We start from the raw sequence: 541566 nt of genomic DNA, 5'->3' as shown, positions 1-541566 counted from the left end.
CTGGGTTGCGAGCGTTTGTAGCCGGTGACTCGCGGTAGCCGTCGAGCTCATGACGTCGAAGAGGAGGGACGAAGAGACAAAATGCTGCTCAATGCTACCTGGCCGGGGTTGGATGGCCAGGGCCCATTGGTATTGGGGAGAGGGTAACCGGTCCGATGGTAATGAGCGGATGGATTCATTTCCGACTGAGGCGCTCGAGGTATTTCTGGAGACGATGTCGTGCTGCTCGTTAATGATGTTGGCCACGGAACGGATGTTGGCTGCAATTACGAGATAAATATCAGGGTCGGCGGTGGTCATGTGGCGGTAACAATTAAAGAATTCACCCCAAGTTTCGAAGGCGTCTTCCGCAGCTACTATAGCGTCCTGAAGCTGGGCCCTTGTTCTATGGGTATCGATGACTAGACGAGAGAGGGCACGAGGCTGTCTGCTCAGACAGCTACACGTCTGCGAGGAAGATTGTGGGTCAAAACTACCGCGATGCGTCGGGAACCGTGCCATGCCGGGATCGTTGCGAGGTGACAACTTGCTTTTCGGGCTCGTCTCTCGTAATTGCGGTGATGTTGAAGCATTCATTTGTTTGTCGTTGAACCACGCGATGCTGATAGGGGCCATCGGACCGGCCAAATTTGCGAACCAGGCTGAGCGTTCGATTAGTTCGATGGAGGTAAAGGGATTCATCGAAACCTACATTCTGTAGCCGGTGTAGAAGGCCCCAACTCCGGATTTTCAGAGGTGATTTGCGATGATTGCGAGGTATCCCCACCTCCTTCGAAGTTGCCATCGGTTTCCTGAGTTATGACACCACTCATGAGGATCTCATTCATGTCAAGGCCAAACCCGAAGTCCCCCAAGGGTGGCCCCTGTATGCTATCCAAGAGCTCAGGCGAATTGGGCCGACTGTCCTGGTTTTGCATGAGCGTAGCTGCATGTGCTTGTGAGGCCTCTAGAAGAGTGCTGGTCGTCTGGGTTTCCGATCTCTCTGGACGAAATTGTTGAATCATGTTTAAAGTTTTTTTGTTTCTCGCTCCTCGAGGGCGACCTGTATGGTTTGAAACACTACGAACGCATGGTATGTTGATAGCTTCGCACCTAGCGCAGGAAGTGCCTCCAGAACACTTGATCTTAGAGTGATGACAGAAATCGCAGGCAAAACGAAGCCTTTGAGGCATTAATACTGATTGATTAACGAAAAGTGTCAGCTCTGGGTACGCAGCTAGATGGAGGCGAAGGCATATGAATGTCCGGTTGATGGGACGGGCCGAGCCGGACAAGCATACTCTATTCTTAAATGGTTGATAAGCACCCTGGACGTTAGCTTTAGGTTGAACCAAACCTAATGTTTCATGGTTATAGGGGTAGTTATCCTATATGGGTCGCCATAACGCCTTTCCAGTAGCTTAAGAGCGTAATAGGGAGATATTTAATGTCGTAGGCTTATAAGGATTTAAGCTTATTATTACGTTAGACTATAATATTTAACCTCTAGATTTTAACTTTCATTCTAGTAGTTAAAAGGTTTATTTATTTCTTATAAAATCTAAGAGTTATTCTTACTATATTAGTAACTACTTCCATATACTATTAAGTTGGCATTATAATTATCTTATTTTATAAGGTACTAGTACTATTATGTGTATTATAATCTATGATTTTATTAGATTTAATACCTAAGAGGGAGTTAGAACCTTATTTTAGATTATAGTTATTACTTATAATTAGTTACTATATATATAAGAGATTATGTAAAAAAACTATTAGAATAATAATAGGTAGACTAGAGAGTTACTATATAGTATACTATAGGTACTAGACCTCTCCTAGACTACTATATAGATTATTAAAAGTTATTATTTATTAAATCTAGAAAGGGTAGCTAGTCCTAAATAGGTTAGGGTTAGTTCTTAGATAAGACTTATAGAGGGAAGGAAGAAGGGGTTCTTATTAATATAAAAGTATTTTATAAAGTATAATAAGTTAATAAGGAGGCTAAAGTAAATCTAAATAATAGATTAAAACTTAGGTTAAATATAAGTATAAGGTCCCTATACTTTATACTCCTATATACTTAGCTTAAGTAGTAGTTAACTATTACTTATTAACTATTACTTATTAACTATTAGTTATATATCTAGTAGTTAATTATTACTTATTAACTATTAGTTATATATCTAGTAGTTAATTATTACTTATTAACTATTAGTTACGTAATATCCTTTTAGCGCCTAGTAGTATAGTTAAAATATATACTCTACTTAGGTAAGCTAATAGTAAGTAGTATTATAATATAAAATAAGGTCCTAACCCTTACTTAGGTCTAGATTCTAATATTATCCCCCTTTTTTTTAGATTTATTCTTAAATTACGTATCCCTTAGTTACTATTATATAAGTATAAGCCCTATATCTATTAATCTAGTAGGTACCTATAATGCCTTCTAACTCCTATTTTTACTAACTCTATTTATATAACAAAATTCTTAGAGCTAATATAACTATAGAAACCCTCTATATTAAGTGTACTATAAAATATATTCTATATTATATTATACCTAATTCTAGTTTAAAGTATACTAAGTATATTTATATTAGAAAGCTATATATAGATATATCTTAGTCCTCTTTAGATAAAACTTATAAAGAGTATAAGAAGAAGGTTAAAGAAGATAAGAAAGAACTAGTAATTATAATTACTTAGTTATTATAGAATAAGAGAATTTTAGTATAGGCTAAAGAGTATATATATAAGAAGGCCTTATATTTTATAAATAAGCTAGCTAAGAATAGTAAAGAGATAAATATAGTATTCTCTAACTATATTATTACTAATACCTTAGTTAGATTTTCTCCTACTATATAGTTAATAATAGACCTTATTAATAGTATAGCTACTTTACCTATTTCTAGCTTTTAGTACGTATTTATCTATAGTATTTCTAGATCTTTTACTAATAGTTTTATAGATAGCTAATAGGTTTTTATATATTTTTACTATATAGGTATCCTTTCTATTTAATAAGGTATTACCCTTATTACTAATTTATTATAATCACGGTAGGACTAAGTAAGGCGAGTAGGGAGAATATTACTAATATTCTAAGTATTAAAGGTAAGCTAGATTAAGCCCTATAGGCTAGCTAAATAGGTAGCTTATATTATTTATTATATAAGAAGGTCTAGTATAAGTAGGAGACCCTAGGGACCTTAAAGACCCTAGGGACCTTAGGGGGCCCTAGAACCTTAGAGTCTAGGTAGAATCTCTAAAATAATAAAGAATAGTATATAGTCTAAAGGGACTTTAGTATCTTTTCTATTTTTTATAGTTAACTTTTATAGTTAAAATTAAAGTATATCTTCTATATAAGATCTATTAGCCTTCTTATATAATTATTACCTTACCTACTATAGTAAGGTTAAAATATTCTAATATCTATTATTATCTATCTATTCCTAACTACTAAATATCTATAAGACCGGCCTAGATTAGGTATATAGAAACCCCTTATAATATAATTATAGTCTAGAATTACTTTAATTTTATACTTATTTTCTTTCTCTAGCTAATAGTAGAAGGTTATCTTAACTAGTATTTTAGAATCTAATAGCTCTAATAGTAATATATAGAATACTAGGTATATTTTTATATCTAGTGGTAATTCTAGCTTATAGTTTACTAGTAATATTTATTTAGAAATATAAAATAGTCTAATTTTAATATAATCTAGTTTTTTATATTTTTTCTTCTAGGTTTAAAGATTCTTTATAAGTAGATATACTTTATCCCCTTCTTTAGCTAAGGTACTATTTTTTATTTTTAGTTTAAGTATAAAATTACTTACTATTAAGCTTTCTTAAGGTATCTTTAGAGTTCTTAGTATATTTTTTTATTTTTTTTACTATATCTATGGCTTCTTTTACGTTAATTATTATATAGAATATTTAGTTAAATAGATATAGGTATCTCCTATAGTTTATATAGAATAGTGTAAATCCTAATATTACTAATATTTTATTATTATAGGCTAACTATACTATTAGTAGTAAAGAAACCTAGTTATTCTTCTAACTATTATAGTAGATACGTAGGTACGTTTTTATTATCTAGTTTATATATTCTATTTATCTATCTATTTATAAATAATACGCCGTTAATAGTTTTCTTTTTATTTTAATAAGCGCCTATAATAGGGCCTCTAGGACTCTATTACTAGCTATAGCCCTATTAGGGTTCTAGTAAGAGATAAGTAGTATATAGGGTTATATAGATTATATATAGTATAAATATTAATTAATTACTACTATAAAAATATATTACTAAAGACTTAATAGTAATCTTCTATAAGAAAACTAGATATAGAGAACTATATTATAGATTAATAATAAAGGCTTACCTAGTAGTAATCTATTATCTCTATATACTACTATCTAATAATAGCTCTATAGGCTCTATCTATAGATTTTATAGATCTAGGCTCTATAGCTCTATTCTATAGATTTATAGATCTAATTACGTAACTTTCTTATATATTTATATTATACTTAGTATCTAACCTATAATTATATTCTTCCCCTATATAATCTAATTAGTTACTACTATTATTAGTATAGTAGCTATAATACTATCTCCCCCTTTTAAGTTTTTAGCCTAAAGATTAATCTATTATAGAGGTAGTACTATATTAGTAGGGTAAGCCCTATTATAAGTTAGGTTATTATTACCCTTTATACCTTCTTATAAAACTAATAAATAACTTATACTTACTAATAAAATTAGTTATTATAGATTCCTTACTATACCTTATTCTTACTATAATTAGTTAAAGATTCTATATAAGATTTTACTATATAATATACCTAGGCGCCTTACCTATAAAGCTTATATTAGTTCTAATATTTATAGTTTTTATAATATTAATAGTATTTTAGTAGCTAAAAGTATATTATCTACTATTATAGTTCTATCTATATTAATTATCTATAGTGTATAGCACTAGTTATTTCTAAGCTAAAATTTAAGCTAAACTTATTAAGGCTAAAAAAGCCTAGAAAGAGATTTTAGATACCCTTACTACTACCTAGGTAAAGGTATTATAGTTATAAAAATAGAAGGAGCTTCTTAATAAATAAAAGAATTATTAGTTAGTATTTTTAGAGGCTAAGCTAGATTAGAAAAAAATAAAGCTAAAAGCTACTAGTCTATAAAATAGTTCTAAGGAGGATAAAGTAGTTTTTTAAAATACTACTTATACCTTCTCTAATAGTAGTAATCTTTATAATTTACTATAAGGTAGTCTAACTCTTAGTTTAATATCTCTAGGCTTCCTTTAAAAGATTATTTTAACTAAAATTCTTCTAACTTCTTAAGATAGTTAAAATTACTTTCTAGTTTCTAGGTATTATTTTATAGGTTCCCTTTCTTATTATATTCTAGCTATTTAACTTTATCGTAGCTCTAACTATTTACTAGTTAGTACCTATTAATACTTACTACTTTCTACTCTTCTTACTATTCCCTATATATATCTACTTTATAAACTATAGGTTCTATATTCTATAGTGCCTTTTCTAGTAAGGCTATATAGAACACTATAAGGGGCTAGGTGCTTAGTAAGCTAAAATAGCTAGAGTAAAACTTTTTATAGATTAATAAGGTTTCTATCTATATTCTAGCTTAGGTTTTATACTTTAATATAAGCTTAGTTACCCCTATTAAGCTTCTAAGGTTTAATAAGCTTAGTTACCCCTATTAAGCTTTTAAGGTTTAATAAGCTTAGTTACCCCTATTAAGCTTCTAAGGTTTAGATAACTAAGTACTTAAGGAGGCTCTTAGCCTCTTATATAGTCTATTTAATCTATCCTTCTTTTTAATAAATATAAAGGGGCTTACTACTAGTAACTTTAATAGTCTAATATATCTCTTTACTAGGTGTATCTTAATAAATTTATATTTTTTATAGAGTTCTTTTCCTATCTTACTATATAGTAGTTTAAAGGGTAGTATCTTCCCTTCTTCTAGGTTAATTATATAATTCTAGGGCTAATATTCTAGTAGATTTACTTTTTCTTTCTTTTTATAAATATATATATCTATACTTTATACTCTTTTAGTACTTTTAAGGGTATACTTTCTTTCTTCTTCTTATACTTTATAATCTAGTAGTTTCTACTAGCATCTACTAAGAATAGTTTTTATTTTTTAACTTTCTATTATAAGTCTATATTATTAATAGTACTCTTATCTACTATTAATCTCTACTATTACATAGGCTTAGCCTATAGTATATATTTATAGTATTCTAAGGATAGTATTTTTAAACCCTAATTAATATATAGGTTATGCTTCCTTAACTAGGGTAACCCTAATATAATATTATACCTAAATCTATTTAGTATATTAAGCGTAATTATCTCCTTATATCTATAGATCTAAAGTATAGTAGTAACTTTATAAGTAATTTATAGTATATTTAGTATTTAACTTTTATTTATAATATAGATAGGATAGGCTTTATCCTTAAGTATTAGCTAGAGTCCTACTTATAGTACTACCTTTTAGAATATAAAGTTTTCTAATATACCTAAATCTAGTAGTGCCCTAATTTATATTTTATTAAGCTAAACTAGTAGCTTAATTAGTACTTTACTATTAATAGTATTTAATTCTCTAATAGTGTCTTCTTACCTATCTATTAATTATTAAGGGTTTCTTAGGCCTTATAGGCTAGAATTTAGTCTAAAAAAGAACTATTCTTCTTAGAAGCTAGGTAGTCTATATTTCCTTATTATTATTTCTTTTATTTCTACCCTTCTCTTCTTCTACTATAGTTATCTTTCTACTATAGTTTTTCTTTAGAAGCTTTACTATCTTATACTATACTTATTTTTATATAAATATTAATAACTATTCTTATTTAGTTAGGGTTTTTACTAAATCTATAGATATATTTATTATCCTAGTACCTACTATAGTTAATATTTAAGTAAGTTTACTATCTATTCTAGGTATATATTCTATTATAGAGTATACTAGTTACTATATTCTATATATTATTTATACTTAGGAAGTATAGCCTTTCTTATTTATTCTATAAATATTTATTATATTTATTAATTAGGTAATTATACTATTTCTAGTAGTATTATTACTTATATAGTAGTTATTTATCTCTATATAATTCCTTAGCTCTATAGTAGATTAGGCACTAGTTATATTTATATATAGTCTATTAGATACTTAAGTGCTATAGATTTTAGTAGTCTAGGTAGTACTTTAGTAAATAATCTAGGTCCTTATTATAGAAGTCTTTACTAGGGTTTTATTATATATATCTATATTCTACCTATTACCTATCTTCTTTTATAATAATTTCTAGTTAGCGTTTATTATAAGCTTCTAGTGGTATAGAGAATAATAGTAAGATTATTATAGGTAATAATAATATATCTCTATTTTATAGTTAGATTAGTAGTTTATCTAAGTATTCTTATATATTTACTCTATTAGTAAAGATTACTTTCTTACCTTTAAATTATAGGTAAGGTGTTAGTATTTATTTAACTTTCTTATTTATTTTTTTAGATTATTCTTCTTCTACGTCCTTATAAAGTTATAAATTAGTTAATAACTCTAATCTAGATTTATTATTAAGTATAAGATTACTAATAGTATTTATAATAGTCTATTCTTTATTCTTAATTTCCTTTATTAGGGTAGTAAGTACGTTTAATTATCTAATAACCTTATTCTTAGATCTATAGTTCCTAGTAATATAGCCTAGTTTACTATATATAAAATATATATAAGTCTTAGTCCCCTATTATTAGGTTCTATCTAAGATACGCGTATTAGGCTTATAAAAGCCTAATCCTTTTTCTTTTTTTTTACCTAAGTAGTTAAACTAGATATCTTCTATTAACTAGTATCTATAGGAGTCTTATAATATATATTAAGGTTCTTTTAGTAGTACCCTATAGACTATAGGTACTAGTTATCTAAAACTAATATTCTTTAGGTTATATTAAAATTCCTATTATAGTGTAAACTATTCTCTATTAATTCTAATTAATTTATTATATAATTTATTAAGGGTTCTAATAATTCCTCTACTATATAGAAGTTCTTCTCTTAGAGGTTTCTTAAGACCTTATTTATATATTATTATTAGTAACTTATTATTCTAGTTAAGTTATATAGCGTTCTTACGGAATTCTACTATATACTTAGCTACTAATTATTATTATATTATAGTTTAGATATTTTATACTATAATAGGTACCTTATTAGCAATTCTAAATATCTATTTAAGGTATTTCTTAAAGTTAGTATAGTCTTTAATAATATTAACTATATCTATATAGTTATCTATATATTCTTCTTCTTTATTATTATGGTCTATTTCTAGATACTTAGTTATATAAGGTTAAATCTATTCTCTAGCATTACCTTATATATAAGTAGCTGCGAAGATAACCTTTTATTTATCTTTAGGTTATTTATTAAGTTTAAAGAAATAGAGGTCTAACTAAAGAAGCTAGATATTAGTATACTTTCTATTACTATAATATAAATTAGGTTTATATGCTTTACTCTTAGAGTTACCTATTAGAGTAATAGTATTATCTAAAGCTATAGAAGAAGTAGGAGTCCTTATAGTTATATTAAGGGTGTTTAAAATGTTTAATCTAGGAAGGGTAGCTAGTCCTAAATAGGTTAAGGTTAGTTCTTAGGCAAGACTTACTAAGGGGAGGAAGAAGGGATTCTTATTAATATAGAAATATCTTATAAAGTGTAATAAGTTAATAAGGAAGGCCTAAGTAAATCTAAATAATAGATTAAAACTTAGGTTAAATATAAGTATAAAGGTTTATCCTTATATTTCTATATAGAGATCTTACTTAGTTGCTTAGGAGCCCTAAATAGCTAAGTAAGTTATGTAACTACTATCTAAGTAACTTAGCGCGTTTTTATTTTATTATAACCCTAGTTATTACATCTTCTACCTTTATAAGTGCCTAAACTTCCCTACTATTATCTAGTTTATAACACTAGCCTATCCCTTCTATAGATATATATCTATTAAATTAGCTATTATATAATACTATAAAATAGATATAGTAGTTATATTTAGTATATAGCTTAGTAAGCTTTCTATAGAGCATTTAAACTAGCTTAGAGTAGTTATTATTTATAGCCCTTTTAGTTTTTAAGTATAAAGGTACGCGTAATACTATAGTTACTAAGAGATAATAAATAAAAAGACCTATAAGTAGTAAGGAATAAAAAGCCTCTTTAAATTATTAAATATAGTACTAACTAGTATTAGTTTCTAGACCTTATAGCTTACTTATTTCTACTATATAGTCCTTTACTTAGGTGCTTACTACTTTAATATTAGTATTTTATATAGGCTTATTATAATAAATTTTCTTTTCTAAGTTATAGTTAGATTATTACCTAAATAGATATAGAATTTAGAGCTATAATAAGACTTAGTGTAGTACTCTAATTTAGTAATTATAGTTTTAGGCGTGTGTATTCTTAATCTTATAAAATAAAAAATAGGTTAGAATACTTTCTATAATATAAAAATAGCTCTTAGTAGAGCTAGTACTTTTATAAATATTTAGTTATTAGACCTCTATAGTTATAGAAGCTCTATAAATAATATATTATTTAAGTTAGGTAATTAGTAGTTTTTATACCCTATAGTAGATAAACTATACCTATTTTAATAGCTAGTTCTACTTTTTTTTCTCTAATAGAGCTTACTACTTTATATAGCACTAATATAATATCTTTACCCTTTAGTTTTCTATTTCCTCTAAAGAGTATATTATAAAATATTTTTATAACCTCTCTATAGACTATATCTACTAATGGCTATTAATAGCCAATAATATATATAATTCTAGTAACCTAAAATCTACTAATAATATAAATAACCTTATCTCTTAGTCTTACTACTCTATTAATAGCTATTAAGTAAACTAAAAAATATACTAGCCTTACGCACTCTAAGTTTATTTTAGAGATATTATATACTATTATTATATTTTAGGTAAGATATTTAGTATTATTCTACTTCTAGAATACTAGCCTACTCTTTAATAGATTAGTATAATTTATTAGTCTATAGTAAGTAAAGTAAGTAATACTATAATATTCTAGGCTTTAAATAATATAGCTAGTGCTTAGATAATTATATATATCTAATAAGAAGTAAGTAGAAAGTACTTATAAAATTACTTTCTTTTTATCTTTAACTCTATAAAGTGTAGGGAGGTTAGAAGTAGTTATTATAGTTACTAGTAATATACTATTACTATAGATATTACTTTTCTATAACTACTCTTACCTATATATAAGAGCCTTAATTAATAGTATATAGGATAAAAGCTCTCTCTTAAAAAGATTTTTATTAGATCTAGGCCTATAGTTTCCTATAGTATAGAAGGGTATTAAGCTAGCTAACCTAGTTCTAATTTACTAGATTCTTAGAAGGCCTTACTTTACCTACTATACTATAAAGTTATATACTATAAAAACGTCTCTTAGATAAACCTACTAAAGCTAATTTAGATATTTCTATAGCTTTCTATTACTAGAGTTAAGGCCTTCTTAGTCTATCTTTTACTACCTATTTAGCTATCTCTAGGCGTCTAACGCTAATAGCTTAGGCATATTAATACTCTTAATTTCTAATAATAAGATAACTATTATATAACTACTAATAGTAGTAATATTAACTATAGTAATAGGCCCTTCTATTATGTATATATATATTTTGGCTAGTGTTAGGCTAAGAAGGAACCGCTTATAACTAGGAATATTATAGATATTTTAGACGTATAGCTCGAATACTACCATATTATCTTAATGCTATTATTAAGTATATTTTATAATAAGTAGGTTATCTTGCCTAGGAAGAGAAGCATTTATCTTATTAAGATAGTTTTAGAAATAACTAGCTATCTCTAGATATACCTAGCTTAGAGTTAAGAGGTTACTTTAGTTACTAATAATCTAACTAAGGATAATAGTCTACTCTCTCTTAAGAATCTGCAGCGCCTACTCTAGTAACCTAAGTTAAAGATAAACCAAGTATGCTAAGGTGGCGAGTCTAGAGAAATACGACACGGTATACTGTTAATTACTACGTTGGAGAGATCTGTTCGAGATGGTCGGTAGTAGGTTAATGGCATTCCCGGTAAGTTCTGCGGCATGATTCAGTTTTCCTAATAAGCCTAGAACGTCCACACATTGCGCCGCAGCTTGAACACGATAGAAGGGTATGCTGTTTTCGCATTTCCAAGCACAAGAATACGAGTCGCCAGACTTTTCCAGGTCGACCATGTCGCCTGTTCGCTCGTATCGACTTCTAAGTTTGTTTCCAAGGTTGTTTAACCAGGCCGCCCGATCAGGATGGTTGTCTGGCGCGGAGTTGATGGCCTGCTGGGCTGTCTGGATAGCAGCTTCTAGGTCGGCCATATTGCCTGTTCGCTCATACCGGCTTGCCAACATTACTCCATATATGGAGAGATGAGTCGGAAGCGTATCGCTACTTACAGGTGTGCGTTTGACTGACTCTGCGGCCATGGCAACAGCGGCATCAATCAAATCTAGTTTGTCGGTGCGGATATGCTCCTTGTACGCCTGCACAGCCATTTGGGCCAAAAGCTCTGTTGGCTCGATGCCGTCATCTTGCATTTGCTTGAATAGTTGCGACAGCTCGCTATTCTCCATCGCCGTATCTTCGTCCATCATGTGTAAAAGATGGCGCATCCAATTTGCTGTGGAACAGGCGCAAGTCTATCTGGAGCGCGTGCAGGAAATGAGACGAACTCACGTACAGCCTGCCTGTCCAGCTGTCGTGGCGGGGCTGTGCATGTGGCGCTGGCTCTGCCAGGGAGTGGCTGAGCACTTGGCGTCTCACATTGTGCAGGCAGTGAAAGTGGAATGCATTTAACTCGTACACGACTCTCTCCAACCCTCAACCTATTCCAATAGATGAGATTTGACATTATATCCACTGCAATTATGACACTGAGCATTATCTCGTCGGACTTCTTCCTTCCCCTAAGTTCCGTCAAACTTGGGCGGCTAGTAAAGTCCGTCGAATTCCTAGCCTGAACTACCACGATCCACCCTACCGGCAGGCTCCTGAAGAAAAACCCATCGTTCGTAGCCAGTATGCGAGAATGTCGCAAGGCGAAAACAGTGCTGGCTTTACGGCAAAGCTGACATCACTTATGTCATCCGGATTCTCAAAGCGAGCGAACACCAAGGTGCGAATCGAGACGAACGCTGTTAAAACTTATACACTGGACAACTCAGAAGCCTGGTTCAGGGAGGCTACAAACTTTGACGATACTAGAAGATGGATAGAGCGTTCTCTTAGTGGGGATGGAATCTATCTCGTCATTGGCTTTCACACTGTGACGGGCGCTCGCATTGTGCACGAGTCGGTCGAAGGACACCAACTCGCCGGTGAGGCAACTCTACCTGTTGGCCTTTCGCTCGCGGCCGTCGGAGCTATCGCACCGCTTGGTGGTATCTTCGACCCTACTGTGGCTGGACACCAGAAGGTTTTGGATGGATCGAAGACCCAGTTTGTCGCGCCTGGAGAGCAGATTTGTGTCTTGCAATATTGCAAAATCTCTTGTCGTTGGCTGCATAGTAAAAATATTGACAACCTCAAGCTGTCCGAAGTGCCGCGGTGGACAGCCAAAGAGAGTTGGCGGAAGGCGAGCGTTGATGAGACAAAAGATGAACCCGATATTCTAGAGGTAGAAACTGAGGAATTGGAGCAGCTTGAGGGAGACTGGGAGAAAGCAGAAGAAGAGAATGGAGGCCAAGTTTTACTGATGCAATGTGTTGAAGAAGGCGATGACTTTTGAGAGGAGCTGCTTCGCATAGCAATTTGCTCAGCCAGTTCGGTGGGTCACACTCTAGGTAGTTAGTTTCAGTCATTACGTTTAATTAGCAAGTAGGAAGAAGCATGTATAATACTTGCGCGTTAATACAAATCATCAAAGGATCGCTGTGATAGACGAGATTCCTGGCCAATGTCTGTGGTGTGATAGCCGAATTAGGTCCCTTGATTCCTTGCACTACGTTAACGCTACCTTACTTTCTGACTGTATTATCAGCTCCTACGTCATCGTCACTAGTCCAAAAGTCAACATCAATCACTCTAACGCTAAAGCACGACTACTTGTAGCCCGCAAATGGGGAGGTATTGAAAATTGTCAATGAGCCAACGCTTGTACCGTCATGCCGTGTCACTTTGGCCAGGAGGGGATCCCAGGTTTCTGGGAGACACATACGACACGCACACATGCAGGTATCACCAAGCAAATACAACAAGGAATAAAAACTTGAATCGGCATTCGCTAGAGATGCAATAGCATAGCTAAGAATTCTAGCAGACGATAGAGTAATTATCTTAGTATGTTATTAGTACCTTCCGAAGGGTATTAAGCTTTATGGGCCCAATAAGTCCAAATTCTTGCCAGTCGCCGTCGGTATAATACGATGGAGTCTGTGGACCATAGCCCATGCTGAAAATATGGTCGATATTTGCTTTGACCGCGTTAAAAAGTGACGTAGTCACCTCTACCTCCATCAAGTTGCTGCCAGATACGACAAGGTCCGAAACTTCGACCACGGGATTCGTCGGGTCGATAACGGGAACTTGCTTCCCGTTTAACCATGCCTTCATCGTATGTAGGACAGGCCCGAAGTCTATTAGAATGGCCGTCGAGCCGTCGACTGATATCTCGAAGCGGGTGCGGTATGTACCTACGCCGCTGATATGTTCGATTCCAGGGATCTGTGTCCAGGGTGCTAGATGATCTAGCGTGCCTACATTTACGGTTGTGATGTTGCCTTCAAGCGAGGCATGATCTGGTCCATGAGCTTCGACTGTGAGATTCCAAGAGTCTAGAGCCGTACTCTTTTGCCATGTTGTGTTGCCAGCTGGAAGTTCAACTTGCGAACCGTTGCTCAAAGTCATCCATGCTGAGGCATTGTCAGAAACCAATGCCTCCAAGCTACCTTCTTCGGTAAGATGAACGGTCTTGATGTTGAGGGAATGGGCGATCACGTGCTCTTTTTGTTGTGCTCCAGAGCCAACCATGAATGCGACTATCTTCGTTTGATTGGACCGTAATTCAACTCCCAAGACGACGTTGGTAGATTCTCTTTGGAAAACGCCCAATCGGAGCTGGTTTCCGGTCCAAGAATCCAGAATGTAGGGCACTAAGTCTCCGCCGACAGCGAAGGTGATGTTGAACACGCCGTCGGCGCCCTGGTTGTACAAATAGACATACTCTGAGCGCGAGTTGGTGTCAACGGTCCAGAAGGTGTAAAGTTGCGACGCATTGGATGCAAGGTCTACCTGGGCGCGGGGAAGTATTCCATCTGCAGCAATTGTAGACGCAGAAAAACTCTCGAGGTCAATGACCCGGACGCTCTTGTATCCTAGGAGCTCGTTGATATTTTCTGAAACTTGCCGCTGTCCAGTCATCCCGACTGTGGTGTTCGGGATCGTGCCCACAAGATAAATCCGTAGCCCGTTCTGTGCAAATTTTATTAATGCAGCAGAAGCATTCGGCGTTATCTGTGCCTGGTTGTAGATGACCAATGCCTTGAATGCAGGTCCCTCGGGAGCGAGAACCCCATCAACGACCGCAGCTTTCTCAGAGGCTAGGTTTTCCGGGCCCAGGTACTCGAATGTATATCCTTGTACATATTAGCTGGGCCATTACCTATAATTTTCGTTTGACTCACCGTATTTGTTCATATCGAACCCAGAATAAATCTCTGCAAATGTGAAGGGAATCTTGAAGTAGTAAAAAGCAATGTCCACTTTCGGTGCGCCGGATTGCATCGTCATACTGTTCCTTGCCGAGTATGTAAGGAGGTCATCGAGATGCTGCCACGCCGGCTGTCGGTGGTTCCACAACTCACTATATGTGTACTGGAAGGGTGTATAGCCAGGCCATGTGGTATTGAAATATTCGCCGCTGTAAGCATACCCATGGATCACCATCGTGTTCACGCCCGCTGCATAGGATCCATCGAATTGTGCCTTCAATTCGGGGATGCGAAGTTTGTAAGCCCCACCGAGCACGGCGCCAATCTCCGTCGAGATAACATTCCGCCCTGCAAGATGAGCCGCGCCGGTGAACTGCCGATAGAGGTCGATATTCTCAGCAAAGCCAAGAGATTCGAGTTCTGGTATCTGCACATGCGATACAGCTTCCGCCTGTAAAGTATTAGAACTTAGCTTCAGTCGGTCCACGGGTCTAAATGGGACATGCTACAACAGCTTCATAAACTGATATCGAAAAACTTACCATGTCAATTGGCATGTTATATCCAGGTTGGTTAGACAGCTGAATTCCTTTATATGAAGCCCAATTGTTGTAATGTTCCACATAGTCTACATAACCTTGACTGAGCGCGCTCTTGTAGTCCTGCACGTAGGGACCTCCATCGGTGACGTATTCGCCAAGCGTATAGGTGATGTTGTACGGAGGGAGGAACCCACCCCATGCATTTGTTGCATGGAACAGAAGGGGTAAGTATGGAGTGATGCTGTATCCGTGGAGTTCTTCGAACCGCGTGAATAGATCAGGCGTCCAGGGCAGAGCGGCTTGCATTTCCATGCTGTCCTCCCAGGCTTAAATGACATGTCAGTCTAAGTGTGCAAACAAGCGATGCAGCACTCACTATACCCGCCAATCTCCCTCACGAGCGTAGCTATACCTTCGTCGGACAATATCTGCTGATCCCAGAAATCTGTCATTTTTTTGGCACCGTTAGCACTCCAGTGGTCCACCATCCATGAGCCATTTCCTAATGCTGTTGTGGCATTCAGGATCGACACGCAACTCCGCTGATTGGTGTAACGCTCGTAGATGGCGAATATGACCCATGTTCCGTTGCCTTGAGGAGCAGTCCATGTCAGTCTGCCCTTGTCTGTGACGTTGGTCAGATCAATCAGAGACTTTTCGTCCAGAACAGACAAGTAGAAATATTCCGCGAGAAGGATTGTATCAAGGGCTCTCCCGGCAACTACGGCTATCAGCTCAGACGGTCCCCAGAGCTCCGGGACATTCATAAAGCCCGTTAATTGATTGAACTCAACCACAGGCTCCGGAACTTTGCCGGAGAAGGTGGCTCCAGGTTGAATCGTCGTGTTTCCATACACGAGCTCTTTAGCTAGGCCAGGACCTTGGACGGCTGATGGCACACCGGCGCCTTGATTCGCGCCGAGGGCGAAGTCAAACGACAAGTGTAGTGCAGCTGTTTCATTCAAGGCAGCATAGAACAATTTCCTGAAAGCGACTGTGCCGAAGCCATAGATGGACCAGTCAGTCACTGCAGGACCTAGGCCGTAATTGTAAAATGGCAGAAATTCGAGGCCACCACCTCCGACAGCCGCGATCCGGTGGATATCATCCTCTACAGAGCTGTGGTTGACGGATGCGTCAGGCAGCCTAACTCTTCTCAGCGGGCACCTGGAAATGATTTGTGGGATACACACCAGTATCGGAATTTTGGGCGGTATTGGGTGGGCGGATTCTTGAATTGGGCGGTAGCATTTGTTCCCCTGATTTTGTTGACGGCAAACACCTGGCCTACAAGCGTCAAGGACGCGAGAAGGCGCACAGGCTTCATTGCTTAGCTTAGCATCTAGCACTCGCTTGCGGGCAGGCCCATCCTTATATCTTCACGTGCCTGGTTTCGTCATTCCGTCAGACTCCCCTTTCCAGAAGTGCGGGAACAGCTCGGCGGACAATAATCCGACTTCGCGGACAGCCTGCATTGACCTGGGCAAGCTTAAATTTGAAGGACCTGCTAGTGCCGAAGCAAGATGCCCGAGCTTTTGCCGTGTCCAACCGCTAAGCCCTATATACGCTATGTATACGAATACGAATACAATAGACGCTTGGGCAGTGTAAGGATGAAACGCCTACGTGATCTTGTATACGAAAGAACATGCTCAGGGCATGACAACGGCACCAGTCCGCCGGCTGTTTGGCTTGAGCCAGAAACAAGGATCGTACTCGAAGCAACGTCATTTCTGTATTCTATTCACTGCTAGTTCGTCTATTCGGTTGATTCCGTTCTAGCTACTACCGGTCGCTATGTACTCTCTCCAAGCAGGCCTATGCTTCACATAGCTATGCGCGTGCAGTGACTAGTATAGTCTAATTATCACCTATGAAGCTTCCGAAGATATTACAATTGAATATGCGATCATACAACTGCCTAAACATAAACATACCTATTGCTTCAAGTCAGTTCACGGCGAACCACGGAGACGAAAGAAAATGCGCTACAGCCGCCAGAGGTCTATTTAGGTGCGGTAACTTCGGTCGAGTAACAAAATAAATTATACTACAGTATTACTAGAGGACCTATACGGAGCGTCTAATCCTCTATTATAGTAAACCTATATTATAGACCACCCTTTAACGTCTCTAATAGATTTACTAGGATAGGAGTTTAACCTTATTACTAGTTAGCTACTTTTTAATATCGCCTATATACTAGATAAGAAGGATAAACATAGTAGTTACTATCTATATAGCGTTAAATATATATAGAAAGACCTTATATAATATAAGATAACTACTATTACCCTAGAGGTACTTAATAATATAGAAGATGCTTTAGATAAGAATAAAAGTGCTAATAATATATAGAATAGTAAAATAGCGCTTTTAGTTTACTAAATAGGGACCTGTGGATTCCTTTAACTACGTAAAGTAATACTAGAATAATATAGCTATTATAAGAAAGAATATATAAATAATAATCTATATAAATAGTTAAGTAATAATAATCTTCTTACCTATATAATTAAAGCTCTAAGGTGCCTATTACCTATACACTACTACCTCTAGCTTAGAGGGTAAAGGAGATAATATTACTTATAATAAATATTCTTATTACCTAGATAATAGGTATAAGAGATAGTTACTTAGTATATAAGGTATAAATAAGGCGTCTAATAATTATATAAATTAAGGTAACGTAGAGTGCTAGAGTAATAAGAATAAGAATTACCTAGATAATAAAGCCTCTAATTAAGGTGTTATAGTAGGACTAAATACGACTATAATACACAATAGTCTAAACTAGATATATTATTAGGTTACTAATATTAATAAGGGGAAAGGCGCGTCCTACAATAGCTACTAATAGTAAAAGTGGTAAAGTAGAGAGTATAATACTATACTAGGCACTAGGTGTATAGTATAGAGAGGATTATAAACATAGTAGTAGTAGTAATAGTAGTAGGGAGTAATAGCGTGTAGTAGTAGAGTCTAAAATTGCAGGCGCTCGTGTTGTCCGCCATTATTGTAACCCGTGAGCTGCGAGCGAAAGGCAGGGCGGCATATACGATATATACTCACAATGTTGAACACAATATGACAAAACGTATACACGCGTATGAATATCACATTTTTACGGCGCAAGGGGCAGACGTGGGCCGCTAATGTTGAGTGGCGCAGGTCATCCATGGATATGGTATCTTTGCGTCATTGGCCGTCAGTGCGGAGCCATCCTGATTGAGTTAGAGCTGCCTCGCAAGCGCTTTATCTTTGGGCTCAAGATAGAATAGAGCACGCCATGCAAGCGACCAATGAGAAAGCGCGCACGCCTAAGCCGACATTTAACCTTCGTCAAACGCGTATGTTTCTGATCGAACGGTGGCAACAACGTGAGATCATCTAGACACGAGTGGTGCGGTCTAGATGAGTTGCAGCGCTTGCAGTGTATGCCCTGACGCGATCACAGCCGGGTTATGTACAGGAAAAACCCAGCAACCGAGAGCTTCGTCTAAGACGGCCTCGAGGCGAAGCAGCGGCGCGGCAAGCGGTGGAAGCGGAAGCGAAGACAAATTGGACGATGTAGATGTAGAATCTGAACAGGCTGACGAGAGGGTTGTCGAGCTGGAAGGTAGATTGTGGCGCGGTGATTGTTTTTACAACTTCGCGGGAGTCCGAGGGCCCTGACAGACTGATTGTCAACCTTTGTGTCCGCTAGAAAATAATCGCGTTGCGACGGGCTTGCTTCAAAAAATTACTGGGGAAGCCTCGGTTGGATTAGAAGTTAATCTACATCGACATGTGAGACAAAATATAGGATCTGACCGATCTTCCATCTGCACTTCAGCAAATATCTACATTGTGGGGGCACCCATTGGACCAACGCCCAGATTTTATAGGACAGGATTAAACTACGCTTCGGCGTTCAGGCATTGTACGTAAGGACGAAAGACTTCCCCCCTGTAATTCGGAAGGTCCCATTCCCGGCCACGACCTCGCCGTTCACCTTGAAAGTACCTCCATTATATCCATCTTGCTGTGATGAAGGTAGAACGACCGTGCCGGTGGTGGAGTTGGGGCTCGTCACTTCTAGCCTGGTTATGACGCATCTTGTAGCATTCCAAGCGACGAAGATCTCACCTCCTGGCACGGGAACCCTGCCGCTAGCCCACTTCAGGTCAAGCGTCACTGGAGCGACTCGCCATTCAGTGTACCCTGGAGCTACGGGCTTCACTCCCAAGACATGATCGCTGAGCTCCCCTGTGGGACCTGCAGCCCAACCGTGGCAGAGGCTAGTGATCCGCCCAAGCGCAGGCGCACCGGTTGCGTCCAAGGTCTCCCAGAAGCATCCAGTATAATTAGCTCCCTTAGGGTCGGCCATTGGCCACCATAGGCTTTTCAACAGATCCATGGCCGTCTCGCCGTCGTTGACCTCAAGTGCGGCACGAAGGTGATAGGCGCTTGCATAGGGACTGATGAACTTCGCGAACCCAGCTCCGATCGTTTCGTTTGAGAAAGCAAGAGGACCTTTTGGTGTGGAAAGCTGCTTTAGGGTACTCAGAACGCGGGATGAAGTGTGGTTGAATTTGGTCACACCAGCGAGAATGGCCAGAGCATTCGAGTCCTGTCCGAAGCCATTCTCGATTGACTGTGAAAGGTAGTATGCGTTGAGTTGATTCGACCAAAGGTTCTGGTCGATCGCGGTTCGCAGCGCATTAAGACGAGAAACGTATGGCGCGATGTCGACGCCGCCGTCCGCAAGAAGCCGAGTGCATTCCTGGAGTGCGTATGCATAGACCATATTGAATTTGGTGACAACACCTGCTTGTGTCGGATCGTAATAATTCCAGTCGCCGCCAAAGATAGGGTTGGTGATGTTCAATAACCCCGTTTCAAGCAGAACTTGAGAGTGTGCCCAGTCCAGCATGCGCACAGCTCTTGGTGCCCACTCTTTTGGTATACTAACATCGCCAGTGCGCATGTAGAAATTTGCAGCTGCGGTGAGGAGGTTAAAAGAGTAGCCAATCAACCCAGTAATGTTGGCATCAATAGGAGTGGAAAGCGGTTCTTGTTGGATCTTTGCCGTGGGTGCAAAGAATCCTGGGGTCAATTGGTAGGATCCGATAAGATCGAGCGTGCCTTTAATGTAGCTGATGCCATAGGTACTCGACAGCGAGGATACCAGGGCAATATCCAGATCGCCTGCATACGCAATGCGATCACGCTTCGAGCCGTCCACCGTCGTATCCTGGGGATTTGTCCCCATCAGGAAGTCTGGTAAGAAAGTCTCATCCGTCAAAGACGCTGAATAGATTATCTGACCTGTCGGGGTCGTAGCAGACAAGTTTCGGAAAATGGCAGAGTGGCCGAATGACGCGCCTAACCCGAAGGATCCGACGAAGGCAGAGGTTTGCGAAAATTGAAGAACTGGAAACTTGTTGAAAGATACGGCGATGTTGGTAACATCCACAGTGGCCTCGACTTTGTACCAGGAACCGAGAGTTATATTTGCCGGCAACGTTGCGAATGCAAGTGGAGGAGAATCCTCGGTGGAACCGAGGTGTGCCGAGATCGATTTATTTGCTATATTGCAAAAGATGTAGATTCCAGAGTTGAGAGTATCAGCAAGCACAGAGAATCCTAGTCCTTTGAAAAGGGGCTTAACTTCGAATGCAAGTTGATAACTCATCAACATAGCAGCGACGCTGCCTGACAGCACTTGAGGGGCTTGGCTCTCAACCAAAGCACCCTCGGAGGAAACCTGCCAGAACGCAGGAATGGAGTTTGCGGGGATGTCGTTTAGTTGAACAGTTCGCGCTCCGACCTTCCAAATTTGATTGAGGTGCTCGTCCGAGGTCTCGAAATATCCCGGCAGTTGATCAAGGGATGTGGTCGGGATTGTGGGCTTCACACCGACGTTCCTCAGTACCAGTTCGCCTGTTGTCGAGAGGTTGAGTTTCTGGTATCTGAAGCCTCCCTGAAGAAGTCGATTGGTATGTAGCATGGGCCCAGTGACATTATATTGATTGACTCTGTAGTTGTCCATAGCTGCAGCCAAAGCGAGGGGGCCATCGCTCTGCAACATGTATCAGTGTAGGCTTCGAGCACTCGTAGTGTAGGACTCACCGTGTAGAAACTGTCCAGTACCGATTTAGTCTCGCTATACGTGATATCCAGACCCGACGTGTCGCCAGTAGCTGAAAGGACTTCGAAAGTGGGACGGCCCTCGACATTAGCCCCATAGTCAAGGACTACTACGTCCGGAGTCGAAGTGGTGCATTTGAGAGTGATAGTATTATTTGACCCAAATATCGTCGGTAGGTTGCCTTTTGGTACTGCTACCGCTTCAGCAGCTGTCAGACAAGCCAGCAGGGCTAGTGTAGAGAAACCCATGATATGGTCGTACTCCTCGATGAGGATTGATCAAATGAAAGCAGGACGCAGAAGGGGAGGAAGAGAATACCCATGCAACCATAGCAAGGCTGTTGCAATGCAAATATACGAAACCGTGAATGATTTTTTTTCTCCGTTTATTCTCTCCGAGAGAGGACTACGTGCTAGAGGCTTGGTGATGCAATCTCCGATATTGTTTGGGTATAGCTTCAGGTCGCCTTTGTCACTGTGCTAAGCCACACGTGACGTATCTAGCGATCGCGTGTTCGCTATCTTCGTATTTGGAACGCTCTGATTTGTCCCGCCACGTTCCCACTCGCCACGGCTTTATTCGGCACAAATATTGAACGACGCGGTTCAAGCACAAGCCAGCCACGGGCAGTTGCGTCTGCCTAGCCGTGAATGGGCCTTGGCTCTTAGCATCGTAACCTATTTTCGTCTCATTCCTCCCAGAACATTACCTTTGAGTGTCTGGCAATACACAATTCATCTTGGTAATGGATTCATCCTTACAACCGCTGTGGCCCTCATTACTCAACATACCACCTTCGCGGATAGTTCAGCTCTCAGCATCCAACAACTGTCGCGAGAACTCCTCCGCCACGCAACAGGTAGAGCATAGTGAATCAGGCCCTACCTTACCGATGATACATCTTTGGCCGAATACTGACTTCTGTAGGAGAGACGTATGACCAGAAGTAATTAATACGCAACATACTGTATGGGTGCGTACAGCCACGTCTAGAAGCGTATGGGTGCGTATAGCCACGTTTGGAAGCGTATTGGCTGTTTGCTGATTGGTTTCCTTGCCCCTCTGATCGGCGCCGCTAAAGGTTTTGCGGCGCGATGCCGAGCCTCCGGCTCCTGCAAGGCGGAAAGAAATTCCTTGCCTGGATCGGTCGCAAAGCGCAACGTGCGAAGGGCTGTGTCGTCGCCAAGCTTGCCCTCTCGCGTGGCTATGAAAAGTGGCATGCTTGCCGCGATCTCTCAAGCAGCTCGTCGGTAGACCTAGCTTGCGTGCTTGGTGAAATCTTGCTGGCAGATTGTCCGTCGTCGTACACAGTAAATTGTGAAGTCACTCCCTACTAGGGATAACGGCAGCATAGGATTGTATTGCTAGTCAAACGGCCGATGACGCTAGGTCTACCGAAACACAAAATATCCTCAGGTCATGCAGCCCGTGCACCGGGCCTACAAAACGGTGGACCATGTCCTCGTCTATGCGGCGCGCATTTTGCTTGGTCCCACGATTATATATCTTATGTGAAACCCCTTATATCGTAGTTATAGTAATGGCCGATAACATAGGCGCCTTTAACTTTAGGCTCTATTACTATACGCTATTACTACCTACTACTATTACTACTACTACTATCTTTATAATCCTCTCTATATTATATACCTAGTGCTTAGTATAATATTACACTCTCTACTTTACTATATTTACTATTAGTAGCTACTATAAGTAGTATCTTTTACCTTAGTAGTATTAATATAGCTAACTATGTCCCTAGTCTAGTTTATTAGCTACTATAGTTATATCTAGTCTTACTATAATACTACTTTAATTAGAGGCTTTATTATCTAGGTAATTTTTATTCTTATTACTCTAGCCCTTTACATAGCTTCTATTTATATAATCCTTAGTTACCTTATTTATACCCTATAAGCTAAGTAACTATCCCTTATACCTATTATCTAGATAATAAGAATTTTTATTACTTATAATATTATTTTCTTTACCCTCTAAGCTAGGGGAGGTAGTATATAGTTAGTAGGTATATTAGAGCTCTATTATATAAGTAAGAAAATTATTATTATAGGTCTACTTATTTAAACTATTATATTTAGCTTTTTCCTTATAATAGCTATACTTTTCTAGTATTACTTTATGTATTCTAGTATATCTAAAAATTCTAAAATAGTTAATTAGAAGTACTACTTTACTATTTTATATATTATTAGTATTTTAATTCTTATCTAAAGTATCTTCTATATAATTAAGTACTTCTAGAGTAATAGTAGTTATCTTATCTCCTATAAAGTCTTTTTATATATATTTAATACTTTATTAATAGTAGCTATTTATTAGGATCTAGGCCTAAGTAAGGGTTAGGACCTTATTTTATATTATAATAATACTTACTATTAGCTTACCTAGGTAGAGTACACATTTTAACTATACTACTAGGTGCTAAGAGAATGCTATATAACTAATAGTTAATAAGTAATAGTTAACTATTAGATATATAACTAATAGTTAATAAGTAATAGTTAATAAATAATAGTTAACTACTACCTAAGCTAAGTATATAGGAACGTAAGTATAAAGACCTTATACTTATATTTAACCTAAGTTTTAATCTATTATTTAGATTTACTTAGGCCTCCCTTATTAACTTATTACACTTTATAAGATACTTTTATATTAATAAGAACCCTTTCTTTTTCCCTTAGTAAGTCTTACCTAAGAACTAATTCTAATCTATTTAGGATTAGCTACCCTTTCTAGACTTAATATCTTAAATACCCTTAATATAACTATAAGGACTTCTACTTCTTTTATAGCTCTAGATAATATTACTATTACTCTAATAGGTAACTCTAAGAGTAAGATATATAAACCTAATTTATATTATAGTAATAGAAAGTATACTAATATCTAGCTTCTTTAGTTAGACCTCTATTTCTTTAAACTTAATAAATAACCTAAAGATAAAAGGAAGGTTATCTTTATAACTACTTATATATAAGGTAATACTAGAGAATAGATTTAACCCTATATAACTAAGTATATAGAAATAGACTATAATAATAAAGATAAAGAATATATAGATAACTATATAGACGTAGTTAATATTATTAAAGACTATACTAACTTTAAGAAATATCTTAAGTAGATATTTAGAATTACTAATAAGGTACCTATTATAGTATAAAATATCTAAACTATCCTATAATAATAATTAGTAGCTAAGTATATAGTAGAGTTCTATAAGAATACTATATAACTTAACTAGAATAATAAGTTACTAATAATAATATATAAATAAGGTCTTAAGAAACCTCTAAGAGAAGAACTTCTATATAGTAGAGGAATTATTAGAACCCTTAATAAATTATATAATAAATTAATTAGAATTAATAGAGAATAGTTTACACTATAATAGGAATTTTAATATAACCTAAGAAATATTAGTTTTAGATAACTAGTACCTATAGTCTATAGGGTGCCACTAAAAGAACTATAATATATATTATAAGACTCCTATAGATACTAGCTAATAGAAGATATCTAGTTTAATTACTTAGGTAAAGGAAAAGGAAAAGAATTAGGCTTTTATAAGCCTAATATACGTATCTTAGATAGAACCTAATACTATAGGACTAAGACTATATATATTTTATATATAGTAAACTAGGCCATATTACTAGAAACTATAGATCTAAGAATAAGGTTATTAGATAGTTAAATATACTAACTATCCTAATAAAGGAAATTAAGAATAAAGAATAGACTATTATAAATACTATTAGTAATTTTATACTTAATAATAAATCTAGATTAGAGTTATTAACTAATTTATAACTTTATAAGGACGTAGAAGAAGAATAATCTAAAAAAATAAATAAAGAAGTTAAATAAATACTAATACCTTACCTATAGTTTAAAGGTAAAGAAGTAATCTTTACTAATAGAGTAAATATATAGAAATACTTAGATAAACTACTAATCTAACTATAAAATAGAGATATATTATTATTATCTATAATAATCTTACTACTATTCTCTATACTACTAGAAGCTTATAATAAACGCCAACTAGAAATTATTATAAAAGAAGATAGATAATAGGTAGATTATAGATATATATAATAAAACCCTAGTAAAAACTTCTATAATAAGAACCTAGATTATTTATAGAAGTACTACCTAGACCACTAAAACCTATAGTACTTAAATCTCTAATAGATTAAATATAAATATAACTAGTGCCTAATTTACTATAGAGCTAAGAAGCTATATAAAAGTAAATAACTACTATATAAGTAATAATACTACTAGAAATAGTATAATTACCTAATTAATAAATATAATAAATATCTATAGAATAAGTAAGAAAAGTTATACTTCCTAAATATAAATAATATATAGAATATAGTAACTAGTACACTCTATAATAGAATATATACCTAAGATAGATAGTAAACTTACTTAAATATTAATTATAGTAGGCACTAGAATAATAAATATATTTATAGATTTAGTAAGAACCCTAACTAACTAAGAATAGTTATTAATATTTATATAGAAATAAGTATAGTATAAAAAGGTAAAGCTTCTAAAGAGAAACTATAGTAGAAAGATAACTATAGTAGAAAAAGAGAAGGGTAGAAATAAAAGAAATAATAATAAGGAAATATAGACTATCTAGCTTCTAAGAAGAATAGTTCTTTTTTAGACTAAATTCTAGCCTATAAGGCCTAAGAAACCCTTAATAATTAATAGATAGGTAAGAAGACACTATTAGAGAATTAAATACTATTAATAGTAAAGTATTAATTAAGCTACTAGTTTAGCTTAATAAAATATAAATTAGGGCACTACTAGATTTAGGTATATTAGAAAACTTTATATTCTAAGAAATAGTACTATAAGTAGAACTCTAGCTAATACTTAAGGATAAAGCTTATCCTATCTATATTATAAATAAAAGTTAAATACTAAATATACTATATATATAATAGGGCCTCTAGGACTCTGTCACTAGCCGTGGCCCTGTTGGGGTTCTAGTGAGAGATAAGTAGCGTGTAGGGTTATATAGATTACGTAGAGTATAAACGTTAATTAATTACTACTATAAGAGTGTGTTACTAAAGATTTAAGAGTAATCTTCTATAAGGAAACTAGATATAGAGAACTATATTATAGATTAATAATAAAGGCTTACCCTATGGTAATCTGTTATCTCTATATACTACTATCTAATAGTGGCTCTATAGGCTCTACCTATAGATCCTATAGATTCTACAGATCTAGGCTCTATGGCTCTATTCCACAGATCTATAAATCTAATTACGTAACTTTCTTACATGCCCATATTATGCTTAGCATCTAACCTATAATTATATTCTTCCCCTATATAATCTAATTAGTCACTACTATTATTAACGTAATACCTATAATTCTATTATAGTGTAGTAGCTATAACACTATTTCCCCCTTCTAAGTCTTTGGCCCAAAGATTAATCTATTGCAGGGGTAGTGCTATATTAGTGGGGTAAGCCCTATTATAAGTTAGGTTGTTGTTGCCCTCTATGCCTTTTTGTAAAACTAATAAACGACTTACGCTTACTAATAAAATTAGTTATTATGGATTCCTTACTATGCCTTACTCTTGCTATAATTAATTAAAAATTCTATATAAGCTTTCTCTGCATAATACGCCTAGGCGTCCCACTTATAAAGCTTATATTTATTTAAATGTCTATAGTTCTTGCAATGTTAATAGCATCTTAGTAGCTAAGAGTATATTATCTACCACTATTATTCTATCTATACTAATTATTTATAGTACGTAACACTGGTCGCTCCTAAGCTAAAATTTAAGCCAAACTTATTAAGGCTAAAAAAGCTTAGGAGGAGATTCTAGATGCCCTTATTACTACCTAAGCGAAGGTATTACGGTTACGGAAATAGAAGGAGCTTCTTAATAAGTAGGAGGATTATTAGTTAGTGTTCCTAGAGGCCGAATTAGATTAGGAAGAAGTAGAGCTAAAGGCCACTAGTCTATAGAATAGTCCTAAGGAGGGTAAAGTAGTCTCTTAAGACACTACTTATACCTTCTCTAATAGTGGCGTTCTTTATAATTTACTATAAGGTGGTCTAACTTTTAGTCTAATATCTCTAGGCTTCCTTTAAGAGATTAGTTTAACTAAAATTCTTCTAACTTCTTAGGGTAGTTAAGATTACCTTCTAGTTCCTAGGTATTATCCTATAGGTTCCCTTTTCTATCGCGTTCTAGCCATTTAACCTTATAGTAGTTTTAACTATTTACTAGTTAGTGTCTATTAATGCTTACTACTTCCTATTCTTCTTACTATTCTCCGTATGTGTCTACTTTATAAACCATAGATTCTACGTCTTATAGTGCCTTTTCTAGTAAGGCTATATAGAACACTAGGTGTATTTTTATATTATTTAGAAGACATAGTTTAAACAAAACTAGGGTAATCTATTTAAGGACTTTGTACAGTCCTATCTTTAGATAGTCTAGTTTATTTAATAGTTATTTACTAGTAATATTTTTTTATAGTAGCTAGACTTTCTCTCCCTTCTCTAGCGCAGGCGCGGGCTTATACTTAAGATTATAGTATTTGCCCATCCTTCCTTATAGGAATATAGCATCTTACTAGAGTTAGGTATAGATTTATGTAATTTCCTTTACCTAATCTTCTCTATCTACGCTCTAGGATCTCATTATCCTAGGCACTTAATAAGCTACTAGGTTAAATCCATAGTTTATAAAGAACAGTGAGACTCCAGTAGCACTATATTATAAGCTATTATAGGCTAATTATGCTATAGGGAGCAACCCCACCTAGTTATTTTATTAGTAGTTTAGGTAATACCTAAGGAATTATTCTACTATCTAGTTTATTCTTTTAGTCTAGCTATCTATTTATAGATAGTATACCGTAGATATACTATATTTAATACCTATAAGGGCGAATACTATCTACTAGAATTTAGATGTAAAGCATACATCTCTATTAGTAATAATCTTATTAGGGGCACTATGCTGTGCTATTACTATAGAGGTAAACTAGAATACCATATATTCCACTTTACTAACTTCCTTATGTGGTAAGAAGTAAGCGTACTTAGTTATTTTATTAATAATAACTATTACTCTATTATATTCGACTTTGTTGTCTAGGTCCTTAGACTTTAGTAATCCTATTATAAAGTCTATTATAACAACTCCCTATAGTCTATTTAGTACTTCTATAGGTTATAATTGCCTATATAGTGCGTGCCTATTTAGTTTATTTCTATAGCAGTCCGCGCAATCCCTAAGGACCTCTATAACTATTTGCTAGGCTTAAGGGAAGTAGTAGTTCCTTATTAGTTATTCTAGTGTTTATTTAATTCCTTAGTGGCCGTGTGCTAGCACCTTATAGAATTATTATATAAATTCTCTCTAGATCTTTACTAGAATAAAGATCCTACTAAAGACCTTATATATATTATCTTTATACTTTATTCCTACCAGTAAGTAGCTTATACTTTCCTTATTAATCGCAGTTTCCTTCTAGATCTAATTAAGCCATACGCTGGCTTATATTTCTACTATTACTATAAGCTTAGGTACGTTATATATAATAGTACTATTAGCGTTAAACTTAAGTAAGGCTCCTAATACCTCTACCTTTCTTTAGAGGTCTAGTTATCTACTTAGGGTATTAGCTCTAAGGTTTTCCATTCCTCTAGTATATATAATCTTAAAGTTATACATTAATAAGGTCTATACCTATCTTACTTACCTAGGGGTAAGGGCTTTATTAGTTATAAATCCTATTAGGTTCTTATAATCTAAGAACATAGGTGTCTAATATTTAGCCCCTTAGAGATACGTTCTCTATTCCTTAAAGGCTTTAACTATCGCTAACATTTCCTTATTATAGATATCGTAGTTAAGCTCCACAGCCTTTATCTTTTAGGAATAATAGCTGCATAGGTGTTTCTTATCTATTTTTAGGTCTTACTAGAGTAAGCATACTCCTATAGTAAAATTTAACGCATTAGTTTCAAGTATTACTAGGTAGCGCGGGTTAAAGATCTATAGAATAGGTTCCTTTATAAACTCTTCTTTTAGCTAATCTATTACTTATTAGTACTTATCTATCTACTTAAAAGGGACTTCCTTTTTAGTTAACCTTATAAGTGGTTCTGTAATTCTAGTCTACCCTAGGATAAACTTCCTATAATAATTATAAAATCCTAGGAAGGACTAAACATCTTTAATACACTTAGGGGTTCCCTACTTAGAGACCTCCTATAGTTTAGTTTATTTAATCTTAAGTTTCCCTAGTTTGACCACAAACCCTAAAAAGATAGTTTAGGTTACATAGAACTTACATTTCTTAAGCTTAAGGTATAGCTTAGCCTTACTTATTTATTTAAGCACTTCCTTAACGTGCCCTTTATGTTATTATTTATTTATTAAATAGATTAGTATATTATCTAGGTATGCTATTGCATATTCTCCCAGGCATCCTCTTAAGATAGTATTAATTCGTCGCTAGAATACTACTAGAGCGTTAGTGAGCCTAAAGGGCATAACCTTATATTTAAAGAGTCCTAGCTTAGTTTAGAAGGCTGTCTTCTATTCCTTACCTTCCTTTATCCTAATTTAGTGGTATGCATTTTTAATATCTAAGCGTATAAAGATCTTTATATCTTATAACTAATCTTATAGGTCCGAGATTAGTGGTAACAGGTATTAATCTTTCTTAGTTATAGTATTAGTTTTCCTAAAATTTATACAAAACTATGGTTTAGGGTTATCTTTCTTTTCTATAAACGTAACTCTATAAGCCATAGAAGATTTAGAAGGTTAAATATATCCTTATTTAAGGTTATTTTTAATATATTATTTAGTGACCTTAAATTCCTTTTCTATAGTCTTATAAACTAGTCCCTATATAGGTTATTCTCCTTCTTCTAGCTTAATTTCACAGTCCTAGTCTACATGTTCTAGTAAGTAACCTTCTAGTTTGTTAAAGATGTCTGCAAACTCCTAGTATTATTCTAGGATACCTAGAATTTATTCTTTACTAGCGGCCAGCTAATAAGGGTACTTAATTCCTTTAGTTCCCTAATAAATAATTAGGTTAACTTACCTTAGCTATGGCATCCTAAGGATCACATCCTACTAGTTATCTATTTTGGCCAAATCTATAGTAAAATTGTTAATTACTAATTTATCTAATAGGAAGGTTCCTAGTGTGGTTTCTATATTAATTTATTCCTAGAACGGTAGCCCCTTAATATTATATAGGGTCCATTATTCCCTTTTATTTATATAGCGGAGCCCTTCTTCCTCTATAAAGTCCTTTAATATAAAGTTCTAGGTAGCTCTACTATTAATTATAGCTTAGATAGGTCTCCCTTAGTACTCTCTATTAAGTATTATATATGGCCTAAGTATCCCTCTAAGGGCTTCTTTGCCCTTTAGCCAATACTTAGTCTAGATTTTTATTACCACGTGCTTTAGGCACTTATTTTCTAGGTATTTATACTATAGTCGTCCCTTAACACACTTATGTGGTAGGAGGGGTCCTAGAGCTAGTACTAGGTATCTACTAATCTTCTTTTCTAGATGCTATCTGTGTACTTCGTCCCTTTAAATAAGATTATTGTATAGGTTATCTATTATTTAGATTAGGAAGGCGTGGTGTTTCTTCTTTAGTGCTAGGTGTATTAGATAGTTATCTACTATATATAACGTCCATAAGAGTTTGTAATACGCTAGATATTTAGTTAGTGTTTAGGGGTTATCCCCCTCTATAGGTTTAATTTTATTCTCCAAACGTTCTTCTTTAATTAGAATCTAGTATTTTATTATAATTTAGGGTGTATGTGCTTTATCTACCTATCTAATTTTATTAGCTATTTAAGCCTAGGTTTAACTATCTAGCATCTCTGCCGCTAGAATTATGTTCCTTTTAACCCACTTATTAAAGCTAGTAAACTTGGTATTTCTTAGGAACTAGACCTTCTAGTTTTTATAGACTTTGTAGATTATTTCTCTATATAAATTTCTGTAATAGAAGCGCATTCCCTTAACTTACTACCTAAAGTTGGCTAACCTAATTATCTTTACTACCTTAAGGGCTAGTCCTTCTAGCTAGAAGTACTCCGTTCCTCTAATATGGACGTTCTTTCTAGGAGACATAGGTGCTTCCTACACTAGTAATAAGGAGAAAGGCTCCTCTCCTTAGAGGGTTAACTAAGATAGGGTGTTAATTAATTTATCTAAACTACTTTTCTATTCCTCTTTATCTAATTCACTATCTAAGTCGCTTATGTTAAAGAATCCTAGGACTTGGGCATTTTGTTCCTTAAGCTATAGAATTATTTATCCTTCTTAGGTTACCGCTAACTTTTTACCTATTAGCTAGTATCCCGTATCTTTCTTTATCTTTATATGCGATGTGTACGTATCCTAGGAGCACTTAGCCTAATAGGTGGCCTTATATTCTTTACTACTAGCTAGTTTCTCCTTAGTGTCCCTTAAGGTTTCTTATTTCCTTAGTTCCTCTTTAGTACCTTTTATAGACTTATCCTGGCTTTTACTTAGGTAGTTCCTAGCTATGTAACCTTTCTTACTATAGCTAAAGTAGGCGCCTTCTTTACGTTACTTCTCCTTTATTATATCCTAACTTAATCCCTTTTCTTTATTAGTATCTAAGACTATTAGGTTCCCTTTATTATAGGTTTTATAGTTTTAGCTATTTGCGCTATGTCCGCTCCCTCCCTTATTATCTTATTTCTATAGGAATAACTCGTTGTTTACTTAGACGGCTTATTTAATTATTATAGGTAGAGTTATTAGTTTCTCTATTCTAATTATTTTGTACCTAATATCTAACTTTAGTTCTTTATAGAACCTTTATATTAGGGCCCTTTCTCTATAGTCTAAGACCTTATTAGCTAGCTGCTTAAATGCTGATACGTAAGCTGCTACTATCTTGGTTTATTAGAGTTTTAAAAGTTTCTGTTTAGCTATACGTTCCGCATTAATGTTACTAAAGGTTAACCGTAGTTTTTCCTTAAAGTAAGCATAGCTTACGAAGATAAGGTTGGTTTCTATTTTCTAGTTATTAACTTGGCTTGTTCTCTAATCTATAAGATAACTATTAAACTAGTCCATTGCTTTTCTAGTAAAGTAGGTAGCCACATAGGCTACCTTCTAGTCTTTATCCCTAAGATATTCTTAATTTAGATCTAGGTAAAGAGATATTAAGGCTAGGAATCCCCTAAGTTTAGTTTAAGTACTGTTAAACTTCTCTAGATCTGCAAGTTTTAGTGGTCTATTCCTTATTTAGAGTTCTATCTACTAAATCTATTTCTTTATAGTGTTGTTAGCTCCTCCTGCCGTTTCTTCTAACATAACTCTTACTTACTTAACTAATTACTTATAAGCTTCCTTGGCCCTAGTATTCTCTTTATTAAGGTAGTTAAGTTATTCCTTTATCTAGACTAGGTCTATTAGGTCTAATAATGTTAGTCGGTTTACTATAGAAGCCATTATTAATACTAGTAATCTAGGTACGTACCTATAGAGACTCTTAAGACACGATTATTAAAGTGTAATAGGGCCTCTAGGACTCTATTACTAGCTGTGGCCCTATTAGGGTTCTGGTAAGAGATGAGTAGCGTATAGGGTTATATAGATTACGTAGAGTATAAATATTAATTAATCACTACTATAAGAGTGTGTTACTAAAGACTTAAGAGTAATCTTCTGTAAGGAAACTAGATATAGAGAACTATATTATAGATTAATAATAAAGGCTTACTCTATAGTAATCCGTTATCTCTATATACTACTATCTAATGGTGGCTCTATAGGCTCTGCCTACAGATCCTATAGATCCTATAGATCTAGGCTCTATAGCTCTATTCTATAGATCTATAGATCTAATTACGTAACTTTCTTACGTGCCTATATTATGCTTAGCATCTAACCCATAATTATATTCTTCCCCTATATAATCCGATTGGTTACTACTGTTATTAACGTAATACCCGTAATTCCGTTGCAGTGTAGTAGCCATAATATTACTACTACCTATAAGCTCTATAATTACTAGCTTAGACTATACTAGGTAAGTAGTAGTATATAATACGGCTATATATTCTACCTCCATTATTAATTTCGTAATATAGGCTTATTATTTTAATAACTAAGTAATAGTAGAGCTGCTAAGTCTTAGTATATACCCTAAGAATAACTTTATATTATCTAGGTTAGAACTAAATAAGGCATCTATATATATAATAGCCTTAGACTACGTAGTTTAGTAGATAGCCAGCTTAAAATTTATAGTGCCTTTTATATAGTATAGCACCTAGGTAGTAAGTAATATATATTAGTTAGATAGGTTTGCATTATATAAACCTAATATACTAATAGTGTATAAAAGATTAGGTTATAAAATAATAGTAAGAAAGTTAATAGATCTAATAATTAATTAGTAATATTATTAGTAATCCTCATTAACGGGCCCTTTAAAGCGAGGCGGAAAGTGGTTAGAATCTAGTAGGGTTTTATAAGTATTACACTTATCTATACTATAGTAGTATAGTATAGTATTAATGTAGGTACGCTAATAGAGGTAAATTTAGTAACCGTTATTATTATTATAGTTAAACTCTAGGCCTAGTAATAACTTAGGGCGCCTAAGATCCTTTATATAGAATTGCTGGCCAGCTATAGCCATAAATATAGTAATCGCATAGGGGTCGCCAGCCATAAGGACATTATTAACGTATACGCTAATAATAAGGTCCTTACTAATAAAGACATAAGGGTTAAATAATAATATAATAAGGCCTTATTAGTAAAGCCATTTGCGAAGAATATTATACTACTTATAACCTAATTACTTAAGGCCGTAAAGTGCTTTTTAGAGTTATAATAAATTACTAGACTTACTAATGCCTAGTAGATAGTGTGTATATATAGTATACTTAAGTGTTCTATTAAGGTACACTATATTAAAGTCTATCTATTAAAGTCCCTAGCTCTTATAGATTAATAGCCAGATAATAAGTTATAGGCTATTATAATGTATAATAGAAGAATAGGTATTATTATAATTAATTCTAGGTTATTTATAAGAAACCTTACGCTATAAGTTATACCTTACACTTAATAATATCGCCTTACTTATTCTTCTTTATATTAAATACCTAATATATACTAATAGGTCTATGTTAAATCTAGAAAGGGTAGCTAGTCCTAAATAGGTTAAGGTTAGTTCTTAGGTAAGACTTACTAAGGGAAGGAAGAAGGGGGTTCTTATTAATATAGAAGTATCTTATAAAGTGTAATAAGTTAATAAGGGAGGCCTAAGTAAATCTAAATAATAGATTAAAACTTAGGTTAAATATAAGTATAAAGGTTTATCCTTATATTTCTATATAGGGATCTTACTTAGTTACTTAGGAGCCCTAAATAACTAAGTAGGTTACGTAATAACTCTTAGCTACTTAGTTATTTAGGAATTCTAAGTAGCTAAGTAAGTTATATAACTACTATCTAAGTAACTTAGCATATCCTTATCTTATTATAATCCTAGTTATTATATCTTCTACCTTTATAAGCGCCTAAACTTCCCTATTATTATCTAGTTTATAATATTATCCCTCCCCTTCTTATTTTTTACCCTAAAGAATTATACCTACTAACTATTATTCTATAAAGCGTTACTATAACCTTATTTTTACTATTAAAAACTATAGTATTATTATAGTGTTAAAATATTTATTCTATTAGTTATACGCCTATGTTTATAAGGTCTATATTAGTTTAGGAAAGTATAGTAAGTATTAGAAGTAAGGTTTAAAGTATAACGTTACTATTACTTAGAATAAGTTCTTATAGTTAGTTACTAAGAAGAAGAAGTTAGAAGCGTAATTAGATAAAGTATAAAAGGAGTAGGATACTACTTTTAAAGCTATATACATAGCTTAAGCAAAAGAGGATTAGTTAAAGAAGTAGTTATTATAGAATAAAAAGCATACTAGTAAAGTTATTATAGTAGAAAGCGTAGTATTAGTAGAGTTAAATAAAGATTCTATTTAGCCTACTTAGCCTACTAGTCCTATAGAGCTTCGTCCCTCTATCTAGTTAGTAATAGATAATCTTCCTTCTAATTTCTAGGAAAATATTCCTTCTATATCTAGTGGCTAGGTACGTCCTTACCCTCTTTATTATATAATAGGGTTCTAAAGGTTTTACTTATATTCTTTAACCTTTTATTAATAGTTATCTAGATTACTTCTTAGTTCCTAAGTATTTTTACTATTAGGGTATCCTTTCTACTTAATAAGGTACTATTAGATTCCTTTATAGGTTCTTATATATATAATACTTTTAACTTTAAATTTAGTTTCTTCTTTAGCTCTATAATAGAAGGTGGTTTTAACTAGTATTTTAGGGTCTACTAGTTCTAATAGTAATATATAGAATACTAGGTATATTTTTACATCTAGTGGTAATTCCAATCTATAGTTTACTGGCGATATTTATTTAGAAACGTAAAATAGTCTAACCTTAATATAGTCTAGTTTTTTATATTTTTTCTTTTAAGTTTAAAGATTCTTTATAAGTAGATATACTTTATCCCCTTCTTTAGCTAAGGTGCTATTTTTCGTTTCTAGTTTATATATAAAATACTTTACTATTAAGCTTTCTTAAGGTTTTCTTAGAGTTTATTATATATTTTTTTTATATTATCTACTATATCTATAGCTTCTTTTGCGTTAATATTCGTTAGTAGTTATTAGTTAAAGAGATTTAGATGTTTTCTATATATAGTATAGTAAGGTGTTTACCTTATTATTATTAATACCTTATTATTATATGCTAATTATGCTATAGGTAATAGTAAGACCTAGTTATTTTTTTTTACCTATTATAGTATATTTATAGATATATTTCTATAGTTTAATTTATTCTTTCTATTTTTCTATCTATCTATGGATAATATACTATAGATAGTTTTTATTTTATTCTAATAAGTACTATAAATATTATCTAAAAGTTTAATATAAAGAGCTTATCTCTATTACTAATAATTATCTTTAGAATACTATAATGTCTAACCTACTTATCTTAAAAAAGGTAAGCCAGCTCTTTAGCTATTATATTCTTTAGATACGGAATTAATTTAACGTAGCTTATAAAGTAATATATAATTACTAAAATGCTATTATATAAGGTTTTCGTGGCTAGGTTAATTAAGTCTAGTATCCCTATAATAAAGTCTATAGTAATATCTTTAAAAGGTACTATTAGTATTCTAATTAGTTATATTTCTCTATATTTAAGATATGTGCTATATTTATTCCTTTAGCATTCTACACATTTTTAGATATACTTAGTTATAGCTTCTTTTATCCCTCTAAATGTGTAATTTTATTATATAAGTTCTATTATTTTCGTGATACCTAGGTGTCCGTAAATAGGGTTATTATAATATTATTAGATAATCTTATTTTATTATTATTTTAGTACTTCTTAGTTTATAACTAAAAGTTAATTAAGTTCTACTATTAGTTTAAGAGATCTATTTTTATTTTTATAAAGAATTACTAAGTAGGTCTTAACCTTTTCTTCTACTAGATTACTTTATCTACTAAGTATATTTACTTATCTGTTTTCTTTTCCTACTATATAGATAATTTTAAACTTATACTATCTAGTGGTCTATAACTATCTTTATTATTATAGTGTTAGTTCTTTCGTTATTATAAACCTAAGTAGGTTTTTATAATCCGTGTAGATTTCTAGTGTTAAATAGCTAAGAGTATAGATTCTCTAGTGTTTTAAGGCTTTAATAATAGCGTAGAGTTCTTTATTATATACGTTATATTATATTTCTACATTATTAAATTTATATAAGTAGTAGGCTATTAGGTACTATTTACTATTTTATTCTTATTTTACGTATACTCCTAGTGCGAGATTACTTACGTTAGTTTTAAATTATAGTAGTTTATCGCTCCTAAAATAAATAAGAACTAGTTCTATAATACATACTATTTTAAGAAGTTAAAATAATATTTTACACTTATCTATCTACTTAAAAGGTGTGTCCTTTCTAGTAAGGTTTATTAGTAGTATTATAATTTTTACGTAATTTTTAATAAACTATTAATTAAATCCACAGAATCCTAAGAATTTGTTACGAACCAGATAATAGCGGGGAAGTTTAGGCACTTATAAAGGTAGAAGATATAATAACTAGGGTTATAATAAGATAAAGATACGCTAAGTTACTTAGATAGTAGTTACGTAACTTACTTAGCTACTTAGGGTTCCTAAATACCTAAGTAGCTAAGAGCTATTACGTAACCTACTTAGTTATTTAGGGCCCCTAAGTAACTAAGCAAGATCCCTATATAGGAATATAAGGATAAACCTTTATATTTATATTTAACCTAAGTTTTAATCTATTATTTAGATTTACTTAGGCCTCCCTTATTAACTTATTATACTTTATAAGATACTTCTATATTAATAAGAACCCCTTCTTCCTTTCCTTAGTAAGTCTTACCTAAGAACTAACCTTAACCTATTTAGGACTAGCTACCCTTTCTAGATTTAATATCTTAAATACCCTTAATATAACTATAAGAACTCCTACTTCTTCTATAGCTTTAGATAATAATGCTATTACTCTAATAGGTAACTCTAAGAGTAAAGTATATAAACCTAATTTATATTATAGTAATAGAAAGTATACTAATATTTAGCTTCTTTAGTTAGACCTCTATTTCTTTAAACTTAATAAATAACCTAAAGATAAATAAAAGGTTATCTTTATAGCTACTTATATATAAGGTAATACTAGAGAATAAATTTAACCTTACGTAACTAAGTATCTAGAAATAGACTATAATAATAAGGATAAGGAATACGTGGATAACTATATAGACGCGGTTAATATTATTAAAGATTATACTAACTTTAAGAAACATCTTAAATAGATATTTAGAATTACTAATAAGGTACCTATTATAGTATAAAATATTTAAACCATAATGCAATAATAATTAGTAGCTAAGTATATAGTAGAGTTCTGCAAAAACGCTATATAACTTAACTAGGATAATAAGTTACTAATAATAATATATAAATAAGGTCTTAAGAAACCTCTATAAGAAGAACTTCTACGTAGTAGGGGAATTATTAGAACCCTTAATAAATTATATAATAAATTAATTAGGATTAATAGAGAATAGTTTATACTATAATAGAAATTTTAATGTAACCTAAAAAATATTAGTTTTAGACAACTAGTACCTATAGTCTATAGAGTACTACTAAAAGGACCTTAATGCATATTATAAGACTCCTATAGATACTAGCTAATAGAAAATGTCTAGTTTAACTACTTAGGTAAAGAAAAAGGAAAAGAAATAGGCTTTTATAAGCCTAATATGCGTATCTTAGATAGAACCTAATACTAGGGAACTAAGACTTATATATATTTTATATGTAGCAAACTAGGCCATATTACTAGAAACTATAGATCTAAGAATAAGGTTATTAGGTAGTTAAATGTACTTACCGTCCTAATAAAGGAAATTAAGGATAAAGAATAGACTATTATAGATGCCATTAATAACCTTATACTTAATAATAAATCTAGATTAGAATTATTAACTAATTTACGACTTTACAAGGATACAGAAGAAGAATAATCTAAAATAGTAAATAAGAAAGTTAAGTAGATACTAATACCTTACCTATAGTTTAAGGGTAAAGAAGTAATCTTTACTAATAGAGTAAATATATAGAAATACTTAGATAAACTACTAATCTAACTATAAGATAGAGATATATTATTATTACCTATAATAATCTTACTATTATTCTCTATACTACTAGAAGCTTATAATAAACGCCGACTAGAAATTATTATAAAGGAAGATAGATAATAGGTAGATTATAGATATATATAATAAGACCCTAGTAAACACTTCTATAATAAGAACCTAGACTATTTATAAAAGTACTACCTAGACCACTAAAACCCATGGCACTTAAACATCTAATAGATTAAATATAGACATGACTAGTACCTAACCTACTATAGAGCTAAGAAACTATATAGAGGTAATTAACTACTAAATAAATAATAGTGCTATTAGGAATAGTATAATTACCTAATTAATAAATATAATAAACATCTATAGAATAAGTAAGAAAGATTATACTTTCTAAGCATAAATAACGTATAAAATATGGTAACTAGTACGCTCTATAATAGAATATACACTTAAGACGGATGGTAAACTTACTTAAATATTAATTATAGTAGACACTAGGATAATAAATATATCTATAGATTTAGTAAGAACCCTAACTAACTAAGAATAGTTATTAACATTTATATAAAAATAAGTATAGTATAGAAAGGTAAAGCTTCTAAAGAGAAACTATAGTAGAAAAATAACCATAGTAGAAGAAGAGAAGAATAGAAGTAAAAAGAATAATAAAAGGGGAATATAGACTACCTAGCTCCTAAGAATAGTTCTTTTTTAGACTAAATCCTGGCCCCTAAGGACTAAGAAACCCTTAAAGACCTATAGATAGGTAAAGAGACACTATTAGAGAATTAAATACTATTAATAGTAAGGTATTAATTAAGCTACTAGTTTAGCTTAATAAAATATAGATTAAGGCACTATTAGATTTAGGTATATTAGAAAACTTTATATCCTAAGAAGTAGCACTATAAGTAGGACTCTAGCTAATACTTAAGGATAAAGCTTATCCTATCTATATTATAAATAGAAGTTAAATGCTAAATACGCTATATATTACTTATAAAGTTACTACTATACTTTAGATCTATAAACATAGGGAGATAATTATACTTAACGTACTAGATAGATTTAGGCATAATATTATATTAGGATTACCCTAGTTAAGAAAGCACAACCCGTATATTAATTAGGGTTTAAAAATACTATCCTTAGAACACTATAAATATGCACTGTAAGCTAAGCCTATATAATAATAGAGATTAATAGCAGATAAGAGTGTTATTAATAATATAGACTCGCGATAGAAAGTTAAAAAATAGAAATTACTCTTAGTAGACACTAGTAGGAACTACTAGGTTATAAAGCGTAAGAAGAAGAAAGAAAGCACACCCTTAGAAGTACTAAGAGAGTATAAAGTATAGACATATATATTTATAGAAAAGGAAGAAAAAGTAAACCTACTAGAATATTAACCCTAGAATTATATAATTAACCTAGAAGAAGGGAAGACGCCGCCCTTTAGACCACTATATAGTAAGATAGGAGAAGAACTCTAGAAAGAATATAAATTTATTAAGATAAACCTAGTAAAAGGATATATTAGACTATTAAAGTTACTAGTAGTAAGTCCCTTTATATTTATTAAAAAGAAGAATAGATTAGACAGACTATATATTAACTATTAAGTAATTAATAATATAATAATTAAGAATAGATACCTATTACTTAATATTTTAGAGCTTAGAGATAGACTCTTAAGAGTAAAAGTCTTTATAATAATAGACTTAAGAGATAGATACTACCTAATTAGAATAAAGAAAGGTAAAGAATAGAAGATAGTATTTTAATTACGCTATAGACTCTTTAAATACCTAGTAATACCTTTTAGACTTACTAACGCACTAGTAACCTTTTAGGCACTTATTAATAATATACTCTATAAATATTTAGATATATTTATTATTATATATATAGATAATATTCTTATCTTTTCTAAAAATAAATCTAACCACACTAAGTATATATAGATAGTACTAAAAGCCCTAGATAAAGTACACTTAAGAATTAAACTTAAGAAATACTAATTTAACGTTAAATAACTTAAATTCCTTAGACACGTTGTTACCACTAAAGGAATTAAGATAGTACTAAGTAAGATAGAGAGTATTAGAAATTAGCCTATACTAAAAACTATAAAAAAACATCTAAGAATTCTTAGGATTCTATAGATTTAATTAATAATTTATTAAAGATTACGTAAAGGTTATAATACCATTAATAAATCTTACTAGAAAGGACACGCCTTTTAAATAGATAGATAAATATAGAATGTTATTCTAACTCCCTTAAAATAGTATGTATTATAGAACTAGTTCTTATTTATTTTAGGAGCGACGAACCACTATAATTTAAAACTAACGTAAGCAATCTTATACTAGGAGTATATATAAAATAAGAATAAAATAGTAAATAGCACCTAATAGCCTACTACTTATATAAGTTTAATAACGTAGAAACATAGTATAACGTATATAATAAAAAACTCTACGCTATTATTAAAGCCTTAAAATACTAGAGAATCTACGCTCTTAGCTATTTAACACTAGAAATCTATATAGATTATAAAAACCTACTTAGGTTTATAATAATAAAAGAACTAACACTATAATAATAAAGATAGTTATAGACTACTAGATAGTATAAATTTAAAATTATCTATGTAGCAGAAAAAGAAAATAGATAAGTAGACATACTTAGTAGATAAAGTAATCTAGTAGGAGAAAAGGTTAAGACCTACTTAGTAATTCTTTATAAAAATAAAAACAGATCTCTTAAACTAATAGTAGAACTTAATTAACTTTTAGTTATAAACTAAGAAGTACTAAAATAACTATAAACTAAGATTATTAGATAATACTACGATAACCCTATATACGGACATCTAGGTATTACGAAAATAATAGAACTTATATAACAAAATTATATATTTAGAGGGATAAAAGAAGCTATAACTAAGTATATCTAAAAGTATATAGAATACTAAAGGAATAAATATAGTACACACCTTAAGTATAGAGAAATATAACTAATTAGAATACTAATAGCACCTTTTAAAGACATCGCTATAGACTTTATTATAGAAATACTAGACTTAATTAACCTAGCCACGAAAACCTCATATAATAGTATTTTAGTAATTATATATTAATTTATAAGCTACGTTAAATTAATTCTATATCTAAAGAATATAACAGCTAAGGGGTTAGCTTATATCTTTTAAGATAAATAGGTTAGATATTATAGCATTCTAAAGATAATTATTAGTAATAGAGATAAACTCTTTATATTAAACTTTTAGATAATATTTATAGCACTTATTAGAATAAAATAAAAACTATCTATAGTATATTATCCATAGATAGATAGAAAAATAGAAAGAATAAATTAAACTATAGAAATATATCTATAAATATACTATAATAAATAGAAAAATAACTAGGTTTTACTACTACCTATGGCATAATTAGCACATAATAATAAGGTATTAATAGTAATAGGGTAAACACCTTATTATACCATATATAGAAAACATCTAAATCTCTTTAACTAATAACTACCAACGAATATTAACGCAAAAGAAGCCATAGATATGGCAGATAATATAAAAAAGATATATAACGAACTTAGAGAAAACCTTAAGAAAGCTTAATAGTAAGCTATTTCCTATATAAATTAGAAATAAAAAATAGCACCTTAGCTAAAGAAGGAGAATAAAGCATATCTACTTATAAAGAACCTTTAAACTTAAAAGAAAAAGTATAAGAAACTAGATTATATTAAGGTTAGACTATTTTATATTTCTAAATAAATATTACTAGTAAACTACAAATTAGAATTACCACTAGATATAAAGATACACCTAGTATTTTATATATTATTATTAGAACTAGTAGACCTAGAGACACTAGTTAAAACTATCTTCTATTACTAGCTAGAGGAAGAAATAGAATTTAAAGTTAAAATACTCCTAGGTTACTATAAAGTTAGAAGAAAAGACTTCTAGGATAATAAATTCCTATAGAAATAGTTAGTTAAGTAGAAAGGTTACCCACACTTAGAGAATATATAGGAACTAGAGGGTAAGCTAAGGAAGAACTACTAGCCACTTCTTAAATAAGTAAGGAAAAAAGTCTATAACTACCACTACTATACTAGAGTAACTAGAAGTAACTTTAGAGGGGATAAAAACTACTCTATAATAATAATTTAGTAACGTACCTAGCTACTAGATATAGGAGGAATATTTTCCTAAAAGTTAGAAGAAAGATTATCTATTACTAACTAGATAGAGGGGTAAAGCTCTATAGGACTAGTAGGCTAAATAGGCTAAATAGAATTCTTATCTAACTCTACTAACGCTATACTCTCTACTATAATAACTTTACTAGTATACTTCTTATTCTATAATAACTACTTCTTTAACTAATCCTCTTTTACTTAAGCCACGCATATAGCTTTAAAAGTAGTATCCTACTCCTTTTACACTTTATCTAATTACGCTTCTAACTTCTTTTTCTTAGTAACTAACCGTAAGAACTTATTCTAAGTAATAGTAATATTACACTTTAAACCTTACTTCTAATACTCACTACACTTCCCTAAACTAATATAGACCTTATAAATATAGGTATATAACTAATAAAATAAGTATTTTAATACTATAATAATGCTGTAGTTTTTAATAGTAAAAATAAGGTTGTAATAACGCTTTATAGGATAATAGTTAGTAGGTATAATTCTTTAAGAGCAAAGAATAAGAAGAAAAGGGATAATATTATAAACTAGATAATAGTGGGGAAGTTTAGGCACTTATAAAGGTAGAAGATATAATAACTAGGATTATAATAAGATAAAGATATACTAAGTTACTTAGATAGTAGTTACGTAACTTACTTAGCTACTTAGGGTTCCTAAACACCTAAGCAGCTAAGAGCTATTATATAACCTACTTAGTTATTTAGGGCCCCTAAGTAACTAAGTAAAATCCCTATATAGGAATATAAGGATAAACCTTTATACTTATATTTAACCTAAGTTTTAATCTATTATTTAGATTTACTTAGGCCTCCCTTATTAACTTATTATACTTTATAAGATACTTCTATATTAATAAGAACCCCTTCTTCCTTCCCTTAGTAAGTCTTGCCCGAGAACTAACCTTAACCTATTTAGGACTAGCTACCCTTTCTAGATTTAATAGAATTCTTAGATATTTTTTGTAGTTTTTAGTATAGGCTAATTTCTAATACTTTCTATCTTACTTAGTGCTATCTTAATCCCTTTTATAGTAACAACGTATCTAAGAAATTTAAGTTATTTAATGTTAAATTAGTATTTCTTAAGTTTAATCCTTAAGTATATCTTATCTAGTGCTTTTAGTACTATCTATACGTGCTTAGTATAGTTAGATTTATTCTTAGAAAAGATAAGAATGTCGTCTATATATATAATAATAAATATATCTAAATATTTATAAAGTATATTATTAATAAGTACCTAAAAGGTTACTAGTGTATTAGTAAGTCTAAAAGGTATTACTAGGTACTTAAAGAGTCTATAGCATAATTAAAATACTATCTTCTATTCTTTACCTTTCTTTATTCTAATTAGGTAGTATCTATCTCTTAAGTCTATTATTATAAAGACTTTTACTCTTAAGAGTCTATTTCTAAGTTCTAAGATATTAGGTAATAGGTATCTATTTTTAATTATTATATTATTAATTACTTAGTAGTTAATATATAGTCTATCTAATCTATCCTTCTTCTTAATAAATATAAAGGGACTTACTACTAGTAATTTTAATAGTCTAATATATCCCTTTACTAGGTTTATCTTAATAAATTTATATTCTTTCTAGAGTTCTTCTCCTATTTTACTATATAGTAGTCTAAAGGGTGGCGTTTTCCCTTCTTCTAGGTTAATTATATAATCCTAGGGTTAATATTCTAGTAGGTTTACCTTTCCTTCCTTCTCTATAAATATATATATCTATACTTTATACTCTCTAGGTACTTCTAAGAGTGTACTTTCTTCCTTCTTTTTATACTTTATAACCTAGTAGTTCCTACTAGCGTCTACTAAGGGTAATTTCTATTTTTTAACTTCCTATTATAAGTTTATATTATTAATAACACTCTTATCTACTATTAATCTCTATTATTGCGTAGGCTTAGCTTATAATACACATTTATAGTATTCTAAGGATAGCATTCTTAAACCCTAATTAATATATAGGTTATACTTTCTTAACTAGGGTAATCCTAATATAATATTATACCTAGATCTATCTAGTATATTAAGTGTAATTATCTCCCTATATCTATAGATCTAAAGTATAGTAGTAACTTTATAAGTAATATATAGCGTATTTAGTATTTAACTTCTATTTATAATATAGATAGGATAAGCTTTATCCTTAAGTATTAGCTAGAGTCCTACTTATAGTACTACTTCTTAGGATATAAAGTTTTCTAATATACCTAAATCTAATAGTGCCTTAATCTATATTTTGTTAAGCTAAACTAGTAGCTTAATTAATACCTTACTATTAATGGCATTTAATTCTCTAATAGCGTCTTCCTACCTATCTATTAGTTTTTAAGGGTTTCTTAGGCCTTATAGGCTAGGATTTAGTCTAAAAAAGAACTATTTCTCTTAGAAGCTAGATAGTCTATATTCCCTTATTATTATTCTTTCTATTCCTACCCTTCTCTTCTTTTACTATAGTTATTCTTCTACTATAGTTTCTTTTTAGAAGCTTTACCTTTCTATACTATACTTATTTCTATATAAATATTAATAATTATTCTTAGTTAGTTAGAGTTCTTACTAAATCTATAGATATATTTATCGTCCTAGTATCTACTATAATTAATATTTAAGTAAGTTTACTATCTATCTTAAGTGCATATTCTATTATAGAGCGTACTAGTTGCTATATTTTATATATTATTTATATTTAGGAAGTATAACCTTTCTTACTTATTCTATAGATATTTATTGCATTTATTAATTAGGTAATTATACTATTCCTAATAGCATTATTATTTATTTAGTAGTTAATTACCTCTATATAGCTCCTTAGCTCTATAGTAGGTTAGGCACTAGTTATATCTATATTTAATCTATTAGATATTTAAGTGCTACGGGTTTTAGTAGTCTAGGTAGTACTTTTATAAATAGTCTAGGTTCTTATTATAGAAGTGTTTACTAGGGTCTTATTATATATATCTATAATCTACCTATTATCTATCCTCCTTTATAATAATTTCTAGTCGGCGTTTGTTATAAGCTTCTAGTAGTATAGAGAATAATAGTAAGATTATTATAGGTAATAATAATATATCTCTATTTTATAGTTAGATTAGTAGTTTGTCTAAGTATTCCTATACATTTACTCTATTAGTAAAGATTACTTCTTTACCTTTAAACTATAGGTAAGGTATTAGTGTTTACTTAACTTCCTTATCTACTATTTTAGATTATTCTTCTTCTATATCCTTATAAAGTCGTAAATTAGTTAATAACTCTAATCTAGATTTATTATTAAGTATAAGGTTATTAATAGCGTCTATAATAGTCTATTCTTTATTCTTAATTTCCTTTATTAGGATAGTAAGTATATTTAACTACCTAATAACCTTATTCTTAGATCTATAGTTCCTAGTAATATAGCCTAGTTTACTATATATAAAATATGTATAAGTCTTAGTCCCCTAGTGTTAGGTTCTATCTAAGATATACATATTAGGCTTATAAAAGCCTAGTTTCTTTCCTTTTTCTTTACCTAAGTAGTTAAACTAGATATTTTCTATTAGCTAGTATCTATAGAAGTCTTGTAATTAGTGTTAAGGTCCTTTTAGTAGTACCCTATAGACTATAGGTACTAGTTGTCTAAAACTAATATTTCTTAGGTTATGTTAAAATTCCTATTATAGTATAAACTATTCTCTATTAATCCTAATTAATTTATTATATAATTTATTAAGGGTTCTAATAATTCCCCTACTACGTAGAAGTTCTTCTTATAGAGGTTTCTTAAGACCTTATTTATATATTATTATTAGTAACTTATTATCCTAGTTAAGTTATATAGCGTTCTTTTAGAACTCTACTATATACTTAGCTACTAATTATTATTATATTATAGTTTAAATATTTCGTACTATAATAGGTACCTTATTAGCGATTCTAAATATCTATTTAAGGTATTTCTTAAAATTAGTATAGTCTTTAATAATATTAACCGCGTCTATATAGTTATCTATATATTCCTTATCTTTATTATCGTGGTCTATTTCTAGATACTTAGTTATATAGGGTTAAATCTATTCTCTAGTATTACCTTACATATAAGTAGCTATAAAGATAACCTTTTATTTATCTTTAGGTTATTTATTAAGTTTAAAGAAGTAGAGGTCTAACTAAAGAAGCTAGATATTAGTATACTTTCTATTACTATAATATAAATTAGGTTTATATACTTTACTCTTAGAGTTACCTATTAGAGTAATAGTATTATTATCTAAAGCTATAGAAGAAGTAGAAGTCCTTATAGTTATATTAAGGGTATTTAAGATATTAAATCTAGAAAGGGTAGCTAGTCCTAAATAGGTTAAGGTTAGTTCTTAGGTAAGACTTACTAAGAGGAGGAAGAAGGGGTTCTTATTAATATAGAAGTATCTTATAAAGTATAATAAGTTAATAAGGGAGGCCTAAGTAAATCTAAATAATAGATTAAAACTTAGGTTAAATATAAGTATAAAGGTTTATTCTTATATTCCTATATAGGGATCTTACTTAGTTACTTAGGAGCCCTAAATAACTAAGTAGGTTATATAATAACTCTTAGCTACTTAGTTATTTAGGAATCCTAAGTAGCTAAGTAAGTTATATAACTACTATCTAAGTAACTTAGCGCGTCCTTATCTTATTATAATTCTAGTTATTATATCTTCTACCTTTATAAGCGCCTAAACTTCTCTACTATTATCTAGTTCGTAATAGTCTAGTACCTAGCGGTAGGTCTTTTATGTGTATAATATTATACGTGCCATTAGTCTCATGCACGTAGATTTCGTAGGTAATAGATAATTACTATAGTAGGGCGTTAGTATTACTTATAGCTTTAGTATGTGTGCGTAGAAGGTTCTTACTAGTAGTAATGGTAGTATAAGTATAGATTTCTATTATTATTAATATATTAGAGACTAAGTCGCTTATTATAGCATTAGTATTATATTATAATAACTCTCGTGCCTTAAGTAATAGAATAACTATATAGCCTAAGTAAGTTATTATTACTAAGGTATTAGATATAGGCGTTAAACGTAAAGATTCTAGTAGGTTATATAAGTAAGTAGTAGTGGCGTATTAGCGTCCTTAATAAGTATTACTACTATATAATAGGCTAGGTATTAAAGACCTAGTTATAGGTAGTAGTAGTATATTTAATACTATTCTTTATAGTGGCAAAGGTAGTATTTTAAAAGAAGTTTCTAGGTCCTCTATATTTACTAGGTTATGTTTAATATAGCGAATATTAAATTACTTATTTAGAGCTATTAGTTAAACTACGTAGTCTAGTTTACTACTATCCTTAGAAGTGGTAGTAAAATACTATAGTAACTTCTATATTATAAATAATTAGAACTAGATATTATGTAATTTAATAATAATATATTAGTTAGGTATATAAACGTGGGTAACCTTAGTATTACACCTATAGTTAATAAATATACCCTATTCCGCATAATATAGTAGTTTTAAGTCTAGACCTTACGCTTTCTTAGGAATATAAATATATACCTTAATTCTAAAAGGTTAAAGATACTTAATTACCAGCTTATAATTAAATAGTTACTTATAGGGTATACAGCGTAGTTTATTAGAAGTATATAGCGTAAGGTTAATAAGGAAGTAGGCTATTATAATAGCCTTAGGCTAGAGAAATAGTATTAAATTACTATTAATTATAGAGTAAGTAATCTATGTTACCATTTAATTAAATTACTTAGTAATACTATTAAGCTTATAAGCATAAGGTAGTATAGTATAGTGTTTAATTCTATTTTATAAAAAGTACTTTTAGACTATAGAGGTAAGGTATTTACCACTATTATCTAACTTAAAGTAGCGTAATATAGCACTAGCGTTAATATATTTAATTATTTAATTAAACTACTTAGTGGTAAACTCTATAAAGTTAATAATAGCTTAGGTAGTATTAGCTTTCTTCTTAAGGAACTTAACCTAGGTAAAGTATATATAATTATTAATAAATAAGATATAGTAGCGTAAACTATTAAGACTCTTTTATAAGAACTTACCTAATAGATCTAAATATATAACTTTAAGTAGTTTTATTAATTATAGGCGCATTACTATATTATGTGTAGGGTAGTAATATTTTAATTTAGATATAGTATAGGTCTTATACTTAAAACCTTTAGATATTACTAGCACTAGGTAGCCATTATAATAGACGCGTTCTAGGTTATTAATTAGATAGTGTCTAACTACGTAGTAAAACTTATTAAAGGAACTAAAGTAAGTGTAAGTATACTTAATATCCTTAATTACTAGGGTTAATTTTAAGTAACTTAGTAAGTCGTCTATCTAAATCTATATTATTCTATTAAGGTAGTATACCTATAAAGTAGTTTTCCCTTACTATATAAGATATAAATTATTCTTAATAGTAGTAAGTTTATAGTAATTTTAGATATACGCCTATAAAAATAGGTAGGTATAATAAAGCTTACTAGAGTAGAGGGTATTAGTTAGTTTAGTAATACTTATTAATCTATTAGGGAGTTAATAGCATAGGCATATTATTTCTACGCCTTTAATAGGTAGTTTAATACTACTAGCTATTATAATTATCCTATGCCCTAGTAAGAGCAACATAAAGTTATTAATATAACTAGTTATATAGCGTAAATGTTACAATCACGGTAGGACTAAGTAAGGCGAGTAGGGAGGATTATACTTAGGATATTAGTAATAGAGGTAAGCTAGATTAAAGCCCTATAGGCTAGCTAGATAGGTAGCTTATATTATCTATTACGTAATAAGGTCTAGTATAAGTAGGAGACCCTAAGGACCTTAAAGACCCTAGGGACCTTAGGAGGTCCTAGAACCTTAGAGTCTAGGTAGGATCTCCTAGATAATAAAGAATAGTATATAGTCTAAAGGGACTTTAGAATCTTTTCTATTCTTTATAGTTAAAATTCTATAGTTAAAATTAGAGTATATCTTCTACACTAAGATCTATTAGTCTTCTTATATAATTATTACCTTACCTTTTATAGTAAGGCTAGAATATTCTTATGCCCTATTATTATTTATCTACTCTTATCCACTAAATACCCGTAAGGTCCGGCCTAGGTTAGGTATATAAAAACCCCTTATAACACTTTAACTACCTAAAGGTATAAGACATAATAGTAATACTAACTAGCTTATAAGCGTTAAGGGTAGTAGCTAGAAGTTCTACTTCTAGGCCTATAACTAGTGCAGCTATAGTTATAGCTAACTAGGCTAATTAGATTTAATAACTCTAAGAGTAACTAGCATAGTTAATAGAATAGTTCTAGGGATAGGTAATAGTTACTACCCTAATTAAAGGAACGTTTAAAGTCCTAGAACTCTTTAATAGAGATTAAGAAAAGTTAAAACTATTTCTTACTAATATAGAGCTATATAATCGCTCTTATAAAGCTACTATAGGTAAAGAATAAGACTAAATATTAGCTACTAGAATATATATAGTAGGATAGGCTACTAGATAGATGTAACCCCTAGCAGATAATTATATAAAAAATAAGAATAATATTAAGAAATATTAGGAGGACACTAAACTAGTCTTTAAGGATTAGAAGTTGTTCTAGGAATAGATAACTATTATATTTAGCAAAGTTAATAAAGTAAAGTAGGCTAAGCGACAGATCTAAAGGCTAAAATAAACTATATTAATAGGTAAGTATACCTTAATATTTAAGTAACTTTAAGCTAAGATAGACTAGGATAATACACTACTCTAATTAGTATTCTATAATAGTCTAAAGGAGTTAGTAAAGGATAGCCTTATATACTATATAGAACCTAATAACCTAGAAGCACTAATAGAACTAGCTATACGCGTAGATAACTGCCTATATAAGTAAAACTAGGAGAAGTAGGAAGTAACTAAGCCCACGTACTACTAGAGAGCTAATACTTAAAAGAGGCGTAACTATAGGGATAAATAGAATAAGGATAGTAATATAATTATAGGGGATAAAGTATAAACTAAGAGAGAACACACCCTATAGTAAAAGAAGTAGAATAAGGTCTACTAATAATACTTTAAGAATAAGGCTTACCTAAGTTATAGGAAGTAAGGGCATTTTAAAGCTAACTACCCTAACTATAAGGAGTAAGGTAAAAGAGCTAATATAATTAGAATAGCTATAGTAACGCTATAACCTAAGATACTAGAATTAGGTAAAGTCCCTAATAATACTATAATACTAGATTCTAAGGAGGAATCTTAGGAAACCTAACTAACTAATTCTAAAGGGTATCTAGATAAAGACGGCTACTAAGTTACTATAGGAGGTATAGTAGTGTGTAGGGTAACTAAGTAGTAATACTAGGTCTATAGGGAACTTAGGCACTAAGCTAGGTAGTACTATATAAAAATAAAGATTATAGGACTAGATATATATTAAATATATAAATAGGTAGTAACCTATTAGGGGAAACTATAGAACCCTACCTAGTAACTTAAGATAATTAACATATATATATAGAAAGAATTCTAGTAATACTATATAATAGATTATTCCTACTACTAGGACTAAAAGGACTAGGTATAAGAAAACCTAGGAGATAGAGAATACTATAGGTTAAATAAAAATAAGTGTAGAGACAGGAACTATTACATATATTAATATAATATCTAGAAAAGGGACTATAGGCCCCTAGTATAGGAGGTATATTATATAGATAGCTACCCTATCTATTAGAACTAGAAATACTTAATAGATAATTAGCCTAAGGGCCCTAATTAATATAATAAAACCCTATAATATAAATGTGCGGACATGTATCCTAAGTAAAAAGATATAGACTATATAGGAACCTAAGAATAGATAGACTATAGAAGGTAAGAATACCTTAGATACCTTAGTAAAAAGGAATCTATAGTAATAGATCTATTAGATCTAAACTATAAGTTTATACTATACTAGGAGTATAAGATAATGGGCTATTAGCAGCATAAAGAAATAGGTAAGGAATTAGAACGCCTATACATACTCCTAGTAAGCTAATAATAGAGGAGAGTAATAATAGAATACCTAAGGGATGCCTTAGAAGTAAGGTCTAAAATATAATACCTAAGGGAAAAGGTATTAAACCCCTTTAGAATAGTACTCTAATAACTAAGGACTAACTACCTACTACACAAATAATACCACTATAAAGGTATATATAACTAAGAATAGGAGTAATTAAAAAACTAGTATACTACTAGGTAGGGAGCTAAGCTAGTGTAGGTATTCTAAAGGCTTATAGGGTGGAAGCTAAAGGCACTATAAAACTATAAATAATAAAGTAGATTATAATTAGAGGATTCTAAGTAAAAGCTTTAATAGACCCTAGTATAATAGGATATCTAATATTACTAGAAATAGTAGAAAAACATAATCTACTATATAGAAATAAAGAGGTACTAGCCTAGTTAGAAATAGTAGATAGTATACTCTTCTAAGGCTATAGTAGAGGCTAGTTACGCCTAGAAATAATACCGCTACCTATTAGAATTAAGGGATTTAAAAGCTAACACAGCTTTATAATAATAGACTTAGGAAGCCTAGAAGCTATTATAGAATATAACTAGCTAGTTATATATAACCCTAATATAGATTAGGTAAAATAGACTATAAGGAGTTAAGGAGTAATCTTAAGGGTTACTAGTACCTAATACACTAAGTAGGTATAACCTACGACCCTAGGAACTCTAAATAAGCGGGTTAAAAGATAGACTAGGGGGATCTTAGCTATCTAGATAGCTAAGATCCTAAAAGAAAACCTAGGGTAAGTAAGAATTATCTAGATATAACACTTAGATCTCTAAGAAAGAATAAGAGAGATAACTATTCTACTAGAATATAAAGAGTATATAGAACTCTTTAAAGAAATTAAGGGAGAAGAACTCCCTAACTACTAAGAGTAGGATTATAAGATACTACTAGAAGAAGGTATAAAACTATAACTAAAATAGCTAAGGCTAATATCTATAGATTAGGAATAGGAACTAAGGGAATACTTAAGGAAAAACCTAGTAAGAGGTTATATCTAAGATAGTTAGAGCCCTATAGTATTCCCTATTCTATAGGTACCTAAGAAAAACGGTAAGCTACAGCTCTATATAGATTATAGATAGCTAAATAATACTACTATTAAAAACTAGTACCCTCTACTACTAATAATAGAGCTAATAGATAGGCTCTATAGAACTAAATAGTTTACTAAATTTAACGTACGTAATAGTTATTATTATATATAGATAGCTAAAGGCCATAAGTAAAAGACTACGTTTAGAACCTAGTTTAGTCTCTATAAATATATAGTTATACCTTTTAGACTAATAAACGCGCCTATAATATTTTAGGCCATAGTAAATAAGGTACTATATAAATACTTAGACGTATTCTATATAGCCTACCTTAATAATATACTTATTTATTCTAATAGAACGCTAGAAGAATACGTAGAATACATAAAGAAGGTACTTAAGAAAATAAAGGAGTATAAGCTACTCCTACACCTAGATAAATATAAGTTTCACGTTATAAAAATAGAGTACCTAGAATTTATTATCTTAAGGGAAGGAGTGTCTATAGACCCTAAAAAGATAGCCACTATATAAGAATAGCTAGTTTCTAAGTTAGTAAAGGATATCTAGTCCTTTCTAGGGTTTACTAACTTCTACTAGAAGTTTATTAAGGATTATTCTAAGATAACGGCACCACTAACTAATCTTATAAAAAAGAAGAATAACAAAGTTATATAGCTAATAACTAGTAGACCCCTAGAGGCATTTAGAAGGTTAAAAGAAATATTCCTTATAGCACCTTTACTCTAGATATTTAACCTAAGAAAACCTATAAGGATAGAAACGGACACATCTAACTATATAATAGGAGTAATTCTCTTATAGCCAAATAGAGATAAGAAGTAGAAACTAGTATTCTACTATTTATAAAAGTTCTTAGGAGTAGAACTTAATTATAACGTTTATAATAAGGAACTACTAGGGGTAGTAGACGCCTTTAAATAATAGAAAGCTTAACTTATAGAAGTACACTTTAAAACTAAAGTATAAATAGACTACTAAAACCTTACTAGCTTTATATTAACTAAGAAGCTTAACTAATAATAAGTATAATAGGTAGAGTTCTTAGTAAACTTTAATTTTACTATTTACTATTAACTAGGAACGCTTAACAGCGCCATAGACGCCTTAAGCCAAAGATTAGACCTAATAGAGGATAAGGCTAATCTCTATAATACTATATTATAAGCGCGTAAGGACGGAACGTTAGAATATAACTAACTAAAAATTAAAGCTTAAGTAGCCTCTTTCTAGTACATAGGACTAGAGGTATATAACTTATAAGACTACTCCTAACTCTCTAAGGAATAAAGAGAAGAGTACGATTTATTCTAGAATAGTTTTAATAAAACCTAGAGGGACCACTAATAAAGGGTAATTATTAGAGACTAATACGCACCTATCTTAATTAGGAAGCTATATAAATCTAGGGAATGGGGGCACCTAGATATTAAAGAAATAACGTATTGCATTATAAATAAATATACTATTCTAAAACTTAAGTAAAAAGTTATAAAGGAAATAAGCAACTATTTAGCATGTTATAAAAATAAGCCTAAAAGACATAAGCCTTATAGACTTCTATAACCACTACCATTTATAGAGAGGCCATAGTAAAGCGTAATAATAGACTTTATAGTAAAGCTCCTAAAATTACTATAACTAGGAATAAAATGTATATATAATACTATTATAGTTATAGTAGATTAACTTATAAAAGCCACTAAGTTTAGACCTATAAAAAAGTCTATATTAGTAAAAGAACTAGTATATAAGGTAGATAATGTACTATTTATAGAATATAGCCTACCTAAAGAATTTATTATAGACTATAATAAACTCTTTATATCTAAATACTAGAATACGTTTACTATAATATTAGGAATATATAGAAAACTCTTAATAAGTTTCTACCCTTAAATAGATAGATAAATAGAATAAATAAACTAGACACTAGAATAGTACCTTTAGTTCTACGTAAATAAATAGTAAGATAATTAGGTAGAACTCTTACCTATAGCGTAATTAGTATATAATAGCTCTAGGTTAGGCTTAATAGGGTACTCCCCACACTATACTAACTATAGATATAAACTAATTATTTATTAGAATTCTAGAGATATGGAAAGTCTTTTATTATAATCACAGTAGGACTAAGTAAGGCAAGTGGGGAGGATTACACTTAGGATATTAGTAATAGAGGTAAGCTGGATTAAGCCCTATAGGCTAGCCAGATAGGTAGCTTATATTATCTATTACGTAATAAGGTCTAGTATAAGTAGGAGACCCTAGGGACCTTAAAGACCCTAGGGACCTTAGGAGGTCCTAGGACCTTAGAGTCTAGGCGGGATCTCCTAGATAATAAAGAATAGTATATAGTCTAAAGGGACTTCGAAATCTTTCCTATTCTTTATAGTTAAAATTCTATAGTTAAAATTAGAGCATATCTTCTATACTAAGATCTATTAGTCTTCTTATATAATTATTACCTTACCTTCTATAGTAAGGTTGGGATATTCTTTTACTCCCTTATTATTATTTATCTACTCTCGTCCACTAAATACCTATAAGGTCTGACCTAGGTTAGGTATATAGAAACCCCTTATAACACTTTAACTACCTAAAGGTATAAGACACAATGGTAACACTAACTAGCTCGTAAGCATTAAGGGTAGTAGCTAGAAGTTCTGTTTCTAGGCCTATAACTAATGTAGCTATAGTTATAGCTAACTAGGCTAATTAGATTTAATAACTCTAAGAGTAACTAGCATAATTAATAGGATAGTTTTAGGGATAGGTAATAGTTACTGCCCTAATTAAAGGAATGTTTAAAGTCCTAGAACTCTTTAATAGAGACTAAGAAAAGTTAAAACTATTCCTTACTAATATAGAGCTGTATAATCGCTCTTATAAAGCTACTATAGGTAAAGAATAAGACTAAATATTAGCCGCTAGAATGTACATAGTAGGACAGGCTGCTAGATAGATATAACCCCTAGTGGATAATTATATAGAAAATAAGGATAATATTAAGAAGTGTTAGGAGGACACTAAACTAGTCTTTAAGAATTAGAAGTTATTCTAAGAATAGATAACTATTATGTTTAGTAAAGTTAATAAAGTAAAGTAGGCCGAGTGATAGATCTAAAGGCTGAAATAAACTATATTAATAGGTAAGTATGCCTTAATGTTTAAGCAACTTTAAGCTAAGATAGACTAGGATAACGTACTACTCTAATTAGTATTCTATAATAGTCTAAAGGAGTTGGTAAAGGACGGCCTTATACACTACGTAGAACCTAATAACCTAGGAGCACTAATAGAACTAGCTATATGTGTGGATAACCACCTACATAAGCAAAACTAGGAGAAGTAGGAAGTAACTAAGCCTACGTACTACTAGAGAGCTAATACTTAAAAGAGGTGTAACTATAGGGATAAATAGGATAAGGATAGTAATATAATTATAGGGGATAAAGTATAAACTAAGAGGGGAACGCACCCTATAGTAAAAGAAGTAGGATAAGGTCCACTAATAATACTTTAAGGATAAGGCTTACCTAAGTTGTAGGAAGTAAGGGCATTTTAAAGCTAACTGCCCTAACTATAAGGAGTAAGGTAAAAGAGCCAATATAATTAGGATAGCTATAGTAACGCTACAACCTAAGACGCTAGAATTAGGCAAAATCCCTAATAATACCATAATACTAGATTCTAAGGAGGAATCTTAGGAAACCCAACTAACTAATCCTAAAGGGTATCTAGACGAAGACGGCTACTAAGTTACTAAGGGAGGTATAGTAGTGTGTAGGGTAACTAAGTAGTAATACTAGGTCTATAGGGAACTTAGGCACTAAGCTAGGCAATACTATATAAAAATAAAGATTATAGGACTAGATATACACTAAATATATAAATAGGCAGTAACCTATTAGGGGAAACTATAGAACCCTACCTAGTAACTTAAGATAATTAATATACACATATAGAAGGAGTTCTAGTAATACTATATAATAGACTATTCCTACCACTAGAATAGAAGGAGCTGGGTACGAGAAAACTAAGGGGATAAGGAACACTATAGGTTAGAAAAAAATAAGTGCATAGATAGGAACTATTATGTACACTAATTTAATGTCTAGAAAAGGGACTATAGGCCCCTAGTATAGGAGGTATACTATATAGACAGCTACCCTATCTATTAGAACTAGAAACACTTAACGGGCAATTAGCCTAAGGGCCCTAATTAATATAATAAAACCCTATAATATAAATGCGCGGATACGTGTCTAAAGTAAAAAGACATAGACTACGTAGGAACCTAAGAATAGATAGACTATAGAAGGTAAGAATACCTTAGACACCTTAGTAAAAAGGAATCTATAGTAATAGATCTATTAGATCTAAACTATAAGTTTATACTATACTAGGAGTGCAAAATAACGGGCTGTTAATAGTATAAAGAAATGGGTAAGGAATCTAAACGCCTACGTATACTTATAGTAAACTAATAATAGAGGAGAGTAATAATAGAGTGCCTAAGGGACACCTTAGAAGTAAGGTTTAAAGTATAATACCTAAGGGGAAAGGTATTAAACCCCTTTAGAATAGTACTCTAATAACTAAGGACTAATTATCCACTACACAAATAATGCTACTATAAAGGTACGTATAACTAAGAATAAGAGTAATTAAAAAACTAGTACGCCACTAGGTAGGGAGCTAAGCTGGTGTAGGCGTTCTAAAGGCTTATAGGGCAGAAGCTAAAAGTACTATAAAACTATAAATAATAAAGTAGATTATAATTAGAGGATTCTAAGTAAAAGCTTTAATAGACCCTAGTATAATAGGATATCTAATATTACTAGGAATAGTAGAAAAACATAATCTACTATATAGAAATAAAGAGGTACTAGCCTAGTTAGAAATGGTAGATAGTACGCTCTCCTAAGACTATAGTAGAGGCTAGCTACGCCTAGAAATAACGCCGCTACCTATTAGAATTAAGGGATTTAAAAGCTAACACAGCTTTATAATAATAGACTTAGGAAGCCTAGAAGCCATTATAGAATATAACTAGCTAGTTATACATAACCCTAATATAGATTAGGTAAAATAGACTATAAGGAGTTAAGGAGTAATCTTAAGGGTTACTAGCGCCTAACACACTAAGTAGGTACGACCTGCGACCCTAGAAACCCTAAATAAGTAGGTTAAAAGACAGACTAGGGGGATTTTAGCTATCTAGATAGCTAAGATCCTAAGAGAAAACCTAGAATAAGTAAGAATTATCTAGATATAACGCTTAGATCTCTAAGAAAGAATAAGAGAAATAACTATTCTACTAGAATATAAAGAGTATGTAGAACTCTTTAAAGAAATTAAGGGAGAAGAACTCCCTAACTACTAGAAGTAGAATTATAAGATACTACTAGAAGAAGGCACAAAACTATAACTAGAATAGCTAAGGCTAATATCTATAGATTAGGAATAGGAACTAAGGGAATACTTAAGGAAAAACCTAGTAAGAGGTTATATCTAAGATAGTTAGAGCCCTATAGTATTCCCTATTCTATAGGTACCTAAGAAAAACGGTAAGCTACAGCTCTATATAGATTATAGATAGCTAAATAATACTACTATTAAAAACTAGTACCCTCTACTACTAATAATAGAGCTAATAGATAGGCTCTATAGAACTAAATAGTTTACTAAATTTAACGTACGTAATAGTTATTATTATATATAGATAGCTAAAGGCCATAAGTAAAAGACTACGTTTAGAACCTAGTTTAGTCTCTATAAATATATAGTTATACCTTTTAGACTAATAAACGCGCCTATAATATTTTAGGCCATAGTAAATAAGGTACTATATAAATACTTAGACGTATTCTATATAGCCTACCTTAATAATATACTTATTTATTCTAATAGAACGCTAGAAGAATACGTAGAATACATAAAGAAGGTACTTAAGAAAATAAAGGAGTATAAGCTACTCCTACACCTAGATAAATATAAGTTTCACGTTATAAAAATAGAGTACCTAGAATTTATTATCTTAAGGGAAGGAGTGTCTATAGACCCTAAAAAGATAGCCACTATATAAGAATAGCTAGTTTCTAAGTTAGTAAAGGATATCTAGTCCTTTCTAGGGTTTACTAACTTCTACTAGAAGTTTATTAAGGATTATTCTAAAATAATGGTACCGTTAACAGACCTTACTAAGAAAAAGAATAATAAGGCTATCTAGCTAATTACTAGAAGGCCTCTAGAGGTGTTTAAGAGGCTAAAAGAAATATTCCTTATAGTATCCTTACTCTAGATGTTTAACCTAAGAAAACCTATAAGGGTAGAAACAGACGCATCTAACTATATAATAGAAGTAATTCTTTTATAGCCAGATAGAGATAAGAAGTAGAGACTAGTGTTCTATTATTTATAAAAGTTCTTAGGAGTAGAACTTAATTACAACGTTTATAATAAGGAACTACTAGGGGTAGTAGACGCCTTTAAATAATAGGAAGCTTAACTTATAGGAGTGCGCTTTAAAACTAAGGTATAGATAGACTACTAAAACCTTACTAGCTTTATGTTAACTAAGAAGCTTAACAGATAATAAGTATAATAGGTAGAGTTCTTAGTAAACTTTAATTTTACTATTTACTATTAACTAGGAACGCTTAACGGCGCTATAGACGCCTTAAGCTAAAGATTAGACCTAATAGAGGATAAGGCTAACCTCTATAATACTGTATTATAAGCGCGTAAGGACGAAACATTAGAATATAACCAACTAAAAATTAAAGCTTGAGCAGCCTCTTTCTAGTATATAGGACTAGAGGTATATAACTTATAAGACTACTCCCAACTCTCTAAGGAATAAAGAGAAGAGTACGATCTATTCTAAAATAGTTTTAATAAAACCTAGAGGGACTACTAATAAAGGGTAATTATTAAAGACTAATACGCACCTATCTTAATTAGGAAGCTATATAAATCTAGGGAATGGGGGCACCTAGATATTAAAGAAATAACGTATTGCATTATAAATAAATATACTATTCTAAAACTTAAGTAAAAAGTTATAAAGGAAATAAGCAACTATTTAGCATGTTATAAAAATAAGCCTAAAAGACATAAGCCTTATAGACTTCTATAACCACTACCATTTATAGAGAGGCCATAGTAAAGCGTAATAATAGACTTTATAGTAAAGCTCCTAAAATTACTATAACTAGGAATAAAATGTATATATAATACTATTATAGTTATAGTAGATTAACTTATAAAAGCCACTAAGTTTAGACCTATAAAAAAGTCTATATTAGTAAAAGAACTAGTATATAAGGTAGATAATGTACTATTTATAGAATATAGCCTACCTAAAGAATTTATTATAGACTATAATAAACTCTTTATATCTAAATACTAGAATACGTTTACTATAATATTAGGAATATATAGAAAACTCTTAATAAGTTTCTACCCTTAAATAGATAGATAAATAGAATAAATAAACTAGACACTAGAATAGTACCTTTAGTTCTACGTAAATAAATAGTAAGATAATTAGGTAGAACTCTTACCTATAGCGTAATTAGTATATAATAGCTCTAGGTTAGGCTTAATAGGGTACTCCCCACACTATACTAACTATAGATATAAACTAATTATTTATTAGAATTCTAGAGATATGGAAAGTCTTTTATTATAATCACAGTAGGACTAAGTAAGGCAAGTGGGGAGGATTACACTTAGGATATTAGTAATAGAGGTAAGCTGGATTAAGCCCTATAGGCTAGCCAGATAGGTAGCTTATATTATCTATTACGTAATAAGGTCTAGTATAAGTAGGAGACCCTAGGGACCTTAAAGACCCTAGGGACCTTAGGAGGTCCTAGGACCTTAGAGTCTAGGCGGGATCTCCTAGATAATAAAGAATAGTATATAGTCTAAAGGGACTTCGAAATCTTTCCTATTCTTTATAGTTAAAATTCTATAGTTAAAATTAGAGCATATCTTCTATACTAAGATCTATTAGTCTTCTTATATAATTATTACCTTACCTTCTATAGTAAGGTTGGGATATTCTTTTACTCCCTTATTATTATTTATCTACTCTCGTCCACTAAATACCTATAAGGTCTGACCTAGGTTAGGTATATAGAAACCCCTTATAACACTTTAACTACCTAAAGGTATAAGACACAATGGTAACACTAACTAGCTCGTAAGCATTAAGGGTAGTAGCTAGAAGTTCTGTTTCTAGGCCTATAACTAATGTAGCTATAGTTATAGCTAACTAGGCTAATTAGATTTAATAACTCTAAGAGTAACTAGCATAATTAATAGGATAGTTTTAGGGATAGGTAATAGTTACTGCCCTAATTAAAGGAATGTTTAAAGTCCTAGAACTCTTTAATAGAGACTAAGAAAAGTTAAAACTATTCCTTACTAATATAGAGCTGTATAATCGCTCTTATAAAGCTACTATAGGTAAAGAATAAGACTAAATATTAGCCGCTAGAATGTACATAGTAGGACAGGCTGCTAGATAGATATAACCCCTAGTGGATAATTATATAGAAAATAAGGATAATATTAAGAAGTGTTAGGAGGACACTAAACTAGTCTTTAAGAATTAGAAGTTATTCTAAGAATAGATAACTATTATGTTTAGTAAAGTTAATAAAGTAAAGTAGGCCGAGTGATAGATCTAAAGGCTGAAATAAACTATATTAATAGGTAAGTATGCCTTAATGTTTAAGCAACTTTAAGCTAAGATAGACTAGGATAACGTACTACTCTAATTAGTATTCTATAATAGTCTAAAGGAGTTGGTAAAGGACGGCCTTATACACTACGTAGAACCTAATAACCTAGGAGCACTAATAGAACTAGCTATATGTGTGGATAACCACCTACATAAGCAAAACTAGGAGAAGTAGGAAGTAACTAAGCCTACGTACTACTAGAGAGCTAATACTTAAAAGAGGTGTAACTATAGGGATAAATAGGATAAGGATAGTAATATAATTATAGGGGATAAAGTATAAACTAAGAGGGAACGCACCCTATAGTAAAAGAAGTAGGATAAGGTCCACTAATAATACTTTAAGGATAAGGCTTACCTAAGTTGTAGGAAGTAAGGGCATTTTAAAGCTAACTGCCCTAACTATAAGGAGTAAGGTAAAAGAGCCAATATAATTAGGATAGCTATAGTAACGCTACAACCTAAGACGCTAGAATTAGGCAAAATCCCTAATAATACCATAATACTAGATTCTAAGGAGGAATCTTAGGAAACCCAACTAACTAATCCTAAAGGGTATCTAGACGAAGACGGCTACTAAGTTACTAAGGGAGGTATAGTAGTGTGTAGGGTAACTAAGTAGTAATACTAGGTCTATAGGGAACTTAGGCACTAAGCTAGGCAATACTATATAAAAATAAAGATTATAGGACTAGATATACACTAAATATATAAATAGGCAGTAACCTATTAGGGGGAAACTATAGAACCCTACCTAGTAACTTAAGATAATTAATATACACATATAGAAGGAGTTCTAGTAATACTATATAATAGACTATTCCTACCACTAGAATAGAAGGAGCTGGGTACGAGAAAACTAAGGGGATAAGGAACACTATAGGTTAGAAAAAAATAAGTGCATAGATAGGAACTATTATGTACACTAATTTAATGTCTAGAAAAGGGACTATAGGCCCCTAGTATAGGAGGTATACTATATAGACAGCTACCCTATCTATTAGAACTAGAAACACTTAACGGGCAATTAGCCTAAGGGCCCTAATTAATATAATAAAACCCTATAATATAAATGCGCGGATACGTGTCTAAAGTAAAAAGACATAGACTACGTAGGAACCTAAGAATAGATAGACTATAGAAGGTAAGAATACCTTAGACACCTTAGTAAAAAGGAATCTATAGTAATAGATCTATTAGATCTAAACTATAAGTTTATACTATACTAGGAGTGCAAAATAACGGGCTGTTAATAGTATAAAGAAATGGGTAAGGAATCTAAACGCCTACGTATACTTATAGTAAACTAATAATAGAGGAGAGTAATAATAGAGTGCCTAAGGGACACCTTAGAAGTAAGGTTTAAAGTATAATACCTAAGGGGAAAGGTATTAAACCCCTTTAGAATAGTACTCTAATAACTAAGGACTAATTATCCACTACACAAATAATGCTACTATAAAGGTACGTATAACTAAGAATAAGAGTAATTAAAAAACTAGTACGCCACTAGGTAGGGAGCTAAGCTGGTGTAGGCGTTCTAAAGGCTTATAGGGCAGAAGCTAAAAGTACTATAAAACTATAAATAATAAAGTAGATTATAATTAGAGGATTCTAAGTAAAAGCTTTAATAGACCCTAGTATAATAGGATATCTAATATTACTAGGAATAGTAGAAAAACATAATCTACTATATAGAAATAAAGAGGTACTAGCCTAGTTAGAAATGGTAGATAGTACGCTCTCCTAAGACTATAGTAGAGGCTAGCTACGCCTAGAAATAACGCCGCTACCTATTAGAATTAAGGGATTTAAAAGCTAACACAGCTTTATAATAATAGACTTAGGAAGCCTAGAAGCCATTATAGAATATAACTAGCTAGTTATACATAACCCTAATATAGATTAGGTAAAATAGACTATAAGGAGTTAAGGAGTAATCTTAAGGGTTACTAGCGCCTAACACACTAAGTAGGTACGACCTGCGACCCTAGAAACCCTAAATAAGTAGGTTAAAAGACAGACTAGGGGGATTTTAGCTATCTAGATAGCTAAGATCCTAAGAGAAAACCTAGAATAAGTAAGAATTATCTAGATATAACGCTTAGATCTCTAAGAAAGAATAAGAGAAATAACTATTCTACTAGAATATAAAGAGTATGTAGAACTCTTTAAAGAAATTAAGGGAGAAGAACTCCCTAACTACTAGAAGTAGAATTATAAGATACTACTAGAAGAAGGCACAAAACTATAACTAGAATAGCTAAGGCTAATATCTATAGATTAGGAATAGGAACTAAGGGAATACTTAAGGAAAAACCTAGTAAGAGGTTATATCTAAGATAGTTAGAGCCCTATAGCGTTCCCTATCCTATAGGTACCTAAGAAGAATGGTAAGCTACAACTCTATATAGACTATAGGTAGCTAAATAATATTACTATTAAAAACTAGTACCCTCTACTACTAATAATAGAGCTAATAGATAGGCTCTATAGGACTAAATGGTTTACTAAATTTAACGTATACAACGGTTATTATTATATATAGATAGCTAAAGGCCATAAGTAGAAGACTATATTTAGGACCTAGTTTAGTCTCTATAAATACATGGTTATGCCTTTTAGACTAATAAACGCGCCTATAATATTTTAGGCCATAGTAAATAAGGTGCTATATAAATACTTAGATGTATTCTATATAGCCTACCTTAATAATGTACTTATCTATTCTAGTAGGACGCTAAAAGAACACATAGAATACGTAAAGAAGGTACTTAAGAAAATAAAGGAGTATAAGTTACTCCTACACCTAGATAAATGCGAGTTTTACGTTATAAAAATAGAGTATCTAGGATTTATTATCTTAAGGGAAGGAGTGTCTATAGACCCTAAGAAGATAGCTACTATATAAGAATGGCTAGTTCCTAAGTTAGTAAAGAACATCTAGTCCTTCCTAGGGTTTACTAACTTCTACTAGAAGTTTATTAAGGATTATTCTAAAATAATGGTACCGTTAACAGACCTTACTAAGAAAAAGAATAATAAGGCTATCTAGCTAATTACTAGAAGGCCTCTAGAGGTGTTTAAGAGGCTAAAAGAAATATTCCTTATAGTATCCTTACTCTAGATGTTTAACCTAAGAAAACCTATAAGGGTAGAAACAGACGCATCTAACTATATAATAGAAGTAATTCTTTTATAGCCAGATAGAGATAAGAAGTAGAGACTAGTGTTCTATTATTTATAAAAGTTCTTAGGAGTAGAACTTAATTACAACGTTTATAATAAGGAACTACTAGGGGTAGTAGACGCCTTTAAATAATAGGAAGCTTAACTTATAGGAGTGCGCTTTAAAACTAAGGTATAGATAGACTACTAAAACCTTACTAGCTTTATGTTAACTAAGAAGCTTAACAGATAATAAGTATAATAGGTAGAGTTCTTAGTAAACTTTAATTTTACTATTTACTATTAACTAGGAACGCTTAACGGCGCTATAGACGCCTTAAGCTAAAGATTAGACCTAATAGAGGATAAGGCTAACCTCTATAATACTGTATTATAAGCGCGTAAGGACGAAACATTAGAATATAACCAACTAAAAATTAAAGCTTGAGCAGCCTCTTTCTAGTATATAGGACTAGAGGTATATAACTTATAAGACTACTCCCAACTCTCTAAGGAATAAAGAGAAGAGTACGATCTATTCTAAAATAGTTTTAATAAAACCTAGAGGGACTACTAATAAAGGGTAATTATTAAAGACTAATACGCACCTATCTTAATTAGGAAGCTATATAAATCTAGGGAATAGGGGTACCTAGGCATTAAAGAAACAACGCGTTGTATTGCAAATAAATATGCTATCCCAAAACTTAAGCAAAAAGTTATAAAGGAAATAAGTAACTATTTAGTATATTATAAAAATAAGCCTAAAAGACATAAGCCTTATGGACTCCTATAACTACTGCCATCTATAGAGAGGCCATGGTAAAGCGTAATAATAGACTTTATAGTGAAGCTCCTAAAATTACTATAACTAGGAATAAAATGTATATGCGATACTATTATGGTTATAGTAGATTAACTTATAAAAGCTGCTAAGTTTAGACCTATAGAAAAGTCTATGTTAGTAGAAGAACTAGTATATAAGGTAGATAACGCGCTATTTACGGAATATAGCCTATCTAAAGAATTTATTACGGACTATAATAAACTCTTTATATCTAAATACTAGAATACGTTTACCGCAACGTTAGGAATATATAGAAAACTCTTAATAAGTTTCCACCCTTAAATAGATAGACAAATAGAATAAATAAACTAGATACTAAAATAGTACCTTTAGTTCTACGTAAATAAATAGTAAGATAATTAGGTAGAACTCTTGCCTATAGCGTAATTAGCGTATAATAGCTCTAAGTTAGGCTTAATAGGGTACTCTCCACACTATACTAACTATAGATATAAACTAATCGTTTATTAGAATCCTAGAGATATGGAAAGTCTTTCTATAGGAGCTTATAATAAAGCTTAGAAAATAAAGGAACTTTATAAAATCCTACGTAAAAGAATTACGCGAAAATCCCTTTCGGCATCTAAAAACGCAAATAAATAAAGGATTAAGGGACTAACCTTTAAGAAGGGGGATAAAGTTTTCCTATTATAAAAAAATCTAAAAACTAAAAGGTAAAGTAAAAAACTAGATTACCTATGGGTAGGCCCCTTTAAAATATAAGAAGTTAGAGGACTAGTTATAAACAAATTACTTCTACCTATAGGCACTAAAGTATATAACACCTTCTATAAAAACCTCCTAGAACCAGCACCGCTAGACGCTCTAATTAAGACCTAGCTAGAACTAGAAGACAATAAGTATAAAGTTAAGGATATTAAGAACCTAAAAATAGTTAAAGGTTAGTAGAGATACCTAGTTAAATAGAAAGGATGGCTAGAATAGTATAATATATAGGAGCTAATAAGAAACCTTATAAACTATAAGGAATTACTAGAGAACTTTTACTAAGAAAGGGGACACCCTTAGAAAGATTATATGCTAGTATAGTAGGAACTAGGTTAGGAAAAGTGGCGGTAAAAGCTAAAAGATTAAAAGAAGGGTTAGCCTACGGCTAGGTAGAATTAGTAAATAAAGGTAAAAATAGTAATAGTATATAAGTGCCACTAGAAGCCCTACTCTCTACTAAGCCCTTCTCTTGCAACTAATCTATCGCGTTAGTAATCTAGAGATTATAATAAGTAAAGGAATATTCCTTTACCTTAATCTTAGCTAACTCTAGTTTAAGGTAGGCGGTTTTAGTATATACCTAAAGAAGAGCTAACTACTTCTACTTCTTCTCTTTATAAACTAAGGTCTAATCGTCCTTAGGGACCTATAAGCTATAATTAGCGTAAGCTAAGATATAACTAGTATATTAACCTAAGGTCGCATTTACAAAACAGTGGAGTTTTAACTTCTAATAATACTTATAACTAAGTAATATCTTAAGGCTTTAGGATTTAACTTTTAGTACACGAGCACGACGTTTCTAAACTAATAAGTAAGGGGCTTTAGGCATGTTTAGGATGGAAAGGAAAATCTAGGTTAGGGTATAACCTAAGTAGGTAAGAGGGCTAGTGTACCTTTATACGTCTAATAGGCACTAACGGGCTAGCTACGCTATAGGAAGCTAGACTAGGGTATTAGGATAATACTCCTAAGGAGGGGGATAATATTATAATTATAGTAGGACTAAGTAAGGCAAGTGGGGAGGATTATACTTAGAATATTAGTAATAGAGGTAAGCTAGATTAAGCCCTATAGGCTAGCTAGATAGGTAGCTTATATTATCTATTACGTAATAAGGTCTAGTATAAGTAGGAGACCCTAGGGACCTTAAAGACCCTAGGGACCTTAGGAGGTCCTAGGATCTTAGAGTCTAGGCGGGATCTCCTAGATAATAAAAAATAGTATATAGTCTAAAGGGACTTTAGAATCTTTCCTATTCTTTATAGTTAAAATTCTATAGTTAAAATTAGAGCACATCTTCTACACTAAAATCTATTAGTCTTCTTATATAATTATTACCTTACCTTCTATAGTAAGGTTAGGATATTCTTTTACTCCCTTATTATTATTTATCCACTCTTATCTACTAAATACCTGCAAGGTCCAACCTAGGTTAGGTATATAGAAACCCCTTGTAACATCTTTCTATAGGAGCTTATAATAAAGCTTAGAAAATAAAGGAACTTTACAAAATCCTATATAAAAGAATTACACGAAAATCCCTCTTAGTATCTAAAAACGTAAATAAATAAAGGATTAAGGGACTAACCTTTAAGAAGGGGGATAAAGTTTTCCTATTATAAAAAAATCTAAAAACTAAAAGGTAAAGTAAAAAACTAGATTACCTATAGGTAGGCCCCTTTAAAATATAAGAAGTTAGAGAACTAGTTATAAATAAATTACTTCTACCTATAGGCACTAAAGTATATAATACCTTCTATAAAAACCTTCTAGAACTAGCACTACTAGACGCTCTAGTTAAGACCTAGCTAGAACTAGAAGATAATAAGTATAAAGTTAAGGATATTAAGAACCTAAAAATAGTTAAAGGTTAGTAGAGATACCTAGTTAAATAGAAAGGATAGCTAGAATAGTATAATATATAGGAGCTAATAAGAAACCTTATAAACTATAAGAAATTACTAGAGGACTTCTACTAAAAAAGGGGACACCCTTAGAAAGATTATACGCTAGTATAGTAGGAACTAGGTTAGAAAAAGTAGTAGTAAAAGCTAAAAGATTAAAAGAAGGATTAGCCTATAGCTAGATAGAATTAGTAAATAAAGGTAAAAATAGTAATAGTATATAGGTACTACTAGAAGCCCTACCCTCTACTAAGCCCTTCTCTTATAACTAATCTATCGCGTTAGTAACCTAGAGATTATAATAAGTAAAGGAATATTTCTTTACCTTAACCTTAGCTAACTCTAGTTTAAGGTAGGTAGTTTTAGTATACGCCTAAAGAAGAGTTAACTACTTTTACTTCTTCTCTTTATAAACTAAGGTCTAATTATCCTTAGGGACCTATAAGCTATAATTAGTATAAGCTAAGATATAACTAGTATATTAACCTAAGGTCGCGTCTATAAAATAGTAGAGTTTTAACTTCTAATAATACTTATAACTAAGCGATATCTTAAGGCTTTAGGATTTAACTTTTAGTATATAAGCACGACGTTTCTAAACTAATAAGTAAGGGGCTTTAGGCATATTTAGAATAGAAAGGAAAATCTAGGTTAGGGTATAACCTAAGTAGGTAAGAGGGCTAGCGTACCTTTATATATCTAATAGGCGCTAATAGGCTAGCCACGCTATAGGAAGCTAGACTAGGGTATTAGAATAATACTCCTAAGGAGGGGGATAATATTATAATTATAGTAGGACTAAGTAAGGTAAGTAGGGAGGATTATACTTAGAATATTAGTAATAGAGGTAAGCTAGATTAAAGCCCTATAGGCTAGCTAGATAGGTAGCTTATATTATCTATTATATAATAAGGTCTAGTATAAGTAGGAGACCCTAGGGACCTTAAAGACCCTAGGGACCTTAGGAGGTTCTAGGACCTTAGAGTCTAGATAGGATCTTCTAGATAATAAAAAATAGTATATAGTCTAAAGGAACTTTAGAATCTTTCCTATTCTTTATAGTTAAAATTCTATAGTTAAAATTAGAGTATATCTTCTATACTAAGATCTATTAGTCTTCTTATATAATTATTACCTTACCTTTTATAGTAAGGCTAGAATATTCTTATACCCTATTATTATTTATCTACTCTTATCCACTAAATACCCATAAGGTCCGGCCTAGGTTAGGTACGTGGAAACCCCTTATAATAGTAAAGCGCTAGTATTAAATAGCTATAAAGTAGTTAGGTTAGAAGTAGCTACTATATTTAGTTAATAAAGAGAGATAGCGTAGGCACTTATATATTTATAGGCGTATTTCCTATTAGTATTAATTCCTAGTAAGGGCGTTAATAGTAGTATACCTAAATTAATAATACTAGTAATAAACCCGTTTACCTTAGTAATTAAGTTATTATTATTATTATCTAACTTACTATTAATAACTTTAGTAGAGTTACCCTTCTATTACTTACTATACTACCTACTAGTAACTTTCTTATCCTTTAGTAGAACTTTCTTCTATTACTCCTTATATTAGTAAAGCTTATTATAGTTACTATAGACGTAGCTAATAAATATTAAGTTATATTTTTAATACTAGGTACACTTATTTACGTTAGTAGTAGTAGGTAAAAAGAATTTTTTACTAGACTATATAGTCTAGTATAATTACGCTATAGTTTAGTGCACTATATACATAGTTAAGGAGTTAGTAGTATCTAATAAATACTTTTTACTAATATTAAGTATCTTAGGCTTAATATCTTAAAAAGTAGTAAGCTAGTAGGTAGCTAGGTTATTAATAATATTATCTATTATATTAGGTAATATTACTAAGAAGAATAAACCCTTAATATTATTATTATTAAATATGGCTCTTATAGTAATAGCTATAGGCTAGGTTAATAACGTAGAGCACTTAGATATATAGGTCTAGCGCTAGTAAAATTTATTAAGGTAGAGGTAAAGGTTATTACTATTATAATATTATAGGTTTATAAGGCTATAAAATAGTAGGATTAATAATTAACTAGTATTATAGTTAAAGTAACTAGTTAGGTAATCCTATACCGCTAGTAATATCTTATAGTTAGCAACTTATTACGTTAAGTCGTTATAAACTAATAAGAGTATTATAATAAGAGTTTTAGTGTTATTAGTGTCCTATATATTAATTACCTTAGTATAAGTAGTTAGTATTACTATATCTATATTTATAGCTAATATAGGCCGTAGCTTCTTCTTTAAGATAACTAGCTATAGGCTAGTGTATTAGAAAGTAATTATCTATACTAAATAGTATTCTATAAAGTTATTACTATAGGTAGAAAGCTTTGGTAGTAATATAGGATTAAGCTTAAATAAGAATATTAATATTATAAGTATACGTTAGGGTTAGCGTATAACTTAAATTAATTAGGTAGGCGTTAATAAGGTCCTTAATAATAGTAGTGGTAATAGATATTATTAAAAAGCTCTTTTAGAGCGTAAGCCTTAAACTATATATTCTAGCCACTATTATAGTGGGTGTATTATATAGTAATTAATCTGCAGCTAGGGTATGCTGTAGGTATTAATTAGGTAGCTGAGTGCAGCAACGCAATGCAGTAGAATTACTAGTGGCGGTAAGCGTAGCGATGCCTACGGACGCATAGACGTGTAGCTAAGTAGAGCGTAAAGTAATGCTTAATATAGGTAGTAGAGCGCCGGGCTTATAACCTATTAAAGTAGTAGGCCAAAAACATACAGGAAAACATAAAGTTGAGTGTAAGAGTGATAAATTGGTTAGGCTCGGCGGAGCCTCTATATAGGGCTAGTGCCTAGGGCGGCACCTGCCAGCTGGTACGGAACGCCTTCCGCCAACAGAGACAACGACCATTACTATGTTCGGCGCGCATGTCATGCCTGGAGCCTTGTAGCCTGATATTGTGTATTAGGATAATGAGAGCAACCCTAGCTTCTCCCTTGGCTCTTTTATCTTTCCAGGACAGCATGATGTTCTTGTTTTCCCGCCACCTCAGCGCTGCGAGGTAGCTGGAGCCTCATCTAACACTTGGCGTTACAGCCCGGGTTTGACATGCAAAAAACATAACGCGGTTGCCAGGTCCTCCTTCTTCACACCGTGTAGAACAGGCACGCACAACCCATTTTTTCACGATACATCGTAGTAAAGCCCCGGTTCAGATCGTACCAATCGACGCTCGACATTCCAAAGATGGGTGTCGCAAGCGAGACCGAAACTGATGGTCGGTACAAAGCGCTTCGCAATCTTGAAAGTCATTCAGACTCGGACACAGATGTTGAGGACTGGGAGGACGGAGCAGATACACGACCAAGGCGGAGCAAGAGGAGGAATTTTTGGCGGAAGATTAAGCTATATCGGTGGATGCTCGACACAGCGCTGCTGCTTGTCATCGTAGGGTTCCTGGTGGAGAGGAGATGGAAACCGAGGAAGGGCCACCTCTACGAGCTGGCAGGAGATATGACGGGGTTTTCGCCTACCTGTACGGACAGGCACCTTTTGTTTGCACAGCAATACTAAGTCCCCGCAGTTTCTCAACAGATCGTCAGCTTCAAGCCGGACCCCATTTTCGCCCCGGAAAACGCATCAGACTTCTGGAGTAGAGAGACCCAGAAAGCATGGCTTGACATCGTCCCGGAAGGTCTCGGTTACGTTGAAGTCAAAGAGCCTTCCCAGTACTCCAACCTACCGAAGCCGATCCACGACTACACCAGCCAAGCCGTCTTCACGACGTCGATGACACACCAGCTACACTGCTTGTACACGATCTTAGATGCCTACAACACGGTTCGAGTCTCTGCAGCTCTGGGTTTCCAGAACGAAGTGAAGATGCCATGGCACATCGACCACTGCTTCGACTACATCAGACAGGCGATCATGTGTGCGGGAGATGTGGCGCTGGAAGGGGCTGCGACGACGTTCCCTGGCGACCCAATTACTGGCGAGGACCTTGGTGGGAGTGATGGATGGGATGCAAAGCATGTGTGCAAGGACTACAGTCAAGTGTACGAATATCTGGAAAAGCGGACGATCAATCACGTGAAGTGGATCAAATCGGAGGAATAATTAGGTGGCCTGCATGTGAAAGCGGAAAGTAGCAAGCTCATAGGCGACCTTGATTTTGACACAACGTGTGCCCACCTTCCAACCGGAGACGGCCCTCTGGTCCGCTGACGGCCGCGTGGGCGTGTGGAACCCGCAGCTGAGCTGGGCCTCTCCGGTACCAGCGATGAGACGGAATTCGCTTTGCTCCGATTCGTGCTGTGGGTGAAGGCTGTGCCTCGGCTGTTCCGCTTCTGTGCGCATCCTGGTCCATCAGCATCGCTACGAGCGGAGTCAGCGAGCGTGGCGCTACGACCATCAAAACGGCTGAAGCCACCACGGCACGGGTGCTAAATGCGCTGGACAGCTGCTCAAATGGCCGCCGCATCCCTCGACGAACGACCAACATCGGTCCCTGGGTTGCCGTCCTCCAGCGTCTCCACACATCTCCAGAACAGTGCATTAGCGGTGTGAGCGAAACGGCGGCGGCACTTTGAATTCCTCCGCTCGCGCTCTCCGGGGACACTGTTTACTTTACTTTCCGTTGCTGCCTCGGTGCTCAAGCTGCAGCCAGGTCGGTCGGCCGAGCTTCTCTTGTATACCAAGCCCAGGACTATCTTGCAAGGGTCAACCTCCCGTTTCAGGCCTTCTTGCGAGGTGCGTGCTCCAACTCCCACCAGCGACATAAAGGAGTGGAAGCCCTGGACTGTTGGCTAGCGTTATCTCACGCCCTTCAACTTTACTCAAGATAGCATACCGTCTTTCGAAAACCCATTCGCCTTTTTTTCTTCACTCAAGGCGACTGTTTGTGTTGCCAAGGAAGCGAGCTACATCACAGTGCACCATCACAGCATCGTAGCTCCCGTATTTGAAGAGTGGGACCCTGGAACCTCCTCTCAACTAAGGACATCAAGCGAGTTGGCTGCTTTGTCCACGCCTCACTAAAGCAGCGCACAAGGCGCGCCTATATACCACCAGCTCTAAGCGCTTTACTTGCCCACGTCTCCCACCATGGGTCTCGGCTCCTCACCCATCACCTTCGTCGTTGCAGGCGCCCTACTCTCCTACATTCTCTTCACCCGCCTCCAGCTATACCTCGCACGTCGAAGCTTCATCAGGCAAAATGGCTGCGAACCGTGCCCGAAACGCTACAACAAAGAACCCCTTCTAGGCTGGGATGTCGTCAAGGAGAATATCGCCAACAAGAATGAGCGCAAGATGCTCGAGCGCAACCAGAAACGCTTTCATGACATGGGCGTCAACACGTTCCTGAACAAGATGCTATACATGCCTATGATCATCACCTGCGAACCTGAAAACATCAAGACTATCCTAAGTCTCAAGTTCAAGGACTACAGCTTCGGTAACCGCAAGCATGCCTTTGGGCCGCTACTCGGCGACGGCATATTCAACAGCGATGGTGAGAAGTGGCACAACAGCAGGCATCTCCTCAGGCCCAACTTTGCGCGCGACCAGATTGCAGATTTGGAAGCCTTCGACCGCCACTTCAAGCTCATGCTCAAGCACATTCCCAGGGACGGTTCCACTGTCGATTTGCAGAATCTGTTTTTCAAGTTGACCATCGACTCGGCAACCGAATTCCTCTTCAACCACTCCACTAACTCGCTGCGCATGAGCGAGGACGACACCAACAATGAGGACGCCATCTTTGCCCGCGCCTTCCAATTCGCTCAGGATGACATCATCACTCGCCTTCGATGGAATGTCTTCAACTTCCTTCGCAAAAACAAGGAGGGCGAAGATGCGCTCAAGATCTGCCACGCTTATGTAGACAAGTTTGTTGAACAGGCCATACGGGAACACCAAGCCGAGAAACTTGCCGGCAAACCTGACGACGACCGATATGTCTTCATCAAGGAGCTGGTCAAGCAAACAAATGACAAGGAGCGCATTCGCAACGAGTTGATGAACATCCTTCTTGCAGGCCGCGACACAACTGCCAGTCTGCTCAGCAACATGTTCTTCCAGATCGCTCTGCGTCCTGACATCTGGGCGAAGTTGAGGGAAGAGGTAGCATCTTTGGAAGGCAGGCTCCCTACCTACGAGGAGTTGAGGAACTTGAAGTACCTCAAATGGTGTTTGAACGAATGTAAGTACAATGAAACCCTCCACTGCCGTGCGGGCATGCAGATGCTAACGGTCATTTAGCACTCCGTACCCACCCCGTCGTCCCTGGTAACTCCCGCTTTGCTATCAAAGATACCGTTCTTCCTCTTGGTGGCGGCGCCGACGGCAAAGCACCTCTCTTCGTCAACAAAGGCACCATCGTCGCGTACTCTCCATACGCCATGCACCGTCGTACCGATTTCTACGGTCCCGACGCAGAGGAGTACAAGCCTGAGCGCTGGGAGTCCCTGCGCCCTGGCTGGGAATACTTGCCCTTCAATGGCGGCCCACGGATCTGCCTTGGCCAGCAATATGCGCTCACTGAGGCGAGCTTTGTCACAGTCAGGCTGCTACAGGAGTTCAGCAAGATCGAGAGCAGGGATCCGAATGGCGGTCTTTGGGAGGAAGGTCTGACGCTGACGGTATGTTCTGGAAACGGTGTGCAGGTCGGATTGACGCCTGCGTGAGCGATGCGATTCTCGCGGCGATGGTTTTGCGATGGTATTTTTCATGGTCTGGATCGATCTTAGCGATAAGTATTGGCTTAGGGACAAATTGAGCAACCGTCATGGCTATGATGGTGTGCAAACGGTACTCGAGACTGAGGCTGTAGGCGTTGGTAGCGATCTTCTTCCGGAATAAATTCCTCATGATTCCCATTTTGGCCGAATACATACTGCGAAGTGACAGCGGCAAAGAAAATGACGTAATTAGCGATGGAACGATACGCAGCTGCCAGTCGCCCTTCGCTATCTGCTGAAAGGCAACGTGATCATAGTGAATGTTCAAGTGAGCGAATGCTTCCATCTCAGCATACAAAAAAACAATAGGAGTGGTCAGACAAGCAACACAGCGCGACCACTTTGGATCGATAACAGTTTTCGTATACCTCGTCTCCCATGTTATTTTACTTCTTCACTTATCACGTCTTGCATTTCCGGACCACCTCGAATGGACGCAGAAGCAAACAGTATAAGTAGATGCACGAGCAGTAACCGGCTCCTCAGACCGCCACACAGTGTAGCCAAAGAGACAAACGTCGCGTGCTATAATCTGTCCTCACAGCATACGAGCGATCAGCACATCCATGAACAAAGTGAATTTCGTAGTGTGGTCTCATCAATACCCGCCGTTCCAAAACCGACAGATGTATGTGTAACGCACGCTTGCGCCGGACGCTCTACCAACCCAATCATCCCTCGTATGCTATGTACCCAAAACGAGAAAGCGCCAGAATGCCTCCCAACCCTTGGAATATGAAACAACAAAACAATAGAAAGTAAAGGACTGGTCTCACCGCCTGACACTCCTTTTGCTCGGGCTTCGTAGGCTTTCCTCCTCTGTGCTTGGCAGCGCAGGCATAGTGTGTGCGTGTTGCAACATGGGCCGCTGGTCCATGTTTCCGTATGGCGTCATGTAAGGACCAGGGGTAGGCCAGCCGTTGTTATCGACCATGTATCCACCGCTGGGGTATCGCTGAGGCGTCTGCGGAACGGGCGGGTACTCGTGGTGTTGGGGGTGTGGTTGGGCTTTTTCGCGCCAGAAGCCGAAGGCCCAGTTGGAGAGGTTGAAGGAACCGAAGAGGATGATGGCTGTGAAAAGCTATTGGGGGAAAGAATCGTCAGCGAAGTCCTCATCAGGGAGGATAGACCCATGGAGGGGGTAAGGGACGGGTTGATGGACGGGTTCAGGCACTTGATATTGGCCCTGCGCGCTCATGGTGGCAACATGCTGCAGCTGGTCCGCTTGATCTGCTACAGCTGCACCAATCTTGTCGCGCTTCCAGTACAGGGAAAGGAGAAGGAGGGTAAATACCATAGACTTGTAGCTGAACTCCTCGACGAAGCTATTGAAGATCATAGCGAACGTCCGCGCCCCGACGCTGGCGCGCGCGACCTTGTATGCATCGCGCTCTTTGCACCGCTTCCAGTTCTGGCACAATGATTCGACGGCGGGCACTGGCTTCGGCTCGCAGCCATTGCGCTCGTACTCCGAGGCGCAGACGGCGATCTCGTGCATGATGTCGCGCACTTTGTTGCTTGCCTCGTTGTCAATGTCGGCCATGACGGCTGAGTAGACAACATATACGATCCACAGAAAGAAGAGGCCGAGGACTGCATTTACGATGAACTGCATATAGTAAGAGAGCACATTGGGCAGGTTCGGGTGTGCTTCGACCCATGCAAGGACGCCTGGAATCTTGGCCGCGAAACCGATTGCCGGCGCTGCCTGCTGGATGTTCTGGTCTTTGGTGGGCGATTCAGCATCTGAATCATACTCGCTGTGCCGCGTCCGCGACTTGTGCGCCCGTCGCTTCAGCACGCGGTTTTCCGCCTTCTTGGAATACGGCTTCTCCCGGGAGCTCTTCTCTTTGGAGGGGCTCTTGTTCCACGGCAAGCTCTTGAAGAAGCTGGACCGCTTCGAGGGACTCTTGCGCTCGCGCTCGCCATGCGTCAAGCCACCCATAGTGAGGGCTAGCTGCTGCGTCTCTGGTGTAGCAGCGTCGCTATCCTGCGCCGGTGTATCGTAGTTGGGGGTCTCCCCGCCGCTGCTATCGACGATGCTCTGCGGCGTTCGCAGGTCCCACACGTTCTTATTCTGTGGCGTCTGCGGTAGCGCCTTCTGGGTCGTCTGCGAAAACAGGAAGCGCTGGCCGTTCGGGTCGCTCAGCTTGGGGTGGTTCGGCGTCGCAAACGTGCTCTTGGACGGTGAATCGAAGACGGAATGTGTGCCTGCATCAGGATGGCCAAAAGGCGGCCCATCGTTCAGCTTCTGTACTTGCTCCTCGGATTGGGGATGGGACGACGCAAAGGAATCGATCTTACGCTTCTTGGCCGCATGCGAAATGAAGGGAGACTGCGAATCAACGGGACCGACGCGGTTGTCGTACTCAAAGTCCATGGGCACAATGGACTCGCGGTCACGGTAGCCAGGCATTTCGCAGGCTGGATGCGCTGTGTGGACGATAGGTGGTCGTGACAAATGGTCTTTGTGTTCAGGTGCACTCGGCGGTTGCTATGATGTCCCGCTCTGTAAACAAATTGAGCCTCTCGGGGGTCCGCGCCACACCAGTCAAGCCACAAGTGCAGGGGTTGGCCTGCGATCCAGTTCTCAACTTCCTCAACCTACGCTGGAGGGGGGCGTAGCACAGTGAGACGTGGAGGATATTGGGGCAGCTCTTATATGCAGCAGTGTTCATTGTTTCACGCTGAAAGTCTGATTGCGGGGCTGCGAAACTTGTCGAACCGACCCGCTGTGCCTTTCACCCTCTTTCTCAACGCGACACCCTTGCCCCACACGACCGACCATTCACATTTTCTTCACGAATCTGACAGGAGCAGTTGCTATACCGAACATGGTGACATCTTCGCGTAAGGATTCGTCTACCTAGTGAGGATGCACCATTCCTACAACGGTACATGCATTTTCCTAATCCGAACTGCTTGTACATCAAGAAAGAGCTCCACTTCCACGACACATGCAACTTCCATAATGGTAGCATCTACTAATCTTGCAGGAAGATCCTGGACGAAAGACCCTTTACGTGGCAAAGCAAACCAGTGCTACACCTTCCTACGACCTACTGAACCAAGTATTCTTGAACGCCTCTTGATGTAGCGGGCTCACTCATGAGATTATGTGAAGCTGTTGAAGTAGTTTGAACAAGTTCACGTTTATGGGCAAGCACCACTGTATATTTAAGGCGATCGCTTGATGTTAATCCAACCTTAAAGTATAAGAACGCAGATACAATATAACTTTCGTCGATTGAGTAGCGACTTTCTACCGATGCTACCGACGTTGAGCACGTCTATTTGCTATCCTCAGCCGCTTGATCTGATCCAACGGCGACAAGCACGCCTCCTGACGTATGACAAATATGCCACCCATATACCTATGCATCCATCAACTCCAAGGCCCGAACGACCTTTTGGAAAACAATATGAAACACTATAAATACGAGAGTGGCCTTTGTATCGGAAAGGCTAGGATTAGGGATCAAGACGAAGGGTCGCCGTCCCCACGTTCTGCACCGAATGACCACCAGTCCCAACCGAACGCCCCGATGCAAGAAATATAACAAAGGGAACAACAACCGTAATCGTAAATCTACTGCGTAGGCTGGTGCTGCCCTATGCGGTCTACCATGCTTACATTCCCAATGTGCTTATGATCGAGGTCGCTTCCACCATTCGCCAGAGCTTCAACACGAGGCGCAGGCTCAATTTCGTCATCATCATCCACTGATCGATCACTCTCATCCGGTTTGAGCGTCGCCATGCTTGCGTCCAGTGGCGACATGGGTTCCAATGCAGGTAGCGCAAAAGCTTGTGGCGGCTCGATCGCGATTCTGGGGGGTGATGGCGTGGAGCGGTCGGCGCTTGTTGAAGCGGGCGCATTGGGCACAGAGTCAGGAGCAGCTTTACCTTCTGCGACGTTTTCTATATGCTGAGGATTGTCACTGCCCTTGCCTTCCTCTTTCGTTATGACTTCTGCTAAGCTGCGGAAATTGAACATAGGTTCGGTGCCCGGTGTACCTTGGGGAGGAGTGTCATTTTCGACATCCAGACTAATACCTGATGCATTGGGACTTGGGCCGAATGACGAAGTGGAAGCACCGAAATTTCCTTGGCCATCATTCTGCAGCGATCCCTGCAGCGATTCGGCAAAGGAGGATGCCGATGAGGAGGCATTTGAAAGATTGCGCAAGGCCGAACGGTGAGATGCCTGCTCACCACCAAAGGAATCGGCAGTGGGAGAAATTCCTGTACCACTTCCTTCCCTTTGTAAAGATGTGTTCAGGGTAGATCGGCTCTGCTCTAGATGCTTCTGTGGATCGTCCTTGGAAGACGAAGCATTAAGTGTGGATGTCGGCTCATTCAATGGGTTAAAACCTGCGTATCCTCCCGACCGGTCAACCGCTTTTCCTTTCCCTGCAGCGGAAGACGAGCTGCCCGTGAAGTCGTCTTCAGCACCGTCCTGGTTTGGGCTCATAAAAAAACCACTTTTACGCGCAGCTTTGTCGGCCTTCTTTGCCTCTTTTGCCTTCTTTTTCTCCTCTTTCTTCGCTTCTTTAGCAGCCTCTTTTTCCTCCTTTTTCTTGCGTTCCTCTTCAGCAGCGAGCGAGAGCCTGATAGCTTCCATCATCATAAGATCTTCAAGGTCTTCCAGCCTATTTCCTCGGCGAGAACTCTGCCGGTTAGAAGTTAAGTCGCTTTGGCCATCGTTGCGGCTGGAAGATCCTTGCGCTGCCGCTGCCGCAAGTAGGGCATTAACATCTCCACGGGGCGTCCCGTTCCCACTGGTGCTGGCGCTGTCACTACCAAACATCGTTCGTCGTCGCCGTCCAAGGCTAAAACCTCGGTTGTCGGATTGCATGTTGCCCATCATATATGCAGCGTTGTGCAGCGCTGTCGCTGCGGCAGCTCGACGCAGGGCATGAGCTCTTGCATCGGCCAATTTCTTTGCCCAGTCGGGTCGAACGCGATCCGTAGTGATGACTGATGCGTCTGTGGCTGCAAGTGAGCCTGCTCTTCTCCGGCCAGGTGATGTGAGTCCCTGAGAATTCAGGGAAGACGTTGATGACATCGCCGAAGCAGCATTTGCTATACCTGAGCCAGCAAAGACTAGTCCTCGCCTAAATGGTGGGGGTTCGTAGGTAATTCCAAATTCGGGTTGTACACAGAATGGACAGCATGCCGGCTCAGAGACCAACATGCCATCCTCTTGCGGCTCTGGTGGGGGACTGCCTGCATCGTTCGAATCGGCATGATGCTCCGGTGGATGAGGGTCTGGCCTCTTGATCTGTACAAAACATTCAGAGCAGATGGGCTGGTCGCAACACCGGGTTTTGTTTAGATAGGGAGGATAGTAGAGAAAGCAAATAGGGCATTCTGAGGCGTCCTTGTACAGGAATACTTCAAGACGCTGGCCATTGACGTAGGGATCTTTGGGAAGCTGAACCTCCTGGGGAGCCATTTCAATTTGAGAGGCATTGCGGGATCCTGATGTAAGGGCAGCAAGAGTTTTCGCCCGGCCACGGAAGAACGGAGATGGTGAGGGTGAATTTGCAATCGGAGACGTCGGTGAGGGGAGGGAGAAAGCGGGATGTGATGCAGTGAGGTTCGCAGAGCGGTCGGAAGCCTGCGAGATGGTGCGCCCGCCCATAGGAACGGTGAGATTGTTTAAATTTTGATTCGAGGTGCGAGGATTCCATTCGGTGCTGAGGTTGTTCGGGCGCGGTGGCTCTTCTTCTGGGATCTCGTCGGGCGCGGGAAGGGGCTTGTCATTGACTACAGCTACCAATTGATGCTCAGTCCATGTGTCCTCGTGATCGTTGAGACCCTTCCAGAAAGGCGCCAGCCGGCGCTCTATCTGAAAGTATGTGAGATGTGATGATCAAGTAGCCTCAACGGTACATACCTGCAATTGCCGGACCACAGGCTTGCTGAAGTCTTCGGGGCCAGTGTAGGTGCCTAAAGTGACCAGATAGCCTCCATCTACTCCCTCCTCGCGGATACTGCGCTCCCGGTCCTGCGCCCGCTGCTGCCGCTCTTTCTCCAGCTTCCGCGCCTCTCGCTCCGCCTTGGTTTCGCGCCTAGGTTCTAATGCCGTGTCCCGGTCAGAGCTGGCCCCAATGCCCAAGAACGAGAGGTCTGGCCTGCTTCCACGTCCACTTCGAGCGTTCCCGTATACGCCGCTACCGGATCTGCCGTGCCGCGTGAACTCCTCCGGCCCGGATGCGGTGGGTGAGCTGGGTTGGCGGTTGTTCGACGGGCGCCCTGTACCGCGAGAGGACGCGGGTCGCGATTCCTTTGCCTGACTGTTTCCCATTGTGATGGCGTATCTCTGCGCGCGTGCGGACGATTTTGAGGAGGCGGGCGATGCACCGAGGCAACCGACGAAGCAACAGAGTAGATAAGCAAGGGCAACAGATTATCAGCTGTGCTAGCACGCGATATCCTTCCCTGTCTGTTAATTGGAGCGAGCGAGAGGATGTCGAGGGGTGCGAGAGATAGCGCGTGTCACAAGGACATGATAATATGGCGTGTATGCACAGCGCTGCTCACAAGGTCAATGGTGCTATCGCGGGAGCCTCCGGTCGCACGGCGAGCGCGGGCGTGCATGGACGGGGGCTCTGGTGAATAGAAATGGCGACAGCAGCGACGAGTGTTTGGGCGCTGAGGTGGGCAAAGCAGAAGGGCGAGGGAGGCCAGGATGATGTATGCGTCTTGGCACGTCCAAGTTATGGGTGTGAGCCGTGGCGGGGAAGGCGCAAGGTCCAGGGCTGGAGCCAGCTCACATGCCATTCACCAACACGTCCCTGTTCGTTCGCATGGGCTGCCAGGGCATCCACGCCTAGGCAAGACAAACGCGCGCTGAGACAGCCTGCCTTTGTGACGCAGCTGTGCAGCGACTACTTGGAGCTTGCTATGCTTAGTTCCCCTGGGCCCCGCCTCTCGGCCTACCCGGGCAGTTCAGCTATTGCATTCAACAACCACACAAATACACCGCGCCGCATTCGGAGATTCCAAACTGCCAGAAGCCAACGGTCCCAACAAGCCTGTCCACGATGGGCTCATCTCGCAAGACTGACGTGGATTATGCGACCCACAACGGGCAACCCGTAGCAGCCCAAAGTGAGGCTTGAGCTCGCATCGATGACGAGCTACACTAGCCCTTACTAAGACAGGCATTGGCAGCAGACATTTCCCTTTTCCTAGCCATTTGGGATGCGCGCACCGTCTGATACGGTTTGTGCAAGCTCGATCCGGGCGAGCGAAACGCCGCAAATAGATGTTCGGCTAACATTTTGCTACTGTGGTATGTCTACCATGTGCGTCGGCACAGCTGCCTCAATGCATTTACACATGCTACCATGGTAATCAGACAGTGCCAAACTCCCACGACGATGCCCAATGGTATTTCTCTCCAGGCCCAGTGATCTGCTCATCAAGACGACCCCACTCAGGGCTTGCGCGGGATTTTCATCAGCATGTGACGCCCCTGTATGGATAAGACAACTTACTGGTTGATTCCGTCAACGTAATCCTGGGCTTCAATGGCAATGCAACCATCGCGCGGGATGAATTTGTCCTGGCCTGCGACACCCTGGGTGCTCTTGAACTCGCTCTTCCCATCATTCCAGTTGCACGTGTACAGAACAACTGCATCCTGGTCGGTGGTGAGCTCAGCCTTGATGCCGCTGAACGCACTGCTGAGAGTGAGCGCAACATCTTTCTTGTTTCTCTTGTTGTTAAAGGCCAAAGCGCCGTTGTATCCGTGGCAGCCGCTACCGCAGTGGTTCTCAAACCCGACTTCGCCTGATGCAAATCCAAGCTGGTGAGGCGCGCTCCAGAAATCATCAATACTGTTTTTGGTGATATTCGCGATCTCACCAGTGGGCAAAGCGTTCTGGTCCGCCACCAATGCCCGCTTTGCGGTCGGTGCATACAGAGTGTGGTTCCAGACGGTCCTGTTCGTTGGGTTCTTGAATGCATCAAGCTGGAAGTAGGTGTGCTGCGTGAGCATAACAGGTGTTCTCTGTTGCGGCGAGATAGCATCCATCACGATACTCCATTTATTTTTCGAAACCGAGTAGGTCACACTAGCATCGACGTCTCCCATCATGCCGAGGCTCGAGTTGGATGGGTCGTGGATTGAGAACGTTATCGATGAATTGGTCACATTGGTGACATTCCAAACTCGGTAAGACCAGTTGTTGGTTCCACTGTGAAGGGTGTTTGGACCGTCGTTCTTCTCGGTGTGGTATGTCACACCGTCAAGAGTGTAGGTGCCGTTTCCGATACGATTGACATAGCGCCCGGGGATAGCATTGTAGACTGGGTGTCCGGGGTCCACAGCTATTTCGTAGTCAGAAAAGACACTCAGCTGATGGTCGGAGACGTACGGTAGTAGGAGGTGTTGTCGTAACCAAGTACGATGTCAGTCTCGACGCCGTTCTTATCTGTGCGTGTCAGCGACGAATCATACCCTGGAGTCGGTCACTTCACCCTTTACAAAAAGATTCGTAAGAGTAGCAGCGTAGGGAATGAACTGTAGACAGTAAGCAGTCGCGCGCCTTTAATGTATCAACGGGAACTATCGCGCTATGAGAGTATCCTCAATGGTGTAGCGAGAATAGGTGCGTGGATTTGAGGGGGAATGATGGTACCTGAGCCCTGATGCCCGGGGCCGTGAGAGTAAATTTTCCATCCGCGTCAGGCTGCGGCTTGGGTTTGTGACTCCCCGGGAGTGCTGCAGCAGAAGCTGCAATCGCGAGCAGAGCGCCAGAGGTCTTCATTGTGGATGTGGATAGAGTCCCCAGAATGCACGAAAGAGTGGAGCAAGGTTCCCTTTAGCTGGCTCCATTGACGATTTATATATTATACAAGAGCTGCAGGCCCGCTCCTACCAGCGCGAAGATTCATCTGTCGAAGTGGCTCATCAATCCCGGCTCTATGTGCTGGGCCAACTGTACTGTCGGTCCGGCCGCCACAATTAAATTTTTTAATATGCGTGAGATGTACCCCAGTACTTGCAGGCCCAAGCTGATGTGAGAGGTTCATGATTGGAACGCCGCCATTCGCAATGCGCCGCGATGCAGGAACGCAGATTCTGGAAGCGAAGGAACAGGCTCAATTAGAGCTAATGTGGAGTTGTGGAGGAATGGTTCCTTGCGGTGCCGGATGGAATTCCCTTCGAACCGGCAGGGCGGGCACGTGTAGAACCCTTGAGAGGACTAGTATAGCTTCCTCCGGTTTGAGTCCATCCCGCTTCCCTACCTTTCTACCAATCTGTACAGAATAACACTCGCATGGCGTCAGCTACCAAGACAACCGAAGCCTGCACGTCGGATCAGATTGGTTGAACTGTAGATCCTTCGCGAGACTACTGCAGCGTAGCAAAAGTTGTCATGAAGCTTACGGCGCATTACCTACTTTTTTCCGTCTATCACGAAAAGTATGGTGGGTCATAACAGGCAAGTAGGAAGAAATCTTATAGTTGGCTGTACGAAAGCCAAGGCTCACCCATCGACTTCCTTGGAAATTTGACGTGCGAGTTACGGGCTTCGTCGTGTCTAGTTGCTACGCTTGTTACATCAACAACCTAGAGCGATGTTTGCTATGCAGCCTGATGGTAAAAGAAAGAGGTCTCATTCGAACCCTGGGGTAGGGCTCATTTTGCTCAATTTCCTTGCCAGCGGACACTTCTAATATCCGGGTAGCGGTTACACCAGAGGAGATGAGCATGAAATGAAGGCTTCGCTTAGGGTCTCTATCGTAGCAGGTCGAATCCACGAGCTCCATGCAGTCTTATAAAGCGTAGCTGAATGCTGGGGTAACAGGGATATTTAGCCGCGCTTACAAAGTGCAGCGAGTGTAGTCCATCGACAGCTAACACAAAGACCAAAGCCGAGACAAGCATTCAGCTTGCTACACTGCATCTATCGAGCTCATCGCATAGAGTTTGCGCAGCTGGTCCGCTTTGCTAACAAGTTTGTCTTCCTGGGTGGCTTGAATAGCAATGCTTTGCAAGCGATCAACATATCTCGACCAAGTCCTGCGTGCCCCGTTTCAACAGCTGACAACGTCCATTGGTCGGAGACAGCCACAATGGCTGAACAAGTCCCCTACGACGTCGACCTGAATGATCTACAGTAGTAAATGAGCTCCGACGCTTCATCGTATCTTACCACTTCGCTGAAGCAACAGCTGGCCAATCAGGGAACGCGCAGCTTTTTCTCAAGAAGCCTCAAAGCTTCTCATGAAGCTCACCGGAGAGAGACGGTCGAACATTGACGACTTCGTGCCGGTACTATCAGGATGCACGAAGAGGAGCTGGCAAGAATTGGAAGATCGACGCATTTCACGCTCAGGATTATAAAATGGTTGGTGAGAAGGGGAGACTGTGATTTGACAGTTGCCGGATACCCACACGATCTTCTTCCGAGAGTACAAGCATACAGTGCACCTGAGTCAGACGCCACGTCGGCGACGAGCAGAGGTTGAAGACAGGTTGGATCGTAACGATCTACGTATGGGGCTGTAGATGTTTGGCCGGAAAGCGTTGCTATAAGTAGTTTGAGCTCTGTGAGCAATTCCTGCACTTCCCGAATCTTTCGCGGACCTGCGTTCGCTACTGACGCAAATGGATCGTCCTTGGTCTTTCGCGCTGGACGAATTAATCCAGTAAAGCACCATCGCATCTCTTTACCTTTACTGGCCGTAGGTAGGAGATCGGCGAGCATCAGGTGGAGACAATAGAAAAGTGGGAGGCTTCGCGATCTCGGGAGATGCGTCCAAGCATAATGAGATGTCGGCGTACACAGTATGCAACGCGTGTGCAGCAGGATGTTGGGTGACGAAAGGGCCTTCGCGGTCAAACATTGGGACCCATTGTCTTCTTCAACGTTGTTGCGCGGCTTTGTTCTAGACGTCTTACGAATTCCACCCCTGCACTAGATCTGCAGGGAAGTCGCCCGCCAACTGTTTTTGACAGGTTGTGGGGTTCCTCTCGCGATTGCTTGGAGAAAATTTCTCGAGGGCTGCTGAACCGACGCCACATGGTTTCACAACGTTGACCGGGCTGCGTGTGGAAATATCAGGGCGTTTTGGGTCCAGCTGCCCGGTAGCTGGTCTCACGGACTCTCACCCCAGGTTTCGACAAGCCGACAGCCGACAGCGGCCACAATTGTTCGGGCTTGTACGCGTCGATGGCATGAACGAGTATGCGATACCCACTGCGCCCCGTCCCCACCGGACATTCGGAGTTTTGGCTCCTTCGCGCGAGGCGTGTCTTGGAAGCATGCCCGGGCGAGGAGCACGCAAGCTCGGCTGTCCCGAGCAAGACCATCGATAAGAGGTGTGATGCGGCTCAGGGGTGCGCGGTGGAGCTCCTCTCCTGTTACGCAATGGGCGCTCTTCGCAGGCAGGATCAGCTACCGTTCCACTCGAAAAGGGACGCAGACTTTGGGTGCGCTGGCGGATGATTTGCTCGAGGGCGCAGCCTGCCGGACTCTAGCGCCGTTTCAGGGTCCCGAATGGCTAGCCTGTGGCGCGCGTACCTGCAGCGTGCAGGGGTCCTCCGACACGAACAAACGCATTCCACACTCAAAGAAAGACTCTTCTCCCTTTGTCTGTCCTCTGCTTTCCTTGTTTCATTGCCCGAGCCCGACGCTGCGCAGTCCCCTGGAGCGACTACATACACTCGTTACTAATCCCGACGGCCGTTCTTCAGTGTCCCACCTTCCTTCCTTGTGCTTGACGCACATCCCACGACTCTCTCCACTCTTCATCTTCTGTCCCAGCTGATCGGTTGATCGGAGGCTCCACAGATCGCATTCTGCGGTGACGACAACCCTTCAGATCCCCCTCTACCCACTGCCGGTGCCATCGTGTGTCCTGGGGTACCTCGCAACCCCTCGATGTCGGCGAACCTCTCCAAGAGATCATCTTCTCGACTCTCCCGCCAGGGCTTCCAGCCGCTGCACGAAGAAACAGACAACAACATGAGCAACAACGCAGATATACCCCTACAGACTGTCGTCAGTCACTCGCCCTCGCACACGGCTACCCTGAGGGAGGAGAAGTCGGGCTCTTCCGAGAAGAGAGGCCTTTTCCATGGCAGGCGGCGCGTCCAGAAGGTCGACTCCAGGAACAACGGATATGCCGCCCCTGGTGCCGGCAACAATGATGAGGACAAGACCGCCCTCACCAAGATGGGCAAGTTCTATATGAAGGTTCTCAACTTCAGCATCGTCACACGCTATATGATCTATGTTGCTCCCTTGGCACTCATTTTGGCTATCCCCATCATCCTCGCCGCGACAGGCGTCATATCGAAGAAAGCCAGGATTGGAGGTGATTCTGACACCGGCGCGGAACCGCGCTTGTTCTTCATTTGGATCGAGATCAGTATGTATACATAGATACGGGAGACGATAAGTGTTGGCACTGACTCTATCTCTAGTCTGGCTCAGTTTCTGGGCATGCAAGATCGTCGCTCACTTCCTTCCCCGCATCTTTGAATTTCTCGTCGGCGTCGTCAGCCCCGGTATTAAGAAATACGTTCAGTTGCTTGCCGCCCTGGAAAAGCCACTCTCTTTCGTTTTCTGGATGATCGTGAACCAGGTCACCTACCAGGTCCTCATCGTGCAACCAGTAAAAACCCAGCCATCTTGGAGCAAGAAAGTGGGATCCGTCCTGCTTGCTCTACTCGTGTGCACCTGTATCATTCTTGCCGAGCGAGTGCTTATTCAATTGATCAGTATCAGCTACCACAGGAAGCAGTTTGACCAAAAGATCAAGGACTCTAAACACAACATTCATCTTCTGGGTGTCATGTACGACGCCTCTCGTGCTCTCTTTCCGGAGTACTGCAATGAATTCGCCGAGGAAGATTACATCATTCAGGACAACTTGCCCTTCACCATAGGAAGCAGGAAAGCGACAATGGGACACAATCGTTCAGGCTCAAAGACCCCGATGCGTCTGCTTCAGAATGTGGGACGTGTCGGAGACAAGGTCACTGGCGTCTTCGGTGCCGTCGCCCAAGAAATCACCGGCAAGAAAGTCTTCGACCCTAATTCGGCGCACTCGATTGTCTTGGAAGCCATTGAGCACAACCGCTCTGCTGAGGCCTTGGCCAGGCGCATCTGGCTCTCGTTTGTGGTCGAAGGCAAGAACGAATTGTATCTGGAGGATCTAGTTGAAGTCATGGGCGCTGGTCGCCAAGAAGAGGCCGAGGAGTGCTTCGGTGCCCTTGACAAGGACGGCAACGGTGATATCTCCCTCGAGGAGATGATCATGACTGTGGCAGAAATCGGACGTGAGCGCAAATCTATTGCGTCCAGCATGCACGACGTTGACCAGGCCATCAACGCCCTTGATGCCCTTCTGTTCACCATTGTCTTTATTGTCTGCGTCTTCGTCATCGTCTGCTTCCTCAGCCCAAGCTTCCAGACAACTCTTGCGACCTCCGCCACGGCTCTACTCTCGCTGTCCTTCGTCTTTGCTGCCACATGCCAGGAAGTCCTCGGTTCCTGCATTTTTCTCTTCGTCAAGCACCCTTACGACATTGGCGACCGCGTCGATATCAGCACCGATCAGTTCACCGTCGAACACATATCCCTTCTCTACACCGTCTTCAAGCGCGTCAACAACGGTAAAATCGTACAAACGCCCAACATTGTCCTTAACAACTTGTGGGTTGAGAACATTACACGTTCAAAGGCCATGAGAGAGCAAGTCTCCATCTTCTGCGACTTTGGCACCTCGTTCGAAGACATCAGCGCTCTCAAGCAGGAATTGGCGGGCTTTGTCCGCGAATCTAGCAACACTCGTGACTTCCACCCGGACATTGAAGTGGAGGTTGTGAGCATTGCCGAAATGAACAAACTTGAGCTGCGCGTCGAGATCCGTCACAAAAGCAACTGGTCCAACGAGAGTCTCCGTGCATCCCGAAGGTCCAAATTCATGTGTGCTTTGGTTGTGGCCCTACGCAAGGTTCCGATTGCGGGCCCTGGTGGTAGCGACGCTGCTCTTGGTGATGCCAACAAGCCTTCTTGGTCCGTTGCTATCTCACCCGAGCAAGCGCAGGCAGTGCGACAGAAGTACCTCGACGATAAGGACGCTGGCCGCCTGTACCCCACCAACAAAAAGGATGATGACAACGACACGGGCAAATCTACCGGAGTCGATTACCTCGGCACTGGTACCGAGAGCGTGGCTATCAACCAGATCAACAATCGCAAGCCCGGTGTAGATGCTGTCCGCGATGACACGTGGAGAGCACGCGACGACACATGGGGAGCACCCGACGATGGTAGCACCATCGGTCGCCCGAGTCTAGATGGCCGTCCTAGTATGAGCGCTAACCGTCCGGAACTCGAAGAAGTTCGCGGTCTCCTGCACAAGGCGAGCAGTGGCGGCCGCCGCAAGGGAGGTGCCTCCCTTGCGCCAACTCCCAGTGGTTACAGCACCGAGACTAGGCAAGCCATGCCTCCTCTACCGCTCGCTGTGAACCCTTCGCCTCAACATCCCAATGCCAACAGCAACCCGTACGCGCCTCCACCGCTTTCGGCACCACGGACGCCCGCCTCACCGAGCTCCGTTTCGACCGGGAACATCGAGGAATATCAGTATCAAACGATGGTCCCACCGCCTCCACGCAATGACGCTCGCAGTCCCCCTTCAATTCACCTCCAGCAGCATCGCTCACCGCAGGCGTCGACAGGTCTGAGGCCAACGCCTTCAAATGCGTCTACAAACCCTTACCGGACGCAATCACCCCCAACCTCACCGCCAGCGGCTAGTCAGCATCCGTACCGCCCTTAGACGGTGATATCCTGCTATGCCTAGGTACCGAAAAACTCGTGTGATCCTGCGGCCCAAATGTTCCCGTCATTATGGTTTCTATCGTCCAATTTTTGGGACATGTACTTTTTAGCGACATGATGCATAGCCATGAGTTTTCTTTCCTTTGGTGGGAGGTTCTGCATCTGGTCTTTGGTTATTTTGTTTTCAGAGAGATTGAACTTGTACTGCATAAGCATAGCTGGGACCTTCCAGTGCGGAACGGACAGCGTGCCGGGTTTGAATAAGAAAAAAGATAGAAAGCTTAGAGGATAGCTGCTAGCATTGGAGCAAGTGGATCAATCATAGTTAAAGTCAATCACGACTTCATACAGGTGCGTGCAAATGTTTTTGTGAGGTACCAGAATGTGGACAATCATCCTCGTCGCGAATAAAGCCGATGAATCCTCATTAGCTCCTTATGCTATGCTACCTATCCAAACGACGTATCACACATCGTTCTATCACCGAATTCATCTGATTCAAAGACGAGACGAAATCCAACGATCACCGGCCAACCGATCCATGCACCTCTCCACCTCATGTGCCTACTGCCTAGCTACACGCAGACCATCATTTCTCAGCCTGAGCCTGAGCCTCAGCCTCAGCCTCCCTCTTCTTACCGCCACCAGTGTAGTTCTGGGACCCATTGATGCGGGTGTTGATAGTCTTCGCATCCCGCTTCTTGCCTCCACCAGTGTAGTTCTGACTCCCGTTGATGCGGGTGTTTATCGTTTTGGCGTCGGCCTTGCGCGCCTCTTTGGCGGAGCGCTCGGCGACCTCGCGCTTCTTCTCGCACCAGTCGCCGTAGCATGCCTCTGTAGAGAAGGCGCCCACACGAATGTTTAGCGTGGCTTCGGCGGCGGGCTCGCGCTTCTTCTCGCACCAGTCGCCGTAGCATGCCTCTGTGGAGAAGGCGCCCACACGAGTGTTGAGCGTGGGTTCGGCAATAGGGTCGGCAAGAGGAGCAGCCGAAGCCACGGCAGCGGCGAGGACCAGAGCTGCGGTGAAGGCCTTCATGGTGGTGATATGGAAAGTGAAGAGAACAGAAGTAGTGAGTGGATGTGGCTTGGGCGTGAACGAATTGTCGGTGCCTGCAGATTGTTCCCAGTCAGAGGGGCTGTACTTATAGATGGTTGGTGATCCTTCACTTGCCCGGGAGATCGTTGTACCGTCGACAACCGCTATGGAGTCGATACTGCTATCTGGCTTTAGCTATAAAGGGGAGGTGTCCAATTATGGTGAAACCGTTCTTCAGTCAGGAGTAGTCTCTAAGATCGTGTGTCGCGTAGAGCATGCCTTGAATGCGTTACAACCATTCCCCTAGAGTACAGTGCCGTCCACTCAGACGTGGTACTTAGGTCGGATAACGTCTGTGAGAGCAAAGTGATGCCGAACGGTTGTTCTAGAATGGTATCGGAAAGGGAGGAGATTGGCTGCGTTTGTTGTCTCCTGCTTATTGCGGCCTGGAGGCTACCAAGCACCGGGACTGTGACTGAGACTGAAGGATCTTGGATACTCTCCATTTGTGAGAGCACATGTGGGGCTGCAGATACGAGCTCGTTACGCGGAGATAGTATACGCGGAGTTGTCTCAAGATGAGGATGTTTCTAGTACCTGGAAGAAAGTCGCCCGCAGTTACGGATGTGGTGTTATTGTAGGTTGACTCCTAACCCAAAGCTCCCTGATCCTGCGCATTTTCTTGGTGTCAGAACATGGGGTGTCCATGTAAGGCCGCGCTCCAGTCCAAGTTATTTCAGACTCTGCATCTAGACACCGATCTTAAGCAAGGTGTACACGAAGTAGACACTGGACAACAATGCGTCCGCGAGTCGCCCGAAGCTGGTTGTCTCGGTAAAAACCTGCTGCGTAAGGGAAATACCTATGGTGTGAAGTATTCGCATTGTGAGGCAGCATTTTGCGAGTATCTGGGGGGCTAAGAATCCTAAGCAATCCTCTGAGTGAGATCTACTCGCTTGGTCCACCCCACTTAAAACCTGTGGATGGGATGCTAAGGGTATACCATCAGTCTGCATGAGAGCATGAGGGAATAGAGTGCAGAGTGAGGCAAAGATGAAGAAAACTCATCGGTAAATACATAACTTTCTGTTTGATGAAATTACAGTTCGTATGATGCTACTACAGTTCGTGTCGAAGCTTTGACGAGAATGGCAAGCGAAAAGCTTAGCGAATTCTCTCTACGTTAGCACCTTTCAAAGATTCGCCAGTAATCGATGTCGGACTCGCTTTGGGATCAGCAAACGTGATTATGGAGAGGCATCCTTCTGCCGAATCTGCCGAATTTCGACGTTTGAACATGCTCTGAGAACATCGCAGAGTCTAACCCAAACCAGCCGGGTATCCGTAGGAACGATAGCAACGCGAGACGTTGTTTCTACATACCTTCCAAATCGAGTTAGAGCGTCAGGATCCATACTGTAGGGGAATATGAACTATGCAAGGCTGCTTTGGGAGGCGGGAAATACGTAGACAACAGTCTAGCACTTCTCGTCGATCTACTTCTGCGTTTGCTACTCATACTGTGCTTCTGCTCAACACTTCGCTATGGCCTTTGGATCGACACGCGGTTCGTACCGCAGCGTACCCAGCTCGGAAACATTACATGAAGAGGACCATGGTCTTCTCGGCTCAGAGAAAGTGGCAAAGTCACGATCAAAGTGGAGGTCATTAATGGAAAAGCCAAGAATCTGCAGCGGTCATTTTCTCCTACTGTCACATATCGCGACCTCCACTTTCTATCTCCTTGTCATCTCTGCTCTTTGGCAGCAGTCGTCTCTCGAGAGCTGCTCGCTGAGACTCTCGACTTGGTGTACATGCCCCAAGCCCGATTAGTAATGCAATTCAGAGTCACTGATATATCATACCAGCACCTGCCCTCGTCGCAGTCAAGTACAACAAACCCGAATTCTTCAAAGCCCAAATCTCACAGACCAACGCATTCCGGGGTCCAAACAGCGAACGTCCACCCAAAGAAGTTGATGAAGCATGGACGAATGTCGGCATCGGGATGCCGGGTCTCAGGTTGTCTGGCGAAGAAGTCGAGAGTCTGGGAAAGAAGCTCGTTGATGGGACTGAAAGCCAACATCCTATTCCAGACGGCAAAGGCGGTTACATTGCAATGCTGGAGGTATTCCACATGCTGCATTGTTTGGTAGGTGAATGTTCTGCCAACGTGACCGAGTGGAAGACGTATGCTCTGGGTATACTGATGTATTACAGGATGAGCTGAGAAAGGCCTTGTTCTACAATTGGGATTATTACAGCGCAGACTACCTGGCTGATAATGGAACCACCAGTTTTATCCAGGTCCACCATGGTAAGTACCTTGTGGGTCTTAATTATACTTCTGAACTAATAACGCAGATCATTGCGTCGACGCGCTCCGGATGAGTTTGATGTGCAGCGCAGACGTAACTCCTGTTACTTTCATCGATGACAGTGCCGTGCCTCAGCGACGAAATTCGCTACCGGATTTCTCCACGAAACACACTTGTCGCAATTTCGATGAGATCGTAAATTGGAGTTGGGAAAACGAGCGAGCCATGATGTGGGAGGACGTTGGGGACGCTACAACTTGGGACCCGACGTTAGCGAAACAAGAAGCAGGACATTCTCATGGAAGCCACAAGCAAAATGACCGGTAATAGTACAATGGAAAGGTACCTACAAAGACTTGAATTAGTGTTTCTTCCACTCGCATGTCAGCATCAACATGCCGATGTCTCCTTTATCTAGTCCCAGAAGCAAAAACGTGATAGAGCGGGAAAAAAACATCTTTTTAAGGGTCAAACAGCCCTCCTCGCACGACCTCTTGATAAGAGGCCCCAATAACGCTCGCATATGATGTTGACTCTTAGATATGGTATTCATTTTTTGCTGGTCTCATCCAGTTCCTCGACACTACGTCAACACCTAAGTCAACACTCGGAACTGACCCAACGCTGACCAATCGATTAGATTGACGGCTTGAGGGCTTGGGGCGGTGAAGCGATAAATAAAGGTGAAGGCGGTGGGATGCGGGAGGTAGATCGAGCTGAGAATGATATTGATAGGTGCCCTTAAGGTGAAAAATGCGCTGATGTAGGCAAGCGAATGACGGACGTGGTGTGAGAGAGAAGCTCAGCGTGCGACAATGGCTAGAGGTGCTTTGAGGTCTCTCATTGAGCCCTGTTTCCGACCGCTCACCACGTCAGCGTCTCCTCTCGCCCCGGCCTCTTCGCAAGCCAATCATCCCACGTTTGTATCGACACGCGTGCTCTGTTTGCCTTTGTAAACGTCACTCCAGCCCCATACACCTTGTTGCTCAGCACTGTCTCCGGCGCAGCACCATTGATCTCTAGTGTCCCATGTCGATCACTGGCTTCCACTCCCAATATTAATTCGCAGAGCGCCGCGGCAAAGCCGCTCTCGAGGAAGACCTCCTGTTGTGGGTAGCGGCGCAGCAAGTCTATGACTCGCCTGCGGAGTTCCGTAGTAATACCGCTGATGTGCGCCATGATTAGTAGTGGCGTAATGGCAGGTAGTATAGGGATGAAATCCGATGCGGTATCAGACCGTGTTCGTGAGATGGGATCTTGCAGAATGAATTCGGCGAGAGTCAACGCTTGTTCGAAGTGTATCGCCAAAGCTTCTTCTGGGTCTGCAACTGTATCCGTGAATTGCGTATATTGGACATTCGGCGGAGAATTGCTGGGATCGTCTTGATGTAGTATGGGCCCTCGACGCCGCTGATATACCAATCCTCTCGCCGAGCCCTTGGATGCCGCGAGAAGCGGGTGATACGTGTCCAAAGAGAGCATGTGATCGGTCGGACTTTCGAGAAACAGCGGAAAGCACGTTGCGTGGTACATCCGGAGCCTGTCTACGGCCTTCTTCTGTGATGACGTTGGGGTGGCATTCGAACCGAAGCACGTGCACTCGGTGAACGTGTCCAACACGAAGGTGTCGATCGCCGTACTCAGTTCTTTATAGGCGCGGATATAAGGCTGTTGCCGACGGATTAAGGTCACAAGGACGCTTTGTTCGGCGTGCAGCACTAGACGTGCGACGTCCCCAGCATCGCGTTGTGACAGTGCCATCAGCCCATAAAGTAGAGACTTGATTGCTCTCCCAGCGTGGCTGAGATTTGCAGGTGTCGCTCGAGAGGGGAAGCACCTCCCATGTTCGCATATTCCAGAGGAAGTTGGGGTTGAGGGCGCACTGTATGTTCTCCAAGTGATGTATGCGCTTGCATCGCTCAGAAGTGCCGATTCGTCGGGAACTCCGCTACTATGGAGTAGTTGAGCCGTGACCTCGAGACAGGCAACAACTGAGAACAAATCATAGTACGGTATTGGCGCGTTGTGTAACAGAGAATGTACATTCTTCGTGCCTATCGACTTCGTTGAGTAGGGAGTTGTCGATCCAGCGGGCGTCTGTTTCATTTCATGGAGCTCTTGTATCAGGCTTTTCGCCGCGCTAAGATGAATCGTGGCCTCTGAATGCAGGCCTTGGAAGCTGCACAGATATGTGAATACCACACTGGCGGTCAAGGCTCGCCACTTCTCTTCCTGGACGCTACATGGAGCTCTTGGGTGGACGAGATGATTGATGGCAGTGCTGATCTGTTGCATAGCAAACATCGATCCAGCCTGAGCTGTTCCCCCCCTGTTGCTAGTTGAAGCTTCGTGCACTGCGCCTAGAGCCACCACAGCGTGCCAGATGGCCGAGTCGACATGGCACGTCCGTGGAATATAGGTAAGCCAGAAGTCGACCTCGAAGACGCCAGCGATTGCCGGTGCCGTAACGTCCAGAAAATAGCGGTAGCTCCGGAGTTCTTGATCATTTTTCCTAGGCAGAGCAACCCTCAGTTGCTTCGGTATAGGTTCTGGACTGGTACTCGATGAGTCTTGAGATCTAGTTTGGGAGCCCTTGCTATCTTTGGATTGGTATCCGTCGCAATTTCTCCCAGTTGAAACGCAACGATTGCATTTGGGCTTTTCCTCGTCACATCGAACTCTTCGAACCCTAATCAGCGTCAGTGGTTTTAGTAAACCATGGACGAAGAGATGTGTGGAAGCTTCTTACTTGCATGTGATGCATCCGGTCTTCCCCCTCCTGAATCGGCGTGGACGCTCTGGGTTGCATTCAACTATTCTGTACTTCTGTGTGTGCCCTTCTGAAGGCATCGCGAGGTCTTTTTCAGGACTACCAAGGCGTTTGAGCATGCAGGTCGAGAGCCTTAAGCGTCTAGTGACCGAGAGGCAGTGCATATATCATCTGAGTGTATGCCAAGAAGCAGGATGGGCTTCCATTACTTAGTGGCGGTACACGCTGTAGACGAGGTGTACGGCTCACCCCGTAGCTTCCGATATTTGAGATAGAGCTCGTCCCTGTACTTCTGCGCAGCCGTTACGTGCGCTGACTAAGGTGCTAGGGTGAGGTGCGTCTAGGTACGCTACCAACGGCCTATAGGAGGGGTTTCCGTCACGTGTTGGCTCAGCCAATGGAAACTGTCATTTTCACTCCACTAACGACAATCTCAATTTTCATTGGCTGAGCCAACACGTGACGGGAAACCCTCCGTGGACCGTTGGCATGACAAATGTATTGTGCACGCAAGGGCTGAAAGGCTGTGTGTATGCCTCTGAAAGCTGCGTGAACACTGTGAAGGAAATGTGGCCCCCATCTGGCTAGATCGAAAAGGGTCAATGCGAAGCGACCAATGAAACGACTCTCCTTCTCGCACTTACTCCTGATTGGCTAATTCCAGTTCCTACTGAATCTTAGCTGTCAGCAATCACGACGATTTCTTCGATCGAAGCCTCGATATGACAAATGTTTGCGCCTGAACGTTGTGGCTGAACACCGAAAATGACGTCGTGGGCTCCGACTCCGGCCCAAGAGGCTGCGCAACGGCGACCTCGTTGACTAACGCGTACAGACCGTGTTCACCGCTTAGTCTGGTCCTTGCCCATGTCCAAAGTTTGTGGGTATCGTTCCAAAAAGGAACCATGCTGCGAGATTGCCGTAAGTGGCCTAGCTCAGCAAAGGCTTAGAAGCAAAGTGCGGTTTGATCTTTCACGCTCTATGTCTCTACAAGGAACGGAGTACAACTCGGTTACGGACCTCTCATATTACGCCCCAGGGCAGTCAGCTCTTACCTTTTGCTTGCAGCCGAGAGAACCAATGGCTTTCCATCCATGGAGTGGTATCGCTTGGGTTGGAGGATAGAAAGAACATCGCATGTGTACAGAAGACTGTGCGTACTTATGGATTCATCTAAACTTTTAGAATGAAGACAACTGAGCATATAAGAGCTTCATACCTATAAACAACATTCCTGCAGATTCTAACCAGCCATGTCAATCACACCAATCACACCAATGGCATACATCTCGACCCTCTGGGGGTCCTTATGTCTACTTTTTCTCTGCTCCATCACTCTTACTCTTGCCCAAACCGCACCAAATTGTCCCCTTGGCCCAGGCTCCATCTATCCTCTTCCAGGAAATCCTCTCCACATAAGTTCCTTCATATCATCTGCCCTATCCAACTTGAACCAAACCCTCACTTCCACCCTTCAAGACTGCACTAGCACCCTCACCACCTCCAATGTTTCTTTCCACTTCAGTATATTCTCCTCGTCCTCCACCTTCTTCGAATACAACCACATCGCACCAGGTCAGGAACATTCTCTCAGCAATGGAGACATAGATCGCAACACTGTTTTTCGTATCGGCAGCGTTTCCAAGCTACTCACAGTGTACACTCTCCTAGCGACAACAGGCATCAACCACCTGAACGATCCCGTCACCAAGTGGATACCAGAACTAGCCGCAAAGAAGTTCGAGGATGAGATCAGCACGGCCAAATGGGCAGACGTAACGATTGGAGCGCTGGCAGGACATATGGCGGGCGTGAAGGAGCGTAAGTAACCCCCTATTTCCGATCACTTGGAACCTAGACTAAGGGCGATCCAGTGTCTATGGAGGACCTCGCCACACTTTACGACGCTGAAACGGCGGCGATGTATAATTTACCACCTCTACCCATGAGCGACGTACCCACGTGCGGCACCGCTGGCGAGCTACCCGCCTGCTCGAGAGAAGAATTCTTTGCTGCGTTCACGCATCTGCGCCCTGTGACCTCACCGTTCAATATGCCGATCTATTCCAACGTAGCGTTTCAGATCCTAACATATGCGATCGAAGCCATGACGAACCAATCGTTCGCAGATGTGTTTCAAAGCGCGCTTGTAGGGCCTCTAGGGTTGAATGGGACGTACTTGACCATGCCACCAGGTACAGTAAGTTCAATCATTCCGGGGGAACCAGTCCATACTTCCGTGGGACATGGACGGAGGCGATGGGACATCGAGCGCGTGAGTCACCTGCACCTTCTCTGAGAGACACGAATGAATGGAGGAACTAATTAACAACAGCAACGGCTTGATGTATTCTACCGGCGCGGATCTCGCAGCCCTCGGTCAATCTATCCTATCTTCCACACTGTTACCACCCCACGTAACCCGCCAGTGGCTCAAGCCCATAACGCACACGCCCGACCTCCGTCTCTCCGTAGGCATGCCGTGGGAGATTTTCCGCTTGGAAGTTCCTGTCCCATTCAGATCCTCTGGCTCCTCAGAAGAGCAAACAACGCGAATCATAGACTTATACCTCAAGAACGGCGGCACAGAAACGTACAACACGCAGTTCCTCCTCTCGCCAGACCATGGTTTCGGATTTGCGCTCTTAACGGCTGGTCCACCACCCACAAGGGGTCCGGATATGCGTTTTGCCGCCATGCAAGAAGTGAATGAGATGATTACCTCGGTCTTGCTTCCTGCATTTGAAGCCGCAATGCAGGACCTGGCTATCGCCAAATTCGCGGGTAACTACACCACCAGCAGAGAAAACGCTTCATCCACGAACCTGGAGATCGTAGCCGGCGACGGCGGCCTGGGTCTGAGCGTCAAGAGCTGGATGGACAAGGGCGGAACAAGAGATTTGTTGAAGACGTATTTCGCTGCACTGCAGATGGCTGAATCGAATGCTCTGGAGGAGGATCCAAGTCTCCGGCTGTACCCCGTAGGCTTGCAGAACAGGGGAGAAGTGGCATTCAGAGGCGTGTTTGAGTACCAAGGCAGTGCGGGTGCGTTCAGCGACAGCAACACGACGGCGTTTGGAAGTAGATGCGGAGCGTTTGCAGCTGTCGATGAGCCCCAATATGGTAACGTTGGGCTGGACGATTTTGTGTTTGGTGTGGATTCGGCTGGTATGGCAACGAGTATTGCTGCGCGAGGGATGAGGATTACGCTTCGAAGACTTTAATTGCTTTGTTGTTTCTTCTTTACTAAGGTAGTTTATTCCTCTGTTTCAGCTTTGAACGCTACTCTCTTGTTGCTGTTCTTCTTCTTCTTCTTGGGCTCGATACTCAATGCTTTGTCTGCAGGTATTGCCGCGGCGGCATCGAGGTCTCCCTCCTCATCGGACATCAGATCGATCAGATTCGACGTTTCGTCAACCGTCATCTGTACCTCACCCGATTGTGCCGCCATTTCTGACATCCATGCTGCGTCCTCGTCTTCAGAGTCTTCTTCCTCTTCCTCTTCGTCTTCTACTTGCTCGTGCTTTTCTCCTTCCTTAGCTTCTGCCTTCTGAGCTGCCTTATCAGCCTTTCGGGCTGCCTTCTCAGCTTCCTTCTCAGTCCAATGTTTCTTGGTGGGCTCCTTGGCAGCAGCCGCTCGTTGCGCACGCGACTTGAGGCCTGACACAATAGCCAGAACCGTGGCTAGCAATACGCCTAATGCTACCAGGGCAGAGTTTCGGGGGTCATTGTACACCTTTTGCTTCGAGATCTCCCACTGTTCCACAAAGGCATGCCTCAGTGAGCCAATTCTGCCATACTGGTCATACCTCTTCCGCCAGATGAACCGATACGGTGTCCGGTACGGCGAGCCTGCCTCATACACGCCCTCATCAGGACATTTCCAGTTCTTCCGCGTACATTCCTTCTCCTGGTCTGCCTCAGGCCCCATGTGATCTCCTAGCGACGTAGACAGCTCAGCGTATACTTTCTCAGCGGGTAGGAGCTCAATGTCGTCGATTGTATACGAGCTGGCGGCGTCGTTGGACCACCCTCCTTCGTTTTGATCTCGCATGGAAACTTGAACAATGTCTTGTTTTTGGGGGTCTAGGAGGGTATCGGCGCCATCACTGCCGAGCCCCATGAGGCGGAAACGCAGGGTAGGCTTGTGGTTGTAGTAAGGCGGGCCGCCGGTTGGATCGCCCTCTACAAGTCTGTCGTAGTCCAGCTCCAGCCTCTGGCCACGAATAGATTCCTTCCCTGCTGTCCTGCTTTCCGCAATCGCTATTATCGCATCCTTCTTAATGTCGTCGGGCACATGGTACGCTGATATTCGCGGAGGGATGTAGTAGTTTTGCAGCGGAAGGAACGGCGTGCCGTCGAGGAGAAGGGTCTTGTTATCTGCGGACAGCTCGAATTTGAGTATTATCGCATGTTGGCCGGCTCCTTCTTTGGAGGGATAGCCTGGGGTCGAGAGCTTGACGATCGCGCTTCGCTGCGGTTGTAGCCAAGTTACTGAGGAAGTGGCAGCCGTAAAGCTAGATTGCGTGAGGACCGCAAACGCAAGAAGTAGAGGAGTGAGCATCTTGAGGGTAGAAAGGAGCGTGGTGGTGGAGCGAAGGGAGAGACATGAAACCAGCATTTGGTAATTCGCAGTGGAAAATAAAATCTCGGAAATCGCGCACCTTTCCGAACATTCCGAGATTCGACAACCGATCGTCATAACATGCACTGGGCACGCTCACAACTTATGACACTCTTTATAAGTGTAATAATGCAGCACTTTTGTTCAAGATCCATTTGCGTTCCACGACCGCTTTTGCCGAGCACATTCGAAGCACGTCTCAATCAGATCACTCCAAAGTCACCAGAGCCATGCACCCTGTGTAGAACTGTTCTTTCGTACGCATTATGCAAAACCAGATCCGCACAAGGAAAGCAATAGTCAGTATCGACTTTAAGGTAAGAATCACGAGTTGTCATCACGCGGGATTTTGGACGTTAAACTCCACGAAACCCGCAAGGTACGATATCCCAGCCCCAAAGACACCCGGAAGCAAGTACGGCCAGAGGGCAGAGGAGCTTGCTGCCGACCTGCCATTCATTTACTTCTTACATGTCGTCATCTTGCAGAACGACTTGCGCTTGGTCCTCATCGATAGCCACCATGCCCTCGTCCACCGGCATACCTACAATGCTTGCTAGTGACATTGCACGCCCTGCAACCGGCTCTCTTTTGGAGAGAAGTTGTAACAGGGTGTCACGCTGCCAGAAGATATAACGCCCAACTCGTAACCGGAGGAGGGCCCTGGACGCGCGCTGTTGTGAACAGCACCAAGCCTTGATATGTACTATCGGAACGGTCGAGGCGGTCTCGGCTGTTCATGCCTCGGGAACGGTGACCGGCAATAATTTTTCATAGATCCGACAAATGTTCTTCGAGTGAAGAAGCTCGCGCTCCACAGCGGTGACCCTGTCGATGGCTTCGGCGTCTCTCGCAACGTCGTTCGATGAAAGGCATCGGATGGTGCGGAAGCACTGTACAGTAGATCAGTAGTCAAGAGTCCGCTTGTGCACGTATTCATCCATGTGGGCACGCCACGTGTGCGAGACACTGCAGGTGCCCAGATACAAAGCGCAGACGGCAGCGCATTCAGGTCGAACCAGTAGCCCGAGGTCAGTACATAGGCGGTCTGCGGCGGGGCGGTGGCCAGGTGCGTCGTCGCTGGCAAGTGAATGCAGGGCGTATAGGCAGCGACGCGGGTTATAGGCTGTAGATTGGCAGTGCTGGATGCTTGGGCGGTGGCGGTGGTCAAGAGCAGGCAATATATCGAGGAGCATGTGGGATGACAGGCCCAAAGCTCGAGGCTCGCCGAAGCCCAATCAGCGCTGGGTTCGTGGGTAACAAGTGCACATCTCACGTGCTGCAACCGCAGGCCGACGTTTGCTTGACCGTCCAACCTCACAGCAAGAGAGCCTACGAGCCTGCCATATTGCTACTGCAGGCTGCCCGGCATCGCGTCGCCGCCATGAGTACTATGATCACCTTTGCCGCGAATAACGAGTTCTTCAGGAAGCGCAAGCGTAACGCGCCCCCGGTGCTGTTCTCCGCGCCCCAGTTTGCTAATGTGGCTCCACAGGCGTCCACCGCGCATGCGACTCGTGCAAGAAACGTCGGGTAAGCAGCAGACGCACGCAGAATGGTGGCGGTCCTCTCCCTCTGACCGTCCAGTAGAAGCGATGCAGCCATACCTTCGACGACGACGCGGATGCCGGAAGCTCTACCAAAAGCGGACAGTCCGCCAACCCAGGTCAACAAGACCCTCATGCATCAAATGCCAGCTATCATGATCAAAGGGGCCAGCGGGGCGACCCTCAGCGCGATGGAACCCGCTCCTCCATGGCGCCCTACAGCCCAAGCGATGACCCGCCTGCACAGACGCCTCCCAACTTCCTCGGCTACTTGAACCCGGAGGCCGTCCTGAGGGAACAGGTCTACGCGGAGAAGGGCAAGTCGACGCAGTCTCCGGTCATCCCATCCATCGGCCAGTGGATAGAGGGCGAGAATCCGGCTTTAGGTAGACCGTTAACAAGCCAGCCTGGAGCCGCACCTGCAAGATTCGATGATACGAGTCCAACTGCAAATCAGGATGTCAAAGTCCAAAGAGCTCTCCGCCAGTACCTGGAAGCAGTAGGCGTCACAATACTGCCGCCTCGCGAGTGTCAAGATGGCTTGCTCGACCTTTACTTCAACTATGTGCATCCGCTGCTCCCACTCATTGACCAAGATGTCTTCGCAGAACGGTATGCCCAAGGGCATGAGTCTCGTCTGTTGATGCAGGCAATATGCATTGTGGCATCGAAACACGCTGACGCTGGGAGCTACCTGTGTCTGGGTGACGACCCTCGCAAGATGGGCCCGCGAGAATTCTCGCACCGGCTATATAATGCTGTCATCGCAGGCATCGAAGCCAAGATGGAGAAGAATCGCGTCGTGTTAATTCAGGTGCTAGCACTTATATCGCTGCATTGCGAAGGTCCCGATGGTGCTGAACAGGCGTCTATGCATCTTGCACAGGCTATTCACCATGCGCACACATTCGGTCTGCAGTTCGGACACCAGTGGAAGAACCAAAAATCAGACGATCAAGAGAATCTAGAAGACCTTTTCTGGTGTCTATGGAGTCTAGACAAGATCAACGCTTGCATGAACGGGAGACCGCTCTTGATGCATGAGCGCGATAATAGTCTGACGAAGCTACCAACAGATCCAGAGAAAAGGCAGAGTCCGTTTGGAGTATGGCTGCAAATATCAGAGATGCTTGACAAAGTCATAGACTACTATAGACCGGGAAGTAAAGCGGAAGAGACAGGCTGGGAAGGTGACGACTTCTTGGGTTTTGAAGAGATGGTCGGCGATGGAGAGGACAAGCTTGAGGGTCCTATCATGAGTGAGTATCTTTTTTGGAGGCGAAGAAGCGGGATACTGATGAGTTGGCAGGTCTACTTTCGCTCTTCCATCACACCATGTGCATGGCATCACACAAGTCCCTTTCTATCAATGCCCCCGTCAAATCAACGCCTTCCTACGTCCGGCAGAGCCTATCGGCGACCCGAGTAATCCACCTCCTTAACGCAGAAGCTCCAGAACGTTTACCACCTTTACCTTTAGTTCCCTACGCACTGTCCGTCGCGCTAAGTGTGGTATACCGGCACTTTCGCTCCAGGAGGCTAAAAGTGCATATCAACCGTGCGACCGAAGAACTCAGGCAATGTGTCATGCTACTGAATCGCCTACGCTACGCGTGGTGGACAGCCGGCACAATGGCTGACATAGGGACCGCCGTCCTGAATAACGCAGACCGCAATACGCGAACTGCAAACACACCTGCGCCCCCTGCCGAGAATGCACACCATCCCGCGATGAAACCAACCCCTGCAGGGGCTCACAACCAGCAGCAGCACCACGCGTCCACCCCAAGTAACTGGCAGACACTCGATAACGCCACACCGATTGACCCGCGCTTGCAACAGCAGAACCCAACTTCTGCACCTACAGCAAACATGACGCATCTTCTCAATCCCCTCCCACCACCACCCACGCCAGGCCAGCATCCGACAAGCAGCGAGCGCGGCTCTCACGTCCAGCATCCCGGCGCAACACCGCAATTAGCGCATGCGGGCCCGCCCTTCGACTTCTCGGAGGCGAGCCCAGACTGGTTGAATTTCGACACTGCGTTTGAGAATTTCGAGGGCTTGCTGGGGAGCTCGGGTGCGGACTTGAGCAATGAACTGTTTAGACCGTTGAACTATGAGAGCCTGGATGGGTTTCTGGATCCTGCGGTTCAAGGGGAGATGTGAAAGAGTTCCGGCGATGTAGGGATATATGACAGCGAACGAGATCGCGGCATCGCGATTATTATGGGCGAGGAAGAAGAATGTACAGTTCGTGTGTGTCTGTAGATGTTTGAGTTTTTCTTTTTTTCATGTTATTACAGAGCCTTCACGAGATAATTTCGGTACTGTGGTGGGGCTTTACTCGGTAAGAGGGAATTTCTTAGGCGAATCCGGCAAGGAAAAGGGCACATCTGGGACTTCTTTCTGTAGGGCATGGCGCTTGTAGTATACCACTTCTCATGGTCTTTTAATGTTTTCAAACACTACCTCATTGCATTCAGCCGACGTATCCTTTTAGCCTTCACAGACTTTGTCAGCCATGGATGCCTATACGCCAAAGAGTATACCATTGAGAGTTTTACGACCAGTTCGATTTCAAGCTTCAGTTCTTAAAGTCTGTGGGTATTATGAGATGATCAGAGCGCAATTTGATCCACGGAAAAGTTGTCAGCAAAGGGCTCTCGTGAAGCTTGAGCCAGTGAGGAGGAATTCATTCAATTGAAGCGACTGCAGGAGATATCATGTTGTCTCGTCATCGATTGACGACGAGGGTATCACACAAGTCGTAATTAGTCGATTTAGTTGAAGTCTAAGTGGAGTTAGGTCAGGTCAGACTCAAGTCAGGTCAGGTCAGTTCAAGGTCAAATCAGGTAAGGTCAGGTCAGATCAAGCTCTAGTCAGGTCAGGTCAAGGTCAAATCAGGTAAGGTCAGGTCAGATCAAGCTCTAGTCAGGTCAGGCCAAGCCCAAGTCAGGTCAGATCAAGCCCAAGTCAGGTCAAGCTCAAGTCAAGTCAAGTCAGTTGAGCTTAAGTCAGGTCAAGTTGAGCTTAATCCAAGTTAGACCAAGTGAGTGAGTTAGATTACTTGGATTTCAACTCGGACGATGTATTCCAATTTAGGTTAGGTAAAACTCAGGTCAAGTGAGGCAGATCTCAGGCCGAATTGGGTAAAGTCAGGTCAAGTCAAAAGTCCAAGTCAAGTCAAGTCAGATCAACCAAGAAGTCCGTAACAAGAGAAAGCAGGATTCCCCAAAGAAGCCAAAAGATAGATTAATTAAGTAATTGAATATGGCGAGTACTCGCAGTGATTACCACTACATAAATTCGCACTGCCGGGTCTAGTAATAACAACTTCTCGCTCCCTGTCCCGCTTGTACGCATCCCACTTACAGCACGCTCAATCGCCGTTTATCCTGAGGAGAAACCAACTCGACACGGAGTGGGCAAAGCGCTGGACCGCATTGCAACATCGTCAGTGTGAACTAATGTTACGTCCAATGCAGACGCGTGCCTCAACGGAGAGGCTGGTGTGTACGCTCCTGAGCCTGCGCGTAGGCTCAACCCCCCTGATTTCGCTCGGATGGTAAGTGCATTATCGGTGGCTTGAACTACGTCGTAGAGGGACTGTTGACTTCAGAATGTATAATGATGTCTATCGGCCTACCTACGGGCGTCGCGAAGTTGAACTAGGGAAAAACCATGACAAGTGTGCCTAGAGTTGTCTGCACGTGCAGAAGTCAATAGCTCAACGGATAGTTGCAGCTTATGCTTTCCCAATTTGAGCACTGCGGGCTCTATCGCCGAGTCGGGTGTCGAGAGAGCGAATGGTTCACGTCGAGCGGACGCAGGGAAACGTTCTCTAAACTGTTCTTAGTGCTTGATGAAGATTGTATGGATAGAATCTGTAATGAGATGGCCGTGACCAGCGGACATGGCACCTTTCCGGATGGGAGAGAGCTCGTGAACGTAGGGTCGGCGTTGCTTGAGCCCAGTAAAGAGTGCTCATGGTGTCCGGAGCGCTGGAGGATGGCTTAGAGGTACACGTGTTGTTGTGTGGTGATGTGGAAGCTGTGGTTCATAGTGCAGCAAGGGTAAGATGAACGTTGGCTCGTTCACACTGGCAACTCGATGAAGAAGGTCACTGGTGGAATTTCCGGTGTGGAAACTCTTGTCCGGTGGATTGTTCGGTGAAAGGTCCAGTACGATACTCAGAAGTCCACTGTAGCGACGGAGACTTGAGGCGTCATGCGCGCTCCGCGGTGTCCGCAATAGGTAATTTGGATTTCGGAAGACATGGGATCCTGCGAGAAGGTTTTCAGCACCACCGATAAAACACCGCAAGGGTTTTGGGCTTCTGTAGATCACTGATGCGTTGGCACTGTTCCAAATGATTGACAACGGCAGTTATTGTGCTCAGAACATGGTTGTCGCTGGAAGACACAGTGGAAGGGTACCAGAATAGGAGCAGTGCGGTTGAAGATGCACGTTGTTCACATCCACACGAAAATAGCACGGTAAGTGATGGTTCCGAAAGCGCCCATCAACAACGATACCGTACCTCTGGTAGTGTCTCGCGCAACATCTTCTAATTAAGACAAAATGTCACCAGCTCCGTAATTAGATCAAGAAAGACCATTTACACTTCTCCGTGCGTCTCTGCATTCCCTACTATTTCCAGTTGTGCGTTGGTGTTTCAAGCAGATGACCTCACGCCGCACGCTCCTCGCACGCACGAGAGCAACACCCCACAGCTGCGGCATGCACGGTCAGAACAGAGGTCGCTCGGATGCTATTCGAGGCCTGCCATCCTGGAAGCCTACATCCTTCAGATCAAGCTGTGCCGAGGATCTAAACGATCGCAACAACGTGCTGATTGCGTCTTGACACGGTACGGCGCAGTTCATCGCGTATGCAATGCACCACCTTGTCGAAGCATCTTACGTCCATCTCATCGGTCTATCAGATGCATGCAAGTTCTCCACAGAGTCTGATGCATCGTTTGGCCTAATCTGGGAGGAGAGCGTCTACGACAAGGTTGGTGGAGGCGCGTACGGATTGAGTATTGTTGGATCTCGGGCGAAACTTCGTTCCATCGGGTGGAGATGATGCTCACGATGATGTGGGATATGTTATTTGCGACTCAGATTTCGAGCTTCTTCGTCAGCTGGGAATGGTAGATTGCGCGCATGATGAGAACCTGCGCCTCACGCCTGCGTTTCACGTCTTCAGTCGGGGCGCGCCTTGTCCCGGCGCAGCGGCTTCGACGACGATAGTAGAAAACTGGCGGCTCGTGGCTATGTTCCACGTCTAACCACCCGAGGAAATTATTGGGAGGGTCGGCGTGCGTGAACCGCGGTGTAGGCCAGAACTTGGACCCCAAAGGTGCTTGAGCGCGCCGCATCCTGAGGCGTTGATGATTGCATCATGAGGAAGGTGTTCGGAGGAAGGATGCTGCAAGGCGGGTACCACTGGAGGCCGTATAAACAGCGATGGCTGACGCTGAATCCTTCGCTGCCCGAATTGCGGGTCACACAGCCCTGCAGAGGACGTAGGACTGTTACGTGCGAGCGGAAGTAAGATTAGTGACTTCGCAGTCGCCGAACTGATAGTAGAGGTGCTGCTTCGGGCGTAATTGCAAGTCCTAAAGTGTACTCCTCGACCGATTGGGGTGCACGGTTAGCGGTTACGGGGCCAGTGAGTAAATTGCCCGTGTACTACAATAGCAACTCGCAAGTGAAGCCTTCAAGGTGCGTGCAGCTTCGCGGTGCCCGAACAACAAGATCGTGCTCTGAAGGACCTGGGGGACCGCCTACGGCACTCTTGTCCCATGCATTTCCCAGCCGTTATGGATCCTGGAGGACGTCGCGGAAGAGCTATCATTGTAGGCTCCCAGCACGAGCGCTCGGTAGTGTACATGGTGAAGGTAGAGGGACCGTGCTCCACGCAACTCTTGAGCTGATAACTCGGCTACAGTTGCAACTGTCGTGATGGAGCAACGGTCTGGTTCAAAGCTTAGCGGGTTCAACCACGAGGCACGTACAGTCTCGACGGCATCGTAGTCTACAGCTGCTCGAAGCCGCTGAATCTTGGTAAAGGTCCAGTGGTTCCCGGAAACCTTCCATTGGTTCACCCAACGGTGGCCGTTTCGCTACCGGTAGCTTACATTGAACAGTGGGCAGGTGTAGTCGAGAAGCTTGGTATGACGCTCTGCATTCTGCAGGGCGACGCGCAAACGCCCATGATATTCGATAGAATCAAAGGGAGCTACGGTGCACTAAGCGGACGCTCAAACGCTCAAGCGTTCCGACAAAGTTGTCAACCCGGGACGGTGGTCGCATGTTTATCTGAGTGCATCTCATCACGGTCCAGTTGTTAGATGGTGAGCACGTTCCCAGCGCGCTCATATGATCTAGAGTCATCATGTGCAAATTGTCTATACGTGTATGATTGGGATCCTTTAGCAAGATGGTGAACCAACCAAAGATTATCGTGGCTTGCATGTGCTTAGACACCCTCCAAGAGATAGGCAGCATCATTGAGGATTGGCATGCAGTGAGCATGTCAGTCAAGAGACACAGAATACTAGTCGTCGCAGCGCAATGTATCGTACTCGTAATACTACGTACGATATGGCGATCTTTTGCGGGTGATCGGACAAATCAGACAGGCAAGACTTTGTTGGTGCTTCCTTCCAAGTTAAAGGTCTGACCTCAGCCTCCTCCGGCTGGATGAAACGCAAGGCTCTTTCGTCATTGGTCGATCGCCGTTGCCTAGTCGAAGACCAATCCACAACCGTTGGTCGTAAGCACTTTACCTCGCACGCGCTCATCAGCACTACCTGCCCGAAAGATATTCCGTACCCGCGCGCTGATTACGATGGCTGGTTTTGAGGTTGTTGTTCGCTGATGGCTCCCGGGATCAATATGGGTAACACCGGACAACAAGTCGCTTTCAGAAAGTGCGAACCCATGCTCGGTGCATCCAAAGCATGAACAGCGAGAATAGAATGTTTGCGGAACCACAGCAACGAAACGCCCATGCCTGGAGATCATGTCTTGGATGTACTGGCCGCGCGGGCTGTCGCTCGCCAATCACTGGGATGATGCAGAGCCATGTTGAGCAAGGGATGGCATGTCGCTGGTCGGCCACTCACCCTGGCAGTGAACGACAAGGGAGACCAACGATCAGTGATGTTCAGTATCGAGATCGTCTCGACGCAACACAGCGGTGCCGTGTGGTCATAGGTCCATCACTTGCCAACACGAGGATTCTAGACGAGGCCTGGATCCCTTGACCGGAGGCTGGTGGGTCTCTGTGAAGCCCTGCGCTGCGGGAGAGAGATCGTCAAGGCGACGGCGTCACTGGTAATGCCTCAGCAAATTCACTCGCGACAGCCACGTTGCGGAATCTCAAAGGTCATCGGGCCGGACGGCGGCACGCCAGTCTCGATTGGAGACAGTCCCTGCAGGCGCGCGGTATACTACGCACGTAGCGCTCGTTAGCATTGAAGACGTGCAGATGGTGAAAGTCCTCCAGTGGCGGGGCGGAGGGACTAGAATCTCATCAAATCGATAAGCTGTCGGTAGTGTTCGATGGTCACATGACAAGAGCCTTGGCGGGTCCGCTTTACCTCACTTAGCACTAGCAGACGTCCTCAAGCAGCGGTGAGCGACCTGACACTTTGGCTGAGACACTCCGAGTACGTACTCTTTACTACGGAGCCATGCGTTTGAAGGGTCCGGTTCTGCAACGGAGATGCAGGCAAAGGAGCCCGTCGCGCGATAACCGTGAAGCATTGGTCGTGATCCACTGGTTTGGTGGACCCTCAACGTCGGCATACAGAAGCGCGCAGTATTGATTTGGCCTCACTGCTCCAAGACGTCCAATATTGGCATCAGTGGAGGACGGAGGACGAGGGACTCAGGGGCTACGTTCGGTCGTCGACAAACAGATCTATTCACAGCGACTCTAAAAGAGGCATGTCCTCCAGCAACTGTTTATTGACATGTGCAGCGGCTCACAACCATATCCGTAGCCGCGTCCTGGGGACGAAGGCAAAGTCCGGGACGGTATGGCAGGTACCATGGGCGTGACGAGATGTGCAGGAGTGCAATCTCGCTCGGACATGATCAGCGGGCCCTGTGCTCACAGAACTCCCGCTCCAGGTTGGAGACGGGAAGCGAAGTCTTGCACGGATGCCGGCGGCATGCGTGAGCGATGAAAAAGAAAAACCTGCAGCTGCCACCCTCGTGCTGGCACCTCGTCTTCCATGTGAGCGGGTGGCATTCTCTGGCTCGGCCCCCGGCCAGATTTGTCAGTTGAGGACAAGCGCAGATGGCTACGAATCCAACGGGCGTGGATACGAAGAAATGAGGATGCGCCGGTAAAATGCCCTTGCTCGATCTCAGAGGCAGCCTATTTGGATCCGCGCCCCTTTCCATCTCGCGAGCGGTTCGCCTGCGAGGTGGTGAGAGCAGGCCATGACTGACTGTGACGGTCACAGGATCTGTGCAACAAGCCTCGTCTGGCAGAGGCCGTGAGTCAGAGACGGGCGGCGTGATTGGCAGGCTGCAGAGATTGTCGGCGCTGCGATTGGGCGGCTGCGAAACTCTGTCGAAAATTCTACGTGGCGTGGCGTGGTCAGTGGCCGGCCAGCTACTCGCAGGGCCGTTAGTCATGGCTGTGGCAGCAAGATTGTCAATATATCGACGCGCCAATGAGAAGTGGGACGGACAGCGATCGAAGCACTGGGGAAGCTCCAAGCGCAGCGCAGCATGTCACGGCCAACCGTCGACGAGGCAGGGCCTGGCTGGGGAGCGCCACGGACAAAGGGCAGGGTGGGTGTGCTCCACCAGGGCGAAACCGGAAACGTGACCACCAGCAGCGGGTTCAGGCAGCAGCAGGTCGAGCAGAGCATGACAGTCGGAGCAGTGCCGCAGGCGTTGCGGCTGGTTTCGTCATGTCTGTACGAGACCACAGACGTCGTAAGCCTGCAGGCTCTGCATGGGCTGTCATCAGGGCCGCGAAGGCTGGGGCCGCGGGCGGCGATTCGCCGCGCCAGGTGGCCTCTCCACCGGCGCCTCGAGACCCAGCAGAGCCTGCTGCAGCGCGCTCCTGGGGCGTCGCCACTCGCAGTGTCACCGTGTCTCTGCCAGGATGCATGCGACCGGTGCTGACGGCGCGAAACGCTCGATTGGCTGCTGCAAACACAGCCGCCCGGCGAGCAGCGGAGCGGTGCAGCGCCGGGGCACGCAGCGGGTGGGTGGCATGAATCAGCGGACGGCTTTGTTGCTTTGTTGTTGCACGCGCCTTTCCGCAGCGGGCATGGCCCAGCGCGCCCTCGCGTTCGCCTCCCTGCTCGAGGCGTGCAGATGCACGGTTGCAGCGGTGGGCCCACTCTGCGCTAGCCGCACCCACGCCGTGGCCTCTAGCCCATCACTGCCATTCACTGCATCCTCCGCCCATCGACCGCGGGCGGCCTGTCTGCCCTCCCGTCTTCGTCATAGCGCCCCTTGCTAGGCCCATCCTTCCCTATATTTACAGAAAACCGGGGCCTCCACCGCCGCCCAATAGCCTGCAGGGGCCGCCCACACACGAGCCTTTATCACACTGGTGCCCAGCCGTGCTCTACAGCATACATCATATCCCGCCTCACCCAATCCTCATATACATCCTCCCCATCCCTACTGCGAGCACGCTCCTTACCATCAACAACACATACTGCACACCAAATCAACTCGACTCTCCCTACAGCCTCACTGCCGGACATCCATGGGATCTCTGTCTTTCTAATCTGTTGCCGTCTCTTTCTCAACGCTTCCGTCACGGGACCTCACCTGGACTCATCGACCCTGTCACAGTCATAGTCTGCCCCTTCTCCCAGGAAGTACTTATCCCGTCCTTGAGGCCTTCAGTGGACCATCGAGGACTCTTCACAACCACCCTTTACCAGACCATGTTGCCGACCCCTCCCGCGTCTCCAACCCTCAATGGATTTTGTGCGCCCGAAGACCGCCTAGGCCAGATTCTTGCCGGAAGACTGCAACTGACCGGTATCCTCGGAGTAGGTGCTTATGGAGTCGTCTACACTGCCGTGGACATCCAAACCAACATTCCCTATGCCGTAAAGGCTCTCAACAAGCTTGGCTTGGAGCCCCGGCAACGAAAGTTCCAGCAGAGGGAAATCCAACTCCACCACCAGGCCAGTGCTCATCCCAATGTTGTCTCCTTGGTAAAGATCATGGACGCCCCTGACTGCACATACGTTGTCATCGAGTACTGCCCAGAGGGCGACTTGTTCTCAAACATCACCGAGCACGGAAAGTATGTTGGTAACGATGCACTTGCCAAGAGGGCCTTCCTCCAGATCTTGGATGCCGTTGAATACTGCCACTCCATTGGAATCTACCACAGGGATTTAAAGCCGGAGAACGTTTTGGTGACTGACAACGGAATGACCTGCAAGCTCGCCGATTTTGGACTGGCCACCAACGACCACATTACGTCTGATTTCGGATGCGGCTCGACTTTCTACATGTCGCCTGGTAAGTTTTTTGTGTGGTCCGAGCTCGAGTCACGTGCTAATTCTTGGCAGAATGCCAGACAGCTGCGCCCAAGGCCTACTCCTGCTATGCATCAGCACCCAACGATGTGTGGAGCCTCGGTGTGATCCTTGTGAACTTGACATGTGGACGCAACCCATGGAAGCGCGCCTCGTACGAGGACAGCACTTTCCGCGCCTACATGAAGGATCCCAAGTTCCTGAGGTCCATTCTCCCCATCTCCCCAGAGCTGGATTCCATCATGAGGCGCATTTTCGAGTTCAACCCGGTCAAGAGGATCACCATCCCCGAGCTCCGTGAGTTGATCATGCGATGCCCTAGGTTCACTGCAACCAAGTCTGCAGCTCCTACGCCAATGGCTTCCCCGCCTTTCACTCCTGTGGACTATGCCCAGGAGGCTTCCTACTATCACGCCGTACCTCCTGCGGCTGGTCTTCCTGGACCGGTCTACTCCCCACCGGTCTGGGAGCTTCCCTCTCCTCAACATTCCATCTCTTCGGGAAGCTCCAACTCGGACAACGAATCTGTCTTCTCTACTTGCTCATCAGCTTCGTCCGCCTCCTCGACTTCCTCGTTCACCCACATCCACCCGGCTCAGAAGCCGTCTGTCCGTCAATCTACATACGTTTCTCCTCCCCCCGCCAGTGGATGGTTCCATCCCTTCTTCCAGGCAGCCAACCTCGTTAAGCATGTGTCGTTCCAGCCACCAATGATGGCTCCGGTACATGTTTACTAGACGGCGCGGCTTCCACATTCACGATGTGTCAATATTTCCTTCACGTTCAAAAATCATGACGAGATGATATTCTGCAGCGACTATTGTTACTTTATGGTGTCAGTGCGGATCAGGATTCCCGGCGTTTTCACAAAATAGACCTTCCGCATCAGACCTACCAGGCAAAGGATCCAACATTATTTCCCTTCAGGACCGGAAAGCCTCGGACTAGAACATGTACTACGCTTTTTAACTTTTTGGGAGGGCGAAGCCTAGACGGCTCGTCTCCATGTGTGGATATTTGCGCGGTTCTGTCGTTGCACGAGACAACGATTCTTCGGAGGAGAGACAGTCTTTGTTGCATTTCATGGAGCTGCTATTTCTACGATGGACCCTGGATACCTATGAAGGTTCCTTGGTCGTTTACGATCACTTGCTTTTTCCTTTTGTTCTACAAAGATACCAGAGCGGGTTAATCACCTTTTGGCTCAACAATGTACGGTAGTGGTCCTGAAAATATGGACGGAGACATCGAGCCCAGCGGCAAGTTCAACAATAACAACGAGACATTAGGGCGATGCAGCAAAATGTTGCATCTGCCGAAGGCGAACATGCATTTTCGTTGTGCTTTACGGTGAATACGACGTGATGATTGCTCACCCTCTGGTCCGAAATCTCACCTGTTGCCATTCCGCTTTGCCTATCTTGGTACGAAGATGCACAACGCCTATGTCGTAAAGTCGGTGACACAAGGCAGCGCACCACTGCAGGACCCTTGTCTCGCGTCCTTGGGAAAACGCAGCTGTCTGAAAACGGCCGTTCTACCTGTGCGTGAGTGAAGCAGCCAACCACTATCCATGCACCCCCACCCGTATAGAGTTGGCTGGGCGGAGGGCTGGGCCCGGGCGTACACGCTTCGCGCATGCGACGTTTGCGCACTGTCGTCAGCGAGCGAATGGCACGCGCTGCGAGGCCCGAAGGTTTGCAAGTGCGCAAAGTGAGGGTGTAGCGTGCAGTAGACTGATTTGACAGCGACGTTTGCTGGCATGGGCAGGATTGAGCCGGCCGCTGGGTCTGCGTCCGCCTTACAGGTGCCTGCTAGACCACACGCAGCTAGCCAGTCCGGCGTGCTCAGCAGATAGATGGAGCGCGGACGGCAGATTAATGATGAGATGCTCGATCGAGACTCCATGTCTTGCTGCGGCTTTGCATGCCACCGCGTGTGAGTTTGGCGGAGAGGCTGAGCGTGGCGTTGGGGATGCCAATGCCCCAAGATGCAGCCCCCATGCACGCTGGAGGATTGGATATTGAATTGGGCTGGGTTCCATGTATTTGCTGCAAGGCAATCGCAAGGGAGTCTGTATTCTCAACACCATCACTGGAAACATCTCACATTGTTGAGATCACGATCATCCATGATGAGCAACGACCCAGGCACCAAGCCGTCCCGCGTCTCAGCCATCCACTAATTGAGCACTTGTGTCGTCCCGCGGCTGAACATTCAACCACAACTGTATCTCAGCTTTGTCTCGCAACGATAGGCCAAAGTGCGTACCGGGGGCGTCACCGGAAATCACGATGCACCGTTGTGTGTAGCAGAGCGTTTGGCGGCATCGATTCCCTAGCGATCTGGCGAGCCATCATCACCAAAAAGCAAATCCCACTCACTCCGCGGGCGCATAGGTACGAAAACAGCCCCGTACACCGTGTAACACCTTCGCTGAAGGCGCACGCCTTGACGAGATGGCGTGCAGCCTATGACTTCGGCCAAGCCTGCATTGTCTCGCGTTGGTGGCAAGCATCACGACCTGCTTCTCACCACAACAATAATTCCCTCATCTAACCGTCCCCTATCACGTCGCAGCCGATCCACCGCCGCGGGATTCTAAACTTGATCGCGCTCGATTCAGAAGCTTCCTGAGCGCTCGGCTATCCGCAAGTGGCGACCTCCATCATCTGATTGTAGCTGCTACCTGGTTTCGCGCTGCATGGAATATATTGCCCATGTCCGATGATCCGTCTCCATTCGCTGGGTGCTGCCAATCCTAAGCTGACCGCCATGTAGTCCTGTGTTGGCGTGGCTGGAGCAATATCCGTGACCTCAATAACGGTTCCACTTACCCTACGCGGTAACTAACTATCCAACAATCGCATTATCGTTCAGGGGAAGCTACGGAAAAGCGTTCGAACCTTCGAGCCTTACGAAGAATTCTCTTACTTCTAGGCTGATTGCGACAGGAAAGCCAAGTGCAAATCACGCCATCGTCTGCCATGCTATATTTTTCCGATGGGCGAACTGCAGCCTTGATGCCCGGTCAACAACTTTGTTCAGCCACGCGAAATCCAGATTGTGTCTTTCAATTGTGTGATCAGGCGGAGTTTGGGAAGTCTGCATCAGAGCACATGTTCATGCGCAGCCATTTTGACGAGTGAGGACAGCAGGTGCATACCCGAGCGATTGGGACAAAAATTCACTGCAGCTTATTGTGGCTGTTACCTGTGCTACTACACCTCTGTGGCTGTACTCTGCCGGGGCGCATACTACCTTTCGTTTCTGACCCACATACCGATGCTTTGCTTTTAGCAAAAGTCCCGAGAGATGCCTGATGAAGGCTTCTTGCTTCCGCATTGTTACCGAGTTAGCAGGTTCTGGCACAATGCCAGTTGACCCAGGCTGTGGCAGGATGCGTAGTGACCATCTCGCATGTTCCTTCTTTGTTCGTACAAGACGGGTTTCCAAACCTCAAAGCCAAGCTTTGATGTATGCACTACAGCCAGCTCACTGTAAGATCTAGGCTCAGCCATCGAACCATGAATTAGACGGCGAGACGCGTTCCAAGCCGACCTTCCATAGACACGCGTTAGCTGATGTTGTCTGCATTTACCACCGCGAGCTTCCCCGTCATCGTTTCGAAAGCCGATCAACAACACCACCGTGTCACGGAAGTGTCGCCGATGGCCTTGATGTGTCGCTTGGTCGCACTGCTCGATCAATATGGCGCACCTTTGGTCGTTGGCGGAACATGGCACGACTTCGTCGGGTCGTTGCACTATCTGTTCGTGCCTTCCCCACGCCTTCTCCAACGTTAGCTATACCCCCAATCTCAGGGTTCTTCGGCTACAGCTGTCGACCCGAGTAGCACTGCAGCATCTCCAGCTTTGGGACTCCACAGCAAGCAACCGTGTACTCTGGCCAGCCTTCTGTGTCACGTTACTCCAGTTTGCTTCTCTCACCCTTGCATCTCCACGAGGTACCGACTGTCAGCTCCAGCGGCTACCCGTCTCTGTGGCCGACCCAAGGATGTAATCGACTGGCCCGGTGCGTTGCAGCTCTCGGAGGAGATCTCTGATCTCGGCAGGGTGCTTATCGCGGTCAAGTCAAGATTGCTTGTGTTAGAGTGAGCAAAAACATGTTGAACAGTCTCTGCAATGTTTCAACATCGCGGAGGAACCTTCTATTTGCAGTATGTTACCTCCGAGAGTACACCAGAGTCGTTGCCTTCGGTTCCCTAGCCCAAGACAGCATACAACAAGACTGAGTTGTTGTGCTGAGTCTGACAAGTACGCAGGAAGCAACGGTGTATCCTCTCAAACGCAACTGTACACATGAACTGTCAGCGTAACGGCGGTTAGGTACGCAAAGGTGCAGGATCTCAGGCAAGATTCGCGGTGGCACGTGGTCTAGTGACATCCATGGATACGGAAGCAGCGATGCCGCGTATGACTTAGCGACACAAACACAACGTTCTTCACCGGCCCTTGCTATCCCTTTCTTCCTCGCTTTCTCCCTCACAAGCGCTGGTGCTGGGGCTAGTCACTTGTGTTCGTGTCACATCTCCACCAAATGAATCCTCGGCACCTGGGCATGCGGCTACAGCCTATCTGTGTCCCTTCCGGAGCCAACAGGAGCCTCCGAACGCAAAGCGAGCAACGGGTGTGGAGTTACGAGAAACGCGATCTGCCTGCGAGGCAAACTTTGGTTCGGGCCTGCAGCTCAGTAAATTCGGAAGTTGGGACAGCTAATACTGTCGACCCGAACATCTGCTGGGTGGCTGCATTGTTCTTCCGCTACCGGTCTTGCAGACCGCAACGCACCAAGTGCAAGGAAGAACGGCTGTTTGACTAACACTGTAACAGCCCGCGATTCTCGTGCTGAACATGGCCTCTATTCTTATCGCACAGCTGAGAATGTGATGAATACCTCTTCCTCTACAGTCAACACTGCCACCAGATCTTCACTACAATGAGCTTATAACGCGTCTGTTGTATACCTCTGGCGGCATACGTGCCCATTCTATCTATTACCGAGCAAGACAGCCTCCCACGATTCCGACCCCTGTTGAATATCGCGGAAGCGTTTGTCCCACAGGCACTCCCCGGACCCACACAGGCATCGGAGAATTTGAAACCAACCAAACCCTTTGCTCTCTCGAGTATTCGCGATGCTGTGCCAGCGCATCACGCGTACCACAGCATAGACGTTCTCTTCCCCGCGTTAATACCACATTGCCACGAGGCAGCTAGCTCAAGCTGCTGTCGCCACCGTGTCCGCTCTGCGGGCTGTTCTAATTGAGTCGTTCTAGCCTCTACGAATGCATGTACTTACTTCGTGCCGCAGTGACAGCTTGAGGTAGCGCTAAGCTCTGTGGAACATAAGAAGGCATCTGTTGCCACTCCTCACCGCCATCCCGTAAACCCAATTCCCCTTTGTGACCACATCACACACAACGCATATATGCAAGCTCAACGCGATTGAGAGGTCATTTGACACTTTCTCCTTACATCGGCGCTGGATATGAGTCACCAGGGAATGAGCAAGTGGCCGAGTTCGCAGTCAAGCCGTCCTCCAGCAGACTATGTTTGTCTTTGAACAACATCTACCGCAACTTCAGCCTTTCGATAAAGGTTATTCCAACTCTAGAACACTAAGCTTTGATAAGAGACGTTTTTCTAGTCCGGTCCTGGCTGCACATGGTTGACGGCGAACCATTCGGAGATACTACTCGGCTGAAGTTCAGTCTTCCACTAGACTCAGAATCATCGCGAAACAATCGCATCGCAAGATCTGGCACGTTGTTTCGGCGAAAATAGGTCGAATATCGTCGAAAGAGCGACAGGTATTTCCTCTACCAAGGGCGTTATGACAGGAGATAGCGGCGGCCATATGGTGCGAGGTCACAGCTACCTTTGAAGCATTCGATCGAAAAAATTGTTACCATGATGATGGTAGACGGGATTCGATAACGCGACTCTGTTATGTCGGCTCGAGACCACTATTACTACCACTCTCCACTTCACACCATGCATACCACATACATGACGCATATATCGCGGTCGATCCTTCCAGCTTCTGCGCCCTTGATCGAAGCTTCCTCAAGCTCTTCTCACCGTCACGCGCACTCTGTCGCTTATTGCTTTCCTGTTGTCTTGTTTTCCTCATTCGCTCTGATCCCCGTGACAACGACGAAGACACGGCTTCGTCGGACCTCTATTACATGGATGTGTTCTGTGACTCCATTAAGCATTCAATCGAAGGTAGGTAGGCTGGTGTCACAGATGCTGGCTTGAAGTTGCGCGGGAACGGTAGAAGGAAGGCGCGATCAAGCAGAACGCTATTGACCTCGACAGCTCCTTCCGCTGGACGGCAGGCATGTCTTCGCTGTTACAGATTGCAACGGAGTTTCGTGCATCCTCGCCGTATCTCGATAACAGCACCGCATTACTCCTGGCATATTTCATAGGCCTCCATGGGCATTCTCTGGAGGTAGCGACAGCCGCAGGAAGTGTCATCGACATGGTCAGAGGCAGGATGAACCTTCCGAGACCAACGGACCAGTACTTCTCCGGATCAAGACCCATGAGATACGAGGACGCACTCACATTTGCTACTTCTTACACCGTTATAATACATACATCGAGTCATCACTCGTCGCTGCTGGGCTGCCCTTGGCCAACCACTGCGCATCTTCCTTTCGCCCTTGTTACTCCTTATTTCTCCCGTCGGTGCCACAGGCTTTGCATTCTTATTTATTACAAATCACTCTTTCGTCAGACTTCTTTCTAGTCTACCGTATGTGTCATATTGTATGGGAGGTATTGTGATCGCTCTAAGTATCATACCGGCATCTTATATTTTGCTCAGAAGAGGAGAGAAGCGGGTGTGAGAAGGCCTTTTCTGAGGTGAATGTAACGCACGTTCTTCACCTTACGCGTTTATCATAACGTTTGCTATTGTTCACTTATTGACCGCCTCAACCTTCATGTTTGCTATTGTGACAAAATATCGAGACGGTCCTCCTATTGTCTGTTCAGCACAATATCGGCTCTTGTACGCTGAGTAGATATAAATATAAGCTCTTCAAACACTACTTTTCCTTTCCTTAGTTCTGCTTCATCGCTTCATCCACTTCATCACACATCGCAACAGCACTTCCACGCTCAGCTATCAATTTTCACCAATCTCTTCATTCTCAAGTCGCAATGCTTTCTTTCAGCACTTGCGCCATCATCTGCGCGATCCTCACTGTCTTGACACTGGGGTACGACGAGAACACCTACTATCCTAGCGTTCTCGGACCAATCCTCGACCTATTCTTCGAGCGCGATCCCCACGATGATCTCGTCTCCGGCAGCGGCTACACCCTCTTCATTGACGACAATTGGAAGACGATCTCCAATTTCGTCAACTTCCTCATCACGACATTCTGGAGCATCATCCTCCTCATTTCCCTACCACCGATCATCGTTCTCATCCACATGTTCCGCGAAGCCACCAAGCGAGTCAACGAGCGGGATGCCGCATACCGTTACGCAGAAGAGAACAATGGAGCGATGCCGCCGTGGCGCGTGAAGGCGCAACCAATTCCGCCACCAACTCGCGACACACGATACATGTTGCTCGGTGGAGACGGAAGGGTGATCTGGGTTTGTGGCGTGGGCGGTGGATTCGAAGATGTTATCAACGGGGACATCGAGGGGGCTATCGCTCGCCGCTGGCGGCGTATGGGAAGGAAGCAGTTTGCTTGAGCGTCTCCTGTTGGCCTGGGTTTGATGTTTGGCGTGTTCACTGGCAGTGAATTTGCGTGCGGCGCCCGGGCAACCTCCATAGTATAATTGAAAGCATCGGTGCGCGCTGGTCGCGTACCTGATTTACACCCACTCTTCAACTACTGTTCTTCAATATCAATGGGTGACATGCCTCCGCCACATCGTTTCTTCCAATCTGCATTTATCCCACCAGACAATGACACCAGCGCCACCGCATCGAGCCCACTCCCTGCAATGCCATCGAGCGACGATGATGCGACTCCCATCGATCCTGAACTTCTAGACGCGCGTCCCGTCGGAGTAGCGACCCCGGAGCCTGCGTAAGTTCAGCCTCAGGTATCTGTCAAACGCACAGCTAAGACGTCCTGTAGCAGCTCCTTCGTGGAGGTCATCGTCAACATCTCCCCAACGACACAGCGCACATGGTCAATCCAGAGACCAGTTGTAAGCCGCCACTCCGCATACTTGCGCGCAGCATGCGATTCCTCTTCGTCCATATCCCTAGACCTCACCAGCGACTCCCTGACCCTCGCCGCCCTCCAGAATTTCATCGATTTCTCGCATAGTAGCATTTACAGCGTCAACAAACGCGCAGCGGGCCACCACATCGTACAGACGCATCTACAATCCTGGGTCCTCGGTGCGAAGCTCGAAGCGCCTACCTATCAGACTGCTGCCCTGCAGGAGCTCTACACCTGGATCGAGCCGCTCGCGCGAGCGGTAAACGGCTCCGTAGCGGACAGCCCGATCCGCGTCGAGGATGTCGACTTTGTGTGCCGCAGGACGCAGGAAGGCTGCGTTCTGCGCGCCCTTGTCTTTGACGCGGTAGCGGCACACTGGACGCAGCAGGATGCTATAAACATCGGCACCAACCTGGTTCGCAAGTCCACGCGCGAGGCAGCACCCGAACCGGGTCCTCAACCTACAGAAGTCTTGACTTGGACCGGCCTCTACAATAAGTACCCCGATTTCCGCAAGCGCATTTCGAGTAGTCTGAAGGTGCAAGACAGCCAGCGCACCTGCCTTTTGCGACCTGTAACCGACTACATCGCGGGTAAGACGGGCATGCAAGAGGAGGAATTTGTGAGCGAGGGAACTGTCAGTTCTTTCTTCGGGATGAGACCGAGGGCGTCGCGTGGCGGGGGCCATATGAGGAGCCCGAGTCACAGACGGAGGAGCAGCAGCGCGAGTAGTGAAGGCTCACAGCGGGGAAGGTCGAGGGAGAGACAGGTTGGTGAGAATGAGTACATGAATCTTGAGGATGCTTGAGTTTGGCGCGTGGGGATAGATGTGTGGGTGCTCGGATCGTGGATGTGTTGCAGCATGGTAGCGATTGATTGTTCAACTTTTCCTTGATCGATGGAGCTAGATACTTGAGGCATAGATGAATCCAGCGATACAGAAGCCGCGTATGTCAAAGATGGCAGCAGAGTATTGATGCTCAAGTATAAGAGAGCGGAATGCGCGATGCGCGATGTACATCTGTCGTTGTCGTAGAAGGTTCGGAGTTTGGTCCGTAAGTCCGTTGTGCTTCCCCTTCCATTACGCCTGTCCATTAACGTACGCCGTCCACGAAGGTCTTGTCTCATTGGGTTTCCGATCCAATGTTACCAGGTGACTAGGACATAATTTCCCTATTGTCACTAAATTCGGGCAGACTTCCTTGTCGGGGCCCTCCTCCGAACCTTCTGTCGAGATTGGAATGTGCCTCAAGCGCCTGTACTCTATGAACGACGGCATCTGGAACTCTACCATGTTGCATCTATTGAACTACTGAGTGCTTAGACCATACAATCACGAGGCATTGTAGAATCCACCAATGCACGGCAAGACATGAGCGCATCTGATGAATGTCCACGCATATGATTTTGGACTGGAAAAGTTGTACGTATGTAACTCTTTCGTGAGGGCATTCAGGTCTAATTCTGTAGGACGTCACCCTCCAGTGACAAGCCAGCGGGATTGCCAACCCGCTTTCCCGTGGGTTTAACTGTCGGGGTAGCTGCCCAACCATGCGGCTAGACGTGTTACTGAAGGCGACACAAACGGTGTCACTGCGCAATGGCAGTCGAGACACCAAAATTGCCAGCTGCATCCCTGTGATGCTACAAAACCTTAGTGGGCATGTTGTACGTATCACGAGTCGCCGTTTGCTTCATGGAAAGTGCGTTCAGCGATGCCAGTGAAGAGGTGGGGCCTTTAAACTACAATCAACAACTTGACCTGTGCGAGCTTGGTGCCCAACCTCCGTGAATTACGGGTAGAGACATAAGAACACGTTGTACATACCTTGGCGTTTGCCTTTGGGCTTTCCCCATATCCAATCTCTACCGCCGCCCCCGCCTCCTACTATCTCACCCTCTTTCCCCTCGCTGCCGCGCTCACTTCCGAACAGTCAGCGCGAAACATTGGACTCAGATTGAAATGGAGGATCACCCCGCGTACAGAGAGTCGAACGAGAAATCTACAGCGGTGGCTGCTGAAAGCGACCTACGCCGCCGTGATCATGGAGCCGAGACGGAGCTGCAGAGGCATCTCTCCACACGCCACGTTACAATGATAGCCCTTGGGTCCTCGATCGGCATGGGACTGTGGCTAGGCTCCGGAAAATCTCTTGCTTCAGGTGGACCAGTTGGTGATTCATTCCAGGCTACAGAATGCAACGGAGCGATGTGAGCTGATCATAGAGTATCCCAGGTATCTTCCTAGGCTACGTACTCGCCGGATCAATGGTCTGGGCCGTCAGTCACTCGATCGGAGAGCTGGCTGTTTTGTACCCTCTCCCTTCGGCTTTCGTACAATGGACGAACAAATTCGTCACACCGTCAGCCGCCTTTGCTCTCGGCTGGGCTTACTGTAAGTTTTGCTCTCGCGATGTCGATATGTGACCTACGAAAGGACTAGTCATAATTGGCGACAGGGTTCAACTATGTCCTCACCGTTGCCAACGAGATACAAGTCACCTGTGTCGTTATGGGTTTCTGGACAGACAAGCTTCCAAACGCCGCATGGATCACCATCTTCTGGGCAGTCGTGATTTTAGCAAACGTCTTCGGCGTAAAAGTCTTTGGTGAAGTTGAGGTTATCGGCTCATCGATCAAATTTGGCTGGATCATCGTAGTCATCTTCTCAATGATAGGTAAAAACGCCCTAGGCGGCGGCTACACGTTCGGTTACTGACGAGCATGCTGCAGTCACCTCCGCAGGTGGTGCTCCTGGTCACGGACCGATCGGCTTCCGTTACTGGAACTCGGACCCATTTACTCATGGCTTCAAAGGCTTCCTCTCAGTCATACCAACATGCATCTTTGCCATGGCCGGCTCGGAGAACTGTGGTTTAGTGGCTGCCGAAACAAAAAACCCCAGGAAAGCCGTTCCTCGCGCGGTGGGCTCAATCTGGCTGCGCCTATCACTCTTTTATCTGCTGGGAGCTGTCATGGTCTCCATCAACGTCGATCCACGCAACAAAGACCTCTTCGGTCAGTCCGGCACCAATGCCTCTCCATTCGTAATTGCCTACCGGGAAGCTGGCCTGCCCGCCCTTGCCCATATGATGAACGCGATCATCCTTATATCCGTCGTCTCGACCGGCACCATCTACGTCTATGGTGGTAGTCGCAACGTTCTCGGACTCGCGCATCTAAACATGGCACCGAAGCAGTTCAAGCTTGCCGATAGTTCAGGTCGTCCCTGGCCAGCTCTAGCCTTATCGATTATTCTCGGTGGCGGTCTCGCATACCTCAATGTGAAGAACAGCTCTGCCGACGTCTTTACTTGGCTTTCCAACATGACGTCGCTATTTGCACTATTCGGCTGGGGCATGATCTGTCTAGCCCACATTCGATTTCGTCACGCATGGCATGCACAGGGCCGGTCCGCTTCCGCACTCCCCTGGAAATCGTGGACGTACCCATACGGCGCCTGGTGGGGCCTCGTTTGGTGCATGGTTCTCATCGTCGTGGAATTCTACCTAGCGGTGTGGCCTTTGGGCTCGCCTCCTTCTGCAAAGAGCTTCTTCTCGAACTACGTGTCGGTTATTGCCATCCTTGTCCTTTATCTGGGCGCGAGGCTATACTATCGGGGCCCGTGGTGGATTAAGCTAACGGATATCGACCTTGATGCGAACGGGCGATTCTATGTCGATGGTGAGGTAGAGAAGGAGCCTAAGAAAGGTCTACGTGGTAAGGCAGAGAAGGTACTCGGCGTTGTTTTCAATTGATTGATAGTGGGTCATATAGACCGGCGGTTGTGGGAGGGGGACCTCTTCATAGCAGGGTTAGTCGCTTCAACGAACGGATGAGGTCAGGTTTTCGTGCGCCGCGAAGAAGGTGATTGGCTGTAATCACTGCTCCTTCTCTTCCGCACGCTCAGCCTTGCTCTTCTCTTGCTCGCTCTCCTCCCGCAGCCTTTGTCTGACATTCATCAACGCCTTCCCCAACAGATTCTGCCCCCATCTTATCCTATTGTGCCCCGCGTTTTTCTCCGCAAACCCCACGCCCCAAATACGATCCATAGGACTAGCTTCCACCAGCTCCCTCTCGCCCGTCGCGAGTAGCATTGCCTTCAGACTCTCAGCATCCTCGGAGGTGGTGAACTTGTGATAGTTGCCTTCTTCGACGATGCGCAGCTTGCCTAGCACATAATAATCAGGCCAGTTCAGATGAAAGGCAACGAAGACCTGGATACAAACGGGGAAGCATACTCGCATCCCAAATCTTTTCATCGAAGTTTCGAACTTTGCGACCAAGCGCCCTCTGCTTCCTCGGGTTGTCCGCGGCAAGGATTTCCCGCGCGACATCCTACATCATCCTCGCGTCAGCTGTATAGCAAATCCAATGCTCCAAGCGAGCGGAAGGAAAATACATACTTCATCACCAAACAACCACGCCTTCCCAACCATCATCCACATTTCTGCCGTCTTGTACTCGTCCCCTTCGTGCGACCATGGGCTCCAGAACCATTGGCCTAGATATCCGTGCCCTTGGTCTGGTTTCCAGAAGTAGACGGGGCCGTCTTGCTGAGACTGCGAACTTGAACTTGAAGCCATGGTGGATAGAGAGAGCGGTGCGGCGGGCTTTGTGTACGAGCGGTGTCGAATGTGGGTGTTTCGTTACCTATTCTTCTGGTATTCCGGGTGGTGCGGGCAAGATGTGAGGACTGTGGTGTTGATGAAGATTTTGATGTTGTTCTTGGTTTTGTGACTCGATATGCAGATGCTGCGGCGCGTCTAAGTGGTATGCTATCAATGTGTTATGGTCGTGACCTTAGGCGGATAGCGTGAACCTTGGTTGTGACTCCCGCCTGCGCCCTTCTGTGCTTTGCCCACAGTCCTCGCAGGTGCCTGCACTCCACAGAATGATTCCGCGATTAGGGGGAAATTGGCTATGTAAAAAGGGCGTAGGAACAGGCGAAGACTCATGTACTTGGGCGCCCTCTGAGTGCGTATACGAGCGAGGTGCGGCTGAGTGATACCCACTAGCGCACGCCGGCCTTTGAAAGCACAGGAAGGCGCCCCCCTCCACACCAGCAGTAATGAAGCCCTTGAGCATTGAGTCCAAGCTAGGTTATCCAACAACAGATAGGGTGGTCATGGTTGAGGGACCGCACTGTGAGTCACATACCACGACATTGTCCACACCGAGTCGATAGCTCGCATCCATTTCAGCTCAACGCAGCCTAAACATCGCGTCCAGCAGCACGGAAAAAGGTTCACCATTCCAACTATCTGTCCAAGGGTATGTTTCTCCCACCGCCAGCGATCCACCGGTAGTTTTTGGAAATCGCTCTTTGCAAATGCACGCCAAAGCACAGAACAACGTCCCATCAGAACATTAACTGATCAGCACTCGCGCCAATCCCTAGATGTATTACACGAAAAAGTCCTAAGGAGGTGAAGAATTGCCGCGCTATGAGCCGACAGAAGGTTTCCATCGAACCACTACAATACACCCTCGATGCCTTGCGACAAGCGCTCTTCCATTGCCTTGATGAGGATTGGAGGGACGCCTTCGTCGGTCGCGCGAATGGTGATACGGAACATCTGCAGTTATTAGCCATGTTGTCGAGGCAACAATACTGATGATTTTTACCTGGGTGTCCATATTGGGCTCCAGTCTAAGTAGACACCCAAATTTCCCATCCGTCGTATGCAACACTGTAGCACCAACAAGGTTCTTGGGGTTTGGATCTACACCGTCCAGGATGCCCCACTTAAAGCCGTGCACCACCCGTCTCACGAATTCCATGCTCATTGTGCGGTTCTTGTTCACAAGACCAAAGATGCGTTGGGCCTCGCGCGGCGCCCCACCAATCTGTTTCCACCTCTTGAAGAAGTCCTCGCCACTAAGCTCAGCAGCGTCCATGTACTTGTGGAGATATACGGGTAGCTGAAGGGTCAAAGCCTGGAGCGACCCGGCGAGGTACGATATACGGATCGTCGGCGGGTCCTCAAAGACGTTCTTTGCCTCGAACATGATCGTTTGTTGGGTCTGACCTTCCGGAGGGATGGTCGTGTCTGGCAAACCCTTGATATCCGTTTTAAGAGTCTCGGCTGCTCTGTTGTCGAGTGTAGTAGTAAAGGATCCCATGGGGAAAGGCGATCGGTTGGTGAAGTAGAAAATGAGGCAACCAAGCTGCCCTCGGTATTCTGTGCGCAGACCGATCTGGATCTGTGCGTCTTCGTACAGCACGCCTTCTGACCGGAGTAATAGGCGATAATATCCAATCTCCCAGTCTGGACTGAGATGCGCAGCGCTCGCGAGATTCGGAGCCTTTAGAACTTTGTTCGTGTCAATGCTCATATCGAGCCCGGCCAAATCGTTCGAAAGGGCGTTTACGCCATTGGTACCATTGGTTGCGCTGGGTGCGCTGTCTTTGGGTGTGGCGTTCGTAAAACTCCTCTTCAATCCAGTGGGCTGGTTTGCGAGGCTGAGCTCCTTCAGATCGGTGTTGGCGTCCTTGCCACCTACCACCCAAGTGCGCTTGTCACTCGTAGTGGCATGTTTCTGATGCAGCCGCGATAGAAGTGCTGATGTTCTTTCGGGGAAAGGCGGCATTTCATCGCATACGGTTCGCAGCAGGTCGTCTGTGGGCTGTGTCGCCAGCGCGAGGTATTCGCATGCTCGTTGCTGCAATTCGGAATCCAGCGAGTGACTATACGCGCGGAAGGTCTGGAGTAGCTGCGGCTTGATTTCTGGGAACAAGTTCACGAATTTCACGAAACATGAAAGTATTATCGCTCTTGTACTCGATGAACAACCTCGCATCTTACCGTTCAGCGCCATGTACTGCTCAATCGGACTGCAGCCCTTGCTATCTGCAATCAAATGACCGAATTCCCCAAGCAGATATCCGCCGATCTTGACAAGCGTTTCGTGGCAATCGGACTTGACGTACTGTAAGATGTTTTGCGCTGCGTATACCTGAAGCTCCTCGTTGTTCGTCACGATTTGAGTAACGCGCTGCCAGACTTCGTCGCTGACATGATCGCCGGCCATGGAGATGAGTCGGAGTGATATATCGACGTACCATTGCACATCGGTCGCGTACTTCTCCGTTAAGATCGCTATCTTGAGTACCATCTCTTCTCTGATAGCGTAGTCGGCTGATTGAAGATATCGTAGGAGTTCTTGGACGATAGCTTGGGCGTTCGTCGTGTCACACATGCTATATAGAAGGTCTAGACCCTGTCGTCGCACGCTGATATCCCGATCTCTTAACGATCCAATGATGATGGACTGGTGCTTCTTGATAGGATCGAGTGTTTCCGCACGTGCAGCTAGATGTGTCATGGCTTCTAGCCCCAAATATCGAACGTTCGTTTCCCGAGATGCGATAAATTTTCCTAAACGTGTAGAGATTTGAACCATCAAATCTTGTTCCGTATCGAGGTGGATGACCAAATTGATAGCCTCGAAAAGCACGGCGTTTTGGGCATTGTTCTGCTGTACGTTCTTTGGCATTTCGAGCGCAGAATCCATAATCTTTTGCAATGCTTCTCGAATGAGCTTCCGGATATGTGAGTCTTCTGTTGACGTTGGTTAGCACACGAGTACCGTATCAGGATTTGTCTGGCGCACCTGGTGGTGGGTAGTACTGCAACAACTTGAGCAGCTTGACCTGTATCCATGGACATGGCACTTTGTAGTAGTAGTACCCTTCTGCGCACTCGCCGTCAACAACGACCCTCTTGAGCCTATTCGCTGCTTTCACATAGCTTCCTTTGTACTGCTCCTGATTATCCTGAACCAAAGCCATGACCAACGAGGTGACGGAGAGGGCGACACCCATATCTGGGTCGTCCATAAGCGATATTATCCGTTCTGCCCATTCGTTCATTACAATGTTTGGGTACTTCCGGTACAACCGTAAAAGGGTAAGCGCGGCCTTCTTCTTCACAAACGCTTTCGATGCCCTGCGACAATTAGCTCCCGAACCTCTTCCTGGTGACATGGCACTAACGGTGAGATCAGCAGCCGGTGCACATCCCCACTGAGCGCCTCGCCCATCTCTTTTCCGCCCACGTTTGCAATCGCATGCAATGCCAGGCAATTGTTGAGCTCATTGTGGTCCAGTAGATCCTTCCTTATGCTGTTGACGACCAAATGTAGCAGCTCGTGCTCTTCGTGCAAGAATAGGGTGACGGCGAGGTATCCGATCTGCTTTTCCGAGTACTTCGTGGCCGAGATGAGATTGACCGCTTCAAGATGTCCGAAATCGACGTTCCAGCCCAGGATATATATGTACAGCAGCTTGCAGACATATTTCTTCTTTTGGTAGCCGTTCAGACCGCCATCCCTGAACTTTTGCCGTATGTTCGCCAGTTCCTTGTTTATGCGCTTCTCTTCAAGTTCCCTCGCTCTTGCGTTTCGTAGGTCTGCAATGAACGAGACCAGGCCTCGCATGGTCGGAACATTGCCCGAATTGTTCCGACTGAACAGACTTCCACCACCAGATCCTGAAGCCATTTTGAGCGAGGTTCGATGCCCTAGGGCGGGCGATTCCCAGTGGAGAGGTAGCCAGGCAGGTTAAAGTCGCGGATGATGGACGTTCTGACGGTTCAGATACTCGAGGGGTGCGTGCGTCGTAGCGTGGGGCAAGCGAAAGGGGTAAGCCGTGGGCAGATTCGGTCGTCAGTCATGAAGTAAGATGCGCGCTGGTCAACGAGGGAGAAGAATCATTAGAAAACATAGAAGAGAGCACGCTGCAGCTTGCCGGGATGCATATGCGGGAGCTGCGGGAACGATTGATGGTCGAGTGGAGAGATGTGCCAAGACCTGTCGAGCGGTCAATGCGCGTCCCTCTCCCAGTTCCCGTCTAAACTCCGTTCATTCCCACAGCGCGATGTTTGCTCGTGATGACCATCGCGATTATTACTGCGAGGCTTGAGATTCATCGAACACTTTTACTGCTTTTCCTGTACCACAACCTGAGCTTTTTTCTCGCATACCATAAACCTCATGTAATATAAGCTAAGGGCTCTGGCTTGCGCTATTGGACCAGTGATTGCTGCTGGATATGGTTGAGAAGAGCTATTGGGAGTCTTTTCGGTGTTGAAGCGGGTCGGTCCCGGTGAACGACACTGTTTCATTTCAATCTGAAACCAAATTTCACAACTGGAAAAGAATGACTAAACACACATCAAGTTATTCTCAGATGTCTGATTACTCTGCTAGTAGTACAGTACTCAGATACAGTCGTCCCGTGCTCATAAAGTCCGATCTAAGCCTTCAGCAACCCGTTTGAGGCCCACATACCCGCCGCCAGAACGCCAAAACACCCCGTGTCCAATGCATTGCTCTCAACCACTACTCAACGGCCTAGTTCTTCTTGGTCGTGAAGTCGGTCTCGAGCGACGAAGAGCCGCCCTCCGTGCGGCCGCACGTGCAGCTATCTGAATACAGTGTTAAAACTCATGTTGCTTGCTTAACAAAGAAGAGGGCGAGACGTACCATCAGCGCGCTTTCCGCACGGGCAGGTGCTGGTGGGAAGCTTGTTCTCGGTTGCAGACTTGTCGCATGCTGTGGTGGTCCGTTAGCATACGTCCATCGTCATAGTCTTCCGGTGATGGGTGCAGTGTGAGGACGTACTGCACTGGAGAGCGGGCTGCTTTCCGCAGGAGCAGGTCGCCTCCTTCGCGCAGAGGCACTCGCCATTGTTACGTCCTAATGGATAATCAGCAAAGATGTTCTATACAGAGTGCGTCTTGAAGCAACTCACCGCAGCAAGTCATCTTGAAGGTAGTAGTAGCGTTGGTGGATTGTTTGTGAATGTGTCTGGTCGACTAGTTGATCGTCTTCGAGGAGAATGGAATCGCGAGAGCTGTATATGAGGGAAAGCAGCAAAGGAATCTGCAGCTTTAAATACGTAGAACGAGCCCTTACTACCAGACCCTCGCGGCCTGGCTATGCTCTCATCGCACGGCGCACGGCGTTATGTAAGCGAGCTTCCGGCCAATCACATGCCTTCTGATTACGCCCCCCTTCCGTGACTACAAATGCAAAGCGCTTGATTCGTTCTCACTGAGCACGATTTTCGCACATGTGGTTCGATTTTACGAATCTATGCTGTGTAACGCGAAATGCAGGAACACTGCGCGGCGAATTGGTGGGCTGATGCTGGCTTCATACCTGCGATATGTTTTTCTACTCGGAAGCGCCTCTCTTCTACCAGACCCAACCCTTGCCCGGACTTGCCTTCTCAAACCATGAGCTTGCTCAGTTCTGCCTGCAATGCCTCCACGTTGCTTCTCAGAGACGCATCCATGCCATCGCCCTTATTACACATCGAGTCAGCAATGCAACACCGTAAGAGCCAGGAGGATTTGTTCGTTTGCACTTACTCCGTTGGTCGCCAGACCATGCAACAACACCACAGCATTCTGATAATCTCTCCCTGCGCTTTCGTTGCTCTGCTGCCCATCACCCTTCTGCTCCCCCGCAAATTCTTTGATGGCATCAAGCAACCCGATATCTATCTTCATTTCCTCAACAACGCACGATGCACCTTCGGGAGTCTGCGCCATAAGCCCTAAGCCTAGGAGCCCTTCAGATCTCGCGTCGGCGTAGAAGCGTTGGCGAACAAGTCTGGCAATTGGTCGCGCCACCGCCGGTACATCGAAGAAACAACGTGCGAGCTCGCCCAGGTCTCCCTCTGAAGTAGGGCGGCGTATGTACCTTAGTATGGTAATAAGAGTCCGACCAAGCTCGATCATGGGATTCTTCATAGATGTGCTAGGCAGCGGCGCCGATGGTGTCAGCGCCTGTCTCACAACGTGGTGTAGATACTTTGGTTCCCCGGGAATTGGTACATCCGGTAGCCGGGCGAGCATGATATTCGGCGGCAGACCACGGCGTACTACTATGTCGATGTTGGGCAAGCAGTTTGTGACTAATTTGCAAAGGGTAGCTGCTCCTTCTCCACGCACGGCAGGATCTTCGATGTTGCCGAAAAGGTGACAACAAGTTTCGACGAGCCCGGCGGCCCCCAGTATCGGTCGATTGGATTCTGGGAAGGCGAGATGTCGCATGAAGCCTGCAGCAGCGTACAGAAGCGCTTGCTCTTTACGCATCGCGAGCATTTCGATTAGCGTTTCGTGCAGACCTAATTTCTGGACCATGTCGATGCAGACACTATCCGAAGTCGCAATGTTACCCAGCATGACACAGGCGCATACGGTGGACGGCGTTGCTTGTGGCAATACGAGTTTCTCCTTGAGCGTATGTACGATTCGAGAGTCCAGTGTGAAACTTTTCACAAAAGCGTCGGTCGCGGATAGGGCAGAAACACAGTTGACGAGGCGCACCATAAGTATTATGCTTGTCTCTTCTGAAGCGGTCTCGTTCGGGTTATTTTGGGTGCCCAACTCCTGCATAACAACTTGCACTTCCTCCTTGGTTAGTTCGTTGAACTCAAGGTCAAGCAAGAGCTCTAGGAGCCTCTGCACAACATCAGGATGGGCGACCTTTTGCTGGAACTCTGGGTCCTGTAAGTAGTGTACAATGAGAGCCACATAGTCTTGGCAGTGATCTTCGTCGTATTTTGCCGCAGTCCGCAAAATGTTGTCGAAGACTGCCATAGATGTTTCGTCTCCTAGCTGTGCTGGTGTAAGCTTCTCTGTAGTCCTATTTGTGATGGTTGTTGCGAAGTCGATGGCTTCTTCTGGAATCTCATCTGCCGCCAAGTGTTGTGTGATGGTTCGATCAAGTCTGACTTCGGCTGCTCGAATGTTTGCAGGTTCTAGGCGCATTAGGAGGTTATCATATGTCCTGAATGCAATACATACCGAAATCCTGGCCAAGGTTATACAGCACCGCTAATGCAGTCCTTCTTAGTTCCTTATGCGCTAGACAGCCCATTATCTTTGTAAAATCTACGAGAACCACTTCGCGATTTGTGTCTTGAAGGCGTCAGTTTATTCAAAAAGAGTAGAACACTATCTTACCATTGTAAGCAATCGCATTACCAATGACTCGTAGGTACTGATTGTCAAGTGCAGGAAAGGCTGTCGAGGGTGTAAGATTCTGTAGGACACTCGCGAGAATCTCATGTTGCCGGAACAAATCTTGCCATATTCCTATTACTGTCAGTCTATGACTGTGTCATGGTTGCTCACTACCATATGCCATACGTTGTTCATCCCACTGCTTTCCCGCTGCAGTACCTAAAAGCTGGACAGCTTTCACATCAGTCTCAGAGCTCTCCGCTGACTTCAGACGCTTCAGCCACAAAGCTATGTCTGACAGCTTTTCCGGATTTGCCTGTGGACCTTGTCCCAGGTATTCCTCGAGGTCCGCCAGAACTTGCTTAGAATTATCGTTCGTGGATAACATGCTGCTTCAGAAAGTTGGTCTGCGCGGACCAGATGTGCAGAAGAGGTCGTATTTTCAAGTAACGTCGATATCTATGGTAGCATTGTGAAAGTAGGATCCACACAGATTAGGAAAGTGATCTGGAGGCACCCAGTTAAGACTTCGTTTGCCTGAACCTTGATGGCCTAGAACGGGCGCTCATGCATGAATGCCTTATGGTACTTGTTCCCGGTGCCCGAGTTCCGCGCGCTGAGGGGAAGACTCCAAATCTCCAAATCTACAAGGATGTAAAATGTTAGAAAGGCATAATGCTGGTCGTACTTTTGTATGCATCTATGCTGATCAATTCGGGCAGCCAGTTCGCTTAGGGCACGTGCCAAAACAGGGGTCTCAGATGTTCGTCTTGGCACATTCATTGAGATGTGGCAGCGACGATTTACCAACAACAGGAGCTTAGTTCTACTTGCATCCCACGACAGTCATTCGGACCCAAACGCCGGCAACTCAACAGTCCCTCTACCGCAAGCATGACGCGCGCTCAGCAGACAATCTCCATTGCCCTCCTCTTCACCTCAGTATGCGACCCCTCAGACACATGTTGTCGAGCATGCTTCTGACTTGCGTAGCTCTACTTGGCGGTCTTCATGGAGATAGTGTCTTTCCCCGAGAAGATCCAGAAGGATGTTGTCCCTGTGGTAAGCTTCACCCAACATCAACAGTCATACCAGCTGATCACATCGCAGCTCCCATTCTGGGCTCTCGTATCGTTCGGCGCATACCTTCTCTTCAAGCTCGGCTGGGGAGTCTTCACCTTCAACGACGTTCCGGAGGCACACAAGGAATTGATGTCGCAGATATCGCAGGCACGCACTGAGCTCAGCGCGAAGGGAGTGGACGTTGGTTCCGATTAAGCTCAACATGGATGTCTGCAGTGGGATAAGAGGGGAGCATTACAATTGGCGTACAACGGGGAGGGAGCTACAGGCAATGCTTTTGGAATGGTCGATGTCATGGGTATTGAATATTTTCGCTATGCTGTTGCGACACGCTCTGCCTTGTGCTTCTGCTTCAGCTTCTTCTCCGTCCTCATGAACTCTCGTATGCCCACGGGTATATCGTCAAACAAGGCATCCTGGCTTGCAGGCGCTGACCAGTTCGTTTCACTACCTCCGCCGTCGTCATCCATACTCGTTGCGACATGTGTGGGCGTGTCCTTGCTCGCTATGCTGCTTCCAGTCCCTTGACCGCTTTGTCTCTGAGCTTGCATCTTAGCACGAGCTTCCGCGCTCTTCGCTGCCCATTCTTCCATCTCGTCTCTATACAAATCCCATACGCAATTTACGCAACCGGACATACAGCAGTTATCTGGTTCTGTAGGCTTCGGTGGGACAACAACGCCCGCAACCTCGTGCGAGGCAGCTTCAATTTCCTTTTTCCTCTCAGCTGGGCCCGCTAGTTTTGATCCAAATACTATTCTCGCTTTTGTGAGAGTCTCTTCTTCGGTAGTCTTGGGGAGGGAATCAGGCGGCGGTGGCGAAGGCGCGGTGCGTGTTGCGGCTGGGGTTTCGGATACAGGTTTCTTTAGAAGCTCTGAAGTAGAAGTTAATTATCGCGACCGTGTCTCTGGGAAAGCACGACATGTACCTGCGTAGAAACCTTCAATAGGTCTTGCTTGTTCTCCGGCCGGTGCAATGTAACCTTTGAAGCGTCGTTGTATCCGGTTACTATTTTGAAGGCCTGCGCTTTCCGTAGCTGGTCTCAGGGAGCTTCTGGGTAACGCTCGAAGACAGGATGCGCAAAGGTTGCGGTGCAATGCTAGAGGTCTAGCATATCGACCGAGGTGCTCCATGCTCGCCTTTGAGATTCGCGCAATTCGTTCAGCAAAAGCGCCACCTATGTGTTCTCATGTATGCGATTGTGTGTTTGTATTGAAGCAACGTGCTTCTAGAAGGTTGCTGAGGCGTACAAAAAGTTCGCGACGAGTCGGATGACGAATGCAGGGAACTCGGCCATGAAGTCATCTCAGGCCCGCTTTCTGCTTTCTCTCTCGGCTAGTTTAGCTCCCCGCAACCGCCGACAGCCTTACCCGCAACAAACACCACGCGACGCGCGCCGAGACATTCCTACACGCGCAGCAACCACCCTAAGCACGCGTCAACGCAGACTCTCAATGTATCGATAAATCAATTGCTATACGGTGACGCGTACGAAGTTCACCATCACATATCCTCAACCGCATACGGTTCGTCGCGACTAGCAAGCGACCATGGACAAGCCTGCGAGAAAGAGAAGGAAGACAACTTCACCAGAGGGAGAGAGACTGCTCAGTCCGCTGAAGCAACCACCTCGTAGACCTTCGATACCTTCTCGTTCCTATTTCGCCGACGATAGACGATCAAGTCCTTTAAAAGCTCCACCTCGTCGCTTTTCCATGTCGCCCACGAAGGGCGCGTCCGGCAGATCGTCAAGTCCTCTCAAAGAACCGCCGCGCAGGACCCCACGAAGACCGTCATTTGCATCTCCCACGAAAGCTAGCCTTGCGCGCGGATACCCCGAACTCCTCCAACGACCTCCAGATGTACCAGCGCAGAATGGCCGGGCAGACATACTTGCGCGTGGGAAGCAAGCGCGCGCATTTATTATGGGCGAGCAAGTTAATGAATTGCAGAGTGCGCCAGTGGCAGCCGAGGAAGAAGGAGACAGGACCGTTGCTGGAGCTCAATCTAATACAACTCCACGCGCACAGAAAACGCGACGAAGAACAAAGGAGCGCACAGCGGATAGTAGGCTGGAGGAGGAGGCAGACTTACCAGCGACGCCATCCCAAAAAGCAACAGAGGAACAATACACAACACGACCTGGCTTATTCTCCTCACCGAGTAAGCGACCCCCGCGCCTGAACGATCCCATGAAGAAAACGCGTTCAGCGAGGGAAACACTTAGTATACAACAAGATGGATCAGATGTGCCTGTGGATGGGCCTATGAAGAACGCCGAGAATGAGCATCAACAGCCACAAAAAGATAAGAGACTACCACCTGATCCCGAGATCGAGGAAAAGAAGCGCGAAAAGGTACGTTTAGAGAAGGAGCTTAGGCTCTTAGAAAAACAGGTCTCGAAATGTACGGAGGAGATAGCGAAATCACAAGTACGCCCTGCCACGCACGTGGGTTCACCGGAAGAAAGAGAAGCTCTAGTCAAGCTCATCAATGAGCTTGTCAAGACTGGAGAGGAAGACCAAGAAGAAAGCTCGCCACCATTGTCTTCGATGTTGTGTTCATTTCTGCCTTTCGTAACACAACAGATCGCCTCGCCTAAGGCACAACCTGGGGGTCCAGTTGCGTCCCATCGACCCCTGGAGCTTGACGATCCGCTTCCTTACCTACAGATGTTCACATCATTCGACTTCAGCACGAAACTGAGCCTTACGCGTGGCCAAAGTCCCCTTTCTTCGAACCAGGTCCATCAAAAGCACGTAATCGACCTCACTGGTCCGCAAAGCCTCCTGACAGCGTCCGTCTCGGCCACTATCGACACAATAAGTAATGCCATAATCGATCTGAAGCTTCTACAACTACCCCACTGGGCAGACCGCGAGCTAGGCTCCTTCATACGCGCACGAGCGCAGGAACAAGACTTAGGCAACGCTTGCTGGGCGATTGGATCATACTGGGACATTGCGAAAAAGCGCGCCGAATACTGGCATCGATGCGAAGTCGCCTTTGGACATCTGATACCTGGACGAACCAGTGAGGATATCGAGAACCTCGATGAACGAAATGTCGGTAAATCGCGTCACCCGCTCTCACGGAGAGACCTAAACCGGCATCTTGGACGCGAAACACTAGTGCTGGAAGACAGATATGTTTTGTTGAAGATCACCTGGAAAATCGGTTTTGATTGGACGGGCGAGGTGGAATCTGAGGTTGGTGTCGTGCCTGCCGTGCCACGAGTTTGTGAGTGCACTCATACATGACCCACCAATGAAAAACTTGCTAATATAGAATACAGGGAGGGAAGCAGACAGCAATGACAGCTTCAAAAAGATACCTGCGACTTTTACGTCTCTTCTGCAGAGCAAAGGCGCTTTTTTAGCGACGAAGACGATGGTTGCTCTGCTGTTCTCCGAAAGATGACATTATCCTTCTAGCGATGGCGTAGTTGCTGTGGCGTATGATACCCCGAGAAGCGATTGTCAGATGGAGATTTTGCTTAAGGATGGACGTATGACAGAATAACGAATGCGTCTGTAACATCTAGTGCCAGCTTTCTGCGTGTCGTGAAACATGTCCGGGATGTTCTTGCGGAAAAGTGAGTCCAAAACGCATTTAAGATATAGACAGATAGCTAAGGAGGTATGTAGCCTGTGGTGCGGCTCGATTGAAGAGGAACCAGCATCAACAACAGCTTCTTCCTCCTTCCCTTTCATTTACCGAGTCAAGACTGACACTTGCCACTCCCTTCGCCCTGTTCTTTTCACAACACGGCCGCCAATGAACGCCACTCAATGCCAACAAACCATGAAATATTCCTTTCGGATGAGACTCCGTATGTTCTCGACACCTGGGTAGGGCGCGAAAGATACGGTCGCAAGCACCTCCATAAGATGCAGTGACCTCGAAACAGAATTCCTGAGTCTGGAAAACACCTTGCCAATCAGAGCTCAAGACCGTTCAACACCTCTGATGACGACTCATGAGATGCAAGATCTTCCCCAATCCGAGCATACACTCCAAGAGACGAAACAACTTCCTCGATCCGATCGTTCTCGATGCCGTTGCACCTAGGCACACGCCTAACCCCCCGCGCCTCTATTGGCGTCAACTCTCCATCGACAACCAGCTCAACGGTGTTGCCGCCGCGATACTGATTGTAATTGTTCAGGATCGTCAAGAGCAGCTCACGCGCTAGCACCCTGCCCTGCCACAGGGCTTCGGCTGGGTCTTCAAGTTCGTCCCAGTCATACTTGCTAGGGTCACCAATCTTAAACGACTCCCAGTCAATCTCACCACGGTCCTTCCGTGAAGAAGCACCGGGTTCATTCTCCTCAGGTTGTTTCCTGAATTGTCCGCCTTTGAAGGCAAATGACTCGCTCCACTGTCCATTTGTGTTGATCTCTGCCTTGATGTAACGATTCCAACACACGTTGAAGCCGAGGTCGCTGAATGTTCCCACAGTGACTTCGTTACCATCCCTTCGGATAACGGTTTTGAAGACGCCGGGGTAGCTGTGGTGCAGGCTGTGCCACCATTCCACGACCTTGTTTGATGGATCGAGCCAGGCGTCGAGAGCGGATGGGTCCGATTCGAAAAGGAGTGTCGCTACGACGTCGCACAGTCGTGGTTTGGCGAAGTGCAAGAGAAACTTTCCCTCGTCGTCGGGGTCTGGACCCAGATAATCCGGCCCCATGAGCGTCTTCCAGTCGATGATGTGCATCTGGCCACTCTCGGCGTTGCTCGGAAGCGCAGGGTAGATGTCGCTGAAGACAATGCGCATGACTTCGTCATGTGAGTCCTGCTCTTGCGGCTCGGTCGTTGAAGGTTCTTTGAGAAGATCGATTTTCTCGGCATAACGCTCCCAGAGCTGCTGCATCTGGATCTGGTACGCCTCATCCGAGTCTCGTCGATCCTCTTCGTTGCGATAAGCTTGCACGACGTCGGCATAGTCGTGGTAGGCGAGAGAGCGCGAGGGACCGGTGTATCCTGCGCCGTAGTCGGACTCTGAGGAAGTGTAGTGGGAGCATGATGTCCCGACATGTGCGCCCTGGAGTTCTTCATCGTTCTCTTCGGATGTCTCGTCAGCCGGGCTCTGGTTAAAATTGGTGATCTCTTCACCATTATCTAGGCCTAAATCTCCTACACCATAATCGGAGATGGTGGGGAGAGAATAGGATGATGGTACACCAGCTTCTGAGCCCACGTTATCTTGTTCAGCTTCTAAGGACGTCTCGTCGATCGGGCGCTCTGTGATGTCGGCATCGGCTTCTTCTTCGCTGTCGGCAAGGTCAGCAACGTCCGCTTGTGCATTGTATTGGACGTACGAGTCAATATCTTCTTCGCCGTCCTCAAGGACATTGGGATTGTCAGAAGCATGGCCGGCCCTCCACGCCACGGGGGCCTCCCAATCATCATCATCCTCATCCAAATCGGCCCAGTTGGGGCTCACGATAGGCTTATGCAAGCGCGCAAGGATGACGCTAGCGCTGGGTTTCTTGACGACAGCAGCCTGCTCTTCCACAAGGATAACATTCGGTTGCTCATCCTGCTCGTCTTCGTCCGCATTGGTATGATCTTTATCGGACGGGAAGTTACTATGCTCATCTTCTTCAGATGTTGTAGACTTCGGAAAGGTAGACTGCGCGAGACTACCTTGTGTCGTAAGACCGAATGCTGGTGACTCCCTGCTAGCAAGGTCAGTGGAATGTACCTATTGGTTTGAGAATTTACTTACACGTCTATGCCGTCATCAGGTTCTTCGTCTTTCTCGCTTGCGTCCCCATGATACGCGCCATCTTCACCGCATGGCTTGTTGATCTCCTGGCTCACGGAGACCTTGCCCTTGTCTAAAGGAAACCCTCCGCGTCGCTGGAATTTCAATGGTGCAGAAGTCCCCTCAAGGAGATCCCCTAGGAAGTCGGTGTCGTCACCCCCGAATAGTTCTGCTGTGCTGAAGGACGATGAACTTGCGATCAAGCCAGTCGGATTGACAGGACCTTTGGCCTAAATTTCTGTTAGAGCGGGTTTTAAGGCCCTGTGTAGGTGTCGTGAGACACTTACCCGTGTTTTGCTCGAAGATTGAGCCTTTGGGTAGTGGTTTCGTTCATCGCTGGAATTCATCTCGGCGCTCAGGACACCATCATCGCTCTCGAGCTCTTCGATCACCATGACGTTGTCGCCGTTGGTAGAAACCATCTTCGAGAGAGCATCCCGACTGCTGATTTTGACATGGCTGTCGACCTTGTCGGGCTTCGTCGTGGAAGATGACGGTGATGGACCTGAAGCCTCGGGCTTCTTGCCAAGAGCCCAACTTATGAGCCCCATCTTCAACAAATAGAGGTCAAAACTGGGTTGTTGTGGGCATCCAAGCTGGGAGATATCAAGACTTTAGTATTAACAGCTAAAGCGCAAGTTGAGTAAAAATGCAAAGTGATGCGGACTCGAGCAGTGCAGGAGAGTGGAATTGACAGTGCAGTGGAAGGTAAGTACTCATAAAGTGTACTAAAGCACGCATTCGATCGCTTACATAACATTATAGTGAAAGAAAGGGTGGCGTATTTCATCATGTGACTCGCGGTAGAGCCTATAGGATTGACTGTTTGGACACGAGCCACTTTCGAGTATTTCAACCTCAAAGCCTCTCGTGAGGCTCTCATACGAATCGACGACGATCAATTCTTCAGGAATACTGCTATTATATCGCTTCCCAACGGTGTCAGTAAAGGTATACCGAGTATCCCTAGGAACTCCAGCTAGAGGTACGCCTGAAAGGGCGTTGAACGTTGAAGGAATCATCGAGTCCTTACGATTACATACGCCAAATTGAACTTCAAGTTCTCTACACAATGAGACCCTTCATACGTCCTGACAGAGGTCTCAGCGCTCAATAGGTAAATGTGCCAGACTTGTCTCCGCAAGATGCACCGCTTCACAATCACAAGAACATGCCTATAGTTACTCCACACGACGTACCTTCCACGAGCTTATATGTATGTATGGTGATGACTTGTCCTACACGATACCTTTAGCAGTTCTCCAAATATGGTTAAGCAAGCCGAGCCTGCAAGACTGTACATTTCACTGCTGCACTTAAGCGTGCCAAGGCTGACCCAACATTTCCTAGTGCAATTCCTAGTGCAAGAAACGCCGCATCAAGTTAAAAAACTTGAGCAATGTTGATGAATGTTGAGAGACTAAGTGTGTCAACAGTACGTCCAGGCCCGCCTTCGTTGTGGTTGTTGCGTCAAAGCGAAGTTTCACTGTTCTTGGAATACCGAACAGGACGAGTCCCTAGCATTTGGAAGCGAGATGCATTTGCGAGCGGGAGACGGAGATGTAGACGGTGCGAAAGTGACCAGAGTTTTGTGTCGATGCGAGCTGCTATATCGCCAAAAATGGAATCCCTAAGTATAATTACTGGATCGAGAGCTTCACTCATGAGCCACCAAGGTTCCCTTCGCATTGGATATCGAATACGGCCCAGAAGTAGTCGCTTGCTTTTGCGCTTGGAAGAGCCAACAACCTGAGAGAGAGGTCGTTCATCGGGCAAAGCTTGCATGCTGCAAGGTGATCTGATTTGATTCAGAAAGACATTCAAATGGTAGCAGACAATCACATTGATCAAATTTTGCTCGTCTTGATACTTCTAGGCAGCATTAATAGAGCTTGTGGTAGACAACGATGATTGTGTGTATGTTGATATAACAGTCCCATTCGACGGTCATGACTTCCGTCACGGGAAAAGGAACTAGTGCTGAACTCGTTAGCCCCAAAATTTCCTTCCCAGAACCATGGAAAATCACACCAATTTCGTCCATCATTTCTACGTCTCTCCAAGCATCCAGATCTTGAACGCTTTTGTGGGGCATCTTCGGCGATTTATGTACGATCTTGGGGTGAACGTTCTACAGACCAATCAGACAGCGCTGTTCCTGCACTAATCGCATAGTCTCCCCGCATTTCCCCCGCAGTCACAGCCGCGACTCATGAAGGACGTCACTTCGGTGTGTTGTCGTCCGAGAGCAAGACCTTTGAAGTCTAGGTGAGGAGGCCGGCAAGACGTGTCGGCTGCTTGCTCTGGGTTATGATGGGCCTTCCATAAAAAGCGTGTCGGATTGCGGTATTTACAATTCTTCAATCGTGTTGGATCTCAGGTGCTTGACAATGAAGCCTTTTTTGACAGTTTCCGCATTAAATTTATTTTCTTTTGCCTCGGCGGTCCCGTACGCGGAGTATATCCTTGCGCCAGATTCACGAACACTCTTCCCAGTCTCCGTGCACAACTCCAATGGTTCGGTCAGCAATGCTGAGACCCTAACATCTCCATCCGGAAGTGCCGTCTTCGAGGATGATGCTGCTACGGCGTATGATTTTGGGAAGAACATCGCTGGCGTAGTTTCCTTGAATATCGGATCCGTATCGGACTCCAACCAATACATCGGCGTTACATTTTCGGAGTCCTCTCTCTGGGTTTCCAACAAGTCGTCGGACGCTACAGCGGATGCTGGGAAAGACGAAACCTTGTGGTTTCATCTCACAGCACCAGGCAAATACTCCGCGCCTCGGGACAAGGAACGAGGAGGATTCCGCTATATGACGTTGGTGCACAATGGTACAGGGAAGGTCGAAATTACATCTGCAGAAGTTCACTTTACCCCGATGCCACATTGGAAAGACGACGCGCTCGGCAATTACACCGGATACTTCCACTGCGATGGTAGGTCTTTTGAGATGCACAGACTAGAACAGTACTTACATTGATAGACGAACTTCTAAATCGAGTCTGGTAAGTAAGGTTGGCGTACAAAGTGGATGTCCCAGCTGTCGCAAATATTTGAAAGCTTCATACTCTATGGCTGAGTTTAAAGTTTTGGACACACGCAAAAGACTCTGATTTGAACATTATACTGACTTTGTTTACCCCACCTCTAGGTATGCAGGCGCATACACAAATCAAATGTGTACTATTGATCCACAGCATGGCAATGCCTTGGTTCACCTAGGGACCATCAATAGTTCAGTCTCTGATGCAACCAACGTTACCTGGTATTACAATTATACGATCACTAATGGAAGTTCTGCTTTGACCGATGGAGCGAAGAGAGACAGGCTTGTATGGGCTGGAGGTATGTTTTTCATGCACGATAAGAGCTGCACTACTCACGCACTGCAGACATGGCTATTGCTGTTCCAGGTGTGGTGGCATCGACAAACGATGTCATCTCTATCGAAAATTCCCTAAACTCGTTGTTTGCCGTGCAGAACAGGTCCACGGGTCAGCTTCCATATGCTGGGCGTCCGTTTCCTTCCACATTGTCTTTTACGTATCACCTATACACGTTGATTGGTGTCACCGATCACTACCTATATACCGTATGTCAGCCTGAAATTGGCTTACTGTGCGAAAATGGTGAATCTGGCTCACAATCGTAGGGCAACCTTGACTACGCGGCATCACATTGGTCGGAATGGAAGCTCGCGCTGAACTTCTCCTTGGGCTTCATTGACGATACTGGCTTAATGAATGTCACCTCACCACCCGACTGGCTGCGGTTTGGCATGGGCGGGCACAACATCGAGGTATGCTCATGCTGCGATACAATGAAAGTCAACAGACTAAGAAGAGATCAGGCAAACTCGATTCTTTATTACACTATCAATCAAGGCATTGCACTCGCCGAGGCACTTAACGACACGGAGCCGGTTGCGTCTTGGCAGGCAACGGCCGAAAAGATCAAATCCGCCGCAAACGAACTTCTCTGGAACGACAGCGCAGGCATGTATATTGACAATGAGACCACAACGCTCATGCCACAGGATGGCAACTCGTGGGCAGTGGTATCGAACCTCACTCTCAATTCCTCACAGATTGAGTCGATTAGCACAAAGCTAGCCGATCGTTGGACGCCGTACGGAGCACCTGCACCTGAGGCAGCTGATGCTATTTCACCCTTCATTTCTGGTTTTGAGCTGCAAACGCATTTTCTTGCGGAAAATGTAACCGCTGCTCTCGGCCTGATGAGGCTGCAGTGGGGATTTATGTTGGATGACCCAAGAATGACAAATTCGACATTTATTGAAGGGTACTCTACGACTGGAGAACTTCATTATGCACCATACTTGAACGACGCGCGCATATCGCATGCCCATGGATGGGCGACAGGACCGACGTCTTCGCTCACCTTTTACGTTGCCGGAATACAACTGCTGAGCGCTGGAGGAAAGGCGTGGCGCATTGCTCCTTCCCTTGGCAATCTCACTGTTGCAGACGCTGGTTTCAGCACTGGCATTGGCTTCTTTTCTGCTAAGACTCAAATGGCCAGCAACGGCGGCTTCCAGATCGACTTCGAGACCCCTGAAGGTACAAGTGGTGAAGTGAAGATTCCACGAGCGTCTTGTGCAGGAAACATTGTTTTGGAGGAATGCAATGGTAACCACGGAACCCTAGAGATCGAAGTCACGCACGCGAATGCTGGACCGATATCTGTAGCGGATGTTCCTGGGGGCAAATGGAAGGTCACCTTCGATTGTGTCTAGGCAAATGTACATGACTGAGCTTGATAGAAATAGGAAACAAATGTACATATTTCTCTATGGGAAGCCATATACCATATGGGCACTCAATAAGGCTTTTCGCTCTTGTTAACGAAGCGTCGGCGCGGAGCAAACTGCTCATCCGATCCGATCCGGCTCCACAAGTGAAACACCACCACTCGAGGAGCAATATTTCCAAGATCATGATTGGATGAGCACGCAAAGTATTTCACTGAGTTGGATCGAATGGCCGTTAATCTGGCACTAGGCACGTATGCACAGTCATAACTCGGAACGGATGTACACCCCGCCATGCTTACCACCGTAGTACTTTCAGTATAAAAAGCTTCTGGAATGATGGGTCGGGCATCAGTCACTCTCTTACCGAAGTACTTGCGTCCTGATACTCCCACTCCCCGAATTCACTATGACTGTCACTGCTCCTAATGCCAGCCCCAAGCCTCTCCGCATCGGCGTTCTATACGAAGAAGTCCAATTAACAGACCTAGCAGGTCTAGATATTCTTGGAAACATGTCTTCCCGAATCGTCAACATGGTCTCCAATCTCATTCCCGCCATGGAAGAGCTCAAACCTTATGCTAGCGATATGGAATTCCTCTACATCTCTTCCTCACTCGAGCCAGCCTGGGCAACGCCAGACATGTACATCCGGCCTACGCACACTTACGAGAACGCGCCGCGTGACTTGGACATCATCTTACTCGGGGGACCCGACCCCCAGAAGGTCCCCGAAGCCAGTCTGACGTTCCTGAGAGAGGCGAGCAAAGAGACGAAAGCCATCTTGGCTACGTGTACGGGCGGTATGTGGCTTGCCAAGAGTGGCATACTAGATGGGAAGAAGGCGACTACCAACCGATTACTGCTGCCTGCAGCGAAGCATGTGTTTCCAAATGTGGAGTGGCAGGATGAAAGGTGGGTCACTGTGGGCGGCCATTTTGAAGACGCGCAGATATGGACAGCGGGAGGCGCAAAGTGCGGTAAGTTTCAGCGGAAGTCTTATGTCTACACAAGAGCTAATTCGAACACAGGAATCGACATGGTGATCGAGTACGCCCTAGGAAACTTCCACGAAAAGCTGGTGAAATCTTCATGTGGGAGCTTGGAATTCGAGATCGAGGGAAGGAGCAAGAGTTATAAGGGCCCATTTGTTCCTGTTGTATAGTCAGGAAAGATTTGGCACAGTCTGCGTGGGAAGATGCTGGGTTTGGACTAGAAGCCTGCATGGACATGGGTCGCAATTCTGGGAAACCGGATGATAAAGGTCTATCAGATAGCTATTATCGCTACAATTGAAATAGTTGGTGAGGCTCTTTCAAACCCCGCGGTAACGCTTGATTCTTCCTAATACAGATGCAAGCCTAAAAAGTATACTCGCCAAGATTCCTCCTGCCACCCTTTCTCCTATTTCAATATCCGCTAGCTATCTCGAGGAAGGCACGCGGTGGACGACATAGCAACCCACAGCCAAATATCTACGCCTTCATCTTCGCAAGCCGCGAGTAGACCTCCTCAATTTCGGCATGGTAATCTTTCTCAATATCCTTGCGCATCAAAGTCTGCTTGAAGCTTCTCTTTAACGGCTTGCCCGGCTTGGTGAAGAAGATGGTTTCCTTTGGTATGCGGATCTCCACATGAGTGCCGTTGCTCTTCGACAGCGAATCATACAGCTCATCCAGAAGATCACTCGTTTCCTCTCCCTCATTGCCAACGTTCTTTGGCTCGATGATGACGTATGGCGTGGGCCGCCCTTCACCACCTACGAAGACACTCGACACGCCTGGATGTTGCTGGATCGTCTTTTCGATGTCCTGAGCATGGAATTTAGTCAGCCAATCTAGCTTTGTGAGATCGTCTTTCCGGGCACTGAAGATCCATCTCGTGCGTCCATCATCATCTTTAATGGGAGCATACAGCTCCTTCGTCTCGATTCTGTCGACACCATAGAACTGGGGGTTCCAAAAAGCGTGCTGAAAGAGCGTTGGCTCGCCGTCCTTGGGCCGATCGATGACTAGTTCGTGAAGATCCTCTGAACCATCCGCCGCAACCCCAGTTCCTTCGATACGGACCATCTGACTTCCGTTTTCGGGGACATAATCGTGTGTGTGCCATAGTTTCCTATTGACTGGCATCAGGTCCACCTGCTTTCCAGTTTCGGTGGCTCCAATCAAGGACACGACCGGCGTGTGTTCGACTAAATCATCTCCAATCTTCTGGTCTAGGAGGACGTTGGTCAGCGAAACTCGCATCGACATTCCTTCCGTATGCTTACCTAAAGCCGCGCCTAGATACACGATGAACTGAAGCTCCTTGAGCAGCTGTTGTGTGTCCGCCTCTCCGTACAACTGATGTATAGTATGTGGTGGACATTTGATTCCGTCCACGATGTTGCAGCGTAGCAACTTCTTGAAAATTTCCGGGGGAAACGTTGTGTGATCTGCCGGCGGAACGATGCAAATCGTATCGTTATAGACAGGAAAGTCAACGTAGTGAACCATACCACCCAGCCACTGTGGGGGGCATGACGACAGCACGGATTTTCCGATCCAGGCATCGTACACAGTCCCACGTGGAAAGTGTATCCTGGAGAGTTCTCGTTCCCTAAAGCACGCGTGCCAGCCGTTCGTGTGGTAAATCGGCTTTGGAAGCCCGGTCGTTCCAGAAGTATGGATGATCAAGATCTCATCCCACTTCGCCTCAACCCACGTCTTTTCGTAAGGGTAATGCTTGTGTGATAAGGCATCAAGACACCATTCTACAGATGGCAGTGCAATTTGCTTCAGACTTGTAGAAATAGAAGTAGGCGGGTCTGTTGGATCGTCCTCAGCGGATATCCATATTTTGGCCTTCGTGGCTTTCAGCAAAGTCTTCAGGCCGTCGTCTGTGACCCTCCCATCTGGGACCATGAGTTTCCTTCCTGTCTTCACCACGGCTGGCCACAGGACAGCATATCTCAGATCATTGGGACCCAAATACGCCACGGTGTCGTTCTCGGTGGCCTTGCCTAGCTTTTCGTCTAGCCAGTGTGCCACTTTGTTGATAGAGTCGCCATACTGTTTATAAGTGAGAGTGCGATATCCGTCCACTTCCCAATTAGGCGTGGGGTATCTCATATACGTCTGGTTTGGTGACCACTTGACCTTCTCTTCGATTGCAGTGACGAGGACGGTACCCCGTTTTGGGTCTTTGTTAATCCGTTGGGGAGCGATCGCATGAGGCATGGCGAAATTGTTGCGCGGTGTAGAAGTGTAACGATTCTCGTAGCCCTAGACCTGCGGCTGGAGACATCTTTAGCTTTGAAATGGGCTCGCTCAGGTCACCCCCGCGCGATATCCGAGCTAGCATTGGCGTTACCGGGCGTTTGAGGGTACTTTGACGCTTCATGCTGATGGCTGTCGTTGCAGGGACCAGCCCTTTAACTCGAAGCGGCTAGTGCTGAGTCGTACAGCGAGGCCGCTCCAGCGTGGGGATGCTAATATCTATCGTGATTTTTGCAGGTCATGTTTTGGTCGATCTATGCACCTTAGCTTCTTCAAGTAAATGCTAGGCTTCTCCAAGTAAGGCAAGTAAGGACGGAGCTCTTTCCTAGCTAAGCTACCTTACTTACACAATAGAATCTGAGCCTTGAAGAAGCTGAAGTGTATGGATCGACCAAAGCATGATTTGCAAAAATCTACGGTAATATAGGCAAGGAGTGATGTAAGCTTACGCAGGCTAAGTGTGCGTACAGCATCAGCATCAGTGAATTTTAGGTAAGGACGCTTGGGGCTAGCGAAGGCTTGATCAAGATAAGACACAGAACTAGATCCGGCCGTGGAAGACTACCTTGCTCTGCCCCACGTCCGTCATGCCAATTCCTGATTCTGTATCCCATAGGACATCTTGAGTGTACAGTCAGCAGGCAAAGCTGGACGCACGATCATAATTCAGAAGCGGGTCGGAGCTTGTCGCTTGTGATATTGTGATCGTGCATTAGATCGGGCTTAGTGTAGGCAATACAGTGCGAGCATTCGCATGTTTGTATTTCAATTGGAAACAATGATATAGATAGGGCTTGAGTTCACTTGCCCAAGATTGGAAGATCAATTTTACTGTGGCGGAGTTATGCACCAACGCCCCATCCTTCCACGCTAAGCTAGGTACCAATTGCTATGCACCCTTCGGTACCTCAATAGTTTCCGTTTTCGCGTCCACCTTATACTGTTCCTCAGCAATGACATCAGCGGGAATGCGATCAGGCACCGAATTAACCAGCATGAGCATCGGAGCAAATGCAAGCGCCATCAGCCCAAAGGTAACGCAAAATCCAATCAGCGGGCTCGTCTTGATCTGCGTGTTCATGCCGTAACTGACGGCTTGGCCCACCGCCTCAAGACACCTAAATGCTGCGCCGTTGCGCACGTTACTCTGTGCGTCTGTCGCGAAAGAGCTGAGAAGCCAGTACATGTACGACTGGGACAGGGGCCCGGTGGTCTGGACGAAGAAGTACGGTAGGAAGGCGGTGGGGTAAAGTGGCTCGTCCCAGTCGATCTTACCGGGAGAAGAGGCGTTGAAGCGAGCTTGCATGACGATTGACCAGATGTAGACTCCGAGATTGAGGATGACGACGGTGACTAGACCGATCTGAGCGCGGCGGCGTTGGGAGACGTTTTTCATGTCGAGGATGAAGCCTAGACCAAAGCAGCCGATGATGCAGAAGAAGGGCGAGACGAGAGAGGAGAGGGCGCGCGAGCGGACGGAAAAGTAGGTTCCGAGGTAGGTCGACCAGGTGCCGCTGTGCTATATTTAATACCTGCCTGGAGCGGAAGAGGTGGAGTAGCTTACCTGTAAAAGAAAGACCAGAAAGCCCAAAGCGCAGACAAAACAATCAGCTTCGAAGTCATGGTAAACCTGATCTTCTTGAACTCTTGCTTCGTGCCAATAGGCTCGGAGACCAGAATTCTGGTTCCGTCCGAACGGACCACATTCTCCAGCGGCGATATCAAGAAGGCAAATGGTAACGCCATCGACTCAATGATGAGGAACGCGATATACGTATCCGGGGTAACACCTCCTGAAGCACCCTTCTGGTGGTTCTTCGCCAAATTGATCGCACCACCGACAAGCTGACCCAAATTTCGGGACACAATCCACAGAGCGAGGTATTTCCCACGAGCTCCTGAAGGCGCAAGCGACATGATAGATCCTGACTCAGCAACATACCAGCACCCTGTGCCAATGCCGGTGAAGAAGGACCCGAGAATGAGATACCACTGTGTGCCGAACTTGCTGTTGCAGTAATACGAGGAGCCTCGAATAGGGAAAGACATGGCCCCAATGACGAGTGCCCACTTAGTTCCAAGCTTGTTCACGATCGGACCGCCGAGCAGACAGACAATGGCTAGAAGGGCGTAGTTGATTGCAGTAGCAATGTTGCTGGTCTGCGGCGTTGCTAGACCACCTCCACCAAGGCCTGTATCGAGTCAGCGTACGAAGAGACTTCCGTATATTGGAAGATACAAACCTGCAATTGCATCCGTCATCGCAGGACCACAGAACGCTTGGACGCTGAGGAGCATCATTTGCGTTAAGCTATGCTGGTATACGCGCTTCCACAAAGGAACGTTCTTCGAGTAAGCGATCATGTCTACCGTTTCGTCGGCATATTGAGCAGGTGCGGGAGGGTTCATCGGGTCGTCCCCCTTCGCTCGTAGGGCGTCATCATTGCCGCCGGCATGAGTGTTGGGAGGAGCAGCGTCGAACTGAGACATGAGTGAGGAGGTCTCGCTACCGGGGTCTACAGACAAAGAGCGACCTAGGATGAAGAACGATTCTGACAGAGTTCTACAACCTTGAGAGGTGCCTCACACGGCTCTTTATATACGACATCGGAAGCCACTTCAACCTGTAGCGTCGCCTATCATTTCGTCCCTCTCCGTGTGCCACAACCAGGGCAGCGACTTATCTGCGGGTCCGAACTAGCCCACAAGCTAAGATTCCCCAGATTGTGTAGATATGGGCTGTGGAGCACGGTATCGTGCTCCGTGCGGTGGAAAAGCGGTGGTGGGGAGAGCTGCGGCACCAGTCACCAGCCGACCGGGCAGAGTCCGTTGATGTTTTGGCTAACCGCACGGAGACAAAATAGCAGTTCGAACCAAGGCCTGCAAACGCTAGCAACTCGTTTATTCGGCAGGGCAAGAACCTCGGACGCGCGCCAACTTGAACCACAGTCTCGGAGGTAGGCGCCGAAGCGGCGTGCTGACTCAGTCATCAAGGACTCCGCGGACCACGCGAATCAGCGTTCGCATCGCAGACGAGCAACAGAAATTAACACATCGGTATTATGTGCTATCTACAAAATTTAAGAAATTATCATCCATGCTGGTTCAGGCCTCGATTACCAGAATGCTAGACTCTCTAAACATTTGCTGATAACGTGTGGGGATGAATGCATCGATGTGCAGATTGAGGGCCTTTTGCACTAAACCGTAATGGGCTATTTTAACAGCACTCGCTATCGGCTCACACTCACTGCTCCGATGTCATGCCGGAGGGATAGACGATGCCTCGCCCATAACACCATTAGTCAATCATTCGATAGCTCCAGGTCACCCAGACCAAAGCCACCAATGTTGTGCTCGAAGGTGGCGTGTTCGAAAGCCCTCGATACTTAAGCGCTTCGAATGACACATCTCGGGCGCCATTGTCGGTAGTAATTGAAAGCGCTATCAGCAAAGATGGCGGCTTCAAGAGGGAACACGAAGGTCGTTGTTGTCGGAGGAGGAGGTACCATTGGATCTTCGACAGCGTTGCATTTACTTCGGAATGGATACACACCTTCGAACATTACTGTTCTCGACACATATGAGATCCCTTCTGCTCAGTCAGCTGGGAATGATCTCAACAAGATCATGGGCATTCGCCTGCGGAACAAGGTGGATGTGCAGTTGAGTCTGGAAGCGCAAGATATGTGGAAGAATGATGATCTGTTCAAGGCCTTCTTCCACAATACTGGCAGAGTATGTCTGATACCTGAGACTGAATGCATTTCAAGGCTGACTGTATCATAGCTCGATTGTGAACATACGGAAGAAGGAATAAAAGGGTTGCGCAAACAGTATCAGACCCTGCTTGATGCAGGCGTGGGACTTGAAAAGACCAACGAGTGGCTAGACACCGAGGATCAAATACTGGCCAAGGCCCCTACGCTGGAGCGCGAGAAGATTAAAGGCTGGAAAGCTATTTTCAGCGAAGACGGTGGCTGGTTAGCAGCTGCAAAAGCAATCAGAGCCATCGGATTATACTTGAAGGAGCAGGGTGTTAATTTCGGTTTTGGAGGTGCCGGAACGTTCAAAAAGCCGCTGTTCGCGGAAGACGGTATCACCTGCATAGGGATCGAAACCGTCGATGGCACAAAGTACTACGCCGACAAGGTGGTACTTGCTGCAGGAGCCTGGAGTTCAGTATTGGTAGATCTCGAAGACCAGTGTGTCTCAAAAGTGAGTTACCTATGCTATGCAACCGTGTGGCGGGCGGATCGATGCTAATTCACACTTTAGGCTTGGGTATATGCTCAGATGCGTCTGACCCCTAAAGAAGCAGCGGAGTACAAGAACTCGCCAGTAGTGTATAACGGCGACGTTGGCTTCTTTTTCGAACCGGACGAGTACGGTGTGATCAAAGTTTGCGACGAATTCCCCGGCTTCACGCGCTTCAAGAAGCATCGACCGTTTGGCGCGGATCGTCCTAAACAGATTTCCGTGCCCAGGTCGCATGCGAAGCACCCGACAGACACCTACCCAGACGCTTCTGAAAAGAGCATTCGGAGAGCCATCGATACGTTCCTTCCACAGTTCAATAAGAAGAAGCTATTCAATCGAGCGCTGTGCTGGTGTACAGATACTGCGGATGCTGCACTGCTGATCTGTGAGCATCCGAAGTGGAAGAACTTCATACTGGCCACTGGCGATAGCGGTCACACCTTCAAGCTTCTACCAAATATCGGTAAACATGTCGTGGAATTAGTAGAAGGCGAGTTGGCGGACGATTTGGCAAACGCTTGGAGATGGCGCCCAGGCGGGGACGCGCTCAAGTCGAGGCGGGCAGCGCCGGCGAAAGACCTTGCAGATATGCCCGGTTGGAACCACGACGCTGCAAAGGCGAAGCTGTAGTAACTTTCAGGGGTACGTATGTGTGATAGATCACAAGCAACATGACGATGTGGGCAGGCAATAGCCATTATAAGATGGTTATGGAAAACGGCAATCTTTCTTCTCATAGCCTCTGCAACTGTACATACTGTGTATATTCCGCCAATATGCTCGCACACGCATCTAGTATATACAACGTTGAAATTGTAAGAATGCATGGATGCGTTTGGTGGCAAAGTGCTTTGTCAGGTGAGCACGTGATGCCGCGTTCGCGACCAATCAATGATGTAATCGCCATGCGACTGCCTAAGCTAACAAAAGAGTCAACCTTCATATTCACCTCAACTTTTCTCCCACGGGCCGACTCGCCATGCGCTTCTCTGTCCGTTGCCGCGCAGCCCGGATCACTTCCCTCGCCACGACATAGTCAACGAACTCGACTGTCTTGTTCTCGCCCGCACACCCGGTTGTCGCAAACCGTCCCTCTCTTTCCAGCGCACTTACCCGTCGCAATGTCCTCCTCGCCCTCTCTAGAGGACCCCGCTTCGAATGCGACCCAAGACTCTGACACAGATCCTCACACTGTGAATGAAACTGCACCAGAGCAGGTTGAAGTAGAGGATGCGCCGCCCACCGCCGACGAGGAGACACGATTGAAGTATCTCACAACTGGGACGAGGGATCAAGATGATCTGGAGCGCGATATTGGTAGGCAGGCCGACCAGCTGCTCACAGAACAGGCCGATGAGAGAGACAAGAAGCGCATGGAGAAGGCAGAGGCAGAGGCTAAGCGGGCGCAACAGGCGCTACAGAAGATGCGGAGTCGGCTGGCGATGCCTCTACTCGAGCCCCAAAAGCTTAAGATAAGGGTTGATATCCAAGAACTTCAAAAGAAGATCGATGGTTTAGACGAAGAGCTGGATGTGATACAGCAGCGCATAAACGATAGACATAAGGTGGAAGGCGAAGACGAATCCACTCAAGATGGAGTCCATGGACCCATGCCGAATGAAAGCCGTCGCGAATTTCTCATACGCACCGGAAAAATCACTCCATTTTCCAAGCTCGCGCAGGACAAGCAAGAATCTGGAACCCTCGCTGAAGTGATGCAGGATGCAGAGGTCGACGATATGGTTGAAGAGGCCAGCAAGGGCACCAAATCTCATCAGAATCTTATGAAGCCAGGATTTGACATTGCAGATACAACTTCGAATGCAAGCACTCCACCCGAGACACCGCGCCCTAGAAAGAAGCGACGGACAGGCCCAGCTCTGGGCACTGTTAGCTCACGAGAGGGTAGCAGTGCCCCGGAGACACCTGGCGATGCATCTGACGATGCATTTGCCCCATACATGAGCGATCGCCAGCTTGCAGCTCTCGGTGAGACCGAAGACGACACCGAAGACCCTACGAACGACGATGAATACTCGGAGGAAGAATTCGGCCGAAAGCGCAAGGTGACTACAAAGAATAATAGGAAGAAGGGCAAAGCCACTCGATTTGCAGACGAGCAAGATGACCTAGCCGGTGTTGATGACGGTAACGAGAAGATGTACCAGAAGCGAATATGTGCTTGGTCAGAGAAACGTGCTGCAGCGCGGAAGCAAGCGGCAGAACGAAACGGCCAGTCGTTTGAGGATGACGAGAATGAGGAAGAATGCTACAAGCCACATCCTACTGAGCCTGACACCGAATTGGAAGGCGACTTCAAGATACCTGGCGACATCTATCCAGCTCTATTCGACTACCAGAAGACTGGTGTGCAGTGGTTGTGGGAGCTATTTTCGCAGAATGTCGGCGGCATTGTTGGCGATGAGATGGGCTTGGGAAAGACTATCCAAGCCATATCCTTTGTTGCTGGCCTGCACTACTCGAAGAGACTGACCAAGCCCGTCATCGTGGTCTGTCCGGCCACAGTGATGAAGCAATGGGTGAATGAGTTCCATCGATGGTGGCCGGCGCTTCGTGTATCGATCCTCCATTCGTCTGGGAGCGGCATGCTTAACACTCGCCGCGAAGACCAGATAGAGCGCGAGATGGAGCTGCGAGGATATGGAGATTACGATGACACCCTGACAGGTGCGGGCAAGGCAGCCAAGAAAATCGTAGAAAGGGTCAAGCGTGAGGGCCACGTCTTGGTCACCACCTACACTGGGCTTCAAACTTACGCGGAGTTCTTGGTGCCGGTCGATTGGGAGACCGCTATTCTTGACGAAGGACACAAGATTCGGAATCCTGACGCTGCTGTTACAATTCACTGCAAAGAATTGCGCACTCCGAGCCGCATCATTCTCTCGGGCACCCCGATGCAGAACAACCTCACTGAGCTATGGTCACTCTTCGACTTCGTGTTCCCTATGCGTCTGGGCACTTTGGTCAATTTCCGCAATCAATTCGAGTTCCCCATCAAACGAGGCGGTTATGCGAACGCATCTAATCTCGAATTCGAGACTGCTATGCGATGCGCAGAAACACTTAAAGACGCCGTCAGCCCATACCTCTTGCAACGATTTAAGGTGGACGTTGCAGCTGATCTTCCGCAAAAGAAAGAGCAAGTGTTGTTTTGTAAGTTGACGCGTCAGCAGCGAGAAGCATACGAGGGCTTTTTGCAGTCCGACGAAATGAAGTCCATAGCCAACGGCAAACGACAAATGCTCTTCGGCATAGACATCCTACGCAAAATATGCAATCACCCAGACCTTGTGGACCACAAGAACCTGTCGAAGAAGGCTGATTACGACTACGGCGCTGGGAATCGGTCGGGCAAGATGCAGGTTGTCAAAGAGCTGCTATCGCTCTGGGTCAAAGGCGGACACAAGACGCTTCTGTTCGCCCAGCATCGTATCATGCTTGACATCCTTCAGAAGTACCTCGACCGCTTGCCCGGCGTCAGGTACCGGCGGATGGATGGAGAGACGCCCATCGCTAAGCGGCAGGACATGGTGGACGAGTTCAACAACAATCCGAACCTGCATGTCTTCCTACTCACGACGAAAGTCGGAGGCCTCGGTGTCAACCTCACGGGAGCCAACCGCGTGATCATCTACGATCCCGATTGGAACCCGTCAACAGACATCCAGGCTCGCGAGCGCTCATGGCGCCTCGGACAGAAGCGAGAGGTTGAGATATACCGTCTCATGTCTGCTGGCACCATCGAAGAGAAGATCTACCACCGCCAGATCTTCAAGCAATTCCTCACGAACAAGGTACTCAAGGACCCGAAGCAGCGCCAAACGTTCCAGATGAGCGACCTACACGATCTATTCACGCTTGGCCGCGATAATGCTGAGGGTGAAACGGAAACTGGAAACATGTTCCGTGGCTCAGAAGTCCAGTTCGATAAGGATGGCAAGACCACCAATGGCTCGACGCAAGCTGCATCCGATGCAACTGCGCAGGAGGATCTCAAAGCCATGGTAGGCGTCGCAGCAGCAGAGACGTACCAAGCTCCCGCCTCCGACTCCGAGGACACAGCCAAGGAGGATGGCGACGAAGGCAAATCCGACTCGCACCTTATGTCCTCCATCTTCGCAAAGTCCGGCGTCCACTCCGTCCTCGAGCACGACACCATCATGAACACCACCGCCGCCGGCCGCAAGCGCAAAGTCCAAGCCGACCCGGCTTTCGTCCAGCGCGAGGCCAAGCGTCAAGCTGCCGTCGCAGCAGAGCAGCTGAAGAAGAGCATGGAGGAGGCGCGCCGCATGCCCGTAGGCGTACCCACCTGGACAGGCACTCACGGCGAAGCTGGTCGTCCTGCTCCTCCTCCCTCACGAGGCAATCTATTCGGCTCCCGCGGCGGTCGCGGTGGCGGACGAGGCGGCGCTGCAGGACCATCTTCTGCATCCGTCCTATCGAACCTCGCAGCCCGCCAGGGCCGCTCTCTCCCGGTCACGCCCGCAGGTACGCTCTCTCCAGGCCCTGCACGCGCACACACACCTCAACCTACCTCCCTACGCGGCCGCCAGATGCTGGAGCGCATCCGCGACTTCATGCTCACGCACGGCGGGGTTGTGCCCACGAAAATGCTGGTTGACCACTTTGATCACTATTGCCGGGCTGTGCCAGGGCGGTCCGAGGAGTTTAGGGAGATGCTGAGGGTGATTGCGGTGATGGAGAAGGGTGGAGGGAGTGGGAGGGGCAGGTGGAAGTTGAAGGATGAGTGGAGGGGAGAGCGATAGTGGTGCTGGAAGGGGTTAGGAGACGGCAGGGAAGGTATGGCACCCTTCCGACACTGCTTGCTCTGTCTGTTCGAGTTACGGTTGCATGAGTGGGCACTTTGGTTTGCATGGAAGGGTATTTGATGCGAGCATTTTCAGGGATCATGGACGTTCGGCGTTATGAAAGAGAGATACCACAGCATTCTTGCCCAGACCTTGTTACTAGGGCAAGAGCGAGCGCGCACATTCCGCGCGTCAAATAAGATTACAACACTATCAAACTTCCCGATGTGGACAGTTCATGTTATCAACAATCTCAATTGCGTTGGTTGTGATATTGACAAGACGCTACATACATACATCATGATGGTAGGACATCTCGCGATTTCCATCCCTCTTCAGCCCGTCTACTCCAAATGTAACGAGATATTACGAGCATATCCAAGCACACGCTTTCTCTCGTCTCTCAATTATTATAGATGCGTATGTTCCCAAATGCGACCTTTCCATGCTCCTAGAGAAAAATGACCCCGCCCAACACCAGGTGCCTTAATGATCGAGATTGATTGAGTAAAAAGATCGGATATGACGAACGCTGCAACCAATAGTGCGCCGTGTCCCATTTTTGGTCCCAAGTAAGGAGTGTAATATAAACAATATGTGAAGGGAAGGAATGCCGTTATCGTACGTGATGCTAAAGCAGCTCTGTGGTGCGGTAGTTTTCGAAGGCGTGGAGCGTGGACGGTGTTCATATTATGCCGAAAGCCATGGCGAAGTACAGGAAGGAAGCGATGGTAGTCCCAAAGGTGACGAAGAGAACCTTGGTCGTGCCGCTCGCGAAGATAGAGAAGGCGTCGTTCTTCAAGCAGTTGGCGCACTCGAATTCTAGAAGATGTCAGTATGCCCTTCTAATTAGTTAAGCAAGGAATGTGTCTTACCAGACCAATTGACATAAGGCTGCGGTGTGTACATGCCAAAGTAGAATTGGCTGTATGGAGCCAAGTAGCCAGGCTTAGCAGTAGCACTGACACTGGACTGGGCATCGTAAATGAGCAGCGTGTAGGTCTCACTGACGAATTCGGGGCCGTTAGGGTGGCTGCTCTTGTAGGCACCGGTGTCCCAGTAGATAGTATCAGTCGCTTGCACAGAGTGGTTCACAGCGATGGTGTAGGTCTGCTGGTTGACGGAGCACGAGGCCAGGATGTCGATGGCCGAGGGTGTGATGGAGAGAGAAGTGTAGTTCCATGCGAAGGTGACCCAATCGCCAACCTTGTAGTACTGGGCGCCTAAGTATGGGTTCGGGGTGACCATCTGGATGCCTCCAGCTTGGACATCAGCGCCGAAGTTGGTGACCTTGGCCTTGCTCGTCGTCTTAGAAGCCTTGTCGCTCGAGTCTTTGTCGGTCGTGCTGGCGTCCTTGGCGGTCGTCTTCGCATCGCTCTTGGTTGCTGTTGGCTTGTCGGTCTCGGACGCCTGATCGGTCTCCTTGGGAGCATCTGTGGTCGAGGCCTCCTTCGCCGAGCTGCTCTTGTCGTCCTGGTCTATCCCGAGTTAGTAAGAGCGTCACCAAAACAGCAGGAGCCATCAACTCACTGTCTTGTCGGGCAAATAGCATGTGCTTGGCATCTGCCAACGCGTTTATGCTGTCGAAGACATTGGACGTGGCGGCAGTGACAGACGAGAGAGCCACTACCGCGGCTAGCAACTGGGACGGCCTCATGGTGTGGACGGAGAATGCTTCGGTGAGGTTGAGGGGACTGAGGGCGGAGGGGCGGCTGTCGAGCGGAGAGGCGGGTGTGACCGTTGAAGTGACCTGTTTGAGCTCGGTGGTGGTGCGAAGTGGAGCTGCGTCGTCGAAGGGGCCACTCGGAGGCTGTCAACACAAGCTGGAACGCGTCAAGGAAAAGGGATGCAGATTTCACTCCCACGCCCCGGAAAACGAGCGACTGGCAAAGGAGTAAAGGAGATGCGGCGATAACGAAGGTCGAAGAGGAGGTTGGCTGTTGTGAGGTGATTAGGAGACGGCGCCGTAATGGCGAGCGGAGAGCAGAGAAAAGCGGCAGGGGGGTTCGCAAGATTGGCCTAGCGACCGGGGCATAGCGGTCAATAGTGCGCCACCATGCGCCTATTTTTGGGGAGCGGCGTACTGTGTAAATCATCGATAGTGCTATCGTCACACATCCCCGCCGCATCGTCTTTATTGATCGCTGCGCGGAAGCTGTTGAAGCCTGCAATGCCATCATCTTCCAAGTGTTTCGCACCGGCTGCGTCGCGTGTGGTGCACCTCGCTCGCTCCTTCCGTCTTGTTGTTTGTTTGCAAACCGGGCTGGGGAGGTGCACGCATAGCCACTCAATTTGCGCTCCTCTTCAGCCTCTTCATGCGACTGTGTGATCATCGCTCGCTGTGCCGTTTCCATGTAACTCGGTTTCAGTCATCGTCGGGTCTTGCCTTATTACTATGCCGGCCGTTGTTTGAGGAAGTCTGACCTTTGTCTGTGCTGCAGCCAACCACGCGCGTGGCACTTGTCCGGTTCCCCTCAAGGCCGCCTTCGCCGCATCTGACCACCTCTGCTTCCGACATCCACTGCTTTGGGCGCATCGGGTGCCCTGCGTCTTTGCGATTCGTACCACCGCATCGCTTGTATCCGCTGCCCCAGCTGCACGTGGCGGCTGCTGCATCATCGTGTAGTACGCGGGAACATTAAAAAGACCATAGAAGATGACGATAGCTTTGACAGAAGACGAGGACCATGGCTCCAGTGCTACACCCCATACGCCTCTCTTAATAGTCTTTGGTTCTGTTTGGAAGCATACAATTGTAGAAAATCCCGTCAGAGCACAGAGAGAGCTAAAAGAAGACGTTTGGGTACTTGGGATCCTTTCCCAAATATAAGGTAGATCATAGTGCCTATTTGGTCCGGAAAATGTCACGGAGAAGAGTGGTGACATTATTCAGCAGCGCGTTCGCTCACCCCAATCGGAGCTTAATTATTGATTTCGAAACCGGGATTCGAAGCACAGAAGAAACATCTTGAATAAGATTTCCTGTCTCAAGCCTAAAGGGAGTGCTTGGTACCGTCATGATAGAATGGTGGAGCGATGATTCTAACAAGAAAGTGTGCTGCCGAAACACATAAACGAAGTCGGTTTCACTTTTGGACTCGTCTTCTGGTCATGCTGTTCTGTCTTGTGCATTTCGACAAGCAGATTGGGCACAACACAGCCATTTCTGTAGGCTGGGTGTATTTGAAGACTCGTCACAGAGAAGAGGAGGGAACAGCATCTACCCTCATGTTTTCGTGTAAGATATGATTTGGGTGTCAAACTTGCATCACATGGCTTTGTGCCAGGTCTTCTAATTGTCTCAGAAAAGCTGTGCATGAGCGTAAGGATTCGAGAAGAGAAGCAAGGTGCTACAGCTATAGCTTAACGAAGCCTGAACTTATGTTCATGTTTCACTCTCACTCATTGATGAAGATGATGATCATCCATTTATTTCTTACATTATCATTTACAAAGACACTCTCAGTCTTCTTTAGCAGCGCCACTTCCCAACATCCTCCTCACGCCTTCTTATAAGGCGGCTTACTAACCGCATGTAAATATGTCGTCTTGCAATCCGTCCCATTGCCCTTCCAATATAACACGTCCGTCCCACTGTCACTATCGCAAATCGCCCACCCCTCCTTCTCTCCATCCACCGTGACCAGATACCCTCCGTCCAGACCTACATTTCCATTCTCTTGCTTCTGCGCCACAAACTGTAGCTCCTTACCCGCGGTTATCGTCGTGCTGTTGTACTTGTATGAGCCGATGCCGTGCGGGCCTGCGGTGAGTGTGGAGAGCACGCCGTCGGCGAGGGTGAAATTAGGCAGGGAGTTGTAGCCGGAGCCGATGAGGCGGAGGAGGAGAGTTGATTGAGAGACGGGGTCTTCGGCCTGGCGGGGGCGTTAATTCTGTGACTAGAGGGAAGAAGGATGGGGAAATGAGCTCACGTAGGGCGTTGTCGCATGGACACCGCGAAGCTGAGAGGAGTTTGTGCTTGGGTCTGACTGGTCTGACGTGACTAGGAAGAACTCTGTGAGTTCTGTGGGGAGTGCGGCAGAGAGAAAGGCACCGAGCGCAGAGAGAACTGTTAATGTTGTAAAGCGCATGGTCGTAGAATGCTTGCAGGACGATGGATCAAGCAGGCGTGTCGAATGTTACTCTTGCGATTCTCTTTAGAACGGAGGAAATATATGGATAGGTTTCGAACGACGTGATTGAGGGGTGTGCAGACGGATGTATTCTCCTTAGTACTAAGCCCAGCTGGCGACCACTTCGTTCTTTATACCTGTAACGTGTTACAAGGGTGCGCATGTTGCCAGCCAACGATTCGATGTCATACCCCAGCCACAGGCACAACAAGGGGACACCAGTTGTAGCAAACATGGCCTGCGAATGACAGCCACTCGAGCGATCCACTCTCCTGTCGATCGTGACATCAAACAGCGGGGACGATGCTAGCGCGAGAAACGAAACGAAACGGGTGGTTTTGCCCTGCGTCGAGCTATTCCTGAAGATTCAGGCTGAAGCCTTGTAAATGCGGCTATCATGGCGACCCTTTCTTTTCTTTTTTTGAAAGGCTCGCGCCCGCAAAGCTGGAGCATCTGGGATTATAGATCCACGAAGTTCGGAGAGATTGGATCGGCAACGGCTGTTGGCGATCCTCGAGTTTGGCGCCGGTGCGGCTGTGGCGCTAAGCCATGCATGCATCCACTGTCCACGCATGCGTGGCTGGATCCTTCGTGGTTCGCGTCTTCCATGTGGAGTTGTGGGCTTTGGAGATTTGAGGAGTACCATGGAACGGATCACAGGAGTGGAAGGTACAATGATGCCATGCGACGCTACGAAATCACGAGGCCTTCCAGCAGCCCTGGAGTTGTCAACGTTGGTGAGTTGCTCTATAGAGGATGTATGCGAAGTATTTAACATACAGGCCGAGAAGAACCTTGATTGAGATAACGTTCAACATAATGAAAGGTACACTTGTGAAGGTTGGAGCTGTCTATCTGTGTTTTTCCCTACTCGTACAATATCTACATTGCCCGCTGTTTCGTATGCTACTACAAGAACTCCACACCCACTCCAAAGCTCAGTCCCTTCCTCGCCTCTTCCTTTGCCCTGATCACCAAGGGCAAACTGAAGTTGATCTCGAATCGCGCAATCGGATGAGCGTAAACGAGGCCAAAGCCAGCCGCGGCGCTAGGTACACCATCGCGCAAGCTGGCGAGTGTCTTCTTCACGCTGCTTTGCACAGCATCGGCATCCATTGGGCCGCCTTCCTTGTTCGAGTTCTTGAGAGAGAGCAGACGTCCACCGTTGATGAAGGCTTGGAGACGCAGAGGGATCTCCTTTCCTACCTTGGGCACAGGAAAGAGGAGCGAGGCTCCACCTGCGGCAAAAACATCGCCTCCGACAGCGTCTGAGCCATCGTGAGGCCCAAGACCGCAAAGGCGGAAACCACGAACGTTCGTAGGGCCGCCGAGTTGGAAACGGTCGTTGATGCGCGACTGCTGTGGGGCACTACTTCCACCAAGTGCAAGAGGGTACAGTAGACCTCCACGTAGGCCAGCAGTCAAAGTGATGCCAGTATCGCCGAATGGCAGTACTACCTGCGACTCGGCCTCGGATTTCCAGAAGGCTACATCGCCCTTGAGCGGTCCGTAACCGGCAAGCTCAGACACCGTCTTTGCTAGGTAGCCTCGTTGCGGCATCATTGGGTTGTCTCGCTGGTCATTGATCCACGTATGGGTAAGGCTGGACTTAAACGAATTCCCCGCCTCTGCCCGAACCGTGGGAGACGCGTTCTCTGCCAGACTGGTCACTTGCCGCAAGATACCAGAGTAGCCAAACTCGTGCTGATGTCCATTCTTGGTCCTCCACAGAAGCTTAGAGTTTCCACCACGCAACACCTCTTCGTGGCTAGCCCAGCTCTTCAATGTTGAGCTCGCGAAGCCGTTAAGCTGGAACTTGAAATCGGGGTTGGATAGAATCGGACTATCAAAGGCAAGCGAGTAGGCCGATCGTGTGCGCGTTCCAAGCGAAGCATTTGCATTCAAGGTCTCTGCGCCGCCGAACAAGTTCCGCAGCTCTGCATTGATATACGCGTCTCCCTCCGAAGATCCAACCTCGGTACCAGTCTTGATGGTGTACGAGCCTCGCTCTTGCGCCGAAATGTAGACATCAACCTCATTAGGTGACGAAGTAGGGTTCGTGGGGTCGGGTCGATCGAGGAACACGGATATGGGCGACTTGAAGATGCCTATCCACGTCAGACTGCAGGCTTTTGGGTAACTCGTGTGCTTTATTACCAAAGCGATTCAGCTTGTCTGTCGCATTGCCAACCTCCTTCAGGGCCTCTTCCAATGTATACTGTTCATCTCGGTTCGCGCTCAGTATGGGGTTGACCACACGTTCCAGGAAGCTTCGTCGCGTGCGGTTGGCATGGAGGATGCGGACAGAGGAGATGGTCACCGGCAGGCTGGTGTTATCGTCGATAAGCTCGGCGAGCCTTTCCTGAGATCTCTGATGTTGAGCAAAGTTCCGCGCATTGAGGTCATCGTCGTTCTGCTTGTGGTCCGTCCTGTTTTTCAGCTTCTCGAAGACCTGGAGCACCGATTAGCCGTCTTCAGAGATATTGTTGGGCGATTGGTCCGCTGGCTGGGACCAATGACCCAAAAATCAATTCAAAGAAAGCGAGTCGTACATCGTCTTCTACCGGCGAAGCCATGGAGGCTGCTCGTTGTTGATCAGGTTGTTCGAGCTGCTCGGCTTGGCGTTCGTGGAAGCGGAATCAAGCTGCTCCAGGGCTGAAAGGTTGTCACGTGCATCCGGCGCGGACAAAGGCGCTGCGCCTTTCCCCAGCTTCTAGAATCCAACTGCATCTCACTGATCACCATCGTCCCTTCCCGCAAGAAATCGCCTCTTTTACTTCACCAGAGACGATCGGAAGTGACTACCACAGAGATAAAATCCTACAAACGCCCTGTGACGTCTTCCTTATATCTTCTTCGCCTGCGCCCTATACGAGCGGACCACCTCACCCAAAGTCCGACGGCACCTCCTAGTGCACGCGACTCGCAGTCACTTCCTCAGCCTCTCATCTACTCCTCTCGCACACATACACTATGGCTACGCCTGCAGCGACCAAGCGCCTCACACGAGAATATGCGACCATCTCCAAGTCTCCCCCGCCCTACATCATCGCGCACCCGTCCGAGAAGAACATCCTCGAGTGGCACTATATCCTGACCGGCCCGCCCGACACGCCGTACGATGGCGGCCAGTACTGGGGCACCCTTATGTTTCCGCCAGACTATCCTTTCGCTCCACCCGCCATCCGCATGCACACACCGTCTGGTCGCTTCCAACCCAGCACTCGCCTTTGTCTCAGCATCTCCGACTTCCACCCTAAGAGCTTCAACCCCGCATGGGAGGTCAGCACTATCCTGACGGGACTGCTGAGTTTCATGACGAGCGAGGAGATGACAACCGGATCAGTGCGGGCGTCGGACGCGGAGCGCAAGTTGTTCGCGCAGCGTACACGGTGGTGGAACAGCACAGGCGGAGGCTCCAAGGCTCAGAACAACGGCTCTCGCGGTGCAGGCGCTATCAAAGCCGGTGATGGTGGCACGAAGTTCCGCGCTGAGTGGCCGGAGTTGGACGAAGAGAACCAGAAATGGATGAAAGAGAAGCGCATCAACCCGCAAACCGGCCTCCCTCTCAGCTCGTCATCACAACCGCATTGCTCGCCGGACATGGCGGGTCTGAGGAAGCGGGCGAATGGCAGCGCAACTACGGTTGGTGCTGTTGTTCAGCAAGGCCAGGTTGCGCGGGAAGTGGGCCAGAGCTGGCTGGGCCGCAACAAGTGGAGGATCGTTATCGGCACGCTCATATCATATATCATTGTTGCGCGGGTGCTGGGAGAGGGTTCTCTATCGACTGCTGCTTGACCACAGCAAGGTTTATTCTTATCAATCTAATACTGCATTTGGAGTTCAGGGATTGCATTGGGAAGGACGGACGCCATACTTGGGATCATGATGGCTCATTAACAGGGTAGTCTACTTGAACTTATGACAACACACCATTCATATCTTCAACGCCTCCCACTCTTCACCTTGTTCTTGCATACGTCCGTTATAGCTGCACAAAGCTCATAGTTTGACGTGATCAATCATTACAGCGAGCTTCATTTGTACTCAGCGCCCTCTCGCTGTATGACTATCGCCTCCAATGATTCATACGTTCGGTTCCTGCACTCTTTGTGTGTCAAATGGACGGTGGAGGTAGAGGAAGGCACGACCTACCAGTGAGAACCGACATCGACCAGGTCTATGTCCGCCATCTATCACTCGAACACGCGGTCGAAGCCATCGGTTTGCTGCGTGTGATCGTTGCAACCATTGGTTTCAATGTAATCACTATGCGTAGCTCAGCCGGGCAACACTAGTCCACCGCGAATGCGTTGGCAGATGCTCTCATTGCCGCATTGTCTAAGCTTCCGTAATGATCGTGAGATTGTCCCCCATCTGCTCGCTGCCCGCAAGTGTGCCGGTATACGCGGTGGTGAACTGTGTGACTCGCTTCTCGTGGACAACGCGTTCATGCCTGCACAGCTCCCAAGCTGACAGGAGTTCTTGACTCAGAGGCCTTTGTTGCCTCCAGGATCAGCTTGGGGGGAAGTGCTCCCACCGAATGTGCTGCGCTCGCTGCTGCTGTCCTAGCCGATCTAGAAGACAAGAAAAGGAAGCTATAGCTTTGCATTAGCGACCTCGCCATGGGGCCGAAAGGCTCCTCAAAGATGCAAAAGCACTTACTGCTGCACCAAGATAAGCAAGTTCGGTTATCATCAGGTCAGTACTGGAGGTGACATGGACCGGATGGCGACGTTGATGTCTACACGGATATGCTCGTCCTCTTGCATGTTATTCCATTCTTGTATTGACCCCCAATACCGCAGATGTCATAACTCTGTTAGTACTTTCCAACTTGTATGCAGCTGTTCAAGATAGCCGTGTGTCATCTCAGCCCCAGCGTGAACTTCCGCCACCATATTGTTTCGGCATCTAAATACCACGGCCTTGTACTCTCGATCAGTTGCTCGGGAGATGGCATCGTTCTGGCGTCCATATATTCGAGCGCGAGCACGAACACATCGCACGTAGTAAAGCTCGTTCGAGCGAAAGCGGCGCTGGTAGTGTGACGCCCCATCTGCACGAGGATGGGGAAAGCAGGATGTTCCGGAACGGAGGTGAGAAGTTCTCGGAATCAGGGGACGCCAATCGCCGATCCGGTGTGAAGCCAGACGCCTGAGACTGCGGATATCCTGTAGTTTTCGACGACTATGTCCCTCCTTGCGGTCATATAGAAAGGGGGTTAGGATCACCGTTCGCTGTTGAAAATCGCACGCCTGAGTCGGTATAAGTCTCTTTTTTGGGAAGTACGTGGATAAGGTCGACTGTGCTATTATCGTTGATACTTAGAAAGTGAGTCTCGGACAGTGTCGGTTGATGCGTTGGTAACGGGGATGGGAAGCAATTAGCCAGCGTTTTCAGTCCTGGGCACTTGTGCAATGGTGTTGAAGATGCACCAAGTCGTTCCGAGTGCTATTGATAGGACCGTGTGGCGAGTATAAGGTCGAGAGGACGAATGGAAGCTGGAGTGGCACTGTTTCTGCGTATTGAAAACGGCGTGCTTTGTGCAGTATAGGCGCGATGATGTACAGTACAACTTATAAGTTGCTTCCTTTTCGGACAAGATACTTGCGCTCAAGGGTCTTAGTACTCTGCTAGTTCAGCTGCCATCGTCAGCATGTGCCCGCCATGCAGGAGGCTTTGTGTTAGTTCATGCTTTGCGCCAATCGGCAGCCGCCGACCAGGAGAGAGCCGCTTTACGTGAGAATGGTTGACCCGCAGACAATGCGCCTTCTTTTCTCTCGTGCCGAAACTGCAATAGAAGGTATTCAAGGAGAGAGCGATAGTTGCGGGTTATTGGGGCGACTGGCTCGGGGTTGTTGGCTAGCTCGGATGCTACTGGCTCGCCTGGGATGACGTGCAGCGAATAGTAAACATAACACCGGGATGCTGCTTCCAGAGTGGGCTTGACGATGCTGGATAGAGATACATGAGGCGAAAGTGGTGGGGGCAACATGCAGGAGAAGGGGATGGCAGCACGAGGCTCAAACGCAGAACACGCGTGCAATGGACGATACTTTCACACCAGCTTGAACATCTTGGAAAGAGCCTATGGTTTTCTGTCATGGCAGTTGTGCAGTGCTGTAGTTCCCGAGAATGTTTGTCGACACCGCCTTACAGTGAAGGACGACTCCATGGATCACTGAAGGCTAATCAAATAGTTATGCAATTTGGACTAACCTTCGAGACTGCTGTAGTTAATGTTGAAGAAACTGCAATTCGTAAGCGACTACGTGGCTTTACTTTGGTGTTGCCGCCTCCTCAGCCATCGCTGCGTTGACAGCCAACGCGCGAAAGTGCCTGAAAAGTGACAAGTGTAGCGCAGCGCGTCATAAACCGGATGCCTATGCGTATGGTCGCTGGTAGCTTAAGTGCATGAAGAAAGCTCCGGTGAGTGCTTTGCGCATGGTAGTCCAAGGCAGTCTATCAACATCTAGAAGTATCGTGTGCAAGCCACGCTCACACAGCATCCGTCGTGCCAGTATCATGTGCCCGCCGTAATATATTGTAGATCTCCGATGCATTGCTTATCGTCAAGTGTTTTGGGCTCCACGACAGATGATGCTTCGACGCCTTTCATTTTCTTGCAGGGCGACCCATAGTTCTGATGTTGCAGCGAGGCCCTTCTCTTCTAATAACGACGCAACCAGCGACGCAAGAAAGTTCGTGTCCCGTTCACAGTGTTGGAAAGATTGGAGCAAGATAAGGTGTGAGGTACATGATGCCGTGTGCCCTGCAACAGCACTAAAGAAGGTGGTTTGGAATACAAATGCTTTTAGTATTCGTAGTAGAAGACGTTTCGGACCAGCCAGCGAGTCTTGTTAAGTGTACAGGCTTGCCAAGGCTCAGGTAGTTCTTGCCCACCTTTGGACAAGTCACTACGTGATCTCGGTTCGTCAACACCAAGTTCAGTCAATATCCTCCAGCATCCGCAGTGCCAGATGGGAGCAGTTGTTGCTCCCGATAATGTCGTTCCGCAACCCGAGGTCGTCCTCGCGCTATTGGTATGAGCCCAGTCTGGCTGTCGCCTTAACACGTCGCCATTACAATTGTGATTGGTTACACTCGTTCACTGAGTGTTGGCGTCCTGGGCAACCAATCTCTTTTTTGTTGTACCAGCACACGTCCCGCCTGTCGGGTGGCATCGATGTGGTAGGTGGAAAGCGCTCACCGGCTGAGTTGCCGGATATCGTACTCCACACGCCTGTTACCCGCGCTTCAGGTCTGAATCCTTCCTGGGCATTGACACTCGTGGACTGTCATTGGCGACCGGTAGGCTTTCTCATGAGCGATCGCTCCGAGACCCTTCGTACTGTGTATATCCTTACGAGGCATCCTGGTCGTATCCCTGAGCGGAACTAATGCTAGACGCCTTCCAGTTAGGCTTCCTCCGCACCGTTGCAGTGGCGCCGGTACCGTCAGACGTCGATCGCACTCAACCCCAACCTTCGACCACTTGAACGTGTGACACAACATAAGGGCCCTTCAGCTCGTGCGCAGGAGCACATCAGCTCTACTTTTGAAGATGTCAACAATAGAATAATGCGCTCGTCGGGAAAAGAGACTCCAACTTAGTCGCCAGGGTAGCGGATGCAGCTATGCAAAGGATCAGGAAACCGGTTGGCGCGCCGATCAGGCTCAGGCTGTGCCATTCTGCTGCATGGCACCCGTCGCAGCCTGCATTCCTGTCTGCCGTCTCCGCGTGGCCCAAGCGAAGGCCTCATATCGTTCCCTCGTTATGTCGAATTGAAGTCATGACCACCTGCTTCTATCATCTTCAGACATATCACAACCGCGTTTGACATGTTCGACGAGCTACGAGCTACGAGGGAACAGAAGTTTTACTCGCTTCCACAACATGACCAGATCCCAAGGTTAGGCGTCCGGTGGGACGGGCGAGACATGTGTAGACAAGCACTGCTCTAGGTGGAAGGTGCGATGCTCAGGCCACTCGATTGGTGGCAGTGGCTGCAGCGTATTAACGAACGAGCAGGGGCCCCTGAATTTCCCCAGACATTGGCACCGCATTACACCTCCGCTTCTATACGAATGCTTGTTTGCGGGGTGAGTCGTAGCAGGATCTGGTGACCCTCGCGGAACGCCAACCAGCGTCGACGCCGTCCTGCGTTTGCAGGTGAATGGACTTCCTTGGCACACGCAGGAGCGCGCAGGCCACCCATCACGCGGTTGAACCAAACGCCCAACCATAAAGTCCTTGCCCGCCCTGCAGCTCCTTCTGCTTCTCTTACGACCCGTCGACCCACTTCTAACCAATTGGCAAGATGAAGGTAAGCTCAACCAGTCTCACCCTCCATCAACATGCTATGCTAATTCTCGATAGACGTTCTACAATACTTACGCCATTTGCTCGTTCGCCGCCATCGGCGGTGGGCTGTACGTAGCTCCTGGATGCAGTAGTCATGTCTTCCACATGGTTACCGTAACCTTCCTCACCTTTCAGACGTACGCTGACTTCGCGCAAACAGTTTCGGCTTCGATATCTCCTCCATGTCGGGCGTTCTGGGCACGAATGGCTACAAGAACTACTTCGGCAACCGTAAGTGAGGCGCATAAACAAACCATATCATCAAACTGAACATCGCAGCTGCCGGTTATCATCAAGGTGGTATCACCGCGTCGATGCCCGCGGGCTCTTTGGTTGGCTCACTGGCGTCCTCATTCATCGCCGATAAACTCTCTCGTCGTACTGCCATTCAGGTCGCCGCCTTGATCTGGATTATCGGCTCCATCTTCCAAACTGCAGCCAACGGCGTAGCTCTTCTCTGCTTTGGCCGCGTGGTTTCGGGTATTTCAATTGGTATCGCCTCAGCGATCGTTCCCGTGTACCAGTCAGAGATTGCTCGCAAAGAAATCCGCGGTCGCGTGGTCTCCCTACAACAATGGGCCATCACCTGGTAAGTGCAGACCCTTACGTTACTAGCTCCGTTCGCGAACCATGGAATCATTTCTCACGCTCGCTAGGGGTATCTTGATCCAATACTTCATTCAATACGGTGCCTCATTCGTCGATGGAGGTCCAGAGCACCCTGACCAGGGCACATCGGCCTTTCGCATCCCGTGGGGCATCCAGATGGTCCCTGGATTCATTCTACTCGTCGGCATGTTCTTCTTCCCCTACTCCCCGCGTTGGCTGGCGTCGAAGGATCGTTGGGAGGAGGCTGTTCAGGTCCTGGCTCACCTCCACGGCGGTGGTGACGTGAACCACCCCAAGGTCCTGGCCGAATACAAGGAAATCGAAGAGGCCCTTGCCTTCGAGCGTGAGCAGGCCGAGACATCATTCGGCGCCCTAGTCAAACCGCGCATCCTCAAGCGTGTCATTCTCGGCATGAGCATTCAGATGTGGAGTCAGCTGTGCGGCATGAACATCATGTAAGTACTCCCCGCGATTTTGACGTGTCAATGACTTATATACCACACTTAGGATGTACTACATCGTCTACATCATGAAGGGAGCCAACATCGCGGATCCACTGCTCACCTCTTCCATCCAGTACATCATCAACGTGGCTATGACCCTGCCAGCCATTCTGTACCTCGATAAGTTCGGCCGTCGTCCAGCACTGTTGATAGGTTCTTTCCTGATGATGTCTTGGCTCTTCATCTCAGGTGCGCTCCAGGCGGCGTACGGAGAGCCCTGGGCCGATCCCGACAAGAACACTTCTTGGCGCATCGTCGACCACAAGAGCGTTTCACAAGGCATCGTCGCTTGCTCGTACCTTTTCGTCGCCAGCTTCGCCACCACCTGGGGTCCAACCTCATGGACGTACCCAAGTGAGATCTTCCCTGCTAAGGTAAGGGCTAAGGCTGTCTCTCTTGCTACAGCCTCCAACTGGCTCTGGAACTGCATTCTCGCGTTCGGCGTGCCCCCGCTTCTATGGAGCATCAACTGGAAGATGTACATGATCTTCGCTACGTTCAACGGCCTTGCGTTCATCCATGTAAGTTGTTCCCTTCGGTAAGGATCGCATATTGGTACTGACTCACTGTGTAGATGTTTCTCACTGCTCCGGAGACCAAGGGCAAGACGCTCGAGGAGATGGACGAGGTGTTCGACAATGGCATACCAGCCTGGAAGACAAAGGGCGGTAGCTCGCGTCTCGACCAACTGCAACGTGACATCGAGAAAGGCGAGCTCAAGATCACGACTGCCGCGCACCCTACCAACACGCACATGGCCGAGCCGAGGACGACGACCGCTTGATTGCTAAGTTGACGGGTGCTGGGGGAACGGCGCTACGAGTCGTCAAGTGTTGGGAGTTAACTGGGAACGGCAGAGCTCCAGAATGGCATGGTACTATAATCTCACGGCATGTCTTTTTTGGTCGTGCTACTGTACGAAATCATGGAAACCCTCGAATATAACAGTGCAGAGAATAATGCACGTCACAATTGCCAATGTTTCATCACATTGCCCACTTCTGTGACCAACGCCCCTGAGACAAAGCTTCACTCCTTCGTTGCACATGCTTATTTATTCGTTTCTTTTCTCTGCAGCTATGCTAACTAAATATGCACATGAAACATATACAGAGACAGTGTGGAAGCTGCTCTTCGTAGTCAATGCTTCCAAGGATAATCATACCTCAATATCCCATGAGCTGACGTATACAGGACGTCTATAGTTGCCTGTTATCCCGCCGTCGGTCTCTGGTGCTCATCTCCCACATGAATGCCTCCGTAATGCTGACATTACTTCAGCAATGAAATGCTGTGCAAGACGATCAATTCCACGACCAGTATGCCTCTTAGTTCGGCTTATCAGCTCCAGCTCCAGCTCCAGGTGCAGGAACGTCTGCGGCAGCGACCGCAGCACTAGGCTCAACCCCAAGGCCAGGTTCACCAGCACCAGCTCCCCCTGCCACAGGCGCCGCTGTCTCAGGCTCGGCGTCGGTCTTGTTCGGCGTCACTGGAGGCACCTGCTCGACCACTTCATCGAACAAGCCATCCTCGGGTGTTTGTCCCCTCCCCACAGCATTCAATATCCGACCCGCACGCCTCAGCTCGTCCCGTATAGCCACAATACCATCATGTGTAACCGTGCGCGCGACATTGTGATCTAACTCAAACGGATCCTCGATGGAGAACAAATAACGCTGCCTCACCTCCTTCCCATTCGAAATCGTGGTCGTCGCCTTCGTCCAGCCCTTCTCAGTCTTCTGGCGTATACCACCGGGTGTCCTGAGACTGAGAACTTCAGTCGCCCAGAAAAAGCACCACTGCTTCTGGCCGTAGGCGTTGGGCTGCGGGATGGAAGCGTAGTACTGGAAGAACCCACGCAGGAGCTCGCCGATGGACTGCGTGTTGCGGGTGAGTTGGCCGGTGTTGGCGAGGTGCGCGATGGTAGTTTCGTCACGCCAGAAACGCACGGCGTAGCCGCCGACGGTGGTCTCGTGGAGGAGGTTTAGTATGTCTTCGGCTTTGGCTGTAGTTGGGCGCCAGCTTATTTGGAGGTTTGGGCAGACGGGTGGGGAAGCCATGTTTACGAGGTAGTGGAGGACCATGAGTACCCATCCGTACGAGGACAGGGTGCCAGAGTAGGCGCTGTTAATCTTGCGGCGCTTGGCCCATGCTTTAACGAAGAGGACCATGGGGCGTACGCGTGGGTCTGCAAGTGAGTAACAACGTAGTAGCTCTGTGTTATGGATTGCAAGCGGGTTCTCGAAGTTTATGTCGCATTGGATTCCAACCCCCTGCTTTGGGAAGTCGAGTGGACCAAGTTTCTTCTCTCGCAGCCACTTTCTGGGGGCGCGGGGATGACGGTCTTTCGAGGCTTCAGCGGTGTCTCCAGTTTCTTTAGGACCATTGTTTTCTTTGGGGATGTCGGTTGCTGGTGACTTCACTACTTCCGCCTTGCTATTATCAGCGTGATCAACGACTTTCACGCTCGTCGGTGTCCGCGCGGCGCCTTTGACAGCCTTTGCCTCCGCGAGCGTGGGGAAATCTTGCGAGTCGTTGACTTGTGGAGACTTCACCTGTCCATGAGGCTGGGTCGGATTCTGGGAGGCGGCACCAGAAGCAGCAGATGGCGGATACTGTTCTTCCTCCGGCAGTTGGTCCCATTTATGACGTTCTTCAAAGAGAGCATTGTATAACTCGTCGGTAGGTTTCTGGCATACTTTTATGATAGGCACGCGTGTCCTAGTCAGCAGACGCCCTCCCATCTTCGCGTCGAGAATGGCGCGTTCCAACAAGCGCGGAATGTTCCGGTCGATGCCCGCTTCGAGCGATTTCGAACGGTCTTTCCACTCTGGAACTATAGCAAGATCCATATCTGACCCCGGAGTGGCAAATCCAGATGCTAAACTGCCAAACGGGACTAGTTTGATGGAAGCAATATCACCAGTGTACTTGTCGGCGAAGTCCTTGTGACAGACCGCTTCCAGTTGCTGCCTGAATGCTTCCTTCTCTTCGAACTCTTGTTTCGTCATCTCTGCTTTCGGTATCTCCTGGGAAGCTAGATTGTCTAGGTATTTGACCTGGAGAGTGGGATCTAAGACCTGGCGCGGTTGGAAGCTTGCGTTCAATGTATTGGCGTACGGACTCCTCATGCCTCGACCACGATACGGCTGATGTCCGGGAGGGGCAAATGGTCGGGAGGGCACGGTAGACTGCGCAATGTTTGAGACATTTCTATTCGGATCGTACGGTCGTTGAAGAAGCTGAGGCCCATTACCTACAAGCATATGATCCCGGTGAGGCGGTTGCGGCGCCATGTTCTGCTCGGGAGGTGCAGCAGGGAATTCTCGATGTCGATGCTCGCTTTCAACCCAATGATTCGATCTTCCACGATGTGAGTACGGCCGTCCGCGCCCTCTTCCTCGGCCTCGTGTCCTTGGCTGTTGCTGATGGGAATTCGACATTTGGCCGGTTGCTGAGTCCGAATGGCTGCCGATGGTGACGTTGGTGAGGATCATGTTGCGCAGCTGGTCCTCCAAACTCCCTTGCGCCTGCTGTTCTGCCATGTTGAGAAGTTGTGATGATTCTCAACCTGCACTATAGTAAAGAGCAACTAAACTGTTCGACATAAACCCAGATTAGGCCCTAGGAAGACGGTAATGTACGACGGCACGTGCGCACCAGGCCAATTGGATGACCACGAATGCGCTGCGACTTTCTCGGCTCATGCTGTGTTTGTGGGCACGCGACGCAGGTGCCAAAGGTGAATTACAGGGTCTGGCTAGCACACGGACCCCTGGACGCCCGCCGCGCGCTATTACTCTTGGCATACGGGCCCCGACGTCGTTCGCATGGTAAGTAACAAAGCTGCGGCCTCTTTCTTTATCACTCCACCAAACACCTTTATTCTTCCACCCACAGACACCAACACGTCTGAGACACTCCGGATAGACACACACACTCGTTCAGAACGACGATCCGCGCGATGATCGGAGGACCACCCCCTCCCACGAACGCTGTGCCCGCCGCACCAGCGCCAGCTCCCGTTGCGAAACGCCGCCGGCCGCGTCCAGCAGCGAGCGTGCTGCGCGCTCCCCAGCGGCCGCTCAAGAACGTCTCACGCCCGGTCACTTCGCTTACTCAACTGAACCAGCGCGATGCTCCCAACACGCCCATTAGTATTGAGCAGCTCCGCAATGAGTTCATCGACGCTGGTGCCTCGTCGTATCCGCTGGTTGTTACGAGAAAAGATCTCAAAGAGCTGCGCCATCACGTCATGAGGCTGCAGGCCAAGGACCGCGTCAACATCCAGAGTGAGCAGCAGTTCACGCCGCCCGTCCGCCTCCATCGTCGTGACCAACGTGCGCCACCCGGTGGCAAGGGCGCAGAGGATGAAGAGAAAGAGGAAGACGTAGAGGAGGCCAGGGAGCGCGAACGCCAGGAAGAGGAGAAGGAGGCACGGCGACTCAAGCGCGAGGGCATCCAGGCCCAAATCGCGCCCACCGGAACCACCAAGGGGAAACCCTTTGGCAAGAAGACGGAGCAAAAGTACCGCCCGGATGACACGCCCGAGGCGAAGAAGCGCCAGCTGCTGCGATACGAGGAGACTTTACCTTGGCATCTAGAAGACGATGACAACAAGCAGACCTGGGTAGGACTGTATGAGTCGGAGATGTCTGAAAAGCATGTCATGCTCACAGTGGAGAATGGGCCAGATCAACTTCCAGTCATTCAACTCGCACCCTTGGAGCGCTGGTACCGTTTCAATGCCAAAACCAAGGCCAAGTCGACCGAGGACTCCGATCTCTTGAAAGCGAAGAAGGACTCATACTTCGAAGCGCGCGAGAGGAAGAAATTCAAAGAAGAGATGGAGAAAGATAAGGTATCACGCGCACGGCAAATTCGTACGAGGGTAGGAGGGGGAGACGACGATGAGGGCAGGATCAAACGCCTCGATGATGACGATATGCCTAGAGTCAAGCGTGAGGCAGACGCCGACGACATTGACTTTAACATTGAGGAGGACTTTGCCGACGACGAAGAGGGCCTGAACGGTCTCTTTGATGGCGATGATGAAACTGTCAAGGAGGCGCAAGAGAAGCTCAAGCGTGATCAGCTCGGGGCTGCTGCTTTTGATCTCCGGGATGAGCGACAGATCTGGGCACAAGAAGAACGTGAGAAGAAGGAGGAAGAGGAGAAGTCTCTCGAGGCAGAAATCAGAAAATCCCTTGTCAAGCGTGAGAAGAACTATGACTACGCAGGCAGCGACTCCGAATACAGCGAGACAGACTCGGAGACGGAGCGGCAGAGAGTCAAAGAGGAAGAGGAGAAGAAGGCTGCTGAGCAAACTGGCAAGGCTCCTGAGGGCGACAAGACCGTCTCTGGTGCCTCCACCAAGGGTGGCTCGACCCCCGCGCCCCGTTCTACCGACATCAACAAGAAGAAGCGGCCCGCGCCGGGCTCCCCGAACCTGTCTGAAGCCAGCGGCAATGAATCTGCGCGTAAGAAGCACAAGAAGAAGCACGAGAAGAACGCAGACGGTTCGCGCAAGGCTATACCCTTGCGTACAGGAGCTGCGTCTGGTAGCGACAGTGAGATGACAGATGCTGGCAAGCCGAAGAAGCACAAGCTCAAGGTCCGCCTCGGCGGTACCCCTGGTGCCAGCCCCTCAGCCAGCCGTGCGGGAAGTCCAGCGGCGCAGGTCAATGGGAGCCGTGCTGGCAGTCCGGCGGCTCCCGGTGGCGCACCGGTCACTCCTCGTACGTTTGATCTATTAATAATGCTTCTCAAGTTGAACAGTCTGCTAATTACATACCTTACAGAGAGCCGCCTTCCGTCTGCAAGCGAGATCTACAATGCCCTTCCACCCGAAGGCATGCCGATCCAGACCCTCATCAACAAATTCCGGGAACGTGTGGACAAGAGCAACATGAACGTGTTTATTAAACTGGTCAGAGCCGTCGCCTCATATGACAAAGGTCGTGGTTGGCTGAGCCCGCTACCGGAACTGCCATCGGACGAGCAAATCGCTGCTCAGACGAAGCCCAAGCCTGCTGTGAAAGCAGCGAGTCCGCCAGCCTAGAGTATTTCAATGAGTATTGAAGCGTTGCTTTACAGAACTTTCGGATACGGTATTTGATTGCATGGGATACGGCGTCCTATTAGTGGTGGTATTTCCATTGGCGAGGCGTTCTTAGAGAGTTGGGCTGCTTGGCTGAAGCTTCGTAGGCACATCGTATTCGGCTTGGGCCGTTGTCTTTGCCTTGTCTCAGGTGATTTGCTTTTTACAGTACAACCGATTTGAGACAAAACATACCAATTTGCAGCTCAATTCAGGAATTCTAATGACCATTCTAGGTGCATATTTCAGACACGCAAAAGCTACCATGAATAGATATATACCCTTCCCATTGTGTACGCTTGTATACCAATCACAACAGCACTACACGTTCGACTGCTTAAAGAAATCCTCCAGACTCGTTCTCTCCACTTTTGGAAACAGATTTTCATCCGTCAGCACCCACCGCCCATTGATCGTGAACAGTTGATAGAACGCCCCGATATATCCCCAAAAACCCGCCGGGGTACCCCTCGCCCTATCTGCCAACGCCTTTTCCTCCAGATCCTCCACGGTACCCATATTCTTCAAGCTGATCGACTTGCCATGGACCTTCTCGTACACCTCCGCAATCTCCTTCACGCTATGCTCGCCGGACCAAGCACTGAAGAACCCTCCGTTTCCGGACTGTGCTTCTTCTGACATGATAAGCTCGATGCTAAACTTCGCAGCATCATGCTCAGTCGTCCACTGATACTTCTCCTCCCCCGTCCCATAATACTCCATACACTTCCTCTCGGGATCAAATACGCCCCCGCTCTTGGGACTGAAATCCGCGCGTCCTTCCACGCTAAACAGGACCTCCGTGAGCACGCCAGAGAGCATGTAAATCGGCTTTATTGGGGAGGTTAGCTCCGCAATGCGCTGGAAGGCTACAAACGGGTCGTAGCTTTCATGTTCAAGGAAGCGTGTTTTGCGGAAGTCGAACGTCCAGGTTGAGGTGTGGAAGACACGGACGCCTGCGCGCTCGGCAGCGCGGAGGATGAGAAGATGGCCGTCGACTTGGAGTTCGGGGGTTCCCATGTAGGCGACGATGATGGCGTCAACGCCCTTCACGGCGGTGTCCAAAGCGGGGATGTCGTAGTAGTTCCTGCTTTGGACGAAGGACTCGAGCTTGATGCTGGGATCGAGCTTGTCGGGTGAGCGACCGAGACCGCGGACGGTGAGACCTTTGGCGAGGGCCTCACGGGCGAGGTGTTGGCCGATGTGGCCAGTGATGCCGGCGATGAGGAGGAGCATTTTGGTGGTTTTGGTGGTGAATTGGTTTCAGAGGTTTGATAACACTTGAGGACTTCAAGAGCTGGGTATGCAGATAATGGTTTTCATCTTCATTGTTTCGTCATTTTTGTACTCTGGCTCCTCGCTCTTTCGGCCTTGCCTGACATCTGCTTTACGGGTGTCTTCCTAAGCCGAACCATGTCGATGTCTTCTGGACAACATTGGTAATGAGGATCTAATTTTGAGCTCCATCAACTAAATATCAAACGGAAAGTATTTGTGGGATCGCATTGGTAGGAGCGATGTACATGGGAGCTTTGTAAGGTGGGAGCGAAGGAGGTGTTAGTGGCGGAGGCTATGGAGTGAATTTGATTGGATGGTGTTGGCCCCACTTCGCTGGATAACATCGACTTGTCGAACATTCGACTTCGTCCGCTACATGATATTCTGTAATAGTGCGAATTTCGATTGTATCTCGAGCGATCAACAGGTGACAAGTTGCAACTCCAGGTGCCGACAGGATGTTTTCGAAAACCTTAGGTAGCTTCGAGCAAACCTCACTTCCGGGCCCCTTACGAAACGAACTGATTTAGACTCAGTCAAATGAGTTTCAACCGTGCCGGTCCATATGGACGGAGCGTCGGTATTTTCTGGGTTTCTCCCCAAGAGCAATTGTTGTGAAGCTGCTTCATGCTCCCAATATTATCTCACAGGCCCGACCTCTGAATTGCTGAAGCACTTGGATTAATCGAGAGCTTTCCGCATGAGCTCTAGGTAGGGTTACTTAGCCCTCGAGTATTACGTCCCTTCTCAGTGCCACAGTGGGAAGCCGCCACATGTGTAATGAACAAGCTCGTCTTGAGTCAGAGCAAGCTCTGTTTTCCTAGAATCGTCGACCGGTACGGAGCACAGCACCACGATAATTGTTTTCTCGATTCTTATCGGGGATGTATGCATTCCTTTCGCATCATGCCTTTGAACCGGAGAGGAGTACATGGATGCCAAACGGCGTACTTTCCAGGGTCTAGGACACTTCTTCTGCACTGGTGTCAATTCTAGACCACAATTCTAATCGCTTTTCCAATTCACTTCCTGTATCGTGCCGTGAAAAGATTGAGCCTGGAGAAAGAGGCAGTACCTATACCTCTGAGATTCACGGTCTATATAGCATGACAACCTTCCCCAGATCAAATATCTTAAGTACAACGTCTCCTCCTGTGTCTACCGCCATGTCCCCTTCAAAAACATAAACTTCTCGACACCACCTCTCGAGCTATGCTCATAATCAAAAGCCTTCACCAAACCCACAAGATGGCTCATCGCCGCCAACACAACCAGGACATGAAAGATCTGATGACTAGATCCCCAAATATCAAACGCACCGGGCCGAAGCCGTTCTGGGAACCTCGCTGCATAGATTCCCGCTCCAAGGATATACAGTAAGCCCTGTAAAAGAACCCAATCGAGGCCAATCGTTTGACGCAGTTGGGATAAGCCGTATAGACGCTGGGCGTGCAAGACGGGAAACACAGCCGACAAGCCCATTAGCACGAACATGAGCGCGCGGAAGGGGCGCAGAGCAGGAGTACGGAATTTGGGATGGACGGAGACGATGGATGTCCCTGCTGCTAGGGTCGTAATCTTTACCCAACTTAGCCCTCAGTCCCAACATCGTTCATGAGTGAGACTTACCATAGCAGCATACGTCTTCATCAACTGCGGCTCGCTTTGGAAACCGTAATACAAGACTGGAATGAAGCTGCCCCATATCAAAAACACGATTCCTAGGTAATCCAACTTGTTACCCCAGACGGCGACTTCGTGGCTGTGGTTCGAGATGGTGTGGTATGTGGCGCTCATACCCAAGCATGCTACGGCGCCGAGAAAGTAACAAGAGAAGACCATTACATCTTCCCGGGTAGCGGAATCGTAGCGTGGACCGAGAGTGCGATAGATTACGGCAGATCCAAAGAGTGCTAGGATTGCTCCAATGAGGTGCGACCAGATATTGACGGTTTCGTTGTGGATGGACCTGACTGATGCGAATGACTTGCTGTAAGAGTTTGTCGCCGGTCGGTAGCCGGATATGATGTAGTGATTGTCTTGTTGCCAGGCGGGAAGTTCATTCCATAATACCGTCAATTTCTCTTCAAGTTTCTGTTCCAACTTTTGTTCGCCTTTGGCGATTGTCTTAGCGGTATCTTTTGCAGTGTCCATGATGAGATAGCGGCGAACGATGTTCCGATGTAAAAATGAGGAAAAGAACAGGGCGTGGCAATATGTCTAGTGAGTGTTGTGGAATACTGCCTTTCTATGGATGATTGGGAAAGGTTGAGGAACAGGTAACGCGACGTGGATGTTGAGAGAAGATATTCTACGCTATACCGCATGTGGTGTCCGTTGCGAGGTTTAGGAGCGAAAACAAGACCTTGATCGACTTTGCGGCATGGCAAATGGCGCTGCAAATCCAATAGAAAGGTGAATGGCATGTGCTCTGCCGAGCGAGTTCGATGCCGCGGTTGCAGGTGGACATGTAGTTCCGCTTGTGCCCCTCCATCTCCGAGCCATCGCCGCGTAGGACATCACCTCTTTCCAACATGTCGCGGGTTGACTTCGACTGCGTTCGTCATGGTTTAGTGCTAGCAGGTACTTTCCTTGTTAACAAAGGCCACAATGCTCCTTCCGTATCAGCGTTTCTCTTTGCGCTTATAAACGCACATTGAGTGAGCTGCGTTATCACCACTTAACCCTACCTGTACGACTAACCCAGCCCAAGCATGATGACCTCGAGGACCAACGACCAGCTGCGCCCGACGAGCCGTCGTGGTGCGTCAGGCGCATGGCGTCGCGGCGACCGCCTCAAACCCGCACCTGCAGATACGCTCGAGCTGTACGGACTGCCTTCTAAGGGCGAGACGAGGCATGCCATCCCTCCTTATGCCAAATTCACCATTAACGCGAGCGCCTCAGGCTGAACGACTTTCGCACGCAAGAGTTCTACTTCTCCAAGCTAATCGAGCGCTACATGCGCCTCTGTGCCATCAACCAAAAGCAGCTCTCCACCCTCTTCGCCTCCATAACTCTCAACGACGCCCCCTCCACCAACGCCCTCGGTCTTCCTCTTCCCACCGCCGCCTCAGCTCCACCAGACACCCTCCCCACCTCCCCTCCAAACTTCAACAGCCCTCCTATAAATGACCTCGCAACGGTGCTCAGTGCCTTCCGTAAACTCCGCGAGGCGATCATTGCTTCCGGCCGCAAAGACGCCTTCGCGCGCCGCGCATACTTCTTCGGCATTCACGCCGCCATCCTCTGCAAAGACTGGGCTTCGTATCTGCCAGCCCTGACATACCTCCTCACCGTCCTGCACGCCGCAACACCGCTTTCCCCGCCCGATCTGAAAGAGTACGTAGGCCTGCTTGTCCTCGATCAAGCGTGTCGGCAAGGCGACATTGCCTTGGCACACGAAACGCGGCTTAGATACGCGTACAAAGACCGGAGGGTAGAGCTGGTGCTGAAGGCGCTGGTTGCGGATAATTGGGTCGTTTTTTGGAAGATGAAGAAGGCGGTTGATGGGTATCAGAGGAGTGTTATGGAGTTTGCGGAGCAGGGGGTCAGGTTGCATGCTTTGAAGTGTTTGGGGAGGGGATATTTGAGTGCGGATAAGAGATTTGTGGAGAGGAGTGTGGAGAGGGCATGGGCGGAGTTGGTGAAGGATGGGGTAGGGTGGGAGTTGACGGAGGAGGATACGGTTGTTATCAAGAAGCCCAAGGGAAAATAAGGCCATGCGAGAGAAGTTGTGGATTTAAAATGCGGAATGATGGAGCTGTGAATTGCGTCAGGCTAGGTGCTGCTTCCGAGGATGAACAGTCGCAGACCAGGCCTGTCGATCAGATAACTTGGTATCTCTCCCATCCGCTCTGCTGTAGCTGGATTCGCTGACGCAGAGACAGCTCCACGAATAGTATACATCGCGACGAGATAGATGGGAAATGGGTATCATTATACGCTCATGAATGCGTCCCAGCTATTCATCATCATCTTCATCCTCCTCAACCTCTCCATCCTCATCATGCCAGACATCGTCATCCATGTCATACTCGTCAACATCTTCCATCTCTTCATCCTCATCCACTTCGTCTTCGCCCTTCTCACCCCTCTCCTTCCTCTTCTTTTCGATGTTCTCCCTTTGGATCCTCCTTCGCTCTGCCTTCTCCTTATTGCGCTTCTCCCACAGAACATCTAATTCCTTTTGCTCTTCTTTAGTCTTTGTGACAAACTCGTGCCACATGACCTTCCCACCAGCAACATCCTCCTCCACCTTTGTCAGCCTCAACTTCAGCCTCGGACCAATTTCGACAAGCTTAACAGCGCGCTTCTCGACCCTCGGCCCGCTCGCTTTCGACTTTGATGCTCCTTCGCCCAACTTCAGGCGCTCACGCTCCTTCTTCGACATGACCTTTGTCCGTACCGGCGCGGTGACCTCGACCTCAGCGTCCGTATCAGCTTCCGTATCGCTAGCAGATGTGTACCCTGCGGCGGATGGATCCAGCATATAATCTGCTACGTCCTCGAGCTTTCCCAGATTTGGCAGTCCCCGGCCCTTCTTCTCCCGACTCTTAATGAGCTTCTCTGCAGCGTGTAACCTCCGTATTGCTTTCGGTACCCCAGTTATTTTGGTTGTAATAGCATAATGTCTTACGCTAACCGTAATTGTTCCATTGTCATTCTCCTTCGGCGGCTCGCGGTTGAGAAGTAATACCCGTTTAATCGTGTGTAAAGGCGTAGTATGCGGTTGAATAGGCGGAAACAGGCCCTGGAACATATCTGTGACTAGTTTCTCGAGATGTTTTGGCGGTGCTGCCTCGCCCAACTTATCGCGATCGGCGTCTGAAGTGAGGAAGTTGTTCATTACTAGGAGGGGAGCGACGTTGTAAGCATTCGCGTCGGCGCGGTAGTGCTTGACGCTCTTCATGATGTCTTTCGACAGCGAGTATTTCTCGACGCGGAAGTGGAGGGTGGGACCGTGGGGTGTCTTTGCGAGGCGCATGTTTGTGTTCCCAGACTCGGAGCGCGAGAAGAGGAGGAGGTGGGTTACGCCGAGAGGGCCGGCCATGGTGGTGTAGTCTCGGAGTTTGTTCGCTCTCCGTTCCTACATTTGGTCAATTGCTGCTCAAGGCGTAAGCTGGATGGTAGGAATGCGAACGAACCTTTAATCGCACTGCGGTGTCTGGCTGCATGACTTGTCGTACGTCCTGAACCAATTGCGTGACGCTGGATCCGACTTCGCCGGCACCTATCCGAATAACCATGCTTTTAGGGTTGCCCTCCTTTGGCTTTTGCACGGCTTGCTTGTCCGCGACGGACTGCTTCCGGCGGCCGCTGGTTCCTCGCGCCATGACGGAGAAGTATAGCAGGTCCGAAGAGTGTGAGTCTCAGAGTTCGCTAATTAGAACAACTGAGTAAGACCTCGCTCCCGGTAGGTCGATGTGTTTGCTTGACCGTTTTTGGAGTGCGGTGAAAGGTTGCGACTACCCCAAAATTTCTCGAAATCTTGGCGCGCGTTGAGCTTATCGATAGGGAAATTTGTCTCAACGAGTCGTCCGCCCGCCCATCGACGCTTGCACAGCAACACGACAATATGCCTGCAATTAAAAGAAGAAAGCTCGATGCGCCCACGAATGCTGCGGGGCCTTATGCACAGAAATCCAAAGTTTCCAAGCACTCCGAACGACCTTCCAAAACCACCCCGAAGCCCGCCGAGCGCAAAGTCCCAGAACCCGCGCCTGAATCGAGTGAAGATGACGTGGTAGACGGTGAAGAGGAGGTAGACGAAGAGGAAGAGAGCACACCAGCCGATGTAGGAGAAACTTCAAAAAAGACTTTTGCAGACCTCGGCGTACGAGAGGAGCTTTGCGAAGCCTGCGCCAACCTCAAATTTACGCACCCGACGCCCATTCAGGAACAATCGATACCGCTGGCACTTGAAGGACGCGATGTAATTGGGTTGGCGGAGACAGGATCTGGAAAGACAGCCGCATTTGTACTACCTATCCTCCAGTCGCTCATGGAGAAACCACAAGCTCTGTTCGGACTCGTGCTTGCGCCAACGCGAGAGCTGGCGTATCAGATCTCACAGCAGGTCGAGGCGCTTGGAAGCATCATTAATGTCAAATGTGCTACGCTCGTGGGCGGGATGGACATGGTCGCACAGGCTATCGCGCTCAGTAAGCGGCCGCATATTGTGGTTGCCACGCCGGGACGATTACTGGATCATCTGGAGAACACCAAGGGCTTCTCATTGAAGCACTTGAAGTACCTAGTCATGGATGAGGCCGACCGGCTCCTCGATCTCGATTTTGGTCCCATCCTCGATAAAATCCTAAAGGTACTTCCACGAGAGGGGCGCCATACCTACCTCTTCTCGGCCACCATGTCCACCAAAGTAGAGAACCTCCAGCGCGCCGCTCTCCATAACCCCGTCCGCGTCAGCATCTCTTCCAGCTCCCACCAAGTTGTATCCACCCTGATGCAGAGATACATCTTCCTCCCCCACAAACACAAAGACCTCTACTTAATCCACATTCTTAACGACGCTATCGGCCACCCAACCATCATCTTCACGCGCACAGTGAACGAAACACAACGGATAGCCATCCTCCTCCGCACCCTCGGCTTCGGCGCCATTCCCCTTCATGGCCAGCTAAGCCAGTCAAGTCGTCTAGGTGCCCTTCAGAAGTTCAAGTCGAGATCCCGCGATATCCTTGTTGCGACTGACGTCGCTGCCCGCGGTCTGGACATTCCCTCTGTCGACCTTGTTATCAATCTTGATCTACCGCCCGATAGCAAGACCTACGTGCACCGCGTCGGGCGCACAGCCCGTGCTGGTAAGAGTGGTAAAGCCATCTCTTTCGTCACGCAGTACGATGTGGAGATATGGCTGCGGACGGAGACGGCGCTGGGGACGAAGATCGAGGAGGAGGTTGTGCACAAGGACGAGGCTATGGTGCTGGCTGAACGAGTGGGTGAAGCGCAGAGGGTAGCTGTCAAGGAGATGAAGGAGATTCACGACAAACGTGGGAGGCGAGGCGGTGCAGGTGGGTTCAAGGGAAAGAGGGGCAGAGACGGGATGGACCAGGAGGAGGGTTAGGTTGCTTGTCCAGCCTACTTCATTTCGGGCTTCTTCGTGGGCTTTAGGCACTGTATGCTTGAGGAGTTAAGGGATTGATTCTGTGACCAGCGAGTCGTGCAGAGGAGAGTTTTGTTGATACCAGTGATTCCACAAGAATAAAATACAATATACTTCGGTACTGTCAAAGAAAAGGTAGTATTCGGGGGGATTTATACCGCGATCAATCACTTACATGCGTGAATAGATATCGAGAAGAGGATCAGACTGCTGTTGAACGTCAGAGAGCATTTAGAAATACACATGGGCTCATTTCAGCAAGCTCCTCGTGTGACACTTTGTGGCTCGATACACAAGAAGAGCATTCGCTGTGCGTGAGGTCAAGTTACCCTAGGATACATTGTCCGATCCCGAGTTTACCTTGGGTACAAACGTAACGTACCCAGAGACGCATCACCACTATGCCATACAATTTCCGTAAGAAGCATTGTAGAATACTGTTTATTCATGTTCATCCTCGTCCGGCGTCGGCGAGTTCGAGAAGACTGGCATATCCCTCCAGTTCGGAGGCATCATCTCCGCCAAGAGCCCCCTCATATGGCCTTCATTCATCTCGCTCAGCTCACTACTCCCATCACCGTCATCCGCCCCGGTCTCCTCATGATCGCTCGGATCGATAGTCTCATCCTCATGCCAGAACCTCACCCTTTTCGTCCGCTTCAAACCGCCAGGCCTGAACTGCGAATTCACGCGCGGATTGCCGACTTGCTAAGCCCTTCCAGATTGAACGCCCTCCATCGCGTCAGCGAGGACGCCATCGGCGCCCATGCCAGAACCATCTCCCTTCCAGCCATGAGAGAACACTTCAAAATTGTCATCTACTAGCCATTGCAGGTCTTCAGATTCGGGACGGAGCGTGCGCGCAAGGCCATTTCCGGCTTTGGGGTAGTTTGCAGGAGGATCGCTGTCGTAGCCATCATCATAGTCTGCTTGATCTGATCCGCCATTCGGATTTGATGGAGGATTCATAGTTGAGGGGCGGTGGATGCTCATCTCGCCGAGGAGCTGAGCCTCTGAAGGGTCGACATCTGACCCGCTTGCATTTGTGAGCTGCTGGAAGCGCAGGGTGCCGCTTGTTGAGCCGTGGCCGTTCTGTGGTCTCGATGTTGATGTTGACTGTGGGACGAATTTGGGTATTGATGGATTCGAAGGTGATGTGGCCTGGTCTGGGATCACGTCGTGGACGTTGGGGGGAAAGACCGGCAGTTCTGGGTGGCGTATCGAGGCATGCAGGAGAAGAGATACTAAACGTGCTTGTGGGAGGGTTGAGAAATATGCGCGTTTCTATTTCATGTCAGTCATATTCGCGTAGGGGTTATCAAGGACTCACTTCATCGATAGACAGTCCTTCCGCAGCGGTCAGGCCGTCTGTTCCCTCGATGACGACCTGTTTTGATCGCTCGCAGGGTCCGCACAACCATTCCTTCTCCAGCACATTGACAACTTCATTGTTTATCGGCGGGTTGTGACAGTATTGATGATATGCTGTATTGCAGCTATCGCAGAAAACGATGCGGTTGTTGGTAGGATCGGTGCCGCGATGGCAAACCTTGCACTGCGCCGCGAGGATCGTCTTTGTAGATCTCCTCCGTTTGACCGTTTGTGTAGGCTCTGGAAGGGTGGGAACGAATGCGACGGGCCTGTTCACGCTGCGACCAGACTTCGTCCGTGTTGGCAATGGCGTATACGAGTCAGAGATATCAGAGTCTCCCTGTTAGGAGTCAGTTTACAATAGAACCAGAGCCAGATGCGGCGCATTCACATCGCTGTCCTCGCTCTCCGTCCTCTTTCTTTTTCCGCCTCTTCCACCACCTCTCCCCCGACCTCTGCCTTTGCCTCTGCCTGATCCCCTGGAAGCGGGCGTCGACCCCGCTGAGCCCGCACCACCCTCTGTCTTCAATGGCGTTCCCAGTCTTCCACCTCTGCCCCTCCTTCCATTTCCAGCTATTGGTGGGGGCGTCGGGAGCTTATCGCTGGTAACGTAGTTCTGTAGCACCTCTGCTCGCTTGGCCTCGAAAGCAGCGGTTCCAGCTGTTGCATTTCCCTGGTTTGCTTGCAATCTTTTGAGAATCTCAGCCGTAGCAGCCGAAAACTGTGGAAAAGACGGGCCGCTAATGTTCGAAGTAGAAGCGATAGTGTTTTGCGAGGCCCATGGTGAAGGTGGTATGGGTGCGTTTGGTGCGGGTTGCGCCGTAGATGTGGAGAGGTTAGTTTGGGCAGATGCGCCGCTCACGGGACTTGGGCGATTGAGCGCTGTGGGATCCGCTGTCCTATGATTTGGAGGATCCATGTCCTATAAGGAATGTTTGCGACAGTATCGCAGGTAAAAGATAGGTTGTCTGCACTTGCGGGCGCAACTGTGGAAGGGCACGGTGATGCGCCGTGTGGAGTGCCCGATCGGCGAAGGTTGTTGCTGGACTGGACCTAGCGGCGAATGCACGGTTGACTAATGCGAGGTGCAGGCGAACGTTCCTCCTTCAAACAGCTCTGGAAAAAAAGCATTGTTTACTAGTGTATGTTGACATCCAATGCCAATTCATATTGTATAGGTCTATGCTACAACACCTTCACTTCGCAAGCTCTCAATGTCTTCCGATCCCATACCAAGTGTATCTCGCAGTATCTCGTCAGTATGTTGGCCCAGAGTTGGAGGTGGCGTTCTAATGCCCGGTGTCGATTCGGAGTATTTTACCGGCGTATTCACGAGCTTGATCGGGCCACAAGATGGGTGCTCGACTTGTTGCACCATTCCGCGAGCGATGGTGTGGTCATGATTTAGTGTTGCTTGAACATCATTGATGGCTGCGTATGGCATCCCACAGCCTTCTAGAATGTCAAGCCACTCTGCTGTAGTCTTCTTCTTCGTCTCGCTTTCAATCAAGTCTTCCAAAGCATCGCGGTTCTGTACCCTAAGGGCGTTCGTCTTGAATCTTTCGTCTAGTATCCATTCTGGCTTACCGATCCTTGTGCATAGCACACCGTACAGGCGGTCATTGCCCCCACCTAGAAGAATATCGCCATCGGAGGTTTTAAATGCCTTGTACGGTACGATTGACGCTACAACTGGTAAGCTTATGGAGTATGCCCATGCACGGTTGAACTCACGATGCGAAGTACCCCATCGTCCCGAGTCCTTTTGGCCACTGATGAGGGCCGAGCTAGCGATGTTCGCAAGTGTTGCAATTTGACAGTCACTGAGCGCCACGTCAATATGCTGACCTTTTCCAGACTTGACTCTGTTGAGCAGTGCCGCCATGATCGAGTTTGAAGTATACAATCCCGTGGTAAGGTCGGTCACAGCGACCCCGACTTTGACTGGAGGACCGTCGCGGGCACCCGTAATGTGCATCAATCCGAACTCGCTGCTTCATGTTAGTATGCTACTGGTGCGAGACTCCATGCACGTACGCTTCAACCATTACGTCGTAACCGGCCCGGTTGCTGTAAGGCCCTGTCTGTCCATAGCCAGTTATGCTGGCATAAATAAGGCCAGGGTTTATCTTAGAGACTGTAGCGTAATCCATCGCATATTTGGCCAGCGACCCGGGAAGGTAGTTTTCAACGAGTACATCGCATTCCTTCACTAATCGGTGCAGGATATCGACGCCGGCAGGGTGAGCGAACGAAAGACCAATGGATCTTTTGTTTCTGTTGACCTAGGTCAAGTCAGCTCAATCCTTGTGAAAATTTCGGCGTAATTACAGCTAGATAATAGGCACTTTCGCCAGGCCCTTCCTCGTTACTGTTGACGTATTTAGCGTACGGCGGGCCCCAAGCTCGAGTATCATCTATTCGCAACAATCAACAACATGCTCGGACGCGCATAGAACACACGCATACCTCCTCTGGTAGGGTGCTCAATCTTGATGACATCCGCTCTGAAAAAATGTCAATTCGACCCTCAAAGCTCCCAACTTCGGATCGTTGGACCGTACGGTTGCCATTTACCCAAGGTCACCAAGAATTTGTGTGCAATAAGGCTATCCCATGGTTAGTGAAAGAATGTGAGATCTCAGCGACTGGACATACACCGGCTAAGACTCTGGTCATGTCAAGGACCTTGATGCCCGCCAGCGGAAGTGTACCGTTGCCATCGCGTGCTGCGGATGCTAGGCATCTTCGCGACGGGGTTCTGGACCAATTGCTTCGGATTTGCGAAAGCGAAGACCGAAAAACGCTTTCGGAGGATCGGACGAACATATTGAAGAGTATATGCGCAAGAGGTCAAAAGATCAGACAGCTTGGCTTCACGCATCTAAGAGATCTCGAGACCCCCGAAGTTCCCCGCCCGAGGCCAAAGCTCTGGCGCAGACGGCAGACCGAGGCATCTTGGCTCTGTTGACCCCGCCACTGCTAATGTGTCACCCACCATTGACAATGTTTACCGGCCTCGTGGAAATTATAGGGAGTAAGGGATCGGTTCCCATTCCCACTGCCTGCATCTTCCAGCTAACAATGCAAAGCTGTCACTGCCCTAGAGCAGCTTGACAAAACAGCGAGCGGAGGCGGCGGAACCTCGCTCACCATCAGCGATGCACAAGCCATCTTGGAAGGCGCTCAATTGGGGGACAGTATCGCCATCAATGGTAGGGCAACTCTAAATGTTGCAAGAGAGGGCTTAACAAGTTCATAGGAACATGTTTAACTGTTACGGATTTCGACAAGACTTCCTTCAAGGTCGGCGTCGCTCCCGAAACTCTCCGCAAAACGAACTTGGGCTCGCTCACACAGGGCTCCAAAGTGAACCTTGAACGCGCTGTTTCAGCGTCAACACGCATGGGGGGCCACTTTGTGCAAGGCCATGTCGACACGACCGCGACCATAGAGTCTATCACTCCCGACGGAAACGCGCTCACCTTTCGCTTCAAACCGCGCGATGCAAACGTTCTTAGATATGTGGTGTACAAAGGATACGTCACCATCGATGGAGCCAGTTTGACTGTGACAAAAGTGGAGGATGGGCCTGAAGGCTTCTGGGAGGTCATGATTATTGCCTACACACAAGAGAAGGTTGTTACGGCATCGAAGAAGGTTGGCGAGGAGGTCAATGTTGAGGTCGACCAAGTGGGAAAGTACGTTGAGAAGAGCGTAGCCGGCTACTTCGAAGGTACCGCAAATGGCGAGTTCGCGATCCTCGAGAAGATGGTGTCGAAGCTGGTTGATGAGAGACTGAAGGCGCTCCAAAAATGAGGCACACTTTGCGGCTTCGGCTTCATCCTTGCTAGACCAACAACCCGCTGCCGAAGAGACCATGCGTGCGGTCCGAACAAGACCGACAGGCCCCTAGCATGGCACACCGGGGGCTGATCAGGCTCCCAGATATCCGTCCTTCGCACTGGACCTATAGCAAGTATTTTCGCATCGCACATTTCCGTTGATGCCTGAAAGTAGACAACCAGGGCGGCCAGCTGGCCGTGGCACTGAAGAATGAGGCGCAGCCTTACTTCTCCTCTCTCTAATATAAAGACGTGATATCTCTACGAATGTGCGCTTTTGCTCTTCACTTCTTAATCTTGTGGTTGCGCCTTTGCATTTGGAGATGCTCTTCAGCATTACCAACGAACATCTAGCGGGGACGCTGTTGCCTAGCAGCGAGTGCAGATGCATCGCACCATCTGCCCAACCACAGAAGGAAGCGCAGAAGCATTCCGATGTCATCGGCACATATTTGCAGCTTGATGATGAGTTGTTCTCTATTTTGATGCTTCCATGGCTTACAATGCTCGACTAATGTAGGTTTACGTGCGCCCGATCAGGCAGAAGCTCGTTCCCATCAGCAATCAGACGCCTTTCCAATGCGAAGACCGCAGATTCTCTCGGCAAACATGCAGGACGCTTCCATATTTGATGGATGCGGTCATCCCAGCCGTGCCGCACGTCTTTGGTCCGTCGCCCGACGCTGCTAAATTGGCCTTGCATGTCAGGCGCACGAAGACGGTCTCGTCTCTCAGCACGCCGCACGCACATGGGAAAAGGTGGCCCGCGGATCGAAAACTTCAGTTTGGGGGCCAAAACAACGAGCAAAAAGGCATTGAACGTGAAGAGTTGGACAATTGCAGCGGCAGACAAGGTGCAGTACGATACAGGGTTTTCGTTGATTGGTGTGCATCGGCTTGCCTTGCTACTCGCGCTGGACACGTCAACAACCTGCCGTCCCTCACTTTGAAGCCGCTGGTCCCACGCCAGAGACGCTTATTCCCAGCCTTGCCACTCGTCCGCCCTTTCGCTCTAATTCTCTCGTTGTCTTTTGAATCTCGGGCATATCGATGCCGTAGTCTCTTTCCCCGCTTGCAGTTATCCTATCACGCGATTCCCCATGGACTGGCGGCTCCTCGACCATGCCAAAGATGCGCAAGACACAGCGACCGCGCTCAGTACTTTCCTAGACGAGATTCCAGAGTACTCAAAGGAGATCAAGGGCGACATTGCCGAGCTCTTTGCCATCTCGAGCGCCCTTGATGTACTGCACGAAGACCTGGAATTGTCGCGCTATGGCAGGTACGCTGGCCGCATCTTGCGTGATCTCGAGATATGTCTCCCTAGCCTGAGTTATACGCTGGAAGACATCCGAAACATCTTCAACAAGTCGAAGCGAAAGGGCCGACAGCATCCTGGAGCTTTCCCCGGTACCCCACCGTACGCGCAAATCTGGGAAGATGCGTGCGACGAGATGCGGGGCACAAGGTATCCCTTTAAGTGCGCGTTTGGAAATGTATAGAACCTATCTGCAAGGCTTGCATGATATCTTGAGGAGGTAGGTTGTCGTGGTGGCCTGTGATTGATGTGTTTAACGACGAATAGCAAGGAAGAGGACGGCGAAGTCGACCACATTCGGGCTCGGCTATCAAAGATACTGAAGAAACAGGAGCCAATTGACGATTATTTCACCAGGCTGTCGGTGGATCCACGTGCACATGGTATGCTTGTGTTCTCTTCTCTACTTGTTCTTAGCCTCCATCTCGCCATCTCCGAAAGGGCCCCTCCGCTTGGCAACTGGCGATACCCGTCTCCGAGCGATGGCTTCTTTCTTGTATCAAGACGTATATTCCTGCTTTCCGCAAACGCATAGCGCATATGAGTACTATCTTCAGAACCCGTACAGGCCACTAAGTCCTTACCCCACAGCGCCGCGAACGCCCCAGCCGTATCACTACCACAACCCTCCATTGCCTCCAAGGCCGATCGTTGAACGGGGCACCACATATCCAGCTTATCATCATCAACATCCACCTCCGCCGCCTCCGCCACCACCACCTCCCCCACGTTCTCCAGTCTATGGCGACATACCATTTATACCGCCGATCGTACCAGAAGTGCCGCAGTCACCCACCTACTCAAATGCATCTTCAAACACTTACTCGTTAAATTCTAACGATTCGGGTGGCCCGGCCGCTCATTGGGCGATGAAAATTCTTGATGGAAGGCATTCTTCTACCCCCCTTCAAGACTCTCGGACAAGCGTAAGCAGACTCATTCCATCCATTTAACCTTGACTGATTGTTATCAGAACTCGGTGCCTCGGACGAGATGAGCCACAAGCTATCGAGCGTCTAATGAAAGACGGCTTCGAGAAAGTGCTGGAACTGTATGTAAACCAAACGCAACGTTTGATCCGACTAATATAGCTAAGGCCTTTTGAAGCGACAAACGTCTGGGTGAGGCTGTATTGGCGATCTGACGACAACCGAGCAAGGATCCTGTTCCTGACACTCGATCCAAGCGGACGAAGGATGCGTTACTGCTTCCCGCTTACCGGACTAAAAGTGTTGCGAACCGAGTCGAGTTTGCAGCTCTGTCGTGTGAACCGCGAGGATGGCCGGCTCGACCTTTGGGCTAATTTGCGCTTCACACTATACGAACGTACGTTCTCAGAACCGGGCGAGGATTCACGAGCTGATCTGGCCAGGTATGGTGCTGTTCTATAGCACCATGGTAGCTATGAAACGACAGGATAACACTCAAGCACCGCCAGGTTTAGAAGACATCTTTCAACCTGGAGAACGAGAAGAGTTCGGAGGGTACGGTGCTATCCCGTTGCCCTGTACAGAGGCGTGACTGACCAAATACAGGGAAATCCAGGATAACTCTTACTTGCATGCAATCCGCATCTTCCGTGACACGGATTCAGGGTGCGTACGGTTCGAAGCTACGCCTCGTCGTGGACCATTGAAGACTATTCCCATCTGGACGGCCTTCGTCACCCAATACATCGGACATAAGAGCTGGATGAAGCGGGTGGGGCCACAGACCATTTCGTTCCGTGAACTTCACCCTTACATGTTCACTGATGGGTACAAATTGCCCAAGGGCCCGTCAGGCAGGTACCAATTGACATTCACCACACCGAAAGGTACGTGTTGCGCTCCACATGTGCACCTCAGCCTGGCTAACCAGCACCAGACATGCGAGACTTTATGGAGATCTTCCACAGGATTCGGGTTCGATAAGCGGCCCCATGAGTCCTGTAATATGAGGCACGACGCCGTTTTCCCTACGGCCATCTCTTCCTTCCGTTTTCTATCTACTCGGCATCTCAAAAGCGTCCAAAATTGTTTCGCGAAGGGGGTAATACTGCAGACGCCGGCAAAATTGATCGTCTCGGACTGTGGCCAAAACCCTTTGAAGGGCCTGAGTGCCTTCTAGGTAGGATATCTATTTCAGCTCGCAGCACAAAGGCCCACGACATGGCAGGCAAAGTGTACGATTGCGCCTCCACTAATATATCATGGAGATGATCCTCAATAGAGAGCTTTGGTTCGATCATCTTATGAGGGCGAAAAGAATTTGGATTAACGATTACGAGACCACGACTTCAATGATTGTAGGAGGAAGGTGCCAAAATGCAACGATATACCCCTCTCAGTACGACTAAAGTTGGAGGGAGGCAATCTGCTGTTTAGCGTCGCTTATCTGTATTTAGCTATCATCGTTGCTTAGATCATTGCAATGTAGCGTTTCTGTTTCCCGTAATTCTTAATGTGAAGCTTCAAAATGTTGAGACTAAGACCAATCCCTTTTACGGTTGATCACTCTGGGCTAATTCGGGCCTAGAACGGTTTTCGCGCCGGCGGGGCAGAACTCATGCTGTGCATGTGGACCGTGCATAGAATTTTCGCTTTGCAAACTACTACCAGGGAGGAACGCTCAGTCTTGAACCTTCCTCTACAGTGTCTGGTACTCTTGCTTCAGAAATCACTTTCCTCACCATGGCTTCTTCACACACCGGGGGCAGAAGCGACCCGCTCGCTGCCATGGCGCACTCCGAGGCGCATTACTTTAACAGGTGGGCGCTCCTCGCTCCACAGTGGCCAGCATGAGGCTTGACTTGAGAAGAAGGATTTTGCTGACTATGGTTTGCAAACTACAGCTACAACCACCATGGTCGGTTACAGCAGTCTACAAATATTCGAGAGTTATACTAATATGCGCATAAAGGTATTCATGAGGAGATGCTGGTGCGTACCGAGCCATCACACGACCGCAACAAAAACAGTCGCTAATCGTTCTGTTTGTAGAAAGATGAGGTCCGAACCAAGAGCTACCGTGACGCCATCTACCAAAACGGGCACCTCTTCAAGGACAAGGTTGTCCTCGACGTCGGATGCGGTACATCCATCTTGAGCATGTTAGACTACCTACCCTCCTGCCCGACGGCAGACGCTTATACATGTGTGATAGGTTCGCTGTGCGTGCAGGCGCTAAGCATGTCATCGGTGTCGACATGTCCACCATCATCGACAAGGCGAAGGAGATTGTCGAGCGCAACGGCATGAGCGACAAGATCACGCTGCTACAAGGCAAGATGGAGGAGGTCAAGCTACCGTTCGATAAGGTCGACATTATAATATCGGAGTGGATGGGATACTTCCTTCTCTACGAGTCCATGTTGGACACCGTGCTGTATGCGCGCGACAAGTACCTCGTCAAGGATGGGTTGATCTTCCCGGACAAGGCAACCATCTTCATGGCGGGTATTGAGGACGGAGAGTACAAGGACGAGAAGATTGGCTGTACGTAGCGCAACTTTCTTTGAAGAGTGTCACCCACTAACAGGAACAGTCTGGGACAACGTCTGGGGCTTCGACTATACCCCGCTTAAAGCCACCGCCATGACCGAGCCCCTCGTCGACACCGTCGACCTTAAGGCTGTCGTTACCGACCCCGCCCCCGTCATCACTCTCGACCTGTACAAGTGCACCGTCGACGATCTCTCCTTCCGACTGCCTTACGAGCTCAACGTTCGCCGCCCCGACTTCATTCACGCCATTATCGCCTGGTTCGACATCGAATTCTCCGCCTGTCATAAACCCATCAAGTTCTCCACCGGCCCTCACACGAAGTACACGCACTGGAAACAGACAGTATTCTACCTGCAGGATGTGTTGACCGTCGAGGAGGGTGAGAAGATTGTCGGCGAGCTCGAGAACAGGCCGAGCGAGAAGAACCACAGGGACTTGGACATCACAATCTCGTACAAGCTGAACACGGAGGACATGCACAGGCAGGCGACCGGTCAAGGCACGTACAAGATGTGCTAGTGGCTTTTAGACGGTGCTTATTAAGGCATTCTTATCGGCGTACCACATGAGTAAGGGTCGGACTTCACTTCTCGGATAGACTACCTTTTGTATGGCAGACCGGCGTTAGGAGCCAGCCCGGGAGAGTAAATACCAAGAAAGCTGCGTCGGCAGGATACGAGATCTGCGGCGGTTGGGGCTGTTGGAGTCCGAAGGGGTGAAAATATCTAGGGTAGCATGATACGATTCACGAAGAAGGGACCAAGTCCAACGATTGGGAATTCCTCCCCTACGAACACAATCATACTCACGTATATGCAAGAATGTGTTTCCAGAGAGCAGAGCAATCAATCATAACGCGAAGAACCACGGATATACAAAGACTGCTACTACATCGTCCAGGAATATTAGTCAATTATGTCCCAAAAAACACACAACGCCGCTCATGCAATCATGTCACGTAAATACGTAACGTCGTTAACGAGACCTGAGCTTCAGAGCGACTAGTCCTCAAGCCCTATCCCCATCCCACTCTCAGGATCCTCCCACTTCTTCGCCTTAAGCACCCTCATCTTCTTCACCGGACTCGAACTCCTCAGCTGTCCTTCGCGCTCCTTAGCCTCCAATCTCGCCATCAACACCTCGTTTACCCTCTCTAGCTCATCCACCCGATCTCTCAGCGCAGGGTCAGGGTCCTCATACACCTTAATCTCATCCCGCATCTGCGCCTTAGTCGCCTTGATAACGACATCAATCTTAGAATCAAGATGTTGCGCCTGTGAGTCTTGCTCGTTGTCCAGCGCGGATTGCCATCGCCGGCGCTCTGCGGCGACGGCGGATTCCATGTCGGCGAAGCACTCATCGCGGATTTCTTGCTCGAGATCTTGCATGTAGTCTTCGGCTGCGCGCCAGGAGGCTTCTGCTGCTTTCCTGCGGGCGGTTTCTTCTACGAGGCGCAGGGCGAAGATCTCGACTTCGGCGGTTAGGCGGGCGATCTCTGCGTTAGCAGCGTCCATCTCTTCAACGATGGCGGAGGGTGTGGTCCGGCCTGAGGAGGTGCCTGTGGACTTTGAAGGGCCCGTTGCAAGGATATGTGTTGAGGTGGTAGAGGGGATGCGCGGGACGGTGACTTCGCGGGCGAGCGCGGAGTACCGGAGGATCTGGGAGGTGGCATTGAAGTCGCCTTTGGGGTCGGCGGTGACGACCATGATGGATTTCTGAGGGTGGTGGTGGTGGGTTGTGCGGTTGGACGAAGGGAATGAGTTGGAGAAGAGGAGCTCTGTGAGTTTGCATTGGCGGAAGGGTACGACGTTCTAGGTGGTGTCAGTAAGGGATTGTAACAGGAGCGTCGGTGAACGTACTCGTGAGCCTGCTTGATGGTCGGACTGCATCTGCATGCACTGACCGAGATACATGAGGGACTCGTTAATCTTACCAGCCTCTGCCAGTGTCTCGCCAGCCGTCTTCGCGTTTCGTGCACGCTCAGACCCAGCCAAGTCAACGATGGTGAGCGTGCTGCTTGACCAGGGTCCTTTGCGCTGCATATCGCGCTTCTTGACCTCTACGCAGAAGAAACCATGACTCCGCGAGCTGACGGCGTTGCTTCCGGTGCCTGCTACCTTGCGCTCCATGAGTCCAGTCTCGAGCACCATGAGCGCCTCTTCAAAGCTTCCACAAATGATCTTCGTAAGACCAGCCACGACCTTGCGGTCCGGACTCTGTTCCGTGCTCTTGAATAACAACGCCCGTCGCTTCAGATTCGGATGCTTGCTCTTCGTTGCGCTTCCGGTCAAGAGATCGAATATACGGTCATTGTACACTTCGTACATGGAGATTACGATCGCATACTCGGCGGTCTCGTCAATGGGTAGATCGATATCGTGAACGCTCGGCGACTGCGGTAGCGCAGAGGGTCTAGGTATCTTGTTCGAGCGCGATCCGCCATTCGTTATGAATGAACTGCAGTCCTTTTTCTCGGGTAAGCCTGTATTCGAGACACCTCGGGTAATGCTTTGAAGAGCGCCATTCACGGGACGAATCGAGTGTATGGCCGCACTTGCGCGGGTGGAGAAGGTGGCTTGGAGGATAGAATGCCACGCATCCTCCGGAGGCAGTTGAAGGAATGATGACAAGGAAAATTAGATAGAGAAAGGAGGAGACAAATGAAAAAAGTACTAACCGCCATGGGTGTTTGCGCCCGGGAGAAGCGCGCTTCGGACTGGTTGTCGCCGTACAGAGAATCTAGGAAGGCGGTTGCCGTGAAAATGTGCGCTTCTGATACATCGGCCGCGGCGAGGGATGTGAAAGCTGGTGCGCCGTAAAAGGACTGAACCAACTGCTCTCCGGTGGATTGGAAGAGTACGTCGAGCGCCATCTGTGTCAGGCCTCGTTGTGACTTTGTTCCGAGAATTGTATGACTCTGCGCCGTTTTGAGTATTGGATCATAGGCGGAGATGCATCAGTAGCCTTACCTTGCCAGAGCCGGTAACGCCCAGAGTTGCGAGTAATCCATCTCGTCCATGATGTCCTGGAGCGCCGAGCACGCCCTCAATCATAGGGATCACGCCAATGCCCTTGAACAGTTCCTTTTGTCGCGCCTCTTCCTCAAACACCTGCGTAAACGCAAATCGCTCGACAGCTCTCTTGCGCTTATCATCGGTAGGTGGTTTGATAGTTATGTGAGTGGGGTGGCTGGCTTCGCCATCCTCGACGGTAAGAAAGCGATCGCCAGCTTTAGACGGGCGCAGGCGCAAGTAAACATCGAAGAGCGAGCTCGACGGTCGCGGTGGAGGTTCCATAGGCATCATTGCGAAGTGCAGGCGGTGTGGATAGAATGTTTTGCGTAAGTCTGCAGTAGTATACCACCGGTAATGGAAGTGAGTGACGCACGCGCTCGCTTGGTAAACAAGCGCGCGAGTCGTTGTCGCGGCAACAACGCATCGGATCGCCCCATCACGAACGTTTCGTCGCCCCCACCCCCTCAATTCATCCGATGTTGTTGATAACCTGAGCTTGTCTTGTGGATGAGATTTTCGATCTAGAGCGTCGCAGCATTGTCACTTAAACTGCCTAGTCGTGGCAGGCGCTGATCTGGCCCCGTGTTTTGGCCTGCTGAAGAGATAGGACGGTGGGACATCGCTGAAAGTGTATACATTTGCGCAGAACTCGTGCATTATTCAAGAGGAGCTTTCTGAATTGACGCGAAAGTCCAGGTCGATTGTCATTAAAGTCTACACGCTGTGGAACAGTCAGCAGACTCAAAATGTCCTCTTGGTCTTGAACACTAGAAACACTACTTACGCAAAGAGTGGCACGAGGAGGTGATGAAGCTCTGCCAGGACGTCAGAGGATACATGGCCTTCGACGATACCAGGAGGTGATCGATTGGGGGAAAGGGGAAGCACGGTACACAATACACACATATGCTGCGTCTTCAGCATTTTGGCTGGTTCCTTCGGACGCAAATGGGAGCATCACTTTCATCGGGATCCCAGGAGCAGAACGACGAGTTGCTGCACAGTCGAGGCATTGGTCTTGCGAAAGAATGGCTTCCATTTTGCTGCAACTAGCATCCTGACTGCACATGATCACGATCCATTTTGATCACAGAGTTCCAGGACAAACAGCCCTCGACGAGATGCCCGATCCGGGCCTTTCTTGAGAACCTCCTACGACATTGAGGAGGTCTATAAGAATCATCGAAACGGTGTCTATACTGTGACTTCGGATTGATAGTGGCTCGCTTAGAATGAAATTTGAGGGAGAAGTTCGACACGTGTGCTACACTTATGGCTTGTGCCTTCGTGCCATGACGAACAAGGTGCGTTATTTACCATAATTTTGTTAGATATCATGCATCCGCCACAGACTACGTTCACGGTAGTTCACTGGGCTTTTAAAGCGCGGAGTGATGTGATCAAGGTCCGAATTTGAGTATAACGCATTGCCAGTACTATACTCAACCATAACCGTAGATCTATGGTCTTGTATGTTCATCAAATTGATCCTCGCTTCCTGACCCGCTCACTGCAGTGGTTCCATTCCCCATTGTTGACCTTTAAGCGCCAGCAGCCAATCTCCAGCAAACGTTTATCAGCGCACTCGTAGCACTAATATGCGCCAGTGTCCTAGGCACCGCAATATTTGCGAGGTACGCCGGATAATGCACCAGCAATTTCGCAACCACGTGGAAACCCAGCAGGTTCACCACCTGGGAATCCGTCGGAGCGATAACCTGTGCCAACGCGGCAGCCAGTGCAAAGCCTGGGAAGTTCTCCATGAGGGCATAGTGCGCAGATCGCAAGCGCAGAGGAAGCCCCTCTAAATTCGTAACGTGCTTCCGCGGATGGTCATTGTCGAGCCCCTCTTCTCGAGCCATGGCCTGTCCGGCAGCAGAAGCGGCTCCAGAGGCTCCGAACGTCCAGAAGAGATAGATGGCGGCGAGGGCTGGAATTGCTCGACCACTGGAGATGGATGAGATACCAACACCGGGGACCAGTTTGATGAGAGTCTCGCTGAGCTTCTGGACGACGCTGTTGGGTTTTGTGAGATAGGAGCTGGGGCATCGTCAGTGTTTTGTAGTTCTAGCTATACAATTGTGGATACGAACGTCAACGGGACCAAGGCAAGATATAAGGGTGCAGCGCCCAACACAGCTGCTCCAGCTGGATTGATTCTGGTCACCGTCAGTTTCCAATTTTGGTCTAAAGCGTTAGTGGTCACGGACACGCCATTCTCGGCAGCAACCTGCTTAGCCTTCTGCTTCTTCTCGTCCGACATGTCGTATGCTTCTTTTGAAGGCAGCTCGAATGTTATGGACGTTGTCCTACTGTAGGTATAAGAAGGTTTGCTCTGCTTATGACTACACCGGGTAATTACCGAGGAACCCTGTTGGCGATGACGTCTTCAGTATGCGGGGTTGAGCTGCTCTCTTGATGATGTACAGAAGGCATTTGGTCGGCGCGCCGAATTATGTTATGAGGAAGGCACGCTGATCATGGATTTGGAATTGAAGCTTAGTGGGCCCTGCAGATGCAGATGTCAATAGACAGACCCTAAGGGTCGCACCCGGTGGTAGCATCACGCGGACCAGCGACGGAGCTGATTGAGATATGCAATGCTGCGATCCCTGGTACTTGGTATGTTGTTTGCGACGACGAGCAACTATCTTTTTGATTTGTGTGGTTCATTGGGTGATACAGAATTGGTAGTGTGGCACGGCAATTGCACCGTTAGACGTTGCCAAGTTCGAATGTCTGACGAGATGGGCATACAATCCTCCTGACTGCTTGAGACGGGGTGATTGTATCGTGAGTAGCAAGTCGCACACTTGGAAACATGGAAACAAGGTAGCTGGACAAGGAGTGGATCACGATCGCAGATCCTCGATGCGGTATAGATAAGCGAGCGTTTCCCCAGAGTGACGGGACCTCAAGAAAACGCACTTTGAGGGACACGCTTACCGGAAGCATCTCCGACCCGTGCAAACCCTCACAAATGTAAAGCCTAGTGTAATCCCGCTTCCCATTTGAAGTACAGTTAACGCGAATAAAATTACCACTTGGGAAAGCGATGTTGCTCGTTATCGGCATTTCAAGATCTCCCTCATGGATGATGTAGTGTGGCTTTGTGCACGCGCCAATGACGCAATGGCAGGGACGCGTAGGTTCTGCGCAAACAAACCTCCAACGACACAGTTTCTCCAATACACCTTCTTCCCATCCTGTGAGCTTTATTCTTAGCGAAAATGTCCGGCGGGGTGGTCTACAAAGATTTGCTCCCCATTCCCGCGGAGGATCCTCGTCAAGAGGAGGGCACAACACCTACATTAACAGACAAACCGACTGAGAGTCACGCCTTGGCTCTGGAGGCTGCAAAGAACCCAGAGCTCGCTGGAGCTGCACAGATGGCCCATGGAGAAGAGGTTGTAGATCTGGGCTGGAATGAGCCTAAAGAAAAGGTGGAGGCGCCGCTTGTGGGAGGATTGGACAACGAGGATCTCTGGGTGTTGGTTCGAAGATTTAATAAGGTAAAAGTGCTGTAAACTTAGCTCCAACTTGTACTGACGCGAGAGTAGCAAATGTATCATGTCAAAGAGATCCCAAACCCGCCTCCCGGTGGCCTCGACCTCAATATTGCCGACGAAGAAGAGTTCTCACCCGACAAATTGAGGAGCAATATCGAGCGCCTCTATATGACAATTGTAGGTCCTTGTATCCTTAGATGACCTAATCCTTACTTACTTTACAACAGGGTCTCGGGATGATGGGCTTCGGAAAGCATATCATGCGATTGCGATCATGGCGCGAGACGAGACGAACGTCCTGGTTTTGCGCGGCGTACTTTGCTGCTTGGTTTCTCGATCTACTAATCCCTGTCCTATCCCTTACCGTCGTGGCACTCATCGCCTATCCACCGATCCGTCCGATACTATTTCCACCTGCCCCAATCGCTCTGGTGTCTAGTAACACTGGAGGTATTCAGAAGCCGAAGGCAGGAACATTGGGCAGTCATGACAGTGCCACGGGTGCCCCGGAGAACCACAAGGGAGAGGCAGTTGAGCAAGAGGCTAGCAACTTTGTCAGTGGTATTGCTTCTATAGCACTATCAAGCGCGACCGGAAAACATCCTCAAGGTGAACCGCCAGCGGAGGATGATTCTCCAGCAGATGCAGTCCCAGACCCTACCTCTATTGCGATGAGCGCAGCCGATGCGAAAGACAAAGCTGCCGGTGGCACGCCTACGAAGAAACATGACAAGACGAAAGTGCCCATGGAGACCGCGATGTGGAGTAAGATGCGTCCCATCATGCACGGCCTCGCTGATGCAACTGACACCTGGGAGCGTTTCGCGAACGCACTGTCGCCTACGCCTCCCTTTCCTCGAGATCGCTATCGCATCCGCTTAGCTGCGGTCGTCGCGCCTATTGTCCTCATGTCTCTCTTCGTCACTTCCTACATGTTCATGAAAGGCATCACCTTTGGCGTAGGCTTCAGTTTCTTCGGCGATCCAGTCATTCAGCCAGCGTTCGCCTACCTGAACCGTGAATTTCCCAATTGGCAAAAACTTCTCGAGCTGCGCAACACCCTCCTTAAAGGTGTTCCAACGAATGCTCAACTCACCATCACACTGCTGCGTATCGGCGAAGCGAACAAAGCACCACTTGTGCCTCCACCTCGCATCGACGAACCGCCGCCAGACAAGCCCGCCGAGATCAGCGAGAAAGATCTGCGCGCTGCTGGTGCAGACTGGCCCCTCAATGCCACTCAGGAAGAGCTCGACGAAGCCCTGACGCATGATCCAACCACCGCCCACGAGACGGCAGGCTCGGATATCGACTCAGCCAAGGATTCCAAGCACGGCAAGAAAGGAAGCAAGATCCTCAACTTCTTCAAAGGCACCGTCAAAGGCGGCGTCGAGACCTCCATGGGCGCCGACAAAGTCAAAGCCAAGGTCGGCAATATGCACGCGAAGAACCGGCTTGGTGCTGTGCCTAAGCCTGGCGAGAATCTCACGTCTGGTCCTGTGGAGTTCAAAGGGAGGTATCACGGCCACAAAGGCCATGTGTACATCACGTCTAAAGCCACGGTTCCATGTGTCGCCTTCTCCACGGACAGCACGATTGAGAAGGTCGGTACCGAGGAGAGAGAAGATTTGCACCCTCAGTGGAGCATTCCCATTGGCGACATCAGCGAGATGAAGAAGGTTGGGGGGTATGGCTGGAAGGCTAAGCTTGTCATTGGCTGGGCGATGGGAAGAGAGGTTGCGGATGGCTTGGAGATTGTTCTGAAGGACAGACCTCCGATGCCAGGAGACAAGAGTCAGAAGGCTGGCGAGCCGATCAAGTACAAAGTGACTGCTCTGCCGTTGCGAGACGAGCTGTTCAATCGGCTGGCTAGTATGGGAGGGCAGAAGTGGGAATGCTGGTAAGCGCATGGAACTGGAGGTGTTAATAAGGGTTGAGGTTCGCTGGTAGGCAAAATACCCTGAACGGTTACTGGGAGGGTTTCGTACGAGTGATGAGTGCACGAAATACTACGTTATTGATAGCTTCTACGCTGCACATCCTGTCCTATTCTGATGATTTTGCGGAGAAGGCTGTTACACTACATTGGCTACGAAGTGTATTCAGTCCTGCGCATAAAACCTATGCTTCACCGGCTGAGACACGATATCCGCGTTCATCTCCGAAATGTACACGGACCCGGAGGTACTGTGTACACTGCGGAGATGATATACATAATGCGGGGCCAAGGTTTTTCCGATGGAGATAAGGTGTCGTTCGATCTGAAAACCCCGCGACGCCACGTGCAATCTTTGAGGATGCTTAACGCCGGGTCGATCAGTTTTTAACACCGCGCGCTGCACGTGACTCATCATTCACTAATGGATGGATCACGAACCGCTTTATTCTGGCATCCTTTGAACGAGAATCTCAAATCTGAAGATCTACATCATCACTACGTTGGCAGATCCCGCCCAGCCTTGCAAAAACTGAAATCTTCGACCTCGCACAAACTCGCCCGACCATCCGTCCCGCCCCTCCGCCAAGCATCGTGAGATGAGCATTACAATTTTTGCGTCAAGAAATTCCTGCCCTTGCCACGACAAGATCCACGACAGGGTCTCACAATGACACGCACCCTCCCGCTAACCCACCTCCAGCCGCTGCTAGAAATTTTCCCTTTTTCTGCCAGCAATTTTCGCGGCGGAAAAGTGGGTGGGACGGACACATGCTAGCCTCGGGCTCAAGCGAGGCTGCGGTACCCTGCGGCAGGGTCTCGGTATGTACGGGTGCCCGCGTCGCCGAAGGAAATTTCTAGTCGGCGTGGTCTTGGGTGGCACGTGCGGCGTATCCGGTGTGAAAAAACGTTCATCGTGAGTGTGGATGTGGCTAGTGTTGCGCAAGGGCGCTATGGTGCGGATCATCCGCTGCTTCGCATGATCCGAGGTTAGGTCGGAAATTTCGGCAACGTGGTGTTTAGCTCGTGAGGATGCATGTGCGGTCGGACGGTGGGTGAAAATGTATCCGAGGTCAATCAGGCTGGGACGGGTAAGGCAGGGATATCAGGGCGCACGAGATGTGTGAAAGCGGATATCCGACTGTCGTCCGACCGAGATGCGATAAGATTGAGGGGTTGATCGTCAGATGGAAAGGGAAGTTTAGGAATCACCGGATGCGGTCACCGCTGGGTGGATGGATGAGTATACAGCGCCCGCAATCTTGTTCGTGACTCAGATTTGAGTGTCTAGTGATCTGGTCCAATCTCGCACATGACTGATATGCAGAGCTGCCATGTAACGGTATTAGCTCGAAGCCTTTGCTGATGGGCTTGATGGTAGCTTCCATCACAAATACTGAGTTGAGGCTGCTGAACAATTCGTGATGTTTTATCTCCGGATTGCTCAGACGGTCGAGATCTACGCCCAGAATAGCAATGATCCTCGCTACTGATTTGGTGAGCAGACGGCGAGCGAATCGTAAGTGGTTGGCTCGTCTGTTTTGCAGGTATTACTCATCGCTAGGCCCAGCAGGGTATCCCATTCGCATCTGCTGCGGATGAATGATTGGCATGGCGCCAGAGACGCGATTCGCGAATGCTGTGTGCTGGCGCGTTGTTGTCCTGCTTAGGAAAGCGCAGCGCAACGGAATTGCGATATCGCAAGCCAGAACGTTGACCGTTGTGAGCCAACCGCGCGACTCTCAACGAGATGTATACCCCATTGTACTTGCCAACACAACCTGGAGAAACATTGAATCTCGGGCCCCGAGTTGAGCCACGTCGAAGTCAGGAACAGGGCTAGCCGATGCTAAGGGGCTTGAGGCTGGGGCCGGGGTGAGGCGCTGGTAGTCTGGTACCTGGGTCCTTTGAGGCTGAGCGCAAGGGTGGAACTGACAGCACCGTTTCCTCATTGTAGTTAACAATATGGATTATTGAGGCGCTCTTCTTCTCAGCGCTGGAGCGCCCGCCCCCAATAGTCGGGCTGAAAGTATGTCGCCGTCGCCGTGCCGTCCTCACCTCATCGCAACTCGTGCCAACAAACGCGCAGCGCAGCGAGTTGGCCTTGACGTACAGTAAGGGCACAGCGTGGCCTGCCAATTACCCGCCCCTTTCAAGCTGAGGCAAGGGCGGCGCGAGTGTTAAAGGGGATGACATTGGGGCGTGGGTCACCAGGTACGTACCTGTGCCTGTTTCACAGCATGAACCACTTGGTTTCGGGGAACAAAATCATGCGCGCACGCACCAGAAACCCACCGCTTGCATGAGTGGCCTGCGTTCAAAACGAAACGCATGTCAAAACATGAAACTGCCATCGGGATTGCACAGCGGGGAATTAGGGGTGTTGAGATCAGTGAGATGGGAGCACGACCCCCATCGTGCATACGAGTAGATCCCCGCAAGGACAGATTACGGAAACTTGCTTTGCGCGTGGGCCTTCGATGCGCAAGATCGATCGTGAACATGCACGCAGTATCGACGACGCGCACAACTGCAAGCCACGCGACGGATTCTCGCCAACTCCGCAGGGTATCGATGCAGATCAACGTGATAGACTTTCCTGTTTGACCTCGCACAAGAAGCGGACGGTGCGCGTGTAGACTAGCGAACGTGACCAGAGGAGCCCGTCGCACCCGACGCGGAATCGCTTTAACCCCGAGCCTGGTCACTCGGAATGCTCGTCCTCATGCGCCGACTTGGCCCGGCTGCGACCGGACGCATCTCGCTGAGGCAGAGCTGCCTTGGCTGTGTTGCATGCTGTTGCGTAGGCTTCGTCCGCAGCACTTGGCAGGATGCGGGGCGCGTGTTCGCAATGCTCGTATCTGGCCGTTGCCTACAGGCGCCGTACACTGTGTACGTGTATCCGGTGTACGCTCGCAGTGTTGTCCGTATCAGGTTTAGCCTCAGCCTTGCCGCAGCCGGCGCTCTGGGCTCCCGTGGGGCGGAAAGGCGGTCAGGCGATAAATTTCAATGTTCATGCGACGGAAAAGGTGCGATAAGGAAATTGTAGTGGTGGGTAGCACGGGCAAATGCATCACGAGGCAAAGTGGAGAAGAAGTGTTTTGGTAGGATTATCGTTTTTGATTTCTGTTTGCTAGGGGGGTCTCAACCATCAATGTGGGAGATCTCATACCAGCCTATGTAGTTCCATCCATCATCTCGAGTATTCCGTCCATAGAGTTGGGTAGATCCGTTTCCATAACCATCGCGTCGTACTCATGGGCCGCGCTTCAAATTCCCTCATGTCGATCCAGTAGACAAAGAAAATGTGATATAATGCTCCCAAAGCGCCAATGCTTAAAAGACTCGCTCGCTAAAATGCTCAATCAAAGACAAGAAGAAAGGTCGACACATGGTGGCGTTGGCCTAGTAACTTGTGATGAGCGGGGCTGTCGATTGCGGCATATAGATCTCTTCGGTTTCAAAGAGTGGTCGCGACTTCTCGTCGTAGAAGGATGTGGTGAGCATGGCCTCCTTCGCCGAGAACTCCATTGTGGGTTGCGGCGGGGTAGGCGGCGACTCGTCGTCAGAGTCCTCGTCGTGAACGAGCTCTGGTGGTGATTGTGATGGTACGCGGGTGAGGGCAAGACCTTCGTCGTTCTCCAAGTCGTCGTACTGGTCGTCCTCCTCATCGACCTCCTCGGTGACAATCTGTACTGGCGCTTGCGCGATGTGGCGGGGCATGACCATGTCGAAGTCGCCCTCCTCGTCGTAGTAGTCGGAGTCTGAGTCGGAATCGGAAGAATCATCATCGTCCTCCTCCTCGGCGATGCTGTCGGCCCACTGGATGTGTCGGGGCTCTTCTGACTTCTGTGCCTTTGCGACGGTGCTGTGGAACCAGGCCTCTTGCTGCCTCTCGGCGTCCTGGAGTTCGATCATGAGCGAGTCGAGAAGGTTGGCGTGGCCGACGAGCAGGCGGAGGTCGTGGTCGGCGCGGCAGGCCTCCTTGCCCAGCTTGGAGCGGGCAGAGGCGGCGATGTAGTAGGTCTGGGTGAGAGACATCTTTTGCTTCTTTGCGGGTGGTGAAGAAACAAAGGGAGTGCGAGTCGTCTCAGCAGAGAAGGGCTCAAAGTCCGTTTGGAGACGGAGGTGCGAAGTGGAAGGCATGTTTGATATGTAGGCAGAAATGTGTATGCCTGAGCGGGTGAGTCAGTATATCGTCGGTGACTAGAAGGGCGGGCTGCACAAACCTAATGCAGTAGCCAATGGCGTGGGAAGGTGGTCCGAGCAGAGTGTTCCGAGGAGTGATGGATGGTTTGGTAGTCGTGATGTCAAGAAGATTCTTGTTGAAGCTCTTTGACTGGGTTGCTGTGTTGAAGCTGGTGTATGGCCTGAAGCGGACGGGCGCGGTGTATATATGTTTGTCTGACGGTGGATGACCAGGCCCGGGATGCTCGGGCTTGAGCATAACACCGACAAGTGCTCACCGCAAAGAAAGCCTGCGAAAGCGTCCGAGCGGACAGGGGGGTGCTCGTCGTCCGCTAGCTCCGCCCGTCAAGCGTCCCCTAGTGATTACGAATTTTGGCCCATGCTCGGCCGACTGCTTTCGTTCGGGCTTTACGCGCTTTACGCAGCAGATAACTCATCATGCTGGATGAATCATAACGACGCTGCGCGTCTAATCGCACCGCCATGCGTGCGCCCTTTTGGTAGAGTCACAACGTCGCACGCCTGCAGACCGCACTTCTGTGCACCAAGCGCCCCTGCATGGAATGCCAATGCCAGTGCCAGGTCGAGGACGCGCAAAGGCGTCGTCGCCAAATTGCTGCTGCCTGAGCCCGCTCTGTGCTGGCGTGCGCTGGCACGCTGGCTCCAGTCACCCTCAGCCTCCGCGTGCTGCGAATCAGGGCCTCAGCTGATAGCGTGGCCAGCGGGCAGCCACAGCGCGCGAGCAGACCGCCCGGCCAGCGGAACTTCCGTCGCAACGTCCGTCTACAGCACGCGTACCAGCCCTGGCGTCGCATCGCAGACCGTCGCGACCGATTGCTGCAGACACGCATCGTACAGTGGATTGCACGGTTCTAGATCACTGTCGCTTTCGTCACGCCACCGTCCGTTTCCGTCGGGCCCGTCGAGTCTCTGCCCTACGAGACTCGGGCTCGGAGCATACAAAGGTGCCCGTCCCTGGATGTTTCCATGGTAGCAGCCTGGTTCCAGTCATCACGTATGCTCGGACGAATTGACTGCGCGTGCGCCGTCTTAGCGCAACAGCGGGCACTCGGGCACTGGGACTTCGACACGGGCGAACCGGCGGAACACCAAGAACGCGGCCGTCCGCCCAAGTGTGGGGAAACGTCATGCCAGAATCAGGCCTTGCGCTAGCAATCACGTCTTTGTTGGTGTTTGAAATTGTCGTCGATTACTCACGCATGGTCCGCCAGTGATTGGCCTCGCTGCCAGCTTTGTCGGCGTGCTGAACAATCTCGCCCTGACAAATGCCCCTTCCTCTCCAACCAGCCAATCACAGCCGCCGCACCGCTTAACGTTAGTCTGATGACACGATCATGAAGCGCATTACCATGCCTTTCTTTCAAATCGCTCTCCTCCTTGTGCCAGTCGCCGAACTCGCAGCACGACAATGCCCTCATTTGCACTTGTGCATGCACTTTCCAAGTGCGGCCATGGACCCTTCCTCGTCTACGATGCGAGAGATGCACCAATTCATCGCACAGAGGCCAATATTATTGATACCTGTTCGGGAAGTGCATTCCTCGAACCCGCCTATTCTCGCGTTGTGCACACAATCTATTCTTGCCTGGATCCACAGGCATTCATGCGAGCCTCGCGCACCAGCCTGTAATTGACCCCCCGCCAACCTTCTCACCAATCGCAAACAGGCCTTCGCGTTCCCAAGGGCTGAACCTCCCCAAAGCGGGTAGCCGGTTACTCAGCTCTCGCTACCCTGCCTTGGCCTACCTTTCGGCGACGCTTCGCACAGCCCTACGCTGCCATCGCGCTGTTCACGGTAACACACATGCAAGGACAGAGCCAAGCGTCTGACATTGTTCCCTTCTGCCACTTCAAGCCCTTCACCGCTGCATCTGTGCGCCTCGCCAGCCGGCCTCACCGCAGCCTCACCGCCAGCGTGCAATATGCGCGGTACCGAGTAATGCAGACGCGCATACATACCGGCGAGTACCCGCGTTTGAACATGAGTCGAATTGACCAACCGTTCGTTGCACAGCCGCGCACAGTCTATTTTGTCACCGCTAAAGCATGACTCAAACTTCTTGTTGTTGTTGTTGTCGTTGTCTATTGTAGACGCGTAGTGTACAACGCCCGTCTGGAAGTATTTGGCATTATGAGTAGACCCGTTCGGGTGTTTAATTGTGCAATCCGTGGAGTTCTCCGCTTGAGGAAGTGTGCCACTGTGCCTCGGGCAACATCACGCGACCACCACATCGGCCCTAGAACAACCTCCCGGATCAAGACGTCTTGGATCATATTCAACGTTTCATGTCAAAGGTTTCGATATATTCAGCGGCTTTCGACGACCTGCGGCTGCGGGGTAAGTCACCGAAGTCCGCACGCCAACGCCGCAATGTCGAGAATTATTGCGGCACGGTATATGCAGTACCTCTCGCACATCACAACGGCTGTCGAAGTCCGTTATGCTACAAGCGGGGAAATCGATGTTGAATGGATAAAATGTTGAGGTGGGGCGGATGATATCAATGATTGTCGTTCCAAGTCGAGGGATTGACGCCTGTTGGCTTTTCTGTGATGAGCAAAGTCCGCGGTCAGGTCCGTTAGACAGAGAGCGTGTGGTATTGATGGACTTTTCCCGTGATGCAATAGGCGTAGAATGTGAATTGAGCCGTATGACACTGACTGACAACAGATGCTGCGGTTCCGGTCTGGTTGGAAGCAGCTACCTAGATGTTTACGCACGTGTTCAGTTGCATCGCTGAAGTGAAGAATACTGGGTGCTGGTACCCTTACTTCAGTAGTCAGAGGGAGGAAAGCGCGAGCGCGCGGCTTCTTCATCTTCAGGTTTAGGCAAAACAAAGCTGACCTCTTCAAGCGACCTGACTTGATCCCGCCTCCACCTCTTCTTTCGCCTGCAGCAACAATTGACATCAATCATCTACGTCCCCCTCGCGATGGCGTCTCAAGAATCTCACAACCTGGCGATGGTCCTGCGATCGCTGAAGTTTCCCGGATGGAATGTCAGAGGTCTTACAGGTCTCTCTGCTGGCATGTACGGAACGCCTCTCATGAGTGGTACAATCCTCCTCGCAATGATTACAGCCGAGGAACATGCAATTCGCCCCAACCCCTTTGCTGAAACAATCTTCAACCGCCTGGTGGGCCCACTGTGGATCATGCATGTGGACAATGTCAATATTGAAGTGTTCAGAAAGTACGTCCGGTTCACCAAGAACCCTACCAATCCGGAGTGGGCGATTCTTGAAACGAAACTTCATGACGCGAATATCTACTTCCGCAATTTTGTGTTTGGCGACAAAAATCCGGCTCTGCGTGACTTTGTAAGTGTAGAAGAGATAAAGCAATGTCCTTGACTAATCATCACAGGCATGGGGCCGCTTGAGAGATTATGACTTCTGCCACCAGGCCGATCCTTCCGGCACCTTGATCGCCGTTCGCGACATGACTGCCGACCAGTTACTTCGCCAATTCGCTGAAAAATATTCCTTCGAGGAATTTCTCATTGTCTTGGGTCCACTGAAGAAGTCCATCAATTCATAGGAGATTTGGGAGCGGGCCACAGAGGGACAGGATGAAAGGAACGCTGGTCGGACTTCAACATTCGCACATAAATACTGCAGAAAATTGGTCACTCGCTCGATTATTTATTTCATCAGCTACTGCCTAGCCCTCCAGAGGCACTCTGATTCTGCAGGATATTGGCCAAATTCGCCCGACGACTACACGTTTCCCCCAAGGGCAGATTTTGTCGGCGCATATTCCTATGTACTCAGAACTTGGGACTCTATCATGTCCGAAAGTCCACTTCCCTACCACATTCCTGTTCCGCAAGTATGGGAAATTTGTGCACACCCAGGAAGTTCCAGAACATCACACAGTCTCTGATGCGTCCCCACTGACGACAGAGGACTCTTGTCTATTGCAGAGCGACCATAACGATAGAAGCGAGATGAAAGCCCAACTCCAGCAGCCAAGCGAACCAGAGAACTGCGTGCGCAGCCGCATCAAAAGAGGCACGTACGAACTTCCAGTACTAAAGTAAACGTTCAGGTTCGAATGTTAACCCGCAACAGGTGATCCAGAGGCTGTTTATTCTTTCTAGCAAATTGATTGGAACACGATAAAGTTCGTGTGCATCCACTCTCCGTCTTACCATTCGTTCTTGCGAAGAGTGGGTACCTCTGTTACTTGGTCTATGACTTGGACTTGCATTGGCCTCAGATATGTGGTTTGGGTAGTGAACTAATCACATTAATTTGACATTACTGTCCTGCCGCATTGCCTTCTTCATGTATGACCCTTTGTACAAAGTGAACTTCATTCTCGGTATTGTTTCTGGATCCGGTATCCGGGGGAGTCTGTTTCTAGATCTGCTAATCATTCGTATGATTAGTTTTTGCTATACGATACCGTAAATTGGAAAGCTGAATCTCCTCGAATTCCGAGATGAATTGCAGTCAGAGCATATGTGCGAGCCATCCACATGCCGACTGCCGAATTCGATAACTTGTGCATATCGTGCACCGACCACAGTATCTTGGTGAAGCACACTATACATCATACTGCAGAGTGGTTGCAATATGTCATTCGCTAGGTGTGGGTTACCACGTCTTCATGTCACCTTGAGAAATTGCCTAGACGAGCTCAACATTGGGCCCTTTGCAACCAACTACCATTGTTCTTTTCCGCGGATCGGTCAAACTATTCAGCAAGGCGAAGGCAAAGGAAAGTTGGAGTCGGAGATAGCGAACATGATTCCCAAAGCGCGCTCGCAGGCGACAAGAGATCCTGAGCTAGAGCGGCACGGAGCGTAAGATAGTCACGTGATGTCGATGAAGGGTATGGTAACCCACGCGACCTGCCCGACTCAGCTAATGGCGATGACCTTGACTTGGGCTACAAGGACTAGGCTGCGAAGGGCTACCACGAAGAACACTTCAATCTGTACGCTCAGAATCAGGATAGTTGACATCAACTTCTTGCGAGCGCATGGCTATAACACGTAAGGAATTTGTATGCTCAGTGTGAAGGAATCCATGCAGATGTATCATGCTAGCCAAATCATACCACGTTAGATCCTTATGTGTCCCGAACGCCCTCTAAATGCTCGCTAAGCGCAAGTTATGCTGATGAGCCATCATGCCAACAAAGCAAGGTATCTAGCTGACCAAAAATCAAGACGCAGAATGCAGAAGACATCACCACTTCGGCGGTCCAAAGTTTTCACCATCTTTGACCGTTCTGTACGAGCAAGCTTTCCAGTCGCAACCCTAGTATTTTGTCAGTGTATGAAACATAGCGACCACGGATCAAGGATAGACTTACCTGCTTGTATACCTCCGTACCCCACCACTTGAATCCATCCATCCATCCCGGGAAGACGAATACGAAGAAGATGATCACCACACCAACCGCCAAACCGCTGTCCAAAGCTGCACTCAGTGTCATGTTGTATTTGTTCCACCACTCCTTCCTCCGATTCCGGATATGGTAGTTGAACACATAGCACACGATGGCCCAGACGCTGAAATTCAGACCAGTTGCCGGAGGGATCCATGACAGGGACCCGAAGACAACAGGAAAGCTGATACGGCGGAGGATTGATTTGCGATTGCGGCGGGCAGGGAGCCATAGGAGGATTGGCGCGATAGCACCGAGGAGAAAGGCCCACACGAGCGGGCGGTAGAGCGCGCCCGGGCCGAAGAACTGTTTGGGGCCGACCACGCCCCATAGGATACTGCCGTTGAAGTGAACGCGCGCGATGGGGCAGGTGAAGCCGTTGATGGCTTCTGACGTACAGATGCCGGGTACGAAAGCGAGCATCCAGTTCAGCACGCCAATCTGCGTCAAGCTCGAGATGACGGTTGCGGAAAGTTGGAGGTTGAAGAGTATCTTGGGCGGTATCTTCATGTAGTGGCCCAATTTCAGATCCGAGGAGAACTTAAGTCCTTGGGTTGAGGTGATGTAGCCGTACGTTGTGAAGACCATGTTTGCGACGGGGCGGCCGGGAAAGATTACTCCGCAGATGAGCTGGCAAATAAGATAGAGACTGCTCTGCTGGTTTGTGATGGCCATTATGATGCCGATTGGGACGAAGAGGGTGACGGCGATACCGAGAGCCAACAATAGGCCGTACCAAGGTAGATGGATGGGATAGTACTCGACAACGAACATGCCTATCGCGCCCATGCTAACCCCCGTCATCAGATACCAGAAGATCGGAACGTCGTCGTATCTTCGCATGAGGCGGTTATGGACATCTTCGGCTGTGAGCAGGTTCTCAAGTTCCGGCTCGGACGAGGTGCTCATTCTATGAACCCTCTCGGAGCTAGCGCGACCGTTTTCCGCAGTCTGTAAAGGTTCATAGGCAGCGCCAGGTCTTCCTCGTATTTCCGCCCATGAGTGACGCCACTGCTTTACGATATCTTTTCCGTGCCAGACAGCTGTGTGAGTGACCAACGCTGTGAGCGCAGCGAACTGTAGCGCATAGCTTAGAACATAAGTGATAGGAAGGAAAACACGACTATAGCTTTCGTATGCTTCTTTGTCAAACAAGAAGTTGTCAGTTAATATCTTGTCCACGTCGTAGGGCTTGCCGCGATTGTCGAATACAATCGTCGAGAGTATCGGCATGTACGAAGAATACATCACGTTCATGTAGTCTATAGATATTCAGCGTGTTGCCGGTTTTTGGATCAAGCACACGTACACATGATTGGAGCCAAGATCCACATGACTACAACGAGCCCGCCGAGGATGTTGAGGGCTGCCCAAAACGGAATGATGAGCGGAGATCCAATGTAAGCAATTTGCGCCCAGTCAAATGTCACAGGGAATAAGCCGAGTCCAGAAGATACTCCAAACTATGATATATTAGCGGGGAATCACATTAATGTGCGACAGACTTACCAGGTTGGCAATCACGACATTTTTCGGTGCGAACCATGTGATGACACTGAAGTAACTCAGTGCGGGGAAGAGAAGACCAGGTAAAAAGTAGAATGCGACGGCGCCAAGTAGCACGCGTACGAAGAACTTAGATGGCGATATGGTCCATCCATTGGCTGGCTTATTTTCGTCCTTGTGCAGCGCCGTGAACATGGTGGCCGGGACAAGCGTGCCCGGCCATATCATGCCGCTTGGTCGAACAAGGTATTGTCGTGTGAGACCAGCGAGGGCATAGCCGAGGATTTGTGTGGACAACGTAAGCAATACTTGATACACAATACCAAGATCCTGATGGTAGAACTTGGTTTGCTCAACAATGACCTAAAGCTACATTAGCGTTGTGTACCGATTAACGTCCGTCGTAAGTGAATACTGACGTCTGTGGCGAACGCGAAACCAAACGATACATTGCTGCTAATGTACACGCAGCAATGCTCTTTTAGATTCCAGCGGCCCTGAGCCAGCCAAAGTCGACATCGTGTTTTCAAAGGAAGAGAGGAGGAGAGGACATTAGTGCTGTGCCTTGACCCAGTCTGGCTGTCCCCTCTTGAGGCAAGCACTCCATTTTCGAATAATTCTTCAGGATCATGAGGTCGTTTCAAGACCTGATCCCACAGCAGGCCAAGTGGATGAACAAGCAAAAGAGCAATGATGGGCGTGATGCTGACGCTGGGGTATCTCAAAGAAAAGAAAAGGTTTGTAGAAGATCCTAATATGGCAAACAAAATGGACAGGATCCACATGCGTGGCGTGTTGATGGACAGTGTAAAATCATCACTGGCGCCTACTGCCGCTCGCACCTGGGCGTAGGGGGAGTTGTCAGCAACGTGGCCGTTGGCTTTGCTATCATGCAGGTCTGCCTCGGCAGATGAGTCGTCGTCGTCGTCTTCGTCGGTTTCACCCAGGGGGCTGCTTGTGGATGATGACTGTAGGCTCTCAAAGACACGTGGAGCAGCAATACCAGACGCCGTCATTCCACCCGTGTTGAAACGTGCTTCTAGCGATTCTTCCTGGCCAGCAAGTATGTCGTCGAGAGGCGCGCTGCTGTTCGCATCCCTAGGCGTGCGGCGTCGTGCAGAGGCCGAAAAAGGTGGTTCGCTCTGGATGGAATCATCGTTGCTGGATTCGATATAGTTTCGTCTCATAGAGGGCTCGCTGTTTCGCAGCTTGCTTTTCCCTTTCTTCTTGCCGCGTCGCAGAAGGTTGGTCACATGACCGTCTGAGTCGTCCGGGCTGGAGCTGAGCGACAGGACCGGCAGACCGCCATAAGAACCGGTGCCCTGGGCTGGCGACGAGCGCACCAGCAGCGGTGCGCGCGACATGGCTGGGTCGTCGGTTTCGGAGGAGAACTCAGGTCGCTGAGAAGGAACGGTGCTGTCGTCATGGGGGCTGAAGCGAGCAGGGGCTGTTTTAATGGGAAGCGGATGGAGCTCGTAGCTGCCTGTCTGCGCGGGCTCAGGCGCCCGTGTTTCGGCGTCAGACAAGCTTTGGCTGGTAGGTATAGCGGAGTCACGCTCTGGCCGCGCGAAGCGGGCGTCCGCACGCATTATACGGGGAGACAGGCGGCGGCATGGGCGCGTGTGAAGACATGAATGGGGCTAGCAGCGATGGGTCTGGTGGACGGCTGGATTATCAGATGGAATGATAACGGTTAGATCCGCGGCACACCTGCGGGCCCAATCGAGCCTGACTGGCTCGACCCGACGTCCCTCACGCCAGCGCTGCACGCCATCACGTTGTTCTGCATGATCGGCATCTGCGCGTCTTCGGCGCGCTGTCACGACGAGTAGTTTCTCCGTTTGCATTTTCGTTGGTGTCGCCTTGTTTTACATACTGGGTACAACAGCGTGAGTCTAACCGCAGTGCATCGCACTAGCGCTGTGCCGCTCTGTCTTACATCATTTACATCAACGTGACCAGGAAACTCCACAGGGCCATCGGCGCGCCGAGTGTGACCGGTTGTTCTTCCTTTGGGAGGTTGCGATCGTGGAATGTTAGTCGATGCTAAGTTGGTTATTACGTTCGGCAGAATACCTGCTGAGCAGTATCAGAAAGCAAACCCACCATCCGAGCAGTGGCGATTTCGCTCCCACCTGAGCCCTATCTATGGTCAGATCCCAACGTTGATGGTGCATAGAGACGACCAAGGAGCCATTATACGGATTGTGTTGAACCTCTACCACCCAGAATCTTTTTTTCATACTCCCACAAACCCAGGATCATCAACGAGCCGAAACACGCCGGTGACATTATCGCTTATTCGATTGATGGTACTGCTAATGCGCAGCAAAAAAAAGCCAATGTAGTACGTTCGTTTGCAGTTGGCTGCGTAAACTTCACGCTGATATCTTACCCCTTCTTCCTGGTCAGTGCCTGAGCGAGATAGGCACCTCCTCTGGAGAAGCGCTTATTGAGGGCTTTCTTGAAGATGGATCTGTATCTCTCACAGACCATCTTTACCATGTGCTAAGGGATCAAAATCTGGACAAAGACTTTCTACTCGAGGAACTGAATAGGCTGAATTTTCTGGATATGGATATGATTAGGATGGAGAATCGTTTCAGATACAAGACAATGCAAAAGCCTCGCCAAGGCGTGAACGAGAAAATCGATCGCCGGGCACAAGACAATGTAGGAGGTGAAAACCCCTCTCGCCAAAGTAAGACTGGTTTTGTGGACATGGACAGGATGATGCTGGGACACTTCAATGCAACAATGGGATACCTGGGTGCTGTTAAACACGCTTCAACTGTTTCGCCAAAACAAAGACACCCGAATTCTTAGTTTCTGGTGTTTTCACAACGAACAGTTTCTCCATTCGCATTTTCATGGTCTAGCATTAATTTACATACTATCTTACATTATTTACATCAACGTGGCCAGGAAGCTCCACATTGCCATCGGCGTGCCGAGTGTGACCGGTGGCGGTGAGGCCCTTCACCATGCTGATAGCGCCCTCGGGGTCGTCTTTATTGTACAGAAATAAGCCTTGCAGCGCTGCCGTGCTCACCGTGTTCTTGAGCCCAAGCTGCGTGACCTGGGCCAGGAATCGCTGCTTCCCCGCTCCCTCGGCGTCGAATTCCGCGTAAAAGCGGTCCCACAGCTCTCCGATCTGATACTCTGTAGCTTCGCCAAGCCGCACAGTCATGTCGACCCGGCCAGGACGGATGAGCGCCTCGTCGAGCCTCTCTACGTAGTTGGTGGTGAGAAAAATGATGCGCTCCTCACCACTGGCAACGCCATCAAGCGCATTGAGAAGGCCCGAAAAGGTCACATTTGCACCCGAATAGCCATCAGCCTCTACCTTTCGGCGGTTTGCAAAAGCCACGTCAACGTCTTCTAATAGTACGATTGTCCGTGGTGGGACCTTGCTCAGCAAATGACTCAAGCGGTCGTCGTTCAGACCACGCTCGCTGACGTTCAGTATGGCAATGTTAAAGTCCAGATGGCCAGCAAGAGCTTGAATGAAAGAACTCTTGCCCGTCCCTGGTGGTCCGTATAGTAAATAGCCTCTCCTGTAGGGTATCCCGCGATCGAGGTACCAGGTTCGCGCCTCGATGAAAGCCTGAACATCTTTTACAATTCTCTCTTTCACGCCACGTTCTAGAATAACGGATTCCAGAGGACGTTTGCGCTTTGGATCTCCAAACGGCTGCCAATTCGGTCCCATCGCATTGTATATGATTGTCTTTCCTTCCTGCATTTGCTGGTGCATTTCGTGCGCTTCTGCGAATATCCGCTCGAATACATTGCGTTGGGAATACAGGGTCGTCATCGTGATGGTCTCAAACGGTATGCCTGTCGACATGTCGAATGCCTTCTCTCGCTGTCGGTCCACCAGGATGAACGAGCTCCCATAGCGCAAGATGTGCTTGCCATGACCAGGGACAAATGAGAAGTGTGCCGCATGTGACGGGCCTTGTGCTGGTTGGGCGGTGCTCACTTGCAAATGGTGAAGGCGTGGATTAAGGCGTTGCGCCAGTGATGACAGTATGCCGCCCTGCAAGCCTTGCCGTGCTCCGGCGAGCTGTGTGCGATGGAAGTTCGTCATCCACAGCAGCAGCCATGGGTATGCGTGGTCACGATGTGTGATTTCGAGGTCGACGAGCATGCGGCGACGCAGTAGCGAGGCGCCCTGCTTTAGGCCTTGTTGACCAACGCGCGCTGCAGTCGCAAGCGCTGCGAGACCGAAGCCCTATGGTGGATGTGAGCACATGTACAATGCAGTACCGGAAGCAGGCGTACGGCGGTAAAGAAGGGGTTACCCGTCAGCTGGCCAAAGTAGGAGCTGAAGCCATCGCTACCCTCAAAGGGCGCATGCTTTGCGAGCTGCTGCGATGGGCTCGGCGGGATGGGATTGGAAGTGGGAGAGTCCATAGAGAGGTACGATGACGCCGCAAAACTTTGAGCTATCACTTTCCACGCGATGCGCTAGGCTCGCTTGGTGCGGTAAGAGGTCAGGGGTCTGCAGCAACAGTTCCATGGAGACTCTTCTATCCACGCCACAGAACGAACTCCGGGTTACGATTTCTCAATGCACGAAGGCCTCGCTGGCCTGCAGCAGATGCCAGTATAACAAGGTATCTTGTCAGTGAGCGGAATGGGTCTATCGCGGGGCTGCAGGGACGGCGGCGGCTGCGTTTATAGTGCAGATCCGGGGAAAGAGCGAGATGACTAGCGTGCTCCTACCGAGGCGGAAAGCGCGATGCAGTGATGGAGCTTGGGCCACTACTGATAAAACACTCCCACGGTTGGGGACCATCTCCTTGCAAATCCTCACTTCCTGCACCCTTACACGCACCTCATAAAGGCGCTCGTCGGCCTTAACGTGATTCCTTCACCATGGCAGCTGTCACCATAGGCAGATCTTACTTTGATGCCCTACTACGTCGGTGAGTTAGTGCTGCTGCACCGTATCTTGATATCTTTTACTGATGGCTGATTGCTGATTGCTGGTTGTTGTAGAGCTGAGTTTGTGAGTCGTCTCCAAGATGTATGCACCCGCCACAATGGACTTACCCATCCCGCAGCATACTTCTGGTCGCAACTTCGATACCACTCCGAGCTTGTCCAACAATGTGACCATCTCCAAAGCCGAGCACGACTACTTGCTACAAGCTGTTCAAGAGTATAGTACGCTCTCTCACAAAATATGAAGCTTTCAAGTTCCTTAAAATTGTCTAACGCATGACAGATCTTCTCAGAAGCGTACTGTTTCGCGGCGGACTGACGGTCGAGACCCTGGACACTTTGCTTGCGGGTGAAGGTGCTATCCACGATGAATCGAAGACGTACATGAGTCAGTCTAGCTCCTGGGAAGAGACGTTTGTTCGACCACACTCCGTGCCCGTGGTCGTGAGCCGCCCTCGTCCCGAAGACTCTCCGCCCGACTCAGACACGACAGTCGGAGAAGGCCTCGTTCGCCCGCGGAAGCTCTCCCAGTCCCACAATAGAGTCTACAGCTACGGTCAGCCCGATTCTTTTGATACTTCGGAGAAGGAGGAGGACGATATACACCAATCGGCCAATCGTATCCCCGTTCACGACCAAAGGACGATACTCATCACTAACCTTTCAGACCGGACCACACACAAGGACCTGGCCGGGATCGTCCGAGGTGGGCGGGTGCTGGACATTTTCCTTCGCAATGATCGTTCAGCCACTGTTTCGTTTGTTGAGGGTGCAGGTGAGTCTGTCGGCGCTGCGGCGTGCGAGTTGCTCATGATGGGTTCGCTTTGCCACTAACACACAACAAGCTGACTTTTTGTCCTACGCAAAGCGCAACGACATCTACTTGCATACAAAGAGACTCGAATTTCGTTGGAACGATCGTCAATTCCACGTACCACCGCATGTAGCAAACAAAATTGCCAATGGAGCCAGCCGAAACCTCGTCATCCGCGGTGCACTTGGGAAACTCACGGCAGATCAGATTCGAGACCACCTTGACCACATTCACAACCTTGTCGTAAGTCAGCTGATGACCGGAGTTCGATACTTGTGGATCGGTAATCTCACCTTCGCAGGTTGTAGACATTCATTTCAGGGGTGGCGATATCTTCATCTCCACCAACTCTATTCACAACGCTCTGTTCGCGAGGACTTGCATGATGTCGCGGACAGCATACAAGGGCTTACGCATCGACTGGTAAGTCGTTTCGTCGCACGATCTTGATAGTTTCATGCTGACTTTACAGGTGCCCCGATGAGTGTGCTGCGCCTCTCCCACGACCGATAGCAAAAGCCCCAGCCTGCAAGACGAGTGCTCCGATCAAATCAATGCCTATCACCAATCGCTACACTCTTCTCTACAATGCATCCGAATTGGAGTCCGACTCAGACGAAAGCTCTCACATGACGAATGGCATTCAAGTGAGCAGACAATGGGCCGATGCCGCCGTAGCTTGAGGGTTTCTGTCATCAAAATCCGTGGCTACCTCCTGCAGACCTTGCTGGCGGTCTTCTACGATATCACATAACATCGTCCTGGAGGAGACAAGAACTTATCACCAATGCCGCAGCTTCGCTCTACTGACCCAGAGACCGGTGGCGTATATTGCCTGTATCTTACCTCCCTTGTTCCTAACTGTATCACGGATAGCTGGCATTGCATACGATGACCGGTCCGCTCAGTGGGTACCTTAGTTTTCCATCATGCATCCTTGCAGACGAAGTATGACTTCGCGTATACCTTTTCGATGGACGTACCATATTCTAGCATTAGAGCGTGTGGCATTTCTGGCGTCCCGTGGGGCCCGTTGTTCTCTTCTTCCAATTATGTCTCCCCTTCTAAGCATAGATACCCCAATTGTAAAATTTCCCACGGCCTTCATAGTGATTTGGATTATTACCAGACCCTCACCTGAATGTCGAACGGCTGGCCTATACAGCCATCCAAGAGCGATTGCCAAGCTCACAACATCTGTACTGCGTATGAGAAGCTTTAGCGCTCGACGCGGCTGCATGGCCAAGGCATCAGAGATCAAAAGCACTCAAATTCTGGGCATGGCAACGTTCCCATTTCGGAAAGGGGATACTATTAACCCGCCGGGGGGTCGGCAATAAGAGCCAGGCTAACTCCGCGCACGCAGCACGACTACGCGACTGCCTTCCAACTTCGTTCTTCCCCTCACATCAGTCATATGGAGAAGAAGAGAAAACGACAATTCGGCTTGCACAACGTCACGATCGGCTCTAACATTCGCCAATTACAATGACATACTCCGTCATACTTCACGTCCCACGCAAACCGGGTATCAGCTCTGAAGAGTTTAAACATCACTGGGAAAATGTACATGTTCCGCTTGTGAAAACACTTGTTGGACATGAATTCCCACTGTCTTACACGCGACACTATATTGAGCGCCCCGTATACTCTCCACCATCCACGCCTTCTCCGGTCGACCCTGCTCTTGACCAAGCTGGAACAATCACTGAAGACCCTCAAGGCTTTATCGATGTAGATGGAGTAGCTGTCCTCACATTTGCGAACAAGGAGCACTATGATAGCTTCAGCGCAAAGTTGGTGGAGACGAAGAGGAACCACGTGTATAAGGAGGATTTAGGGGGTTTTGTGGACATCGCGGCGTTGAAAGCCATGTTTGTGGTAAGTGCATATGCTTGAAGTGTATTGGATGACACCGTCGCTGAGATGAATCGCGTTGTTCAGGGTGAGACCAAAGCAACTGGAAGGGATGGGGGTATGGTGGGATGGAGGTTTGTGGGGAGTATTTGATGGTCAATCCTTATAATGGCCATCCCCAAGGTTTCTTACTTCTGATGTTGGGGACGTTCGAATCTCCATTTCTTGAGTGGCTGTGGTCTTATCCAACGCTGGCGCACCTGATTATACCCTTTCAAATTTTGATCAAGTCGTAAGCCACGCCCATAACCCTGAGCTCATACCTCACCAGCCCTAAAGACGGAAATTATGCTCTCGCAATAACCATGAAAGATCACGCATCGCATGCCACTGGAGTCTAGCGCACTTTCTATCTCCGCGCCGTACATTAACGCCGAAACTCCACCTTCTCCACCGCCGCACCGGGCACACTGCATTGCAAACACAGCACACTACCGATTTAAGTTACTGTCGCTTACCACCTACACAACTTGACTGAACATGGCTCCACTGGTCAAGGTTGCTGTGATACAATTGTATCCAAAGGTAGGCGAAGAAACGCTGCGACTGGGATGCGTCATTTTGATGGGGTATAGCCGATGCAGCCCGAGCACAACTTCAACAAGGCCGCAACATATATTCGAAGTGCGGCTGCGCAAGGTGCAGAATTGGTTGTATTACCTGGTAAGCTCATTCTTCCGGCACGCAATCATTACATAATCCTGACTTTCATCCAAGAATACCACCTCACGAACTGGCTGCCCAAGGATCCAGCATTCGTCGGCTTATGCGACCAATGGGAAACGTACTTGAACAAGTACAAGGATTTGGCCAAAGAATGTAGAATATGTATTCAGCCTGGCACGATTGTGGAGTCCCATCCCCAGGAGGAAGCGGATGAGAACAAGCTGCTCAATGTAGCTTACTTTATTGATCATGAGGGTAATGTCGCTGGTAAATACGTTAAAAAGAACTTGTGGTATGCTTTCAAACGCTTCCTCTTCGCTCAAAGACACTCAATGATGTTACTGTTTGATGGACGCTGACGGCACACCAGGCACCCCGAACGCGAGCATCTAACAGGCAGCGGGCGAGACGTCCATGAGGTCTTTGACACGCCCATCGGCAAGGTGGGCATGCTAATTTGCTGGGACTTGGCCTTCCCCGAAGCATTTCGCGAGCTCATTGCCAATGGTGCGGACATTATCATCACACCTACTTTCTGGACGCTGAACGACTGCAATGCTGCGGGGTTGGCGCTGAATCCGAGCTCGGAGGCGCTGTTTTTGGATAGTATGTTAACGAGTAGGGCCTTTGAGAATACGTGCGGTAAGCTTCATATTACTAAAACGTTCACCCAGATGAACCTGGACATGGGCCGGTATGCTGATTGATGTGTACAGCCATCGTCTTCGCCAACGCGGGAGGCCCGCCCGGTCACGGCTACGCCGGCCTTTCGCAAGTCGTAGTACCGTTCATAGGACCCCTGGTGCGCATGGGCAGCTGTGCGGAGGGAATGAGCGTTGTGGATATTGACATGCAAGTGTTGAAGGACGCTGAAGAGAACTATCAAGTCAGGGCGGATTTGGCGAGGGACGATTGGCATTATGACTACAGGCATTCGAATTCGAACACGAAGGACAGCGAGGATGGGAAGGCCAGAGAGAGGTTGTAGAATAGTCTGCATGGCCAAAGGTCGCGCCATCAACAGCAATCAGGACGGATCTCAACCAAGCCTAGTTTCCGCACCTTGCATGCGACTGCGTGTGGGCTCATGGAGTAACGGATCAGACTTACACACTATTATGGTGCACTCTGCACACTTGTACAGATTGCTCGACCCCGATCGAATCCGCAGGAAGCACAGCATTGTGTTAAATGTATCAGAAATGGGGTGTGAGGGGGTCGGGAAGGTTTTGGGCGCACTGCTAATCTGATGAAAGGATGCCCAGGTGTCATGTGTTGGTGCCCTACCTTCCTAAGGCGTGCATGTACATGACTATTCTATAAGGAACGTGAGAGTTCAGTCTTGTTGTGAGGTATTTCTCGCGAGCCTAAAGCTTCATATCAATTCGAATTGAACAGTGCAAGCAAAAACATGTCGACGAGGAGCCGTCCCACAGTACAAGAAGCCCAGTATCTATTATTATTCCACAGCTAAAACCTTAGAGACACTAGATCCTCTACCCCTCTAGAAGTCCAATAACTGGCAATCTTTTTGACCTGACGCCTTCATGGCTCGAACTCGTCAGCTCGGAACAGCTGGTCTGTTCGCAACCCGTCAACCGCGATCTAGCGTACCTGCCCGTTCACTTGTTCATGGAAATCAGCCGCACTGGGTTTTACCCTTCTTGAAGACTGTTCTCAGGCCATGATGGCCAGGATAGAGATTGTAAACAATGATCAATCGTTGTTTGGCTTTCATCTAGATCTTGCTTCAAGTGGCATCATGCTCATCCGACTATTTGGCTAGAGGGCTGCTATACCTGGTATTGGTATTGCGGTGTGATGGGAAGAAGATGGGTGGAAAGGAACGCGATAACTCATATTAGTGTCAGAAACGAGGGAGCCGATAATTTGCGGAGACTCCGCGCACTTTGAACGGAAGAAGTGGATCGTGAGCGGATGCTCTCTGAGGAGCATATAGCGTGGCTCAAAGTCGGCCTTGTCTACATCCCATAAGTTATTCGTTCTGTCGTGTACGCACGCATCTGTCGCAATCGTGCTCAGCGAAAGCTAATCGGCAAGGAGAGATCACTGTCATCGCTTCAAGTTTTACTTTCCACTTTCCCTCCTCACCTCCAGATAATCAAGGCAACATGTCCACCTTTCGTCTAAAATTTCAAGGAGCGGAAAGGCCAAAACTACGACAGGGCGCCATTATTGCTCAGATCCGTCAGCTCGCGCTGCAGGGCCCTACAGAAACTCGTCAGTTTCCTAGGCCCCGCCGCTCATTGTGTCCTAGAACTCAGCATAAACACGCCAGATGGGCGCAGGCATCGCAGGCGGCGAGCAAAGCTCCCATCATTGCATCAATGTGGTAGTGGATCCGTGATGCTGGCGGCTGTGCAATGTCCCGTGATCGGTTTTTACGTGATCATATTATTGTGGTCATTATGACTACGCAGTCTAGACTTGCTTCAAGTGCGACAGCGGCTCTTCCGACTGGCGGCGACGCGAGCGATGGGCCACGTACCGCATACACCATGGGGCTGTTGCCTGGGTGTAGCTATACACAGGTGATAACGCAACTTGATGAGGACGAAGCAAGAATGAAAGGATGCATGGAGACTAGATATCGAGGGGAATATGTTGTTGGCTGAAGGGGAGCGCGGTCGTGAGTCGAAGATTTGAGAGAAGTAGCTCGTGAGCTGAAGTCCCCTTGAGGTGCGGGATCGGACATGAGCCCCGGGAATAGCGACGCCACAGGCACCGCCTCCCCAGCAAGAGTGCAGGCACGTGACGGGTTACCATCCATCCATGGATGCTGGAAGATCACTGTTGCTCCAGTAGTATGATGTATTCGAGTCGTGGTATGCTCTCTGCTCTCGATCCAGGCGACCTGTACATGTGCGGTGCTTCACTGGAATGTGAGCGTATCAGTCGGGGACATTGTTCGAAAGTATATTGATGTGTTCTGTGGGGATGATCAGGCGGACTTCAGTAGTGAATGTGTGTGAGACATGCACGCGTCGCTTCGTCGTTGCGAAAATGATTCTTGCGTGCCTGGCATAAGTGTCGCTGCTGTTTACAACCCCTCGCAAGACCTCAAATACAATCCGTTCAGAACACGATGAACTGCAGCTCCAGATTTGCCTCCACATCTCGCCTATCTGGAACTGTGTCGTCGTCGATCGCATATTTGCTGGGGCGCACAGGATAGGCGCATGTTTTTATGACGTACGTGCACGCTCAGCCACTCACGCGGGCCAGGGACTGCGATGTGATCCACCTCGAGCACTGACTCGTTGCAGCATCCCCTCCTCCACATTCTCACCGCCCGCAACAACTTCCTATTTCCAATCTTTCATTGTCAGTTGCGACTAGCACTTTAGTATTTACCATGAGTTCCAGCAAAGGTCAAGAGGGTTCGGCGGTGCCCACCAAGCAGAAAGGTTCATGGTCCAGCTTTCTCAAGGTATGCTTGCGACGCATGAGAGTTGGAGTGTTTATAGTGTTCACAGGCCTACAAATGGTGTTTCATTGTGCATACTAACAATTTGACAGTCCATAGCATCCTTCAACGGCGACTTGTCATCCATGACCGCACCTGCGTTCATTCTCTCCACCACCTCCCTCGTCGAGTTCTCCTCATACTGGACCGAGCACCCGTCCGTTTTCGTCGCACCCGCTGCCGAGAAAGACCCTGCGAAGCGATGCATGCTGGTATTGAAGTGGTTTCTCAGCACGCTGAAGCAACAGTACGCCAGTCGTAGTGAGAAGCTGGGTAGCGAGAAGAAGCCTCTGAACCCTTTCCTGGGCGAGTTGTTCCTTGGCAAGTGGGAGGACGAGTCAGGTGAGACACAGCTGGTCAGCGAGCAAGTCAGGTACGCCATATCTTGGATTGGAGCTTTGGGGTTAGGCTAACGTGGGTAGCCACCACCCTCCTGTTACGGCATACTCCATCTGGAACAACAAACACGGCGTCCGGCTCCAGGGCTACAACGCGCAGAAGGCGTCCTTCAAGACCACCATTAACGTGAAGCAAGTTGGTCACGCTATGTACCACATTGACGGCTTCAACGAAGACTACCTTATCACCCTTCCTCCGCTGCACATTGAAGGTCTGGTGGTAGGAGCGCCATACGTTGAACTCAACAGCGCCACGTACATTCAGTCCTCGTCCGGTTACACTGCGAAGATTGAGTATAGCGGCCGCGGTTGGGTTAGTGGCAAGTCCAACAGCTTCACCGCTAGCGTCTACCCCGAGGACAAGAAGAAGGAGCCCATCTACACGGCAGAGGGTCAATGGACTGGAAAGTTCAGTTTCAAGGATGCCAAGACGAAGCAGGTACGTTTCGGCACTAGCAGCGGTATTGATTCTCGAGCTCTTACTGACTCGCCCTGTAGGTTGTTGACACCTTCGATCACGGAGCAACGAAGCCGACTCCTCTGACAATTGGTGCCATCGAACAACAAGATGACTTCGAATCACGAAGAGCATGGAAGAAGGTCGCCGATGCCATCACAAAAGGCGACATGGACACTACGTCATCCGAGAAATCCATCATCGAGAACCGCCAGCGCGCTATGCGCAAGACCGAGAAGGAGCAGGGCAAAGAGTGGGAACGCAAGTTTTTCAAGCGCATTGAGAACGACCCGACTTTTGAGAAACTCGTACGTTGTCCAAACCCTGATAACAATAGTCGTTCGCTAACATCGCTTAGGCTGCCAAAATCGGTGAACAAGTTAACAAGGACGCGACCAACGGAGTATGGGCATTCGACCAAGAGAAGGCGAGTACGGCGAAGTCGCCATTCCACCCGGATGTTAACCCTCCCATTTATGTGGCTACGGACGACCTGAGCAGGACCAGCACGAAGAGTACCGCCGGGGCTTAAGCAAGATGCTTTGAATTCGCACTTTGACTAATGTTGTTGCATTCAGGGAGTACGTGAGATGGGATACCCGAAGAAACTTGTTACGGTTGGCAGGATCTGGGTCAGGAAGGGAGACACTTGGATCGAGCTTCGAAAGGATGAAACGAAATAATTTCAGGGTGGCGGGGTCATCATTATTCACGAGTGTATACCTAGATGTTACGACTCCCTAATGCAGTGTCTGATTTCTCTATCACACGAAGCATGCTTATTCCTCACCGAGTAATGAGCTATTACTCATTCACCATTTGTGCCTTCGCGCAACTGAACATTGGCTATAATACTCACCACAGCCAATACAGATACGAAGCAGAAACCCAGGCCCACAACGCCCATCCGAATCCCTACCCACATAAACGCCAGCGCAGTGGGCGGAAAAGAAGATGGGCTGAGGTTTGATGCAATGCACGCATGTCGTGTGGATGGTACCTCTTACACTAGGATGAGGGCACAACGCTCGTCCTCCCAGCAGCAAGGAGAAGGAGCAACCCCAGCAACACGGATCACTTCATCAATGCGTATAAATTCCCAGTTCCGCTGCTCTACACTTTTCCCGAGCAAAGATATAAGCGGGCAGAACGCGGCGATGCAGTATCCGAAGGGACAGAGGGACAGAGATGCTCCATACCCGGATGATGCACCACCTCTCCTGAAAACCCAGGGTACACGATGTCCTGCAAAATGTATGACGCCAAAGTGCCTACATGTGGCTTGTACAGATTGTGACAGATAAGTCTATATATGGAAGTAGAAGTCAAACAAAATGCAGAGATTCGCTAACACTATGTAGGAAGTATAACATCCAAAAATGTGCGTCAGGGATTACTTCAGGTCGAGCAGCCCAGATATGAACCATGCAAATGCAAGCATAACGCGGAACCATACCCACAACATTGTATCAAATCATATCCTCCTTAGTCCACACATTCACCATCTCTTCCATCTATCTTGGTGCCCATCTTCTATCTGTTCACTCCGCCTCCGAATCGTGCTCATCCCCAGGAATCGCACATCCGCACGGCCACACTCCACCTCTTGCTCCGGGATACTTTTCCGCAAACTCTTCCTCGCTCAACCCTTCATCTCTCGGGTCAATCTGATGCCCCACCCCAGTCTCCAGATCCTTATCCCCTTCAAACCCCCAAGCGTGCTTCTCATAATCCCACCCATGCTTCCCAGGCTTCAGGAATGGCAAGGTAATGTTTTTCTTTCGGCGGTGCGGAGGCCCGATCTTTTTGCCTGCGAGGGCGGCGGCGCGGGCGTTTTCGAGGTCGCGATGGGGGATGAGGGTGGTATTAACAATTGTGGACTTGCCGAGGTGGGAAGTGTGAGTATGCGCTGAGATGATGAGGTGCTCTCGAGTGGCTGGAAGTGGGAGGGCGCAAACGGCTGTGGTGCGGGAGGGCAGGCCTGGAGTTACTGAGAAGGCGGGGTCTAAGGAGAAGACGGAGAGGTAAGGGTGGGTTTCCACCTTGTGGACGTCATGGACTTTGGCTAGGTATAGGTCTTTGTCGGCATGGCTCCAGGGGAACGTATCCGGACGAGGGGCAATGCCACGAGGTGGTTGCGCTTTGATGATTTGAGTAATCGGAGGCTTGAATTGGGTATCAGGTTTGCCATTTGATGGCGCCATGCTGGTTGAAGTGGATGGAGCAGGAGTCGAAGTTTGAGGTTTTTCCGTATTAGAGGAAGGCAGTGCTGTATTTGCCTTGTCCAGCCTGAGCTTCTTGAAAGACCCTTGTGACTCTCGTGCTGGTAGCTTGCGTTTGTTACTGGCATCACCGTTTGTAGCCAAGGTGGGATCTCTATCCCCTATTTCTGGCTTTGAATTCGCTTTCTCCATAGAAGCAGACCGCTTCTTCGAGACCGGCGCCGGCACCATCACTTCATCCTCCAACACCAACAACATCTTTATCTCCTCACTCATACTCCTTGCGACCTTCTGCTGAGGCTGAGGCACTTCTTTGCCCTTGATAAACCCATTTACGCGCTTATCTCCTACACCCTCCCTCCTTGTCTCCTCTTTCCTCTCCTTTATCGTCCTCCCCTTTGGCCCCTGCCCAAAAGCCGTCGACTCCACCTCCGTAATCCAGTCCCCAATCTGATCCTTACTCCATTTTGGCTTCCCACTTTCCCCTTCCATCTCTTGCACTTTGGCATCGCCGGCGTATTTCCGCACATATTCTTCCAGCACTCGTTCACGAGAGATCTTATGCGCGATGACGCGGCCGTCGCGGGCGTATGTGAGGCGCTTCCCGCGGGAATCGTAGAGGGGAATGCGCAGGCCCGGAGCGATGTAAAAGCGTGAATCTTGGGATGAGGGGTCGGGAGTGGATTTGATGCCCTTATTAGGCGTCGATGTTACAGGTTTTGAAGGAGCGGTGGTCGGCTTGGTCGGCTTCACGATGCCGGTGTTCTTGGTGGATAGTGTGAAGCCCTGCTTGATACCCTTCTTTGCCGTCTTTTTTATGGATGCGGCTTTTATGGCGAGCGTGTTTGTGTCGCTGTGGACAGCGGTCTGACGCTCTTTCTTGCTGTCCATATTGTATATCTCTTGCTTTCTCCAAGGGGTCAATTGCTCTTGAACTTGAAGATGTGTAGTATGGGGAGTAGAGTCAAGCTGAACTATGACAATAAGCTCTCCCTTGCACAATGCGGAGAGCTCTGGGTTTGTAACCGTCGAAGTATATATGGAACAAAGCGACGCGCAAGTCAAACAAGGCTACTGTTAGCAACGCCATTGTCCCTCGGTCTCAATCTCTTTGACAATAACTCCACATTATTGAGGGGTGTAGGAGGGCTTATTGTTCGCCGCCCTGAGTGCCTGATTTGCTGGGATACGCCGTTCGTCTGAGCCACGTGCTCAACGTGAGCCTCACGGGACTAAGACTAGCTCATGGGCGTCGTAAGTAAGCCTGGCCTGGAGTTACATTAGATAAATCGCAAACGAAAACCTGCAGGTATATTTTTGGTGGAAGCAAGAGTAAAAGTTTGCCAATGATGTTGCACCTGATGCGGGCATGTGTTTAGAGATTGCTCAGCTACCTACGCCACCATGGAAAAGACCCATTGGAGCCAATTCGTTCAATTCCATTACCTAGAAACGGAACCGTTTGCACTACGATCCTGTTCACATGAGTATCGGAAAGCGGCTGGGACGAAGCGGGCGCGGCGTCGCTGTCTCCAACGCTGCTTTGTGCTGCGTACTTTCCGGGGAAAGTGACCCGAGTTCCGTTCCTTCATCGTCCTGTGGTACTTCAAGTGATGCATCTCGTATCAGGAAAGCCAGTATGATCAAGAGCGTTGATGCGACGATGCCAACAGCGCATAGATAGCGGTGACTTTCGACAAAGGCTCCTACAATGGCCATGCGGAGTGGTGAACCTGAGGGTGCGTCGACATCCCCGGGATTGGCGTATACCATTTCGATCTGAAAATCAGTCATCATTTGTCCGAGATATTCGTGAAGCCTAGGTCGCAGTGCGTTTGTCCAGATCGCGCCGGCAAGCAATTGCCCGATACCACCTCCAATTCGGCACGCCGTCATGTAGGCGCCGATGAGTGTAGACAGTTGCGTGTGGTCTCGCGCTCCTTGAACGAAGGCCATGGCTGGAAACGGGAAAAGCCCGCCAGCGATGCCCAAAAGTAATTGAGATGAGGTGACAGCGAGATGACTGATATTATCTACGCCGCTCGGGCGAGTGTACTGGACCACGAAGGAGACAAGGTAGAATATCGCACCAAAACGAAGATACCACCTGAGGTCTCGGGTTATGCTGATGATGACACCGAAGAAGAGCCCGACCAATGTGGAAGTGAAAGTGTAAAGGCCGACGATACGTATGGCGCTGTCTTTCTCTTCGTCGTATCTAATTCTCAGCCCGATATAGAGGTACGTGTGTTGCGCATAGTATGCCAGATGATAGAGAAACCCCATGCAGAGGGCTGTCATGATCCTCGTCTCTCCGAGTAACTGTACATGGTCAGCATTCTGAGTATAGCATCAGATCTACGAAATTAGAGTGGCGGTAGGATTGCAACTGAGTAGACTCGTATACCTTTGGTCTTTGACTTACCTGAGCTGGAAACATGGGGTATTTCGAGTACTTCTCCACGTAGTAGAGTATTGGGACGCAGAGAAACCCTGCAATACTGATGGAGATCATAGCAGGACTCAACCACAAGGCTTTACCATATGGCACAATAACCGGGACCGCTGCCCAAGGCGCTAGAAGGCACGAGACAATGGCCACGAAGCACATCCATCCAATAATATCCATTTGCCAGAATCGTAGAAGTTGGCGAGCGACGCAGCCTTGGGAAAGCTTCTGCTTGGTTTCTGATGTGTCCTCTGAATTAGACTGTGGTACTCGTTTCTTCGCGCGGCGCTCGATCGTAAACATGCCTACGATCAACGGCACCGAGCTTGCTGCCATAGTTGTTATTCATCACTTGAATAAAATCGTCCAGAGTTCTTCGACATACCGGTATACAGTATGGCAGACCACGCAAAACGCCAACGCCACGAAGGGTACGCAGCGGCAAGCGCGTCCCTTAGAGCAGCATTGATCCAGGTCGTTGCCTAGAGACCCGGCTCGTCAGCGATGTATTGAGTTGGAAAGATACTTCCCACTGATGGGGGGCTGCAAAGCATCAATGTAGACGATACAGTGCCTTGTCAAAAGGCTGGATAAACTATTTTACCCCAGGACGAGCGATGCAGTACCGGAAATTTTGACCTAGTACTATATGCCAGCTATCGCACAGACAGGACAACGTACCAGATAGGGAACAGCAGGTAGGTAAAACGCAATCACCCTCAGCTGCATTGATGTAATATCTGCGATTATGATTTCAAACATCGATATGACACCCAGGAAACCGATCTGATGCCGTTAGAAGAACCTTTTCTCTTCGAAGCTGTGGATGCTCACAGTCCAGAAGACAGTGCCAGTGCAGAACAATCCGATAGACGGAGACTTGGCTTGCAACGCAGTTCCTGTCACAGATTAGCTGCGTTTTGGGTGCGTTTTGGACCTTCTAGGAATTTTCCTAGAATGGCTCGGGGTATAAAAGCTATATGGCTGCTACTTGGGCGTTGAAGTTGTCCGGAAGAGCTTACCTAGCACATATGACACGACGCTGGCAAGGAGTGTCTCGGGACGACCAAACACGTCTGCGCTCTTCGAGATGATAGGGGTCAAAGAGCCAGCGCTAAGTGTTGCAATAGTATAGATGGCCCCCAGCATTCCGCTTTTTTGAAAGGCAATCAAAACCTCGAACTGATATAGCACGCGCAGAAAGTTGTCGAGGCTGTGCGCAGTCGCCAACACCATAATGAGAACGAAGATGAGGATCCTTTCTGAGGGCAGAATGTGCGCTCTGAGTATTTTCATGCGCATATATCCAGGACTATCGGCTCCAGTCGGGGGCTCTGCGTGTGTCCGAGAGATGTTTGGCGATTCGCCTGACGCAACTGAAGTATCGCGACGGCCAAGCTCAGCTGCACCCTCCTTGTCCTTCGGGTTCACATCGCCTTGAAGAGGTTCGGAAGACTTAGAGGAAACGCGCCATGACTCGCTCACGGTAATCGCATCGGGGTCGTACTGGTCAGCCGCGCTCATGGACACAATGCGCCCCGGCGGGTAAGTACTGCCTGGATCGGGATGCGTTGCTGAATGGGACCGGAGGCTGTCAGTCATCTCTGCGCACAACCTGGAAGATTTTGGCTACGCGTGTGAGCAGGGCCGCCTGGGAGCGAGGTTCTAATCAAGGAATTGGAAGGAAGGCCCCGAGACTGAGGCAGCTGACGGCGATTTAGCTACCTGTGGTGGAAATGATTGTACAGAGAGTAGCTGTGTCGCAAAGAGAAGGCGGGTGACTTGAACTTGTTGCTTGCGTTCAAGTTGAAGCAAACGGCGAGAATCGAAGAACACGTGAGAGTGAAGGAAAGCCGCGAAAGAAAATTATATTATTCCATTGTCTGCTACACAAAAGCGGTTCGATAGCAGCCTACCACCATTGTGCGCTGCTATCTCGCCAATAATCCACAGTTGATGATTACCACCAAAACTACGATAGAGAGGCTCTACAGTTGGATGGCTCGCGAAGAATGTAGAACACCGTCGTGGTGCAGAGCGATCAGTCAGTCACTGAGAGCAGTTAGTACATAAGCTTTACGGCACTCGAACCGCTAATGCGACGGTTAGGAAAGGACTTCACGGTTAAGAGAATGAACGCGTCGATAATCGCGTAGTCTTTGAGGGATGGCCTCGACGAAGCTGCGCCGGTAGGATCGAAATGGAGACCTTCGAGCGTACGAGAACAAAGAAGGACATCCAGGTATACATTCCTATCAACACTTGCTTGCTGACCTCAATATCGCCTTTTTGATGAATGTTGATGACTACCTTCTACTGCAGGGAATTGACGTCGGGAAAACAAGCCTGTTCCGGACAAGCACGGATGGGGAAACAGCACGTGAGGTTGATCGCGAGCCGAGGCAACTCCGCGCCTCCGTTATTTCGGGCCGCTTTGCGACTGCATGCTCGTCTAGCCATTGAACTGTTCAAGCGACCTTCCTCTGCTTGATGACATTGTGTGAGCGGTAGCTGTTCACCATGGTCATCCGCGAGGACCTCATAGAATCGGCAGTAAGTCATCCCAAAGAAACGCAACCGAGCGATACTGACAGCCGCAGGTCTCGTGTACGTTTATCGTGATCTCCGTCACTTCTGCAACCTCTGCCAGCCGCTGACATTGTTGCAGTCCTGCAAGACCCTTCGGTTGCGAGCGCGCCGTTGGAGAAGCGCATAGCCTTCCTCCAGTCGAAAAATCTTACGCAAGAGGAGGTAGACGCCTCTCTCGCGCGCGCCGCCGAAGGCCCCAGCCACCCCTCGCCAGCTCCGCAAAGCTCCACATCCTCCAACTATGCATACAGACCACCTCAGTCAGCTCCAGCATATGGGGGATATCCTCCGCCCGGGTACTGGCAACAGCCGCCACCGCCAGAGTAAGACTCGCCTTCACAGGTATTGGGGCAACGGACAGTCACGCTGACAAGTGCCAGGCCTCCGAAACGAGACTGGCGCGACTACTTCATCATGGCGACGGTGATGGGCGGTGTCGGTTACGGTCTCTACTTCACGGCGAAGCGATATATCGTGCCGCTCATTGCTCCACCTACGCCTCCTCAGCTCGAACAGGATAAAGCATCCATAGACGAGTCGTTCAAGCGTGCTTTTGACCTTCTAGACCAGTTGAACGAAGACACATCCGCTCTCAAGGCATCTGAGGAGGCCAGGACAACGAGGCTCGACAATGCCCTCGGTGAAATGGAAAGCGTTCTCGCAAGCTTAAAGGAGTCATCTAAGCGACAAGGCGATGACAATAGGCGGATAGAAGACGATGTTAGAGGATTGCGAGATCTTATTCCCAAGGCCCTTGATGCACAGAAGGATGCGACGGACACGCGCCTGAAGGAGCTGTCGAGCGAGCTAAAGAGTTTGAAGACACTTGTTGGCAACAGGATGGGAGCTGGTGCCGCGCGTCCGCCCGCGACCACGCCCGCAAGCTACTATGGCGCAGGCCAGACATTGGGCTCTGCCCCAACACCCAACAACATTAGCGGAGCAGCGACGCCAAACCCTGCGCCTGTCTCCGCCCCCGCAACCCCTGCGCCCGAGCAGCCAGCGGCTTCTCCAAGTGCGTCGGATATCCAGGCAAGCAGCGCAACAGTAGCCCCCACATCCGCGCCGGAAAAGCCTGCTTCAGCATCGTCACCTTACGGACGGATGGCGAATGGACGGGCTGCAATTCCCGCATGGCAGATGGCAGCAGCGAAGAAGAATGAGGAGACGAAGAAGGATACAAGTGAGAGCGGGACGGCGGTCGAAGCCAGCGCAAGCTCATAATCTCAATCTAACGTTGTAATCCCTTCTTCTAGCTTGTGTTACATTATTTTCATTTCAAGAATCTATCATGTCGGATGACGTATCCACAGGCGTATACCAAGTCTGCTATCTCTCACATCTCGGTCGTATCCAGCACGCGGTGCTTGCCCACCACATGCACTACCATGATCTGCGAGCATGTCGGAGATGCGGGCCGCATGACTTTGTGTACTCAGGCATGTAGTGTGGCAGCTGGCAACATCGCTAGTACTTGGGTATAGGTCTGAGTATTCTTTGGTGTGAGATCAGAATACGCTGCATGAGTCTTGCAAGCCAGGCGCTGGTGAAGGCGTTGTGGAGTAGCACGGAAAGAGCCATCTTACGCTACAATTTCCCCTACACCGTCATTAACTTCCGCTTTTCCACAGCCGCCGAGATTGCCTCGTATTACCCTCGTTAAAATTGCTTGCATGACACCCAACATCTTTGAGGGCGACTCCTTCTCGCGCGTCACGACGCCACTTGTGACTCCTGGAACGTCGCCAAGGACACGCAACTACCATGCGAAGCAAAACCACGAACGTGCACCCGTAAACAAAGTTTAAGATAGCATAACTTGCTGGCTGATATGTGCACAACATTGAGGCTGGATGGAGCTAAGAATCTAGGCGTAATCAACGAGGCGTACGAGTCACTTGGCGGTGATGTAGTCGATGCTCCTCTTCATCTTGGTCGGAGATGGATTCAAGGCTCAGACTCGCGAATAGATGGTATAAAAGGTCTCTCTGTCATGGCAATTCACAGTTTAAGCTCGACATCACACTCCACAGTAGTAGCAGCAGCAGCAAAGCAAATACACCTTCGAGATTTAGCATTCGAACATCTTGATCAATCCACCAGTTCCACAATGAAGAACATCTTTGCGCCTATCCTCCTCCTCGCTGGCCTCACCGCAGCCAACTTCGACCTCTACCAAGTCGATGAGAACAACTCGTGGGACGGTTCTGGTGTCTCGGGCCAGTGGATGATCTTCGAAGCCGAGCCCGACTGTGACCAGGCACTTGGAAAGCGAGGTAAGCATCCTCTCAAACAGCTCATAAGCATCCCGTCGTATACTAACCCTCATAGACTCTTTTAGGGTTCTTGCCCAGGACGATGTATCGGACGGCTCGGGCGTCGTCTGCGAGCCCGTGAACCAGTGCTACTACTACGGCAACCCGTCTGAGATCAACAGAATCGAGATGAACTTCAACAACGATGATCCAGCGAAGTTCCACTGGACCATCTATAAGGACCGCAACTTCGACATGATCGGCCTCGATGGAAATGTTTACGGCACCTGCATCGTGTTCCCCGGCGACGACTTCCAATGCAGCGAGGGCACCTGGTCGAACGGCGGAAAGAGGATGTTTAGGTGCCTTACGCCTCTCACTACACAGGATATTATTGCTGGAAACGGTGGAGGCATGGTTGGCAGGTAAGGGCTTTAGATGGCTTTTCGCTTGATGGGGTGTGTGGAGATGAAACATTGGGGGTTGTCGATGTTTGCCTGATCTTTTCTCAACGTAAATTTTGGTTCGTCATTTTAGTATGCCATATACAATCTTTGAAAGGTGTTCAGCAAGGACATTCAGGTAAACAACGAAACAGTGGTACAGTTCCTATTCATGACTAGGTCGCGTTGCAGCTGGCTACACGACATCTGTGCCAAAGCCATATTTTTCGTCTACAGCGAAGCCACTGCATGTATCAATCGGCTGATGATCTCAGTGCATTGGATTTCGCTTCATCAACCTCAGTCCCCCATGAGCTAGGAGGGTGCCGTACATAACCCAAAGCAGCATAGCGCTGTCCTAGCTGATAGCCCCAAACACGTGAGCGGTGGTCGCGGGTAGTGTCGGAGGAGCCATTGAAGCGGCGGCTGCAGCCCTATCTCCCCAGCTAACTAGGTACCTAGCCTTATCTGGGGTATCTCTTTGTACCACCCGGTAATACGCGACAACACCATATTATTCAGGTGACGCATATCTGGCTGCCACGCCACGATCGCCAGAATCCAACGGTTGTTTGGCTCCGACTACCTGCGCATCGGTACCTTTAGACTATGATAAACGTTGGTTACCCAAACAATAAGCGGGAATTGGCAAACACGCTGTGACCCCGGGGCCTGAACTGTGTCTTGTGACCCAGGTTTTCTTCCCGAAAGAAGCCTATCGAGCCTTCCTTATCATGTTGACCGCCAGACAAAGCAGCACGCCTGCTCCTATAAAGAGCAAAGATACGGTTCTTGCTTGCGTTCAGCCCATTGTTTGAATCCCGAGCCTCAAACAATATTCCCTACTGCCATCGAATTCTAACCTGAGCGTCCCGCTGCTCTCGTTACGCACCTGCCCTGCTATACCTCGACGCCGTGTGTTCATGGCCTCAGACTCCCTTCTGCTCACCACTACCGAGGACTACGACAACGACGTCACCGTTGGCACGATAAAATGTACCGCACCAGTAGCGTTCGGAGGCGAGAAACAATGGCTCTATTTACCAGCTACCAAGAAGTTCGACCTCACACGCGGATCAGCGCAGAAGATGGCCTTCGAATGCGATGCAGATGAGCGCCACACCGGCTTCATGATCGATCCTGGAGCATCAGTATTGGTAGTCGTCGACATGCAAAACTACTTCATCAACCCAATGTATCGAGACCATGCCGCAGGGATCGCTGCCATCGAACCGACCTTGAAAGTCATCGAGAGATGCCGAAAGGAAGGCATTCAGGTCGCATGGCTAAACTGGGGAATCACCGACCAATCCCTCAAAAGCATGGCGCCTGCAATCCAACGAGGTTTCAGCAAGAGCTTAGGCTGGCACATTGGTCTCGGCGCTCAACTTCCAAATGACCAAGGAAGATGCCTCTTCAAGCGCACATGGAACGCTGATCTCTACGACCCTTTCAAAGCTGTCGCTCAACCCGGAGATCTCTTCTTTGACAAGACGCGCATGAGTGGACTATGGTCTACTAAAGAACCACTGCACGAGTATCTAAGAGCTGTTGGGAAGCAGACTCTAATCTTTGCCGGCGTGAACACGGATCAATGCGTTTTCGGCACAGTGTCTGATGCATACTCCTATGGTTGGGACTGCATCATGCTGCGTGACTGTACGGGTACTATGACCGGTCGAGGTGCGCAGGAATTGACAGAGTACCAGGTGTCCACAAACATGGGGTTTGTGACAACCAGCCGCGCACTTTACGAAGCGCAGGTCGGTGACCACTTTGAGGAGTATTGAGTTGGCATACCCTGCTCCGTTTGAGTATTTTTCGTTCGTTGGGCGGTACGTTGATTGCTGTGCCCTTGAGCGTTTCTTGTCATACACCCTTACTGTGTATACAGCAGACATAGATACATGTGAAAATTCCATCCGAACCATATGGCGTTATCAAGGGGTTGCGCGGTCCAATCAGGAGAGTGCTTGCCTATCATTCTACCTCGTTCTCCATTGACGGGGAGCTTTTGCTGTCTGAGACAACGCAGCGCAGCAAATTCGGTCTAATGCATCTCCACTCCACGTATTGCCGGTTCGTATGATGTTGCCCTTCGTTCCAAGGGCCCATCACGTGCGCTTGTGACGCCCGCGGGCAGCCCTGTTTCTTACCCCAGCTCGGCTATTTCTGACTTTGCCACTTCCATGGCTCGCATCCTTGCACCACCGTTTCTGGACAAAATAACGGATTATCTACACGCTAACACGAGCTCAGATTGCGTTTCATCATGTTCTAAGCACACAGCCTTGCTGATGCTGGCGGCCGGAGGCCGCATAGCCTGCCTGAATCCCTGATCGACCTGGTATGACGCGGCACTAACTGGCCGCAATATGACCTTGCGTCCGCAGCAGGGAACGACAGCGGGCCTACTAAACCACAGGTCCACCTTTGTAGCAGCAGTCTCTCTACCAAAGTCTCTCGATGCTACTACGTTTGCACGATAATCCACCATATTTCTAAGTAGCATCTAATACGCTTTCAACATACGGTACGGCCAGAGAAGACATACCTGCTCTTCCGCTGTAAATGACACCCTACGCATCCGAACTCGACGACGAGCAAAACCCAGCCCCGATGTTCCAATCACTCGACTGCGTCGCCAAGATGCGCAGAGAAAGCGAGGAGCTGTCGCGGATCCGTACAAACTCTACATCATCCGATGCATCGCGGCGACCGTCTATTCCCGAGCGAATTATTGTCACCGAAGACGGCGTTGTAAGGGCGATCGAAACCATTGGCGTATGTGACGAGGAGGAAGAAGAAAGAGGCAGGAAGAGGTCCGAATCAGGGGCTGGGAGGTATTATGCGAGTTTTGGGGAAAGGCCAGTTATTGATTAGGACGGAGGGCTGGGGAGGGGAGCGGAAAGACGATACCCAAATGGCGTTTGAGCAGGATGCGAGTCCACATGACAGCGACCCATAGCGAGCATAGCGCCTTGAACGTCACCAATGTAATGAATTATGTCAAAAACCCCACTACACGTTTCAAGACTCAGATTGATTTAGTCTCGTGGACATAGTCACCTTTCTTTCCTATTGATTCACCCCTCAACCTACCCTTTCAGCATCCTCTTCACGTCCCTCATTTTCTTCGCTTTGCCCACATCGATCATATGCACCACAACAGTACACATCTCCCGCTCTCGAACATACGGAGCTTAATGGGTAGAATGTGAGGGGTAACCTTAGAATTGAGGTAGCGGGTGCGGAAACTCAGCTGGAGCGGAGACATGCATAACGACTCCCTCTTCGCAGAACCGAGTACAAGTCTTACTGTACACTCGTATATATGCTAGAACGAGTTGATTCACTTCCTAGTTTAGTCTACATCCGGCACTAGTTGGCCATTGATGATCATCATGTTCTCTCGGCCAAGCTTCTTCATCGCTTTCAAAGCCTCCTCATCCCGTAGCTTTTTCGTCTCTTCGTCTGTAACAAGCACAAAATCATAAGTCAACAGCTTGGAGCCCTCCTTGACATCGTACTTCTGCGCTTGTTCTGCGTTCACGGTGCCCAGATCCACGATCAGCGATTCCTTGACACCGAACACCGCGTCGGACGTCTCATAGGGGTCGCCTCGGAGGTACAATGCTCTGTATATGATCAGCCTAGACGCTTGCAACAGAAGGAAAGGAGTAGAAGGATAGAGAGAAACGTACGTAATCAAATGATCGAACCCCTGCTTCTCAAACATGAAATGCATATGACTCGGCCTCCAAGGATGTCTCCCCAGCTTCTCCAGCATAACACCCACAGGCCCATCATTCGGAATGCGATACGGCACCGGCACAATCGCCTTGAACCAAAACGCACCCTCCTTGTCGCTCCTCATGATACCCCTGCCATCGGGTTTCTCGCCGGTATAGCTCTCGTACTGCACGTCATACGAGCCTTTGCTGTCCGTTTCCCAGATGTCGACTTTGACATCTTGTATGGGTTTGCCGTCCGTAGACTTCACTGTACAGAGGCACAGCAGCGGCTCGCCGCCCGGGTCGGCGGAAATGGACGAACCGGTTGATAGGTCGTGCGCGTCGTGCGTGTGGTAGGGGCCAAGGACGGTACCTTCGGTGGAGGCCGGCGGTTTGGGGTGGTCTATTGAGTCGACGAGGAGGGAGAGGCCGAGGGTGTCGGAGAGGAGGATGAATTCCTACAATTGAAAGAAGGTCAGAAGCGTATTCCATAGCAGAGTCTACCGGGTTGAGGAAAACGGCATGCTTACCTGCCGCACATCTGTGCACTTCTTCCCAACTGCCGTCAAGAACTCAATACCTGCCATCCATTCCGTGGTGCTGAGACGCGTCTCTCGCGCAAAGTCATGCATGTGCGATACAAGCCTTTCCAGTACATACTTAAGCCGCGCGTCGGAGCTTTGCGAGTTGATCAAGTGGACATTGTCGGTGATGTTATCGATTGTGAGATCCTTGAGGATCGGTACATCGACTTTACCATTTGTTCCTGCCATTGCGGGGTCTTCCGGCCCGAACAATTATCAAATCAATTAGTGAGAACTTAGGTTAGTAGTTGATGTGGAAAAGACATAAAGACATGAAGAGACAGAGACATGAGGCAGCTATAGAGTTACCCGCCGGTGGTAATAGTATCAGTCAGGCATTAGCAATGCGTTCCGCGGTAGCACATCTCGAACGGGTCAATTCCGAAGGAGGGGTAGCAAGCCCTCCCCAGACATAGCATGCTGACATGACAGTAGATAGAGGGCTGCTCATAGGTTCAGAAGCGCGAACTAGGGGAGTGACGCGTGCTGTTTCGCCCCGCTTATTAGGGTCGCGAGGATGGAGGACGGAGTAGAGCTCGGTACTTAAACAGTGCTCCCGGGATGTGGGGCCAAAGCCGGGGCACATCACGTGTTCACACCAGGGCTACAAGATTCTTGCAACAAGAGCTGCCATAGATTGTATACTCAATAATGCAGTATTTAATATTCAGCGGCCGCCGAAATCTGTGGCAAAGTCAAGCATGCGGTCCATAGACCACCACGTATGTCGAAAACCCAGCCACCCATTACCATCCCTCACTCAACCACAACATCCAGCACCCTCCTTTCCTCCTTCCTTATCTCTACCCAGCCCCGTTCCTCAACCCTCACAATCTTCCCATCTACACAAACTCTCCTCCACCTATCTTCCTTCTCCTGAAACTCAATCCTTAACCCATCAACCTCCTCGTACCTTACCATCGGATCTTCAACATGCTTCCCGCCCTGATACGCCAATCCCATAACCCTCATTGCCTCGTCCCCGCTCGTGGGCCCAAAATGTACGAGCCACAAACTACCGTCCAGCGGCTCACTCCTCGGGCTTATGCAGAACGGTTTCTCAAGGTTGGACACCATGGTCGCGAGGACGTACATATGCTCTTTCTCCGGAAGAGGTGACCAATCTGAGCCGTGGAGTACGGAGACAGATGCGCGGTAAGGGTGAGGTGGTGAGCCGTCGGCGGGGTACAAAGCTTCCTTTGCGGCCATCTTGAAGCGGTCGATGCCAAACTTGCGGTACTCCGCAGTATCGCTGTCGGCGACGAGGGAGGCGTGCATAGCCCAGCTGGCTACTACGGCGCCGTGAAGGATTGGGCGGCCGCTTTTGGGGTCTTGAGGGAGAGCTTCTTCGTCGCGGGCTTCGTTTGTGAGGAGGCGTGCGCCGGGAGAGAAGGAGGCGGTGAATATCGGGAGAGGCTTCCTCTGGGCTTCTTGAGAAGCGTTGAAACAAAGCGCTCTAAGACCCCATGTATTTTGGTGGGGGTTGCTGACGTTAATGGAGTGGTATAGAGCGTTGGCGGTGCCAAGTGGCAACAGAACAACTTGTGGTGCCTTGTAGTTTGAAGACGGTGGTTGCGATAGGAAACCATTCACGAGGTCAACAATACCACCGTCTCCGGTCAGAAGTATTATCCGCAACGTTATACCCGCATTGGCTGTAGGGAAGAATATGTCGCTGGTCAGCTCTTGGATCGTGCTTACTGATTCGGTGCGGTGAGTGAGGAAATTCATGTGGCCTTCTGGCCAGAGCGTCTCTAATATTGGCTTCACAGCCTGCTCATAGAATACCTCCGCCTTTCCTGTGCCAGAGCCAGAGGAAATGATGATGTGCGTTTCTTCATCGCTTGTAACATTTGGACGGATAGATGGGTGTTCTTGATCGTTTTCTTTTATGATGACCTCAGGCACTGCATTCGGGTCCTTCTCTTCGCCTGCGGGTAACTGCAAGATTATGGCCGTTGATCGAGCTCCATGTTTGCTTGGAACAAATGCTACTGTAGTGAGATGGGTGGAATTTGATTCTTCCATAATGGGGTCAGTGGACATCGCTCCGTCCAGCTCGGTGCGAAGGTCGAAAATAAGAGTGGTCTACGGTTGAACCCTCAAGCCAACCGTTCCCACAATGATCGCTGTAGGCAACGATAACGCAATGCCCGCAGTTTCTCGCTTACACCATCACCCCACACAGTTGGCTGTCTAGCTGCTTTTGGGCCATAGCTTCCATTGCCCTCAGTAAGACTAAGAAGGCCACATAAAGAAAAGATCCTAATTCGCACTCGAAGTGCAAGAATTGAAATGGAATAAATGTACTCACAGCGTCTCAGCTAGCTGAAAGTGGTCAACAGCTCGGAAGCGCAGGTCAACCGTCCAGCTTTACGTCATCCCGTGCTATCTTGGCACCGGTGCTGTCGCGCAGCGCAACCTACCGAGCTCAGCCGGGCCTTGATACTACGCCGTCAGCAGGGACCACAGATCACGAAATTGCGCACGCTCAGCCTCAGCGCGTCTTTCGCATCTGATTACCTATTCAGCTCTTTCGCCCGGCCTTCACTCTTCGCTCTCGAAGTAGCTAGCTTCCCGATCTTCCCGCTCGCGCAAAACCACAACCACCTCTCCGCGCACATCTCGCACATGCGCACCCAAGGCCACCATCTCCCCTCCACCCTCGCTACCTTTAACATTCGAACGGCATCATGAACGGCGGCTGGGTCTTCCTCATCATCCTCCTCATCGCCCTCATCGGCGGCTACGGCGGCTGGGTAGCCTGGTCGCGCATCCGAGCCTCACGCCTGGGTCTCCCACCGCCCTCTCTCAACCCCTTCAACCGCAGCGGCGGTGGCACCTCGAACTACCCGGGCCCCGCGCCCACAGGCATCAAGGGCTGGATCGACGCCCAGATCCACAAGTTCAAGAACCGCAATAACAGGACCGCGTACGGCGCGTATGAGGAGAGTTCTGGAGGGTACAATAGCGCGAGGGGAAGAGGCGCGGGACATAGGCTCGATCCGGATGAGGCTTGGGACGCGAGGGTAGGGAACGAAGCGTACTATGAAGAACAAGAGCTAGGGCTGCATGAGCCGCCGACTGCGAGGTCAGAACTACAAAGTAGCAACCCGTATGAGAACCGGCCTTACGGAGCGCCGTCGCCAAGCTTCCAAGAGCCCGAACGTGGAAGAAGTCGCAACAGGGAGTACGATGAGCGCAGTGATGGAGGGCTGGGTGCGCGGCAGAATCCGTTTGGGGATGAGAATGCGGCAAGTTTGAGGGGGGTTAGTCCGCGCCCCTTGGATCAGCACGTCGATACGAGCTATGGCGGAGCGAGTGCTCAGCATAAGAAGAAGGGTAGTGTAGATAATAGTCCGACAGAGAGTCGGAGGAGTGTGTTCCATGAAGAGATGTAGAGGGGTATGATGATTTGTGGGCGTTTTTGGATGTCTCATGTGGCGATTGGAGTCTCTCTTACTTCTGAGGATATATATGATTGGAGGGGTTCTTGTTGCAAAATTTGTGACATGATGAGCCTGCAGCACGATGGCTGAGGTACATAATCTTATTAACACTGTCGATCTTCCTGTGCGATCGCCGAGCTCTAACTTAGATCCTGACTCGGATATGCTCATACGATATGGCCTCCCTAGTGAGAAGGCTGATTGCTTTTGCTCCTTCAAGTGTGCCGCACGTTCATGAACTTGAGCACATCGAACGAGTTGTTGCCCACTTTTACGCCACGTTCCTGCTTTCGCCTCTCCTTCCGCTCAACCTCCCTCTGCTGCTTTTTCACGCTCTTGTTCGACTTGCGCTCAACAGGAACCTCCACGTTCGCGGAAGTGTACACTTCAGCAATAAGCTCTCGCAGTAGTTCCTGCTCACCTTGCGGTTTTCTTGCCTGCCCCGGCACAAGGAACAAATCCGTAATTGGGCCCATGCTCCGCAAATCGGCATGTAATTGACTGGCAAATAGGAGCAGTGGAGGTGAGCCATCCTTGTGGAGAGATAGCCACACTTCAACACATTGTTTGAGGAAGCGAAGAGAATATAAGGCGGCATGGAGGCAGGCGGTGAGGTGGACGAGGTCCCAAGTATTGTCGAAATCGGCGCTGAGTACATGTAGCCAGAGTTCGATACCTGGAGGTGTTTTCAGATCACGAAGAACGATCCCAATCGCAAACAGAGGCCACACAAGGCTTTGAGGAACGTCTCGCTCAATTGTCCATTCTAACCAAGCACTGATGTTGCGGGCATATGTCTGTATTATGGCCAATCTTTCTTGAGGTGGGTACAGCTCGACATCTTGAACAGCGACCTTCTGAGCTTTACGTTTATGCTCTTGGACCTTGGAGGAGTCTGTGGCGAAAAGAGTGTAGGAAATAGTCCGCAGATCCTGGCCGTGGGTCCATGCTGAAGCTCGGTGTTGGTCTTCGACGAGAAAAGGAAGATAAATAACGGGTTCGACACTTGAGTTTATACCCTGACAAATGAACTCCGAGACCCTGACATCTAGACTTTGCAGCGATGAAATAGCCTGATTTGTTAGGAAGAGGTCTTTGATATTCGGGACAACATCGTAGCGCTTGATGAAGTCGAGATAGGTTTGTGAAGTTATGTCAACGCTTTGAGCTTGTCCGATTAGCCTACTTTCGGGACTGTGAGCATCTTGAGTCAAGCAATATGCGAAAGGCCTAAGACTGGCAAGGCCGAATTCTTTGCATATAGAGGACGGCGAGTAGCCCTTGAACTTTGGTTCGGGCCAGAGCTCAGTATCCCTATAGAACAAAAGCCGGAAGTCTTGTGGGTATTCGTAAAGTAAAAGATCGGTATCGTCACTGAAGATTAGCGACGGCGGCTCCTCTTTGGCTCGCAGCGCGCACCAGTCATCAGCTTCTCCTGGAACATTAAATGTGATACGGGCGTATTCGCTATTTGCCAGTGCCTCTCGCAGAGCTGGCGCGAGGAAGGAATAAGAGACCGAACCGAGAGAGGTCGGTATGGGACAGGCTGTAGACGGATAATTACATCTCAGCCCATTGACTTGCTGATTGTAGCGTGCTGTTCTGGCTATTCGTTCAGCCTGCTTAGTGTCTGGAAGCGCTCCGTCGAACAAGATGGCTGTACTGGGAACGTTATCAGCAAGGCTCAGCTAGGACTTGAATCTAGATGCATGTCGTGCATGCCTCGCGTATGCACCTGCGTTGTCGCTTCAATGCACGCAGCGGGATCTATTCGCCAAAAGAAAAAAGACGTTGGTGCAGTGGGATAATATCACCTCAACAAGAGCTCCCACTCGTCAATTCCACTAGATCCGCTGCAACTGGTATCTGATCATGGCGCATGCAAGATCGGCTGTGGTGCAGACCACACTGCGTTGATGCGGCGTACTGATACATGCAACAGATATGAGGCGCTGGTCACTCACACCTTGATATTAATAACCTCAAGGGTTCTAAGCCAGCGGAGAGCTTGTTGAGTAATGTCGGCGTACGACGGGATGCGCGGCACGTTGCTTGTGTCTCGAACAGCCAGAGCCAGCTTATGGGCGTGATATGCAAGGGAGGGACCGTCGATGATGGCGTTATATCCACTCAGGTCCTGGGGAGTATATCGACTCGCATGCGCCTCAAGGCGTCGGGCGAGCCCCGCGATGCCCATATTGGATAGATATACAACGTGTCTGGAAGGAATGAACCACGCCGAGAGAGTATGCCTCCCAGAGATTACAATGGACGGACTTGGGCGCAGTGAGGCATATCATATCACCTTGTATAGGCGCAAATGAAGCTAGCCACGGGTCGAGCGTGGCATGCCCGAGTGATGAGGCGAAGCAGGGATGGTGCAAGCCGTTGAGTGGTGGTCCTCGTATCGACCAGGGATACGAATGTACAGCCTTATCCGGACTGTGAAGCCATTGAGGACGTCGACTGTAGGGGAAAACAAATGTTGAGTGGAAGAAGATCAGGAGAGATGCAGGTGAGGTCGACAAAACGTGCGAAGGCTAGCAAAGGCGTGGCCAATGGAAGGGCAGCGGCGAAATGCAGGGGCAGGGGCCTGCGTCATCCCGCCGCGGGGGAAGCTACGCCTGCCCCTCACATCTAAAAGTCGTCAACAGCGGCCATAAACCTGCCCACTCAATTCCTCCACAACAGCCTGAAATCCCGAATACTCAAGATGAGCGTCCGGACCGTTTCTCTCAAGCCGTATACCGACCAGAAGCCCGGCACGTAAGTACCCAAACACCGTTCGGCTGTGTTTACACGCCTGTCTTAGCCGCCCCGTCACTGCTCGCATCCTTTCTCTATATGCAGCAGATTACATTCCCTGCATATCGCGCCTTCCCTTCCATTGTCCATAACTATCTACACCTCCAATTCACCGAGCTCCTGATGCATTTCTTAGAAGATCATGGCTAATGAATGGTTTCGCACCAGCTCTGGCCTGCGCAAAAAGGTCAAGGTCTTCCAACAGGAGAATTATTCCGAGGCATTCGTTGCCAGCATTCTCCTCTCCATTCCCGAAGGTGTCGAGGGATCTACCCTGGTCATCGGTGGTGACGGACGTTATTATAATCCCGAGGTCACACAGTTGATTGCCAAGATTGGCGCTGGATATGGCGTCAAGAAGCTTATCATCGGTCAAGACGGTATACTAAGTACACCAGCTGCTAGCCATGTCATCAGGATACGGAAGGCAACTGGAGGCATTCTGTTAACTGCCAGCCACAACCCCGGTGGTACGTAGTACCTTGTTCATCTACATACAAAACAATTAGGCCGAGTACTGAACGAGTTAGGCCCAACCGAGGACTTCGGTATCAAGTACAACCTTACCAACGGTGCTCCCGCTCCGGAAAGCGTCACGAACAAGATCTACGAAACCTCCAAGAACCTTACCTCGTACAAGATTGCCGACATCCCCGATGTCGACCTGAGCAAGCTTGGCTCAGATAAGTACGGGCCATTGGAGGTCGAGATTATCCACTCCACAAAGGACTACCTCGAGATGCTCAAGAATATCTTCGACTTCGACTTGATCAAAAAATTCATCAAGGACCACCCTGACTTTAAGCTTCTCTTCGACGGCTTGAGCGGTGTCACTGGTTCGTACGGTGTCGACATCTTTGAGAAGGAGCTTGGCATACCAAACAGTACTCAGAACTGTGTTCCAAAGCCAGACTTCGGAGGACATCACCCCGACCCTAACCTCGTATACGCCAAATCGCTCGTCGATGCGGTTGACAAGAACGGTATCCACTTCGGTGCAGCCAGCGACGGTGACGGTGACCGTAACATGATCTACGGTGCCAACACTTTCGTGTCTCCTGGAGATAGCCTGGCCATCATCGCCCATCACGCGGAGCTTATTCCTTGGTTCAAGAAGCAAGGTATCTACGGCCTCGCACGCAGCATGCCGACCTCCGGTGCGATTGATCTCGTCGCGAAGAAGAAAGGCGTTCAGAGTTACGAAGTTCCAACCGGCTGGAAATTCTTCTGTGGACTTTTCGACGCTGACAAGATGAACATCTGCGGTGAAGAGAGTTTTGGCACTGGCAGCAACCACATCCGTGAGAAGGATGGTTTGTGGGCGGTCGTGGCATGGCTCAACATCATCGCCGGTATTGGCGAGCAGTCAGGTTCCACACCGAGCATCGGCTCCATCCAGAAAGACTTCTGGAAGACATATGGCCGCACATTCTTCACTCGCTACGATTATGAAGGCTGCGAGACTGATGGCGCCAACAAAGTGGTCGCTCACGTCAAGGAACTCATCACCACTAAGAAGGATGAATTCATCGGTTCAACAATTTCCGGTCGCAAGGTCGTGGAAGCAGACGACTTCTCCTACACTGATCTTGATGGAAGTGTCAGCAAGAACCAGGGTATTTTCGTCAAGTTCGACGACGGTAGCCGCATCGTCGTGCGCTTGTCTGGAACCGGCAGCAGCGGTGCCACCATTCGTCTCTACATCGAGAAGTACGAGGATGATGAGAAGACATACGATCTTGATGCGCAGGAGTACCTCAAGGACAACGTCAAGCTGGCTACCGATCTGCTCAAGTTGCAGGAGTACATCGGCCGCACTGAGCCTGATGTCAAGACGTAAAAGCGAGAAGCTATCGTTGCATATACATATGAGTAATGGCACGAGGAGGGGCGAATATCACGAGACATGACTTGCATTAGCGATTGAAGCCTGGCCGGTACGAACGAGAACTGGAGATGATCGATAGACATTCCCTACTTATCGTAATTAGAAAATCAAAACGTCCTGCCAAAGCCGAGTTCTTTCGTATTCGTGTTTCGCATGGTCTGTAGCACGTCACGCTAACGCCACAGATTCCCAAGCCTCCCCTTGAGGAAATCCCAAGTGGAACCGACCACACTTTCCGACACCGATATGAGGATCGACTACCGCCTCGAAAGACTCAACCCTTCCTCCTGTGGTCAGATCATCGTTGTCGCTTTCTACACCCATCAAATGGCAGTGCAATTTCGGCCCACTGATGCTCTCCATCCAAGCTGGGACTCTGTATCCGAATAAAGTCCCTTTCATCCTCTTCACCTGACGTTTTTGCGTGGAATTCTTCAGCAACAGGTTTACGTTAGTGAATATTCCCTTGATCTTAAATGGCAGAATCGAATTCATGCCCCCAACGGCAGGCAGTGCCTCGGTTGACGCTAGCAACTCTTCCAAGCCCGTGTAACTCATCGAAGTTCCCCGTGCAATTTCGATAAGGCGTAAAGGCTGAAAAACGGTGACCATGGCAAAACAAAGTCGGTCATTTGCCATAGCCGGTGTTGCGTTCCCCGCATGCGAGATGGCGTAGGCTTGACGGTTCAACAGAAGCATGAGGTACCCGTGCTCGAAAACTCCGATGCCGTCAGTGCCATGGCTCGTAAGGTCTGCTGCACGTGGTTGGCCTGTGCTGAAGCCCTTCTGCACAGCTGTCCATGTGGAGAATTGGAAGATGTCGTTCGGGATGGATGCAACCATCCTGGGTTGTTATCTGACACGGGGCTGTAGTTGAGACTTGGTTGAGTTGTTTGTCAGCCCGCTAAAGCTTTCACACGGCGATGAAAAGTTCGCAAGATATCTCGCTGCAGACATAACAATACCTTAAAAAGTGATATTTATGTACGGCATTGGGGCCGAAATCATACATCGGGCCTCCACTTCCGATTCGATCATCTTTTCAGTCAACATCAGCATGTCTGTACTGGAGCGATTCTTTTGTTATTGATTTATGGGAGAGCGTAGTACTGCGATTTCGGATTTGCGCGCCATGCATCGTGCATACCCGCTGTATTCCGACGTCATTTCACCCAGGTCTTGGCTCGGCCTTATCTCGCGGAAGACGTGACATCTGACAATGGACCTACTCGTCGCCGATAGATTGATACCTTGGGACCTCCACTCTTCGACTTTCCATGCGCACAGCACTGAAGAACTCGACCGAAAGGATGCCGTTTGGGAAGGTAGACGGACATGTTCCGTTGTCGCGAAAGCCCTGGTGGTTTCTTGTGGGTCGCAATGTTAAAGGTCCGAAGATCAAGCGCGAACAGCATAACGTGGACCTGCGATCATTAGTCTAAACGTTTCAACCTTTACCGTCTCAGACGCTACAAAGAGTGCAGAGAGCGCGGGGTTTGTAGTTGTTAGAGAGACGCACAGACTCAGCTATGAGCACAACTCCGCCAGGGGTGACTTCAAAACAGTGGATTTTATCGCGACTAATTCCAAATGCTCATTGCGATGTTGTCCGTTCTTCTTCTGTACTATAGCTCGATCGGAGCACCCAAGGGTGCCCAGAGCCTTGAACAAAAATACCGTACAAATCAACTACTCAGGGTATCCACGACACGATCCAGAACCGAAATACCGAACACTCGCCTAAACCCAGCATGAACACCGGCGATGCAGACTTCCCATCGTACAACCCGTAGAACTCCACTCTAGTTGACATTGAGACAAACGAACGGACACTCAAAAATAACACACGAAGGACACCACTATGCATCGCCATCCCTCATCTCCATATCTTCATCCCCTGCCTCCCCTTCGCCCTCTTCGTCCCCTTCCCCGACCCCTCCGTATCAGTCTCCTTCTCTTCTCTATCCATACTCCTTTTCAAGTTCGGAAACAAACTCGGCCTAGGCGCCGATATAGCGCGCATACCCACACCTGATGCGTGAATCTGATGTCCCATCTCCTGCACTTCGTCCTCGTCCAGCTCGCTAAGCTCGCTCTCATCGTCGGCGTCATCGTGCACGGATGCAGGAGCGCTGCGCTCGTCGGCGGTAACGCTGGCGGCGGCGGTGACGGTGCCGCTTGTAGGGACGTTGGGAGGCTCGAGGGTAGGAGCTGCGCCAAAGCCTGCCGCAGGTGTAGGTGCGGGTTCGGGTGGTGTGGGCTTGTCGGGCGAGTGAGTGGGTTGCATGGTGGCGGTGGACGAGGGGAGTATTGTGTGTGTCGTGGCAGGCGGGGAGCGGATTGGCATCACGGATGTAGTTGGAGGGGCGGCCGCGCCGGCTGGTTTCTGCGCACATACTTCGGCACGACGTTGGATTTCTCTACGCCCGACGGTCTTGGCTCGAGGCTTCGGGACGGGCTCAGTAGGTGGCTGTGGTGGTGGCTGTGGTTGTGCCTGCGGCTGCAACTGACTTGGGTGGAAGAGGTTGAAAGGGGCACTGTGACCAGTGCCGGGTACGGCGCCATCGAGTTGGGCATGCGCGACTGGTGGTAGGAAGGGGTTCCCGGCTCCGTGGTGAGCGCCGGTTTCTGGCGTTGCAGTTCCTGTAGGGGGAGGCTGTTTCTGTTCTGAAGGTAGAGGCGGTAGGGTTGGGCCAACTGTGTTGTAAAGCAGGGCAAAAGTATCACCAAGGAGGTCATCGATTGGCACAGCCTTCATGAGACCGTTGTTGACGCGCTTCAACTCCACTGTATGCCGCAGAACATCGAGAGCGGGATGTTGTGAATGGGGATCTTGGCACCAAGCCTCCAGGCGGGTGGCTTGAATGTTGTATTCCTCGTAGTTGAGCGCTCTGAAAACAATGTCCTCCTGGCCATCTGGGATCTGGCCCATTCGTCGCAGTAGTTGGAGATATGTCTGGCACAGTTCATGCCATAGCTTGGTGTGCTCGAAGAAATCGGTCTGCTTCCTCCGAACACGTCTGGCTAAAGCCTCAAGGTTCGGTTGGTCGCCAGTTTGATTCAGCAGGTGAACGAAGAACTTGGTGTAACGACTGGTGTAGACAAAGTGCCTGCCAGGTCGCTCGTATTCGGGCTTCCATACTTGGACTGCCATGGTCTTGGTGAAGATCTGCTGCGTAAGCTCATGTTTTGCGCCTTGGGCGACCATTATGTCATTGGATTCGTCATATATGACATGAGCCGCACGAGCAATGATACGATGATGCCAGCTTGACTTGTCAGTGTTACGCAGCGCCTTGAGTACCCTAAGTATGTATCCTTCCCATTCGTCGGAATTTTCAGGGCTGCTGATGTTCTCCGAAAACGGCGTGTTGGATAAGAGCTCCACACCCTTCTCGTGATCGATAGCTTTTCGCAGGAAGAGTTTGTGAGTAAAGGACACGAGCTTGTAATGAGGCTCCAGAATAGGCTCTCTACCTCGCTCTTTCTTCTCAGGTACTGCGTTGATTGCATTCACGATTGCTTTGATCACCTCCTCCCAAGGTGGTCCGTTCCCTGCAGTTGGCGGTCTGCCTTCCGCTAGAGCTCTCCGTATTTCGTCGATGTTGGCACAGTGCATCTTCCAGAGACATTTCGCTAACATGTAGTGATTCCACCACTTATCTGGTTCGCCTTGAGCTGCACGCTTGAAGAGGACGCCCGCAAACTTCCAAGCTGTGTAGGGCAACAACGCGGCGAATGGCAAATTCTGGTATATAGGCGCGTCATTTTGCCCGCTGTAGAACTTGTGTTCGGTGTCCTTGATGGCGAACGCAGTCATGCTGAAAGGTTCTCGAGATGAGGCGTATACACGGTTACCAAAGTCTGCGTACATATGTGCGACTTTTGCGAGCGTCTCGGGGACGAGGTCTTCGTCGCGAACTGCACAATTCACTGCCATGGAATAGCAGTGAATGGCAGCACGCTGCCAATTGATGAGCTCTACGCTATTGCTGTTGATCTTCTCGGCGGTCCAGGATATAGCTTCTTCCAACTGGGTATCATTGGCTTGCGCGAGGCGGTACCATGTTTCCCACCGCTCGCTGCAAAATTCCAAATCTTGCAAGAAAAATGCTTGGGCAAAGTTGACGTCCTCGGTTGGTGCTTGAGTGGTCCTCTTTTGTGATTTGAACTTGGTGAGTGCAAGATTCCCCATCAAGAAATACCATCCCTTGGCGGCCGGGGCGACCGAAGCATCTGCAAGTATTGGCTTCGTGGGAAGTGTGCCGACACCCTTCAAGCAGCTGAGCAAGTCTGTTGGGTTTATAGGAGATTTAAGATAGGCCTTCAATGTTTTCCCATTATGGGTGATCTCTTCATGAACTCTAGGTCTACCAAGAGCTCCATGAACTCGCTCGATGGTATTCCTCAGCTCGTGCTTCACGAGATCCTTGATGTTCATCTTCGAAGCTTGAGAAAGGATGAATGTCATCAACTTCATCGCTGCGCTCCTATCGAGAATGTCGGCATTGGAGCCGTATTCTTGGCATTCCGATGGATCGATAAAGGTTTTCAACCCATACAAATCATAAAGGACCTGAGATAGCTCAGTGGCTAGTGTCTCCGGTTCAGGAAGGTCCTGGAACGACAGCATCTCATCCTTCGCCAATCTAAGGAACAGACGCCCGGCTGCGTGTCCACATGACCGTACTCCAAGAGTATGATGGACGTGCCGCAGGAAAACAAATTGCTCGTCAGACGGTGTCTCGAACTTATTCGGTGTTTGAGAGATGCCTTCCCTAAAGAGGTAGTACTGGAGTATCCAGAGTCGCACTTGGACATCGTTGAGCCGGTTGGTAAGGTTGGTGAATGTAGATGGTGGGAATCCGTCCATGTAACGGGGTACAGAAAGCTGTCCTACTCGGATCGAATCTTGCAGACAGTTTGCTGCCGACAAGATTCGTAACAATTGTGAAATCGCCGACATGGAAGATTGCATGTGCTCGTATGTTAGGCAAGCCAATGCATCCTTCTCATCTCTAATGATCTGAAGGACTTTCACCACAATCTCATCGACAATGCGAAAACACCTTATGAGCTCCACGTGTCGGTCAGCATCCGAGCATTCCTGATAAGTTGAGATGCTGAACTTTCCCGTCAAGGTTTCGATACTTCGCAGGTAGCAGGACAGAACTTTTGGTGGGTATTCGATTGCCTCGTAAGCTTCGCGCAAGCGCTGCCACAGCGAAAGTCTCAAGCTAACAGATGCTGAATCGAGGAACTTTCTCATCTCCTGCAAAGGCGATGGGCGCGATCTTTGCATGTCTGCCGAAACGAGATCATGGTCGATAGCCGATGTTTCATCATGATCTTCCCCTACACCGTTGGCGTTATCATCATCCATCTGGTCTGCCTCCTGTGATGGTTCTAGAATGGGTTCCAAGCTCTCTATGACAGCAACAGGGTCCTTCTCATCGGTATCGAAGACCTTCAAGAAAAAATCTTTCATACTGATGCGGACAAGCTCACGATCTACCGCAGCTACAGAAAGCTCTGGCATGACTGCATTATTCTGGACCTCAATGATATGCCCGTCTGAAGATTTGAAGATCTCCTTGAGTTCTTCCATTGCATAGAGGACGTTTTGAGGTAGAACGTCATCGCTAACGCTCAAATGAAAGACAGACGCCCATACGTGGCGTAGAACAAGTTCGTCATCGGATCCGGCATTCAGGTCACAGCTCGAACGTAGCTGCATGGCTTCGCGTGCCAGCGATACCCATCGTGATAGGCGATCACTTTGTTCGGTTTGTGTGCTTTGGTTTACGCCACTGCTAGGATGCTTGATTAATGAGTAGACGTCGAGATGAAGCTCGAAGATGGTCTCAATCATCTCAAACTGTGCGATGTCCAACTCTGAGAGCTTGTATTGTCGGGTCTGCTCCTGAGCTTCAAGTATTCTGGCGTTGAGCGCTTCGAGGCGGTCCAGCATACGGTCGTAAATAAACTCATCCACATTAACGAGAACCTGAACCACCTGTCGCTTGAGGTCCTCAGGCCACCGGTACTGTACGTAGCTAGACTTGCTGCTTTGCGTGCTATTGCTTGTCGCGAAGAGGGGGCTCGGCGATAGCAGTGCCTCTACCCAGGCAAAAGCAACCTCCTGCGAGGAAAGCCAAGCATCTTTGATGCTTTGAATAAAGGTAGTAAGCTTCTCGCTTTGTAAAGTCGCTTTCGCGCAGGCTTGCGCAGTACTAGATTTGGAGTAACCCAGAAACGCGTTCAAGCCCGCTTCCCGCGATGCACCGCCAAGATCCATAGGCTCTGCACTGAGTAAGACTGGTGCGATTTTCGATCCTGACGTGTGCAAAGCCGTATGCAAATCGCAGGCTGCCTTGTCGATGCTGTCGGTAGCGGTTGCTACGGGAGTAGAGTTGCTAACCAAATTACGCAACTCCTCCAGGACGCCGAGGCCCTGTACACCGAGACGCTCGAATTGATCGTTGATGACTTCACGCAGGCATTTGTCAGCGTTCGTAAAAGGCCAAAGCTGGTCCTCGAGCGTATTGCCAACAGTCTGCCCCATGGCTTCAACACCTGTGCCCACCTCTGAATCGCGGGCTCGAAGACGTTTACTCCTTGCGCGACCACCCTCAGCAGTTTCTGGCAGTCCGGCGGAGTCTGTTGAGCGCTTGCGTGACAGCTCGCGACCGTTTTCTGCCAGCGTTGCCGACTCTGCCTCGTCAGCTTTGCCGTCCGTAGGCCTCTCCTGGTCTGCCATCACCGCATCGTCGCCGTCTTTTGCGGCAGTTTTCGAGTCATTTCCGGGAGCGGCAGGTTCGTCCTTTTCCGATATGACAACTCCCTTAGGAGGTTCCGTCATCTCAGTCTCCGCCTGCACATTCGCGTTTTCGGTGGGTTCTGTGATATTTACTTCGGGCGGCACATCGAGGGCGATCGCACAGCCTGGCTGCGTGCTTTCGATCAAAGTATTCGTTTCGGTCATGTAGTGACGAAGGATCGCGTCTCCCGCACCTGCCCAGTCCCACTTGACTGGACTCAAAATGACACGCTGGGGCGGTCGGTCAACAGCTTGTCGTACGGGCCCCGAGATCTCAGAGGGAACTGGGGCCCAAGGATAAGGGTTTAGTCGCTTCTTTAGCGTCTCGGAAAGCTTCTTCTTCATCAGTGACGCAAGTGGGGGCTGTTGAAGGGACAATGTATCCTCAAGCCTCGTGACCAGTTCGCGGAGCTGATGTCCAGCAAACCCCTCTTCAAGTCCTGGGAGACGCAGGAGACTGTCGTACGCCTCGTCGTTTCCATCCAGCACAGCCTCCAAACAAAATCTAGTGATACGCGAGCTGCCGAGCATAGCAGCAACGGAGGCTGTCCGTAGCCATAGGTCCAAATCTGTGTCTTCTTTGTCCAGTGCTTCGGCGAAATTTGATAAAGCAGAGACTACGTGTCCTGGACTCTCCTGCTGCAAAGGAATGCCATGTTGGCTGGCCCAATGTTGCATCGTCTCGAGAATGAATTGGCCATGATTCTTGTATGAAAGATGAAGTAGTTGCGGGAGTGTGTTCGGTGCGCTCTCGTTGCCGCCAGCGGTCTGGACTGGGCCGGCATCGAAGTCATCTAGGATACTGTCGAATACCAGCTCGTCGCCAAAAAGCTCGTGGCGCTTGTACTCGGAGATCGATTCGTTGTACTTGAAGATCTCGGATTCGAAAAGTGCTCTGTAAGCTTCCCCGGTTTTCTCAAAGGATTGCGGACCTTCGGCGTGATACTTGAGGGCGGTTTGGTAGAGCTTCAGAGCTTCCTCTATTTGAATCTCTTTGCTGTCGTCGATCTCGACCTCTTCCTCGTTCTCCGGTTCCACGTTAAGCGCATGCCAGGACGACTGTATACTTGATTAGCGAAAGCGTCACAGAAGTGCTATAAGCTCCAGTGGGTGCATGTGAAGCTCCTCGAATTGCACTTACCATGGTGCGAGGTGCGCGCGGTGCATTTAACGGAGAGCGTCAGCGCGCAAAGAAAAGAATACCGGAGTCCAAGTCAGCAGCGCGTGCATCAGGCAGCCGTGTCCGCCTATCTCAACTTTCTACACGGCGCGAGTGTATGTCGGTCGCGTCTACGTCGTGTCGTGGAGCTAGTCGTTCCTTGGCGCGAGCAAGCCACAGTATTGAGGAAGCACCTCCGATCCGCCGCATGTTGTCCTCCAAGCAACGACGCAACCCTGACCCTCTCTCGCGGACCCCTCCTAAGCCCAGCCCGACACGAAAACTACGACGGTCGCATGCAGTTGTAGTCTTGGACCCCCCTCTGAGCTCCTTCCGTGCCCCGCAACAAGCGTGAGCCATGGTGACGGCGCCAGCTGTTCCTGAGTATGCAACATCCCTCTAAGCTTCCCGAACAGCCACATGCCTTGCCGGGTCAGATTTTAGACAAGACCTGCTATATTCGCAAGCGGGCTTTCGCAGCATTCAATTGATTACTTCTATCTGTAATTCATACTACCAGCCTGCTGACCGAATTACTGTAGGATCTTCGAAGAAGAGCTGCACTCCGCAATCGAAGCGCGCTCCGAGACCCTCCAAACGCTTCGAGAGCTAGGCCCTCCAGACCTCGTGCACCTTATCAAGCAGCCCATCAGAGACGTCAAGAAACAGGTAGAACATGTCCTGGGATATACAGCCATGAGATGAAGGCGCTAACATGATGCAGGTAGGAGTGTATCACCATGTCACCGGTATCGACGCCTCCTCTTCGGCCAGTCTGGCAGCCTACATAAATACTCTGACCTTCTCGCCGCATGATAAACAGCACAAGGTCGTCTCCGGTCTATATTGGTACGGGTGACCGAAAGAATTGTTGGGATTGGGCTGACGGCGCTTAGCTGCTACAATGCATTCTCGCGACTGGATATGCGCGTACAAGTGTACATTCCGGGTACCGTGGAGAGCTACTGCATCGATGAGCGCGGCGACAAGCGCGTTGCGACCGACGAGTTGTGGCTAGAAACATACCTCTGCAGTGTCCTCCGTGCATACTCTTATGCCGACGATGGATCGGGCGACACAATCAAGAAGATTGTTGGCGTGCGGAGATTTAACCCAATCACGAGCACCGAAAGTGAACACAAGTTCCTGGACGCGGCAGAGCGCTTATTCTTCAATGGCTGGCAACTCGGCTCAGATCCTGAAATTCAGGTACCCAACCTCGTCTCGAACCACCTCACTACCGGACTTCTGAATTACATACACACTACGGGTCGATACGCCTCGGGAATAAATCTATTCGAGAAGCTACGGACCAAGGATCCCGAAATCTCGTCCTTATTGGCGAGGGTGTATATCGAAGCAGACGAGGAGGTGAAAGCTGTGCAATTATTGCACGAGGCCATCCAAGAGCTGCCCATGGACTATTCGCTGCTAGACTGCCAGGCTGACTTCTGTAACAAGAAGGGACGCGGTGACCTCGCTTTGGAGATTGCGAAGAGAAGCGTAGTTTCCGCACCTAGCGAGTTCGGAACGTGGGCTCGCTTGGCCGAGATATACGTCAGCCTCGAGCAGTGGGATTTGGCCCTGTTGACGCTCAACTCATGTCCTATGTTCACATATCAGGACAAGGACGCGCCACGGATGCCGGAGCCACAGAGGGTTTTCCTGCCTATAATGCCAGAAGCCATCTGCGACGAGATAATAGATAGCCCAGTGGATGACGTGGAACTCGTTCACCCTACCCTCCGCAAACTCCACGCAGCCGGCTTCAAGGGCACTTTCCTCAAAGCTTACATGCTCCTCACCGAAATCACGAAGAAGATCGGCTGGGATCAGCTCCTCAAAATACGAAGCCAGGTCTTCGTCATGGAGGAAGAATACCGCAACGAGAAGCAGACCGCACCGCATGGTACAACTTCGCGCAACGCCAGCGTCACCGCGCTGCGCTCGCCTTCTCCGACGCCCAAAATCAACGGCGAGGCCCACGGCGAAGTCGAGGAAACCGCTTCCGATGCAGAAGACGACGTGCCAAACGGTGCGTCGTCTTCTTCTGCGGCACCCGTAGTCGAAGCTACTTTAGAAAAACCCTCCCACACCGTCGCCTCCGAAGTCGTCAAAGCCGGCTCCGAGGACCCGCACCCCATCTCCACACCCTCAAACCCCAACCAGCAGAATTACACGCACTTTCACAACAAGCGACTCTGCGAGCGCTGGCTCGACAACCTCTTCATGGTGCTGTACGAAGATCTCCGCGTGTACACGATATGGCGTACCGAGATGGCGCAGTACCGCTCACAGCAGCTGCTGTACAAGAAGTCGGCCGAGGAATGGGAGATCCTAGGCGAGCTTGCGGAAAGGTTGCACCATGAAGAGGAGGCGGTGGATGCGTATGAGAATTGCCTCCAGATGAAGTTTAGCCCGAAGGCCATGCGGGGGGTGCTGAAGTTGGAGGATGGTAGTGGTGCGAATGTGAGGGATGTCTGTGGGGCATTGATTAGGCTGGTTACGTGGCAGTATCGGTGGTACTCTGAGGTATGTGAAGTCTACTGTTTGTACAAGAGGGGGTGTGCTAACAAGAACAGTTTTCGCCGAACCTGCTCTACACCATCCGCAAGCTCATCGAGGAAGAGGGCGCCGTCAAAATTAGGAGTATCATCCAGGGAACTAGTCTGCCGCAGCACGTCTTGGATCTTACGCATCAATATGCGGCGTTATGTGCTGCTTTTAGAAGCAGTGGTAGCGATGGTTAAGCGGTAACTGTACGTCATCACCAAGCATAACGGCCTAGGAAGTGAGATGTTGCTGCTAGCTACTGAGATATTAATGTTCGCACGCGAGGAGCTGTTAGGTCCGGCGGTAGCCTGGGCAGCAATGATAGAGGGATACCCTGGTATATTTTAGTAGGGGTATGCAGAACGCATCCTTTTGCCAACGATACAGAAGTGGCCGTGCTGAAGCCCCATCGATTTCTGATTTGGTGCGTAGATCTTTCATTATAAGCGTCGGGGTGAAGAGCGCGTGTGAATTGGACGTGTTCGACTGTAGCCTGCAGCGTCCGTCAAGGTCGAATTCAGCACCTCGCATTCCGTGATATCACAATCCCCGATCATACAGATCGCAACTTGTTAGGTATCGTTGCAAGCCAGATGAGCGCTTGTAACTGATGTATTCATTTTTATCGTGACAAGATGTTCGTCCCATCAGGTCGCCCATAGCATTCCATCATGCTCTTCCTTGCAATTCAATGAATCCCATGAACCGATATAAAAGCCCACGAATGAACACCATATGCCATCCACACTCCCATATTGCCAAACGCACCGCAATCGCGCGCTTAACGGTACGACTTCTGGTACCTGGCGCGGGCACCTGGACCGCCGAACTTCTTGGGCTCGCACCGCCTGTTGTCGGCCACGAGGAGCGTGCGGTCGTACTGAACGAGGGCCTGCTTGAGCTGGTTCTTGGAGTGCTCGTCGACGTATTTCTGGTAGTAGGCGATGATGGATTTGGCGATGGCTTGGCGGATGGCGTAGACCTGCGAGGTGTGACCACCACCGGAAACGCGCACGCGAATGTCGACGTCGGCTGAGTCCAGGTGTTAGTAAATCCACTTTCCTTCGTTTGCAGGTGTGAGTGGGTGGGTGTGCGCGTACCGAACTTGTCGAGGCCGAGAATCAGAATGGGCTCGTAAACCTTGAAGCGGAGCATCTCGGGCTGCACAAGGCTGAGGGGCTTTCCGTTGACCTTAACGAGGCCCTTGCCAGCCTAGACATATCATCAGTATGATTGCCGTCACGGGTCCTGGCGTTCAATGTACCTTGCAGTGGGCGACGGCTGTAAAGTTATTAGCTTGTGTTCGCTATGCAGCGCGCAGATATGGGGAGAAGCAGGAGCATACCAGTCGCGGTCTTCTTCTTGCCGAAGCATTGCACGCTTTGGGTGGACATGTTGGGCGGCTGTGGTTAGTTGCGTGCGGTGGTGCTATCGTTCGTCGTGGAAGCAAAGATTCATCATGTCGAAAGTGTGGAAGTTCCAAAATGCTAAGCGAACCAATGGCGGCTAGCGCGAATTTCGGGGCGGCGTTTGAAAATGGTGTTACGTAAGCCTGCATCCCTCTCACAGAACGTTGGCAGCGAACTAACTCATCAGATCCCCACCAACTCATCTTTGCATACTAATGGGCTCCAATTCAAGACTAAGATTCGTAGCAGTATAGATGGAGCCCGGTGAGACTTTCGCTTCCAGTACGAGACCGCAGCGAAGAAAGGCCCGAGCACACAATTGATATGCCTTACCAACTGTACGTCTTCGGCAGCAATGGCGAAGGACAGCTCGGCATCAAGGCTGCAGAAATAATTCAGACTCCCACAATCGCACACTCATGGCCTGCAGAGCAAGGGATCAGAGTTGTCTCCGGTGGCGATAATCACACACTCATCAAATCTTCTACTGGGTCCTTGTATTATGCAGGAAACACCCGAGCGCTTCACAATGGATCTCTACCAGTGACAGGGCCGAGACTCGAGACCTTCGAAATATCCGATAATATGAACGTCTTATTTTGTGCGGCTGCCTGCGAATCCGCCGCTTATATCAGAGATCAAGCTCCTGATGGGCCTGTAAATCCAGATATAAACACCATCTTCATTAGAGGCACGAGTCATTGGGGTGAAGGAAGTTTCAGTGAACGTTCCTTGCCGCATTCGGTGCTTGACTTCGCCGCTGGCAATTGGCATTATGTTGCCATTCTATCGGATGGCGGCGTACTGGGTTGGGGAAAGTCCAGGCTCGATCAACTGGGCCCAAAGCTATCAGGGCAACAACGCGTCACTGAGCCCCGGCTGGTTGAAGATGATATCCCTTTCCGACCTGTCAAAGTGGTTTGCGGCAAAGACTTCACGTACTTCGCCTCAGATCCATCCACAGGCGAACATCATCTCCTCGGTCGGGACAAATTTTCCCTACGCAGCGCCCTGCCTGCGAATATCAAAGGATGGACGCAGATTGGAGCGACGTGGCATGCGATTTTTGTCCTATTCGAAGACGGCAGCCTTACAGCTTGGGGAAAAGACAACATGTGGAAGCTCTTGCCTGACAATTTGCCTCTTGTTGAACAAATGGCAGTCGGGAGTGAGCATGTTCTTGCTTTGACCAGAGATGGAAAGCTCATCAGCTGGGGCTGGGGAAAGCATGGGAACTGTGGGGACCTGACGAGGCATCGGGACAAGATGAAGAACGATATGGTGAGCGGCTTTTGGAATGAGATCGACATACCCGGGTCGATTGAATTCCTCGGTGCCGGCTTTTGCACGAGTTTTGTGCTTACGCAAATGGCTGAAGAAGGCTTTGAATAATGTTGCGTTGCGATTTGGCGCTTGCGCAGGTGATGCAGGCTCGGATAACAAGGCTGCAAGGCTGACGATCTGCTTTGCATAGCCGACAGAGGCTGAGTTGAGGTGGCGGGCGGCATTCCAGTCTTCCTCACCTCGATATCTTTCAACATTCGGTTCATAAAGTAGAATCGCTCACCCACCAATCTCGAAGTTGGCACATAATGCCCATTACTTTTGGCGCAGTCGGCGACATCATTTCTGTATGCCTCCTTGTGAAAGATCTCGTTGACGCCCTTGACGAGGCACGCGGCTCCAAGGCTGAATACCAATCCGTTGTTCGCGAACTCTGGATCCTTGACCGAGCGCTCTTAGAGATCGATCTGCTCACAAGAACGCATGAAAATGGAGCCACGCCTGAGCTTCGGAGCTTATGCGAAACGGCACAACGCGCTGCGGCTAAATGTAAGAGCCTGGTGGCCCAATTCCTAGAACGGATGAAGAAATATAAAAGGGCATTTGAAGACGAAAACAAGGTGAAGAAGGCAGTCATGGGAGTGCGATGGCGCGTGGGTGAAAGAGAGGCGGTGGAGCGATTTCGTGTAGAAATCGTGGGGACGAGCTCGAGCCTGCAGATGCTACTGGCGACAGCCAATGTGTAAGAGTCGCCTTTACGTCTCATGAAGGACTACTAAAGCCTCTCAAGGAACTTGCTAGCCCTTAGTAGGAGGGACGTCAAAGATCAGTTGAATCAGATCGAGCAGCATAACGAACAGCGAGATTCAAGCCAGCAGGCGCTACTGCTAAATATCAAGGACCGCATTGACAATGCTACGCAACATGTTACCAACGGCAACACAGCCATAAGTAAAATAGTAGATGCTCTGAGGCTCGACTGGCTACGACGACTGGGATCTGACCTGAAGTCACTCATGCACAAGGTGATAGCCACGAATATTGCAACCTATCATGCCGTGGTAAGCATTCAAACTGTTCTCTCAAGCCGCCTCGAACGCACCCTCATTGAAGAACCCATAATATTGGAGGATCCAATCGGTCGCATAGCACCTGTCCACCTACAATTTGTTACTTCTTGGGACGCGTTCAATGCTGTGCTCGAAATTCGGTTCCGCAATTTGCAGGGCTTCAAGAAAATACAAGACAAGCAGTATGGACTTCAAGAGAAGGCTACAAGGAGGGAAATTGACAAATCACGTCCTTGGCAAAGAGCTTTCCTACCTGGCCAGCGAATCGAAATGAGTTTCATCTTCCGCAGTGACGACAGGGGAGAACCTGAAAATGAAGATGCCAAAACCATCACGTGCCCTGGATGTCAGGCTTCCTCGCCGCATCCGAATGACACCGAGACGCAGTGCTCTACCTGTTCGATGTGGTTTCGCAGAATTACTGTCGTCACAGAAGTGGAAGCACCGTCACCCATCCCGCTACCCAACCCTTGGAAATCGACAGCTGCATTCGGGAAGCCAAGCTTCTCTGCGCAATTAAGCGGCCCACTTAAACCGGGCAAGCGTAGAGTGACGCAAGATGATCTAGAGGGCGAGGACGATATGCGGGAATTCAAGAGGGTGAGGCTTGTGGCGGAAAGGAAGCGCGTCAAAAGGCAGACCGTCTTCAACGTCAATGCCGAGAAGACGTACGCAACATTCTCCAAGATATCCGTATCACCAAGTTCGAACAGCTCAAAGTTTGCTACGCAGGCAGACCCATTGCCTGCGAAGAACAATCTAGGAGCATCCGATGTTCCTCCGCAGCACCGACCAGAAGACCATGCTTTCGATATTAAGGTAGAGCTAGAAAAGGCTCGTCAGGTTGGTCTGACATCGCGAGTTCCCGGAGAATATTCCAAGCGTCCGCATAGCGCAACTTTCGTAGAGCAGCAGGAGCCAGTAACGGCGGTATACTACAGTAATATGGCCACTCCTGACACCTCGTCAAGATATCTCCGTCGTCGCCACTCCCTTCCTGTGCTCTGCTGTGTCGAAGAAACAACCTTTCTCGCCTCCCGCGAAACAGTCGTATCATTGTTTCAAGGGCAAGTTCCTGTAGATATGTCTTTATATGAATGGCTCGGCATCGGGGATTGGCGCGCGTCACCACAAGAAATCGCCATCGCATTTGAGCGCACATGTCTGAAAGCGATTGCACCTCAATCATTTGACACTAAACCTAATGGAGTAGTGGCCGCATACCTCATCGTGTTCCATGCCATTTTCGAAGTCCTATCAGACTGTACTTTGCGAGACGAGTACCATCGAGTAGGGCTCCAAGATTTCAGCGATTGGTGCTTTCGAGCTGTTGCTCTGTTAACAGCAGCCTACAAGCTGGACATCGCTGGTACAGATTCTCTTGTCTTGACGCCTACCTCTTACCGACGAGAGCGATCGCGATTGTACACTAGACACCGCGTACTACCGGATTTCTCGGCAAGCGTTAACGTGCTTCGTCATTTCATTGATGAGAGCTTTCGAAGTGGGCCAATGTATTCATTGTTTCTATCCAATATGAGAATCCCGATCTTGAACATGAAACCTGAGGAAAGGGTAAAGGCCTGTTCTATCTCGCTTGCTCAAGAAAGGGATCGATCATAGTTGTCGGAAGGCTGCGATAGCAGATACACCTCGAGAGTTTTGTCGCTGACGAGGCTGAACAGCGCTTTCAAAAGTGTGGACTCAGGATACAAGTGACCGATCAGACAGAAGTGTATAGACTTCTAGCAGGTATCTGAGTCAAAGGCCTCTAGTCTTGCCTTGTTTGCACGGACAAAGTCATCGCAGTAACAGAGGCTTCAACATTGTGAGATTACATCGTCCCACTTCCGGCATCTCTGTTTCCACAAGCCTCCCTGAAGACCTTACCATGGGCCATAGCATGAAGACGGCCAGACGACCTTCATAGTGTCGGATTTTCCCAAAGACTTCGAATCATAAGTACGACGTCTTGACCCATGGATGCACTAGAACCTCGAGTTTCACCACGCTAGGGCATATAGACGAGCTATTCTGTGTGTTAGAATCAGTAAATAGATCGCGGATCAGTATGCTCGGGTCGCTATCTAGGAAGTGCTCACATGGTTCTTGACTAGAGCTTGATGTTCTGGAGCACCGCGCTCAGGTCGCTGTCTAAAAGGCGCTCCGCAGCAGCCTGCGGCTCCATCCACATAACGCTATCGATCTTCTTGGCGGGTTGGACGACTTCAATGTCCTTGAGCAAAGCTTGCGTCTCGGGGCGGGTGAAGTGTTCCGTGGTGACATAGTAAGGAAACTGAATACAGGAATATTAGCAAACTGCCGCCAGTAGGTCGCGTCACAGTGGGTGGAGTTTAAATTCGGACATAGATACAACGAACATTAAATAGGGGTCCGGATTTCCCCCATGCCCAGTGTGCACGTTTTCTGGTAACTTACGTCGTCCTCCACCCCAATACCAGCCAAGCTAGCGCACAAGTTATCCTCGAAGACCTCGGGCAATGCATTGTGCTGCTTCTCCAGATCCTCGCAGTAGACGTGGACCTTCTCAAGATGAAACAACCACCGCACAGCCCAGACGACGACGTACTCGCCGAAGATAGCGCGATCTTGAAAGCGGGCCTGATCAAGAAACTCGTCGGGCTGGAAGGGCATGTGGGATGGCACGTGCTTCATGGCCTTGACCTTCGCCATGATGTGCTTGATTTTGCGGGCCGGGAACTCAATGAGATCGTATTTGTGGTCCCACCAGAAGCGAAGGAAATCCTCCTGCTCATGGAATTTGTCAATGCGTGTATTGTAAGCGTGGAAGGCGCAGATGAACTTGAAGAGGAAGTGGTATAGATCTGGATCCTGGATTTGGTCGGGTTGGGCCACGACGATGCCGGCGAGGAGAAAGTTGACTAAAATTTGGTGGGAGTGGCGGGAGAATGAATGGCACTTGTCGGTGCTCCAGTACCAGGTAGCGCACGCGATATCGAAACGGTCCTCAAATTTGCAGCCCAAGAATTTGTTGGAAGCGAACAGGTTGTAATTTTCGAAGAAGTAGGGGAGTGAGAGAGAACGAGGAATATGGTCGGGGAAGCAAGCATCATTGAGTTTGTAGTAGTCATCGAGGCTGATATATCATGTGTCAGTTCAGTATATTCCTCTTCTGTGCGCTATGATGGATGTGATAGCTGCTTACGTGGGCTTGCGTTCACCTAAAAAGTTCAGCTTTCGGAGTGGTGCAAGCTTGTTGGCCAGCATAACGACTAGCTTCTGGTGAAGCGACACCTTTACTGAATGTGATAGCTCCATTACGGTGGGTAGTTGTCGCTGGCGAGAACAAAATTGGTATCAACGGGCAGGCGAGGTAGTAGACGCGGTGGAAAGAGGTGAGGTGCAGCAGCGGAGGCTGAGGAACCTGGCAGGAGCAGGAGTGGTCGGTGCTTGATTAAATAAGCAGGTGAATGTTGGGATTTGAGAGTGACTGGTGACTGGTGACTGGTTTGCTAGAAGCGTTCAAGAGTTCGAGGTCAGATGTGGTTGAGTTTCAACGTCAACCTTTGGTGACTGTCACTTCAGCAATGCAATAGTATCGCTCTTCGGCAGCTTCGCAATGATTGTCATAGAAAGGTTTTATTGCCAAACAGTGGAGCACTTGGGTAAAAGAGGCGTATCTGCGGTCGTGACAGCTGGGTGCGAGCGCACCATTGCCTCCGGGTCCTCGATCAAGAAAGAACGAAGGGAATCAGGCCGAAGGCTGCACTCTTGTCGAACTCAGACTCTACACGGTAAATGTTGTTTGGATCGAGAGTCAAGGTCTGGCGTACGGATCAACGAGCGTCTCAAGTCAATTCCATCTATTCTGCAAGCTTGAGCAGTGTGCGGCCTCAGAAAATTGTCCTTGCCAGCCTATGGTACATGTCCCAATCTCTAAATGCTCAGGAGAGCGGTTGATGCCCCGCGAACTGAGACTTGACATTAAACTCCATCAATGCTTTGGTGCTTCTCCGAGTACTTTGAAAGGCGAGGAGACCTTGGCCAAAAAGCGGCCGTGATCCGCTCACTTTCAACCCTCAATTGACTCAAGTCAGACTCCAGAAATTCCAATCTTCGTCCACTCACTACAAGCCCCAAAATGAGTCTCTATATAAACCAATTCATGCAGATAAACGCCTAAGGATCATCCGAGGCGGCGTGTGGCGAAGTGGTACATTTGCTACTCTGTCACACAAAGCCTTAGAAACCAGTTCGCTTCTCAGCGAAAGGTCCTGGGTTCGACTCTCAGTGTCCGGTCCTACCTTAAGCTATTTGCCTTTCCTTGACCGTCAGCGTGCGATGATGGGACGGGCATTAGCCGAGGAAGGGGTTGGACTTGGTTCACTTCTGAAAGGATCTTAGTAGGCTCTGCCCTTACCGACCAGCTCAGCCAGCTGGAAGGTGAGCCACAAGCGAGCCGAATGGGGACTCAGAGGTGTTGGTCCTTTTTTGCTCTTCCACCTATCTCACTTGCCTTACTCACCACATCCCTTGCTAATTCTCTGATTCCACGTCCTTCGATCTTTTTACAGTATTTTATCTAGAGTGTCTTTGCACAAATAGCACATATGCATCGAATCTTTACCTCTATCTCCTGTCTCAGACCAGCGCCAAAGTATACATGCACGCCACTGAAGCTCACCTCTTCTAGTACATGTATCACCTCGAGGCAGCAGGCTAATACTGTTATTACATGCGAACATATAACCGCTATCCGTTTCCCTGTTACCTTCTCGCTACGCTAATTAATCCTAAATTCTCTGACAAGGGCCTGGTCTACTTTACCAATTCCTTTGGACCATACGCGTCCTAAGTATCTGTCCACATAGCTATGTCATAGCATATGGCATTTCTGCGCTAATGTTGCCATCCATAATAAACTTTCGCCGTAGGTTTCCATCTTATTCAGAGACCATATTAGGTCACCATAGCACCCGCAGTAGCCACAATCGTCACTGTTCCATATCCTTCCGTGTTATGATATGTGTTATCAAGTATTACTCGCCAGTAGACTAGCTCAAGAAAGACATAAGAGGTACTGTATGCAACCACAAATATCGACTAAGTCCTGGTATGCTTCCGCCGCTAAATGTTGTGGCGGGAAACAATTGCATGATATGATACTGCCCTACCACTACCACTGCATCAGATATCCACGCGATAAGTCTTCATCTCCGCCACGCCAAAATCGAAATTGACCGACTCGAAGTTTGCCACGCAGGCCGAAGCGCTTATTGCGAAGGATTAGTACATTGAAAGCGCCAGATTGAAATTCTACGAAGCATGTGTCAACGTTTCCCACGCTGTGAACAGATAGTTCGGTTTCGCCGGCCTGCTCCCTTCCACAAATGCCTTCGTCTTTGGCATACTCCTGCCCAGCCTCCCTACAAACTGCGCATATCCCGGCTCCGCAACAGGGAGCAATTCATACTTCAATTGCCCTCCGCAGACCTCACTGGACACCGGGCCTCCTGCAGCGTACTGCGCATGCATTTCCAGCGCGGTCTGCAACTTGCTTCCCAATCCAGTTGTGTAAAGATCCTCGCCCTGTATTCTCGCAGTCTCGAACATGTGTGAAATAGAAGCGAGGCCGTAACTCGCGTGCTCGAGATCGCGACACGTTTCCATGGTGCGGCCATCGAAGAACGAGCCGTCGGACTGCCAGAGCGCACGCACACGAGCTTCAGTTAGGTACTTGGTCGTCCACTCGGGAATCTTGGGGAAGCTCCCGTCGCTCTTGAGATAGATGTACGACGCGATATGCAGCTTTGCCCTTTCCATCACTGCATCATAGAGGGTACGGTCTTCCAGGAAGACAGCGATGTTCTGCGCAGCCTCTAGCATTGCGGAGTCGATGTTATTCGGGTTATCTGCGCTGCCGTCGCGCACGAGAGGGAGATACACGTCCCTTAATATGCCCGAAAATCTTGTGATACTACCAGTGTCCCAGTTTGCATCTGTGTACCGCAGGATTTCAGCTGCACGCGTCCATGTCGAAGCGGCCCAGCCAGACTGCAATCCCGGCTGCTCCGGTGCACTAGAACTCACATGCTCTTTTAATGTGCCGCTCCACGCATCGATAATGGTTATGGCTTTAGCAGCATAGGTATCGTTGCCTGTGTATGCCCAGCGAAGGGCAAGTGAGTAAGCAGCTAAGGCATCGAGACGCTCTTCTTCACAGCCCTGCTCCTGGTCGTGCTCTGGGGTGCCGGGGTCTTCACAGCGCACTGTGGCAACGGGTGAGGGGCCCCAGGAGGGTTTGGTCCATGGCAGGTCGTCTAGAGCTGAGTACGCTGCTCTCCATGGGTTGGCTTTGGCAGCAAGGTGGGCTTTGGTAGAGTCGAGCTGAGCTTGGCTGACGAAAATTCCTGGGTGCTGGAAGGTGTTTTGTCGTGGTGCGGATGTAGATGGCAGAGCAAGGGTTGGAGATGCGGCGAGGTGCAGGAGGAGAAGCGAGGAAACCACTGTGCTAGCCATGACGGTGGAGAGAGCGCTTCTGAGCACGAGATGACGAAGGTTGAAAGGTGCGACCCTTCTGCAGCGCTCTTGCCGTCCTCAAGAGCTCCAACGTAGAGATAATTAGGAATCTAGGATTACTTGACAATTTTTTTTTTCGAGAGAAAGGGACTCGGAAATTACACTGTAGTTTCATGGTAGTTTTCCTTTTTGAATTGGCGTCGTTTAAGCCTAGTTTGTTTCGAAAAGTTACATCGGACCGCCGATCGTACCAAGCCGTCTACTGTTTCTAACGGCGTTCACAAGAGACTTGGCTTGCGACGCTGTTGCCGTTCGTATGCATCTCTAGTTGGTATACTTTCTCGTCTAATTGCCACTCTTCATTATGGGGCTATCGTTTTGACTTATAGTGCGTGCATAAACAGGAGCACTTGACCAGGTCTTCACTATGCTCGGGTCGTACTACGCTCACAACTCCAAGGTGCCTATCCTGCTACCTGCGCTCCCGCCTACACCCCACGGACCCTCATTGACTCTTCGCGTGACCATTTGGAGCACATCGTTCCTGCCGCCATCTTGCTCCAGCCTCCGTCCCAACGCTTTCAGCGCGTCGAAGCGTGACATTGCAACCTGATAGGCCGCATTTTCCGCATCGCCTCGCCCGCCCACAAGATTCGAGAACGTCGTCGCGGGCTTCAACAGCGCAGGCAGCACACCACCGCTGCGCGCCGGGTCAAGGACGAGATCGAGACCTGTACGCGGGAAGTTGTGCAAGCGAGTGTATGTCGCGTCGGAAGTGGGAATAATATCCGGGACGGATGCGGTCGACCATGATGACGTGATGATGGCACGGAGCAGTGTGAGAGCTGCTACGGCATTGTCTTTCATCGCAATGGTGGATGTGTGCGTGACGAGGTCAGAAAATAAGGAGGGGTGTTTGGTGTAGTATTGCGAGGTGAGGAGGCGCGCAAAGACAGACTCTATCTCGATGCGTTTGGGATCCAGACCGATAGTTTCTACCTGCGGAAAGGTGATCTCCTGTTTCGGAGGTCCGTGGAACACAGCGGCCAAAGTCTTTAGCGCATCAGGATTTGTACGAGTAATAGGTATGTCGAGCAGAACGCAGTCATCCCAGGCAAGACCTGTGGCACTGCGAGGTATGAGGGTGGCACGGGGCATTGACGCCAGTATGTTGAGGTCGTGGGGCTCGCATCGGCGTATGTTGCGGCCAAGGTAGGTTCGAATCGTTTGTAGCTCAGCACTGGTTTCGAAATTCTCAGGATAGGCGCTCGCGTAGTCGCTGATATATTGCGCCGTCCTTGGGCTTAGGAAGGAATGATCGAGACCAGGGCTGTCGCTAGTGTGGAAGTCGATTATCCGTTTGTGGATATTTTGCTCCTTCAGGAAGTCTAACGACAGACTCGAGTCGTAGTGCCTATGGCACGTCAGTTGCACCCCATCAAGTCATTGCAGGGATACGTACGTGAGATGAGGCTTTGTTTTCACGGTGATCATAAGCTCGCGGTAGAAGTTGATGAGCGTCATGTGCATTAACACGTCATCATCTGTGTCCACCATCCTCAGCGAGGCGTAGTGGAGTAGTCCTTGCCCCTGAGCCAGTCCGACCTCCTTTTCAATGTCTAGCCCATGGCTTGAGGTGATGGTGCTCCAGTCCAGTGCGCCGACCTTGGGTAGCCAATGCAAGAGGCGCGCCTGCGATATTGTCTTGTCCCGTTTGCTCAACAAAGGTAGCGGTGGGTTCGATAGAGTCTTCATGGAAGTATAGTGGTAGTATAGAGAGACAATATCGCGATCGGTGAATAAGCGCCTCCACATGGGACCAGCGCCGTATTTGTGCAGCGTTGCCTCTCCAGATACAGTGGCGGGCTCATTCTTGGACGCACGCAACAAGGAAGTAAGAAGATCTTCGGCTTGGGTGGCAACTCCAGCATTCGAAGTGCAGAGCCACAGCCGTACGATAGCGGCCATGACAGTTGGTCGATTCGCAAGGGCCTGTGCATCGTTGCTTCCTGCTGCAGCCTTCTCCAGCAAAGTGAGGATGAGAGCATGAACCGGTGTTGCTTGCAAATCTAGGCCGATCTCGAAATCAACATCTTTGATGTGCTCGAATCGGTAGGGTGCAGCGAGCTTTGTAACAAATTGGATGAGAGGTGCTGGTTCCTGCTGGAGCTTTGGCAGCAGAGCAGCGATCTGGAGGAACAATGGCCCAGTCTCCTGCCATATCCGGGCTTGATAATCGGGTGTGCTTGTGAAGAGGCCGCATTTCTCGAGCAGGTCTGCATCCAGTGTCGTAGTCGGATCCTCGTCTACCGCTTGTAGATGTGCAGAGAGTTCAGGGAGAAGAGCAGCGGATGTTTGCGCCATGTCAATGAATTTGTGCAGACGGAGGAACTGGGCTTTGGTTCATCAGAATAATAGAGCTATTTCAAGACAGCCTAAGCAGAGGTGGCGGCAAGTTTCCTGGTAGTGCCAATAGTAGAAGCTTCCAGTCCACGGTTTAGCTGTTCTCATGTGACTACGCGTACTGCAAGGGCCTGGGCGCGTCAACAGGCGTGAATTACTCTGACGCGGCGAGCGTTCTTTGAGCCGCGGGTCAATGTGTAGAGGCGTGGTCCTGAAGTTCGACCGATCAAATGACGTCAGAGCTTGCTGCACAGCGCAGTGCGAGAATCGTGTGTCGCCCGAAGAGAGACAGTATAGAGTGCGACACTACGATAGCTGGGGTGAGTTGGTTGCAGCGTGATGTGAGAGGCTGGGCGGGGCATCGGCGCTGGTGCCCCACCAAGTAAGGGCCGCGGCTCAAGTTGCTGCAGGTGTTACCCAAATTTTTGTCCTCGACAATGAAATTCCGCAAACCGGTCCGACGTCGCCTCCACGGCTGCAGCATCTGAAGCGCAGCTCATCCATACCATCCTACTACCAGAACAGCTATCGTCATGTCTCGCGGCGGAAGGGGTGGCGCGCGCGGTGGCGGGCAGCGCAGCGCTCCCGGGACAGTTATGATCGCGGGCACAGAGATGGCCTGGGACTTGACGGGCCTCGAGCTCCAGAAAGGGCCTGGCGACTTGTTTCCCGTATGTTGTTCTGATTGGCATTCCTTGCGTTCCCTTCATTATCGTACGCATCATGGGCTGCCATGAGGTCCTGGAATTGTCGCATGATGCTTCCACTCTCAACGCGACTCGACAGCCTGCTGAGACCTTGGACAGAGCGCCCCACCAGCTCAGGCGCCTGCGCCCTCCGAATATGAGAAGACAACTCTGAAGCACTACATCGCAATCCGCGACCGTGTCCACAACGGCGACTTCTTCACGATCCTGAACGATGGCATGAAGACGGGGCTTAAGCGCAAGGCCGGCGACATCGCGCCCACCGACGAATCACTTTTTGACCCCTTCGTTGGCAACGAAACATACTCAGCCAGATATCACAAGCGCCATCGGAAAGTTCCGAAGCTAGACAGTCGCCCGTTCGGTGAGTTCGCATGATGCAGCGGATGGGCGCATTCACTAATAGCACACTGCAGTTCACGAGCTATTCCCGCCCGAACTGCGACAGTACCTCGACCGAGGCAGCAACAAGAAGAAGCGCGTCCTCGCCGTGACCACCAAAATTAATGAGAAATCCTCGATTCAGCAACATATCGAGCAGGAAGAGGGACGAACACGCGAAGCCGAGGCGCGCGCTGAAGATGAAGACGAGGAGTTTGATGAGGACGAGGCAGCCGAAGACGAGGAAGAAAAAGAGAAGGGTGATGACGAGGACAACTGGTCCGCGGTTTCGAGCGACTCGGAGGAGGCAGACGACGACTACAACGCCGAGCAATACTTTGACAACGGCGAAGACGACGACATCGACGACGCGGATCCGTATGAGAACACGTACGAGTAGGATTCTGCATGGCAATTCCGGCCCGGTCGTCGACCAAAGGACTCGGAATGGAACTCGAAAACCATGTTCCGTGTGGGCAATTCGTTGGCGGCAGCCCTAAGTGCATAGTGGAGGGCGTTGCGAGGTGGTATGATACCCATTGATGTTTAGAACGTTGCAAGAGCAATGCAGTTGAAATCCAGTCTACTGATACGGCAATTTGTGGCCATGTGTTAACCCACGTTACCCCCTCAACAAGCCGGCGACATTATAATGTTGCGATGCGCAATGAAAGTCACAGCACTGCGGTGAAGGAATTGTTCTATGAATTGAGTTTTATTACAATGTACACGGATATGACTAAACCACGATGCGATCGTCGAGCGCTACCAGTTCAACTTCATCTTCTTCATCTTCATCTACCATATCCGCCCAGCTTTTGGCGAACGAGTGCTCTGAAGGCGACGTGGGCGGCGTGATAGGCTCGACCATTTCCTCGTTGTCCTCGTACTGTGTCAGCTCTGGGATTTGTTCTGACTCCAGCTTCTGCTTTCCCTCCAACAGCACCTCATTAACCCGATCCTGCTCTTGCCAAAGCACAAACTCTAGCAAGTTTTCATCTCCCGCGGGTGGCAGCCGCGATCTCTTCACCACCATCTCTTTCTCTCCAAACTCAATGTCCTCGCGCAGGATGTTGAAGCGCAAGCTGCTCGTTCTATCTGCACCTTTCCTGTGGTGATATGCATGTGCCTTTGGTCTGCGCTCTGGACACAGATTAGTTCGAGTTCCCACGCGAGGGCCTTCCTGCTTTCCCATCCATTTCCCCATCTCAAAAGGCGCTTTGTCGTTGCGCTCCGAATCACGCATTAGCAGAATACGCTCTACTAACGCGTTTCGATCTTCAGCCTTGGACAAATCATAAAGCAGAACCTTCTGCGGCATGAAATCATCTTGATCCAGCTCATCGATGTACCCAGCTTCCACTAGCATGCTAGACAGAATTCTTTTCTTATCTACTGCGGCTACTGTGGCGCCATAGCTCCTGGCGTATAGAAGGGTGACGCAAGACGATAAATCCAACCCGCCGTGGATGTCACTCTCAAAGCCGTATTTCTTTAATCTGAAAATTTTAGGACAAGCGTGTAGTTCGTTTGTCCTCAGTTCTTTGGCATCGAATGACACTGAGGCGTCAGAGAGGGTAGGCTGGAGACCAAATGGGGTGAACAACTCAACAACTGCATCGAGAAGATAGCCTTGCTCTACCATCGTTCTAGCTTCGGCGAAGGGTTCGAGAAGGTTTGGCGCATCTGAGCGTAGGGCTCTCAACAGTGCAGAATCTGTCCTTGGAACCAGGCGAAGCTGCCCACAATACGCTTCAGTCTCTTTCTCGATCGCGAATTCGAGAATCCAGATAATCAGTCCGGTGACATCAGCCTGGGATGTGATGGTGAAGGCATTGGAGGTGTTTTCGCGGGCCTTAACCACGCGGACGGTGTTGCTGGCTTTGCTACCTATGATGCGCAGAGTGTAAAAGAGAGGGGCGGTGGTAAAGGTCAGGATAGTGGAGAGTTCGCCGGTGAGAATACAAGGGAGGGCGTGCGCGTTAAGAGAGTCATAAAGAGTGGCGGGGATGTTGGTGATTGTTGGAGACATTGCGGTCTGGAAGAGGGTTCTTGGATGGCTTCGATAATTGTTGTGGTGGGAATGGTAGTGATGTTGAAGTGCCTTGAATCTGAGTTTGCTGCGTGATGAAGCTATTGAAGTATGTTGGATCCTCCAGAGATGAGGGCGGGGACTTTGTAGAGCACATAGGGTTGTGAAGATGGTTCACGATACCCGTTGAGAAAAAAGGCATTTTAAGATTAGTGTTGTGTACCAAGGGACGTTGCGAAGAGTGCTGAGGCCTACTAGGCTACGGTATCGATCCAACTGTTGTGATCCAAATTTTGCTACTTATTGTCACACTGTGGAGTATTGTGACAATAAATTGCAGCGCCTCCTAGGTGAATTTGAGTGGTGTCGCGCCCCCAGATACACAGAGGCGTACCAGCAGACAGCGCAAGACCTACTGACTGCCTGCCCTATGTGGATGGAGAGTTATAGTGCATCCTGGACTGACTTGAGCGGTGTTTCGTTTCTAGTGTTCCTAGGACGCAGCTTTGAGGTATACCTTTGGTATACCTGCTCGTTAACGGTAGCTCATCGGTCAACGGTCGAATACCGTTTCCTGTCTGTGGTTCGCTTTGATGCGAGTACCGTAACGCGGAGCGTTCAATATCTGTCGACCAAGATTGTGCAACATGTTTCCTGAGAAGAACATTATCACGTAGATGATGATGTGTAGAAGGATTGCATGGTGCTTTGTCGTGACGGTGGTACCTACGAAGGTAGCGAGACATGGAACGTTTTAACCACAATCGATCTAGCCAGGTACCAAATCCCCGCTCGTCGGTACGGACGAAACTCTTGCACCCGCCCCCCGTAGCCAAGCCATCTACTTTTGAACCCTTACAAAGCGCAGCTACTGGCCTTAGTTGCATGCAATATCCCCCTAGTCCGATGAGCAATATAAATGAGCACGTTTGCGTGCTTGGGAACGTTCTCGTGCGTATGCAAAGCCAATCGCATCGTGCTTGTGGAGAGGCTATACCTCGATGGTTTGCCACAAGGATTTCCACGTGGGGTCGCATGGGGTAGGAAGGATAATGGGAGTACCGGAGCGTCCGTGAGTTTGTTTCGCTGGGGATTACAGATGCGCGATGAGGGGATAGCGGTCTCTTCAAGTGTGCTCGCTGGGATGCCTGTCTGCCATTTCACCTCGTCAATCTCGTTCCTGCGTTTTCCCACTCCACGCAGCTTACAGCTTTTCCGTCATGCGTTCCTTCCTACCGTTGTCGCTCTCCCTACCCTGGCTCGCCAGCGGACAATATGTCTCGTTTCCTCGAAGGGACACACGAGCCACGCTACCATGCGGAACACTCGTCAACGGCTTCATCGATGCGAAATCCTCTTCTGTACGCCAATTCCTGGGTATCCCTTTTGCACAACCGCCCGTTGGGAATCTCCGCTGGGAGCCACCGCTCGCTAACAAACCCTCGTCGCCTGTGAATGCAACCGCATATGGCAGGTCTTGCACGCAATTCGAGCCGCTCACACCAAATCTCGAGAACACGGACGTTCCCGAGTTGACGATCCAAAACAAGAACACTGGCGAGGACTGTTTGACGCTAAGCTTGTGGACGCCTACGAATGCAACTAAACTACCGGTCGTGGTATTCTTCTATGGCGGGGGCTGGTATACCGGTGGACAAGATGTTCCTTACACGATCCCAACGCAGTGGGTGCAGAGGACGAAAGACTTGATCGTCGTAAAACCAAATTCGCGAGGAAACATATTTGGGTATCCGAATGCGGAAGGAGCAACGAACCAGAACCTAGGCATGCTTGACCAACGGCTTGCAGTTGAGTGGGTACGAGACAACATTGAAGCGTTCGGGGGCAATAGTTCCAAGATTACTATCTGGGGCCAATCTTCTGGCGCAGAACAAGTTGATTTCTACAACTTCGCTTGGCGCGAAGATCCCATCGTTCAAGGCCTCATCATGAACTCTGGAACTGCGTTCATCGAGGACGGCTCGGGTCCTAAATACTCCAACTTCTCTTACGTCTCCGCGCAGGTAGGCTGCGGGAACAGCACCGACGCCGGAGCCGAGATTGCGTGCATGAAGAAGATTGACGCGGCGACGATCGAGAAGGTCATTGCAGACAATCTGAATGGAGGAGGGGTGCCGCCGTTGGCTTTCGGTGCATCGGCTGATGAGCAGATTGTGCCTTCAAACTTGACGGCATGGGCGCTCGAGGGTAAGATCACGAAAGTGGTAAGTGCATCGCCAGTAGTGATAAAGAAGCCAGCAAGCTGACGAGATGACACAGCCCGCTATTATCGGCATCGATCGGAACGAGGGCGTAGGGTTCGTAACATACAACGCCAGCGGACCGAGCGCAGAAGATCAAGTTTTGTCGGAATTCTGGTTTCAGACGCTCTTCCTCTGCCCCTCTTTCAAGACGTCGAAGCTCCGTGCCGCAGCCGGCCTCCCAACATACCGTTACATGTATGCCGGCAACTTCAGCAACATCTCTCCACGACCATGGATGGGGGCTTATCACGGCTCCGAACAGCCGATGCAGTTTGGCACCCACGGCAACTACAGAGGCGCATCGACACCATACCAAATCGCCGTCAGCGAAGCGATGCAGGACGCATATCGTGCGTTCATCAACGACCCGCAGTCTGGGCTGAAGGGACATGACTGGCCAGAATTCACAGGGGATTCTGACGTTGTGAGGTGGTTTGCGAGCAACGGTACCGTGGCCAGGAATGCGGTCGGAGAGCTGAAGGCGTGGGAAGATCAGTGTTGAAGAACACTTGGCACAACACTGTACCGTAAGACAAGAACGACATGGTTGCCTTCCTATCGAGTGAGATTTCAGTTTCCTACGCGCGCGGATCGCGCAAACGCCCATTCTTATCTCCAATGTCTTGAGACGTTGACAATTCCGTATCAACAGGTCTCAATGTGCGACTCGCTCTCATTCCTTTTGATCGGTTCTCGTAATTGCAGAACACAGTGACAGCAAGCGCTGCGGACCGGATCACTGGGCCACACAGACTTCTCGTTGATGTTCATGCACTTTGCGCATTTGCGTGCTCCCAAGGGATGTTACTGTCACACGACACGAGCCTCATGTCCCATCATTGGCGTATTTCGTCGAAGGATTTGGCGTCACAGCCACGCGCATCCGGTTTGTCGGGCGCACGGCTGGGTGACACGACAATTGAATTGTTTAAAATTGTCCCTCATGCCTTGCGCGATACGCATCTTGCCAACGTCCGCTTCGCCACGGTGCCTCTAGCAGTGCGCAGATGTCTCCAGTGCAGTGGAGACATTCCAGACCACGTTGGTTGTTTATCTACCGTGCCATTGGCCTTCTTCAGCCTAGTCGTGACGGATAATTACGTATCAAGCTTCGATAGGTGGTGTCGATGTCGGCGCCGTCGTTCGAGAGGACCGTTGAGGTCGAGGCCACTATTGCTTTGGCATTCTTCCTGACTACCGCGGGTTTGTGTTTACACGAGGGGTCGCGGAGGATCAGGAAGGCTCGTTTGACAGCCTATAACCTTCTGCTATACTTCGCCTATGTAAGCACTCACGCTTTGAATCATATCTTTGCGCTTACGATCTTAGGCGGATGTCATCGTCAAAGACATCATCGCCCTGTGGTGTAAGTCGGTGAAATGCATGCATCCAGACTGTTGCTAACTTTCTTGAGTGGTCATCAAAGGCGCGTGTTCGGACGTCGTTCTATCGAAGCAGACCCCTCATGACGAGATCCTCTTCGAAAATGTACAGATTCTTTTTTGAACACTATCACATCAATATCTACTCATACACATCAGGTATTCTTCGCTCTGGCCGGGCTCCGGGCAGCGACCACCATCTCGGTCAAGCTCGCCGTCCTCTTCCTCTACAAACAAGTCTTCACATTGGACAATCCATGGTTCCGCATCGTCTGGTGGGCCTGCTTATTGTACTTAGTGCCCTGCTTCATAACGATTGACCTGACCTTCTACGGTATCATCTTCTCCAATAAGAAGCGAACACCTCATCTCCAACCCGCGGATATCATATTTGAGCGGATCGCGCATGTGATCGTCGCGTGGCTGAATACTATCGCTGACATGTCCATCTTGGCCCTACCGCTTCCGTCCCTGCTGCGGCTCCGCGTTCGGAGATCGCAGAAAGCGGCGCTGTGCGTGCTGCTCTGCATGGGCTTTCTGTGAGTCAGCGTTGCTTCGTCGAGGAAGGAACGCGCGCTAATGTTGACATGCAGTGCGACAGCCGGAACGTGGGCTAATGCCATCCTGCTCTCTGTTTCTCTGATGAAGGGTCGTGATATGAGCCAGGCCCATGCCAACACTGTGCTTCTTATCGCATCTGTAACAGAGTGTGCTGTTGGTATATTTTGCGCGTGCCTGGCAACGTCGAAGCCAGCGGTTTCTGTGCTTTGGCGCTGGCTTAAGGCTGCATTGCGAGGGGAGAAAACGCATAGCCACTTTACTGAGCTGCGACCGAAAGCTGAAAAAGCTGATACTCCACCTAATTTGAAGGAATTGTCAGTCAAAGAGATGGTGCAGAGTTGTTCGGACCCTCGTGGGTAGAAGCGCTGCAAACAGTACTACGATCCAGAATCTGCCCCTTCGTACCTCAAACCTGGAGAACGGCAAACGACGGCGCGACTGGGCAGCGTTTTTTGACGAGATGAAACTGGGAAAACAATACAATCATTGACGTCGCTTTTGGGCGCCCCTGCGATACAATGCGGCTGGCTTTCGTAGAGGTGCTGTCTTTCCTGTCGAATCGTCCAAGTATGCTACACATGCGGCCTGCGAGCGATCTAAATGGAAGAAGAACAACAATCACAGCTATTCAACGACAGCGCTCGAGCCGACCACATCCAACGCTATGATAAAAACTTTGGGAGGATGGTTTCTTCCTACGGAATGGACTTGTTCTTCAATTTCGAAGATTGGCTTGAGTAGGGGAAGTGACAGTTGCTCAGGCCGCTCTTGTCATTCACTGACCCGGACTTGATGAAACTGCGGCGTTGGCAGTGCACAGATCTCCTTGGCGGTACCTTCACTTTTACTGGAGTCCCAGGCTCAATCGTACGCATATCAAGAATGGGCGACAGCATAAGGCATACATGTCAAGGTCCGTCATTGCCACCGATGGCTTGACGCGTGGGCCAACGACCGACGATGATGCGAGCCCTGACATCCGCGAACTTCGAAATATCAAGATACACAAGTTGTTCACTCAATCAAAAGATCTGCAAGTATTGGTTCACACTATCCTTCAGGGCAGAATCATGCCATAGTCTGGGTCCATCTCGCCTCGTCTTGAGATGCCCGTAGTACAAATGGAATCTGGGCATGAAGCTTATCTGTGGAAGATGTGTCTTGTGGTCTGGAGTCAGCAAAGGCCCGGCATCTCCAAACCCGGATGGCGCTTTGCTTTAGCCAAAGGGAATGGTGTAGGTCTGGGGACGGAAGAAAATCTTCAAGGTCTAGCGGGCGCATTGCGGGAAAACTTGGCGGGTTGAAATGAGTCCCTGCCGCGAATGCCAGGCCAAAGCGCATCAGAATTGCTAAAGCAGTTCTACTGCCGATGCAGACGAATTATGACGACGATGGGGGTGATGATGATGGTGCCTGTTCACAAGGCTCCAGTCGTTTGCACAGTCCGGTCGAAATGAGATTAGGGATCAAACAGTAAGAATATAATGACAGTCTTGCTGTGATCCGTAAGTATTAACAGGCTGCCATTGATCTCCTTCTCATTTCGCTGCTCCGTCATGCTTCGCGAAATGTCAGCCACTCCGCCTCTGCAAGTGAGCATTGTGACTTCTCGATGGTATTCAAGGAGCGATCGCTTTCAAGCAAGGCTCCAAAGGCCGACGAGGACATTGTGTGAAGAGATTCTGCTGGACAATGCGCAACAACTTTCACCCTGAATAACATTGTTCACAAGTGGTTGCTGCACAATAGCCCCTCCACTCATGAGACGCACAATATTTATATCTACTCAACCTACCTAGCCCCAATAAGGTCAACAAAGTTGAAGCAAGGATGCCTTTTACAACTTCAGATTTCCTTGGTAGCGCCTCCGAACAGGATTCAGTGTGTCGTGGCTACTGTCAGCACACCTCTTGTCGCACATATCGACCCATACCTCAAATGCCTCGGCGAATCTGTCCGGATGCCCATCCCACACCACTGACACCCTTAAGCGTTTTCTCTACGATCCACATTACCACCGTTCACGAGAAGCTGGCCGATCTTCAACGGACTGTCGACGCTCGCACGCAACTGGTCGAACTTGCCCACCAACATCCGCAACGCTACCACCTCGACTCCTGGACGACACAAGCTTATCACACCTACGTTAGTCGACGGAACAACGACTTTGAAGAACTCTTGGCCGAGATTAGGCTCTCGGTTGCATATTTCGGTCACATTAACCTGCCGGGGCGCCGCGAATTTACTGACGCAGTCAAAGATGCAGGTCTCTACGAGGAAGAAGTCTCTCTCGAGCAGCTGCTTGCATGGCACGATGAAGCAGAGCATCTTCGAATGGCGGCCAGGAATAACTGTGAGTGGTTTGTTGAGAGTGGCGAGTATAGTGACCGTCGAGACGGGATCTTCAGCCCCGAATGGAGCTTCGCAAACTCAAATGCAGGAGGAGCGCGCGCAAGCATCGAGGAAGTCGCACCAGATGAGGTTCAGCAGACCTCGGACGCAGCAACTGCTGACAATGCCAGTGGCGTGGAGTAGTGGCTGGCTGCTGCACTTGATACTCAGTTAAGAACACTGGCTGGTATATTCCGCGAGAGGTAGTCCTTACTCTCTTGTTGATTGCAGATTGCGCTGCATTATCTAGCTTCTGATCATGATATGGCAGAGCATCAATTTCATTCATCCAATTTTATCCATTCCTTCGCAATTATGATCCACGTAGCAATTCTCTGTACTCTCACCGAACGCGCGAACGAGGCATCTTTGCCCGTCTAACCATGCCTAATTCGCTACCTCAGGGCTAATACATCGACACACAGGAAAAGGTATTTTGGATATTGCTCATCGTGTTTTTGCGTACTCCCGGAGCACAAGTCTGTTAAGAGGCTACATATACGTGAATAAAGAGATGCACTAGGATAAACGAACTGAGAGTGACCCTTACCCTTACTTTATCCCGCCAGCATCCGTCTCTCAATGAGCTATCGATGCCCTTAAGATACACACATTGATCAATAAGCGCAACAATTGCGGTCTTGAGCCCTGAGGGCAATTTCACTACGAGCAGAGACTCGGAGATATGCTTTTCCACTCTGCCTCCCAAAGGGTCATACGTTGGTTCATTTTTGCGGATTTGAAACCCCCTCGTGGTATACCTTCGACGCAATAAATTGCATCATCGAACAGCCTGAATGCACCCAATCCTGCTGGTACATACAATCAGTCCCGGCTCTTCCCTTCATCGAGCTGTCGCCACCAGATCGGCGCATTCCATTGCGTCAATTCTGTCCAGTGAAGTCTCATGGACCTGCACTTTCTCAAAAATTATGGTACTCAAGTCTCAGTGCGTGGCTTATTGGTAGTTATCGCGAGAAGAAGGTGACTGCAGGTATGTAGGCCAATATGCGAGCGGTGGATGCGAAGAAAAGAGATACAAAGACAGTTAGTGTGTGCTGAAAGAATATTGCGTGTTCCCATGCGCTGCTTGTTGGCCTGAAGCCCTTGTCACGGTTTTTTCTTTTCAGAAAATATCAGATGTTGCACATGAGGTGGTTGCATGTAGAGCGTCTGCAGATTTCGCCTTCTTGTGCGTCGCGAAAGCCAAGCGGATGATCAAAGAGAAGTAAGTCGAAAGCAACTATGTCGATACCATCACAATGCTTAGTATGTCAGGTGGTGTTCTTCTGGCTAAAATCTACTGACGATGATGATGTTGTCCGTAGTGGGGTCCTTTGCGGTAGCCTTCTCGTTGGCCTTCGCACTATCCTTCCCCAATCGCTTACCCGATCGCTTCTCCGAAAGTGGCTAAAGAACTGAGATCGGCTGAATCCGAAAGCGGGATTGACATTCCAATTGCTTTCTAGTAGCAAAAAGAAGTCCAATATGCTGATGCTGTGATGCTACGTGGTGTCACAGAGCGCTATCAGAACTGAAAACGCAAAATCAGCAAGTCACCATACGACATTTGTTTATGTCTTTGATGCATCTACAAGTACAATGCGCAGTTTGAACGGTTGTCTTCGAGAGGTCGAGATATCCTGCTCCCAAATTCAGAATGGCCTAGATAGAACCCATTTCCAATCCGGTAGCAAACCCCATCTAGGCTGGCCATCAATAATGCTCCCAAGTCCCAACTGTATGCCCCTGCACCCTCGCCTTTGTCCAATCCACCCCATACTTGTACGGCGCCAATACCGGCTCCTCATCAATGCCACAATGATCATCGCCATCCCTTCCTTGGAACCAACCTAAGGCATACGTCTTCCCCAACTTCTCTAAATGCACGGTCATCTGCTTGCTATCGAACTTCTCCGTGTCGACAAAGTTAACGAGCATTTTCGACTGGTGGATGAAGGCGAGGACGGATGCCATGGTGCCGACCTGCCGCGGCATGAACTTGTGCGAGCGGTGCACATACACGACGCAGGCGACGCCTACTAGGAAGAATATGATGGCGATAGAGAGGACGAAGGAGGACCAGAAGGAGCGGAAGGTCTGGTCTGTATTTGCACGGTCATCATGGTCGTCGCCATTTATGACGTCGTTGCCGCTTTGGCCAGGGACGAATTTTATACCGTCTACGGAGAAGGAGGAGACGCAGATAGTGAGGATCTCGGCTAGAATGGAACCGACCCCGACAAGGAACACGATGTAGTGCTTATTAATGAGGGCCTTGAAGGGGAGGACGATGGGGTTTGTGCCAGTGTAATCGAGCGTCAAAGTCTTCGCCGGTGCTTCGCGTTGTGCGAGGATGTGGTATGGTTGAAGAGTACGGATATCGCCGTTCAAAGTGTTCCAGAGTAGCTTGACGATCGTGGCCAAAGTTGTGAGAAGAAAGGGTAACTTGTCCGTAACAACCTGGGCCGGTTTGACGAAGAGAAAAATGGGCAGTACGACCGCGAATAAGATGAGGTAACAAATATAAGGTATGCCAGCTTTGAGTCGTAGCATGAGGGGCCGAGGATCGGAGCCAGTGTCTGGAATTTTTTCCCTTACAGTGCGGATATATTCTCCTTGCCAGAGCGAGCTCTTGTGAAGGATATAACGTCGATGGCGAAGCTGTTTGTGTATTTTATCCAGTGGTGCGGTGTCTAAGTTTTGAAAGTCGGCGAGAATGTGGCTTTTGGTAGCCATGGCCGCGACGCCAGCGATACCCTTGGGATCAGACAGTAAACCACTTTTCCTACGCATCTCGTACAGAAGGACCGTACCGAGGATAGCAACGATGATGAGGCAGGTGGTAACAGACCTGGACCACCAAGGTTGTATCCGTATCGATTTCCAATCTCTTACCTCTCGCTTTTCTTCTTTTGGATACATCTCTACGGATGCCGATTGGAGGATAGGCACCAGGCTACTCGCTATAAGTGTAGATATGGACACATAGATGACTGCATACTGCTTATGCCGTAGCGCTCGTAGGGGCACCAGCCAGCTCATGAACGTCAAATAGTCCATGTTAAGCGATTCACCCGCGGAGGACCCATTCTTCTTGGATAATTGATAGTACGGCTCCAGTCGCTTGACTTCATAGTCCACTATCTGCCATAGGATACCGTAGATGACGAAGAAGAGGACCGGGGCGTATTTCCAGGTGAAGTACTGTAGCACCGTCAAATCTTTAGCGCTTCTGAACTTGATCAGCCCTCCATCGTGGTCGTCGTCAGGATCGTGTTCGGATGCTTTTTGTGAAATCTGGCACAGATACTCTTGTAATCCAGCCAGAGCAAGCGCAATAATTACAAGAAATGTTAGGTACGGCCAACCCATCGAGAATGGTCGCCAAGAAGGCATGTCCGGGTCTAACTCACAGTCAGTCTGTGAAACCCCCGATGTTGCACTTGTCACTTACCTGGAGGAAAGAAGTAACTCATTTCATTGTTATTACCACGCTCAAAAACGAGCGAAGCGCGGCTGTCGAAGTCATTCCCATGTCCCGCCATATCACTGATATCCACAGGGATTTCTGAGACCGCTACGATACCCCCAGTCTTCTCAGCCTCCTCCTGTGCATCTTTCGCGACGACGTCAACGATATTTGCGTCAGATAGACCTCTCCTATGGCCACGTGTAGTATCAGCTTCAGGCAGTGCTGCTGTGTGCGTGAAGGGTACTTCCGTGATGGACGACATTCCTGCCCCAAGTTGTGCTTCCAATCTCTCGTACTCCGCAGCGTAACCGGCCTCATTGAGGTCGCGCTCTGCTTCCATTGCGTCAGCCGCGCTCGCCATCTTCTTAGGCTGCTCGAACTGCTTCATAGGCATGCCGCCATCGAATCCGCTCAAGTCATATCCTAGCGGCTCGTCTACCTCTTCGACCCCTTGTAGTCTCCTTTTGCCTGACTCTTCATCTTCCAACCTGTTGTAATCTCCACCGTGCAACCTTCCACTGCGGAGGGATGCGAGTCGGTTCAAGAGCCTTTTGGTGCCACTCCTGCTCTGTATCGTAGAATGTGATCCGGTCGGGCTAAAGGGATCAGGCGACGGGCTATATGATGTATTTTCGGGGAAGGACGGCGGCGCCGGGGCGCGAGGTATGCGGTACGATGGCTCTGCAGCGGGTATCAGAGGCGAGGGATACGATGTACGGCGCGATAACGAGGGTGTCTCGACGGGGCTAACTGATGCGATTGAGGCCGGACGGGAGGGAAAAAGCTGGGATAATCGATCAGAGCCAGACGTGTTCTGTCGCATCAGAGGAGGTCGCGCTTGCGACGTAGGCGTCCCGCTACCAACTGCAGGCGATCCAGCGCGCAACGCTGCAGGGACATGATCTTCTGAGGTGTTTCTTGTTGCGACTGGAGAGCCCACGTGTAGTGGGAAGGGCAACCCCTCCATCACTGTCTGTCGCGCGCCAATTCAGCGCGCTCAATCCGGTACGAATTGGGAAGTCGGGAGCTTATGAACGCTCGTCGAGGAACAGCTCCAACGGTCGCCTGCCTCCGCTAATCCTCTGTACGCAAGACAAGAGCTGTACACGGCGACTCCAAAGCAGGAGGTACATCAGCGGAAAGACGTGCCTGAATCGGACGATCGGTGGCTTCGGCTTCGTCGCATAGCACTCGGGCCAGACGTCAATACGATCCCACACGAGTAGCCAGCCGAACAGGCTGCTTGAGTTCCTCTCGGCAACCAGCGCTTGCAATATTACAAGTACAGGCCCACGCAAACGCGTAGGTTGCGGCTATCGTTGTCTTCGTTATGGAGTCGGGCCGAGCCAAGATCGTACTCGACAAAGCGGTGTCTGGGAAAATACTGCGAGCGATGCGTAATTGACGGAAAATCCAGAAGTCGTTGGACAATGTCATGAATTGAGGAGTCAAGTTTGCCCTTCTTCAGGGCAACCGTAGCAGCCAGTACCTGTTGTGACTGTGATTGTGTTGCGTGGTGCTATTAATACACAGCCGCATTTGAGGCAGCAGAGGCGAATACGAGGAGGGGCATTGCATTGGGGGCTGAACGACGGGGCGTCATTTCGCACGACTGACCCCCTGACGGTAGGCTGAACGCGCATTTTGGCGTTTGGGATGGTGTAGAGGTGGTGGAAGGCTTGAGAAGGCTATTGAGGCTCTAGAGATGTTGTCTCTAGCTCGGAGAGACGTGCGGGAGCTGGCCAATGAAGCTGCGTCCGCCCTTGCTGCACGATCCTGACGCCTGGAGTAAACCGTCAGCCCGGCCTAAGGTTGTCGCAGGCATGCGACAATGGCCTCTAGCTTTTGGGAAAGCTCTAGACGCGTTCACATGCAGAGGCGAGCTCTTGGAGCTTTAGCTAGTCGTGATGTTCAGTGCCCAGGTGATCTGTCTGAGCCTCGCATGCATTCGATCTACACTGTTATCTGCAGATTGAGAACAAATAAGTAGGAACGTATGCAGTAATTGGATTGCAATCATAAACCATAGAAAATGTCAATAAATCGCCTTCAGTGCTTTGGACCACTCGTGCTGCCTTCGTTCCGCCGAAAGATGAGATGCTTGTGTACCATGCTCCAATACATAAGTGAATTGATAAGAAGCCTACATTTCTTAAACTTGATCTAGAGACTCGACGTCGGAAAGCTCTTTAGTAGTGGCTACGCTTTTATCTGGGAATGTCTTGTACAAGCGGTGAGAACTCATCGCTCACTGCACTGAGCACTTTTGGGGTAAGAACTTGACTATATTGGGAATGGACTCACCTTACATCGGTTTGCTCACCGTCATGGCACACCCAAACGAAAAATGCAACACGACCGCCATCCCTTACCCACTCGCAGACCTAGAAAACCAGGAGGATCTGCCTGAGCCATCTCACACGCGGCAAACCTCCGTGTATCTCACTTCGTTGTCCAACCCCTGATACGGCCGTGTGCCGCTAGTTTCCACGCCGCAGCTCAACCCATCTCTTACTACTAAACGACTTGCCGGTTTCTGCCAGCGACATTGATCGAACTCAGAGTTGGTTCCTTCGGCTGCCACAATGGCTACGGAAATGAAGGTTCCAAACCATCCCAAATGCTTCAGAGCCAAGGGGCCTCACGGCCATTCTAGAAGTGCGAAGGTCCTAGCGAAAGCCGGCGTTTGGATTGGCTATGCTGCGCCAGGAAAACATGACATCTCTTTCCAAGGTCTGCCATCCTTTAGGGAGCTAAAGGGCAACTGCAACAACATGATACAGCCGTTTCCTCCTATGATCGACGGTGGGGCGAGCGATGCCAGTAGACATGCAGTCTGCCGCGCTTGTGGTGAAATATCCGAATTCATCCAGCTTCGTGAGATCCAGATCATGAATAGGCCACGTACAGTAAGCCACGAATACGTGCACTGTGCGTATCATCTTGAGCTGACCGTAACAGAAAGTCACCGTCATGCCTCTGCTTAACAAGGGCAACGGCGGCGAATTGTTCTGCATTCTGCTCCCGCAGCGCAACGATCGATCTCTCCAACGCCTTGAGCTCTTCAGGCCTTATGAGCTCACAGATGGGGAGATAACTTTCAGCAGCAACTTCGAGGTTCTGTCACCAAGGAACAGAAGCTGGGTGCATACCGAGGAAGAAGCGGCCGAAGCTTTGGGCATACCTCCTAACCCGACACCATCACCATCGCTCTCCTGGGAATCCTCCGAGAGGTCATTGCCCATGAGGCCAATGACGAAGACGCGGTTGAGATCGGGAAAACAACGATCGGCCTCGGGCGGGTTTGTTGACCGTGCTACACGTGCTCGAGACAGCCCCCAGGAGGATCTACAAGATAGTCCTAACGTCGGATCGTCGCAAAAGCGCAAAAAGCCACAAACTTACGACTCAGAGGACGTAGACACGCCACGACAGAGACGAAAGACATTAAGAGCTCCCGTTTCATGCATGCAGGCTCCTACGCCAGTGTCGCGGGAAGTCTCACATGCCGCACCAGAGATCATCAGCAACGAGAGTTCCATCATCCTGCCCGGCCTCAATGAGGAGTACGCTAAGCGGATCCTCCTCGTCTGGGTCGTTGTGGTAGACGACATCGAATACGACTTCAGCCACACAATCTATAACTGTCCCACCTTCTCCGACTTCCTTACCTTGGTCCGCACAGAGGCTGCATATGACCCTCAGGTGACCGAAAAGGTTGACAGCTCGCTCACGTGGCGACTAACGTACCAGATATCTAGTCAGACCAAGAAGGCCTTCACTCTACGTATTGATGACAGCGGCCAGGACACGGTCTATGAGCGGCTGTTAAGTTCTCTTGCGCAGTCGACATTCTGGCAAGAGAACAGTAACGGGAAGATCAACGTCGACCTACGGATTCTAGCCTAGGCCTCAATGGCACCTTTCAGGCTTGCTAGTAGCGCCCTAGTATACCGGTTATCCACCTGCGTCTACACACTCGTTTCGTGGGCTCTAAGGGACCTGGTACTACCTCTATAGGGTCCTCGACTACCGTAACTTCCGTCATTCCTGGGATTTCTATATTTTATGGCGTTCACACCATCCACTCATCTAGCGATATATACCCACTGGCGTCTTACTTATCTACCAAATCAATTCAGTAAACTTTTTCTTGTGCGCATAGTTGCGAAACGATGCTCCATGGTCATTTGAAGCAGCTGACCTGTACTTGTTCCAAGCATCAAGTCATTCGTAAGGATTTCATACTTAGTAGGGCTATTCATCAATGAGAAGTCTGTCTTGAACGGGGCTATTCATCTATCTAAGGCTCACCTTTAGCTGCATTAATGTAATCAATGCATTTCTGGAATACTGCAAGCTCACCGTCCAGGAAAGAAAAGGTGGCAGCTCACCGCTTCGAAAGATCCGCGCGGTCACCGTGCCACAAACGTGACGTGCAGCTTCCCGCTCGCGCATTATCGCCCAATCACGATGCGCGGTTCTGATGTCCTCAAGCCGCCAAGTTTCACTCACTGAGTGGTTTCTCCTCGTTTGCCATGGCCCTGTCGCGTCTGTGCTCGCGCTCTTTCCCTTCTTGCTGCCTGCTGGTTGTTTACCTCGAACATAAATTGATCCAACTTGCCATATTCGAGAGCATAATACGAACTTGGTCGTCTCGTTCAGCTAGGCGGTCTGCGATGATGTCTACACACCAGTCTCCAAGCACGAAGGCCTGGCCATCGATGGACCCTGTAACATACGGGAAGGCTACGCGTCAGCTGATTTTCGATACATCGATAGCCTCCCCGAAAATGACCCGATACAACCATCACATACGCCGCTCATTGGGCTTTCGCGAGAAGAGTGGTTCTGGTAAGGGCAAACCCGTCTTCGCCTCAGCGAGAGTTGAGACTCTGTATCATGAACTGGACAGGATGGCCGTCAACGTCCTTCCTAATAGCAGCCACAAAGCCCTCAAACGAGCATGGCAAGCGCAGACATATACCGACGACGTTAAGCACCTGCTTCGTGAACACGGTGGGAAGATTTGGAGCGACCCTATCGAGAAACGAAAACTATCATCCAATCCAAACTCCCAGCTACTAACAGCAGGAGACCCAGGCGCGTCGGGCGACCTTTTGTACGAGCATGAACGCCATCGACAGTTGTAAGTCAATATCGCTTCGCGCGTCCAAAGTGATGATTTGACCAAGACAGTATTGCTCTCCAACTTGAGCACCTCATGTTCGTGAAGGCCAAGGCCTATTATTTCAATCACCACGCACCGTCGGCTATGTGTTCGGCGATGAAGCCACAAGCAATCACGGTTGAGGGCCCACGCGTGAGGGCTCCTGCCCCACGAAAATTGAGCTCAGTGACCTTCACTACCAACAAGAAATGCATGGCCACCTTTCGCATGCCTTCCGACACGCTACGGGCTATACTCCGCCGGACCTCGTCAAGTATCTCGAAGAGGAAGCGAGCTCGCGATGCAGTGGGTAAATTCTTACCCAATGAGATGCTCCGTGAGAGTGGCGATGTGTGGTCTCCAGCAAAGAGCAGGCGAAATCCGCAACGCGGTAAGAGTAACAGCGCGGAACAAGGTAAGTGCAACGTGGTTACGGTACTAGAAACAGCCTTTCCATTTAACAGCTGAGTAGTAGCCTCACTTAACGATGTTTCACCTGAGGATGAACAGACCGGCGAAGAAGACAGAAGCTCGACCGCTATAGCGAACGAGGATAACGAGGCAGGGTCCGAGCACTCGGTATCGGAAGAGGACGAGAAGACTATGAGAGCGGATTTGACCATCCTCCTATACAGGGAATTATTTCTTGACGATGACAATTCCCACACGAAGCTCCCCAACGCCGAGTCAATGTTGGAGACGTCTAAACAGTTAGACGACATCATACGCAACCTATGGACTCGAGGCGAAGACAAGATCCGTGTAGCTCTTGGAGATTCATTCGAGCAAGCCTATCGAACATTGCATGCCTGGCTCTCTTGGCGGGAAGGCTGCTGGTCACTGTGCCACGCCACCGGAGTGAGTCTGCTTTTGCCTTGAAGACGGACGCTAATTTTGACTATTCAGGTACACCCTCTCGAAAGGAAACCGACTCCACGATTCACTTTAACTCAATGGGAGCAGAAGCTAGGCGGGGGGGAGGAGTGCCGGAAATTCCATCAGACGCTCATGAACCATCGTCGCACGCTGCTGGCCTCTAAGATCCATGGAGACGAAGATACGGCTTTAAGTACAGCAAAGTGCCTTTCGCGGGTGTTCGCTGGGATTGCCGGAAGTCCGATCTTGGAATACAGCCTTCGGGGACAAATTGTCACCTATAACGAATTGCTATTCGCATGGGACCTAGACTTGTGGATGTAGGGCATGTGCAGCCAAACGATATATGATGGGTGGCGAGTCTGAAAGCTTGCAGCTGTCTAGGTGGTTCACGGTTATTGTGTTTATTGTATGGAGCGGCCAAGCCGTACGTTAAAGATGTACGTCGGTGACTGTGGCGATATGGCACTTAGTCGCGGGCTGGAATCTTTGGAGGAATATCAAAATGGAGATACTGGGCGAATGGTAAGCTCGTTATCACCTGCTCAAGTGCAGGCAAGTAATTGGGAAGGTATGGCGGATAAGGAAGCCAGTATAGGTTGTGGGTTGTGGCGAGCAAGAAAAGTTTGTGCTAGGGCTTTGTTGAATTCTCGTGTTCCACCTGGGATGATCTGCAGAGCTCTTGGCGCAACCTAGTGTGTGAGAAGTACGCGAACGCGCCATCCTTGGATGGCTCCTGACTTCCTCCTTTTCTCAACACCAAACAGGTTGACCCCATCAAAAGTGAAGCGCCGTCGAGGGCTATGGCCGTGGACCCCAATTGCGCACAGTTCGACCCTCAGCAAACACCCCCCGCGGCGGGCAATGGTAACGTTCGCCATTCCTTAGCGGCGAATGGTAATCAGAAATACCGTTGAATGCTGTCCCCTGTCAATATTTCTTCTCCACACGTTTTGGTACTCGATAGTCTACATTGTTGCGAAAGCTCTACAACGACGCACACCATGGGTTCAATCGGCTACGCCACGTCGAAGGACTGGCTCGACATCATGAAAAACAGGTCGAAGTTGCGCATGCACGAATTGATCGAGCGCTTGGGGTTGCGCGCAAAATGGAGTCAGAACAAACGTGGCAAAACGAATTTTGAGAGTGCCTTGGTGCGCGACCTCGTCACGGACATGGGCGACATCGTTGCGACGGTCCCAAAAGAGTCGGATGATTTGGTGAAATTCTTATCGGCAGAAAAAAGCCTAAACGAGCAAGTCGAGGGCCTGTTGCAAAAACATGGCTCCGCGATATGGGGAAGAGTGGGCGATAGAGAGCACTTAATCAGCGTTGGTGAACCCGGAGTTGAAGAAGAGTTATACCCTAGAGATCTCTATTTCGAGGAAGAGCAGGACCGTGAACAGTGAGTTCATTCGCGTAAGGTTTCACATTTCAATTACTGAACAGATGCCAGAATCCGCATTCTGCTACATTGGTGGCTTGGAATGAAAGCTATCAATGTTATCCTGGCTCGCGATAGACTCGATCGGGAGAGGAAAAAGAAAGAGGAAAACAAAAGAGCTAGAATCGAGATGGAAGTTCCACTAGAGGGTGCAAGCTCAGCTTTCGTCCCATTAGCACCAAATTCAGGTGCACCGGCACCCCTAAATACGAACATTCCTCCAGTACCGCTGGCAGAGCATCCCCGGCATGTGCAACTCTACAAAGCAGAAACCACATCGCGTGGTAGCCCCATCTCCGTGGCTGTCAGCACCCCGCCAGAATCGAGTCAAAGTCCCATAGGGCCTGGGCAAGGCCAGCTGGGCGGTGCCAATGCAAGCCATTTCTCGGCGGCGAACCCAAGTTCATCGCATCCTTCGCAAGCACAAAGCGTGGTGGATGGAGTTTGGAATCGCCTTGCCGAAGTAGGCATCAACGGATCGCGCAATGGAAGCATGTCATCGCAAGCGGCAATCGGTACACCCTCTTGGCCTGCAGTGAACGCAGGGACACACCCAGTGGTACCTCGACGGGCGTCATTGGCCGCAGAGGTCTCATCGCAGCCAGCGCCAGTAGCAACTATTTCCACAGCAGGTATCCGGCAACTAGGCGCCGAGATTTCTCAACTTGTGTCAGATCTTACACCGCAAGCTACCGCCACAAACGGGCATTCTGCTGTTCCACCGGACGCACAACGGAAGGCGACAGCGTATCCCGGACTCGATGTGGAGACGTTGTATGCTCTACGCGAGTACATCTACCAAGAGAAGACAGAGGTGGACTGGGAAGAAGAGGCGCTGCTACGGCGCCTTGAAACACAATGGAGAGATGGCGTGCGGACAGATCACAACCGCATGCTCGAAAACGTACCAGCGTTTATCGCGCGAGAACGCGCGTTCCTTACCTGGATCGAGCTAAAACGGCATTTGGCCGACCTTCAGCGCGCTGGCACTCGTACGTACCTTGTTATTACCATTGCACCCTTATCCGAACTCGCTTAATTTTTATGCGCTTATACTAATGATGGCTTAGGATGGGGCGAGGAAGGGACTACAGCACCCGAGATCGAGCGCCGAATCGAGCAGCACAGAACGCTCATGAGCGCGACTCGCGAGATCATCCGCAGTTTCGAGGACATTGCACAGGTCGCGGGTGCGGGCGCAGATCACGACGAGCTTCTGCGGCAAGCGTTGGTGGTATTGGCAGGGAACAAATACGCGGTGGAGCTGCAGTGGAAGAACGTGGAATTTGTCGGGCTGATGCAATGGCTGGCGGGCGCGCTGGAGAGCTACGAAAAGGAGCAGGAGGGCGACACGGTGTACTATTTTTCGTAGAGTGTTGCCTCTTAGCCAGGGTGGGTGCATCTTTATCCTTTCCCTTTCGGCGAAATGTTACCCTTACGGTGTGCTTGGCCTAGTGTGTTGCGAGGTCGAGCAGGTGTAGCGCGCATAGGCGTTTGAGGTTAGTGGGCGGCAGGGTAGTTGTGAAAATCTTATTACAGGGTCAATTGATGACGGAGCTCGTTTAGGCCTGGGCGCCTTGGATGAGCAGACCATTTTGGAAAAAGGATCGCCGGGTGTACGGGCGAGCGTAATCAGATAATCGCGTGCCCGGGTGGGCGATTGCGCATGCCTGTGCTGTCTGGCATCAGAAATCAGCCTGCGAGGGTGGCGGTAGCGGTGATGCAGCTCGTTCGCTCGCTCGTGTGCACCAAACAGGCAATTGTTGGAAGGATTCTGGCGGGAGCGAACCGAGGGATTTGCCGCTACCAGACGCCCCTGTCGGCGTAGGCACTACGTATACGGCGTGGGTGCAGCTCGCGAGAGGCAATCGTACCGAGGGCAATTTCTATCACTGCGCGGTCCAACGGGCGTAGGGCTAGCGTCGTATCTCGGTTTGAGACCGGGCTGGTTGGGTATCGTGGTGTGCAAGGGCAGTCTCTGACTCGGGCTAGTCGGTGCGGCGTTTCAAGCGCAGCGTGCGAGAAAATGTCACTGCCTCGGACGCTGGTACAGGTACACGGGGCCGTGGAGCAGAGAGCGCATGGGCGCGTTGTTATGCGTGCAAGAGTCGACGCAGTGTATTGCAGATGCAGCGGCCCGGGGTTACATCGACGAGCGCGTGTGTAAGACGGTGGCACCTCGCACGCAATCAATACGGCCGCTATGGGAAGGCGTGGGCGGCCCCGTGCGACAGGCAATAAAACTTACGTTTGCAGGTGTTATCACGGAGAGTGTAAGGCGCGGATCATACAGGGCCGCCGCAAGGGTCGTCGTCATAGATGGTGTTTTCCCGCAAGCGGTTACTGCGCTGCGACGGCCCACGGGCGGCAGTAGATGGCGAGGCGCGGGCATTGGGCGGCTGGTGTAGGCGCCGGGTGTTTTGGCCCTGGGGGGATAGTGTACATCTCATCTCGGTGAAGGGTGGCATAACCAGGACATCATCTCGTGCGTCGTACATGGAATAAGCAAGGGAGGCCAGGGAGCCAATGGCCCGCCCGCCGTAGTATAGGCGCGAGTCAGCCAGTCTCGGATACTTTCTGGTGCGGGCACAAGCGCAGCAGATCCGCATCGGGCCAGAGGCCACCGGCGACATCTCAGCGACATTGGCAGCCAGCCTGTTCAAACTTTTTCTGCGCTGACTGACTTTTTGCAATACGCTAGTCTCTACCTCGCACCCCTTTCACAGCCTTTCCCCTAGTCCACCACGCCTAGCTGGAGCCGCCCCAACAACCCGCGTTTGGCCCTGGCGTCACAACACCGCACTTCTCATCTCGACATCACATCCTCCATGCTCATGCCGCCATGAGCCAGAGCTCCCGCAACTCGCCCTCCCACATGGACGACGCCGGCGTCGCGCGCTGGGACCGCCCGCGCTGGATCTCCGTCTTTAGCTCCCACAATCCAACCATCCGCGAGGTAACCGAGTGTCTGGGCCTCGGCCTGTCCGCCAGCAGCAGCACCACCAACCGTGGCATCCCCAAGTTCGACAACCCAGAGTACCGCAAGCTGTCCGGCGAGGTCACCCGCCTGTCCAAGGAGCTGCCCAAGGAGCGCGACGCACTGCTGGACTTTGCCGCCGACCCAAACAGCTTGCACCGCGAGCTCGAGGACCTGCTGGCCACCTTTGGCACCGCCATCTGGGGCCGCAACACGGATCGAACCTGCTTACTGACCCCGGACCCGGCCAAGAAGACGTACCCCAGACATCTCTTCATCGAGGACCCCGAAGACAAAGAAATGTAAGATGCAACTAGACGCACGTGACACGTGTTGATACTGACTCCCTCCAGTCTCAAGGTACATCTGCATCGATGGATCATCATCAAGGCATGCTATTACATCAGAAATATGAAGCTGAAGCGGCCTTCGAGTGCCAATGACTACGACACCGTCGCCGACATGGAGGTGGATGGCGAACCTGTGAGCCCTAACAAGACGACCCAGCTGGTAATAGCCACTTCCCCTTGTCCCCCATCTATGATGTCAAGTGATCTAATTTCAGTTCAGTCCCCAAATGACACTCCGCACTCGCTCACACCGTCAACTGCAGATGGCCCAACGACTGGCGGAGCCGAGTACGCTGTAAAGCCCGTCAACGGCAAGAAGCGTAAGAGCTCTGCCTATGCATCGCTTTCAGACGGGGACGAGATGGACTCTACGCCTGCAGCAAAGCGGTACCAGAGCCATACGATGCCCAGTTCGCGGAGTAGTCCGCGAAAGTCTATTATTTCTTTTGTTGCTGATGGGCCAGTCTCAGAGAATTCCCAGAATGTCCCACCTATGCCAAGCCTCCCTCACAGCCACTCCAACGGTGCGCACTCAGCGACTAATGGCGCCACACCATCCGATTCTACTAGACCACAGTTGACCACGTTGTCGAGTAATGACCTAAACGGTACGGCGAGGACGCCCTCCGCCCCGCCAGCCAATGGCTTCACGGCAGTCAACACCGGTAGTTTTACAGCCATCAACCCCTCGCCCCCAGTCAGGGTGTCTCCATCGCAGAAGCCAGTTGCCCCAGCGCCAACTACAAATGGACGCAACTACTCCAGTCCTTACGATTCCAGCCCATTTCATGGAGCGCCTGTGGCGCCAAAAGCATCCACCCCACCAAAGGCTCCACCGCTCGTGACTGCTTCGGCGTCAGCTACTGGGTTCCAAGCGGTCAATTCGCCAGTTGTCGCCAATGGGGTCAGTGCTCGGAACTCGCCTACTGTACAACACGTGCAGCCACCTCAGCTTCCATCCCAACATACGATTCAAGCGCAACCTCAACCAACAAGTAGATCAAATACCCCGATCATGCACCATCACCATCGTACGGGTCTGACTCAGCAACGATCAAGTAGGTCTAGTACTCCGATAGCGCCATCAGTGACATCTCAACCGATGCTACAAGTTCAACCAGCTCCGGCTCCATTAGCTCAAGCTCATCACTCACCTCGCCCAAGCGGTGCTCCGCTGATTCAGACTACTGCCGGACCGATAGCTCAAGCTCAGCCGCCGTACACTCAACCTGCGCCTACTACCCGAGTGCATCATGTTGTCAATGTCCCCCCAGTTTCATCGGCCCCTGTCGCCTACAATGCTCCCCAACCTGCGCCAATATTAAGGAGTCATCCTCAAGAAGCTGCCCAACTCCCTCCTCAGGCGCATGTTGAAATGGATCTCGGTCTTCTACAATGCGAAGTCCTGGGCTCCCTGATGCAGTATCTGTTCCCTAGAGTAACCTCTCCACCAGACGAAAGTGTGCTTCTCCACAAGATAGAATCCCTATGGCACCTCGGCACCGCGCACTACCGCAAAGAAACCGGCCAACTCTACGATCTTCATTCCAAAATACTCTTGACTTGGATAACTGAACGCCGTAAGATACAGCAATTGCGCCACACCTTCGCGTACTCCCCGGCTGTGCCAGCTACCGAGATGGTAGAACGACTGCTAGCGTTGAACGACCTGAGAATGATGCGACTCAAGTGGAAGAGCATGAGCAACGCTGTGGGACTAAGCACCGAGGACCTCCTATGTCGCACATTCACGATCATGACAAACACGGCGGGGACCGAGCACCTGTTCAAGGATGGGCTGGACAGGCTGAATGAGGGGATCTTCGAATTCCTTAGAACGGAAGACATGCGCATCCTCATGCACAGCAAGCGATAGGAACGTGCTAACTACCGCGACCGATCCGATTTCGGGGGCGATTCCACTTCCTGAGGCTGGCCTTTTTTGTTGACTCGAAAAGTTTTAATACTGGGTCGGTGTTCTGATGATTTTTTTCAGCTCCGTTTTCAAAATTACCACGGACGGCAGTTCTTTTGTCATTTTGCTTTTTTGACTGTTGTTGCTTTTGGGACCTGGGTCTTCATTGGGAGCTTAGCGCGGTGTTCATGGTATTCTCTCGCTTGGGGCGGTTTTCGGATACCTGGACTTGGCGTGTTGTATACCTAATACCTGTCGGACGGATGCTCTGGCCTTAGAATGGTTTGCTCAGGCATGGAAACTGGGATGGTGGGAGAGCGAGTGGTAGCTTAATGGTGCTGTGCAATGCAATCGTAGAAGCTATTTTCCGTCGTATCTCAACGTGAACACAGCGTAATTGGCCCCTTCAAACTAGCCCCTTCAGATTGGCCCCAGATGTATCTGCATCGGGTCTACTGTTTCCTACAAGGTATCGTGTACGCTGAAAGAAGGCCGATGGTAGACGTATAGCGCTCGGGCGGGGTCATCCGGTAGCGCATCGCATGCGGAACGACCAGCCCACAGTATGCGGCAGGAACGTTCTCCAGCCTCTCCACACCTACAAATGTCACTTGCAGTCAATCAATGGTCTTTCCGCCCCCATGCTGGCCCCGCACAACATCATGGCCCGGCGAATAATGCCCGGTTGATGCAGCTGCCTTCCATGCCAGTCGCTGGCTTACCACGCTGCAGCTGAAGCAAGGCTGCAGCCCTGTGATGGGCCAGCCTTGCGCCCACACAAACACAACATGCCGAGCTCGTAGCCTCAGCCTTGGATCCTTCACCGGTGCGGGTGGCTGCTGCTCTATACGACGCGTACGCCCGCGGTCTCGGTTTATGCACAGTCGGGCCACACGATGGTACTGCGATTGTTTGTTCCGCCTGGTGAGTGGAGCTTGCGCGTGCGGGGATGCGAATGGCGTACTGACAGGAGCACAGGAGAGGGCCAGCACCATATCGTCCCGAAGAGACCGGATCCTCTAGGCGCGAACGCGACGCTCCAGTACGCAGTCGTTTCCTCATCCGGGGCCGCCGCGGGTTACGCGTCCTACGCTGCGCGGTACAAGCGACGAGTCACGCCGAACAAGAAGGTCTCGAGCACAGCGCTGTTCATAAGGGCGTCGGGGAGATTGGGGATATGGGCCATTGCAGTCGGTGCTGCTGTCAATGCGTATTATCATAGAAGCTTCACGACTGTTGTAGTCTCGGAGCTGGTGAAGGACCCTATACCGCCTAAGCTGTATGAGAAGACGGAGAATTATACCGTAGAAGATGGTTGTCTGGCCGGTGCAGCAGTCGGCTTCGTTGCCTTTCTTCCCACACTGTTCATGCGGAGACCCACCGTTTCGTGGTGGACGCGTATGATAGGCATGGCCAACATCGGCGCATGCACAGGCGTCCTAGCATCCCACGCATACTTCCAGTATACCGGCGAACGACCAAAGGCCATGGAAGAGCTGGAGCGGCAACGGCGAAGACGCATGCTCGAATTCCACCACATCTTCTGGGACAAGATGCTCATGCAACAATTCGATCCCCTCATGCAAGGCTACATCCGCCACAACGGCGTCTTCCGCGCATACAACCTCCCCGCCGAAGTCTTCGACGCACCCGAGAGATTCGGCATCCTCTCCGCCCCCGCAACGGATACCAGCGCTGCCGCGGACGCCGCCGCAGCGGAGAACGCAGCATACTACATCGCAGCTCCGGACTGGACCCAGCACCTCAAAGCAATGGACAAAGACTCCATAGAAGCCGAGATCAACGACTGTGGACGAGAAAGGCAAGCCCTACTCAAAGAAGCAGAGTACATGGCATATCAACTCTCCCAGAAACAGTACGCCTTCGTGCACTCAACGCATCCCAACGAAGACGACAAGCAGACCCGCATTCGCGAATTGCAGCTCTTGGCTATCGCATACAATCGCCTCCGCGCCAACGCAGACGAGGCAGAGCGCCGCATGTTCGCCGGCCAGCACTGGCTCCAGCAAAAAGCGGCCATGGAATCTCAATCTCCGCGGGAGGCCTGGCTCGCTGCTCATCCTTCCATTGCCAAGCCGGAGACGCACGATCCTAGTGCTAGTATCGCGGAGTTGAAGAAGTTAGAAGAGCAGTTCAAGAACGAGGTGAAGGTGTTTGAGAGCAGAGTGCGGAGTCAGGCGCAGGAGGACGTGGAGAAGAGGGATAAGTGGATCAAGGATTTGGAGGATGCGAGGACGATGTTGAGGGCGGTGGACTGTATTTGTTGGGAACTGGAGAAGAAGGTGCCGAAGAAGGAGATGGAGGAGAGGGTAGAGGTTAAGGCGGTAGAAACTGCGAAGAAAGAGGAGAAGGTGGAGGAGCCGCCAAGAGTGGAAGAACCACCGCCCGGTACGGAGGAACCGAAGACAGCAGAGGAGCCACCTGAGGGCTGAGTAAGGGGAAGCCGTGATAGATAGTGGGTTTTGTAGGTGAGCGTTGGGTGCTGCGTTGAAGTGGGCATAGAGGTAGATCTCAGGCAAAGGAATATGTTTCAACTCCTTGTAAGCTTCTCTCCATATACGCTTTATATAGCTACGCTGCCGGGCTGCAGAACATCTTGACCGTGACCGTTTTCACGCATGCAATAACGAGTGGCGTATGGTTCCAGTTAGGGCAAGCGGACGCGATTGCCCATACTGCTTGGCCCATATACTAACAAGTGTAAGCTAACGAACTTGACTAACTCCTTTCGAAAACTTTTAGCGTGAACAATGATATTAAGTCGTACAGCGTGGGCGTCAAATCGGGCGGACGAACTCGAGAGCTCTTCGGATTGATCTGACGTAGCCATCAATCTGTCCCTTGGCGTGCAGCGTGCATTCGACTGCATATCGGTAGATCTTTACAAAAGAATCATTCACCAGTGAGGAACAAACCAAGATAAGAGCCAACGGGCCTTGAGCATCTTCTCGTGTATTCCGACATCACCACAGCATGATGAGCGATTCTGAGCGCTTGTACTTCGTTTGATTCCAGAAAACTATTTTGTGTGTCTGAAGTTGTCCCATAAACAATTGCTGTCTCACAGCACCGAGCAAGATCAGACCTTGTCGCAATTAACAAGCATGGCGGTAGAATGCCTCATGCCAACTTCGCTTTGGGAGCGATTGAGTACCCACCTCCGCTGCAATCTGTCCGACTAACCAACACATCCTCCAAGACAACCTTACTACTTGAAAGGCCTCGTACGGGTTGCGCCGTGGATTCTGTGCACGTTCAGTTGCGCTTGGCGAGCAAGTCGCCGTGGATGGATTTCATGAAGGTGTGGAAGTCTGGAAGCTTGGTTTTAGTGGTAGCCTGGGAGTTGTCGATGGGGGCTAAGGCCGTCGAAGAAGATTGAACTATGGCGAGCGCGAGACTAGAGGTTCATGTTAGCCTTGGAGTGGTAATGATCACCTGTTCAGCAATCAGATTCTAACAAGCGATGGCGTCTACATACCCATCAACAGAGGCATCATCGCCAGCCGCCGTGACGACTTGCTGTTCGTCGGGGACTACTGCCAGATCAGAACGGCCGTCGAAGGATCCTGCGTCTACAGACTTCTCGCCTTTCGCAACGCGCTCGCTGTCCTCCTTCCAGTGGATGAGATCTGCAGTCTCGAATGTGTTAACTATGCGGCGCTTCTTTGGAGCAGGAAAGTCCGCATGGCTCTCGTCACCAGAGTCGGTGATGAATTTAGCGAGCATGTACTTATGTGCGGCGCCTCGGTTTGTCTTGGGCGGTGCTAGCCCCGACGTGTCTTCATTGTTGGCGGGCACTCCTGCTTCAGTTTGTTCGTCGCTAAGTATGAATACCGTAGCTTCATCTTCTGAGGCCGTTGCCCGAGCATCGTCATGTCCTTCGGTTCGCACGGAAGGTGTGATTTTCTTGGTGTCAGGTTTGCGCTTCATGGAGCTACAGACGTAAGGTTAGCGACTATTGTTTAGAAAGGAAACCTTGACTGCACATGAACTCCAAGTGATCTGGATAAGTGACATGCCGCTCAAAGGGAGATCGATATACCTTGTGGCCTTGAGATCTCCCTGCTCTTTAGGAATAGTGCAGCCTGCTTCATCACCGTCGACTGTATTAGCCGTCTCCTGGTCTTGTGACTCTTCGCCCTCGACATCTTCGACCGCGACATCTGAAGTGTTCTCATCTACGTCATCGTCGTTAGTGTCGTTGTGAATGTTCGAAAGTAATGCTGGAGCTTTACCAGCCATGTTGCCCAGGTCCTTCTTCGCTCGTGATTTCCTGCCGCTGCCGTGCAACTTCTGGCGCTTGGCCCGACAAGCGTTCGCAATCTTGACAAAGACCCACAGATGTAAGAGCGCCTCAATTTTCGGTCGATCGACGTCATCCTCCAGCTCCAGTCGGTATGTGCAGCCCTCGCGGGCCGCGACATCCATGCCCCAGACTTTAGGGCCGAATTGATCGAAGAGCAAGTCATCCAACTGTTGGTTCATGTGCATTGGGTTGCTGGCTGCATCCACAAATGCATCTCGTCCTGCATCGTCGCGCTTCCGGCCTTGCATAGCGCGGGGGCGACCTCGAATAAGGGGGCCAGCAGGTGTCTGATCAAAGCTTTCGTTGTAGAAACTCTTGGAGAGCCCGTGGATCGCTTTAGACAGCTCAGTTAAAGTCGGGTCGTCGAAGTAGAAGATGCCTGTATTGTTCCTCACCGTAGTCCCGGGGGCTACAAGGCCAAGACGGCAGAGGATGTCCATCTGCTTGACGGTGCTTCGGTCCCAGACATTCACCATCCAATCGAGAACAGTCCACTTCCCGTCAACGTATTTGTCAAAGCCTTCCACGCTGAGAATCGGAAGTTTGCGCTTAGCCTTAGGCGTGGTATCTGTCTGTAGTTTGCGGTGGGTCTTTGGCGGCCAGCTGATGCTGTCGCCTTCGGCGGCTTCCGACTTGCGCTTGCGGCCGACATTAACGGTTGGGTTGGTCGTGCTACCCGATGAAGGACTATATGGGCCAGCGTTCGTGGTCGGATCTCGGCTGGAATACGGGGACATGATGCGTGAGCGGTCCTGCATTGTGAGGTCGGCAATCGACACCTTTGCTGCGCTGACTTCAACTACGGTACTGTTCAGCGCCCGGCGTAGTACGGCAAGGCGAATCGCACCTGCTTGCCGTGCAGTGTTTTCGAGAGATCTGGTTTTCCTCTTCAAGGTGAGCAATAGCCTGGTGGAGTTCGTCGTTGTTGGACGCCGTTGACGTTCGCGTCGAGTTAGTCTGGACAAAGCGAGGTTTGGTTGAGGGATTCGCTATACGGTGAATAGCGGTCGAAGCTTCTCCAAGAGGTCAGCATTAGGGCTTGTCGTCTGACAACGCTCGGTCAAGCGCGCCGGTGAAAGACAAATGATGCGCGCCCTTGACTGGTGTTGCTGTAGCAGCGCAAGGAGACAGGTTAAAAGAGCAGGCGTTGTAGGCAGGTACTCCAGGATACAACGATCGACAGGTCGTCACATCCCGCGCGCGGAAGGCTCGTAGATATTCTCATCCTGATGCTCCGACACAATGGACCATGCTTCAGCTTCCCCCGCTCCACTCCTGACTCCGAGCAGCAGGTCGTTGGCAACCGCTTCAGCGCTACCAGCACGCGATGGACGCGAACAAAGCTCCAAATGTACAATCCCACCCAGCCAGGGACTGACGTAAACGAGGGCAAAAAAGGAGAACCAGCATAGAGTGACCAGATCTGCGAACTGGAGTACTCACAGTCTCCTACCGCGTCTTCCTCTCTGATCGTTCTCTCCGGTTCCCCGATCTTCAGCCCTTTCCCGCTTCGCGCAGCCACCGCCTCCTTTCTCTCCACCACACCCGTGCATACAATGTCGCCGGCTCACAGCATTTTCTCGGATCATCATGCAAGCGACAGAATTCGCAAGATCTTCAAGCCAACTGCTGCAACAGTGCATGTGAAAGTCTATGGAAGAAGTGGCGCCTTCTCTTTTATACAAGATTGGCTGATCTCGTAGTCCGGCACGGCCTACTTCCGATGGATCGGTGGCGGGATTGTGGTACGAGAGCAAAAGCTCGGACTGGGCTCAGGACAGTGTTGAAATGTATGCAGCAATCAGGCGCGCATGTGACTGAGAATTCAGTGGCAGCGCCTAAATATCTCTTTCTGGGTATCGTGCCTTGGTGAATTGCGAGCCATTGATTATGGGTCGAAACAAAGTACGGAGGCGCTTGCTGCCTGGATAGCACCGCAAGTGAAATGACAAAGGAAAGGGATCTTGAAAGGACGTAGCGAAGGGAAACGAAGGGGGAAAGAGGAGGTATGCTGTAGTGTTGGAGGTAGTATAACGAATATGTACGTGTTACCTGCATTGTCCTGACCATGTGCCAAACGTTGCCCGCGGCTGCCTATGCGAACGCCTAAACTCCCACCATGCTGGTATAACGGGCAGACTCGAAGTCAAGCCCTCTTCCAAATTGCGCCATACCCAAACATCATCGCGTGCCTACTGGTCTGAGTTGACCGTTTGCTGCTTTCGTTAGCAACCGTTGCCCCAAAAAATTGTCGTTTACTCACCACAAGCCAATCCATGCCCTCATCGACACCTCGGCCATCCACAGCGGAGCATGCGACTATACTCCAGTTCCGATCTTTCAGCTCTCCTAACCGCAGCGCCTCGCTAATCTCGCCTGCGCCCTTTGCCCCTGGCTGATCCTGCTTGTTCGCAAATACCAATAGCGCCGCGTCCCGCAGCTCTTCCTCGTTTAGCATCGCAGATAATTCTTCGGAAGCGGTCGTGAGACGGTCGATATCGGTCGAGTCTATAACGAAGATGACGGCGGCGGTGTTGGCATAGTAGCACCTCCAGTACGGTCGAATTGAGGTTTGGCCTCCGAGATCCTGAATCAAATCAGTAAAGATGCTTTCGGGCGCTGGAGCTGAAGCCCACGACTTACCCAAACATTGAAGTTGAGATTCTTGTATGTGACCGACTCGACATTAAAGCCTATGGTAGGTATTGTAGTGACAACCTCTCCGATCTAGGCTGTCATTAGTCCTGGCATTCGCTAACTCACCGAATGTATCGCCTACCTTTAATCTGTACAGCAACGTTGTCTTTCCTGCATTGTCCTAGTCACATGTGTCATCAGTGCCTACGCCGCCGTGCTGGAGCAGGAGCGCATACCAGCCCCAGAATCAATATCCTGATCTCTTTCTTCGACCAAATGAGAGCGCTAAACTTCGAGATGTATCCTCCCATTGTATTACTGAGTTGTATGTATCTTCCGTCTTTGTTGCTGGTCGTTTTGGTGCGGTACCACTAGGGGCGTTCGTAGACTTGGTATGTGGATACGGAGAGAATATCGTAATCGAAAGCGTGCGTTATAAGTGTCGGTGTCGTAAAGTCGTAACGAGAAGCAGTATGAGTTCGAGTGTCATGTGCGAGGGGCTCAGTGAATGCTGCGTGTCTTAAAGTTGTCCAACGCCAAACGCCGAGGCCGCGGGAGTTGTTGTCGGAGCCAAGTTTCTCCGGGGTCGACGACCACGGGACGAGGCAGCCGTTGGGACCCATCTGCCAAACCCCTACTTCGGTACACACAAAATTATTCTACGAGCTCAACGCTATATAATGATTGGCAAAATCTTATCAAACGATGATTTTCGCACGAGGACAACGCTCTGAAATGGCAGCTACATAAGAGATAGTTTAGGAGAGTTGATCACGAACCGAATGTGTAATAATGCTTTTACAAGATAATCGTATCTCATGGACAGCGGACGTCCCAATGAAACAATCGTCTAGTAGCGGATTTCTTCCCTTTGTACTCAGTGCATACCTCGCGTAAAGATGCTATAATCCCTGTGGTACATCCCAGTATCTCGTCTTGTGTCCCCAATTTCTTGAGCTGCTAATGAACACGTATCTGCGCTAGCTTTGACGCGCAGCACTCTTCATCTCCCAAGATTCAACGACAGCGGCAACGATAATTTCCTGTACTATACGAAGCGCTCCCCCAAGCGGGCCCTGATCTGCACCAGACTCCGGAAATCTAACATCAAGGGGCGCGGAACATCGTAGAAAATCTGCATTAATCCTGTCCATTGGAGCACCTGGATCAGTAGAGATAGGAAGCGCTCTGTACCAGAAGCGCTCTGTAACAGTCTTCGAATAGCCCTCAGGATCAGCATCGAAAGGCGCGGAATCCCAGGAATGCCCCGCTGCGACGATTACGCTAAATGTTTGGATGGCAACCAGCCTCTGTAGGATGGTGCTGCCGCCGGGATGAACTTAGCATGAGGATGCTACGCTCGCATTGTTTCCATGGCTGTCAATGGGCTCGACCGTTGAAACGGCCATCCGTACCCAATAATCCAATCCAACGGCTATCACGACCCACTGTTGGATGACGATAGCTTACGTTTACCCTAAAATGCGATATGGTATCCTGTGGTAACTCAGCGTAGCCAACCCCATGACGGTATTTGTGATGCCTCCGACTGGCGATAGTGTATCCCGGGTCAACTCTGCGCATCGAAAACTTTGATGGTTCATGGCTCGCTCAAATTTTGGATGGTCCATCCAGGACAAACTCAGCGTGTCCAAATCATAGAATCGTTCTCTTCGGGCGACAAGCAGATTCTGCCCTCAACGGGCTATGGTGACATTGATGCAGGGGGACCGAAATGCCTTTCTTTCATCTCAACAGCTATCTCTGTTTATTTAATCCAGTCGCACTTCGTCTCTTAAAAGATTTCTCTATCACATCTTCACACTACCTCAAAATTGAAGACCACTTCCGGAGCCACTTCCAAAGCACCTCAAAGACTCCCACCGCTCCGACCAAAGCTACTATAAGCCACTACAGCTTACAATACCCTTTCCAAGTCTAGCAAAGACTTCGCGATGTCTCTGCTCATCTTCAACCACCCTCTCACCTCCACCCCTTCCACTGGCAACGCTAGTGCTCTCCCTGCTGTAGCTGTCCAAAACTGCAGCCAGCTCGTGGCCTTGAAGACCAGAAACTTCGACGAGCTAATTGCCCTCGGCTCCCAAGTTTACGAAGGGTTTTCCGACCATTTCGAGTTCGTGGTATCCTCCATCATCAACGATACCACTCCTGGCTCTACTGAGCATAAGCTCGCAGAGGCAATCTACTTTCGAGATGGGCACAACATGGCCATGCTTTCTCGCATCGCCGACATGACTCGCTTCCAGCTGGAACACGAAGCTCTTGCTGCTGGCCTCCTGGACAGTAATCAGATCAGCACGGTGAGCGATTTTGCGTTGGAGCTTCAGCTGAGGGCTTGGGTGAATAGGGAGAATGAGGAGCACTTTGCGCAGCTAAATCGTGATGATAGTGGATATCATACTACCGATCCTAGCATTGATATTGAGCCTTCAAATGAGGATAGTGAGGATGACAAGAAGGGAAAGAAACCAATTTTCATCAAGGTGTGGAAGAAGGAGCTTGGCAGATATGTCACATATGCGTACTAGCGGTTTTAACGGTGGATCTGCATTTCGCTTTCCACGATAACCTGCCGACTCTGTCTTCGTCCAAATTTTTTAGTTTTCCTCTTTCCCTTCACTGCTATAGCTTTGGGAGATAATTTTTTTAGGATATAGGATTGTTGCTATTGAGTTCGCATCCCTTCCTGGTAGCCGCGCTTTCCGGATTTTGGCTTCTTTGATTTGTTTGGATTTGCAGCATTGCACGATGTTTGTGCGACGTAAACGTACTAGGTGCAGTACCCGAAAGAAGACATTCAGTCTCATCTAGCTCCAATATCGATGTATACCATTTGTTCTACGCTACGCTATGTTTCACTGTGCTTGGCCAATAACAGATTCAACCGAACACTCACTTTCAACCCTCGAGGTGACCAGAGGGTTCAACCCTCTCACGTCCGCCTTTGGAAAGTCCGCACGGGGCTCGAGGCTCTAGCGTTTTCACTGTCACTGTCACTGTCAGCTTGGCAGGCTTCCCGCGGTCAGGTCGAGTAAAAGAGCCTCAGCTAAACCGCCACCACCCTCTTCACTATCCCCTACCCTCAGTGCGCTCACCCGCCACGGCGAACCACGCAGCTTTTCATAGCTTCTCTTTGTACCAGATCACCCACAACAAGCAGCTGGCCTCGACTCAGCAGCTGGCCTCGACTCAGTCACACCTCACCGTCCACCCCTGTAGTATGCCTAACATACTCGTACACCTTGGTCGTCCCACGTAACCTCCCACAACTACCGGCGCAATGTCCGAACAGGGTAGAAAGATCAAGCTTGGTAGTCCCGAGTTTAGGGAGCTAATGGTAAGTGTTGATGCGTACCGCGCGAGTACTTAATTCTGATTAACACCTAACACAGGCTAAGAAAGCTGCTATCGCTGCCGCAGCTGCCGCTTCTGCTATAGCATCGCATGCTCCCGTAGCGAACGAAACACCTGCCCCTAACGCTCCTGCTACCGGCATTCTTGCCCAAGTATCCGCTGCCATTCCACCCGGCACATTCAGGGCTACGGCTGCGCCTGGGCGCGCGCCTGAGACTGCACCTGATTTCGTGCTTTCGTCCACGCTCCAGTCTATGCCTACGGCTATCCCTGATGTTAGTACAACCCAAGCTGACGAGCCGGCCTACCATACTCTCGAATCAGGCTGGGGCCACTCAAAGGGTAAAGAAGTTGCGTGCCATAACCCAACGCTCTATCATGCTGTAAGCTATCTTTCCACCTATAGTTCTACTGTATCTGATAAGCACCAGCCGGCGAACTTCGGATTTGTCCTGAGCGACCAGCTCCCGTTCGGAGTCTCCTCAAGCGGCAATAGTTCATACTACAGCCCGATCAGAATCTTCCCTAGCATCGACGGTACCTACCGATCGGCTAATGCTGAGGTGCAACGTAAGCCATCGTGGGGCGCTGCTTCGAAGCCATCGACTAAGGTGAGTTTGGTTTCATTGTCCCCCTCCCGTCATATCCAACTCACGCACTATGTAGATTATTCCGTGGCGTGTAGAGCCGAGGCCAGCTCATATATCGCCCACACAACCACGTGAAGTATCCATCCACCGTCCTCACCTCGATAAGCCTCGCAAAGAAACCACTGGGCACCTTATGTCTGCGGTTCAGTCGAAACCCAATGAGCCTACCGTGTCAGTTGCCCAGCGACATAAATATGTTCAACACCGTGAGCAACCCGTCCAGCAGGACCACAAAACGTCCCAGCCTGAAGAGCGATCCGCTGCGCCTTCTCGATCTGCGCCACCAGCTCGTCAGTCAGTCCAACAGCATGCTTCGCAATCCCCTCGACCGGCTCATATACCAGTCAATGAGTGTCCTTCTCGTTCCCCACGTCTCGGCCACCAGCCAGTCCACCTGCGCTACTTTGATAGTTATGGTGCTCTCGACTGCGGAGCGCAGACGCTGGGTCTTTACCTCGACGGGCTTCGAGACGAACTCACAATCCGTGGTCTTCCATTCCCAAAAACTGATAACTGGAGGGATCTCGCTTCTGTCCTTGCCGAAAATGACAAGGAGTGGCGGAAACAGCTTTTCACTCTGGAGCGTGAAGTGCTCAGCAAGCTCTGTGGCAAGGAAAAGGTCGATGCCTTCATGCGAACTGAGCCCTTCAAGAACCAGGAGTACTTCGACTACGGTGATTTAGAAGCCGAATTGATCTATCACTACAAAGAAACTCCAGAGTTTTCTGAGCTTATGACTAATGTTTTGGATCTACGGAGCGTGGCGTACAACATGCTGCTACACATAGCCAACCACGAGTATGTGAGCCTAGGTACCAAGATGCCTGATTTTCATCCAGACTTCGCGAGAAGGATTGCGGACTTCCGCGCCCGGAAGATCGCTACAGAGGGCTCTCCTCTTAGACAGCGGGTTGAAAAGTACGCCCGCGGCCGAGGCACTATTTCTCCTCCCGAGCGCTCAGATACTGCTCCTGTTGGGTCGCAGGGGAGAAAGCGTCGGCGCGGAAAAGACCTACAGGAAGAGGGCGAAACGAAGCCAGCGAACAAGAAACCTCGAAAAAATGCGGCTTCTGTTTCAATCGAAAAAGAATTTGCCGCATTTCAGCCCGGATCCGCTACAGGGTCGAGTCCTGAGCAGTCTACCCTTGCTACACCAGCAAGCAGGTCCCCGATTAATGTAAACCCAGTCTCTACGCCAGGATCAAAACACACAAAGCGTCAGGGAGATACAGAGGGAGAGGAAGGGCTGGATACGGGGAAGAAGAAGCCTCGTCGTGACGCTACATTGACTAAGAAAGCGCCCACCACTACACAGGACGAAGCCGCTGCGGGTGCCACTTCGGAACAGTCAGAACACGAGATTCAGCCAATGAACAGAAAGCCCCAACAAGACGCTGCTCACGTTGATAAAGCATCCGCTTCGGCGTCCACTCGTGAGCGTTCCACCACCGCGTCTTCTATTTGCGAAACGTCGCAGGCGCAATCCCGCAAAACGAAAGCTGCAACCCAGTCCCCTCTTGAAGAAGACCGTGATCCTTCAGAGTCTGATACTCCTACCGGAGACCATGACTCTCTTCAGACCAGGTCCATCAAACGAAATCTACGCAGCAACAAGAGGAAGGAACCTGAACCAGAGTACGTGTGGGAATGGGAAGACGAGGATTTGTCCGACTTTATTGACGACGGTGACGAAGATGAGTCAGTTCGGCCCTCAAAGAGGAAGCGAAGAAACAGTGATGAAAAGAAGCGTTTCGATCGCGCGAAGTTCAGGCGGACGACTAACCTCGTCAAAGACTAGGTCTGCACTGGCCTCACGACTTTCACGGAAAAGGACGCGGATGAGCTTGTTCCTTTATTTATATGGTTTCGCGTAGAAGCCGTGTTTGTATGGTGTTTTGAGAGTGCGACATTGATCTATCCTCGTGTGCGCTTGGTTTTTTGTTTGCACTGGGTTTTGACCTAGCTTGCATTTGGTATGCTTGTTTTTGTTGTTTGCACTGGGTTTCGACCTAGCTTGCATTTTGTATGCTCGGTTGGCTTGCGCATTGCATCTTCAAGGCTTCGATTGGTGCATGTCGCTTTTGTTGTTTCCTACTAGTTCATGTTAGCCGGACGACAGTTATCTACCAACTCAACGCGCGCATCGAACCCTGCGGAGACGTGTCCCTTTAACAAGGGACTTTCCTTCTCAGGCATTTCGCATGCATGTCGGGTCGAAAAGACACATACATGGTTTCTCCATTCCCAGCTAAGAAATGGATTCAGTCAGAGATAACGGGCGCGAACGCTGATTATCTACATCTGGGAAGAACGTCAGATGAGACTGCGTCCTATATGGCAGCGGTAGTTTTCGCATACAGGCCGGGGACAAGGAGACTTGCGTGCTGGTCCATCCCACCAAGATATGGAGCTGGCTGCGGGATGGTGTAAATGTCAGAAGAGTTATTTCTAGCGTTTAGCAAGTTAATAGTAACTCTCCGTCATAACATTTTATAATGTGCGAAGTGCGGAATATTACATACGTACCGTGATAAGTGAAGGGTCGTGCCTTCCCTATTGTTCAATAACGCGTTGCAGTCCACGCTACTTCATCAGCGCGTTCCTTCCCACCCTATACTTCCCCTCGTTCTCCGGCGTGCCATCAAAAGCTCACTGTAGCATTTGCACTCGCTCTGAACTATCACGTTCGCATCAGCGCCCCCTTCCTCAGAGATTTCTGCCTGCAGAATGGGCGGCGGCCCCAAAGCCAGCGCGGCTAACCTTGAGCCTCTCGGAAAGCGCAGGCACTTCCAGACTCCCGCCAGCTCCTCCGAACCAAAGCCTTCTGCATCGTTAACTCGTAATGTGCGCGGAAAGGAGACGGATTCGACTTCTTCTCGTATTGCGAACAGCCGGAGCGCCCTGCTCTCGAGCACAGCAGGAACAGCTACCGATCCTACCGAATCCAAGGATAACGCGGCCTCTGGATCCGTCAATTCAACTGCTTACAACCTGCTACATGATAGCCGACCTCCCCCGACGATCGAAGCGACCAGTGATCATAACGGCGACGAAAGCTCCGAGCGACACTCCGATGCGGAATCTGCGAATCAAGTCAAAATTCCCTTGTGCAGAGTTCCTTCTCCCCAAACGCGCCTTGAGACCAGCACACGAGCTCTTGCTCTTGCACAAGAATGGCAAGCAAAGTTCAAAGCTCTCCCGAAGAGACCTCCTATGCCAGACTCTAAAAAGGGAATCGATACGCGCAAGCAAACAGCCCGTGCGGAAAATGATCAATACATTTTGAAGCACCGTCAGCCGCAGCCAACACTATACCACAACGAAGAGTTGGGAGCCTTGGAAGGTGATGCAGCAGACAAAGCCGACGAAGAACCCTCGCGCAAGCGTCGTCGCAAGAGCGGTCCGGGACCTCAGGCCTCTGCGGTGAACCTGGAGCCCCTGGGCAAACGCAGAAAAGGGTTTACACCCAAAGTCCTAGCTGATGGGACTTCAACTTCAACAGAGCTTCGGCAGAAGTTCTCTTTGGAGGCGGCAGTGGACAAGCCGGCAACCGTAGTCCATAAGCCACAGCTGGACCCCGCGCCCAAAACAACAGATCCATCGGAATTGAAGCAGCATATACGGTTGTCGGATGCGATTTCGACTCAAGCATCGTATGGTCCGGCCATAGGAAGCCAAGCAAGTCCGCTAATGGTTCGAGACACGGTCGTCGCTCTCCAGCAACCCACTCCCGAAACCGAAGATGGTAGGCGTGAGGCTGAGGAGAAGTCTGACCGCCTGATTATCTCTCGCAATGATCAAGTCCGTCATCCCGCAACTAACGGAAAATTCGGCAATGACACTAGATGCGAGGGCACGACTCGCACGCATAAACGATCATCCTCACCGCAACGACTGCGTGAGAGATACGATAACGCTTTTCATCGGGACGGTCGCGATCACAAGAGTGACAGTGTACGTGATGAGGTATTGGGCAGAGATAGGTCGCTACGTAGCCCTAGACAGGGCCGGAACCGAGCATATCCTCGTGAAGCATATCCTCGTGAAGCATATCGCTCGCATGCAGCAAGCGTAAGAGATGATCGTGTCTCCCGCAACGATCATGTCCCTGATCCAGCGAGCAACTTCGACGTGCGTCAGGGCTCCCAAGACCATAGCTACCGTGACCAACGCGCTGAAACGAGAATGAGAGATGGTCATCGTACCGATCGAGGCATTTCTCTTCAGGAGAGGTCTTCCAAAGGGGCGCATATCAATGGACGAGATCATTCCTCTTCACCTCGCAGGTCCTACGGCGACTGGCAGGACAGCCGCGACCATCATCGACACGGTGGCGAGCGCCGTTATCGCCAAGAAGAAGTCGCAAGCCCACATATTGACAGTGAGCGCACCACTTGGAGTGAATATGAAAGCTCTGAGTATCGAAGCCGTAATCCGCAATATTCGTGCGATGAAAGACTTCAATCAGCTCAACATGGCCATTATGAGTACGATCGCCGCCAGCGATCACGATCACCTGGAAGATATCGTCATTCTAAGGACCGATTCGGCTATCGCGGTTATAGCATAGACCCTAACTCAGGAGAACATCGAAATGACCGGTATCGTACGCGCGACCTACGCCGACGTTGACAGAGAAGGTAAACCCTTCTACAGTAGCTCTCAATCGTAGGTTGTCACGTAATTTGACTGAGTAGATCGGACAAGCCGGGGGGAGAAGGATACATGGTGATTGAAAAAACATTTTCATGCTATTATACACAACGAACATATGCTATTTACAGGACCGGCAAAGTTGAAGTGGGGATTCGGGGTAGAGGGGAAAAGATGAACAAGGAGTCGAAACAGGTGGATGATATCACAACGTCACTATTTCGGCGCTGCGATAATGACGCTCTGCATCTTGGCATCGTAGCGATGGACCTCGAGAATCTGCAGACCAGCTGCCTCTAGCAACATCTCGAATTCTTTCTTTGTCCGCTCAACACCACCCAACGATGCCATCATCGTGAGGTCCACTTTGCAAGAGTTAGCTGGGTCCTTGTCTTCAGGTGGAGTTTTGGGTTTTACGTACTATATGCAGCCTGCCATGGCAGCTTTTCGTCCGGCAACACGACCTCATCAATTACAAGGAGCGACTCAGGTCCCAATGCTGGAACTACTGCTTTCAGTATTCGGATGCTGTCCTCTTCCGTCCAGTCATGTAGAATATGTCTTAAGTAGTAAAACTTCGCCCCCTTGATCGGCTGTTCCTTGAAGAAGTCGTGCTCTTGGAACTCCAGTCCTTCGACTTTTGGCGCGCTGCTAAGCGTCGATGCGATGTCTTGTACCACGATCCTGCCCTCTACATCGAAAAACTTCTTCTTGAATGCGGACGCTTGCTGCCCAAAGCCGCCACCGATGTCAACGAGCACAGCCGATTCGGCAGAAGCTTTGAAGTCGCCTATAGCATTCATGACAGGATACGAGTCCAACCAGTGGCCTTCCCGCTGTATCGCCATCGCATGCCCAAGCGATGCCATCTGCTCAGGACGCTGTGCCATCCACTCAAACGGCGTCAAATCCGTCTTCAGCGCCTTATGAAATGGCAGATTCTTGTTACTAGAGATATCCTGGTACTTATTCTCTGCCAACCAAGACGGAAACGCGTATGCGGTGGGCAGATGGATGTCGTACCCGTGTGCTATCGCACCTGAAACGTGGACGTTAGCTAGCGTATGCGTGGTCCTGTTTGCGGCGAAAGTGTCGACTGATAACTCGTCGATAAGGCCGAAAGCTGCCATTGCGCGAAGCAGATGCGAGAGCATTTTGGGGGCTGCGGATGTACTGGTTGACAGGGTGGACAGGGATAGGGCTTCCTCGGAAGAGGAGAGGAGGGTGAAAAGAGACAAGTCAGTGCCGACTTTTACAAGGGGCATCTGCAGGGACTGGGTAACTTTAATTGGGAATCGGAATAGAGAGGGGAGAGGGGCGTACCCCGGACGATATACGGACTACGAGGTCCCAGTCGTCGTCGAAAGAAGCCTGGAGATCGCGGAGGTCAGTCTGCATCTTTTGGCGGGTTGGCTCGTCGGCTTGGGCGTAGAGGTTGCGAATCTGGGGGATGAGGGAGTCCATGGTGAATGTGTCAGTTTTGAAGTAGCAGGGTGGGCTCCTGTATTCTTGGTATAGCTGTCCTGTCTGTTGGGTATATTAGGTGATGGCTTGGATCATGTAAGTTCGATCCATGAGCCTCATTAAATATTATATACAATCGTAGATAATCGTTGTAGCCTTGTTACGGCCGAAAGGAAAAGCCGACAAGGACTACGGGTTGGGACTACAACAACAGCTGCTGCCTAACCCAGCTCCTCTGATGGGCTTAGTCGATCGCTCCATCGCATCTTTAGCGTATGTCTTAGTCCACTTAATTCACCAAATGGCTTAGGTGCGAAAGTATAGTCGTTCATAGAGACCGAGAAAGCCGAGAAGACCGAGCATCGCTCACATCGGCCAGCCACGCCTAAGGTTGGGCATCGTGTACGAAAGAGTCTTTTCAGAAGCATTCATGAATGGGCCTCCCGTGGTGATGTATCGCCGGATGGCAACCTGCTGGAAGATACACATGGCATTTGCAAACGTGGTGTTGAGGTTACCAGCTGGCCAGCCAATGATCGTGAGGCTGGCTTTCTGCTTAGTAACAGACGCGCCAGAAGGACGACGAGCGCCCCAACGCGACCTTTCCTCCCTCTCGTCAAGAAGTCGTATTTTCCATCTCTTAGTCGCCTCGAAATGTATAGATTGAGCACCTGGTCCGGACCTACTTCTTCCGCCTACCTAGACAGTCTCTCTTCTCAGCGACGAAAACGTACCGGCAGTTCGATAAGACACGCCGCGTTAATTTGTCATTGACCACTTCTTCAAACTCTATCAGACTTCCAGAGCAGGCTTATTGCATGGCTAGACATACTTTCCCGTTATGCTGGCGTGACGCCGGCATATACGACCTTGGGTATGCAGGTTAAAGTGTGCATGCACGGCAGTGGATGCGCGTCCTGTTCCGGATGCGTGTATAACACCCTATCATGTTTCCGGCATCACTTTCCGTATTGACACCGTAGGTCCTGGATCCGACAACCATTTTGGCGTGCGTACTGCCTACACAATGCGTTCATTGCGTGCGGCAGGGATTCGCGCCTTCAGCATCGCCTATCCAGGGCTGCAATGTACGAATGGGCATCGGGCGTATATTTGCACTGAACGGTCTACATGCTGCACCATATCCGTCCGTATTTCCCAACCCTGTCCGCAACAGATAATAGCCTTGTACACCCCGCAGAAGAGATGGAGACATGGAGCGCCTGCAGGCATGTGCAAGTACAAAATGCTTCATCACGCTTGGGCAACCCCCAGACTAGATTTAGGATGAATTGTTACTATGTTGTCTCATCACATTTGTCTAAGCTTTTTCATAGCAGTCAAGATAACTATTGCCTACAATTTTCCCTACGAAAGCATTCAACTGACCGACAAAGACGTGTCTAACAACAGTGATATCACATTCGGTAGATTACCTGCCGTTATTGAAGCACAGTGCAAAACCTTCCCAGGCGACAGTAATTGGCCAACCGCAGATCGCTGGAATGCTCTTAACATAAGCTTAGGAGGAACGCTGCTCAAAGCAGTTCCTCCCGCGGCAGCTTGCTATTCTGGGATCTACGAAAATGCCACAAAGTGCGCCGCTTGGTTCCAACAATCCAGGAGCTCGCTTTATGTGTATGGTGGTTCGCATATCTCACGCATTACACTAAGCTAACTAAGATAGGACGGAAGATCCCTTGGTACCGTTTCTCCAGTGGACGCTGGGGAACCCGTGTCCACTACCCACAGCATCGCCTCCAGGATCCAACGTCACGGCTCCGCCGCTGTCTGCTTGCCATATTGAGAAGTTTCCAGCCTATGTCGTGAATGCTTCTACAGTGAAGCATGTTCAGCTCGCTGTCAACTTTGCGAGAAACAACAATATCCGGCTTACTATTAAGTATGGTAATTTTTCGATCCAAATTTAGCTGTGCTGATGACTTTAGGAATACTGGGCACGATTATCTCGGTAGAAACACTGGAGGCGGTGCTCTTCAAGTGTACGTGCATCATTTGAAACGCTTTGAGTATCTACCGTTGTTCCAGATTGGAGAATATGAAGGGAAGGCCGCTAGGGTCGGTGCAGCACTGGAGCAATATGAACTGTTTCCCCATATGGAAGAAAACAATATCACTTTACTCGCTCCCGGATCCTCGACGGTCGGTGCTTACGGAGGTTACATGCAAGGAGGCGGCTTCTCGTACATCACGTCCAAGTTCGGGCTCATGGCTGATCAAGTACTGGCATTGGAAGTTGTAACAGCTGATGGCAGATTCGTCCATGCAAACCCGGAGGCCAACGAAGACCTATTTTACGCTATCCGAGGCGGGGGCCCGAGTAAGTATATGCCCCGTTAGATATTTAATGCTGACAGTCCTAGGCAACTATGGTATCATAACATCAGCAATAGTGAAAGCACACGACTCCATATCCGTCGCCCGTATGAGCTTCAATTTCCAGACCGGCGCAAATATCGAACAGGCCAACAGTACCACCTGGGCCGACAATACGACCGCATACGCAGAAGCCACAAACGAGACCTTCTGGAACGGTGTCAATGCCTACTTCTCTCATCTTGTGCGCATCAACAACGCAAAAGGAATTGGCTGGAACACCATCTCAACCCAAGCCCCCAACCCTATATTCAACAGAACCCAACGCATCTTCTCCTTCACCGGTCAAGTGATTATACCAAGCATGTCCGCGTCTGACTTCAATGCCTTCGTTGCACCTATAATTCAAGATCTGAGCGACATTGGTATAAAAGTCAATGCAACCGTCGGCTGGTGGCCCAGCTACCCGGCCTACTCCTTCCGACCAAATGGCCCCGGTGAAGCCGTCGGCAACGGCCGCTTCGCCTCACGTCTCTTTCCACGCTCCATCTTCGAGGACCCGAGCTCCCCAGAGTTCCTCAGAGCGATGGCTGCCATACGCACGTTCGTGGAAGAAGGCCACTACAGCTTCCATAGCGTCGACTACCATCCCTCTTATGCCACAGCAGGCTATCCGGGCGCCAATTCCGCGGTCAACCCTCATCTTCGGACTGCTATCATGCATGCGACAGGCTTCGACACCGGCAGCTACGGTCCCGAACGTACTCCCGAAGAGATGATTGCGAGCCATGCGAGGTTGAATGAGTACGCGCAGAAGTGGCGGGATGCAACCCCAGGGAGTGGAGCGTATATGAACGAGGCCGACACCGAAGAGCCTAATTTCCAGGACAGCTTCTATGGAAGCAACTATAAGAGACTACTAGGTATAAAGAGGAAGAGAGATCCTTGGGGCGTATTTTATGCTGTTACCGGAGTTGGTAGTGATGAGTGGAAGGTGGAAGGAACTGATGGGCTGCCGACTCAGCAAGGCAGATTGTGCCGGGTCTAGTTCAGAGTCAACTCTTCACTTGGTGACAGCGCTTCTGTATGGAGATGGTATGAGTTGCGAAGATGGACGTGAATATTCATGGACACAGGCACCAATGGAGCCACATCTCAATGTATGGTTTCTGTTACTCCCTAAAATATATGCTGGTATGAGGTACAGAGTTCGGTTATTTGCCATGGCTCTAAATTAGTACAATCTTTCGAACGTCTGGTGCTCTTCTTATTCAACTTGGCGGTTGATGCTCGGACGAGTTGTTCTTGTCATGGAAACAGGGAAGTGAAAGATATGGATGCTGTGCCCCAAACGGCATATCCGCAGATGTGGCTTCGACGGCGGTGGTATATATCTTTCATCAAAGCGAATTACCATCAACTAAGTAAAAGCATACGTGGGCTGGCGGTAGGACGCTGCCTTTCGGCCCCCCTGGTTAGTAGCCCGCTCCGCAAGTATACGCAGAGTGGGTGGTCGAATGGTGGGGATTGGTAGGAGAAATGCCGGTTCGAGTCTGGCCATTTGCAGTGGTTCTGTTCTAGGTCCTTGATATGATGATTTTCATGTTCCATTTTCAGGTTCTGTGAAGCGCAAGGTACAGTACTTCTCTTAGACTGGTAGGTGTGCACTCTGAAAGCTCCGCTGAATTGGAAGCAATTCGAATAATGTCAAAAGCATGTGGATAGTTGGGTGTGAAGCTCTGGTAGCAGAACTTGCAGTCTTACATGTCTCGCAGGTCAATATCTATCTCAGTGTTGGTTAGGAGGATGTGAGATGATGTGAAAGCGGGCAATACGAAGCAGCCAATCAGGGCCGAGAATGTTCCGATTATGACCGTCATGACGAGCAAGACCGTGCGCCTCGAGCATCCCAAAAACTTTCTCCTCCGACAATCTCCGCAAACAGTCCTCTTCACTATTCTACCGAGCGCATCAGTTCTTCTTCAATATCCTAGTCTTCTTTTAATTCTACCATTTTAACATGGGTTGGTTTTGGGCAGATACGACGCCGTCCGCACCCGTCGCGCGCGTTGCGCCACACCCCATGCCTCGTGGAGGCGACGCGCAACCTCCAGTATGTTAATAACTCACTGTGTCATCGTCCAATGTCTAATTCCTATTTAGCCTGCATGTCCTATGCATAACAAGATGCCACCGCCATCGGGCAGAGCCGAGCCTCCTTCGACACCAAAGGGTGCGTGCCCCTACGTCCCTCCGGAGACCTCTTCGAATGCACCTGCATCCACACCTACCGAACCACCACAGAAGACCGGCCTTCTCTCCCGTCTAAACCCGCTCAACAACATGTTCTGGACCCTAGATAACGACCGTGCCGAAAATCAAACGCAAGACCTCCCCCTATCACGCGAACAATCCACCATACCGAAAGCAGACGGCTCGCTCTGGGAGTATCCCTCGCCGCAGCAAATGTACAACGCGATGCTCCGAAAAGGCTACAACGACACACCAATCGACGCCGTCGAATCCATGGTTTCGGTGCACAACTTCCTGAACGAGGGCGCCTGGGCAGAGATCATGGGTTGGGAACGGCGCTTCGCGCGCGGCATCGTAGAGGGCTATAGTATCTGCAAGCGCGGCGAAGAAAACTCGAACAAGCTGCTCGGCACGGACGAAGACCCCTTCGACACAACGACTTGGGAGGATAAGTCTATCCCACCTCCGAAACTCCTCCGTTTCACCGGCCGACCTACAGAACTCACACCCAAGGCGCGGATGCTGCAATGGGCAGCTTGGGGCTGGCCGGGCAAGTTCGCATCGCCGCCGCCTTTCGATCGCCACGATTGGTTTGTGGAGAGGTGCAATGAGAAGGGATGCGAAGAGGTGCGGTACGTGATCGATTACTATGAGGGAGAGCCGGAGCCGACGGGAGAACCGGTGTTCTTCCTGGATATTCGACCAGCGATCGATGGACCTAGGAGCGCGGCGGAGCGATTAGTACGGTGGGGGACAGACACCTGGTGGACCGCTACTGGGGGTGTTGTAAGAGAAGTAAGAAAGGCAGAAGCTGCGAGGAAGAAGCAGGAAGAAGAGCTCGCTGCCAAGAGCAGGTCGTATAACTGAACTGGAGAGAGATGGGCGTTATAACGGAGAGGATACACGAATCGGCTAATTATGGATCGCGTTTATGGCGTCACGAACTACGGCTGGATTGTAACATTAGTGTTTCTATTGGACTTTGCGACCTTTTCTTCCTACAGTGTACATTCTTCCTTCCGATCTAAGTTTTGTCTTCTGTGTGCTGGAGAAGGATGCGAAAAATCGGACCCCTCCGCTCTGATGTTCATCTCGTTTCTCTATTCGCAAGTTGACTATGTAATCATATTCTCCAGTCGTCCACCCTAAAATTCGTCTTCGATCCATTGCCATCGTCAGTGCAATCTCCCAACCGCCGTGTACTACTGGTAAGGGAAGCAAGGGGAATGGGGATACAAAATTAGGGAAGTAGAAGGCACCCAGATGCCTGTATGCGGAGAGATGTGTCGTGCGTCTAGCGCCAACACATCAGGATTACATAATTGTTCTCCACGTATTCGTTGATGGTGTTTCTCCAAGCAACCGGCGGTTCAAGCCTGCTGGGGCTGCGGACGCCGACTGTGACTGGAATAAGTTAGTGGTGGTGTTGGCGGTGTACAGTGCGAGCGTACTGACTGCAAGAGATGGTTTTGTAGTAGGTCGTCATGTGCTTGAATGGCAAGCAGGTGTCGTCTGACAATTGGATATACATCGTCATGGACTGGTATCGTGGTCACAATCCAGAGCCTGCATGATAGCGCAAGGTCATGTAGCAGTAGGAGCCACCAAATAAAGTTGGGAAGTACGGGGTTTGTTGCCCTCTCTATGGAGAATCGAAGCACGTGAATCTCGTTAATGAAAAGATGCCAACGAACGACGACAAAGACGAATGTAGGGGACCTTCGCATTCGTTCCGTGGTCAATTCTTTGTCTCTGGACTTGGACATGAATATACAGTCCCATATGTTACAAGAAGATACCTGGGAGTTATCTGAACTCCTGATGCCATGCAGTTCCACGTAGTCAAACACATATTCTTAATACCATCACTCTTCCCACCCCTCCGCTATGATGGTGGCGCCACCTCCCCACCTTTCGCAGCCTTCAAGGTCTCCCTCACCTCCGCGAAATCTATTATCCCCTGCCCACCCCCATTGCTCACTTTCAAAAAGTTCTCCTTATACGGGTTCCCCGCCCCCTCAAATGTCTTCAGCCTCTCCAACCTTCCCTTCCGTAATCGATTCTTAGGCAACATTCCGCTGACCGCTCGCCTCAGCACCTCGCCGCCTCCCCATTTTTCCGCTAGGTTCTCCAGGCTGATCTCCTTCAGGCTGCCAGGTCGCGTGGTGTGCGTGCGGTACAGTTTCTGCTCGCGCTTCTTCCCCGTGACGTGGATGTCTGCGCAGTTGGTCGCGACGACGTAGTCGCCACAGTCGGTGGAGGGATCGAAGATGGGCTTGTGTTTGCCCATAAGGGTGAGGGCTATGCCGGAGGCAAGGCGGCCGAGGGCGCGGTCATCGCTGGCGACATCGATGTGGTGCCATGCGCGGGCGTAGGCGAGGCGCGTCTACCCATATTGTTAGTAAAGTAGGAGTTGATAGGGTAGATGCTCGCTTGTGCAGTTCGTGATCATAGCAAACGAAACCGTGTATGTGCACGCGGAGGTCCGATAGGCGACGTACTTTGCCCACGACTTGAGACATTGTGGTTGAAGGCCAATGGCTATTTGATAGTGTTTTTGGTACCTCCTGGAGCTGATTATGCTGTGTGTTTCGTCCCTTGGGGCTCCAGGTAGGGTCGGGGCTGAGTGCGGCCGCTTGATGCGCTCCGTGAAGTTCGACTGGCGATGCTTGGCAATTAATTTCGAGAGAATAGTGTCACGTGCGCCCTCATCGGCGCTTTCCTCGATGGTCCCGCCCGAGACCCGCCCGATGTCGTTCGATTTCAAAGCGAGGTAGAGCAGAAGTGATGTTCCAAATCTAAAACCAACAACGCAAATCCACCATTCTTACACTGCAAATGTTCAAGATGACTATTCCAACATTCGAAACGACCTTCGCGGTGCCCATGACGTGTGAGGCATGCATCAAAGATATCGAAGGCTCACTGCATCAACTAAGCGGTACGGTGACCCGGCCAAGGGTCTTGGAGAGCTCGCGTTGACAAGAGCAGGAATTAAGAAGGTCACTGCCAGTCTCCAGGACCAATTAGTATCCATCGAAGGCAACGCAGCTCCCTCGGCTATCGTTGAGGCCATACAAAGCACAGGCCGTGATGCTATTCTACGAGGAAGCGGCAAGTCAAATAGTATGTTCACCCTGACGGTATAGTGATGAGTGATTCTTTGCCGTCGCAATAGGCTTCTCTTGGCTACGGCGTCGTCGTATGGTGTTAATTAAAGATCTTCAGGCGCTGCTGTATGCATACTAGAGTCGTTCGCGCCACACGTGGAGAACAAGGTGCGGGGACTGGTGCGCATGGTCCAGGTTGCGCCCACGATGACCATCGTCGACCTCAGTATCCGAGGACTATCACCTGGAACGTACCATGCCACGATCCGAGAGTCGGGAGACATCTCGGACGGCCCCGAATCTACGGGGCCCATCTTCGAGGCTGCCAAAGCCAAGCTGCAAGGCACCCCGTGCCGCGGTGTGTTTGGGACTGTCGAAGTGAGCAAAGGTGGCGTGGGCACCGTGTTCCTGGACAAGCCAATCCAGATCTGGGAGATGATCGGACGCAGCATCGTCGTAGCGAGACAGCAGGACGGCGCCTTTGATAAGAACGATCCAGACACCCTTGTGGGGGTCATTGCCCGGTACGTCTGCCGTGTCCCGTTCTGATTGACAGATGCTGACGTGTGCCAGGAGTGCGGGTGTCTGGGAAAACGACAAAACAGTATGTTCATGTTCCGGAAAGACCGTGTGGCAGGAACGCAAGGACGAAGTTGGCAAGGGCATGCTATGAGGAGGCTGTATAGCAGGGAGGTGGTCGACAGTGGTTAGACAGCATTGCCCGTACTCGTACTATGTAGATCGCTCCTTGCACCTTGTCTACAAGACTCATAGCGACGGCAATTATTCGTTTCACTGCCGGTTCTGGCGTGCGTGAAGCGAGGCTTGCACCTTGATTTCCAGGCCGAAACGCTGCCTGCGTGACACAGAACAAGATGGCAGTGGGTTTTTCGAGCCTCAGCATTATGCGTTCATGCCTGAGTGCGGTCCGCTGGCAGTAGTTGCGCTGTCACGTGGCTGTCTCAAAGCAAGATGGCCATGTAACAGACCTCAAACGCCGTCGGTCGTCCGCGCTGGAGGAGAGCGAGCAGTGTCCGAAGGGCTTCTTCGCTGCGCTCGTCGACGGGCAGAGGCGCCCTAGATGGCACCTGGATAGCGGCTGGGCGCCTGTGGTCTTGCTGGACGGCATGGCGGCGGTGTCATTCTCGAATGGGTTGGGACCAAGTGTCGCGGCGGTCGTCGAAGCGCTGTGGATGCCGGGGTCGCGCACTCGGACGGCCAATCATGGCGGCCAATGCGTGTCGAAGCCAAGCCAGACCTCAGACGCGCTGGGACTCAGAATTGGTCTCCCCACTCGCGCCAGTCTCCAGCCGCCCGCCAAATCCTCCCTGTGCCACTGTCCCCTTGCCGTGCAGCCCTCAAAGCCTCCTCTCCTCCCCCAAACTCTGCATTCCTCCCTCAAGAGCCGCATCACCGTAGTCACTCTTTTGGCCCGCTCCCCGCACCCCACGACGACGAATCGACACTACACCAGCAATAGCCGAGGCAGCGAACACACAATCGATAACACATTCACTACCGTGCGCACTCCCAGAAAGCCCAGGTGGCTCCGTCGTGATCTGAGCAGGGACCGAAGGAGGATTCTGGCTACTTGAGCACCAGTCGAAGTCGAAAGGAGCAAGAGCTCTCTACCAGCCGTGGAGCGGTAGCAACGAGCGAAGGACGAGGCTTGACGACACCATACTGCCGGGTAACTAATTAGTATTCGTCATGTCTCTGAAGCAGGTATGAACTGTGCCGCTCGTTCCAGTGCTTCGGGATGTCACCGCTAACGACCGCGGGGTAGGAAATCGAGACTTGGGTGGCAGCCCTAGGTGCCTACGACAACAACGAGTTTGACGAGGCCCTGAAGACGTTTGACCAGATCTCGGATACCTCCAAGATCCTGTTTAATTGCGGTGTCATTCATGCGACGCTCGGCGAGCATGAGAAGGCGGTATGTAGCGAACACCTTCACGGAAGAGGCACGTGCTCACGCCTACCTAGGTCGATTGCTACCAGCGCGCTGTGCGGCTGGACCAGTACCTCGCCGTCGCATATTTCCAACAGGGTGTCTCTAATTTTCTCATGGGTGATTTTGAGGAAGCGCTTGCCAATTTCAACGACACGCTTCTGTATCTCCGCGGCAACAACAACATCGACTATGAGCAATTGGGCTTGAAGTTCAAGCTCTATTCTTGCGAGGTCCTCTTCAATCGCGGTCTTTGCTACATCTATCTGCAGCAAAAGGATGCGGGTGTGCAGGACTTGTCTTTCGCCGCCAAAGAGAAGGTGGTTCCCGACCACGACGTGATTGACGAGGCCATCCGAGAGGAGGCAGAAGGCTACACGGTGTTCTCTATTCCTGTCGGTATTGTATACCGCCCGAACGACGCAAAGGTCAAGAACTTGAAGACGAAGGACTACCTTGGAAAAGCCCGTCTCGTTGCTGCTTCCGATCGGCAAAACGCTTTTACTGGGTTTACTGGCTCGGAGATCAAGAAGATGGCCAACTTAGCCAAGGACGACCGGCCCGAAGAGAAGCTTTCTTTCGCTGCCACAAACCTAGTCAAGCCGGAGCTTCAGAGCAGAGCGCGACAGCAGTCTGAGCCGCCCATGAACCGCAACATGTTCCCTCCAACGCCACCACCAGAGTCGGACAACCGCCGGTCTGCTGAGAAAAAGGCAGATTCAAATGCGCCAATGTCCCGTGCACAGTCTGTTCGTGGTGGTGGCCCGAAGCCACAGCCTCTGAACCTCGGACGCGCTGCTTTCGACCGTAGGGATGACCGCAAGGACGACCGCAGAGATGACCCGCCACAGCGGAGGGGAACCCAACGATCTGCTTCAGAGCGTCCAGCACCCAGTCGACAAGAGTCCATGCGCAACCGTGATATGGATCGCCGCGACGACCGTGGTATGGGTGGCAGGCGTTCGCGTGAAGCGCCTCGTCGCCGAGGGTCAGAAGAGGAGGACGACTATGCTGATGATGTCTACGACATGTACCAATCACGTGGAAGCCGTTCGGGTTACGGTCGCGGCTCCAAAGGACAAAGACGTCCCGCTTACATCGATGAGGAAGAAGAGGACGATTACGATGGAAGCGACGTTGATGACGCTGACTTCGAGATGGTTTCACGTTCAAAGACTAGGAGACGATCACCTACTCGCTCTGCCACATCCTCCGGTCGTGGTGGCACTGGCGGTAAAATTAGGGTCAAAGTCCACGCGGGCGACACGCGTTATGTGTTCGTCACGCCAAATTCGTCCATGCGAGACTTCGTTCAGTCCATCCGCGAGAAGTTTGGCATTCGGCAAAACTTCAAGGTCGAGATCAAGGATGATGGCGATATGATCACCATGGCAGACGAGGATGATCTGGACATGGCTATTGAGAATGCCAAGAGCATGGCTCGCAAGGAGGGCTCTGATACACCAAAGATGGAGGTATGGCTCACCATTTTCCCCTCTCAAAACGCAGATCTAGCACCTCTCACTACTTCTATCTCGGTCTCCCAGTACTAGTTGATCGAGCAGAGGCTAATCAATATTGTCTATTTAGGTTTGGATACGAGAAGTATAGATCTGTGATACCCGCGCTTTAGCTCTCACGAGGACCGCACCTTTTTCCTTTTCACCTCCTACCGTCATTTATAAGGACATCTCACGATATCTTGCTTATCTACGTCTTTATACTCTTACTCACCCCCCCTTTGTGGTAATGTCGATATGTTGTTTATCAGCGAGCATCTGTTTCCGTCACATACATAGCGTTTGCCAGGATCGAGAGACTATTTCTTACTATTTACTTTCACAGCCGGACTGTTGAGTGTCCGCATTAGACATATACTTAGCCCTATCTTTCTACAAGAATGGAAAGACGTAATTACACGAATGAAGCATACTTATCACGCCCTCAGTTGCTTGACTTTGCTATGCCTACTGCTCACTACGCATTTACCCGTCCTTGGCCTACATCATCTCGAATGAACCTGCGGACCGTCCAGTTGTTCAAGCACACATCACATTTCAGCGCCCATCCTCCAACTTGGCGCGTTCCACCCGTCACACCCTCACACCCGGAAGGCGGCTCTTCTTGCGCCCGGCACAGCGTACATTGCAGGCGGTTGCATCCTTCCAGAACGGTTACAGCCGCCCTGCATGCGTACACACGCGAGTATCAGACCACTTTGTTTTCGGCATTCTCCCGCTGCTCAAACGCGCAAGATGCAGTTGCGGCACGGCACGGTTCCTCCCAGACGCGTCGAAACTGCCTCCTATGTCATACTGCATGCATAGAAGAAATCAAGATGCAATGAGTTTCAGACTGGCCGTAAAATTTGTAGTGTGGTAGGGTTGTGGTTTGGAAAAGTCTCCGAGGAGATGAGTTGTAGGATGGTAGAGCACAGGGCGGGTCCAGCACCTGTCAAGCTGGATACAGGGCTTGGTGAGCTTTGGGATGGTGTTTGAGAGCTGGGTGGACCCAGGCTTCGGGGAACGGTTCGCGTTTCAGGATGTGTGACGTGCGCAGGTGAACTCGACGTCACGAAGCCGGGACTGCCCGCTATCAAGCGAATACGTAAGAGAGGTAAAGAGGTTCGTTAGGTTTTTGTGTGGAGGGTCGAATAATGTTGGCATATCGAATCCCCACATACCATAGCGAGTAGAACTTCCCTTATCTTACGACACATTTCTTGCCTGCTGACACTTGATGCCACCAGTTGCTTGCTTACTGATGAGTAGACCATTGACCTGTCCATTGCTGATCGATAGAACGAACGGTCATTGACGTGCCAACAAACTAGCTCTGACATTGTAGTCGCGTCAAGTAAGTCGAGGTTGCGTCGTGGTTGCCAAGTCGACTGCAACATCCGAATGAAGGCGCTGATAGTGCGCTTGCCCGCCAAGCTTCGAACAAGTCACTGTGCATGTAAAGTCTTGAAGTGTGTGTATGTCGGGCTGCCTTCACAATGTTGGAATGGTTGCAATGACTATCGTACTTTTCGCAACCCTGGTATGCCTCCTAACCATATTACAACCACAAGACCCAATCCAGACTGAGATGAGCGATTCGAGGTTACTCCTCGTCGTCGTCCTCATCGGCGACTACGGGCACAGCGTCCTTGTCCTCTAGGTCTGTAGGCTTGACTTTGCGGTCTTTCTCAGCGCCAGCAGGCTTCTTGACATCGGCATCCTCATCGCCATCGTCATCATCGCCAGGTTCAACCGCAGCTTCCTCATCCTCGTCTTCCGGCTCAGGCTCTTCTTCATCATCTTCCTCTTCGTCGTCGTCCTTCTTGCGAGTCTGGCGCGCCTTCTTCTTCGGCGCTAACACGCTGCATCAGTAGGGAACGATCACAGCACACGGGTCACTTACGGGGAGCTTCTTCGTCAGAGGCATCCTCGTCGTCAAAGGCGGAGCCAGCTTCCGACTCTTCATATCTACGGACATTGGGGTCAGCCTTGCGCAAGATAGCTGCATATCAGATGGCGCGAACGGAGATGGGAGCAGATGCAATAAGATCAAACAGAATCCAGCATTTCAATGTCAGACCAGACGAAAGCACAAGAGAAGAGACACAGGTCGATCAAGGGTAGGTTAGGATCAGGCCAGCTGACCGCCGTGCGAGGACAAGCGGGCTGCGACAACGAAGCTCGATGGAAGAAAACAAAATCATCAATGCAAAAACACGACAACAGGCGACTGCAACGGGCGCTTTTCCAGGCGTCTGCGACAACGTGGTGCAATGGGATGACGTCAAGAAGGCGCTCACTTACTCCTCTTCCTCGTCAGACTCGTCGCTGGGCAGAGCCTGAAGCTCTTCCTCCTCCTCGGCCTCTTGCTTTCTCTTGCGGGTGGACATTGTGTATGATGGGATGAGTGTTTGATGGGATGGATGGGAGATGATGGAGTGAGGTTGGGCCGGAGGGTGAGCTTCGGGAGGAGGTGGGGACCGGTTGAACGACATCTGGGACCCAGCCACCTTCCAGGCCAGAGCAAGGGGACGCTCGCGAGCTAATTCGAGTACCTGTAACCAGCCAATGGGCGTCGCGGAGAGGCGACCGCGCTGCAGGAACAGGCGATGGCGACGGAATGCGAGCGCTGACGCTGGAGTTCGATGCGCCGACAGGAACTCTGATGGAGACAGGCTGGTAGGCAAAGCTGGAAGCTGTTGCGTCTCCAGCCGGCCCTCACACTTCGCGCCATAGCAAGAGCACTCGTCGGAGCGCAAGAGCCCGCTCACGTTTCTTTTGGGGCTTGTTGGAGAGCCCATCTCCCACGGTTAGCGTGCGTGCTTCCCCCCGGGTCCCGCACGCCCCGCCAAAGCGCGTCAATCGCTGGTACCCCAACCGACTTTCCGACGCCCGAGTCCAAAACTTCTAACACCAGACACGTTCCTTCTCCTGCACAACATACACCCGCGCATGCGACTGCATCTACCTCGACCATGCCAGGCCCCGTAGTGCCCGCGCGGCGCCAGCCCCGCGTGCGCCTTTCCAACTTTCAGCAAGCCAAAACGAGTGCGACACCGCCACCCGTGCAGCCGGCCCAACGTTCCAGATACACTTGTTGCGAATCCCCCGAGATTGGCGAAGATGATGGCAGGACCGTCTGCTTCAACTGCGCTACGGTCCACGACGAAAGCAATATCGTTTCCGAGATCACGTTCGGCGAAACCTCCGGCGGCCGCGCCATGGTTCACGGAGGCACAGTTGGAAACGATCAACGGCATGCGAATAGCATGGGCGGACAAGCTTCGGGGATCAGCGGTGGCGACAGCGGCCAGACCACTGCGGATAGGGGCAAGAGCGCCATCAACAGCATCTGCTCCAAAATCAACCTTCCGTCAGACGGCGTTATCGCCATCAATGCCAAGAAGTGGTATCAACTCGCACTCAACCACAGCTTCGTCCAGGGTCGCGGTATCTTCAAGGTCGCCGCTGCTGCCATCTACCTCGCTTCCCGAAGACACAAAGGGAGCACCGTGCTGCTCATGGACCTAGCCGAGAGCATACAGGTCAATGTCTGGAATCTCGGGACCGTGTACAGGTCATTCTGCCAGGTGCTTATGGCGGATGACTCGTCGGGAGTCAATGGGAATGACGTTCTCGAGATCGAGCCGCTCATGCTGAAGTTCTGCCAGAGGCTCGAGTTCGACCAAGATTCGCACAGAGTGGCTGCCGATGCTTGCCTGATCCTGAAGCGAATGTCAAGAGACTGGATGGTGCAAGGACGCAACCCTGCAGGCTTGTGTGGCGCATGCATTATCCTCGCTGCCCGCATGAACAACTTCCGCCGTACCGTTCGAGAAGTCGTTTACGTCGTCAAGGTCGCCGATACTACCATTAACCAACGTCTCTACGAGTACAGACGCACGCAAAGTTCCCAACTCACCGTAAAGCAATTCCGAGAATATGCACCGCTGTTGAAGACTAAGATTGCTCCTCCTGCAGTCTACTTGCGACATGAGAGGGAACAGAGGGCTGAAGCACGAAAACGAAAAGTATCCGAGCTTGAAACCGGCGAGCCTGAGAATTTTGACGAACTAGATGACACAGTGGAGGATATTCCTGAAGGCGCAACACCGCCGGTACCGAGTCAACCGACCAAGCGCCAGGCGGCTATGATGAAGAAACGTAAATCTAATAGCGGAGAGCCGTTGCCCACCCCAGCGCAAACCCAGAATTCAGATCAGGCGAACGGTGAGGGTACCGAAGACATGGTCGTAGACGTCGATGCTTTGGCCGCTTTGGCCGGAGATGACATTGATGCGGGCCTAGACGCTTTGGCGAGCGCCGAGAATGCGGCCGCGCCAGACGAGGAAGGTATCGTCGTTCCGAAGAAGCGTGGACGCCCGAGGAAGAAGCGCCCTCTAGTAATCGTCCCCGAAGAAGACCTAGAAGTAGAACACGAGCTTGAAGAGGAAATGCTAGAGGCCATGTCGAAGTGGGAAGACATCTTCAAGGAGTTCAAAGAGAACGACAATCACGCTACATTCATCGATAGTCTCGAGAGGGCACGCAAACTCGTCGAACTGCACAAGCCCGACCGCAACGTAAATAGCGAAGAAGAGATTGGCGAAGATGAATTCCAGGGCGACCCAGACGTGGACTTCTGCGAATTATCTTATGAGGAATCTCAAGCCAAGGAGAGGATTTGGCTCATTGAGAATGAGGACTGGCTTCGCCAGCAGCAAGAGAAGATCCTCTTGAAAGCCCTCGAGGAGGCAAGAGGCAACCCGAAGAAGCCCAAGCAGAAGCGGCGAAAGCAACAGATGGGCGATGGTAGCATACTCGATGGCCAACCCGCTGCCAGCGCGCAGGAGGCTGCGAAGAAGATGCTCCAGAAGCGTGCTAAGCACTTCAGTAGTCACATCAACTACGATGTTTTCAAAGATATCATGCCTGGTGCGAGCGATGCCTCATCGGGTACCGCAACGCCCGCGGAGCAAGCAGCGACGCCTGCACCCGAGCAGCCGCCAGAGTCTGCCTACCAGGCTGTGCCGGCTGGTGAGGGTGACGACGGGGCTGAAGAGGAAGAGTACGGGGAGCAGTATGCGGAGGAAGAGGAGGATCTTGAGCACCAGTACCTGAGTGACGAGGATCAAGGCTTTGACGAAAACGAGAACTACGATTACTGAGAGTCGCAAGTGGCCGCGCGCTCGCGTTTTCAGCATGTTTACGACATTTAAGATCGATACAATGGGACGGCGCAAGTGGATGATTTCGGTTCAGCATCACTCGGCGTTATGATCGATCAAATACCCCGGCATACAAAGTAGAATTGGACTTGCTTTGCGCCCGCTTTGCGCGATGTTTTTGACAGGTGCAACTTGTGGACGCATCTATAGTATGGTAGACTAGCATAGCTACGAATAACATCTCGGTCAATTATTCAGTCTCTCGCTAGATACTGCCTTGATTCTTCAAACACAATTTTGACCAACTCCTCATTCGGCTCAGAGTTCTCCACTAGCAAACTGCACCCCCATCTCCCTGACTTTATCTTCCAAGCTGTCCCACCCTTTGCCGCCCTCCTTGATCCACTTCAAAATCTCCTCCGCACGCTCAGATGGCGGCTCGCACTTGTCGTCTACCTGGCCTTGCAAACCAGCCGGAAAGGTCCTGTCGGGGTATTCTTTGCGAAAGACGGCAAGGAGCTTATTGAAGTCCCAGCGCTCGGCGAAGCCGAAGATGCGTTCCCCAGAGATGGAAGGGTTGAGGAGGGCAGCAACGTGTAATAAGGCGCAGTCCTGTGTGGAGATGAAAAACTGCGGTCCTATCACTTTGGAGACGTGCTCGAAGTTCTCGCCTGTCCAGGCACTCCTTGCCCACGCGACGGTGGAAGGCGCGCCTTGTTTCGAGGGGGCGAGGACGCGGCTGAAGTTGCAGTTAGGCAGCTGTGCACCCTTTAGCTTCTTAGTCATTCATCGCAGAGTAGCAAGCTTACAATACTGTTGAAGATGAAACCAGGCTTTTTCTCCTCCATGAACTTCCAGCACGCTTTCTCACTCTCGGCCTTTAGCGCTGCGTAGATGTACAACCCCTTAAGACTCTCGGGCTCGTCGGCGGGGTGGTTCCAGCCTTTGACGATACCTTCTTCATTCCAGGACGACTGGTCGAGGACCTTCTCTTTGTCGTAGGTCGGGAAGGTGGAGGCTATGGAGGACGATGTGTATACCACACGCGTAATGCTGGGCGTTTTTGCGGCGGCGGAGAGTGCGTTTAGGGCGGAGCGGATGCCAATCGGGATGGTGGATTGAGGGTCGGGGCCATTGAGCGGGGAGGCGACGTGGATGATACCGGATGTTCCTACCAACGTGACTAGTCAGACTATGGCGACAGGGGGTAGCTGGGCGAGGGGTAAGGGGTGAGTGGTGAGGTAAGTTGGAAGTTGAGTACCCTTAACAACGTCGTCATAGCATCCCTCGACTGTCATATCTGGCACGGATACGAGTTCAAGCTTCACGTCTTGCTTTCCGTTGAAGTAGTCGAGGAGCCACTTGCTCTTCTCCACGTCGCGCACTGCGCCACGGACGTTATATCCTTTTTTTAGAAGCACATCGACAATGTAGCTTCCGATAAGGCCGTTTACACCGGTCACAAAGATGGTAGAGCCGGGCTGGATGGTAACTTCTGACATGGTGAAAGGTGGTAAGAGGGGAAGCTGCTGAAGTAAGCAGGAAAGGGGTTAGGAAGGAGTCGTCGCGAATTTGTGCGAAAAATTGGTGGATGCCGTGGGATAATACTTGAAACTGAACAGTAGACGGGGGAAGCGGTTGAAGGTTGTGGGGCTGAGGTGGAAGGGTTGAAACAGAAGGGATGGAGGGGCTTTAAGGATGAGAGGAGCTCAGCTAGGCGGGTTTGGGATGGAGGGCTAATATTATTGGGCACCTACACTAGTGCAGGTATTCTAAGGCATGCTGCATGCACAAATCGCAGCTTACGACCCGTGTTCGGACTAATACCGATAGAAGTCGTCTTCTGTGGGCCGAGATGAATGTGCGCAGTAGATGAGCATGATAGTAGTTGTTGCGCTGGTGCTTAGCCGTTCCGTATTAGCATGTTCTTTGCGTCTAAAGTCGACCGAAAATTGGTATTGCGCAAAAACATTACACCATTTGTTATGTTCTAACAGTTAATCGAGTGTGTGCTTCCATTAAGGCGCGGCGTGGGCTGTACACTGTCGTCTACCTCAAGCCTCCACTACGTTAGATCCTTCTCGATTGACGAAGTCCCAAAAAGAGAAGACATTCAGTCGCTCCTTCCATACTTTGCAGGTACTCCTTAAGCTTCCCGCCGTGGGACCAGCGCACTTCAGCCGGCTCATTGGGCAAAAAAATGGGTTGTTCCCAGAGTCCGAATAGCTATGCCGAATCTCTTCCCGGGCGGCCTTGTTGCCCATTGCACCGATGTTGTAGACCACCTAATATGCCGGAAATCAACACAGAAAGCGAAGGCCTATTTGATAGATTGCAGAATACGGACGTGTCTCAAAGCAAGCGAACGTAACCATAGCCGAACTTACGCTAGCCTTCGGGGCCACATGCGCTTCTAAACTGAGTGCATTGAACAAATCACGAACAATAAAATCCTGCGACAAGACCCGTATGGGGCCAAGGTAATCAGCAAGAGCCTACACTTCAGCGCTGCAGCAGATTTTGTGGTGGTGGCCGAGATCATCCATGCTGCTATACTATTCGGTCTTCTCGTAGTTTACGAGTGTTTGGAACTTGTCTGAAGCGGTGCCCTGAATAAGTAGCTGGTCAATTATACCTTGACGGCCTTGGTGTCTGCTGCGAAACTATCTGAATTGGCGGAAGAATAACCATGACTTTTTCTTTCTCGAGCGTGCTTTTGCTTGGTTGTGGATATTGCTTTGATTTCCACATCATGAGCACGTATACTTTATGGACTTTAGTAGATTGCATTGTCTAGAATGACAATTTAAGAAGCGCGTGAGAGCGCCTTTCATAGTTCTCGTGATCTTATTCAGTCATTCTCTCAACAGCTAAATGTGGAACATCACATACCGTTGGGTTTATGGCAAGTTACCAGTGTTAAATTCAGCCATAGCGGATACTAGGCTTCTAAAAGTTGGGTTTAGATACTCGTTGGGGAATGCGGAGTTGTAGACTGCCACGGGCTGCTGGGCTTGGTAGAGGTTGCGGGACACAGTGAATTACCAACGGTAGGATTCGTAGTGATTGTGAAGCAATCGACATTTAGACTAGCCAAGTCGAACATGTCTCCTATTGAGACTGGCTTGATTTCCATAAGGTCGAGTTCGTTGTCCATCTTCGTAATGTCTGCCCAGGTGACTCTAAACCTGATACAGAGAGCATAGTCAATCATGTATTCGAGAGCTAAATCAGCGACTATATTTCGCTATGAGACATGTTGTCGCGCTAAGAACAAAAGGGACCAAAGAACATCGCACGAGGGATATTGGAATAGCAACTCCGCCAGGCATGTTCTTGTTTGTTTACGGTTGTTTCGCGAGGAGCTACCCAACATAGTTGTTGGGCAATTACCGTAGTGTGCCGACTGGATGCGAACTTTCGCCGACGAGGATCTTGGAATATTTGCGTCTTCTTATGCTGCTATTTATGGCGTTCTTATTGGTCATGAACCGTACATCCGCGCATCAGGTGTGCTGATACTAAGGGTCGTGCACATGTGAGAAGCGACAACCTGGAAGTCGTCGAAGCCCTCACGAGGCTTCGGCAACACGCCTCGCTTTGCAAACATACGTTCTTGAAGTGTGCTAATACCAGGATATGTTTTTCGAATAGCAAGGTAAGCTCGTGCATGCCATTAGCGGCGCACGAGCTGTATGCGTTCGTGGAGCCTTCTCATATTGACTCTTGGGGTGACGTATCATCTGGAAGATGGACTAAATCGAATTTATTCAGTATGAACGAGTCGCATGCATAACGAAGCATGGATTCTTGCGTCCCCAACGCAATCTATGGGAATGTGCACATTACATAATCATCACGCATGACATAAGCAACACCGTCCAAGCTCCGAAAGTTTCTCGACTATCACCAGCATCATCACGATCATTGCATCCAACTTTACCGTCCCCAACCTTGTTAAACAATTCACAACCAGGTCCGCATCGCCCCCTTCTCTCGCGCAATCTCCAACCGCTAACGCGCCCACCCAGCCTTAATCATGCCTCCCAAAGCCTCCAACGGTCGCAAGCTCGGCGCCTCAGAGCCCAACTTTGCAGTCGGCGCGTACCAGACGCTCATGAGCAGCGATAACAGGAGCGTTGTTACTGCTATTGGGATGTTCGCTGTAAGACCCCCCAACTTAAAGGAGGAGTCGAGGAAGAAGCGGCGAAGGCCAGAGATGGAGATGAGGAAGGATCAGCTAACGGGAGATATAGATCGGTGTGACATTCTTGCATAGCAGCTGGGCGGAGATTCTGTTGCCTGCGTAGATCAAGCAATGAGGGCAGTGGGTGGAAACGAACCGTAGCGATACAGTCGATAACCGGACTTTCGCACGCGATACGTGTAGATACGTCAGGGACAGAGTTTGAGGAGGCATGTGCATCGGATATGGCGTTTGGGAATGTGTGCAACCACCGCTGAAGGAATATACATAATGCTTCGATTCGGGGGGGCGATTCTGAACGACCGCTTGTACAATATATGTATCACAAGAATATGAGCCGTGTGAAGCTACACGGTTCAGAGCCATTGTTGAGTTTAGATGTTGCGCTACATTACCGGTCCACGGGTTTGATGCGGAGTCGTGGTGTCGCGAATTGTGCGTACTCAAATATGTTTCCCTCCAGGTTCGTGTCAAGTTGCAAATCACTCAGTCACCCAGGGCACACAGATTATATGGTAAACTACTCTCTCATATCATTCTAGATCTGCTAGATCTACCCCTGGGTATATAACGTTCACTACTCTCAGGTGATGCGCTGCCGACCCCTCCCCTCGCGCAATAAAACTGCCCTTAATATCAAAGTCAAATTCCGAAAAGATGCACAAGAAACGAAGCCAACAACTACAAGACGCATGGCATATGGTACAAGATCATAAAGTCATAAATAGAGCGGGTGAAGCTCTATAGCTTGGGACTTGGGCTTGCGGGCGACGGTGCAGAATATAAGGCCGTTGGGGTCGGATTGGGGCGCGAAGACGGTGGCATCTTTGCCGGTGTTCTTGAGGCCCTTGTACCAGCTGAGGTCTGTTGGGTTTCTTAGCAAGATGTTCATGCAGATGCAGGGTGATAGAACATACCAATCTCAAAATAGTGCTTGTTCGGCAGGACATAGTCGACCTCCTCAACCAACGGTACATCAGCGAGAATCTGCTCGCCCATCTTGTACATGGTCGCCTGCACGCTCGCGCTATCGTCCTCGGCGAAGATCTTCAGCGTGATGTCCCTGGCTCTCTGCCACGCGCCGTTGAAGTCCACGTCCTTGACCTCGTTCACATTCTGGAACGTTTTCCACTTCCACCCCGCTTCAATCTCGGTGCTGAGAATGCGGTCCCAAGTCTCCGGCAGCCTCGTGAATTCGTCACGATGGAAGCCATAGAAGGCAGACCCGGTGCTCTTGAGCACGAGCAGCTTCTCGATCTTCGACTTGATCTCTACGCCCTGGTTCTCACGCGTGACGGACTCGACGACGCGGATCTCCTCGCCATCACGGAAGAACGAGTGCGGGTGCGGCTTGCCGTCGATGGTCATGCGCGTCCAGCGGTGCTGGACGATCTTGACGTGGGCGGCGTGAATGTGCGGGTAGGTCTTGACGAAGTGATCGCCGAGAGTCGCAGCGAATTGCTCGGGCGGGTCAATGGCGTGCTGCTTTGCAAGGACGTAGATGGTTTGCTTCTGGGTGTCTGTGGCGACGACGGGGCCATTGTCTGCTTTGGTGTAGCTGTTGGGGTTAGTGATGTATGTCAGAGGAAGGAGAAAAGGTACATACGCGGTCTCAATTTCGCCCTCCAAGAGAGTGCAAACAGTCTGCTCAATGACGGTGTGGACGCCGGTCTTTTCGTTCTTATCTACCTTGTACAAACGGACGTTGTCCTTGCCATACTTCGCGTAGCTGAGTTGAGACATGCTGAATGGTTTTGATAGACACAGGTCGCGTCAAGATGTGAAGAGTTCTGAGAAGTAAAGGTTCCACGGGAGTTGTCACAGAGTCCAGAGGCAAAGAAAGTGAAGCTTGGTCGATGATGAGGGGAGCTATGTGAGAGCTATGCAATAGATATACTCTAAAAACAAACCCTTATCAGAACGACTTGCCGAGCGGAAATCGCCGAACCGGACGCGGCAGCGTGCGGTAGCGTGGCAGACTATGCAATGCACAATTAGATCGCGTGAGACGTTAGGGAGAGCAGAAAATGGCGGCCATTGCTCTCAAACGTTTCGAGGAGCCCGGCGAGGTCCGACGATGGAGCAGGGCTAGCTCCGCAGAGGAAGCTTCCCATTGGTCGGAGTCAATGCGCACGTGACACCGGCCTGGCCATCCGCGGGGTTCAGCGAAAGATGGATATGCGTGATGGATGGCGAGCGACTGAACGTACTTGACGCGCAGTGGAGCTGTAGTAGTAATAGCGTAGTAAGCTGTTGCTCCTGGGATGCTGCAAGTGCCTCCGCGGCGGCTTGGTGGCAGGAGGGTATTCTAGAGCCGAATATGCAGCACGGGCCGTTATTGTTGGCACTGGCGTTCCAGATGGATACTGCAACGTCCCTGAACGCTTGGGAATCCTGTGCAGGACGCGATTCACCACCACGATCATTCACTCTGCCGAACTGTCATTATCCGCTCTGACTACAACGCTCTACGCATCACGCGGCCGCGCCCATTCCGCTCTCTTACTCCGCCGCAACCCCGCTCGTCGTTTAGCCTGCCCCGTCCACTGCGTATGATATCTGCGCGCAACAGCTCATGAGGCAAGAGGAGGTGTCTGTTTGTATATCGACATGCGATGCGGTTGGGAGGCGTATGGTTAAGGCCCGCTCATGACGCCACCCGCGCGCTCCGCCAACGCCCAGGCCGACGGCGATCAGGGCCCTCTGCTTGCGCCCGCGCGAAGTAGAGATGGCCGTTCACTGCCCGCACCCGCCAGCAGCATGATGGCCGGGTCGCGAGCGCAAGCTTCTTACGCGACGGCTAGGGAGGCTCCTGGGAGCTTCAGTTCGCAGCTACGGCCAACTACATCGCACGATGGCCGGCTGAAGCCCGACTTTGACACTCACGCCATCATTGTGGGCGACATCAATGATACGACTACCGAGCAGCGGCAGGCCGAGTATCAGGATCAGATCGAGAAAGAAACCAAGATCAAGATAGGGTCTGAGAACCTCTTGGAGGCTCTGAATGCCAAAAATGCGAAGAACACCAGAGACCAGAGGTTGCAGGTGGAGGAGCAGCTGAACATATCGAACAGGAAGCTCGCGCAGCTAAAGTCTGGATTGGCGGCCGAAATACAAAGAGCCAAAGAGATTAAGTCCCCACCCGCCGAGGCCCAGAGCAGGCTCTCTTATTTATTCCGTCGTAATCTCTCCCGGTCACCGTCGCGACATATTACAAAAAAGGATAACGATGAGGATGACGAGACGGAGTCGCCAACATTTGTGCTTGCTGAGATACTGCGGGCTTTGGAGGTTGCTGGGATGCAGCCTGAGTACTACGTGGAAAGAGCGAACTCACTAGTGGACCTCTTCAAAAGACATTCTACGCTCAAATACGAACTGGCATGGTCGATCTTTGGCTTGAGAATGCAGACTATGTTGCTCAGCGACAGCCGTGAGGTGGTCGCTGCTGCGTACCGTATCATGCGCTATACGTTCACTGATCGCAAGTCTCTGCAGATCATCCGAGGCCTACACACCGACTATCTAGTCATCCTATCACTGGTCAAGGAAAGCAAGGCTAGTGTTGAAAGAGAGCAAGCACTCAAATTTGTCCGTGCCTTTCTGGACGTGAAAGGAGGAGTGGAAGAGATCTCACGTTCCGTCGTCCGAATATTGGTGGCTGTCGCTGAGCACACCGACGATCGGTTGAGGAACATCGCCATCCTTACCTTGGCCGAAATACTAGTGAAGAAGCCAGCCCTTCTGGTCGATTCTGGTGGAATGGGAACTTTGACGGACGCTCTTGGAGAAGGCAGTTACTACGCCGCGGAGAGTGTAGGGAGCGCTTTCGTGTATCTGCTGGATACCCCGCAGAGACGCCACTTCCTTCGCTCCGGACACGAGCTCGAGGCACCCTTTGCCATGTTCACGGATGCTGGGACTGCGCATAGCCACCTCCACGAAGAGAAGCTAAAGGCGAACGCCAAAGTCATTGCCTCCTTGCTACGGAGCTGGTCTGGCTTTCTATCCCTCTGCATGGATGATTTTCTCGCTATTCGATCGTTGCTCATATCGCTAGAAATTCCCACAGTCCATGTGCGCAATGTCTTATTGGAACTATTGTTCGATATACTAAGAATTAAACCTCCTTCATGGTCGACATCCTTCCTCGCTGGCCGTCGCTTGACCACCTACGGGCGTGTCACGAATCTGAGGAACCAAGCTATCCAGGACGATTCTGGCCCCAGCACGGACCCTACAAATAAGTGGAATCTTCTAGAGCATTATGTCGCCATGGTGTTGGCTGCATTTCTACATGCTGGTCTAATCCCAGCACTTCTCAAAGCTGAGGAAGATCCTTTGAGTCTTCCCCTGAAACGAAAGACAACACTCCTCCTTGGCGAGGTGCTGAAGATGGCCAACGAGCTCCTGCCACCATCATGGAGTTCGGAGCTGCAAGTGCTTCCGCAGCTCCTTCGGTCTGCTGCAAATTTTGACACCGAGGCCCGCTTTGTTGCAATCGGTACCATCTACCAAGTCGACAGTGTCAATAGAACTTTATATCGGTCAGGAACAGCATCAAATCAACCGACCAAAGGCATCAGCAAAGGTGACAGCGCCGCATCTGCAAGGCAGACCGATCAGTCCAAAGCTCAGGCCGCGATGCAGATGGACGAAACAACGTTCCGAGCCATGATGGTGGACACGCAAGTTCTAGGCACTGTCACATTTCAGAAGTGGAGATGGGACTTGATTCAGACCATCATCGACGGACCGCTACTCAACGCTAAGCGTTTAGATGAGGCCACGAAGGTGACGAAATTTGTTCATCGCTTGCTCGGTTTCTATCGTCCGTTCAAGTACCGATTCTCAGAAGTCAAGAACACAAAGCCGAACCAGCGATATGTTCGTGCCGGATGCGCCCTGATGCGAACACTATTGCAAAACCCCGAAGGCGTACGATATCTGAGCGACAGCAAGTTCATCCGGCAGCTTGCGGAATGCCTGTCTCATTTTGACAGGATGAGCGGGTTGACATCTGAATCTCCTATGTTCCAAGAGGACCGGATGAACGAAACCCTCACTGGTGGCTACTTCGCGCTTCTCGGTGCGCTAACCAAAGATTCCAAGGGTATCCAGATTCTCGAACGCTGGAGAGTCCTGAATATGTTCTACCACATCATAGAGCTGAACGACCGTGACGACCTGATCAAAACCTTGCTGAGCAACATGGACTACACCTTGGATGGACATCTACGCATCATCATCTCCAAAGCCATGACGTCCTGCTCCAAGGAAGTCCGCATCTTCGCGACTAGACTTTTACGAAAGTACGCCACAAGACCCATACAGCCGACGGATTCGTCAAGTGTTGCGGAATGGGCCATCAAATCGTTGGTGACGCAGCTGTACGACCCCGACGTTGAAGTGTGCGAGGTTGCCATCAAAATATTAGAAGAAGCATGCAACCAAACAGAGTCTTTAGAATACGTCGTGAAGTGTCGCCCAGCGTTGGATCACCTAGGTGAAATCGGCGCGCCCCTATTGCTCCGATTCCTCTCCACTTCGGTTGGCTACCACTATCTGGACGGATTGAACTACATCACCGGGGAAATGGATGACTGGTTCCTAGGGAGGAATGACACCTACGTGGCATTGATCGAAGCATCCATGGCTCGGGCGCTTGCTGACATTCCCGAGAAACCTCAGACTCAGCTGTCCTACGACGACACACCTGAACACCCGGAGTATGGCATCGTGCCACCCCACTTTTACCGTGAACTCACGCGGACTAAAGAAGGATGTAAGCTACTGAAGCAAAAAGGTCATTTCGACGAGTTCGTCGCCAACATCCGCGACTATGCGATGGAGAAGGACGATGCTGAACTGATACTCAAAGTCAAAGGCTGCTTATGGGCGGTCGGCAATGTTGGCTCCATGGAGCTCGGCGCGCCCTTTCTTGAGAGCTCAGACATTGTGAAATGGATTGTAAAGATTGCAGAAATGTCCGAGGTCATGTCTCTGAGAGGCACAGCCTTCTACGTGCTCGGACTAATCTCCAGGAGCCTTCACGGGCAGGAAATACTACTGGAGTACGGCTGGGATGGTGTCGTCAACGAAGCCGGTGAAGCCCTGGGGTTCTGTCTACCCCTGGATTTCAGGAAATTGTTCTTGGTATGTCTTCCCTCGTATGCTTCGTCCACAACAACCGCTTACATCAGTAGATGACGCCATGGAAAGCCAAGTCGGACTACATGAGCTGGAAGCGCAAGGCGGATGTAAAGGTTGCTGTGACCGACAGTGATCCTTTGAACGCGCGCATTCTAAAGCTTGCGACCGACCTAGGTAATACAGTGCTAGCCAAGAAAGCAGCAAATGACCTCCAGGCGTACGTAATCTTCCCAGCAGGTATCCGAGGGTCACGCACTAACATGATGACAGGATCAAAGCAAAGAAGGCGCCTGGCTTCACGAAGCCAGCCATCTTCCACAAGGTCATGCAAATCCTTGAAGCACACCATTTCCGACTCCCGGCATGCCGCTTTGTGCTAGATCTGTTCGACAAGTCTGTGCTGCCACAGATAGTTCTAGAGGAGGAGGAGGAGGAAGACGAGAGCGAAGGGAGCACGGACTCGGATTCGGGAGCAGAAGCCGCGGGCGCGAACGGCGTAGGCCAAATTCCATGAAGCTGTGATACCGGGAAAGGTACCACGAAAGCTTTGTTTACACAAACGAAGGGTGGATCCTTGGCGGCGTTCGGGACTGTAACAAGTGTGTTCTTTGTACACTATTTTGCTAGGGTTAAGGGTGGGGGGGCTGGTTTTGCAACGGTCTTTTGGTGCTCCGTTGTTAGTCTGGACGGCGGCGAAAGGCCAAACCTTTTGGGCATCATTTAGCGAGCAGTGATTTTGCGACAACCCGAATCGAACGTGTCCACGGCAAGCCTTCTTGTTCCGTATTGACACTACCTTGATCCTTGGTACGAGTTGGTCCTCTTCGAGGAGTGGCGAGACCACGGTGTACTAGTCGGCAGCGTTCCAGAGCAGGACACACGACTTGACCGCACCAAAGCAGTATGGTGGTTACCAGCGGGACCAGTGGTGGTGTCAGGGTCTTGCGGAAAGGGTGGGAGGCTCAAGTGCCACATGTGGGATGACAGAACAGTTGCTGGCAGAGGCTAGTGCCGAGCGCTGATTGGACAGGATCTCGTTTGACTCGACGGCATCGATGACGCCTGCACAGCTGCATGCGCATTTCAACGCGTACACGGCATCAGCGAAGCGCAGGAATGGTGGCGGTGTGGTCGCATAGTGAGCGACGACGGTTGACCTGCGCGGGCCTACGTGCTGCACTGGCTGCTCCGGCTGCTCGAGGGGATGCTCCGCAGAATGGGACTGGCTTGGCGCTCCCGGGGGTGCCTGTTCGTATGCAGGAAGCCCACGAGAAGGCCCTCGGCGCTGGAATTCGGCCAGCGCCACCAGCGCGGCGGCCCCCGGCATTCGGGCTGTCCGGCGGGGCGCAGAGTCCGCCAGAAGCACGCAGACGAGCACAAAGTTTTCCTGATGCTGTTCGAGGGCCGTGCAGATTTTGATAGACGAGCAGCCGGCAGCACGGGGCTAGCGGTGGCCGATGAAGGCCCACGCGTCGATAGGCGCGGATGGATAGAGGCGCTCTGATCGGGACCAGGGTCTGTCGCCCTCCAGGTCAACATGGCGCACGAACGACATCGCCGATCTCACCCCGGCGACGTATCATGCATTCTGCCTCGTGCGGAAACATGGCCAGTACACGCCTGCTGATGTTGATGACCTCGACGACTCGCCGACCGGAGAGCGGTCGTACATACGCTCCTTGACTCGCCTTCTATCCCAAGCAACGATACCTGTGGTCCTGCGCACTCCATATACGGCCGCACCTTCCAAGGTTGACTTCGTCCCTCGTGCTGCACCTATTAGGCCATCCTTGCGTCTGCTGCTGACGGAAGCTTGACCTGTGACCTTCACCACCACCACGGTTCCGCACCATCGCGCCGTTTCAGACAACCACCGCGGGTTGGGCTTTCAGGCTCCTCTGTTGCACGCCAAAACGTCCTCTCCATCCGCTCGGTGCGCTCCTACCTCGAAACCCCACCATCTACCCCGCGAAGCGTTCCTTTCTGCCCACGTACACGAATAGCAGGTGCAGCTGGGAACTGCACAGGCGAACGGGCAAAGGAGGAATCGAGCCGCGACACCTGCTGTATGAATTCGCAACGCCGGAAAGAATTCTGCCTCCCCCGCGACGGAGACAGGACCTCACACCCACAAATACCCCCACAAGCCTTGATGGTAGAGGATGTTGCCCCGCAGGAATACTCGGAGAAGGGTGCCCTAGCGGCACACGCCGACGCCCGGGAGCTCGTCCGCCTGGTCCAATGCCCGCAGTGCTCGAAGCCTTTCAACGCTCCCGTGACGCTGCCATGCGGTCACACCGCCTGCCGTAGCTGTCTCCCCAACCCCGTCGCCCGCACCAACATCTCCTATCCGAATACCCCAGACCGACTCCTCGGCATATCCTGTCCACTGGCATCATGCGGGGCCGAACATGCAGCGGCCGAATGCAGCGTGGATGTGACTTTGACGAAGCTCATGGAGCTCATAAAGAATGAGGTTGCCAAGCACTTGCCATTGGTGGCAGATATGCCTATACACCTGCAAGAGATTCTGAAGTGGGATGGCGACGTAGCAATGGAAGAGAATGAAAAGACGGAAGCGAAAGGAAATTCGAGAGTGTTGCAAGGTGGCCGACTGGTCTCCACTTTCGTCATGGCCGAGATGGGTGACCTGCGGTATAGTTCCGAGGTCGAATACAAGACGCTCTCTGATGCCCACGATGACCAAGACTTGAATAATGCATTGCTGGAGCGGCTGCGAGACGCTGCGCAGAAAGAGCTCGATTGTCACGTGTGTTATAACATGATGCTGGATCCGACGACGACATCGTGTGGTCACACGTTCTGCCGCCGCTGCCTTGTCCGTGTCATGGACCACAGCAGCATATGCCCTGTGTGCCGACGAGGATTGCACATCCCAGCCTCGCTGCAGAACAAACCTAGCAATACTCTGCTCAATGCACTCCTGAATGGCCTCTGCCCCGAGCTAGTCGAGGCCCGACACAGGGCCGTTGAGGCGGAAGAGCAAGGTGGTGATGATGACCTCAACACTCCGCTCTTCGTCTGCACGTTATCGCTCCCGACCATGCCTACGTTCCTCCACGTCTTCGAACCTCGATACCGTCTGATGATGCGTCGTTGCGTCGAAGGTAACAGACAATTTGGCATGGTCATGTACAACCGCAACTCTGCTCCACAGGGTGACATGGGTTCTACACAGTTTCTCGAATATGGCACTCTCCTCGAGATCGTCAATTTGGAGCTACTGCGTGACGGACGTAGCTTCGTGGAAACGCGAGGTATCGGCCGCTTCAAGATTCGCAGGCACGGTATGCTTGACGGATACCACGTGGCTCGGGTCGAGCGAGTAGAGGATCTTTCTCTGGCCGAAGAGGGACTTCTGGAGCAAAGTGAGACTACTGTCGCAAACGAGTTTGCGCAGCGATATCAGCAGGACAACCCGGATATGCCGCTTCCTTTGGATGTCGCTATCAACCGGTTCTCTACCCAGGAGCTGCTGGACAACTGCATGACTTTTATCCGCCAGATGCGAGACGCTAGTGCCCCCTGGCTGAGCGCGCGCATTGTCCAAGTGTACGGCGAGCCACCCGAAGACCCAGCTCTTTTCCCCTACTGGTTTGCATCCGTCGTTCCCATTGCCGAAGAAGAGAAGTACTCATTGCTGCGGACGACGCGTGTCCGCGAGCGCCTAAAGATTGTGTATTCGTGGATTAGGAGAATACGGGGTCAGAGATGGTAAGTACTTGCCCCCGAAATTCAACATCAGCTCGCTTTGAACATGCAAATTGCGTCATCAAGAGCTACAAGAGGAAAAGACGGGGCGGCTAGGTGATACAACATGTGTTGTACAATCTTGCAGCGCCGACATTCTGCAGATGAAGCACCGTTAAACACCTCGCATTAGCCGCCCAGGCTAGCCTCAACCGACCAGTCTATCCCGTATCTTTCCAATTGGACTCTCAAACTAACAATATCTTACCAGGCCCTCTGGCAGCGCATGCAATATTCTTTGACTAGCTGTATTCCCCGTTATCCTCGCCGTTGCAATCGCGCACCTCACGGGTTCGCGGTCCAGCAACGCATAGAATGCTGTAGCCAAACTAAGCATTCCGCTACCATTCTGTCGGCTGTAAAATCAGTTTAACCGCGTCAGCGAGCAGATGCATTTAGGGGAGTCTCTTTACACCTACCTTCTATTCGTCGACACCATCCGGTGTTTTAAGAGTTTTCGGCATTGCGATTTTACATTTCTAGTGTTTTTGGATTTCGGAAAGGAAAAGACCATATATGATTACCCCCTCTCAGGAGGACGAACGCTGCCAGGCGTGTCCCTGTTTTGTGCGCGATCCAGTTGCTAGACTGGCGCTTTTCCTTGATGAAGAATAGTGGTGGATGACAGGGTTGAAAAAGACCTTCGTTGGATTGGCATGGGTTCTGCATGAGTGGAGTTGTATCGGAGTTTGCATGCCGGGTTAGCTGCATCAAATGCATATAGCAAAGACCTAGAGAGCTTGCTCTAGTCCAGTTGAGAATCGAGGACATGATTGAAGTCAAAGCTGGCCGTACATGCTATATCGCCAACGTTCATGGCAGTATCTACACACAGGTTTGTATGGTTATGGTTATAGTTTTTGATTTTGTTAACTAGAGACTACTTGATCTCGTTGGTCATGAGTAGCCTGAGCAATCGCTTAAAGTAGTTGCACCGTTACCTTGATCCAGCAGGCCGACAAGACGCCCTCACTCCTTACACACCATTTCAAACTGTCAAGGACCCTGGCCTACGCAACTGACTTGGACCTTTAGCCATCATGCTACATACGCCCAACCCTGCTTAGCGGCCCCTACAGACCCTGGTGATGTCGCAATCGCGTAGTACGCACGCTACTGTCTTCGAAGATCAACATCACACATATCTACATGCCCTTTCCCCGCTTACCTGTTCTATCCCCCGTCAATTTTCTATAATCTTTAAACAGTAAAACCCCAACCCTTAGACATATCCATCTAGCATATACCTACCTGAAATGTCCCAAATCCACCCCCAAGCGACCCGCGGCTTCCACGCCGCCAACCTCTACGACGCTCATCGCCCGTCCTACCCCTCCCACGCCATCTCCTCCCTCCTCTCGCGCATCCGCGTCGCCGGCGTCCGCGGCGCACGGCTCGTCGAGCTAGGTGCTGGAACGGGGAAATTTACTTCCCTGCTTTCTGCACGGCCTGAAAGGTATGAGATCGTAGCTGGTGAGCCGCATGAGGAGATGCGTGGGGTGTTAGAGGGGAAGTCGTTGAGGGGTGTGAAGGTTATAGGTGATAGAGCAGAGAGCTTAGAGAGTGTAGACAGGGATTGGGCGGAGGGTATCGTGATTGCGCAGGTATGTTTTGATTATAAGTGAAGATTCAGAGAGGAGGGAGCTGATGGGTTTAGGCGTTTCATTGGTATATAAAATCGAATTGCTGGAGTGTCGGACGCAGTTGATGAGGGTAGGTTCGCGACAGTTGAGACGCTGGAAGAGATTCGAAGAGTGCTGCAGCCTAATGCTGGCGGGTTGGGTATGATTTGGAATTTGGATGATTGTGTGTTTGGACTTCCCTATAATTTACCATGGATGACTTGAGCTGAGAGTTGCACAGTCAACGCACCCATCGACCATACGCCTACAACGCCTTACGAAGCGCGGCTTAAAGCCATCATACGGAGTCTGCCTAACCCTATCAATCTGTACCGCGAGCTGAAGTGGAAAGATGTGCTTCGCCCAGAGCAACAGCAGCTCTTTGAATGGCCGCTGAAAGAGGAAGAGTTGTCCAACGAGACAGCGCTGTCGAGAGAAAGTATCTGGGAGAGGTTTGCTACGATGTCGCAGGTCTCGAGTTTGAAGGGGATAGAGACACAGGTATGGGATGTTTCTGGGAGATGAGGATGTACTGACCATGATAGGCGATGAAAAATCAGGTTTACGAAGCTTTGAGTGGGGACGATGTTGAGGAAGATGCGCAAGGGAACATCAAATGGCATGGTAGAGTACGTGCTTATCACCAACATATTTTCGGCCTCAATGCATGCACTGATTGTTGTAGACTGTCTGGTACTGGACATTTCCCATCGCCGAACGGTGAGACATTTGTTGGCGGTGTTGGCGGTCTTTGCGCAGTGTGACCTTCGGACATGTTAAGGTCTAGGTGATTGCGTCAAGAGATCGACGCCTGCATGATAAGCGAGAAAATGCGAAGTGCAGACCCTCCTTGGGCCATACCTTCCAAATCCGAGCTCTAATGTATGCAGTCAGCATTAAGGCGAAACTGGAAAGGCTACAGTCTTTCACTATCATGGTATTGAATCTTCGGGTACAGGTTTAAGCTGTGATAGAGCATTCTTATCACGATTGTTAGCAAATTGTTTATTGCATCTTCATGTAATTGCACAGTTCACATTGAGCTATGTAGGAAGCTGAAAGCAGAGCCTTGCAACCAGTCGCCAAATGATACCAACCAACCGCCACCAACAAGAGCTGTGACTCTCAGTATGTTATTCAAGCCGAGAAGGTCCGCTATGGGTTTGATGGAGCCCACTGGTGTGCCATTGCAAGCATATTTAATGGGTTCTCTTCATCTCTTACACTCTTTCAATATAGGACACACAAATACAACAGACCATGACATACGCAACAGCACAATTTTTCGCGGGCACTAAAGATCGTAAACCCGCTTTCCTAGACTACGCAACAGGCGAGTCGAATCTTCTCCCCGCCACGAAGCAAAAAATTCCACTCAATGATATCCGCACACTCAACCCACAACCCACCCTCCTATCCCAGGGTTTCCAACTTGCAGCCTTCCCTTCCACCATCACGGAACAAGCCTTTCTCCCCAATACCCAAGCAGGCCCCTCCACCCTGAACGAGATAACAACATACTACCACGAGTGTGAATCCCTCGTGGCCAACTTGACCGGTGCCACCACTGTCCACGCCTTCCACCACCGCTATCGCCAGCAGAAGAACCCTCCAGCACTCGACGCCGAGAAAATAAAAACATACCCCACGACCCCAGTCCCAGATATCCACATCGACAACGACTCCACCACCGCTCATGCGCACCTCACCCGTATCCTGCCCCCCTTGGAAGCCTCGCACTGGGAATCACGCCACTGGGCCATCATAAACGTCTGGAGCCCCCTCGCGCAAGTCCACCAAATGCCTCTCGCAGTTCTCGATCCCAGCTCTACACCGATCCATGCGACAAGTCTCGCGGAGCCGGTGTACACGAGGGGGAATTATAAAAGCCACATCAGGGGGGTGAGATGGCATCCTGAGTACAAGTTTTATTATGCGAGTGCGATGGGGAAGGGGGAGGCATTGTTGTTTGTTGATTATGACAGCGAGAGGAGATGGAGGTTGGGTGGGGTGGCGCATGGCGCAGTGCAAGAAGTAAAGACGGAGAGTAAAGTAGATGTGCCGCTGAGGAGGAGTTTGGAGGTTAGGTGTCTGGTGTTGTATGACTAAGACGGAGGATACACTGTGTAGACGGTGATGGGGGTGAATATGACAAGAACGAACGAACACCAGAGTAACACTGGGGAGATAAAACTGGGGTTTATAACAACGGGTCATCGAGCATTATTGGGTCAGGCTCGGCGTTGAGTGATGGGGGAGACGGTGGTTCGATCCCACCCGCGTTCGGATTTTTTTTGGTTTCTCACTGTATGTACAACAAAGTTTTTAGAGAAGCACTTTTTCTATGAGTATTTTCGAGCTGAAGCTATATGTAGGACGAGTATCTATAGTGGTATTAGTGTTGACGAAAAGTGATTCCGTGACCAGCCCTCTCTAAAAGTCAGTGATCTTGAGATACTTTTCTCCTCTAGCAATAACAAGCCCAACCATACACAGATGCAACCGAGCATTATTTTCCATATAGGTCTGAGACCGTAAGGCCAAAAGCCCTACCAGCCCTACCACAAATGCTAAACGCGGTCGGACTCGAACCAACGCTTTCTTCGTCACTTGACTTCAGAACCTCGCCCCCCCGACGCACGAATTGCTCCTGTTGAAGGTGCGTGAGGGTTGTGGTCACCACACCACGGACAGAGCGGGTTTTATGGTGACGGCGTCATATCACTAGACCACGCGTCCTGGAGGAATGTCTCTTGAGAAATAAAGGCGGAGGTGAATTATATTGGCATAGGGGGGCCTCTGCTATGATAACTCACTAGGCTGGTGAAGGAAAATGGTGCATTTTTGTTTGTTTATTTGTAATAAAGACAGACAGTTTGATGCTGGAAGGAAGAACAGTGAATTGACAAAACGGGTGATATATCAGTCCATTTACTTATCTAGGGTCTCAGTGACTCAATTGTCACGTTTCAAAGGGTTGTATCGGATGTCAATATTACATAGACGACAAGAAGAATTTGTACAAGAAGACCAATAAACGTTGCACGTAATAGAGCAGCTGCCTGCCTAGCATGAGATTACTTGGCTAGGCTAATTCATATCTAGGTGCATGGTATAGCGCGGAACGCATGCATACCACTATGCAGCTCCATCAGGCCATTTGTACTCAATACAGTATCATATGCAACCTCTGACCGCAAAACGCGGAAATAAAGTCAAAAACAGAGGATGAGCGTATGCACGACCATAGGCCGCGCCAAATGAGCAAAGACCAGGCCAGGATTAAATATCCAACCGGCCGCGCGCCAAAACAAACATCGAAGCTTCGAGTCGAGAAGCAGGGTCTAGAAGGATAAACGCCAGTTCGCGGGGTGTATAGTCGTTAATTACGCGCTTGATTTTGACTTTGAATCGTATAGCTCTTTCATTGTAGGTTGGGGTGCGCTAAGGTGTCTCTGTGGGTATTACTTGCGCTCGTCGTAACGGTGCCGAGCATAGAGATCATCCCAAAGCACTCTGCTGTCGCCATAGTCACAACTCGTCATCTTCTTCCATATTGGTTTCTACAATGCTGGGCGTTGGAACATTACCCTCGGAGTTGCCTCGCTCCTTCTGAGCTTCTGCCAAGGTGGCACCCAAGCTCTTACGAACGCTTTCATCGAAGCCGGGTAACGATGCACGCTGCTTCTTGAACGGCGAGCCGACACTGCTTTCCGAGACGAGATCTGGAACCGACGATTTGGGAGCCGATGTCGAGTCAAGATCGCTAGCTGACATGGGCGTGCCTGATATTGGGGATCCTGAAGCGCCACGGTTTGCAGACTCTGCTGTCCGGTTGAGCGGCTCGGCGGAATGCTGGCGTTTGAGCTGCACAATATGAGCAATGCTGTTTAGCAATATAATGTTCAACTGCACCGACCTTGATCTTCCGAACACCCTCCTCGAGCTCGCCCTCGCGCCGAGCATCTTCAGGGGACAATAGTCCTTTGCCACTTGGATCCTTGTCTTCTTCGTCTTCCGCCTTGATCTTGACATCGTCATCGTCGTCTTCGGCATCGCTGTCCATAGCATCTTCACTTCGCTTCCCTTTGGCACCCTTTTGTGAGGACTCCCGGTAGCCAGCGAAGTTCTTTGTGCCTGTCGTGGCATTTAGCGGTTTCAGAGCACTTAGGTCTAGACCGCCAGACTTCCTCCTTGGGGCTGCTTCCGCGGCCTTCTTCTTCTCCGTAGTGAGTATTCCCATCTTGCGAAGTTGACCTGTCATGTGTGAGTCTTGATATATGCGATGCCAGTATTGTCACTTACGTTCTCCGCGGTACAGGAAGGTGAACACAGCATATGGCTTATCAGGGGGATCAATGCCCGTCACTGTCTGGGTGCTGATCGACTTGGGATCCAGTGTCTTCGGCTTCGCAAAGCTCGTCGTGTGATCTACATCCTCGCCTTCGCCGTTCTGCACGTTTTCGTCGTCGTCATGCGCGTCAAATTGCGGCGAGTATTCACCGCGCTTGATCTCGCCACTAGCGAGGACGCGAAAGAGGGCGACCTTGATCTGGCCTGCGGCTTCAGGCTGCGGCGGTTCATCGTCTGAGTCCGAATCTGACGTGAAGAAGTCGTCGTTCCCTGAGAGTGATTCCACAGGCGCATCCTGGTTCTCGCCATATCGCAGCACACCGTTGCTCTCACGGCGTGACTTCTCCTCGATGGCCTTCTCTTCCCGTCGCTTCCTTCGCTTCTTCTCAAGGCGTTGTTTCCGTCGCTCGATCGTGGCGGCAACGTCCTTGCCTTCCAGATCCAGCCCATTAAGCCAGCGCTCCAGCCCGACTTCGCGGAATAGAAATTCCCGCTCCGCCAGTCCGCCCCCTTCTGCTGCCGGGACGCTGACCCATCGCGAGTTTACCCATGTCTCCTCCCCGCGGCGCAGAAGCGTCGCTACTTCCTCTTTTGCCCTACCATCGAAATATATGTATGCGGCGATGGTCTCGTTTGGCGACGAAGTGAGGGGCTTGTACGGCGCGATCTGCTTATTACCACCAAGACCGGGCGATCCACCGACAAGTTGCGCTCGTGGGTGCGGGTCGTCGGGCGTCGCCTTCGGAGTCGAGTAGGGTACGTGAAGACCCGGTGTGAGGAGCGTTATCGAGATAGCGAAGGTAGACTGCTCCGGTTTGGTGGCGCCGGTAGGGACTTTTGCAGGTGGCACGGGTATGTACGAGGTGATGCGTTGGGCTCTGGTTTGCTTTTGTATCGAGTACTCGGGGAGTGGACCATTCGGGGTGTCTAGGCTCATGTTAGGGAGTGAGGCGCAAATGTGGGCTGGGGCTCTTTACGTATAGAAACGGCCTATCAAGTGCACAGTCAGTCGAGTTGTTCAGCTGCATGCTAGGAGTACACATACCAAGCCCAAAAAGCAAGGCATCTTGGTTGTAAGGACACAACCAGGCTAGAGCGTGGTCGAGGGGTGGAAGCGACGAGACAGATTTTGACAGCAGCGTTCGGCACAGTAGCGCCAAGCACGGATTATGCGCCTCGCGGGTGCTGGGTTGTGAGTGATTGTGCAGCTATCGGACGGGCGCCTGGGCTGTATTATTGTATCGACGAGGGGATACGGTGAGCGGCAGACCGCAACGGGGACTCCCGCGGGGCTAAACCACAAGATCCGAGCCTTGGCACGTGGTGATTGTCGAAGGTCGGCGGGCTGCAGTCTCAGGGCATGTCTAGCTCGGGCAAACACTTTGTGTGCGGTCTGGTGAGGATTGCAAGTTGTTGTCGAAGACAGAAGCTCTGCAGGTGTGAGACGCTGCAGCCAATCACGCCCCGCGTCGCTAACCGCACCCCGCATTGCCGCCCGTGTCTTTGCTCCTGTCCTACAATTCCGCGTATGCTGCCCGTCGTACTTCGGGAGACTGCGCCTACCATCATTCCATTGGAAGGACACTTGTCTGACAGGCTTCATACGCGTGTCTGACTCCCATATCAATCTTCCGCAACCAACTCGTAGTGGTATAAGCACATCATAGCTGAGGCCAGGGTTCGCTGATCTCCGATTATACCACAACGTCATCGGGTGATTAGAAGGATCCAACCTGTTCTTACTGTTGAGCCCCCTATATGCGAGACGAGTCAATCATTGGACCCCATCGACATTGGTGGGTTGTTTCACTCACCTCGACGGCAAGTAGAGTTAGCAATGTTAATTACCTCGCATCAATGATCCTGCACGTCTCTGTCGTTGGAAATATCTATAGAACTTGTTCTGTTATAGTACATATGAATACATTTTCTATACACATCTCAAGGCCTGCCACAGTGCGAACCACCGCACCGTTCATGCAGAGGATCGATAACTTGGCATGCCTCCTGCCTCCGAAACGCAAATCAAGGCTCTTGACCAGACCTGGACCTGTCTCTCTGCGCTCTCCGCCCGGGACGCTCACCACTCCACTTGTTTTTCGGATGCCAATTCACTAGCTCGTCAAGACCGTTCACTACCACAATCTTCTTCCTCTTCCCATCTTCCCCTTCGACCCACTTTGTCTGAAGCGGAGTTTTGCGTTCAGTTTCTGCTCTCCATTCCTTTTCCGAACCGTGTCGATCGATTAACACAGCATGCCAGCCTGCCTTCTCCGCACCGATGTAGTCATGATTGAGAGAGTCCCCAACGTAAAGTCTCTTGTAATCATCGATTGATCCCAACGATGCAGAAGAGGCTGCTAAGATGTCTGTTGCGGCGTTGAAGATGCGGCTGTCGGGCTTTTCGTAGCCTACATCGTAGGAATGAACGACAAAGCTGATATCTTCTGATACGGCGACATGTTGAATAGTTGAGCCTACGCGCCGGGAGGCGACATTTAGGCCCAGTGATGATAGAACTGATGGGACGCGGTCATCGGAATTCGAGATGACTCCGACGACCGTCCTATCCCATTTCCAAGGGTTCTCAGATGACGCTTGGTTTTGAGCTTGTCTAAGTATATCGAATAAGGCTTTGGCGTCTGGGAACAGTTTATATCCTTCTGAGCTGGAGTAACGCTTCAGAAGCTCCGAAATGAGGGCATCCGGAACTTCCTGTTGGGGTTTCAGGAATGGCAGGAATGTCCCGCGGATGACCTTCACTTTGTTAGTGAAGAAGTTAGTGTAGATACCTAGAATGAACGTACATTTGCCCACCATCTCTCCGCTCCCAGGCCTGTTACTTTTCCATAATTCGGGTTCTCGGCTGACTGATGCTTGAATGCTTGTTTGAAAGACCTGTGCACTGGCTCATAGTCCTTTACATTCCATTTCTCAACAGGCTTTGAGCTTGTATCATCCGCAACACAGGAAATCCCGTGACGTTGCGCTGCAAAGGCATACGCTGCAGGTACCGCTAAGTTAGGTTTGTACAGAGTATCGAATGCATCGAAGCATAACAAGAGGTTCTTGCGTGCCAATGGCCGTGTAGCTTGCATGCTTGGGTATGGGTAAAGGTTGGTAGGCTCTATTTGCGGCGCCGAAAGGGGTAAGGGTGATGGCCCGAGCTCCAATTCATTGGTAGGGACACCTCAACCTCAACCTCAGCTGCGCGGAGAAGAACACAGCAGCACAACGACAGACATAATGCCGCCGAAACAGAACAAGAACAAGTACTCGGTGCTTCTACCGACGTACAATGAGCGCCGCAACCTTCCTATAATCACCTGGCTGCTCAACAAGACATTCACAGAAAAGTAAGTGGCATCCCCTCTCTTCACAAGCGAGCCATTGAAGATTCAATCCGAATCTAACATGCCTCTACAGTGATCTCGACTGGGAACTCATCATCGTCGACGACGGCTCCCCCGACGGTACCCAAGAAGTCGCCGCACAGCTCCAAAAAGTCTACTCCCCGCATATCCAAGTTCGCGCCCGCGCTGGCAAGCTCGGCCTCGGCACTGCCTACGTCCATGGCCTGCAGTTCGCGACCGGAAACTTCGTCATCATCATGGACGCCGACTTCAGCCACCATCCTAAATTCATCGCCGACATGATCCGCGTTCAGAAGGAGAAGAATTACGACATCGTGACCGGTACGCGATATGCGGGTAACGGAGGTGTCTACGGCTGGGATCTTAAGCGGAAGTTTGTCTCGAGGGGCGCGAATCTGTTTGCGGATACGGTGCTGCGGCCTGGTGTGAGTGACTTGACGGGCAGTTTTAGGCTGTATAAGAAGGAGATCCTGGAGAAGGTCATTAGGAAGACGGAGAGCAAGGGTTATACTTTCCAGATGGAGATGATGGTGCGTGCGAAAGCTATGGGCTGCACCGTCGCGGAGGTGCCCATCAGCTTCGTCGATCGGTTGTACGGCGAGTCGAAGCTTGGTGGTGACGAGATTGTGGAGTATGCGAAGGGCGTGCTGAATTTGTGGTTGAAGGTTTAAGAGAGGGCTTTGCACGGCGTTGGCGTTGGTTGGATACGGGCATCATTGGAGCTGGATGGCTGCTAAAAGATATCCACGAGGCAGGCAGGGGTCGGACTAGTTGCTTTGCCATGCTTCTTCCCAGGACGCACTTCAGATCCTTTGGTTCTTTAGGTTCCTCAATCTTATAACTGAAGCAACTGACTCTCGTTCCCTACTCGCCTCATTCGCAGCGTGGCGTACTACAACACAACATTCACTTTCACTTTCACTTGAGCTGCTAAGTAACCTCGTCACCACCCTATCGGGCGCCAAGACGCCCCCATCTGCTAGGCACAAGCTTGCACATCTACTCTCACCCCACAACATCCACCTCAAGCTGCTCGATCGCTAGCACGCGGTCCACGACGTTTCACACTCCTCAAAGTCTACCACATTCTCTCTGTGGCATACCTCACCAATGTTCCCTTGCGAACCGCGGCTTCTAACTCCTTCCCCTCATAGAACTTCCCAGGTTAATCTCCAACCGCGTGATGACTCGCGTCTCTTTTCTGTTCTTCCAATCAGTTTGCATCACTGCTCATTTTGTACCCAATACTTGCAGTGCCTATGTGCAGAATAGACTTATGTTCATCATATGGATCTTGATACTAGAGTGCCCCAGTCTCAGTCCCTTTCGAAGCTCTCCTTTAACGCCTCTATCGACAGCGCGTGCGCCTTCTCACGACTCTCCCACTCCTTCGTTCCAGGCTTAGCACCCACATCGTAGCCATGGTTCATGTCTTCTAACATACACCTCACAACCTTCCTCTTCCCATCATCTATTTTGTCCGCCAACCTCTTCGCTTCGACTGACAAAGTGTCACCTCCACAGGCAACAATCACCACAGTAGCGGGATAGTCGTCAATTTTGGCATACATGGGAGACACTCGAGGATCCTTCCGCATTGCAACATCCGTCCCCACGTAGTTGCTGTAAAACAGCTCCAGGATCGGCGGCGGCAGCGGATTGACCGGCTTCGGTATGATTCTGTCCTCAGCCTTGAGACTAAGATCTGTGACAGGGTAGTGCGCAATGACAGCTTTGACATCGACCTTTAGCGATTTGCGCAATGTAGAAGACGCAATGAGTGCGAGACTACCGCCAGCGCTCGCTCCCGAGACGGCAACGCGAGACGCGTCGAAGCGCTCTGGTTGCGAGGCTACCCAGTCCAGCACATCTTTGACGTCTTCCAGCGCCGCGGGAAATGGGTTCTCAGGCGCTTTTCTGTAGTCCGCATCAATCACGTAGGCATCCACCTCTTTTGCTATGCGTGCGCAGAAGGCGAGGTCGCTTCCGTGGAAGGGAATGGTCCATCCAGAGCCGTGCAGGTTGACTACTACCGGTTTTTGTGAACCTGGAGAAGCTGGTCCCGATGGTGGTGTGTAGAGATGCACTTTTATCTTTCTGTTTCGGTCTTTCTCATCGCTGGTCGGTATGTGCAATTCTTCCACAGAAGCACCATAGGTGCTGAGGGCGAGTTGTCGATCACGCCGGATTGCAAGTATGTGGACAAAGTTGAAGAAGTTGCGACCCAATAAGACAATCAGCGTGCGCCGAATGTATTCAAGAAGCTCCCAGGGAGAAGACATTGTGTAAAGTGTGCCGGTGAAAGTATCCGAGCGGTAACCTGAGACTTCGCAGGGTGAAAGCTCGATGAGGTGTTGGTCGTCGAACAGCAGTCGCGCTTTCCCAGGTCACCTTAAGAAGCCGTAATAATCGTCCGAGGTTGAATAAAGGGCAGTGGATATTAGAAGTCGTGTGCTTCATTAATACCTCTGTATTTATAAGTTCGAGCATGGAGAGATCGGTCCGCTACAAGGACGGAAGAGGTTTAGCCCCAACGAGCAATTCCCCGTAGCGGCTCTCCAATCCTCGTACTTCGTGCGCCTAAACGACCTCGGGAAGACTAACATCCCGTTATCATGACTTAAGTCCGCCATATCCGTGGTGCATGGTCGCGGATTGCGAAATACTTCAGAATTCCATGCTAATCTCGTAAAAATAGAGACACTTCGAAAGGATGTGAAAATCCCGGATTTCATTCAGCTACAATGGCGCTACGTGTCATTGTCCGGGTCCGTGTATCATACAAAACAACACAAGAGAGAGTGGAGATGAGAGAAACTACTCTCAGACATCAGATGAAAGCAATTAGAGGTCGTGCTTGTCCAAGTCGCTGTTTGATCCCGCAACGCCTACCGGTCCTCGCTTCTTCGCATCCTCAAGAGGAGCATTAAGCCCGAGGCGCTCGCGCGTAGAGTATGTAGCAATACCACCATTAGGATCAGCCTCAGTGACAAGCTCCTTGCGACGAGTATCTACTAGGAGGCGGATAAGGTCGGGGCGCATGTAGTGTCCCGCGAAATCAGCGAGCACCTTGGTGAGATGCGACTCATTGAGGTCGATCTGAGAAACCTGTTAGTACAATCCAATGTCTGGAGAGAGGAATACGCACATCGACAAACATCAACCCATCGAAGTCCTTGTCAGGCTTAGCCACGAGCGTGCCATCTGGCTTGTAGATACGCGCGTGGCCGTTGTAGGTCGAAGGATCCGTCTCAGGCTCCACCCCCTCCGGCGTATTCTTCATCAGGCCCTCTTTGCTCAACCTCTGAAACGGTGCCAGCGTCCAAGTCCCCGTCTCAATTGCATACGCGGGCGTCACTAGATCAGACGCGGGCTCCGCAACATTGGTCGCAGGGTCGGGATACTTCAGCGTCTCCTTGCCAGGGTAAACCGGCCATGCGGCGATGTGGATCTGCTCGCCGGCCGAGACGTTAAGAGACTTGAGGAACGGATTCATATTTTCCCAGCAGTTGAGTTGGCCAAGTCTACCGAGCTCCGTAGGGACGACGGAAAGGAAGGTGTCGCCGGCACCGTCGCCATAAACGAGCTTCTCGACGTGTGTGGGCTTGATCTTGCGGCGGTGGTTGATCACTTCGCCAGTGGGGTCGATGAGGGCTTGGGCGAGGTAGAGGGTTGCGTGATCGATCTCGGAGAAGCCGAGGGAGACGTATCTATTTTGTATCAGCCATACCTTTCATCGAACATAGAAGAGGAATTGGATGCGCAGGAAAATCAATTACATCTGATTGTCCCTCGCAGCCCTCCTAATGCGCCTGAACTCCTCAGAGTCCACGGCCATGGAGTTCTCACGGTACTTCTTAAGCATCGGAAGAGATTGCTGGTACGTAACCTTCCACATCCAGTACGGATACCCAGGAATCCATACTTCAGGGAAAGCTACAAGCTTGCAACCGGCCTGCCCGGCCTCGTTGATGAAGTCGATGGTTTTGCGGACGCCACCTTCGAGGTCAAACCATCCGGGCTCCGAAGTGACCTGTCCAGATATTGGATTGAGTGGCTGTAACGTAATGGAGGACGGGGAGAGCTTACAGCTGCAGCTTTGTACTTAGTGAGAACCATATTGGAAGACTGTGGTGCAGTTTTACGGTGCAGGGAGTTTGATGGGAAGGTTGTAGAGTTTGAAGTTGTGATTGATTGTCTATCGATGGTGACGAATCTGCCTTCGAGGTAGAACGCAGGTCTTTATACACGTCCAATGTCCCATAGCTCAAAGCACTGATGCTGCCTCTCGCGATTAAGGAACATACTTTCTCGGCGCCGAATCTATTCCATTGCTTCCGAATGCCGCTGAAGTGGCATGATGCATGCTCAGTAGATTGTCTGTGGACCTCAAAAGCGGAGAAGATGTTCTTTTGTGAGGCGCTTGACAGTTGTTGCGTGTCAAAGCAAGGGTGCAGTCGCAGGCGTACAGTGTACAGCGTGTCGGCATGCGAGCGGCGTGTTCGGCATTGCGTCGGCATCGACGTCGAGCCCGGCCTACATGCCGCACCACATAACTAAACCTTCCCTGTGCGTACGTTGATCGAGCCGAATTGTTTTCGAAGTATGCGTGACTAACAGTGTGCTTCTAGACAATATCGGCAGTACGGCAACTTGGGTACGCAGATAAGCATTACGAAGCTGGATCGTATCATGAGGGACGCTGTTGTATGTTATCTCATGCACCACAACAATCAGAGACACTGCAGTATGGCAGTACAGGAAGCGGGGAAGTAATGGTTGACTAGCCACGTCGTTTCGCGTAGAATGTTGTTTTTGGGGACTCGAGAGTTTGCGGCATGTCCAGTTAACCGCTCTTCACCATACACTGCACTATTCTGGGCTATATCCGAAGAAAGTAGCTCACATGAGCTCATACCTCATGGATGCCGTCGTTGCATCTATGTACGTCATCTCGGTCGGCCTCTTCACACACTGAGGCTTCAAAGATCGCCAATGGGCCTATCTCACGCCACTTCGGCTCCCTTAGATGCGACTCGGCTTGGTTGAAAGTGCTGATATGGCTGTGGGAACCTGGCACGCCCGGTTATCCAGTGGTGAATGTGGATGTTATCGCGCGATAGCAGTTTATGGACTGTTGAAGTCCGAGCACATCTCGTTTCGGGATGCTGTTCTTCACTCACTTGGATTGGAATGCCGTCAGAGCCGTCATGACCTTGGTTTCCATCTCGAGAAACTCCCCCTCATCAGTACTCTGGATAGTGACCGCGCCACCAGCCCCAATGCGCCATGTCTCTGTGCTTTCATGGGCAGAGCATTCTCCTTCTCGGACAGAAGCGGAGGGACTGGAACATCTTGGACTTGTGTTCGAGGGAGTATACCCAACGTGCGAGTGTGGAGTAGAATTGCCACTGTCGTCGACAGTGGTGTGCAATCTTGTCGATCTGTCGGCGGTAGTCGCATCGTGGAGCGCAGTGCGAATCACAACCGAAAAATCTCCTGCTCCGCCAACATCTAGATATCCTAAGACACCGGAATAGATGCCACGGGGGCGTTGTTCAATGTCCCTCAGAATCTCGCAAGACCTCTTCTTCGGTGCGCCGGTCATGGAACCTGGCGGTAGTGAGGCTTTCAACACATCCAGGCCTGTTGGTCCTTCGCCTGTTGCGGATTCTGGCAGCTGCCCTTCAATGACTGACACAAGTTGGTACACGTGCTCGTATTCTTCGACAGTCATGAGCTTGGGGACGCTGCAACGCTCAGCGCCAATCACACCACTAAGATCATGACGTATCAGGTCGACTATCATTAAATTTTCGGCCTGCTCTTTGGATGACTTGAGAATGTTGTGTGCTGCCTCACGCGTCATCGTGGGCGACTTCTTCACCGTGCCCTTGATGGGCCTGAACTGGCAGTTGCCTTCGCGATCCCACTTGAGGAATCGTTCCGGACTCGTGCCGACCACAGTAGCGTTTGAGAGGTGGAGGTAAGCACCATACGGTGCAGGATTCTTGAGTCGCAGCTTCTTGTACAGTGCCCAGGCATTCACGCCTTTACCATCGATCTTCGGCACTTTGATTAAGGTCTCGTCAGTCAGGCACAGCTCGTAGGAATCGCCTGCGGCCAGTGAGTCTTGGCATCGGAGAACTTTGTTGCGGTAGTATCGTTCCTGAGGGGTCCGAATCTGGGAGAGGCTAAGCCTCTTCTCCATTTCGAGGCCTTCGCGGAGTTCTCTGGTGATGCTTGTATTGCCTCTCGCTGTACGTGGTTCAGATGTGGGTTCTTGTTGCTGAGCCAGGACTTCGATGGTCCGCCCGACGTGGGCGGTCCAAGAAGAGTCATTTGGTAATAACGACTGCACATATGTATAGCCTTTGACATGGTCGATGACGATGCTGCGATGTATGAAAGCGAAGTTGATATCTGGAATTATGCTGTGGGCTAAAGACTCGTGAGGCGCAACGTCGATTGTTTCTAGACCAGCTTCGTATGAGATGTAGCCCATGAGACCACCCCAGAAAGGGCTGTCATGTGGCAGATCTTCGTTTCTCCGATCAAGGTTGCGTTCGTATCTTTGTTTATTTGGATCATGAATATCAAGCGCCTCCTGGAAGATTGGCCATGTCTGATCGATAGAACTAAGTTGAACTAGTTGTTCGTCGTCAGGGCCAGTACCGTAGCGTAAAGTGCGGTCCCAGGATCTGTACGTGATTTTCATCGTTTCTCCAGGTACGACAACGCCCAGCATACTGAATCGGCCCATGCTGTGATTTTGTGAGTCAAGAAGGATGGATTCCTCTCGATCGAGATCAAGTGCTTCTGCGAGTTTAATCGGACTGATCTGGTCCGTCGCATAAGACGCCCATTGTAGCTGAGTGGTCTGGGCCCCGGTGTTTAGTTGTATTGCCTTGGCTAGACTCAGGCCTGCGGAATGATGTTGATCTTTCAGCTTGTGCTTGATTCTATCCCTTACCGCTACGGTGATGGCTGCAGGAGATATATAGTCCAGTGCAGTCATACGATCATGTACCACGGTCCGTGATCGATATGTAAGCCACTCTTCGGCCTGCACCCACCATCGTCGCATCAATGTAATGCCTTCTCTTGAGGTGCAGATCGACTCAGGGTGAAATTGAACGCCCCAGAATGGTTTCTCAGTATGTCTTGCGGCCATCAAGATAATTCCATTGATCTCGTCTTCAACATCCCACGCTAGAGGTTGGATGTGGGGGCTTTGGTCATTGGTCTGCCATTGCGGCTCCGCGCAGTCGTTGCTGCTATTGTCCAGGACGGCATGTAGAGAGTGATACTGTGTGGCGCGTAGCTTCGCGATATTCCGGAAGATATCGGTCCGATTGTGAAGAATGTTCGATATGATGCCGTGTCTTGCTTGTTTCAGTCTTTTGATGTCAGCCCCATATGCCAGACACAGTGACTGAAATCCAAGGCAAATTCCAAAGACTGGAAGGAGGTCCTCTGAGCTAAGTTTCCACAGCTGGTCGATAAGGCCGACATCGCTCGGGTTGGCCGGGTGTCCAGGCCCAGGTCCTACTACCACAGCATCGAAGGCTTTGAGGATCGTAGTGAAGTTATCGAATGCAGACTCGTCATCGATACGGACCGTTGTTACGCTTGCTCCCAGACTCTGTTCAAGTAGGCCGACGATGCTATTCGAGAATGAGTCATATGCATCCACATAGAGGATATGGCGGCGTTCTTTGAGGGCAGCTTTCGTCGTATGTGACGATGTGACAGCTGCTGGCATTATCACTCTAAGTAGAGGACCGAAAGGGGGTATCTAAGCAATTGTGGGTCTACAAAAGCATGGAGAAGGTAATGTAGGAAGGGACAATAGAAGCGTGGAAAAATTTTCTTAGCCGAACCATCACGATTTTATTCCGGACAGACCCTCTAATACCGCATCTGAACAATCTTCACGACCCAAAGACTGGCTGCTAGTATAGCGAGCGGTTTTAAGTTCAAGTTGGCGACGGCGTTTTCGGAAACCGAAGCTCGATATAGTCAGAGAGCGTGAGCGGGTGAGATTGTTGGACACTCTCTAATAATCGAAGAGGTCACAAGACCCAGGCAAAACAAATACTAAAGGCTACACGTTTCGGTGATAACTTTTGAAGCTATCCGCACGGCTCTGTACGGCCTGTAACGGTATCTGGGGCAGCTGTCATAGAGTGACGTGCCGCTGCTGTCGGTTCAGAGTGTTCACGGTAGCCCCGGGGCCGAGCGCGGACGCTAGTCCATATATGGAAAGCACGATTCAGGGTGCCGTTTTGAAGTGTATTGGTTCTGGTTGGCGAGGTGCATTGCTGCGATTCAATCACACCTCCTGCTTGAGCCTTCTTAAACAGCACCAGGAGAGCAGGTTTCCATGTGCTGGGTAGACCCTTTTCAGGTGCCTGTCAGTGGTCGCGCAGCGCTCAAAATAGGTCCACAGCTGAAGAGAGCGCATGAAGACGTTAGCTATCAGCCTATTACTCAGAAACGGTTCGTGATTCAGATACAGAGAGACCAAGGCATGCTGCACACAAGGATGCGATACCCTCGGGCGGCCATGAAACTGGTCGAGCAAATGAAAGTAGATGAGCTCTATGCAAGCCCAAATCACGGTGCTCATGTCTGCCTATGGTATGCATACTGCAGAGAGCTATGATGGATGCTCGTGAAATATGTTTATCTGAAAACACAAAGCGTACACTAAGACGCTCTCATAAGCACAGAAGGACGTAGGAACGGGCGAGCCACCGGGATTATGTTGTTTAATGCAAACCAAGGTCCCCGAAAAGCATGTCTCGCGCTTACCTACATGAACGCCCTCCGCAAAGTGGAGTCGCTGAGGTCCGTCGGCGAACCGGCGAGCGAGGTCACGGGTCTAGAAGAGCAATCGAAGGGCAGCGAGGACATGTGGGTGTCCCCAGCGGCACACTTGACACCGCCACCTCCGTTGCTGTCTGAAGCTTGAACCTGGAGCATGCAGGACCGATGAGGTAACGCCCAGCACCGCGAACACTGTGAAGTCCGTCGAGTTGCAGTTCCGTCGCCGGCCTTAGACAGCGTCCTGTGGCTTTCCTAGCTGGGACGACACGGTGATTGCAGCTCGTGGAGGCCATCGTTCCGCGCGTGTAAACAACAGCAAGTCTGTGTGTCTATAGACTCGATACCCCTTTGCCGTCATGGGACAGCTCACGGCGGAAAAGGCGGCGGTAGGTCCACCTGTCGCATGACGATGCGAGCTGCAAGCGGAAGGTCTCGGATTCAATAGCGCTGAAGCTTTCCGTCTATTTTTTGTCGGCGTGAAAATGCTCGACGAGAACGGGCTCGAATGGGCGGACCTGTACTGGGTGTCGGGTCTGAAACACCCCCGTGCCTGGCCCAGCTCGTTAGCGCCACATGGCGGCCAAGCGACGGCCATGCAGCTAGCGGCGCGCGGGAAGCCAAAAGGTAAATTCCTCCTGGGGAAGCCGACGTCTACTCTGGGACCGTTCGCCTGCAGGGGCAGCACCGAACGTCTCACAGCTCGCTCCAACGGCGCCGCTTCTGGCGTGCGGCGGCGTGCCAGCACATGCACCCCCGGGCTGCCGTCTCGGGCGCTGAGGTCGCTGCTGGCCGTGAGAAGCGACGAGAGACAGGCAGCAAGACAGGACAGGCACAAGAGGTGGACGAACGGCGGCCAACGACGTAGAGCCTCCTGTTCGCCGGTGGGGCTCTGTAGACCCAAATCGGGCGCGCGTGGATCATTGGACCCGCTCATTGGGCCCGTACCTGCATATCCAATGGCGCTATGTATCTACACCCGTTTCAGAGCGCTTCGACCGGCTCGACCTCACTCCACACCCTGCCAGGTACCTGCGACGGACCTGCCATGGGGCCCGCTTCTGACGCCTGTGGGCACGGGAGCGCGCGACAAGGGCACCCCGTTACCACTCCGTGGCTGAGCACTACACTCGATTCCCCAATCACCGACCATGCCTCTGACTCCGTTTCGAGCACCCGTTTCAAGTCCGTGCCTGGGGAGAACAATCGCTACGTATATCTATCTCTGCTTTGTCCCGCCGTAACGTGCTTCCTCCTCCTCATCACAGCATTCACTCTCTTATTTGGTATTCCATTAAGCGTGTGGGAGACAAAGTCATTCGTTTTCTTTGTCTTTTCTTCAGTGTTTAATCTCAACATCACTCTCATTAAGCTGGTATACACCACTTAACAGTCTTGGTACTGTTGTCTTTCGCTTCTCGACTATACTTTACATCAATTCATAATGAGGGCTTCCATTGCTCTTCTCTTTTCTGGCCTTGCCGCCCAGCAAGTTGCCGCCCACTGGGACCGTCAAGCGTCCAACTACAACACTCCCGGATACAACAACAACGAGTGTACCGACAAGCAGAAGGGCGGATACGACTGGTCTGACCTGAACGATGGTGACAAGCCCGGCAAGTACGACGACTTCAACTTCGGAGGAGATTGGTCTTGCTCCACCAAGAAGTTCGGCAAGCGTGACCACCTCTCCAAGCGCACTTTCGGAGCCAAGGCTATCACCAACTCTTGCGGTAAGGAGAAGCCTGCTTCCTTCAGCTGCGACCAGAAGAAGGAGGGCTTCTCCTTGACCCACATCGACGTCTCCGTTGACCACGATGCCGACCTTGACTTCCACTACAAGATGAAGGATGGCAGCGTTTGCAAGCAGCGCGCTTCCTGCAAGAAGGAGGGTACTACCGTTCAGAACACCCAGTGCGGTGGTGCTGAGTCCGTCGATGTTTACCTTGGCAACTCCAGCGAAGGCCGTGACGACTGTGAGATTGGCTTCCACCAGATCGGCTTCGACTGCAACCCTGGAGAATCATACACTCCTCCTCCTGCTTACACCCCTCCGGTGACCTCTGAGGCCCCTTCTTCCAGCTCCGAAGTGCCGCCCACGGAGACCACGCCCCCTCCCCAGACTTCCGACTCGCCACCCTCCGGAGTCCAGCAGCGAGAGCGTCAGCATCAAGACTCCTATCTGCGGTTACGGATCATGCAACAGCGGTTACACAAACTCGACTGCTCCTCCCACTCCGCCTGAGACCCCGGTCAGCAGCACCCCGGTTGAGTCGACGCCCGCAGAATCTACTCCTGCTGAATCTACTCCCGCCGAGTCCACCCCGGCTGAGTCTAGCCCGGCTTCATCCACCCCGAGCGGCGAGTGTGGCGGATACGGCCAGCCTGCCTGCGAGGCTTCGTCTACTCCCGCCGAGTCTACCCCTGCCGAGTCTACCCCTGCCGAGTCTACGCCCGCCGAGTCTACTCCTGCCGAGTCAACTCCAGCTGAGTCTAGCCCGGCTTCATCAACCCCTCCCCCGTCCGAGACCACCCCCAGCGGCGAGTGCGGCGGATACGGTCAGCCTGCCTGCGAGGCTTCGTCTACTCCTGCCGAGTCTACACCCGCTGAGTCAACTCCCGCTGAGTCGAGCCCGGCTTCATCCACCCCGAGCGGCGAGTGCGGCGGATACGGCCAGCCTGCCTGCGAAGCTTCGTCTACCCCCGTGGAGAGCCAGCCCGCTGAGAGCACCCCCGTTTCTTCGGCACCTGCTGACAGCACCACGCCACCAACGGAGACCGCCCCAGCAACCTCCTACAACGGCACTGTCCCATCTTCCCCGGTCTCTTCCCAGCCTCCCACTGTTACGCCTCCTCCCGGTGGCTACACTCCTCCCGACTGTCTGCCCAAGTGCCTGAACACCTGGCTCAAGATCAAGTCTGAGTGCAAGGACAACACTGACTCTGCCTGCTACTGCAAGGTCCCCGATCTCACCGACAACGTCATCGACTGTGTCAAGGCTTACGGTACTGAGGAGGAAGTCCAGCAGGCTCTCTCCTACTTCGTCGGTATCTGCGCTCCTCAGATCCCCGAGAACCCTGGAATCATCGGCAAGTGCACTGACGTGCCGCTTGCGCCGCCCTCTGCTCCTGTCAGCTCTGCGCCTGCCAGCTCTGCGCCTGCCAGCTCAGCTCCTGAGGCTCCCGCTACTTCCGCAGCTGGTTATACTCCTGCTACCACCGCTGCTGGCGAGACTCCTGCTACTACCCCTGCTCCTGAGCAACCCACTACTCCTGCTCCTGGACAGCCTGAAACTCCCGCCACCACGCCTGCTCCCGCCCCCGAGCAGCCCAGCGACATCCCTTGCACCACCATCACCTACGGTGGCTCTTCGTACACCGTGCCCCAGGTCGGCTTCACGACCGAGACTCCTGGAGCTCCTGGTGCCAACCCAACCGAGCCCATCGCTCTCTATCCGGCTGCCCCTACGCCGGCTCCGGCTCCTGCCAACCCTACCGCTCCCTACCCGGTCGCTTCGGGCGCATCTGGCTTCACCTCCGTCTCCTACCCAACTGGCACTGGAGCGCCCAACACTCCTCCTCCTTCGGAGTTCACTGGCGCGGCCTCTGCTCTGAACGTCAAGGCTGGTATGGTCTTCGGTGCCGCCCTCGCTTTCTTTGCTCTGTAAATGTGTCCGACTGTCCGGGCGATAATGTTAATGGACGTGCATACCTTTTCTTCAAGCATGTTCAAGGCGCACTTTGGGAAAATCATTTGGATGGATGGATGTGAGAAAGAATCACAGCATCACTATTGGTAATGCTTATTTCCCAGTATTTCCTAGTGTTACCTACATAGACTGAAATCGTACATAACTATAAAGAACATTGATTCCTTCATTCGCGTGGGATATTACTTGGCTCGCAGTGAAATGTGCTCATGATTGAAAGCCGAAATGGCGTCTGCTTTCGTGAAGTTGTGACACGGGAGTGCCGCGTGCAGGGATCGCTTGTTGTTCGCCATGATTGGCCGAGGCTGTCGGCGGCAGATCGACGTCACTGAGCGCGCGGAACTCGCCATCCTGGTCCTTTCTTGTTGATCCTCTTCCACGAGCTTGGGAACCCCACGGCGGCAAGCAACCATGAGTCTCGTGGTCGAGTACGTTGCGCGTAACGCTGTCCAAGTACTGCTTCGCTAACAATAGGCAGTCAGATCCGGCGCATCGACAGCCAGCTCGACCGGTTGCAGCTGTCGACAGCCAACGACGACGGCGCATTTGCAATAGCCGCCGAAGACATCCACGACCCACACCGAGTAGCGCGCATTGAACAATTACAGCGGCTGATCAAGAGCTTGTCAACGACCGCCTCGTCGAAGCATTCCCTTGTGCCAGCGAGCAGGATCCGGTCAATACTGCAGGAAGCGGATATTTCCTCGCAGTGTGCGACGTGCGCGTATTTGTTTGAGCAGGATGATTCAGGCAGTCAACATAGGCAGTCGGCCTACGCCCACGTGTCTTCCTACGAACACGAGCTCGAATGGCTTCTGCTGAGCAAAGCTACCACGCAGGCCTATGGCTCCGTCCTTTCCACGATCCTCGAACAGACCATTCCGCTTGAGGATGATATATGGTATTGGGATGACATAATCTCGACTTACCGCTTCGCTGGTCTCTATTCGATCCAGACCTCTCCCATTCGGCTGTATAATTGGTCTAAAGATGTTTATCGCGATGTAAAGGACAAAGGAGGACGGCTGGCGGTAGACGGCTGGAGGGAATTCTACTCGCTCGTGAGGGACACAATCAAGGATCGTAATGTCAGAGAGATTCAACGGAGAGTTGTCAGCCCGCTCGGTGTGGCGCGGAATGAGGGCAGAAAGAAGAGCGCTGCTTTGAGGCGGATCAAGATGAAGAATGCCAATGCTCTAGGACTTCTGCTAGGCGAAGGTCTCGGCAGCGAGAGGTAGGCTTGATGCTCCATGTGCAAGCCAACAAAGCTAACTGTTTCTAGCATAAACGATGAAGGCTTGCAGTCGCCGGGCCAATATGGCACTTCAGAGAAGCGGCATCGATGGAAGAGCACAGTAGCGAAGAGCATCGCACTCATGGACGCCGTCATACACAATGTCAACGACGCTGATCTACATGTCGATAAGTTCGACGATTCTGTCGCGGCCACTACCCAAGACGATCATTACTATGAGTTACACGAACCCTCAGGAGAACGCACTGCGACATCGCTCAAGCCTGCTGACGTTGTCGTGAGACTGGACGGCCTCCTCAGCCACGCTCTACCCGCATACACCTCCAATTTCCAAGCCTCTGTCCGTGAGCAGGGTCGACCATCACGTCTCGTTCGCTACTGGTTGCCGGCTACGATAGCTCTCGTCTCATCCACCACCGTTCTACGTATCGTTATTAACCGCAAGGAAGAAATTTTAACATGGGTTCGCGAATTCGGTCAGACCGTCATTGACTTTTGGTCGAATTGGGTCATTGAGCCCACTAAGAAAGTCATTGGCACCATCCGGCATAATGAAGACAGCGAGGTTTCAATACTCAGCAAACGAAGCCTGCAATCCGACAGAGACAGCCTCGAGCGTATGGTTGTAGACTTTGCTGTGCAGCATCCCGAAGGACCTGCTCTCAACGAGACTCAAATCGCCGATATCCGCGCCAAAGTACGCGAAGGAGACTTGACGCCTGTCTTGAGAGCTTATGAAAAGGATATACAAAGTCCTGTGAAAGGGGCTATCATGGGTAACTTGGCCAGTGCGCTATTGATACAGGTACAAAAAACAAAGGTCGATGTGGAGGTGGCAATGAGTGGCATTGATTCGATCTTGAAGAGCCAGGAACTGCTGTTTGGGTAAGTTTTCGGTACGCTCACCAGGTTCGTTGACTGATGTTTCGCAGGTTTATTGGTTTGACACCCGGTGTGCTCGTGACTGTCGGTGTGTATAGGTGGTTGAGAGGCGTCTTCAGTGGCCGAAAGGGTGTCAAGCAGTGGGCGCGACAAGGCCAGCTTCTACTCATCTTGAGGTACGTCACTTTCACCACCGTTTTAGGATGCCAATAATACAGGCTGACGTTTTCCTAGAAACATCGACCGCATTCTCGTCGGAGCTACAACGAATGAGTTCGGGGAGATCTACTACCGCGATCATGGTCTGCTGCTGTGCGAAGTTCACCTACTGAGACAAGAAGCCAGCAGAGTGCTTCCACGCCGTATCTTTCACGAATTTTTGCAGGAGATTGATGAGCTAGTCAACATCCAATCTGGGCTGGAACGGCAGCAGAAGGTGGTTGAGCGGATACGATGGGCGTATTCGAGGTGGTTCACCTCTTAGAAGGTTGTAGGTAAACACAAAGGGTTGTACATTAACTGCGCCTTGCTTGGCAGGGTGTAGTGGCGGCATTATCTCAGATTAAGCATAACCATGTATCCAGTATGGAAGATCCGGCTATCAAGCCGTTGTATCTCGACTGTCAAGCTATGACGGCGGCCCTGCCCGTGTGAAGGTCGCGAGTCATCTGAGCCGGGACCCGTGCTCTCGTATCGAAACATAGTACAGGTCGGCTACAGGACATTTGGTCTCGAAGCGTTGAGAAGGGGGTCTTAGATGGTCTGTCCTGAGGTCACCCAAGCAGCGATGCATGACCAGACCTGTGATCTGACACCGCATAGCCTGCCTCCACGTGCCGTGGTACTGGTTCGGCAGGGACCTGAATGAGGTGTGGCGCATGTGTCTTGGCACTTGCGCTCGAGCAGCAGCAGACGACGTAGGTACCCACGCTTCACGATCACGACGCAGCGACGCAAACAGATTGCCCCCGAATCCTCGCGACGCACACACTTCCACGACCGCGCTCCGAGACTGCTGACTATACGCTTCTCACACCCCGGGCCTCACCGCGGCTATCTCCCTTTCGGCCATACGTACACTACACAGCCCGATTCAACCCCGAAACCAACGTGGGCGGGTGCAACACCGCAGCCTACTTGTAAAGACGACCCGCGCGACCTAGCGCACACATACCACCATGGCAGGCACACGCAACTATGACTTCCTCGTAAGAGCACCTCTGCGCTTCTGGCGACTCGCATACCCTTGGAACCACGCAGCTTGACCGCCCAACCCTCCGCCCCTCTTTACTCTGCTCCACCCTGCTAATCTGCCGATTATACAGATCAAACTGCTCTTAATCGGCGACTCAGGCGTAGGCAAGTCCTGCTGTCTGCTACGATTTAGCGAAGACTCCTTCACGCCGTCCTTCATCACGACCATTGGAATCGATTTCAAGATCCGGACCATCGAGCTCGATGGCAAGCGTGTGAAGCTGCAAATATGGGACACAGCGGGTCAGGAGCGGTTCCGCACCATCACCACCGCATATTACAGAGGTGCTATGGGCATCTTGCTGGTGTATGATGTGACGGACGAGAGAAGTTTCAACAGTATGTCGCTCCTAAGCTGGTGCCTACATTGCGCGTTGCCATACTATGGTGCAAAGAGCACACTTTGGAATTCCTATAGAGGATACAAGATGCTGACACACACTACCAGACATCCGCACCTGGTTCTCCAATGTCGAGCAACACGCCACCGAAGGCGTCAACAAGATCCTCATCGGTAACAAGTGCGACTGGGAAGAGAAGCGCGCCGTCTCCACCGAGCGCGGTCAAGCGCTCGCAGACGAACTCGGCATACCCTTCCTCGAGGTCTCGGCGAAGAGCAACATCAACGTCGATCAGGCCTTCTACAGCTTAGCCGCAGATATCAAGAAGAGGCTGATCGATAGCGCGCGGACAGAACCCAGCACGAGCAAGGTAGACGTAGGGGCTGACGCGAGCGGCTCGGGAGGCGGTATGGGTGGCAAATGCTGCTAAGAGAGGGAGCGGGTGGAGCACGCACGTTTTGGCTGCGTTCGATGGTGCTCCCGCGACAGTGACGGCAAGAGGCTTATTGCCAAACCCATTGCGTATTTCCGCGGAGAGGCAAGGCGGGTTCAGCACCGCGTCACTCAAGGCACGGCACTGTCGATCACGTTGTGTGACATTTTGTCGCATGTCAGGAGCGAGGCACGCGCACATTTCCTCATTCCCCTGTCTTCCAACTTTTCTTGAATGAACGTTTCTGCTTGTTTCTACACATTGGAGTTCTGGGGACCGGCGGGGATAGGCCTGGCTGTCGGTATGTTGGTTCAGACTATACTACCTTATGTTTGTTAATGGCATATTGTACATTCAATTCATCCTCCCCTTCGTCATGTGTGATGTCAACCCATCATGATCCAGGACTTCACCAATCATAACACGATCGCGATCCTACATCATCATAGCGCCAACCAAGACATTGACGCCACCCACACGCTGCGGACCGGCCGAATTGACTCGCTTGCCACGCTCGTGGCACACGACCCAGGGGTGCCGAGACGCATATAGGAAAGTCATATGCTGTTCTCACAATTGCATGGCAATGATGCGTGGTACGTCTGCTTGCGGTGCGTCTGGTAGGCAGTACAGTGAGACAGCCCGGAGTTTTCTCCCGGTCACTGATCACTGGACCAGGTAGTTTGGTCTGGAACAGGAACTGTTCGTCGGGTAGGGAGGCTTGAAATGACTTACGGGAGGGTGGAGTATGATTCAAGGATGACACGTGGGAATTGCGTAGGAGAGAACGGTATCGAAACATTCAACATACAGATTAGATTTGAGGCTCAAGCCGATGTGCACCGTTGTATTAGTGTCCTCTATTCTCCTCCTGTCTCAATTTTCCCTTTCTGCACTTCTCTCTATTGACGTTTCCTCTACAGACTCGCCTTCCCCCTGCTCTCAAATGGCAAAACCAACACCAATAGCCCGCTCGCAAGAAATAACGCCCCGCTCACATAGACGGGCGCACTCGTCTCCAGGTTCGCAAACATGGCCACGATGGGCGCCATGATGCCGAAGACGCGGTTCGCAGAGGCCGTGATGGCGTTGCCCGTGCCGCGGTCCTTGGTGGGGAAGATCTCGGGAGTGTACGAGTAGAGCACCGCGTACATGATGTTAGACATGAAGTTGTAGGCGCAGTTCCTTTCTTCATGTTAGTAGTGTATTGTGAGAGGGAGGAGGGAAAAGGAGACTCAAGAGAAGGCTAGGAAGGGAGAAAGGATGGGAAGACATACCAACCCAGCAGACTCGCCGAGTTCAGCGCCGTAGTCGAGCAGAAGAGAAACACGCCCGTTAATACCGTGCTCGCAGCAAGTGTCTTTTTCCGCCCGAGACTCGGCCGCTCGACGAGATATCCTCCAAGCAGACATCCTGGGATACCTAGCACGGCGATGATCAGGCTGTTGCGGTACGTCAGGTATGTGGAGCCGTCGCCGAAGTCTGCGCCTCGCGTGGCTTGGATGAAGGGGAGGAAGGCGTTGTACAAGGGAAAGCCGAGACCGATGAAGGCCCAGACGAGAGTTATGAGGGTGGTGCTGTAAGCCAATTTGGGTGTGGCGAAGAGCGCTTTTACGTGGGTTAGGTTGATTTTCTCCAGGTTGCGTTTTACGGCTGCGGTAGCGTGGGAGCGTTGCGGTATAGTGCCTGGGGCGGCGAGGGTGTTGCAGGCTTGTAGTTCGTCTAGGGTAAGCGTAGAGGTTTTGCCGTTACGGCGTGCGACTTCGTGCACGACTTTGACAGCTTCGGCGTCCTGTCCCTTGCCCATGAGGAACTTGGGGGACTCGTAAATTGTAAAGAAGATGAAGCGTCCGAAGAACATGGCCATTGCCACGCCGCCCAGCACGATCATGAAGTACCGCCATCCCATGTTCATGCTCTTCGTGCAAGTGTTTTCCGTCTCTTGACATGTCAGATCACCTAGTAACGGCCATGCAACCAGCGTAGCGAAGACCTGCGCGAGTGCCCAGTCGATAGACAGAACAGTCAAAAGCCATTGATGGCTCCCAGGTAAGAATTCCAGGAAGATTGCCGAATCAACAGGTAGATTCCCGCCTACACCAATACTCCACAGACAAGCGAAGATACCAATGGCCGCAAAATTCGGCGATCCAGCAGCAGCGAGGCCGAAAACGGCGGTGATACCTATCGTGAGATTAAAAGCCCAGCGGCGGCCGAAGATGTCGCAGCCAAAGCCCCAGAAGAGAGCGCCGACTAGGAGCCCAATGTTCTGTGCGAGAGTGAGGTAGGGAGCTCGGTCAGGCTTGAATTCGAGACGGATAGGCGGGAGGATGAGGGAGGTGGCGATGGGCCAGAGGTTGTCTTGCGCCCAGCCAAAGCCGACGACTATGAAAAGCTGGGGTTGCGTTAGCGCGTGTAGGTATATTGAAGTCGAATGGAACATAAGGCGAGACTACAAGGCAAATTTTGGCGTGTTCGGCTTTGATTCCAAGTTTGTGTATGCTTTGAAGGGTATCTTGCAAATGTTGGTGTAACTCGAAATCGGGTTGGACCCAGATATGCATCTTGATACTGCTGCGACCGGGACTATAAGTTCTCCCAAGGTACCGTCCAGGCAATAACGCGGTCCAAATTTTTCGAGCACGCGTCAAATGAAACCTTTCATCTTACCTGCCATTGATACCTCCCCATCCCAATATCCTGAATCGCTTTGTTCAACACCCTGGCCTTAGCCTCGTATACGGGATCCACAGCGCCATCCCCCAGCACCGCATCAGGCGCATCCTGCAGCGCATTCACTACTATCTCTTCGCCCTCCTCGGTATCCCTACCCATACCGAATGCACTCGAGCTCAGCAGGCCCTCCCTCTCTTCAAGTTCGTGAGCCACAATGCTGAACTTTCAACGTTCAGCTGCTCGCAGGTTGCGCGGCAGCTAAACGGAGCGTGGCAGGGTTTTATTATAGGTCCGATGTTGTGAGGTAGGGAGAGTTAGTCCATGAGTGATGTTGGAGCTGCCTGCTTTAGCTTAGTGTGGAGAATCCTGGCCGCAGGTTGGCGTTGAACACGCGATGTCGCAATTGGAGGCCGAGATTCGTTATCAGGTGTAACACGAAGTACGGAAAGAAAGCTTTGTTCGGACCGCGTGCAGCTCTGAGCTCCAGTTGAATTTGCGTCCTTGGTGATGAGATGACACGATGTGGAAGGTGACATCGCATTCCGTTGATTGATATTCGTACAGGGTTGAACGGGATTGATTATGTAAATGTTGGAGCATGCAGGAGCGTTCGACGTTCGAATGCAGATCGGCGCAAGGTGATGGTCAGCGGAACCCGGGATCGGCAGCGCTAGTGATAGGCTGGCGAACGAGTATCACGCCTATTCGAACTGGCATCTCTGTACGGCCTATCTGAGGACCACGCGCGTAGCCCGCAACAACCGTGGTGGAGAGCAGTCACCAACCTTGGAACTTCCTTGAGCACCAGTCTTGTGCATCAAGTTACGCCAGGATCGTCCATACGTGAGCCATCTATTCAAGTTCAAAATCAAAATGATCTCGTCACGGTGGTGGTCATCTCTGTGGCAGGCTAAGGACATTATAATTGTTTCAGGGCTTGTTCTCTAGCATGTCTACAGCGCTATGCTTGTTGATACATAGCTATGCGACAGCGCTCAATAAGCGTCGAAGCATAGCAGCCAGACAATTTCTTGCCAGATTCCCAAGAGCTTACTTCCAGAGCTTGCTGAGACTGGTCGCCTTGTCGTCGTGCTTATTGAGCACCTTTGCAGTCGCGAGATCAAAGTCCTCCTGCGTGACGTGTACTCTCCTCTCTCTCAACGCGTACATACCAGCCTCTGTGCATACACCCTTGAGCTCGGCTCCTGAGCAACCGTTCATCTTCTCCGCAATCTTGGTGAGGTTGATACCACGCGTCAAGTTCATGCTTCGGGAATGAATGCGCAGAATATCCGCACGGGCTTCGACTGATGGCGGCGGGAACTCGATCTTTCGATCAATTCGTCCAGGTCGTAGAAGAGCAGGGTCAAGAATGTCGAGTCGGTTGGTAGCCATGATGATCTTGATGTTCTTCGTGGGCTCGAAGCCGTCCAGCTGGTTGAGCAATTCCAACATGGTCCGCTGCACCTCCGAATCACCACCAGAACTACCCTCCACTCGGCTTGAGCCGATACTGTCGATTTCATCCATGAAGATGATGCTGGGTGCATGCTCTCGAGCCATAACGAACAGCTCTCGAACCATTCTGCTACCCTCACCGATGTATTTCTGCACCAGCTCGCTACCAGACACGCGAATGAATTTGCAGTCGGCGTGATGCGCTACGGCACGGGCTAGCAGCGTCTTTCCTGTTCCAGGCGGTCCGTAGAGCAGCACACCCTTCGGTTGTGCGATACCGAGAGACTCGAACAGTTCGGGATGTTGCAGACCAAGCTCAATAACCTCCTTGATTTCCTTGATCTGCTGGTCCAGGCCACCAATCATGTCGTAGGTACTGTCGGGGACCTTTTCTACCATCATCAGAGAGACGAGTGGGTCGACGGATGATGGGAGCATCTTCTCCAGCTTGTATGAGTCGCTCAGTAATGTGACGCGCTTTCCAACGGTGAGTTTGGCGATGTCCACGTTGTCAGATATGTCGACGACTATTACATGTTAGTCTTACCCAGATCCTACGATCATGGCCGGATCTCACCGTATTTGCCCTCGGGATGCACCTTTACAAGGACTTTCTTGGTGCCCATAACCTTCACGACCTCGCCGACATACGAGCCAGGCTGCTGCAGAAGACCAAGCTCTTCTCGCAGTAACCGCACTCTCGAGTTGTAGTCATTTCGCTGGGCTTCGAGACGGCGGAGAACTGCTTGGCCCTGTATTATCTCCAGCTTCATCGACTCGATCTTGTTATGGTAGAAGGTATCGAGCGCCATGACGGTGGCGGTCGCGGGGAGCTCGCCGGCGTTGTGCTGCTAGGTTTCGGAGATCTACGGAGTGGCTTCGATTGTACTGTGATGAGTGATCGCACACGGGCGACGGGAACGAGCGAGGCGAAGAGAGCGGGGTGATGGACAGGGCTGGTGTTTGGGTATTTGCTCGCGTCGATAGCTCTCTGTAATGACCGCCGTCACGGCGATTCTAAGCTCCCGGGCCGACTAAGGCTCCGGTATTGCGCTAAGCCCAAAGACGAAAGGGCTACCCGCAGGGCTCCTCCCATCCTGTTTCCCCACCAGCCCAACTTTCATGCGGTAGCTCGCAGATTGCATGTGTATGCTCGTTGAGGTGTCTTTTTGGTAATAGGGGAAGCTGCAGATGTAAGTTTTACCCTACCTCGAGCAGTGTTACATTTATCGGCTTTTTGAGAGGCTATCGCGGCTCTGCGTATTCTCGGAAAGGCCCCGGGAGCTTGCTGCATCTCGGTTCCTGGTATTGGTATGGATGGACAGCTGATCGGAATCCACACAGTGTCATCTGCTCTGTCGCGCCGCTAGACCCCTCCAACTCTCACTTCGCCTTGCTTTGTGACATGCAGACGCTGGCTTTGTGCTCTCCTCCTCGCCGTAAACGCCTTGTCGCAGGTGTCGCAGCGTTGTGAGCGGCCCAAGCACGAGAACAGTCAATCCAGTCCTACCACGCACCATCGACCTACAACATCGCGAGTCGCGTATATCACCATGGCCGAAGGCGACCAGCCCCCGACGGCGGGAAAAAGCAACCCTCCCTCCGGTAGCCTTTCGCGACGCACATCCGACTATGACGCCAGCTCTCCCTCTGCGAGTTACGCTGAGGCTGCGCGTAGAAGGCCGCAGATTCTTTCAGCACAGACAGCAGGATATGGTAACAAGGCTTCGTGGTTTCATAGTCAAGCGGAATGGGTACTAAGTCTACGCAGGGTCCATCACATCTCCCATTGACCGTCGACAATCACAATCGATCACCGACGCGTCCAACCCGCCGAAACCGAAAAAGCCCTCGATGAGTCGCCGCGCAACCTCGGCCAGGTTTCCTATCAAGGGACAAGAGTTCTCAGTTGATGACGCGCAAGATGAGGTCCACAAAGACCTTACCGAGCAGCAGATGCAGCAGCAACAGCAGAAACAAGCACGGCAAGCTCAGGGTCAGGGCCAGACGTTACGCCGCAAACCTTCTACCGTGCGACGTCGAACAGCAGCGCAGACGCCAAGTCTAGCAAGGGTGAACTCGCTCGAAGACGATAGTGTGGAACAGACAAATGCTGGAGCTCCCACCGACAATGAGGTGCAACCTGCTTCTTCGGGCGAAGACACGTTGAGAGCGGACGAGGAGGAGGACAGTGGTAATGGTGTTGATGAAGGCGACGGTGATGATGATGATGAGGATGAGGATGATGACGGGGATGCTAGCGACGCGGAGAGCTTCACGCTCAAGGACAGACAAGAGGCTATCAACGTCACGCATCCCTTCGGTATCAGGATCTGGAAGCCAGCTCTGTACAAGAAATCCCGGTCTGTCCAAAGGAACGCAGAGGGAGACATCCATTCGACACCAGGTTATCACGTCAGCAAGTGGCTGGTTCTGTTCAATATTGCTTGGACCGTAGTCTTCGGGTGGTGGCTTGCGCTCCTCGCGGCTGCGGGTGGTTTGCTCTGTGCCCTTTTTTGGTTCGTCGACAGTTGCCAGGAGTACTCCATGCTCCTGTTCCACCTCGCCGCATATGTCCTCTACCCATTTGGAAAGTACGTCAAGTTGCTTCAGGACGAGGCATATGCCGAAGAAGACGAAGGTGAAGGACGGAGCATCAGCGAATACGAGCAGTGGCAGAGTGGCGATATAGAAGAAGGTCGTTTGTTCTTCGGCCCCAGCGAAGGTGCAGGCTCCTCCCTAGTCGGAAGACGCAGGAACAGTATGGACTCCACAAACGAAACTACTAGCTTGCTAGGACGGGACGGTCGCGCCAATTTGTCTCACACCGACACTTCCAAGACCAAGAGGAGACTCTTTGGCCGTGGCAAGTGGAGCGTGGGACGAGTCATCTTCTTCGTCTTTTTCTACGGGGTCTTCTCACCAGCGCTGTTCCTCGTATCTGGTCTCTGTTGGTTCTTTGTCTTCACGATTCCCATGGGCAAAGTCACGCTTCTGCTATTCGACCATCTTCGCCGACACCCTCTCGCGCTCTCATTCCATTCCGACAGTGGCAACGTACGACGCCCAGGCGAGTCTTCTTCAATTCTTCTGTGCACGTACCGTGCTGTGGGCATCAAATACTGGAAGTATACCATCGACGGTACCAACATCTTCCTCATCAACCTCTTAGGTCTTGTGGCGTTCGTCATCTTTGACTACTTCGTTCTACATGAAACGCTCCACCTCAAGATCCCATTGACGGACACGTTCTTCCTCTTCGCCATGGCTTTGTTGTCAATCATCCCACTGGCCTACTTCATCGGGCAAGCTGTTGCATCCATTTCTGCCCAGTCTTCTATGGGGGTTGGTGCGACCATCAACGCTTTCTTCTCCACCGTTGTCGAAGTTTTCCTCTATTGCGTAGCGTTAAACCAGAACAAAGCGCAACTTGTCGAGGGAAGCATTATTGGCAGTATCTTTGCTGGTATTCTCTTCCTTCCCGGTCTGTCCATGTGCTTCGGTGCTCTAAAAAGGAAGACGCAGCGATTCAATGTCAAATCTGCCGGAGTCACGTCAACCATGCTATTATTTGCTGTCATTGGTGCATTCGGACCAACGCTCTTCTACCAGATTTACGGAAGCCATGAGCTGGTGTGTGCTTCATGTATCCGTCATCACAATGGTTTGGGTAAAGAGCAAGATTGCAGAAGGTGCTACTACTCTCAAACGCCGGCAGTGGACAACGAGTTCTATACACAGGCCGTCCAGCCGTACACCTGGTTTGCGGCTGCACTCCTCTTCCTTTCCTACGTTATTGGATTGCTATTCACGCTGAGGACCCACGCTGCCACAATATGGACCACGGAGGTTGACGAGAAGAAGGCGCAAGACCTTTCTATTAGCCAGCTCAGCCATAGCGGACACGCTGAGTTCCCAAGCACGCTTAGCAGACAAGCGACGAGCAACTCCGTGGCACGTGCTGATATTAGAAACAGCCAGCTGTACAAGCGCATCGTAGGTCAAACTCTCCAGCAGGTTGGCTACGGAGCTGAAGATGAGACATCCACTTCGACTGCGAAAAGGCCAATCTCGCGAGCCGACGGTCAAACAACACCGCACGTTGTGCCACCCAAGGATGGCGAACGAAGAACTCCATCTGCAAATTTCCATGTCGAGGGTTTATCGGAACACGACAACGAGTCTCTGGTGCGACAGATTACGGAGATTGCCGCACATACTACGGCGCTGGCAACGCGAGACGTCGTCAAGGCTCCTCGGAAAGCTGCCCATATGGCTACAACACCAGTAAAGGACAGACCACATCACCACCGGACTGCGACTTTTGAAGGAGTGGCCGAAGAACCTGCTGCAGTGCACGCAGCGGGTGGGCACGATGCTCCGAATTGGAGTCGTACGAAGAGTTCTGCAATTTTGCTTACTGCAACGATTGCGTATGCTATCATTGCTGAGATCCTTGTTAACACAGTTGACGTGGTTCTCGAGGGCTCCAACATCGATGAAAAGTTTCTGGGGATCACGCTGTTCGCGTTGGTACCTAACACTACCGAGTTTCTGGTGCGTATATCATTCTGCATCATATTACATTACTAACAATTCAACGCAGAACGCCATCTCATTCGCTATGAATGGCAACATTGCGCTTTCCATGGAGATCGGTTCGGCCTACGCTCTCCAAGTCCTTCTATTGCAAATTCCGGCACTCGTGTTCTACAGTGCGTGGCATAACCGCGCCTTCGATCCTGCGAAGGTCGTAGATCAAACTTTCTGTGAGTTGATTTGGGCCTTTGAATCCTCTCGAATGCTAATGTTACCTTCAGCTTTGATCTTTCCCCAGTGGGACATGGTTACTGTGATACTCTGCGTCTTTCTCCTCTCGTACATGTACGGTGAGGGTAAAAGTAATTACTTCAAAGGCTCGATTCTTATTCTCTCCTATTTTGTGGTCATCGTCGGTTTCTTCCTGTCTGGATTCAACGATTTCGACAGGATGGGCGTGGACCCTAACGATACTTTGGCCCTTGGTTCCCAATATCAGTCGATGAAGTTTACGACCTATGGGGGCGGCCTCGGAGGTGGACGAGGCGGACGAGCTTTTTAGAGAGCACGACCGTGGACGTTCTTGGACGGATTTGGGTTTTCAAGTACATTGCATTGATCATAATAGATATGGGCGGATCAAGTTGCGATCTGACGCGGTAGATAATTGCTTTTCTTGGGCACGTTCGGGGAAGGATGGGCGGGATTTGCATTTGGCAGCGCATAGCACAGGCGTCTTGGGAGGCGTTTTGGTGGTTCGATATCTTGGGCCTCACTCGATTGATCAAAGCATAATACTAAAGATTTCTCGATAGTTCGTATTGCCCGCCTGCATATTTAATGGGACTGGCTCCTTATTGTAGATGTTGACGAAGCCACGTCTGGGATGGACGGCATGTACGCATTAGCCGTATATAGGTATCCGCCTAGCATAAACAATTTTTCACTTCGTCCGACCGAAGATCCTATCGACATGCAGTGTATTGGGTCAACACGCAAATGCGAAGACCTACACAACCCACGAACATTGAGACTACTCGATCAGCTTCCGGGCATTTCACAGCCGGCAACAAGCATCAACACCTCATTGGTGTGCCTCACTCACCAGTCTGCCACGATTGGGTTTATGATCAAACAGGGCTTTATCTCGCACGCGCAGGTTTTACTTCGTACACCAGGCGTAGTAACACACAAGGAGAGTAGCGCGGTGTATGACGCCGTCAGACAAGGAATCCCTTTAAGCTCTCTGTCAATCCCACACGTGTCAGCGCGTCGACGTCTCGGCAGTCGCTTGTTCCGAGACAGAGGCCTGTTTGAGATTCGCGCCGTGTGCGGGAAGCGGTTGGCGTGGGATGTAAGGGTAGACGAAGCTCAGCCACGGCGATGTATAATCAAGGAACCGAAGTGTGTGCTAGAGGGGTCTAGCTACCGATGGGACCACCGGAAAGCATTGTAGGCGACCCGATCGAGCTAATAGGAAGCAGCGGAGTGCTATGGAATCATAGAGGATATCGCGGGGAGGCAGTGCTTGATCACAGCAAGCACGGGTTTCAGACACAGCGCAGGATTTCGTCCGCGCCGCAACGTTTCGCTGAGCGAAGAAGAATGCAAATCACCGAATCCGTGTATGCAAAGGTGGATTTGGAAGCGCAGGCTGATGGACGCATCATCGGCACATCAGCGGCGATCCTTGATGGACCGGGGCGTGCGCCGATTATCTTGCCGCGGTCGTCCGCGTCCATGTTGGAGTAGACCGGGGACTGCATAGACTAAGCATACCCGCCTGCTTCCTGGTTGTCTGGCATCCGTGATACCTACTTGACCTGGTGATTGCTGCTGAGGCGTGGAAACATCTGGAGAAGCGCTGGAACATCTGCACTGAGCTGAGCTGGACGGCGTGCACGCGAAGGCTGAGAGACGGACCGTACCCCGCGACTTCGAGCGGACGACGTCCTGTGTGGTGCTTCTCGGCGGCGACTTTGACTCGACTCGACAGCACGACGTATGACAACCGCCGACTGGACGACTGTCGACTAGCGAGCGCGCTCCTGTGCGTTGGGAGAAGCCATGATGGTGGGGCGACCGACACAGCGTCTCGCATGCGCCCTCTTCGCGATCGTGGCCGCCGCGACGACGATTGAGCCTACCAATTCCTCGGCGGGCGTGGATTACGGTAGCACCATAAATTTGCAGAACAAAGATGGGCAGAACACTACGACGTTGGTGCCTTTGACGCCGGAAGCGACTGAGAAAGATGTATGTACTCCACCCATTCCTCAGCGGGAATCGGATAGCTAATGTAAGGCACAGCTCGACGGCGCCCTCTTTTACACAACCGACTCCAACTCCAACAACATCTCGCAATCCGAAATAGCCTTCATATCTTGCGACCCGTCCTCCTACCCCGGCAACATCCACGCCGACACCGTCCTCTCCAACATCTACAACAGCGGCAAGCCCTCCGCCGCCATTCTCTACAGCACATCCACCGGTTATTGCAACTTCACCTCCGACGATGCGCAGCTGAACCAGTTCGCTATCTACAGCACGACCAATATGGCCGAGGCATCGAGCCAGAAAGACAATCTTACCGCCCTGACCGCGGGCGAGAAGCTCTTCGTGCGCATCGCCCGCAGTGAGCAGAACAATAGCGGCAATGATCCCAATTCGCAAACGCAGGGGCAGCAGAACCCGCTGGGTCCGAGCCCTTCTACCGCTGTGGCAATGATTATCCTGTACAGCATTACAGGTGTCATCACGGCGTTATTCCTGGTGATCATCGTCACGGGTGCGGTTCGCGCGCATAGACATCCTGATCGGTATGGACCAAGAGATGTGATGGGACGACCGAGGCAGAGTAGGGCGAGGGGTTTGGGCATGGCGATTCTGGATACGATACCTATCGTTAAGTTTGGGGAGAGGGAACAACCTAAGCCCACCGACGTAGAATTGGGCTCCACATCCGATGCCCGCGATGTCAATGCTGCCAATACGGATACCACCGCGCCGACGCCCACACCCGCCGCTACAGAAGAAACTCAAAGGGAAACGACGAGAGAAGCCGGCGTAGACCACGCAGAGGGCTTGGATTCCGGCATCGCTCCCGCTGCAGGCGCCGCTGTCGCTGCGGCAAATACGTCCGCGGAGGAGGGCCTCGGGTGCTCCATCTGCACCGACGACTTCGAGAAGGGCCAGGACATCCGCGTGCTGCCCTGCAACCACAAGTTCCACCCCGAGTGTGTGGATCCATGGTTGTTGAACGTGAGCGGCACGTGTCCATTGTGGTATGTCCATCTTCCTATCTTCCTTCCTCCGTGTCCCCCCTTCCGTTGCCCCTGCACAAGTAAGAAATGGATAAGAGGACGTATGCTAACGAGGGAATTAGTCGTGTTGATTTGCGCCCCACGACATCACACACTTCCACCGACGAAGAAGCCGCCGACTCCGATACCCTCGCCCCGCCTCTACAGTCCGATGAGCCCGCGAATCGTCGCCATTCCACGCTGCGCGACGTCCTCTCCTTCCGCAGCCGGCCTAACGCCTCGGCCGATGAGCGCATCTCGGCTTTACGGCGGCTACGCGAGCAGCGCCGCAACGCTAGCAGAGAGGGCGTAGGGAGCAGTGCGAACGCCAGCACAGACGATGTCGCGCAGGATCGAAGAAGGAGTAAGAGGATGAGCTTGTTTGGAAGGAGAAGGGGCGATAGCGTGAGGGAGGAGAGCCCCCGCTACAACAACAGGTGAGGCTTCCTCTAGTGCGCAGGCCGCCTCTGGTGCGCAACCCGCGAGGACGGAAGAGTCGCCAGCAAGAGAGGGCGATGACACCACTGCCGGAGCTGCGAACTCGAACGCGAGGAGCTAGGTGCTCCATCGCTCAGTACCTTTCGTGCACATATTGCTGTACCTTTTGATCTATTTGGCGTTCTACAGCTTGGATTGGGTCAGACCTACTTTCTTTCTTTGGATACCGACCGCATCTGGCTGCATGTTTTGGCGTTTTCGCTATGATTTAGGACACGATACGAACTTTGCTTACGTTGGCGATGAGCTGTACATGATTGGGGCAGGATATTTGTTGACGCGGAGTATATATTTGTGTTCTGCGTACGTACGATACACTAACAATTAGACATGTTCTCAGATTGAGTCTACACGCACTTGATGCCGCAAGTGACATACTTCTTCGCGGTTCAAGAAAAATAGCAAGTGATACTGGTCAATTGCATTGAAATTTGAATGCACATCTCTCTCGCGGATGCGTTCTACGCACAAAAGCTAACTACACTGAAGTACCGCTAGAAATCTATTTGCAATCCTTTCCCACACCACTTCACTACCGCAGTGGCATTCCCTTCTCAATCCCCTCCCCACCTTGCACGGGCTTACTTTCCGGACTGGCTGCAGGCGTCAACAACGAACCCGGCTCCGCATCTAACGCCTTCCCCTCCTTCTTTTTCTTCTGATTCACAAAACCTTTATCAGGACTATCCCACGAATGCCCAAACCACTCTCCCAAAATCTCCTCCACGCCCTCCGCCAATATTTGCACCGCCTTTTTCCTATTCCTGCTCCACTCCCAAGCGCGGTACCACCTTCCCGCCTGCACAGCCGTCTGCTCGCCGCCCTCGAGCCCGTCGAGGATACTCCGCCACACGAGCATCGTCTTGTCGAGCTCGTTGGGATGCGACACTCCTATCACGTTGACGCCGAGTTTCGTGCCGCCGACCTCGGAGTTAGACTCATGCTTCCAGGGGAGGCCGGAAGCGGGGTCGCCGCGGGGAGCCGCACAGTGCACCCTTTGAGACCCACGTCTCGAGCGCCCAGCGGATGGCGATGACTTCTATCTTCTCAGAGTGGGAGTCGCAGAATTTGGATGCTTCATGAACGGCGGTGCGGAGCTCGCGCGGCGCGGGGTGCCAGTCTCCCAGCCCGCCTATTGGAACGCCTTCGCGGCGAAGGAGGCCCATCCCCAAGCATGAGGCATTGGTCGTAACGTCTACACCGGCCTTGTGGAAGCGTTCGATGCCACGCGGGCCGCCGAGGGTTTGGTTCTGCAGGTTGAAATGCGCGTAGGATTGCACACAGTCTATGGGTTCGCCCGTCTCGCGCAGCAGCATCTCGGCCATGTCGCCCAGCACGTCGAGAGGGTAGCCGCAGATGCCGACGTAGCGGATCTTGCCCTCGTCTCTCAGCTTGCGCAGCTCGGTGACTGCTTCTAGGACTTCGGCGGCTGAGACGAATTCGATGTCATGGCAGTACACCAGGTCGAGATAATCTGTGTGCAGTCTCTCCAGACTGCGCTGTACGCTCTGGCGGACCCACCGTGCCGAGTAATCGAACTCGTCTCCTTTCACGCGCCCTACCTTTGTCAAAATCATGTAGGAGGCGCGAGGGAACGTCTCGCGGACGAAAGGTGTAGCGAGCGCATTGCCAAGTAGCTCTTCGGAGGGGCCGTAGTAGGGCGATGTGTCGAAGGCGCGGATGCCGTGTGTGAGGGCAGAAGTTACGAGACCGACGGTATCGAGGGCAAACGGATCGCTGTTAAACTGGTGGTTGAAGGTTGCGGTACCGAAGATGAGGGGCGGGAGGATGGATGAGAGGGGCGTCCGCTTGCCGTTCTCGGTCGAATAGGGAATAGGCTTCTGGCGCGAAGGGAAGGTAGAGGTAGAGGAGGGCTGTTCAGTGGGCGTGAACGCCATTGTCTGGGTATCTTCAAGAGGAAAGCGTTGGCGGGGAAGGAGGTTGTTGATAGCGGGGCAGGCCGTCCGGTATAGGGAGCGAAAGGTAGAGCCCGCTGCCTTTTCTTCTGCGATGGTCTATTTTGAGGGAGTACGGAGGCAAGCTCGCAGCGAGCGGCGCAGCTTGTTAATTATTCCGTCGGATGCATTGCGGTCTCAGGGTCTTGGTGTCAAAGTTTAGGTGGGCTATCCGCCTAGCTCCCACGCTGGTGCATCGCTGTCGCAGGCGCCGATGTCGTTTCCTGATGCACTAAAATGGCGCCATGGATTCTAGAAGAAAATGATTTGTCGAGAACGATGAGCTGCCGAAAACGGCGGGGGTGACCATAAACGTTTGGTCCCTGCAGAATCCATGTATGAAGATCGATCTTGGCTGCGGGTCAGGACTAAGATCTACAACACCACCTGATGGTGGATTATGGATATTTCGCATTTGATCCCCAGAGCGTGCATCTGATACGAGTTGAGTGTTATCAAGCACTTCCCCGTTCGACTGAGGCAGTGTATTCGATATCGCCTTGCACCTGACACTGCAGGTACGCGTCCCCTCTGGTGCGACTTTGACCCACAAACCCACGGCGCGTCTGCAGGCGCTTGGATCTTCTTCCTCTTGTTTGCAACTCTACCGCCCGTCTTGCGCGTCCGTCATCGAACACTGGCCGCGTCTACGTCGATCTTTGTAGATGATTAGTTTCCCCAATGCCACCAGTGTCGTCTTGCTCTTCCAACCACTTCACTCGAAGACCTGTCTCGACCCTCGAGAACATCGCCATGCACACGTCTCGCGCTCTCAGCAGCTCTAGGTCTCGACTCTTCTCAGCCAGGATCCGAAGAGTGTTCAAGATGCGAGAATATTCGCGCATGGTGTCCGTGTTCACTTTGCTGGAGGCTGCGTGAAGATGATGCGGCACTACCGTGGTAAATGCAGCGATAACAGGGCGCTTAATCATCCTGTTCACATCGTAAGCATATTCGGTCGTCTATCATAGTCGAAGACTTACCAACAAACCCCAATATCCCCATGCGGAATCAACCCCAAATGCTCCAACAACCTCTCCGCATCCCTAAAACAACCATGCACCTTCTGCGCCGCCAGTATCGCCAACACGTCCGCCGAAAATGGATTAACCAGCGGATTCTTCCCCAGCGAGAGAAACGCGTATATGCGGAACACAGTCGCGAAGTATGACGCTTCTACCGTAAGTACATGCATCAGATCCGAGCGGTAGAGAAGTTGCATTAGTTGCTCAGGCTTATAACGGAAGAGCTCGTTGTCACGCCACGTTTCGAGGCGTGTGAGGATTGACTGAGCTGCTTCGTCAATGTTAGACTCGCGAGCACTAATGGAGAGGACTTTCTCGATAGCCTCGGACTGAATGAGCGCGAGACGGATGCGTAAGGCGAATAGGTTGACTTTCCAGTCACCCTCCGCTGCGGCCACGGAGCCTAGCGAGTCCTGCGGGTTCTCGTCTGGGAAGGGAGAGCGGATGTCTTCTGTGCGGTGCGTGGTTGGCGCGTTGGAAAAGATGGATTCCTCCGTGTCCAGCATAAAGGCACACCAGAAAACACGGCGCTGCTGCTCAACGTCGACTACTTGAGTGGTGGCGGCGTTGGCGTCGCCCTGCTCGTATGCAAGGAATTGTGCTATCCGGAGAGCTGTTGATATGAAGATCCCGCTCGGTCGCGAATGCGACGAGGTTCTGATAAGCATGCCCAGTCCGAGAAGACATTGCACAAGACCCAAGGTTGGCGGCGCAATCAATAGGGCGGGAACAATCTGAAGTATCCTAGAGAGGTAATAGTCTGCTAGCTCGTTATCCATGGGCGTGGCCACGTTACTCTGTGCACGCGCGCGATGAGCGATACCTAGCACCACATACGCACTTGCCCACGCTAGTGCGGTGCCGTCTGAGTGCCCTTCGTAGCATATTCGGATGTGCTCCGCGATCTCGTTGGGCCGATAGAGTGCAAAGACAGTGTTGAAGTCGACCAGAAATTCCGCGAGCAACGAGGCTCCCAATTCCGGTTCGGGCAGGCTATCATTGCACATTGTTGTAGGTACAATATTGGTGTCGTCAATAGTGAGATTTTCCAGTCCAGCTGGCGGCTGATAGAGAGGATCTTGCAGCAGCGCCGCGTCTTGTTCGAAGTCTGCGGAAGGCTCGAAATCGTCCAGAGACTGGAGAGCAAGATCATCAGATGCTTCGTTGCTGAAAACGGGTTCCCCAGCTCCAGACATCGATGAAGCAGATCCTGTCATCTGGTACGTCCCTTGATAAGTCGTCGGATCTAGATCGGGAGAGGCCTCCATTGGGTATTGTTCGACTTCTGTGCGCAGATTGTCTACCCACATTGACAACGACATCGACTCATTTGGATCGTGTGGTGGCAGAGGTTGTAGCGGTTGACTTTGAATATGCGTCTGTATGTCGCTCCGCTCCCTAAGCAGATTCTCCAGGTTCTGAAGACGGCGTTCATATTCCTCGACTCGCTCCCTAGTAACCGTCAGTACAATTTCACAACATGATCCCAAGATATTGCGCTGGACGCATTGTCTGTTTCCCTGCGAAATGGCGTGACCATTCTTTTGACGCAGCGCTATCAAGACGCAGGGTACGTAAACTCCACTTCCAGCATACCTTCTCTGCGGCTTTGATCTCTGCTTCCGCACATAAGTAGTCGTGCACTCTTCCTTCAACTGCGTACAATGTCTACACTTTTTGGCGCCCTCATCCCATAAACACCTCCTCTTCCTCTTCCGACATGAGTCGCAAGCCTAACAATTCATTAGTAGCCCCACCAACACTATCACCACGAAAGAACACACCCGCACAGTTGCAGCAGAACCCCGCTTCTGGACGCCTGAAGACATTGTTACCAATAGACACAAAGACGCGAATCTCACATAAAGTTGAACGGGTTGATTGAGGCTGAGGGCGCGCCCAGAGAATTCGTAGGGCTGACGCTTAGTAATAGGCGAACAGAGGATTATCCTCGTACTTTGGCTGGCTGGGCCCATACACCAAGCTTAGCTACATGTGTATCTCCGGGAAACGTAAAGGCGGTGCGGCCGACCCCCTGTTACCGATCTCTGCTGACTTTGAAGATGTTTATGCCATGTAGGTAGGACCCGTGCTACAAACATCGTGATCATATGACCGGGTTCCAAAAGAGCCATTTTATGGTCCTATGCCTGGCCGACGTACACGGCTGTGTTTCTCCAAACGTCTACCTTACTTGAGCGTTTATCTAGGAGCAATGCCCCTGCAACACCTGCAATTTTAGTAAAGCAGGTATCGTCAGGCAGACAACTTTGGGAAGATCAGCAAAGGGACAAACCATCCTCATCTACACCAAGCGTGAGCCGCTATTCCTGCATGTCTTTCGGAAGACGAGCCGTCTCGGAAGACAATCCGTGTCGAAGCCAAGTCTTCTAATTCTAGAAGCACGTTTGATGCACGACGGGTAGACATATGGAGTCAACCGGATTGTCTTCGGAATGGACATCAACCAAGACGCCAACGCGGAATCAAATGCATGCAGGGATTGCGCGTAAGGCGAGTAGACGTAGTGAATATGTGCGTTGATAGTCAAGACCCAACCACACATTTGCTATTGACTAACCGTTGAAAGCGGCAACAATGATGCAAGCTAAGGCGCAGGGCAACCTTTGATCCTCTATTTAACTCATATGCGCAATATTCACATCGCTGCTGCCACAAGGGTTCTTCTCGATCGGACAACGCACTAAGAAGCCTGCACAAGATGTACAATTTATGCAACACCACAAGACCTCAATCGGTGAAAAGAGCCACTTGGCGCCGTGGAGGAAGCCACATGTCAAAGCGAAAGGGCGTATTCGCACTCCTATCGCAGTTAGTTGGCCAACAATTCCGAATGCGGGGTCAAACCATTCGGAGTGGGCTCCACATTTACCAGCACTTGCTGGTCGGGAAAATTTAACAGAATTTGGATGGCGAACAGTCATACTTGATGGAAGATAATAAATAGTTGGAAAGGCGGATTCTGTCGACACTGACCACACCGACCTGCGTGACGCACCAATCAACCCACGAACATTGTTGGCCTCTGAGTGAACCTGAGTCGTATCAAGCAAAATCAAGATGGATGCATTGGCAAACCCAGCGGTCCAGCTGCAGGACATGCCTCCCGGTGGAAGGGCGGAAATCATCGCGAGCGAGGGACCGAATGTGTTAGAGAAAACAATCTCTAGATTGTCCAGACGAGTGTCTACTCAGTCAGGGAAGAGCCGCCACGCGACAGCGGTGCCAGTACGCGAACAGACGTCATCGAGAACAGAACAAGCCGGAGGAGGCGCCGAAGCAGAGATTGCAGAAGAGGTCGACACCGAAGATGTATTCCCCGAGGGCGGTCTGCGAGCATGGCTTGTGGTGCTTGGCGCAACTTCTATGTTACTGCCATCGTTTGGCCTGATGGTCACTATTGGCACACTACAAGACTACTGGCACCAGAATCAGCTATCGAATTTCACTGCGCGAGACATTGGCTGGATACCGTCAGTCTTTGTGTATCTCACACTCAGTCTGAGTCTTTGGGTAGGACCCCTTTTTGATCGATACGGCCCTCAATGGATTGCTTTGATAGGAAGCTGTGGTTACGTGGTCATGGTGTTCCTTCTCGCCGAATGCACGGAGTTCTGGCAGATGATACTTTGTCTTGGGGTATTGGGAGGAGTAACAGCAGCTATGTTGACCTGTACTGCGCTCGCTGTGGTTGCACAATGGTTCAAAACTCGAAGAGCACTAGCGCAAGGTATCGCAATGGCTGGCACTTCTGTCGGAGGACTTTCGATGCCATTGATCCTGAAGTCGACCTTCCCGAGGTATGGTTATGCTTGGTCTTTGCGCATTTTAGGCTTCATGTTTGTGTTTTTTCTCGTGGTCAGTAACATCCTGCTTAAGGCTCGCTTCCGTCCATCAGCCGCAGCGAAGAAGAAAGCCATGATATCTTTGCACATCTTCGGAGATCTGCGATTCAGTCTCTTCGCCATTACCGTGTTCGGCTTCGAAATCGTCTTGTTTGGTACCTTGGGTATCCTATCTACCTATTCGTCAATATCCACGCATTTCCCACCCGACACCAGTTTCTACCTAATCGCGGTCCTAAACGGAGTCTCTTGCCTTGGACGGATCATACCAGGTTACCTTGGTGATAAGCTGGGACGATTTAACACCCTGCTCATCATGATCATCTTCACGCTGGTCTTCATGCTGGCTTTGTGGCTGCCACTCGGAACGAAATCACTGCCCGCACTGTACGCTTTCTCAGCGCTTTTCGGGTTTGGCACTGGCAGTTGGATGGCCTTGACTCCTGCTTGCATAGGACAGCTGTGTAGGGCGGATGAGTTTGGACGCTATTATGGCTCGATGTACTTTGTAGCATCGCTGGCCACGCTCGTGTGCGTTCCTATTAGTGGAGAACTGGTACAGACTGTTGGGCCTGACGCGATGGTTGGCTTCTTCTGCTGTATCCTTGCTTTGAGTCTGGTAAGCTTCATCTTCAGTCGGTGGGCATATTTAGGAAGACGGTGGACCCTTCTGGTGAAAGTCTGAGCAAGGCCAATGGGAGCTTTGGCGCAATTGACAGAGCATATCATGAGTGGAACAATAAAGTAATGTCTAAACTGTCGCTGTTTGAGAGGGAGGCGTAGGCAGCCGGCAGATTAGACGCAAGCGCCAAGACCCTCGCTTGTGAAGAACTTTCTGTGCCGGCGCTCACACCTTCCTTTCCTCAAGTGCACGCCACACCACACCACACCACACCACACTCGCAAGGCACCTGTGGTTTATGATAACGGAGCTCATGAAGATGATACCCAGAGCGCAATATTGGGCGCGCATCCTACGTTGAGCATAAGACCGGCGTTAGTAGCTATTGACGTAGAGGTACGTTTGTGCGCAGTCTTTCTTCCCACACCATTGTCATGATGATTCAACCAATTTCAAGTTTCAAGACGGATCGGAGAGGCCTCGCCTCCTTGAATGAGCATTTCCAAACTGACGAATCGCCCTATTCTTTCATACATTCAACATCTTCATCTGACGCAAGCTGACAGAGCATCACAGATAGTAAACCGATATAGTTCCCGCTTTTGCATTTGCGATCCGTAACTGTGAGAGCTTTTCCGAAAAAGTTAAGGAAAATGAATGCAGACAGCTAGTTTACAATTCAGAGTGGACCTCCGAAGAGATCTTCTCGAGGGAAAGACACTAAACCAGCCAAACATAATAGTAGTTGCATCCATATACGCCCACCTTTTCCGCCAAATATGCCCTTAGCGTTTTGACCACTACCTCCCGCATAAACTCGGAAAGCCACAAAAACAAACGTAATTAAGCATAGTTCATCGGGCACGACTCAAGACTCATGACTTGATAGGAAGGTTAGAGCTTCCTGTGTCCCACTTCGTCACTAATATGGGACCTGGGCTCAGGACCTGTTCCTGCCTGACCGCCTGGGTTGCCCATCCGCAGTAGCGGCCTTTTTGGGTTCCTTCGCAGACTCTTTCTTTTCCTTCTTAGCGCCACCCTTGGGACGGCCAGGCTTCTTCTTGTCCTCGGTCTTCCCCTCGTCAGCTTTAGCCTTCTTCGAGACAGGCTCTTCATCATCCTCCGCGCCGTTTGTCTCAGTAGCAGGCTCTTCAGCTTTGCGCTTGTCGCCAATCTTGGGATCTTCCTCAGCCTTGCCCTCTCCCTCAGGCTGCTTTTCTTTTTCAGCACCCTCCTTGGGCTGTTCGTTGTCTTGATCTGCCTTAGAGGCCTCGACTTTGTCAGAGACACCGTTTTGTTTGTCGGAGGCGTCCTTGTCGGCCACCTTCTCCGGCTCCGCGTCCTTCATCTCCTCATCCTTCTTTTCCGGCTCGGCCGGCTTCTCGTCAGCCTTATTGTTGGATTCAGTCTCCTTGTCGGCCTTTTCAGGCTCTGCTTGCTTCTCCTCAGACTTGGAGTCGCCGTTGGCTTGTTCGGAGTTGCCATTAGCCTTCTCCTCTACATGAAGCTCAGAAGCACGCTTGACGACGTCATTGCCGGACCGCTCGACATGAACCGCTGGATTTTCGGGGTCGGCATTCTTCTTGATGGTGTTGCCTCGCTTGGATTCGATGGCGATCTCGCCTTGCGATTTGACCTCGGCAACCTCACCACCGGGTTGTCCGCCACCCCAGTTCCAAGAAACTGCAGTATACGCATCAGCAATCTATATCAATGCTGGTGCGTACAGACGCTCGGAATGGTGGTGCATGTGCGCTCCTTCTGCGCGCATGCAGGCGCAAGAATGCTAGCGGAGCTGGGGGCGACGCGCGAGGTGGAGCTGCCACTATATGCCCGAGCCGGACGGGATGGATTCATGCATACCTTTGTCGCCCTCTTGAATCTTAGTGTCAGCCATTGCGCTCCCTGTTGCTTGATGAGCCGACAGTGATGGAATGACGTTCAATCTCCGTAGAACCGGACTTAACGGTCGCGAAGTGACTTGGAGCTCAATTGAGTCGCGTGAAGCTGGAGCTAGGGCGCGTCAGGATGAGAAGGATGCGCGTGTGGTAGGGGGATGTGCGCAACGGGTGAGAAGGTGGGTGTAAGAGTGAAAGGTCAGGAAACCTTGCGTGATGTGAGGTCAAGCTGTGGATCGGAGAACTGCGAGCGATGCACGATCTGCCGTCGTGATTGGCTCGCCTGGCAGTTATGGGGAAAGGTGGCTGGTCCACAAAGCCGGTCACAGCGTCAGCGTCATCGGCGGCCCGTGCAGGGGATCCGCTCTGGGGCTGTTTCCAGAAAGCTCGAGCGCGACGACGGCGGGCCGATGGAAAATGCTATCAACACCGATGAGATACTGTTGGAAACGATGATTGCGGTGGCACTGGCGTGGTAAGAGTGGAAGCTCATTTTGTTGAAGGCGTGGGCGAGTTGAGTGACGCTGTCAGCAGGCAGGGGCCACTCAGCCCTATCCGGAACGTTGCTTTGGCAAGAGCAAAACCTGACGCGTGAAGCCAACGCGACATTGGCTTGATCAAGACTGACACAGCGAGCTATAACCGTGCAACAATATCAGCGCCAAAGCTTCCCTTCAGCGTGAGCTTAAGCAAGTCACCTTTGATGATCTCCTCCTTCCTTGAAACCAAGTCCTCCATGTCCCAATTGGTTGAGATCCATCGCCCACTGAGAAACTTCGCTTTCTCATGGCACAACCAAACCGCCGTGCTTCCCACGAGCTCTGCACTCGTGTGCTCGAAAAGTGTGCCGAAGGGTTCGCGCAACATGTCTGTCGGAACAAGGCCCGGAAACAAAGACGTTGCGACCACGTTGGGATACTCGGCCGCTACGTAAGTTGACAGATTATCGAGAATGAACTTGGAAATGAAATAGCCGCTCATCTGGGGCGCGACGAAGAAGGGCTGCCATGAGCTCACGTTCACGATGGCCGCTGGCGTATCGGGGGTCGGCAGTTGGCGAAGGAAGGCGCGAATCAAGAGATAAGTGCCTTTGCCGTTGACCTCCTATGCACGTAGATCAGTCAATTTTGTATCAAGTTGCAGGCTGACTGTAAGCTTACAAAATTGTGCCACCACTTCTCAGGATCTGTCTCATGGAGCTTGGGGCCATCGCCACTGGCAGCGCCGGCAGCATGTGCGAGAATATCTGAATGTCCGAACTTGTCTTTGATGGCAGCGAAAGCATTCTCGACACTTCTGGCATCGGATATGTCCAAGGCACAGGTCAGAGTCTCAATGGCAGGATCGGTCGCATGAACCGTACGCTCGGTGTCAGCGAGCTTCTCAGCGTTGGTAGCTAGCAACGCAATACCCTTCACGCCAGACTTCACAAACGCTGGGACCATTCCCTATAGACGTCAGGTGTCCGAACCACTAGAGACTTGGACTCTGTTTATCCACTTACAACAGCGCCGATGCCGCGAGATGCTCCCGTGATGATCACAACTTTTTCCATCAGATTATTTGCTGATGTTGAAGGCTCAACTGCTGGATATACATCTAGGTGCGTGTTCTTCGTGAATTGAAGGGCTGTGGTAGGATAATTCCGAGGGAGGTTAAGCCAGTCGACCATCGTGAGTCGTATACTGAAGTCTCACTGTCAAACTTGGTTTTGCAAACTTCTCGTGTGTATTAAATGTGCCAAATAGAGAATGCAAGACGTCAGAATTGATTTTAGGTCAGGTTTGCAGCGTAGACAACAAGGCTTGGTGTAAAGTTAGCGCAAATGAGTGCTGACAGCCAAGATAGGCTGGCTATACGACGCAACATGGCATTACTCTCAAAACTATGCCCGAAAACCGTTCGGATGATATGCGGGGCATGCATTGTTCATGTGCTATGGGGATCTTGGCAATCGAACAATTGGCTTATGGAAGCTGCACGCATATAGCCAGTCCGGATAATCGACGAGCATGGGTCGACTGGTGAGCGATAAGATCTTTGCACAATCGCTTACAAATGCTTGTTTGTCACTCAGTTAGATTGATTATGGATTGTAGGTTCACAATTCCTGGTTCCACTTGGGGACTTTTGCACCTGGGGACTTGACAAACTCGACATACTTGTAGAGCTTTCACGGCCTCTGTATAGCTTAGCCTGGGATGGAAGGTTCCACGACTTCTGGCTTCTCCGTATTCTCACTGGCTCAACTCTCCTTACCCTCCGAGTCTGTATTGTTTCCTACTTCTCTGCTCACCGCCACGCTGACATATTCTTTCATTGTTGTCTCAAGCGACAGTACCCACGTTTCTTTGCATCCAATTCAACAGAATCTTTCACATGTGACCACAAAACACCGAAGGCAAAGCTACACGTCCGCTCAACCCATTTAAGCAGCTTGATCGGCAACAATAAGCGACTACGTTCTGTTGAATGTTCTTGTCGTTTTACATTGGACGACTGGTGTGTAGAGTTTCGTATTCCCGACTGCTTGTATCATCCCAAGTTGGCTTATACTTCCGGTTTGCTTGCGGTACTTGTCAACAAGGCAGTGTCCGGTTGCTGGTGTATCCGCGATAGTTGCGCTTCTTGCTCATGGGAGTCGACATGTTGACAAAGTGGTGTGCATTGGTGTTCCAAGGTTTTTGCACGTTGCGTGGCACCGCCTCTAACGGGATCAGGCTTCGCGCAAAAATAACCCCATACCCGGTATAGGTACCTCTCGAAGTATCACTGCTTACCACCAGCTTCTCTCAGAGTACAAGACCCGCTCTTGCTTTGCTTTTTCAAACTTTGAACTTCAGATTTCCCTCTGTCGTGCTTCACAGCAAATACCGCAACTAGCACTTCGACCTTGCTAAAGTCAAGAAGAGAAACAGGGGTATTCTATACCTAGGTAGCAGAGGCAAGATGAGAGGAGTGTGGGATCAGAGGCGATCCGCACCGACCATTATGCTTGTTTGTCACGATCGCGGCACAGCGATGCCTTCGTGCTAGCATAATGTCTGCGCATTCAGGCCGAGGTGGCAAGCTCGTCCTGGTACGTCTTCCCCACCTTGCTCCTTCTCCGCACGCGAGCTCCGCGCTAGACTACTACCTCGCGGCAACACACCTCTTCGGTGCATCAAGGCATTTGGCTTACTGTCTCATCCAGGATAAAGGGTGACGCTGCTCTGGACAATATAACCAATCACGATCGAATATGGTTCTAGAAATTGAAACGACGTAAATGACAGGTAACGAACATCAACTGATCGAGCCAGCTAGACATGGTTGAGAGGGTTCATGCTGTATAATACGCAGATCACTAGACCGAGGATGCCGCCGGCTCCACCAAGGTCTGACAGAATGTTGTCGAGTAAGTATAGATCTCCCGGAAACCTTCCGCTCATTCCATTGCGACTACTACTAATACTACTGTGAATGACAGTTGTTCCGGGTTTTAGCATCTTCATTCCTGCACATCTCATGAAATCTGCTTGTAACCATGGCTGGAGAACTGCCTTGGCCTGAAGTGCCGATGGGAAACAAAAATCATACGAACGCCGCAGTGGTCATTATCGGTGGTGGTATCAGCGGGATGTGCATGGCCATCGATCTGCTAAAGCGCAACAAATGCCGTAACTTCATCATCCTTGAAAAGTCAGCAGGTCTAGGAGGCACTTGGTGAGTCAGGATAGCTTATAGATCATAGCAATTGGTTGACTAGCCTCTAAAGGAACGACAACAAATACCCCGGATGCTGCTGCGACGTGTTTTCACAGTTATACAGCTACTCCTTTGCTCAAAACCCAGACTGGACACGCGAATACCCTGGTCAAGAAGAGATACTAGCTTACCTTCAGCGCGTTGCTCAAGAGTACCAGCTGCTGCAACATTTCCGGTTCAATACTGAGGTCGTTGACGCAAGTTGGGACAAAGGAGCCCAGAAATGGATGGTCCAAGTCAAGACTGCCCCGGGGAGCAAAGAGGCCGAATACCATCCTGACTATGAGATTAAGACAGATTTCCTGGTCAGCGCTGTTGGGCAGCTCAATGTGCCACACTGGCCTGAGATCCAGGGCATCGAGAACTTCAATGGCAAGAAGATGCACTCAGCAAGGTGGGACTGGTCATATGATGTAGCTGATAAGAAGATTGCGCTTGTGGGAAATGGTAGGCGTTGATCTGTGCAAGTCTACTGGGAGATGCTGACCTGGAACAAGGGTGCACGGCTGTGCAGATTCTGCCAGAAATCGCCAAAGTGGCCAAGCATGTCACTGTTTTCCAGAGGACCCCAAATTGGGTTGTTCCACGACTCGACGCGCCCGTTAGCGCAACCTGGCGCAACATCTATCGCTACGTACCCGGCGTGATGGCCAGGAAACGAGCTGCGATCATGGACTTCAGGGAGTCGACGTATGGATTCATTGAGAGCGCAGATTCAGATATGTCCAAATTGTACACGAGCAGGTCCAAGGAGATGCTGCACACTCAGCTGCCAGACCGGCCAGATCTACAAGAGAAGTTAATCCCAAAGTATCAGCTTGGCTGCAAGCGAATCATCATCAGTGACGACTATTTCCCAGCTCTGGGCCAGGATAATGTCACGCTAGAAACGCGACCTATCAAGAGCATAGACGGCAGCTCAGTCAAGGTTGCTGGTGACAATGATGAGGTAGTCTCAGCACGAGATGATTACGACCTGCTGGTCTGTGCAACTGGATTCAAAACCGTGGACTTCATGCACCCCATCCAGCTCTTTGGTAAGAACGGTCATCATATCGGAGATGTTTGGAAGGATGGAGCGAAGGCGTTCTACGGCATCACAGTGGAGGACATGCCTAACTTTGGCATGCTCTACGGTCCGAACACCAATCTTGGCCACAACAGCATTATCCTGATGATCGAAGCTCAATCACGCTACATCAACGGTTTGATAACCCCTGTGCTCGAGGCACGGAAGAAGGGCAAAGCGTTGAGCCTGACGCCAAAGAAGGAGCGGTTGGAAGAGTACAATGCCCAGCTTCAGAAGGAGTTGCGGAACAGCACGTTTAATGATCCGAATTGCCAGTCATGGTACAAAAACGAGAAGGGCATCATCACCAACAATTGGTCTAAGACCGTGGTGGAGTACCAGAAGATGGTTCAAGACGTCAACTTCGAAGATTATGTCGTAGATGGAAGTGGCATAGACGAGGCGGAAAGAAGAAAGACCATACATGTGGGAAGAGTGAAAGAAGAATCGACTGTAAGTGATAAAACATTGTTGATTGGAGTCGTCAGTACTGCGGCGCTCCTCGGAGGATGGTTCTTGCGGAACTCGAGATATCTGCGGAGCGTCGGGATAAGGTAGGGTCGTTGGAATGCACCCTAATAATATATCTGTGAACCGCGCCCTGAATATGCATAATGCAAACGGCAGGAATCTGAAAAGTCAATCATGTTGTCCTTGATTGGAGAAAAGTGATTGACCGTGAATGCAGGCCAGATCCAAATGATCATTCTAATTGTACCTTTGTTACTAGGAAGGCAAGAAAATGGTCATCGTGTTTCCTGGTGCACTACAAATGCCGTTGATGTTGGGGCGATCTGGCATTGGTAACCCTGACATCTTGAAGAAGGCTGGAATCGAACTTGTCTCCGATCTTCCTGCGGTTGGTGAAAACTATCGAGAACACCACCTCGTCATACGCGCGTACTAATCCAGCCTGAACGAAGGCCTGAGTATTCCGCTACTGAAAGTTGCTGCAAACGTAATGATCACGGTAGTGAGGATTGCCGAGAAGACTGCAGATATCTTTATCAAAGAGCTGGGTTTGCTTTGAGTTGCATTGAACTATTTCGCGACGCATACGCTCGCAGCTTCCGTAGTGAAATTTAGCCGCTGAATTTCCAGGTTTTCTGCGTTACCTGTTGAGCTTGCCGTAGGGTGTTGTACCATCTCCTAGAAGAGGGGTGGATATGACGTTGGTTGCCAGTACAAAATCCCCAGTCTGAGCGTGCGATGACTTGCACAGGAGAGATCATGTGGGGGAAGGTAAAAGAAATTCTCTTAAACGAGTGTCAAGGAGCCTCCCAGAAACGCCGCGCTATGCAATATGACACTGGATGAACTCAATATACCAGATTGTCCAGATGGCACTTCTACTCGTCCGTTTGCCATTGGTACTGCAGCTTCTCGATATTGGCCTTCCGGTTCCTGGAGCTGAACCATTCACTCTCAAATCCATTTCCTCTATCAACGCCATCCCACCGATGACCCGGGCGGATGCCGTAGCGATTTGGTTGGAAAGCCCCCTGGTAGAGCGGCTTGCCTGTGATGCTCCGACCGGCTTTCTTCTTGCGTAAGAAGCCAGCCGCCGGGTCGTTCCACCTTCCCTGCTCTTTCAACTCATCGTTAAGCTCGGCATCATCCGCATACCGTACTATCGTTAGGCCTTTGGCATCTTGCAATTGCTGTTTCCGTCGCGCCGCCTCCGCGTTTTGCACATCTCCTCTCGCCGCCCTCTCTTTTTCTAGCTTTTTTCTTTCTTCCTCTTCCGCCTTTTTCCTCGCTTCTGCGCGCTTCATAGCTACATTGATTATCCGTCCGCTGGCATCTCGGTAGATGGTCTCTCCAGCGCCACCCTCCTTCGCCACCTGTGCTGCCTTTTTCGTCTCCTCATCTTGCTTTTTCTTCATGACCGCGGCGAGTTGCTCTGCCGTCTGCAGACCAGCGCGAACTCCAGACTCCATGAATACGCCCTCCGTGTCTTCTACCGCTGGCGCTTCATCTTCGTTTTCAGCGTCCTGTTTGCGGTCAGAGGCAGCCGATGCTATGATGGCGTCTGCTGCGGCTTCATCTGCTGCGAGTTGTGTGGCGTGCGAGGGCGCTGCAACACCGACTGTTTTCCAGGCTGCGTCTTCGGCGTGTTTCGACTTTTTCTTGGATTTCTTGGATGAGAGTGTCATTCCAGCTATGTGACAATCAGCAACTTGAACGTCTGTGGCACTTGTATGGAGAAACGTACCAATGGTTGGCGCATCATCGTCGTCCTCGTCTGCGCCCTTGTTCCAGCCAGAAATATCGTCGTCGTCGATTTTGAGACCACCATCCTTGTGTTTTCTTTTGCGCTTTTTCGACTTTTTATCCGAGTCTGCTGTGAGATAGTTCTTTGCGAGATAGTCGGCGAGAGACATGTTGTGCCGCGTTGTTTGTGTAGTAACGGATGATTGACAGCTAGGTTCGATAATCATCTGTGCCAAGCTAAATCCCAGGCATTTTGCACGTGAGGACGCATCATTAGCGTGATTTGTTTCGCCCCACCAAAGATCTCCATCTCTATCAGTTGCTACAAGACTTGTCTATCTTTCGAGGAACCTTGAATATTGCGTTGACGCTTCAGATATTGCAAGATGCTATTCGGTAATCTTACGTCTGTGTACGCGCCGGAGAGCAAACAATCAGAACCCTTTCACTTGGGAAAGGTGCAATATGTATACGACGATGAAGCCGTGAATTATATCCGCGCTGCTAGGTGCTATTTCTGGTCGAATGGCTCACCGCGTGCTGAAGTAGCGCCTACAGACTGTACAGCTGATGTTGATTACCTTCTGCGTGAATCGCTTGCTACGGTAGGCAACACAAGAGGCTCACCTATCATAATGACGATGCATGGCGTCTGGGCCGTGCCCTCGTTCAAACCGGACGTTTCGTCCTGCATGGCTATCTCACTATGACAGTATTAATCACACCGAAGAAGGAATGTCAGTGGAGCCCTGCTGATGGGTGATTGTTCCCCGTCGCGCCAAGGCGCTATGTCGGCATCTAACGTGCCTTTCTATAGTTGACACTCGGAGCGAGTTCACAGTACCCCGCGATGGCGCCTGGCGAGCGCTCCGAAGAGGCCTATCTATGGTTTTCTACCGTGTGCGAGGCTATTCAAGAGATACCGCCCGGCAAGGTTACATCATACGCGCACATCGCAAGGCTGGTCGGAAAGCGTAAGCAGCCAGAGGGCGAACATGACTACACTCGCTGACAAGGCTGCGACATCAGCTCAATGTCCCAGGTAACACATGTTGTCCCGCACGCAGCATCAGGAATGTACTGAGGATGACGTCGTGTAGACAAGTAGGCGTCTGTCTTAAACACCTGCCAGCTGCATCTACCGATCCTGGCAAGAAGTCCCCTAAGTGGCACGATGGGAACGTTCCTTGGCAGCGCGTGATCAACGCCAAAGGAGGGATCAGTCCGAGGTCAGTCTAGGCTTTGTCTAATCTCCATGAACCACCACTATCTACTTGTTCGCTGACAGGACAAAGAGGGCCTGGCGGTGCTGCTCGCCAGGCCGCCGCCCTTCGGAATGAGGGCGTCGAAGTGACGCAGAACGCCATGGGCGAGTTCTCCGTCGACTTTGGGAGGTACGGCTGGTTTCCGTCGGTCTTGCCCAGCGAGGCTGAAGAAGTGGAGAGCAGCGATGAAGAAGACGAGGACGCAGCAGACGCGGCGGCATACCATAGCTGAGGCATCGAGATTGACGGAACGGGCGCGTGCTTCACGTAGGCATGGCATGGCGGCATGGCGTGTTACTATCGCGACAGGACGAATGATTGCAGGAACACAGGCGGCTGCGATAACACGTGCCGTGGGGATGGTTTCCCGCAGGCAGTCAACATTACGCCGCGCAGATACACGCCGCGGGGAGCGATGAGCGAATGCGCTGAGGGTCCGATTCGCAGGCAGATAGTCAGTTGCCGGACCCGAGACGGCGCGTTGAGAGGGTCCACCGAATAGAGAGGGGCACGGCAACGCGTGCGTGGAGAGGCCCATGGCAGATTATCAATAATGGAGGGCGTGTCGAGATGAAAGCATCCGTATTGCGACAGGCCAGTACATGCGCGACCGTAGGCGTCGAGCAAATGCGGGGAACGCCGGAGCGCAGCAGCAAGGCTGGCGGGCTCAAACCCGCTCAGCCTCCAACCACACGCCCACGTTCGGCGGTCCAAGGCGCATGATGAAGGCCATGTTGTCATGGGCGCCAATGTCATCATCCGCCTCAGCAGGCCGCCAGCTTCCAGCTCGCAGCTCAGCAGGTTCGCAGCTTCGTCCGCACCGGGCCTCGGCGAATCGGAACGTGTCTCACGTGGATGCTCCCTCACCAAGGTGCTCTTATCGCGAGCGACGCCAGGCACAACAAAGGAAGCGGGCATGGGCCTGCGCCGCTTCATAAAGCCGCCAGCAGCCACCCGCTCGTTCGTCTGCATCACAAGCGCTTCTATGTCCGTACAATAACTGCATCGCCACCTGGGCACATAGTTCCCATAGCACTCATCCTGAGTCACTCCTCAGAGTCATCCAAGACAGATCCGAGAACGAGTCACGCTTTCTCCTGCTAGCCGGCTCCTATTAGTACCTTCCTGTCATACCAACCTACCTTGCACTCGCTGCCTATCCCACTCTCTTCCTCATACCCCCTCCCTAATCTACTTAGCCACCTACACAACCCTCCTTCTCCACTTTCCTGTATAACCCGACACCCATATCCGCAACCACCTCTACCAGTCACCAAGCTCTCAACAGCACCATGGCATCGGAGCAGATCTTCACCAGCGACTTCCGCAGCGAGTCCAAGGAATTCAACCGCGACAAGACCTCCCGAGTGAAATGGGCGCATGGCGCGTCCTATGGACCTGGTCGTCGGGCTGAGGAGAACCGTCCTCGTCCAGCCCGGGTCGCTGCTGTGCCAAAGTGAGTTGACTCTGGACGCTCCTGCAACCCAAAACGTAATCTAACGTATGCAGAGCACCGAAGAGCTCCGTTGGTATCGACAAGGCTCGCTCTACCATCAAGAACGATATCGCCTACGCTAGTGGCGATTCTTCGGCCGATGAAGAGGTCGACCACCCCTCCGTTGCCCCCGTACCCGACGCTGGTGTTGCCTACTCCTTCGACGCCGAGCGTGGACCTAGTCATGGCAGCCAGGTCCTGGGTGTCGCCCTGGCAAAGGCTATCGAGACCTACGAGGTTCGCCAAACCGATAAGCTGATCAAGGAGGAATATGAGGTGCTCCGCCTGGATGACGACGCTCTGTCTCCAGGCCCAAAGACCGCTCGGAAGGGCGTTGCGCCTGAGGACGAGGATTACGAATTCATCGAGGGATGAAACATCGCCTCGCCCACCACACCCTTTCTTTCACGACTTGTATGTTTCCCACATGAGCGACTCGGCATCCTTGTTTATCGGCGTTTGAATGCGGACGGCATCCACATCGGTACGCCCGATAGGTAGTATTTTGCATTGTGACGGTTATGGCATCAACAGGCGAGCGTCCGGCGCTTTCTGAGGACTTGAGCGGTCATACCAGCCTCTGGTCTGCTGTGTGATATTGCGTTTGCTTTGGGTAAGCGGGGAGAACGGTACCATAGTACCTCCGACGGATCGGATAGTCTATTTTGTCGCGTTCGATCGACTCCTAATCCTACAATTAGTAGCAAGGGTCCGTGAATTCACGGTCCCCTCAACAACACAGCCTGCTCACCTTTGCCATTGTGCTTGAGTGACAAATGTGATGGCGCGTCATTCCCCGCAGTTTGCAAGCGGCAGCCATGGCATATTCTAGCCTGAAACACGACGGCGCCGCTGATGGAAAGGCAGGTGGAGGTCCAAGAGGCTGGTCGATGCCGATCGCAGCTACTAGCGCTACGTCATGGAACATTTGTCAATCGCGTGCTGCGACGTCTAAACCACATAATCTCACTCCACCGAGCGCCTGTCAAGAGCTTGGTTGACTTCATAATCCTAGGGGTCACCTAGCAGACGTCGCAGTACGCGCAAGTCACTCGCCACTCGGGTGTCTGTGACGCTCCGTTATCAGTATCCACCGAAGCTGAGCCCCCTTGCCCAGTTCCGTATCTACCATTTTATGGCCTGATCACAATCCACCGACCCTCCGAACAACACACCCAGCATCGCCAGCTCTGTCGCTATGACTGCTGATGCGCCTGCCGAACGGTTTGGTCGCCCTCGATGGCTGCTCCATGTGCAGGCGCAAATTTGGCGCTTCCTCATGGGCATCGGCATGATGCTGCACAAGCTCGCTAGACCGCTGCCGCCCTCACCCTCCTTCGTCCGAACCATCGAAGCGACCGTCTCGCCGCTCAAAGGCCAATTTAAATTGCATTTTTACGTTCCCAAGGACTACAACAAGATCAAAAAGTTAAAGGGTGCAAAGAGATATCCATGCCTCATAAATTTCCACGGAGGAGGATTTGTGCTGGGTAGCGCCCTGGACGACGCTCGATGGGCAGGAGTGGTCGTTGAACAAGTTGGCGCTATCGTCGTCAGCGTCGATTACCGCTGTGCGCCTGAGTTTCCGTTCCCTACGGCGGTTGAAGATGGTGCCGACGCGGTGCTGTACCTGGCCCAGCATGCCGACGAACTCTTGATCGATCCGAGTCGCTTTGCGATATCTGGCTTCTCATCTGGAGGAAACATGAGCTTCACAGTCCCCCTATGTCTGCAGGGTGAATTGCTAGATCGCTCACCGTCTGGAGAGAAGATAGAGAATCCCGCGCGTAGAGGAAGCGTCCCAGCTATCAATATTCTCGCTCCTCCACAACCAACAGTATTGAAAGTGCCGCCTCAGGCCAACGCCTCCGGATCGCGCGTCGCTCTCTCAAGAACTGTTACTGGAAACAGCCGGCTTGACCGAATCGCAATGCTCCGCACGACAGGACAATCGGCTCTATCACTCGTTTCCTCTTACAAAGAAGGCTCTGCCGTCGCCGTCGCAACGCATGGTTCCAAAGCCGAAGCCAAAATCCGCGGCATCGTCTCCTTCTACCCACCCACCGACTACACGCAAACCCGCGCCCAGCGGCGCGCCACCTGTTCCCGCGCAGACCAACTCCTCCCCGCCGTCTTCACCGAGCTTTTCGACGACTCCTACCTGCAGCCCCCCGCGCTCGATCTCGCGCACCCGTGGCTCAGCCCTGGCGTCGCACCTACAGACATGCTTGCCGCGCTCCCCGACGACATCGTTCTCTTCTGCTGCGAGTGGGACATGCTTCTCCACGAGGGCGAGAAGTTCCGCGATAGGCTGAAGACGGATCTCGGCAAGCGTGTCCATTATCACTGCGTACCTGGCGTGCCGCACGGATGGGACAAGGCGCCGAATCCGCTGCGCGAGAGCCCTGGTGCGAGGGACCAGTACAAGGTTGCGTGCAAGGAGTTGAAGCGCATGTTTGATATTGAGGATGATGTTGTGGAGGAGGGGTTGTGTGAATGTCCGCATGGAAGGGATGAGGAGGCGAGTATTGGCATGGAGAGCGTGAAGGAGGTGCAGACGAGGGGAAGTACGAGAGATGGGACCCAGTAGAGGAGGTGTCGTGGGTCTGGTTGGTGTATTAGGATGTTGCATGCAGCACGTCTTTTAGCATGGCGTTCGGCGCGGGTGTCTTTTGGCGCAGCATTTTGGGGAAGAGCTCCCTGGACAAAAAGGTCATTGTATTCTTGTACATCGTAGTTTATAGATTTAAATATATATATTTTCACTGTTAATCATCGTCTCATGCAATATTTGTGTTCCCAAGTGCTTCGTTCTAGGCGGTTGTTGCTTGGGCGTGCTTTCCTCCTTAGTGTTGAGGCCGGGCTACTGTTTAACGATAACAGATCTCGACGGCTGATGGACATGCACTCCGTGCCAACTGACTTGAGGAACAGTGAGTGGCAGAACACCCCCTGACAGCAAGCACAGATCCTACAACCATGGCATGTAGTGACACCAGCCTTGTTAGTTATTGTTCGCGCTCAGCCATGTTCACGTAAAGAATCAAAACCAATCAAAGAACCCAGCCAAGAGTGCTTTGTGAACGAGTTCGAAGGGTTGAACTTGAGAGATTCAACGTTGGAAGTTATTGAAGATCACCATCATTTGTTTACGAGCGAAATTCGTTCGAAAGCGAATGTAACCTTTGAGTTCTGTCTACAGCTAGTGAACAAAATGATTGCATGAGGTGAGCGAACCACGGATGGTCGCGCCATGAATGACTCAACTTACTAGAACCGGATCCGTGATATGGCGGATGACCTGCGAATCGTAAGGTATCGCTACTTCCTTGGTTGCGGATCTCATGCAGAACGCACCCTTGGCTGTGGTAGCAGAAAGATTGGGTCCTAGATAGAAAATGTGCGTCGTATGCTGTGTAATAGAACTGTACACTCGAATGCGCAAGTGTTAGTGGCAGATGACCTCGTTTAGGGCAACTACATACAGTACGAGCGCATTGATATATCCAAGCTTACGTGATGTCAATCCTGTAGGCTCTTTCAAGAAGGGTGCAGGGGTAAAGCCCAACCTTAGGGGGAGGCCTAGTTGTCGTTTGCTGAAAGAAGTAATGCTTGGTAGTTTCCAGCGCGTTGGAATATGCCAAGTTTGACGTACAGTGGGACTTCATGGGTGTCGATGAACTCTTCGCTGCGCACTGCAAGCCGACCGCTGCTGGTGCTAATGAGGAGTGGGCGAGACGCACTCTGCGTGCTATCTGATAGACAGCTCACTGTGTACATCGGGACCAGTTTCGAAGTCTCATTGCCAAGGATACCTACACTTTGTTTGGACTATACCTATGGTGTCGGCCCATCTGTCTTTTCACCATTCATCACCGTAGCCTTTGATATGCGTCCCTTGCCATCTGCCACCTTTCCACTCCTCAGTGTGCCATTATCGCCTCCTGACAAACACGCAACTAACCCGTCACCCTCGTTCCTCCACTTTACAGGCCCCACTGGGAACTCCTGCGCCTCACTCCATCCCAGCTTCTCTTTGACCTCCTTTCTCAAATCTGGCAGCATACCATGGCTCCACTCGAGTTCTCCGCCCCATCTTTTGGGTATGCTATCGATGTCAATATGCTCCTTCAATGTAGGCATAACCTCGTCAGCCGACAAGAAGACCAGTTTCTCCGCGGTACCAGCCTCGATCCAAGGCTTGATCCACTTCCACGCAGCGGGGAAGAAGGCAGGTGCATTGATGACCTGTGATACACATTAATATTTCAACCCTCGAGCAGAATCTTTGGGGTTCTCACAAACACACGACTCAACACCTCCGGATACGACCCTGCAAGTATCCCACTGGTCTCTTGCGCATACTTCTTCACGCCCCAGGCCTGCTTGATTCCCAGTGAGGAAGCATCTATAAGGTATAAGCAATTGATCACTGGGCCATCCTTCGTGTCGCCTTTGACTTCGTCGGCCAGAGGTAGTACGAAGCGCGTCAGAAAGTCGTGCACTGCTAGTGTGTGCTTGGTGCCTACGCCTTCTTCTCGGCCTTGGTTAGGCGCATTGTATTTGGCTAAAGTCTCACCGTTTAGATGTGCTATGTCGAAGAAGCAGATTGGTAGGCGACGCTTGGAGAATCGGCCCGTCCAGTGCGGGTATAATTTCCGGGCTTCATCGAAGTTGTGGATATCGATTTCATCGTAGCCTTTTATGATGTTTGTCGAGATGCGGAGGTTGATTGCTTCTTTGAATTGCGTGTATGCCCCTTCGACGTCGAATTGGCGGGCGCGGAGAAAACGTCTGTAGAGGACATAAGTACTGCATAAACAATAACGCCGCTTGAGCTAGAATTACACACAGAAGAGTAGACGCATCGTTGATTCCTGATCTGGTTTCGTTCTTGTCCAGGTCGGCAGGCCAACTCAATAGGTGCATGTGCACGCTTTCGCATCTTTCTACAAATTTCTTGAACGCTGCAGCTTCGTCGGTGGTCAGTGAGGCCATGACTTCTGCGCTGCCCGGCAAGATCTCCCCTTCCGCCTTTAACTCTGATCCCTGCACTTCCTCCATCGTCTTCTGTATACCCAACGTAGTGATGGGAGATAGAGATGTCAGGTGCTTCAACGGATCTGCCCAAATGCCCCAAAGAAGGTTCGTGGGCTCGCCGGAATGCTGGGGAAGATGGTGGAGATAGCGACATTATAAACGACGACAAAATTGAAGTCCGTGGCGTCGATGCGCGGATACGGCGTGTAGCCACCTGCCATAAGATCTGGACCCCCACTTCCAAGTGCGGGCTAGCCATTCTTCGTCTTCTCAACCTCCAACCCCTAATTCATACCGCAATGTATACATCCCTACCCAGCAACGGATGCGCTGCATGTAAATTTCATTGCAGAGTCGTTATGTGCGCCTTCTCTACCAGTTGCTCATTGGGCGGGATGATAAGCTCGTATTCGGCCTCGCGAGGCTGCAACCGCAACCTGAGAAGCGCTACAATATCCTTGCAGCCGAGCCGAACCTGATCCATCCCATCCGACAGCTCTTCTCTCTCCAAAACACTTCGTCGACGTTCAGAATCTGCCGGAGCCTCAGCAACAAATGGTCACCGCAGTCTTCGAGATCGTCCACCATGTTCGCTTCTTCGTACGCCACTCCAAGAACTTGCTATCATGCATCCTCTTCCTTGCTGGTGCCTGGACGGGTATCGCGTTCTTTCTGCGCTTCATCTTGACGCATCCCGGGGCGAAAAAGCAGGACAATTGGATCATGTTTGGCTTTACTGTAGCTTTGGTGCTCTTCTTCACTACATATTTCATGTTTATTCGGGCAGGTGAGCTATGGGACTGCATGATCCTCTTAGGATCAGCGACGCTTGCACTGCCCGTCGCAATCGTCTGGGACATTCTGAGCGTGACTTTCATCTTTACGCAATTTTGTTTGCTGTCAGCTTCCTCGATACTTCTGCACACATTTCTGATCTCTTACTTTCAGATTCATCCGGTTTTTCAAGGAATCGAACGTTGTGCACGCACTGGTCAACGAATTTTCCTTTTTCATGCAACTCAATTTGTCATTGTACGAAAGCAGCGATATCGATCGACCGTCTCTCCAGTGAAAGATCTTTGCTTGGAATGCGAAGCTATCATTGACGGCTCAGCACTCCTTTTAGGGACGCGCGCCGGCTTAACATGGACATCGGAGACGCATCAGCACCATGCCGTTGAGGACCTTTTTCGATCATCGGGTGGTTGTCACTTGTGCAGCTTGCTAGTCCGTTCCTGCAGCGATACGGAAAGCTTGCGAGACCTTCCTCGACACCACAGACTCTCGATCCGTATCTGGGAGGAACGTTCGTTGTCTGGTGAGGTCCTACTTCGAATGGTCTTGAAATCACAGGATTACCCTGTTTCGGCCCTCCCACTGGTAATTGAAGAGCGGCAGCGTGGTAAGCGAGATGACGCGAGAGATCAAGATCGCTTTGACTAAGATTGGTACACAGTCAACGAACTGCAACCGGGCCAAGATTATCATACGACCAATTCAGATGCAGTGATGTTGTGGGCTAGAGCTACTATAAGGGTGTGTGTAGAGCACCACGAAACATGCCGCAATTATTTTGTGCCGCAGGAACAGAGATTGTTTCGCCCGGCCCGGTTACTTGACGTTCTGACTAAGTACGACACAACCATTAAATTAGTCGAGACGAAGGATATACCGCAAGAAGTCATTATTCCGTACCTAGCTTTAAGTCACTGCTGGGGTCCGGATGGAATTGATTTCATATTGGTGTGCGACAAGCTTGACGACTTCAAGAGGGGAGTCCAAACAGGTCTCCTTACGAAGAACTTCCAAGACGCTGTGCATATTGCTCGTGGTCTTGGGTTGCAGTACCTATGGATCGATTCCCTGTGTATCTTACAAGACTCATTCGAAGACCTCCAACGAGAGATAGCATCCATGGGATTACTCTATGCGAGCGCTGACTGTACAATTGCAGCTACTGCTTCAATGGATTCCGCAGGCGGCTGCTTCCGGGCGTTGGACCCGTTCCTAGGTGACTGTGTCATCCGCCGAGGAACCGATCGATCCCTTGTTGCCATATATTCTGGAACTCGAGGGTCAGCAGTGGCCCGGTTGTTTAGCGACAAAGTGGAAACTGCATCACAAGCACCGTTGAGTACGAGAGGATGGACTTTTCAAGAAAGCATGCTCTCTAATAGGGTTCTTCATTTTTGCAACGGGGTCGTTCTATTCGAATGTAACACACTGCAGTCATCCAATTTCCATAAAGAAGGGAAAGCGTATCCAACCATGGAACACGTACGTACCGACGGGCGACTTGCAAGATCTGTAGGACCGCCCCCGCGGCCTCGACCACCGAAGCCTTCGTGGCCGAAAATAAATACCTGGCCCTCTTTCTCTCGTAATTATCTGTTCACACACAGCACAAGTCGAGTCTGGAGAGAAGGAACATCGACTCGGCCTGTGTCGCGTCCGGCGAAAGGACAATACGTGAACATAAACTCTTTCAAGTTCAATAGAGACTTCAAACCGCGCTCGTATAGCACAAAAAACCATCATGAGTTCGCCGATACGTACCGGAGTTACAGAAAACACGCTTTGTGGAAGCCCACCACGCCCAAAACAAACGACATGAGCGCTCGGTTGGGAATGCGAGGAGCTTTTGAGATGTTGATAAGATTTGAAGGGACTAGGTCGGACGAACTGCTTGAGTTTCACAACAGCTGGTACGACATTGTGGCGATCTACTCTCTTCGCAGGTTAACGAAACCTGACGATAAACTGAAGGCGCTGGCTGGTATCGCATACTTCATTGAAGCCGCGTCAAGGCTCCATTACGCATACGGACTGTGGGCGGGTGACGTGCTCAGATTCAATCTCTTGTGGATGTTACGAGACCAGCCAGAAGAACGACCTCTCAGGAGCGTTCCAAGCTGGTCATGGGCATCCGTCGATGGTTCCATCTCACATCGCTTGTTCTTACATAACTCAGGCAAAGGGGAAGTCAAGTTTCTTATCGATCAGCCAATAGTGAGAGAGGACGGCACACTGTTGCTAAGCGGAAGCTGCACCTTCGTGCCAAATACGTCAAATGGGGAGCGCGAGTCAAGCTACAAATTTTACCCCGACGCTACACTCCGCAATCCGTCTGACGAATTAGTGTGTGTGCCGATCCTTCAGCTGCGCCAACCTCATACGCTGCCCCAAAAGAGTATCAGTCGATTGCATGGCATTACGTTAATACGCAAGGATCGCATAGACCATCCTGATTTATATCAGCGTGTGGGATACTTCTACATCGGAAATGGTAGGGAAGCAGAGCTGCTGCTGCAGACAGCGGCACGGTCGCAAAATCTGCGCATATGTTGAGGTGTAGTAAGACGCTGCTCGTTGTTCCGTTCGTCTCGCCGTTCGTCTCATTCACTTTTGGATCTTCGGAGCTAGTTTAAAGATTTTCCGCTGACTGGGACATCCCGATCCTGTTCCCAATTGTTCCCGCAGCCCCTAATCTCATATGCCAGGCAGCTTTTGGGGGCTTGGCGTCGCAAATACAGTACATCCAGGATTCGCTTTCGAAGCGCATTCATGCGTACCGATTGGCGGCTTTTCTTGCGTCGCTTTTCCATCCCCATGGGGGCGGCAGGTGTACCTACAAGAACACCTTTTTCACACCAATAGGATTTCGCTATCTGTAACACAAGCATTTTCGACCACACGGGGAATTTGAAGATCTACTATGTTAATCTAACATTCAAGGGTACACGAATCTTCAAGTTCATGACCCAGCGCGTGCAGCGATTTACGAGGCATCATGGACGGTCTTTGGTGGACAATTGAGTGCGCATTGGATGTATGGTTACTTTTCTGGGCAAGTCAAGGTATGCCCTCCTATATGAGATCAATTAAAGATGCCGGACCACCAGGTCACGCAGATTTACTCTGGGATGTAGTGATCTATGGATATAAAAGAGATGGAATACTCAACCAAAGAAAACCACCTGGTTCTTGACCTTCACTACAAGACCTCCTCAGCTACTCGATAAGCCTCCCTTTGAAGACCGCCATGCGTTTCATTGACACCGCCACCTTGGCTCTGGCCGCCGGGTCAACCGCCTCAGCAAGCGTCTTGAAGCCCCGCGCTGCCGCCGTCGACCAGCTCGTTGGTTATGGAGCAGGAACCACCGGAGGGGGGTCTGGCTCTGGCACTACCGTCACCACTTGCGCTGCACTGACCGCAGCTGCAAAGAACGGTGGTGTCATCAAGGTCTCTGGAACCCTCGATGGCTGTGGCATCGTCAAATTGGTCGCCAATACCTCCCTTCTCGGGGTCGGATCCAGTGCTTCTATCACCAACGGCGGCTTGCAGATCCGTAAGGTTTCCAACGTCATTGTCAGGAACATCAAGTTCCATCTTGCTCCTGAAGGCAAGGACCAGATCGACATTGATGCAAGCACCAATATCTGGGTCGACCACAATGACTTCTCGAGTGCGGGTCTCACTGGAGACAAGGACACGTACGATGGATTGTTGGATGCTAAGCATGGCGCCGACTCTATCACCGTCTCCTGGAACAAGTTCCACGACCACGTCTATCTCCCTGTTCCCACATACATCTAACTGTAGCTGACAATTTCGCAGTGGAAGGGCTCGCTCGTTGGCCACTCCGACAGCAACGCCGCCGAAGACACCGGTAAGCTCCACGTCACCTACCACCACAACCTCTTCCAGCAAGTGAGCTCGCGCCTGCCGTCGATCCGCTTTGGAACCGGCCACATCTACAGCAGTTGCTACATCGATAACCCAACCTCCGGCGTGCACTCCCGCATGGGCGCTCAGGTCCTCGTCGAGCAGAGCTCTTTCACCGACACCAAGCGCGCTATCATCACCAACCTTGACTCTGACGAGGATGGCTACGCTGTTCAGAAGAACAACATCTTCACCAACAGTGACATCAGCATTACGCAGGCGGGTAGCTTGACAATTCCTTACTCTTACACTACGGATGCTGCGAGCGGTGTATGTGCGATTGTAAACCAGAGCGCTGGTGTTGGTGTTGTTACGTTCTAAGTAAATGATGACGCGAGAGATGTTTAGGGACAGTTTTCATTGTATATATTGATTAACATGAGAATGTATACGTTCTTCTGGATATTTACGTACTGAAGAAGAAAGGCCATAATATGAATTGATTGCAGCTTCAGTTGCAAGACTCAACTCATTAATAGCTAAGGGTCGAACATGTGGCGGTTGCGTTGTGGCACGCACCGGTCGAACCCCGGGTTGGAGTTGAAGCGAGATAAAGGCTGCCTTCCGCCTTTTCGCCGTCAGCTGTTGCGTCACCTTGTCGAGCGTCACCCCGGACCAGAGGTTCCAGGGGTAAAACATCCACATACAGTGAGTAGTATGCATAATCTAGTATTGATTCTTAAAGAGCTAGATAATCATACAGATGCCATCACAATGATGGAGCGATGCTTTCGGTCAAGGAAAGGAACCCTTGGTGCTCTTCATCCGGACATAGTCAAGTCACGCAACGTTTTGCACGAATGAACGGGCCAGGGGTATGACGACACGAACGGAGAGCCCACCGGAAAGGACCCAACTGCATATCCAACTTTCAATAGTCGACCGCATCGGGGTATGAGAACGCCTCCTTTATTTGCTCTTGCATTGCTAGGCGCTATAGGTAGCCTTCTTCTACTTTTCTTACTGCCTTCGACAAATTACCTGTACTAGAGATAGTCCTCGGAATCTCTCAGTGTTACTATCTATAATCAACCAGCGGCCATTATATCCAAAATGTAATTCATCAAGCGCGCGTAAGAGAAACATTAGTCTGCTTTGCGGCGCAAGTCAAAGTGAGCTTCTCCTGCCATGGCCCAGCATCGCGGCTGGCCAACTTTGAGAAGGTCTGTACCATTCGTGCGGTCACGTATCCAGCTTCGGTAAGCGCGTATTGTTGACCAATACATACACGTGGACCTCCGATAAATGGTAGGTAATCCCATGCACCAGGGCGTAATGTAGCCCAGCGATCGGGATTCCATACTGCTGCGTCGGGACCCCAGATGTCTTCGCGCAAGTGCATCACAGCCGTTTGACAGAACACCATCTGGCCTGCTTCCACCAAAATCGGGGATTTGCCGTCGTTGCCACCTCCTACTGGAAGTGTAGTGTCCTTGTTAGCATTCCTGATGATAGTAGGTACAATAGTGTTGACGCGAAGTGCTGCGATAGAGCATTAGCAATCACAATAAAAACAGGAGTCAAATACTTACTCTCTTTCATACACCACTGCAGCAACTTCAGGTTCTTCAACTCTTCAAAGCTGGGTTTGGCCCCACTTAACTCAGCAATCTCCGAGCGGAGCCGGTCCCAGATATCCGGCCGCTTCGCAAGTTGGAAAAACATGCTCCCGAGAAGACTAGCCGTAGTGTCTCGCCCGGCAAGCAAGAGGTTCAACACCTCACCCCTCAGTACTTCGGGATTGGTGGTTTCCTTGACTAACTCAAATAGAAATGTATATTGACCGGTCGGCAATGCTTTTGCTTCTCCGTCCCAGGTTCGTCGCCATCTAAGAGCCTCGTCAATGTATCGTTGGACAAAGTCATGAACTGTTCTACAATTCTGCAGGTCTTCCTTCGACTGGCCCATGATTCTTTCCCACGGAGGTTGTGTCGCCCTGATCGCGCATTGCTGCAGCGCCGTATCGTATGCGTGTGCGAATGCAACACCAGATGGTTTGCCTGGCTCATCACCGCGCAGAGAGTGCACCGATTCGCCGAAGAGAAATTCGGTCGATGTGTCAATCGTCAAGCCGAAGAACAGCGGCTGGAGATCTACCGGTGTACCATCGCTCGGAAGCAATTTGAACATATCTTGCAGATAAACCTCGATCGCATCGATGTTTGCGACCTGGGCTCTGGCAAAGTTGGGCCGAATCATCGCACGTGAATGTTTCCATTCTTCTCCGTCAGTCGTGAAGATACCCTTGCCGACGACCTGACCAATGAATTCCAGGCGGCCTGCCGTGTCGAAATCGTTGAAATTCGTTGCAAAAACTGCTTTGATGTTCGCTGGTTCGGCTGTGACGATGACCTTCTTGTGGAACAGGTTGAAACTTTGTGTGTAATTGCCTGCATCACGAAACTTTTGATGGGACCACTGGATTACTCGATGCTCTTTTCTCGCCTGCCGGCCCTCTCTTATTCTGTCCATTCCGAGATACGGGAATTTGTGACAATACTGCGCTGTGACGGGCTCGCAGCCATGGCGGCGAGCGAATTGGCGGCGTCTATGGTATCGTGTTAAGCTTTGCGTTATCTTCACCGCGACGAGGACGAGAGCAAAAAGCGCGATGGCTTGCGCTTTCGGAGTGCTGAGAATCTCGATTGACATATTTGTTGTTGTTGTTTCTCCGTCGCAACTATTTCATGGTCGAGGCAATGAAGAAAGTGCACATGGGATAATTAAGAGGCGCAGATGGGGGCGGGAAGGATTGGTTATCTCGGCATTTTCACTGGCCGTCAAAGCACGGCGCGTTTGTTGGTCTCACATTTACCAAAAAGCTATAATTAGGGAGGGAATCTTACGGCCGAAATACATCTTTCGGCACGACACATTCACCCGTATACGATGTTCACATGTAAAGCACATGTTAAGCGTCCTCGGACATTATGTCTGTTCGCATGTGAGTTGATGATATGGTCGACCTCGCAATGCTTGTTTGACGATGGATTGCCTAAATCGGAGAAGATTGCTCATGGCTTGATGTACGTAAGCACTACCTAGGTACGATTGCTGCGCCACCAAAGTGCTCCTTGCCCTTCAAAGCGGGTCATCTTGAACGGCCAGCAAACGAAACAAGGTTTACACCGATTCGCTGTATTAATCGGCGTTACCGCCAGGTGCGAATTTTACGCGATGGAAGTGCTGTATTTAGCGGCCACACGACCCTCACCGAACACAACATGCGATTATGTGAACACAACCATCTTACCGCGGCAAATAATTCCACGTGATTTCAGGTGATTCCTGGTAGTTCCGGATGACTGACTCAAATATCAAAGTTCTTGAGCTATTGTCGTAAAGGGTGTAAACTCATCATGAAACCACTATCCTCAGAGATATCTGCATAAGTCTTGAAGGTCCTCATGGTTCGGTGAGAACAATCTGCGATGCAATATCCCACAATGAGCTGCTGGAGATAATCGTGATATTACTAACTCAAATGCTTAGTTATAAATGAAGGGCCTTGATCGCATGTCCCCTTCTCAGTATTCGAGTGGGTGCGGCATAATAATGGGTGTCAACATTTCATATAATTACGCCTCAACTCAAAACCTGCTTTACATTTTTAAAATACTGCTTTATTAACTAATCTTCATACTATATGATCTCACTCACGCGCAAAACGATGCGCCTCTAGGGCGGCCGTTAGATCGAAGTCTGTTGGTTCTTAAACGTGCCATCTAAACGGGAGCAGCTTTACATTGTAAGCTATATCGTGCTATAGGTACTCATCATCGGTCAGCGTATGCGAAAATTGTAAGGCAAGTGCAAAGGGACAGCATAAGATGCCCTTCCCCCTAGGCCATTGTTCTCTCTCGTATACCTACCCTTCTCCCTTCACACCGTCCATCAATAACCACGCTGAGTTGCTATCAATTGAGGTTTAACAGGAGCCAACTATTTCTATAACTAGAAGACGTTTTTCAAGGGCAGAGGGGCCTTTCCAGTTTCCTGTATCTAGCCCGCAAAGTATCTCCAGTATTACAGCTAAAGTTGCCATGACGGCCCATACCAGCTCCGCGTATCTGAATAGTCTTGCTGGTGGAATGAGAGGATGACAATTATACACCCTATGACGAAACTATCTGCCGTTATTAATGGCCATCCTTCTCAAAGAAACCTGCATTACGCGCGTGTTAATCTTACAGTAGTACAACCTCATCACTTCGTCCACGAAGCTATTAGAATACGACATGTCGTCTGGACTCAAGCAATACTTCTCTTACGAGACCATTCCAGGGTCTCTGGAGGAAAAAGTGCGCAATGAATAAAAATGAAATGAGCGAAAATTAATCATTTCAAAAATTGATACCTATGATAAGAGACATCTTATGCTCTCTATGAGTAGTCAAAACGCCTCCCAATGCAAAACGAAATCGCACAAAACATACGCTTACAACCTCGCAACCTCAGCTTCCTTGTTAAAGATATCAGTGCCGCTGTCAGTCCTCGCTATCGACTTCTTGACAAGTTCGTCGGCTTCGACTTTCATGTCTAGATCCACAACCATCCTCCTCCAGCTATCCCCCGCCCTATTCGCCAACTCCTCTACAACACCATGGTCCTTCCTCTCCATCGCGCGATTAAAGAGCTCCATGCTCACCCAGCCGTTAAACCCAATCTCTTTGATGATGGCATGCGCCACATCCCTAACGGGCAGATACGCACCGTGGTCGGTCTCGCCGTAGAAAAGGCGACAGTTTCGTGACCAGGACATGCGCGCCGGCTGCGCGGCGTTGTAAAAAGCGTGGCCAGGCAGAAGTGGGGAGGAAAGGCGCTCGGCATCTACGATCTGGATGAAGAAGATCTTCTCCTTGTGTGGGCCGATTTGCTCTACGAGTCTGCGGATCGAGGCCTGGACTTCCTCTTCAGCGCCGGCGTTGCAGCCTGTAGACGAAGTGGGGTCGGCGTATATGCGGCCTAGGATGTTGAAGCTATCGAGGCAGATGCCGAAGTTGGGGCGGTCGACGCGCGTGACGATCTCCCAGCAGAGCTCCCACTTGTCGACATATGTGCCCCAACAGAGACTCTCATAAGCGAATCTGATGGGTGGTGACTGCGTGAGGCCAATATCTGCGAGTTCCCGCAGATCCGATACGATCAACTCGACGTCGTCTGAGATCTCCTCAGCAGCGAGAAACGACGAGGGGACTTGGATCAGGTCTGTGTCGAGGACCTTGGCGAGTTGGATCCAGAGGCGCATCTCTTCGATGCGTTTAGAATGGTTTGACCGGTCGAGGAGGCCCTCGTAGTGCATGAAGGGCTGCAGGCAGATGACCTCGAGACCGAGAGATGTACATAATGAGCGGACGTAGGCGGCTGATGAGAGCAGATTTGAGGGCGTCTGGGGTTGCGCAAGGTCGGCGAGGTCTTCGTAGAAGAGTTCGATGCCCTGGAGGCCGTGTTTGGCGGCCATGGAGAGCTTATGCTCGATGGAGTGGCCGGCATAGCACCGGCCGAGGGACATGGACGATATACCTGGACGGCAGACCATGTTGATGGTATTGAGCGTGAACTTCCTGTCGTAGACGTACGACGGTAGGTTACACCGATAGGGGTGATCAAAAAGAGTCTCTCAACAGCTTTGTCGAAGTCGTTCGAGTGACAAGAAGTTTGACGTACGAATAGCAGGAGACGAAAGTTGGGGTATCATACTCCGTATACGTCTTGGACATCCTTCTGGAACGGATGGTATGTGGGTCCTCTGCTGATACTGGAAAAACATTGTCGCTGCTCTCTCATCGCCATGGTGGACATCGACAGCTGTTCCACAAGCGGACTAGCACCATGACGTAGCACCGGAACAGTCTTTATCCCTCGCCTCCCACCCCGCGAAGAGCGCAAAAGTAGCACACGAGTCATGCAATCCCGCTCTATCCCGACTGTAGCCCTGGAAGAATGCTTCATAGGTTGCTGGAGGAAAGCCACGGGGGGTAAAGAGCCTTAGCTTGCCGCATGTTGCTTAGGCGTTCGACCCACACGGGAAGAATGCGTACAAGGAGAAGCTTAGAAGTCACGCGTTGGATATATACCGCGCTGTTCGGTTGTAGTGTTTCCCTTTTGATCTAGTGGTATGGGGTCGTTCCGGGGAATGTGAGCAATACTTAGATGGCTCCAGTGCCAACGCGATCAGCGCTACATCTCGTCCCAAAACAACACTACACATGTCTGCTTCAACTACAACGCCCATCAAGCTTGCCATTATCGGCAGAGGACTGATAGGTCCACGCCATGCTGAGGCTGTTGTCTGCGATGCTAATGCTGAGCTTGTTTGCATAGTGGACCCCAATGTAGCGGCAAAAGCTGTTGCAAAGAGATTCGGCTGCGCTTACTACGAGTCCATTCAAGACATGTTGGCCTCATCGCGACCGGATGGCGCGCTAGTGTGCACACCAAATCATACGCATGTCGCGTTATCGAAAGAACTGCTCAAAGGTGGTCTGCATGTATTGTGCGAAAAGCCGATCTCTGTCGATAGTGAAAGCGGTCAGAACCTCGTATGAAACATCCTGCTATACAATTCATTGATCTAATTGTACCCAGATTGACTGCGCTGGAAGAAGTGGGCTACGTCTCCTGATCGGTCACCATCGACGCTTCAACCGGTACGTTGTAGCGGCGAAGAACGCACTTCCATCGCTGGGCAAGATTGTTGCCGTCAGCGGACTCTGGACGATCTATAAACCACCAGAGTACTTCGAGCCACCCATGGAATGGCACCGTGCAGAAACTGCAGGTCCGGTTCTTATCAATCTCATCCATGATGTAGACATCCTGCAATATTGGTTTGGACCGATCACTCGTGTTTTTGCCGAGAAAGCAACCTCCCAAAGGGGCCATCCTGCGGAAGAAGGGGCTGCAGTTACTCTCAAGTTCGCCAACGGTATCGTGGGCACATTCGTGTTGTCGGATGCTGTAGTGTCACCACACAATTTTGAGGCCGGTACCGGCGAGAATCCCACCATTCCGAAAGAAGGACATGATTCGTACAGGATCTTCGGATCAAAGGGAAGTCTGAGCTTTCCGGATATGACGAAGTGGACGTATGCGGAGAAGCGTAGCTGGACTGAACCACTTGTGAATGAGCGCGTTGATGTGCCAGATACGAAGGTACCTTTCGAACTGCAAGTCGAACATTTCGTTCGCGTGATCAGAGGTGAGGAGGCGCCAAATTGCTCAGGTATTGATGGTCTTCGGGCAGTCAAGGTATGCGAAGCCATTAAGCGATCGATAGCCAACGGATGTCCGGTAGACATCCCGATGGAAGCATAAGTAGCCACTCAACGCCAGTTTCGAAGAACATGTGTTTCCAGAAGCACTTGGCCTGGAACTCTTCTTCGGACCTTACAGAGTCTTTCGAGCACCGATGTTCCTGTGTTACCATATAAAAGGGGAACCTTTCTTATTGAAAAGTTTTGGATTCCGCCACTAAATATCAAGTTCCATCGAAGAAAGCTGGATCAAGATGTGTCGGATCATTATTTTGCGGCATAAACGTGCTTGAGTTTGCTGGTATGTATTGTCCAAGTTCTAATGCGAGGAAATCGGCCATATTTGCATCTGGCGCGAAGCCTAGATTTTGCATGAACTGGGGTTGGTTGTCCACCATTTCTGCACCGTCCAACGATGCCAGCTCATCGAAGAATGTTTCGAGATCTCTAGATGCTGCCGAATTACGATGGCGTAATAAGGGCCGGCGAGGATCTTCCTCTGCTGATGGCATCCTGAATCCTTGCTTGGTAGGCGGACGGTGGGCTGCTGAGATAGCAGGGTTCATGTCCGGAAGTAGATCATCTAGGAGAGACGCGCTTGCTCTTGGACGGTCGACACGGGGAGGATTCTCGAGCGGCGTGTAAGATGGGTTGAAAGGCACCTGAATTGATTCCGGGGTGGGTATCTGGTAAGCAGCTCCGCTTGCTCTGGTCTGCGCAGGCACAACAGGTGTAGGCGCTGATCTTCGACCGCGAGTAGCTGCCCATGCTCGGACGACGTCGGCTTCATAGTTACGAATAGAAGACTGTAGCCTTGGATCCAGTGTACCGAACATGCGATTTGCCTGTACGTGCGCCAAGAGACAGAGCACAATTGGCGGCATAGCGGCGATTCCAAGCTGAGCCAGATATTGTGTGAGTAATTCCGTCATGCGTTGCATATGTGAGGGAGACGTGAGAAGCGACGATACGCAAGAAAGGTAGGTAAGCTGGAGCAGTATCGCTGGAGGATTGAGAGGTGTGGCTTTCAACTCGTCGCTAATGTAGTTGAATTTCGTTGACAGTGAAGCCTTCCAGGATTCAAGCTGGTGTAGTATTTGCTGGGGAGTTGACGGTGGATTTGTAGCCCCATCAAGGTTGCACATGTTAAGTATCTCGACGATTTCTGTGAGTTTGTTAAAGCTACTGAGACTCAGGGCAGGCGTTCTCGAGAATATGCTAGAGGAGCTATTAAGCGGGGCGTTCCACGGCTGCCATTCTTCGAGCCCGTCCTCTTCTACAGACCCAGATCTGATAACGTCGGATCTGAGAAGGTATGGACGCCGTTGCAAGTGTATAGACAGGAAGCTGTCTAGCATGAAGCAACCGGCAAGAAGGTGCTTCCATCTAGTTGGGATGATTTGTGAAGACCTTTCGATCATGATGACGATCCTTGACGCAGAACCGACCAGCAGCCATGCCACTTCCGTGTTCCCCGATGCTAGGTTGACCACTGCTAGGTTCAGGAGGGCTCTAACGTGGCCGACGGCGAAGGAATCAGACTCGGTAGGGATTAAGCTTCGTGCCACGCTATACAACCGCGCGGGGTCTTGCAGTATGTCCCGTTCTTGCTCCTGAGTTAGCATCCTTTCTTGATGGGCTGCTACAGCCAAGACACTCCAAAGCTCTGCATGGTCTCCGTGATTGGGAAGATCGCTCCCGGAGAGTACAAGGCCGGCTTCCGGGTAAGAGTATGAAACTCTTAACAGGTCGTGTTTCTCACAAATCGGAAGCCAAGATTGTGTATAAGCGAAGTAGATTTCCAACAACCGCCACGTGCTACCTGGCAAAGGCGTTGCTGCTACCGGTTGCTGGCGGATTGAAGCTGGAAGCTCAGTAGCTTTAGATGGGATCAATGTTCCTTGTTGGATAGAAAGAGGTACACGAGGAGAGGCGAAGTGTGCGCTGGGTGAGACCTCGTCCTCCTGGGGCAGGACGGAAATCTGGTCTTGTAGGCCAGGCTGCTCGGCTTCGGGTTCGCTGTCCTCGTCATCACTTCGTGGAGATGGGTCATCGCTGGGCCCTAATTGTTCGCCTGACAATAATTTGTCCACGTCTTTGCAAAATCTGCTTCTCCTCCAGCTCTTGTGTAATCTGTTTGACTCTTTGGTATCGCGACCGAAGAGCACCGAAGAGGTTCCTTCTTGTGCAAGCTTCTTGTTGAGCACAGCTTCACAATCTGTGTTTTGAAACAGCCATGTCAAGGCCAGCTCCAGGGTCCGGATATATCCTGCATAATTATGAGTATTGTTACGGCGCAAGTAGACGATGTATTGGCTGACCTGGCTGAATGCCTCTTTTCTTGGGTGGGGCCGTGTACGTGCATGCCCTGTTAGAGGCGGAGCAGGTCAAGCAGGACGGCTGAGTGCCATCGCACTTCTCTCGGGCTGTACGACATTGATCGCAAGCACGTGAGACTCGGGAACGTTTTGCAGGTCGCTCGTCGTTGGTAGGACGTTTACTTTGGCCTTGAGTCGGCATGGATGATTAGAGTAAGGTGTTCGGGATGGAGGCCTGGAGGCCAGCAGCCTCTGTTCCGCGGTCGTGGTGCTCGCAGTCTCTCATCAGTCGTTCACGAAGTCTGATATGGTAACGCGTAGTCCATCTAAACTGCCTTCGATGTCAATATCTCGTCGCAGCTTAGAGTCCTTTCAGGGTGAGATGCAACGGCGTAGCACGGTAGCAGGTCCGCCACTCGGTTTCGATAGATAGCCAACAGCAAATGCCATGCAATGCGTAATGTCGCGATGCTGAAAGGCGCGTCGAAGGTGGAGACGGAGCTCGGGCGTACTTCGTGTTTTGCTGCGGGGCCCCACAAATTGTCCGGTGGGTAAACACTCTTCCGGGAGGAGCGACCGCCGCCGCCCACCAACAAGTTGCGTTTGTCACGCTCTCACGAATCCTCCCAGCATCCCCCGAGTCCGCCGCTTCTGTCGCCTAGTCTCTATTGGCTTGCACCAAGGCCCGCTCGCTACTACACTCAAGCGTCGCGTGTCTCCATTACCCCACAGCCAGAGAATCGCGAACCAACAGCACCCGCAAACCTTCCTCTCTACCCGTCTGTCCTCGAGTATCCTGTTCCGAAAGCCCAAGCGCTCTTTTTTATAGATGCTCGTCGAGTTTGAGAGACCCCATAGCCATGGCGTCCGTTGCGGTGGGCACGAAGCGAACATTCTCCGCAATGGTCGGTGACGCGGCTCGAAACGGCGACTGGGCTTCCCCAGCGAGGCCATCCAGCTCCCTTGGACCTGACCGTCCGCGCGTCCTAGGTGTTGAAGGAACCTGTAAGCGATAGCATTTACTCCAAGAACTGTGCATGACTGATCGCGCAATGTTTGGTACATCTCGAGATTGGGGTTTCTAACAACTCTGCAGATTCAATGCAATCAAGTGCGCGATCCACACCACGAACCACACCTACCCCAATCCCTCTCGTAGAGTCTCGACGAGTATTCGACCCGAATGCGTCCATTGTATTGATGGGAATTCGCGGGACTGGAAAGTCTACTTTGGCGATTATGGCCTCGATAGCGTGTCGACGCCGCGTAGTAGATGTGGAAAATGTGTTCCAGGAAGCCACGGGTTTCTCTACCTCCAAGTATCGAAAGCAATTCGGGGCTTCGAACCATAACCTGCGACAAGAGGAACTCCTGCGCAACATACTCCAGTCGCATGCAAAAGGCGCAATCATCGTCTGCAATGGAAGCTCACTCGAGCGCAGCGGGCAGATGCTACTTCAAGATTTCTCCAGGTCGCATCCTGTCATACATATTCTACGAGATATGAAAAGTGTACACGACTATCTAGAGGTGCTCGAGTTATCCAAGCTAAAGGACATTGTAGCCTTTAGCGCCCCCATGTTTCGTCGATGCTCCAACTACGAGTTCTACAATATTTCCGAAACGAAAGCTGCATTCTCGGTAGTGCCTGCGAACCAGACTTCCGTGCCTGCGTTTCTAACGCTGAAACGAGCCGAACGGACTTTTCTAAAATTTCTCTCGCTAATTGTGCCCATCCAAAGCGAAAATGCGCCGCTGGAACAAGGACTTCGCCTCCCGTCTGCTGCGGAACGAGCTGGTTTCCCACTGTCGGGAGTACCAGTGGAACTGAGGAAATATACTTGTGCAGTACAAGTTCCATTGACCGATCTTTGTTCAGAAGATGTCGACATTGAGCACCTGGAATTTGGCTCTGACGCATTTGAGATAGTCATCGAGCCTGAAGACGTAGATCTCTACCATTTTGACGATCCTTCGAGAGCGACCATCATCAGTCGAGCCATATCTAGGGTTCGGAGAAGTACAGTCGTTCCGATTATATATCATGTAACACCCGCGGAACCTCAACAACGAACATCATACATCGAGCATGTCCAGCACGGCTTGCGCTTGGGCCCAGAGTTCGCTACCGTCGATCTGCGCCTGGACGAGGAGACTGTACTGAATATGATCGAGACAAGAGGGTCAACCAAGATCATTGGCCACCTTCATGCCCCGACCGACTGGTACGATGCTTTCTGGGTCGAAAACTACGACAGAGCGATGCGATTAGGATGCACTGCTGTCCGATTCACCCGGCCGGCTAATTTTATGGATGATAATCAGTCTGTCCAGAGTTTTCGGAATAAGATATACGATAAGACGGAGAGGATCCCGTTGATATGTTTCAATACTGGACGAGCGGGTCGTCGTTCAGCATGCTTCAACCAAGTTCTGACCAGCGTAATTCCAGAGTCAGTACGAGACGGTCCATCCTTTGCTGAAAGAGTCCGGCGAAATCCGGAGACTTCGTGGCTGTCTGTTCGAGAAGCAACACATATTCTGTACGCCTCTTTCACCTACGATCCTATGAAGTTCTACATTATGGGTGCCAGCGCTGGATACAGTTTATCACCGGCAATGCACAACGCAGCTTACAAGGCATGCGGTATGCCTCATCATTTCGAGAGGCTGCAGACTAATTCGTTGAACACACTGCAGGAGCTGGTGCAAGATGTTAGCTTCGGAGGCACAGCTGTGAGCCAGCCCTTCAAGCTAGAAGTCATATCGCTAGTGCACTCTATGAGTCGGCACGCACGGGCAATAGGTGCAGTCAATACGTTAATTCCTGTGCGACACCTAAACAAAAACGGTAGCATCCCGGGAGATCTTGAGTTGTTCATGGAGCGCAATCAATCTGGTCCGATCAAAGCCTTGTACGGGGACAATACAGATTGGATAGGCATAAGATCATGCATTCGAAGGGGGTTGTCGCCCGCCAACGCCGTGAGACCAACGACCTGTGGCCTTGTTATCGGTGCTGGAGGCATGGCCCGCGCGGCTGTATACGCCATGCTTCACATTGGTGTGCAGAACATCATCATCTACAATCGCTCCCATGCGAACGCAGAGAAGCTCGTGAATCATTACGAGCGTCTCATCTCATCTGCGTTAAGCACGGGTTTACTACCTACAAGTCATCAAGACGCAGAGCCAAAGTTCCGCATTCTGCGGTCTCTCGAGGATAAATGGCCGTCAGACCTCCGCCCTCCTACCATTATTTTGTCCTGCATTCCCACGCATCCTATCGGAGATGCCCCGGCACCAAGCTTTACGCTTCCGAAGCAGTGGCTGCACAGCCCATCTGGCGGCGTGGTGATTGAATTGGCTTATCGTACGCTCAATACGCCTCTGATGAAGCAGATCAGAGGGGAGACATCGGGCGCTTGGGTGTGCATGGACGGGCTGGACCTTTTTGCCTGAGCAGGGCTTCGCGCAGTTTGAGTTGTATACTGGAAAGAGGGCGCCAAGACGGGTGATGCGCGAGGAAGTCCTCAGGTCTTGGACGGATGAGCAGGGACAGAGTGACCCGGCGATGGTTCAAACAAGGCTAGAGGCAATTGATGATCAGGAACCGTGAGCAAGCAATATATACCCAGCGAAGATGATGACTTTAACGAAACTCGACTATTCAAGAAGCGTGATCTCCAATTCGTGCAAAGCGTGTTTGCGAGGACAGAACTCGTTCAACCGTCCTGACGGTCACATCCCTGCGCAGATCAAAGAACAATGCACGTGCCTTCGAAAATGCGCAACCCCGGCGACGCGTCTGCCGGCATAACAATCAACCAAACAGTCCACCATTTCACCCACCAAAATACCCCGCGCGATTACCGACCGTAAAGACCGTTGAATCTCCCCAACATGTATATATAGTGCGCGACTACACGCCAATGAGTACGCGCCGGCGGCTCCAGCCATTCTCCCCGCTTTTGCCCAAATTCCCGCACGACCACCCGCAACGCACCCATGAGCTTCCCGCCATGTCTCACGCGGCGCAGATTGGGATGCATAATACCGATGAAACTCTATCCTTGAACTCTCTCTCGAGCGGCGCCGACGATTTCGAACGGCGCATGATACAAACCCTCCGCGACGAACGACGCTTGGCCGATGCGCCAACACCAAAAGTTCACGCTTTCTCGAAGGCACGCGTACAGCCACGCGTCGGTGTGACTCTAGAGAACCTGGAAAGGCACAATGCTAAGAACAAAGCCGCGCTTGGGCCCAATGCGCACGTCAAGTTCCAGAGTCCGCCGAGCAGCAGCGGCTCGACCAGATCGGATCCGGCACTCAATGTACCGAGCGGCTGGGGGGAGGAAGGGACGGGTCAAGAGAAACTGGATGCGGGACATCGCCACGGAGGAGAAGCTGAGTTCGACCGCGCAAGAGGATACAGTCGACCGCCTTGCGCTCGACCCGGAACAGACGCCCCCTCACAATCCTGACGTACCACGCCAATCGGTCGAAGACAGTCCGCTCTCACACAAGAGCTCTCTACATGGGACCCCTGCCTCTCAGCGCCGGCGAAGCATCGAAGACTGGAGCTTTGATATGAACGAAGCTTCACTCATCGCGTCCACACCCTACCGCCCGCGAAACACAGTTTTGGATGACATACGGAATAGAGAAATAGAAGCCCTGAAAGAGCAGGGCGTCGCAACAAATAGGCTGGACACGATAAGAGGAAGTCCGCCGGAGGAATTACGGCGCCCGCGCTCTGCATCGACAAAATCTACCATGGGCCAGTTGGAAGGGGCAGCACCCGAGCAGACTAGCCCTGTACAAGATCTTACTGAACTGCATATTCAGAAACGAAACAAATCGTGGCAAGCTGTCGGCAAAGCACCGGCAATAACGGGGGAAGGCACAGAGGGTTCACCCATCGTAGTGTATAAGAAGAACACAGAGACGATCGGCATGGTAGACAGCCGGCTTCTTGCCGATGCTGCGAGTGTGAGGCGACCGTCTCATCGAAGAGACGTTTCACGGGATCTATTGCGTCGACTTGCTAGGGCATCGAGTACTCCAAGCCCTGGTAGACCGGAAGTTTCGCGACCCCAGACGGCACCGACAAAGCAATTAGACAGTTCTTCCCAAACTATAGCCACTGAGACGTCTCCATCAGGTCCTTCTTCGAGGGGAGTTTTAGGTGCGGTCACCTCCGCAGAGCGAACCACTGATGAGCCCACTAATCCAGACGAACATCCGCGACGGGAATCTGAAAAGCCCAGCGGACCTCGAGCGACCCAAGCCTCTTCAAACGAAAGCCTGCGAAATATCGCTGATGCGACACCCAAGCTAGCCGAACGCTCAATGCTCCATCCCAAAACGCCAGTAGTGACGGGCGCATGGGTAGACACAATTATAGGCAGTCCTGACATCTCCACCGTCCGAAAATCTACAAAATCTTCGCAGCCGTCAATTTCCCCTCTCAAACGCAGCCCTCGGAAACAGTCTTTACAAGATTTACAAGCTGCTCTACCCGCGGAAAACCAACAACTTACGCCAGAAGTATCGAAACCAGATTTGCCACGATCAGTACTGGGTGCGCTCGTGGAAGAGGCACGAGCGAGTGGAGAGCGACGGTCGACAGACTACGGCGAATCAACCATTAACTCACTAGAAGAGCTGATTGCGCCAATAGCTAATGCTGTTGAGTCTGGCGAGCCAGACGAAGACACATTGCCATTAGATGTTCTGACAAAAGCCCCGCGTACGGAAGCAGAGCGACGACGGCAAGAGGAACTCCTTCACATCCAAAACATGGACCGGAGACTACGCTCAACACGAACCAGCCTCCGCGACACCAGCCGTGGCATCCGGCGAGTAGAAGAGCAGATCGAGCGTAGCGGCGAGCGGACAACCATCGTCTCAGACAACAACTCCGGTGAAAAAATCATCTACCGCGAATATAAGTGCCCGTGCGCCGAAAGCGGCGGGCACCAGTTCTACCTTTGGAAAGCCATCAAGCTCATCTTCTACGATGAAACGTTGAAGCCGAAACGGCGGGGCTGGGGTTTGACCTGGCTCAGCATCTTCCTCATTTCTTTTCTTACGTGGTTCATTCTCGAAAACATCTGCTGCGAGATATGGGGCCACCATACCTACGCGTCGAGTTATAAGGGCTATGGTGTCATCTGGGGCGCGCCCGAATACCCGTATGTGCTACCTACTATGACTTATCGCGCTCTCATCAAGCCTTGGTGGCGGCCTTTGTACACGTTGTTCTCTTGGATGTGGGGAGCTGTTGGAGCTGGGACTGTAGAAGCGGCGCCTAAGGCTAAGACGACGGCTGCAAGGTTTGCGGAGAGGATTCTAGTTAGGGATCAGACGAGAGTGATGTTTGAGGAGGAGGCTGCGAGTGTTTTGGGCATGGCGGGAGATGAGGTTGTGAGATGAGACTTGTGAGAGGAGTATGTTGGCAACTCGTGAAGCATTTGGCATTTTTAGCGCGGCGTTTGGGTATTGGGTCGCGATTGCAGAGATCGCACATACTGCCAGCAAGACATTGGGCAGGGAAGGAACAGTTGAGTATGTACCATCCATCCACTAGGCGCAATGTCAAAAAGAGCGAGTCAACTCAAGTGTCTGTTGGCAGGAGCTCCCTGTTTGGCCTGCTTCCTCCTTCGCTCTTACAATGCACTTTGATCGCCTAATACTACATACTATTGCCTTCCACATTGTGCACTACCACCTCCCATTCAAAACTTCAGTCCCGAATCATTTCGGATAACGTACTAAACTCAACGCCAAGGCCCGATGTACCGGCCATGGATGCAGGCTGCCAAGCATCACCTCATGTCACAACACCCACCACGATCGCCACAGTATCGTCCACAGAAGCCTCAATCACCATGAAGCCCAAGCCGCGTACGCAAAAATACCCGATCCGCGCGCCGGTCCTTCCTCCGCACTACCTTTCTTGGATCGTAGACGTGTGCCAAGTATGTAACCCCACAGAAAGCTTACCACATATAGCGCTAGTCGGATCACTCGGGCGATGCTCGCGAACCTCACCTCCTCTGCTGAGTTGTTTGCTGCCTACGGGTCTTCACTCCTAAGTCGCTATGATTGTAGTGATAGACCATTGTAGGTAGCCGAAGCCACTCACTGTGATCTGGGGACGCTGGGGTGAAGGAAAAGGTAGATGAGTAGACTGTAAGTCGATCGATGCGTCTGGAATGTCATTTACACAGCCCTAATGACAACATCACTTCAAAAAGAAAAAGCTTCGCTTCGATGTTTGTCACCACTAGAACGCGGAAACTAGCCTCCTTGGATCCTTGGAGCTCAACTGTAGCTTGCGACTACATCCAGCCAAACAAGTTTCAGTTGCTGCTATTGTCCCACCATTCGCGCATTCGCGGGAGCTTAAATCTTGGCCAAATATTTCCTTCATGCCCATAGGATGTCCGGCAAGGTTTCGCCATCGCAAAGGCTCCGGCGTGCTTGGGAGTACGGGGTTACGACGACAGTGTGGCTTGGTTCTCTCTGGGGGGTGGCTGCTTTGTGCATGGCATTGTGTCATTAGCGTTGAGAAGAGCTAGATGCCGGCTTATAGTGGATAAGAAGGTACTAAAGTATGGCAGCAGCCTGTTTTATACTTCGCCGTATCCGCATGGAATCGTGGACGACCGCGCTGCCTCTTTCTTCGGTCTATCTTATAGTAATCACTCCTTTCTTTCCGTCATCATGCAGTTCAGAGATCTTGCTATTCTCGCTCTAGCGAGCCTCGTCGCTACTCAGGACAGCGACACCGACACTCAGTCGCTCAATGCCACGCTCTCTGGCAACGACCAGCTGTCTAACCTGACTTCGTTTCTTTCCCTCAACCCCGCTATTGTATCGACTCTCTCTCAAGCCAGCAACATCACCATCCTCGCTCCCTCCAACGATGCCTTCTCCGAGTTCGCTGAAACGGACGTTGGCCGGGATATTGCGAGCAACCCTGGCCTCCTAGCTGCACTGCTCCAGTACCATGTCCTCAACGGGACGTTCCAGGCCAGCCAGATTACGAATCAGAGCACTTTCGTTCCGACTTTCTTGAACAACGACACGTATGCGAACGTTACTGGCGGCCAGGTCGTCGAAGCCGTTAAAGTCGGAAATGAGACCGTATTCTACTCTGGGCTTCTGCAGAATGCCACAGTGACCACGGCTGTATGTCCCCTCGATTCCTCCCCACCTCTTATATAAACCTTTTAAACATCCACTAACAATGTTCAGGACCAAAACTTCACCGGCGGAACAGTCCACAGTACGCAATGTCGGGGTACAAAGCGGGTGTTCATGCTGGGCGACTGTCTAAGACTCCAGGCCTTACACCTCTCAGTCTGAAATCTCTAGACATTAGTAAATGGCTAGAACACCTACTTCACCAACCCACTTCCCTAGGTTATGAACATTATGCTGACTCTGTACCCCCACCTTTAGTCATCGACCGCGTCCTCGTGTTCCCTCCCAACGTCCTCGATACCGCCAACGCTTTGAATCTGACCTCCCTCCGCGGCGCCGTCAACGCAACCGACTCCATCGAGGCCGCCAACGCTCGCAACATCACTATCTTCGCGCCCAACAACGAGGCCTTCAACAACATCGGCTCAGCGCTAGCTAACCTCTCCAATGATGACCTGCAAAACATCCTCGAGTACCACATCGTCGAGGATGTGTACTACAGCACTTCTTTAGAGAACGGCACGACGCTGCAGACGGAGGACGATGATCGGGAGTTGACGATCACAACCAACGAGAACGGCACTGTTTTCGTGAACGCCGCGGAGGTCGTCGTCCCTAATGTGCTCATCGCGAATGGTGTCTTGCACATCATCGACAAGTAGGTTTCCCCCTCCTCCTTTCCTATTCCCATAGATTGAAACTTTTCAGTGTCCTCAATCCCGACAATACAGCCGTTCCCTCTGAGAGCGCTACAGCAGGCGCCCCCGGCTTCACAGGTAGCGCCGTCAGCGAGCAGCCCTTCACCAGTGGTCAGCCTACGCCTACTACCCAGGTCAACCCCACTTCGGAGGGTGCTGGCCCGGCGCAGAGCACTGCTGCTGGAAGTGGTAGCGAAACCAGTGGTGCGGCGATGCCGTTGATGACTAGTGGTGTGCAGTATGCCGCGCTGTTTGGTGCTGGTGCGGCTGCTTATCTTGGATTCTAAGAGTTAGTCGAGAGAAAGAGATGCAGATTCCATAAATGGACAAAAGGGTGCAAGAATGAGAGTGGAAGTCCGACGGTCGTGAGATTATAAATTGGGCCTTTAGGCTATGGTGAGCGTGTTTTGGGTTTATGTGTATATGGTTCGATCTTTCACAACATGCTTCGTTCTACCACGTTCTACTACCTATAGCTTGGATGCTTGAATCGATGATGTCTACACAACTAAAAAGATACAGCACTAACCTCGGACCACGCATACTCGTTGGAATTGTGATGATTCACACTTCGTTTGAAAGAACAGGCATGAAGGGAGTAAAGGCTTTTACAGATACTACTTTGGCCGGCTCGTATGCGCTGGCCCTCCAAGATCGAGCATGTACCTTTTCACGAAAATTAAGAGCCCTCTTGGTTTTCTGTCTACAACCTCAGATATTTATAATTATAACTATGCCTTAAAGTCAAGTCTCTCTATTACAAGTCCTGACGCTTAGTGTATATTCATGAAGTGTTAAATTGCAATCCTTTTTGCGTATGTAGTCATTAAGACAGTAAAGCTGGGTAGATAAAAGGTTACATATAATCTACCTTAACATGCACGAGCTGGCCAAACTAGTGTCTACAGAGGTCTGCGGTAAAATGAGATAGTCAAAGTCACTATTACAATTGGAAAGTGGCGTGGCCAGTCAGGGGCTGAGCAAACAAGGTCAGCAAACACTTTCCGCTTCTCAACGTCAGCTAACCCTTGTCTGTGCGTGTTGAGAGCAGAAGCGCCCATAGAAGGTCAAGTAAGTTATAGAGTTCGTTATCAAGTAACGGATTCATAGGTCAGGGACATGCACTTAAGCCCTTCACCGTTCATCCACTTCCATCGACCTGCATCACCGACATCCTCACCCTCGGAAGTATCGAACAGGGTGATTTATCTTATTGCCCTTTTTAGCATCAGCGTGATCTCATCTCTGCATCCAAGGCTGACGAATAACAGAGCGACACGTTCTGTTGACTCATCTCGAAGTCGAGATGTCCACTTACTTGAGGCACATAGCGCAACGAAGCAAATGAGGACGATAAGTGCTGTGTGATCTCCATTTCATAGGCTCTTTCCCAATCACAGTTGCTTGACTATGACGATTAACAACTCGACATTCTCATATTCGAGGTCCTAATGTGAAACTAGAAATTCATGCTAGGAAGACTAAATAGGTGTTTTTATCAACGGTACAGCCTGAACATCGCCCGCACAGCGATTGGAATAATTGCTCACAGGCCGGAAGTTTCGCGGTCAACGGAAAGGTTGTCGAGTTCGCAGCTGTATTTTATGAGTGGCATAATCTCAATTGAACCATCAAGCTCAATATTGGTGCAAAGACCTTTCAGGTAGGAACAAACCTCGCGTGCTTTCTTCGAGCGGTTTCAAACCATGTCTAACGCAAACGGGAACCGATGCTTTGATACTTCTGCATGTATTCTATCTGCATCGATCAGAAAGACCCAATGGAAAGTTTAGATCTGATTCCCTTGCCCAAGGAATTACCAGTCTAAAACATGGGGCGTTAGTTGGCTTTGGTCTACCCTTCACTATATGGCCATAGTACATCTGGTTACGCACTACATTGGGCGACGTGTAAAAGACCTCAAGGCTGATATTGAACATTGGGACGTAAAGAAATGGACTAGGGTACGGATGGTCTAAGAGGTAGTTCTCGCGCAACAATGATGGATCATGTGCGACGAGCAAATGATTAATGGCCGCGATCATCTCATCAGCAGCTTCAATTCAACCTACGGGAAGCCTAGATTCCTCGGGCATGAGTCCATTCCTACGTGGCAGTAAGGGCATTTCATTTGTTGAAGAGAGGGCGCTGTTATACGTACATTGAGCTGTTCCACTTTTGGTGCTACTGTGCCGATTCTTGAGTCTGAAGTCCACTTACGCAGTTGATAAAATCCATGCTCTTCTTGCACTATGTTCAGATAACACCAGCAAGCTCGACAAATTGCTGCGCCTGTTCGCGGACAGGATCCAAGAGTTTGGCAAACGCCCGAAGGACAAGATTAAATTCTGTGATGAAATGATACGGCTGGTAAGACTCTTGATTGTCCCAACAAACTATGGCCGCTCGTAGCATGCCGCGCTTTGCTAGCTAGAGTGCTTGGTGTCAATCTTGCATTACTTGGCATCACAGCTCGGTGTGCCTTTTGAGGAGGAAAGATACTGAAAAGTACCCATAGTACCCTTGAAACTCTGGTAATACACACAAAGATTCAAGTTTGTAGGCGCACCGAGTGAAGTAGGCTCGATTGCCACTCACGATGGACAGCTTTCTCCAACACGACCCTACAGCTCCATCTTAACTACCTTGAGAGGACCGTCACAAGAATGGCACGAAAAGGCCTACTCGCAGACGCGGAGGCTGTCGAGGTAGGGGCTCAAGTTTCAAATGACTCTTGATACAGAGGAGCCTTATATCAGTAGTAGTCCTCGAGGTATGCAGGAAAGGTGGTCATCAGATATCTTGAAGATATGCGGATATCTAAATAAGAAACTATGACACATTCTCTGCCTGATCTTCGTAAAGAATACATCCGCAACACTCTGACTAATGTTTAAGGTTTGGAGAAACTCTAAAATCATAGCACCTCCATTTCAAGGATCACAGTCTACGTCAATATCCTAGTGAACCTTTACACCAGTAGCAACCCTGCCATAGCTGCAGCACCCAAGTAAGGTCCTATGGTCTTCATCGTCGCTACGCCTTTGGTCGAGCTGGGATCCTCGGTCCCGGTCTCGGTCCCGCTCGCATTCCCAGCGTATTTGACACCCTCCTCGTCGAGAATTTCTTTGGCCGATCCTGGTACAGGGCTGCCTTCTTCGATTTCATCCGTGCGAAGGCACAGCAACTCGACGCGAACATCGTCACTTGATGCGCCAGTCGGTCCGGTAGTGTCAGTTCGGTTTGGCCAGAACATTAGGAAGTAAGGTTGCGGAAAGCGAACTGTCTGGTTGTAACCGGTGCCTGTGCCGCTGCCTCCGTGCATTGAACTATTGACTGCGACCGCGTCCTGAGGACACTTCTTTTCTTTGAGCGTCTGCTCGTCTAATGCGTAGTCCAGTCGAGGGCCTCCACATGTCAACCTTTCATCCAGGCACTTAGGAATAAATCAACTTACTAGTACTGAACATTCCTCCCCGCCACTTCGAGCCTCCACCAACAAGCGACGCACATTCCTGCGGGATAGTGGAGTTGAAAACATCACCACTGCAACTGCGTGTGGAGAGTGACCTCAGTGCAGATCTCTGAAAATGTCGTTTCAGGCCCGCGACGCACTCCTCTCCCAACATGGTCTTGCAATCCCCATTATCATTGATGCTCCTCTCAAGCACATCGCGGGAGAACGAGAACCCTTCTTGGACATACGTCCAAGTCGTTTGCAAACACGTGCCGATTGTCCCATTAGATCCTCCTGTGTTTAACCACACACGCGTCATTGCATCCTCCCCTGCTGCTGCCACACTGTATTGCGTGCGCGTAGAAAAGTACCAGGAGTTGTCTGGATCATCAATGACGCTGTTGCCATTGAGCCGGAGCGCTGGGATTGAGACGGTCTTGGAGCTGTTGAAGTTGAAAAAGTTTTCATTCGCATAGCATATTTGAGCTGCAGCTTTCAGAACGAGCAACGGAGTGAGAATGCCCAAGGCAAGCGTGTTGATCGTTCCACGAGCCATGTTGCGAGCGAGTGCAAAGGCCGCGGTTCTGCAGACAGGATGTGATAACGTACACCAAGCGTGCGCCGCAACAGCGATCAAGGCTAATTATGCATGTTGATGAGCGAGACGTGCAGAAATGGGCAAGGCGCAGCATTGCCTTAATTAAGTGCCAAGTTGCCCATCTAGTGAATCATCGTCGTTGGACTGTCATACTGTCTGCCTTAGCGTTTAGGCCTGCCCCGTATTACTAGCTAGCGCTCGGAGAGGTTAGTATGAGGTAGCCGACCATGAAAACTACGGGGCGTCTTACATGTTGCTCTGATCCTGTCATACGTGCCAGGACGGCTCGGTTGTGCTTTCTGCGAATTAGGAGGTTTAGAGCCGAAGCTGTTGTAGGTGCCCGCCCCCACTTGCACCGCGAAATCAGCGTGCATTAGATTGCGAACCGTGTGCAATAGATTGCGAATCGGACCTTGCATAGAACTCGCATCCTGCTGATCTTCTCAGTCGTACCTATCATCAACAACCTTCGACCGACCCCAAAGTTCCGCTTTGGCTCTTCCGATGGCATAACAATCGCTCAATATGTCCTACACACCGACTACAGATTTTTCTAAAGCCGATTTACATTTCTTCGGTACCAACGCCGATCAATCCGACTTTCTCCGAACATCGTAGTACTCCCATCGCACGATGTCGAGACGCAAGTGGCCGTGGAACTTCCGGTGCTCACCGGAAACTGAGAGCAACAAATGTGTCAAGCTTGAACATATTACAATAACGATCATGATGTAATTTATGGCATAGCAGTCTGCGGTCCTCTGAGGGTGTTTCTACGCTAAGCACAATAGGTGTGTACAGTGACAACATTGAGATGAAAAGTAGCCGGTCCTGCCCACCAGTCACAAACAGTCGTACAAGAGGAGTCTACAAGGCACATGCCTGTCTCTCCCCTATCATCCCCTGTCACCTGGGAACCGAGGCCTCCATAGGCCAAACCTCTGCCCTCCCCTTCGTCCACCACTACCACCTTTACCTCCAAGAGGCCTCATAGGTACGAAAGGTCCCATCACGTCTTCTGATTCAGTTCTACCACCCATACCGCGGGGCATCATCCACAGGGACCGCCCACCCATACCCATTCCATCTTCGGAGTCTGAGAAGCCGCCCATGCCTGGTGGCATAAACATATCGTCCTCTGGATCAGACAATCAGCACATCAACATCCACTACCCTTCCTCTTAGACGAAAGGCTTCCGGGACGCCCCCGAATTCCCTTTTCGAACTGCCCCCTTCCTCCTCAGACCCCCTTCACTTCTTATGCTGGGGGTGACGCTCTTCCCACTCCCATGCCTGCCCAAACCAGGCTCATCCTTGGGCAGCGTCTCCTTCACTACGCGCAGCAACCACTTCCCCAATTCCCCCGTCACCCATCCACCTGGCACGCCATGCTTTGCAACCAGATCCTTGACCGTCTCAGCACCCATGTTCCCGCATACGACACAGGCTTCAAAAACCTTCTCAAATTCGCCCTGCAATCCTCCTGGAACGGCAACACACCCTCTACACCGCACCTGCTGGGGGACATTCTTACGTGGCGGAACTGGTGCCCGCGCGGATGGTTGCGGGATGGGTGGCAATGGTTTGTCCGGCTGCAGCGCAGTTACCTTGTAATGCGTTGGCGGCGGACAGTGAAAGACGAAACGATGACAGTGCGAACAGATGTGGCTGAAATTGGTAGACGGATCGAGAGAGGTGGGAGTCTGGTTGCAGAGGGGACAGAGGGCGTTGTCCTGCGCTACTAACGGTGGTGGTGGCGGGACGTGTTTAGCGGTGGGACGGCCGTGGGCGGTGAAGACGCTAGAGGCAAGTTCGTGAGAGGTGTCATGTGAAACAGTGTATGCGTGCGAGGGGTCAACGGGTGATTTCTGAGAGGGGAGCTGGTCGCGATCTGAAAGCTTCGGTGGGATAAACGAAGAGTCGCTGGATAGGGGTGTTGAGGACCAGTGGCGGGAGAAGTTCCTAGCTGGGCTGGGTTCTGACTGAAGCACAGAGTTTGGCTTCTTGTTTGGGAGAGGGACTTGAGTAGTGCTTCCGCTTCTCATAGAATCTCCATGCGCCAGTTCTCGTCCGAAGTGGGAATTCAGCTGCGACACAGGCGCAAGACGCTTCCCAATTACACTGCGCTTGAAACGCGGCGAGTCCTTGTTGATGTTGTATTCCGGATTGCGTGATGTCCCCAGAATTGTCTTATGAGTGCGTGGAACCTGCTCTTCGACCAGCGAAGGGTACACTTTAGATGAAGTAGACGCCATGTTTGTAGTTACCAGAACCCTCTGCTCTCCGATTGCGAGCAATCTTATAAGACCGGGAAGACAATTGAAGAGGCGAGATTGTATATGTGATCGATCGAAACACTAACATGTTGTGCATCTAAAACAATGACGCACAATGGAAGAGGACGCCTGACATTGTGAACGATGACCGCGCAGAGTAGATTCGAAGAGTGTTGCGTGACGACCTCATTGTTCGTTTGCTGCTTTGCGGTATCTTGATTTAGTCATGCAGTTTGCCTGGGCAGCATCGATTCGAAGCTGTGCAATTGTTGGATCAAAGACGCGGGCACTGAATGGTCCAACGGCAGCTCCTCACTCACCACCGTCCCTTCTCCTCATCTCAGCCTCCAACTCTTCTACTGATATAGGTACCGTCCTCCCCTCCCACTTCGCCCGCTCTTCTTCAGCAAAGCTCTCCACACTCAACAATCCCACAACCAAAAACCCTAACTCCTCTCTCCCCGTATCAAAAACCTCCCACCATTCCACATCCGGCATCTTTATACCCGTCTCCTTCGCTGCAAGGTAAATCGCCGCAGTTGCTATGCTACTCGGCTGATGTGTCAGATATAGCAGCTGGGGACTCAGCAGCGCAGTGTTCAGGTACGCGACTGCGCGCTTTGCGAGCTCCGGCGCGCGTGGGTGCGAAAAGACGTCGAGGGCTTGGAGGTATGTTATGCACAGGGTGTAGGGGAGGGAGACGTGTACATTGAAGCCGAGGGTTTGGAGGATCCGTTGTTCGGTTGCGAAGAGCGTGGCGCGGCGTGTCTGGTAGGTGCCTTCGGAGACGTAGTACGTATCCGGTCCGGGTGGGTCAGTTGGTGGGTGGAGAGAGGTAAGGGTCGAGATATAGGCGTATACGTTTATAATGTTTCGCGGGGATTTCGGGTATGCGGAGAGCTTGGTCGTGAGGTAAAGTGAAGCGGCGGAAACTTGCTGTTGCGCGTCCAGATCAGCTTTTGATCGTGGGTTTGAATAGAAATGCGTCGTTGTAAATATACCTCACACCCGAACTCGGCCAGGCTACCACCCTCACTGCCTATCCAAAACCTCACAAACACTATCACAGCCTGCGCAATCACTTCCTGTGGCAATCGCAACAATATTCCCGCAGCTTGTGTGATCTGGGCGCCTGCAAAGCGAATCGAGTTCTCGAGATCTTGTGGAACGCCATCGAGCTGTGAGCTGGACGTTTCGAGCTGTGCGACCGTCGCGAGAGGATTTGCGAGAGGTGACGGCTGCATTTTGTTGTGATTTGAGGTCATGTAAGTTCCAGTGAAGGTTGGATGTCCAAGCTCAAGCTCAAATCCGAGAGTTCGGAACGGGCTTGGCGGGCTATTCTTGATGCGGTAGACTATCAGAGCATGGAGAGAGACCTCATATAGCAGATGTTATAATATGATGACACTATGGTTTTCGAAAACGAAAGAACGGTACTACAGAGAAGAATAGCGAGGCTTAGCTCTTGCGTCTAGGCACTTGCAGATTGTCATAATCGCGCAGTCCTATAGATGCACAAGGCTTGATTGAGTGACCATAATGTTACTCAGGCGTCTAAGAGTGGAGTTGTAGTTTCACACCTGGCATTGCCTTCATGCGAAAATTTTATCACCTGCAGGGGATCGAATGCGGTCATGACATTGCTCGAGAGTGAGCAGAAGAGCGCGGTAAGCGCAGGCTGCAAACAACGTGAGATTTTTGATATACTTTGATCATCGTATGTATAGACATTAGTATAGTCTGCCGTTGCAAATTGTATTGATCCACCTGAGACATATGCACACCATCCAATGACTACCAACGTCATGAGTGTCTTTGATTGTTTGTAATAAACCATAGGTAACTTCACCGCTGAGCAAAGTCGATAACCTGCGCTGTTTCTCTGCAACGTCCTCGCCTGGTGCCTAGCTCAGAATACATATCCCACAACACCTTTTTGGCAACAGGCGCTCTCCCTTCGAGTTGCATGTGCTCTTGTGGGTCCATCGACTGCCCAAGCTTCCACGTGAGTTGCTCGGGTATCGATGCTAACAGCTCACGGAAGAAAGCCCGGAAGATGAAGTGTGCTCTTTTCCAGTCTTCGAGCTCTAACCGTGCCCATTCGTAGTACCGTGGATGGAAACTCGGAACGATCCGTAGGTGAACCAGAGAGGGAAATTGTGCAAAAAGAGAAGTCCAATCGATGTAGCTGTTCATTCGTTGTGCATCTTTTAATTGAAGCTCGAGGTGCATCTTCTTTATTCTGCTGCAGTCCCATCCAGTCGGCATTTCCAGTGTCGTAGCGGGGAAGTTGTCTAGTGACATGGCAAAGTAGTTGCAATGGTAAAATTGATCTTTGGCTTCATAGTACAGTGATCTAGAGACGCGCATGGAATCCAAGCATACGATGGGCTCGGTAGGTGCATCCCGGTGAACAATTGGTGGTCTCCCAGTCTGCGCGCGTTTGATGTTTAGCTTTGCTCGATTCCTCAGAACATTAGCACGTTTCTTCTGATCTCGAATGATGTTTTTGGCCTCCAGGATAGGTATTTTTCGTCCGCGGCGAACGACAAGATACGAAAGCACATGATCCCTGACTTCCCTTGGAAGATCAAAGAAAGCGAATGGCCCGCCCCGAGCTGCCGGGAAAGATGACGTGCACGGCGGGTTGTTGCTTGTGGCGTCAGTATCTTGCAAAATTTTTGCACGAAAGTACTTACTGGGCCACTCGTTGGATCTTCGCAGCGGGTCGCATCGGTGGGACTTCAATTGTGCAGCTTCTCCTACTCTTCTTGCATTCTTGACCAGCAACGGGCGTTTCCACCACCTCTTCAATCTTGCACTTCCTGTACGGATTTCTGCGAAGCGCCATCATGGACATGTAAAATTGTTGAATCTGCCGTACGTAAGTATATGGTTGTGAGATTGCAAACCAGGAAAATATAATTTCCGTACCTTGACCAAATTGCAGTAGCAACAGGCCGCATCCCTAAACACGTAGCGCACAGAAGGCGGTCCCGGCACACTGCGGGTGCGCCGTGGGATGCGAACCATTTTGACTCGAGTGGAATGAGGCGTGTTTCGGGGAGGGTATTGAGGGTCTGACACCTCGTCTCCGCTTGGGGCCATGCACTCTACGCGAACGAAGACGACATCGCAAAAGGCCAGCGATGGTCAACCGACCACTTGAAGCAGGCTACGCACATCTTTATAAAGAGAGTGGATGTCTGAACAATTTGTAAAGATGTGCCGACAGTGCAGCGTAGTGCTAAAGTTGGATCAAGTGAGCAGGCGGAGAGTTTGTTTAGTTCACGGCTTAAGGGCTTAGCGTTTCAGAACCGAAATATTATCGACTATAAAAGACGTGTTAAGACCAGCAAGAGCAGTGCCAAAGGCCTGTCACTGCGACTTATGTGCCGCTATAGCGCTTTCGTGTGGTCGCTGTAATTAGCTAGCCGTCGTCGCTGACCATTTTTGAGTGTCTGAAATACTTCATGCCGACCCAGGCTACGACGACCCATACCCATGCCATAACCGCAGTGCATACCAACAATGCTGGATAATAGCCTGTAATGGGGAGTGTAGGGTCGTCTTCCAGCTCGGGCGGCGCATACGGCGTCTCTCCGACATCCCAAGCCCAGGTCCAGACACCGAGGCAGGAACCCATGCCTACGACGAAGACAATCCAAGTTCCTATGAGGATGATCCAGCCCCACCACTCCGTCTCGCTGTAGTCCCATTCTTCTTCTAGTGTCAAATCAGTCGGCGAGTGCACGGTGCTTAGTGACGTGTGCTGCATTACTCGGTTCGGCCGACGATGCAGTCCAGCATCCGCAGCTTGTAGCGAGCTGGTGCCATATGAGGATCCGCTCGAGGCTGAGGGGTTATCAAAGGAGACAGTCTCATCGTCGTCTGTAGTCGATGCATAGGGCGCCGCTGAATGGGCAATAGCTGATGCTAACACGTCCGGGTTTGGCTCGTCAATTTGGTAGAGTGGTTTCCTCGTGGTGGATGTAGAGAATGATAGCACAGCTGTCGGCGACCTTCCACGGTCACATGGCGAGTTGCGCGACGCATGGCCGTAGGACTCTTCCCCGGCTGTCGTCTCCACCATGTTGGTATTGTTGAGGTTGGTAGTTTGGCTCTCGTGTGGGCCCCGGCGCAGCATGTTCTCTCCCAAGAGGCCTTGTCTGAGCGACCCCTTCCTTTTCCTTCCCGAAGGTCGTAGCGCGTCCATTATCCTGGAGCCACGTGTGGTTCCTTCTTTCCTGCCAGCCTTGTCGTCTTCCCGAGTCAGTTTTGATGAACCATCCTCTTTCGCCGAGAGTCCCACAAATGGCACTTCTTCCAGGATTCCATCCGACCTCCTGCGCCTATGTGCATCCGCGGCTTTGCCCTGGCTCTTCTTCGACTCTATCCCAAATGGTCGCGCCGCATTCGGATGACCGTCCCTAGGCAGACTCGTCACATCCTCCATTCGTCACGACATGGAGACCAACCGACGGATACCTGGATATAGAAGGCTACGTTGGTAAGAGCTAGACGAGTTACCCCCGGATAATCAAGTGCAGGAAACGCGCCCTTCCCTGGGCCAAGGCGACGTGTTCCAGGTTACTGATTCACTTGACACACAGTGATCCTCGCATACGATTTTGACGGGTTGGCCTCAGATATGTACAAACTGTCAAAGACTGTATTCCATGCCTTCGGTGCCTCAGGAAAAGGGTGGACGCGTGGTGATAAGCTGCTAGGAACGGCTGTGGCGGCGGCTCTGCTTTGTGCAGCATGACCGCGGACTTTTCAACAGCGGTGATCCCGGCACGTCTCGTAAACGTCCATGCTACTTCTAGACGCGCATTTACCCCCTCCTCCGCTTTCACCAGCAGGAGCCTACGCGCAACAAACATCGCGCAATGTCTGCCGCTGATTGAACTTGCACTTTACGTCACTCTTTTTGACTTCATTCATATCAACATGGCGGCTAACATGCCGCTCCCTGTCCCACCGCGGACCCCCACGCCGCCTCCTGAAGACGACAATCCCCCCGTGGGACTAGGTCTGGAGGATCAGCCGTCCCCGACGAAATTGGGGTTCAATGTGAATGCGCTCTCGCCTATGTCTGTAACCTTTCCGTCTGAAAGATATGGGACACTCGCACCCAGCGACTCGCTCTCACAGAAGGCCTCTCCAAGCACCATCTACAGCCCCATGAGCGCAGCGTTTCCTTATACGCCCGCCAGCGCGATGAGCGGCGCGAGCGACACAGAAGCACCATCAGTGAGCAGTGTCGGAGATGCGCGCAACCCGTTCAACTTTCAGTCGGTCACCTATATGCCCAACAAGCCTCAAGGCGTCAAGAACGTACGTCTACCATGTCACATGAAGAGCTTTCACTGACCTGCATAGGATGTTGGCCGACGTCGCGGACACAAGTATAAGCACAGCAGTGTTTCCCACCAAATATTCCTCGAACCTCCACCACGTGCCCCGCTCCAGCTACCTGCGTCCCTCCCCGTGCCTACCTTCAAAGAATACCGGGCAAGCATATCCAAGGAGCAGAGACTCAGGTTGGCATGGTGCTTCTGTCACCTCTTCGTGGCTGGCTTGGTCGGGTGGGGCGCACACGAATCGCTCGCTCTCACCGTCTTATCCCGTCTGATTTTCTACGATGCTCTTGGGGCTTTCCTTTGCATTGCCGTGGACATCGGCTCAAATTTTGAGGTCTGGAAGCGGTCGACTATCCGACATCCTTTTGGCTTTGAGCGCTCCGAGGTCATTGCCGGACTCGGAATGTCAGTTGGACTACTCTTTATGGGCTTGGACCTGATTTCGCACGGCTTGACACACGCATTCGAAGACAAGGGCGGCCATACCCCACATCACGCACATGCACACGAACGTGTCTCCCCAGGAAGCATAGACCTCGCGGCTCTGAGTGGGATTATTTGCACTGTCGTATCGGCCACGTTGCTCAAGAATCATGCCCGCATCGGCAAGGTTATGAGGCTCGGAGCTATTGCTAACCTCCCTTCAGTGCTGAGCAACCCTTCGCATTTCTTGACCTTGTCCTGCTCGTCTCTCCTACTCATCCTGCCTCTGCTGAGTATCCAGATGTATGTCTGGATAGACCGCACTCTTTCATTCTCCGTCGCAATCGCCATGGTCGCACTCGGGTGGGTCCAAGGGTGGTCGCTGGGTAAGATGCTCATGATGTCTTACTCAGGGCCGGGGGTTTCAGCCGTCATGTACGACATAGAGACAGATCCGGCCGTCAGTGCTGTGGAGGAGGCCAAATTTTGGCAGGTGCACTATGGGCTGTGCCAGGCGAATCTACGGCTGCGCGTGCGCAATCTGGAGGAGATTGGTCGACTGCGAGACCGGGTTGCGAGCATGGTTCGGAATCGGCTGGCCGGGGGCTACGGTGGTGGCGGCGGGCAGAAGTGGGAGGTCTCTACACAAATCACGCTCGAGAAGGACTGAGCACAGATGGCCCCCGCTGGCGTTTGCATAGCTAAAGTAAATGTTGTGGATACGGCTGCGAGTGTTGGCGATCCCATTCAGAGTTCCCACCGGCCGAACGCGCCCAGAAGGTGTGAGATACACATTCAGTGACGCATTTCGAACAATCGGGACGCTTGCTACAGTGCGCAACACTGCATGCGGAACCCACATGCAGTGTTTGCTCCCAACGAAGACATCATCTGGCTGCAACCTGAGACAGCTGGCAGCCCTCTGTGTGCAGCGCCTGACATGGCGGCACGCTAGCGAAACCCTTGACGGCCCGTAGCATTGATCAACAGGCACTCCGGGCTGGGCACTCACCGCCCAACGCGTTCTGGTTGTTTCTGGGGAGCCAGGAGAGGCCTTGACTCGCTGAGGGCACGCTGGACTCCATGTCGTCTGCCTGCAGGCGCTTGCTGTCTTTTCCACCGCCTGTTGGCTTTCTCCACACGCACGCTCGCTTGACGCACGCCTCCTGCACCACTGCCTGAGTGTCTGCCAGCACCGGACCTGTGAGGCTGGCACCACTCGGGCATCCTGTATATACCCACCCTACCCCAGGATATGGCCCGGGATCGGGCTGCGCGTGACTCCAGATATCTTTACGAAGACAATTCTGACAAGCAACGGGAGCGTGACCGCGAGGAGCGCAGATACCGCCGAAGACACCGGCATCGCGACGATTTCGACTACGACTACGAAGACCACAGGCAGCGACGAGAGCGTCGAAGAGCGGAGGAGGCCAGACGACAAGCCGAGGTCGACATTGATGAATTAAGGGCACGCCGAGAGTCATATTACAGCAGGCCCGAGGCCGATCGACGTCGCGACTCGCAGCGCATGGCACAGGATATTCGCGTGGAACGGGAAAAGGATAGACCGCGGAGTAGTAAGAAGGAGGTCAGACGGGACGGTACGGTGCGGCGAAAGAAGAGGAGGGAAACAGTCGAGGATGACCGGAGCGACGACTACGTTTATGGCCGGCCCAAATCAAGGGCGGTGGTGGAGGAGGTCACCGTGAGGCGATCATCCGGAAAAAGAAGGAGCGATGAAGGAGGCTCGTCAAGCCGGACAGAACACACGCCTCTCTCTGGGTCAAGATCTGCCTCGCTGCGCAAAGAAGAAGTGCCGAAATTGAGCAGGAGCATGTCGGCACGAGAGTCACAGCGAGTGTACATGACCAGACCGTCCGCACGACGTACCAGCACTATCAAATTGCCGGCGGCGACCGCTGCGCCTCTAGCGAGGTCGCATACTGTATCCGCCAAAGACACCAGAAGAAGTAGTGGCCTGCTTGCTACGTTTTTCAGAGCCCCACCCCGCCCACAGACCGCTGTGCTTCCCAAAGAGGTCACCAGGTTCGTTTCGATGTGTGCACGTCAACGATGCCAGCTAATAGAACAGGGTGGATTGCATCATTTGCATGGACGATGACTTGCCCACGAACAAGACTGCGAAGCTTGGGTGCGGCCATCGCATGTGCCACTCGTGTCTCAAACGTCAGTTCACCCTGTCGGTCTCTGATCCCAAACACATGCCTCCCACGTGCTGCAACGCAGAGCACATACCCTTGCAAAAGGTCGAACGTCTATTTGATGACAAGTTCAAGAGACTTTGGAATAAGAAATACCAGGAGTACACAACCGCCAATCGACTGTACTGTCCAACAAGAGGCTGTGGGGAATGGATCAAACCTTCGAAAATCCGCATGGACTTGACATATGGCAGGAAGTACGCACGTTGTGGCCGATGCAATACCAAAGTTTGTGTTTTGTGCAGTGCAAAGTTTCACACAAGGCGGGAATGTCCGAGAGACGAAGAGACGAATCGACTAGTTGAGATGGCGAAAGAAAAAGGCTGGCAGCGTTGCTACAACTGTAGGGCGGTCGTCGAACTAAAAGAGGGCTGCAACCATATGACTTGGTGAGTTGACCTGCTCCACATGATGATATCACATTGACTTTTGAAAGCCGCTGCACAGCTCAATTCTGTATGGTGTGTGCAGCCCCTTGGAAAACCTGCAATTGCCCATGGTTCAATTACGCCCATCTCGACGAAGACGACCGCCTAAACGACATGCGCGTACCAAACAACGCCCACGATTATGTCGAAGTCATAGAAATGCCGTCTCAGCCTGAACCTGCACCCCTCCGCCGCGCCAGCACACGAACACGCCGCAGGCCAGAACGCGAACGGAACCTCGATCGAGCTGACGACATTCTCGCAGCCCACCTGCAGGCCCAGCTCCGGATGGAGAGCACGCCGACAGCATCAGAAGTCCACCGTGCTGACCCTGGCGTTGGTGTCTATGGCCTAGGGAATTCTGGAGGCCACCACATGAACGATTCGTACGCTGTACGACCACTCGCTACAGCGGCTGCTCGCACAGCTACCCGCTCCGCAGCGCCACGGTCTTTTTTCAGCAGTCGCCGCGCAGTACGCGAAGTGCCCCGAGAAGTGCCCCGGCCACAAATTGTACAAACCGTGAGGGCATCGGCCATGGCTGGCTTGTCAAGAGACGGGTCCAAGCGCGGAGCCAACAGAGTTGGTACCTGGCTTAGCCATGTATCAATAGACGAAGAAGCGATTCACACAGCACCGAGAGACGTCGAGGTTGACGATTGGAGAGTTGATGGGTCTGTCCGAGGGATCGATTGAACATACATTAACCCTCTTATACATTGTTTAGCATCTACGATTGGATATCTCAGCTTATACCATCTGATGATATAGCTTGGAGATGTAGATGGATAGGGCAAGGTCACGCATATTTGGACATATTCTGATAGCTTGTTTAGCAAGATACCCTCCCTGAGCGCCTAGGGCAGCTACGCTGCGATACCAGTAATGTATACTTACATGATAAAACGGCGAGACTTGTAGTGGCGTGCTGTGAGGCGCTCCTGATGTGCGGGCGATCAGTGCATCTCTTGGCACCATGTACACATAGTGATGTCATTCACAGCTCACTTGCTCCAAGCTCCGGCATAGCTCTAGAGCTACCACTACTCTCCAACCTACGCCATAGACAAAACTCGAGGTTCATCTTGCTCTCCCTATCTGCCTTCGAATTGCACACATACACACGCACGAAACGTCACAATGTCTTTCCTCCGATCCTCAGCAGTTGTACGCTCAGCGCTTATGAGGCCGGCCGCTTCTGTCGCTCCTTGCGCCCGATTCCATACCGTGCGCTCGCTCCGTGCACAGCAAGACTACGGCTCGGGCGAGGGCAATCCCGCAGGCGAGAACCCCCAGCAGCAAGGCAAGCGCGGCCGCGAAGACCTCGAACACCCCGGTCCACCAGCACCGAACGTCGGACAGGGTAACAAAACCTCTCCGGACTCGTCTTCCTCGCAATCCTCCAGCTCGAGCTCGAAGGGCTCTAATGGAGGCAGCGGCAGTGGAAAGCAGGCGGAGTCGACGGACAAGGACGTCAAGGGAGTCAAAGGTGCGCAGCCCAAGATTTTGAATGAGAATCCGCCCAAGGGAGACAATGCCCCTGAAGAGGTCAAGCAGCATAATCGGGAGTTGGATCAGAGGGCTGAGAAGGCACATGAGCAGGTTAGCAATGAGGACGCGAAGCAGGATAAGGTGCCGAAAAGCTTCTGGTCTGGTAAGTACATGTCTATCCTTATGGCGGCTGCGTCTCCCAAGACGAAGGCCGTACTTGAATAATTGCTCTAACGCAGTTCAGGACATGGAGGAGCGGATAAGGAGCCTTGATCGAAATGTTCGAGTACCCGTACACACGTCCAGAGGCGGAATTTGTATGATAGAGTTATGTGCATCTATGGTTTCTCTCGTATGACATTAGCATCAATGCGCACAGAAGCTGTGTAGCTACCGGATGATGGTGGACATTCTACCAGTTAAAGCGCTCTTACGATACATTCTCACTATGTGCAATCGTTGAATTGTGTAATCGCTGCACATTCCGTCTCATCTTCACAATTATGGCCCCAGCGTCGTGTGCTTGTTTTGGTGACGTCAGGGGCGTAGCCAAAGCGCGGTCCCCGCAAAATGCAATCGCGATGGCATTTTCGAAATGCCACATCGCATACTCGTGAGAACGCCATGAAGATCGACGCCCTTCAAGACAATCTGTCTTCCATTCACAGTGACCACCACGAGACAGCTTGAAACAGTAGGCTAGACTTCGCTGGCCCTGGCAGCCGCGGCGACGTAATTGACGCGACGTTCACAGGCGGCACACACCGCAAAGCTCGGTCCTCTGGTTGGTTGCGGGGCTGCAGGAGCGGATCTTGCTTGCCCTTTTCTCAAACGTGCATACTACGTCACTGCATTTGCTGCATAGAGCTTTGTCTCGTTCCCCTCATAAGCTTCCTGCTTTCTACATTCCTCTCATCTCCCGCTCAACCATCGCCCCTGTGTCGCCCAATCTATATTGATTAGCTCGACTACCTGATCTTCACCCTACGCAGATCACATAATGAGGTTCTCGACTGTATCCGCCGTCGTGGTGGCTCTTGCCGCTCAGGCCACAGCCAACAGCTGGTTCGGTAAACCCGGTGCGTATTGTAGGAACACCTTTCCTTTAATCTATTGCTCGGCGCGCTTTAATATCGGATATTGGACCCGTAACTGACTTCAAAAGTGTATAACAAGTGGCACGAGACTGAGCTCGAGCGATGGCTGTCTGACAATAACGTCCCCTATCCTACGCCCTCGGACCGCAAGGATCTCGAGAACTTGGTCAAGGACAACTGGAACGATAAGGTTGTCACGCCCTACAACAGCTGGGATACCCAGACGCTGCAGAACTACCTGACCCTTAAGGGCCAGCAGGCAAAGAAGGGCACCGAGAAGGACGCGAAGTCGCTCGCCGAGCAGGTCAAGGTTTACTGGACCGAGACAGAGGATTCGGCCAACCAGGCCTATGGTAGCGTCAAGGACTGGATTTTTGACACGTATGTGAAATCTGTCCAAATCATGGTCTTTACTAACAATGAATAGCTGGACCGACTCTCAGTTGAAGGCCTTTGCCGACAAGCATGGCATCCCCGTTCCCCAGCCCCGCCAGCGCGACTCCCTCCTCAAGGCTGTGCGCGAGAACTACCAGTCCACTGCCAACAAGGTCTCGGAGACCGTCAACTACCCCGGTGACTGGCTCTACGAATCTTGGTCCGATTCTGACTTGAAGTCCTGGTTCGATGAACGTGGCTACCCTGTTCCCCAGCCTTCTGCTCGTGACAGCCTCATTGCCAACATCCGTCGTCAATCTCGCATCGCTAGTCTAAACCTCCAGGGCGCCTACGCTCAAGCTTCTTCTTCCGCCGCGGCTGCTCAACAGAGCCTCAGCGATGCTCTCCTCGACTCCTGGTCCGACAGCCAGATCAAGGAATGGGCCGATAAGAATGGCATCAAGGTTCCCCAGGGCTCCAAGCGCAACGAACTCCTTGCCCTCGCCCGCAAGCACCGTGCCCGTCTCTATGGTGACAGCGCTTCTGCTACTGCTGAGAGCGCTTACGGTGCTGCTACTTCCAAGGCTGGCAACCAGTACGTGGCTGCTACTGATGGTTTTGCCGGATACACCAACTGGATCAAGGCTCAATTTGGTATCGCCACTGATGCTGCTGCTGCATCCGCCTCAAGCGCCACAGGTAGCGCTGCCAAGAGTGCTTCCAGCGTCTCCTCATCCATTTCCAAGTCTGCCGCCAGCGCCTCCTCTTCTGCTTCCAAATCCAACGCTTCTGCCTCCAAGTCTGCTCAGAGCGCGTACGACCAAGCTGCTTCTAGCGCGGCCTCCGCCACCGACCGCGTCAAGGAAGAGTTGTAAACTATACGGCACTTGGCTAGTAGACTGCTCAGCAATGAGATGGATACCCTTGCTTGAGTCTCGCTACAATCAAACAAACGTTTCACACACAACCTCATCTCACACGATCACGCACGTTCACGACCTCACGACACAATCAAAACGAACCAATAGGCGAAAATTGAAGTGAAAGGACTTGTAACTTTAGCTTTAGCTGTACTAATCAGGATATTCCCCTGCGAAGATGGATGGTTGGGTTTGCATTTCGGCGGCTCTCTTTCTGCGCGGAATGTGCGAGATGCCTGGTAGCTCTCGCCCCTTAGTTACTTTACGTAGTCGGCGTAGGAGTATCCGAATGGATGGTAATCTTCTTAACCATCTTCCTCTACTTCGTCTATGCTTTTGTTCCTCCCTCATATCAACTTCGTCCCCATATATCTTTGACTTTAGTCCAGTGTCCCGGTCCCTCCATCCCTATTCACACCCTTCTTCCCTTCCCTTCACAGTCTCGCCTTCGGTTTGATACTCCGACTCGCATACTCAATCGCAGCTTCGTACCCATAAACTCCGAGCCCGCATATCACGGCTTCCGCCTTGTCACTTAGATAACTATGGTGTCGGAAGGATTCGCGCGCGTGCACGTTACTTATATGAACTTCGACGAAGGGAAGTTCGCAGCCGAGAAGGGCATCGCGTATGGCGACGGATGTGTGTGTGAGGGCGCCGGGGTTGATGATGACGGCGTCGACTCGACCGCGCGCTTCGTGGATGCGGTCTATTAACACGCCCTCGTGATTCGATTGCAGGTGGGAGAAGGTTATGGATTTGGAAGCGCATTGGGATTCGGCAGAGGCGATTACGTCGGGGAGCGTGGTTGAGCCGTAGATGCTGGGTTCGCGCGTGCCGAGGAGGTTGAGATTAGGGCCGTTGAGGAGGAGGATTGATTTGGCGCCGGACATTGTAACTTCTGTGTAGTGCTTGAAGGTAGAATGCTTCGGATGTTGGGGGAGTGAAACCGATACAGCAAGAGTTCTTAAGACTGGAAAATGATATTAACTTTTGAGAGGAAACTGGTAGAATTGAATGCGGGGAATGACCCAGGTCAGCAGCTTTTCCGCAGTGCTCGCTGAATGATGCATGTGGTTTGGAGCGGAATGCAATTCCGATGCGGAATGGCGGATAAACCCTCTGCCGCCTGTTGAACGAACCATTCCATCTCCCCTCCCATTTGCTATTCGATAACTCCTGCAGTACCCATGCTTCTCCGAGCTCCGGATCATACCAGACGTCAGCATGCGGATCTCTCCAATCTTTTGGAGCTGTTACGGCTTGCTGCGGGTGTCAATCTGGTACCAACCCCCACCACACTACCATCTTATCTTAGTGGGGAACCAACAACGTTCGTTCCTGGCGTAACTCTGCGCTTCAAAATGACACACAACTATGGACGACATCTCGCGCGAAGAACTTGATGGGATATACGCTTTCGCAGTGCAGCTGGGCAAAGATGCAGGTCGTATGCTCATGGACGCGGCGAAAGCCAGGATGAGCCACGCAGACTCAAGCGCGCAGAAAGAGCATGTGCAAAAGATGAATGCAGTCGATCTAGTCACCGAGACAGATGAGGATGTCGAAGCGTACCTCAAGACCCAGATTACTTCCCGCTATCCAAGCCACAATTTCGTCGGCGAAGAATCTTACTCAAAAGGCGCGTCGAGGGACTACTTGATCAACGACGAACCGACATGGTGCGTGGATCCTCTGGATGGGACGGTTAATTACATCCATCTCTTCCCCATGTTCTGCGTCAGCATCGCCTTCATTCATAGATCGAAACCCCTGATCGGCGTTATCTACGCGCCCTTCCTCAACCAATTCTTCAAGTCCTGCGCCGGCCGCGGCGCCTGGCTCAACGACACGCAGCCCCTTCCCCTCCTGAGAAATCCCATCCCCCCGATGCCGGAGAAGGCGCCGAGCGGGTGCGTGTTCAGCTGTGAGTGGGGAAAGGATAGGAGGGATGGCCCAGATAGCAATATGCATAGAAAGGTGGAGAGCTTTGTGAATATGGCGAGTGAGGTTGGGGGAGGCAGGGGAGGGGAGGTATGGTGCACGGTGTGAGAAGTCTTGGGAGTGCAACGCTGGATTTAGCATATGTTGCTATGGGAAGTTTTGATATCTGGTGGGAGGGTGGGTGTTGGGAGTGGTAAGTTTGCATGAACTGATGGGCGACTGTGGCTAATGAGCATAGGGACGTTGCCGCGGGCTTTGCTATCCTCATAGAGGCAGGAGGGCTGGTTACCACTGCGAATCCACCATATCCGAACGAAGATACTGCGCCTGTTGAAGATGTAAAGATGGGAAGTCGGCTGTACCTCGCTATTCGACCGGCAGGTGGTTCGGCTACAGAAACGGGACGACAGAGCCAGGAAAGAACAGTGAGGGAAGTCTGGAAACGAGTCCGAAATCTAGATTACAATAGACCAGGAGCATGATATAGCAAGATAAATATTGCATGAACGCTACTTAGATGCTGATAATATATACATGAATTTTGGAAATCCCCTTCTCTATAACCTCGCCTCACTCAACTTGGCCGCAATAACCTCCATCACCTTCTTCACCGGCATCTGCTCCACCGTCTTCCCAGTCCAATACTTATCTTGCTCCAGCCCCTGGTATATCATCGCCTCGGTCCCCAGGATAACCTTCCAGTCCTCCTTCTGACTGATCTCTGCAATCTCCGTCCACGGCGAGGGATGGTAGCACATTTCGAGTATCGCGCCCTTGTGCGACTTTTGCAAAAAGCATTCTAGCACCGCACGCGCCTCTTTCTCTGTTTCTGTCTTGGGAGAGAAGTTGGGCACACATGCGACGATGGCGCCTACGCCTTCTAGCTCTTGGGCTTGGGAGACGGTAGATACATCGATGAGATCGTCTCCGTACCCGCGCGCTGTGCACTCCTCAATCACGGCCCTAACCTCGGCACGATCCCTATTGACCAAGTACACCTTACTCGCCTTCATCCACGTGCGTAGTGCATACACGGCGCTTCGTGCCGCACCTCCTCCGCCGACGACCAGCGCTGGGCGGCCGTGAAAGGAAGTATCTGGGTCGGACACATTCGCATAGAAGGAATCCCGGATGCCGATGACGTCGGTGTTTGTGCCCATGTAGAGGCGTTTCCCTGTCTCTGGGTCGGTCCTGATGAACAGGGTGTTTACGGCGCCGACGGCGGAGCCTTCGGGGGTGAGGCCATCGAGGTGGGGGAGGATGGCGACTTTGTGAGGCATGGTCACTGAGGCGCCTGGACCACAATCAGCTCATATTGATGGTGAGTATTAAATTTGGACAAACATACCGTAGAATCGGGGGTCTTCACGTAGTCTCAAGAAGAGAGCCATGTCTGTGGAGTCGAGAGGAAATTGCGACCATGGTAGACCGATGCCATCGTATATTGTTTGGTGGAGGAGAGGAGATAGAGAGTGTGCAATGGGGTGGCCGAAGAGATAACCGTGACGCTCGACGGCATCCAAGCGTGAGGACTCGTGGGATTCAGTCTGCTGTGCCATGACGGATGCGATGAAACGAAAAGGAAGGTTGTGTCTTCGGTCGTTCTTTGGGCGATCTGGGGGAAAAATGCACGGGCGATTAGGATCTATGCAATGCCTTTGAAATATGTCCGAGGTTCAATTGGCTACCCCGGGCGTTTTGTACAAGATTCATGCAACCCGTCGATGGGAGAGAACAACCCCGCAGATTCTCTGCGTGCTGAACGTTCATCCAGACGCACGAGTCAGGTCAACCCCACAAAAGCCTCTTCCGACGCACCATCGATCAAACCCTCCGAAGACGGCCCCATCAGCCAATCACCGTCACTCGATTGGGAGAACTCTCACCCGGCCCTGGTCGCGATCATTCACGCCGCCTAGATCCAATGCCAAACGTGGATGGTTGATTAGCCTCCAAGCGTTCGCGCCGCCTTGTCCCCGCCAATTACAGGGGTCGCGCCATGGCGAGTTGTAAGAGTTTTTCCAGACGACACAGGCGTGGATGAGATTATCTCCTTGCAAGGACAGTTCCATCCCCGTGGAGGCAGCTTCTCCGCGTGTTGAGCTGGGGTCTGGATCTGGGGTAAGACTCAAGTATATGAACCAGCCCTGCACCCTGGACTTCATCTTTCCATCGACCAGACTCTCGGATCCTGTCTCGTCACATTCCGTTCCCTCTCTTCCTCCTCTTTCATCCCTTTCACTTACCTTGCAAGAGTCGCCCAAGCTCGGGAACAATTTACAATATGGGCATCCTCGCCTTCGTTGAGGATAGGCCGACTCCCAAGGCGGTCTACAATTGGCGCGTGTACACTGCAGCAGCTGTCGCATCATGGGCATCATGCATGATCGGGTACGATTCTGCATTCATCGGCACGACGCTCGCGTTGCCATCCTTTGTGAGCGAGTTCAAGTTCAACGAGATGGACGCGGACAAGCTGGCGCTCACCAAGGCAAACATCGTCTCGGTGTACCAGGCTGGTGCTTTCTTCGGATCCTTTGGCGCTTACGCTTCCAGCTATTACCTTGGACGGAGGTTGTCGCTCCTCGTCTGGTGCACAGTCTTCATCCTTGGTGCCGGTCTGATGTTGGGTGCGAACTCGGAGCGCGGTCTTGGTCTTATCATCGGTGGTCGCGTGTTGGCTGGTCTGGGTGTGGGTGGTGCGTCCAACATGGTGCCTATCTACATCTCCGAGCTATCGCCACCTGCGGTACGAGGAAGACTTGTCGGTATCTACGAGCTCGGCTGGCAGATAGGAGGACTTGTCGGCTTCTGGATTAACTACGGCCTTCAAGAGACAATGGAGCCTTCGCGCAAGCAATGGCTCATTCCCTTCGCCGTACAGCTTATTCCCGCCGGCTGCCTCCTCATCGGAACCTTTTGGATGAAGGAATCCCCTCGCTGGCTCTTCACCAAGGGCAAGCGCGAACAAGCCTTGGCGAACCTGTGCTGGATCCGCAACCTGCCACCCACAGACCTCTACATCGTCGAAGAAGTTGCCGCCATCGACGCGCAGATCGAGCACGACCGCATCCACGTCGGTGCAGGTTTCTGGCGCCCCTTTGCCGCGCTCAAGCAGCGCAAGGTCCAATGGCGCTTCTTCCTCGGTGGCATGCTTTTCCTTTGGCAGAATGGTTCAGGTATGTTTTTTATCAGTCGTGAATGAGGTTGCTCCCGCTAACATGTTCCAGGTATCAATGCCATCAACTACTACTCCCCTACCGTCTTCAAATCTATCGGCATCACGGGAACTAGCACCGGCTTCCTGACCACAGGCATCTTCGGAGTAGTCAAGACTGTCGTCACTGTCATCTGGCTCCTCTGGCTTATCGACCGCCTCGGCCGCACCAAGCTCCTAATGATCGGTGCCGCAGGAGGTTCCATTTGCATGTGGATCATAGGCGCCTACATCTGCGTCAAGGGTGCCGATACCAGCAATCCTGATGCCAAGCTCTCTAGTGGCGGCATCGCAGCCATCTTTTTCTTCTACCTGTGGACAGCCTTCTACACGCCTTCCTGGAACGGCACCCCCTGGGTCATTAACTCCGAGATGTTCTCTCAGAACACGCGTTCGCTCGGACAGGCCTCCGCCGCCGCAAACAACTGGTTCTGGAACTTCATCATCTCGCGCTTCACCCCGCAGATGTTCAACACCATGGGCTACGGAGTGTACTTTTTCTTCGCCTCGCTCATGATACTGTCGATTCCGTTTGTGTACTTCTTGATTCCTGAGACCAAATCTATCCCGCTGGAGCACATGGATGAGCTATTCGAGATCAAGAACGTCAGGAAGGCGCACGGAGTCATGATGGAGAGGCTACTGAGGGAGGAGGAGGAGTTCAGGCATGATGCTGAGGGAGCAGGGCTCACTGTTGAGAAGACGAAGAACGAGCAGGTGGAGAGCGTTTAGATGAGGAATGCCCATGAGTAGAGAGACATGTGTATGCTGTGATGAGATAATTGAAGTTTAATAAGATTTATTCAACAATCTTCTGCGCTTGGTTTCATAGTCCTGTGATGTTACTTGTTGTAGAGGGGATTTCAAAGTTTGATGGCGCCGCAAAATTCCCCGTGTGCATCGTGGCTTGTACGTACCTGGGATACTCACCTGCCAATCATCTTCATGTGAACCAAGCTTTCTTGAAGAGGCTCTTCACTCGGCATGCTGGGATATATACTGGTGGCTCACACTACGCTGCGAGGTTGGTCTTCGATCAAACATTTCATCAAGCCGAGTGCCTGGTAACATCAGATCGGTAATTGGCGGCGAGCATGCTTTCGATCGCACTCAGCGGTATTCGGATTTTCGTGCTAAATCTCACAGAACGGACGGCAAGGACACCGTAACAGCGCCTGCTTCGAGACAGCAGATCAGTGCGAGTGTTTTGAGTGTCTACTCCAAGACGAGCTATTTGGCACGGTCGCCCTCGCCCTCGCCAACACGGTCGATATCGAATCCATCCCCGACCTCTAGCAATGAACCGGGTCCACTCAAAAACCCGAATGCCGAGGCTATAGCTGGCGATACTGTTGGAGGTGTTGTTACAGTGATAAGTATCGCTGTCATCGCCCTCTGTTTCCATCTACAAAACGGCAGAAGCAGAACCTATGAGCCAGCCAGAGTGCGCACATAGCGACGAAGCTTGGATAACCCGATCAAACAGCAGTACCGTAAAGAGGTATCCGGCTGCGCCAACAACAGTATCGTATATGAGCGTGCTACCATCTCCATCCGAACACCCCTAGCTACTCACCTAAAGCCTTCCTGCCACCGCCATCTTGGCCTAAGCAGAAACATCCGAGTACATAATACTAGGACTCCCACCAATGCCACAACGTGGCTGGACAGACTGGCAGCAAAGCCAACAGCCCTACTACCCACCACCGCAAAAGCCCATGCAGTCACCTGCCAAGCACGCGCACATCGCAGGCGCGAGTGAAGAACTGCCGGGCATGGTGAGCCAAGTGAGCGAGATGCCAGAGGTGAAGATTCCGGTGCCCCGACGTTGGTATTGATGATGCGTACGTGTATTGGAATATCTATCGTTTTTGACCAAGCTTCGACTCGAGTGCCAGTGCATTACTGTATGCTACTAAGTTACAAAGCGTTCATCCGAATTCTTTATGACGGAATGTCCGCCTCTCTTATAGAATAGTCCCTTCAGTCTGTCCCAAGATTATGCATTCGCTGACCAGTCAGCCGAAGAGATTGGGGAAAGACCTCCGCATGACTAGTAAGAAGTTGCCTAAGCATCAAGTAGCTTAGGATAGCCCGCACCTCCAAGCACTTCTACCGCTTGGCTTGGTAGGCTTAGTCGTTTTAAAGTGCTCTCGCCCGGCACCATGCCCAGGTGGCGCGAAGACTTGGCTTGTCGACGGCGCATGCGGCGTAGTTTTCCTCAGTACGCCATCCGGAGAATCTGCTTCACTTCAAAACGGCTTTTTGCAGTCGAATGTCTTGATTTCATCTTCTCGTTGGAAAGAAAATTGGATGAAAGATTCGGAAGCGAGGGGGCACGATCGACAGTTTCCGGCCGCTCAGGAGCAAAATCGAGATCGCGTGAGGTTGCCCCCGAGCTGGTTCGCTCTCCAAGGATCACATCGCTTCTACGGGATATATGTTGGGCTAACTATGCCAAAGGACCTGGCTGCGTCACTAGCGGATATCGACCCTGCACGTTACTCGGCAAATTGTTCCGGAAGTTGCGCAGGGAATTACGCAAACAGGTAGCTCACAGTTAGATTCGCCTGTGTTTGTCCTTCATCTGTACAATTTGACTACAACAAGGATCCGTGGTCATTGGACAGATGCAGTACAAAACGTGTATCCTTGGGAACATCTGATCGACCAGGTAGGATAAAGTGCCGCAAGTGACAAAAGATGCAGACCGATCCACAGTGATCATAGAGCCAATCGCACAGGACTCCCGTGGACGTGGAGGTTTAGAGAGACGAACATCGACATCAATGGTAGCGATGGCACGACAGCCCACACAGTGGACAATGCGATGAGTAGTCCTACATGAGGAGTATAACAGTTCAAGGGAGGTACATGTATGAGTACGTACAATGATACCTTTGTCTCGATCCATCGAGGTGGAAAGGCTGGACTGGGTTGTGGAGACGGGATGCTATTGCATGGCCAAGCACTAAGTATTCGTCGTGGGCCTCGGTGAGGGTCTCGTCATTGCTCCGTGGACTCTATGTGCATGATTTCCGATTCTACCCGTGAAGCTGGCATGTTTGACGCTTAACACAAGTATCGCAAGGGCCAAAACCAGCGCGGACGATACTGAAAGAGGTCTGGAGCGGGTGGCACACCGAGACCGGATTGGAGGCAATCCCATTCAGGGATGGTTCCCGCAGAGCCGCCGACCAATCTCCGATCTTGGTGGGGTTCTCGCAACCAGACACGCCTGGGTTTTGTGCATCGCCTGCATCGCAAACTTCATCACCGGCAGTTTCTCGTAAGCATTCACTACTTCGATGCCATAGCGTGCCGAGCTATGTTTCGTTGCGGCTTTCGTCGGGTGAGACTCGTTCGACAGCGTCGTCCTCGTGACCACGCGTCACGCGCGTTGCGCAACACACTATTCACGTCTCCAGAGGTTCGCTCTATGACGCCATCAGCCTACCCCATGGCACTCACCACTGATCGTCTCTTGGAGCAATAAAAATGCCGCAACCTCTGCGCTCATCCGCTGCCAGGGGGACGAGACAGCTCCCAATCAAATACAGCTCGGTGAGAATTTCGGGGAGAACTTGCTTCGCAGAGCCTCATGTGGGCCGCTAGAAGCTTCTTCGTTGGCAAGCTCTACACCGAACGCCTCAAGACTCGGCCCGAAGCTTAATCGACCCACCGATCTTTACTGCTTCTGTCCGCTAGAGCACGAGTCTGCGGCGTCCGGTGCAGCCGCAGATATCAGAATTTTTGCGATTCCTTGCTTTGGGGTCTCCGCGCGCTCGTCACGAGGGGTGGTATGAGGAGCACCATGGGGATCTGTCATTCCGATCGATCGAAGTGGGAAAGTGGGTCTCCCCTTGGGGTTGTATAAATGGGGATAGCCAGACCTACGGGAACCTGTGTCGCGCGTCCTCTCGCCAATCCCTCAATTTTAACGCCGCCTACTGCGAGTACTGCCCACCATGGACGAGAAAGAAGTAAAAGCCCCGGCTCTCGAGAGCACGGCTACGACTCCTCGCAATCTTTCCAAGAGTGAGATCGAGATCGCCCCCAAGGAAGGCTATGAAGCACCCAAGGCAAAGGCTGAGCAGCTCGAGAATGCTCGTGGCGATGAGTCCGACAACCTCATCCACGATCTCGAGAGGGAGCTCGAAGCGAGCGGTTACAAGAAGGGTTTCCTTGACATGGAGTTCAAGAACACGAAGCACTTCACCTGGATCCTGGTAGCCTTCGCCTCCATGGGAGGTCTGCTCTCCGGTCTGGATCAGAGTCTGATTTCCGGCGCGAATTTGACGCTGCCGCGAGATCTCGACTTCTCTGCCCAGCAGAACTCCATGGTCAACTCTGGCATGCCCCTAGGAGGTATGTCGATTCCCAGCAACATCAATACGCCCAGCTAATCTTTCTGCAGCTGTCGCCGGTGCTTTCCTTATCTCGCCGTGCAACGAATACTTCGGTCGACGATGGGCCATCATCATCTCCTGCATCTTGTACACAATTGGCGCTGCACTTGAAGCCGGTGCCGTCAGCTACGGTATGATGGTTGCCGGTCGTGTCATTCTCGGAGCCGGTGTCGGTCTCGAGGGTGGAACTGTCCCTGTCTACGTCGCCGAAACCGTCGAGGCCCGCATGCGAGGTAACCTCGTCTCCCTGTACCAGTTCATGATTGCCCTCGGCGAAGTTCTTGGCTATGCTGTTGCTGCCATGTTCATCACCGTCAACGGTAGCTGGCGCTACATCCTTGGTAGTTCGCTCATCTTCAGTACCATCATGGGTGTTGGAATTCTCTTCATGCCAGAGTCACCCAGATTCCTGATGCACAAGGGCAAGACTCTTGAGGCCTTCAAGGTCTGGAAGCGCATTCGAGGTATTGAGACCCGCGAAGCGCGAGAGGAATTCTTCATCATGAAGATCAGTACCGAAGAAGAGGAAGCTGAGGTCAATGCTGGCCGCACCAACAAATTTCCCTGGATGGATTTCTTCACCAAACCTCGCGCTCGCAGGGCGATTATCTACGCCAATATCATGATCTTCTTGGGTCAGTTCACCGGAATTAATGCGATCATGTACTACATGAGTGTTCTCATGAGCCAGGTTGGCTTCGACACTTATGACGCGACCTACATGTCCCTGGTAGGAGGTGGATCCCTTCTCATCGGTACGATTCCCGCCATCTTCCTCATGGAAACCTGCGGACGTCGCTTTTGGGCTATTGCTATGTTGCCGGGATTCTTCATCGGTCTCGTTCTGGTTGGTATCAGCTACCAACTCAACACTCTTTCCGCACAATTGGGCGTCTATCTTACTGGTCTTATCCTCTACGAGCTATTCTTCGGTTCGTACGCTGCGCTCACCTGGGTCGTTCCCTCTGAAGTGTACCCCACCTACCTCCGTTCGTACGGTATGACGACCTCTACCGGATGGCTCTTCCTCTCCTCTTTCATTGTCACGTATAACTTTACTGGCATGCAGAACGCCATGACTAAGACTGGTCTGTCGCTTGGATTCTACGGCGGTATCGCTGTGGTTGGATGGTTCTACCAGATCTTCTTCATGCCTGAGACTAAGGACAAGACCCTTGAGGAGATCGACCAGCTATTCCAGAAGCCGACCAGGCAGTTGGTCAGAGAGAACGCGAAGAGCGCGATGGAGGTCACTAATGACCTGCTTCACTTCCGCTTTCACAAGGTGTTCATTCAGAACAACCGACGTGGCGCCGAGTAGACAGTTGCGTGGGATTTACGAGTCAAAAGAGAAGAGACTTTTGACGATGTTGGATTGGTGGCTGTTTGCCTGTTGAAACGTAGCGAATACCCTTGAAATTTAGTACATGATGTAGACGAGAGACGGGAGACATAAGATGAGCAATTACATGATTTCAAGAGATGACCTTGTTTGTTTTAATCGCACTGTTTTCCCTATTGGTTCTTTCTCGTCGTTGCTGACCACGGATCAGATCTGTGTTTCAACCCCGAATTTGGAGCTTATTCTGAATGTACCTATGGTAAATGAAATGCGCAGATCTTGCAACATTGTGTGCTTGCCTCTGCCTGCTCATTCTGATTCTGAAAGACCTACTCTCGTTGCCTCAAATGTGTTGTTGAGTATCTATAGCGACTAGGCGGCCAAACCCGAACCAAACATTGAATGTGGTGTCCTCTCACACCCACGCACACAGTGAAAGCTTTTCTTCCCGCGAGTTTTCCGCCAATATGAGCACATGGTCTTATTGAGCGTTTCTTTTTCCACTGATCCCTGAAACCCATGCCCATTACAATTGGTGTGTGGCCTCACACACCCATACGCCTGGTTGTGGGGTAGCACAAAGTGCTAGCGCGTGCTTGGCGCAATCCGCTTCAATGAGGCACGGGCGCGCGCGTAAAGCAGCAGCGGGACCCGCACTGCAGCCCTCCACCATCCTTCACACGTTCGCTCATGCTAGCCATCACTACTTTGCCATCTTTCACTTCCGCCGCATTCGAGCGCTTGCGCGAATCTCCCTCGCGCATGGCATAAATGAACGGAACGCGACGCGCTAGGCATTAGCCGCTAGCTAATGTGGTAACTAACCCCCACACTCATTCATCTATGTACAGCGTTCATCGAGGATATGAACTCCAAAAATCTCCCTACTGGTGAATCGGCGCTACGTTTGCGTACTCAATTATCAAAGTCTCCTGGACCGACCTCAAAGCCGACCCCAAAACGCTTTAAATCTCTTGCGCGCCGATTCGGACCTAAAGATGATCCGTTCAGACGAGCACAGTTGGAATCTAATCCATTGGTTGCGCTATCTGACGATGACGAGGACACCTTCCAAGCTCCTCGTCCAAAGTCGAGACCCGGCCAACATAGACTTTGGGAATCAAGAGATAGAACAGAGGTGAATCGAAACGACGAAGACCTCGTGTATCTACTTGATAAGTGGCAAGCATTTTTTACACCCGAGAAACCGAGACGGCATACATGTCACAGTGAACCTCGCATGGAAAGTCCCGACCTTAAAGCCACAGACAGAAGTTCTCTGTTCTCCAGCCCGAAATGGCGCGCACAACATTCTCCACGTTCCTCTGCGTCGAGGTTAGGAAAGACCAGTCATGGGCCAAGATCTCCTCAGAAACCCAGTACTGAGAGAGGATCTCCCTTAAAACGGCCACGTCGAGCTACTGCAGGTTTGACCCTGAAGCGCTTGCGATCGGCGGACGAAGATGACTTTGAAGATGATAATGACGAGCTCTCGGCTCCTCCGCAAGCGAAGAGGGCAAGACTGTCCTGCCTTCTAAAAAGAACAGACCGTCAGGTACCACATGCGAGCATTATACGACCAGGCACACCTCCTTCGACCACGGAGGGTTCGCCAAGCCTGGTCACACCACGACGCGGTATCAGATCTATTTCATCACCAAAGAAGAGAGGCCGTCAGGAATCAACTGACCACCCACGGCCACGCACACCATCTGCTTCATTCACAAATGGTTCGTCGACGCTGACAACACCAAGAGGTGGCAACGAGCTGTGTCTCTCGCCGAAAATGACAGATCGTCAGCCACCATATACGAGTAATTTACGACTAGGTACACCTGGATCATCTACGAATGATTCGCCGAACCCACCCACACCAAAACGTAGTATCGGGTTGTTTCCTCCCCAAAAGAGAGCAGATCGTCAGGCATTGCACGCAAGCAATCCACAAATAGGTACGCCTGCTACGTCCGCAGATGAATCATCAAATCCGGCCACACCACGACATGGCATCATAGTAGTCTCTTCACCCAAGAAGACAAACCGTCAGGACCTACATGCGGGCAATTTACGAATGGGCACACCTGCTTCACTTACGAGCTCTCCAAGCCCGGCCACACCACACAGTATATTGCGTGTGAAGACTCTTAAGTCGACTGCCAACGTCCAATCGGACCGAAAACGAGGTGTGCATGAAGCTCGGCTTTCGCCACGTCGCGAAGAGGTGAAGCGCGCGAAGTTCGCGAGGCTTCCCACCGAAGCAGAGGAATCACGATGAAGGTTGCCTGCTGCATGAGGCCCGAACCAAATGGACACATCAAACAGAAGACTGACGGTCGTAGCTCGACTCCAGAAAGATAAAGCGACCAGCAATTAAACAAGTGATCTCAAAAGGGAACTGTATGTTGTGACACTTTTCAGAACGCAATCATCGTAAATTGACATAATCGTAGGAAGTCAGGGGTATCATATACATGCACTGTTCCATACGCCACAAATTTCATCTCGCATGCGCAGATGTCCTTCACTGCTACCCTGGCTTCAGCCTGATGCCAGATATGCCTGCGCTACCTTCTGTTGGCTCTCGCCTTGTTTGCTATCCTGGAAGTGCTTGCTTCGGAAGCCGGCCAAGATGCGGAGGAACATCGCACGACAGGGCGGCAGAGATGCCACGATGATGGCGATATTAAGTTCGGAGCGTCCACACGCTGGCATAAAGGAACGCGAAGGTTGTGTAGTCAAAAGTCTCCTTGAAGCCCTTAACAAGCGCAATGCGCACGATCGTGGCTGCCGCACTATTGTTTGCTTAGCTGAGTCCAGTTCAGTCACACTGTGCACGAAGGTGCGCGTCGCTGTCAAGTCTATAGCAGACATGGATTCCACTCGCGTCTTCGTACTCGGGTTCAACCGCCCGATGATTGGTAGCGGCGTGAGCGCACACACAGAATCTGTGAACATTGAGATCGCACTAAGCACAAACTTCGCGATCATAAACTTCTTTATATCCATGCACTTACGCTCAGGGATAGTCAACTCCCAATTACCCTGGACTGGTGTGCAGTGCGTCCAAATGACCGCACAGAAGGCGATGGTGGGAGAGATGATGAAGACCAGATTGCCTCGGAGGGCCCATGGAAGCCAACGGCTCGCTCCGCCGATCATAAGGAGGAAGAGCAGCACAGACACCTTGACGAATATGACACCAGATAGCGAGAAGAACTCGCTGAAAACGAGCCTTTGCACAGCTATGATATTGTCTGCGAGGCATAGGTTGTAGGCGTGGCGGCCGACGCCATGTTTGGACTAGACGATGGTAAACGGGAGGTTCGTGATATTGCATACCTTTGAAGTTCTAACATATGGAAAGTAGAGCACGGAGAGGGCGGCAGACCGTCGCAGCTACCATACAATTATTATCTAGCATGAACCCATTTCCCTTCTATCTCGCTGTTAACCGGAATTTAACGACCAGGAACTCAATAGCTATAGAGGCTATGACTATAACTATTATGGCAAGCCCTCTGAATCCTTCCACCAGCTCAGTAGCACTTCGAGCACGGGTTGGCTCCCTAAGTACAGCGCGCCTGCACCGGGTGGCTAGCTTCGAGGATTCTGGGTCCGGCTCTTGTAGGTGGTCGTTTGGGACGATGAAGCTTTCGCTGTTTAGTCCGACAGAGCCGGCGATCAATTTCGGTAAGACAAGCGTCTCTCATAGCCACTGGCGGTCTGGATGATACACGGCTCGACCGGTACGAAGAATCTCCCCTCAACATTGCTTGAGCCCGTGATAGGGTTCGATGTACTGCAGGAGGACTTCATCAGAAACAAAAATCGCGGTGAGAACGCGCTCTATTAGGAGTCCTTCGGCCGTGCGAGACTTGTGGGCTCGCGAGGGACATCCTGTTTCCTGCATCTCCCTTCATCGGCCTTCATGCCGCTGACAAGAGGTTGAGAAAGGGGAATGTTTGCACTGGGTTGCTGTGAATAAAAAACACGGTTCATTGACTATCCTATGATAGATTTTGATATGCGACTATAGCAGGCCTTCTACACCCTTACTTCAGCTCCCAACCAACTGCGGCCCCTCAAATACCTTCTTCGGATCCCAAATCGCCTTCAACGCGGCCAACTTCTCATAGTTCCCCAGCCAATAATGGCTATGCGCCTCGTCCTTGGTCAAGCTCGTATCGGCATAGTTTATATACATGCCATAATTCACATCCGGACTCGCATCAGTGATCGCCTTGATCCAGCCATTCAAAAACGGAAACCACGCCGTGTTATAACTCCCACTGCTCACACGATCATAGAACTGCATCTTGAACGTCGCGTTACGGTGCACATACGCCGTTGCATCCGCACTGACGTTCGAGATCGCGGAATTCTTGCCGCCGTGGCAGTCGAAAAGGAGGTACCATGACCGTGAATTCGAGCGCGCGTTTGCATTCCAGTAGTTGCTGAGTGCGGTGATGGCGGCGGGGCTCAGGTACTCGGGCATTAGCGATTTGGCAAAGAAGGTCTCGTGCGTGTCGTATGGTTTGGCTTGCTGGAGGGCGCCGTTGGAGAAAGATGTTAGTGTGTTCAGCCATGAGTTGGTGCTCACGCTGCCGCTTGAGATGCCCATTTTCTGGAGAAGCGGGTTCATGATCCTATCGTAATCTGCGCGACTGCCGTAATATACGCCGCTGAAGGTAGTGAAACCCGACAGGAATAGACGCATGTTGAGTTCCGGCGGCTGAGAATTGCGTGTGAAGTCTTGCAGTGCGGTGAGTGCGGTTGCGAGTTGCGTCGCGGACGACGGCGAGAAGAAGTAGTTGAAGACGATGTTGTTCTCCGGCGCGGTGAAGGTCTTGAATTTGAAGTTGGTGACAATGCCAAAGGCCGCACCTGCACCCCGAAGGGCCCAGAAAAGCTCAGCATTCTGGGTGGGCGAGGCGGTGACGAGCGTGCTGTTTGCGAGGACTACGTCGGCCGAGAGAATGTTGTCAAGCGTGAGACCCTTGGAGCGGGAGATGAGACCATAACCGCCGTGAAGCGAGAGGCCACCGACGCCGACACTGCAAACATGTGAGATCGGTGTGGATGTGCGTGTGACTTCATAAGTAATCTACGTACCCAGGGCATGTGCCATGGCTGATCGCCTGCTTTCCTTGGCTGTAAAGTGCGGTAGCAACGTCTCCAAGTCTACCTCCTGTCCCAATCACGGCCGTCTGAGCCGTTTGATCAACAGTGACGCTGGCGAAGTTCCGCATGTCAACAATTAGATGGCCATCTTCACCACCAAGACCGTGAGAGGCATAGCTATGACCGCCAGACTTGGCAGTTACCTGGACGCTAGTTGCAGCTCCGCAAGCAACGGCATCTTGAACATGTTTCACGGTAGTTGGTACAGCGTAAGCGGCAGGCTTGAAAGTTACCCTAAGGTTGAACGGTTTGAGCGATTGAGTGTAGTCAGAAGATCCGGAGGCGAGCGTTGGGACGGATGCAGTTTTCAGGCAGTCGTCGAGAGCGGCACGCTTCGAAATGCTATCTGCGCTGGCGGCGAGGAAGAGCCAGATGGCCAACGAGGCAAGAATAGTGTGACCCATGGTGGGATGCCCACTCTACGATTGATCGGCAAGTTTGCTGCTGGCTAGCATCAAAACGAGCTTATGGAGCGGCTATAAGTACATGACAGTAATCCTCCAAAGTTCGTGACTGTTCGTTGTTCGCGGGGATGCATAGAGCCGCAGTCTACCAAAAATTGCGCACAGGAGGTACCGTGACTTGCGAAGATAGAATTCGGTATTTGTATATTACAAAGCTCGCTTTGTGTAGATGAGCGGATGCGATAGGCGATGCCAAAACCGTGCGATAGCGGATAAAGCAGCTATGGTGAAAATAGTTTAACGGTAGATACATCACGCTCTCACATCAACTTCTAGAAGTCTGACGTTGCCCCCACAGTTGAGTGCAGCTTCTAATTGTGGCATCGTATAGTATCATTCTGGGATTGGTCATTGAATATCGGACGTGTGGCTGGATCCCGAAAGCCACATGCGCACCCTGGTATACGGTTATATCGGCACGGGTTTGCGGGAAGGCTGCGAGGCCCGGGAAAAGACGTTGAGCCGCATTATCATAGACCGATTGATAGAACGTTCGTTCCTGTGAGCCGAGACTCTTCCTTTTGGCATTTGCACCGCGTAACGTCAGAGATATCCTGAAGCATGAATGCCAGACTAGATCTGCTTAGACACGATCTATGTTAAAATGGCTTATTGCCAATCGCACAGCAAAGTTTGAGGCAGCTCAATGTATCGATGCCTCATGTTCACTTGCTGTCAGATTGCCCGATCATGCTTGCCGCATCAACAGTAAGACCGAGGTCCAGGCGCTCTTTAGCCGGTAGTGTGACGTCCATATAGCCAGACCAATAATAAGGATTCAGCTGTTACTAAGCAAGATCGTTCAGGTACAGCAACGAGAAACTTCCAGTGGTACCATGGGATATGCCACGACTCCAGGGATGAGTCGGCTCAGTGTGTGCCTCGCGGTTTGAGTCCAGTTACGTACCTGAGATAGTCGTTGAGGGTGGCTATGTCAGCCATGGCGGACTTCTGGACGATACCAGGCACTGTGAGAGCAAGACACAAAGTCGTACAAGGACTGCATGTCCCTGTCTCTCAAATCATGCAACGTTGGTGCATGATCAGGTGTGCTCTTGGCCAAAGATGGTCTACGTTCTGAGGTTTCTTATCGCGTCCATCTCTTATCAAAAGCACTTTGTCACTGATCCAACTCTTCACATTCCGCTTTCGTCACTGTGCGAAGCTTTGCTATATATCTAGGAATTTGTCGTGTGTCCACGCTCTTCGCGGGTCGACGATGTGGGAATGCTAGGAGTGATCTCAACCAACACCGATTTACGCCCCGAGCACGATGAACAAGCGTCGTAGGCATCTTGGCAGTGCCTTGAGGAAAGAGCAACGCGCAACGCGCTATGAATGACGAAGCGACGTTGAGCCTCCGCCAAGACGCTAATCAAACTTAGGACTGACTCAGTCACGCCCACGACATTCAACGACCCTTGTGCACCACACAAGGGACAGCGCTATCTAGTAGAACAACATACCGCCAGCATTGAAATTGCTTAAGACTGCCTCTGGCTACCTCATTCCCAACGTACATACCAGACCATTCTCGCCTATCAAGCCCGAATCAGATCCCACTGCCATCAACATGAAGACTGACAACTACCTCAATTTGTGCCTCGAGCAGGCTGCCAATTCTCCGCTTCGCTATCGCCACGGATGTATCATCGTGCGCGGCGGCAAGGTCATCGGGCAGGGTTTCAACGACCATCGTGCTGGCTTTGACGGTGGCGCCTTGAAGACCGGTCGCCTTCCTATCCGTTCCTTGGATTCGGTCGCCCTTGCTGAATTGAAGAAGAAGCATAAAATCAAGGGAAACACGAAGAATCGCAATAAGGAGGCTGTGACGACCTTCACGCCGTTCGAGGCTATGGGCGGTGGCAAGCTTGCTAACACGCCGCTTTCCATGCATTCGGAGATGATGGCCATCCACTCTGCACTCTCGGCCTCCACTACCCTGGTCTCCACGGCCGTGTCCTCTCAAAAACCGTACTTCAAACTATCGGGTGATTCTAAACGAAAAGCTCGACTACGGCGGGACGCCATCAAAACCTACGTCGAGACCATCTGCAAGGTCGCGTTCGCCCAACCCGCGGAGCAGCGTTCCGGCCAGCCACAGGTTCAAGAGTGGCGAGTTGAAGGCGCTGCATCTCGATCGGTCCTCGTTGAATCTGGCACTGGGTCTTATGAAAGATCACGCGTTTCAGGTGCCTACGGAGAACAGTATAGAGAAACACCGAACGAAGAATCAGAAGACACTTCATCACGAGAAATACCGTCAAGAGAACAATGGACAACACAAACAAGAGCGCCGACAGTATGGGCATAAGATGTTGGCGCAACAGACTGTCATGGTTCCTCGCCCTTCTCCGCTTTGCGAAGCCCCAGTGGGCTCTTCCGTATCCGATACTATCGCAATCGATACGGCCAAGCATAGAGCGGAAACGACACATAGCAAAGTGAGTCAGGTTTTCATCCAGCGCCTCGAACCTATTAACAGGTGCATAGAAACATGAGAAATCCGTTCTCGCCGCTCCTTCCCCAAAGGCAAACCCTGTATTGATACCAAAGGGCCGCACTGGCGAGAAGCGTCGATCCACTACTGAACGTAAGAAGCACCCGCGCCTCAACGGAGCGGATCTATACGTGGCGCGACTGGGATGGCAGACGTCTGCGAGCAGCCATCCAAAGCCTTGCTGCGATGCGATCGACCAGCCAAAATTGGCAACAACGAAGCGAGCGACTGGTTCATTGCATGAGGAGCTTCTTAACCCTGACCCTATACCTGTCTCAGCGGCAAAAAATGCATCGATGATACCTGGATCCGAGCCCTCGGTGCTTGCAAGTCGACCTTGCTATCGCTGTATCGCTTATATGCACTCGGTCGGTATCAAGCGAGTGTTTTGGACGACCAGTTCGGGCGAGTGGGAGTGTGCAAAGGTGCGAGATTTGGTTGACGCGCTGGACGACCTTGGATCGGGCGATACGGTGGACGCTCACGCGACACTCAACAATGTCTTCGTCACAAAGCATGAAGTACTGATGCTTCGACGAACGATGGGAGGGGATCTTATATAGTGCTTCGATCATATTGCGTACACATCTAGTTTATTATGGTCTGTGACGGCCCGGTGCACGCACGTGGCTTCCTTCCCGATCAAGCCCACCTGCAATGACGACATGAACCTGCCCGCCATCTGCTAATCTCTGTTGTGTATGCATTTTCTTTCAACTGCGATTCACTATGTTGCTCTTCTTGTCGACCACCGCTCTCGGCCGATAATCGCGCCGCCGAGATGCCCCAGATTTCTGACCCGAGGTGTAGCACGCACCTCCACCACGACGGTTACCGAGCTTTACATCGTCTCCACGCCGGACTAGCGGCCCCGGGGGGCATTATGCGGCTTGTAAAAGTCATGTATCCGAAGCCATGGCCTCTTTAAATCAGAAGAGCTCCCCCGGCCCTCAGAGGTGACGTTGCTCCTCTTTGTCGGTTCAGTTACAGGATCCATTCTGCGCAGAACGCTTCATCACGTTTCCCCCAGCAAGAAAGCTTCTGACAAAGCGGGCAAATGGAAGCAAGAGGAACGTCTCCTCCGCTATCCGCGACGTCGCTCAACCCCCCTTTCAAGCCCACAACCTATTTTACATCGCAAGCGCAACGAGTTCGGCGTCAATTGAGCGGCCTTCACCGTCGTGGGACAAAGAGGGCGAGGCTGCAGCCAAGCCCCCGCGCATCCATGTCGCCATCCAGCACTCACCCGGACCCCACGGCGGGCGAACCCGGAAGTGCTGGAGCGACGCCTGCTGCACATGTAGCATCTGCTGGCGTGCCTACGCGACCGCGACGCACGACGGCGCAATCGGACATCCACGAGACCATATTGCACCCCGGCAATGTGCGCATCAACGTGCAGGGCGCGTTCATCGTTAGCGACGAGCCCACAACTCCCCGCAGCGAGGATTACGAGCACGACCCGCGAGATATCCGGCTGCCAAACCACACAGCTGTAGTCAGCCATGTGGCCGTCGATGTAAGAGGTCCCCTGATTGTGCCTCCAACAACACCGCTAACGCGATGCCCAGATCGGAGGCTCCCTGGCCAAACTCGTTTACTTTTCCCGCGAACCCGAAGAGAGCTCCATAGGCGGCCGATTGAACTTCCTCAAGTTCGAGACCGACAGGATAGACTCGTGCATCGAGTTTATGCGCAAGCTGCAGGCTGACCACCGGCGGCAAAATGGCTCAGCACCGGAGGAGCTGTGCGTCATGGCGACGGGCGGAGGAGCTTTCAAGTTTTACGACAAGATAAGGGAAGCATTGGGAGTAGAAGTCATACGGGAGGATGAAATGGAATGTCTCATTATAGGTGCGCTGCGTGATCTAAACATGGTGCACGCAGCCGGCTGACGCCAATGTATCGCAGGTCTCGATTTCTTCATCACAGAAATCCCGGACGAGGTATTTACGTACCGCGAAGAGTCTCCGATGGAGTTCATACCGTACCCGCCTCAACCGCCCTCTATATACCCCTACCTCCTCGTCAACATCGGATCTGGTGTTTCTATGGTCAAGGTTTCGGGACCGCGGCAATACGAGCGCATCGGTGGTACATCATTAGGTGGTGGAACACTATGGGGATTGCTATCGCTGCTGACAGGCGCACGCAACTTCGAAGACATGCTTAAGCTCGCGGAGAAGGGAGACAATTCCACCGTAGATCTTCTGGTAGGCGACATCTACGGTGCCGGATACAACAAGATTGGTCTGAAGAGCACACACATTGCCAGTTCCTTCGGCAAAGTGTACAAGATGAAGCGCGCTGCTGAGCGCGAAGCGGAGGATGGTTGCAACGGCGACTCTTCTTCGCATTACTCGGAACACGACCACGTTGCAGGTTCTTCGGAGCTCCCGCACTCGCCCGCCAAATTCCGCTCCGAAGATATCTCGCGGTCTCTCTTGTATGCTGTATCCAACAATATAGGACAAATTGCATACCTTCACGCTGAAAAGCACAACCTCGAAAAGATATATTTTGGCGGCTCCTTCATTGGCGGCCACGCGCAGACCATGCATACGCTGTCTTACGCCATACGTTTCTGGTCCAAGGGTAGCAAGCAGGCGTACTTCCTCAGACATGAGGGCTACTTGGGAAGCGTAGGCGCATTTTTGAAGAGACAGCCGAGGAACTGGGGAAGGAGAAAGAGCTTTGAGGGGACGAAACGGACGAGCATGGAATGACACTCGCAGGAAATGATGCATGTAAGCGTAGATATCGAAGGTACGATACCAATGATTGTTGCACATTTCAAATCAATGTCGCACCGTTAGCTTGACACATTCAGGTTTGTTACTACAACTTCCTAGAAAGGCTTGGCGTAGGTCGGGAAGTGCGACCTCCAGGGCTCGCATTATGGCACGTGACAACCGCGCCTCCAGGACTTCAGGGCTTACCCTTCTGACTGACCACCCATTTCACACGCTCGCTCGCTCATTACTCAACCCGCCGCAGATGCCACCTACCTCGCCTTACTCCCTCCTTGCGCGGCGGTACCTTATCTTGTCACACTGTGTCGCCCCATGTTAGCAACCTAGACGCCAACTACTATGAGCAAAAGCAAGGCAAAGCAGCGTCGTAGCGCCACCATCGCCTTCACGGCTAAGCTCATTGCCGGCGCCCGAACCCGCGAAGACAAGATCAGTTTCACCAAGAAGCGCATCTCGCACCTCTGCGCAGACATTGACTTCTAGAAGTCAAGAAACAAGCATTTCAACAAGGGGCACCAAAGGTTCAAGGTGGCCTTGCGGAAAGGCGGTGGGACTGGAGAGGTCAAGATGATGCAGGCATCGGTGGATGGCATTGCCAGTGCGAAGGGAAAAATTCAGAAACACGAGAGCATAATCGTGGCACTTTGGAGAGACATCGAGAAGCTGGAATTAATGGAGGATGGAGAGTTTGAGAAGAGGCTAAGTAAGGCCGAAAATTCCGGGGTTAAACGGGAGAGGTAGAGGAGGGAGAGGTAGAGGAGGGGAGGTAGAGGAGGGGAGGTAGAGGAGGGGAGGTAGAGGAGGGAGGGGGAAAACAACAAAGAGAGGGCTCATAGAGCGCAACGGAGTTCCAGACCATATACAGATCTCATGTACAAATCTCATGGAAACGGCTACTTTGCATCCGGCCGGCACATCACGATGGAGGAGTCTTCTTCCAGCGATGACGGCACCGATGGCAACGACACGACAACACTCATTGCAACCTTTGCATCAGATGACGATGAAAGTGATGCTGCCTATATCCCCGAACCGGATATCAAGTTGGAGGGCATCTCGGAGGATGACGGGAGCGAGGTCGAAGACCTTGACAGTGATGCGGAAGTCAAGCTGGATCATACGTCAAAGAACGACGAAAGCGAGACCGAGAATGAGAGTGCTGAGGCGGAGGCCAAGCTGGAGAATGGCACGAGCGCGGACGAAGGCGGGTGCTCAGTTTACATCAAGCCAGAGCCTGAGTAACGGCATATCATGTTCGCAAGCGCGGTTCTGGAACAATAGCTTTTCTTATCAGTACTGGAGGACAGGCACACTAGCTTCTCTGAAGTGGCGACTGACTCCCCGCGGCTAGTCTTGCGGCAGTATTGGCTCTCATTGTTTCACAAGCCTAAGTAGGGGTCACAAGTATAGGTACATAGTCATAGTTCAGGTCGTGCAATACTGTGCTTCAGGGAGTCACACTAATCGGGTATATTGGCACACATGATGACATGCACTGTGGAACCATAAGCTACACAAGATCTGATAAGCCTAGATTCTCGTGTCAAAACGATATTAGTGTAGCGATTTTCATTCAGGCGACTGTGACTAGGTCTGTGAATCTGTACTTGAGCTCTGAAGGAACTTATTCGCAGATACTTCACCCTCTACGTGTTTGGGTAATGACAAACATACCGGAACCTGCAAGTCGCCCTACCCCAAAGGGGAGGAGGCCTACGCCGTATCTTTATCTTGTACGGGCAATTCTATGAGTTCCATCGATCCGTCGGGGGCTACGACTCAGAGGTAACTTACCCAGCTTCTGCTCATGCTTTGAACCAATGCGACTCACAGTATGAAAATTGATGTCCTATGACTATACCAGCGTCCAGTCATCGTATTTTCTTCTTCTATAACATGTTCTTGCACTTCCCTTCTTCTGTTGCAGCAACACTACTTACAATTCCACCTCAGAGCATCCAGATAAATTCTTCGACCATTTACCTTTTTCTGATCCCAGTCTTAACTCCATAATCACTTCTCCGGTTCTTTATAGTGTGGTACACATATACCCTGGATCGGCCACCTTCGCCATGTCAACAGAATCGAAAAACATCGTTCGCCTCCGAGCAGGCGTCGAGCACGAGCTTGTTTTCAGACACTCGGACTTGAAACCCACAGATTCCCCCTGCTCACAAGAGGATCTCAAAGCAAGGCAATGGATAGCAAAGAAGCTCCACGATGTTGATGGCATCTCCGTCGATCTAAACGTCGCCGACACAAAAGTTCGTGCGACATCAGCCGTGTACGAGTCAGACTGGACATTGCCGTACGAATCGGGACTCAACGTTTCGGAACATGCTACTACGAGCGGCTACTGTAATCATTCCTTTGAGTAACTGAAGTGAAGATTTAGGGAAAATGCTGATGAAAGACAGATGATCTCGAGTTAGCCTCGCCAGTAGCGGACATCAGCAGTATGGAGTGGATCAAACAGACTCAGGCTATCTTCGCAATGTTTCGCGACAAGAAAATCAACGTCCTAGTACCGGCTGATACCTGCGCCACTCACGTCCATATTTCACCCTTACATGTCGAGTGGGACTTAAACGCCCTCAAATCTGTTTCCAAGGCAATCATATACTACGAGCGATGTATTGATGCGCTTATTGACAAGAGGCACCTCAGCAGCAGCTGTTGCAAGGATTCAAACTTTGCGAGTGTGCTATACCAGAGCGATGTCCCTGAAGATCTTTACAATAAAACCTTCACAACAGAGTCGAATGATGGTACTGCCAGTCCGCAACAAGATTTGATGAGCATGCTTTGGAAGAAAATTGATCAGTGTAAGACGAGAAAAGATATTGTAGGGCTGATGTGTTCTCTTCCTAAAGGTTCTGAGAAGATAAGCTACACGGGTGACGCTGATATACTGACATCTTCTAAACGAGAAACTCCCGAAATCACTAGGAATCACCGCTGGAACTTCCGACCCCTTCTCGATGAGAGTGAGATGACGCATGTTGCTGTGGATGGTTCTCCGCATGTGCTAGGCACGATAGAATTCAAGCAACCTGAAGGATCTGATACAGCTGACAAAGCGATTGGGTGGAGATTGTTCGCAACGGGCTTTGTGCAGGCGGCTTTGTGTTGTAAATCTGGCGACATCATCGCAGCAGAAGTACCGACAGTCAAAGAGTTGCAGGGTTTCGTTGAGCAAGGCGTCGATGCGAATGGATGTGATACCAAGAGGGTGAAGGTTGTCTTTGAGCGAAATTCTGGGGCTGAGCCAACGAATATTGAATTCTACAAAGCTGGAAAGGAAAACTTCGAGGAGTATAGAATTACCCGTGGGGACGGAAGTCTATCGTCTGATTTGGAGGACTGGGAAGTTCCTGTGCCCCAGTAACAGAGAGAGGTTCAGTGGTCCAGCCACGATCGGCTCGGACCTGATGCTAGTGTAAATATTTTGCATTTGTCAAGCTTGTCGAGCCTGTGGTAGCCTACCTAACATGGTTATGATAGCATCTATGGAATGTTAGGTATCTAGAAAGATCTTCGCTCCAATGATTGTTTTGGGCAAGCTTTACGATAGTGACTACTTCTTCGGCCTAGTCTGCAACATGATCACACCAGCAAGTATAAAAATAAACAGACTCTGTCAGAGCCGTCCGATCCACACAGAGAACACTCATGCAATCAAATTACCTATAGCAAGCTAAGCGCTCACTCAGCTTTCTCGCCGAATGCAGTCCCTCTCAATTACCAGCAATGACCTGGCACCCAGCAGTCGCACCCAATTGTTAGACGGTCAAATCTGACGTGCAGAAGAGGTTTGAGAACCCGAGGTGCTTTGAGGCCGAGGTGTCCGTGCAATCATAGGTATCGGATGTGTCCACAACGCAATTACCCGCAACATTGCCATCCACATCCACCAAATCGCTATTGCGGTCATAACCCCCGTACCAAGCTAGCATATGATCAGTTACAGCCACTTAGAACGATTGCTAGGCGAAGGAAGCCGGACTTACTGTAATGGCCTAAGTCGGTGTTGAACTCTAGCTCAGTAGGAGCGATACTGTCTCCGTACGCGCTGCAACCGTCGCAACGGACGCCGGTCTTGTCGCCGCTCACATCGTCGCTGGAACTGTAAGGCGTATAGCCGATGTTAACATCGTTGCAATCAGGAGGGCCTGGAAAGAAATAGAATTCCGTCGTGGGGTCAAGACCGGTACTGTAGGTGGACCAGCCTTCGTAGATGTAGAAGTCCGCAAGAGTCGTCTGGCACAGAAGAGCAGCGACAACAGAAATTGTAAGACCGGCGTGTATGGTAATTTTTGAGTCGATGGTTGTTAAGTGGGAGATGGAGAGAAAACGGATGGCGTTTGAACTGGAATGTAGTGCAGTGGTGTTTGTGCTTGAGGACTCGAGCGTAGCCTCTTTATACCTCTCCACGAGTCCCTTTTGATAGCCCTTCACTATAGTGTCATCTTCCCTTCATCGCGATCTCAGGCACCCCGACGTCACCAGCTCTGACCTGTTTCCATGGTTGTGCGACCGTGATCTCGAGGTTTGGCCCCCAAAGCCTCATCACTATAGCGATGCCGATTCCCATAATTCCAAAACCTGATACTTTACTTCCCACCTTGCGTTTAGTTGTATGTTAAGCGTCGGAAAACACATAAGTTAGAACTAGTCGCGCCTAAGCCTCGCCTGCTAACCTAACTTCCAGCTGAGCCTCACCTACCAAGCCTTGGCAACGATCACGCAATGTAGGGATTGCATGCTGCCATTACTGGAGGCACTATGTTCAGTGGACTGAGTCCACTTTGCTCCAAGCTTGCGAGCACGCATATGGGGATTACTATCGCATGCGGTAAGTGCTGTCAGCTGCAAAGGTTTAGGCATAGAGATCTAGGGAAAATGGGAGGACCGGTTGGGACTATTGAAATACCTTGCGGGACTATCTCCTGAGAGAGCTCCTATGTGCTTATAGCTTTCCATAAGCTTCTCCCGAATCCCCACTTTCTCCTTGAGCGAGGTGACTAGATCCTGCGCATGTGCTGCCGCCTCCGCCTGCAGCGATGATTTCGCCTTGCTGAGCTTGAACACGCTCGTTCCGCGCGATAATGCCTTGGAGATGTGCGTTAAATTCAGCTTCGAGCCAGACGAGTGCGTGGAGTACGAACTCACGCCGAGTTAGGCGGGTGCGGCGAGGCTGGGCCTTGCGAATGCCGGACGGCATGCTGGATGATGGCGAGGTGTAGTGGGAATAGTGAAGGATGCGGAAGGTGATGAGCGGGTTGATGCGGGAGGATGGAGCATAAGGAGAGTGCCCAGCGCAAAATAGATTCAAAATGCGCTCCAGATACAACAGTGTCCTGTGCGGGGATGTGATTCATGGATCCATGGACCCAATGTTCCAAAGTCCAGTTGTTCTGGTTGCGAGTAAAGCACGGATCTGGCCACTAACTGAAAACAAGCTCCAGTATAGTTGGCCTGAAAGTAACTTCCTTGAAAGATCTCCTGGCAGTCTACACGGTCTTGTACACTAGCTTGGGTTTCTCTCTTTCTGGGAGACAATCCGCATCAGCTGAATCCAACCTCCTTTCCGATACTACAGTCTTATACAGGTAACTCCTTCTAACTTACATGTCTGTGTACGAATCCTATGACCTCAGGATACCCGCAGCCCACGTACCCGTTACGTCCGCCCAAAAACAAACACACCTTTGCCTTCCCGGTATCCCTCAAGCGTATCTTTGACTTTACTGATGAGCTCTTCGCCCTTCGTCTCCCACTCCCACGCGATCTTGTCGAAAGGAGTGTCTTTGAATGTGCCCTTCCTCGTCATATCCAGCACGTCCGCAACCGTCTTCTTCTTGTCCTCCGGGTGCCGCTGCGCCCACTTGCTAACCCAAAACCCATGAAAATGAATATCCTTAAATATAAGCATGCTCGCAGGTATCGTAAGCGGCTGCTTGCTCATCGCGCCGTACGTAACAAAGTGCGCTTCAGAAGCGAGGAGTTTTGCCATTGCAGTAGCGGCCTTGCCGTTCACGCAGTTGAGCGCGAGACGGATTGGTGCGCGACCGCCGTTTGTCCATTCCTTGGCCATGTCTTTTACACCCTGAGATTGAAGCTCGGCGTCTGTGATGACGACGTCGGCGCCGATATCCTTTAGTTCCTTCTTAAGCCTGTCTTCCGCGGTGGTGTCGTCTCGAGACCGGATGACATTTATACTCTTCAGTCCCCACTGCTTGCCAAGCTGAATAGCCGCCCTCCCCACCCCCGAATTTGCCCCGTTCTGGATGAAGAATTCGCCCTCTTTTAGATGCACAAAATCGCGCAGCATGCGATACGCAGTGCACGGATTTATGCTAACGGTACCGGCCTGCACAGCAGAAATGCCCTCGCGCATGGCGTCGTCGAGTCGCACGACGTCTTCCACGCGAGCACTCGCATGCGTCCTCCACGTCCCGAAACCAGGCCCATTCATAATCACCCAGTCTCCCTTCTTAAATCCCGCCTCTTTTGGCTTACTACCCAGAGCGATGACCTCGGCAACACCCTCATTCCCCGCCACGGCGATCGGCTTCGCAGTGCCTAGGGAGGTCGTGAATGTCGGTTTTGACGGGTACACGCCCTGGATTTGGTTGATGTCTGCGGGGTTTATGGGGGATGCGAGAAAGCGAAGCGTCATGAGGTCACCGTGGGGCGGGGAAATGGAGTGCCCGTGTAAAGAGAGGACGGCGGGCGGGTCGCCGTAGTCTTGAAAGGTGAGGGCTTTGGCTTGTTCGTAGCCGTAGGCGGAGATGGCGCGTCTCTGTGCGCAGGCGGGGGCTTTTCGCAGGCATTGGAGGGGGCGAATGGAAGCCCTCGCGAGCCTCGGAGCTGTGGAGAGGGTTTTGGAAGCCATCATCACGGGGAGGAGGAGGTAGATGCGCGTTGGTGATGCTTCGGAGAATTATTGCTCAGAAGATGTTTGCGCGACGTTGGAGCTATGACGTCGGACGGGCCGAGGTTGGTGGGGACGGAAGCTCAACACCAAGCCAAACTGCCAGCGCGTTAGCAGGTTCCACGCTGGCCGTTGCGCGGATCCTGCTGTTCTAGGAAATCTGGCATGATCGTATCACCATGAGAAACGATGATGTGCTTGATGACATTGGCAGTCAATTTTACGAGTCTAACCAGTAAATGCTCAATATTGAAGATGATTGCTGAACGATCCAGGGATCTCCATCCTGTGCAGAACAAACAGACCAATAACGAGTAAAGCGGAAGATGACGGCACGCGACATATCATGGGCATCAAAGAACCTCCATTCGTCAGATCCGGACCAAGACCTTTTTATATCTTAGACGTCCACATCGTCATCAGACCTACTATGGTAGTATCCGTCTATTACGCTTTGGAACTCCCCACGTGCTGATATTTGTTGCTTCTAGTCTGTGGTTGAGCTGAGATGGCTTGTAGCCATTACGGCCAACTACGCGCTACTTCCCTCTCCGCCTGCGAACTCCTACTTCGTTACAACATCAATGTCCCTTTGCACCCTAATTCCCATGATCCCCTTTGGCTGGACAATATGCTCTGTACTACTACTATCGTCGTCGTGCTTTTTCCCAGATGGGCTATAGATATGGGCCGAACTGCTTTTCTGGCTTTCCAACTCGATATGGCCTTTCTGACTTCCGGTTGGGTAGCCCGAAGAGCGCGGCTTGCTGCCGTTCCCGTATTCCCCACGCCACCACCGAGAGGATAGCAAGGGGCGAATGAGGGGTGCGTTGCTAACAAGCATGGCGACGAGGGTTTCGCGGCAAGCCCAGATTGCCGGAGTGGCGGCGTCGGCATTCTGTTTGGTATTAGAGCGGTTACATGTGTTTATCTTGGGATGAGAAGGATTTGTACCTTAAAGACGAAGACCACGCGGAGGATGGCAGCGATCATGACGAAAATTCCAGCACAGAGAAGCAGGAACAGCATGATCTTCCGCGAGAGAGGCAGCTGGGCCTGCAACAGCATCTGGATGAGATGTTAGCGATCCGACCCCAACATCTGAACAAAAGGTCTGGTCTCTCACTGGAATGGGTATTGCGACTATGCAGAAGTCAGTAACTAGATTGACGGCCAAGACAGTTATATAGAAGGCTGGGTTCTCTGGAGTGCAGTGCTCTGCTCTTTGTCAGTACAGACGAAGTAACTTTCTGTGTTGGTAGCAGCGAGAGTCGACTTACTTCCAGGATCAGGGTAGATTTGCCAATACCGATAGAACGGTCGACAAGCCGAAACAAAAAGAATGATGTTCACGAGCCAGCTGACGATAACGGCGTAGAATATTGGCTTGATGAACTTTGCAGATTTTAGGCCAGTAGTGACACGCTTGAAAAAGAACAACATGCATATCTTCAGCGTCCAAAGCATGCCAGTGTAGGTAAACCATCCTACTATAAAAGCCTTAGAGCCTCGAACCCTCATGGCCGCCTCTGCTGCGCTGATATTCTTGCGGTACTCGTCCGTCATGTTGGCGTTGTCGCCGCTCTGCGAAACGATGTGCGCCATGATGGACATTGCGGTGAAAAATATCTGCCACTCCATTAGCTACGGGCTTTCATTAGGGGTGGCGGTACATAATGCTTACCCAAGCTATCGGCATGAGATAGTCATCGTAGTCCAAATTTCCAATTCCCACCATCTTGATGCGGGTGTAGTACCTCAAGAGCACCACAACAGTGGCGATGCTGTACTCTACCCATGTTTCAACGACGAGTTGTTGAATGGAAGACATGGCCAACCTCTACTTCAGAATAGAAGTAGCTGCAACTTCCCCACGAATCTCAACAGATGCGCCAACGGGAGCTCAGGGGAGGGTTGGTCAAGCTAGTGTAAGAGACGGGAGCCCTTATGTCTACAAGTCAAAATTCCTCGTAACATAGGGAGCAGGAACTATGCCCAGGTCACAGGTCTACCTGAGGCTCTTACCCTGGGGCAAGGATACCAGATGCTTGTCACTCCACTGTTTCAAATTTTGGCATTGAGCTCCACAATCATAAGCTATCGTCGATGCCCGTTTGGGCGGCCAAGCTACTCCATCATGTTCCGGTTTATTTCCGGACAGACGTCGTCGAATGTCCAATTGTTGATGGTTGGTCTCCACTGCGGCACGGGGAATCGATCGGCCATCCGTTTCGTACGGTAGCTGCCGATCACTTCCCTGGCCATCAAGCTTTGACAGAACTGAGTAACGTGTCGGCAAGGCGTCCAACGGTTTTGCTGACGGGCGTTCATGAACTAGAGATGATGGACACTAGGGACAAGTGACATCCATCACAGACGGAATCGCGCACTGTTGGATAGGGGCACATGTGTACGTGTACCCTCCAAAGTTGTCCATTTGTCTGTTGCATTTGCATACTTTGTGAAGGTCGTTTACGACTTCGACACGATAAAGGAGCCGCTGGAGGTTTCGTTCGAGCGAAGCTAAAACGATAACGATCTGAGCTCGCGATACCTTGTGTCAAATGACCTGGATACCTATGACAACTGCTGAAAGGTGATAATGTCGACTCAATGCCCTATATGGTATCACGTTAACGAATGGGGTGTATCGCACACGTACTTATCATTGGATATTGAATCTCAGGGACAACCTTGGAAGTCATCATGTCTAAACCATCCGCCCACTCGGGCAGGGAAACTTTTTGAGAACCAATGCAGTAGGGCAGCCCTAGATGTTGACTCGCTGTCCGAATCAATATTGAGCCTGACTGCCATAGGTGCAGGAAGGAGGTAGGCACGTCCGTTTGGATCACTACTAGCTGCCAATATTCTTGTGAAGGGAATTTTCACTTAAGTCTACGAAACTGACTGACTCGGATCAAGCACATTTTTGCGTGATGGTTACTCCAGAAGGCTGGCGAAGCTGATCTGTGTCCTGAAGGGTACGACGACGCGCCCATCTCCGTGGGAACTCGGAAGCGGGTGTGCCGTCAAATGGCAGGGCCCGACGCTAAAAGCGCCAAGAGCATAGCCGAGGCAGGTACGCCCGTGCAAGTGTCTAGCGTGACAAGGGTATCGTCCAGGAGCTACGATACGCTCGCGTACTTGCTTGAAGTGTGTATGTACCCTCAGACTCAACGAAAGACTCTCGCTAACGATTGCTTGAGGATACCGTACAGGACTCATCCACGAACAGCACCTGGGAATCTGTATTGGCTCGCACCAAATGCATTCGCAGCTCCACAGGTTCATGATAGAGGCCCGAGAGAGGCTCACGATCCTGTCCGCCTCACGCGCCTTTGCGATGCATCCTGCAGCATGCCCAGGTGACCCTTTCCATGCTTGTAGATACCCACAAAATGGTCAGACCACGCCAGAACTGACTCGAGGACATGGCTAGACACCGTCTTCCCGTCTTCCCGCCCTACCGACCCCACTTTATCGATGTGATCCAATGGATGGCAATGCAAGTCGCCCCATCAACCCACAGACACTTTCATCCAATCGCTCGCTTTTGCGACGACCGCGCGATACTCCACAGCGGTGATGTCTAGGGGGATAGTAAAGGCAGCGCATCTGTCCAATTCCCTGGCGTGTTTGTCTTGATTGCTCACACATTGTTCCGCTGATTGCGACAGTATCATACATCTCAAGTCATGTCTTTCGTAACGATCAGGCCGGAGACGTTCAGCAATCTTGAGGACAAAGTCATAGTGATAACAGGAGGGGCCACAGGTATCGGTGCCGTGGCGGTGACGGAACTCTTGTGTATGTCAAATTTGATCCTTCGTCTTGGACCAAATATCAGGTATGCTGATCCACCTAACCTCTAGCTGCGGGTGCTAAGGTAGTGCTTGGAGATGTGAAGGCTCCGGATCCCGCACCCACTGACGATAGGTTCACCTTCATCCACACCGATGTCACCAAGTACGATGCAGTTGTCAATCTCTTCGCCACCGCCTCTGCTGCTCATGGTCGAATTGACCATGCAATCAGCAACGCGGGGCTCGTAGAGATAGGCCAACTGTTCGCAACCGGAGAGTCAGACGACGCAATACGAGAGCCTCCTACCACCGCCGTTCTAGATGTAAACCTTAAAGGGACCATTTTCGTCACGAGAGTTGCGGTGCACTACCTCCGCCGTAGTCTTGTACGAAATGCCTCAACGCAGAGTGATGCCAGTATCTTGTTGGTCAGCTCTGTCGCCGGCTTCGGTAACTGGCCTGGCCTCTTTCAATACTCAGCCAGCAAGCATGGGGTTATGGGCTTGTTTCACAGTACCAAAGACTTCCTATACGGTTCTGAGGGCATCAGGATTAATGTGGTGCTTCCGAACATGACCGGTACGTCGAATCCGAGATCGACCTTTACTCGATGAACTCCAGCCAAGCAAGTATTGACGATGCGCAGATACTCAAATGGTCACTGGTGTTATAACAGCCTACAAAGCCAATGGTGTTCCTATCAACGAACCCAAGCACGTTGCGAATACGTTTCTCCATAGTTTATCGAACGACGTCAACAGCGAGGCGTTCTATGTCTCGGGTGGAAAGACTTACGAGATAGAGAAACGACTGGACGAGGTGAAATCACAATGGTTAGGGCAACTCCTGTTTGATGAGTTGATGGCGGGACAGCAAGCGCTGGGAGCTGTAAGTATTATGAAACGGCATTCGGGATGGATGTTTACTGTTACTAGGGTAGCAACTGGACCAAACGTAAAGGTGGCCAATAAACAAGAGATGACTATGCAGGAAGGAAGAGGGCGACGCGACGATGGTGATAGTTTGGGAAAGTATTGGTCAGATGAAGTTTGCGCTGCGTTAGAACTATGACATCTGACCTGTGAACGGGCCGAGGTCGGTAGGGACGAAACTCAACACCACGCCGAGGATCCAAATGCCCGCGACTGCCCGCGGAAGATGCCTAATTCCCCGCAGGGTTAGCTCAGCATCTACAATAGGCTAAAGTCCCCAAAAGTATCTACTGTAGATACTTCCGGGGAGTCGCGGGCATTGGTGTATACATTCTACCCCTCACATAGTCACGACATCCGTACCCTATATAGAGTCTCTCTCATGCTGTGATGAAATGTATTACTTCCCCTTCCGCGCGTTGACCAGTCGCCATACCATCGACCCCGCTCTCCCGCTACACAGTTCCCCTTCCCATTGACCCCAGCCCCCTCCCACAACACCATGGCCCGCATAAAAGTCGGCGTAGTTGGCTACGGCTTCGCCGCCAAGTCTTTCCATCTGCCTTTCATCGTCGCCATTCCAGAATACGAAGTCGTTGCTATCCTTCAACGAGCAGAGGCACCCGCCGATCCCGCCTCTGCAGCCAAGGGCTCACACTGTACAGTGGATTTCCCACATGTCACGCACTACAGATATGCAGAGGACTTTTTCGACAACTCAGAAATAGAATTTGTCATTGTTGCAACGCATGCAGATACGCATGCGACGTTCGCAGAGCAGGCGTTGAGGGCGGGGAAACACGTGATCGTCGACAAACCCTTTGCGCGGTCCACACTAGAAGCAGACTCAGTGATAGAAATCGCCAAGCAGGAAGGACGTGTCGTCACCTGCTTCCAAAACCGAAGATGGGATGGAGATTTCCAAACTGTACGCGAGCTCGTTAAGAAAGACGCTTTTGGTGGTATCAACGAGGCCGAAATCCACTACGACTTTGACCGCGCCCCTTGGCTTCATGCTTTGAAGAAGGAGTATACGCCGGGTGATGGGCACATGTTTGGCTTGGGTACGCACACTGGCACAGCATAATGACTCCAGACGTGCCTAAAATATCTCTATAGGAACCCACAGCCTCGACCACGCCTATGTTCTTTTCGGACGTCCCGCCTTAGTCACCGCGTTCTTGCGCACACAACGCGGTGTCGAAAGCGAAGTCGAAGACTCTTTCACAGTGATACTGCAGTACGATGGTTCCCGGAAAGGTCTTTTGGTCACAGTACGTAACGCCTGTGTACGAAGTCGCTCTATCTTAGACATGATACCACATACCCGACCCCACTGTTGAGTTACACTGACTTCGTACCCATGCGTCTAGGTGAAGACCAGCGTCGTTTCGCCCATGGCACAACAGCTCAAATACTGGATCCGCGGCACCAAGTCCTCGTACATCAAGTACCAGGCCCGTAGTACATGTCCGCAGGAAGAGCAGATCGCGAAAGGGGCGGATCCTCTTGATCACGATTTTGCCGCCGAACCTCACGTGCTTCGGGGAACCCTTACCTCTTACGATAATGTCGACGGCGAGGTGCAAAAGTTCGACGAGGAAAGTAGGAGATACGTAGGGAACTATCCAACGGTTAGAGGATGTTGGATGGGAATCTATCAGAATGTTGCTGATCATCTTAACGGAAAAGCTGAGCTAGCCGTGAAAGCCAATGAGGTGCGAGATGTGCTAAGAATTATTGAGTTGGCACGGGAGTCGCATGAGAAGGGGGTTACTGTGGCGTGGAAATAGTCATGATCTCTGTGTAGGTTAAATAACGTTGCGTGTTACTGCCACGGTCCTTGGGTATCCTTCCCTTGAATGAGCCAATGTTTCTCAAAGAATGCCATTTGAGGAAAGTTTACTGAGTGGGGCTCTGACTGATGTTACCTTCTTCAGGAAATTGAACGAAGAAGACTTTCCGAGGGAGGAAATAGTCCAAAGGAAAGTGCCACTCCGTTAATGCCATATGATGTTATTGGTTTAACAAAGCCAACCTGGTCTCCAAAGTTGATTGGTGAACGGAAAACTCTACACCACAATTGATAAGACAAGACCTTTCAGAGCTCTTTCGTAAATGCAATCTCTTCGCACCCATGGCGCTTGTCGGACAACAATGCGCAGACGTGGACAGGTCCGACCTGCGATCAACTGACAGTCTTGACGCAATTCGTCGATGCATGAGATGGGCAGGGGCAAGCCAACTTTCGTTTCCTAGTCGACGAACCTTTCCACAGTTCAAAGTGTTTCTTAGCGAAATGGCTATGGTATTTATGAGCACGGATCCCCTTGTCTCCCCGGCTGTGGACCTTACCTCCCAGTGACGTGTCATTGCCCCCAGAGCTGCAAGAGCGCGGCCTTACGCTCGTTAGCGACATTTGATGTGCTCTCTCCGATACCGAGTGTCAACACCTCACCGGCAATGCTTTTCGATTTCTAGATACGTGATCAACTCTATAAGCTGACTGTTTCACAATGGTACCTGGAATCCAGCCGTGACCTCCGTACTAACTTGGGTCTCACCTTCCGTTAGCTATTGGCAGCCATATGTAGTGTGGAGCCACTGAGGGATGTAAAATATCTGACGGGCCCCAAGTGGTCAACATGGCTCCGTCGATCCTCTCGGAGGAAGCCTTACAAGCTCTTCACATTGGCAAGCTGTTGAACGACATGTAAGAAGCTTGGAGGACCTTAGTTTTTTCTTTCTTTTTTTGTCATACTCATCACAAAGGCAACCTAACACCTAGCTCCTCTCACTCATTGCACTCGCTCACCTGAGCTTGCGCTGCTGAATCTCCTCTAACTCCGCCATCTCGTCGAGCAATTGAACCGTCTCCGTTGGATTAGCTATCCAAGCTGTGGTGCATGCCAGTCGAGCCTTGAAGTCGTTTGCACCGGCTGACAGGAACTGGTCTCCTACATGCAGTGTTTTACTTCCTTCAATACCACCGAAGAACTGTTGGCATGCGAGCACGCCCCATGACTTGTCTCCGATATCAACGAACACGTCGTTGCCGCCATTGAAAGCGCAAAACGGGAGGCGATTACCAACTTCGGACATCTCCTATCTCGTGTTAAGTGTATCTGAGGGTGTACGTAGAGGGCTTATTGGCTTACCAATATCTTCTGCGCAATCAGGACAGTCTCTTCGAGCGTCTCCCGGCAGAATTTGTTACCAGGCTGAGGTATTATACCAACTGCTCGCTCCTTCCGCACAATGGTCGCATCCATGCGCATGTTCTTGACTGTGTCCCTCAGTGATGCTTCGGCGATGTCAAGCAACGCGGTGATGTCTGATTCTTCCCACAGCACCATCTCCTTCAGCAGCCATTCCTGTTTCGGCACTAGCTTCAACATATCCGGCACATTCCCGTCGAATCTAAAGCAGTAGTTGCTTTCTCCGCCCATGATGATGAGTCCCTGTTTTGCCGACTGTGGCAGATCCGAGGCGTAGATAGCGTCCAGAAGTCCATAGAGTCTTTCGTAGTATTTGTGTGCTTCGGTGTAGCCTGCTGCTGTAACGATGCCGATCTTGGAGCCGTTGCGCATCAATTTGAGAATGCGTGGAATCACGGGGTTCTCGGGTGTCAGACATTGGCCGTCGTTATACAAGGTTACATCACCATCGAAAGTGACAAGCTCCAAGGGCCCGTTGCGGATCAGGCTCATCACCTGGGCTGTGTTGAGAATGAGTCTGACATCGTTGAAGGAGGGAGGCACGAAGCGGCGCATGCTTATGAAGCGTCGTTGATCTTGCCAGATGAATGCATCGTGGAGGGCCAATGGGGTGAAGAAATTTGCAACCGAGGGCACCAGGAGCTTGAGTTTAGAGCGGTGCTGTGTTCCGGTCTGCTGGTGCGTGACTGTGCGTATTATGTTAGTAGATTAGACTAATTGCAATGTAGTCCGAGTCCAGCTCGAAGGAGCATCCTACTGTGATCGTTCACTATGTCTTCAACGTCTCGCATAATCTCGGCATATCGTCGCTGGGTCCGGGTGGCAGTGGCGTCAACGGATTCCCCTTCAGGCTCAAAGACAGCGGTAGGTTGGGAATGAAGCACAAATGGGACTGCTAGAAGGCCCTAAGAGAGCATTATTGTGCAGTCCTTTCCGGTGTATGTGAGGTGCAGTACCTTGATCCATTCAATCTAGTGTACATGTTAGATCCGGGCTCAATGATCCGAGGTCATGGCTCTTGCACGCACCAACTGATCTCGTCGATGTGTCTGGATAGTATGTCAGCGTCAGCAAACATCAAGCTAGGTGTGCAGCAAGCAAACCTTGAGAGCATCTAAGGGAACTAGTGTCAGCACGGGCAGCTGATGAAGCGGGGAGCCAAGGATGGAACTCCCCAGCATAAGACTGATGACCTACATTCTACGCGATATCTGGTCGTCATGGCGAATGAGGAAGGGAAAGGAGAGGAGCGGGATGAGCAATGAGGTCTGGGAGAGCCGCACGAAGGTGGGAGGCAAGGCGCCACTAAGCTGAAAGGGGGAAGGAGAGACCACGTGAATGCTTCAGTCTACGCCACACCAGATTCAATTGGACTACGGAGCGTTGGTCCGACTGTCGCAGAGGGGAGACAGTCAGATGCAGGGACAGGCTCCCTTTTGCATGCGCGTGGATGCGGTGAAAGAGCTCGTTGGCAGGGGTAGCTTCATAGATAGTCCCCGCTACCTCGCTAGCGCCGGCCGCGGCCGCCCGTTTGTCGTCCCTTGCAGCAAAGACAGGCCTTCTCCCACAGCACGCGCAACCACCACGCGTCGCCCGCTAATCCGCCCAAATGTCTGGCGCGGATTCGCTGTCGTCTGTCGCGCTGCGACCATGGCCCGCGCCTGCCAAGGAGGCCTTGAGCAAAGAGGACCTCTACGCCCAAGTTGCGCAACTAACGTCGGAGCGAAGACAATACCTGCGCGACATTACCGAGAAGACGCTCCTCGAAGACATCGCGGCCGGGCGGGATGGCATTGTGGACACAGTGGAAGGCGGGAAGCAAAATGATAAAGAGGACGTAACGTCACAGGCTGAGATGCTGGAGAAGTTGGGCAGGGCTAGACATGAGGTCTTCAACAAGCTTGACTGGGCCTCTTTTGCGGCTGGCAACGCGCTCAATGTCGTTTCCCTCATCCTTTCCCGCGACCTCGCGAAATATCCGAACAAGAAAGAGTCCGAGAACCTCTACACTCCCCCGTTCCAGGAGTTGAAGGTCCCACGCGGATCGCTGGGGCTGGTCAAAGAAGCACTCCCCGATGAAGACCCCTCGCAAATGAGGGCCGAGGAGAAGGCCCGGCTAGACTATGCCACGCGGAGGCAGGTGTTGGCCATGAAGGGCTCGCGCATGGAGGCTCTTGACTGGGCCACCGACACGCTACTCAAAGCTGCGACCGACCTTGAGAGCAACATCCGCAAAGAGACCAAATACTGGGATGAGATTTTATCGATATCGGACAAGGGTTGGCAGATGCAGCGCACGCGGAGGGGAGTGCGAAATGCTCCTTACGCCGTCAAATACGGGCCTCCGGAAGCCAGCAATCACTTCAAGGCACGCGGCTTAGCGCCGCTTCGCATGGACAAGAACGGTGATATCATTCTTGATCCGACTCTCACCCTCAAACCAAAGACACTTCGCGTGCGGATCAGCGAAAACGACAGGATCACAGGCATCTCCCAAGCGGCGACACGCGGCGTTCTGGACGACCTTGCGATCGAGAAATCAATCCAGCTTGCGCGGGCATCGCTTTTCGAGGAAGAGCTATTCTATGAGATGTCAATCGAAAGCCGTCAATTGCTCTCCTACGGGGTGGAACTGCGGGACACAGTCATCCATGTCACAGTGCCAGGCGAACATCCTACGCAACGTAAATTGTTAATTGATTGTATAGCCCAGGATGATAATGATCTTTCTCTTCATGGCGGCAGTCAGGACTGGCTTGCTCAGGATATTGCGGAGGGTTTGCGGATCTTGCTTGCACACGAACATCGCATGCGCCTATTCAGGCGTACCCGACTCCCACCACCAATGACACAACACAAGCGCCAACAGCCTACGCCGCCGCTTCTAAGGACTCTGCTCGCTATGTTCAGTCACCTGAACGCCGTGGACTCGCTCTATGCCTATCTTGGCGCAGTTGCAAACACACTGAAGAGCGCTGGACTTGGTTTGACCTTGGAAGCTACCAGGGAGCTGACGTGGGAGAAGCTGACCGCAGCAATCAAGACAGCCGAATCTAAAGATCTCACCGCAACCGATCAGCTACTGGCTACCCTCATCCGACCGTTCGAAGGGAAGGCTTCGATATCGCTTCCATCCTCAACCGAAAGCGCACCGGAGAACATCACCATCGGCACGAGAACCTACATTGGCCCGCCGCACTTCGGCACAGAGCACAAGATCACGTTACCGCCCTCTCTCCTTCAGCTATTGAACCTGGAGCACGACCCGCAGCGCCAGCTGAAATTCTCCTCCACCGAGGAGGTGAAATCATATCTTGACTTCATCCTTTCGCTAGACATCTCTCAGTCATTTCTCCTCAAAGAGTTCGGTGGGCGCTCGGTGATCAAGTCATCGGAGCCTCGTATATCGGTTGTTTCCAAAGGAAGCAGAAAGGGTCTGGTAAAGGAAGACGATGTCGAGATCGAGCTGGAAAAGGCAGCATTGAAAGCGACTGCTACCGCAATCGGACAGTTGGCCACGGGGGCCGCTATCGAGAGCTTTACATGGAATGGTACTCCAGGGCGACCGCCTCTAAAGGAGAAAGTGAGGAGCTGGCTATCGTGAGCACGTGCAGATGGCGCGACGCGATTGCGCGACACTTCATCTCACGACAACACGTCTGGCCGCTTGGCGTTCCTGGTCGATGATGTATGGATGGGTCATCGCCGCGCGAGGACGAGGCTAGCACGGGAGTCTCGGGCTAATGTGGGGTAGCTTCCCCATTCTCCGAGAGCTCTAACTCGAGAACGACGAAGAACGTGGACGATCCCCATGTTCACCAATACATTGAGAACGCTCATGATGACGCGAAGACCCGACCTTTCTATCTGCGCTTAGCTTCCGGTTCGTTGACGTACCTAGCAGCTTGACATAGGAACAATTGAAAAGCCAGGTACAACCACCTTCCAGCCTCTCTTCACGGTGCTTGTAAACATGTTGTCGTTACCAATATTGACAGCAGCATCGCTTCTCCTTCCCGCGCTCTCGAGTGCGCAGATCGCTCGCGACCCTGGCGTCTACGGGCCTCCACTCGAGATTGTACACCTCTATGATGATCAATGGCCGACAGGTACTCTCATTATCGCTCCCGATAACGCATTGCTAACGTTTCAATCCTACCAGGAATCACCGTCTCTCGCACCGGCCGCAAATTTTCCAACTACCCGCCCGGCCTCGATGCGAACAACACGAACAACGGCAGCAATGGAAAGTATACAGTCGCCGAACTGATTGGGAACAACACCGAGCGCCCCTACCCCTCCGCCGACATAAACAACCCCCCAGGCGGCAGCATAAATTACACGACCTACCCGCCCACCGGCGCAAACTACCAGAATTACCTTATCGGCGTGCAGTCCGTCGTCCTAGATGCAAAAGACAGATTGTGGATCCTAGACACCGGCCGCGCGCTTACATCCAACAGCACGCTCGTTCCTGCGAGTTATGGCGGGCCGAAACTTGTTTGCGTAGACCTATCCACTGATACCGTGACGAAGACCATTGTATTCCCAACCACCGTAGCGTACTCCGATTCCTATCTTAACGACGTGCGCTTCGACCTCCGCAAGTCCACAGCCGGCGTAGCATATATCACAGACTCCAGTACGGAAGGTCGCAACGGTATCATCGTGGTAGACCTGGGCAGCGGGGAGAGCTGGAGACACCTTGATGGCGCACGCGAAGTGCGACCCGACAGGGGCTTCGTCGCGAACGTGTGGGGCGAACCTACATACTACATCCCCGGGCCAGGCCAGCCGCTTACTTACCTTCCCTTTGGATCGGACGGAATTGCGCTTGGGGCTGATGGCGAAGATCTCTATTGGACCGCGGTAGGCAGCCGCACACTTTATAGTCTGTCCACAGAGAGGTTGCTAGATCGTAGTTCCAATAGCGAGCTGTTGGCGCAGAATGAGATACGCAACCGCGGGGAAAAAGGCGTCAGCGACGGTATGGAGACAGACACGAACGGATACATCTACGCTGGAAACATGGAGCAGGAAGCTATCTCTTTCTTCAACCCGAAGGACGCTTCCTCGACTATTTTCGTAAGAGATCCAAGGATTAATTGGGTGGATACTAGTAAGCTCTCCTTTCCGCCTCCCCCCTTTCACGTGTCCCCTTTACGTTTACAAATCAAAACGAAAAGAAAGGCGGCAGGCCTAGATGGGGAGCATGACATAAAACGTGCTGACAACAACAGTGGCCACTGGCGCAGACGGCTACCTCTATTTCACAGTTAACCAGCTTTCTTTCAGCTCGGCGTTCTATCCGGGGACGGATCGGAGGGTGAAGCCGTTTGTGCTGTTCAGGGCACAGTTACCCGGAAATGGGACGAGGGTGAGTCTGCTGTGAGTGAAAGGGGATGGTAGGGAATGATGTGGGGTGTAATAGAACCGGAGGGAACACCAGATATTTGACGTCGGAGTCTAGGCCAATTTCATTAAGAGATACATGAATACAGGGATTGGTCTTTAAATCTGAAGCAGCAAGGGGAATGCTCGGTTGCACGTGTGTTTAGGGAAGCTTAAGAGAGATAGTGTAGTCGTCGGCATAGGCGGAAACAAACACATATGATTCACCGGTCATCGTCTGCACCTTCGGGACGTTTACACGATTACCAGCTCTCCCGCCTTACAGCGATCGAACATTCCCGACCACTTCGTCTTGAAGAACCCTACTCTTCGTCAATTCTCGTCGACAACAGCGAGTGACACCAAAACCTCCACGTCGTTCTGATCGGGAGAGTGCTCGATCTACCTCGTAGCTAACATCTATGAGACATATTCTGCATATCACTTCCTACTACCGTTAGTCTCGGATAGAGGCCAGACGACCAGGTTCTGGCTATGCAAATGCCGCTTTCGCCCCTTGTGGGAGCACCTTGTGAACTCGGAATCGGCAAAGTGTAATTGCGCGGTAGCTGCCGCGTGCCCATGTGATGTAGACGAAGGTTCACAATGCAACAAGCACAGTGAAGTGGAAATAGGCTGAAATAAGCTAATGTAAATTGAGAGATAGCGTACGTTGCCTTGCACCTTCCGACCCTGCAGTCATTGATCGCCCACAGTTGGCTATATACACAATACTTCAAACCTTTGACTGCATGGATTGCAACATTGGATCCATGCAATGTCGTAGCCCAATAATTCTCTAGCCATTTGCGACTTCGTTTCTACAGTTGGCTATGATTGATCCTATCCGTCTACAATCAACGTACAAAGTTCCTATGTCCGGCATGCCACCATCTATCTCCGCCCCAACACGCTTGTTCACCCGCCCAGCCGTCCGCCTCGGACCAACCCGCCTGACTCAGCGCACCAGCCCGCTCGAATGATCAGCCTTGCGCCCGGAGAACGATCTTAACACCGCAAGCCCCTGGCAAGTCATTGCGATCGATAAGCATGTCAATAGGGTCGCAGGTGGTTCCACAGGAATACGCAGTATTAGCCTTTGGAAACCATAAGTTGATTGGCGAAATGGTTTCGTCAACGGAGAGGCCTTGAAAAAGATTTCTTCGTTGGAGCTGGACGGACCAAATGGCGGAGCGGTAGTCCAGATATGGTACACAGGGCTGTGATGCCTTGAGAGTGAGGACTAAAGGTACAAGAGGAGTCGAACGTCGAGGGGGAAATGGATACAAGAGCAGAGTCTTGCACAAAAACCCAGCTTTCAGACCATTACAGCCGTTCCACTCACCGGATTCCATCAGTAACTCCAATTCCGCATCTTCTGCACAACAACTCAAAAGCGCCTCAATGTCTTCGCTCAAAGATTATCTCGAATCCCAAGTGAGGGCCTCCCCCCCCAATCTCAAATGAAGTACACCCGGTTCGTCCAACTCGTATCACCTTGTACATACATCGTGCAGATTCTGAACCCCCTTCTCATAGTCTCGGCCGGTCGGGCCTGAAGGTCTCCTCCATCATCCTCGGCGCCATGGGCTTCGGCGATCCCGCCTCCTCCAACGGGCCGTGGGTCCTTGACGAAGCTGCCTCTCTCCCGCTCCTCAAGTACGCTTTCGACAAAGGCATAAACACCTGGGACACGGCCGATACCTACTCACAGGGAAAAAGCGAGGAGATTATCGGTCGGGCTATTAAACAGTACGGGATTCCGCGCGAGAAGCTCGTCCTACTGTCAAAGGTATTTTTCGGCGTGGATGAAGCCGAGGTTGTCAAGAAGGAGGGCGGATTCGATCTAGTGAAGGCGATGGTGAATGATGGCTCGATGGTCAACCGTGTGGGTTTGAGTCGGAAGCATATCCTCGATGCGGTAGATGCTTCAGTGAAGAGACTAGGGACGTACATCGATGTTCTTCAAATCCACCGTTACGATCCTGACGTTCCCGCTGAGGAGATCATGAAGGCGCTGAACGATGTGGTCGAAAGTGGAAAGGCGCGTTATATTGGGGCGAGTTCGATGGCGGCGTGGCAATTCCAACTACTCAACAACACGGCGGAGAAAAAACGGATGGTAAGTCGCTGTTTCCTATTCCCGTAGTCGGTTTTTGGTTGGTACGGCGAAAGGAGAGCTAACATGACGAAGGCACAAATTCATCTCCATGCAAAACTACCACAACCTGCTGTACCGTGAAGAAGAGCGCGAGATGCACCCATACTGCTTCCACGAGGGCATCGGCCTGATCCCTTGGTCTCCCCTCGCACAGGGCAAACTCGCTCGGCCATGGAGCGCTTCTTCTTTTCGGAGCGACAATAACCCCTTCGGCGACATGCTGACTGCGCCCTCTGATGAAGCCATCGTCAATAAAGTTGAGGAGGTAGCAAAGAAGTTGGGTGTGAGTATGGCGCAGGTAGCTACGGCGTGGAGCCTGAAGAAGAGCGTGAATCCCATCTTGGGACTGCAGAGCGAGAAGAGAATTGATGAGGCGTTGGGAGCTGTGGGTATCGTGCTAAGCGAGGAAGATGTTAAGGCATTGGAGAGCGTGTACACTGCGAAGCCAGTCGCGCCGCTATGGTAGTGACATGCGAGAAGATTCTTGAAGATTTAATGGGGCTTATTCTTCTGCAAAAATTCATATAATGAATCTAACCACTTTGCTAAGACACACTTGGGCTTTTCTTGAAGTCCCTAAATACTTCTGCAATGTCACATTTGTTTATTTTTGTGAGAGTACGAAATAGATACGAGGCCAGGAACATGAATTAGAGGCATGGACAAACGATGTATTACAATTCAAGTCAACAGTATCCAGGCGCGAAGCCAAAGCTGGGGTGGATTAAAGAACAGCGATAAAGGCAGGAAAGCGCGGCATCTAATAGTGGTACAAGGCAAGACGTTTCCAGACGTCTTCAAGCCCACCCAGTTCAAAGAAGCTATCAAGTTCAGACTCCCCAGCCAGAATACATCCCAAAAAAATGTGCAGCGAATCAAAAACCCTACAAGGCCGGGCTCTCAGGGGTGAAAAACTCGTCCGTAGGCGAGGGAATCTTATCTTTAAGCCACGTCAGCACAGCATCAGTGCCCTTCTTCAGCACCGCGTAGTTCGGTACGCGGAACTTGTTGCCTTCGATGTCGAAGCTCGTCAAAGTTCCAATGAGTAGACCGATCTGCGGCTCCAAGCGCACAATGTCGTTGTTGCTAAGGCTAACGATCTTTAAGCCTTCGAGCGACTCAGCTGAGACTTCATCAATGCCGTTATCGGACGCCAAAAGCGTCGTAAGCTCAGGATACGACTCGCGCAGAGTCGGCAGCGACCCTGCTATCCTGTTGTTCGAGACGTCGAGATGATGTAGCCTAGGCGCTGATAGCATCGAGGAAATATGCTTGAGCGACCTGAGCTTGTTGCTGCTGAGACGAAGTTCGCGAAGCTTGGGCAGCGCCAGGCTCTCCGTCAACGGATCAGCGATGTTATTTTTGGACATATCTAGCACGGTCAAGAACGAAAGCTGGGCTATGACCATTGGAATCTTGCTGAGCAAATTTTGCTGCAGATACAGCTGCTTGATGTCGTGCGACTCAGCAAAGCACGCTACGGCGTCTTCGTCGACTTCAGGCATAATCTGGGATGAGAGATCGAGTGTACCAGAGGGCGTCAACTTCCAGCCATTGCCTTCCACTTCGATGTCGGCGTCCTCTGAAATTTGTGACAATTCCGCATCTGGCACTGTTTCGGGACCCAATTTTGACATGAGATCGCGCTTTATGTCTTCTGCACCCATCGTCAAAAACTTCCGTTCACGAAGCGGGTTGGCCGCTAGTGTCAAATTCTCTAGGCCATCCATGAGAGCTATCCGCTCATCCAGCTTGTTAATGTTATTCGCGGTGAAGTCGGCATTCCGTAGCTGCTTCAACGAGCAGAAACCTTCCGGAAGTGTCGATAGACTGTTCTCGCCAACAAGCAGGGTGATCAGACTAGTCCAGGCGGCCACGTTCGGCATAATCGACAACCGATTTGTTGAGATATCGAGGTGTTTAATGGATGGAAGCAGGATCGTATCCGAGCCGTAAAGACTTGTGAGCGAATTGTTGGCTAAACAAAGATTCTGTAGATACGGCACGGTACCCACATCGAAAAAGCTGCCACTGAAAGAGTTCTTAGACGCGTTCAGGTCAATGACTGGCATGGACGTAAAGATCTCGCTCGGAAGGCTGGTAAGTCTGTTATCAGATACGTTCAGGGCCCGCAAATGTGTAAGGGCGCGTATCTCGGGCGGCAAGCTGGTAAGTCGATTTTCTTGTAGCTCCAAGGTTTCCAATGAGGTCAAGCTTTCGACTTTGGCAGGAAACGCGCCTTCAAGTTCATTCGCCGCGAGTTTCAGCTCGCGGAGAGTAGCAATCTGGAACACGACGCCTAATGTCTCCACGGTCAGTTTATTCCTCGACACATTGAGCTTGGAAAGTTGCGGTAATCGTCCTAGGCCCAACGGCAGCTCTCGGAACATGTTACCATGTAGATCAAGATTCTGAGTGCTGCCAAACTGTGGCACTACATCTTCGGATTCTACCACCGCTTCGTAGTCCACGTCAGGAAACATAGATTCCGGAAGGGTGTCGAGGTTGTTATCGGCCAGGATCATAGAGGTGAGGTCGACAACTTCACTCCACGCGGCATTACTCTCTGGATTGTATTCGTACATCTTTATTACTTCCTCGGGGATCTCTTTCAACTCCATTGCCGCAAGATTGAGCTTGCCATTCGCGCGGGCACCATCGACGCGCTTTCGCAAAAGAGAAAACCCTCCATTGGGCCGTTGATTGAAAGGATCATTCAAGCCAAAGTCGAAGCTCGCAATTTCGGCTGGATCTGGAATGATGGCATCACGCGGCGGAGTGTTAGTGCGAGGACGGGGTGGGCTCGCTACAGTAGCACGTTTTTCCGCTTTGGCCTTTGCGATCTGATCGCGCAATGCTTGAGATGAATTGGGCTTGGGTGAGGTCGCATCCGTACTATTCACGCTCTCTGACCGTTTCGCGGCCTTTGCTTTGGCAAGTTGTTCCCTCAACAAGGTGGAAGAGTTTGGGCCCTTTCGAGCCGTCTCTGGGGTCTTCCTTGCTGGCGAAGGTGTAGAAACCGGCGTGATCGCTGACGGTGATACAGCTTGACCGAAAGCACCTGCTACAGATGGTCGCGACACGGGCGTCCGCGCCACCATGGTCTTGCTGTTGGACAGAGGCCGGGTTCTCGGGTTTGATCCCGGGCTTTGCACCTGCGAGAGAGGCGGCTTCTTGATCGTAGAAGGAGGGACGATGGATGATCTTTTGCTGGGAGTTGCGGACGCACCGATCATGGCCGCACTGACACTCCGTGGAGCCGTCATTGAACCTAAATCGTTAGTCCTGTTCAATTGGCAGTTGTAAAGCCCAAGGGATTATGCATACCTCGCTGGGAAGCCAGAGGACCTCTCTTTGGTGTAGCCGGTATTGCTCGCGGCGTTCCATCACTCGTAGTTGGCCGTGTCCCATTCGACAACGCGGAAGCAGGTCTGGGCGGCGGACCCATTGAATCCCCATTGTTGAAGAAGCTCGATCTCCGGCGCCCCTTGCCGCCCGCAGGTGAGGAAGGGAGCTGTGACAGACTCTCTATCGTTCTGTCCGAAAGAGACGGGCGCGACCTCCTCACTGCCGGTGCCTGGGTAGGGGCTTCTGAATCGCTTTCCAGTACACAATTGGGCTCGTTGTCGTGGAACCCTGCCCGTGAGCTGGCTCTTGAAGACGCTCTTGAGGCGGAGCGGAAGGCATCCAAGTCTCCCAACACGTCGTCATTGCTTGCCCCCTTGGAGGATTTCGGGGGCTGCACGCTGGTTTTGGTTTGTCGCGATGGTGGGCGTCCAATTGGTTTCTTGAACACAGAAGCGTCGGCGACAGAGTTTCGCCCTGCAAGACTGGGAATGGAGCGTTTGGTCGAGAGCACGGATGCCCTGTTCGAGCTCGTATTGGCAGATGCCGGGGGAACAATGGATGGTCGGGCGAGGGACGTTCTCGAGGGTTTCTTCTGCAGCGATGACGGCGGGTGACTGGTCCTGATTGAAGATACTGACGGCTTCTTCTGCAGCGGCAGCGGCTGGCTGGCCCGTGAGACTGAAGATAGCGACGGCTTCTTGCGCAGCTGTTCGGTAGACGGGGTGGAGCGCAGTTGGCTCTGGCTGCCCGCCGGCCTGAGCACGGGGAGGCGCGAGGTCGGGCGTGGAATCCCTGAAGACGGGCGTGGAATCCCGGAAGGCTGCTCCATAGTGGTCGTTGAGGGACGAGTAACGTGTCGGCGCGTGTTGTTCACGCAAGCCCTGAACGATCCATGTCCAACCACGTGGAACTATCTGAGGGAGGCGCTTGCGATTGCGAGATAATTTGGTGCGAGGGCAGCAACTCGACAGCAGGGCTCGCATGCGTGCCTGAGCACGCGGGAGCAGCTGGTTACCCTTCGCAACGCAAGCTAGGATGCTGGGGGGGGTTTCAAAACGAGGCCATCCCAGAACGGCAAGGACGAACCACTTTGGTGCCTCGTTCCTGCCCGCGCCAACCTCGCACTCCCGCACCTGCCAACTCCGCCAAACCACTCTCCTCCACATCTCCTCCACACTTCACGCGTCTCTCCATACATCGCGCATTGCTACGTCTGGCTTGACATTGGTCGCATTGTGCGCGCGACTGCGGACCGAACCGACCGGACGCATACCCGCATATCCCTACAGCGCGCGCCCGACGCGACAGCCCCGCTCACCGCCACGGTCCTCGATTCCAACGCGCCTGTCTACCGTCGACCACATCCCTTAACGTGTCGCGCAAACCAGCAGACCACTGGACTTAGTTTCATCCCGCGCATTATTGAACGCGCGCGTCCGTCTGCAATTCTGACGTGTCGGTCGCGTCTTGGTCCCGTTTGCGCCTAGGCAGAATGGACTCCCAGGCACCATTGTCGCAGGCCTCCCAGGAGTCAGTACTTATGCCTTCCACGGAGTTCTCCACGCCGGTGACTCCTGAGAAGCCTTCTCCTTCGCGATCTGTGTCTCCGGTCGCCAAGATTGAGAAGTTCACCCCTCCAGCACCACCAACAACCGAGTCCATGACTCCACCTCCGTCGTCCCAGCTACCAAACACCCGTTCTGTGGTACGGACGCCGTCACCTCCAACTCCCGGACTGTCATCGCCACCACCAACCTCCAAGCTGCCTAACCAACCTTCAGCCCTGGCCGAGTCTGCAGCCGCCCTTTACACCCAGGAGCAGGTCAACAATGCATCCACCGAGGAGCTCCGCGCCATGGTCAACGATCTAACAGGCAAAATGCGCGATGTACGGCTATCTGCTGCACATCATAAACTGCAGTACAACATGGCTGTGATGGAAAGCCAGGAGTCGGCAAGCCGCATGGCTGTGGAGTTAGCCATGGCGCAGCGTGAGATTGATGTTCTGCAGAAAGCCGAGGAGAAGCGCCGGAACGAGGCAGTGATGCCCGAACAGACGTACCAGGAGTCGCCAACCGTGGCCGCCAATGCCATTGTGATGTCTGAGATGAATCGCCAAATTCAACTGCTACAGAATGAGAACGAAGAGTTGCGTGACCTGTATGACCAGCAAAAGCGAGTGACTGAACACAGGGAAGGGGAACTAGCTGGGTTGATGGAAGAGAATGACCGCCTGAAGTCGAGGATTCGTAAGAACCGCGACCATATTGCACCATACCTCCCGTATCTGGAGCAGATGAATGAGTCGCCACGTTCTACCTTTGGTACCCCGCATGCTACTCCGCGTCACAAGGTCAATCGCATATCTGCGCTACCTGATGAGAACAGTAGAGGGCAAAGCAACTTCGAAGCACTCCTATTGGCAGATAAAATGCTGAGCCAAGAGACTGCCACTGCACCTTCGACACCCGCAAGGTCGCATGGGCCACGGTCTCGATTCGGGCACACCCGAGGCGCTCAGTCGATGTCCTCGCTCCCTCAGACGCCAAGGGGACGCTCTGCTCAAGTCCCGACTGACATCCCAAGAACACCAACAACCTTCTCTGCCGTCAACATCCCACAGTCAGCACCCCCAGCTCGTTACCAGCAGGGGGTCGGAATGGTAAAGGCCGCTCACGCGCGACGCGAAAGCAGCAATTCCACCATCACCGCATCCAGCGTTGATGACGAGGAAGCATACACAGACAGAGAAGACGAGGAGGTTACCGAGTCTCAAGCAAGTCAACTCGCAACCAGCATGCTGCGCAGGGCGCCCTCGTCATCCAAGAGAATAGCCGCCCCATCATCACAATCAAACCTCATCCAAAGCAAAATCTTTGGCCAGGTCAAGAAAGGCCACGGGTTGACGCGTTCCGCCGAACTCGAAAAGAAGCGTCTGGCTTCCGAAACCCACGGCAGTCCGACCAAGCGAGGGCGGACAGATGGCGGCGTGGGCCTGGGCATCGGGCTTGGTCTGAGAGACTAGACTGAGCTATGAGCATCTAACGAGTGACGATCTGGTATGATGGCAGGGAGAATCTGGAGTTTGTATGGATTGGACTGGGCTGAAACTTCGACTTGTATTCTATGCTTTGGCATTTTGAAATGGCCTGCGTTGCCATGTTGTAATGCTAACAGAGACTAACTCGACTCTGTTCTCTAGGATTTGATGGATACCACTAAATGTTCGGTTGCGATGAGGCATGATGGGTAGATAGTAATCAATGTATGTATAGCCATCAGTAGCTTTCTTTTGAATCAAGTGCGAATGGTGCATTGATGGGATTGATGTCTTGGTAACGTATGCAAGGCCCACTTCTGATGCTACACCTAACCTCAATCCGATCTCGATACAGTGATGCAAGGCAGTAATGGACGAGACATTGATGAGATGCGACGCGTCCGTTGATGCATGAAGCTAGTGGACGACGCTAAAGCTGGCGTCCCGGCCAAACTCCCGGCCCGGCCTTAAGCGAGGAAATTTGCCCACCACCACCGAACCTTTCAAGCTCCGCTTTCGAACTCCAGCCGTACTAACCACAGGTCACGACCAAAATCTGCAAAAATGGCCATCAAGCACAACCAGCAGATCCAGAAGAACCACTTCCACAAGGACTGGTAAGCAACGCGATCAGGAAGCTCTATGGATGCAGTATCGCTGACATCTTCGCAGGCAGCGCTACGTCCGCGTGCACTTCGACCAGGTAATTCCCCTCTCAGCGACACGAGAGTAGTGGCGCCTGTGTCAGATGTTAATTGTTGGATTAGGCTGGGAAGAAGAAGAGCCGCCGCGATGCTCGCGCCGCCAAAATCTCCAAGGTCGCTCCTCGCCCCGTCGACAAGCTGCGACCTGTGGTCCGCTGCCCGACTGTCAAGTGTATGTTAGCTGGAGGTACGCAGGCAGCAATTGGCTAATTTCGATATAGACAACCGTCGCGTGCGCCCCGGTCGTGGTTTCTCTCTCGCTGAGTTGAAGGGTAGGCTTTGTTCTTGCCCGCCCACATGCGCGTCGCTAACAAAGTTCAGCCGCCGGCATTCCCCGCAAGCTCGCACCCACCATCGGTATCTCCGTCGACCCCCGCCGCCAGAATCTCTCCGAGGAGAGCCTCAAAGCCAACGTCGAGCGTCTCCAGGAGTACAGGAAGAAACTCATTCTCTTCCCCCGTCGCAACGGCAAGACCAAGAGCGGTGACGCCTCCGCTGAGGATGTCAAGGCCGCCAAGAAGGGCGACAACACCGTCACCTCCACCGCCTCCGTCCTTCCCATCGTCAACAAGCCCGTCTTTGAGGAGGCTTCCATCGGCAGCGTCGAGGCTACCGAGAACGCCTACAGGAAGCTCCGCGACCAACGCGCCGAGCAGCGCTACGCCGGTGCCCGCGAGAAGCGTGCCAAGGTCAAGGCTGAGGAGGCTGACGCCAAGAAGAAATAAGCGGTTACGAGTCTTAGGACGATGTAGCGGTATGCTTAACGATGGTTCAAAAATGGTGATCACGGTTCTGCGATGGATATTCCCAGCATGGGCGGCGTCAATGGTTTGGGGTAGCCTGCTACATAAGCAGTGAATGATATCTAGTCCTCAATGCAGCCACCGTTGCCGTGCATGTCAAATTTACGTATATTGTGGTCCAGCGTGCTATGCCCGGTTCTTTGCCCATTGCCTAAGGGATTGTTGATAGGTCTGTTATCCATGCTCGATTCTCTTTGAAACAAAAACGCGCATGAAGAACCACTTAGGAAAACTACTATTGCTCAAGACTACGATGCTCATATGAACTCCAAGTGCGGGGCCCCAAGCTTTACACTAGCTTCCTCAATCACAACACGACATTGATAAGAAAGGCTCCAAGCGCGCACCTTCTCCCACCTCACCTCACTCCAGCAACAACTACGCTAAATATTACACGGCAAAACTACCTCGATCTATAATATAACTAGCCATCAACTGATCGGCAAACACCCACAATGCCTACTCCGGAACCAAACCCTACGAACGCAAGTATATCCCACCGCACCTACTTCTACCCTTTACCGCACCCGTTGCCCCCGGGAACACCAATTCCCTACTCCCCAGGCCTGCCGAACCAGAACCCGCTCAATCTGCCGGAGACGCCCGTCGAACCTACATCCTCCCTTGTCTTGACCAGCACGACGAAACAATTCGTTGATATCCGCGTGTTCAAGCCGGTTATGAGAGAAGATCCTGAGTTGCCCAATGAAGGGGGACCGAGAGTGAGGTGAGTCCCCGTTGAGGCGGAAGCGCACGTGACATTGCACGATGAACTGGCATGGGGAAGGAAGAAATTGAGCTAAAGAGGCAGACTTGACTGGGCCTTCAGCGGCACATCCTCGAGCACCTCCATCCCAGACCCCTACCCGCATGGCATCACCGAAAACTCCGACACCGCCGCCCGCCACACAGAGCACCACCGCTCCTGGCCCAACCCGGTCAAGCACGCCTCATGGACGCATTGGCTTGACAGTCGGCATCCTGTTTCCACTTCGCCTGAGAACATGCCCAATGATGAGGGCACTATGTTTCCCATCAGCAGCACGGAGACTCTTGAATTCGGGCGGGGGGTCAATCCCGCAACGGGGAAGATGTGGGCATACGAGGAACTCTGGACGGATGGGGCGATTTTGTCTGCGCCAACGAAAGATGAGCCAGATCCGCCGGTTTTTTCAAGTGTTCTTCGGTTGGACGACCCGCAACACGACGTCCGCGGTGTGGTTGTCCGACTAGGCCGTTACTGTCAAGGAATCGTGATGAAGGGGAATTACGTGAGTGTTGAGCGGTGGGAGTGGGCGGCGAAGGAAAATGAATTTGGGGATAAGGAGGCGGTGGGGGACTGGAAGAGGACGGTTAGGATCGGTGATCAGTTTCTACCGTGTGCGATTACGTTTGAGCCGGGCGTCTTGAGTGAGGGTGGGAAGGTGAGGTATTGGGATTATGAGTGGGTTTGTGAGGAAATGGTTGCTTGGAAGGAGACGAGGAAAGAGAGTGCGAGCTGAAGCTTTGTGAATGGAGGAGAGGTTCGGAAGCGTGCACTTCGTTGGAAATGAGTATGAAGGTGTGTAATCCGCGTAGGGCTTGAGCCGTGATCCTGAGATGGATGAGTCAGTATACCCGAGACTAAGACAAGAAATGCCCAAGATTTCGGTATGTTGTACTGACCAGCTCTATCAAGAGACTGGACGAATGGAACTATCGCGCTTCTGCACGTATGTCAGACGCTATGGCAATCTCCCATGTTCAGGTCTTTTGTTCAATTCCAATTGGCGAACCCATACGCAAAAGCAGACGAAGAATCATCGCAACACAACTACGCATCCGGAGGCTCCTAAACTTCATTCAAACACTATGTGAGAAATCTTCTAGAGGGCCTTATCTGCCATCTGGAAATTCTATTCGACAATAAACTCAATGCTTTGTCGAGGCCATCGACCACCTTTAGACTGTATTCACGAAACTACTTGTTGATTACTACACTAGCCAATTTCCATTCCTGGCTTATCAAAACCGCCGCCCTGGACAATAGTGCGGCCGTCGTGGATGTATCCCCCACTTGGAGACTGAAGTGTCGTCAACGATAAGCCAAGTCGATCGGAAGAAGATGAGGCGTGGGCGCGATCAATGACCAAGCGCGAATCCTACATGTCCGAAATCAAGCCGAACCATAACCAGAACTGATATCCAATGCAGGACAGATGTCAGTGAGGTAGTGGAGGGAATGCTCTGATAGAGCAGACCACACGCCTACTCTACCATTAGATCTACCTCCATGCCACCTTCCGCCTCGTCCCCGCCATCAGCCCCCTCGTCGTCCTGCCCATCCTGCACGAAACTCTCGCAGGACCGCGCCGCACAAAGCGCGAGCTGGTATTTCATCTGCACCTTCGTGCCACCGTGCGGAATACCCCTCGCCTTCACCAACTCACGCAACTCCGCCACCCTAAGCCTCTCATCCGCATCCCTCAGCCGCTGCAGCAGGACCTTCTTCGTCTCGCCATCCTTCTTCATCACATGGTCGTTGATCTTGCGGGCGCGGCACAGGTTCCGTAGGTCGACCACGTCCAGCACCCTCCGCGGATCAGGAGTGTCTTCAGTCACATGCTTGAAGTGTTTCAGTGCGAACTCTTCGCGGAACTTACGCTCCGCCTCGGTAGCCGCCTTCTTCGCGAGCTTATCCGCGGCTGCGGCCTTCTTCTTCTTGAGATGGTCCTCCGCCTGCCGTTGGTTGAACGTCTGCTTCGTTGCACGTGTGGTAGCCCGCGCACTCGCCGCCCGCGTATCCTGCGCGCGCTTCTCCGCCTTCTCCTCCAAGATCTTCGCCTGGCGCACAGCAGCTTCATCCTTGATCCTCTCACGCTCCGCTTCTTCAGCTTCTTTCGCTTCACGCTCTGCCTCGCGCTCATCTTCCTTCTGCTGCCGGAGCACCTCCATGGCTGCGCGGCGCTGGGCGGGGTCATCGTCGACATCGCAGGGGATGGTTGCCGTACCGTCAAGCAGGGAAGAGTAGCGCGCGTGGCAGGCCTTGCCGCTGAAGACGGAGACCTTGTTCATGCGGCGCATCCACTCGGCTGTCTTTTTGAAGCGCCAGGCGCGTAGGCGCTCGATCTCGTAGGCAATTTCAATGGAGGCGAGGTCGTAGGCGCGGAGGAGGAGTTGGTCCTGGTCAAAATTAGGGATGGTTCGATTGCAGAGCAATCCCTATGGAGGGATGCCATTGAGCGGATTGAGGGTCATGTGGGGTGGAGCAACTCACATCTTCCAACTTCCACTCTCTCATACCATTCTCGAGCTCGAAGTCCACGTGCTGGGACTGGACTAGTTTGATGCGTTGGATGCGAGTGGAGATGCTCTTGGAGTCGTACTTCGTCCTACCTTGATTGGCGAAATTGAAGGCGATCTGCTTGTCGGTAAATCTGTACAAATGGTCAGAGTCTAGGATCAACGATGTTGTGTGGTATGGCATGTCATGACATCAAATGCGACTCACCCCTTCTCCCGCATATCCATCATAAGTTCATCGTCTGAGTCAAGCTCATGCGACACCTTCTTATGATACGCTGGCAACGTGCTGCCCTTTTCACGGTTGCGTCGGCCAAAGGTACCTGCCACACGTGACGAAGCCTGGTATGAAATGCCCGCATCATCGTCGATGTGGTAGCTACGGGACTCGTCTACAGTAACGCGCTTCGCAGACCGCTCAGCTGCATTGGTGCTCTGATGGAAGTGCGCAGGTTGGGTGACCTTTGAGCGTACAGCGAGGGTGGTCTTTGCACGCTTTGCGCCAGGAGCAGCGTCCTCATTGTAAACGTCGTTATGGGCTAAGCTGGTGGCATGGTCTGAATCGGGGTCGTTGACGCCGATGTAGTCAGAGTACCCTTGGAGAGGTGCTGGTGAGCTGCTGCGGGCGTATTCGTCGTATCTCAGGAGAGCGCCGTCCGCCTGTTATGTGTCTAAGACTTCTGGAAAATCAAGCAATATGCGGGACTACTTACATCAAATGTCATACTATCAGATGGAGGTAGCACATCGTCGCGCGTGAATGTGATGTCATCCTCGTCGTAGCTTGGAGCAGCCGGGAGGCTGTCCGATGCGAAGTCCTCATCCACAGGAGCACCATCGTCGCCAAAGGACGCGACGGAGTGGTTGTCTCCGCCAATGTCTTCGTCTTGATGGTGGGGTTAATAACGTATGGTGGTTATATTCGCGGTGTTGGAAGTTGACAAAAGCGCAAGGGTAAAAGTGATTGTGAACCTACCGGACAGCTCGAGCATGAGCGTGGTGCCCTTGGGCGCCATGGTGCTATGGTCTGACGGGCAATTTCCAGGTGATGTTTGTGTAGATTCAGAAAGTTTGGTGTGGTGGTCGGCGTTCTTTATGTACTGAGTGGTGACGGCGAGTTTTCGGTGCGCGGTTGCCGGGTCAATAAAAGTCAGTGAGTGGATTCAACCCAACGTGTAAGTGAAGGAGCTTTTTTCGAGGCCTTGACGTCAGCAAGGCTGACGGAAATAGCACAGCTCGGCAAAAGTAAGTGACTTGAGTTATACGACGCTGCGGGTTTACCGTGAGATACAGTAGCGGTTCCCCTGGATTTACACAAAAGTCCTGCGGCTCATCAGATTTCGGAAAGTGGCAGGAGGTGGATTTGACATCCATCAATGAGCTTGCTGAACCTTTTGAAGGTTTTTGGCTTGTCGCTTCATCGACAAAGCAAATACTACCACGTGTAGCCCAATGATGCTGACCTGTCCAACAGCGTGTGAACTTGCCCCTTCGTCGGTGCTCAAACGCCAAACGGCTATATGGAACAATGTTGCTCCTCGCAGCAATGCCGTCTATCAAGATCTGAAATAACGACCTGAGGTCCATGGGGTCGCGTAGTATTGGTCTGCACTGTTGCCCGTCATCCCACCTGCACGAGTATACTCTCAACATAACATGAGATGTTAACGTTTCGCTGGTCAAAAGAGATCAAAATTTCTCGCTTTGGCTTCTCGGACAATTCAACATTCGTTGTGACGTAAAACCTAGCGCTTACTGGATTTCTTGCATGTGTCGCTCGCTCTGCTGACCGGTCATAACAATCAGAAATGACCGCGTCCAGAAATGATCGCATCCAGTCGACTTAACTTTGAAGCTTTTGGGAGTGTGATGTAACCAATACTCAGGTTGTAATCATGCGAACGCCCCAAAGATAACTAGAGTAGAGCCACAATCAATCCTTCAGATTTTGCGAGGCTTTCAATCGTAGTGACAAGGTCCCCTAGCTCTTCCAAAATATTCTCGACCAAGCACCAATGTATCGGACGAATCGAACTCGTTTTCGCTTTGCATCTGAGGTAAACTCATCCACATCAATCAATGGTTTTGGTCGGGCGTCTAATGGGGAAGTGTGACAACTCAATTTGCGAACGTCAACCTCAATCTTCAATCTCCAATCTTCGTAATCATTAGCTTTTGCAGCGGCCCAATCGAATAGGTCAACAACGAGTTCTTCTCGACCTTATCCTCAGTCACCACAACGAGTGTAACCACTGATTTTACTTGAGCGTGCGTACCCGCGACGAGGGAGGCAACACAGTGAAACCTCAAAGAAAACGCAAAAACCTCCCTCATGCATCAGCAGATGTTAGAACGACGAATAGTCGCCAAGGAGCGAGACATGTGTGGTTGGCTAGCTGTGGCGGCGCTGTGGCGCTCGCTACTCGCGTCATCCTTGTCGTATGACGCAACATGCCAACCGCAATGGTCAACAATCTGGTTCGCATTCATACGACGCACAAGCGGTGGTGGCAGGTAATCTGACCAAGGGCGTGCCAAGAGGTGGCATGGCCTAACCAATAATAGTAATTATAGCAAGGATTAGAGAAGTTTTTATGCCACCCTAAGTAACTAGCGTAGAACTAGTGCGCACATAGTCTTCTCGAAATTAAATTAATTCTAAGTTGATTCTAAATAACTTTACATTATAATATTATTCCTAGTCCTAGATATCTAATAAACCCATATTAACTTAGATCTCTTTAAACCTAATATTCTATAGGATAAGGATATAAGTGTTTAGACCCCTATTATCTCTAGCGATTATATAGATAATAATACTAAATAGTACTATGTAAGTCTATTATATAGAATTAATTTATAATTAATTTAGAATTTATAGGAGCGCGCTATAATTACTAGTAGGAATAATAATAATAATACACTTAAGGCTAATATTATTAAATACGTAGCCGTAGTTCTATAATACCTAAGTACACATAAAGTAGGATATGCTTATATTATCTATATTAGGGCAACATAAGTAGAAGACCTTAAGCAGGAGAAGCTACTAAAATAGGCTAAGAGTGTAAGTAAATAAATTAATTTAGAATTAATTATAAATTAACTTTAATTAATATAATTATACTAGTTCTAATACTCTAAGGTAAGTAAGGTAGGTAAGAAGCTAACCTTCTACTCTTTTCTTAATATATATATATTATAATGGGTGTTTAGATGCTCTAGGATTAAGCATTATAAATTAATTTAGAATAAATTGCGTAATATATCTTATATAGAGGTTACACCAGAGCTATATAAATAGCTATAGACTATTAAGAGCTTATTATCGTAGATTAAGAATAATAAGGGGAAGTATAGGGCAAAGAGTTACTTTAATAGCCTTACTCGCCGTTTCTAATAGGGTTCTTATAAGCCACTACGGCCATTATATGGCCTAAGGCTATATTTATCAAGATAGTAAGTAAGTTATATATAGATTAATTATTAATTAATTCTAAATTAATTTAAGCCTCTTACTAGACCTCCACACTGGCTTATTAAGTGTAAGAGCTAGGTTTAGGGGACTACTAAAAAGCACTTTATTTAGTAGGTTCCTACTCTTATTAATATTAAATACCTACGCAGTCTACTTACTAGTCTATTAATAGCTCCTTAAGAATAGTATAATATTATTAAGCTATAGTGCTTAAGGCTAAAATATTATAGTAAGTAGAGATAATTTAATTTAAGATTAATTCTAAATTAATTTAGGTACTAATTATATCTAGGGATAGGGGAATCTTATTAAATAGAACTATAGTGTCGTTTTTAATATAATTATCCTAATATACCCCTCCTAGGTACTATTTATAATACTAGTATCTACTAGTATATATACACATATACCTCTACCACTATAGCTTATAGGCCAGGACTATATTAATGAGATTCTAGGTATTCTATAGCTAATTATATACCCTAGGTTTATAAGGAGTAAGTTAGAAAAGATAAATTAATTTAAGATTAATTCTAAATTAATTTAGCTAACTTCCTTAAGTCTAAGGCTCTCTCTATATACCTATAGGTACATAGATATAGCTCTATTAAGTAATTCTATATAGCATTTATAGATAAGGATTAAATTATAAGACTTATTTATTATAAGAGACTACTTAAGTACCTATATAGGGGTGGACTTAAGGGTGTTCTTTTTAAGTAGAAAATGCACCATAGTAACTAAGCTATAGTAGGTTTAAATTAATTCTAAATTAATTCTACACTAATTTCTATAAAATAGGCATATATCTAAAAGGTGCTTCCTATAACCTCTAGTAATATTATTATCTATCTTTTTTAGGACTAGGCTATTATACTATTAGAGTAGAATACGTTCTAAATAGATATATCCTTTAAGAGATTTAAAGATAGTTAGGCTAAAATTTTATTTATAGCATTTTTACTATAGTATAGGAAGCGTAAGGCTTTTATTAATTCTAAATTAATTCTATATTAATTCTAATGCTTACAGTCTTTACCTTTAGTTAGATTATTACTAATACCCAGACATCTACTATATATAAGAAGGCATTTATAGAGTTCTTTAATACCTATAAGGAGCTTACTAGTATACTATTTTAATAGATATATCTCTATAGGATAGGTATAATTAGTGTTACTATTAATATAGACACAAAATAGATAGTAGGTAGGTTAAATTAATTTAGAATTAATTTATTACTAATTCTTTAGGAAAACTAGGCTTTAGATAGTATCTAGCAGCCTAAGACCTATTCTATTAATCCTAGTAGTATTAGCTTAGCTATTACCTTCGCTTCTACTCTATCTACTTTTATTAGGGAATTAATAAGGCCTATCCACATTCTTTATATACTAAGGATTTAGACTAGGGTCGTATAAGGTTACTACTAATAGCAGAGACTAGAATAGAGTATATAGATCTCTATAATCTAATTATAGGTAAGTATTACAGTTAAATTAATTTAGACTTAATTTAAAATAAATCTAATAAGGTCTTTCTAGGTTCGATAAGCTCTTAAGTAATTAGGGATTAGGTCTAATATAAGAAGAATCCTATAATTATAGCTAGGCTTAATTACTACTATAGTAGTATGCTTAGGGCTACATAGAACTCTCTTAAGTTATATATAAATATAGTAGAGTAAGCTATATTAATAGGGTATTACACTAGAATAAGGCATAAGCTTCTATAAGGTATTAAGATGTATGTTTATTAAATTTATCTAGAATTAATTCTTATTTAATTCTAATCCTAGAAGGGCTATGTATATAGATACTTAGGATATTTAAATATATAAGGTCCGGAATAAGTATGGTATTAGATATAAGTCTAGGTAGAACCTAACTCTTAGTACTTAATTCTTCTAGAATATAGGTAGAGAAATTAGTAAGTTAATTCTCTATTAATTCTAAATTAATTCTTATAGTACTAGAGCGCCGGAAGTCCTCTAATGTTATTATTATATTAGATAATAATAAGGAGGTTCTAGAGAGTCTTAAGAACTTTAGCTTAAGTAGGATAAGACGTGGGTAGAGTATAAAATTATAAGTAAGAGGCTTAAGATAGGTAAGATTATATTAGTCTTCTCTATTAAGAAGCTCTATAATACCATTATCTCTACTAGCATTATTATTGTAAGTGAAAAGCTCGAATTAATTCTAAATTAATTATTTATTAATTTATAGGGCTAGCAGATTTTAGGATCTTACCTAGGAGCGTAAAGAGTTCTAGTAGGAAAAGGAAAGACTATTACTTAAATAAGAGAAGCATAAGTTCTATCTAGAGTAATAGGAGGCAGAGGTATAGCTAAGAGAATGTAAGGTTTAGCTATAGTAAGCCAGAGAATAGTTAGGAATTAATAAAGATTAATTCTAAATTAATTCTCTATTAATTTTAATAAAACCTAAAATAGTATAGCTAGCGTGAAAATTTTTTCTACGCTAGATATAAATTAACTATAATCCTCTTATTCTCTAATATCCTTTACTCTTAACTATCTAAGCGTTCTCTGCTACTATAAGTAGTAAGGTGCTATCCTTATATATAAGTTTAGCTAATTAATTTAGAATTAATTCTAAATTAATATAGCCTATTTATTAAGAGTACTTATCTCTAACCCAGCTCCTAGCTAGGTTAGAAGTATTCTCCTATAGAGATAATAAAGGGCAGTTTATAATCTACGCTAGGGAGTTATTTTATAGGGTAATAATTAGTAATAGTAGTATTCTCTATAGTATATATTATCCTCCCTAAGTATTTAAATCGCTTCTAAATTAATTTAGCGTAAATTCCTAGGTAGAGGAGCCCTATATTACTATATCTATTAGAATTATCTTTCTTATAAGCTCTAAAACACATCTTTAGGAACACTTAGTCTTAAAAGAGCCCACACTACCCTTAAATACTTTATAGAGGTAATAGAGCTCTATTATTAGTATAATAGCTTTATAATACCGCATTTATATTATATACTATTAGTTAGTAGTAAGGTAATTATAGAAGAAGATAATTTTAGTCTTCTAAGTATAAATTAATTTAGAATTAGTTCTAAATTAATACTACCTTTACAAGGAGACAGCCTAAGAATTAATAAAGAGTTAATTTAAGCTCCTTACTATAAGAATAATACTACTTCTATTCTAGTATTTAACCTTCCTCGCTTTAAGGTATTAAATAAGAGTAAGAGGTAGAAGAAAGGCTAAATTAATCTAAAGGAGACCTATAAGCTCCTATAAGATAATAATATTCCTATGCTATATAAGAACTGTAGGATAAAGATAATTAAGAGTAAGAATACTTTTTAATATAAATTAATTTAGAATTAACTAAGAAATATTTCTAGAATGTTAGTTAAAAGGTCTATATAGAAATAGGCAGTACTTTAAGGAGGTATTATAATAATATAATATATATAAGTATTAATAGCTAGGTTTATTACTAGAGTTTATAGCATAGACATATAGATATATAGTAGAATAAAAGAATTTATTTAGAAGTTATCTACCTAAAGGTAGGCATCTAGCTAGGCTAGGGAAATTAATCTAGAATTAATTTAGAATTAATTCTTAGAAAATATAGAGGGGTAAGGCGAGAAGAGGCTAGAGGAGGGTAAGGGGGGAGAGAAGGTATTATCCTTCTCCTCCTCCTCCTTTTCTACCTCCTCCTTCTCCTCCTCTCCGCCATTACCCTACTCTAGGGCGCACTTATCCTCCTCCCTTAACTCTACCTAGTAATCCTAATTCTTACACTTCTAGAAATCCAAGTCCTAAAAGAAATTACAGACTAAATTAATTTAGAATTAATTTAGAATTAATTCTTATTTAGGACTACTTATAAGTTAGCTGTTTAAGGTTATCCTCTACCTTATAGGTAGGATAGAGGGCGAGGCGCCTAATAAGTATATAGGCAGTGGATATACGGACACAATTGGCCTATAAAAGTTAGAATTAATTCTAAATTAATTCTAGATTAATTTAACTTATAAAGCTATTAGGGAGCTAGATAATAGGCTAGGGGGGAGGAACTAGTATTACTACCTACGCCTAGGCGAGAAGAGCTTACTAGCGCACTAGTAGAATAGCCTAAGTATAGTGTACATCTATAATATTACCCCACTAGACTAGAATTAATTAGGAATTAATTCTGTATTAATTCTTATTATATATACGCATTTCGTTTATTTAGTGCTAGCTAGAGGGCAGGCTAACTCTATAGCTAGAGGGCGAAATCTTCTCCTATCCATAGATACGGATAAGGTGGTTAATAAGATTACCTTACTTTAAAAATTTGCGCTGCATTTATTAGAATTAATTTAGAATTAATTCTAGATTAATTCTTACACTATAGAGACGTCTGTTGCTAATGTCCTCCCAGTAGTAAGCCTTACTAAGGTAGATAATAGGTAGGTTATCTTCATCCTTGCTCCATAAGCCAAGGCCTATAGGTAGGGTGGGGAGGGCGTAGTATGCCTTATAGTTAGCCTAAGAATTGATTTAGAATTAATTTACAAATAATTCTATTAATACTTATATTTCTATCAAGAGTTATAGACACTAGGTTGTTAGCTATAGTAGGCAATAAGGCTGTGGAATTTAGCTTACAGGATAAATTAATTCAGAATCGATTCTCTATTAATTCGTGCGTGCTAAGTCGCTTACCTTAGCGCCCGCACTGACGCTCTTGGCATGCCACCTCTGGGCGCGCGCATGGTCACATGGCCTGCCGCCTGGCACAAGCGAGAAAGAGCAGCCTGATCGTCATGGGAAGGCGATAACAGCGCAGATCTTCAGATCTCGTCCTCAAGACGTCACATCTATACATTTCTCTTCTCTTCCCTTCTTTCGGAACATATCTACCAAACACTCAAACTAAGCATACCCTGTACAGCAACCTACAGCCTACGTGCACAATGTCCCTCTCCTACTTCAACGTCAAAAAGTTTCGCCGGCAGTCCAAGCAAGAACCAACTGAGGACACAGTCGAAAAAGCCGTTGATGCCGCGGTCGGCAAGCCAATATCATCACCACCAGCGCCAGCGATGAGTACTCCTAGCGAAGAGCCCGCCGCCTCGCCGGTCCTCGACGAAGAAGATGAGAAGTTCCTTGCACGCCTAGCTGCCATCGCTCAGGAGCCTGAGGGCCCGCGACCACCGCTTCCTTCGCGACCTGCCGAAGTGGTCGAAAATGGCGAAAAGAAAACGGGAAGGGATGCGCAGCAGGCGTTGATGGACGGTGCGGACAAAGTGCCGCTACCTACGAGTCCCCCGGAGGTCACTGTGTCGGATGCGGATAAGGAAGGCCTTGGCCGGAAGAAGAGCGTAATGGGCTACTTCGCTCTCGCACAGGCACGCTTCAAAAAGGCGACAGACAAAAAGGATGCAGACGGCAAGGACAGTAAATCCAAGGAGAAGAGGAAATCCACCATCACACCTAAGGACAAGCAGAAAGCAGCCGATGACCTCCTCTCCGCTGCAGCAGCCGCAAAGACCGAAGAGCAAAAAGAAAAGGAAAAAGAGGAACAGGATCTGGCGGCTATCCTCGACGACCTCAACCTCTCCGCCGTGAACAACCGTGTCTTCTCCTTTAGCAAAGAGTCTGAGGAACTCTTCAACAAATTCACGCTTGTCCTCAAAGACATCATCGCCGGCGCGCCTACCGCGTACAACGACCTGGAAAAGCTGTTCAAAGATTACGACGAAAATCTCAAGAAGATGTACGGCAACCTCCCGCCGTTCCTGCAGAACATGGTCAAGAGCCTTCCAGCCAAAATGACGGCTGCGCTTGGGCCCGAGGTTCTCGCTGCGGCGTCCGAGAAGCCTGGCTTCGACGCAAAGCAGAAGCAAACCTGGCAGGAAGGCGCGAAAACCTACGCCAAGAAGAAGGCGAAGCAGAAAGCGAAGATTCCCAGCTTGAAGAGTCTGCTGTCCGCTGAAGGTGCGGTGGCTACTATGCTGCGCAGCATTCTAAACTTCTTGAAGCTGAGGTTCCCGGCTATCTTGACGGGCACGAACATCCTCATGAGTTTAGCTGTGTGTCGTAAGTCATCCTTCCTCCACCTATTTATACAGCAGGCATGAAGCTAATACGATCCAGTCCTCCTCTTCGTCTTCTGGTACTGCCACAAGCGCGGCCGTGAAACGCGTCTAGAGAGTCAAGAAAAGGACCGTCTCGCTGCTGAAGGTGGTGACTCTAATCTCGCTAGCAGCGCTTCCTCCCTCGCCTCGGCGGATGATTCAATCTTTGCTTCTAATTCGAATCTGAGGAACAACGGCGACTCGAGCCGGCAAGGTGCGGCGCAACAAGAGGAAACACCCCAACCACCGCTAGTAATCTCAGACGAACGTGGCCAGGATGCGCCGCGAGCAACAGTGGAGGATATGCCGAGTGTGAAGGATTTGCCGTCGCCGTCTACTAGGTAAGAAGTGATGAGGTTGAGGTGTTTTATCGGTTTGTTGGTTTGCTGGTTTGTTGGTCTGTTGGTTTGTTGGTTTCAGAATGATATCCCCTATAATTTAGGTAGATCTTTGTAATGCACGAGCAACGTAGGTAATGAGCACAACATAATGACAGTTCACATGATCGAGAAGGAACTGTATCGCTCACACGGCGGTACTCATGTGTTGATGTTTCGTTTGGAAATCGACATTGAAGATCGTACCAGAGCGATGATGGACACACACTCCTTCCTCCTCTCCCCCCATATGGCACTACAGGCGCGTGCACGACAGCGCCTTCCCCAGGTACAATCCTCGCGGTGTCCTCCCTTCCTCTCCATAGATCGAAGGCTCTTGGAGATGACAAAGCAAGATGGGGCTCGAGCAACAGCTTGAGTGTGCCGGTTCTGGCGCCTCATACATCAAGATACATGCGGAGCAATAAGCGAGACAGTAAGCCATGTTTTTAAATACAGAAAAGGGCCTGCTTTTAGTGCTAAATGCAGACTCAGCAGATACGAGCACTTCCTGTACTATTGGCCAGTGTTTGGAATCATTGGTATGGGCTGTTGGGGGATATCCCAATAATCAATGCAAGATGACGAACTTCATCCATCTGACAATAGATTCTCGCTCTAGGTGCCTGGAACTCACAATGCACTCGTCGGTACAAGGCAGAACAAACCAGCTTGAAGACATCTCCGAAAGCTCTGGTGGCATGCGGAGCACTGACAGTTTCGAAATTCTGACAGCTACAAATATCGAAAACACTGTACAGGTTTTCGATATGTGAAATAGATGATTGATTTTGAACAAGCAGCATCTTGGATCCAAAATACGAAGTAGATACCGCATTTTCGACCAACCCACGTCAAACAAAAGTACGTCAAGCAAAAGTTGTTTTTGTGGTCGATTTTTCACTTTGATTTGCTGCGCTGAATTACACCAGTCCGACTCATTAAAGCTTACCGGTGAAGATCCTCCCGGGCTCAGAGGGCCAAGTCTCCTGTGCCGTATACGCTGATGCGTTGGAAGGGCGTGCCATCATGCTTTGTCCAGGGTGATTGTCCCGGGGCAAATAGATCACCATCTGAGACGCCTTGGAATGCCCCGGTAAACGGCGGGAGCCACGAACTTAGCGAGATGTCGGCCTCTTTGCTGGTCCATGTCTGTGGAAGTACGTCAGGGTCCCAGCTTGCGCTGGTCCTTGGCTGCACACGTTTCAACAGCGAAAATGAAGGCTACGATCCAGTTATGGTAGGAGAATTCAACCATTACCTTGTGCAAAACGGTATGACTGGAGTTCAATCTCCTAGGGCGGCCTTGTAACTAGCAGAAGGGCACTGATGCCCCAGCTAGTGGACGTAAGTCCGTTATCTACCTACCTGCTCTTGTCAATGAACAGGCAACAATGGCTATATGGATGTCCTCAGACTAAGACGATTGTGTTGGGGTACTTCTATCCCTTTGTGTTTTACGATTGATTGCTCTAATTCGATCTGCGTGCAGGTTACCCTTAAAACAATGATCCCACATCGAGCTGCAACCCATATGGTGAACACGCCTCCAATAGGCCGCGACAATCCTCACTCTCCTCCGTCTCCTTGCAAGCGCTGTCACCTTCGCACTCTTCTACCTCCCTCGTGGGCCCTCAGGCTAGTATTGCGACGATTACGGCTTCGACCTCACGAAGTGCGACGTCCACATTGTACAACGGATTCCGCATATCTTGTCTCCCTGGGCGCGCCGCCGCTCCTGATTGGGTAAATTTTGTTTGTGGTAGGGCTCGGACCCACGACGTGCGCCGGTCCTCCATCAAGACGAAGGCGGCGTCTGCGTCGCATGTGGACGAGATGAGGAGTATATTCTCGGTCACCTCACTGTCCGGCCCCTACTTAATCGAAATGGTAAGGCCTCATGGGTGAGATGATCTTGCGCGGTCTTGAATATGGCCGTACTTCCGCCTCGCCACTCTGTTTCGGGTATTGCTAATATCCGCTCCTCTCTAACCCTTCTCCTCAAACACTAACAGCAGTATCCAGCCCACTACCTATCCAATTAGCTTCCACCTACCCAATTCAACGGGGCAGCAAGACTAACGTAGCAATCACTTCGATCCCAGCAATTCTCCTCCTTGCAGCAGTACCGCGAATGCAGCTCATTGTACGTCGCTCCCAATTCCTGCTCCGCGTACCCGGTAGTAGGTGGAATGGAACTTGCTGTGACGCTTACTGCGAGCATTACCAGAGTAGAGAGTAGAAAATTGGGGAGCTGCATTTCAAAGGCAGCAGGCGGCGTCGCGGGCGAAATTGAGTTGGACTCGGTCAGGGAATTACGAGGGCTACGAAGGCATGCTAATAGAAGTGCAACATGGCTTTGATAGTCGAGAGAAGGAGAGAAGGTGGTATACAAAGTTTGTGAGGGTGAAGAGTGTACGAAGTTGCACAAACGACATGCAAGAGCGGCGCGGAGTCGGGCCCCGAGTACAGCAGGCAACTTTTATATATTTCGGGCCTTTGAGGGAACTAATATGCGATCTGGATGTGCTAATTCTGCATATTCCTATGCGCGGAATAAAGAGGGATAGAACCGAAGAGGCATGGTACTTCACGAAGTAGGGCATGTGGGAACTGAATCACATAAGCACATCAGGCAGCAGCCTCTGGCATGTAGAAGGTTGCAGCGTGTTCCAAGACCACATTACTTGATCCCTATACCAAAGACCTAAGACCTAACTACCTTAATTCAAGTCAGGCCATCCCACGGCTGATTGAAATTGCAACAATTGCTAAAGGCCGACTCGCATGAGCAGCCAGACGCATGCCGTTCAGCCATTGGTAAGATCATAACTATCAGGACATCGCAACGTGTTACACCTAGGTAGGGGTTTAGGCTTACTGCAGCTATTCCTACTGCCCCGACGACCCACCCCGCTCATTATACAGCGCCATATTTGCGATTTCTAGTTGCACTCTCAGGGTCTCGTTCTCCTCGTTCTTCTTTTCGACCTCCTTGGTCCGCGAAGAAAGCACGTACCGCAAAGTGCTGATCTCTCTGCGTAACTGATCGAGCTCCGACTCTTCCCCTTCCGGTCGCTGCACGTTCTCTAGCGCGGAGTTACACTGCGCTATCAGGCCGGGATCGATCTGCGCGAAGCCGCCTCGCTCCTCATTGCCGTTATCTTGGGAAGTCGGGTACTGACGAAGACTGGACTGGGCGTGCAGAGACACTTCCGCATCCGACGGGTTATTTTCCTCATCGTCAGAAATCGCGAGATTCTCGCCTACTTGTTGACCGGCCGCCTTCCGCGTGCGCTTAATTTGTGCTCGGATGTTGTAGACGTCGCGCTTGAAAATTTGGATGCCGGGGAGCTTCCCTTCCAAAATCTTGACCGTGCGGCCGACGCCGCGGTCGGGGCCTTGACCCGCAACACCTTTGCGCAGCATCTCGTGCTCGATAATTTTCCATACAAGACCCCCACTTTCGAGGCTATGACTTGCGTTCCGGTCATCGCGACCTTGTAGCGTATTGTGGCTCTCCTCGGGCCGGACATCGTCGCCATGGCCTTGATCAACGCTGCGCATCCGCAGCTGTTCCCGCTCTTCCAGGGCTGTCACGCCGCCGGTGCCTACGCGGCCTCCCTGTACGCCCCACGTCCTCTTTCTCTGTACTGCCCACCCTTGAGTGTCCCTTCCCTCATGATTATGCGCACCTTCGCCAACCCTTAACACCCAAAGGCCATCCTCGCCCTTTCTCGCCTCGATCCACATCTTGCACCCCGTCTTGTAGCTCACTCTGTTCTTGCGCACCCTTGTCTCGGGCGTCAGTTTGTGCGTATTCTTAGGGGCGCCGTAGCACACACATGCGAGTTTTATGCGGGACCGGTTCTTTGCGGTGGTGTTGATGGAGAGGGCGTAGCCGTGAGCCGAGGCGTGCGTTTGCGCGTAGGTGTGGAGCGCTTGCCAGGTAGTATGTGTAGAAGGTAGAGGTGGAAGCATGTCGAAATGGCCTGGAGGTGCGGTATTGGGCGGTATGGGAGGTGGTGCAGCTATCGTTCTGAATTCGGAGGATGTGGAGGGTCCGGTGAAGTCATGGGACTCATGGTGTGCAGCTGTTGAGGCCGGGACATGAAATGGTCGGCTAGATTCGGGTGACAAGTTCAGATCGAGACGTATGCCGTCATGGTCTGTGTGTGCGTGCTGTGAAGGTAGTGTGTGATGTTCCGGCGGTGATGATACGCCAAAGTTGGAGGTGTTGTGGTCGCCGACGGGGTCGCCATGATGGAAAGCGGGATAAGAAGATGCAGCACCAGTAAGGTCATGCGGTAGAGAAGCGTATGCGTCTTCAGGGATCCTGTGTGAGGTGTGGGAGTGGAGAGCAGGCCGCATTGTGGTCAACATGGAAACCAGCCGCTCCGGATCAGATGTAGATTTGGAGCGACGTCGACTCGAGTGAAAAGCGCTAAATTTAAGGTTATTTTAGCGCGCATGTGCAACCGTCTCCACTCGCTCGTCCCGCACATCATCAGCGCAATAGCTGCCACCGCCAATTGTATCTAGCACTATTCTACACTGCGGTCATGTAACGGAATGAACGGAAAAAGTTCCAAGCGGAGTGTAGCTGGGACTCACTCTTGTTCAGCTGTAATGCTCACGACTGGGTAGTAACCGCCCTGGTTGATCCTTCATGCCAGAATACTATGTCGGCATTACTCGAAGGTATAACTGCCCGAACTAACCTGAGCATCTTTACAAAAACGCTCTGGGAACTTTGCAGCCACAATCAAGCTGCCAAGTCTCACATAATCCAACACTGGTTTAGGATCCGGTGCCTGGGAGTGAACTCGGGGCTGGAAAGCTGGTGGTGTGGGCTGGACAACAAAATTTAAGGGTAAATTGGAAGGGATGATGCGAATATAACGCGACGGACACGCTTGCAGGTATTTGTTCCGGCATTGCAGGACAGAAAGGACATGCATAGACACTCTCATTCTCTCCCTCCCTGTCTTCCCTTCTCCTTGGTCTTGTTCCCTTTCCATCCACAGATTATTCATTCTTCGCCATGCGTTCAAACTATCTGTTTTTGGAGCGCATAGGAGGGGAGCACCACATTCAGCTGAGGTTCTCGAACCTACTGAGTAGCAAGTGGAAGAAGAACAGAGAGCTGATTAAGGATCGTCCGCTTCACTAAGAAAGCTCCATGTTAGACATGGAATCCAGGAAAATGCTTTCTGACTTTTCGGAATGAAGAGGGCATATTGAAGGAAACTGTACAATTCGCTTTGGAAATTTATGTTGTGTATGAAAGGGACAGTAGACTAAATATGAAGTAAATAAGTCGTCTGTCTTGAGAGCGCGATCCCGCAAATGAATTATGGCGCACTACTTTGGAAAGAGGAGAGGCGAGCACCACATCGTCAACAGCACATGTGTTCCATCGCTAGTGTGGCCCGAGGAGACGGGGTCACGAAAAAAACATGACCTTTCCTAAGAGCTGAGTTTGGAGAAGAAGGGAGTTCGCTCCGCGCACATGGCATGAAGCCTTCTCCTTTTTTAGAAACTCCAAGGCGGACGTTTCATTGTCGATATCGGAATCACTTTCGATAGCTCTGAAAAGAGTTGAAGAAAGAGAGGCGGGTCCGGCACATATAGCGCTGATGCCTTTTAGTTTTGAAGCAGACTTGAAGCCGCAGATCATATAGCTGGTCCAGTATTTTGCAACCGCCGAAGGAAAGGTACCGTATGAGCTGGCATTAAACATCATTCTTCGAGAACGAAGCATAAGAACACGGCCAGTACCTGTGTATATGAGCAACTGATCAGTCCTCTTGAGTAGAGTCCTTTGAGCCCATGGCACAGGTCCTTCGTATCTTAGAAAGCACGCGATGATCGACAAATCGATTGTATCTTCGATTTAAGGCCTATCCGAATTTCCAGGAATGAAGAAGGCCACTATCAACGCATGAGTCTGGTATTCGCAACATTTCAAGCAGAGCTCGCTCAGACATGCGATCGTGGAGCGTTTCTTCTAGCACAGCGAACCAAGCACCACATGAAGGTACGCGTTCAGGTTCTTTTGTACCCTCTTCAGTGGATACAGAAAAGGAAAGCCACCACAAACGCTTGGCTTCCACGTTCATTAATTTCGGGCGAGTCCTGCTCTTAGCATTATCAGCAAACATCTGTAATCTAGAAGCACAATGAGGCAAACACCCCATCAATGCAACTGCTTTCTTACTTCTTTGCGCATTGCTCAGTGAGCATCAAGGAAGAACACTGCAACGAGCACGTGGAAGTCTACGATACCGACTTGAGCGGAGGCCACTCACACCTTCACATTCTGACGCTTTTTTTTTGTGAAGTTCAATGTTGATTGGAAGGCAGCACACATATGGTGCGGTTGATGTACCATTGATTGCTTTCGAACGCGGAGAGAAAGACGACCAGCACTTGCACCTTCTGATGGTTTGGAGCAGATATCGCCGGCCGGCGTCATGTGCACATCGAGAGGCTTTTGAAAGCGCCACAGCAGACAGCTGTCCAATTCTGATGGCGACATGGAAGGGAGAAAAAGAACCCATCTTGTCCTTCCAAGCTCTCTTTAAGAGATCGCTCACACATGGTATGTATTGCTTGCCTTTTTAAAGCACCACCAAAGACAGTCACCTCAGCGAACGTATGCCAGGCAACTTTAGTCTCCTCTAGATGCCAACGTAATTTCTTCTACTTCTCCTCTTCTTGAATCCTTGCTTCCTCCCCGCACGTGTAGTTACGCCGCATGTTTTTGAAGCGCCACAAGAGTTACCTGATTGTGCGTTGTACATAAGTTTTGATGCGCTAGAAGTAGGTTTGTATGTGGTATTAAGGCTCTACCGAGGTATGCTGCCTGAGCATAATGCTTGGGTGGCAAGAGGGTGGAGGAAGGCGAGCGGATCGTGATGATGACGTGTATGGGACTTTGGAGAAGACGACGTGTTTCGGACATGCGCCTGTTAGAGTGGATTTCGGGAAGACGGAAACGGCTTCCATATGTAGGTCTTCCAGAACGTTTGGTAGAAGGGCGAAGAAGGCAAAAATCACTTGAAGTGGTTCCGCTTCAAGTCTGGTAGCTCTACTGGGCTTGAGTCGTGTGGAGAGCAAGCACCGCGGGAAGAGGGCAGGTTATATATGTCGCCGACCTGTATCTGAAGTGCTTTTGGAGTCTCGAAACACAGTATATTCTGACCTGCGCTGGTAATCTAGATACAAGCATGTAACAACGCCAACGCCGCGATGCAATATGTACAAGTGGACCCTTGCCATGATTATTTCTACAGCTTAGATTCACTCTTCCTGAACTCCTCCTCTAAGATCATCCCCACCGGACCACCCCTCGACCCATCTCCTGCCCACAGTTCCTCCGGCACCCTCTCCTCCGGCCATCTCCACCTCTCTTTGAACTCTTCCGGCGTCCGTCCCTCCACACATTCCAGAATACTATCTCCAATGACAGGCAAGAACTTGAATCCGTGCCCGCTGCCTCCGGTCGCCACGAACAAGCCTTTGTATTTGGGGTGGTATGTGATGAGGAAGTCGCCGTCGCGGGTATCGGTGTACCAACATATCCGTGTAGTAGTGAATGGGCGCGATGGCACGGCGAGAGAAGGATGTATGGAGTGGAGGAAAGCGTTGCACGCGCGGCGGCCTTCAGCAGGGATGATCAGGTTGGGGTCGGTGACATGTGTATACGGCAATGACACAGTGATCGTCTCTTTGGGGTCTTGTGATTCGGGATGGGGGATAGTAGTCGGGTTTAGATATCCGTGACCGTGTCTGGCAATCTTCAGTTTCCCCCTGCTCGGCGGTATCATGAAGAGCGCGTTGGACAAGTTCAGGATTACGGGGCGGCTCGCGATTGCGGCTTCTTCTTCGGCGGATATGGGCTTGTAGCATACGACCTGCCCTGTGGATTTGCAGATGCCGCGCAGATCGATGAGGGAGGCAGACCAAGCACCCGCAGCGAGGATTGTAAGATCCGCGCGGAGTTCTGAGCCGTCGCTCAAAGTGGCGCCCGAAACGGTGTTCTTCTCAAAATCGAACAGTAGCTTTTTGACCGGTGCAACTACGAAGTCCACCCTGTTGAACTTGTCCACCTCGTTCCGCAGCCAGACCATCGCGCCTTCCGCATCTGCCCAGCCTGAACTCCGGTTCACGTATCCCGTGCTGCCACATGCATCGTCCTCACTGCGCCCTAATCCGCAAACTCTTCCAATATCTTGCGCCGAGTCCAAGACTTCTATCTTGTCGAGCCCAATATTTTGTACGTTGGCTAGGGAATCGCCTACATATCGCTGCTCTGGGCCGGATGCAGTTAAGCAGAGACCTGTCTCATGGTAGTGCTCGGGGGCGAAATCGGTGCGCCAGCGGTTCTGCGCAATGGTCGCAAGGCGTGCGTAGGGAGCGGCGGCGTAGTCAGGGCGGATGATGCGTGAAGAATCGACCTGCACGATATGAGCATACAATCAAGGGTCGGAAGCTGCGATCTGAGCCGCGATAAGATATCAAAGCTGTGGTCCAATGTACGGGGACTGAGCTCGAATCGTGAATTCATCTACTCACGCTTGAGCCATCCGTGGAAGGGAACGAATTCCTGTCTACTACAGTAATAGAAGTGTTTCTGTATTGGGGATTCCTGCAGAGTGCCCAGGCAGTGGACAGGCCAAAAGCACCACTTCCGACGATAAGCACGGACGATGGGACATCAAATGAGGTCGTGGACGCCATGATGCAGCATCAGGTACATATGGTAAGTGCTATGAATAAGTATATACAAGACGAAGGAAAGGTAAACACACAGTGGGTGTCCAGATGATTGAGACTTTTGGCAAGTGCTCAGGCCACCCAAGAAGTCTTATTTACTTTGACACCCACTGTGACACAAAATTCTAGACTTGCCCTCGTTGGTCTGATAGAAAATGCGGAGAAGCCGATATCGCGCAAAGGGCGCGTTCGCTCTCGCGGCGGCTCTTGCCGGTATAAAAATTCGAGCCCTGGAAGTTCGGACTTAAGCTTGAGCACGGACCGCCTCGGCAGACCCTGCGAGGAAGCATTCGATGCGAACAACAACTCTAATTGAACATCTACGTCGCTTGTCACAAAACTGTCTCGGCTTCAGTTGCGTCGAGATGGCCAAGCTACCCAAGGTACCGAGACGAATACCACCGAAGCCGCGCGGGGCGCCTACACCTCCCCCGCGATCACGACCGCAGTATCCAGGCCCCCGTGCCAGTCCACCTCATCCCACACCGAAAGAAGCGGCGAAGCGAGTATGGGAGGAGCGCCCGCGACTATCAGATATTCGCATGCTATCCGAGGAGCAAAAGCGCGCACCAACATATATAAACAGAGTCCAGCGATGGCGACAGATACCCATCTTCCTCGGAGGGCTGACAGCCTTTGGCTTGGGACTCTACGGCGTCCAACTCTACTATTCGATTTCCAATGCCGAAGCCCCTGAGAATCTACCCGAGGACTTCATCGACCGTTTCGACAAAGAGGCAGACGGCTACGATGAGAAGGTCAACATGGCGGAAACGCTGCTCCTGCTCAACAAGCGGCGGAAAGACATGACCAGGAAGGCGCGAGGCCATGTACTGGAAGTCGCTGTGGGTACGGGAAGGAATATTCCGTTTTACCCGACCAAGCAGTGCGCCACGGTGACGTTGCTGGATTACAGCGCGCCAATGCTGGCGGTCGCGAAGAGGAAGTGGAAAGATACGCATCCAGAGTACTTCAGTCGTGTCTTCTTCAAGCACCAGTCCGCACTTGAACCCATAACGCCGCCGTTCGACGCGCAAGAGGGATACGATACTGTGATCCAGACGATGGGCATATGCTCAACGCCGGATCCTGTGAGACTGTTGCATAACCTGGAAGCTGCGACCAAAGAGGACGGCGGGCAGATATTGCTTCTCGAGCACGGCAAGTCGCACTATCAATGGCTCAACGATCTACTTGATAAAACTGCACCGAGTCATGCCGATGCTCATGGGTGCTTTTGGAATAAGGACATTGGGGAGATTGTCAACGAAAGCGGTCTTGAGGTCGTCAACATGAAGCGATACAATCTCGGCACAACGTATTGGATAGAGCTTCGTCCAAGGAAAGGCAGGGGCTACAAACAAGCGCCGTCAGTTTCCCATGCGGGTGTCGATGGGAATGTGGAGGCAATTGTGTCACCTACATCCGAGCCAGTGGTTCCACAGCGGCCGTGGTGGTCACTCTGGAGCTGAGCTCTCGCTGCTTGCTAGCCGCGCAGCTGCAACCAGCAACAAAAGGAAGCCTGCATGCACCGGAAACAACACATTTCAATTGTACACTACGCGATACATACCTGCGGAGACAGCTCCATTGAGCTGTTTTCGACTTCGTGGGGAAGATGTGGATGAGGGGCAAAGCGCCCCGATGAGAACATTATTACAATCAAGCGAGAGAGATCTTAGATCTCCTCCACAACCCAACCAATAATGAAGCCACTAATTGGGCGGACTGCCCACCACTTGCTCAATACGACCCAGTACCGCCGTTTGCGCGGAGGCTGCTGATAGCTTCTGATTATGGCTCACACCACGGCAATGGAACACAGCTCAAGAGAAGACGGGAGACAGCGCATGCAGTGGCTTACCTCCTGGCGGAGGCCTCCCTGTAGCTGACATGCATGACTCGCCTTCTCTTTGTCTCTCGCTCTCAATGGATGCGTAGCAGACAAACGGCGCGCTGGTCCAGAGCTTCGTAAAATCCGAAGGTCGCCAGCGGAGCTGCACCCGCATCCGAAGCGTGCTGGTAGCTCCTGGTGCGCGCGACACGGTTGACCTTCCCACACGCACTTCCCAACCCCACAAATCTGACGATGCAAGCAGGCGCCTTGTGTGATGCAAGGCGCTCAATGGGGAATGGATGGGCGGCGATTCGCAAGGGGTAACGAGTGGGCTCGCGTGCGTTGTCATAAGCGATGGATGCACCGGCTCGTGAAACAAGGATCCTGGCAGCTTTCCAGAACAAGACGCAAGGAGCTGGCCGTTTCGGATGGCGTTAATCGCACCGCTGCTGTCCCTCGCCATGAAAGACGCGGACGGTGCGCTTCCGTGCGTTCATGCTCGGGAGTGCGCATGGCTTGTCGCCTTCCACAGCATGTGTTACGGAAGAAGTCGGCATATGCGGCGCCGTTTGCGGTGGGTAGAGCCGAGGAGCCAGCTGATTTTTAAAAATCTCTAGCAGAAAAAAGTTATAGCTCACCGCCCGTCGTCGACCCGGCACGGCGTTCAGGGCTAAATTATCCAAAGCCTGGCTGCTAGACAGGCCACCCCTGTGCAGCCCAAGATCGAGAGGATGCAACACCAATATCATCACAGCTGGCGCAAACCTGCCTGTCTGCATGTCCGAGGCGGTCAGCGTACCGATCTCCACGGCCTCCTCAATCTGGAGGATGGAAGTGACGCCATGCTCGGCAGGTTGGTGCTGCTGCCAGACGTCTCATTCAACTAGGGCCATGATGTGATAGAGGTCGCCGTGAAGTAATGACAATGCCCCTCAGCGGACGCCAGCAGCGACGGGCGCATACGTAGACATACTACTGTGCAGGTACTGCGTGCTAGCGCAGACGGGTGCAGCTTCGGAGACGACAGCTCGTGGGCGCCGTATCGATAGAGGCGCATGGGATAGAAAGTTTGGTGTCTTGGAGTGCTTTTGGGCCGTCTAGCCACACTCCGGTGAGCCCTGCCAATCACAGCTGGCCCGTTCAACGCCAACAGCCTCTAAAAAAGGATGCTGTCATATCTCGGTCCATCCAGTCAGGACATCCCTGAAATACATTCACTGCGCACGGCCTTCGTCCCTCTTCCTCTTGAAACCCTCCCGCTCCACTCCACTCCCTCATCTCTCACGACATCCCCTCCGAACCCATTCAGGGACCCAAAGTAATTCATCTGGGCTGCATACTCCTGTTGTCTGCCGTGATACGAAAACATCGCACGTGTAATCGTAGGCAGCACTCGGCGACTTTGTCGGCGTCGGCGCAATCCACTCAGGAGGCGACAGCAGGCTTCACCTGGACGTACTCATATACACACGACGGCTGGGCTGGTCGTGCGTCCCACCATCTTTATTTATTCGGCACACCAACTCTTGGGCTTGAGCAGGCAGAAGTCAGCGGTGGACGGTTCAGGCAAGGAAGGGCCACTGCAGCTGCATTCCGTGTCCAATCACAGCCACTGGTATTCCTAGCACAACAATTCGCATCCCTCGCCCACGAGATTCTTCCTCTCCCACAGCTGCCAGCAGTCTGTGTGCTCGCACACTTCGATAACTACATCACCATGGTGTCACAATACAACACCCGCAGGAAATCGCTGTCCTTGCCGTCGTTGGGCATCGCGCTCCCTGGACGATCCGCACGTTCTCCAACAACGACCGACAGCCAGCCCGTCGCAAAGAGGCAGAAGCGCTCACATTCCGGCTCGACATCCTCTTCACCGAACTCTCCGCCACGATTATCCACGTTACGCTTCGACGAGCGCCCCAAGACCAGCGCAGGCCGCGTGGCCAACACGCCGCCGCCGTCGCCTGGCGAGTCCAAGATCGATACCCAAGGCATCGATGATATTATCGTCGTCGGTGTGATCGAGCAGCTCGAGAAGACGGGTAATCGCCCCCATTTGCTCAAAGAACTCGCCACTGTCCTCTCCCCAATAATACCCATCGTTGAAAGGTACGTCAAAAGCTCATGCGCTAGCTTGCCTTTACGCACGCTGACGCGACACAGCTCCGCGAATCCTGCAGCCATCATCTCATCTCGCCTCGCGACGTACCTCAAGCGCAACTGGTCCGCGCTGTCACGGTGTCCGCTCGACAAGAAGCTCGTCGGCACCCACCCCAAGCGCGTGTACTACTTCCTCACCACCAGCCCGCACCAGCCCATACCGGAGGACGCAGGCAACATCCCCGCTGCTGCGCGCATCATCTCGCCGTCGCTTTCCTCGGCTGCATCTGACGACAACGATGCAGACTCGCATGCGCGCGATGTGAGGTCTCCCTCACCGGAGCTTGACCTCTCCGACTACGACGATGCAGCTAGCGATCCGTTCACTAATGCGACCCACCAACCTACGACCCACAACATCGCGCATAACCGACGTGCTCAGTCGCCGCCGTTGGAAAAGGACGAGCGCGAGTTCACACTGACGGCGTCATCATTGCAAGAGCGGAGGAGAAGTGCGCAGGCTGAGCGCGAGCGTTCAGCCAGCGCTACTGTTGAGAACATGCAGCCAGCCGACGTAACCATGGACGACATCCCCGAACTCGTAGAATCCGAGGAGAGTGCCGCGCGCAAGAACTCGGAGACTGCGGCTGCTTTATTTGGACAAATGCAGCATTCGACGTTCGACCCAGTGCTAGGCATCAGCAGTCCGCTTCTCAAGTCGTCGCTCAACATCGAGATGCCCCCGCCAGTCTTCAAGGCCGGCGAGTCGTGGTCTGGAAACGACGACGAGGAGTGGGCGCTGAAGAGCCCGGAGAACATCGAGCTCGATGAGCTTGACGACTTGTTTGGCAACTACTAGGTTGGACACAACATCACATCACACTAGAACGGAACACTTGCAGCACACGAAACCATTTGACGAATCTCTTTTTCACACTTTCCGAGGTGTTACTTTCAATTCCAATCCGTATTTCTACCTCTCTCAATCAACTAGTTTATTATTAATGGCGTCACTATCCTAGATGGAGCAGCGCGAGCAGGAGGATTGGATGGGCGAAGGTTGGCGTCTAGGTGCTGGATGGTTTATCTTGTCTGTACGATAGTGTGTTGGTTTATTGCTGACGCTATAGCGTCGACACTGGCTGTTTCTCTGGCGCAGATGAAGTTGGCATCACTCAGGTTGTACTCAGGTTGGCGCGAGTGCATTTTTCTGCGAAGACGGCATCAGAACAGAGAAAAGTGTTTAAATTGAAAAACAGTTTATATCCTCTACGTTCACTTTGCCCCACCCCTATTGCATCTTCCGGACTCTGAGCGAGGCTGCTAGGATCGCTCTCACCCGCGTCTTAGATGCGCCTGCCGTGCAGACGGCTGCACACAACGAGGCGGTCTGCACGAAAGCCAACATTCGAACACCGCTACTCTCACCCAATCACGACCAAGTCGCAAAGTAACCGCCCTCGAATGCTTCTTACGCTGTCTGACCTAGCGCGTACGTACAATCTAGTCCACAGCCAGCATTACTCCGTCGACTACTGCACTCGTTACAGGACGTACATGTTCCACACCGCAATGTACGGGCGACTTACAACCGCCTTTCTACCATGGCGCCCCACTATAGCCCGCATGTTAATCCAGACCAGCAAAGAGTCCATCGCTCCAGGTACATCTTTCTAATGCGATGCGCCCCACAACGCTGCTTCCGCAGATGCATCTCTACACCGGCCATCAAGCGCTCTTTGTGTCGCCAGCTCACCGGCGCCCAAAGGGTGATCCCGGTCTCTACGCTTCGCTGTCTTGGCGACGTCTCCAGAACCTGCTGCGCAATGCGCTCTATGTGCGATGACTTGTGTTTACAGCCAGACCGCCTCCATCGCCGCGACGACGCAGACAACGACGGGTCTGGAGACATTCGTCACGAGTGACCCTGTCCGAACTGTTTGTGGAGAGAGAAGGACCAGAGTGAGGCGTGGCTGGAGACTCCCAGCCACCAGCGAAGCACAAGCGAGGATCGCCGCGAACTTGACGCCCAGCGGCCCAACTCATGTGAGATTTCGTGCAGCGCGGTTGCGTCCGTACGATACACTCCTTTTGCTGTCTGCCCTTTTCGCTCCTTACATATGTTGTGGCAGCGCGTTGCTGGGTGTTCAATCGACTAGTGTGAGGCTTGCGCTGTGCCTCCGTTGGTTGACGCAGGGTCTTAGTGCGACGACTCCAATTGCCGAGGCTGGGAAAGAGCTGGAAACGAGGGTTGGGACGGTGAAGCAAAGCACTGGGAAGAGCCCGAAAGAGTTCGGGACTCTGGAAGAGCTGCGTGTGTGTCTGCTGCAGGGCGCGGGTGCAGGCGCTGTTGTGCATGTTGGCCGGCCCGTTCCGCACGTGGTTCTATTTGCGGAGTATCGACTTCATTCAACATCGCATGCAATCAACCTTCTGCAGTGTGGACATCTGGCGTCGAAGTAAGGTTGAACAGCGCTACCATCTAGTCGCACGTGGGTCTCCACAGAGAAGGAGCCAGCCAAAAGTCGACTACACACCCACCGCAGCATCCACATCTGGTAACGGCCTACCAAGTACGACTCCCCACGGATCTCCACGGTGGATTCCTCGGACAGCAGTGACTCGGGGTACTTCCCCTCGCCCGAATCAGACAAGGAGAAGAAGAGAAGGAACCGTGCCTCGATGTCACAAGCACCGTCAAGAGCAAGGAGCCGCAGCAGGGCGCCCAGCAATGCGCGAGGCTCCGCACCCATTGTCGTCCCCGTCCCGCCAAAGCCTCCGCTGGAAATCGTCCTTCCTGCCTCTCCAAGGCCACGCAGCAGAGGCCCCATGTTCGTCGATGCGCCGGGTCTCAGTGGGGGCAGAGGAATGTTCAAGCGCCTGATCGTTGCCTGTGACGGGACGTGGTTGAACAGCGATAACGGCATGATCAATGGAAAATTATCGATTCCCAGCAATGTGACCCGGATATCAAGAGCTATCAAAGCAGTAAGCCAAGACGGCATTCCTCAAATTGTAAACTACCACTTCGGGGTCGGATCTCAAGGCGGGCGACTGAATCGCATCATTTCCGGCGCCACGGGCGAGGGGCTTGGCGATAATGTACGAGAAGCATACTCCTTCCTCGCGAACAACTATCACCCGGGCGACGAAATTTTCCTGCTAGGGTTTTCAAGAGGATCATTCACTGCGCGGGCTATTGGAGGCTTGATAAGCGAGGTGGGCTTGTTGACGAAGAAGGGACTCAATGCGTTGCCGGAGGTATTTGAAGACGTACAACATAGACGAGATCCGAAATACGTGCCCAAAAATCCGGATATGCCGTTTCCGCACAAGCCGAGTGCAGACAGTCCGCGGTATGCGGATGAGCTTGAACGACGGGGGCTCACGAGGCTGGATATCAGGATCAAAGTAATCGCCGTTTGGGACACAGTCGGCAGTCTAGGCACCCCACGCTTCAACTTCCTGCAGAAGCTGGGCTTGCAGACCGCGGAATCGAAGGAGATGAGCTTCTACGACACAAAGCTGAGTAATTGCGTAGAAAACGCCTTTCAAGCGCTGGCTTTGGATGAGAAGCGGAGTGCGTTCAGCCCAGCCGTGTGGGAAAAACCGCCCGGGAATAAAACCACGTTGAGGCAGGTCTGGTTTCCGGGCGTGCATTCGAATGTAGGCGGTGGCTACGACGACCAGCAGCTTGCGAATATCACGCTTGCGTGGATGATGTCGCAATTAGCGCCATTTCTCGACATGCGCGATGAGTACCTCTTCGAGCTGGAAGAGGAAAATGAAAAGTATTACAGGCGAGAAGGCCAAGACATCCGCCCATGGTCATTTGGCGAAATCTACAACTCCTCAACGGGCATCTACGCGGTAGGTGGTAGCTCGGTACGTCACTTCCCACCCTTCACACCTGTCTTTCCACATTATTGACAATTCACAGCTCCGCACCCCAGGCCACTACATGGAGTGCGACCCTTTTACCGGCCGCCCCACCGACCGCCCTCTCCAATACACCAACGAATACATCCATGCCTCAGCCCGCACGCGCACCCGCCTCGGCGGCCCTGGTGTTTCCGACAAGTCCATCTACGAGTGTCCCGCGCTGACACAAAACTACCGCCTCGTCGTCGAGTACCCGCCCGGCCCAAACACTGACCCTGATATCCACTGGAAACTGAAGTGGAAAGATCCGTTAGCGGTCAAAATCCTGCCTGAGGCGCCGCTGTGGGGCATAGAGAAGGAGCTATGTAGGAGGGATCCCGAAACGTATGATTATGCGAAGAGGCCGCCGGCGACGAAGAAAGAGAAGAAAAAGTCGAGACCGATGTCGGCTAGCGTGGCTACCCCCAATGTCCGCTCTAGTAGAAGGAGTTTCACAGAACCCGGGGCGAGAGGTACGGCGGTGTTGGAGAAGAAGGAGAGGAGGAATAAGAGTAAGGTGCGTACTGCCGAGTATGAGAGGGGTGGTGTTGGGGGAAGGAGTAGAGCAGGCAGTTTCGACGAGAGAAGTACGGTTATCAGGGAGAACATGCCGCATCGGAGGGAGAAGGGTAAAGCGTGGTGGGAGGGACAAAGGAGTCCGGCGCCCCCTGAGGACTTCGGTGGGGGCAGGAGTCCGAGGAGGAGCAGTATGAGAATTTGAGCGCGGCGGTCGCGCTGGGCGTGTGTGAACCATGGGTGCATTGGCGAGCTGATGGACTCTCAATAAGCAAGAGAAGGGAGAAACAGGGAAGCAGGAACGGCTTTGGCCATTTTCGTGATGTAGGATAGATAGACTTTTCAGTGAGCGAGCGGATTGGATACCCTTTAGCAATGCATAGCGTGGCACTTCACCTAGGTTGACTTCCTCCGTACTGTTTAGTGCTCAAAAGCATGCGTATATGCTGTGAATTCTCAGATCGCGTGCGGGTAAGCGCGTCATGATGCTAAAGTAGGCTGCAGAGTTTAGTGTTGCCGGGTGCACAACGTACTTATAGCTACTTCTTCACACCCGACCTCGGGACCGATCTATTCGTTTTTGTCCACTGCCAGACTCATTCCTGCAACTGGAACGGATACTTCTCTAAGAATTGCTCAAAACCGAGCAAGTCCCCCCTTTCTCCAATTTCTCCGATCGCCCAGCTCAATTCGCTCTCCTCTTCCTCCCCAAAATATCCCCCAAACTCCTCCGCGTATCGAAACGCTTCCTCGAAAAGCTTTCCCGCAAATGGAAACATCCCTCTCCACTGCTCATACCCAATCTGCTTGTAAACCACTTTCTGCCCGGCGCTTTTCCCTAGCGCAGCGGCAATGTCATCCCAGCTATACCGCCCTTCCGCCGCGCAGAAACGCTTTCCGGCATACTTTTCCGGGTGGGCGAGTATCTTGCCGACAAATCTCCCAGAATCATCAACAGCCGCGATCAACGGAATCTTGGAAGTGGCAAGAGCTGGCCTGGCCAGAGTCCAAATCCCATCTATCTTACGCGGCGCAATCCAAAACTGCGCCTGGAAGTTCTCCATGAAGTTTCCAGGGCAGAAGAATGCGCTTTCCATCTTCGGGCTCAGACTGCGTATATAAGTCTCGGCCTTGGCTTTGGCGTCAAAGGGCGTAACGGCCGTATACTTGCCGCCCGAAACGTCGCGTACAGACGGCAGTGTGCTAAAGATGAGGTACTTGACGCCCATAGCTAGAGCCACGTCCGCGATGCGCTTTGCATTTTCGAACTCCCAATTGAGGGCCGCTTCGCCTTCAGGCACATCTGGCCCGATGAGAGGAGTCGTCATGGCGAAAACGGTGTGCACGCCTCGGAGGGCGTCCTGTAGCGAAGCGCGTTCGAGAACGTCGGCGGTGACAATATCAACACCTTTCGCCCTAAGCTGCTGTGACTTTTCGGAGCCCGTATCGCGGGTGAGCGCACGGATCGTATATTGCTGAGCGAGAGCTGGGTCTTGGAGAACGTGGTTCACAACCGAGCTACCCTGTTGCCCTGTCGCACCGAAGACGGCAAGAACTTTAGACATGTTGAATTTCGATGGTCGTCTGGTGCCAAAGTATTGGAGATGATAGGCAAAATGAAGATAAACCTCGATGTTTGGTATTCAGCGTACTTTTGCAAAACACTCCCTCTTTATACCGTAGGTTTTCCCCATCCTGAATCTTTCTATCTTCGCAGCCGTCACCGACGGATACATCTTCATCGACCCAACGGCTAAGTCAATGGCCCGTTTACCGTCGCATGTACTCTCTTGCCGTTACACCGGGTGGAAATTGCTCCGATGGCTTTATATCTCTATAACGGAGCTTACAAATTGTAGAAGCTAGTTCACGGATTGTTCAAATTGTCAATCCCGGAAAGGAGGGCGCAGTGGCTCCTCGAGATTGCCCCAAGGAAACTGACACTTACATACACAAACACCATCTCCACCCAATACTATCGGTGAATGCACCCCCGAGAGGAGGTCCGAAGCCCATGACTATACCGGATATGCTCATAATGATGCAAAGGTACATTGCCCGCTTGTCTAGAGGGACAGTGAAGCCTACTATGGTTAAAGCGCCCTGGCACAGAACAGCTGCATTACTCCTACTATCGCTCTTCCAACGATGAAGCTGGAAGAAGTCGGAGCTGGTGCACATACCATCGAGTCGACTTCGAAGACGATGATGGCAACTAGGTAGTAGAATGCGAGAAAGTGCCTTGTTCTGTTGTGACCTAAGATATGGGTTCAATCCAAAGCTCGAAGGTGGACAAACCTTTGTCCTGCCATTGTAGGTACCTATCCGGTGGATCGTAAGATGCGATCATTGAAAATGCTCGCAGAGATCCCACGAGTCGAATGTGAAGCGGGGTTCACAGTAGTCTAGGGCTAAACTGTGAGCCGAAAGCGATGCCATTGTTTCGTTCATCGACGCGGATGATGACAAACTATGTCTGTGCAGGCTTTGAGTCCATTTGACTTCTTTCTATCATTAGGGTTACTTCGGCATCATTCCTTTTCTTCCCCAATTCCTATATTCGAGTATTCATGCTCCGGTTCTTCTCCTGTCGGATTTTGCTTTCCCCCTTGGCAGCTCGTCCGATACAGTACCATGCCTGTAGTCCAACCTCACGAGCTGAGAAAATATCTCTACTGCGTACCAGGTCTTGACCATGTCTTCTGTACCTGCGAGGCTCAGTTTGCACTTTCAACAATGCGCTTAATTACTTCAAAGATGACCTCCTCGCAATGTCGTTCTATCAAACAATGCAGCCCGACATAAGCTTACTGGAGGCTCTTACCCGTCATCATTTGTCGTGTGAGTGTGAAGGAACTGTCTTGAATCAATCCTTTGCTTGGCAATGACTCGGCAGTCGTGTTCCAATGTGAAGAGACGGCGTTAGAGATCGTCCTGAGGAGCGATAGATTGACATGGTCAAGGGGTCGGCTAAGCCAGAAGACGCTAGCTAGCCGGCGCTTTCACCTGACAAGACAACGGCCCGGCCCCGTCCCTAATAGATGACGTGCACTGTGAGCTCGTCGCCCTTGGCAACTGCCTGCATGCTAACATGACTTGCAAGATTCAAGACAGCAAAGCCCACCTCTCGAAACGCTTGTGTTGATCCATTTGCTCTTTAGGCGAATCCTGCAGCGGCCCGGGGTTCTTCTGCCGGCAGGACGACACTTGCCGACCACTGCTGCCCGCCCCTGTCGCTCCCTGTCAACAGGCTGGAGATGGCGAAATCGAGAACACGGTCTCGGGACGAGTGGCTGTGAGAACGGAGCACTGTCTGACACTCGCGCGACGCCCACTGTTCGCAATCTGCAGTCGATGGGACTCGCCCATGGCCCTCTCGTGCCTCTTCGACATCAGCCTGTGCCGTGGACGCGTGCGCCAAAGAGCAGCGGAAAAAGAGAACCATGACCGAGATCCCTGGAAAGGGCAAGCATCGTGGATTTAGAGCGTTTGAAGCGCACTAATTGGTCAGGCGGCTTTTCACAATTCGGTGTGGCCGCGCAGGGCTCAGGGCGGGTATAATGGGTGGTCAGCGCAGAACTTTATCCAGCACTGTCCAATAGAGCAATGTCTGCATGCCGGCTTGCTCAATGCGCGTCCTTCAGCCTGGAAGCGAGCGCCATGAGGATGCGGGGAAGGAACCACATGGGACTTGGTTGACAGTTCTTGTTGTGCATGTTTAAAGCAACATGGTACTGGCGAAGACGTGCCATTTCATCCACTCTTCGAAACACCGTCTGCCGTCGCTTATCCACTGTGGATTTTGAACGCGCTCATCACCTCTGGGCAGGCGACTCCTGACTCGCGATCCGTGCGGACGCGTTCCGGCCTGGGTCTTGCTTGCGTCGCGAATCCTGGGGATATACGCCATCTGGAGCTAGCGTCCGAGGGAACGCTGCAATCGTATATGTGGGCTGGATTCTCTTCTACTTCTTCCGCTCTTGTTCGACAAGACCGGAACTCTGCTCGCACAACAACCTCTGCCTGTGAGCGACGCCGTCTGTTGCTTTGCAGCGCTGTCGTCGATCCTCTATGGCGATACATGGAACACTCGCGCTTGTGGTCGCGTTCACGCTCACCAGCCTTTCCACCGTTGTGGTAGCTCTGAGGTAGGGCCGACTGTACCTGCTTTGTAGCACGCGACACTAACCACGGCTAGATTTTACGCTCGCTACTTCCTCGTTGGTAAACTCGGATCCCCTGACTGGGTCATGCTTGCTGCTCTTGTGAGTCCAGTCCGCACATGAGAAGGCCAGCAATGCTAATTTCGCAGATTGCGAGCTGGGGAACGCCTATCGTGAATTACTATCAGCTGCTCTACATGGACTACAGCCATACTGTCACTCCTGATGGCAAATTAGTCAGTCGTAACCCAACCACTGCTTATGGCATACTAACACGTTCAGATCGTAGATGAATTCAAGCGTGTAGCGTCCGGCGGCCTACTCACCATGTGGATTTTTCGTCTGAACCTCATAATCGATCACATGCTGATCAAGACGTCCATCCTACTCTTCTACAACTACGTCACCGCCGCTCACCGCTCCTACTACTGGATCGTTCGCGGCATGCTAGGCCTCGTCATCGTTTCCAGCCTTGCCATGGCCTTCGTCAGTATCTTCATCTGCAATCCCCCGCAGATCTCTTGGGACGGCGAAGTCTTCTACAGGGAATTCTTTGGCGAGTTTCCAACGCAATGCATGAACCCGTCGACGTTATGGCTCATCCAAGCTGCATACAACCTCGCTACTGACGGAGTTGTCTGGATCCTCCCGATTCCCTTCTTCCTGAACCTACGATCCATGCCCGTGCGAAGACGGGTAGAGCTAGTCGCTATCTTTAGCATTGGTATCGTCGCCATAGCTGCATCTGCAGTTCGACTCTCCATCACTATGCGATGGTTGTCCGGATTTGAAGAGTCAGGATTGCAATGGGGCAATTTACTGATTTGGTCCCAAGTCGAGCAGCATTCGGGTATCATCGCGGCTTCTATACCCTTCCTGCGACCGATTATGCGAAAGATCGTTAAGAGAGTACGAGTCCGCAGCCCGAGCCCTGGGCCTAAGCTCATTCCGAATCTGAGTCCCCAAGACCAGCCGATACCCCCACGGGCGCCGATTATACCAAGTCCTGCACCTACGTCTGGCAGTGACGACGCCTTCCGACCGCCTTCTACGCCATTGTCGCCGATCAAGCCCGAGATGCAAACCTTCCATACCGTTTGAGTAGGGGAACAGAGGGAGCATCTACATGACTACACACACCTTTTCAATGGACACTACGGACATGCGACGCTGGACTGGAATTTAGACTAATGTGGAAGCTGAGCGCTCCTCATGCGACTATCAGAGCTTGGTAGACCTTCTGGTCCTGATGTCGCGCCGATGACGGTGGTGTCTTGGGGAAAGCGCATTTGCGATAGACCTCGCGGCACATCTTGGTAGCGCGTATACAAATACGAGAAGAAACTGGCCCAAACCCAGGTCACGAGGACCCGGAACGGGTCGCATGACGGAGATGCGCGGCGACTGCCATGCTAAAGGAAGACCATAGATCGGACGAATCCCCTACGTGAACACCAAGCAACCGATCAGCCTCCGGTAAGGTGATCCCACCCTACTGGGTCCAAAAGTAATTCCAGGCGCACAAACACCTACTCATTGTTTCTGGACGCTACGATGATGAATCCTGCACCCTTGGTAACATACTCCTCTGAGGCGTTGTTACCGCGGGCCGCGGCATCGTAGATTTGGAAACATCTCAATGAGAAAGAGGGTCACGACATTTCCGGCAAAGAAGCTACTGGGATAATTTATGAGAGATTGCAAAATTGCCTTCGGATATGGTACTAGGGCACGATAGGTCACAGTCCCTAAGTATAATCGATCCATTGGAGCAACGATAAATGCCGTTGATACAATCCTGCTACCCTCACAAGAATAAAGAGAAATTAGCAAAGCTTTCAGCGGTACTGATATTCTTATCAGCAACTTATGTCCTGGTCATCACCACGTTTGCTTAGCATCGCGACTTGTGTGTCCTCTTCCATCTGATCTACTCACGGCCATATGTACGCCAGTCAATACGCTCCACAATATTCTCGTGCTCAATCTACCATCCTCTCCGAAAGCCTAAAGGTATTCTTCTTCCCGTGCAGTGCGCAATCGCTTCACCATCACTCTACCCTTTCCATTGCTATGTGCGTTTCTGCTTTATGATGAACACCCTCTGTTTCACGACCAGTGCTCACAGATCACACTAACAACTATCTGTTTCCCGTTGCATCCACCACCCCGCCACGCCCGTGCTCTGAGACCCCAATATATTTACCCGTTGCCCCAGACCCCAAAACCAGTTTTCGTACGCACATGGCCAACGCGTCGCCCCGTCTTACGTACATGTTGTGCACGGACATCAACGGCACAGGTGGAAGTGGAAGTAGAGACCGTGCGACTTCGGCATGTGATGACTTATATGATATTTCTAGTGGTCAGGCCAATAGAGGTTGGCCTACGATCAAGCGTATACGGCAACACGTGTGCGCTGGTTTACCTTGCTACGTCTACTTGCTAGCGAACATTAATCCCGTTGCGGCATCCGACACATGTCGGTCGAACAGAGACATGCTATACGAAACTGGCTAGACCACTGCGCACACCCTGGATATCAATCAATCTTTCATGCTCCAGCTTTCTACCTTCACGCATTTCGCACACGGCGTATACCTACGATCCTACATAAGTCCTGCCATGACACTAGGTGCACACAAACTGCCAGGTGTACAGTGTGTGACATGCTGCGCTGTATTAACTCAGTAAGCCCACGAGCAAGCGTGCAGTCCAAATCGCCTAATGACTTGAAGCCGCGCATGCATCCCCATCCTTTGCTTACGCCTGTAAACCCACAGCCCTTACACAGACTCCTTCCCGCAGATTATTTTTCAAGGTCTACCTTCCGTAACCCTTTCCTCTAGAACATATAGAGCTTTCTCACAAACTCGCCCTTCATGGGCTTCATCGCAATACATCCCCCCACAATAAACCTCTGTCAAGACCGCTCACGCCCCCAAACAGA

General features: G+C 49.7%; 176 protein-coding genes across 176 annotated transcripts in view; 95 read left to right on the top strand and 81 right to left on the bottom strand.

Annotated features, from left to right (window-relative positions):
- Positions 1 to 1004, bottom strand: part of N0V89_008918 (uncharacterized protein) — a gene marked incomplete at both ends in the record, with an annotated part of 1232 nt that extends 228 nt beyond the window's left edge. Inside the window, 3 exons of the mRNA XM_056217671.1 lie at positions 1 to 385; positions 477 to 687; positions 767 to 1004. The exon at positions 1 to 385 is cut by the window's left edge and continues 228 nt beyond it. Of these exons, the coding sequence (XP_056069227.1) occupies positions 1 to 385; positions 477 to 687; positions 767 to 1004 (834 nt within the window). The remainder of the gene's footprint in view (positions 386 to 476; positions 688 to 766) is intronic.
- Positions 1005 to 11145: 10141 nt separating this feature from the next.
- On the bottom strand, positions 11146 to 11760 carry N0V89_008917 (uncharacterized protein; the record flags this gene model as incomplete). Its single annotated transcript, XM_056217670.1, has 1 exon — positions 11146 to 11760. One exon carries the CDS (start codon positions 11758 to 11760, stop codon positions 11146 to 11148), a length of 615 nt encoding a protein of 204 aa, XP_056069226.1.
- A 437-nt stretch (positions 11761 to 12197) lies between these two features.
- N0V89_008916 (uncharacterized protein) lies at positions 12198 to 12896 on the top strand (the record flags this gene model as incomplete). The annotated part of the gene is made up of 1 exon (XM_056217669.1): positions 12198 to 12896. The coding sequence occupies one exon, from the start codon at positions 12198 to 12200 to the stop codon at positions 12894 to 12896; it is 699 nt and encodes a 232-aa protein (XP_056069225.1).
- A 548-nt stretch (positions 12897 to 13444) lies between these two features.
- N0V89_008915 (uncharacterized protein) lies at positions 13445 to 16686 on the bottom strand (the record flags this gene model as incomplete). The annotated part of the gene is made up of 5 exons (XM_056217668.1): positions 13445 to 14742; positions 14791 to 15268; positions 15360 to 15685; positions 15736 to 16505; positions 16553 to 16686. 5 exons carry the CDS (start codon positions 16684 to 16686, stop codon positions 13445 to 13447), a joined length of 3006 nt encoding a protein of 1001 aa, XP_056069224.1.
- Positions 16687 to 19272: 2586 nt separating this feature from the next.
- N0V89_008914 (uncharacterized protein) lies at positions 19273 to 21740 on the bottom strand (the record flags this gene model as incomplete). The annotated part of the gene is made up of 2 exons (XM_056217667.1): positions 19273 to 21423; positions 21474 to 21740. 2 exons carry the CDS (start codon positions 21738 to 21740, stop codon positions 19273 to 19275), a joined length of 2418 nt encoding a protein of 805 aa, XP_056069223.1.
- Positions 21741 to 72450: 50710 nt separating this feature from the next.
- N0V89_008913 (uncharacterized protein) lies at positions 72451 to 73323 on the top strand (the record flags this gene model as incomplete). The annotated part of the gene is made up of 2 exons (XM_056217666.1): positions 72451 to 72739; positions 72788 to 73323. 2 exons carry the CDS (start codon positions 72451 to 72453, stop codon positions 73321 to 73323), a joined length of 825 nt encoding a protein of 274 aa, XP_056069222.1.
- Positions 73324 to 74310: 987 nt separating this feature from the next.
- Positions 74311 to 75893, top strand: N0V89_008912 (uncharacterized protein; the record flags this gene model as incomplete). The annotated part of the gene is made up of 2 exons (XM_056217665.1): positions 74311 to 75409; positions 75469 to 75893. The coding sequence occupies 2 exons, from the start codon at positions 74311 to 74313 to the stop codon at positions 75891 to 75893; spliced, it is 1524 nt and encodes a 507-aa protein (XP_056069221.1).
- Positions 75894 to 77028: 1135 nt separating this feature from the next.
- N0V89_008911 (uncharacterized protein) lies at positions 77029 to 78363 on the bottom strand (the record flags this gene model as incomplete). The annotated part of the gene is made up of 1 exon (XM_056217664.1): positions 77029 to 78363. One exon carries the CDS (start codon positions 78361 to 78363, stop codon positions 77029 to 77031), a length of 1335 nt encoding a protein of 444 aa, XP_056069220.1.
- Positions 78364 to 79536: 1173 nt separating this feature from the next.
- On the bottom strand, positions 79537 to 82260 carry SIP5 (SNF1-interacting protein; the record flags this gene model as incomplete). The annotated part of the gene is made up of 2 exons (XM_056217663.1): positions 79537 to 81801; positions 81850 to 82260. The coding sequence occupies 2 exons, from the start codon at positions 82258 to 82260 to the stop codon at positions 79537 to 79539; spliced, it is 2676 nt and encodes an 891-aa protein (XP_056069219.1).
- A 1191-nt stretch (positions 82261 to 83451) lies between these two features.
- On the bottom strand, positions 83452 to 84730 carry N0V89_008909 (uncharacterized protein; the record flags this gene model as incomplete). Its single annotated transcript, XM_056217662.1, has 4 exons — positions 83452 to 84290; positions 84338 to 84394; positions 84441 to 84483; positions 84602 to 84730. 4 exons carry the CDS (start codon positions 84728 to 84730, stop codon positions 83452 to 83454), a joined length of 1068 nt encoding a protein of 355 aa, XP_056069218.1.
- A 3207-nt stretch (positions 84731 to 87937) lies between these two features.
- N0V89_008908 (uncharacterized protein) lies at positions 87938 to 90764 on the top strand (the record flags this gene model as incomplete). Its single annotated transcript, XM_056217661.1, has 2 exons — positions 87938 to 88343; positions 88399 to 90764. The coding sequence occupies 2 exons, from the start codon at positions 87938 to 87940 to the stop codon at positions 90762 to 90764; spliced, it is 2772 nt and encodes a 923-aa protein (XP_056069217.1).
- A 591-nt stretch (positions 90765 to 91355) lies between these two features.
- Positions 91356 to 92101, bottom strand: N0V89_008907 (uncharacterized protein; the record flags this gene model as incomplete). Its single annotated transcript, XM_056217660.1, has 2 exons — positions 91356 to 91997; positions 92096 to 92101. The coding sequence occupies 2 exons, from the start codon at positions 92099 to 92101 to the stop codon at positions 91356 to 91358; spliced, it is 648 nt and encodes a 215-aa protein (XP_056069216.1).
- A 1246-nt stretch (positions 92102 to 93347) lies between these two features.
- Positions 93348 to 94447, top strand: N0V89_008906 (uncharacterized protein; the record flags this gene model as incomplete). The annotated part of the gene is made up of 4 exons (XM_056217659.1): positions 93348 to 93369; positions 93671 to 93930; positions 94023 to 94119; positions 94167 to 94447. 4 exons carry the CDS (start codon positions 93348 to 93350, stop codon positions 94445 to 94447), a joined length of 660 nt encoding a protein of 219 aa, XP_056069215.1.
- A 537-nt stretch (positions 94448 to 94984) lies between these two features.
- N0V89_008905 (uncharacterized protein) lies at positions 94985 to 95964 on the bottom strand (the record flags this gene model as incomplete). Its single annotated transcript, XM_056217658.1, is given in 2 exon segments — positions 94985 to 95940; positions 95958 to 95964. 2 exon segments carry the CDS (start codon positions 95962 to 95964, stop codon positions 94985 to 94987), a joined length of 963 nt encoding a protein of 320 aa, XP_056069214.1.
- A 2203-nt stretch (positions 95965 to 98167) lies between these two features.
- On the top strand, positions 98168 to 100114 carry N0V89_008904 (uncharacterized protein; the record flags this gene model as incomplete). The annotated part of the gene is made up of 4 exons (XM_056217657.1): positions 98168 to 98711; positions 98765 to 99085; positions 99147 to 99165; positions 99226 to 100114. The coding sequence occupies 4 exons, from the start codon at positions 98168 to 98170 to the stop codon at positions 100112 to 100114; spliced, it is 1773 nt and encodes a 590-aa protein (XP_056069213.1).
- Positions 100115 to 100146: 32 nt separating this feature from the next.
- Positions 100147 to 101511, bottom strand: N0V89_008903 (uncharacterized protein; the record flags this gene model as incomplete). Its single annotated transcript, XM_056217656.1, has 1 exon — positions 100147 to 101511. The coding sequence occupies one exon, from the start codon at positions 101509 to 101511 to the stop codon at positions 100147 to 100149; it is 1365 nt and encodes a 454-aa protein (XP_056069212.1).
- A 1387-nt stretch (positions 101512 to 102898) lies between these two features.
- Positions 102899 to 105230, top strand: N0V89_008902 (uncharacterized protein; the record flags this gene model as incomplete). Its single annotated transcript, XM_056217655.1, has 4 exons — positions 102899 to 102953; positions 103010 to 103047; positions 103105 to 104320; positions 104371 to 105230. 4 exons carry the CDS (start codon positions 102899 to 102901, stop codon positions 105228 to 105230), a joined length of 2169 nt encoding a protein of 722 aa, XP_056069211.1.
- A 7771-nt stretch (positions 105231 to 113001) lies between these two features.
- On the top strand, positions 113002 to 114344 carry SKS1 (Serine/threonine protein kinase; the record flags this gene model as incomplete). The annotated part of the gene is made up of 2 exons (XM_056217654.1): positions 113002 to 113590; positions 113641 to 114344. 2 exons carry the CDS (start codon positions 113002 to 113004, stop codon positions 114342 to 114344), a joined length of 1293 nt encoding a protein of 430 aa, XP_056069210.1.
- A 6459-nt stretch (positions 114345 to 120803) lies between these two features.
- N0V89_008900 (uncharacterized protein) lies at positions 120804 to 121349 on the top strand (the record flags this gene model as incomplete). The annotated part of the gene is made up of 1 exon (XM_056217653.1): positions 120804 to 121349. The coding sequence occupies one exon, from the start codon at positions 120804 to 120806 to the stop codon at positions 121347 to 121349; it is 546 nt and encodes a 181-aa protein (XP_056069209.1).
- A 255-nt stretch (positions 121350 to 121604) lies between these two features.
- Positions 121605 to 122639, top strand: N0V89_008899 (uncharacterized protein; the record flags this gene model as incomplete). The annotated part of the gene is made up of 2 exons (XM_056217652.1): positions 121605 to 121690; positions 121742 to 122639. 2 exons carry the CDS (start codon positions 121605 to 121607, stop codon positions 122637 to 122639), a joined length of 984 nt encoding a protein of 327 aa, XP_056069208.1.
- Positions 122640 to 123794: 1155 nt separating this feature from the next.
- Positions 123795 to 125589, top strand: N0V89_008898 (uncharacterized protein; the record flags this gene model as incomplete). The annotated part of the gene is made up of 4 exons (XM_056217651.1): positions 123795 to 124005; positions 124068 to 124226; positions 124291 to 124509; positions 124565 to 125589. 4 exons carry the CDS (start codon positions 123795 to 123797, stop codon positions 125587 to 125589), a joined length of 1614 nt encoding a protein of 537 aa, XP_056069207.1.
- Positions 125590 to 125712: 123 nt separating this feature from the next.
- N0V89_008897 (uncharacterized protein) lies at positions 125713 to 126417 on the bottom strand (the record flags this gene model as incomplete). Its single annotated transcript, XM_056217650.1, has 3 exons — positions 125713 to 126002; positions 126073 to 126169; positions 126238 to 126417. The coding sequence occupies 3 exons, from the start codon at positions 126415 to 126417 to the stop codon at positions 125713 to 125715; spliced, it is 567 nt and encodes a 188-aa protein (XP_056069206.1).
- An 891-nt stretch (positions 126418 to 127308) lies between these two features.
- On the bottom strand, positions 127309 to 130336 carry N0V89_008896 (uncharacterized protein; the record flags this gene model as incomplete). The annotated part of the gene is made up of 4 exons (XM_056217649.1): positions 127309 to 127410; positions 127460 to 129396; positions 129449 to 129783; positions 129831 to 130336. 4 exons carry the CDS (start codon positions 130334 to 130336, stop codon positions 127309 to 127311), a joined length of 2880 nt encoding a protein of 959 aa, XP_056069205.1.
- Positions 130337 to 132068: 1732 nt separating this feature from the next.
- N0V89_008895 (uncharacterized protein) lies at positions 132069 to 134200 on the bottom strand (the record flags this gene model as incomplete). Its single annotated transcript, XM_056217648.1, has 5 exons — positions 132069 to 132143; positions 132175 to 133607; positions 133654 to 133767; positions 133813 to 133944; positions 133999 to 134200. The coding sequence occupies 5 exons, from the start codon at positions 134198 to 134200 to the stop codon at positions 132069 to 132071; spliced, it is 1956 nt and encodes a 651-aa protein (XP_056069204.1).
- A 506-nt stretch (positions 134201 to 134706) lies between these two features.
- Positions 134707 to 135090, top strand: N0V89_008894 (uncharacterized protein; the record flags this gene model as incomplete). Its single annotated transcript, XM_056217647.1, has 3 exons — positions 134707 to 134754; positions 134806 to 134874; positions 134923 to 135090. 3 exons carry the CDS (start codon positions 134707 to 134709, stop codon positions 135088 to 135090), a joined length of 285 nt encoding a protein of 94 aa, XP_056069203.1.
- Positions 135091 to 135209: 119 nt separating this feature from the next.
- Positions 135210 to 136192, bottom strand: N0V89_008893 (uncharacterized protein; the record flags this gene model as incomplete). Its single annotated transcript, XM_056217646.1, has 3 exons — positions 135210 to 135769; positions 135824 to 135903; positions 136146 to 136192. 3 exons carry the CDS (start codon positions 136190 to 136192, stop codon positions 135210 to 135212), a joined length of 687 nt encoding a protein of 228 aa, XP_056069202.1.
- Positions 136193 to 136820: 628 nt separating this feature from the next.
- On the top strand, positions 136821 to 138315 carry N0V89_008892 (uncharacterized protein; the record flags this gene model as incomplete). The annotated part of the gene is made up of 2 exons (XM_056217645.1): positions 136821 to 138135; positions 138191 to 138315. 2 exons carry the CDS (start codon positions 136821 to 136823, stop codon positions 138313 to 138315), a joined length of 1440 nt encoding a protein of 479 aa, XP_056069201.1.
- A 520-nt stretch (positions 138316 to 138835) lies between these two features.
- Positions 138836 to 141219, bottom strand: N0V89_008891 (uncharacterized protein; the record flags this gene model as incomplete). Its single annotated transcript, XM_056217644.1, has 3 exons — positions 138836 to 140579; positions 140630 to 140898; positions 140956 to 141219. The coding sequence occupies 3 exons, from the start codon at positions 141217 to 141219 to the stop codon at positions 138836 to 138838; spliced, it is 2277 nt and encodes a 758-aa protein (XP_056069200.1).
- Positions 141220 to 143058: 1839 nt separating this feature from the next.
- Positions 143059 to 145431, top strand: N0V89_008890 (uncharacterized protein; the record flags this gene model as incomplete). Its single annotated transcript, XM_056217643.1, has 6 exons — positions 143059 to 143611; positions 143659 to 143680; positions 143827 to 144020; positions 144068 to 144267; positions 144328 to 144474; positions 144526 to 145431. 6 exons carry the CDS (start codon positions 143059 to 143061, stop codon positions 145429 to 145431), a joined length of 2022 nt encoding a protein of 673 aa, XP_056069199.1.
- A 424-nt stretch (positions 145432 to 145855) lies between these two features.
- N0V89_008889 (uncharacterized protein) lies at positions 145856 to 146611 on the top strand (the record flags this gene model as incomplete). The annotated part of the gene is made up of 1 exon (XM_056217642.1): positions 145856 to 146611. One exon carries the CDS (start codon positions 145856 to 145858, stop codon positions 146609 to 146611), a length of 756 nt encoding a protein of 251 aa, XP_056069198.1.
- Positions 146612 to 146921: 310 nt separating this feature from the next.
- On the bottom strand, positions 146922 to 148667 carry N0V89_008888 (uncharacterized protein; the record flags this gene model as incomplete). Its single annotated transcript, XM_056217641.1, has 1 exon — positions 146922 to 148667. One exon carries the CDS (start codon positions 148665 to 148667, stop codon positions 146922 to 146924), a length of 1746 nt encoding a protein of 581 aa, XP_056069197.1.
- A 928-nt stretch (positions 148668 to 149595) lies between these two features.
- N0V89_008887 (uncharacterized protein) lies at positions 149596 to 151196 on the bottom strand (the record flags this gene model as incomplete). Its single annotated transcript, XM_056217640.1, has 3 exons — positions 149596 to 150220; positions 150271 to 150898; positions 150950 to 151196. 3 exons carry the CDS (start codon positions 151194 to 151196, stop codon positions 149596 to 149598), a joined length of 1500 nt encoding a protein of 499 aa, XP_056069196.1.
- Positions 151197 to 152162: 966 nt separating this feature from the next.
- On the top strand, positions 152163 to 153596 carry N0V89_008886 (uncharacterized protein; the record flags this gene model as incomplete). Its single annotated transcript, XM_056217639.1, has 3 exons — positions 152163 to 152444; positions 152496 to 152924; positions 152985 to 153596. The coding sequence occupies 3 exons, from the start codon at positions 152163 to 152165 to the stop codon at positions 153594 to 153596; spliced, it is 1323 nt and encodes a 440-aa protein (XP_056069195.1).
- Positions 153597 to 154087: 491 nt separating this feature from the next.
- rhp26 (DNA repair protein rhp26) lies at positions 154088 to 157753 on the top strand (the record flags this gene model as incomplete). The annotated part of the gene is made up of 1 exon (XM_056217638.1): positions 154088 to 157753. The coding sequence occupies one exon, from the start codon at positions 154088 to 154090 to the stop codon at positions 157751 to 157753; it is 3666 nt and encodes a 1221-aa protein (XP_056069194.1).
- A 727-nt stretch (positions 157754 to 158480) lies between these two features.
- Positions 158481 to 159452, bottom strand: N0V89_008884 (uncharacterized protein; the record flags this gene model as incomplete). The annotated part of the gene is made up of 3 exons (XM_056217637.1): positions 158481 to 158617; positions 158671 to 159273; positions 159326 to 159452. The coding sequence occupies 3 exons, from the start codon at positions 159450 to 159452 to the stop codon at positions 158481 to 158483; spliced, it is 867 nt and encodes a 288-aa protein (XP_056069193.1).
- Positions 159453 to 161295: 1843 nt separating this feature from the next.
- N0V89_008883 (uncharacterized protein) lies at positions 161296 to 161886 on the bottom strand (the record flags this gene model as incomplete). Its single annotated transcript, XM_056217636.1, has 2 exons — positions 161296 to 161670; positions 161728 to 161886. The coding sequence occupies 2 exons, from the start codon at positions 161884 to 161886 to the stop codon at positions 161296 to 161298; spliced, it is 534 nt and encodes a 177-aa protein (XP_056069192.1).
- A 951-nt stretch (positions 161887 to 162837) lies between these two features.
- N0V89_008882 (uncharacterized protein) lies at positions 162838 to 164504 on the bottom strand (the record flags this gene model as incomplete). Its single annotated transcript, XM_056217635.1, has 3 exons — positions 162838 to 164036; positions 164086 to 164380; positions 164481 to 164504. 3 exons carry the CDS (start codon positions 164502 to 164504, stop codon positions 162838 to 162840), a joined length of 1518 nt encoding a protein of 505 aa, XP_056069191.1.
- A 397-nt stretch (positions 164505 to 164901) lies between these two features.
- On the top strand, positions 164902 to 165726 carry UBC6_1 (Ubiquitin-conjugating enzyme E2 6; the record flags this gene model as incomplete). Its single annotated transcript, XM_056217634.1, has 1 exon — positions 164902 to 165726. One exon carries the CDS (start codon positions 164902 to 164904, stop codon positions 165724 to 165726), a length of 825 nt encoding a protein of 274 aa, XP_056069190.1.
- A 4526-nt stretch (positions 165727 to 170252) lies between these two features.
- Positions 170253 to 172192, top strand: HGT1_2 (high affinity glucose transporter; the record flags this gene model as incomplete). Its single annotated transcript, XM_056217633.1, has 7 exons — positions 170253 to 170258; positions 170312 to 170364; positions 170457 to 170527; positions 170576 to 170885; positions 170953 to 171360; positions 171413 to 171929; positions 171983 to 172192. The coding sequence occupies 7 exons, from the start codon at positions 170253 to 170255 to the stop codon at positions 172190 to 172192; spliced, it is 1575 nt and encodes a 524-aa protein (XP_056069189.1).
- Positions 172193 to 172736: 544 nt separating this feature from the next.
- Positions 172737 to 174674, bottom strand: N0V89_008879 (uncharacterized protein; the record flags this gene model as incomplete). Its single annotated transcript, XM_056217632.1, has 1 exon — positions 172737 to 174674. One exon carries the CDS (start codon positions 174672 to 174674, stop codon positions 172737 to 172739), a length of 1938 nt encoding a protein of 645 aa, XP_056069188.1.
- Positions 174675 to 175372: 698 nt separating this feature from the next.
- TFG1 (transcription factor IIF subunit tfg1) lies at positions 175373 to 177469 on the top strand (the record flags this gene model as incomplete). The annotated part of the gene is made up of 1 exon (XM_056217631.1): positions 175373 to 177469. One exon carries the CDS (start codon positions 175373 to 175375, stop codon positions 177467 to 177469), a length of 2097 nt encoding a protein of 698 aa, XP_056069187.1.
- A 360-nt stretch (positions 177470 to 177829) lies between these two features.
- On the bottom strand, positions 177830 to 178744 carry N0V89_008877 (uncharacterized protein; the record flags this gene model as incomplete). The annotated part of the gene is made up of 1 exon (XM_056217630.1): positions 177830 to 178744. The coding sequence occupies one exon, from the start codon at positions 178742 to 178744 to the stop codon at positions 177830 to 177832; it is 915 nt and encodes a 304-aa protein (XP_056069186.1).
- Positions 178745 to 181500: 2756 nt separating this feature from the next.
- On the top strand, positions 181501 to 182504 carry N0V89_008876 (uncharacterized protein; the record flags this gene model as incomplete). The annotated part of the gene is made up of 2 exons (XM_056217629.1): positions 181501 to 181613; positions 181694 to 182504. 2 exons carry the CDS (start codon positions 181501 to 181503, stop codon positions 182502 to 182504), a joined length of 924 nt encoding a protein of 307 aa, XP_056069185.1.
- A 246-nt stretch (positions 182505 to 182750) lies between these two features.
- On the bottom strand, positions 182751 to 184122 carry SSF1 (rRNA-binding ribosome biosynthesis protein; the record flags this gene model as incomplete). Its single annotated transcript, XM_056217628.1, has 2 exons — positions 182751 to 183875; positions 183934 to 184122. 2 exons carry the CDS (start codon positions 184120 to 184122, stop codon positions 182751 to 182753), a joined length of 1314 nt encoding a protein of 437 aa, XP_056069184.1.
- A 242-nt stretch (positions 184123 to 184364) lies between these two features.
- Positions 184365 to 185873, top strand: RRP3 (ribosomal RNA processing protein; the record flags this gene model as incomplete). The annotated part of the gene is made up of 1 exon (XM_056217627.1): positions 184365 to 185873. One exon carries the CDS (start codon positions 184365 to 184367, stop codon positions 185871 to 185873), a length of 1509 nt encoding a protein of 502 aa, XP_056069183.1.
- A 747-nt stretch (positions 185874 to 186620) lies between these two features.
- Positions 186621 to 189436, bottom strand: N0V89_008873 (uncharacterized protein; the record flags this gene model as incomplete). The annotated part of the gene is made up of 5 exons (XM_056217626.1): positions 186621 to 187196; positions 187243 to 187623; positions 187651 to 188205; positions 188473 to 189274; positions 189321 to 189436. The coding sequence occupies 5 exons, from the start codon at positions 189434 to 189436 to the stop codon at positions 186621 to 186623; spliced, it is 2430 nt and encodes an 809-aa protein (XP_056069182.1).
- An 853-nt stretch (positions 189437 to 190289) lies between these two features.
- On the top strand, positions 190290 to 191102 carry RIB5 (Riboflavin synthase alpha chain; the record flags this gene model as incomplete). Its single annotated transcript, XM_056217625.1, has 3 exons — positions 190290 to 190320; positions 190376 to 190498; positions 190546 to 191102. The coding sequence occupies 3 exons, from the start codon at positions 190290 to 190292 to the stop codon at positions 191100 to 191102; spliced, it is 711 nt and encodes a 236-aa protein (XP_056069181.1).
- Positions 191103 to 192228: 1126 nt separating this feature from the next.
- Positions 192229 to 196450, top strand: HMT1 (Nuclear SAM-dependent mono-and asymmetric methyltransferase; the record flags this gene model as incomplete). The annotated part of the gene is made up of 13 exons (XM_056217624.1): positions 192229 to 192596; positions 193420 to 193497; positions 193554 to 193567; positions 193677 to 193772; positions 193819 to 193930; positions 193982 to 194262; positions 194313 to 194350; positions 195020 to 195195; positions 195280 to 195293; positions 195348 to 195367; positions 195428 to 195537; positions 195591 to 195922; positions 195972 to 196450. 13 exons carry the CDS (start codon positions 192229 to 192231, stop codon positions 196448 to 196450), a joined length of 2118 nt encoding a protein of 705 aa, XP_056069180.1.
- Positions 196451 to 196932: 482 nt separating this feature from the next.
- N0V89_008870 (uncharacterized protein) lies at positions 196933 to 199233 on the bottom strand (the record flags this gene model as incomplete). Its single annotated transcript, XM_056217623.1, has 4 exons — positions 196933 to 197742; positions 197791 to 198531; positions 198609 to 198848; positions 198901 to 199233. 4 exons carry the CDS (start codon positions 199231 to 199233, stop codon positions 196933 to 196935), a joined length of 2124 nt encoding a protein of 707 aa, XP_056069179.1.
- Positions 199234 to 200486: 1253 nt separating this feature from the next.
- On the bottom strand, positions 200487 to 201208 carry N0V89_008869 (uncharacterized protein; the record flags this gene model as incomplete). Its single annotated transcript, XM_056217622.1, has 2 exons — positions 200487 to 200985; positions 201039 to 201208. The coding sequence occupies 2 exons, from the start codon at positions 201206 to 201208 to the stop codon at positions 200487 to 200489; spliced, it is 669 nt and encodes a 222-aa protein (XP_056069178.1).
- Positions 201209 to 202175: 967 nt separating this feature from the next.
- Positions 202176 to 204358, top strand: N0V89_008868 (uncharacterized protein; the record flags this gene model as incomplete). Its single annotated transcript, XM_056217621.1, has 3 exons — positions 202176 to 202457; positions 202506 to 202631; positions 202682 to 204358. The coding sequence occupies 3 exons, from the start codon at positions 202176 to 202178 to the stop codon at positions 204356 to 204358; spliced, it is 2085 nt and encodes a 694-aa protein (XP_056069177.1).
- Positions 204359 to 207795: 3437 nt separating this feature from the next.
- On the bottom strand, positions 207796 to 208536 carry N0V89_008867 (uncharacterized protein; the record flags this gene model as incomplete). The annotated part of the gene is made up of 1 exon (XM_056217620.1): positions 207796 to 208536. One exon carries the CDS (start codon positions 208534 to 208536, stop codon positions 207796 to 207798), a length of 741 nt encoding a protein of 246 aa, XP_056069176.1.
- Positions 208537 to 211532: 2996 nt separating this feature from the next.
- N0V89_008866 (uncharacterized protein) lies at positions 211533 to 212139 on the top strand (the record flags this gene model as incomplete). The annotated part of the gene is made up of 2 exons (XM_056217619.1): positions 211533 to 211919; positions 211966 to 212139. 2 exons carry the CDS (start codon positions 211533 to 211535, stop codon positions 212137 to 212139), a joined length of 561 nt encoding a protein of 186 aa, XP_056069175.1.
- Positions 212140 to 213797: 1658 nt separating this feature from the next.
- Positions 213798 to 217094, bottom strand: N0V89_008865 (uncharacterized protein; the record flags this gene model as incomplete). The annotated part of the gene is made up of 5 exons (XM_056217618.1): positions 213798 to 213869; positions 213925 to 215261; positions 215309 to 215462; positions 215509 to 215868; positions 215925 to 217094. 5 exons carry the CDS (start codon positions 217092 to 217094, stop codon positions 213798 to 213800), a joined length of 3093 nt encoding a protein of 1030 aa, XP_056069174.1.
- A 1304-nt stretch (positions 217095 to 218398) lies between these two features.
- Positions 218399 to 219658, bottom strand: BCS1 (Complex III assembly protein translocase and chaperone; the record flags this gene model as incomplete). Its single annotated transcript, XM_056217617.1, has 1 exon — positions 218399 to 219658. One exon carries the CDS (start codon positions 219656 to 219658, stop codon positions 218399 to 218401), a length of 1260 nt encoding a protein of 419 aa, XP_056069173.1.
- An 898-nt stretch (positions 219659 to 220556) lies between these two features.
- On the top strand, positions 220557 to 221292 carry N0V89_008863 (uncharacterized protein; the record flags this gene model as incomplete). Its single annotated transcript, XM_056217616.1, has 2 exons — positions 220557 to 220680; positions 220742 to 221292. The coding sequence occupies 2 exons, from the start codon at positions 220557 to 220559 to the stop codon at positions 221290 to 221292; spliced, it is 675 nt and encodes a 224-aa protein (XP_056069172.1).
- Positions 221293 to 223669: 2377 nt separating this feature from the next.
- N0V89_008862 (uncharacterized protein) lies at positions 223670 to 224843 on the top strand (the record flags this gene model as incomplete). Its single annotated transcript, XM_056217615.1, has 5 exons — positions 223670 to 223714; positions 223765 to 223852; positions 223907 to 224147; positions 224226 to 224497; positions 224572 to 224843. The coding sequence occupies 5 exons, from the start codon at positions 223670 to 223672 to the stop codon at positions 224841 to 224843; spliced, it is 918 nt and encodes a 305-aa protein (XP_056069171.1).
- Positions 224844 to 227231: 2388 nt separating this feature from the next.
- On the top strand, positions 227232 to 228729 carry kes1 (Oxysterol-binding protein 4; the record flags this gene model as incomplete). The annotated part of the gene is made up of 5 exons (XM_056217614.1): positions 227232 to 227306; positions 227396 to 227715; positions 227765 to 228179; positions 228239 to 228505; positions 228556 to 228729. 5 exons carry the CDS (start codon positions 227232 to 227234, stop codon positions 228727 to 228729), a joined length of 1251 nt encoding a protein of 416 aa, XP_056069170.1.
- A 1009-nt stretch (positions 228730 to 229738) lies between these two features.
- On the bottom strand, positions 229739 to 231548 carry N0V89_008860 (uncharacterized protein; the record flags this gene model as incomplete). The annotated part of the gene is made up of 2 exons (XM_056217613.1): positions 229739 to 231354; positions 231542 to 231548. 2 exons carry the CDS (start codon positions 231546 to 231548, stop codon positions 229739 to 229741), a joined length of 1623 nt encoding a protein of 540 aa, XP_056069169.1.
- A 350-nt stretch (positions 231549 to 231898) lies between these two features.
- On the bottom strand, positions 231899 to 232705 carry SIT1_3 (ferrioxamine B transporter; the record flags this gene model as incomplete). Its single annotated transcript, XM_056217612.1, has 1 exon — positions 231899 to 232705. One exon carries the CDS (start codon positions 232703 to 232705, stop codon positions 231899 to 231901), a length of 807 nt encoding a protein of 268 aa, XP_056069168.1.
- A 1150-nt stretch (positions 232706 to 233855) lies between these two features.
- SIT1_2 (ferrioxamine B transporter) lies at positions 233856 to 234392 on the bottom strand (the record flags this gene model as incomplete). Its single annotated transcript, XM_056217611.1, has 1 exon — positions 233856 to 234392. One exon carries the CDS (start codon positions 234390 to 234392, stop codon positions 233856 to 233858), a length of 537 nt encoding a protein of 178 aa, XP_056069167.1.
- A 996-nt stretch (positions 234393 to 235388) lies between these two features.
- Positions 235389 to 236681, top strand: PEX14 (peroxisomal membrane protein pex14; the record flags this gene model as incomplete). Its single annotated transcript, XM_056217610.1, has 4 exons — positions 235389 to 235421; positions 235469 to 235475; positions 235537 to 235780; positions 235838 to 236681. 4 exons carry the CDS (start codon positions 235389 to 235391, stop codon positions 236679 to 236681), a joined length of 1128 nt encoding a protein of 375 aa, XP_056069166.1.
- An 886-nt stretch (positions 236682 to 237567) lies between these two features.
- N0V89_008856 (uncharacterized protein) lies at positions 237568 to 238141 on the top strand (the record flags this gene model as incomplete). Its single annotated transcript, XM_056217609.1, has 2 exons — positions 237568 to 237733; positions 237789 to 238141. 2 exons carry the CDS (start codon positions 237568 to 237570, stop codon positions 238139 to 238141), a joined length of 519 nt encoding a protein of 172 aa, XP_056069165.1.
- A 937-nt stretch (positions 238142 to 239078) lies between these two features.
- N0V89_008855 (uncharacterized protein) lies at positions 239079 to 239945 on the top strand (the record flags this gene model as incomplete). Its single annotated transcript, XM_056217608.1, has 1 exon — positions 239079 to 239945. The coding sequence occupies one exon, from the start codon at positions 239079 to 239081 to the stop codon at positions 239943 to 239945; it is 867 nt and encodes a 288-aa protein (XP_056069164.1).
- A 1574-nt stretch (positions 239946 to 241519) lies between these two features.
- N0V89_008854 (uncharacterized protein) lies at positions 241520 to 242662 on the bottom strand (the record flags this gene model as incomplete). Its single annotated transcript, XM_056217607.1, has 3 exons — positions 241520 to 241793; positions 241860 to 242347; positions 242420 to 242662. 3 exons carry the CDS (start codon positions 242660 to 242662, stop codon positions 241520 to 241522), a joined length of 1005 nt encoding a protein of 334 aa, XP_056069163.1.
- A 567-nt stretch (positions 242663 to 243229) lies between these two features.
- N0V89_008853 (uncharacterized protein) lies at positions 243230 to 244501 on the bottom strand (the record flags this gene model as incomplete). Its single annotated transcript, XM_056217606.1, has 1 exon — positions 243230 to 244501. The coding sequence occupies one exon, from the start codon at positions 244499 to 244501 to the stop codon at positions 243230 to 243232; it is 1272 nt and encodes a 423-aa protein (XP_056069162.1).
- Positions 244502 to 245166: 665 nt separating this feature from the next.
- N0V89_008852 (uncharacterized protein) lies at positions 245167 to 245874 on the top strand (the record flags this gene model as incomplete). The annotated part of the gene is made up of 1 exon (XM_056217605.1): positions 245167 to 245874. The coding sequence occupies one exon, from the start codon at positions 245167 to 245169 to the stop codon at positions 245872 to 245874; it is 708 nt and encodes a 235-aa protein (XP_056069161.1).
- A 263-nt stretch (positions 245875 to 246137) lies between these two features.
- On the bottom strand, positions 246138 to 248119 carry N0V89_008851 (uncharacterized protein; the record flags this gene model as incomplete). Its single annotated transcript, XM_056217604.1, has 2 exons — positions 246138 to 247584; positions 247887 to 248119. The coding sequence occupies 2 exons, from the start codon at positions 248117 to 248119 to the stop codon at positions 246138 to 246140; spliced, it is 1680 nt and encodes a 559-aa protein (XP_056069160.1).
- A 516-nt stretch (positions 248120 to 248635) lies between these two features.
- PGM2 (Phosphoglucomutase-2) lies at positions 248636 to 250567 on the top strand (the record flags this gene model as incomplete). Its single annotated transcript, XM_056217603.1, has 3 exons — positions 248636 to 248688; positions 248896 to 249197; positions 249258 to 250567. The coding sequence occupies 3 exons, from the start codon at positions 248636 to 248638 to the stop codon at positions 250565 to 250567; spliced, it is 1665 nt and encodes a 554-aa protein (XP_056069159.1).
- Positions 250568 to 250783: 216 nt separating this feature from the next.
- N0V89_008849 (uncharacterized protein) lies at positions 250784 to 251458 on the bottom strand (the record flags this gene model as incomplete). Its single annotated transcript, XM_056217602.1, has 1 exon — positions 250784 to 251458. One exon carries the CDS (start codon positions 251456 to 251458, stop codon positions 250784 to 250786), a length of 675 nt encoding a protein of 224 aa, XP_056069158.1.
- A 1033-nt stretch (positions 251459 to 252491) lies between these two features.
- HIR3 (Histone transcription regulator 3) lies at positions 252492 to 258579 on the bottom strand (the record flags this gene model as incomplete). Its single annotated transcript, XM_056217601.1, has 2 exons — positions 252492 to 258494; positions 258577 to 258579. The coding sequence occupies 2 exons, from the start codon at positions 258577 to 258579 to the stop codon at positions 252492 to 252494; spliced, it is 6006 nt and encodes a 2001-aa protein (XP_056069157.1).
- Positions 258580 to 258952: 373 nt separating this feature from the next.
- Positions 258953 to 261344, top strand: BUD7 (bud site selection protein; the record flags this gene model as incomplete). The annotated part of the gene is made up of 5 exons (XM_056217600.1): positions 258953 to 258978; positions 259137 to 259263; positions 259319 to 259443; positions 259491 to 261126; positions 261177 to 261344. The coding sequence occupies 5 exons, from the start codon at positions 258953 to 258955 to the stop codon at positions 261342 to 261344; spliced, it is 2082 nt and encodes a 693-aa protein (XP_056069156.1).
- Positions 261345 to 261928: 584 nt separating this feature from the next.
- Positions 261929 to 262541, bottom strand: RPS16 (40S ribosomal protein S16; the record flags this gene model as incomplete). Its single annotated transcript, XM_056217599.1, has 4 exons — positions 261929 to 262179; positions 262248 to 262359; positions 262412 to 262428; positions 262493 to 262541. 4 exons carry the CDS (start codon positions 262539 to 262541, stop codon positions 261929 to 261931), a joined length of 429 nt encoding a protein of 142 aa, XP_056069155.1.
- Positions 262542 to 264148: 1607 nt separating this feature from the next.
- On the top strand, positions 264149 to 265991 carry N0V89_008845 (uncharacterized protein; the record flags this gene model as incomplete). The annotated part of the gene is made up of 3 exons (XM_056217598.1): positions 264149 to 264582; positions 264631 to 265850; positions 265882 to 265991. The coding sequence occupies 3 exons, from the start codon at positions 264149 to 264151 to the stop codon at positions 265989 to 265991; spliced, it is 1764 nt and encodes a 587-aa protein (XP_056069154.1).
- A 1032-nt stretch (positions 265992 to 267023) lies between these two features.
- Positions 267024 to 268210, bottom strand: N0V89_008844 (uncharacterized protein; the record flags this gene model as incomplete). The annotated part of the gene is made up of 3 exons (XM_056217597.1): positions 267024 to 267206; positions 267350 to 268028; positions 268098 to 268210. 3 exons carry the CDS (start codon positions 268208 to 268210, stop codon positions 267024 to 267026), a joined length of 975 nt encoding a protein of 324 aa, XP_056069153.1.
- A 1998-nt stretch (positions 268211 to 270208) lies between these two features.
- Positions 270209 to 271774, bottom strand: N0V89_008843 (uncharacterized protein; the record flags this gene model as incomplete). Its single annotated transcript, XM_056217596.1, has 2 exons — positions 270209 to 271398; positions 271768 to 271774. 2 exons carry the CDS (start codon positions 271772 to 271774, stop codon positions 270209 to 270211), a joined length of 1197 nt encoding a protein of 398 aa, XP_056069152.1.
- An 84-nt stretch (positions 271775 to 271858) lies between these two features.
- N0V89_008842 (uncharacterized protein) lies at positions 271859 to 273775 on the bottom strand (the record flags this gene model as incomplete). Its single annotated transcript, XM_056217595.1, has 2 exons — positions 271859 to 272825; positions 272874 to 273775. The coding sequence occupies 2 exons, from the start codon at positions 273773 to 273775 to the stop codon at positions 271859 to 271861; spliced, it is 1869 nt and encodes a 622-aa protein (XP_056069151.1).
- A 572-nt stretch (positions 273776 to 274347) lies between these two features.
- On the top strand, positions 274348 to 275302 carry RPC31 (DNA-directed RNA polymerase III subunit C31; the record flags this gene model as incomplete). Its single annotated transcript, XM_056217594.1, has 3 exons — positions 274348 to 274485; positions 274621 to 274885; positions 274938 to 275302. 3 exons carry the CDS (start codon positions 274348 to 274350, stop codon positions 275300 to 275302), a joined length of 768 nt encoding a protein of 255 aa, XP_056069150.1.
- Positions 275303 to 275641: 339 nt separating this feature from the next.
- On the bottom strand, positions 275642 to 276934 carry N0V89_008840 (uncharacterized protein; the record flags this gene model as incomplete). The annotated part of the gene is made up of 1 exon (XM_056217593.1): positions 275642 to 276934. One exon carries the CDS (start codon positions 276932 to 276934, stop codon positions 275642 to 275644), a length of 1293 nt encoding a protein of 430 aa, XP_056069149.1.
- A 1220-nt stretch (positions 276935 to 278154) lies between these two features.
- N0V89_008839 (uncharacterized protein) lies at positions 278155 to 279700 on the top strand (the record flags this gene model as incomplete). The annotated part of the gene is made up of 2 exons (XM_056217592.1): positions 278155 to 279159; positions 279215 to 279700. The coding sequence occupies 2 exons, from the start codon at positions 278155 to 278157 to the stop codon at positions 279698 to 279700; spliced, it is 1491 nt and encodes a 496-aa protein (XP_056069148.1).
- Positions 279701 to 283079: 3379 nt separating this feature from the next.
- Positions 283080 to 283676, top strand: N0V89_008838 (uncharacterized protein; the record flags this gene model as incomplete). Its single annotated transcript, XM_056217591.1, has 1 exon — positions 283080 to 283676. One exon carries the CDS (start codon positions 283080 to 283082, stop codon positions 283674 to 283676), a length of 597 nt encoding a protein of 198 aa, XP_056069147.1.
- A 1149-nt stretch (positions 283677 to 284825) lies between these two features.
- N0V89_008837 (uncharacterized protein) lies at positions 284826 to 287830 on the bottom strand (the record flags this gene model as incomplete). The annotated part of the gene is made up of 3 exons (XM_056217590.1): positions 284826 to 284898; positions 285316 to 286939; positions 286990 to 287830. The coding sequence occupies 3 exons, from the start codon at positions 287828 to 287830 to the stop codon at positions 284826 to 284828; spliced, it is 2538 nt and encodes an 845-aa protein (XP_056069146.1).
- A 1951-nt stretch (positions 287831 to 289781) lies between these two features.
- On the top strand, positions 289782 to 290916 carry N0V89_008836 (uncharacterized protein; the record flags this gene model as incomplete). Its single annotated transcript, XM_056217589.1, has 2 exons — positions 289782 to 289916; positions 289969 to 290916. 2 exons carry the CDS (start codon positions 289782 to 289784, stop codon positions 290914 to 290916), a joined length of 1083 nt encoding a protein of 360 aa, XP_056069145.1.
- A 773-nt stretch (positions 290917 to 291689) lies between these two features.
- Positions 291690 to 292160, top strand: N0V89_008835 (uncharacterized protein; the record flags this gene model as incomplete). Its single annotated transcript, XM_056217588.1, has 1 exon — positions 291690 to 292160. The coding sequence occupies one exon, from the start codon at positions 291690 to 291692 to the stop codon at positions 292158 to 292160; it is 471 nt and encodes a 156-aa protein (XP_056069144.1).
- Positions 292161 to 292405: 245 nt separating this feature from the next.
- On the top strand, positions 292406 to 293377 carry N0V89_008834 (uncharacterized protein; the record flags this gene model as incomplete). The annotated part of the gene is made up of 3 exons (XM_056217587.1): positions 292406 to 292592; positions 292650 to 293035; positions 293084 to 293377. The coding sequence occupies 3 exons, from the start codon at positions 292406 to 292408 to the stop codon at positions 293375 to 293377; spliced, it is 867 nt and encodes a 288-aa protein (XP_056069143.1).
- Positions 293378 to 294057: 680 nt separating this feature from the next.
- N0V89_008833 (uncharacterized protein) lies at positions 294058 to 295872 on the top strand (the record flags this gene model as incomplete). Its single annotated transcript, XM_056217586.1, has 3 exons — positions 294058 to 294461; positions 294513 to 295492; positions 295571 to 295872. 3 exons carry the CDS (start codon positions 294058 to 294060, stop codon positions 295870 to 295872), a joined length of 1686 nt encoding a protein of 561 aa, XP_056069142.1.
- Positions 295873 to 297342: 1470 nt separating this feature from the next.
- N0V89_008832 (uncharacterized protein) lies at positions 297343 to 299703 on the top strand (the record flags this gene model as incomplete). The annotated part of the gene is made up of 3 exons (XM_056217585.1): positions 297343 to 297779; positions 297831 to 297987; positions 298048 to 299703. 3 exons carry the CDS (start codon positions 297343 to 297345, stop codon positions 299701 to 299703), a joined length of 2250 nt encoding a protein of 749 aa, XP_056069141.1.
- A 935-nt stretch (positions 299704 to 300638) lies between these two features.
- Positions 300639 to 302195, top strand: N0V89_008831 (uncharacterized protein; the record flags this gene model as incomplete). Its single annotated transcript, XM_056217584.1, has 2 exons — positions 300639 to 300666; positions 300721 to 302195. The coding sequence occupies 2 exons, from the start codon at positions 300639 to 300641 to the stop codon at positions 302193 to 302195; spliced, it is 1503 nt and encodes a 500-aa protein (XP_056069140.1).
- Positions 302196 to 303018: 823 nt separating this feature from the next.
- On the bottom strand, positions 303019 to 304806 carry N0V89_008830 (uncharacterized protein; the record flags this gene model as incomplete). The annotated part of the gene is made up of 3 exons (XM_056217583.1): positions 303019 to 303160; positions 303242 to 303697; positions 303806 to 304806. The coding sequence occupies 3 exons, from the start codon at positions 304804 to 304806 to the stop codon at positions 303019 to 303021; spliced, it is 1599 nt and encodes a 532-aa protein (XP_056069139.1).
- A 1455-nt stretch (positions 304807 to 306261) lies between these two features.
- On the bottom strand, positions 306262 to 307017 carry ARL1 (Arf GTPase arl1; the record flags this gene model as incomplete). The annotated part of the gene is made up of 5 exons (XM_056217582.1): positions 306262 to 306285; positions 306333 to 306656; positions 306713 to 306796; positions 306849 to 306887; positions 306943 to 307017. The coding sequence occupies 5 exons, from the start codon at positions 307015 to 307017 to the stop codon at positions 306262 to 306264; spliced, it is 546 nt and encodes a 181-aa protein (XP_056069138.1).
- A 1644-nt stretch (positions 307018 to 308661) lies between these two features.
- N0V89_008828 (uncharacterized protein) lies at positions 308662 to 309255 on the top strand (the record flags this gene model as incomplete). The annotated part of the gene is made up of 1 exon (XM_056217581.1): positions 308662 to 309255. The coding sequence occupies one exon, from the start codon at positions 308662 to 308664 to the stop codon at positions 309253 to 309255; it is 594 nt and encodes a 197-aa protein (XP_056069137.1).
- Positions 309256 to 310007: 752 nt separating this feature from the next.
- On the top strand, positions 310008 to 312529 carry N0V89_008827 (uncharacterized protein; the record flags this gene model as incomplete). The annotated part of the gene is made up of 3 exons (XM_056217580.1): positions 310008 to 310064; positions 310120 to 310692; positions 310880 to 312529. 3 exons carry the CDS (start codon positions 310008 to 310010, stop codon positions 312527 to 312529), a joined length of 2280 nt encoding a protein of 759 aa, XP_056069136.1.
- A 929-nt stretch (positions 312530 to 313458) lies between these two features.
- On the top strand, positions 313459 to 315301 carry N0V89_008826 (uncharacterized protein; the record flags this gene model as incomplete). Its single annotated transcript, XM_056217579.1, has 2 exons — positions 313459 to 314685; positions 314924 to 315301. The coding sequence occupies 2 exons, from the start codon at positions 313459 to 313461 to the stop codon at positions 315299 to 315301; spliced, it is 1605 nt and encodes a 534-aa protein (XP_056069135.1).
- Positions 315302 to 315600: 299 nt separating this feature from the next.
- Positions 315601 to 316848, bottom strand: N0V89_008825 (uncharacterized protein; the record flags this gene model as incomplete). Its single annotated transcript, XM_056217578.1, has 3 exons — positions 315601 to 315749; positions 315806 to 316658; positions 316708 to 316848. The coding sequence occupies 3 exons, from the start codon at positions 316846 to 316848 to the stop codon at positions 315601 to 315603; spliced, it is 1143 nt and encodes a 380-aa protein (XP_056069134.1).
- A 1848-nt stretch (positions 316849 to 318696) lies between these two features.
- Positions 318697 to 320233, top strand: N0V89_008824 (uncharacterized protein; the record flags this gene model as incomplete). Its single annotated transcript, XM_056217577.1, has 3 exons — positions 318697 to 318710; positions 318798 to 319189; positions 319233 to 320233. 3 exons carry the CDS (start codon positions 318697 to 318699, stop codon positions 320231 to 320233), a joined length of 1407 nt encoding a protein of 468 aa, XP_056069133.1.
- Positions 320234 to 321205: 972 nt separating this feature from the next.
- On the top strand, positions 321206 to 322305 carry CYC3 (holocytochrome c synthase; the record flags this gene model as incomplete). Its single annotated transcript, XM_056217576.1, has 2 exons — positions 321206 to 321298; positions 321349 to 322305. The coding sequence occupies 2 exons, from the start codon at positions 321206 to 321208 to the stop codon at positions 322303 to 322305; spliced, it is 1050 nt and encodes a 349-aa protein (XP_056069132.1).
- A 1018-nt stretch (positions 322306 to 323323) lies between these two features.
- MRPL23 (54S ribosomal protein L23, mitochondrial) lies at positions 323324 to 323960 on the bottom strand (the record flags this gene model as incomplete). The annotated part of the gene is made up of 2 exons (XM_056217575.1): positions 323324 to 323824; positions 323940 to 323960. The coding sequence occupies 2 exons, from the start codon at positions 323958 to 323960 to the stop codon at positions 323324 to 323326; spliced, it is 522 nt and encodes a 173-aa protein (XP_056069131.1).
- A 316-nt stretch (positions 323961 to 324276) lies between these two features.
- Positions 324277 to 325221, top strand: CCS1 (copper chaperone; the record flags this gene model as incomplete). The annotated part of the gene is made up of 4 exons (XM_056217574.1): positions 324277 to 324379; positions 324430 to 324564; positions 324667 to 325072; positions 325122 to 325221. 4 exons carry the CDS (start codon positions 324277 to 324279, stop codon positions 325219 to 325221), a joined length of 744 nt encoding a protein of 247 aa, XP_056069130.1.
- A 1037-nt stretch (positions 325222 to 326258) lies between these two features.
- Positions 326259 to 328052, top strand: N0V89_008820 (uncharacterized protein; the record flags this gene model as incomplete). The annotated part of the gene is made up of 3 exons (XM_056217573.1): positions 326259 to 326273; positions 326335 to 326484; positions 326535 to 328052. The coding sequence occupies 3 exons, from the start codon at positions 326259 to 326261 to the stop codon at positions 328050 to 328052; spliced, it is 1683 nt and encodes a 560-aa protein (XP_056069129.1).
- A 1552-nt stretch (positions 328053 to 329604) lies between these two features.
- On the bottom strand, positions 329605 to 330391 carry N0V89_008819 (uncharacterized protein; the record flags this gene model as incomplete). Its single annotated transcript, XM_056217572.1, has 3 exons — positions 329605 to 329855; positions 329905 to 329969; positions 330306 to 330391. The coding sequence occupies 3 exons, from the start codon at positions 330389 to 330391 to the stop codon at positions 329605 to 329607; spliced, it is 402 nt and encodes a 133-aa protein (XP_056069128.1).
- A 585-nt stretch (positions 330392 to 330976) lies between these two features.
- On the top strand, positions 330977 to 333169 carry BRF1 (transcription factor TFIIIB subunit brf1; the record flags this gene model as incomplete). Its single annotated transcript, XM_056217571.1, has 1 exon — positions 330977 to 333169. The coding sequence occupies one exon, from the start codon at positions 330977 to 330979 to the stop codon at positions 333167 to 333169; it is 2193 nt and encodes a 730-aa protein (XP_056069127.1).
- A 318-nt stretch (positions 333170 to 333487) lies between these two features.
- Positions 333488 to 334671, bottom strand: N0V89_008817 (uncharacterized protein; the record flags this gene model as incomplete). The annotated part of the gene is made up of 3 exons (XM_056217570.1): positions 333488 to 333928; positions 333979 to 334340; positions 334431 to 334671. The coding sequence occupies 3 exons, from the start codon at positions 334669 to 334671 to the stop codon at positions 333488 to 333490; spliced, it is 1044 nt and encodes a 347-aa protein (XP_056069126.1).
- A 3423-nt stretch (positions 334672 to 338094) lies between these two features.
- N0V89_008816 (uncharacterized protein) lies at positions 338095 to 339119 on the bottom strand (the record flags this gene model as incomplete). Its single annotated transcript, XM_056217569.1, has 3 exons — positions 338095 to 338240; positions 338294 to 338934; positions 338983 to 339119. 3 exons carry the CDS (start codon positions 339117 to 339119, stop codon positions 338095 to 338097), a joined length of 924 nt encoding a protein of 307 aa, XP_056069125.1.
- Positions 339120 to 340025: 906 nt separating this feature from the next.
- On the top strand, positions 340026 to 344046 carry N0V89_008815 (uncharacterized protein; the record flags this gene model as incomplete). The annotated part of the gene is made up of 3 exons (XM_056217568.1): positions 340026 to 343535; positions 343586 to 343749; positions 343803 to 344046. 3 exons carry the CDS (start codon positions 340026 to 340028, stop codon positions 344044 to 344046), a joined length of 3918 nt encoding a protein of 1305 aa, XP_056069124.1.
- Positions 344047 to 345684: 1638 nt separating this feature from the next.
- On the top strand, positions 345685 to 347271 carry N0V89_008814 (uncharacterized protein; the record flags this gene model as incomplete). The annotated part of the gene is made up of 1 exon (XM_056217567.1): positions 345685 to 347271. The coding sequence occupies one exon, from the start codon at positions 345685 to 345687 to the stop codon at positions 347269 to 347271; it is 1587 nt and encodes a 528-aa protein (XP_056069123.1).
- Positions 347272 to 348559: 1288 nt separating this feature from the next.
- N0V89_008813 (uncharacterized protein) lies at positions 348560 to 351034 on the top strand (the record flags this gene model as incomplete). The annotated part of the gene is made up of 4 exons (XM_056217566.1): positions 348560 to 348890; positions 349167 to 349426; positions 349471 to 349554; positions 350183 to 351034. The coding sequence occupies 4 exons, from the start codon at positions 348560 to 348562 to the stop codon at positions 351032 to 351034; spliced, it is 1527 nt and encodes a 508-aa protein (XP_056069122.1).
- Positions 351035 to 352456: 1422 nt separating this feature from the next.
- Positions 352457 to 354215, bottom strand: N0V89_008812 (uncharacterized protein; the record flags this gene model as incomplete). Its single annotated transcript, XM_056217565.1, has 3 exons — positions 352457 to 352792; positions 352845 to 353182; positions 353231 to 354215. The coding sequence occupies 3 exons, from the start codon at positions 354213 to 354215 to the stop codon at positions 352457 to 352459; spliced, it is 1659 nt and encodes a 552-aa protein (XP_056069121.1).
- Positions 354216 to 355303: 1088 nt separating this feature from the next.
- N0V89_008811 (uncharacterized protein) lies at positions 355304 to 356376 on the bottom strand (the record flags this gene model as incomplete). The annotated part of the gene is made up of 2 exons (XM_056217564.1): positions 355304 to 356035; positions 356086 to 356376. 2 exons carry the CDS (start codon positions 356374 to 356376, stop codon positions 355304 to 355306), a joined length of 1023 nt encoding a protein of 340 aa, XP_056069120.1.
- A 148-nt stretch (positions 356377 to 356524) lies between these two features.
- Positions 356525 to 357323, top strand: DPM1 (dolichol-P-mannose synthesis; the record flags this gene model as incomplete). The annotated part of the gene is made up of 2 exons (XM_056217563.1): positions 356525 to 356634; positions 356705 to 357323. 2 exons carry the CDS (start codon positions 356525 to 356527, stop codon positions 357321 to 357323), a joined length of 729 nt encoding a protein of 242 aa, XP_056069119.1.
- Positions 357324 to 357968: 645 nt separating this feature from the next.
- N0V89_008809 (uncharacterized protein) lies at positions 357969 to 358934 on the bottom strand (the record flags this gene model as incomplete). Its single annotated transcript, XM_056217562.1, has 1 exon — positions 357969 to 358934. The coding sequence occupies one exon, from the start codon at positions 358932 to 358934 to the stop codon at positions 357969 to 357971; it is 966 nt and encodes a 321-aa protein (XP_056069118.1).
- Positions 358935 to 359496: 562 nt separating this feature from the next.
- CNH1_2 (Na+/H+ antiporter) lies at positions 359497 to 360771 on the bottom strand (the record flags this gene model as incomplete). The annotated part of the gene is made up of 4 exons (XM_056217561.1): positions 359497 to 359751; positions 359801 to 360362; positions 360432 to 360685; positions 360742 to 360771. The coding sequence occupies 4 exons, from the start codon at positions 360769 to 360771 to the stop codon at positions 359497 to 359499; spliced, it is 1101 nt and encodes a 366-aa protein (XP_056069117.1).
- A 1060-nt stretch (positions 360772 to 361831) lies between these two features.
- Positions 361832 to 364417, bottom strand: ABZ1_1 (para-aminobenzoate synthase, (PABA); the record flags this gene model as incomplete). The annotated part of the gene is made up of 1 exon (XM_056217560.1): positions 361832 to 364417. One exon carries the CDS (start codon positions 364415 to 364417, stop codon positions 361832 to 361834), a length of 2586 nt encoding a protein of 861 aa, XP_056069116.1.
- Positions 364418 to 366925: 2508 nt separating this feature from the next.
- On the top strand, positions 366926 to 369149 carry N0V89_008806 (uncharacterized protein; the record flags this gene model as incomplete). The annotated part of the gene is given in 2 exon segments (XM_056217559.1): positions 366926 to 367668; positions 367688 to 369149. The coding sequence occupies 2 exon segments, from the start codon at positions 366926 to 366928 to the stop codon at positions 369147 to 369149; spliced, it is 2205 nt and encodes a 734-aa protein (XP_056069115.1).
- A 453-nt stretch (positions 369150 to 369602) lies between these two features.
- On the top strand, positions 369603 to 371812 carry N0V89_008805 (uncharacterized protein; the record flags this gene model as incomplete). The annotated part of the gene is made up of 5 exons (XM_056217558.1): positions 369603 to 369619; positions 369670 to 370425; positions 370474 to 371331; positions 371379 to 371504; positions 371563 to 371812. 5 exons carry the CDS (start codon positions 369603 to 369605, stop codon positions 371810 to 371812), a joined length of 2007 nt encoding a protein of 668 aa, XP_056069114.1.
- Positions 371813 to 372506: 694 nt separating this feature from the next.
- Positions 372507 to 373353, top strand: SEC4 (GTP-binding protein; the record flags this gene model as incomplete). Its single annotated transcript, XM_056217557.1, has 3 exons — positions 372507 to 372536; positions 372654 to 372921; positions 373031 to 373353. 3 exons carry the CDS (start codon positions 372507 to 372509, stop codon positions 373351 to 373353), a joined length of 621 nt encoding a protein of 206 aa, XP_056069113.1.
- Positions 373354 to 374273: 920 nt separating this feature from the next.
- N0V89_008803 (uncharacterized protein) lies at positions 374274 to 376191 on the bottom strand (the record flags this gene model as incomplete). The annotated part of the gene is made up of 3 exons (XM_056217556.1): positions 374274 to 374541; positions 374634 to 375751; positions 376027 to 376191. The coding sequence occupies 3 exons, from the start codon at positions 376189 to 376191 to the stop codon at positions 374274 to 374276; spliced, it is 1551 nt and encodes a 516-aa protein (XP_056069112.1).
- An 891-nt stretch (positions 376192 to 377082) lies between these two features.
- On the bottom strand, positions 377083 to 378302 carry LET1 (26S protease regulatory subunit 8; the record flags this gene model as incomplete). The annotated part of the gene is made up of 2 exons (XM_056217555.1): positions 377083 to 378017; positions 378068 to 378302. 2 exons carry the CDS (start codon positions 378300 to 378302, stop codon positions 377083 to 377085), a joined length of 1170 nt encoding a protein of 389 aa, XP_056069111.1.
- A 741-nt stretch (positions 378303 to 379043) lies between these two features.
- Positions 379044 to 382591, top strand: N0V89_008801 (uncharacterized protein; the record flags this gene model as incomplete). The annotated part of the gene is made up of 4 exons (XM_056217554.1): positions 379044 to 379206; positions 379262 to 382047; positions 382097 to 382259; positions 382311 to 382591. The coding sequence occupies 4 exons, from the start codon at positions 379044 to 379046 to the stop codon at positions 382589 to 382591; spliced, it is 3393 nt and encodes a 1130-aa protein (XP_056069110.1).
- Positions 382592 to 384099: 1508 nt separating this feature from the next.
- N0V89_008800 (uncharacterized protein) lies at positions 384100 to 385772 on the top strand (the record flags this gene model as incomplete). Its single annotated transcript, XM_056217553.1, has 3 exons — positions 384100 to 384285; positions 384340 to 385313; positions 385415 to 385772. The coding sequence occupies 3 exons, from the start codon at positions 384100 to 384102 to the stop codon at positions 385770 to 385772; spliced, it is 1518 nt and encodes a 505-aa protein (XP_056069109.1).
- A 995-nt stretch (positions 385773 to 386767) lies between these two features.
- Positions 386768 to 387727, bottom strand: N0V89_008799 (uncharacterized protein; the record flags this gene model as incomplete). Its single annotated transcript, XM_056217552.1, has 1 exon — positions 386768 to 387727. One exon carries the CDS (start codon positions 387725 to 387727, stop codon positions 386768 to 386770), a length of 960 nt encoding a protein of 319 aa, XP_056069108.1.
- A 1036-nt stretch (positions 387728 to 388763) lies between these two features.
- On the bottom strand, positions 388764 to 390291 carry N0V89_008798 (uncharacterized protein; the record flags this gene model as incomplete). Its single annotated transcript, XM_056217551.1, has 2 exons — positions 388764 to 390261; positions 390287 to 390291. The coding sequence occupies 2 exons, from the start codon at positions 390289 to 390291 to the stop codon at positions 388764 to 388766; spliced, it is 1503 nt and encodes a 500-aa protein (XP_056069107.1).
- A 1599-nt stretch (positions 390292 to 391890) lies between these two features.
- N0V89_008797 (uncharacterized protein) lies at positions 391891 to 393360 on the top strand (the record flags this gene model as incomplete). Its single annotated transcript, XM_056217550.1, has 1 exon — positions 391891 to 393360. The coding sequence occupies one exon, from the start codon at positions 391891 to 391893 to the stop codon at positions 393358 to 393360; it is 1470 nt and encodes a 489-aa protein (XP_056069106.1).
- An 877-nt stretch (positions 393361 to 394237) lies between these two features.
- N0V89_008796 (uncharacterized protein) lies at positions 394238 to 395194 on the bottom strand (the record flags this gene model as incomplete). The annotated part of the gene is made up of 2 exons (XM_056217549.1): positions 394238 to 394980; positions 395161 to 395194. 2 exons carry the CDS (start codon positions 395192 to 395194, stop codon positions 394238 to 394240), a joined length of 777 nt encoding a protein of 258 aa, XP_056069105.1.
- Positions 395195 to 395831: 637 nt separating this feature from the next.
- Positions 395832 to 396640, bottom strand: N0V89_008795 (uncharacterized protein; the record flags this gene model as incomplete). Its single annotated transcript, XM_056217548.1, has 2 exons — positions 395832 to 396299; positions 396356 to 396640. 2 exons carry the CDS (start codon positions 396638 to 396640, stop codon positions 395832 to 395834), a joined length of 753 nt encoding a protein of 250 aa, XP_056069104.1.
- A 2114-nt stretch (positions 396641 to 398754) lies between these two features.
- N0V89_008794 (uncharacterized protein) lies at positions 398755 to 400918 on the top strand (the record flags this gene model as incomplete). Its single annotated transcript, XM_056217547.1, has 4 exons — positions 398755 to 398900; positions 399007 to 399389; positions 399467 to 400464; positions 400742 to 400918. The coding sequence occupies 4 exons, from the start codon at positions 398755 to 398757 to the stop codon at positions 400916 to 400918; spliced, it is 1704 nt and encodes a 567-aa protein (XP_056069103.1).
- A 442-nt stretch (positions 400919 to 401360) lies between these two features.
- Positions 401361 to 402395, bottom strand: CWC26 (Pre-mRNA-splicing factor cwc26; the record flags this gene model as incomplete). The annotated part of the gene is made up of 2 exons (XM_056217546.1): positions 401361 to 402172; positions 402227 to 402395. The coding sequence occupies 2 exons, from the start codon at positions 402393 to 402395 to the stop codon at positions 401361 to 401363; spliced, it is 981 nt and encodes a 326-aa protein (XP_056069102.1).
- Positions 402396 to 403075: 680 nt separating this feature from the next.
- atl1 (Alkyltransferase-like protein 1) lies at positions 403076 to 403722 on the top strand (the record flags this gene model as incomplete). The annotated part of the gene is made up of 4 exons (XM_056217545.1): positions 403076 to 403199; positions 403255 to 403267; positions 403326 to 403454; positions 403521 to 403722. 4 exons carry the CDS (start codon positions 403076 to 403078, stop codon positions 403720 to 403722), a joined length of 468 nt encoding a protein of 155 aa, XP_056069101.1.
- Positions 403723 to 404782: 1060 nt separating this feature from the next.
- Positions 404783 to 405360, top strand: N0V89_008791 (uncharacterized protein; the record flags this gene model as incomplete). Its single annotated transcript, XM_056217544.1, has 2 exons — positions 404783 to 404946; positions 405000 to 405360. The coding sequence occupies 2 exons, from the start codon at positions 404783 to 404785 to the stop codon at positions 405358 to 405360; spliced, it is 525 nt and encodes a 174-aa protein (XP_056069100.1).
- Positions 405361 to 406183: 823 nt separating this feature from the next.
- On the top strand, positions 406184 to 407575 carry N0V89_008790 (uncharacterized protein; the record flags this gene model as incomplete). The annotated part of the gene is made up of 1 exon (XM_056217543.1): positions 406184 to 407575. One exon carries the CDS (start codon positions 406184 to 406186, stop codon positions 407573 to 407575), a length of 1392 nt encoding a protein of 463 aa, XP_056069099.1.
- Positions 407576 to 408822: 1247 nt separating this feature from the next.
- On the bottom strand, positions 408823 to 410049 carry N0V89_008789 (uncharacterized protein; the record flags this gene model as incomplete). Its single annotated transcript, XM_056217542.1, has 3 exons — positions 408823 to 409233; positions 409287 to 409779; positions 409838 to 410049. 3 exons carry the CDS (start codon positions 410047 to 410049, stop codon positions 408823 to 408825), a joined length of 1116 nt encoding a protein of 371 aa, XP_056069098.1.
- A 4018-nt stretch (positions 410050 to 414067) lies between these two features.
- Positions 414068 to 415072, top strand: N0V89_008788 (uncharacterized protein; the record flags this gene model as incomplete). The annotated part of the gene is made up of 2 exons (XM_056217541.1): positions 414068 to 414592; positions 414644 to 415072. 2 exons carry the CDS (start codon positions 414068 to 414070, stop codon positions 415070 to 415072), a joined length of 954 nt encoding a protein of 317 aa, XP_056069097.1.
- A 742-nt stretch (positions 415073 to 415814) lies between these two features.
- N0V89_008787 (uncharacterized protein) lies at positions 415815 to 417223 on the bottom strand (the record flags this gene model as incomplete). Its single annotated transcript, XM_056217540.1, has 2 exons — positions 415815 to 416233; positions 416284 to 417223. The coding sequence occupies 2 exons, from the start codon at positions 417221 to 417223 to the stop codon at positions 415815 to 415817; spliced, it is 1359 nt and encodes a 452-aa protein (XP_056069096.1).
- Positions 417224 to 419189: 1966 nt separating this feature from the next.
- N0V89_008786 (uncharacterized protein) lies at positions 419190 to 420290 on the bottom strand (the record flags this gene model as incomplete). The annotated part of the gene is made up of 1 exon (XM_056217539.1): positions 419190 to 420290. The coding sequence occupies one exon, from the start codon at positions 420288 to 420290 to the stop codon at positions 419190 to 419192; it is 1101 nt and encodes a 366-aa protein (XP_056069095.1).
- Positions 420291 to 421146: 856 nt separating this feature from the next.
- On the top strand, positions 421147 to 422068 carry N0V89_008785 (uncharacterized protein; the record flags this gene model as incomplete). The annotated part of the gene is made up of 2 exons (XM_056217538.1): positions 421147 to 421293; positions 421340 to 422068. 2 exons carry the CDS (start codon positions 421147 to 421149, stop codon positions 422066 to 422068), a joined length of 876 nt encoding a protein of 291 aa, XP_056069094.1.
- A 163-nt stretch (positions 422069 to 422231) lies between these two features.
- N0V89_008784 (uncharacterized protein) lies at positions 422232 to 424444 on the bottom strand (the record flags this gene model as incomplete). The annotated part of the gene is made up of 2 exons (XM_056217537.1): positions 422232 to 424347; positions 424440 to 424444. The coding sequence occupies 2 exons, from the start codon at positions 424442 to 424444 to the stop codon at positions 422232 to 422234; spliced, it is 2121 nt and encodes a 706-aa protein (XP_056069093.1).
- Positions 424445 to 425185: 741 nt separating this feature from the next.
- N0V89_008783 (uncharacterized protein) lies at positions 425186 to 427787 on the top strand (the record flags this gene model as incomplete). Its single annotated transcript, XM_056217536.1, has 2 exons — positions 425186 to 425330; positions 425422 to 427787. 2 exons carry the CDS (start codon positions 425186 to 425188, stop codon positions 427785 to 427787), a joined length of 2511 nt encoding a protein of 836 aa, XP_056069092.1.
- An 873-nt stretch (positions 427788 to 428660) lies between these two features.
- N0V89_008782 (uncharacterized protein) lies at positions 428661 to 430766 on the top strand (the record flags this gene model as incomplete). Its single annotated transcript, XM_056217535.1, has 1 exon — positions 428661 to 430766. One exon carries the CDS (start codon positions 428661 to 428663, stop codon positions 430764 to 430766), a length of 2106 nt encoding a protein of 701 aa, XP_056069091.1.
- A 1293-nt stretch (positions 430767 to 432059) lies between these two features.
- On the top strand, positions 432060 to 433527 carry N0V89_008781 (uncharacterized protein; the record flags this gene model as incomplete). Its single annotated transcript, XM_056217534.1, has 3 exons — positions 432060 to 432527; positions 432626 to 433200; positions 433251 to 433527. The coding sequence occupies 3 exons, from the start codon at positions 432060 to 432062 to the stop codon at positions 433525 to 433527; spliced, it is 1320 nt and encodes a 439-aa protein (XP_056069090.1).
- Positions 433528 to 436211: 2684 nt separating this feature from the next.
- N0V89_008780 (uncharacterized protein) lies at positions 436212 to 437253 on the bottom strand (the record flags this gene model as incomplete). The annotated part of the gene is made up of 3 exons (XM_056217533.1): positions 436212 to 436648; positions 436698 to 436792; positions 437069 to 437253. 3 exons carry the CDS (start codon positions 437251 to 437253, stop codon positions 436212 to 436214), a joined length of 717 nt encoding a protein of 238 aa, XP_056069089.1.
- Positions 437254 to 439883: 2630 nt separating this feature from the next.
- N0V89_008779 (uncharacterized protein) lies at positions 439884 to 440815 on the bottom strand (the record flags this gene model as incomplete). The annotated part of the gene is made up of 2 exons (XM_056217532.1): positions 439884 to 440507; positions 440573 to 440815. The coding sequence occupies 2 exons, from the start codon at positions 440813 to 440815 to the stop codon at positions 439884 to 439886; spliced, it is 867 nt and encodes a 288-aa protein (XP_056069088.1).
- A 601-nt stretch (positions 440816 to 441416) lies between these two features.
- Positions 441417 to 442431, bottom strand: N0V89_008778 (uncharacterized protein; the record flags this gene model as incomplete). Its single annotated transcript, XM_056217531.1, has 2 exons — positions 441417 to 441927; positions 442271 to 442431. The coding sequence occupies 2 exons, from the start codon at positions 442429 to 442431 to the stop codon at positions 441417 to 441419; spliced, it is 672 nt and encodes a 223-aa protein (XP_056069087.1).
- Positions 442432 to 443001: 570 nt separating this feature from the next.
- N0V89_008777 (uncharacterized protein) lies at positions 443002 to 444027 on the bottom strand (the record flags this gene model as incomplete). The annotated part of the gene is made up of 1 exon (XM_056217530.1): positions 443002 to 444027. The coding sequence occupies one exon, from the start codon at positions 444025 to 444027 to the stop codon at positions 443002 to 443004; it is 1026 nt and encodes a 341-aa protein (XP_056069086.1).
- Positions 444028 to 444524: 497 nt separating this feature from the next.
- Positions 444525 to 446030, top strand: zrg17 (cation diffusion zinc membrane transporter Zrg17; the record flags this gene model as incomplete). Its single annotated transcript, XM_056217529.1, has 2 exons — positions 444525 to 444911; positions 444957 to 446030. 2 exons carry the CDS (start codon positions 444525 to 444527, stop codon positions 446028 to 446030), a joined length of 1461 nt encoding a protein of 486 aa, XP_056069085.1.
- A 585-nt stretch (positions 446031 to 446615) lies between these two features.
- Positions 446616 to 447337, top strand: N0V89_008775 (uncharacterized protein; the record flags this gene model as incomplete). Its single annotated transcript, XM_056217528.1, has 2 exons — positions 446616 to 447068; positions 447152 to 447337. 2 exons carry the CDS (start codon positions 446616 to 446618, stop codon positions 447335 to 447337), a joined length of 639 nt encoding a protein of 212 aa, XP_056069084.1.
- A 1816-nt stretch (positions 447338 to 449153) lies between these two features.
- On the top strand, positions 449154 to 449729 carry N0V89_008774 (uncharacterized protein; the record flags this gene model as incomplete). The annotated part of the gene is made up of 1 exon (XM_056217527.1): positions 449154 to 449729. The coding sequence occupies one exon, from the start codon at positions 449154 to 449156 to the stop codon at positions 449727 to 449729; it is 576 nt and encodes a 191-aa protein (XP_056069083.1).
- A 775-nt stretch (positions 449730 to 450504) lies between these two features.
- On the top strand, positions 450505 to 451851 carry N0V89_008773 (uncharacterized protein; the record flags this gene model as incomplete). The annotated part of the gene is made up of 3 exons (XM_056217526.1): positions 450505 to 450583; positions 450670 to 450982; positions 451029 to 451851. The coding sequence occupies 3 exons, from the start codon at positions 450505 to 450507 to the stop codon at positions 451849 to 451851; spliced, it is 1215 nt and encodes a 404-aa protein (XP_056069082.1).
- Positions 451852 to 453273: 1422 nt separating this feature from the next.
- Positions 453274 to 453948, top strand: N0V89_008772 (uncharacterized protein; the record flags this gene model as incomplete). The annotated part of the gene is made up of 1 exon (XM_056217525.1): positions 453274 to 453948. The coding sequence occupies one exon, from the start codon at positions 453274 to 453276 to the stop codon at positions 453946 to 453948; it is 675 nt and encodes a 224-aa protein (XP_056069081.1).
- Positions 453949 to 454397: 449 nt separating this feature from the next.
- On the bottom strand, positions 454398 to 455399 carry QA3 (Quinate dehydrogenase; the record flags this gene model as incomplete). The annotated part of the gene is made up of 2 exons (XM_056217524.1): positions 454398 to 455134; positions 455189 to 455399. 2 exons carry the CDS (start codon positions 455397 to 455399, stop codon positions 454398 to 454400), a joined length of 948 nt encoding a protein of 315 aa, XP_056069080.1.
- A 725-nt stretch (positions 455400 to 456124) lies between these two features.
- On the top strand, positions 456125 to 457789 carry N0V89_008770 (uncharacterized protein; the record flags this gene model as incomplete). Its single annotated transcript, XM_056217523.1, has 2 exons — positions 456125 to 457019; positions 457071 to 457789. 2 exons carry the CDS (start codon positions 456125 to 456127, stop codon positions 457787 to 457789), a joined length of 1614 nt encoding a protein of 537 aa, XP_056069079.1.
- Positions 457790 to 461025: 3236 nt separating this feature from the next.
- HXT4 (fructose symporter) lies at positions 461026 to 462787 on the top strand (the record flags this gene model as incomplete). The annotated part of the gene is made up of 2 exons (XM_056217522.1): positions 461026 to 461425; positions 461475 to 462787. The coding sequence occupies 2 exons, from the start codon at positions 461026 to 461028 to the stop codon at positions 462785 to 462787; spliced, it is 1713 nt and encodes a 570-aa protein (XP_056069078.1).
- A 4078-nt stretch (positions 462788 to 466865) lies between these two features.
- On the bottom strand, positions 466866 to 468393 carry N0V89_008768 (uncharacterized protein; the record flags this gene model as incomplete). The annotated part of the gene is made up of 2 exons (XM_056217521.1): positions 466866 to 467862; positions 467921 to 468393. 2 exons carry the CDS (start codon positions 468391 to 468393, stop codon positions 466866 to 466868), a joined length of 1470 nt encoding a protein of 489 aa, XP_056069077.1.
- Positions 468394 to 470026: 1633 nt separating this feature from the next.
- N0V89_008767 (uncharacterized protein) lies at positions 470027 to 470767 on the top strand (the record flags this gene model as incomplete). The annotated part of the gene is made up of 1 exon (XM_056217520.1): positions 470027 to 470767. One exon carries the CDS (start codon positions 470027 to 470029, stop codon positions 470765 to 470767), a length of 741 nt encoding a protein of 246 aa, XP_056069076.1.
- Positions 470768 to 472010: 1243 nt separating this feature from the next.
- On the top strand, positions 472011 to 473679 carry N0V89_008766 (uncharacterized protein; the record flags this gene model as incomplete). The annotated part of the gene is made up of 3 exons (XM_056217519.1): positions 472011 to 472472; positions 472525 to 472807; positions 472865 to 473679. 3 exons carry the CDS (start codon positions 472011 to 472013, stop codon positions 473677 to 473679), a joined length of 1560 nt encoding a protein of 519 aa, XP_056069075.1.
- Positions 473680 to 474273: 594 nt separating this feature from the next.
- N0V89_008765 (uncharacterized protein) lies at positions 474274 to 474948 on the top strand (the record flags this gene model as incomplete). The annotated part of the gene is made up of 2 exons (XM_056217518.1): positions 474274 to 474409; positions 474572 to 474948. The coding sequence occupies 2 exons, from the start codon at positions 474274 to 474276 to the stop codon at positions 474946 to 474948; spliced, it is 513 nt and encodes a 170-aa protein (XP_056069074.1).
- An 830-nt stretch (positions 474949 to 475778) lies between these two features.
- N0V89_008764 (uncharacterized protein) lies at positions 475779 to 477094 on the top strand (the record flags this gene model as incomplete). The annotated part of the gene is made up of 3 exons (XM_056217517.1): positions 475779 to 476064; positions 476124 to 476531; positions 476580 to 477094. 3 exons carry the CDS (start codon positions 475779 to 475781, stop codon positions 477092 to 477094), a joined length of 1209 nt encoding a protein of 402 aa, XP_056069073.1.
- A 2295-nt stretch (positions 477095 to 479389) lies between these two features.
- ETR1 (mitochondrial 2-enoyl thioester reductase) lies at positions 479390 to 480604 on the bottom strand (the record flags this gene model as incomplete). The annotated part of the gene is made up of 1 exon (XM_056217516.1): positions 479390 to 480604. One exon carries the CDS (start codon positions 480602 to 480604, stop codon positions 479390 to 479392), a length of 1215 nt encoding a protein of 404 aa, XP_056069072.1.
- A 604-nt stretch (positions 480605 to 481208) lies between these two features.
- N0V89_008762 (uncharacterized protein) lies at positions 481209 to 482381 on the bottom strand (the record flags this gene model as incomplete). Its single annotated transcript, XM_056217515.1, has 4 exons — positions 481209 to 481541; positions 481598 to 481711; positions 482009 to 482272; positions 482328 to 482381. 4 exons carry the CDS (start codon positions 482379 to 482381, stop codon positions 481209 to 481211), a joined length of 765 nt encoding a protein of 254 aa, XP_056069071.1.
- Positions 482382 to 484341: 1960 nt separating this feature from the next.
- On the top strand, positions 484342 to 485420 carry N0V89_008761 (uncharacterized protein; the record flags this gene model as incomplete). Its single annotated transcript, XM_056217514.1, has 4 exons — positions 484342 to 484453; positions 484519 to 485028; positions 485096 to 485337; positions 485385 to 485420. 4 exons carry the CDS (start codon positions 484342 to 484344, stop codon positions 485418 to 485420), a joined length of 900 nt encoding a protein of 299 aa, XP_056069070.1.
- Positions 485421 to 485883: 463 nt separating this feature from the next.
- N0V89_008760 (uncharacterized protein) lies at positions 485884 to 487174 on the top strand (the record flags this gene model as incomplete). The annotated part of the gene is made up of 3 exons (XM_056217513.1): positions 485884 to 486445; positions 486501 to 486655; positions 486755 to 487174. The coding sequence occupies 3 exons, from the start codon at positions 485884 to 485886 to the stop codon at positions 487172 to 487174; spliced, it is 1137 nt and encodes a 378-aa protein (XP_056069069.1).
- Positions 487175 to 488192: 1018 nt separating this feature from the next.
- ISN1 (IMP 5'-nucleotidase) lies at positions 488193 to 489821 on the bottom strand (the record flags this gene model as incomplete). Its single annotated transcript, XM_056217512.1, has 7 exons — positions 488193 to 488486; positions 488540 to 489285; positions 489357 to 489504; positions 489556 to 489570; positions 489628 to 489648; positions 489703 to 489713; positions 489797 to 489821. The coding sequence occupies 7 exons, from the start codon at positions 489819 to 489821 to the stop codon at positions 488193 to 488195; spliced, it is 1260 nt and encodes a 419-aa protein (XP_056069068.1).
- Positions 489822 to 490208: 387 nt separating this feature from the next.
- On the top strand, positions 490209 to 492203 carry SRB4 (RNA polymerase II mediator complex subunit; the record flags this gene model as incomplete). Its single annotated transcript, XM_056217511.1, has 1 exon — positions 490209 to 492203. The coding sequence occupies one exon, from the start codon at positions 490209 to 490211 to the stop codon at positions 492201 to 492203; it is 1995 nt and encodes a 664-aa protein (XP_056069067.1).
- A 369-nt stretch (positions 492204 to 492572) lies between these two features.
- Positions 492573 to 496617, top strand: N0V89_008757 (uncharacterized protein; the record flags this gene model as incomplete). The annotated part of the gene is made up of 6 exons (XM_056217510.1): positions 492573 to 492708; positions 492762 to 493718; positions 493840 to 493976; positions 494418 to 494446; positions 495530 to 496135; positions 496185 to 496617. The coding sequence occupies 6 exons, from the start codon at positions 492573 to 492575 to the stop codon at positions 496615 to 496617; spliced, it is 2298 nt and encodes a 765-aa protein (XP_056069066.1).
- Positions 496618 to 497035: 418 nt separating this feature from the next.
- Positions 497036 to 499599, bottom strand: N0V89_008756 (uncharacterized protein; the record flags this gene model as incomplete). Its single annotated transcript, XM_056217509.1, has 2 exons — positions 497036 to 499422; positions 499479 to 499599. 2 exons carry the CDS (start codon positions 499597 to 499599, stop codon positions 497036 to 497038), a joined length of 2508 nt encoding a protein of 835 aa, XP_056069065.1.
- A 259-nt stretch (positions 499600 to 499858) lies between these two features.
- Positions 499859 to 500393, bottom strand: N0V89_008755 (uncharacterized protein; the record flags this gene model as incomplete). Its single annotated transcript, XM_056217508.1, has 2 exons — positions 499859 to 500319; positions 500387 to 500393. 2 exons carry the CDS (start codon positions 500391 to 500393, stop codon positions 499859 to 499861), a joined length of 468 nt encoding a protein of 155 aa, XP_056069064.1.
- A 598-nt stretch (positions 500394 to 500991) lies between these two features.
- Positions 500992 to 502524, top strand: N0V89_008754 (uncharacterized protein; the record flags this gene model as incomplete). Its single annotated transcript, XM_056217507.1, has 1 exon — positions 500992 to 502524. One exon carries the CDS (start codon positions 500992 to 500994, stop codon positions 502522 to 502524), a length of 1533 nt encoding a protein of 510 aa, XP_056069063.1.
- A 579-nt stretch (positions 502525 to 503103) lies between these two features.
- rpl13 (60S ribosomal protein L13) lies at positions 503104 to 503968 on the top strand (the record flags this gene model as incomplete). The annotated part of the gene is made up of 5 exons (XM_056217506.1): positions 503104 to 503156; positions 503212 to 503242; positions 503307 to 503415; positions 503465 to 503515; positions 503565 to 503968. The coding sequence occupies 5 exons, from the start codon at positions 503104 to 503106 to the stop codon at positions 503966 to 503968; spliced, it is 648 nt and encodes a 215-aa protein (XP_056069062.1).
- A 533-nt stretch (positions 503969 to 504501) lies between these two features.
- On the top strand, positions 504502 to 505548 carry N0V89_008752 (uncharacterized protein; the record flags this gene model as incomplete). The annotated part of the gene is made up of 2 exons (XM_056217505.1): positions 504502 to 504773; positions 504858 to 505548. The coding sequence occupies 2 exons, from the start codon at positions 504502 to 504504 to the stop codon at positions 505546 to 505548; spliced, it is 963 nt and encodes a 320-aa protein (XP_056069061.1).
- Positions 505549 to 506293: 745 nt separating this feature from the next.
- On the bottom strand, positions 506294 to 508344 carry N0V89_008751 (uncharacterized protein; the record flags this gene model as incomplete). The annotated part of the gene is made up of 5 exons (XM_056217504.1): positions 506294 to 507208; positions 507303 to 507462; positions 507537 to 507988; positions 508042 to 508214; positions 508305 to 508344. 5 exons carry the CDS (start codon positions 508342 to 508344, stop codon positions 506294 to 506296), a joined length of 1740 nt encoding a protein of 579 aa, XP_056069060.1.
- A 7413-nt stretch (positions 508345 to 515757) lies between these two features.
- Positions 515758 to 517266, top strand: N0V89_008750 (uncharacterized protein; the record flags this gene model as incomplete). Its single annotated transcript, XM_056217503.1, has 2 exons — positions 515758 to 516883; positions 516941 to 517266. The coding sequence occupies 2 exons, from the start codon at positions 515758 to 515760 to the stop codon at positions 517264 to 517266; spliced, it is 1452 nt and encodes a 483-aa protein (XP_056069059.1).
- A 2924-nt stretch (positions 517267 to 520190) lies between these two features.
- N0V89_008749 (uncharacterized protein) lies at positions 520191 to 521669 on the bottom strand (the record flags this gene model as incomplete). The annotated part of the gene is made up of 1 exon (XM_056217502.1): positions 520191 to 521669. One exon carries the CDS (start codon positions 521667 to 521669, stop codon positions 520191 to 520193), a length of 1479 nt encoding a protein of 492 aa, XP_056069058.1.
- A 2921-nt stretch (positions 521670 to 524590) lies between these two features.
- N0V89_008748 (uncharacterized protein) lies at positions 524591 to 526043 on the bottom strand (the record flags this gene model as incomplete). Its single annotated transcript, XM_056217501.1, has 2 exons — positions 524591 to 525760; positions 525879 to 526043. 2 exons carry the CDS (start codon positions 526041 to 526043, stop codon positions 524591 to 524593), a joined length of 1335 nt encoding a protein of 444 aa, XP_056069057.1.
- A 401-nt stretch (positions 526044 to 526444) lies between these two features.
- On the top strand, positions 526445 to 527551 carry N0V89_008747 (uncharacterized protein; the record flags this gene model as incomplete). Its single annotated transcript, XM_056217500.1, has 1 exon — positions 526445 to 527551. One exon carries the CDS (start codon positions 526445 to 526447, stop codon positions 527549 to 527551), a length of 1107 nt encoding a protein of 368 aa, XP_056069056.1.
- A 2082-nt stretch (positions 527552 to 529633) lies between these two features.
- On the top strand, positions 529634 to 530875 carry N0V89_008746 (uncharacterized protein; the record flags this gene model as incomplete). The annotated part of the gene is made up of 2 exons (XM_056217499.1): positions 529634 to 530025; positions 530080 to 530875. The coding sequence occupies 2 exons, from the start codon at positions 529634 to 529636 to the stop codon at positions 530873 to 530875; spliced, it is 1188 nt and encodes a 395-aa protein (XP_056069055.1).
- A 1560-nt stretch (positions 530876 to 532435) lies between these two features.
- On the top strand, positions 532436 to 534658 carry N0V89_008745 (uncharacterized protein; the record flags this gene model as incomplete). Its single annotated transcript, XM_056217498.1, has 3 exons — positions 532436 to 532480; positions 532591 to 533901; positions 533957 to 534658. 3 exons carry the CDS (start codon positions 532436 to 532438, stop codon positions 534656 to 534658), a joined length of 2058 nt encoding a protein of 685 aa, XP_056069054.1.
- Positions 534659 to 535049: 391 nt separating this feature from the next.
- On the bottom strand, positions 535050 to 536018 carry N0V89_008744 (uncharacterized protein; the record flags this gene model as incomplete). The annotated part of the gene is made up of 1 exon (XM_056217497.1): positions 535050 to 536018. The coding sequence occupies one exon, from the start codon at positions 536016 to 536018 to the stop codon at positions 535050 to 535052; it is 969 nt and encodes a 322-aa protein (XP_056069053.1).
- Positions 536019 to 538813: 2795 nt separating this feature from the next.
- On the top strand, positions 538814 to 539717 carry N0V89_008743 (uncharacterized protein; the record flags this gene model as incomplete). The annotated part of the gene is made up of 2 exons (XM_056217496.1): positions 538814 to 538852; positions 538899 to 539717. The coding sequence occupies 2 exons, from the start codon at positions 538814 to 538816 to the stop codon at positions 539715 to 539717; spliced, it is 858 nt and encodes a 285-aa protein (XP_056069052.1).
- Positions 539718 to 541566: the final 1849 nt, after the last annotated feature.

The sequence above is a fragment of the Didymosphaeria variabile genome, assembly GCF_027946475.1.
Source record: "Didymosphaeria variabile strain IMI 356815 chromosome Unknown scaffold_6, whole genome shotgun sequence".
Taxonomy (NCBI): domain Eukaryota; kingdom Fungi; phylum Ascomycota; class Dothideomycetes; order Pleosporales; family Didymosphaeriaceae; genus Didymosphaeria; species Didymosphaeria variabile.
Note: the sequence above shows the minus strand (reverse complement) of the source record. Positions and strands in the feature narration are given on the sequence as shown.